This window comes from Myotis myotis, unplaced genomic scaffold (assembly GCF_014108235.1).
Source record: "Myotis myotis isolate mMyoMyo1 unplaced genomic scaffold, mMyoMyo1.p scaffold_m19_p_17, whole genome shotgun sequence".
Lineage (NCBI taxonomy): Eukaryota > Metazoa > Chordata > Mammalia > Chiroptera > Vespertilionidae > Myotis > Myotis myotis.
Window position 1 is genome coordinate 9769998 of NW_023416321.1, and position 573203 is coordinate 10343200.

Consider the following 573203-nt stretch of genomic DNA (forward strand, 5'->3'; position numbering starts at 1 on the left):
GTGGAGACGGCGCTGCCATCAGTGCTGACCATCAGTTGGACTTTGTCTTCTTTCTATTTCCAAGAGATTTCCTCGTTCTCCCCTAGCAAATACTGAGAGATCGTGAAAGCTCTTCCCTACCGCTAACCTGCACCTCCGCTGCAATTTGAGCCCCTCGTATCCGCGTCCGTGTGCCTGGCCTGCCAGCTCTCAGAGCTCGCTGCACACTAAATGCTCTGGGGTTATTTCTTCATCCCACAGACATTCCTTCAGCACCTCGTCGCCAGGTCCTACCCTAGGTGCCGGGGAGACAGCAGCGAATGAAATGGACATGATCCTTGGCCTCTGAGATTACAGCCTACAATATTGGGATGTTGGGAGAGGGGAGATGTTGGCTCAGGGGCTAAGGGGGTGAGGAATAGAGTCCTGAAGGAATGAGGGGGAGGCTGGGACCTAGGCACAGTCCAGAAGGGGGAATGGGAGGGTGGGGAGCATAGCTCCTGGCAGCAAGAATAACATGTGAGGGGATGAAGGTAAGACAGCAACGCCAACCTCGATGAAACGAGTGCAAACCCATACAGCCAGGCATTGTGCCTCCTGAACCTGCCTGTCACTTCCATGGCCCTTCCCAGAAACCCCTCTCAGCTCTTCCCTGACTCCGGGCCCCAGGGAGCGGGGAGCGAGACAAAGAACTTTCTGTCTGATCAGCTGAGCTCTAATGAGAGAGTGACCCCCGGTTCTTATTTATGCAGCCAGCCCTGAGCTGGCTTTTGTCAGAGCGGCCCTGGGTGTCGCTCACAGTCCGCCATGCATTTCACAATCATTCCACAATGCCTGCCTTGCATTTTATTCCTGCCGAACTTCCCTTTCAGCTTTCTTTTTAAAAGCCTTGCCTTGTTGCTCTCCTTTACTTATCTCTGTCTTTGAAGTGGGGCATGTCTAGAAGATGTGGGTTTCGGGGAAATCTGCATCCCAAGGGTCCTTCTCCAATGAAATGCAGGTCAAGCCGAGATTTGGAGTTGAAAGCTGATTAGTCTAAATGCCCACATTTTAGAGTCGAACCAATCTGCCCATCAAGGCTGCTGATCCCATCCTGCCTGATCTGCCGCTGGGAGGGGGCGGCGGGGGGAGCCAGGAGGGGGGCAGAGTCAGCACCAGACAGTGATGTGCCGGGCAGAACAGACTCTGCACCGTGGCTCCTGGAAGGGAGGGCGGTGGGGAGGGGGCAGATGCTGAGAGGCTCCTGGGAGCCATGCCAACAGATGGGCCTGCCTGAGCCCCTGACTAAAACCAACTAGCCCTTCCCAAGCCGATCAGTGTGTGAGGGGCCAGCGCCCCCTATTCTTCCCTGGGACCCCGAGTGGAGCAACAGGGGCCACGAAGGAATTCACTGGTCAAAGCCAGTTTGGTGGGTGGGAGCAGGGAGGTCAGCAAGGGGCAGGCGCGGGGGCGGGTTTGCTCGCCTTGGCCCATGGGAGCTGAGCCAGCTCGGCCGCGCAGGAGGGCTGCTTTGGCATTCTCCTGCAGTTACCAGGCCTCCCGCCTGCCAGACTGCTGGTGTGCAGGATGGGGGGGCGGGGAGGGGGGCGGGGAGGGGACAGCCCCCTCCCCAAGGAGCCCCAGAGAGGGGCCAGGAGTAGGGGGAGGCCACCCGTGGCCTTTGAGGCTGAAGCACAAGCGCCTTCCTCAGCTGCCAGGGAAGAATTTAATTACCAATTAAAGCCCCTCCATCTGTTTCGGGCCTGCCAGCGAGCTCTCCCTACCCTTTAATTACATCTCTGACAACAATTTAACTCAATTAGCTGGTAAACACAGAGAATGCAGGCAACCCGGGGCACCCTCGTGTCCCTGCCATCTGTCTGTCTGTCTCAGGCTCTCCCCACTCGCTCCCAGTCTGTCTGTCCTGCCCCTGCGTCCCCAGCTTGTTTTGACCCACCCCCCAGCCCCTGCTCAGCATTCTCTTTTCCTTCTATCTTCTCCAGCACCTCTTGTCTGTCTCACACCAGCTGGGTGCCTGCCCCCTGATCTTTGTCATTCCACCTTCTGTCTGTCCATCTCCTTCCCCCTTTCTGCCTCGTTCCCGCCCGTGCAGGCCGGTCTCCAGCGGGCCCTTCTTTTCCTTCCTTCCTCCCAGTCTTCTCCTTTCTTCTCTGCACCCCTCCTCCGTTTAACCAAGTCCAGCCCTTTCGGCGTCTCTGCGTTTCCTTCCTGGCTGGTTGCCCTCACCTTTACCATCTCCTTTTGTTTTGCCCACTCAGCAAAGGTCAGGCGGGGAGTAACAGTTGCCATAGTTTGAGGACTTGCCTTGCCCATCGCCGGCTAAGAGCTTTACGTGTATTATTTTGTTGACTCCTCACAAAGATTGCGTGGAGGTATAATTGATCCCACTGTATGACGGGGCATCACTGAATCCCTGAGAGATTTTGCAACCTGCCCAAGGTCACAGAGCTCGCGACACTAGGATTCCAGCCCAGGTCTGCTTACTCCAACGCTGAGTAAGAGCAATGGCCCTTGTGAGGGGAGCGGAGAGGCTCTGAAAATTTGGGGAAAGGCTCTGTGTGGCTGCAATGAGGGGCAAAGTGATAGGTTCCCAGTGAACACGGCAGACAATTAGGGGTGATTTCTGAGAATCTAGCCTCACTGTTTCTGCTGGAGAGAACCTTCCAGATTCTAGTTTGCCACAGTATTGATCAAATTTCTCAGTTCCTTGGGAAAGTAAAACACTTCTAGGACCCCAAGGAGTAGGAGAGAGAGAGAAACAAGTAGGCTATAATTATCCTAGCAACCCTCGCCCGGAATGAGGGGGGCGGGCGGTGGAAAAGGGCAGCCTGATCCGTCATGTGGACAGACGGGGACATGATGGAGACCCCAGGTCAGCCAGGTAGTCACATGGCTGCGGCTCAGGCAGACCCCAGCCAGATAAAACTCATCTGCTTTCTTCCCCAGTCCTTCCTCGGCTGACTAATCATTCTTCCTGTGATTAAAACAGAACAGATTTGGGGGCAGAGGGAGAGAGACTATAGCCGAGAGGAGAGGCCTAATTCTTATCTCTGTTTCCTACCTTCTCTTGGTTTTGAGGTTTGCAGTCCATCCTCAGAGGTGAGTTGCACTTGGGGTTTAGAACACATTATGCCACTGACACACACCTCTCTCCACACTCTGCCACCTTCGGCAGCAGTGCTGGGGTCCCAACTAAGCTCCCCAAATGCAGGAACTGCGCTCTGAGAGCAAATGCCAGCGGCGGGTTGAGTCGGCCTAGAGAGGGGGAACGGTACAGCACCTAGAACAGTGGTTCTCAACCTTCTGGCCCTTTCAATACAGTTCCTCATGTTGTGACCCAACCATAACATTATTTTCGTTGCTACTTCGTAACTGTCATGTTGCTACTGTTATGAATTGTAATGTAAATACCTGATATGCAGGATGGTCTTAGGCGACCCCTGTGAAAGGGTCATTCGACCGCCAAAGGGGTCGTGACCCACAGGTTGAGAACCGCTGACCTAGAATGTCCCACGGTACAAATCTCTCAAGGGACGTCCCATCCTGCAGGCAGATGTGGGAAGTTCTCAGCAGAGGTAACCGCGGGGCAGAGGGGAGACTGGAAGAGAGGCAGGACCAGAGAAGCAGGGAGAGCTCAAAATGAGGAGGCTCTACATTCGCGCTTCCCAAGCCTTGTGCAAGCGCTGGGTTTACGGGCAGTTCCGCAAACATGACATAATAAAGACCCCGGACTAATGAGGTTGGTTTATTTGTTGTTGTTGTATCTAAACAGACGCATGATTACCTAGAATTTCAGGTCTATCTAACCCCGAGTCCTTTCTGCTGCAAGAATTCCTGTTACAGTCACCCTGGTAATATCCTCTTTGGAATAATTCCGGGGACAGGGAACTCCCTGCCCCACTAGGTAACCCCTTTCCATTTCCAGACTGTGTCAATGTTTAGAGAATTCTTCCTCAGATTAAGTCTCCTTGTAATTCCCATCCTGCTGTCCTATTTTTACCGTGTGAAGCAATGCAGAATGTGTAAACCTTCCTCCCCAGTCCGAATGCCAACCCAAAGTCTGTAGAAGGCAGCCAACAGGAAGCCTTGCAGATTTAAACATCCTTATTTCTTCAGCTGTTCCTCAAATGCTTTTATTTTAAAAGTTCTCTCTTCTCCTTCTCGGTGCCCCTTGTCATTAGCAATGCTTTTCTTGATAAATTGAATGCCCTCGATGAAATCCAGTGGGCACAGGACAGAGCACAAATATCACCTCCCTTGTTCTGGAGACTGTATTTTCAGTGATGCAGCTCAGAATCTGTAAATTTTTAATGGCCGCCACGGATCATAGTGGTTTCTGTAATATCATTAGCATATTGAGGTTGCAGTCAACTCAACTTGTTGTTTTGGGAAGATGCCACCCTGAGGCCATGACTTCCTCATCCCTGCTGAATTAACACTTTTGGTGATAAGTATAAGGCATATCATCTATGTGTCTTAAATATTATGATAATATTTTAACCTTTTTAAATATTATTTACACAAATCAAATCACCGTGTGGGGCATATCATGTTTCACTGCATTTGACTTGCATCCGTGTTCCCATCCTGCCGAGGTTGGGATCCTGTCACCCATCACATTAACCAGCTCTGTGTCACCCACAGATGCGAGGAGCTTGTCTTCCATATCTTCGTCCAATCCCCAGTAAAGTGTTGAAGAGTACCGTGCTTCCTGAGTGGACTACTTTGAAAGAATCAATGTCTCAATGAGTCTCTCGCCTACCAATGGAGGCTAGAGCTGGTTCTTCTTTGGTAACTCTTCATTTTGATAAATTTCAAACTTACAGAAGAATATAAAAAAATAGCACCAAGAACTCCCTTTACCCAGATTCACCCACTGTTTACAGTTACCTCCGTTTGCTTCATCCTTCTCTAGCCACATGTTTACATAGGCATATTTTTTTCTGAAATTTAATTTCATGAGATTAAGTTAGAGACATCTCTTTACTCTAAATACTTTAGTATGTATTTCCTAAGAACAAAGGCATTCTCTTACGCAAACAGCCTCAGCATAAGGATCAAAATCCAGAAATTTGACATTGCTGCAAGACTACTATGTAATTCACAGTCCATAGTCAAATTCCATCAGCTCCCCCAGTAATGTCCTTCCTAGCCACCCCCACCTCCACCTCCCGCCACCCCCCAGTCTAGGAGCCAGCCCAGGCCCATGCATGGCATTCAGTTGCCATGCTCTTCAGTGGGAGGCCATGGTTTCAGTTCAACATTTTGTTAAAAGCAGTTTGGACACTTTTCTGAAAAAATGCCAACATAAGAAAACAGCCAAACCATCACATCTTCCCAGGATGAAGAGCTGGTAGCTCTGAGGACAGCAAAACAATATGCTGCAGACTCTGAAGGTAATTCCCATGAAGACTTCACACATGTTTTAAGCAATGGAAGCATCTGGAAGAAGTACAGCCAGCCTCCTGCTAAAATGACTTTGGAGGGAAAATCCTCAACGAAAGGAATGACTCCTAGGGCATTTGCTTATAAATTTGCCTCATTACTTGGTAGTAAACTGCACACCATCCTAGAGTTTCAGCTCCCGGAGAATGGGGCCTGTGTGATAGTTGCTTTCTCAGATCATTTGTTAAAGTATGGGGCTGCTGGGGTGAATCCCAGGTTTAGCCCCAAGAAAGGGCTATTTCTACCTTCCCTGGGATGAACCCTTAACCTCTAAGATCAGCCATGGAGGATGTAGATGGGCAAACAGATGTGCTGGGTAATCAGTTCCCAGCAGCTCAGAACAGAGACAGACTGATGGAGGATGGGTAACGTTGACTTCCCGCCATACTCACTCCATAATGGACAGCCAGTAGCGGACACACATCAACAAGCACCTAGCAGCAGACCAGACAGTCACCTGCTACACTAAGGCAACTTGGGCCCCAACCAGAACTCAAGTTAACAATGACCAATGTTTCTGTAGATTTCCGCTCCAGCACCCAGCTCAAAGCCTTAGCGCTTAATGCGTAATTGTTCCTTTTCCCTCTCTCTTCATCACACCCAGTCAGTCAGCACGTTTATTCACACTGCTCACATTTATTCTCGTCTCTTCCTTCTGGTCCAGGTCCTACTGTAGATGTGTCCGTGTGCGAATACTCTCCTCAAGCTTCCGTTTCCACTTCAGAGCAGTCAAATCCCTTCATCCATGAGCAAGCCATCCTCTTAGCCTTTGCTCTTGACATCCATTCCCCTGTCCCCTCCACTCCACCCCTCACTTCCTCAGAGACCTTATCTCCTTGCCTCCATCGCCCCCAACCCGGCAGCCCTTCCCTCTGGGCTGAGCGCTTGCATTTGGCATCTATACCACTTACTTGGCACTTGGCACCTGTCTCTTTAGGTGATCTGTAACTTCAGAGCATCTACTCTTTCTCCCAAGAAAGGCTGTAAAGCCATCATGTTTTTGCCTCTTCCTATCTTGTATGTAACGTAACACCAGTTACGTAGTTGGAGCACAGTGTTCAGTGCCAGTAATCGTGGAACCTGCCTGGAAAGGTCTAGGACTGTTAAATAATAACAACAGCCAACATGTATTGTGCACACATAACCGCCACACACGGTGCTACACATTTTATGTGGATCATCTCACATATCACAGCACCGTGATCTACGGACAAGTATGTTCCCCGTGTGACCGGTGAGGAGACTGAGGCTCAGAGACGCCAGCTTGCCCTGGTCATCCAGCTAGTCCTAGTAAGTAGGAAACCCAGGATTGGGCCCGGGTAGTCCGATGGCAGAGTCCCTGCTCTTAACCACCACAGAGAAGATAACCCCAGCCCCAAGCCTACAAATAGTAACTGTGATGCTGATGATAACAAATAAAAACCTTCCCAAGGGAGCGAGGCTCTGATCTGCCCGAGCAGGTTTTACTGTTTGATAACTTCATGTTTGCCAAGCTCTTCAGAAGAACGCGCTCGATCCCTTGTAGGAGAAGAGAAAAGAGCTGCAAAGTCGCATCAGAATTCGGCCTGGGCTCTAAAGGCCTCCACTCTTCTTTATATTGTGTCTTGTCCTGGGGTAACAAAGAGGAGCCTCTCTCCTCGGATCCGTCTAGTTTACAGGCCTCTCCTGGGTTTCTGATTCCCAGGTTCGCCAGAAATCGGTCCTTTTCAGCTCCCACCCCACATTTCTAGTGGGCCCGGCCGAGGAGGGTTTGGTGAGGAGGGCAGAGGAGTCGGGTTGTGTCTTCCCATAATTCGGGTCAAGTTTGGGGCCTCAGTGGGACCCTCAGTTCACCCAGGACTCGGAAAGGAAGAGACAGAAAGCGGGAAGCACTAGATTTGTTCCGACCGTGCCCACAGCTGACATCGGAGCCGGGCAGACCCGATCACAGCGGCGGATGTCACCAGCAGAGGAGGGGACGGCGCCGGAGAGAAACAATGGGAGGAGAGACAAAGAGACAGGAGGGAAGATGGGGCCAAAAGTAGAGATGGTAGTGGGAGGGGGTGAGAGCAAACTCAGGAGAACAGTGGAGGGAAGAGAAAAAGGAGAATCCGAAGCCGTAGCTTCTGCCCACCTCCCCCCTCGCATCCCTAACTCCGCGGGTGGAAAGCCTCTTTGCTCTCGTGTAACCAGAAGGGACATCCGCCCGCACCACCTCCCGGGCCGGCGGCTGCAAACAGGGGAGACATGTAAACAGTTGGTGCAGTTCTCCCTCGGTGTCCCCAGGAGTTGCCAGTTTCCCGGGGCCATTCCTCCCCTTGCAGCCTCGGGAGTACCCTCCCCACAGATCCCAGCCGGGCTCCAACGACCCCACCCCCTCCATGCCCGGCCCTCCGGGGGGCTCCGTCTCCCTGATGCGCTCGGTATCTGTCTGAGCCATCCATCAAGGGTGGCAGGCGGAGGGAAACATGAAAAAGAGCCTATTTGGCTATTAACATCCCCTCCCGCTTTGTTGTCTCTCTCCTCCCTACTCCCCCTCCAGCCCCCCATCCCCCCCCACCCCACCTCTCCCTTCCCCCCTTTTGCGGGAGACAAAACCAGACTGACAAGCTGAAGACTCAAACATTAATCAAACTGCGCTCCGGAACAACCTTTCCCTCGCATTAATAAATACATTTGCGGCCCCTCATTGGACAGTTGGCCTAATTTGTTTCTTTTTTGCGGGGTGGGGGGAGCAGCCAAGCCCGCGCCCCCGGGCTCCCAACAGCCCGGTGCAAAGCAGATGTTCCGCCGCGGACGCAGAGCGGCGCGGAGCCGCGCGCCCCGGAGGCCGCGGTTGCCATGGCGACGGCCGGGCCGCCTGCTGTCGCGGAGCACGCTGTCTCGCCCGCTCAGTGATTACCTCCATCTCCGCCGCGGTCGCCATACGGCCCGGATTCTAATCAGACCCCCTCCCCTCCCCTCCCCCCTCCCTGCGGCCCCGTGGAGCCGGCTCTCCTCTGCCCAGCCCACTACCCTCCGGCTCCCACGTCCCTGGGACTCATTAAGAGCTGCCAATGCGTCTCTGACGGTGTGGAGGCAGGAGGAGGGGGGGGGGGGGGAGATGCCCGTCCTCCCGTGTTTAGGAATTACTCGCCCCAGTTGCGCACCTGAGGCCATCGGTGGTGGCGTACTGTCCCCTGGGGACTACCCCTCCTCTCCCGACTTGGCCATGTTGAGTCAGGTCACCTGAGGTCCCTGCGAGGTCAGGCAGGTAATCCTGTCACCCCTCCACCTGGGCAGGACTCTCCCGTTCTGCACAGATGGAGCTGAGGCGGGTTTTTGGAGGGACCAGAGTCTCAGTCCAAGCTGTGCCCCTGGTGCTAAATCCGGTAGTTCTCAGACTCGGGGAGGGAAGGAGAGGCGGCCGGACCTCCAGGGATGCGGGCCTAACTGAGTCAGGGCCCTGGTTCCTCCGACCCTCCCCATCTCACACAGTAGGCTTTGCTACTCCCGGGCTGAGGGTGGTTTGCTGATAGGCGGGCTCCGATGCACTATGGCAGGCGGCTCCCCCAGCAAGCCATGCACTGGGTCCCTTCTGCAGGCTTGGTATGGGCACGGGTGGCGGTGAGATATTTCTGCTGGGGAAAGGAGGGTTCTTTCCCTGGGACATTGAGGCTTCATCGCAAGATCCCAAAGCATAGCCCCCTTTCCAACCATCCCTGGCTCCGGGAGAAACAGGTAATAACAGAGACCACAGGGAAAAGAGGACAGGGGGCTGGGTGAGGCCAGCGCGGCCGTGCAGAACGTGAGGGGTAAGGGAGATGAGACTCATGTGGATTCCACATTCCAGGCAAAATCCCAAACCAGGAAGTTGAAGGCGGTTGGAGCAAAAAAGTAATTTTGTTTACAGGGTGGGACCCCCCCTCGGAGTGATGAGAAGTGGAAAAGTTCTCAGTGCCAGGGAGCTTGCTTAAAGGCTCCCACAACATCCACAACGCCAGCTTCCTCCCCGTGCTTGCCTGCAAAGCCCTGAGCAGTGGCAGCGAAAGAGAATAAATGCTATTCAGGGGCCTCTCTCCACAATCTGAGAATCTTTGTGTCGGAGCCGCAAGGGCCTTTCGGGGTCTAAACCGATCCTTCATTTTACCGATGAGGAAACAGACCCGGCAAGGGACCGGAACGGGCTGAGATCCACAGAATAAGGGAACCAGGCTCTGCTTTCTGCTACGGGGGCCACTGCTGCCCTTGCCTTTCCTCTCAGAGGCCATGACCGGGTGGGAAACTGGTTTCCAAGAGGCACAGGCAGAATCCCAACAATCTCAGGCCTCCCCGAACCCGCGTCACCCTGTCTCCTGAAGGCAGCCCCACTGGAGTGACAGCTCCCGTTGGCCTGGCCCGTCCAGGGCCCCTGTGGGGGTGGTGGGTGGGGAGAGAGCTTTTGTGGGGCCTCCTTCAGTCCATTGTCGGCAGCTCTGTCTTTGTCTGTCTGTCACTCAGAAATGAGCCGCTATGGGGAGAGGTCAGGCTGGTTGGTGGCCTGTCCCTGTCAGTGAGGGGTGGGGAAGAAGGGGGGCAGGGCGAGGGGTGCGGGGGGCGGGGGAGAGGGGCAGAACGCAGCTCCTCAACCCTCCTCGGCTCCTTAGCTCCCCTCAGGAATTCGGGCTTTGCTCATTTGAGGACCAGGGCAGCAACTGCCCACAACGACCTTTCCCTTCTTGCCAAGTGAGAGAGATCCTTGGGTCCCCATTGGAGGTCAGTCCGGAAGAAGGGGCTTCGAAGGACTCTAACTCACACCTTCTAGGAAAGGGGTTCCATGGTGCCCTGTGCCACACAGCCACCCCTTGACTCCTCTCCTGTGCTTGCCTGTCTCCCTGCCCCACCCGCCTCATATTCCTCAGGCTCCCCCTGCTCCCACTGCAGCCCACACAGATCCATCCCCTGAGAGCCCCAGCTTTCGGGGCGCAGCTCCTGCTGTACACTGCCACATCTCCCCAGATCCTGCGGTTTCCAGTCTCCCCTTGCTCCCCGCCCCCCCCCCCCCCCCCCCCCCCCACGAATCTGCCTCCCCAGCTTCAACTGTTTTCAGGCTTCTCCCTCGCTGCCCCCCTGTACACCAACTGTCTCCCCTGTTCCTGCTGTTTCCAGCTTCCCCTATGTTTCCCCGGTACACAAATTGGCCTCCCTGGGTTCGACAGTTTCCAGAACCCCCTTGTTCTCTCACTAGGCAGTTCCATCTCCCCAGCTTCAGCTGTTTTCAGGCTCCCCTCATTTGCCCTGTACACGGACACCTCTCCCAGGTTCTGCTGTTTCCAGGCTCCTCTATTTCCCTGGTACATGGATCAGCCTCCAGCTTATGCTGATCCCAGCTGCCTAAGGGATTCGGCGGGTTTAGGGAGAGTGGAAGGAAGAAGGGAGTCAGAAAGAAGAGGAGGAGAAAGAATGTTATGGGGAAGCTTCTCTTGTGACCCAGAGCCCTAAGCAGCTTGCAGCCTCTGGGCCTCTGGCTGTACACAGAGGTCCCTTGAGCCTGCCTGCCCTGGGGCACTCCAGTTCCCCGCTCCTTGCTGCTGCCCAGGGTCTGAGCTTGACGCTAGGCACCCTCTGGGCAGCCCCATCTTGGAGGGGGTGCACGTGCACGGGCGCCCGGTGGGCAGTTAGGAGCCTTCCCCAGCCCGGCCTCCCTGTCTCTCCCTGCTATTCCGTCCTTACGTCCCAGGTCTCTTTCCCACCTGCTGCGCCTCAGGTCCTCTCAGTTTATCCAGATACAACTTAAAGGGGCCCTCGCTGGTTTGGCTCAGTGGATAGAGCATCGGCCTGCGGACTGAAGGGTCCCAGGTCCGATTCTGGTCAGGGTCACGTGCCTGGTTCCCAGGTTATAGGCTCCATCCCTGGCAGGGGGCGTGCAGGAGGCAACTGATCAATGATTCTCATCACTGATGTTTCTTTCTCTCCCTCTCCCTTCCTCTCTGAAATAAATAAATAAATATTTAAGAAAAGAACTTAAAAGAGACGTCAAATGCACCTCTTCCCAGAACAAAGTGGGTACAGAACTAGAGACCTCATCTTTTTTTTCAGTTTTCAGGGTGAAGTAGTATTAATCTCAGGTCCTGGAAATTAATTGTGCCTGGACTAGCATCCTGGCATGCTCCTCCAGCCTTCATGAGCAGTCCTTTCATCTTTGTTGCAGAAAAGCAGGCTCCCTGCATCCTAATCCTCCTTGGGGGAGGGGACTTGGAAAGGGGTGCAGTGTTCTGCATCGTTTTCCAGGATCCTTACCTTCTCTGATTCGTTTTCATATTGTCCCCAAAGTTTCTACTAGGATCCGGGTATGTCTGCTTCTCATCTCCTCCCTCCACTCATTCACTCACCCACCCACTGGCCTCCTCCCAGCCATTTTGTCAGTCCCGATGCGCTATCTTGCCGGCTCCAGCAAACATTCTGGGTTCACAGCGAACAAATAGGAAGGGCAGGCCCACTGGGCCCAGGACAGTGTCCTAACAAAGGAGAGACCTTTTTTTCCAAAGTGAAGCCCACTCCTGGGTTCAGACTCACTGCTTCTGCTCACGGCTTTAGTTCCCCACCCGGCAGGTGGGGCAGATCATACCTGCCTCCCTCAGGAGGGAGTGCAAATACGATTACCTTGTGGAGGACAGAGAATTCTTTTAAAGAACTTGACAAATGTCAGTTATTTGCATAATCCTGTTAAAAGAAACCTGTGCAGGAAGCGATTCTGTATTTGGTATATAAATGCTCCTTCCTTTGTTTGAAAATAAATGCAGCTAAAGGCACTCATTTATTATTTAATTATTTTAAGAACACCATTGGAGGCCCTGGCCGGGGAGAGCATTGTCCGGATGTGCCAAGGCTGTGGGTTTGATCCCTAGTCAGGGCACATACAAGAATCAACCAGTGAATAAGTGGAACAATAAATTGATGGTTTTTTTCTCTCTCTAGACTAAATAAATACATAAATAAATAAAGGACACTATTGGAATTGGTGTACCTAGAAACTATAGCACATATACAGTTGTTAATACTCATGAAATGTAGGCTAAACATGGATGAATTTTAATGTATGACAATTATCCTATATAATAAAAGCCTAATATGCTAAGTGTCCAATTGGCCGGTTGGCCCTTCAACCAATCAAAGTGTAATATGCTAATGATATGCTAAGGCTGCTCAACCGCTCGCTATGACGTGTACTGACCACCAGGGGGCAGACACTCCAACCAGTAGGTTAGCTTGCTGCTGGGGCCCAGCCAATAGGGACTGAGCAAGACTGGCCGGACACGCCCTGGAGCCCTCCTGCGGTCCCTCCCAGGCTGACCAACCTCCCATGTTCCTCCCTGGCCCCGATCATGCACCAGTGGGGACCCTCGGACTGGCCTGCGCCCTCTCGCAATCCGGGACCCCTTGAGGGATGTCGGAGAGCCGGTTTCAGCCCGATCCCACAGGCCAGCCCGAGGGACCCCACTGGTGCACGAATTCATGCACCAGGTCTCTAGTACCTCAATAATTCTGATTGAAAACATGCAAAGAAAATGTGATTTGAGGCTCAAGCCAAGAACCCTGTTATTTTTTTAAATTGCCCAGAAATGCATTCCTTGCGACAGGAATTCTATTTATAAATGTTAGATTCTGAAGCTATGCAGGAAGCATAGGGCAGTGGGGCACAGGGAGCTGAGCAGGGTGTCAGGAAACCCTCATTCTTGTCTCAGTTGTCACTTGTGAGCTGTACGACGGTGGGTAAGTCATTCCTTTGAACTTTACTTTCCTCATCTGAAAGTCTCTGGCTTGTTGTCCCAGAACCAACCAACTTCCTACCTCAGATTCTAATCCTTGTTCAGTGCCAAGCCCCTCGGACCCCTTCTCCACTCCAGCCACCTGGGGAGTGGGGTCCTGCTTCTTCTCACGGAAAGGTTGGACATCCCCTAAAGGTGCGGTTTGAAGTTCGGGTTGGAGGGAGGACCGAGCTCGCGCGCGCGCGCGCGCGCGCGGGGCGGAATCTGCGCCCCACAGAGTCTGCAGCCGTTGGGACCAGCGTGACCCGCGAGTGGGGAAGGGGCCCCACAGGGCTGCTGGCAGAAGGGAACGTGAAAAATGAGCCCATAGCTGGACTGGATGTAAGGGAGCAGCCTTGGACTTTGCCAATCTGCTGGCTGCTTGGGGCCAGGGGCGAGTGAGCGCGCGGAGACTGCGCGCGGAGACTGTGCGCAGACCTGGAAGGTGGAGGCTTGCGAATTCGCACAACTATCAGGCTCTTGTTACAGTTCCCCTTAGATCCGTGCATTTGATTATTAAACCCAGTGCATGGGATTCCCCAGTTGGGGTCATTCACAGAGCCTGTAGGGGAAAGTTCTTTTTGGGGAGCCTGGGAAACAGCGGGCAGTGGCAAGGAACCAGCTCTGGGCAGTGGTCTTTCCGAAAGGATGTCTGGCTTTCTGACATGCATCGCATCAGGGGCCCCGTGTTCTCAGCACAATTATCCCGGTTCCTAGAGTCTCTCACCTCCCCCCCCCCCCAAGGTGCTCACACCTCTCACATAGGACACCCCTCCCTCCAAGGTTCTGCCCTGTGGTCTAGGGGATCCCTAGGAATGGATCCAATGCTCAGCACCATAGGATAACTGCCACCGGTAGGTAATCGATAAAAATGCCCTCTAGATCTGGTTCCTGCAGGCCTTTCCGCTGTCCCATCCTGGTAACTGGGCAAGGAAGGATGGCAGTGGGGCTTGTCTTACAGCGCCATCTTCTGGACAGACCCGTAAACGCAGATTCTTGTTGCCCTGCAGAGAACGCTGAGATATTTTTTGGTCTCGGGTTTTTGGTTTTTGGTTTTTGTTTTGAAATCCCACCTGTATCCCCATAACTAAGTTCTGAATTCTGGACCTTCCTAGCCCTCTCCTAGGAGAGAATGTTCCAGGAGCCTTTCAATACAGAGCTAAACCCTCTAGAGTGGCAGGGACGGTCCCTAACCCACTGAAATCCAGAGGCCAGTCTTTTCCAATCATTCCATCCGTGAGCCCCTGTCCCCACATACCTACCCCTTATGTCCCTGGCATACCCACCCCAGGAATCAGGAGACAGGGCTAAGCCTCCATGACCTTCAGAGTTTTAGCCTCAAGTTTTCCCGGAGGAAGGCTCCTTGACAGCCATGAGAATAAGATACATATGTAACATGTCTTACAAATCAGGTGTCTGGACAAAGAGAAATTGTGGTTTTGGTCAAATGAAATCATCTCTCTCTTGCTACTTTTTCTTTCATTTGGTCGTGTGTGTGTGTGTGTGTGTGTGTGTGTGTGTGTGTGTGTGTTTTCAGAGTGGGGATAGGTGAGGGTGATAGAAGGACACCCCATATATACGCTGTAAAATGGATTTATTACTCTTTAACATACTTTTTGTAACCTAAATGTCCAAATTATCATCCCTAACAAAGTGGTTCCTTTGGCACTCCCTTTGGGAATTATTGCTCACAATTATCTAAATTAATTCAAACTCTGGATGGACTTGATTTTTGCAAGTGGTTTGGCGACACAATCAACAATCAAGCTGCAGGGCACTGTTTTATATAAAGAATGAGTAGCGACTGTAATGAAAACAGTTGCCGTCTGGGCCCTGGCTGGGTAGCTCGAATGGTTAAAGTGTCATCCTGATATATCAAGGTTGCAGGTTCGACCCCAGGCCAGGAATCGAATCAACCAATGAATGCATAAGTAAGTGCAACAACAAATTGATGTTTCTCTCTCTCTCAAATCGGATAAAAACAAACAAACAAAACACACACAAAAAAAACAATTGCCTTCTGTGGATCATACATTGACCCTAAATTCTTATTCCCCCTCTTTAGTCCATCTTTCGTGTCACTGACAGAGTTCCTTGCTCAAAACACAGAGTTGATATCACGTAACTGCTTGAAAATCTCCAACGGCCCCATTACCTTCAGAATGCAAGCCCAGCTCCTTAGCTCTGTGGCTGGAGCAAAAAGCTATTGGCAATGGAGTCAGACCAGCAATGGGTTTAAAATCTCACCTCTGTGCCCTGAGGCAAATTACCCAAACTCTTTTGCCCTCGGTTATAAGAACGGGGCGACCAACACCTACTCTGTTAGGTTGTTTTGAGAACAATGGTATTTCTAAGCTGTACAAAGTAGTAAACAGCAAACGACAGTTATTCTTCCACATGTCGCTCAACACTCGCCTTGATCCCGTTACAGCCTGCCTCGGGAGAAACCTCAACACACCCAGCTTTCCCACGGAGACACACATATGCCTCCCTGCAGCCCCCCAGACAGGTTCTCTGCCTCCTTTCTTTGCTTGTATTATTGCTCCCCGTTTAGTGTCTCTTACACTGACTTCTCTCTGTCAAATACCATGTAATACGCCATGTCCTCGGTCAATGTTTATGATTTCATTCAGGACTTTGTTCCAGTCCTGTTGTAAGCTTCTTGGGTCAGGATCTGTCTTCCAATTCAGCTGAGCAGCCCCCACCAAGCCCCAGCCAGGTGCCTGGTTCAGGACAGCCAGTTAGGAAATGTCTGTTAGAAGAATTTATTCCAAAAGAGACTTTATTTTACTAGTACGTCCTTTTTTTATTTTATTAATACTGCTCCCCCCCCCCCCTCTTTTTACCAGCGAGTCCGCTTTGAGGGATCCACTCACCTGCGTGTACAGCCTGAAGTCCACGTGGGTTCCACTATCGCTCCCATTTCTTTGGATCCTCATCTAAGATATTTCCCAGTTTTAGTTGGTAGAGAGGAGGAAGAGAGGAGGAGACAAAGGAGGACTATACAAATGTTGTTGATAGAGTAAAATTTGGCAGCCATTGGATTTTGTGCCTTTTTTAAATGAAATATGACTTACCTACAAGAAAGAAGACACATCTTAGATGTAAGTGGAGAAACATCGATTTGATGTTACACCACTCAGATCAAGGCATAGAACATCCTTTGAGTTAAAAAGGTATTTCTACCTTGAAATATCTCTCAAATCCCTTCTCTCCTTCCAACCTTTCACCCCCATCCCACTACCACATCTGGGCCCAATCACTGGTGAGTCAGTCTCCCTCCCTCCCTCTCCCCCCTCCCCGTCACCCACCCCCCCTTCCTGGCTTATGACAAACACTCAAATATTTGAATAAATGAATGAATGAATGAACAAACGAATGAACAAAAGGAACGCACGAATATTGCTAAGTGAATGAGACCCAGTTTGGAGGGAAAGGGAGGTCTGTAGGGCTGTGCCCAAAGTGCTTAGGGTAAATTATTCTTCTTTCTACTTTGCCTACATCAGGTTCAGGAGTTAAAGGGTTTCTACCGGGAATTCAAAGATAAGATATTTTCTCTCGGTAGCGTTTCAAATGGAGATTGAGGGCCCAGAGAGTTCGCACTATAGGGGGGTCTCCCCCTCCCGCCCCCCCCAGACCTGGCCAGCCCCGCCTTCACCTAAGCGAGCTGCAAGGTAAAGACACCGCCGCCCTCTCCAGGGGGTCCGGTCAGCAGGGGGCCATTCATCACTGTCTGGATGCAAGCCAATCGGACCAGCTCTGCTCCCTGCCAGCCAATGGCTGCGAGGCAGGGGGCGCGGAGAGGCGTGGCTGGCGCACGGCGGTATAAAGAGGCACCACCGCGGTGTCCCTAGCCCAGTGAAGGTGGGGCTGGCGCCCCCCCTGCACCAGAGCCCCCCTTCCCCCAGCAGTGCCTCCGAGTGCGCCCTCTGGCTGGGCCCAGGCTCAGGGGGTCTCTGAAGTGCCCCGGTGCCAGTTCAGCAGGAGGAAAGGGGTTCCCAGAAGCCCCTTCCCCTCCATGTACTCAAGATCCTCTGGGTCGCCCAGGAGATCAACGGGGCGAGGGATGCAGAACGACGGGGCGGGGCCTGGGGTGAGAGCAGCCGGGAAGGCAGGCCCCGGAGGCCGCTCGCGCCGGGAACCGCCGGCTGCTCTTCCCGAAACCCGGTTCTGGGCAGACGGCGCCACGCCCAGCCGCTGCTCCGCGATCCCTCCGCGCCCGTGGCTCGCGCCTGCGGCCGCGCTAATGAGGCCGTCTGAGCGGAGCCGGTGCCAGCGGTCAGCTCCGGGCAGACGGCCAGGCCCGCCGTCCCGGGGGCTCCGCGGGGCTGCGGGCGCCGAGAGGGGGCCGGGGACTCAAAGGGGTCTTCCCCCCGCCCCCGGGGGGCCGGGCCTGCACACTTGGGCTCCCTGGGAGGGAGCAGCATCCCCTCCCCGCTGGTCCTCCCGGGTTCAGCCCTTTTTGCGCCGCCCTCTTTCCCGCTGCGGGCTTAGGTCGGCGGCAACCGCGGGCGAGGACACCTGATCGCCTCCCTGCATGGCTGTCCCCTCGGCTCATTCCCCTTAACCCAGAACAGTCTCCGTGTGGGCGAGGAGTTCGGGCGGCCCCGGGCAGGGGTGCGAGAAAACCACCTCTCCCCAGCAGCGCCCTTCCCGAGCCCGCTCTGCGGAAACTGCTGCAGACACTTTGACCTTGCCGGACCTCAGTGTGCCCCTCCGCGAAATGGGGGTAGCGTCGCACAGTCCGCAGGATTCAATGAGCCAGTGTGTGGGAAACGCCGGGCCCTCACCATCCTGTTCCTGCACAGTTGGGATTGCAGGGCCCGGGAGGGCGCGACCGGGTTGCTAGGAAGCGAATTTGCCCTTCCCGTCCTTGTGGTCTTTTAGAGGTGGATGCAGCCGGACACCGGATGAGGCCGCATATTTGCCAAAGTATTTCTGGAAAATTTCTCATTTCCCGTCGCCACACTGGCCCCTGAACTCCACAGCCTTTAATTGCATACTCTCTGTTCCCTTTCAGAGCTGCCGTTTGGCATTATTTACTGGAATGGGTTATACACTGTATATGTTTCTATAACTACATCTTGATCGTTTTCTCCAATTACAGAAATAGTCGTGCCCATTATAAAAGTCCCATCTTAGAGGGGTTTGTAATGAAGGGCGTGGAACCCGCAGCGACAGCTTCAATTAACACCCAGGGCTCGCGGCGTTTTTACCGTAGCTGCTGGCGGAAGTTCCTGTGCCCGCGCGGGCGGGGAACTCGCAGGGCGGGTCCAGCGTGGCGGTTGTTTGTGCGAAGCTGGTCGCCGTGTAGGAGCCTCTGCAGGATCCGGCAGGAGCCGGGGTGGGTCCCGCCCTGGGGGGCGGGGTTAGTCAGGGAGCGAGACCCAGAGGGGGCGCGTTTCCCCTACTTACCTCCAGGTGGCGCTACAGGATCGCGGATGCGCTCCTGGGGCGGGGCTCCCCTCGGCCAGGGCGCCAGCGAGGGGCGGGGCCGGGGCGGGACGGGGACTGGCGGCTGCAGTTAGCATGGGATCCAGGGAAACAAGTTTTCCGGGGACTTAGGTACATGGACGCAGAAAGTATAGGCGTCACAGGAAGAAGGGGAGAAACGAAGGTGGGGGGAGGCCTGGGACGGGGCGAGAAAAGAGGAGTCACGTCGCCCAGAAAGTCCTTCCATCCTTCTCTCCACCAGACCTGAAATCAATTCTTCACACCCCCTGGAGTGCACTGGGTGCTCTGGACACATACGCTCGCCCCCAGCATCCGGGCCCAGCCATGGCAAGCTTGCAGGGCTCCAGTGCCCAGGGTGCATGCCAGTTTAAGAATTCCACAGTCCCAGACATGCCAAGAACAACAGGCACGCTGTTCCTCAATTTGTCCCCAGGAAGCCCTACGCCCTTCCCTTCTGGAGGCTGGTCATAGAAAAGTGACTCACAGAATCCCCAGCGGGCCCACCACGTGTGCCATCTTTGGTCTCCTTTTCCCAAATGTGTGCCATTTCTCCGATTACTATTTACCGTGTCACGCAAACGTACCACCACCTATGGGGCCTCGTGGTATTCCTGCCACACCCCCTCGCTATGTTAAAGTGTCCCCTCCCCTTGACCTACCTCTCCCCAGTCACACAACCACTGGGATATGCCCTGGTAATGGGCATCCTAAAGACGAGGCAAAGAAAGTGCAGGAACCCTTAACGGACCACACACACACATACACACACGCTTCCCCGGCCAAGAGAGGAGACCATTGGCAGGAGACAAGAACAGGTTTATTAGGGCTCTGGGTTCAGGGATGCCTAAGGTCTGAGTTTAACTCGGCTGGTTCTCGAGGCCCAAGGAGCAGGCCAGGGCAGTGAGAAGTGGTGACTCGGTGCTAAAGCCAATTTTTTTCTCATTTCAGAGTCTCTGCCCCGAGACCTCGGGAGTTGGTTCTGGGAGGTCCTGGGCATACAGAGGGGCCTCTCCTATCCCCTGGGGTCTCGGAGTTTTTGCCAGGATTGGGGGAAATTATCTGGGGGCAGGGAGCCTCGAATGCACAGCCTTCATTTCAGTAATGACCATTTAATTTGTTCCTTGGCAGACTGAAGAACCTGGGGTGGGGAGGAAGGTTGAGAGAAAGAATTCAGGGGAATGTCAATGCCTTGATACTGCAGGGGGGGGGCTACAGCCCACCTCCCCTGTGTCCCTGCAACTCCTGGTCACTAGGTGACAGCAGCTCATCTCTACCTGACTTAAGCAGGGGATAGGGCGCCAGAGGAAAGCGCAGTCCAAACTGGCTGCAGGCAGCTCCCAGCCCGGGCCCAGGCCTGCCCGGCCCTCTGGTTTCTGCATCTGCAGGGGTGGGTGTGGCGACAGGCTCTGTCGTTCCCATACCGTGTCATGCTAGCTCCTGCCCACAGTGCCACGTCCAGGCAGACACTGGGCCCAGCCTGACGCTGCCTGAGCAAAACTCTAGGTCTGCCCTTGGCTGGCAGTGTGTCTGTCCTCCACACCCAGCCCCACCCTCTGCTGATGTGGCACAGCTGGCCAACAGTGGCTGGCCAGACACAGCCACGGGACACCTGCGCCCGGGTCGTGCAGGCTCACCTGCAGCTGAGGAAACAACCGCAGGCCAGTGCTGACGCAAAGGCGTACCAAGGCGCGCACACAGCCCCAACACGGTGGTGACGCCACGTATGCCTCTCCGGTCGTCCCTCCTGCCACCCAGCCTCACCCCCTTCTGAAGGCTCGTCCCCCAATGTGTGTCCCTTCTTCCTGCACAGTCTCCCTTCCTCTCTCAGGGACAGCATGGCCCGGGGGGGGGGGGGGTACTCCTGCTTTTCTTGCCAGAATCCAACTTTCTCCTGGTTTCATCCTCCACTCGCTCGCTCCCTGCGACTTTCTTGGTTTTTACTCAAGAATTCCATTAAAAGGGCTGTGTCTTCCTTCTTTCTCCCTTTGGAAAAGGAGGAGCTGGGCAAAGAGTTTTCCATGCACTGGCTCACCTAGTTTTCATGATAACTCTGTGAGGAGTGTCCCATGATTGTGTGAGGCCCAGAGAGGCTGAGAAACTTGCCCTCGGTAACCCAGATTCTAGGTGGCAAAGCGGAACATACATGCCTGTGCCTGCTCTGCTCATGCTCCCTAACCTCTTTGGACCTGAAACTGCCGCAGGGCTGTCTGTATTCCTCCCGGCAGGGTAGGGGGAGGCCTGGGAGCCACGAAGAGGGAGAGGCAGGGTGAGCACCAGGGCAGTGCAGGCAAGTGAGCAGCACACCCAGGGCTCCGCACGGATGCTACACACCCATCTAGGCCTGGGCCACCACAGCAGGAGGGAGTTAGTGCCAGGGCAGGAAGCTCCATAAAACCAGGATTAGTCTGTGCAGAGAGACCTGCGGGCAGACAGACGGAGGTCAAGCAGTCAGCCTGATAAGCAGGAAGTTTGCACAGCTGGGAAACTGTCAAGCCACAGATCCAGGGACCTCCCCCTTGCCCCACATGCACCCCCAGTTAGGACCATGCAGGGGACTGGCGGGGATGGAGTTTTCCACAGCCAGGGGCTAGGTGGCAAGTGAGGAGTAGAGCAAGTGAGATCTTACCACGGGCTCCAGGGTCCCTAAACAATTACAGCTTGGACCTTAACATTGAGGGGTGAGGGTTTGGAGGAAAACTCCTATTTGTTGTCCTTTCTGGGCGAGGGGGAGCATCAGGGCCTGCACCCCGGGATTGCTTTGGGGAAAAGTGACCCAGCCATCTCCAGGGCAGGCATTTACCGCAGGGTTTCAGTCTAACGATACCAAGCCAGGAGATGAGGTGGCTGCCAGTAGGGTGTGCGTCAATGATCAATGCCCAGCTCGGCACCACCCCGGAGACTCTAGCAGCCTCCCGTGACTCTCCAACAGACGGCCTGTCACTGTCTAATCCCTCCCGCACCCTGAATTCTCAGCCTTCACAGCCCCCGCTGGATCCCCCTCAGAGGTGCTGCTCTCCGCCCTCTAGCCCAAGGCAGATGTTGGGGGCCTACCTGGGCCACACTCTGCTCAGTCAAGCCGCCGTCATCTGCCTGTGGGGAAGCAGTGGCAGAGGGTGGTCAGGCCAGGGCGGGAGTAATGGGCTTAGAAAGGGAGGTGAAGGGGTGGTGGCGAGGGGTGCAGTGTTATGGGATCCGGCACTGCACCTGGATCGCCCGTGAGTGGAAGCCCTGCACCTTGTCACTTGGAAGCCAGGACCCCCGAGGCCCTGCCTATGGTGCCTGGAGAGTAAGGGAATGCAGGGAATAAAGATGGGAGGAAAGGTTTACTTCAGACAGGAAAGCCACACGAGGCAGGGCCACTCTATCTAGACTGCCACTCCCCAACTTCAAGGCCAAGGCAGCCACCGGTATCTCTCTGGCAGTTTATTTCCCCAGTCTGTATTTCCCACCAGGGAGGAGGGGGAGCTACTTGGTGATTCTACAGGGGGGGAGGACAGCAGATCTCTTTTACTAACTGACACCCCCAAACTGCTGCTCCCCCAAGTGCATCATCCCAGTAATTGCTTCTGCTAGAGGAGCTTGCCCCCCCCCCCCCCAGGCCCTGGCAGCCCCAGCACAGGGAAGACAGGAGCCGGGGAGGATGGGAAGGGTAGCCTAGAGGAGATAAGGGCATGCAGGGGACTCTTACCCTAAAATTCACTTTCTGGATCACTTGCTGAGGGTCGCTCTCCAGAATCACGCTACACGATGAGAGAGAAGCCAGGAGGGAAGTCAGTGACATGATTCTCCCCTCTGCAGCCTCTCGCTGCTAAGCCTCGTCCCTCAACCACCATATCCTGCAAAATTCCCCTCCAGGGGACCTTCCCCCTGATATTTCTCAAGGAAGAACTCTCCCTGACCATGGAGACCCCTCAACTCTGGTTCTTCTATACTTCAAACCTGCTGGTCAGACACTTGGTCATCATTGGGCAGAAGCTGTGCAATAGAGTGAGTCCAGGCCAGGAACACTGGGTGTCAAAAGCAGGGGCTGGAACACTCAGAGCTCTTGAAAGTTCACTTCCCCTTCTGGGTCAGGGTTGGATTCAGGAAAGTTCAGAGAAGGAAGGGAGGTCCCTTGGGGTCTCTATCTCATTTCACTAGTATTCTGTGCCATATACAAAAGAAATGGGAACTCCAGTGTCTGTCCTAAGCCCTGCCCCCCATTTTGTAATTGTGTGTGCATGCTTTCCTTAAAGGGTTCCCCCAAATTGTATATACTTCTGGTTCCACAAAACCCGGTCTTATTCCATCTCTCTTGGGTCTCAGCCATTAGCACAAAGCCTTGCAGTAACAGAAAGTCAATGGGGAGGGAAAGGAGAGGAATTCCATAGTCCCCCATCTCCCAGAGCTCCCTGTCCCCTCCCCCCGGGCGTGTGGTACAGTGCCATGGAAAGAGCCCAATCTTGAACCATGCCCATGGTTTTAGATCTTGGCCCTGCCGTGTGACCTTGAGCAAGTCACTTGAATCTCTGAGCCTCTGTTCCCTCATCTCTAAAATGGATGTAATGATAGAGCGTGTGGGTGTTTTTAAGATAATTAGTTTCTAGTATCCTTTGCCCCTGAGTGAGAATTTCATTCTCTCCCCAGTTATTTCCCTCCATGGAAATTCACTAACCCACCCTTCTCATAAGGACACCCAGCTTCCTAAGAATAGCATACCAACCGCAGGTGACATTTATTGAAGGAGAACCGTGAACTTGACCGGCATCACCTTATTTAATCTCCATACCCTATGAGGTCGTGCCTTTATCATCCCCATTAGAAAGACAGGCAAAGTGAGGCTCAGGGAGAATCAGTAACCGGCCCAGGCCACATATCTAGGCAAGGTTGGAATGGAGCTCTGAGAGTGGGGGGTGTGGAGGCAACAGGGCTCCGCCAGAATGAAGTCCTTCTAGGGAGGGGCAAGTGTCTGCTGCCTGCTTCTCCTGGGCTCTGGAGAGCAAACCATTTCACCCAAACCCTGCCTATCCAACAGCCAGCCGCAGCTGGGCATCAAATCCCTTTCTTGTTTGCTTGACTTAGACTAACACTGACCTCAACCTCTGTCCTCATGAGTGGGGCGGGGGGATGAGATCACCGGAATATGCTGGGGAAAGGAGGGAGAAGGTGGCCAGAGGAGCCAGCAGTGTGCTGGGTACAATCTAGAGGGGATGATCTCCAAAGGCACCCCCCTCCGTGAGTGTCCCTGGCCACCCCCTCCTCACCCGCCATCCACAATCTCATCCAGCACCAGGAAGGCTCCATCCATGTTATCCATCAGCCAGCGCTTCTCCACGTTCTTCCTGAAGGAGATACAGCTGCTGAGCTTCCCCGTGGCCAGGAGGAACCAGGTCCCTGCCGAGGTGAGACAGACCCCCCCTCTCCATCCACACCCCACCACACGCCCAACAAGCACTGGGAAGGACAATGTCAAGGGCAGTGAGGGCATCGCCTGTGCAAGGGATTCCCGAGCAGAGGACAGGCCTGCTGCCTTAAACCCTCCTTGCCCAACCTCCTACACGTGGGGCATTGATGCTGTGCCCCCCATGGCACCCCTGATGCATCTCATAACTAGTTTAGATGCCATAGCTCTACTATACTTAACTGTGTTGACTAGGGAATGCATGTATTTTTGGATTTTCCTACTTTGGTTTCCTAAGGTCATGCCCACTGGAATAGATACTGGATAACTGAATTGGGGTCTGGTGAAAACCACCTTGAGCCTCAAGTCAGAAAACCTGAGTTTGAGTCTCTGCTGTGATATAAACCATTTGTAACCTCAGGCAAATCATTTCGCTTTTCTAGACCTCATTTTCTGGCCATACCTTCATATTGCCCTGCTCCGGGTGATACCATGTGGCTAGGTAAAGGGCAGAGGTCTTGGAGGGGGACGCTCCAGCTCCAGTCTTAGTCTGGTAGGGACGTCAGGACAAAAGCATGGAGGAAGAGCCCTGTCTTTGTGATGTATCAAGGCCTGGGGGTGGGGCCTTGAAGGGCCGAGGATCTCACTCACCTTAACACGTGGTTCAGGGACTCAAACAGGCAGGTGAGAACAGACATGAGCATCAGCTGAGGTTGGGCAAATATATGGGAGGAGGGAAACGAGAGAGCTTGAGATTGGGAAGGCCAAACGAAGACCTCAGCGTCTACCTGCGTGGGAAACTGTCCCTTTCCAGATCGACAGGGCTGAGACTGCCTGCAGCTTGACCTTGGAGCAGGGTTGGGAAGCACTAGAGTGGGACGCTGAGTATCCTTCTCTATGGTGCTCAAAACAAGGAACAAAAGTTCCTGCAGAGAACTTCACTTCTGGTCCCTAAGGAACCTAAGGGGCATAATGGGTATACCTTGTCCCAGAAAGAACCATTCTGGCTGCTCACCAACCCCCAGAGTTTAGAAGGAGGGGTACCCAGCTTCTACCCCAGACTCCAAGCCATTCCCCCACAGACAGACCCTCCTTGTCACCCCAACCTCCTGAATTCACCTCATTCTCCTGGGATGAGCCCACCACGTACAGGAAGAGGTCGATGCTGCTCTTGTAGACGATGGTCATGCCCCCGAAAAACGCAATCTCACCTAGAAGTAGAGGAGACTTTCCGTTCTGGCCCCTCCTCCCCATCTCCAGCTCTGCTCTTCTCCCTCTCTTTCATTCCTCCCTTTCTAAGGAACCCTTGGAAAGACTAGCACTAGGGACACTACCATTAGGCTACGCTGTGTCCTTCCCTCCACCCCCTATTTCTAGTGATTGCCTCATTCTGAGGAGTCAACAAACCCAGTTCAAGGTCGACCTTGCACCCCCCCCCCCCCCCCCCCCCGCTCCCACCATGTGCAATGCCCTGGACCAGTCCCAGGCCAGTAGGGGGCCCACAACTCAGTTGGCCTCTTCCCCTGAGAGCAAGGTCTAGGTGTGCAGGCGGTGGGAGGTTTGAGAGTGATGGTGTGTGTGTGTGTGTGTGTGTGTGTGTGTGTGTGTGTGTATGTGAAGGTTCCCCAGACGTAGAAATGAACAGCTGGGAAGGAGAGGAAAACAGAACCTCTGAAGAAAAGGAAATGGCCTGTGGGTGTGCAGGCCCGACGGGGACAGATGTATCCAGATGGAGAGGACAGGGCGTATCTGAGAGTTCTGGACGAGGAAGAGGAGGGTACTTACTGTCAGTCCGGTTGGTCTTATTGAAGACATTTTTCTCGAAGGCCATCTGCTCCTTCATAGAGGGGAATGTGTCATCATAATACTATGAGAAAGGGGAGGAGAAGGGGCGATAGCCATTCCCCAGAGCCTGGCTCCTCCATGGATGGGTGGCAGGGAATGGTGGGTGCTGGCCAAGTGCCCCATCACTTCTTTATTGCCCCCTAGGCCTGACTGCTCACTGTTTCCCTATAGACACAAATTGTTTTGAGGCCTTTGTTTTTGTTTTTTTTTTTTTTTTTTTTGGAGTCCTCTCCTGATTCTTGGAGGCTTTTGTATGTTGAGCAGATGTGCGGTGTGCTGAGGATTGGGGTGATCACCAAGTCATGCTGTTTCTACATGGACCTGAGTCTACAGGAAAGAGGGTAGAGCCCGGGGTCCTTCTTCTTCACAATAATAATCATAACTACTTTATTACTCCCATTGCACTGATGGGGAAACTGAGGAGAAGAAGTCAGGTAACTTCTCACAGTTGTAGGGGCAGAACTGGCATTCAACACCCAGGATGGTTTGACTTCCGGCAGAGTTATGAAGACAAAATATCTGAGGGAAAATCCCCAGGACACATTGCACAGTGTGTACTTAAGTCAATGCTGTTGTGTCTGGGTTCGGTGAGCCTCTCTCTCAGACTCAGTTTCTTAACCTGAACATGAATGTGTCCTGCTGGGATGAGGTCCTAAAACCTTTGACATTGCTGATCCACCTCTGACCATCTGCTGGGGCAAGGTCTGGTGAGCTCAGCTCTCAATTTTCTGAACGTGGATTATGCCCCTTAGTACCCCAATGGCAGGCAAATTAGTAGTCTCCCTGCTGGCCACTGAAGGCATAAAGGCAAACAAGCAAATCTATAAATTATTTCATAGCTAGTTTAGATACTATATCCCTACTATAGTCAGTTGTGTTGAGGTAGACATTTATTTTTGGACTAGAGGCCCGGTGCATGAAATTTGTGCACTGGAAGGGGGGGGGGTCCCTCAGCCCAGCCTGCGCCCTCTCACAGTCCGGGACCCCTCGTTCTTTACAGCCCGCCTGCTCCCTGCTCCTTGCTGCCGCTGCCGCAGAGGCAGGAGAGGCTCCCGCCACTGCCACTGTGCTCACCAGCCATGAGTCCGGCTTCTGGCTGAGCAGCGCTCCCCCTGTGGGAGCACACTGACCACCAGGGGGCAGCTCCTGCGTTGAGCATCTGCCCCTTGGTGGTCAGTGTGTATCATAGCGACCGGTTGTTCTGGTCCTTCTGGTCGTTCCGCCATAAGGGTGGCTTAGGCTTTTATTATGTAGATTATCCTAGGCCATGTTTACTGGGATAGATACCGCATAACTGATTAGTTTGTGCAGGGAAAGCCACCCTTCTGAGCTCCAAGCCAGAATACTGGAGTTCAGATCGCTGCTCTGATATTAACCCTTGTGACTGCAGGCAACTCATTTAGCTTCTCTAGACCAGGCCGCATTTCCTTCATTTGTGAAAGAGCTGGATTCTGTGCTCTCTAATCCTGCCTGGATCTAAATTCTTAGACTCCTCAGACCAAATCCTCAGTGTTTGCTAAGCTGTCGAAGAAAAGCGGAGGTTGCTTGTTTAGAATTTGGGGACCCGGACTCCTGGGTCCCAGGCTCAACACTCCACTGACCCCTGAAGGTCCCTTCCGCGCCCAGGGTCCAGCTGGCGAACGGAAAGGATGACCAGAGACATTTCGGGGGACATGGTTAGAATCAGGGCTCAGCAGTCTGACGGGGCTGGCAGAGTGACCTTTGCAGGGTCCAAGCGGAGCTGCTCTGAGTCACAGAACCCACAGTGGGTCTCTCCTGAGGCAGCTGCGTGGGGACTTTTGTTTTGGGGACAGAAGCACAGTCTTCAGGGGCCCTCGGGTGAGGGTGGGAGGTTACCTTGGCCAGCAGGCGGCGTCCGTCACTATCTAGGATGAAAACAGCCTTGATGGTGTAGAGGGAAGGTTCCTGCAACTGACACGGGGTCGGGGTGAGGGGAGCTCCGTCGGCCCCTGACTCAAGGCAGGTGCCCTGTCCTTGGTTTTACGGGCCCCGGGAGTCCATGCTCAGGCTCCAGTGACCCGCGCCTACAAGGTCCAGAGCCGGTGCTGGCCCAGTCCTGTCCCGCAGGGGCCCACTCCGGGCCTCTCCACTCCCAGCGGATGCCCCTGCAGGCCCCTGGTGGGCGCTCTGCCCAGTGTGCGGAAGGTCCGCCCGGGCCCAAGTTCTGTCATGCACTGACTGCTCCAGAGCCCGAGTCGGAGTGTATCACAGAACCTGGGCCGGGGCGACAGCGGTGCCTCCTCCTTCCAGCTGACCTCGGGGTCCAGGCTGGACCCCCTCTCTGAGCGCGCCCCCGTCCGCCCGCCGCCCCCGGGCGCCCCCGCCACTCCCTCCCTCCCTGCAGAACCTCCACCCACCCCACCCCCAAGCCGTCCCCTCGCTGCTCCAAATGGATCCAGAACTTCGGCCCCACGCGGACTCGGGACAGGCCTCCTCGGGAGTCCGTGCCCGCGCCCGCAGGAACTTTCCTCGCCGCCCGGCCCGGCCCCCTCCCTGGGCGGCTCGGGGGTGGCACCCAGGTCCCGGCGCCGGGCGTGCAAGTTGTGAGTGAGATGCCCCCCTCCCCACCTCGGCCCCGATTCCAGCCGCCCCGGCCCCCGGCCCCGCCCGCCTGCTCCATACCCGCGACCCCGCGGGCTCCCCGGCCGGGGCGGGCGGTGCTGGGGCCCCGATCTGGGCGGCCGCGGCCCCCTCCCCCGGGTGCGGACGTGGCCAGGCCTCGGGCCGCTGCATTCCGCTCGCCGCCTCGCGCTGACAGCGCCTCCCGCCGCCCCGCCCCGCGCCCGCCTCGCCCGTTCCCTGCGGCCCTGCCCTCCTCCGGGCCCGCCCCGCTGTCCCTTCCCGCCCGCTCCTCCCTGCGCCCCACACCCCGCGCCCCTTTCCCAGCTCCCTTCTTTCCCTCCCGAAAGTCCGGAGCCCGTCCTCCTTGCCCCGGGCCAGCCCAGCCCAGCCCCCTGCCTGTCCCCTCCTTCTGGCCTGCGGGTTTGGTTTGCGCAGGCTAAACGGGGGGCAGCAGAAAACACAGGCAAAGTCCAGTTTTGTCTCTTAACTACGGGTAAGTACCACGCGGACAAATACGATCGGGCCTCGGGGACAAGTTATAGCAGCGGGAGCCGATGGGGCCGGCTCTGGGGGGACCCTCTGCGCCCAACAGGTCGGCCCACTCCCGCCTCCTCCCGGGGAGCCATGGCCCCAGGCCCCGCTGAGGTCTCCCAAACACAGACAGGCAAACCTGAAGCAGGACAGACGCCTGCAGCACAAATGCTCCCAGCGGCGCCGGGCTTTGCCAGGCTTTAGCGTCTTTGGTGGAAGTACACCAGATGGCCAGCTTTCCCTTCAGGATCCCCAAGGCCAGTGGGAAAGTCCCACTCGGGGTCAACAGGACTTACCCATTTACCCACAAAACCCTCAGGCATCTGTTTTACACTCAAGCACTTCCACATACATTACCCAATATAACCCACACCTGACGTAGGTGTTATCACCCCCATTTTAAGGGAGGGAGACTCAGACCTTTTCAAGATCTTTTCTTTGTTTTAAATATAGTTTTATTGAGCCCAGCCCACGTGGTTCAGTGGTTGAACTCTGACCTATGAACCAGAAGGTTACGGTTAGATTCCGGTGAGGGCACATGCCCAGGTTGTGGGCTCCATCCCCAGTGTGGGGTGCAGGAGGCAGCCGATCAATGATTCTCTCTCATCATTGATGTTTCTATCTCTCTCTTCCTCTTTGAAATCAATAAAAAAAATTTTTTAATATATTTTTTATTGTTTCTTTGCAAGACAGATAATAAATAGATATGATGTGAGTTGCTGATAAATGCTACAAAGAATAACAGAGCAGGACTAGGGGTCAGGAAGGTAAGGGATTGGTGGGAGCAGGGTGGAGTGCCATTTTCCTTAGTGTCACTGGGGAAAGCCTTCAAGAAGGTGACATTTGAAGAAAGAGCTGAAGGAGGTGACAGAGTAAGCCATGCAGACATCTGACGAAAGCATCTACTGAACCTCTTTTTATGATGACTTAGAGGGCACGCCTGAACCTTCCTTGCAGGCTGCCAGAGTCATAATAGTGAACATTAACCAACACGGGTACAATTGGTACAATTCTGGGGTGAGGCGGGGGTTGGGGGGAGGGGGAAGCAGTATTTTATTTGGCTTCCAGATCACCAGAAATGATGTCCATGATCATGCCAGCTTGGTGTGTTATAAAAAAATACCGACTTGATTATTTTGATCCCTTAATATTTCTGTGAGCTAGTCCACTTAGGGAGCTGGTGTGGCTCCATGGGGAGAGGTGGGAGAGGAGTTAGAGGAGGACTGGATAAGAAGGTACTAGAGCCCTGGCTGGTTTGGCTCAGTGGATAGAGCATCAGCCTGCGGACTGAAGGGTCCCAGGTTCGATTCTGGTCAAGGGCATGTACCTTGGTTGCGGGCACATTCCCAGTAGGGGGTGTGCAGGAGGCAGCTGATTGATGTTTCTCTCTCATCGATGTTTCTGACTCTCTATCCCTCTCCCTTCCTCTCTGTAAAAAATCAATAAAATATATATATTTTTAAAAAGGTACTAGAGAGAGGCACAGGGGCTGGCATAAAGAGAAGGCCAGGAAAGGAAGCTTGAGGACCATAAAATCCTTACCACCACCACCACCTCGGCTGCTCTTTTTAATCCCCAGGATGCTGTGGTGAATAAATTCAGAGCCTTCAAGTTAAGTTTTCAAGGAAGAGATTCTCCTCATTGATTCTCCTCCTCAGGCCCCAGCCTAGGGTGCCCCTTTAATGAGATTCTATGTAAAAATACAAGCTCAGAGTGCACAGTGTCTCCCACAGAGCATCGTCTCAGGAGGTCACAGTGTAAGCCTGGCAGCACCCGAGGAGCAGCCAAGGGCAGCAGAAAGCCTCCCCAGAATGAGGAAGCCAGAGCTGGGTTCAAAAACAACACAGCTTTGCCCAGCCCGTGTGACTCGGTTGAGTGTTGGCTCAAGCACCAGGAGGTCACTGGTTCAATTCCCTGTCAGGGCACATGCCTGGGTTGCAGGCTCGATTCCCACTAGGGGGTATGTAGGCAGGAGGCAGCTTATCAGTGTTTCTCTCTCACATCAATGTTTCGCTCTCTCTCTTCTTCTCTCTGAAATAAATAAAACCTTATATATGTACTTTCTTTTTTTAAATTCTCACCTGAGGATATTTTTTTCATTGATTTTTAGATAGAGTGGAGGAGAGGGAGGGAGGGAGGAGGGGGAGAGAGAGAGAGAGAGAGAGAGAGACATCAATTGGCTGCCTCCTGCTCTCGGGGCATGGGATTGAACCAGAGACCCTTTAGTCCAAGGGCCGACACTCTAACCACTGAGCAACCCCTGCCAGAGCTAACCCTATTAAACAACAACAACAACAACACAGCTTTTATGTTTCTCTGCTCTCTGCTCCCTTCAGGGTGGGTGTGCTGGGGGGGCGGGGGGGGCATTCGCATCTCTAACCAGCATCTGTGGAGTAGCTGAACTCAGAATTGGTCCTGAAAACACACACACACACACACACACACACCCTTTGGAATCTCCAAGAGGCAAGTGGTTCAAATGGGTTCCCCTCTGGGCCTTGGTATGTCTTGGAGGCGAGTCCATTCTGCTTCCTCTGACTCAGCCTGCTGCTGCCACATTTCTGTGTTGTCTGTCCTAGGATTTTGGCATCTGTGCTTGTGTGACAAGAAGCAACAGCTCCCTTGGGTAGCAGCTCTATCTTTCCTGCTATAATGTCAAGAGGGGGAGGTGTGTGTGGAATGTGAGGCATGGGTGTGTGTGCTTGCGGTATTCTGCAGAGAGAAAATGAAAGCTTCCATGCTCTGTGTGCCGGCTGGTTTCCAGTTGACCACCCTACGCACAGCTCTCATATCTTCAACGTCTTTGGCTTTCTCTGGGAGAATAAGGTTGTAGGGTGGGCAGGGACCTAACAATCAGCTCTATGCCTGAGTGACTTTGTCCGTAGGATCTAATTTTTTTTTTAAACCCAAACCTGTCCCCTCCCTTGATTTTTAGAGAGAGGAAGGGAGAGAGAGAGACAGAAACGTTGGTGTAAGAGAGGAACATCGACGGGTCCCCTCCTGTACCCACCGGGACTGGGAATTGAACCCAAAACCTTTTGGTGCATGGGCTGATGCTCTAACCAACCCAGCCCCCTAGCTGGGGCACATCAGTCTGATTTTTAGACTTTGAATGTGTATACTGTTATTTCCACTTAGCTCAGGAGGCCTCAACTAGTAAGTGGCAGAGCCATAGTTTTGAATCCAGCTCTGAGTCCAAAACACTCTTACAATAGGGCCTCCCTGATTGTGACGTGCCCCACGGAGTGCAATCTATACAAAGAAAATTACCCAGCATTGTTAGGGACAACACGGGGAGGACTTACAGGGCTCAGCTTCCTAAAACGTTATACCAAGACATGAATGAACCATGAGGTGTTTTCGCTGGCTCGCTAGGTCAAGGAAGAGAGCATTTGGGGATGGAGAAATACTACATCCTTTTTCAGGCAGTGATTCTAGTGGGTGCTCATGCATTACCACTGTTGTCCTTCTTTTTAATCCTTACCTAAGGTATGTTTTTATTGATTTTGGAGAGCGGGAGAGAGAGAGAGACATTGATATGAGAGAAACATCGATTAGTTTTCTCCCGTACTTGCCCCGACAGGGGAATAAACCCGAACCCACAGCCTTTCAGTGATGGGGCGATACTCTGACCAACTGACCCGCCCGGCCAGGGCCACTGTTGTCCTTTCTTACCCAGGTTGGGGTCTTACTCCAAGCTCGTGGTGCTCTGGCTGCGCAGAAGAATCACCAGACGAGCTTGTACAAATCTCTGATGCCCAGGGCTGCTCTGGGAGACTCTGGTTGGTGGTGAGATCTAGACATTGATGTTTTTGTTTTGTTAATCCTCACCTGAGGGTACTTTTTCCATTGAATTTTATTTTTAAAAAAATATATTTTTATTGATTTCAGAGAGGAAGGGAGAGGGAGAGGGAGAGAGGGAGAGTGAGATAGAAACATCAGTGATGAGAGAGAATCATTGATTGGCTGCCTCCTGCACGCCCCTACTGGGGATCAAGCCCACAACCCAGCATGTGCCTTTGGCCAGAATTGAGCCGGAGACCCCTCATGTGCTTTTGGCTGGAATCGAACAGTTCGCAAGCCAATGCTCTATCCACTGAGCCAAACCAGCTAGGTCTTCCCGTTGATTTTTAAAGAGAGTGGAAGGAGGGAGGGAGGGAGAGAGAGATAGAAACATCAGTGATGAGAGAGAATCATTGATTGGCTGCCTCCTGCAAGCCCCTACTGGGGATCAAGCCCACAACCCAGCATGTGCCTTTGGCCAGAATTGAGCCGGAGACCCCTCATGTGCTTTTGGCTGGAATCGAACAGTTCGCAAGCCAATGCTCTATCCACTGAGCCAAACCAGCTAGGTCTTCCCGTTGATTTTTAAAGAGAGTGGAAGGAGGGAGGGAGGGAGAGAGAGGGGGTGGGGGGAGAGAGAGAGCGCAAAAGAGAGACATTGATGTGAGAGAGACACATGGACTGTTTGCTTCCCGCACATGCCCCGACCAGGGAGCAACCCAGGTAAATGCCCCTGACTGGGAACCGAACCGGAGATCCTTCAGTGCTCAGGCCGACACTAACCACTGAAAACGCCGCTAGGGCCGGGCATTGATAGCTTTTACAAGCCCCCCAGGTGATGCTAGGGTTAAGAGGCAATCTCCCAAGACAGGTGTGATGGGTGCACAGGGAGAGGCTTTACCTATTTTGGTGGCTTAATGGTAACAAGCTTGCTAATGATGTTTACCAAGTAAGGAAGGCGCCAGATGTCTGGATTAACTGGAAAACTAATTGATTTCCTTGCAAAACATGATACCATTTAGTATTGACAGAATGTAATCCTAGAACCTCAGAAGGGTGTAAGGAAATCTTAGGCAGGCATCTAATCCATCGCTCTGGACTAGATGGAAGTTGGAAACTGAGAAATATTTATATAGATTAGCAACATTTAAAAACTTGTTTTGTGTGTGTGTGTGTGTGTGTGTGTTTAGAGAGAGTGGAGGGGGAGAGACAGAGAGGAATCTCAATGTGAGACACATCGATTGGTTGCCTCCCACACGGGGATCGAGCCTGCAACCAAGGTATGCGCCCTTGACCAGAATCAAACTCGGGGACCCTTCAGTCTGCGGGCTCCCTCCACTGAGTCAAACTGGCTAGGGCTAAAAACATTTTTAAAGAAAGGAAAAAATAATGGGCAACCCGAAGAGCAGAAAGACTGCATTCCTCCTTAGGGGAAAAAGCAATTCCTGCTCTTCCAGAACAATCCAAGCCCCAGCCAGTCCACCTTCCCACACCCCCCTCTCCGGGGGTTTCCATCCTTGCAGGATGACTGGATGATGGCTGTGCCTGCTGGTGGCAGCAACAACTTTTCCTATAGAGGAAGCTGGGTCAACAGAGATGACCAGGACGAGAGGGGATTTCATAGATACCCGTCTCTCTTTATGGCCCCAAATCCCTGTGTATTAGGACTAAGCCTCTTCTCCCTGGCTTCCTGCAGCCTTCTCTTCTCTCCCGAACAGCAGGGAGTCGCAGGGGCAAGGCTTGGCTTTAGCGAAGGCTCCCAGCCTCGCCCTCAGGGAGAAAGCGCATGTGCTCACTTTTTCCAGTGGTCTTTTCGGTCTGATTCAATGGGTATATCAGGACTGATGACACATCAGCATGGCATCTTTCTTTTGCTTCTTGAGTAAATGTCCTATTAACAGCTGTCCCAGCCGAGGGGATGGGGGTGTCGGGGGAAGGGAGGAGGGTAGCTTCCTGGGAGAAGGACACACCCTGGGTTTTACAAGGTTAATCAGTGGGTCCAGGGAAGGTTTGCACCTGCTCAGACTTGATCTGGAACTCTAGACAGGCGTGGAAGACAGCCTTTCGGTCTCTGCCCCCTCCCGTGGAGTATTACATATCCTGGGTGCCCACACCCCGACAGGCCTAATGGCTTCTGCTGCCTGACATTGTCTCTATAGCTATATAGTATTCTCCTCAGTCCTTGCAACGGGCCAGCAATTCTTTGTCTTTCCTGTTCTCTTCCCACCTCTGGGTAACTGCTAAGCAGTAAACTTTTTCTAACCACCAAGAGTAGTTCCTTTAACCTAACAACGCAGTTCATAATCCCTCTCTCTCCCCTGTACATTCAAGTAATTTTATACACCTTTCAACACAGTACTTGAAGTTGGAAGGCAAAAGAACATGAATAGGATTGTTAGGCGAAAACAAAAGACCTCTCCACCCCTCCCCTTAAGAATTAACATAGCATCCCCCCCCCCCCCATTCTCTCAGTGTCAGCCACTCCCTCCACACCCAGGACCCCAGAGAAGAGAGAAAGGAAAGGAGAGGATGGGTAAAAGTGCCACCTCAAGAAACTGAGTCATTAAAAAGTGACCAAATGAATTTAGGCTTTCAAAGTTAATGTGACAGTATCACATGTTATCTCCCCAGTGTGGGCTTCCCACCAATAGCTGCCATTTCATTTCAGTGAATATTTCTTATGTATTTGATTTCGTGTTAGTTATATATATCTACCATATGGCTGCATTTCTTGTCCTAGGCACCTGGTACTGTGCTGTACAGCTTAAAAGGGACTTGGGGCCGAAACCGGTTTGGCTCAGTGGATAGAGCGTCGGCCTGCGGACTGAGAGGTCCCGGGTTCGATTCCGGTCAAGGGCATGTACCTGGGTTGCGGGCATATCCCCAGTGGGAGATGTGCAGGAGGCAGCTGATCGATGATTCTCTCTCATCGATGTTTCTAACTCTCTATCTCTCTCCCTTCCTCTCTGTAAAAAATCAATAAAATATATTTAAAAAAAAAAAAAGGGACTTGGGAAATACAAACGGACTTTTCCAGTACTCCCCATAAAAGACTGCCCAGTTTTAAAAAATCCTCACCCAAGGGTATGTCCATTGATTTTAGAGAAAGGAAGGGGGGAGAGAAACATCAATGTGAGAGAAAGCTATCTATTGGTCACCTCCTGTACGCATCCAAATCAGGGGGATTGGACCCGAAACCCAGGTATGTGCCCTGACCGGGAATCAAACCCAGAACAATTTGGTATATGGGACAGTGCTTCCAACCAACTGAGCCACATGGCCAGGAAGGGTTTTTTTGCTTGTGTGTGTGTGTGTGTGTGTGTATGTGTGTGTTTTTAACTGTGTCAGTGTTTAAAATGTATTTTATTGATTTTTTACAGAGAGGAAGGGAGAGGGATAGAGAGTTAGAAACATCGATGAGAGAGAATCATCGATCAGCTGCCTCCTGCACATCTCCTACTGGGGATGTGCCCGCAACCCAGGTACATGCCCTTGACCGGAATCGAACCTGGGACCTTTCAGTCTGCAGGCCGACGCTCTATCCACTGAGCCAAACCGGTTTTGGCGTGTGTCAGTGTTTAAAATCTTTAATAATAAAAGCGTAATATGCTAATTAGACCGATGGCCGAACGACCTTCCGGATGACCTTCCAGACGAAGCCGGGGCTGCAAGGGCCCCAGCTGCGAGGGCCAAGCCCCTTGCACGGATTTCTGGCCTCTAGTGGTTCTGTATTTGCTGTCAAACAAATGACCACACTTCATGTGCAGCCTCTTGTTCTACCTTCTCAAAATAGTATTAAGCCCTGTAACGTTAGTCTAGCCTTGACATCTTTTAGTTCTATTTTTAAAGTATTTCTTCTCACCCCCCTTAGTATGTTCTTAGAATTAATGATCACACCTTTCTTATTCATTAGTATTAACCTTCATGGTCTTATTAATTCCGGTCTCTGATTTCCTTGGCAATATGCCATCTCCTTCAAGTATTAATTTCTGCTTTTAACACAAACTTCTAATGACAGGCCTGCCTGCTTGAGCTCCTTTAATTATTCAGTAGGTATTTATTGTCTACTAAGCACCAGGCACTGTTCTAGGTTTTGAAGACTCAACAGTTAATGCTCAAAATTCTAGTCCTCCTGGAGTTTATATTGTAGCATTTATCAGAGACACGTCATAAAAAGAACTAAAACATGTGCTCTTTGTTTTTTTAAAGTATGTTTTTATTGATTTCAGAGAGGGAGAGGGAGAGATAGAAACATCAACGATGAGAGAGGATCACTGATTGGCTGCCTCCTGCACGTCCCGCACTGGGGATCAGCATGTGCCCTGACCAGGAATGCTACTGTGACCTCCTGGTTCATAGATCAGTGCTCAACCACTGAGCCACGCTGGCCGGCGGGGCTAAACCATGTGCTCTTCGGGCCAGTATTTGAAAGGGGTAACTAACGGAGGATTCCGCGAATGGATGCTGGTGTTTTGGCGGTTTAATGGTAACATGTGGTGAAAGTGCTTGATAATCTGTGAAACACCCCAAATTCGGCCTCCTAACTCTCCAAACACGTGATGGCCTCGACGCTCTGATTTGACAGGTTACCGGTGGCTTCCTCCTTCGCTGTACAAGGACCATAGGTGACTGGGGTCTCCCTGGGAGTTAAGAACTGGAGTTGACACCTTCTTGTCCCCCAGCTGGGAACAAGGCACCACAAACTGCCACTCAGGGATCGCCTCCATGTGGCCTCCCCACCAGCTGCATCAGCGGCCCCGGCTGCGCGCTGGCCATCGGCTCGGGGGCTGGAGCCCTGTCCTGTGCACCCACAGGCTGCTGGGCTGAGCCAGGCCCGGGCACGTGCCTCGGCTGCAGGTTTGATCGAGGTGGGGGCAGGTAACGGAGGAGACTGACGGATGTTTCTCTCGCCCGGCTTCCCCCTTCCTCTAAACACCAGTGAAATCATAACCGGGGGTGAGGATTGAAAGAAGACGTTACCAAGCCCTTTAATAAGCAGGCAGGCGGCCTCGGCATTGGCGGGTGTAACGAGTTCCCCAAGTGATGCTGGAGATAGAAACAAACGTTTGAAAAATCACAAAGATGTTGGCTAGACGAGATCGGAGAACACTAGACGCTGAGAAAAGTTCCTGAGAGGCAAGACCAAGCTCCGTGGGAGGCTGGGCGGGGAGAAGAGGGGAGAGAAGGCGGCACTCTTCCGGGAGCTCTCATCCCGGCGAACATTCCTCATTACCCCGCATCCCGCACACCCGCAACGCCCCTCCACCGTCGGGGCCACCCGTTCCCAGGGCTGTTCCCGCGATGTGGCCCGAGCCTGGGACGGAGGTGCCACCATCCTAGGCTGGCGAGGGGCGTGCCTCCACGCGAAGCGAAAGCTGGCAAAGCGGTTTCCGCTGCCAGCACCCAAGATGGCGACACCAGCGTCGCCACCACACGGAACACATGCTCTGTACTCCGCTTCGACCCGCCCCTCGGGTCGCACTGGACTTTTGCAAGTCACTGTAGGAACCTTCAAAGGGGGGGTCCCGCGCTTCGGCGGCGACACCACCTCCCAGTCCCAAGCCCTTCTCCCCCGGCCGAAGAAGACCCTGGAAGCGCTCAGCCTGCACAGTTTACTCCGCACCCAGCTCGTCATACCCACTGTGGCCGGCGCATGGCCGTGGGGGCCCGGATGCCGGGGGCGAGAGGGCCCTTCGCCCCACTTATTGGAGGGCCCACGCCGTGGGGGCGGGCTTACACGTCCATTGGGCCGTGAATCATGCCCGTCTTGGGAAATGGGGAAAAGGAGGCGGAAGAAACTCAGCCATTGGGCCTCCTCTACTGTCAATCAACGTGACATCCGGCGACGGCCACGGTCTCGGCTCGTTGATTGGAGAAACGTGTTGGCCGCGGGGGGCGGGCTTGCAAGTGAGGTGGGAGGAGGAGGCGGGGAGGGAAGCGGAGGCTGGGGAAGCTCTAGGCCGGCCGGCGGCGGCGGCGGCGGCGGCAGCTGCGGCAAGGCGGGGATTCGAGTGGCGGACCTGCTGTGGCAGCCGTGGCGGACGCCGAGCTCAGCAGCGGGTATCCGGCATCTTATTTTCCCTGACGAGAGGCGGGCAGCGTCGCGGGGCCGAGACTTCAGGGCTGAAGGGCGGCGGGGTGGAGCTGAGGGGCAGGAGGCGGGAGCGGGCGGCCGAGCCGGGGGCCTGTGGGGGTCGGGCCCCGGGCCTGGCCGGGAGGGGCCGCGCGCCCGTGGAGCCGGCCCGCTCCCGGGTGGGTGGGGCTGGGGAGGGCTGAGAGCGCGAGAAGGCGTGGTGTGAGGCCGGGGTCCGGGCGCGGGGTGGGGCCACGGCGCGGGGCGCGATGGGGCTTGGCCGCGAGGGTGCGTCAAGGCCGGGAAAGTAGCACTTGTTCGCTGCCGCCCCAGAGGCCGGGGTCGGAGGCATCGGGAGCGGGCATGGCGACTCGGTGTCAGCCGGACTCGGGTATCCGGGGCAGGTTGGGGCTGGGCTCGCACCAGAGGCCTCTGGCCTTCCTCGATCTTTAATTTCTGGAGGCCTTTAGCAATAACTTGCGTGAGGACAGGAGGGCAGTGCCAGCTGAAACTCTGGGTCGCAGTTGTGTTTACTCTTAGCCAAGCAAGGGGTGTGTGTGGTGTAGGGGTAGGGGTAGGTCCCGCTCCTCCCTCAGGATGGAGTTGGCAGGTGGCTCATACCGGCGGACGGCGCTGTGTCTTGGTTGGCAAGGTTAATAGCTCAGAAGCAGAGGCCAGAAACCGAAAGCAGGCTTACTCCCTCCCCACTTGGCTGTCGGGGGGAGAACTTTGCCATAGCCTCTGTTTGGGCTCAGAAGGTCATGTGAGCGAAAATAAAACCTGCCTATGCAAATTACCGACCGAATCATCCTGGCTCCCCACCCCGCCTCTCCCCCCCTTTTTATTTTCTTAAATGTGAGATGGGAAAGGGAAATCAGGTTTCAAAGTTGAGAAAATAAAAGGCATCGTCCTCGTCCGTGACGTGGTGGCCTGGCCGCGTCCCTCGTGTCCTTTCACACTCTCATCCGTGAACGGTGGCCCCTCCCCGTGGGAAGTGGGGAGGGACAAGGATTGTGGGCAGTTTTCTCCGGAGAGATGGCAGCCAGCTTTCCGTGGCGATGGGCAGTGGACTTGTGCTGAAGTAGAAGCTGGGCGGTGTGTGTCTGGGCTGGGGGGAGGGTTGGTGAGTCAGACAACAGGTAAAATGTTTTGGATGCTCTGGGCATGGTCTGCTTCTTCATAACAAGCCATGTTTTAGGGCCTGGAGCGTTTCATCTGCAGAAACAGGGATCCTTTGATCCTTTGTGAGCAATACTTCCTTTCATAGTTGTGTCTATAAAAGGTTTTTGTTCAGGCCGTATAATGACTGACTTATTTTTCCTCTTGTAAAAGTGGCCTTTTAATGTGTTTCCTACCTTCTGCCTTGATCCTGGTGTGAAAATTATGGCATCTTACCCTGTTGCTCTGTGATTCCCATTTCAGGTTTCTCTGGAAACCCTCCTGGTAAGAGTGGAGGAGGTGGGACACTCTGACCCCAAGACAAAAGGCCTGTAGCTCCAGCCAAAGAAAATAAACCTTAGGAAGAAAAACACACACCAAAAAACCCCACAAAACACACCACCACCCCCATCAGCTGTTCCCGAGAACAGCCTGCAGTGGAATCGACAGAGAGGACGACTAATGGGAGTGAGGAAGTGACTGTATGTGGACTGTGGAGACAGTAAGTCGCGTGGACCCTGAGGGCCTGGCCTGGGTTAGGAGCTGTGCACTCTCAGAGGTGAGGTGTCCAGAAGGGAAAAGTGAATGTGGTCTGGAGTGTGGCCTTGGCTCTACGGGCTGTGCTTTCCTCTGAGGCCGTCAGGGAGCTCAGCCCCTGTGTTGTGCCAGGGTGGGGTGGGGGCTTGGCGTTGAGTGGGGGTGACTGGCTGGCTGGAGCAGCAGAGCAGTGGCCTTGATTTGTCGTTTGGAAGATTTAAAAACCAAAACACACAAACGTTGTGGTCCTTCAGCAATGCTTTCTCTGAAGAAATACTTAACGGAAGGACTCCTCCAGTTCACCATTCTGCTGAGTTTGATTGGGGTGCGGGTGGACGTGGATACTTACCTGACCTCACAGCTCCCCCCACTCCGGGAGATCATCCTGGGGCCCAGTTCTGCCTACACTCAGACCCAGTTCCACAACCTGAGGAATACCTTGGATGGCTATGGTATCCACCCCAAGAGCATAGACCTGGACAATTACTTCACTGCCCGGCGGCTCCTCAGTCAGGTGAGGGCCCTGGACAGGTTCCAGGTGCCCACCACTGAGGTGAACGCCTGGCTGGTCCACCGGGACCCGGAGGGGTCTGTCTCCGGCAGCCAGCCCAGCTCGGGCCTTGCCCTCGAGAGTTCCAGCGGCCTCCAGGATGTGACAGGCCCAGACAACGGGGTGCGAGAAAGCGAAACGGAGCAGGGATTCAGTGAAGATTTGGAGGATTTGGGGGCTGTAGCCCCTCCAGTCAGTGGAGACTTAACCAAAGAGGTTAGTGGCCACATGGAGGGGTGGGTGGAGGGGTTGGGTTGGGGGTGGGGATTGGCTGGTCCTGGAGGACTGTGGTCTATGGTACTAACTCCTGTAAAGAACCAGAGGTTGGGCTGGGGGTGGGGGAATGTCTCAGGCATTGTTCTTGAATAGGAATGAGCTGAATTGTCTGACTAGGATTGGGGCCTGGGAGCAGCATTTCCTGTGTTGAACCATTGACCCACCTCTAAATGTACCGTCAGGGCAGTGGGAGGTTCCTAGAACATGCCAGTGTGTTTACTGCTTGGATTTCAACATGACTCCTGGAGGCCCTGGGATGGGGGAGGGAGTCATGTTGTGATGGGCTTTGATGCCGTGTATATCTGTTGCTAAGACACAAATATTTTGTGGACTCTTGCCTTGTACCTCCCCCCACATCAAAACACACATATATATCCTGAAGTTCTACTCCCTTGTGGTCAGTCCTGTTGTTGTTTTAAGGTCCTGATAAGTCCGCTGTCCTGGGCCTGAGCCAAGGGGTAGATTTAGATAGTTATTCTCGGTCCAGTGAGGACCAAGGCTCCCTCTTTGCTAAAGGCCCACTGTAGGGAGTAGGAAGGTGAGGCTGGGAGCAGAAGAGGAAATGCATTCTGTTGCCCAAGTCCGCTAGCTTTGAGCTGTCAGATCTTTAGCTCCTGACATGTGGCTGACATACTGTTCTGGGCAGAAAGTGATGTAATTGATTTTAATAACGTGAATGGCTACAACTGCCCCTGTCCCACCAACATGATGATAAGATGGCTTTGAGCTCTATGTTTGGCCCTGGCTTGCCACTCAACCCCAAGGAGTTTGAGAAAAAAGGCCCACTGCAGTCTTCCGGCCATTAAGAAAAGAAGACTGGATTGCACTAGGCTGGGTTTTCCAGACCTGAGTGTTCGTGGTGGTGCTGGGTGGGGACAGGGGATGTAAAAAGTGTTACAGATACTGAACTTGGCTCTTTCTGCCCACTAGTCAGACCAGGTTTTTTCTTCTGTCCTGCACTTGAGCCTGTTCCTGAGCTCAGTTCTCTGAATGTTAGTGACTCAAAGCGTGTGGCTTCCTCTGGGCCCGAGGTCCTAAACTGGGGGTGATTTTGCTCCCCAGGGGACATGTGACAATGTCTAGAGACACTTGGTTGTCACAACTAGAGGTGCTATTGACATCTAGTGGGGAGAGTTCAGGGATGCTGCTAAACTTCCTAAAAAACAGAACCGTCCCCCAAATGACAGACCGATCTGGCCCCAGATGTCAGTAGTGCCCGGTTGCTTTGCTGTTCAGCTGGCTCATGCTGGAGCTACTTTGAAAGAGATTAGAATTATCTGAGCATGCGAGACATGAACATTCCTTACCTTTCAGTGCATTTTCTGTTCATCTTCAGCTGAGGATATTTTTCCATTGATTTGTAGAGAGTGGAAGGGAGGGCAAGAGACAGAGAGAAACAAACATCCATGTGAGAGAGACACATCAATTGGTTACCTCCTGCATGTGCCCTGACCAGGGCCGGGGTCGAGCCTGCAACCAAGGTATGTGCCCTGGACCGGAATCAAACCCGGGATACTTCAGTCCGAGGGCCGACATTCTGTCCACTGAACCACACTGGCTAGGGTTTTCAGTGCATTTAAAAAAAATCTTTATTGTTTAAAGTCTTACATATGTCGTCCCCTTATTTGCCCCATTGCCCCCTTCTAGCTTACCCTCCCCTTCCGCATTGCATTTTTTCTTAGATTCTTACAGCGCCATTGGGAACTTGAACCTCTCTTCTTCTTTCTCGGTCCATGTACTTCAGATGGACTCGCCTTGGCACAGTGGTCTGAAGACGTATGCCTCCCAACGTAGTCTTCCTCCTGCCCCAGCGTAGCTCCCCAAGGGAATGGGTGTAACTGGGCTTGCTCTTGGGAACCCTGCAGGGGGAGCTCCATTCCTATTCCTGCTGGGAGCTCTCCTGGGATGGGATGTTTTGGATGGAATGTGGCTGGCTTGGAGTGGAATGGGGTGGGACTTTGACCCTGCTTTCCTCCATTTCTTGGCCTTCATGAAGGTTATGTTTTCTGTGACACTCGGCCTTCGCTACTCCCTTTGGGGGCTGGCGGTGGGTCAGCATTAGGGGCCCAGGCTGGGTATGGGGGAAGGGAGGATTATTATGTGTCTAGAACAACATTTCCTCAGCAACTCAGGGATAAAAATACCCAGGTCTGGAGCATGTGACAGGCATTGCTGGAGCTGGTATTATCCCTGGGTGGCAGTGCTCCCTGCTGCCAGGCCTGTTCGATGGACAGCCATAGCCCAGGCCCTCGTCAGGGATAGGATTCCCCTCGAGGTTGGCAGTCTGCCTAGGGCGAGGGTGGCCTGTGTACGGCTCTTCCCAGGCAAGGAGCAGTCTGTGACCAAGGAGAGCACACTGTCCCTGACCTGACTTTCGGCTCAAGGGGAGCAGCAGTGAGGGTCGGAGTCAGAATTGTGATGCTGATTCTGTCAGGGGTGTCTTTCCTTCTTCAGAGATGTGGGCCAGGGTCAGCAGAGAATACGCTTGAGCAAAGCGAGGGACATGCTTGTGGCCCCAGCACTGTGGGCGGTGCAGAACACTCGTCTCCTTCAGTGCTGGCCTTCAGGCTCATGGCTCCCACCCCTTGGTAGGCCTGGCCAGCACTGTGACATGGCTGCACACGGGCAAATGGCATTTTCCCTTCCTCTCATCTGGCCTGTTGTAGAGTGACAAAGCCCCTGGCTCACATTGGATCTGGACACACTGGGTTCCTGCTCAGCCTGGCTTGTCATCCTTGGGCTTGAGGACAACTGGCCACAGTCCTCCTGAGGAACGGGAAAACTTCCATTTCCAGGGAAGAACTTAAATTCCCGCAGTAGCTTCAGGAGGAGTGTCTGCCCAGTCCTCAGTGGGCTGGGTAAGCTGGATGCGACTGGAAGGAGTGGCCCCCCTTCCCCCCGGGCTCTCACTGCCCCACCCGCACTGGCTTTCTGGGCTGGGTGGGGCTGCCCGCCCCTGGGTGCGTCTCCTTGAGGAGAGGAGGCGGCCCAGGGATGGGCTGGTTCCTTGCGGCAGCTTCTCCAGCTGCCCTGGTGCAGAGATTGGCTCTGGGCTGCAGCTAGGTAACAGGCGGTGGGAGGGGATTGGCTCTTTCCGCATCTCCAGCGGAGACTTGGGGGAGGAGATTGGCTCTCGTCGCAGCCTAGGTAACGACAGTGGGAGGGGATTGGCTCTTTCCGCAGCCCAGCTGCTGACCTGGGGGAGGGGATTGGCTCTCCGCAGCCTCAGCAGTGACCTGCGGGGTGGGAGGGGGAGGGGATTGGCTCCTTGCTGCAGCCTAGGTAACAAGTTTGGGGGGCGTGGGGATGGGAAGAGAGGGAGGAGTGGGAGGATAGGCCTAGGAGGAAGCTTGCTTTCCTCTGCAGCTTGAGCACGGAGCATGGGGTGGGAGTCCCATCTTACTGCAGCCTCTGCGGTGAGCTCAGGGTGGGGGCTGCTGGGCGCCTGAGTGGAACTGGGGTTGTGAGGTGGGAGGGGGCTGCTCAAGGATGGAGGAAGAGGGCTGGGCTGGGCCGCCCAGGCAGCTGTACGGGCGGGGCACCTCCTCAGGCCCCTCCGAGCTAGCACGGGGCCACCCTTCCAGCCTGGTGTGCTCCCTGCCAGCCAAGAGCTCCTTGCAGCCCCCTGTCCGGCTTCCCGGCACCGGCTGCCCTGGGGCTCATCTCGCAGAACATGACCCGCCTGGACCGCAGCTCTCACAGTGGTGGGGGCCCTGCCAAAGGGAGCAGGCCCCTTAACTCTTTGCTGGCTGGTCAACGGGTGGCCCAGCCCCACTCTGCTCCTGGGTCCAGGGCTTCTGTTCAGGTTGGTGTATGCGGGGAGACCAAAAGGAGAGGTACACCTGGTGGGAGGTCTTAGGATCAAGGCGGGTTATAGTGGGAAAGGATACCTGATAAGGGCTAGGGAGGTGGGTCTAATCTAAGGATATTGCTTTCTGAAAAGTGCCGGCTTAACCTGAATGGAAGCCAACAGTAGGGTTTCTTTAGCTATAGGAGGTGTCATGTGTAGAAAAGCTCCAATAGCTATTTACTGGGGTTCTATGCTGGTGGCAGTGGGGGGGTCGCAGTTGGTGCAGGAGCCACCAGGGTAGAGCAGGAGGGGGTGTTTTGGTACCTGAGGCAGCAGCTGTGGCCAAGTGGTGATGGAGGCTATGTCCTTGAGTGGGTTGACTGATGGGGAGTCAGTGAGTCCTGGGGTGTGGTAAGGGCGTGAGAGCGCTGGTGTGAGGGGGCACTATGGGGCTGGCCTTGGCAGGGGTGGGGTGCCCAGTGAGGATCAGCTGACTGCTTGAAGCTCTCCTGGGAGCGGCAGCTTGTTAGGATCAGCTGGAGAGTGAGGATTCAGGCAGGGATGGATCTTGAGGTGAGCCTGGGCTTTAAGAGTTGTGGGTGTTCAGCCTTACTCCTGCCTCAGCCAGGGAAGGGGGAATGGCTGGTGACAGCCTGTCATTGTCATTGGTTTCATCAGGTGGTTGCAAATGCAGGGATTTTCCTCTCCAGCCCAACCCACCCCTTTATGCAAATGAAATGGTACCATAGGCTGATGCAAGCCTGGCCACCATAGAAGCAATTCTGCATGACAGTTTGCCCTTGCTTGCTGTGGCCAGCTTCCTACAAACCCTGTTTTAAGGGATTCCCATTCCCCAAAAGAGAAATGCCTCTTAACTTCCACCTTCCTTCTTGCATAGCAATGAGGTGCCCTGCCTTTCAGCTGGGGTGTTTCTGGTGCGGATACTAAGCCCCCAGACTGGTATGGTGATGGGTATGCTATTGGTTTTGCTAGGTTTTGGGTTTTTTGGAGGCTGGTGTCTGGAAATGGATGGATGAAGCCTTGCTGATGCCGAGTGGGGGCCAGGGGTAGCGGCTGGGAGCTGTAGGCCTGGGAGGGAATCATCGGAGCGATGTTAGGAAGGACCTCTTGAGAGGCAGGAAGGGGCCCCTAGATCCAGAGCTAAAGTCGTGGTGATCTGTCTTTCAGGACATAGATCTGATTGACATACTTTGGCGACAGGATATTGACCTGGGGGCTGGGCGTGAGATTTTTGACTATAGTCATCGTCAGAAAGAACAAGATGTGGATAAGGAACCACAAGATGGAGTGGAGCAGGAGGACACCTGGCCAGGAGAAGGAGAAGAAGTTCTGGCACGAAACCTGCTAGTGGATGGAGAAACTGGGGAGAGCTTCCCTGCCCAGGTACTCCCACCTCTGCTCACTCCAGGAAACTTCTCTTTAGAGAAGGCAGTTGTGTCTTGTGGGATGGACCTGAGTGTATACTTTGGGTTGGGGTCTCTCACAGTGAGTGGGCTGAGAAAAGAGTGGATGAGCAGAATAGAAGTAGAGGGGCCAGGCTTTGGTAACAAACAGCACAGAGGAGGCAAAGCACCTAGCAGATTCCTACTTGCATCAGGACTCTTTTACCTTCCCTGTTCTCCCCTGGAGTTTGGGACTTACGGTCTGTCATTAGCCCGGAAACAGAGGGAGTGTGTGGGCCTACAACCACGCAGGTCTTCCTTCAGTGTTCCCTTGGGGAAGCCTGCAGGCAGCCAAAGCCCAGATCAGTCAGACTTACAGTTGCTGTTGCCACAGGTGCCTGGTGGGGAGAACCAGACAGCCCTGTCCTTGGAATTGTGCCTTAGGCTGCTGGAGTCCACCTGCCCCTTTGGGGAGAATGCTGAGGTGAGCAGGACTTCAGGGAGAGCCCACCAAGTCATCAGGGAAGCCTGCACACAATGTTCCTACGGGGCTGCCTGAGAGGCCAACTCTTGGTGCTGGCCTTGTCCTGGCTGCTGGGGGTGAAATCAGAGGAAGGAACAGAACCTCAGATGGTAGTCTCTGGGAGGAAAGCAGAAGGCTGGTTTTTCCTTTTTTCTTTGGTGAAGTCTCTGTGTTTTGCCCTAGTTTCCAGCAGACATTTCCAGCTTAACCGAAGCAGTGCCTAGTGAGAGTGAGCCCCCAGGTCTTCAGAACAACCTCTTGTCTCCTCTCCTGACGGGGACAGAGTCACCATTTGATTTGGAACAGCAGTGGCAAGATCTCATGTCCATCATGGAAATGCAGGTAGGACTATCAGAGCACAAACTCATGGGACCTTGTGTGGGGTATCTTAGCACTTACTTGCTTTTCCCCTCTCTGGGAAGAGAAAGAGTAACGTATCTGTCTGATTCATAGGAAAGTGAGAACACTGAGAGGTAACTGTCTAGGTATCTCCTTGGGGAGATACGGGGTCAAGTCAGGAGTCGGGTTTGGGATAAAATCCCAGGGCTTGAGCCTTTTAGAGTGGGCCTGCTTCTAGGTATGCCTCCTTTTTTTCCTTCAAGCAGATAATCACTTGGCTGGGTGTTCCCTAGGTTTATCATTAAGCTGACGTTCATGTAATGCTTTACAGCCACCATTATTTCACTTGGCACAGTTATCTAGTCAGCCCTTTATTATTATTTTTAAAAATATATTTTATTGATTTTTTACAGAGAGGAAGGGAGAGAGATAGTTAGAAACATTGATGAGAGAGAAACATCGATCAGCTGCCTCCTGCACATCTACTGGGGATGTGCCCACAACCAAGGTACATGCCCTTGACCGGAATAGAACCTGGGACCCTTCAGTCCGCAGGCGGACGCTCTATCCACTGAGCCAAACCGGTTTCGGCTACTATTTATTTTTAAAATATATTTTTATTGATTTCAGATTGGAAGGGAAAGTGAGATAGAAACATCAATGATGAGAGATAATCATTGATCAGCTGCCTCCTGCATGCCCCCTACTGGGGATCGAGCCCGCAACCGGGCATGTGCCCTTGACTGGAATTGAATCCAGGATCCTTCAGTCCGCAGGCCAAGGCTCTATCCACTGAGCCAAACCAGCTTAGGGCAGCCCTTTATTATTTTAAAGGTGAGGACATGGAAGCTCAGATAGGTTATGTGATACACCCATGGTCACATGGAAGTGGTACAGCTAAGTTTTCTCATTCCAAGGCTTGGTCTTTTTTTTACTATGCTGATTTTGCAATGAAGAGGTAGTCAGTGTTAGGTGTTTGCTTACTCTCTCTTCAAGATGGGGGAGTCTGGCCAAACATGAGTTTGTCAGTCCTGCATTGGAGTGGAGTCCATATGAAGGAACCCATCTCTGCCAGGCCTGGTGGACCAACTAGGGCCAGGAGCTGATGCCGTGGGCTCTGATTTCCAGTTTCTTGTTTTTATACCCATGCAGTTGTGCCTATGTTGGGTGTCTGCTCATATAAGCCTTCAGCTTCAGCTTCACCTGGGGGGGGGGAAGTCTACTCTGAGTAAAAGGTGACACTCTTCTTCCCTTTCAGGCCATGGAAGTGAACACATCAACAAATGAGATCCTGTACAATAACCCTCCTGGAGACCCACTGAGCACCAACTATAGCCTTGCCCCCAACACTCCCATCAATCAGAATGTCAGCCTGCATCAGGCGTCCCTGGGGGGCTGCAGCCAGGACTTCTCCCTTTTCAGCCCTGAGGTGGAGAGCCTGCCTGCGGCCAGCAGCTCCACACTGCTCCCACTGGGCCCCAGCAATTCCACCAGCCTCAACCCCACCTTTGGCCCCACCAACCTGTCAGGCCTCTTCTTTCCACCCCAGCTCAATGGCACAGCCAATGACACAGCAGGCCCCGAGCTGCCTGACCCACTGGGGGGTCTGTTAGATGAAGCCATGCTAGACGAGATCAGCCTGATGGACCTGGCCATTGAAGAGGGCTTTAACTCTGTGCAGGCCTCCCAGCTTAAAGAGGAATTTGACTCTGACTCAGGCCTCTCCTTGGACTCTAGCCATAGCCCTTCCTCCCTGAGCAGCTCTGAAGGCAGCTCCTCCTCCTCCTCTTCTTCCTCTTCTTCCTCTGCTTCTTCCTCAGCCTCTTCCTCCTTTTCTGAGGAAGGTGCTGTTGGCTACAGCTCTGACTCTGAAACCCTGGATCTAGAAGAGGTGGAGGGCGCTGTGGGCTACCAGCCCGAATATTCCAAGTTCTGCCGCATGAGCTACCAGGATCCGTCTCAGCTCTCTTGCCTGCCCTACTTGGAGCATGTGGGCCACAACCACACGTACAACATGGCACCCAGTGCCCTTGACTCTGACAAGCAGATGAGCCGGGACGAACATCGAGCCCGAGCCATGAAGATCCCCTTCACCAATGACAAAATCATCAACTTGCCTGTGGAGGAATTCAACGAGCTGCTGTCCAAATACCAGCTCAGCGAAGCCCAGCTAAGCCTCATCCGGGATATCCGGCGCCGGGGCAAGAACAAGATGGCAGCGCAGAACTGCCGGAAGCGCAAGCTGGACACCATCCTGAACCTGAAGCGGGATGTGGAGGACCTGCAGCGTGATAAAGCCCGACTGCTGCGGGAGAAGGTAGAGTTCCTCCGGTCCCTGCGGCAAATGAAGCAGAAGGTTCAGAGCCTGTATCAGGAGGTGTTTGGGCGGCTGCGAGATGAGAATGGGCAACCCTACTCTCCCAGTCAGTATGCTCTCCAGTACGCTGGGGATGGTAGTGTCCTCCTCATTCCCCGCACCCTGGCTGACCAGCAGGCCCGGCGGCAGGAGAGGAAGCCAAAGGACCGGAGAAAGTGAGCCTGGGGAGGAAGGGGGGTTGACACTCACCAAGATTGAAACTGGAGAAGGGCTGGGCCTGGACCTGGACCTACAGTGGGGGACTTGAATGCCTTGTTATCCAATAGATCTCAGATGGGATGACTGTGGGTCAGTGGACAGGAAGAGGCGGGCATAGGCACTGTCTGGCTCAGCTTCCCCCACTGGGGAATGCCAAAGTTGCCAGACTGTCTGGGTGGACAGGGTCTTCACCCATCCCCCTTTCCTTTGAGGGAAGGGGTGGGGTGGTGATGGCATTGATGGAGGCCGACAAAGGGGAAGGAAGGGACTTGTGAGAGGAGAGAAAAGTAGTAGAAAGTCTCATTCCAGGAAGAAATGAAGGAAAGAAAAACCAAAAAAAAAAAAAAAAAAAAAAAAAATCAAAATCAAAGCTGGAAGAAAAAACTGCAGGTTAAGATTGAATCTGGCCAGGATTCCAGGCAGCAGGTTTTAGGTGGGACTAGGTCATTGGTGTGAGTAAACCCCACTTCACTCCAGGGGAGGGGTGGACACAGACAAGGTGAGTTCTGGGAAGGGCTTTGTGAACTCTGCTCCCACACTTTGATATCCATGAAGGGGAGCTCTTAGATAACTCTTTGAACGTTTCAACAAGGGGAGCTACCAGGACCCGACACCTGTTTAGAGGGTTAGGATTAAAGGATACTGAACAGGAAAGGGTCGCAAGACCCCGTGTTGCAGCAGCCCCAACACCAAGCATGCCACTCACTGTCCTGCCACTCCCATCTCCCTGGTGCCCAGTCACCCCTGAGCTGAGGTTCCCATGACTTCATCAGAGCCTGCATGCAAATGCTGTTCTCTTCCCTGCCCCTCACCAGCTGCCCAGGGCTCTTCTGTAGCTGGGTGCTGGCAGTGCCCCCAGTGATGGGCCTACAGCCTTCTGGGGGCTGCTCTGAGGCAGGGGGATGATGTGGAAAAGCCAGGTAGTATTCAGCACAACACTGGGGAGTGACCCCTCAGACCTCCCACCAACAACTGGGCTTGTCACTGGAAAAAGCCAAAACAAAACCCAGCAACAAAATACTAGTCCTCTTAGAGTTTCTTGCGCTTTGATTTTTTTAGGGCTTGAGCCCTGTTTCACTTATAGGGTCTAGGATGCTTGTGTTGAGTAAAAAGGAGATACCCCAATATTCAAAGCTGCTAAATGTTCTCTTTGCCATAAAGACTCCGTGTAACTGTGTGAACATTTGGGATTTTTCTCCTCTGTCCTGAGGTCTCTGTCTGCTTTCTTCTTTGAGTTTCTTCCTAGGAGGATTAGAAGTGCATGAATGGAGGTTTACAGCATCTTCCCCTGCCCCAGGCTCTTGGCCATAGGCAACTTCTCAGCACCCTGAGCTCAGCAAGGGCTCCTGGAGGACTGCCTGGGGGAAGCAGAGAGGGGAGTGCCAAGGTGGCCATATGGTTCCAGGACCAGTGTCTTTATTTTTAACTGTGTGCTACTGCTGCCCCTCCCCCCCCTTGTCTGGTTCTGGGGTACAATCTGGACTAGCAGGAGTTGAATGGGGGAAATGCTGGTTCTCCCCACTTTGGGGGAGGGGTAACACATTAATTGAGCAGTAAGGATAGAAGGCATGAGCCTGGGAGTGCTTTTATAAATTATTTTCCTTGTAGATTTTATTTTTAATTTATCTGTGACCTGCCAGGGAAGGGAGAGGAGAGGTTGTGAGCACATGACAAAATAAAATAAAATGGATGATTCATTCTCAAGTGCAATTTTTCCCTACCTTGAATTTAAACAGTAAATAGGAGGGCTGGCCATTGTGTGGCTAGGGCAGAGCTTACCTGGGAAGGTGGGTTAACAGTAAGTAATTTAGAAAAGACAATAGTCTTAAATACTGTATTAATAACCTTTCCAAGCAGGTGTACCTGTTCACAAGGTATACCAGCTGAATCCCCTCAGAGGAAGGATTCAGAATCCTTTTGGCTTTTCTCAAAGGGCATGCCAAGTGTTTCAGTGTAAAATAGCATGGCCACAGAACGAGAGAAGCAGGAAGCCAGACCCCAGGTTTTGAGGCATCGGAAAGCCCCAGCCAAGGTAACTGAAATCTGACACACACACCTCTGCCTTAATAACAAGCCTTGGAAGTGCTGAATGCTGCAAGGTACTGGGTGGATGCTGGAACTGCCATATGCCCATCTTGAGGTAGGTGCCAAATGCCCAAGTAATGAATACTCAGTGGCAGTCTGAGATTACTGGACAAGATTTACACACTTGGTCTTGGCCAAAAGGCTGAGAAGCAGTTCAGGACAAGGTTTATGACCAGAAGCCATGATCCTAGTAACAACCTGTGATCTCTAATTTCCCTGCACCACTGTGTGACCTGGCTCAGCCTAGTCCTTCAGTGATGCTGCTAGTTTAGCCTAAGGGATGGAATGGAATTCAAGGAACAATACTGATTTCTTAAACTTATTTCAATTTACAATGGCTTTCCCCTTACCTCTAGTTGAAAAGGATTGGTCATACTAACCAGAGCTCTTCCTGCATTAGGAATTAAGCAATATTTGTCAGATAAAACCAAGATTCTTAAAGTGAAAAACAAAAATAGTCTAAAAATTAAGTTTAAAAAATTCACTGCTAATAAAAAAATACAAATTGTTATGTAGAAGAATAAATTGACAAGTAAAATTCATAAAGTAATATTTTTGTATTCCTTCTAGAAACAAATATATATTTTGGTTTAACAGTATTAGGTTATAACTTTTATCTTGTTTTGCAACTTCTTTTTTAGCTTGAGATGTAAAAGGTTTTAAGTGAAACATTCCTCTCACCCCCTTTACTAGTGTTGCCTCTATTCTGAGAAAGTATTTTTGTCACCCCCTTTCCCCACGTCCCCGTATGGAGAGATCTACAGTTGTATCTAGGATCACGCTGATTAGATGGGGCTTCCGTCCAAGTTGGTCAGCACTGCTGTGGGGCTGACCTCTTTTGCTGCTGGCTGGTGGAGTGGGTGTTCCAGCTTCAAGGTTTTTTCTGCCAGGAAGACAGGACTCACTCAAGTAAGGCTTGTGAAAAGACAGGAAGTGAGCCGAGATTCTAGGGTTGGCAAAGAGATATGAGCAGGCCTCAATCCTTAACTAAAGACCAAATTTCAGCATGGCCTGCTTGGGCAGGGGTAGAAGACTTGCTTTGTCTTGACTTCAACACTCCTAAGCTTCATTCAAATCAATTTCCCATACATCATCATTCATGTGAGATGGAAACAGACTGTTTCAATACCTGCCCTGCAGATCTCACCAATGAAGCAGGGGCTATTCCAGTATCATTAAAAATAGAAAAAATAAAAACTGAAAGGGTAAAATAGTGATCTAGAGACAGTGTCTACAATACCTGGCCTCCATGGCTGACTCCTCACCTTTTCTAGGGAAAGCTCAACTAGTCAAACAGCTGGTGAACGGGGCAGTACTTTCCAAAGAACCTCATCTTCCTCGGGCTGCCCTATTCCCTGCCTTTACAGCCCCAGGTTACACCAGGCCTTGCTGCTCTTCAGGTTTATTTAGCAAATAGCTGGAAAAACCAAGTGCCTTGCAGAAAAAAATAACCCAAACACCCTCAAGCCTCCTTCCACATGTAGTGGGCACCAACTTAGAGCAACAGCTTTATTTTTTAAATTGATTTTTAGGGAGAGAAACATTGATTTATTGTTCCACTTATGCATTCATTGGTTGCTTTCTGCATATGCCCTAACATATCAGACCTGCAACCTTGGTGCCTGTGGACAGAGCTCCAACCCAACTGAATCACCTGGCCAAAGCCAGAGCAACAGCTTTAGCAGCTCAGACTAAGCCAGTAGTTTTAGGGCATCGGCAGCCAGAGTCTGTTTTCTTACTGAAGCTATCTATATGCCAATAAGGTACAGGTTGGCGTCTGCCTCTCTGGAAGTTGTTTTCCCAGCCAAGTGTAGAAATTCTCTAGCAAAACCTAGGTGCTTGGTTATCCTAAGAGATTGTTTTCTTACCACCGATTCATCTGGAAAGTGAACAGTGACCCATAGACCAAAATATGTGTGTCATTTTGTCAGTGTACCAACAACAGTAACCCTTCTTTCACCTTTACCTTCTCTCTCACAGAGGGGTTAGTCATTTTCCTTGCCTCTAGTTCTGACTTCATTGTGGAGCCATATGGGGACTCTGGGGAATACATGTGAAACTGAACACCTGATTTGATTTCTAGTCCTTGTTCTGTCCAGGGATTCTTTGAAAATGCACATCTGCCTAAATTAGCCGATTAACAGAATTCAGTGCACCAGTTGTCTCCTGAGAAGAGTATGGGACCTTGCTAAAGAGTTGTGTTCAGAATTAGTTAGATAGAAACTCTTGTCTTCCTTTCAGAGCACACAAAAATACCAATGACAGTCTCAAGGTTGGTTCTTTTCCAGTCCAACTTTAACTGCAGACTGGAGATAGACTGCACAGTATTTGTTACTTCATTACAGATGATATTTCAACCAAGGAAATAAAACCTAGTTTAGTTCACATGGGGAAAGGTGGAGAACGACCATAGTTAATGCTCTGCCCTGACCCAAAGCCAGGCCCCAAAGTCCCCCAGTCTGACCACAGGCTATGCACACAGTAAACAGGGCAGGACTGGTCAAAGTCAACTAGGATTTAAAAATCCATGTGGGGTAAACATGGCTTTGGTACTATCACCACCATGCAAACCAACAAGGTCATAGTGCAGACTCAGACCTGCTGTTGAATATTTTAACACAAGTTATTTAATATAAACAAAAACTATAGAACTGAATTGTCAGCATATGTTGTAAACTTACTGTTTCAACTTTACCTTGGAGTTCTGTCATCTCACTGGCCTAAATAAGGAAGAAAGAAAAGAAAAGAAAGAAGCCTTAGAAACAGACTACAGTTGACCCTTGAACAATATGTGTTTGAATCGCACAGGTCCACATATATGTGGATTTTTTTCAATAAATACTGTAAATGTATGTTCTCTTCCTTATGATTTTCTTTATTGTAAGAATATAGTATATAATTCATATAACATACAAAATATGTGTTTTACAACTGTTATTGGTAAGGCTTCTGGTCAACAATAGGGTATTTTAAGTTTTGGGGGAGTCAGGTTATATGTGGATTTTCAACTGTGTGGGGAGGGATGTCAGTGCCCCAACCTGTGTTGTTCAAGGGTCAATTAACTGTGCTGCTGTCCTTGCTACCACAGAGCAGGGCCAACTATGCTTTTCATCCCAGCAGGAGGGTTATTTCAGATATCATTTGCTTTCAATATTCAGCAAGAAGCTCCCAAGGCCAAGGTCGATTACAAGTCATTCATATAAGTGAGATGAGCAACTTGAACATTGTCTAGAAAAGCAGTAAGTTTTGGATAAAACCTCAGCGCTGAACAGTCAAACCAAGGGTGATGTGCAGATCAGAGACTGATGGTTGTCTGGGGATCTTAAGCTCTTCTATCAAACTTCCTTAACCATATACCAGAACACCAGGATACCTCTAACTTGATTGCTTTCTACTACAAGGCAAAGTGAAGCCAAAAATCCTCCTCTTTACTAAGCTGAATGCTGGCCTAGTAAGTGATATTGGTATTCCAAATTCTAGGAGGGAAAACACTCAGCCTGGACTTAGTTCAGTCCTATCATCTCTAAATTTTTATTTTTAAAATATATTTTTACTGATTTCAGAGAGAGAGGGAGAGGGAGAGAGCAATAAAACATCAATGATGAAAGAGAACCATTGATCGGCTGTTTCCTGCATGCCCCACACTGGGGATCAAGCCCACAACCCGGGCATGGGCACCGACTGGGAATCAAACCATGACCTCCTGGTTCATAAGTCAACACTCTACCACTGAGCCATGCCGGCCAGGCATGAGCTCTAAATTTTTAAATGAGAACATCCTCATGAGACAATCCAACTTGCAGATCAGATTAATATCTCAAACAGAACCTAGCTCCATACATAGTTCAGGATCTGGAGCACTACAGAAAATTTGCACTTCAAGTTTCCAGTTCCACCCAATGATATTTCCTCTATCATTTTCCCTTTCTGTATGAGGGAGGTAATTACTTTGTAACACAGATTCCCAATGCCACAGACTATAAAGGTATGCTGAGCACACATAGCCAAAACACCAAATAGCCATGGATTAAAATCAAAATGAGCTGAGTGTGAATGAGTTCTGGTATAGAAGATGATATCTGAAATTAAATTCAAATAGTCAACTTAAAAATTCAACTATTAAAAATTATTTAAAATTGGTAGTCAAAACTTTCAAATGACACTGAAAAGCATAAGTATTCCTTAGCACTGTCAGTTGATAGAGTGCTCCTGTGGTCAGTATACTGGCCACTTACTGTACCAACTTGAAACTCAACTGAAGACAGTGGAGGAGCAAGGCTGTTGCTGTTTTTTTCTTTCACTGGTTCTGCCAATGTAGGACATCTCCAATAATGATATTGTCACCATATTAGTAAGCTCTCCTTTTGTAATAGTAATTAAGGCAATAACCTATCTCCTCTTCAAGTCCTGGCAAGAGGTCTATGATGATGCAATTTCATTGAAGCCATCCAACAAACACATTTTGCACTGCCTGAAGAAATATTCTCTGAATACTTTGTTTCTAATATTTGTTGTGTCTATGTATATTTGTTATTTCTAACATTTCTGCATGCATATGTGGCTTCAATCATCACTTGAGAAAAAATTATTCTTAAACTTGAATCTAGAAATGTGATAAAGATAACAAAAGTGTGGATACCTATCTCCATTTCAATTTTCATTGTATGTAATATCATTTTCAGTGTCTTCCCTGGAATGATACAGTTTTATAAGAGTTCAGGAATCTAGAAATGACAATGAAGTAGGTTCCAAAGGTTAAGGCTAATGACGAATAGCAGCCCATTCTGGACACAAACCAATGCTGAAGGCTAGTTTCAGTACATCTTATGATGCAGAACAGAACCAGAACACTGCCCACCTCATCCCCAACTCTCTTTTATTTAGCTACTGATTGCTCTGCTGCTGCCAACTCCAAGAACATACCCTCAGACCTCTGCAAAGAAAAAGCCTCCCAGCTCAATTTTCCTTATGTCCCCCCAAACTCCTAAAAGACATTTTCAAAACAGTATCTACACATCAGTTTACTTGAAACAAATGCTTTGTACTAAGGGAGCTGAATATTTTACACTGATTTCATCTCAGTGTAAATCCCACTTTCCCTTTTTATAAACGACGAGTCAAGTACCATTTTGGCTCTAGAATTATAGGCAGAAAACGACATTAAGAAAATAGATGATATTTTAATTCAGTAATCAAATCCAAGGCTAATTCCTGAAAATTCCGGAAAGTTGAATTTAGCTAAGGTCACACAAATCTATGAAATACATGAACCAGGAGCCAAACCTAATTCAAAAAACTCATGTTCCCAAACATATCATAGTTTGGAAGTGTTATCAGGTCACAGAGTGCCAAACAAACAACCTTTGAGCAGTAAGAAAGACAGAATGATGTGACAACATTTACAGTTTCTGCAGCAATTATAAATGCTCAATAAATATTTACTCAATTAACATAGTGAGACCACTCAAAGATGCAGGCCAGGTGCCAGATTCTCAAGCCTACAGTGTTCAAGAAATAAACCATCCAGGTGTACAAGCTGTTTCCAACAGGCTGAACCTACAAGGTAATAAAAGGCAAGGAGGGTTTCTGGCAAGACTTAAGACAAATCAAGGATTATAAATCTATATAGTTTTATTAAAACAAAAACTGACAGTGTTGTATGAAGTTTACATTTAAACAAAGTTTTCACAGAAATCTAACACATGCCTAAAAGGATTTTACAATGAAGGTCTAGATGTAGGTCTGGATGATGTCAAGAACTGACGGATTTCATGAGTCAAGACAGCATTTTGGGTAATTAATTCTTGGGATAAAAAAAGAATTTTTGTTTTGTGTCTTAAAGTGAACCACTGCCCCAGTATGAAAGTGGAAGTTTAATCTTCTCCTGAGACCAGGGCTTTTGAAATAATCCAACTCTTGAAGTGATTCAAGGAACTTGTGCTGTCAGTGGCTGAACCCTGCCACCAATGGTTTCAGAGTTCAAAGTTCAAAACACAGAGAGGCTCCAAGAGTTTCTCCATCCTAAAAACATGGGCCCCCTCTTTACTCTCACACCTCCTATACCATCCCCTTCTCCTCCCCCCAAATACCTCAGCCAGGAGCTTGGATGGACAAGCTAATGTCTATAGCTTCATAATTAGGAGAGAAAGGGTCTTGTCAATTTTAAGAATTAGCACCTCTAAGACAGAATGATCTGCCTATATATATGCTCCAATAAAAGACTTTCCCTTCTCAACTAATTTCCATCCCCCTTCCCCCTGCCCCAAATGGCAACTTTGGTAACTTATCCACTGGCTTAGTCCTTTGTTGGGAAAAGAATTAATCTCCGGCAGGGAACACCTTGGCCTGTAAGTCTCAGGCATTCACAGCTTTTAAACAGTCTCTCAGAGTCCTCAATTAGATTGCCAATTACATTTTTTTAAAAGAAAATATTCTGGACACAAAACCAAATCATTAGTTGTTTCTTCTTTTCATTGTTTCACCATTTCCCCAACCAGGCCCCAAATTTTAATAAAAACAATCCTACTCATCTTCCTTCCTACCCCGTCCCTCCCACCCCCAAATAATACAGCAGTAATAGCCAAAAACTACACACATGCTACGCTGTAAAAATGCAGTTAACACTATTGGGAAGAAGGCTGTGGGTTGTGGAGATGCGCTTTGAAGATCTACAGTATCTTTTTGCTCTCACACATACCCATTCTGCAAGTTTTGTCCTTCATAGAAGGCCCTTCGCTTTTCTCAGCAAAGTGCAGAATGAATTGCCTTGAAACACTTACCCTCCTTCCCCTCCACATGGATGGGTGTGCAAACTATACAGCATGGAACGGCTTTAAAGCACTTGGGCTGCTGTAGGGCACAGAACTATACTGGCTCTTCAAAGGACATCTTCTCAAGCCACTTCTATGGTATCAAGACAAGTAGAACTCCTTCCCCTCCCCACTTGAAACCCACAGTCAGATGTGACAGGGGCTGGTACTCAGGAGAGTTAATTCTTGTCATCTTTTTTGTCATCATCCTCTGAGGGATAGGAATGCCACGTCAGCCTTTCCTCATAGAAGGATATGACAACCTGGGGGCACTTGACATTGGCTTCCTTGGCTGGGACCAGGTCAGCCTCATCAGAGTTTTTCCTGCAGAATAAAGCACAGAGAGACTTTGAGACCAGGTGTTAGTGGTCTCCCAACGTGGGTAAGAAGCATAAGCTAGGGAAGGGTGTTAATATGGCCAAAGCAGCATTTACTGACAGCTTTTGGTTAAGTGACATTCTTGTAGATATCCTGTTGAAAATCCCCTTTGAGTATCTTTGTCAAAAGGTAAGTGATCGCTGAAACCGGTTTGGCTCAGTGGATAGAGCGTCGGCCTGCGGACTGAAAGGTCCCAGGTTCGATTCCGGTCAAGGGCATGTACCTGGGTTGCGGGCACATCCCCGGTGGGGGATGTGCAGGAGGCGGCTGGTCGATGTTTCTCTCTCATCGATGTTTCTGACTATCTATCTCTCTCCCTTCCTCTCTGTAAAAAATCAATAAAATATATTTAAAAAAAAAAAAAAATTAAAAAAAAAAAAAAAAAAAGGTAAGTGATCTAACTCAATCTATCACAACTGAACCTCTGGGAAAGGCCAGAAAAAGCACGACTCTGAGGGAAGAAAGACTACCACATTCTTCCAAAAGCCATATGCCAGCTGCCGGGGACCCATGGAGAGATCTTGGCTTTGTAATAGGATTTCATACTATGCTGTATAACACTGAATACCAATCTCACATTGGCCAGAGCCAATACAGGTGAATACTTTCTTGCTAACTCATAATTATACCGTTTAACATTACCAAATGCCATGCTCACAGATATGCCAGAACTCCCAGGTGCTTTGAAATGGTTCTTCAACATGGAGAGGTAGAAAATGACTGGACTGTAATGTAATTCTCTATATCAGTGATGGCGAACTTTTTGAGCTCGGCGTGTCAGCATCTTGAAAAACCCTAACTTAACTCTGGTGCTGTGTCACATATAGAAATTTTTTGATATTTGCAACCATAGTAAAACAAAGATTTATATTTTTTGATATTTATTTTATATATTTAAATGCCATTTAACAAAGAAAAATCAACCAAAAAAATGAGTTTGTGTGTCACCTCTGACACGCGTGTCATAGGTTCGCCATCACTGCTCTATATTCTTCTGAATATTAAAATGTTCTCAAAATGTAAAAAATCACATCTATTCCAAGGGACAAAGGAGTACACTCTATCTTTAGGTCATTGGGAATGTCTCAGATGGAAGTTGTAGTATAGGGCAGGCAGTAGATATCTATATATAAAAGGCTAATATGTAATATGCTAAGTGTCCCTCTGACTGTTTGACCATTCGACCAGTCGCTATGACGCGCACTGACCACCAGGGGGTACACGCTCCGACCGGTAGGTTAACTTGTTGCTGGGGTCCAGCTGATAGGGACTGGGCTAGACGGGCCGGACATGCCCTGGAGCCCTCCTGCAGTCCCTCTCCAGCCCGGATCGTGCACTGATGGGGTCCCTCGGCCTGGCCTGTGCCCTCTTGCAATCCAGGACCCCTTGGGGGGATGTCGGAGAGGCGGTTTCAGTCCAATCCCCGTAGGCCAGCCTGAGGGACCCCGGGCATCTAGTATGATAGAATCTCTGATGAGGCACCACTCAAAAGTTCCAGAAACCCAGCAACAGGGTAAAGCAAAGCTCCACAGCTCCACAGTATCAGGGATGAAGCTGGTAAAGTATGTTTCTGAATACCGGATTCAAAAAAATGGGAGAGAAAGGAGTATAACAGTATCAGAATCTGAAGCAGGCTGCCCCTTGTTCAACAATGTCCTCAGAAGTAAGTTCAATCATTTCACTGCATAGGAATATTTGCTATTTTTGGAAATGGACAAATATCTCCACCCCCCAGGAAAATAACTTCAAAATGAACTTGGTTTTATAATCAAAATCAATCTTTAACATAAAGGGTTATATTCAGCTATAATCTTTACACACAGCAGTGAGTCAACCAAAGGAGTGTAATCTTAAGGAACATGAAGATACTACTCTAACTCAGGTGAAATGTAGATAGAGAAAGTGTACTCTAGCTGGACTGAGTAACTCCTGGAATCAGTTCTTTCCCTCCAAATGCAGCACCTTAAAAACAAAAACCCCCACCCCCACACATAAAAACCAAAAAAATCCCTTTTCTTTTATGGGCTAGCAATAAATCAGCTAAAAGAAGGTCAGATTCAGTAAACACCCAAGGAATGCATAGGAAGAAAACAGGTTTAGCTAGCTGTGACACAGGCTTCCTATGGTGTTAAACTTAGACCTCTCTGGCTACCTTCTAGAGAAGAGTTAGTACAAATATGAGTTTCAGAGAAGGTTCTAGACTGGCCAAAGGACAAAGCACCTATAATGTTGTCTTCATAGGCAAAGGCTTAGAATTATTCACTCCTAATATATATTTTAAAAACAATGACTGAGATCCACTTGAGGGGAAAAAAGCACAAGCATTTTCAATTTTTTTAAAAAAGGGAGGCCTTCCTTTTGGACAGAGTAGGGAAATTATCCAAAATGTGGGGTTACAACTGTTTCCATTAAGCTGTTTCATAGAGTATTGCTATCATTGGCGTTTATACTTAATGGAGAAAAATGTAGACATGCTCTATGCTCAGTATATGACCCCTGCTGGCTGATCTTGGAACTGTAGAATCTGTACGAATTGGAAAGAATCTAACAATTAAGGACAAAGAAAAGCTACAGAAATTCTTTCCTAAGTCAGAGAAGTTAACAGAATTTCTGAGCCTGGGGCCAGCCTAATCTTTATTAAGGAGGTGGTAGGAGGGGAGGATGGTTCAATCACATTTCTTATTTTTTCCTTTCACTTAGGAAAGTGAAATGTGATTCCTCCCCATACCCTCTCCACTCTAGATTTTCTCCCACCTCCTAAAAAAAATGGCCAAAAATCTGAAAATCCTAAGGGCCCCTACCTGTAAATCATGAGTCCAGGTTGACAGTCAGGCCGAGGGTCACTACCGAAGGACTATGCCATCTTAAAGATTTCACACCTGGGTGACTGGAATTTCGAAGGTCCAGCTCTTTTCTCTGGCATGGAACAAATGGGAGAAAAACACACACACACAGAGCCAGTGGCAGACTCACCATTTCATCAGGAACATGAGCTCTCCACTGGAGTCTGTAGCTCCAATAATCCGTTCAGGCTCCAAACCCCGGGCAAAGCCTCGAGGCTTTTCTGGCTGCAAAAACCAGAGCGATTGAAAAATTTTAAGTATGTGGGGCTGCTATCCAGACTGGAGTTACTCCTGTTTCTCTATTCATGTACACAAACTCTTTTGTCAATATTTCACCAATACCATGGTTCCAATCCTTTTAGAATTGTTCTGAATGATTATCCCACCAAGCTCTGAAATGCTTGAGGTTTCTCCACGTGTAAAAAGGGACATAGAACTCAAAGCAAAAAAAATGTTAACAAAGGCTTCATCACCCTCAAAAAACAACTTATTTGCCCAACCAGCGTGGCTCAGTGGTTGAGTGTTGACCTATGAATCAGGAGGTGACAGTTCAACTCCCGGTCAGGGCACATGCCTGGGTTGTGGGCTCGATCCCAGGTGTGGGGCGTGCAGGAGGCAGCCAATCAATGATTCTCTCTCATTATTGATGTTTCTCTCTCTCTCTCTCCTCCCTCTCTGAAACCAGTAATACAGACACACACACACACACATACTATAGGCCGCCCAATGCACGAAATTCATGCAAGAGTAGGCCTTCCTTCCCCCAGCTGCCAGCTTCCGTCCGGCACCCAGGACCCAGGCTTCCCTCACAGAGGAAGGCCCTGCCCACCTGCCACAGCTCACTGGTCGGTGGCCTGAGCCTCCCTCTGCGAGGCAATCATAGCGTGATGATTGTCCTGGTGCCAGTGGGTGTCATAGTGTGGTCGTCCAGAAGGTCATTCGGTCTAATTAGCATATTATCCTTTTATTATTTTATATATACGTATATATAAAATAGACAACTTACTTTAAGGTACTGAGAATGGATTAAAAGAGCTACCTTGAACCTGTAATGATTAAAACATTGACCGAGCCCTGGCTGGTGTGGCCCAGTTGGTTGGCCACTGTTCCACGTATTAGAAGGTTGCTGGTTTGATTCCTGGTCAAGGGCATATGCCCAGGTTGTGGGCTCAATCTCCGGTAGGGGGAGTGCAGGAGGCAGCTGATCAATGTTGTGCTCTCACATCAATGTTTCTAGCTCTTTCTTCTCCTTCTCCCTTCCTCTCTCTAAAAATCAATAAACTATTTTTTTTAAAAACAAAATAACCTGGCTGGTGTCGCTCAGTGGTTGAGCGTCGACCTATGAACCAGGAGGTCAAGGTTCGATTCCTGGTCAGGGCACATGCCTGGATTGCAGGCTCAATTCCCAGTGTGGGGCATACAGGAGGCAGTCAATCAATGATTCTCATTGTTGATGTTTCCATCTCTCCCTTTCTCCCTGAAGTCAATAAAAATATATTAAAAAACAAAAAAACAAAAAGACAAAACACTGAATGCTACCGACTTACAGGAATGAATTGTTCCTGAACCTTCACATAAAATAAAAGTAGATTATGTGGCTGGCTTTATGAGAGTAATGAGCCCCCAAATACTCTAAGCATTAGCCTAAGAGTCCAAAAGGACTGAGAGATGGCTGTTCATATTTAAGCAGCAGCAGAACAAAAGTACTGAAATTAGCTGGCTTTCAGCTTCGTTGACAGCAGTAAGAATGCTGGCTAGTAACAATGCTCATTCCTACCCTTACCTCTTCTTTCTTCTTCTTTGGTTTGCTCTCCTCTCCCTTATCTTCAGAATCAGAGTCAGCTTTGCGTTTGCCTCCTTCTGATTTATCTGTCTCATGTGCGGTTTTCTGCGACTGTAAAAACTCAGCAATGAGGTCGGGGCAATCCAAGTTCTCTTCTGGCTCCCACGTGTTGTCCTCACTGAAATCAGAGCACACAGTGAGTCACTTTCCACTTCAAGTTAGCATGCTCACAGAAAGGAGAAAGCAGCACAGGAGGACAGGAGCCATGTGTCCTTGGCAAAGAGGAGTTAACAGTGAGTAACTAGAGTTTGCCCAAGATCGAGAACTGAGCAAAGTTAAAATTACTTGGGGTCAAGGATGGGGGGAGGGGGGGGGTGCTTTTTAGTGCAAATTGAAAATTTAGAAACGCCTCTCTCAAAAAAAATGTACTTTCTCTTGCAAATGTGTATAAGTCTAAAGCCACACACAAAATCGTTCAGAAATCACTGTCTTGTATTATAGCACTTTATACATATAGACCATTTTCCTAGTTAGATTATGAGCCATGAAGGCCAGGCCTGAGTCACACTGCACCCGTTGAAACACCCTAGCCCTTGCTTGACATTACTAGACTCCTGAGAAATAGTTGGTGATGAAATGAATGGATTCACCCAGGTCAGTGAAACGTACTCTGAGAACCCCTTCCACTTGAGGAGGTACTCCACTTTGCCCTTTACCACTCGACGGTCGAGAACTTTTTCCACCACATATTCCTCTTCCTCCTCTTCTAGCACCTCCTCCACTTTCTTCTTGTTTTGTTTTTTCCCCATAGTGCCCGCCAGTTTTCTGGTATAAAGGGTGACGCTGCTAAAATAAAGAAAATAAAAAGGATGTAAGGGCACACTCTTGTTGGTTATGTGAATATATGGATGCTAAGAAAACCAGGGACGTCATAGATGACTTTAGTAGTGTGTGTTGCTTACTTAAGTGCTATGACTATTCACCTTCAATACACAATGAAATTTGCTGATATACTCAGCTAGAAAGTTAGTTCATAAAATAGCTCCAACTAATCTCACAGCAAAACTTATTCTTGTATAGCTACATAAAATTTTTATACATATTCTAAGTTAAAAAGTTCCCAATACCGCTTTTACTATAAAGCATACCTAAAATATATTATCCTGAAAGAAAATCAATCCTAAAAAATAATGTATATACATCAAACATATACATATAACCCCCTGATCCGTACTTTTTCTATTCTGTTTTCCATTTCATTATAGTACCGGGCTTGATTTTTTACTGTGGGAAATAGTTTGTCCTATTTATTAAATGTCTAGTTTAATTTTCCCTTTTGTATATGTATATAACCCATTCCTCCGCACTGTTAAAACACCCTCTCTTTTAAGTCCCCTCAAGATTCTTTATGCAGTCTTTTCTGAATGCCGCCATTAATTTATATGTCACAAGTTTCTTGTTAACTTCTCATTGTGTTTAGTTTATTTCTAAGGCTGAAAATTTTTGGAAAATGGGGGGGAGCTTAGTTATCACAGATAATAGAACCTGATTTTATTCCTAAAATACACCAACCTTTCTAAGGGGTTTTCCAGTGCTAAAATTCTAGTCCCCTATAAATCTATTTTCTTTTGCCCTTCATATAATTCTTTGACTCCTGGTAGGCTTAAAGCCTTATGGTTTACCAATTTGTGTCAGTAGGTGGCACCAAAAGATACCAACACAACAAAACTGATCTACCAAACTGGCCAAAATCTACAAATTGATGGATCAGTTGCCCAGAATGAGATACAATCAATCAAGAGTATGGCAGATGATCCAAACAATAAAGAAGTTACTACCATGTTTGAATTTAAGACAATGCCAATTTGGTTTGGTTAAACTGGTTGTAGAAATTTCAAAATACTTTAGAACTGGCCTGTACAGATAGAATGTATTTTAGAAATAGTCCATCTATAGACTATATGAAATATAGCAAACTTTTCATAAAAGTCAGGATCATCATTATGGATCTTTAAAAAAAATAAATATATTTTTATTGATTTTAGAAAAGGGAGAGGGGGAGAGAGAGAGAAAATCATTGACTGGCGGCCTCCCACACATCCCCTACTGGGGATGGAGCCAGCAACCCAGGCATGTGCTTTAGACTGGTATCGAACCTGGGACCCTTCAGTCTGCAGGCTGATGCTCTAACCACTGAGCCAAACCAGCTAGGGCCATCATTATGAATCTTATCTACAGATGCTTACCTAGGTTTACACTCAGATATTCCCATGTCGGCATCTGTGAACAATGCTGACAATGAAAAATCAAACATTTGTTTGTGGCTACTAGAAAATTCTAGACATTGCTGGATACTGGAGATTCAACAGAGTAAGAAATGGTCCCTGTCTTCCTGAAGCTTAAGGTCGAGTAAGAAAAACATGTAGACACTTCTCCCCACTAGGTATTTTGAACTTTTGCAGAGCACGCAAAACAATGTTTTCTGAGATGCTTTTAGTGTGTGTGGCCTAAGGCAACACCCAAGGTACCTTCCCCCTTCCGAACACAAATCTAAGAGTATCTTTTCAACACTCTTTCTCTCTATTTACATACTGAAGACTGACTTTTCTTGACTCCCAAAACCTCTATCCCTGAGAGCAGCGGTTCTCAACCTGTGGGTCGCGACCCCTTTGGGGGTTGAACGACCCTTTCACAGGGGTCGCCTAAGACCATCGGAAAACACATATATAATTACATATTGTTTTTGTGATTAATCACTATGCTTTAATTATGTTCCATTTGTAACAATGAAAATACATCCTGCATATCAGATATTTACATTACGATTCATCACAGTAGCAAAATTACAGTTATGAAGTAGCAATGAAAATAATTTTATGGTTGGGGGTCACCACAACATGAGGAACTGTATTAAAGGGTCGCGGCATTAGGAAGCTTGAGAACCACTGCGTTAGAGAAAGTGACAGGAGTCTTCCACAGACTAATCACTGGACTTCATGTAACCTTTGGCTAACTCCTGGATAGCTTCATTGTGCCCGATTCAGAAGCTGTGCTTCTGAAGGGAGATCTTAATTCACGTTTCCAAATTCTGATTGCCATATGACAAATGTTATTTTATGTGTAAAGAAAAATCCATTTTCCTTTTGGATAAATGCAGCAATGTTTTTTCCCAAGAACAAGTGCTACTCTTTGCTTGCTTATTTTTACTGTTGATTGAAGGGGTAGCAAAATTCATGGTCAGTCTTTGGTTAAAAAGAGCAGAGAAAAATAAACTGACAATCACTTTTAGATAACAAAGGGCTAGATAACTCCCTACATTAAACTGGACTTGAAAACTGGAAGACATTCCCTTTTTCAATAGATGGAAGGGAAACAATGGGTTATAGATGATCCAAAAAACGTAAGTGTCCGCTAATAACCCTTCTAAGTAATTAAATTTAAGAAAGGAAGGTATTCTATTACTATGGCATCAAAATTCAGAGCTATTTAAGGCTCAATGTTATCTACATTAAATACCTATAATTGCCTTACAAAAATAAACAGCATTTCACTTATGGTAATGCAAGGAAACTAGACTTAGGGTGGGGAGCACACAATTAAATATACAGATGTCAATTTATAATCTATCATCTGAAAATTATAATGTTATTAACCAATGTTACCCCAATAAACTTACTTTGAAAAATAATAAAATGAGATCTATCCTTAAAAAAGAAAAAGAAATGGCATTGAATACTGCCCATCTGATCCTGCTACTATGAACCACAAGGGTCAGGTCAGCTTCAGGCTAATCTCTAGCTACTATAAGCCTCTCTTCCCTTTATCATTAGCATGGCCCCAGGGAGTACGAGTCACAGAATAGAATAAGAATAAAATCCTTAAGGTTAGGTAAAGAAAATTTCCTAAATGGGGAAATCTAAAGTAAGACCACTTGATTTACATCTTTACTCAAATCACTGTCCTAAGAACGATTAAAATAAGTAGAGAATGCAGAAAACAGATTCCCACTTTTCTCTTGAGCTTTCTTAATGGGCTCTTCCCAGCATCTACCTCCAGAGATTGGATTCTTTACACGGAAGATTCTCAGCCAGGCTTCCCAGCGTGTTTCCCCCTTATTCATAGGTAGTTCTCTAGGTTTCTGAATAAACTGTTTCCAAACTCAGTAGAATGCAACCCACTCCTCCTATAGAATCTAGTACCTTCAGAAGAGCCAAGAGTCTACTTAAATATGATGGGCAACTATTCTCTTATAGCTTCCAAATGGACTATTTCAAAGGGAGCCTCCTCTCCCTGAAGATGGCCGTCTCTAACTAAACACCAGCAGAGATAGTATGAAGGAGCATTCTCAATTAGAATTGCTTGCAAGAAAATTTCGAAGGAACTCAGATCAGTGTTGCAGCATATTGGGGGGAGGGAAGCCTTTAACCAACAATACTTGCCACTCCCCTAAACATCTTGGCAACCAAATTATATCAAAAGTGCCGTAATCAGCCGAGCTAGCGTGGCTCAGTGGTTGAACATCGACCTATGAACCAGGAGGTCACGGTTCAATTCCTGGTCAGGGCACATGGCCGAGTTGTGGGCTTGATCCCCAGTGTGAAGTCAGACACATGGAGGCTAAATAGCATGTTATTAAACAATGAATGGGTTACCAATGAGATCAAGAAAGAAATTGAAACTTCCTGGAAACAAACAAAAATGGACGCACAACAACCCCGAACCTCTGGGACACAGCAAAAGCATTCCTGGGAGGGAAGTTCATAACATTACAGGTGTACCTCAAAAAAAAAATAATAATAATAATAATAATAAACTATTTAACCCTACAATGTAAAGAATTAGAAAGAGAACAAGAAGAAAAGCCCTTGCCCTAACCGGTTTGGCTCAGCGGATAGAGCGTCGCCTGCGGACTGAAGGGTCCCGGGTTCGATTCCGGTCAAGGGCATGTACCTGGGTTGCGGGCACATCCCCAGTAGGGGGCGTGCAAGAGGCAGCTGAATCGATGTTTCTCTCTCATCAATGTTTCTAACTCTGTATCCCTCTCCTTCTCCCTTCCACTCTGTAAAAAATCAATAAAATATATATATATATATTTTTTTTTAAAAAAAGAAAAGCCCAGAGTAAGTAGAAAGGAGGACATAATAAAGATCAGAGCAGAAATAAATGACATAGAAACGAAAAAAAAAAAAAAAAAAAAGTCAATGAAACCAAGAGCTGGTTCTTTGAAAAGATAAACAAGATTGATGAATCTTTAGCCAGACTCATCAAGAAACAGAGGGAGGGGACCCAAATAAGTAAAACCAGAAACGAAAGTGGTAACAACTGGTTGAGGTGCATGCAGGAGGCAATCGATGTGTTTCTCTCACATTGATATTTCTCTCTCTGTTTCCCTCTGTCTCTAAAAATCAATAAAAAAGTATCCTTGGGTGAGGATTTAAAAAAAAAAAAAATGAGCAAAGGACCTAAATAGATACTTCTCCAAAGGGAACATACAGATGACTAAGAGACATATGAAAAAAATGCTCAAAGTCACTGATCATCAGAGAGATGCAAATTAAAACGATAATGAAGTATCACCTCACACCTGCCAGAATAGCTACCATCAACAAATCAACAAATGACAAGTGCTGGTGAGGACATGGAGAAAAGGGAGCCCTAGTACACTGCTGGTAGGAATGCAGACTGGTGCAGCCATTATGGAAAACAGTATGGAGTTTCCTCAAAAAATTAAGTATGGAACTGCTCTTTGATCCAGTGATCCCAATTCTAGGAATATATCCTAAGAAACCTGAAACACCAATCAGAAAGAAATGTATGCACCCCTATGTTCATAGCAGCACAAGTTACAATAGCTAAGATCTGAAAACAGCACAAGTGCCCATCAGTACATAAGTGGATAAAAAAGCTGTGGTACATTTACACCATGGAATACTATGCAGCAGTTAAAAAAAAAAAAAAAGGATCTCTTACCCTTTGAGACAGCATGGAAGGACCCTGAGATTATTTGGCTAAACGAAATAAGCCAGAGAAAGACAAGTATCACATGACCTCACTCATATGTGGAATCTAGTGAACATAATAAACTGTTGAACAAAATAGGTCCAGAGACAAAGAAGCCTGGAACAGAATTTTGAATCTCAGAGGGAAGGTGGGGTGGGTAGGAAGAGATCCACCAAAGGACTTTATACATATACAAGTTATGAACTTGGATCTCACAGACACAGATAATAGGGTGGGCCCGGGACAGGGGATGGGGGTGGGCTATAAGGAGTCAATGGGAGAAAAAAAGGGACAAATGTAATACTTTCAACAATAAAGAAAGACCTTTAAAATAATTAATAAAACAAATAGTAATTGTATTTAACTTTAAAAAATTAAAAAGATCATCTAAAACAAAATTAGTAAAAAATACCTTTAGATTAAGTAACATTAAAAGAGAACCGACTGACAAAACAACTCAGCAAAAATCAGAAAAATACACCAAGTTTAGGGAATAGTTGGCTCAAAGTCCTAAGGTATGTAGAGCTTGCTTTATGCGGAATACAAACGTGGCCAGATAAGAAAGAGCTAGACTGAGGGGAGTGGTAGGCAGTGACCAGGTGATCATTATTGTGCGCACCACTACCCACTTCATCCTTTCTTTCAGCTAGTCTCTTTTTCCATTCTTTGTTTTCCTTCCCCCTCTAGCTTAGGTTTAAGACCTAGTCAATTAATAGCTATAAAAGTTTATATCTACAGCTCTACTAGCTTTTAATACTATCTATTTAAAAAACCAAATCAAATCAATCAGCATTTACTAAGAACCTGGGTGGAATATAGGGTGACCAAGTAAATTCCACATCACAGGAACCCTCTCAGAACCAGGCAAATGGAGCTGTTTGGTCAGGCTAGCAGAATATAAGGACACCCAAGAAGTACAGGCTTTTGCGAATCCCTTAAGGCTAAGTGACAATAACATAATAACAACTAAACACGTATTGAATACTTAACACTTAATGCATATAAAGGCACTTAATTCAATCCTCAGAACAACTCTTTTAAGCCTGTTTGACAAATGAGGAAACTAAGGCTTACTGAAGCAAAGAAAATTTCCCAAAGTCCCCAATAGTAAGACACACAAGGCCAGGACCTAAAGATCCTATATAATAAAAGGGTAATATGCAAATCGACCAATAGGCGGAACAACCAGTCGCTATGATGTGCGCTGACCACCTGGGGGCAGATGCTCAACATAGGAGCTTCCCCCTGGTGGTCTGGGCACTCCCCCTCAGTCACTGCTCATGGCTATGAGGGCTCCCAGGGCTCCCTGACTGTGAGAGGGAGCAGGCTGGGCTGAGGGACACAATGTGCCGCCCACCCTCCCAATGCACCGGGCCTCTAGTAAAATATAAAAAGGTAAGCCCAGATTGTGTGGCTCAGTGGTTTAGCATCAGCCTATGAACCAGGAGGATGCGGTTCGATTCCTGGTGTACAAGGCCTCTTCCTCCTTAAAGTCCAAACTCCACAGTATTTAACATCTAACTCCTTTGGTTCCTACCATTCTATACTACTGTTTCCCTCATAAAACCTACACTGCTGTCAAAACAGAAAACCAGCCGAAACCAGTTTGGCTCAGTGGATAGAGCGTTGGCCTGCGGACTGAGGGGTCCCGGGTTCGATTCCGGTCAAGGGCATGTACCTGGGTTGCGGGCACATCCCCAGTGGGGGATGTGCAGGAGGCAGCTGATCGATGTTTCTCTCTCATCGATGTTTCTAACTCTCTGTCTCTCTCCCTTCCTCTCTGTAAAAAATCAATATATTAAAAAAACAAACAAACAAAAAAAACCCCAGAAAACCAGTCTAGCTGGCATGGCTCAGTGGTTGAATGTCTCAGTGGTTGAATGTCGACCTATGAACCTGGAGGTCACCGTTTGATTCCTAGTCAGGGCACATGCCCGGTTTGTGGGCTTGATCCTCAGGGCATGCAAGAGGCAGCTAATTAATGATTCTCTCTCAACATTGATGTTTCTCTCTCCCTTCCTCTCTGAAATCAATAAAAATATATGTAAAAACAATACAAAACAGAAAACCATAACCCGAACATATCCTGCATGTTTCTCCATGCATGGCCTTGCTTACTATTAAGAAGCTAAATATTATACGCTAAACCAAATAAAGTATTATTTCCCTACCCAACCAAGCTGAATATTATTTCTCTTTTCCTTGCATTTCCCAAAGCATTCTGTTTCTATTTCCACTTAAGACACTCAAAGGTGTTGAACCCTACATGGGCAATAAAGATGAATGTCTCCGACTCAGATAATCAGGGAACAGAAGTCCAAAGCTGTCAGCTTTTTAGGGAATGATCAGCAAGATACACCTAACCTACTAGCCCTAAATGGAAAACAAGGAAGAAGTACCTTTGCTGAGCATTAGCAACTATATACGCAGCAAAAGGCAGGTGAAGGCAGGTGCAGTATATTCAGTTTGTAGTCCTCCTGATTCATGTTTCCAAACTGCTTTTAGGCTGTTAGCTGTGGCTGTTTGTAAGGCAAATGCTTTCCAGACAGAAAACTTTACTGAGCAGAAAACAAGAACTTGTGCCACATATCCAGTGAACAAGAATTTTATTTAATTTATTTTTTAAATATATTTTATTACAGAGAGGAAGGGAGAGGAATAGAGAGTTAGAAACATCGATGAGAGAGAAACATCCATCAGCTGCCTCCTGCAAACCCCCTACTGGGGATGTGCCTGCAACCAAGGTACATGTCCTTGACCAGAATTGAACCCGGGACCCTTCAGTCCCCAGGCCGATGCTCTATCCAGTGAGCCAAACCAGCCAGGGCAACGATTTTATTTTCTAAAGGAATCTCTGCCTTCTAATTCCAGGATCTAGGACTAAAATACTGATGTGTGAATAAAACTAGAATATTATCTGAGATGTAATCAGAAACTTGGCTAACCCCTTTATAGTATGTAGATGTGAATGAAACTATAGATTTGGGTTGAGAGGCCACAGGGATCTGCAAATATCAGAACAGCTATATATGAAGCAAATATTTTTGTTTAAGATGAAACAAAAGTTATTAGAAAGCTACACCAGAATTATGACTAAGTTGGAATTAAAAGCAGAGACCAAAGCATTCACAGTTAACACAATAAAACCAGGTTACTGACACTAACCACTCAAATACCATAGTTCTATTAGGCCTTCAATGTGTTGGTTATTATTAAAGGGAATGGCTATTATTATTATTATGAAGTGAAAAAACCTATCAAGTCTAACGCAAAATCTGTTATACCACCAGAGATAGAATACAAAAAAGGGAGATTTTGAAATATAAATGACTAGGAAATGACAAAAATGCATCAATTCCCGTTTTAAATGGTGTGAACTCAGAAAGAAACATTTCCCTACTCACTAAAATGGGTACTGGAAGATATAATGGTTGCTTCTTTTCTTTCCATGTATGGTTAGAAATTTTTTAGTATCCTGTAGTCAAAAATACAGAAGACTAGGGCATCCTTGCTTGGTCTTCTTTAATCAAGAAACTAGAAGCACCTGGCTACACACTATTTACATTTTTAATGATAAAGGAAACAATTTAGGCTACAGCATCCAATGGGAAAAGAACAGAACCACAGGGAACGTTAGAAATGACGGAAGATCCTTAACACTCCTGATGTTTTATTAAGGGGCAACTGATTCCAACAAGGTGTCCTTCAATCATACCACTTCCTATGCAAATGTCCAAAAGCACTACTGTCCCAGTTGTACTCACGCATCTATTCCACAGCCAGGGGCCTTCCAGGACTATTTCAAGCTGCTGCCACGATTCTTACCGTGACCGAGGAGGCTCTCTCCTCTGGGCCGGAGCTTCTAGTGTAACTGATCTTTGAATCAGCATCAGCTCAACGGAGTTAAACCAATATATGCCCGAATATTATACAAATTCATGAAAAAACCTTCATTTGAAGCTTAGAAAAGGAGGCAAAGTACTGCTCACTCTGTAGTCAAATTTCCCAACAAGTCTGGCTAAAAAAAAAACCAACAACAACACAAAGAGCCCAAGGGGCTGGGGGTGGGACGATCTAAGGAACTTCCCCCTCTTTGTCTCCCAATTTCCCACATCCCTCAAACTGTAACGTAGTAACCCCTTAAATGTTAGCTCATCTACACATTCCTACCATTTCACTGCCCTGTGTGACCGACCAGTACCAATCCCAGATAAAAACGTTAAGAGACGAATTCTGAACCAAAGTTGAAAGAGCTGCACTCGAACTTTCCACTTCCCAAGGAACCACGGAGTGAAGGCAGCAGAAGGCCTGGAAGAGGGAAGAATGCGTGCGCCGACCACCCTTCCTTCACACATCATTTCTACAGCCTCCCCGCGCGACCCACCCGGAAGGAAGGGCAGCCAGGTCCCCCCCTTTATCTTCAACACCTTACGGACACACCCTCGAACCTCCCCTCTGCCTGCGCTCACAGTTCTTTCCGCCTCGAGAGCCAAGGCAGGCAAATAACTGCTCCTCCCTCCGCCCCCCTCCTCCTCGCCCCTTCCCCATGTATCGCATGCACCAGTTTGCTCACCCATTCCTCCGCACCTTGGGCTGCGCGGCACCCCTTACAACTTACTCCAAGTTACTTTGCAAGCGGAATGCCTCTGGGAGCCCCGACCAGACCCCAAGTTCTCAGGTTTCACTTCTAAGCCTCGGTTCTGGCCGCTGTGAACCCTCCAAACGCACTAATGTCCAAGCGTTAAGGCTGCCCGGCCCGTCCCGTTCCCCGATCTCCACCACGTCCCTCCTCTCCGGTGCAATCCTGCAGCCGCCCACCCAGTCCAGGTAACACTGCCTGGGTCTACCCAGGGCGCGAAGAGCGAGCGACCCGCGAGAGCTAGGCCCACGCCGAACCTCTCCAACGTCCGCCTCGGAATGCTCCGCCCCGCCCCCTTCATCCCTGCGGCGCTCGCCGTCCGACTCCCAGCGCGCGGCGGAAAAGCCCGGCGCGGGAAGGGCGCGCGGCCGGTGCCCCAGCTCGGCGGTGAGCCGGGGCTCCTCACCCAGGATTCCCGCCGCCGCCGCGCACCTCCCCCGCCATCCCCCGCCGCCTCCCCGCCTCTAGCGGACTCCTTACCTCAGAGCAGCGCCCAAGAGCAGGAGAGGAATCGGTGCTGCGCTACTGGCGCGTCCCGCCGGCGTGGGGCCCGGAGGAGTGGCGCCCAGAAAAGCAACAGGCCGGGTGGCCGCGGCCGAGCCCCTCACTGAAGCGGCGTACCGCAGGCCCGAGCCAACGGCCCTCTCCTTAGCCGAACAAAAGAGCTTCTCACTCTGCGCTGCCCGCCGCCCGCACTGCGCAGGCGCGACGACCTGCCGCACTGCTCTATGGGACACAGAGTCTCTCCGAGACTACAAGACCCAAGGTGCTGTGCGCGTCTTACGCCGCCACGCACTGTTTAGGAGGGTTTCAGGGAGTTTTCGTTTTTAAACTGCCTGGTGTTGGAGGAGTGTAGTTTAGAACCTTGTTACCTAGAAAATTAGAACATGTGCTTTTGTAAGCACGTCCCTTGATGCTTGGTCTGAAAGATGAGCCACTTCTGGAGAGTAATTCACATTCTCAACATTTTTGAATCTTAACAGGTTTCTCACCAGAACTTTACAAAATCTCCAAAAATCTCTGAAATCCTTAATTCCCTCCTCCTCAAATTTCTGTAAGGCTCCTACTTCTCAGCCTTTAGATTACTTTCCTTTGGAGGTCTTCCCTGACTCATTAGACCAAGCATGTCAAACTCAAAGGCTAACACGGGCCAAATAAACAAGGTTTAAGTTTATGTGGCCGCTAAAAAACAAAAGCTTCAATTTTCATAGAAACGTAGGTGTATTTCGATAGAGACATGCTGAATACAAAGGACTGAAGTAAATGAGTCATCATTAACATAAAATAATAGAACATTTCAATAAAAATTAATATTTTTTCTTAAACATTAACTTACCAGACACTGAAGAACTGCACAAATTAATAAGTGTAACGCAAATAAACCTACTCTTTTTGTTCTCTGAAAGCGAAATGTCTCCTGTTGCACACACCAAACAAGTCAGGCCAAGACTAATGACGTGGCAATCGGCTGCTAAAATACTAGTATTCACTGCTAGTATTAGTGGAGAGAAATAGTGCGCCTGCAAGTAAGGCCCATCAGGGAAATAAATGCAACACGATTATAGTAATCAGTCAGCGAACATTGTAGTTCATTATTAATAATTATGTATAACAGGATATTGTAAAAATTAAGTTACAAAATTTTTATTAAAACGGTTTTTACATACCATTATGTTGGCTGGACCGCAAAAATATTCGTTATTGGGCCGCCTACGGCCCTCAGGCTGCAAATTTGACGTGCTTGCTTTAGACTATGTTAGGTCCCTCTGGTAGGTGTCATCATGGCATCTTGAATTTACCCTTTTTATTAGCTGTGCCAAAGGATAGCATTAGCAAAGAATCCCCTTATCTTCGTGAGCACGCCACCAGTCACCCCAAAGAAACAGAAATAGGCAGAAACCGTGCTTGTGTCTAAGGTTCAGAAATAGCCAAAGAAAAACCAATGACTCATAAGTAGTAATTAGTAAACATTTACTGTGCACACAGATTGAAAGACAGTTTGTAAACTGGGAGCACTCAAACCAAAACATGGAATGAGGCTTAGAGGTGTATTGTTGTAAAGCATTACATTAGTGGGAAAGCAATGACTTTATTCTTCACAGTTATTAGTTACAATACTAGAATTTTCTTAAATGATAGGGAATTGGTCAGTGCTTACCTCATATCAATCTTGGGAAGCAGTTCAAATTTTGCTTATGATTTCCAGAGGCATAAACAAGAGACTCAAGTTAGTCTTACAAAGTAAGCTAAGTCCGGCCAGCATAGCTCAGTGGGTGAACATTGAGGTTAAGGTTCAATTTCCAGTCAGGACACATGCCCAGGTTTTGGGCTCAATCCCCAATGTTGGGCATGCAGGAGGCAGCCAATCAATGATTCTCTCTCATCATTGATGTTTCTATCTTTCTCTCCTCTCCCTTTGGCTCTGAAATCAATAAAATATATTAAAAATATATATAATTTGCCATCTCAGCCACTTTTATGTGTACAGTTCGTGGTCTTAAATACATTCATAATGTTGTGCAACCATCACCATCACTCATCTCTGTAACTCTTTTCATTTGTAAAATTGAAACTTTATACCCATTAAACAGGCATGGGGAAGTAGGCAATGCAGGTGGGGGTGGGATTCCATTGACTGGGTGATAAGGTTGTTAATCTTTCCATGATAATAGGCAGTTCTTGAATGAGAATGGACCACATTCCAAGGTTGACTCCAAGGTCCTAGAGGCATACAACTCCCAGCCAGGTTAGAATGTCCTTTCTTTGACCAGAATTAGGCAATCACGGTGAACAGAGCATGATTAATATTTCCCATAACCATAGCTAGTCCCAATATTCTATTTTTGACCCTAACAACGTAAGTGGGATTATAATATTTGTCTTTTTGCGACTGGCTTGTTTCACTTAGCGTAATGTTCTCAAGAACATTATGGATATATGTTGTCATATATGTTAAAATTTCCTCCCTTTTTAAGGCTGAAGAATATCCCATTGTATGTATATATCACATTTTGCTTACCCATCCCTTCACTGTTCCACACTTAGGTTGCTTTCACACGTTAGCTATTGTGAATAATGCTGCGATGAACGTTGGTGCACACATATTCTTCGAGAGATACCATTTGCAGTACTTTTGGTTACATACCCAGAAGTGGTTCTTATGGTAAATCTATTTCTAATTTTTTTAAGAAACTGCCTTACTGTTTTCCACAGTGGCTGCATCAGTTTACATTCCTACCAACAGTGCAGAAGGGTTTCAATTTCTCCTTTCTAGATGCTTCCAATTGTTTTTTTTTTTTTTATTTTTTATTTTTTAATATATTTTATTGATTTTTTACAGAGAGGAAGGGAGAGAGATAGAGAGTCAGAAACATCGATGAGAGAGAAACATCGACCAGCCGCCTCCTGCACATCCCCCACCGAGGATGTGCCCGAAACCCAGGCACATGCCCTTGACCGGAATCGAACCCGGGACCTTTCAGTCCGCAGGCCGACGCTCTAGCCACTGAGCCAAACCGGTTTCGGCCCAATTGTTTTTTTTTAAAAGTAGCCATCCTAATGGGTGTGAGTCTTTGTTTCATTTTGATTACTACTTTGAAATTCTATTGTTAAAGATTTATTCATTTGGGGTTAACAAGCACTCTTTTAAAAGGCAAATACACTTAAGAGCTCTTACTTTCCCGCCCCATCAGTCTGATCCTCACGTGACTGCCAGGTAATAATGGACGGTAATAAAACCTACCCTTCTCAAATCATGCACCCATATCCCTGACATTGATTAGTTTTCTCAAGAGAAGGGATCACTGCTTGGAGAGGTACTTATATAATTTGCTAGCATTTCTGATATGATAAGGATTGGCCCTGGTTTCAAGTGTTGGAAATTGTTTTTTTTTTTTTTTTTTAATATATTTTATTGATTTTTTTACAGAGAGGAAAGAAGAGAGATAGAGAGCTAGAAACATCGATGAGAGAGAAACATCGACCAGCTGCCTCCTGCACATCTCCCACCGGGGATGTGCCCACAACCCAGGTACACGCCCCTGACCGGAATCGAACCTGGGACCCTTCAGTCCACAGGCCGACGCTCTATCCACTGAGCCAAACCGGTTTCGGCAAGTGTTGGAAATTGTTGACAAAATAAGCTCGAGATAGGGGATCAACTGTTTGTGAAACCTATATTACACTCAAATTATTTAATAAATGTATTAATATTCCAAGTGGGTGATGCAAAGCTAAGCCCTTATATTCTTTTTTGTTTGTATATTCTTTTTTTAAAATATATTTTTATTGATTTCAGAGAGGAAGGAAGAGGGAGAGATAGAAACATCAATGATGAGAAAGAATCATTGATCGGCTGCCTCCAGCACGCCCCCCACTGGGGATGGAGCCCACAACCTGGGTATGTGACCTTGACAGGAATCGCACCTGAGACCCTTCAGTCCGAAGGCCTACGCTCTATCCACAGAGCCAAACCGGCTAGGGCTGTTGGTATATTCTTTAAAATATAAGTTCCAGGCGGTCAGAATATTTTTCTGTTTGGCTCACTGCCAAAAACAGTTCTCTGCTCATAGAAAGGGCTCAATAAATATTCGCTGAGTGAATGGATACATACTGCAGATATACTCTGTGGTTCTCCAAGTGTAGTCCATGGAGTCTGAGAGGGCCAGAGACAGTTTCAGAGAGTCTGCATGGTCAAAACTATTCTCCTGGTAATATTAAGACATTACTTGATCTTTTCCATTGTGTTGACATTTTCACTGATGGCACAAAAGTATCAGTGGGTGAAACTGCTGGCAGCTTAGCATGAATCAAGGCAGCGTGGCATCAACTTATAGCAGAGTCATTGCATTCTTCACAGCTATACTTATGCAAAAAAAGAATTGAAAGGCCACTTTCACTTAAGACTACCCTTGATGGTACAAATGATGAACGTTATGAAATCTCTTTCCTAGAATATGTCTTTTTAATCTTCTCTGTGATGAAATGGAAGATGTACAAAAAGCACTTTTGCTGCTTGCTGAAATATATAAGGTTGTGCAATTGTTTGAGATGTGTGGGTTAAACTAGCTGCTCTTTATAATAGAACACAACTTTTTTTTTTGAAAGAATGACTGGCAGAAAAACTATGGTTATTCAGACTCGGATATTTGAATGAAATAAGCTTTCATTCAAGGAAAATATTTCTATTTCAATATTTGAGCTTTCATGCCACAATGATAACTTGGGAAATATGGTATTCACCAAAGTGAGATTAACAGCTTCACAAAACCGATGACATCAGTGGTTATTTTAATAAATGTGATTTTTAAAAATATTGAATGAAATGCATCAATATTTGGGAGATCTGTATAACTCAGTAAACCAGTATTTCCCAAATGGTTTCAGATACCCCATTGCAACCAACCTTTAAGAAATTACCATTTGTTGAGTTTTGCTAGTATCAAAGAAAGATATCCACAATAGAGAAGGCTAAAAAAATCCACGTGAGACAGGATTTTCTTCATTTCCTAGACCAAAATAATATAATACAACAGAGAATGGGGAAGCAGAGAATTCAGCTGTCTTCTATTAAGCCAGACATTAAAGAAATTTGCAAAATTGTAATACAATGTTACTCTACTCCAGCGGTTCTCAACCTGTGGATCGCGACCCCTTTGGGGGTCGAACGACCCTTTCACAGGGGTCGCCTAAGACCATTGGAAAACACATATCTAATTACATATTGTTTTTGTGATTAATCACTATGCTTTAATTATGTTCAATTTGTAACAATGAAATTGGGGGTCACCACAACATGAGGAACTGTATTAAAGGGTCGCGGCATTAGGAAGGTTGAGAACCACTGCTCTACTCAATAATTATTAACAAGCGTAGTTATAGTTCATAAAATATATTATCTTTACATGTAATGGTTTATTATTATTGTTTTAGGTTAATTAATAAATATTTAAACTTTTTTTATTAAATGTAGTGAAGTGACATTGGTTAATAAAATTATACAGGTTTCAGGTATACAATTCTATAATACATCACCTGTATTGTGTGTTCACCACCCCAAAAAAATGCTTTTAAATTTTTCCAATTTAATTTCTAACTTGGTGAATATCCCACATAAACCAAAGCTGCTTGGGGGGCTTTAAAGATTTTTAAGAATGCAAAGGAATCCCGAGATCAACAAGTTTGAGAAGAGCTGCTCTGAAGTATGTCAATAATCTTCACGTTAGCGACGAGGACATTAAGGCTTACAAAGATTTAGGACCACCCGTTGCAGGCCACGGGGTCAGTGTGATGCTGGGAATAGCACCTAGCCCTTAGCCCCGGAGCTTGTATTGGGGACCGTAACTTTCTCCTTGATATTATCTTTGCTAACAAAATCGTTAAACTGGTAGTTAAAGAACATCTCAACAACATAAAGAAGTCTTCATCGCATTCAACGGATTGTTCTTTCTCACTAACTAGCAGCCCCATCCTGCTTTGGGCTTGTTTCGGCGAGTGAAACGTGTGTCGCTGATCCATTTCAGTCCGCGTTTTCGCTCTGACAACCTGTGGTTTGCGAACCTGAGTCCCGGTCTTCGTGATAACTCTACCGGCTCACCTGCGAACTCTCGGGACTTTGCGGGGCTCCAGAAACCGGGGCGCCTTCTTCCCCGATCCTCCCACACTCATGACCACGCTTTGCGGAACGGAGAGCTCGGTGACAGCCTCCTCTCACCCCCGGGCTCCCCGGCCCCTCTTTTTAGACCTTTAATGACGCTCCCTGGCCGCTGATTGGCTGGCCTGACTACGGTGGGCGGGGCACGGCCCTGGATGGCACTTCAGAGTCGGGTCGCCCCTCACCGGCGTCCACCCGGCAGCACCCGGATGAAATGGTTCGGGGTCCCCGACTGCCGCCAGGGCCTGGGTGGGACCCAGCGCGCCTCCGGGGGGAAGCGGGATCGCCCCTAAGAGCCCGGGCCTGCGGGGGCGGGGCGTCCTGGGCACCGGGGATTGGCGTGCCGGGCGCTGCCTCCCGTCGTGCACTGGGGTGCCGGCACTCACCCGGAAGGAGAAGCGGGGACCGGCTATATGGTGGGGCGCTGGCGCTGTGTCGAGTGGGTGCTGCTGTCAGGTGAGGGGGCGAGGGCGGGCCGGCCGCGTGGGGGCGGTGGGCGTGCGGGGAGGCAGGTCCTGCTCCGGTGAGGGCTGCGGGCGTAAGCGGCAGTAGTGGCGCTGGGATGGGGACCTCGCTGGACTTCCTAGGACTGTCTCACCTTCTGCATAAAGGCTGTACCTGCTCGGGATCCCGGGGAGGAAACCCAGCTTTTCCATTTATTAGTATTATTATTGTTGTTATTGTTATTATTGATTTGAGAGAGAGAGAAAGAGAGAGAGAGAAAGACATCACTTTGTTCTACTTATGTACACATTCACTGGTTGCTTCTTGTATGTGCCCTGACCCTGGGATGGAACCCGAAACCTTGGCCTATCAGGTAACCAACTGAGCTAGCCCGCCAGGCCTTCTGTTCATTTGTACAGAAGTTTAAAGCATCTTTCCTTCCCACTCTGCAAGCTCAATAGGCAAAGGAGAACGACTATGTGGCCCTTTGCTCCTAGGTGTTAAGAATGAAGGGGTGTGTGTGTGTGTTTGTGGCCGGAATAAACAGGTTTGGGGACATTTACCCAAACGGTTAGGCCTGTGGGCATTGGCAAGTGTTTTAGCTTGTGGTCGTCTCTGTGACTTACCTCCTAAGTGGAAGGATCGGCAAATGACAGAGGGACAAAAGAAGGGAGAACGGCTGGTTGGTGAGAACACGGAGGTTGGTCCGACGGGGGAGGCTTCTTCCACCACCTGCGGGTGGGTGTTCAGGAAGAAGAGCTTTTTGAGTTGCCAGCTGGCTCCAGAATGAGTTAGAAGGGATGGAAGTCGTTGTGGCTCAGTATAGTTTTACCACCGGGTTGTTTTTTTATTTTGTTTTTTAACCTGTCTCTTGAAGTCGTTTAAATGGGCGGGAAAATGGTGGAACTAAAGCCTTGAATTGTTACGACATTGGAAAGCTTCACAAAGAATCTACTTTTGTAAACCGCAAAAAGGTGGGTTCTGGCTGGAGTTCTTGGTGCTGGTTCAGGTGGAGAAAGTAGAGGAAACCTCAGATGGGATTGAATGGACCCAAGAAATGGAGTTAGCACTGAGTTGCGTAAGGAGCTGAGATAATCGCGGACTCTATTCTTATTTGGGTGACAGGGATCCATCTCCCAGATTATAGAGCTAAAGTTCACTTCCCTTTTCCGCTCCAAAGAACTGAACTCCATCTCCTTCTGAGGAGTGGCTTTATGAGGAGGAAGCGAATGGAGAATGGAAGTTACTACTTGACGTCTGGGTTTTTGTTTGTGTTCCAGTGTGTTTTTAAGGAAAGTTACATTGCAAACTTTCTTAGTGCCCTTCTCATTTTAGATTCAAGTACACAGCTTCTTTGGGGTCCTAGGATTTGTTTAAAAGCCAGTTCACAGCTATTTGTTTCTAACTGGTATTAGCCCCAAAGGAAAGGAGAGGAACTTGCACATGGAAGTGGTGCAAACTCTTCCTTAGGCAACTCTTCTTGAGTCCGAGAGTGCTGACCGTTTAGTTACTCAATTATAGTCCTTAATTTGGCAAACCTTTCAAGGCACAGGAGACGTTTGAACTCCACCGAGCTTGTGGGTGGCTATGATTTCCTTGGCATTGTTTTTCCTGTTGTTACTTTCGTGAAAAGACATTTCAGAATCTTTTAACCTGCTCCTATGTTGGCAGTTTACCAAACGCCTGAAAAGAAAAGAGAAAGAAATATTTTTAAATCGGAGGAGATTAATGGTTCACAGTGAGTTGGCCTTTTTTGGTCACGGGCATTTGACTGCTTACATCGAGATTTTGCACATCAGTTGTTCTGGCATTGGCATCACCTACCTTTCCGTTCCGGACCCCTTTGCAGTGGTGCCTGCATCCGATGAAAAAGCAGATTGTCAGCAAGAATACTGTTTAAGATGGCATTGCCATCATAAAACCTTCGGGCGGCTCGATGGTGTAGCCCAACTTTGTCACATACCATGCAGTTTTGTCTCAGCGCAGTGTCTGTGTGTGGAGAGACCTGGTATACTGGGGAGAATGGGAAAAGCTGTTTGCTCTGCAAATTTTATGGTGTAAATGAGTTTCCCTTCTCCTGAAACATTTGCCTTGTGTTAGCAAAACATAAGATAGAAGGAAACTCATTACACACTCTCCTAATGGTAAGGCAGAACTAATAAGGGAATGTGTTTAAAATTAATTGTGGGAATGTAAAAACGAGTGGGTGCGAATGGGGATGGGGGGAGGAGAGGGGGATCTTAGAGATAGGCTTGTTTTCCCAGGAGCCAGCCGGGATCATTTGTTGGCAGTACGTATTGGCTGAAGTCAGTTTTCATTTCAAGGTAAATTGAAAAGGGAAATTAAACCTTATTGTTCCGCTCTTAAGAGAGGAGAAGGGGGCGCAGGTGGCAGCCAGGGGTGGATGCTGTTGGAGTGGTGCTAGGAGTAATAAGATTAGTGCTGTATTTTAACAGAAGGTGACATCATGGGCCCCTTTGGACTTGAGTAACCCTGTGCTGCAACCTTCATGGTCCCCTTGTCGGAGTGGGCGACGTCGCTGCACATGCAAACTGCCACAGTGGGGGAAATCGGCAGCTTAGGCTTTAATGAATCTTTACAAAGGAGTGAAAACGTCCTGAGTCGCCCTGTGCAGCTGTGGGGTGTTTGGGCAGAGGTACGTGTCCAGCAAGGAGATAATTAGAACCATTGGCTTGAGTTCTGAGAACAGATTAGATAAGGGAAGATCAGCACTGGGCAACCCATTCTGGTGCTCCCGTTGCTCTCCAGCGCTGACTTATCTCTGGGGAGGTGACTGTGGTTTAGGACGACAAAGAGAGACGAGGAGCACTGCTGTTTGGTGGGGTTTGGCTGTCTCTGAGCAGCCAGGAGGGGGCGATGGTAGGCTCACGCGCACAGCTGTGCTGTGTGCCCCCACAAGACACTGCTTTTTGCCTGCAGTCTTCAGGCAGAAAGGGTTTACCATGGAATCTTGTTGCTTGAGGCGAACACTGCACAGACCCAAACATGCTTTGGCTAGAGGTGGCCTACTTAAGGGTTTGGCCATGGTTTCAAAAGGGAGGCAAATCCCCCAGGGCTTGTCGCGGTCATAGAGCTAATGTGGTGAATTTTTTTTTGCTTCCTCTTAAGTTTTACGTTAGAATGAGAAAAGGTGCCTGGTTTTCCCCGGAGGGTCGATGAAAGTTTTTCAGGTTTTTTCCCTGGTAAAGAGTGATAAGAATAGAAGCACACTAACCATGATTGTTCCCTTGTCATTGCATCTCCTCAGATGTTTTCTTGCAATGGGCTTTTGATGTAGGATGTTGGAGAACCAAGAGCAGGAGGTAAGCATGTGGTCTCCACAGAACAGGTGGGCAAACGTTGGAGGGGATTTGGGAAAAGGGGCAAATCATTGCTTCCTGGTACCTTTCTGACGGTAATACCTAGGTGGTTCGATGAGCTCAAAATAAAACCGGGAGAGGGGAAGCAGTACGAAAGGCATTTCTGGGAAATGAGGTTCCATTTTGACTGACTTTCCCATTTCTTAGACTGCACTAGAATGTAAGCTACACGAGGGCAAGAATTTTTGTCTCTTATTCATGTTCTACCCTCAGTGTCTTAGAAAAGTGCCTGACACACAATGGGTCAATAAATATTTGTTGAATTCAATGAGTAAATGGACAAATGAATGAAAGTTGGTGCTGTCTGTTTGGAAAAAATCTGGCAACCTGAGTTGTCCAAGCTGCCGTGCTGTGTGGTTGAGCCGAAGCTGAAGGCGCATTTCTTGCCTCCAGGAGGTGATCACTGTGCGTGTTCAGGACCCCCGGGTGCAGAATGAGGGCTCCTGGAATTCCTACATAGATTATAAGATCTTCCTCCATGTAAGTGCATCAGACTTCTGTATTGGGATCAACATTTGCCGGGGCTGCGGGATAGTGCTGAGACAGACCCTGTTGGTGGATGTTTTTGCCAGGCCCGAGACAGAGGAAAAGGAGGGAGGAGAGGAAGAAGAGCTTGGGGTGTGCCTGAGAGTTGGCTACAGGCTGCCTGGTGGAGCCCCTGATCGGGACGGTGGCCTGGTGGCTTAGATCCTTAGCGAGAGCGATGACGGGGAGTTCGTGTGATCCTGGTCTTTTCCCACTAAATCCTCTTCATGTACTTTCCCCTGTAGACCAACAGCAAGGCCTTCACTGCCAAGACATCCTGTGTGCGTCGCCGCTACCGTGAGTTCGTGTGGCTGCGAAAGCAGCTACAGAGAAACGCTGGTTTAGTGTGAGTCTGCTCTTGCTTCCTTCTTGGGTCTGAGACTGGCTTTTTAGGTGCTTACGTGGGGATTCCAGTTTACACTGAGGAAAACGTGGCGACATGCCAGGCCCTAAGGAAACTGAGAAATCTGTTCTTAAATTATGTTTTCCAATTGGTGAAAAAAGTAAAGAACAGTTCTTATTTCTAGGTTTTTTGACCTAAGAGTGCCATAGAAATGTAAAAAATATTTTTCTTTTTTTGTATGTACTAGTCTAGGGCTAAACACATGTTCTGCTAGCATTTTAAATGTGCCTATCACTGGTTATCAGAAACTTTTTAGCACCTGGACTTCCTTGACAGGTGGTGATCCTGTCCATTTGACTTGTAAAAATTGTGATATGTGTGTGTGTGTGTCTGTGCAAAGACCTTTTCAACAGACTGAGAGCCTTAAGAAAGAGTATGGTTCACTCCTCCCCTATACCTCCCAAATAAATCTAAAAACTGGAGACAATTTAGAATAGTGTTTCCACCACAGAGCGGTCACTGAATGCTCTGGTGACGGATGGCCTGTTGATGACCTAGCCAGTTAATTACCATGTGGGACTGATGAGGCCATTGTCATGGGTCAGGCCTTCATGAGCCAGTTGGAAATCCCCCTGAAAAGTTGGGCATCTCTAGCCTTGCTGGTTTTTGTTGTTAATCGTCACCCGAGGATGTTTTTCTATTGATTTTTTTTTTTTAGAGAGAGTGGAAGGGAAGCAGAGAGACAGGGAGAGAGAAACATCAATGTGATAGAAACCCATGGGTTGGTTGCCTCCTTCCTTGCACGCATCTGACCGGGGCTGGGGATCTGAGCTAGGGATCGAGCCTGCAACCAAGGTATGTGCCCTTGACTGGAATGGAAACCTTTAGTCCACGGGTCGACGCTCTATCCATTGAGCCAAACCGGTGAGGGCTGTTTTAAATATTTTAAAATCTTTTTTTTTATTGATTTTTAGGAAGAGGAAAGGGGAGGGAAAGAGAAACATTGATGGGAGAGTGAAGCATAGATTGGCTGCTTCCTGCACGCCCCCTACTGGGGATTGAGCCTGCAACCCAGGCATGTGCCCTGACCTGGTTGAGCAACACAGGCTGGCAGTAGCGTGGAGCTTTGAAGCTACAGATTTGGTTCAAATACCAGCTCTGCTGCTTATTAACTGTGTGGCACTGGGAAGTTTCCTCGGCTGCTCTGACTCTTCCTTGCTAGCGAAATGAGAACACTGATATCTTCCTCACGGAGTTTGGAAGGATTAGTGAAATAAGGTTTGTAAAACATTTAGCGTCGTGCTTGAAACTTGGTATGCAGTGAGTCATTGTTAGCTTCCCACCCTTGCCACCTTATTAAAAGCTATTTGTAGTGATTTGTGCCTCTTTTTAGGGGAAGTCCTTGATCAGGGCTGATATGACTGTCTTGCATGTTACACTTACCTTGAGTGTTACATTATGCGACTCCACAGGCCTGTACCGGAACTTCCTGGGAAGTCAACCTTCTTTGGCAGCTCAGATGAGTTCATTGAGAAGCGACGACAAGGTCTGCAGCACTTCCTCGAAAAGTGAGTAAACATGGCAGGCTAGCGCTTGCCTTCTGAGGTAGGGGCAGGGACGGGGGAAGGTGACAGGCGGGGTGGCGCATTGAGCATACATTGGGGGTAGACCCTTTCCTTGTACTCTTCGTGCTCACTCAAGCCAGAGTCTTCAGAAGATGGGGTTGGGGCCTGGCCGGCGTGACTCAGTGGTTGAGCGTCGACTTATAAGCCAGGATGTCACGGCTCGATTCCCAGTCAGGGCACATGCCCAGGTTGCAGGCTTGATCCCCAGGGTGGGGCGTGCAGGAGGCAGCTGACCAATGATTCTCTGTCATCATTGTTGTTTCTATCTCTTTCTCCCTTTCCCTCTCCTTTCCTCTCTGAAATCACTAAAAAGACATTAAAAAAAAAAAAAAGGAGAAGATGGGGTTGGGGAGAACAGAGCTTCAGGGTGATGCCGCGTGCTGTCCTACCTGTGTTTGCCCCAGGGTCCTGCAGAGTGTTGTCCTCCTGTCAGACAGCCAGTTACACCTCTTCCTGCAAAGCCAGCTTTCCGTGCCTGAGATAGAAGCCTGTGTCCGGGGCCAAAGCCGCACGACCGTGTCTGACGCCATTCTTCGCTACGCTATGTCAAACTGCGGCTGGGCCCAGGAAGAGAGGCAGGGCTCTTCTCACTTGGCTAAAGGAGACCAGCCTAAGAGGTAACTAAAGCTCTCTTTTCTGAGACTTGAGGAGCTAGGATTACTGTAACCTGGGTCAGGGAGGTGTCCATTTGATAGAGAAAGTCAAGTCACAGCATTGGTAGTCTTTCAGAGGAGGCCTTCTCCTGCTCCTGTGCGGCTCTCTTACTCAAGCCAAGGGATGGTGGTACCCATCCCTGGGTAGCAGGCTCTCTTCTAGAAACCTGGGGAGAAAGAAGAGAAGGCTTTCTTATGTCCTTTATCTTCCCCCTGCCCTTAAAATAACTTTATTGAGAAATAATTCACATTCCGTAAATTTCACCATTTTAGTGTACAATTCAGTTATTTTTGTTCATTCACAAAGTTGTGCCACTATTAATCACCATAATTAATTTTAGAACATTTCATCACCCCAATAGAAACCTTGTACCCATTAGCATGACTCCCCATTTTCCCCAACCCTTAGTTCCTGGCAACTACTCACCTACTTTCTGTGTCTCTGGATTGACCTATTCTGGACATTTCATACAAACGGATCCTTTTATTTAGTATATTTTCAAGGTGCATCCATTTTGTAGTGTGTATCAGTACTTAATTCCTTTTTGTGGCTGACTAATAATCCATTCTTTTGTTTGTCTTCACTTGTGTTTTTCCATTCATTTTGTTTATCTGTCCCTTCTTTTCCCTTTCCCACTCTTCCAGTTGCTGCTTTTTTCCAAGATCGGGCAGGAGTAGTTCTCCCTCAACGCCTCCTGAGGAAGAAAAGGACCATTTTGAGGTGTGGGCTCCTGTTGTTGACTCTGAGGCTCCTTCCTGGGAAAGCCCCCCTCTCCTTCCCCCTACCTCACCATCATGCTGTGATTTTGCAAGACCTGATGAAGGACCCTGTGCTCCCCAGCCTGTGAGGAGGTCTTTGGGAGGGGACCATGCTCTACCTTTGGATCCTAGTCAGTTAGAAACAGTTTTAGAAAAGTGAGTTCTGGTCTGAGCTCTGGGTTCTGCTCTGAAGTGGACAGAGAAGACGCAGGCAAGGGGATGCAGGCACTTGGGTGGGATTGGATGGACCTAGGGCAGTTGGGGAGGTTGGGCTGCTTCGTGTTTTACAGTTGCCTCTGCTCAGGTTGGTTGCATAGAGGTTGGTCACGACGATAACTTAAATTTCCTCCATAGGAATAAACAGTATGCAGATGTTTATAAATTAAACATAAGATCCAGGGGCTGTTGATTTTGAATAGAGTCCCGTGTTTACTCCCTTGGGAGCTGAGTTTATTTAGATGTTTGTTAATGGGCCCCTGAGCACTGACTGCCTCAGGTTACTAGTTTGGGGGACCTGTAAGTGGCCGATTTTAAGCTGCCATACTGAATATTGTCCCAGCAGAAATGCTTGTGTAGTTGTATTCCCACTGGCTCTGTTTTGCTGCAGCACTTTGATTCTGGGAGGCTGGCCTCTTGCCTACCTCCTTGCATGGACAGGGTGGTGAGTATTTATTCTCCCACCTCCTTGCTTTTCCTCCACTAATACCACTGAATGGAATGGTGCTGTGACTCCTGTCGCTAGGGTTTCCTGTATATTCCAAGGCCTCAGCCTGGCTGTGTGCGGCCTGAGACCCACAAAACGGGTCACGGCCACCACAGAAGAGAAGTGGCTGTTCGCAGCTGAGGAAGGGCAAACAGCTCAGGGAGCTTTGTTTTGGAAAAGGCTGTCCTGGGCTGCCACTGTCTCTTCTGGTTATAAAGCAGAGATGTGAGCATCTTTTCTGCAGGATAGAATGAGCCCTTTCTTTTTTTGAAGCCCTTTTCCCCCTTCGTACCAGCTCCCTGCCTCCCGGGGCTCCCGCCGCTACAGTGCCCCTCTGCGGCGTTGCAGGGCGGCCATATGTTCGGTCCAGTGGGGCGCAAGGGCTTTGTTTCTTTCTGGAGAGGGGCGCTGGGGCCGGAGATGAGGAACAGCGCGCCTTCCTTCAGACAGTGAGCGTTCTGCCTCCTGCTGCCATCCTTCCTCTCCGCTGAGAGCCGGGCCGGAAGGGGATTGTGCCGCTGGCATTCGGCATTGCTCTGCCCTTGGGTTTGCGTGTGGTTCCTCTCTCCCACTCCTCCCCGTGGCCGTCCCTCTGCGCTCTCTTACCAGCCTGTGCTGTGGGACTGTCATGGCATTTAGTTCAGAGTTGAGGGGCTTTGGCCTGAAATAAAATTCAACTATTTAAGACTGTTGTTGCAATTTGTGTCTAACAAGCTGTAGCAGAGAAGGAGGGGAGGAAGGCTGGCACTAGTTACTTTCATAAATCATGAATTTATCAGCGTGGAAATAATGGTTCAGAGCTGTGCACTGCAGCTCCTGCATTGAGTGCAGCTCCAGTTCACTACTGGAGGGAGGATCCAGAGAGCCAGGATCCAGCCCTTCTCACAGGTATGGGCATGAACCTTGTTAGGTATAATTTACCTGATGCTGCTTCCATCCTCGAAGCCTGTCTGAGGTGCCAGGTGCTGAAAGAGAAATAAAGTTTGTCAACAGGCAGATGCAAAGCCCTGGCTGGGACTCATCTCTCTTTCCTGCCCGCCTCCCCTGAGTCTCTGCTTTATATGATGCAGCAGAGCAAGGCGAGTAGAGAAAACCTACAGAGGCAAATCCAAAATGTCAAAAGAAGTTCATTTAAAAAGGGGAAAAAAAACTCCATACACAACCCTCACAAAAACCCGACAGATGCTAAGCTAATGGCATCCGTTCTGCCGATTGGTGGGGATGACTCATGAATATTAATGAGTCCAATGCTCCAAATGGTGCAGCTGTGAACCCAGCTGTGCCTGAAGCTCTCTGATCTCAAAACTTCCAGACAGGAGCCGGAGGTGGTCTGTGTCAATTCCCTACTCAGCCAAAAAACAGCAAGCTGGGTTGGCCTTCTTCTGTTTGCTCCTTTTCGTCTGGAGTTGGTGCTCAGCAGCTAGTTCTGCCAGCAGGGTAGGCTGCTGGGACAGCAGGAGCCATTCAAAGACACGAATGCAATTTTTCTGACTCCTGGCTTTTTTAATGATCCATTAACAGCAGTGTATATAACAGCATCTCAGTTAATCTAAGGCCACGCACCATCCCCTCACTGTCTGGTGCAGAGTTGAGTGTAGGCCATGGAAGGAGATGTGCTAAGAACGGAAAAATTTTTCTAATAATACAAGCCTGCAGTTAGCAGAAAAACAGCAAAAATGGATTTCCTCCTTCATCCAGGCAATGCCATTTGCCTTTATCGTGGTGTATTCTGTCCCTGTGTGTACTCAGGGCTAGTTCCCATGGCAGGTGACCTCTGTGGCCTACTGAGCTGTTTTGTAGAAAGAAAGTATTTTTTTGTTAGAATTCAGGATTGAGGTAGGTTCTATGCCTGATGTAGTCACCATTCTTCCAACAGCTACTTCCATGGCCCAGGTCCAGTCATCTGTTTCTCAGGATGAGTGATCACAAGCTCATGGTTTGGTTTGTTTGGTGGAAGGAAATGTGTGTAGGCGGGTGGAGGGGGAGGGGGGTTTTCTTGTATGAAAATCGTAAGTTTCACACACATCATTTTTGACCTTGGTGCCCAATGGGGAGGGCAGAGCAAGTATTGTGCTCATTTTCAAGCTGAGGAAACTTTTGAGCTGAGCTGAGCATGGTTTTTAAAATATGTTTTTAGTCCTGGCTGGTGTGGCTCAGTGGATAGAGCGTCGGCCTGCGGACTGAAGGGTCCCGGGTTCGATTCTGGCCAAGGGCACAAGCCTGGGTGTGGGCTCGATCCCCAGTAGAGGGTGTGCAGGAGGCAGCCAATCAAGGATTCTCATCATTGATGTTTCTATCTCTCCCTCTCCCTTCCTCTCTAAAATCAATAAAATATATTTTTTTAAAGAAGCTTTCCCTTTTAGAAAAAATAAAAAAATATGTTTTTGGATGATGGTAGAATATATTCATGTGAGAGGTCTTTTCCAAGCTCTATAAGACAAGGTGTTTCCCCCTAGATTTTTTTTTTTTAATCTTAAACCACCATGACTAAGAGAAAAAAACCACCCTTCTCTTTTCAGTTGCTCTTAGAAATCAGAGCTCCTCCACGGTTCTGTTTTCTGACTGCCAAGGCCTTCGATCCACACCAAGTCCTAGGCAACTCGTGCCCTCTCTGGTAGCTTTGCCTGGGAGGTGATCGTGACTTTTTGACATTAAGTTTGTGAATTTGTTTATATGCCTTAGCTCTTGCTGAATATTCTTAACACCTACCGGTGAGGAGGACAGTGGGCCTGGAGGAAGCAAGGTGGGATTGGAGGTAGAAATGGAAAGACCAGCTCCCGGCCTGCCTCTCCGAGGCCGCAGGAGCATTCAGTCGGCTGGAGTGGCATCTGTGGGTTTGTGTGTGAGCAGCCAGCTGAGACTCGGCTAAAGCCAAGAAGATAATCACTGAGATAGTGACTTCCTCAGTCGAGCTGGGGCAGTGATCCTAAGCCACCCCTCTCAGGTGGCCCTCTGCCAGCAGGGACCGGCTCTGTAGAGGGCACGTTGCCCAGCTCAAGGTAACCCTTTGAACTGTAGATGAGTGTCCCTGTTCCTGTTCTAACCACTGTACCTTCCTTCCCGATATGGAAGCCCCCCACCCACCTCTTATCTCTCACCTACGCCCTGCCTCAGCCCTTCTAAGGAGCTGTTTCAGGAACTGCCTAGAAGCCCAAGTACACACGCACACATCTGTCTTCCAGCCGGGCAGCAGGAGCCAGTCCTAACATCTTAGAGCGGCGGTTCTCAACCTCCCTAATGCCGCGACCCTTTAGTACAGTTCCTCATGTGGTGGTGACCCCCAACCATAAAATTATTTTCGTTGCTACTTCATCACTGTAATGTTGCTACTGTTATGAATCGTAATGTAAAAATCTGATACGCAGAATGTATTTTCATTGTTACAAATTGAACATAATTAAAGCATCGTGACTAATCACAAAGCCAATATGTAATTATATATGTGATTTCCGATGGTCTTAGGCGACTCCTGTGAAAGGGTCGTTCGACCCCCAAGGGGGTCGCGACCCACAGGTTGAGAACCGCTGTCTTAGAGCAATAACTTGGGTAAAATCAGTTCCGCCTTAGTCATGGCTGGCTTTGGAACTGGAGTGCTGGAACCTCAACTCTCAAGATACAATACATATGGACAGTTTATACTCAGAAGAACAACAAGAGCCACACTTTTTAGGAGACAGTGCTCCTGACTCAGTGAACAGAGTGAATAATTCTACCTCCTTTTCAGTAAGGGGAGACCTGGCCCCCTTCCACAAGCAGAGGAGGGAAAACAAGGTGCTGGCATAGCAGGGGGGGAGGCCTGAACAGTAAGCAGGGAGAGATGGGAAAGCCAGAGTGAGAATTAGGGGGCCACCTGAAAGTCTCTAAGGATTTCCCCCCTGGAAGGGCAGGAACATGAGATGCTGCTGTAATCTTTGGGTTATGGGGAGCCACCAGCCACAATTACTATCTGTGGCTGTCGAGTCCCTCCTTCCTGTCCCTTCAGCCAGTCACTTTTTTCTTCATACCATAGGTTTGGAATGGGGCAGTCTTTTAAAAAAAATTTTTTTGTTAATCCTCACCCGAGGATATTTTCCCATTGATTTTTAGAGAGAGTGGAAGGGAGGGAGAGAGACACACACAGAGAGAAACATCGATGTGAGAGAGACATCAATTGGTTGCCTCCCACATGAGCCCTGACCAGGCTGGGGATTGAGCCTGCAACCGAGGTACATTGCTCTTGACTGGACTCGAACCCAGGACCCTTCAGTCCGTGGGCCAACACTCTTATCCACTGAGCCAAACCGGCTAGGGCAGGGGCAGTTAGTTTAGGTCCTTCCACGAGTGCTCTAGCCCTGTGTATGTGCCCTCCCTGGTGGCCATGGTGTGGGAAGCCAGGCCTCCCGACATCCGCACCCGGGTCCCTCGCAGAAGGCCCCGGAGAGTGAGAGCCCGGGGCGGTCTGTTGGAGACAGTGCAACCTGCCCAGACGAGACTTAGATATATTCTACCAATTAGGGCACATCTGTTCCAAATGCTGAAAGGCGAGCACTGTCTCTTTAAGAGCCATCCCACTCCTCTCCTTGAGTGATGAGGGCTGGGAGCACAAGGGAGTCCGATGCTGATTAAACAGTCCTACTGCTGAGCTCTGTTAGAAAATTACTGTAATTATGATCTAGTCCCAGCAGAGGGATGAGTTCCAATCCTGCTAATAACCCTTCCAGGTGCCTCAGACTCAGGGCCCGCGGGAGGCAGCCTCGACAGGGCTCGGGCTGGCAGCGGGGCCAGAGATGGCCCTCCTGTCTGGCCTGTGCGGGTGCAGACAACAAAGGCACTGGACCCCCCATCTTATCTCGGCCTCCTGAGAAGGCAGTGGGTTTTGGTTGTGTTGCGTTGTGCTTTTGGCTCTTGACAGCTCATGGGAGTCATTTTGTAGGAGAAAACTTTCCCCTAAACTAACATGAAGAACCAGGGAAATCACAGCCAGGAGATGCCAATCTGTCCTGCCTCTCCTCGCTGCCGCCCGGGGGGCGGGGGTGGGGGGTGGGGGGGCGGGGGGACTGTGGCGAGCACGGCACCCGCCCTCTCTGCGAGGCGGGGGAAGCAGAGCCGGCGCCCGGAGCTGCAGCCGTCTTCCCCGCTTGTTCCTATGAACCCGTGTTTCTTGCTCTGAAGGACCGTACACAGCATCTCACCTGGTCCTGACCAAGAGTTTCAGGCATTTCTGCCACTGGAAAGGGAAACGGACAGTACACAGAGCTGTTGAGAGAGTCGGTGCAATGCAGCTCTAAACCAGCATGTATGGGCCTATTCGTTTGAAAACATCGTTTTTGTAGTGCGAATCTGCAGTGGTGCAGGCCAGCAAGTCTCAGAGGTGCCTGTGGCGCATAGAAGCTCGCTGGTGGTTCTTAAACCCCGAGGAATTCACGGCCTGCGGCCTCTGTCTTCCCAGCCTAGCCGTAAGCTGCTGCCTGTCACAAGCACAAACTTCTGAAAGGCAGGGCAGTTTCTCGGTGCTTGGTCCTAAGCACATCCAAATGCCCGAGACAATGGTTCTCAACCAGGGGTGATTTGGTGTCCAGGGGACATTTTTGTTTGTCAGAACTGGGGGGTGAGGGGGTGGGGGGTGGAGTACTACTTGTATCTGGTGTCTAGAGACCAGGGATGCTACAATGCCCCCAACAACATAAAATTATCTGGCTCAAAATGTCAATTGTGCCAGGTCGAACCCTGCACTAACAGAGTGAAGCAATAAGCTCCAAGTTTTGCCCTCTCTGCCCCCCAAAACTTCCACTGCATTGCCTTGGAAATGTTTAAAAAAATGATTGCTGCCGAAACCGGTTTGGCTCAGTGGATAGAGCGTTGGCCTGCGGACTGAAGGGTCCCAGGTTCAATTCCGGTCAAGGGCATGCATGTACCTGGGTTGCGGGCACATCCCCAGTGGGGGATGTGCAGGAGGCAGCTGGTCGATGTTTCGCTCTCATCGATGTTTCTAGCTCTCTATCTCTCTCCTTTCCTCTCTGTAAAAAATCAATAAAATATATTAAAAAAAAAAAAAATGATTGCCAAGCCTGGCCGGTGTAGCTCAGCACCAAGAGGCCACTGGTTCGAATCTGGTTGGGGCACATGCCAAGGTTGCGGGCTTGAACCCCTGTCAGGCGCATGCCAGAGGCAGCCGATGGATGATGTTTCTTCTCATCGATGTTTCTATCTCTATTTCTCTCCCTTCCTCTCTCTCTAAAAAAAATCAATACAATATATTTTTTTTTAAAAAAGAAATGACTGCCAGGTATGGAACAGACTGTCAAATCTCGGCGGGAAGGATGGGTGGGTGGGCTGTAATCAACCAAAGACCTTGTATGCATATATGCATAACCCATGGACACAGACAATAGGGTGCTGAAGGCCTGGGGAGGGGGAGGGCAGACTGGAGGGGGTCAATGGGGGAAGAAAGGGAACATAATGTAATGCTTTTCCGGAGGTGGGGATATATTAGCGACAGGCCCAGCGAGGGTGCTTACTGTAGGAGCTTCCAGTAGATGTCGGTGGTGTGCATGTGCCCCTTGGTGACTCAAGGCAGCACAGTGCTGGACAAGTGTCTGATGGTGGGGGAAAGGGAAGTGTTTGAAGTGTGCTTTCTGCTCCAGGATCAGATGTGGGGGATAAAAGGTGGCCAGCTGCTCACCATCCGGTTAAGAGTGTCTGCAGTGGGGCCAGATGCCCTGGTGGAGGACCAGCACTAGAAGCCTCTCGGCACTTACTCTCATCGCAGGAGGCCAGGAAGTGGCACCTTATTGCTCAGCGCCACAAGAAGGCTCCCCTCAGTGGCACTCTGCCAGGTGGAGAGGTGGTGGGTGTGATGGGGCCCCAGGAGGGAATTGAACACACACAGCTGCTGCCAGCCAGCCAGCCCCACAGGCAGCTAGAGACACCAGGCCTCTCAGAACTGCCTGGCGTCAGCCAAAGAAAGCCTAGTTGGCAGGGTTTGCCTAGATACCAGGCCTGCAGAGGAGAGGACTTCATTAGAAGGGACATCGAACCAGGAGAGCCAGGTAATCTATTTACCACCCACTCCCCTGCTTGACTGGGCAACTCATTTCACCTTATTTTTAGGGTGATCCCTCATCCTGGTTTACAACTGAGCTCTTGGAGTCATTATGAATAACTCCCTTTCAGGCTCTAAGCAGCGGTTCTCAACCTGTGGGTCACGACCCCTTTGGCGGTCGAACGACCCTTTCACAGGGGTTGCCTAAAGACCATCCTGCCCTGACCGGTTTGGCTCAGTGGATAGAGCGTCGGCCTACGGACTGAAGGGTCCCGGGTTCGATTCCAGTCAAGGGCATGTACCTTGGTTGCGGGCACATCCCCACTGGGGGGTTGTGCAAGAGGCAGCTGATCGATGTTTCTCTCTCATCGATGTTTCAAACTCTCTATCCCTCTCCCTTCCTCTCTGTAAAAAATCAATAAAATATATTTAAAAAAAAAAAAAAGACCATCCTGCATCTCAGATATTTACATGACGATTCATAGCAGTAGCAACATTACAGTTATGAAGTAGCAACGAAAATAATTTTATGGTTGGGTCACAACATGAGGAACTGTATTGAAAGGGCCAGAAGGTTGAGAACCACTGCAAAGTGTCTGTTTGAAAAATAAATTATATGGTCATCCTACTAATTGTACCTCACTTTCATCTAATACAATAGTTTTTTTTGGAGAATATAAATATATATGATTTTTGCACAAAATGGGCTACATCTTAAAAATGTATTAATTGAATTCCAAAGGGTTGCAAAAGAATGGTCATTGATTTATATTAATGAAAAAAGAAAAAACCCACCATGTTTTCTGAACAGTTAGTTTTTGATAGGGAAATAGGGAGAACCATTCAAATCCCTCGAAGAAGAAAAATCTCTTTTTAGTTTCAAACTCTCTACCCAATGTCTGTAAATTCAAATGGGAAATGAAATGACTGGACAGGAGGGGAAGGGAAGGGAGGAGCAAGGTACGATGGTAATCCACAAACTAGAAAATTAATTTGAGTCACTGAGCTGTGTAGCAGGGATAATCCTCTGTGTAGTGGCTGCTTTTTCTAAAGTCAGCCCCGCCGATGTTGCTGGTGGTCTTGGAATTGGCAAATCAGCACCACTCCTGGTGGGGAGACCAGCGGGAGAGCTTTTTGGCCAAAGATTAAAGCACCTCTATCCCTGACATCTGAGTGTTTGTTCTTAAGATGCAAGGAAGAACAGAAAATAACATACTTTGGTTTCTTTTCTTTTTCATGCTTGCTTTGCTTCAACTCCATTTTTTTCAGGCTGCTTTTTAAAGGCATGAGTGCGTCCCCTCCACCCCACATCTTGCTCTTTGCAGCGACATCACTGCTTTATTGTGTCGCAAGTGACTGGCATGGAATGTGGGTTTTGAAAATGTGTCACTGGAGGTGTGTAGCTGCAATAGACTATGAGTGATTCAACAAGCAAAGCAGCAGACTGAGAATTTAAAGAGTCTTTCCAGCCCTAGCCATTGTGGCTCAGTGGACAGAGCGCCGGCCTGCGGACCGAAGGGTCTCAGGTTCAATTCTGGTCAAGGGCACATGCCTGGATTGCGGGCTCGGTCCGGTCTAACATGCAGGAGACAGCCAATCAATGATTCTCTCTCATCATTGATGTTTCTCTCACTTCCTCTCCCTTCCTCTCTGAAATCAATAAAAATATATTTTAAAAAAATAAATAGTCTCTCCTTTCATTTCCTCTCCTACAGCAGATTTGTGTGATTTTTGTCGAAGTCACCACCTTGCAGATGCTCAGTTTTGCCACTTGGCAAGACTAACTGGTTACAAATAAGGCAGCTCAACTGAGCAAGCTCAAGTGCAAAAAATAAAGTTAATGAGAATGTGAAATCTAGGCGATGCCTTACATATTAGGTTTAGAAAAAATATCTGAAACAGGAGGTAGGACATCTAACCAGCCCTACCTTTTGGCATTGCTTTCACTTTAAATGGAATCAAACTGTCTGGGTTTAGGAAATGAAACTTAATAGGAATTCTCTTTCCCATTTTTATTCACCAGAGGGAAAGATATAGTTGGTTTTGAATTAAATTCAGACTTCTAAGAGATATAACAGGCCATTGTGTGGGGAAATGTAATATTGAGGTAACTGCAAAACAGTGTCTATGCTATTTTGCTATATGGATGACAGAAAAAAAACACTAGAAAAATGTAGTTTTAATGAAATGTAGCTGAAAGGTTGCTTTCAGAGTATTTAGTATTCTCAGATATTAGTTTGGACAATACAGGCCAAACTATACCAGCCCCAGGTCAGATTATCCAGTGGATGTCAGAAAGTTCTGTGTAAATTATTTATCTGTAAAAGGCAGATAACACATTTGCTTCTTAAATTTAGGATCGGAGCTTTCTTATTGTCCCTCCTTTACGTAAAATCAAGGAAGGAAAAAAAGTCTCCCACCTCTAACCCTCTCCTATTTCACATGCCAGATCAATTAGTGGCTATTAAGAACCCATTCTTAAAAAAAAAAAAAAAGGAACCTGTTCTACATTTAATGTGGTTAGTGAAGTGGTCTAACACCCCCCAGTTATCCAGTTAGTCACAGGCAGTAAGGTGGGGATTTGGTTAGTGGAGTCAGAGAAGTGGTAACCTGATTAGCCAGTTGCTTTCTGAGGCTATTGGCTGATATACTGAGTGGGGGGAAGTTTTTTGAGGTGAGGATGATCTCCAGGAAGACCGTAGGAATCCGTTGTTTCCCAAAGGTGTCCTTTAGAACTTTACCCTATCAGATAATGCCCTTCAGCCCCATCGATAGTCTCATCAACACATCGAACTTGCACCATCTTCTCCTGTATGGAACAACAGCAGAGATAGCCAGGTGTCTATGGACCAGGTTTCCAATCAGTCTATTTGTTAACATCGCCCAGGGCCAATCTGATTTCTTTTTCCACTTGAGGCTTATAGTGAGAAGGGTCAGCGGTCCAAGTGTGGTGCCTACCTTTGCAGTTTGGCCAATGGTAGTTTCCTCAGGTCTACAGATATAGAAGGGATGATTGCACTAAGGGGATTTTGTTTTAAATGCCGGAAGCCAATGACTATGCTATTGAGAGAGCCTTGAACTATGCAGAGAGTGAAGTTACCTTGACTTGGCCCCTTTTCCATCGTCCTCCTGCCCCTGCCCCAGATACCTGCCACAATGGTATTCTCTCCTCAGCCTCCCAGCCTCCCAGCCTTCCAGACTTGGGTCCTTAGGGGTTCTCCAGGGAGGGAACAATCAGGGGCATAGAGGGGCTCCAGTTTGCTCCCTCTGTTAAACATGTTAGAACAATGCCCATTGTCCTTACCTGTAGGTTGGGATTGGTGCAAAGGTTCCTAAAGCTGGAGGCCATTGGTTCTCTTTGGTTCATCTGCTCATATGCTGCCACCTAGTGGTTCCTTGTCCGTTAGCGCCCTGCGTAAAATGAAGGGGACCTGATGTACAGTTCAGTATTGCCTTTTATCTCTTTTTTATTTTTCTCCCAGACCTAAGTCTTCCCCTTTTCTTACCTCTTTTTACAGCGCATATACAAAAGGCTTCATTGTTTTTTACTCCTGGGTCAGAACATCTGGAAATGAAGAGCTGGCATAGGATCTTTTGAGAAACATGGAATCCACTGACAACGTTCCTGTGTGCTCCCTGGTTTCTCTCGTTGGATGGTGTGAAATGAATGTCTTTCTGCAGGGCTATGATATGGTTGTCACAGAGGTGAGGAAGGCTACCACCCATCCAGGACTGCTCTGGCTAGGCAGTTTCAGAGATAAATTTTCTTTTTTTCCCCTTTTTATTTTTTCCAATTACAATGGACATTCAATATTATTCTGTATTAGCTTCAGATGAACAGCATAGTGGTTAGACAATCATGTGCTTTACAGAGTGGCCCCCCGCCCCATATTTTAAGTATCCACCTGCCCCATATGTAGTTATTATGATGTTATTGACTATATTCCCTATGCTGTAATTTACATGAAAGAAAATTTCTTTGGCTGCTCAGTTGCCCATTTCCCAAAATTTCTTGTGTAGTCAGGCAATAATAACAGCTAACCCTTATTGAGGAGTTACTATGTGCCCATCATTGTTTTAAGTACATTAGCATGTGTTTTTCTTTTAATCGCCCTAATGACCTGGTGAGAGGGAGTATACCTCTTCTAAGGTGAGGAAATTGAAGCATACAAGGTCAAGTAACTTGCTCTGGGGAACATATGTAGTAAATGGGGAACTGGGGTTTACTCACAGGCTGCCTGGTTTCAGAGTTTATGTTCTTAATAACTCTGTTTTGCTGCCTCTTCAAGGTACAGATAACCTGAGTGCTAGGTACAGGCAACAGGAAAAGGAACAGGGCTGTGTATACACAAGCCCTCTTCAAAGTTCTTGCTTGGCCCCTATCTAGGACTTGCTACCATACAGGACTCCGTTGGGTAGTTAACTGAGGGGGAAAGGGAACTCTCCAATGTGCTGACTTCAAGAACTTTCTTCTAGCCTCGTCTCATTTCAGAGAGATTCAGCACATAAGAAAAATAACCAAGGAGGTAACCAAAGGAGGCCTGAGAGGCCAAGCAGGCAGGCCTAGGTTCCCGAGATGCTCCTACCCCGAAAGACAACTGCAAGTCCCCTTCTCTCTCTGGGCTTTTGTTTTCCCTCTGGCTATCCCTTCCTTCTTTGTATGGAGTTGGCGAGAATGCCCAGAACCAGCATTTTGATGCCATTACAAAAGAAACTCAGCACCATCACACATGGCCAGGAGCCAAATCAGAAATTTATTTGTGCTTTTCAAATCAGACAAAACAAGCAGAGACTCCCTTCTCCAAAGGAAAAACCTTCGACAGGAGGTTTCCTTCTCTCTCGCCTTCTCTGTGACAAGCCTGTGGGAAGGGCGGACGTGGCTGTGCGGGCATGTTTAGAGATGGAATGAGCTGTGACAAGGCAGGTGTAGTAACAGGTCTGCTGACTATGCCTCTTCCCACTTGTGCTTCGATGGTTTACAGTTACTAACAGGTGTCGGGGACGTGGTCTCTTCCGGAAAGAGAAGAGTCCGTGGTGTTGGTGGGGTAGCAGAGGTGGGAAGTGGGAGTTCTTGATGATCAGTTTCTTCATAAAGGCAGGCTAGAGAGAAGGATACATGTCCTACAGGAGGAAAAACACATACATTTGCATGTCTGATTTAAAATATAGAAGGCATAAAAGGGCGCAGAGTAAAAAGTGTCTCCCTGTCTCACAGTCATACAGCTTCTCTGTCCTTGGAGGCAACCAGCGTTAGCATTTTCTTTTCCTTCCAGAGCATCTCATCTATCTATATAAAACCCTAATATGCAAATAGACCAAATGGCAGAATGACTGGTGGGAAGACTGGTCACTATGACATGCACTAACCACCAGGGGGCAGATGCTCAATGCAGGAGCTGCTCCCAGCCTGCAGGCCCCGACCAGCGGCGGGGGCTGGCAAGCAGGTGGTGCCAGGCCCCAATCACCCCACCAGTTGCCCCACAGATTTACCCTGATCACTGGCCAGGCCTAGGGACCCTACTGGTGCACGAATTTCATGCACCAGGCCTCTAGTACATTTATAAGCAATTGGAAACTTCCTTTTTACATGAGTGGAGTAAGTTAGGCCTACCTTTCTTTGCTACTTTTTATTTATTTATTTATTTTTTTAAAATATATTTTATTGATTTTTTTACAGAGAGGAAGGGAGAGAGATAGAGAGCCAGAAACATCGATGAGAGAGAAACATCGATCAGCTGCCTCCTGCACATCCCCCACTGGGGATATGCCTGCAACCCAGGTACATGCCCTTGACCGGAATCGAACCTGGGACCTTTCAGTCCGCAGGCCGACGCTCTATCCACTGAGCCAAACCGGTTTCGGCTCTTTGCTACTTTTTAAATTTTTTATTTACCAACATATTTTAGAATGTATTCCATATCAATGCAGAGAATTTCTTTTTTCTTTTTTACTGTTGCATAGTATTCGATTCTATGAATGTACTACAGTTATTTGGCTAGTTCTCTATTGAACATTTAGTTTATTTCCAATGGTTTGTTATTACAAACAACCAACCTTGTGTGACGAACATTTTGCGTGTGTGCAAGTGTAGCTGTAGGATAAACTCCTAGATGTGGAATTGTTGGGTCAAAGAGAATGAGGAGATAAACAACTTTGTCAATAAATAAATCAGTCAAACTTGTGAATCTGCTTAGATTTGAGAGAAAAATTCCAACCCTTCTACATTCCTGGCCAGGAAATGAGCCCTCATTGGGAAAGTCATGAAGTCACACCTGTGCGACAGGTCTGCACTGGTGCTTTACGGTCGTACAAGGGCATCTGAAAGTAAGATCTATCCTTATGTATTTTCCTAAAAGAATCCACCTGGTCTGGAAGATTCCAAAGACAGTTTGTATTACTGTCACACATGTCATCCCTCACCCCCAGCAATAAAATCGGCTCCCATTTCAGGCCGGAAGATGGAGCTAGTGACATCATGCTAGCTTTGGGTGCCCTCTATCACCATCCTAATTCTAAACAAAACCCATTCCATGCCAAAGCGATTGCAACATTGTCTTACCCAAAGCAAGCACTTACCCAACTATTTTAAAATATGATGTGGTTTTTGCTCATAAAATGAAAGCCATATTCTTTATTACCTAAAAGTTAATTTATGTTCCCTAGGAATCTTCATACTGGGCTCGCCAATCATATTGTAATACATGGGCATTTGGGGGAAATAGTGCCATGCCTGGATTTGCGAGCTGGGATCTAGACCCATGCTTGTGGCACAGATTCCTAGTTGTCCCCAATATCCATTCTCCCCTTTTTATTTTATGAATGAACCCATCTTCCACTTTTAAGCTAGACACAATAAAGCTTTCTTTGCAGCTTTGTCTTTCTGTCTGTGTGTCTAAGTCAGGGGTGGGCAAACTTTTTGACTCGAGGGCCACAATGGGTTCTTAAACTGGACCGGAGGGCCAGAACAAAAGCATGGATGGAGTGTTTGTGTGAACTAATATAAATTCAAAGTAAACATCATTACATAAAAGGGTACGGTCTTTTTTTTTTTTTTTTTTTAGTTTTATTCATTTCAAACGGGCCGGATCCGGCCCGCGGGCCATAGTTTGCCCACGGCTGGTCTAAGTTCTGGCCAAAGGAACGTAAGCAGAAGTGGTATGTGCAACATCTGTGAAGTGTCCTTAAAGGGGAAGGTGTGCCCTTTTCCTTTTATTTTATGTTTTCTGCTGAGTAGGAAACAGGCATGATAGTTGGAGCTGGAACATCCGTCTTAGACCATGAGGTAACCTTAGGAATGTTGGCCACACACAGTGGAGCAAAAACAAAAAACAACAACAAAAAAGCAAGGTACCTGGGACCTAGTTGCCTTGTATTACTTACCTCTGGGTTTTTACAGAAGAGAAAAATAAATTTCCATGTTAATTAAATCAGTTATTTTGAGTTTTCTGTCACATGTAGTTGCACTTAATCATAACTGACACAGTCCCCTAATTTAGGAAAAACAATTCCAGAATCATCATCTTTCAGTGGTGAATTATTAGCATCACCTTTGGAAATGAAGCAAAGCTACTTCACTGGCAACTCTCATCCTTCACAGAGAAACAAAGGCACGGCCAACACATTCATTGGCAATAGTTCGGCTACCTGGGCTTCATCTTTCTTCTACTTCAAAGGCAGCTGTGAGGTACTCCTTTGGAACAATCCCAATGAGGCTGTTCAGTTCTCCTACCCACCAGCCATACATGTTATGCTCCTGAAAAATGAAGAGGGAATGGTTTCAGTTGGAATTTGGCCATGCTTCAGGTAATCTCTTATGTGACTGCATGGGAGATTCTGTGGGGTGGTTAACACCCTTGATGGGATTATTAAATTTAAAGAAGTCATCTAGAGGAGGAAAGCAAACTGTTTTCATTTTGCCATCTTCCTGTCTACACTGTAAACTTAGCACATCTGATGCCTTGCTGAATGTAAAGAGCCCCTTCCTTCCTTCCTTCCTTCCTTCCTTCCTTCCTTCCTTCCTTCCTTCCTTCCTTCTCTTCCTTCCTTTCCTTCTCTTCCTTCCTCCCTCCCTTCCTTTCCTTCCTTCCCTTCCTTCCTTCCTTCCTTCCTTCCTTCCTTCCTTCCTTCCTTCCTTCCTTCTCTTCCTTCCTTTCCTTCTCTTCCTTCCTCCCTCCCTTCCTTTCCTTCCTTCCCTTCCTTCCTTCTTCCTTCCTTCCTTCCTTCCTTCCTTCCTTCCTTCCTCCCTCCCTCCCTCCCTCCCTCCCTCCCTCCCTCCCTCCCTCCCTTTCCTCCCTTTCCTTCCTTCCTTCCTTCCTTCCTTCCTTCCTTCCTTCCTTCCTTCCTTCCTCCCTCCCTCCCTCCCTCCCTCCCTCCCTCCCTCCCTCCCTCCCTCCCTCCCTTCTTTCTTTCTTTCTTTCTTTCTTTCTTTCTTTCTTTCTTTCTTTCTTTCTTTCTTTCTTTCTTTCCCATAGAAAGTTGGACACACCCTGAAATGCCAGAACACTAAAAATATTCAGGGAGTCAGGTCATAGTTCAAATCAATATTTACCAAGCATCTTCTATGTGCAAAGTGCTGTTTGAGTTCCCATGAGATGTATAATGATGACTCAGAACACTGCTTGCTCCCTGGGAGCTTATAGCAGAGAGTAATGGGCTATGGAGTCAGACAGACTGGGATCTAATCCCCACTTGGTCATTTAGTAGCCATATGACCTTAAGCTCTCCTAGCTTTAACTTCCTCTTCTGTAAGAGTGGGGTGACTATCACCCCTCCCCTATGTGGTGGGGACATAAGTGACGCCACAGAAGTAAAAACAATTAATTCAAAGTAACTGATACGTAGTAGGTGCTCTAAACATTAGCGATGGGAGGTTGACAGGTACATTAATAATTACAGGCAGGCTAAGCGATTGAGCATCAACCCAGGAACCAAGAGGTCCTCGGGCCAGGGCACATGCCCGGGTTGAGGTTAATGTGGTTGTTTTCCAGGGTTCTGTCCTAACCTTCTGACTTGATGCACTTTCCTTGAGCAATCTTATATACCTCTGTGGTTTAGCTACTAATATCTGTGCAAATGACTCATAACCATAGCTCCAGCCCAGATCTAAATGATGGATTCCCAATACCCAAGTGTATGCCAAGCTGCTCACACTCAATATATCTTAAATTTAACCCATCACCCTGCTTCTATTTCCATTCCCACCCCCAAACTTTCTATCCCTCCTGTTTCTTCTATCTCAGGACATGGCACCACTATGAACTCAGTTACTCAAGCCAGAAACCCGAGAGTCATTTCCAATTTCACCCTCCTTTTCCAATCAGCCCTTGAGTCCTGTCAGTTCTCTTTCCAAAATGTTACTGGGATCCACCCACTTCTCTCCATGCCCATTGACAATATTCTAGAGTCATGTCACAGTCGTCTCTCAGGAGGACTATAGAAATAACCTCCAAATTGTTTCTGTATCTCCATTCTCATTCTCCCCCAATCTAGTCTTCATTCTGCAGCCAGAATCCTTCTGAAATGTCACTGCCCTGCTCAAAACCTTTCAGTGGGTTCCCACTGCCTATTTATTGCCAACTTCTTAACAAGGTGGACAAGGCCCTGCATGACCTGTTCCCGACCACTGCCTAGCACTTTCACTTACCCCCTAAGTCTAGTGGACCCTTAGTTAAACAGAACTTGTCTCAGCTGCTCCCATGGCTACACCCTCTCTCATCTTGGAGCCTTTCCTCTGCCGTTAGCTTCTACTTCCCTTCTCCCTCTCATGGGCTCACTCCTAAGCAGCTCTCAGATCTCAATTCCTGAGTCTTTCTAGATTCTCTAGAAACCTCTCCTTGCCACTCACTCTCTGACTGCGTGGGGCCCCTCTGACTATGAGATCCACAGGGCTGTGCCCTACGCTTCCCTGGAAATGAGCTCATCACGTTGTCTTGTATCGGTCTGCTTTTGCCTCAGTGCCAGTCACTAGGTGGAGAGTTTTGTGAGAGCTGGGACCTTGTTGGTTTTGTTTGCTGTTGTATTCCCAGCACTCAGTGTGGTACCCAGCACAGAATGGGGCCAAAAAAACACTTGTTAAATGAGGTTATGAAGAAATGAAGGGAGCAGTGGGGATTTGTACTCTCAGTTGAGCAGATGTAGTTACAACTAACTACAAAATATTCTCCTGGTGATTGAACTGGTTGTGGCAGGAAGAGAGCAACTGCCTTTGGAGACATTTTCCCCAAATGGCTCCCTAAGTACCATGAAGACAGACTCAAATGGCAAAAGAAGTGAGACCTTTGAGTTGGCCCTAAAAGAAACAGAGAATTATCTTTAAAAATCCGTCTGAAATAAATGAATGTGTCTACTGCCTCTCCCCACCAGACCTTATTTCCTCTCCGCCCCCCCCCCCCAGACCAACTCCCCTACTGTCTGCACTGCCTTATGGGAAATTACCCAGAATTCCTTAGCCTGTGCTGTTAGAACATTTTAAAGCTTCTATCAGTACAAGTTATGTTCCGGTCCACCTCCTAACACTTAGGGCAGTTTCTGCCGTAAGTTTTCTTGCAGTATTGTCTTGTGTTAGCATGTCACTGCAATGGCCATGTCTACAGGGCCTTGTTGCAAAGGGTAAACACATCCTCTGTTGTCTTCTCTCATTGGAACTCATACAAACTCTAGCTTTAGTTCTGTTATCTCACAGGTGGGGAGGGCATGATGTCTGACAGCCTTTTGATCACAGCCAGCTTGCTTAAACATGTGTGAAGAGTGGCCTTCTACCTACCAGATGCTGTCATCTTCATCACCTGAGGGGCTCAGAGAGGACTTCCTCTCCGTAGGGACTAGTCACGACTCCTGACTCTGACATCGCCCTTTAGCCTAATGCCAGGAGTAGGACCAGGCCTGGGGAAGGTGCACCGTCAACTCAAAGAGGGTGCAAACAGGATGCAGATGAGGCACGGCATGACACCGGCCAAGACGCGGCTCCCAGTCACCGTGCTCTTGCTCGAGGGGAACACTGACCCTGTCGATCACAGATGTGGCAGCCTCACCACAGTGGTGAGAACTGAAATGAGTGAAATCAACTCTCTGCCCTTCAAAACAAAAATGCCGGCAGAAGTGTAAGGAGGAAGGCAGAGTCTCAGAGACCATATGTATCCTGCTGTGGGAGCCTCGGAGCTTAATCAAAGCACCTACAGGTCCTGAGGTCTGACTGTCTTTTCCAGATTTCATCCCTTGGCTGGATACCCGAAAAGGGCTGCAGGGCTGAGATGTTTAAAGCATGAATGGAGCATTTCCAGTCTTCTCTTTCACTGCCCCCCACCCCCATGCTTTGCTCCAGCCCAGTCTGAACACCACGAGGTATTTTAAAATAATTTCTACTTTGATGAATTGCTGGGGAGTCCACAATTGCTCATAATCAAAGGGAGAAAAATGCAAATGAGATCCGGCCGAGAACTATCACCACCAAACGTTTATTTCACTGCACAGTGCCAAAAAGAATTAAAACAACATTAAACTCACAGCAATCATGTTTAAGCCCTCGTTTCCAAGTGCCAAATTGCACCACTCTGGATCATACAGATGTTCGTTAATTATGCTAATTTTTATTAAACTATTAAAATGGAGAGAGTCCTGGCTCAGCCAGGCAGACCCCAGCTCTGAATGAACTCTGCTCTTGTCTAGAGGTGTTAATTTACTGCATTTTTTATTAAGTTGCTGATTCTTGGATTAGTTTTGGGAAGGCAGAGAGGCCTGAATTCTTGGGATCAACATTTCAAATAAAGTTTGACTTCTTTTTGCCCAGATGTTTGGAAAGACAAGAAAAATGTGCAGACATTCCTGGAAGACCTCAAATACTCACTATGGGGATACATACCTACAGGTGACAATGTCAGGGAATCAGAATTACAAAGGCTCCCCATGCTGTAACTCCATATACACTGTGTATGGTAGAGCTAAAATGTTAATTATACAAAACTGTTCATTGAAGATGCTTTAGATAAGAATATAAAAAGCTATTTAAAAAATCCTTCACATCAGGGCTTGCTTCTTGCCACAGTCTTTTAAGAAGACTTTCACTGAAAATAGTACATTGTGTGGTCTGTTCTCGTCATTAGTATCTCTAGGCTTGATGAAACATCTGTTCCCCTCAACATCAACTCTGCCTCACCTCACTGACCCCCCCCCAAATGAAGGAGTCTTAAAAAGGAGGGTTGGCTACTTGGAGTCCATTATCTGGATGGAGAAGCCACTGGCCTGGGTGAGCAGAGCATTGAGTGAACCTGACATCGACACAGCCCTCACCAACAGCAACCATCAGAAGTGTTGATGGGGGATTGCACGCTGCCATCAACGGATTTATGCTGCTAATCTCCATCCACAAGGAAAAAACAACCCTACCAAACCTGCCATAAAAAGAACAGCAAATTCTATAAACAAAAAGCAGTATGGCCACCAACCACGGGCGCGTCGCACAGCTGGACTCTGCCTCCAGTGGTTTCCTATTGCTGTTTACGGTTTCAAGACTATCATGGACCTCCTCGGTGCTCCTCCTGTCACAGGGCCCTGAGTCCCTGTGTGGGGCTGCAAATACCCTGTCAGTAGGTGTCAGGGGATATCAGGGGGGAAACCAGCAGGCGCCTATCATAAGCCTTAAAAGAGATTAAATACCCCTTCTCCATGATTGCTACATTTTAATTTCTCTCCTCCCCGCTGCTTCCTATTTGTATAAGCTCTTCCATGGCTCCCCTGGAGTAGCACAGACATGACCTGAAATGACCAGCCTGTCTTGGATGAGAATTCAATTTCTAGGCTCAGTGACTCCTAGGCTGTTCCAACAACAGGAAGTCTCCATCCTCTAGGACACAGATTCGTAAGCTGGAGCCTGTGAGCCCCTGGCCTGTCCGTGGACGGACGTGAAGGAATCTTTGAACTCCTTGAAACTGGTGTAGAATTTGGTGTGCATGTGTACACGTGTCTTGTCCCTGGGGTGCGGCCCAGATCTTTGATCAGATTCTCAAAGGATTTATAAACCTGCTACAGTTTACAAACCAGTGCTCTAGGGCAGCGGTCGCCAACTGGTGGTTCGTGGTCCATGAGGTGGTCCGTGAGGTCCGAAAGGTTGGCGACCGCTGCTCTAGGGGGAAAATGCGATGATCTTGATGGCCGGGATCTGCACTTTGGCCCAGTATGGCCACCTTCACCTGCCTCCCTCTTTTTTTTTTTTTTTTAAATAAAGTATTTAAAAAATATATATTTCTTTATTGATTTCAGAGAGGAAGAGAGAAGGAGAGAGAGATAGAAACATCAATGAAGAGAGAGAATCATTGATCAGCTGCCTCCTGTACAACCCCTACTGGGGATCGAGCCCACAACCTAGGCATGTGCCCTTGGCCGGAATGGAACCTGGGACCCTTCCGTCCGCAGGCTGACGCTCTATCCACCGGGCCAAGCCGGCTAGGGCCTCCCTCCCTCTTTTGAAAAAATACAATGAAAGGAAATCAAGAATCCCTGTTCCTGCTGCTGGGTTTCCTATGTGTCAGCCTCCAGCTGCAGAGTCTGTTTCTTCCTCAAATGCTGACCAAGCCTGCTTATCCCTTCGAAGGCACCACCGCTTTCACCGTGACTTAGAAGCTGTGGTGTCTTCCCATAGCTTCCATTCAGACGCACACGATGGCGTGGGGAACCAGCTGCTTGCCACAGCCAGCTCCCCCCGAGAACGTTCCTAATAGAAATGTCCTCTCTTCACACTGAATTGGGCTTTAGACAAGCTTCCGTGGGACGAGATTCCCAGAAAAATGTCTCAGACTTTTGTTCTTTTAACCGCCGAAGTTCACTATATCTGCGCTTGTAAACAACAGAATTCCTCTTCAAGAGGACAATCGATCAGCCCTAACATGAAAGATCAATAAATGCTTGATAGATGTATGGGAAAGGCCAGTCAATCACAGAATTATTTGTTTATGATTGCTTATTTCTCTACGAGGGCTTGTGCATCATACATTATCATCAGTAAAGGTGGGGAGTTTGAATTCCTCGGTGGAGTAGATCGTAATATTCCAGGGCCAGCCGAAAACATCATATTTCTACTCTGGACTGGCCCACAATTTCTCTACTCTTAAAATCCAGCTTTGGAAATGTAATGCCTTCTGAGGCTATCATAAATGATTAAATAAATGGATGGCTCTAACTCAGCACCCTTCCTACTGCTGAGAAAAACAAGACCGGACAGGAATTGCTCACCAAAGACAAACAGGTGCCTGCTTTTCAGCACAAGTGGTTTCGTGAAGGAGAAAGGAAGTGGTCAGCTGGGTGGACAGTGGGTTAGTGGTGTTGAAACCTGTGAAGAGCTCAGAGCTCAGGACTTGGCTGAAACCTTGGCGGCCTCTCCAGACGATTTCACACCATGTTTTGAGTTGCTGGCCATCATTTTCTCTCTCCTCCATTATTCAGAGTTTTGATCTATGAATCATACAAATGAATCACGAAATTTGCCTCAATTGACCCAGTGTATTGTTACATTTCAGAGAATTTGCTAACCTGGAGGTCGATGAGCCTGGATTCGGGGTAGTGCGGGTAAGGTACGTGAGTGTAAGAAAGGGGACATGGAAAGGTTGGGTGGTCAGTGAGAGCCATTGGGGGCGGGGGGGAGGGTACAGAGCAACAATTCTACAAAGCTCACTCCCTGGCCAAGTGTTCCGAGGAGAAGAGGGATGTGTCAGCTAGACGGAAGGTCCGAGAGCACTCCAGAGCCTCCAGTCTGAAGCTGATGTCCTGCAAGGGGTATGGGTGGATGACGATCAAGGCAAGGCCAGGGAGGTGTGCAGGACCTGTGTACAAACTGGACACTGTCGGTGATGGAAGGGCGGGCAAAACGCATGGTGTGCCTGACAGAAAAATCATGAGCTGTGAAGGGAAGAGGGAGGGTGGGACGGGGCTGCAAGGAAAGAGAAACAAGGAAGAAACCCACAACTTGAACTTGGCCTGAAGAACAGAGAAAAGAGAAAGGGAAGGGAAACACTTTGCAGTTGAGAGACAGCAAGGTGCCAAGTGCAGAATTCAGGAACAATAGAGACAGCACCATTTTGGAGCTGATAGGATTGTGATGCCATGTGAGACCTGCGTATTAATGTGTATTCCATAAACTGTGCAGCTCGCAGCTCTGAGCCGCTCTGTTTTGCTCTGACCGCAGTACCAGCCTCAGGCACCACAACACAATTTGGAAACAATGTGACGGAAATGTTTAATCTGCTCGGCCCATCTGTGCTGCGTATTTCTCCAGCTCTCCCTGAGAGAGGCGCCTTGAATCTCCACATTGCCTTTAATATTCTCCTAAATCACCTCCCCACTGCACTTCAAGGGCCATTGCTACAATATCACAGGTTCATCTAAAGTGCAATGGGGAGGGGGCTGGGGAGGAGGCACAGGCCGGGATATTTTTTATTTTAAAATAATTTCCAGAGATGGTCTTTTCTGCTTCCTTTAAAAAAAAGGAGAAAAGTTATTCTACTGTTGCCGTAAGGTTATTGAGGTTGTTTGGTGCAAAACAGGGTAGGATAGAGTGGAATCATTCTCCAAAGAATTATTTTTATTAATCTCGATTCCCTCAATTGGACACGGGAGGGGGTGAGCAGATGCTCGTTCCCTCTTATCTCTTTTTCTCGCACCTTGCGAGGGTGATGTGTTCATTTGGGGCTGGTGCCTCTCTGCTTCACGCTGTCTGCATCGGGTATGGGTTTGACCCTGCCCTACTCTAAACAAAGCCATCTTGTTCAGCACAGGTACACATTTAGTGTCTGGCCAACATGCCCGCATCAGAAAGGGACACTGTCTGCATTATTTATTTTAGCTTAAAATCTTAGGTTTTTCTCTCTTTCAGTACAGATGTGGCGTGTCAGATTTCTGCTCCCTTTCCCCCACTTGATTTTGCCAGATTCTGTGATTTGGGGTTTTAGACTATAGGAAGGAAGCTTGGAGTAGGTTTCGGAGAATGAGGGGACGACAAGTCACCACGTTCCAGACCTTAGACAAATGGAAGAGAGTTGCACATCAAGAAAATTAGGATTCCTTTTGCTTTGTGAATTAAAGAAATGAATAATTTAATCCTCAAGATTGTTCCGGCGAGGGAAAGGCAACGTCCCAGTTGCGGAGCCCTACGGCCTGTCGGTGTGTTACATCATCTGCACACATAGGCGTTTCCATGACAACCGCTTATAGCTTCATTTCCTGGATCCCTCTAGGGGGTGTCACAGCCAGATCCACCTGCTTTTCACCCTACCCTCGGTGGGGTCATGGTAAGGTCGCCAGAATAAATGAACGCGGGTACTAATGATCTGTTTACTGCTGTTTATGCTCTGTGTGTGTCAGGGGCACGCACATTTAGAGAGCTCATTATGGTTGCAATTAGAATGCACCATCGCTAGATATTTAACTCCTTTTTCTTTTAAATTAGCATTTTAATAACATTCTTAGAGCAGAGAAACAAAATGACCATTTTTCACGGACAAACTTCTAGCTGTAGGTGCAACTTTAATGGCAAAGTTGTGAAGGGGAAAGAAGGGAGGAAAAAAAGAAAAAGGCCATTTTTACTACTTTCACCCTCCTTCTTACCAAAAGGATATTTTTATTTGCTTTCTAACACACTCAATTTCCTAAATTTGTTTTGAATCCAATTATTTTGGGTGGTTTAAAGCACCGTACTCTTGTTGGACGGAAATTAGCAGCGATTGAAATTAATTTTCTATGTGACCTGTGAAAGGGGCTAAAATAATTACAAGTGTGTATAAGAAACCCCTTCTCCAAAAGAACCTGCTGTAGGATCAGGCTGTGATCAAATGATACTATTATTGGAATATCTTTATACAATAATCGCAGGGGCCATTTTCTTTAAAACGGTGATTGCAATTTTGTTTCTATTTTATAATCCTCAGGATTATTTTATGGAGGAGCAACGATGACAAAAACATCATTATAGACAGGACAAATATTAAGCAGGGAGAATGAAAATAACACCACATCATTTCCCATTTAAAAATGGCACGGTCTTGGAGTATCAAAAAGCCAGAGAGATAGAACAGGAAAGATACCGTGTGGAGACCCACGGGGTCAGAATGTGCCATAAGGCGTTGCTTTTTAGGAACCAGCCAGCACCTTCGCTAGGTGTTTCTAGATGCTCTGTTTGCGGGAAGTACAGTGAAAAATAACAATTTGAATGTTTCGATTATCTTTCGCAGTCCATTCCATTTTCATTATTTATTTCCTATAAGCCGGGACCTTGCTGAACATAATTCTGCAGACAAGGAGCTGGATGGGACAGCCGATGTGAACGAGGCGATAGATGGTGGGTGCGTGTAAGATAGATGCTATGCGTTTATGAAAAAGAGCAGTCTGTCTGCATGCGAACATCCACCAAGTAGAACGAGTGTGTACGCGGAAGCTGGTATTGATGGGTGGGGGAAAAGAGTGTAAGGAAGCTCGTATGGGAACAAGCACGCCGAGCCTGAAAAGGGTTTGCTTTCTTTCCTTATCCTCTTGGAACCCACGCCCAGGTTCCGTTAAGATGTCCCCTGCTTGCGGTGGCTCCTGCGATACCTCACAAGCCTTCCCATGACAACAGTCGGGGGATTTCACAGTTAGAAGACTCAGGAGGTCAATAGTTGAAAAGTGAGAGTTAGAAAGAGACTTATTTATGGACATCCAAACAAACCCACTGAAAAAGCCCTGATAGAAAGAGGAAAAAAATTTAAAGACGCAGCAGGAAAAAAAAAAAAAAAAAGCCTTTGTAAAGATGCAGGTTGAAAATGTTTATGCTTTTGAATTAGCCTATTTGCACCTTAGAATCTGCCGTTTCATAAATAAAATACGGGTGGCATAGACTATAATTTGGTGATAGCTACCCCAGGACATGTCTAGATGCACTTCTGTTATTTTAATTAAATACTGCATTATGGTTTGTGACAACTACATAGCTACAGCGTAAATGAATTCAGAATTAAAGTGTTACTTAGGCATCCAGTAATTTTTGTTTCATTCCCCAGTTTTACAGAGCAAAGAGCTATAAAATCAAGATGTTGGTTCATTTACAGATGGGGCAGGATTGTTGTTGCTGTTTTTTTTCTCCTTAATCCTCATGCACAAAAAGAAGACAGAGCTGAGTCTGGCTCCCAACACTCTTAGCTTATGAGCCACCACATCACAAAGAAAAACACAGCCTCTTGACTATAATGTGAATGCTGAATATTAATTGCTGGTATTATGCTTATCTTTCTAGCCGGGTCTGTCTTTTCATAATTATTCTGATGGGCTGCAGTCTTGCATGCCAGGAGATTTTTCCTCCTCTAACAGTTAGAAACCTATTTTATTTTATTTAAAAAAAAAAATCTTCAAGTTCAGTGCTCCTTGGAAGTTTTTTGTATCTGGAACCCTTCCCAAATACAAAATATTAGTGGGAAGAGAGAAGCCACTGAAGCTCTTTGCTGAAAAGATGATGCACGTTTCTGCATCTGAAAGAAAATATATTTTTCATTCTAGCAATATTAACGTTTCCTTAATGAAGCTGGAGAGGGTGTTACAATCTGATATAATCAGTTGGTTAGTTTAAATGTCACGTCGCTAGCAAATCATAAGAAAGGGAGAGAATATTATCATCTAACAGGCACAGATTTTCACACAAAATTAATATGGTAGAGTAAAAAGATTTTTGTTCAAATCTGAGCATGTAATTGTATCATTACTGTGTCATATGTCAGGGTGAAAGATTTTAAAGAACAAGTTTTCTGAAACCATTGTCTTATTTCTAGTTTGATAGGCAATATAATCTTTTTATTAGCCTTAAATACCACAGGTCTAGCAATGTCTGCTAATCCCAGCTTTTCTGTGTTCTCACCCATTACCCCAAACCCCTTATTGCTAATCCTATAACCTCATTTGCAATGAGGTTATAATTTGCTTCAATATTTTGCTAGTTTGGTTGGAGAGCTGACTGCATACACTACCAAGAAACACTGGCAGGCAAAGGTTTCAGGGTGGGGGGGGGGGAGCTGAGTTCCTTTTGAGAAAATAATTACACAGAAACAAAGCTTTTGTGACTCCTTTTAAACAGAGCATCTCCCGAAATGCCATGCAGCCTCCCTGGCAGATTAGTGAGGAGTTCATTACTAAATCTCTGTCTAACACACGTGCGGTTGACTCTGGAGGAGCTGCTTGTTATAACACTGGCAGCGGGAAATGGAGGGAATGTCACCGTTAAAGACACAAATTTCCCCCATAATATATTCGAATGGAAACCTCTGAATCCAATACTACATGGGCATATCTAATAAATTCACAATATTTCAGCCTCAACAGCCTTCACCGGTTAGTTTTAAAGATTTATGTGGTAAAAAATTACTCAGTGATGAATATGGTTTATTCTGTGCAGTATTGGAGGTATAAGGAATTAAACTACCGTCTTTAACAGTGAATTTATTATTACCTCTGTCAAAAGACGAAGACTTTAACAGCACTTGTTATAAATTCACTGCAAAATAAATGGCTGGAATTTTTTTTTTTTTTTTTTACGCTGGAGTTTGTAAAGCATCGGGCTGTTCTGAGCATGAACCTAAACCTGCCACGGCTTATATGGTTCTAGGTAAACATTTCTGTCCAGGCCTCAGTTAATTATTTGCTCTGGGACTTTCCACCTGACTGAAAGGTGTGTGTGTGTGTGAGTGTGTGTGTGTGTGAGTGTATGTGAGTGTGTGTGTGTGTGTGTGTGTGTGTAGAAAGTAAAAGGTCCCATCCAGGACAACAGTTTAGGAGTAAGGAGATTAAACTGCAAAATGCCAATTTTATTCTCTTTTTATAATAAATGGCCAGGTTTGGAGGATACAGTTGATATGCAGTTTGGCCTCTTATTAGCAGGTTTACATGCATGCATCTGCACACACACACACACACACACACACGCACACACACAAACACCCACTCCCTTTTGTCCTCTCTTGGAATGGGTGTCCCCTCATTTATAAAAATTACCTGGAAGGAATGAGGCTGCCAGGGTTTGTTCTAGACGATTGGTTCCTGTCTGGGGGAAAGGAATGGCCTCGACCGAATCTGACCGGTGTGTGACCGTTGCCTTCCAGCTGACCCCAAATCCCATTCCCATCCTCCGAACTCTATAGCCTCCCATAGGGGTTATTAATGAGAGAAAACACCATCATCATCATCATCTTCGTCATCACAGCACAGCGTTGACCTGCTTGTTAACATGAAATGGGGTGGTGGGGACAGCTTCTGCTTCTCTTTCTTATCATCATAAATAAGAACAGATATTTTCCGATGGTATCCCCCCTGCCCGCCCCCTTTGGTAAGGTCAGAGGTGAATAATAGCTCTTTGACAAGCATTGATCAGTTTCATCACACTGTTTGGGCAGCCAGCCCCCAGGCCTATATTCTCCCTACTTACTACCCACGAATTACCTCCCCAATAACCTCACCCATCCCCCACACTGCCGAGCAGAGGCTAATGGTGCCTGAGGAAGTCCTAAATGGACACTAGATGTCACCAAACACCTCCTTTCCCTCAGAGCCCTGACATTAAAAACAAAAAAAAACCCACACCCACCCACACACCCTTTCATTTAAAGCAATCGAAGGGATTAACTTATCTGTTTTTATGAGGGTTCTTGCCACATTCAACTAAGCACACTTAAAAGAGGAAGTATTGCTGCGTTCAGATAATTTTTACAACATACAAATCTCTTTTGGAGGGGCTGGGGGTCAAGGGAGGGAGAAGGTCTACACGCTTTAAGGAGTCCTTTGAGGGAGTAGGCGGAGAACACTGGGCTTTCAGAAGCCCGTTATCACGGACAGGGAGTTCTGTTAACATAGACCAGGTGTGCGGGGACAGGCCTGCTGCATTCGGATCGCAAGGAGCTGGGGTTGGAGCTAGGATTCGGCCTGAGTTTAAGTAGCTCCAACCCAGTGCTGGAAGCTAAATGTCACTCAGGGTGACAAAATCGGTCCACCCTCGTGCACGTAAAGCCCATGGCCATCTCGCAGCATCATGTGTTAGATGTGAAACTTGGCCTTGCCTATGAGAGGCCCTGTTTCCATATCAACCGCACCGGCAGAGAAGACAACCGAAGTCGGTGTGTTTGGGCCACAAGGGTATCTTCGCACCCCAGCTAAGCTGCCACGTAAGCATAAACCGTATGCGCTGCCCAACTTGTTGCTGCAAGGCTGATTTCCATGGGGATGAGTAGCTGGACAAATTGTGGGAGGAGCCTGAGGCCAACTCATGAGGCACACAACGTAAGCCCAAGAGAGGCAGCCTGCTGACTTGGTTTACCTTAAATGCAAGACATCATTCAGGGACCTCCTGTCCTTTCTAGCCAATTGAGAAGGAGTTTCTCTCCCGTTCTCTCTCTAATTCACCCTTACCTGCTGGACAGCTCATGTCACCACTATATACGACTTTCGGAAAAGGAGGCGTAATCTTTAAATGGGCGTGTAAGTTACCTTGCATAGTGTTACGAGCATTTTTATTACGTAGGAAAAGGGTGTTCTAGCGAGAGACCTTGGAGCCAGGAAGACAGAGTCACGCCTCTGAAAGCCGGGACCTGTGACTTGTCTTATCCAGACTGAGGCTTCTTACCTCCCCGTTCCCCACTTACAATCCATGCCCACAGCAGAGCTGGTCCCCAGAAGGGCCTTCTGATCCCCACATAAGAGAAACGAAGCCAGAACACAGCGCTCCTGCACGGAGGGTGATTCGGCACCTGCCCTGTCATGCCTGGTGCCCAGGCTGAATGGATTTTTGGAGTACACCTGTTGTTGAACCCCTGCCAAGTACTGATGGCCACTAACCCCCAAATCACTTTTCCCCGCTGTTGATGTTTGGAATGTCAGACAGGACTGAGCAGCAGCCGGCGTGTATTTCAAACACAGCAGATGGATTTTTATATTAGCTCCTATTTCATGTTCAGGCAGGGCGACCGCCACACTAAAACCGCAGCCTCAGTGCTGCCGAGTGGCTTCTGTGAGATTAATTCTGGGAAATTAATTGGGACAAGATTGAAAAGGAAATTAAAATGCAGCTGAGTGAACAGGCCTTTCAAACACCTTTTTCCCTGCTCTATTCAAACTTGCATTCTGCCATGGTCGCAGGCATCGTGGGAAGTAATTTACGAGAGGCAGGCTCCCAGGAGCCATCGGTTACGTCTGAGGGAACCTGCACAAGCGCCACAATCTGGAGGCACTGAAGAGCGCTAGACACCCCGCTGCGGCCTGAGCTGCGCCCCTGCACCCGGTGGAAGCTGAGCTCAGTCCCTGCGTCGTCGGAAAGAGTTCTTCAGAACTAACTGGGTCCAGAAGGAATGAAGGAACGTCAGCATCGCTGGGTGCACAGATCTGCTTCGTTATTAAAATCTCCCTTTAATACATTTTAAGGCCCAAATTGGAAGTCAGTGAATTAAGTGGGCATGAAACGGCATGGGGCTGAGGACTGTATGGATGTGTTAGGGATGGGTCAGCGGGAGTCCTGCTGACGAGGCCACTGGTCACTGTTTCAGAGCTTGGATACACGGCTCTGGCCTCTCCTCAGAGGAGAAGTTTGAGCCGTTTTTGTCAGTGATGAAATCTCAGACCAGAAATGACATGGTGGATTTCCACGTAGGCCTCTGCACTTTTTTTTATTTCTACGTGAGAACATTTTGTGCTTTTGAGCATCTCCATGAAGAGATCTTGGCAGGACAGGCTACCCTTTTCCCTCTCTCAATTCACCAATAGTTTATTGAACTGCTCGTTTGTATCCAACAGTGACCCAAAAAGTTTGTTAGTGGAAAAGGGGGGTTGATAGTTACCATTTCCTAGATGCCGGGCATTCTCCAATGTCAGCATCACAACACCCAATGAATAGAAATTAGCCCCATTTTTACAGATGGGGAGACTGAGGAGTAACCAGATTCAGTGACTTTGCTCAAGGTCACATAAGTAACCCATCTGCTACCGACTTGCTTCCCTAAGAATAGAACAGGTGACTGGGCATTTGGTTATCTGTGGGGTACATCTTTCTTACCCAGCCAGTCTTCCTCTCTGGATTTTTAAAAAAAGAGTAAATAACTCTTTGGATCCTTTCTGCCCTAAGGCCTTAGATCTTAACAACCTTTCCTGGCCCTGGGATTCTAGAATTCAAGGTTGGGTCATATGTGGGCAACTATTAAGAAACAGTAGGGGGCAGCATGACCCTAAGAATAAAGCTGTATCTCTCTCCCTCCCCCACAACCCCCCTCACTTCCAACTCACTTCCCTATCCCGGGGCCATTTCTGTTATCCAACCATCCCCTTCAAAATATTTCTTTTATCCTATAATGAGAGGGGGGTGGGGAGCCAGATACATTTATGATGGCCAAACACAAAAGAGCTCATAATTGGAAATTTTTGTTCACTTAATCTGAGTAAATACATTTGTGTGTGTGTGGAATTTCTTTAGTAGTTTTGCAGTTTCAGGTAAGGTTTGAGGTGGAAGGAATCTTAGAGGTCAGAACTCCCTCGTTTTACAGGTCAGGAAACTGGTCTAGGTTAGCTGAGCTGCACCCGGTGAGTCTTTCTTGTCTTGCATTTCTCAGGGAAATAGGCTTATTCAGGTTCCTAAACAGCTGGCCTTTCTTGCCCGACACAGGTTCTACTGGCCAGAGAGAAAGTAAAATGGAGATTTCCAGAACTGTTTTTCTGGACTAACCTCAACTTGGGTCAATTTTGTTCCTCCTGGCTGCAGACTGTAACTGACTCCAACAAAGGAAGCCAGCTGGTGCTAAAGTGGAATGAGTTTAGGATCCATATGGGAGAAAATTCCAGAGACAAGGAATTACCGAACACCTGAGTAGACAGACAGTTGGGAATGGTAGTGGAATCTCCTTTTCTATCTGTCTGAATCCGTTAATTTGGATTTCTTCGAGGCAAGGGAACGGATTGGGTGGCCTTTTAAGGTCCCTTCCTGTCCAAGGACTCATTGAGTTAGGTCATATAATAAAGGTAAATCCAATCCCAAAGGCTCCCCAAGCCAATGTTAACGGGAATGAAGCTTTATGAGGGAAACTTCAGTGGAGCTTCTAGTTTCTCATTTCCTCCTCTGCCGTGCAGAAATTAGCAACATGGAGATAGAAAGGGGGCAGCTGGTTGGGCTTTCGGGGAAAGAAAGGTGCTACTACAATGGTAAGGGATGAAATGGACTCATGACCTTTCAAAGATGGAGAAGGAAGCCTGATAGAGCCAGGGCAGTAAGGTATTCTCACTGAATTAAATTATGGCAGATTAGCTTTTTTTTAATGGAAGAAGGGAAGGAAGATTGGTTAAAAAGAATCACAGGTCGGGGAGGTTCCCAGGTTCTTTGGTATCTCTTAAAAACACAACAGCCATGGTAACTAACTACAGACAGCTTCTTACTGCTGGGCAAGTCACCACACAGCCACTTCTAAATGGAGGAAAGGGACCCCCAGTGAGAAGCCATTAACAAAGGCAAAAGACATGCAAAACAAACAAAATAATCATGACCGGGAGAGAGGGCCAGCAGACAGTCTGGCTCTGTTCTCCCACCTCCCGCTGCAGGCACCTCAGACAATGTAAACAGTTAATTTGTTCACCTGCAGGCTCTGGGCAAACAGAGGCCTGGTCACACCTGAGTGGATAACTCGATTACCCCTATAATGCCAGCGTGGTAATGTACACAAATTCTATTACACGCAAACCTCGCTTTCGGGCATCTGAAATACCTATCAGGGCAACGTCCACTCCCTTCTTTGCTCCCAATTTATTCTTGGTGTAGTAGAGCTGCACGGGAATGGCACTCGGGGGTGGTGAGTTAGGACTCTGGGAGAAAACACTAGAAGATGGTGACCTCACTCAGCAGGGCTCTTGCAGGCCTCCTACTCGCTTGAGAAGAGTGAGGTCTGAATTTGGTCCTGGGTCCGAGGGGCCTCGCGGGAACCACTGAAAGGTACCTTGGGTCAGCCTGGTGTTTCCGAAGGAGCTTGTGGTATATTTAAATGGACACAAACCTTTAGATAAACAGCAAATGATGGGTTAGTGACACAGTGGGTTTTCAATATTGCTTTATGGAATCCACATACTCATCAATTAAAGAGCAAATTGTGCCTATTTCAAAAATGTGTTTGTAGATCTTGATTGACCTCAGTGAGAGCGAGGAGAGAGAGAGAGAGAGAGAGAGAGAGAGAGAGAGAGAGAGAGAGAGAGAGAGAGAACTTTGTAAACAACAATAAACATTTAAAAATTATTGATTTGAGAGAGAGAAACATCGACCGGGGATTAAACCCACAATCTGGGTATGTGCTCTGAATCAAACCCACCACCTTTTGGTGTGCAGGATGGCACTCCAAACCAACTGAGCCACAATAGCCAGGGCAAGAGAAAGAACTTTTAAATAAGTTTTTTTTTTTTTGGGGGGGGAGGGGACCTAGTTCCTTAGTCCACCTATACAGAATGTGTAGTATTTAATACTACTGAATCCTCAGTAGCCCATCAGTTCTGAATCTTTTTCACATAGGTGATGGATCTATAATAGTCTGTCCTTTTTTCTCCCCCAATTCTTTTATGATCAGCAACACTATTTGTGAGATGATTAGCTGGGGCTAGGGGTTAACTTTGTGACTGAGGAAGAGAATAAAGTTAGCTGGCCCTTGTGGGGTTTGATTCACTATCTTGGTCTTATCAGCACTTGCTCAAACCAATTGAGCTAGCTAGCTCTGACTCCTCCCTCCACACATAATTACATTACAGTCTTGTTTATCTATAAATGAAACAAGGCATCTGATCTAGCCAGAATGGTTTTAAGAGTATTATAATGATAATAAATTATGTACATAGTGATGACCTTTTAAATATCACAAGACCCTAAAAAGATCAGATTTTGATTGGCATAGCTTTAGTATTATGTCTACTTTGTTGTATTTTTAAACCTGAAAATTGGTTCCTGGGTCTGAATTTTCAATTAAAATTTTCCCTCAGAATTATAAACCAATGGGAATTTATGTGTGAGGCAGCCACGTAATACGCACAAGAGAAGTGTATGACACGGAATAATTCTGGTTATGGTGACTACACCATCAAGAGTGAAAAAATAAACTTTTGATCCAGGCCCCACACTTGGTGTCTTTACCTTGCTCAGAATGCGGATGAGGTCACCCCGCTGGAAGGACAGTTCGTCTGGCTGGTCACCATGGCAATCCCACAAGCCCTGGTAATAACTGGCATAGTCCACTGATCAAAGAGAGGAGAAATCAAAGTTAAAAAGACTCCGTCTTTTCCCATAGAGCCCACATTTTTGCTGCCAATGGAAACCAGGGTTCTATAGTGCCCCTAAGAAGCCCAAGACTCAGGGTGGCCGGGATGAGATACAGCTAAATACTCAGCATGAGCAAAGGACTGTGGGAGAGGGAGATCATTAACTAACATTAAATATTTACAGATCACCCTTCGTCGGATGCTGTTCAATAATAGGATAAATATCTTCGTTTATTAACAAAAGAAAACCAGGCAGGTAATTTTTCACTTGGCCTGTACGTAAGCAGCACCAAGAGATTTCCTGCTAGACTTCCTTGATCCAGGGCGTCTACACCATCAGTGCTTCTCTTCATGATGCGTTGGAAGGAATGGGGTAAGTCTCTGACTTCCTATTTACAAGAGAGGCTGAGCCAACCAGCCCGTGTCTGCATCACAGCCTCACATGTTGGCCTCCTCTGTTACAGAGGAACTTCATCCTGGACACTTCCCACCCAGGTCCTATAGGAGGCAATCACCAATAAATACGGAAACAAATAGCTCAGTCTTTAAGTGGAACCAAAGGGGTGTCTCATCCATTACAACTAAATTCTGGGTGGGCTGGCCCTTTTCCAGCATCTCATTTGTAGATCCTGAACATGTCTGCCAAGATTTATCTGCCAGCCCTCGAGGGAACAGAAGCCAAAGTGATCTGCATTAAAAATGAAAGCAACTCAAGACGACAAACCAAGCTTTAGAAGCAGCTGGAGAGATTTACTGAGCTTCTCAGCAAAACTAGATGGCAGTGATGCCACAGGACAGCCATCGATTCTTAACAATGAAGAATTTGTATTGATCTTCTTCTACCCGGAAAGGTTAAACACTAGAGTACAAAGTGGGAGAGGATCTGGGGATTTGAATGGCGGGAGAGCGAATGCCCACTAGGCCAGGGATAATGTGGCAACGCTCCCCGTTCCTCAGGATGCTGTGTATGAGAGCTTTAAGCAAAGCACCCACCAAAGGCGAAACTCCTATCATTGGGAGTCAGGAGTCCTGGGTTTTCATTAAAATTTAAGTGATTTTTGGGGATCCTATTTTTTTTTTTTTTTTACCAGTTTCCATCTTTCTCTTCATTTGCCTTGAGCCTCCCTTGAGGAGTAATGGTGCCAGTCGCTGAGGGTGGGAATAGATGTGGGGCAGTTGGGGGGACAGAGGCCCTGGCTATATTTGCCTTTTTTCTGCTTGTTATTAACTTAGGAGCAATTCAAATAATAAAGGCACAGGGGAACAACATCCCTATATATGTCTCTGGAAAAGAACTTTAGAAGGAAGCTTAACGCACACAAAAACGGAGGTGGTACAGAGCTATTTAGGGAAGGCTCAGAAATTACAAACAGAAGTAAAAATGTTAACCATACAGAAACTCAGGCTTGTTTTCTTTACACAGAAAATGGTTTGTATATGCAGTAGACAACAGAGGGCAGCAAACAAGACAACTACGCTGGAAATATTCTGCCACAGTTCGGAATATTTTGGGAAGAAACAATACTTTGGGATAAAAATGCTAATTATTGAAAGGACAAGGTATATATTTCTTGGATATCAGTGCATGAAATAATAGAGAAATATCAGTCCCTGGAAAGTGAAAGCAGTTGGAATGGAATTGATTAATCACCCAGAGAGTTTGACTAACTTAGGGATAAAAAGTATATTGACATCAATATAACATGGTAGAGAAAATTTATAAAAATAGATTTTTAAAACAATGATATATCCAAATGGTAAGACCGACAACATTATCTTGGCTTTTTCTGGCCTAACAGATGGTCATTGCAGGGTATTGCTCCCCACATGCCTGGATGTGGGGTAGCGCCTAAGACTATGAGTGCCTTTTGGGTATATATGTAAAAAAAAAAAATTGATATTGAGGATATAAGGCATCTGGGGAGAACACCTGAAAAAAGACCTATTCTAAAAACATAATAGATCAGACAGAGAAAGGAAGACGTTAGGAGGAAAAGGAAAACTTTCCAAGAAAAAGAAAGAAAGAAAATGCCTTCAGTTCTTTACAAGCTGAAGGCCAAAGAAGATAGAGCTCAGGAATCCAGGAGTTAGGTCAGCCTAGTCCAAGAACTGGAATCGTCAGACCCATGACAAAAAAAAAAACAAACCAACAAAAAAAACAAAAACCAGAAAACCCTCCAAAAAACTCTGAAAAATAAGCAGAATGAAAGGCTAAACATGAGGAAAAGGTTAGACTTGCTATTTGGACAGTATTCTGGTATTAAGGAAATCAGGGAGGAGGAACACCTTACCTGGACAAGATTGGACTCACTATTGCAAACTCCCTGCATAACATACGTGTGGTTTGCATTCATGCGTAAGAGTGTACACAGCTTCACTGCATTCATTCCTCAGCATTCAACAACCATGTACACAGCACCTACTAAGTGCCAGGGACTCTGCTAGATGCTGGGAATTCCACATTGGCCACATTGGGTCCTTGCCCTCAGGCCTACCATCCAGCCGGGAGGCAGCACTCTGAGATCAGAAATGGTGCAGCATTCTGACCACTTAATTAATTCAAAACATTCTCATTCTCATTTTGAGGACATTATTCCATCTAATTATTTTTTTCCAGTCTGTCCATTTGGAATGAAAAACAAAAGAATAAAGCCAGTAATGCCAGTATTTCTCAATACCTCTCAAAAAAAAAAAAAAATGTAACTCTGCACTAAATAAAGCCTGGTAATTCAAAAGCAAAGCACTAATATATTCAGCATAAAACAGACAGAGGACCTAGAGCAATAATGACAACACTAATAACTAAAACAGTTATAACAATTAACAACAATTACAATGATGGAGAAGCTAATGGGTATGATCACGGCTTTTAAATTGCTAGCAGAGCTGAGGAATTTTACTAGAGAAAAAAAAAAGTGGGGGGGGGGGGGCGGCAGCATCTTATTTTCTTTATCTCATGCAAGAGAAGCTAAGCTCCAGTAAACAAAATGTCATAGAAAAAAGAGCAAATACTCCATTCAAAAAAAAAGAAAGAAAAAAGAGCAACAGACCAAATTAAAAAAAATATTCTTTTTCTCTCTTTTCTAGGTATTTACTGCAAAGCATTTGTCATTCCACACCTAGTTCTTCATAACCAGTGATAGTAAGTTCTCCTGTAACGGAAACGAGCCTCTAAGATGTGGACAGTTCTAAGGTGAAAGGACCAGGACCCCTTTCTGCCTTCCTTAGGGACAGCAGAACGTGACTATGTTCCTTCCAGAGTTCATAGGTTACCTCGGGCTTTTGTTTGGGGGACGTTGGGTGGTTCCGGAACTCAAGCTGCGACCAAGAGAAAGAGGCTAAAGGCAGGTCCACCTGTGTTTACATTTTCTTGATGAGCAAAAGGACTGTACCAGCAAGGCCTGGCATTGGGTACAACTACGGAACGAATTATAGAAAAGAGAAGCAGAATGAGAAGACACATAAAGCCAGTCCTTGCTAGACCCTGGGTTGGTTAAGACTTGGACAAAGAAGGCCAAAGCAGTGGCCCATTGGAAAGGACTTGAAAAGGCCACTATATTCAGTCCATTAAAGTAGTCTCCGTCTGATACCATGTTAACTAATTCAGAAGGAAACGCATGAAAAATTGTGCCAAGCTCATTGACTATGACTCAGAACAGGAAGAGCAACCAATACCATTTGCTTGGTTTTATAACTCTTTAATCTTGACTTTTGAAGTTATGATCCTGAATGTTATAACTATGATCTTGAAGTGAGGACACTCACAGATCTAGATTCTCATCTCCCGTGCTCCTTTTATTGGGCCAGAATTGTAGCTGGCTGATAATTAACTCATGTTTGGTCTTGGGAAATAAGTTTCAAAAAGTAAGAGCTGCAAATACTTCTGTGGCTTCCTCTGTTTCTTTTGTGGAATAGTTCGCCCCACTGGCGGGCACCAAAGTGAACAGAATGCCTCAGGGATGGAATGCTCATCAGTGACCATTTTTCTGTCCTGCAGAAACTATTAAACATGGGCTCCTCCTTAGCTGAGTTCGCCCACAATTTCAGAGTGAAAATAAACTGTTTCAAGATCTCCCTTGGTCAGAGGTTTGATGTATCTAAGGATGATTTGTGTCGCCGTCTCTGCTTTTTATTTATTTATTATTATTACTAGAGGCCTGGTGCATGAAATTCGTGCATGGGTAGGGTCCCTAAGCCTGGCCAGTGATCAGGACCTATCGGGGCCTTCCAGCTGCTGGCTGGAGCCTTCCTTCCCCTGGCTGCTGGTTGCGGGCCGGGGCCTTCCTTCGTTCTGCACTGCCCCCTCGTGGTCAGCGCACATCATAGCGAGAGATCAAACTCCCGGTCTCCTGGTCGAACTCTCAAGGGAACAATTTGCATATTAGGCTTTTATATATATAGATTTTTGTTAATCCTCATCTGAGGATATTTTTCCATTGATTTTTAGGGAGAGTGAAAAAGAGAGGGAAAGAAAGAGAGAAACAGCAATGTGGGAGAAACACATCAATTGGTTGCCTCCTGCATGAGCCCAGACCAGGCCAGGGAAGAGCCTGCAACCAAGGTATGTGCCATTGACTGGAATTGAACCCAGGGCCCTCTGGTCTGTAGGCCGACCACTGAGCCCAATCAGCTAGGGCTCCATCCCTGCTTTTCATTTGACATGGCAACCCAAGCAAATGGCCAGTAGTTTTCATATAAACAACTCAGAATGAGCTTTATTTCTGGTTACCTGGACACTGCCTTCTCATGATAGGAAAGGGAGATAAACTCATCACTGAAGACACTTAGTGTTAGCCTGTTAGGCTGATGGGTTAGGATTTAGTGAACATCTGAGGTGTTGAAGAGTCACTCATTAAAATAACCCTGTTACTAACAGTCATGCTGTAAACCAAGCTCTTTATAGATTGGACAATCAATACTACAAGGCTGTGATAGATTTTCTAGGTAACAGAATAAAATAAAAGAAATTACGTCTTCCAGGGCCATTAACACCCAATAAGGACAAACTGAATTCCTTTTCCCCTCCTCTTCTGATACGATCTAGTTGGGCTTTAAAAATGTTAGCAATTCCATTAGGGGAAAGCGCAGCATTGCGGGGGGCGGGGGTGGGGTGGGGTGGGGTGGGGGGGGTGGGGAGTGTGTCCCTGGAATGGTAGAGAAAACGGGTTTTAAAGGTAACCCTGCTAACCACAGTATCTTTTAGGAGAAAAGACTTTTCTCCCCCCTCAAAAGGCATGTGTCACCTGAGAAAAAACGAAATGAACCAAACTTGTGTAGCATGTAAAACTAAGCAAGCCCAACTTGTGTAGCTTGTCTATTACATAGGCTCTCACATTGTCACAGAGTTCCGTGCCTTTCACAGGCTTCCAGTGGGGCTGCCTACCCTTCCTCCGGACCTTCCTATTTAACTGTTTTAACACTAAGCGATGGCATTTGGATGTTACATATGTGTTGCTGTTGCTACAGCTCCTTTGGAGAAAAGGCACTCTATAAATTTAATAAATAAATAAGTAAACACAAATAATAAAAATTCCTGCCTCAGATTCTGCAGAGAGCGCAAAAAGCCCTCCTCCGTTTTCTTTTAATCACCAAGTCACCAATCATCATAACTGGTGGGAAGTATAAACCATAGAAACATATCTAGAGCTCACGACACATTAACAACACCTATTTTGGAGGCAGGAAGCATGAAGAACAAAAGGTTTTTTTTTTAAATATATATAGCTGCTGAAACAGGAAATAAATCTCCCTCAACCCTGCCCCTCCCCAACCCCAAATAGAACCTTATAAAGAGAGGCAGAAGGAGGAAGTGAGATGAAGGAGGAGTCTGAAATGGAATTTTTAGACTTTTGCCAGAAGCCTGCTGCTTCCTGAATGAGGTTTACTATCAAGTTGGCCATAGGGAGCTTCCAGGTCTCCCACCCGCGCTGCCCACATGAAGTGTTTCCTTCCTGCTCCGGTGATGGAAACTAGAGGAGAAAAGGCGTACATGGGGCACGGGCTGGTCAGGAAACAGATTTTCTGTTGGAAGTCTGTAGGCAAGTGGGAAACAGGAGGGGGACAGGTTTCAGAATGGACTAAGTCACGTGTTGCTACGAGGCACTTCCTTGAAGCTACGCTAACACTCCTGCCTCATTCTCCTCCGTTCTTTCTTTCTCTCCTGCTTTGGCACATGACTCTGCTGTCTCGTCTCCCCCTTGGGAGAAGTTGGATATTTATGAAGTTGGGTCCTTCACTAAAACCTGGTACATATTCGCTTTCTGTAGGGAATGAGCCAAGGAAAGGGGTTTTGCTGAATGGATAAAGAGGAGAAGAAAAGTCACAAGGAAAGGCAGAGAGAAGAGGAAGAGGAAAAAAAATTGGAAGAGAGAATTGGAGAGGGAGCAGGGAGGGGAAGAAGAAAATAATTCCTAGGCTTAAGACTCATAGAATCTCTAAGAAAAAAAAAAAATCAGCCACAATTGAGGCTTTGCTGATGGAATGAAATGTCCTTGAGGTGGCCCTTGTCTCACACATTCCTTTACTGACGATGACAGAATAGGTCCTCGGTCCACTTAAGGAGGCTTTAGAGGGGCACCTGACCTTAGAAAGGATGGGCTCACTAAGAGCCTGAAGCATGGTTAACAGTCCGAGATGAATCAGATGTAATTTTGTATTCAACAAACCTGTTACATATTCATTTCCAAATGTGCCTGGAATCTAACCGGGCCATCAGGAGTCAGCATCACCAAGCAATGCTATCCTTCAGCCCACGTTCACTTTTCAGGTCTGACACATTTCCATTCCCCTCTGAACCTGCAATCTCCGGGCCTCTCGGGGAGGGGACATTTCCATTCTCTCCATTCTCAATCCTCCGATCTCTTCGAGATGAGGCAATTCTATTTCCCCTGTACTGATTTCAGAAATACTGATAGGAAAAAATAAATATCTGGTTTGGCTTCCTCCTTCTCTAGGATAAATCCTAACTGTTCCGGGAACATTAATTAAAATGAATGGGTGGCTGCTTTTAGAGGTAAGATATTTCCCTCTGCAGTCATCTTATTTGGGACTTTTGAGATCGACACACCAGTATCTTCTTAATTAGTGAGTCCTGTAATATAAGGAAGGTGCTTTCTCTGGCCGGAAGCCCAGTGTCCTACCCAGGGCCTGTACACGTATGGAGCTCTCATACCTCTTTTTTGTCCAGTGCCACTCTCATCCTCTTCTAGGTCGAGATCTTCATCTGAGGGGACACACATCGTCAGCATTAGCAGTTAATGGTCAATAGTCTTGTGTTTTTTATACCTCTGAACTCATCACGCTCGCTTCCTTAAGGAAATAATTACCATGTTCTTTTTTTTAAATCACCTCTTACCTTCAAACAGGCCCTCTCCTTCTTCCCTCCCTGTTCATTCATTCACAAACATTTTAAAGTGCTTACTATAAGCAAGCACTGCACTAGGAACCGGACAAGCCTGGCAGGATCCCTGGCAATCCGCTGGATTATTTAGGTGCCTATCACTAAGTCCTAGTCCTTTCCCTAAAATCCCATTGCTTCTCCCCTTCTGGAATTCTCTTCAAAATGTAGCATCTCCATGTGAATGTCTAGACTTAGTGTGTGTGTGTGTGTGGTGGGCCTGCACACACACAAGCATGTGAGGCTGAGCACGTGTTTAAAACCTCTGTGATTAATGAGTCCTTAATGTATCAGGCTTTGTTCAGCTGTAACAAAAGCTGGTCATGTACATAAATTTATGTTCCTAGTACTTGGGGCTTGTTATCTTTTTACTGGTCTTACTCAGCCTGCCTCGTTCACTAGAGTGTAAGCTCCTGAGGGCAGTTGGAATGGTCTTTTAATTAATTGCTACATGTACACAATGGGTTCTAAGTCACTGCTATTGTCTGAGTCCAGTCAGGTGTTTCCATGGTCAAAGTCACAACATGATTGGCCTGTGTTTCTGATCCTCATTAACCTGTTTCATCTCAGACTTCTTACTACCTGATAACATTGGGCCTTTATAAAGAAAACATGAGTCCTTACACACACACACACACACACACACACACATTGAATAAGTAACAATTTGAGGGCTGAACACTTAAGTTTCTCCTGTCTACATTTCCTTTCCTTTCTCCTTCTGGGTCTTAGGGCACTTACCTCTCTTGCTTCCCCATAGTTATGCCACTGAATGGAACTTTTTTGAGGAGATGGCTTTTTAAAAATATAAGGTTTATAGGGCAATATGAATTCTGATATGTCAGACTGGGGGAAATAAACTCTAAGCTCATAAGTAAGAAGAAATAGCATAAACATATTTTAGACCATTAAAGAAATAATTAGTTTCACATACAAAATGATACAATTTCCTGGCAAAAATAAAAAAGGAAGGGATCGATACTCTGGAGAAATAAGTAACCTGTTATCAAGGTAAAAAATTTAATATATATATATATATATATATATATATATATATATACACACACACACACACACACATACACACACACACACACACATATTACCCTACAAGATACTTTGACTCAATTCTTCTTATCTCCATGTATGACCAAGTAGCAGAACTTTCCTAGTGCCACCTGTAGTGCTCCCCACACCCCGCCATTAGGAATAAAGACGTGAGATATTGGAAGAGTGAAATCAAATATCAGAAATAGATGGTGACAAAATAAGTCACGTTAAACATCATTCCTTGCACACTGACTTATTACTTGCCCACTTCCTTCCTTCTCTGCTATGATGCTCTTGCTTTTTGACACGGGACTAATTTCACAGGATTGAAAACAACTCTTAGAAGAAGAGTTGGTACACCCTCGGTGTTAGAGATGCACAATAATTTGGACAGAGAGCAGCTCTTTTGCTGCTATCAGGCAACTCAGTCACAAAGCTCAATAATCTGCTGTGCTTAGGCACTTTTGCAGAGCGCGTTTATCCTACCTCTGCTCTCTGTGCGCAGATGTCTCTTCCTCCCAATTCTAATCAATGTAAATTGGGTCAGATCTCCGCTGTGAATTACAAATTGGATCCGAAGTTGGAGGGTCACCGTGCCTGCGACTCCACCTCCTTCCCACCACCATTAGATGGGAAGCTACACCGAAGATCTTTTCTAAATAAATCAGACTTTATTGTAAAACTCGGCCACTGACGAGACATAACCTCATTAGCATTGATTTTAAAATAAATTATTGAAAGTGGCTTGCCTGCTCTTTGCATTTGTAAAATAGGAGAATGTAAATGTATTTGCAATGATAAAAATGAAAACTAAAATTTGATTCCTTTATCCTTTCGGGCAATAGCACTTAATCTAGTCATGAAACGAGAATGGAAAAAATAAAAATCTGTTCTGTGCGGTTCCATTCCAGACCAGATATTCTGATTCCCATTGTGCCATGGAGTCACCGAGAAAGCAAGCAGGAAGCTGGCCCTAGATCTTCTGTATCATTCCCCACCATGGCTGAGCTCTGCGGTGACAGGCGTGAAGGGGGAAGCTCCCATCCCCACCTCTGTCCTATCTAATGCTGTCCTTCCCAGGTGGCTGAAAGTGGGCTCAAGTCAAGAAGCCCCGCTGCTGATGTGAGAAGCTGGGTGCTGTGTCTCTGTGGCTTTTTCAGCGAGTCTGGGGGTCCCGTCCCACAGTGAAGGAAAGTGCCCTCCACAGCTGGGAGTGAAGGTCACACCTCTTAGCACCTTCCCTCCTTCAACGAAATCAAATTGCTACGTTTTGAACCCCCAAACCAAGAAAACCGATGATATGGCAGCAGGAGTATATGCTCACAGAAGAGGGTGGGTTAAACTGCCCAATTTCTCATTTTTATTCATCTGTCAGGTGAGGTTTTAATTTAAAAGATATTATTTAAAAATATTTTTTTAGGCTAAAGACCTTATGGTACTTCTTTAAAGAATACTACTAGGCATTTTAGCATTACATCTACTGAAATACATCTTCATTTAAGAGAGAATTAAAATGTATGTGCTAGCTCAACTTTAAACAGTGGTAGATGATAATGGTCCTGGCTCTTAACAGGGCATATGGGACCCCAACCTTACATAGGTTTTAAACAAATTAACCTCCAAAGATTATTGTCCACTTATTACATTAAATGCTCTACTTGATTCCAAAATATCTCATCTCAACTGGGAAAACAGTTGAGGAAGATCCTGTTAACGGTGTGAACATGTCAGAGAACCACGGGGCGTCACAAATGAGCACCAGTATCCAGAGAGTTGATTTCAATCAACGCTCTTGGCACAATGTCAGGGGCGCTGATGAGAGGCTGAAAGGAACGGGACGCCGACACCACTTCGGAGGCACAGAGAGGAGCCAGCTTCCCATGACACCTGGCTCCTTCCTGAAGTGCCGCCCTGACACTGGCCCAAACGACGCAGAGGGAAAAACATTCAAAAAATGACTAGGTCCGAAAGAGGGAGCTCATTTCCCCCAAACAAAGCAAAGTGGCAGAAGCTCACAAAAAAAAAAAAAAAAAAAAAAAAGCCAGCGGGATCAAGGTGCATCCAGATGTCAAGGTGCTCTGGTGACAGATGCAACAGAAATGCAGCCAGCCTCGGAGTGCAAAGGGAGCACGCGGAAAAGCAGAAACAGGAACCACTCCGCAGCGTGCACATCCATGTTATAAATCCGTGCACGCGATTGCACCTCTTTAGACAGCATGGAAAATGCGAGCAGGATGCTAATAACCCACGTAATTCTCTGGTGTGTGTTTGGTAATCTCAACGGTTACCTTAAAATATCTGCCTCCCATCTCTGTGCTATGGTCTTGATGTGCAAGATATTAAGCTCAGTTTCTGCTAACTGCGATACTTGGAACGCTCTGAACTCGATTTCACAGGTAATAATTGAGCACCTACTAACTGGGGGAAGAAAGACCTGGAGACACATCCCCGCGCTAAGGGCTAACACAGAACTCAGTTCCAGCTGGGTCACCGAGGAGACACGAGGAGACACCACGTTTGAGCACATTGTGTCGGGTTTCATCAGCCGGGATCAGGGGGGCGTTATTCTAGTGAGAAGACAACGGCCTGATTCCGGTTTTGGCGCTGGCCAACCAGCACTGTGTGGCTGGGACCCAGTGCGCTCGGAGTGACAGAGAGAAGGCCAGGGAGCTCAGAGGGAGCTTGATGCCGGGGCTGACTCTTCTCCGATGTTCCCCCCCCCCCCCGCCCCCCCGGCAGTGCTGCGTTTCTATGAAATTGGAATCCGCTTTCTTCATAATCTTTGTATTTTTGGTGTCTGCCTTTTTCTTTCCTTAGACCTCCTATGATCACTGCTTCCCCTTCCTGTGGGTTTGGACAATGCTACAGAGGGGAAAATAATTCCACAGAATGCTTGTTTCCATTAGAGTCAAATTAAAAAAACACCACCACCCACCAAACCCAGTTATATGCTTTATTCTAATGCAATCCGGTTTCTGAGTCTATCATAACCCTCGGCGGCAGTGCAGGCAGCACTGGAATGTGCACAGAAATTCCCAAGGAAGGCTCTTTGTCTCTCTTTTTGTTTGCTCTCCTGAAATCTCTCTAGAGAACACAGCCGGATTCTGTTGCCGCTGCAGCTGCGGCAAGGCCCTAGTTATTATAGCCCTTCAGTGGTTTCAGGCGCCTGGCTGGGCTCTGGCATCGAGGCCAGACAGAGAGAAACCTGATAAAAGTTGTCCTTTTATGGGATCCGGAATCAGGGAGCTGGGCCTGTGCTAGCCTGTGAAATAATTTCAGGGAGGGGTGAGAGCGGGCTCAGAAAACGCCAGCCACTTCCCACATATTGCTTTAGCATTTCTTGGTGGTAGTTCCCTGCAGTTTAATCGGCTGCAAATGAGATCTTAAAAATCAAGGGCCCCCATATGCTCAACACGGATGCTCGGAAATCCCACCGGATACCAACCTGGAAACCACATGATCCGGGATGAACGTTTCCGTGGTTTTGGCTGAAAACCTCGCGTGCCCTGGCTTTCTCTCACGGGAAGGAGGCTGCGTACCGCGTAGCAAACGCTAATCGCCCCGCGACTAACGTGAGGTCGTGCCTTTCACTGGGGGACCTGTATGTTATTTTGATTAGGAAAACGTGCTTTTGTATGGCCTTGGTGTATGTTACAGGCACTTTTCTTTCTACCTGGAAAACAAGCCGACAGAGGGGGATCTCACTTCGAAGGCCTCCAACACAGACACCGTGAGGCTGGTGTAAGGCCCCATCCCAAAGAGGAGGGAGACAGAACCATCAATGCTAAATCGTCGCCACAAAGCTCACCGACTTATTACAATGAGACGAATGTGAGCGGTGCGCTATCGATGGGATGCGATGTTAGCACAATCCAACGCTGCTGTCGGCTGCCCCTCCACCCAGCACCTGTCCTCGCCATGAGCACGGGCCGGAGCAGAAGGTGTGCACCGCATTCCACCTGCTCAGGGTTTGCAGTGTCACCTGCTTCCTACCTAGCGCTGACGATGCCCAATGGGACTGTCTCAGGTCTGGTTGGTGGAGGTGGGGAACTAGCCACCCCTCAACTCTTCAAGGAAGAAACACTTCCTATTTAAATACCACCAAATTAGCAATAGGCAGCATTTATTGAGTGCTCGCTGTATGCCAGGGCTCTGCCCTCAGTGTTTTACACACATCGATGCTAGACTTCTCATGGCGTCCCGTTTTGATAGCTACTATTCTTACCCCCATTCTACACACGGGAAAGCCACACAGGGAAAGGGCAAATAGCTCGCTTCAGGCCTCACAGCTAGCAGGTGGCAGAGCAGGTCCAACCCAACTCAGAGCCAGTACTTTATTTTTTAATATATTTCTTATTAGAGAGGAAGGGAGAGGGAGAGAGAGATAGAAACATCAATGATGAGAGAGAATCATTGATCGGCTGCCTCCTGCATGCCCCCTACTGGGGATCGAGCCCACAACCTGGACATGTGCCCTTGGCCGGAATCGAACCTGGGACCCTTCAGTCCGCAGGTCGACGCTCTATCCACTGAGCCAAACCAGCGAGGGCCAGAGCCAGTACTTGTGTCTGAGATACCATGCTGTCTCTCACATGCTGCTGCTTGGTAGGCGGTGTTGGGGGATGCCGGCAGAGGGGAGACAATGGTGGGCCCCTCACTTTCCCTCTCAGTTCCTCCAGGACTGGTAGTGTGGCACATGCAAAACCAACAGCGATTTCAGAAGCAACAATCTGAGTGGGGTAGATGGAGACTTCTGGCGGAGATATTCCTAGTATAGTTAAGTGCCAATATATTTTCACCTCTAATGCCACCTCTGAAAACTGTGATGGATGGAAAGAGGCTTCTGGGAAAGAACCTGTTCACTGCGTCAAGCGCTGTCCTTTGGAAACTTATCAACAAGTCAGCTACCGTCTCCCTCACCCGCAGAAAGAGACCCTGGTGCTCCCACGGCGCAGCTGTCCTCATCCCGAGGGACACTTGTGAGCAGAGGGTAGGTGGCTTTTCTTGAGCAAGCAGACCAGTCTCCATGCCCTTGGAGTCCACGCCAACATCCAGACTGGTGCCATTTTGGGGGGAAGGCCCTGGTAGCTTGGCAGTGCCACACTGGCGAAGGGTAGGAATTTCAAAGGCAGGGGAAGGATGATGGTTAAGACGTCAATCATACATTCACTGGCCCACCTGGGGTAAGGTGATGAGCCAACACTCATATTATTTTCTGAGGGTTCTGTCCCTTAACTCTTCTTTGCTCCCCCTCTCTGACCATCAGCCCCCTCCTCCCTGGCTCCTTTGAGAACTAAACACGGTGCATGAAAAGGCCCTTCCTTGCTCCCCGGAGGCTGAGTGATTCAGGGAGGTTTTCTCCGAGCGCTCCTCCACAGCTGTAACCCAAAGCAGAGCGTCACCCGGATATCTCCCCAAGCCTGGGCAGGAGTGAGTGGAAAATGAGCTCACTAGGAAGACTCTGGCCAAGTTGGGGAGTACATCTCCTTTTAGGGAGCGCTGTGAATTAGATCCGTTTCTGCACCCTGCTGTTGCGATGGAGCAGACTGAAAGGGAAGATTCTCAGAGGAGCTGTGTTTTAATGTAGCAATTTGATTCAATTTTCCACTCTATAAAATTACCCATCACTGCTCGTTGCTTTCTAACAGACACCTTCACTCTTAATTTAACAATCCTATCGAATTCTGCCAGGGAAATTGGAAAAATTTATCACCTGTGAAATTTTATTTTCCTTTGGTTGTATCTGTTTTTGTAAAACTTCATTAACGACGATGACTTGCTGAGGAAATTATCATTTTTTTTTTTTTTTAACTTCAGACACAAGAAATGGCTCGACCTCAACCAAGATATCATTTGCATAATAAAACACAACAAAAAGGCTGGGGAAGTTGGGACTGGCAGAGGCTGGAAGTGCTAGGAGAAGAAGTAGACTTTGCTGGGTGGCTGGCGGGCGGGTGGGTGAGGTCCCAGCGAGGAAAAAATGTGTGGCCGCAGCCCTGATCCTTGACTCAGGAAGTAATGACGTGGCTTCTCCCCCAGGGGAGGGACAAACGCAGCGTTGACAGGGTTCGACCCTCGTCTTAGGAAGCTCTGAAATACCAGTTGCTTACTCAGGGTGCCTTTTAGCAACCAGCCTTGCCTTCAGGGGATCCACTGTTAGACTCACCTTCGTTCCTAAGTTTATCTGGGATTGAAGTTTACATTGTTATAAATTCAGGCTTAACTTGAATTTCTCAGCAGAGCCTGGCAAATTTCCACAGGAGCCATCTTTCTGAATGGACTTGAAGATTCAGCATTCCTGCCGTCTAACTACCTCACAATTAAAAGGCTCCGGCTTCGGTTCTCTACAGTCTGACCCCCACTGTGCTCTGCACTGTTCAACAGCTGCTGTGATCCCCACAGGAAGGGGCTCTGCAGAAGCAGTGATGACTCTACATTTTTTTGAGATGCCAGTGATCATGCCTTTGGCAGGGAAGAAATATGGACAGTCGACCTGCTGTAAGGATGGGCAGGGGGGACACGTGAGGGTTATCTGTAAGAGACACAACTGGACTCAGGTTATATCTGAACGAAGTAATAAGGAGTTGCGCTCCAGCGGGGCTTTACTGGGTTACAGAAAAGGGTTGTCAGCATTTATCTAGATTCCTTCAGACTTTTACTCTATCCATCACTTTGAGGCAACGTTCCATTATTCTCACAATTCTCACAGAAAAGAAGTTGAAATGAGTTTTGATGATCCACCCCCAAACTCACAGTAAACCAATGAAAACCAACATAAATACTCTTAGCTCTTTCACTTTGTTGACATGTGGGATAAATTACTTCGCGTGGGACAGATGAAAGACCCTCCCTGGTCAATTCATCTTGCTCTCAGAGCAAGGGAGAGCTTCTAATCATGGAAGCTTCTCTACATGCTCTCCTTTAGAGAGTTGGCTTCCTCTGGAGTTTCCAGAGTTTATATTCTTCTACCAGGTCAGGAGTTTCTGAAGCTCGAGGAAGATAATTAGAAGATGAAGTTTCTCACCTGGTAAGACTTCGTAAATATCTTCTTCTTCTTCTTCTTTCTCCTCTGAGGGCTGTTTTAGTCCTAGACTCCCAGGCAAGATAATGGGTCTGCGCTGGGGACCTGAATTTTGGGAGTCAAGGCCATCGATATCATCATACATCTCGTCCTCTCCCTCCTCTTCTTCCTCCTCTTCACATGGAATGGTTAAGGAACTCAGATCTGCCAAGGTAGAGATGAGAATGAATCAAGTTAGGGACAAAAAGAAAAGAATAAGGCAGGGGGGGGAAAGAGGGAGAAGGAAGAGGCGGACTGAGAATAAAACATGTCAAAAGAAAATGAAACGCTAGGTTAAGTGCTATTATTTCTAATGTGGGCCTCGGTGGCAGGAAATCTACAGAAAAGGCCAGACTAGCACGGCATCAGGTTTAAACCATCAACATAAATCCTTCCCTGCAATAAAGCTTGATCAGGATGAAGCAGCCCTGGAAAGTATGGGTGTGCGAATGAGCGCACGAGGTACAGGGAAGAAAATAGGCCAGAAGAGGAGATGCCAGCAGGCCACGCACTGCTCGTCAAGTAGAAAACCGGAAGGGTGAGTGATGGCCTGTGGCTCTCCAGGGTGCATAGAGCTGGGGGAACGACAGTGGCTTCCGTAGAACTCACTGCAGAATTTCAGACAAGCTTGTTGGTAGAGAAAGGCAAAAGTGGGAGAGGAACAGAAAGCGGGAATATGGAAGAAATATAACAGCAATACAAGACCAAATGAAACGGCTTAGTGTTGTGGTTGCCATGTCCTTTTGCAACTGTACAGTCTGGCTGACCTTAAAGTGGGTCACGGCATAGGAGATGTTGAGCCATTACACAGCACCGGGGAGCCCAGGGCAGGGGAGGCAGATTGGATTTTTATTTTAATAGGGAACTGGGAAGGTTCATTCTCTGATGTGTAGTACAGAGTGCTCCCCGGAACCCTGCTGAGGGACCTCTGCAGGATGGGCGAGTGCCGCCAGGGTCCTCTAGGGAAGGAAAGGATGGAGAGACATCCGATGTTCATTTCAAAACACAATAAAACTGTTTGGCTTGATTAGGCTTTTAATAAAGATTTTGAAACAATTTCCATCTGAATTCTGGTGCCACCTCATATGGGGAAGGGATCAAAGACACATTTGTGGCTTAAACCATATGTTATTATTTTGTTTGTTTTAAAATAAAATGGAATGAATAATTTCTTCAATGTGGAATTCTGAAAGTACCACAGGGTACAGCTCAATAAAGCTGCTTTGAGTTTTATTGAGGTTTACACACTTAGGGGTATATTACATGCATAAATCTAAGGCACCTAGATGAGAGTGTACCCTGTAGTCTCGCCATCAATGTTCATGTTTGCCTAGTTCCAGTCTATTATACGTGATGCTCTTGGTAGAGGCAATAGTTTGTTTTTGTGATAGCAAAAGCATAAACTGAGTAAAACAGGCAATTCTTGTAATTAAAGCTCTGGTGCTTCCTTCTTTTTATCAACAATAAAATCTTATAGCAGATTAAAAAAACAACAACACAGAGATGAAAGGTTGGATGCTTTTAGGTTGACGTACTTCTCCCTAGGTTGTGGACCATGTACAAAGGTGATGTTTCTGTCTGTGGAGTCAGGGTCCTGCCATGATGTACACCACTGTGAGGGTCATCTGAAGGTTGGCTACTTCTACCTGCCAGGCCACTCCCAGACAAGGCCTCCTGGGCCACGGTCATTGCTGTGCCTGCAGGCTGGCCAGCAGAGGGTACTCTAAGAGCAGTCATCTAACATCTTCAGGTAGGACTCTTCCAGTCATAAAGCAAGGAGCGTTTTATTGTGGGCTGGGAGTAGCGATTTGTTTTTAATGTCCAATGTTGTTGAAGGCCACCTCGTTGAGTTTAGGTTTTTTCTTCCTACTAAGACCAAAACAAGAAGATTTTGGATCTAAATTGCATCTAGATGACTTAAGTTTGATATCATGAAACACGAAATTGAGTTGAGCTGGTTATCAACATCTCCTTTTCTAGTGATTATGAATATTACAGACTTGTCTGTAGGTAGGTGGATGAGCTAGAAAGATATCATCTCCAGGTTGATGGTTTCTTTATCTTCTCATTTATATAGGGCTCAGTTTGTTATTATAATATAAGCCAGTGGTTCTCAACCTTCTGGCCCTTTCAATACAGTTCCTCATGTGGTGACCCAACCATCAAATGATTTTCGTTGCTACTTCATCACTGTCATGTTGCTACTGTTATGAATCGTCATGTAAATATCTGATAGGCAGGATGGTCTTAGGCGACCCCTGTGAAAGGGTCGTTCGACCGCCAAAGGGGTCGCAACCCACAGGTTGAGAACCGCTGATATAAGGGATGTGGTCGGGAAGGTAAAAGGGGGAACAGGTAGCAAGAAACACATATTGAAGCCTGTGGATTCTGTTTATGCCACAGAACTTCAACTGCAAACCCACTCAAGTACTGTGTCTATAATAATGGTACTTACCCTTTAACAAGAAACTTATTTGATCCACCCAGTCTCTGGCTTCAGCAGGATTGGTAGCTGTAAACTAGAGAAAAATTAGTGAGTTAATTTATCACCTTCACTAAAATTTCCATGAATCCTATTGGGGGGTTCACGGTGGGGGGAACTTGTGAGTCATGTTATAGAGTCATGCTGAAAGCTTAGGATTGTCTGCCTGCTTAATATTTTGAAAAAAGACCAAAATACTCAAAGTGATTTTTCCCTTTAGCAATTTTGTATAGCCAATGTTGACAGCTTTTTGAGTCCAGAATTCATGTCCATGTGTATTCATTTGATTACCTCTTCATTCATCAGACATTTATTTGATAAAAGTTTACAGGAAAAAAGCAACCCCAAATTCCTGACTTCAGTTATGGAGACAACATACACACTTGAAATGGAAACATGATAAAGTAGGAGCATTTGATAACAGCTGGATGTTGAGAGGAGACAGGGAGCATTGTTGCCTAGGGTAAGCAGGGAAGCTTGTTGAGGTAATGCTGGTCTGCTTGGATTTTAAAAGGAGTTGTTGAAAACTGGTGGAGGGAGTTGGACAGTTTAGGAAGGGAAAACCATGTGCAAAAGATTAGGAATGAGACCATCGCGTATGGCGAAGGTAGGCAGATAAACCTGACTGGAGAACAATAACCGACGAAAGGGTTATTGATGAAAGGGAGAACAATAACCGATAAAGGGTTGAGGGCCAGAGAAGAGTTGATGAAACTAGGAGTGCAGACTTAAAATGTAGGCACTAGGAAGCCACTGTAAATTCTAGCAAAAGGAATGGGAGACTCACTAGTTGTGTATAGAAGGGATTGAAATAGGGAGAAATTGGAGCTGGAAGACCAACTAGAAGGCTATTTAACTAATCCTCTGGGTGAAGTGATAAGGACTTAACTATTGTGATGGCTGCGGGAATAAATAAGAAGGGAAAGATCCAAAGGATATTGTAGAAGAAGAATCCACAGACCATGATAATGACTTGGACTCAATGGGCCAAAGAAAAGAAGAAGTAAACAAACTCTACATTCTGATTCACAAAACAGGCCAGTCAGGCATCAATCCTGAGTAATTTTTTACTTTAAATGAATCAACTCGAAATGAATGTTCCTGAAAACATTTTTATTATCTGGCCATTAGGGGAAGACAAAGATATGTGCTGTATACGAAACCTACATTCCTGCTTAGTACTTATTAATAGACATTGTCATTCTTGGTTTCTTAAAAACACATTTGTATAAAAAAATGTCTAGGGAAATGGATTTAGATTTGTCATATAAATTTTATCTGAATAAGGCACTATCAGCGCTGAATAATAAAAATAACTTAGAAACATACCCAGTGCATACATCTGTGTTATATATATATATCTATAAATGATTCTATAGAAAAGTTTAAATTAAAAAAATTTGAAATCATATAATGAAGACCTAGGTCATTTAACAAAACAAGGGTTAAGATACTGTAGAAACATAAAAGGATGAATGTTGACAAAAACTTGGAGTCAAAGGTTTATATAAGTGGTTAATATTAACCTTAGCATGGTTTTTCTCTTTTTCACAAGTTAGTTAAAGGTTTTCTAAACTGTTGTCATAAAAATTGTGATAAGATAAAAATTACCAACAAGAAGGAAATATGTATATACATATGCACAAATACATTTTTTGTTGAAAATCACTATATTCTCATAGTCAGACATTTTTTATTGCTTTAAAAATTTTGTAACAGGCTATAAATGCATTACATATTATATCAAAATATATTAAAAATGAATACAGTGAAGAACAAATCTTTCTTACCCCCACCTAGGTCTACCCCCTCAGTTATCACTATTACTATTCAGTAATCATTGTCACCAATTTCTTAGGAATCATCCAAAGAGATGCAGTGCATCTACACACAGGAAGATTATTTTGGCTAGCAAGACGAATATGGGAAAATAAAGTAGTTTTCACTCGACAGTCAGATTTTTCTTTTTCTGGATTTCAAGGAAAAAAGTGAAGATAATCCATTGCAAAACAGAATGGGAATTAAAGCCATGAAATTAGAGGCTCTGAATGAGGAATTAGATTGTGTGCTGCAATCTAATTAGATGACAAGACTCTCACCTATGGAGTAAGGCCAAGAAGAGGAGTGATGAAGAGATAGAAGCCAGGCGGAGGCAGTATCTAGGATGAGAGTGGCAGCCGACAGGAGAGAAGGGAGGGCATAACACAGCAAAGATGTCGACCTGTCAAGAAAGAAGGTCTGAGTAGAAAATGAGCAGGTAACAGAGAAAGGATGAAATCCAGCATAGCAACCCCAGCTCACATGCAACATGGAAGGAACCTGCAACAGGAAGGAGGACCACCATCCATCTCCTTGGTTCATCCTACCTCATAGCTGCGCCTATCCTGGGAGGTCAGTTCAAAGCAGGATTCTTTCTTGGAGTCTTTTCGCAGGTAGGGGGCCATTCGTACGCTGTAGCCCTTAATGAGAAAGGTCCCTTTGGGCTGCTTGCCTGCAAGACAGGAAAGCTCTCTGTACCCCTAGAGAGAGACGCAACTGCCAAGGAAAGGCATCTTCTCTGGTATGTAAAATAAAAGCACAGAAGCAGCTGTTACATCCCTGAGGAACCACATGAGTCAAGGAAAGGTTTTTAGGGAAGCTTAAGGAGAGGCTACTGCGACAGCGAGGCAGGCATCACTGCCAAGCTAGGGAAATGCTACAGGAAAGGTTATGTTGCCAAAGGAGCACAACGGAGACAGAGAATTTATTAGAATGTTAAGAGATCTATAATAACAGAAAGAAGGAATTATTACAGCAGGGAGAGCGTGGCTGTAAACGTGAGGCTCTTGAAGGCTGTTATAGAAATGAAACATGATTATCAGGTCCAACAGAGCTCACATTTGAGGGGAGGGATGGCAGCGCAGGGGGCATTCTAAGTTCCCAGGATCTCCTCCTATGCCCTATGCAGCCTGTGGGCTAACCTGTTCTCCCCCTCCTACTGGCCGGGTGGGGATTTATGCTAGAGGGAGAGTAATTAAAACTCAGTATTTCATCCTCCTTCCAAGAGGTCAAATTGGGAAGTAGCAGAGTAATGTTGAATATCATCAGATGTTGAGGAAGGAGATAAAAGGCGAAAGACCCGACGTGAAAGGAAGGAGACAGTATCCTGCCTGTCACTCCCTTGAAAAAAATATTAGAAACAGGAGGGGAAGAAGTGGTTCCCAAGAATTCTGTGTCTTCGCGATGTGTTCAGGCAGAATGCCTAGGACAGGCACCACAGTGTCTGGGTGATGCTCTGCGTTCTGTATCATGTGGAATGAATTGCTTAATAAGGACATTTTGATGATGATGAGGAGGAGGAGGATGGCAGTGGACTGACAATAATTAAAAGAAAAGAAAAAGATTCTGTCCTTCCCCGGTTAAAAAAAAAAAATACGAAAACACTCTGTATTTACTAAGAAAACGTCTTGGGCACCATAAGAAGTAACTGGCGAGAAGGGAGCCATGCAACAGTGCTTTCTGACACCAGAATCTTTTTTGTTAAAGTATCTCTCCTTGTTCTAACTGGCCACTAAAATGTTTTGTTGTTTCTTCGGTCACCAGATTTTATTTCACCCTGACAGCAAAATGGTCAATAAAAGTCTCCTAGTCTCTCGCTCCTGTTCTCCCGCTCACCTTGAGTGTAAAGGATTCCGAACGAATGAACACGATACTTGGTTTTCTATTCAGATATGCCAACCGCTTACTTAAATGCAAGGGGAAGGACGAACACTTTCACAAAGACCTACATGTTATATTAGTTTGAAGGTTTAAAGTAAGAAAATCACCCCTGGCTGGCTTGTAAGCCAAGAATTCAGGGGATTGCCAGACCGGTTTGGCTCAGTGGATAGAGCGTTGGCCTGCGGACTGAAGGGTCCCAGGTTCGATTCCGGTCGGGGGCGCGTGCCTTGGTTGCGGGCACATCCCCAGTGGGGGGTGTGCGGGAGGCAGCTGGTCGATGTTTCTCTCTCATCGATATTTCTGGCTCTCTGTCCCTCTCCCTTCCTCTCTGGGAAGAATCAATAAAATATATTTAAAAAAAAAAAAGAATTCAGGGGAGAAATTGTGGTCGGTGGATTTGAGAGTGGGCTGGAGTTTGGGTAGGGGACTTGTTACTCAGCTTTTGGGGTATGCTGCTATCATTTCTAAGCAGGGCTTCACACTTTACCCCTAGATGGAAAGGCCCTGAAAAATCTGAGATGGTGAACCCAAGATGAAGGTCAGTGATACTTGCAGTAGTAGGCAGAGAGGCAAGGTGAGACAATTGCCTCAAAGCCCGAGGGCAAATCTTAAGGATTCCAAGTCATTTAGCAAAACTCCAGTCCTTTCTGCTACCTTAGTGCCAAAGGTGCAGGAAGATCAAAGGCAATGGGGTAAAATCTGATTATGTCTTAGACTGGATATCCAGGCATTGGGGGAGGAATAAGCCTGGGAAAGAAGGGAGAGTGGAGAAACAGGAAATGATCTGAAGGAAAAGGAAGAATTTACTCTGGGTCATTGGCCTCTGTACCAAGGCCATAGAGCAGAAGGAAACCCGCCTCCCCCCGCCCCAACCCCCCCCCCCCCCCAAAGAATTGATGTTCTGCTTTACTTCGTCTCCCTCTTGCTTTCTGGGTTACTCCTGGGACAGCCTGACTCTGTACGAGGATATCCTATTTGCAAGTTCGCATTCACCTAAAATGATAATTTTTAGCCTGTGTAGATTTGTGGCTGCCTCCAATTTGTGCTTATATTTTCTACTCCTTCTCACTAATTAAGCAACTGTGTTGAGCATGGATGGGAGTTCTTCCAGGGATAGCTTATGAGTGTTGTGCTTGATTGAGCCAGTGGTGGCTGATTAAGAAGCTGCTCTGGCCTGAGTCAACACTTTGCTGTGGCTGCCATCTGCCCGAAGGGTGTCTCTTGGGCACAGCGGCCATGTGGGTTCCAACACTCCATGGCTCCAGGGGTGTCCACTGGATTACTTCCCAGGAGTCCGTAGAATAAAGTTTGAAACATGTTCTTAGAGAGTTTGGACTTGAAGGTTCTATTTCTGGGCCGTTGGTCAGCTGTTTAAATCTTTCTCAGAGTTAATTTATTTTCAAATTTTAATTACATTATTAAGAGTTTGAGGTTCTTCTTCTTTTTTTTTTTTTAAATGCCAAAGTGTTCAACCTTGATAATGTTATTAGTCATAATAAAAGATAAGGCTTCGACATGCTGACCACAAGATCCTAGTGTTTACGGGGACATCAATTCTAAATTGGCATCTGAGTGTTTGGTGATAGGCAAGGTATTATTTACTCAAGCCTGTTCCTTTCCCAAGCAGGCCCCTTTGTGGGTGTTAGTTAAGGATTGCTGTCTTGAGATCCAAGTGCTTGAGAATTTACGGAGTGTTTGCATCCAGGAGTGAGACGCTGCTGTGCACATGAAGAACACTTACTTTTCTCATTAGCATAGTAGCAGAAGAGGCCTCTGCTGACAACACACCATCTCTTCTGCCACTCCGATCCAAAGAAACTGGGATCTAAATGGAACAGCAGTCAGGGACATAAATTCAGGTAACTACAATCACCGAAGAGTCCGTAAAACCTAACCACACACAGTCCAGTGTATTATTGTTTTATTTCCCAGGTTAATGGACTGGAAAACCCTCCCGTTCACTCCTACAGGTTATCCCATATTGACTCAGGGTCCTTGTGCAGTCAGAGGTCCAAGTTCTAAACAGGGTTTGCCAGCTCTGACCCCTGACAGCTGCCTATCTTCCTTTATTTCAGCTTCAAATCTTACCCTGTACTTTTCAAATTCTCCATGGTATCTTTATGTGTTGCCTTTTAGCAAACCAAAATGATGCTCTGGGCCAGTGGTTCTCAACCTTCCTAATGCCGCGACCCTTTAATACAGTTCCTCATGTTGTGGTGACCCCCAACCATAACATTATTTTCGTTGCTACTTCATCACTGTAATGTTGCTACTGTTATGAATTTTAATGTAAGTATCTGATATGCAGGATGTATTTTCATTGTTACAAATTGAACATAATGAAAGCATAGTGATTAATCACAAAACAATATGTAATTGTATATGTGTTTTCCAATGGTCTTAGGCGACCCCCGTGAAAGGGTTGTTCGACCCCCAAAGGCGTCGCGACCCACAGGTTGATAACCGCTACTCTAGGCAACATAGTTTCATTCTTCATGGGAGTACACTGAGAGATGAGAACAAGAATAGCATTCATTTGTTCATTCAACAAGCATTTATTAAGCACCTATTGTATACCAGGTGAGCAAGGCAGATCCAGTCTGTTTCCTGATGAAGCTCACAACCTGCTGAGGACTTGGGGCCATCTCTGTTTAGCCTACACACCGACTTCTTTCCTTCCCTTCCTCTTGCCTTCCACCTACTTAACACAGTCTTGGGCCCAGAGAAGACACCTGCTGTGCCAGCCCTCTTTTCCTCATTTCCCTTCCCTTCCTGGAATGCTGAGATTGGTGGGTCTGATCATTACCTTTACTTTTCTTCTCCAAGTATCCTTGCTTGATGATGTTATCAAGCTCTTGAGCTCCTCTTGGGAAGTCTTCCATTCCTAAAAGGAACAACAGCAAAATGCTTTATTGAAACCTGACAGAATTTTCATCTATTTAGGCTGCTTTCGACAGTCTACGTTAACGAAGGGGTACAGAAGAACAACTGCTTAAACACAGCACAAAATAAAACAACTTCTAAATGACTGGGGGAAAAAAGTAAATTTTCTTTCTTACCAAGTATATCTAAGGCTAAAATTACTTAAAATGATCTAAACATACATTCGTTTGTGCACGGGGAGGTAGCCTAAATATGTATTCATTGGCCAGAAAAGGACTCCAGAGAATGAAGAATGAGCTGTGGATATAAGCTCCACATCGGTTAATCCACATTGAGATAATCAACAGTCAAATGAACAGTCACCAGCACAGACAAGCCTGAATGAGTGAGAGTTCACCATGAACACAGTCACCTCAGGAGCAATAAACACACATTTTTTTTTTTTTTTATTTTAAGCAAACAGCCACCTTAGTGAACATACATTTTATTAAGTTCATACAAAGAAGGGTTATGCAAGCTGAACTTGGCAATGACTGCCAAATCCTGATTTTGTCAAAGTATGGGAAGGAGTCTAAGAATGGTGGAAGCTTTTATGAAGAGAAGATCCTGAAACTGACACCAGCCTTTATTTATTTTTATTTTTTAAAAATATATTTTATTGATTTTTTTGCAGAGAGGAAGGGAGAGGGATAGAGATTAGAAACATCGATCAGCCACCTCCTGCACACTCCCTACTGGGGATGTGCTTGCAACCCAGGTACATGCCCTTGACCGGAATCGAACCTGGGACCCTTCAGTCTGCAGGCCGATGCTCTATCCACTGAGCCAAACCGGTTAGGGCTGACATCAGCCTTTAATTGCATGCTGCTAACATTCCTGGCTTTCGATTAGCCTGGTTAGGTACAAATTTATTGAAAAGTCAAGATCCTGATTCATCTTCCACCATCGGAGTTTATACTTATTTTATAGAAGGGAGGGGCAAAGAACAGAGACAAAGGGGAAGAAATTTACTCCTCAAAAAATAAAGTGAACCCTGGCTGGATGGCTCAGTTAGTTGCAGGCACTTTACCTAGGTTCGATCCCCGGTTGGGGTGTGTACAAGAGGCAATTAATTGCTGTTTCTCTCTTTCTCTCTCCCTTCCTCTCTCTCTAAAATCAATAAACATATCCTCGGGTGAGGATAAAAAAGAAGAAACACAACAACAACCCCCCCCCCCAAACTCTTTAAAAAATATAATTCTATATTTCTTAATTAGGAGAAATAAAAGGGGTGGGTTAGTGTAGTCCTAATATGTATTCTTTTAGTCCCCAAACCCAATTCTCTTTTCGTTTGCCTTAAAATATTTAGAAAGCAAACAAAACACAAACCAAAGTAAGGCACAGCCTATGCAATATCTTGAGACTGTTGGGTGGAATACTTTTTTTCAACTACACTATTTTTAAAAATATCTCTTACAATAACTAACTTTTATCCAGTGATGGCTACTTTGCTCAGTGCTTTACATACTGTTTGTTTAAAAATAACATTTTCAGACAATGCCAAATGTAGCTAAAATTACCACTTGCTTCTAAGCTGTCCCAAGCTTAGTTTTAAACACATGAATCAGAAGAGCTTCTCTTTTTTTTCTTTTTTAGTATGTCTAAATGCCTATTTGTCCACATTGTCAACTTCCTTGTTTACGGACTGTTCGGATTTGTGTGTTTTACAGTTAGCAAACACTGTGGCTGCTCTAAATCCTCCCAGAGAAGTCTCAGGGTGCACGCAAGAGATTAACAGCAACAAAGGAAAATTTGTTTGTCTAGGACCCTTTCATTTCTCCCACCTCTCTGAAAATTCTATTATGTCTTTGAAGATGCTCTCCAAGAAAACAGAAACAGATCCTACTGAGGATGGGGTGAGGAGCCGTACGCCTGAGAAGGCCCTTTGAAGCAGAGCCTATCCCCTTTGCAGTGCGATAAAAAAATTGCTCCTAGAGGCCTAAACATTAAATGAAAAAACACAGGAGATAAGGAAAACAGGGTCGCCTAAGCTTGAAGTATCCATCTCTTTATCCCATGGGTTTCCCCTACCTTTTCCTTTTTTTCTTTTAAGGTCTTGTTAAACTTAAGAGACCCAGCTACCTGTTAAAGATGCCGAGAGTCTGAATCATAAAAGACACGTTAAACGTTCTATTAGACTCCAAACCTCCTTTTAAAAATGCAAATCTCAATGCCATTTTATGGAACATCTATAATTATGAAAATGGGAAGACAGTGCCTTGTGTGCGGGGAGAGTCTGTGAGTATGAATATTACATTAATGTGCCCACACCAGCTCACTGGTCCTGCTGGCAGGAGCATAAAAAATGCTTGAGTGAAACTTTTATTTAGATGTTAAGACTCCAGGCCCCAGCGGGGTGACGGAGACAGTCCCTGTGAGTTGCCATCAGAGAGAGAGCTTGAATTGAATTACCCAGGGGGGAAGGAAGTAGTGATGAGCACTGCTTCGCTTATTTAATTTCATTTACTTTCAGTACATTATCAGCATGAGGCTTTTCTCTCCCCACCAACCGAAACCCAAGAATGCCGCCACCAAGAAAACAAAGACATCATGCAGCAGAGATGCTTGGACTTCAAGTCGCCGATTCTGGGAGACTAGAGACAGCACCGTCACCGCCTTCCCTCCCCAACGTCACACCTGGCGTTCTACAATCGGGCCCTGAATGAGTTGCCGAATTTCCTCTCTTGGTCGTTTACCAACAAGATTCTGGAGAGTAACAGCTGGAAACTGCAGTATTTTGTGAGATGTGTGAGGCTGCTTTCTTATTAGAGGGACTCTGTACTGATGAACTCTCTTGCCTGGTTTCTCCTGTGGGAAGTGGGGAACACGGGATTACAGGTGACGTTTGGAATGGCTATGGAAAAAAATGAGGAAACCAAATAAAATCCATCTCTATTCTTTTGATCGTTTTCCATGTGGCAGGGCGCTGCACAATAACAGAGTTGTTCTCGATGTGAAGTTGACTGTGAGCTCTATTTCATCAGCTCCATGGCTTATCAGATAAATATAGACCAGCGGTTCTCAACCTGTGGGTCGCGACCCCTTTGGAGGTAGAAATGACCCTTTCACAGGGGTCGCCTAAGACCATCCTGCATATCAGATATTTACATTACAACATGAGGAACTGTATTTAAAGGGCCAGAAGGCTGAGAACCACTGATCTAGACAACCAAAGTGGGGCGCCACTGTGGCAATCAAGCCATCTCCTCTTTCAGTGTCAGTTCAGGGTCCTACTGATGGAGAACTGATTACCCTGAGGGTGCACACGTTAGCCCCCGTCCTGGGGTGATGAGACAGGAGGAGTCTTGTAGGTCCGAATTGACACCTACTGGCAAGTGAACAGATCTGCAGAGTTACTTAATGCAGAATACAAGTATGTAAATGCCTTGCAGGAAGATAATAAAAATAGGAAGAAGCCATAAATAATTGCTATTTTAACGCAGAAACATTTATATTTAAATATGCAATTTTTTAAAAATCGAGGTTTTTTTTTTTTGTCCATTACCTGAAAAAAGATAAGAAATGATTTAGATTTATTGGGAATGAATGGCCCTCTTGGATAAACCTTAGGGTGTATCACATTATATCAGCATAAAACAGAATTACATTAGTGTCATAATCTCTCTCTACCACGACACTTAACGAAAACTGTCAGAACAGCCTATAGAAAGAAAAGATTCACTTAGCTGAATGATGTGGGGCCATACAGATAAGATCAACAGAGCAGTGTGTTACCCAGAAGTGATGGCCACCCAACTTCCATGGCAGATAAAGATAAAAGAAATTCTCAGACATGCTTCTCTCCTCACCCAGATTCCTTTAAACCCCGTATCCCACCCTTCCCCAACTCTGCAATAAAAAACCGACAGAGTGGGATTCCATCTCTCAGTGCTAAACGTGACTCCTCACTCAGCTATTCACAGCAACAACAATGGGGACCCTTTAGCATGTGATACATTTCCATAAAACAGCCAATAAAAAAGACACGGGAGCTTATGTGAGTCACGGCCTATTTAACCAGCTGCGTTCTAGCCCACTGAGAAAAGAGAATTGAAGAAATCAGTTGGCAACACCACAGCACAAGGCTGATAGTACAGGAGGCCACACCATTTCCACTGCGAAAAGGCTGCCGCGCCTGCGGGACAAACCAGGTGCTTGCGAACTTCATTATACGTAGCTGGTTTGGTCTCTTGCTAGCTCAACTGAAACGAAAATCGGTAATTAAAAAGAAGAAGAATATTTTGTTCAAGTCCCCACCTTAAATGATGGACTTCTCCTCCCATCCTCCCCTTTCCTTTTAATTCAAGTTCTTCTCAATTGTTTGGAAAAAAGGGACCAAATGAACTCCATCCAGCCTGTAGACTGATAGCTTCCGGGGGTGAATTTCAGGCAGGGTGACGTTTACCAGGGGCCTTCACTCAGGTGCCCATGATTAAGGACCCGGGGAGCTGGGTGGATGAGGTGGGAGAAAACCTAATATTTGAAGGCTGGGAACGGTCACGTTCCATTTGCAAGTCCACTTCACTTACAGATCGCTGGTGTGTGCACACTGCAGACAAGTGACACACACACACTTCACAGTGTTTCAAAGGCACAAAAAGGGGAACGGGCAGGTGGGCTGCGTGGATAGTATTCTCCTGTTTGTGGATCCTAAATCTGTTCATGAAACCCTCTTCCTTGTATTTTGTTTCTGTGGCCTTCTTTAATAAGTTCATTACTGTTTTGCCTTAGCTTCTTGCATTTCTGGGTTACTTTTTGCCTTTTTCCTCAATTTTCAGGAATCCTATATAATAAAAGCCCAACGACCATAACGATGTAATGACCAGAATGACCGCTCGACCAGTTGCTATAAGGTGCATTGATCACCTCTCAGTCCCTCCCTCCCTGGCCTGCAGGCTCCGATTGCCGGATGGCGAATGGGGAACCGGGGTGGGTGGTGGCGGGGTGGGATTGGGGACTGGCAAGGGGAATCAGGTGGGTGGCAGCAGCGGAGCGAGATTGGGGATTGGCGAGGGGAACCGGGTGGGTGGCGGCGGTGGCGGGGCAGGACTGGGGACTGGCGAGCGAGCAGAAGGCGGCCCTGTTTGCAGGCTAGGCCTAGGGACCCTACGCGCACATGATTTCATGTGCTGGGCCTCTAGTCAGTCAATAAATGACAGCTTGAGGTGTCTGTCAAGCAGTGTTCTGTCATTTTGCTTCACTTATTAAGGAACTTAGACCAACACACATGTGGTGAAAAATTCTAAATCATTAATAATAGACTTAGGATCTAAAAGTTTCAAAGATATAGAAACCACTCAGCTTTAATTTCACGGAGAAATATATTGAATCGCAGATGAAAGGAAAGGAGCGAACAGAATGTGCTTAATCAAGTTCTTTAACAAGCTGTGACATAAGAAGCTAGGAAACAAAACAGGCGCAGTTGGAGCTAGACTGACAGACATCTGCGAATGGTAGAAATAACACATTTGTAGGTAGCAAACCAACGCAGAAGATGGCATTCAGGAGATCCTGATGGATTCTTATTGCCCCTCCAATTATTTCAGGTCTTAAAAAAAAAATCTATTAATCCAGGTAACAGACCAAACAGTGTTAAAAAAATCTGTGGGAGAGATCTTGTTATACTGAAGATAAAGAAAATACATGACAGAGTCTAGGCCAATAGTACTAAGAAAGAAAAGCAGATCATTGAACAAAATGATTATAACTCGCCTATCTGCATATCTTAATAACAATGGTAAAAAATAAAGAACAAGTTTTTAATCCACATTTTAATGTCTCATTTGAGCTCCGTGATAACCCTGTGAGGACACCATCAGCTCTACTGTAGAGACTGGGAAACGGAAGCGCAGTGAAACGAAGGGACTTGCCGAAGGTTGCTTGGCTACCAAAGCCCATGAGCCTTCCACCACCCTGAGCTTCACTTGAGGGGACACACTCAGAAAAGGCTGAGGAAAGATAGGGTCTTCCCACCTCACTCTCCCACAAAAGAGACCCCACTTCTATAAGGAAAAAGAAACAGACCGATGTATGGTTATTCTCATACTTGATGTCAAAAATTACTTTAAGATCTTGTATTGCTTATTTACTTTTTAAAGTGCTGGCTGATTTATCTGTGGAATTGCTTTCTAGGGCGAGGCTGTGTGAAGTGCAAGAGGTCAACAGATATGCAGAGCAAAATAAAAGAATGATAATGTAATCGAAGGATACGCAGGGCAAAGAAAATACAAGCGGAAGCAACCTGGAGCTCTCTAAAAAATGCCGCTTGGTCACCAAAGTTTATAAAACCTCTTCTGACACAGAGTGAGATCTAGAAAAATGAAGCCCTGTTCCAGCGGAGGCCTCACACAGGCATCTTGGACCTGATTTGCTTACTCTTTAAGGAAGATGCATTGGTTAAAAAAGAAAGAAAAAAGTTAAGCCAAATATCCAAGTTGGATTCTTTTCATAAAACACTCAATCAGTAATGCCAAGCTGCAAGGCAACATACTGAAACCATGAATATTCATGGAGGATGAAGGCTCTAGTTCCAACAAAGAGAACCACACTAAGTGAATAGGATTGTGGCCTTAGAAGTCTCCAAGGTCTTCACTCTCAGTGGGCTTTTGCTTATAAAATGACAGGATTAGAAGAAAGTCTTTCCGACTCTAGGCACGAAAACTTCTACAACACTACGTCCAGCTCCTTAATCAATGGTAAGAATGGAATCTGGTGGGTGTAAATACTAGTAGTTAATCGTAAAGCATAACTAATCCTATATAATAAAAGCCTAATATGCTAAGTGTCCGGTCATCCATTCAACCAATCAAAGTGTAATATGCTAATGATATGCTAAGGCTGCTCACCTGCTCGTTATGACGTGCACTGACCACCAGGGGACAGACAGTCAACCAGGTGACCAGTCACTATGACATGCACTGACCACTGGGGGGGACACTCTGACCAGTAGGTTAGCTTGCTGCTGGGGTCCAGCCGATTGGGACTGAGTAAGACAGGCCAGACATGCCCTGGAGCCCTCCTGTGGTCCTTCCCCGGCTGGCCAACCTCCTGTGTCCCTCCCCAGCCCCGATTGTGCACCAGTGGGATCCCTCGGCCTGGCCTGTGCCCTCTCGCAATCCGGGCTGAGAACCCCGCCCCGAGTGCATGAATTTCGTGCACCAGGACTCTAGTTCAATATAATAATCATTGATTCTCAATCATGGTATATGACGCAGTGGTATCTTTTGATTAGTTTAAGGTGTTGAGTTAAAGGGTGGAGATTTTGGATACTTTACTTTTAGAATAAGAATCCTTCCCTAAAATATACATAGTATAAACTCTAAGGAGTTTGGTGCTAATGATTTAATTTCTTGAAGCTGAAAGAAAAGCTGCCACTGGGAAATCTGGTCCCTTTCATAGAGGGCAATGCAATTCATTATTCGTATACCTGTTTCTTTACTTATTTATTACTATTATTGCTGTTACTCCTCAACCGAGGATATTTTTCCATTGATGTGTAGGGAGAGTGAAAGAGAGAGGGGAAGACAGAGAGAAACATTGATGTGAGAGGCATCAATTGGTTGCCTCCTGCACCAGCTCCTACTGGGGCCTGGGCCAGGGAGGAGCCTGCAGCCAAGGAGTGTGCCCTAGACCAGAATCGAATCCAGGACCCTTTGGTCCACAGGCTGGCACTCTAGCCATTGAGCAAAACCGGCCGGGGCCGTATACCTGTTTCTTTATCCCTAAAGGCACAGTACGCACAGTAGGTGCCCAATAAATGTTTGTTAAACTGAACTGAAACCACTTCTAGCCTAATGGGACTTGTGATCTAAGAAGGCAATATGGGAGTGAATATTTGTTAGATAAATCATTTTTACCCAAGCCACAAACAGCAATTTCTGTTCTGCTGTATATTCACTCTTTTAATCTTAAGGTTGGTAATGTGAAATAAGAAATTAAAGAAGGGAAAGAAAGGAAGCGTTAGACAAGAGAGCAAGGAGGATGTGGGGAGTGCGGAAGTCAGGATGAATAACAGTGGTACTGAGAATGATAGGAGGAGGGCTGGGAGGATTTGGGGGGAAATTTTAGGAAAAAAGACTATGAACCCCAATTGCAGAGAACTAAATTTCTGAGCCTATTTCACAGCCTCAGTGAGACACCAATTCTATTCCCCTCAGACCTTATGTATCTTCAGGAAAGCATCAGAGGAGGGGGTTCAGAAGAAGCCATAAATGGACAAAGGGCTGAGCCAAACTCCGACAACTGAAACGAATAACTGAATACTCTTCAGAAAACAGCTGTTGATAGCAATTTCTGAGCTACAGACCTCGAGTGGCTGAGAACTTGATCTCTTCTCATGGCGTTGCCCCAGCCTTATTCTTTTATTTCTCTTTGAGCCCACACAGGTACACTTATTTGCATCCTGTATGCAAATATCCTACGTGTGTCTGAGCACTTAACAGTGTTGCCGGTGAAGACAATGTGGGGACCAGTGTACCAGAATCCTGGCGTCTCTATTTTAGTTACTCTCCAAACCAAAAGATTTCAAGGAGGAAGAGAATGATAATAATTCTATCTTCCCCGTCTCTCTAGTTAAGGACATTCAGATATCATCAGAGCACTGCATGAAAAACAAAACAAAACAAAAACTGTTAAAGCAAACAAAGCAGAAAATAAAAAAGAAGACTCGGGAACTAATTATCGTGATTCTCCGGGGGTATTTCAGGGTGGGTGATCTAATGAGAGCTCGCCTACCCCATCAGGAAGAGCTTGATGGGAATGCAATGCCCTTAGCCATGTGGCTTTGACCTGGCATGTGTCATCTACTGGACAAAGTGCCACTCCCCAACCAGACCTCACTCCCAGCCGGCTCCCGGGTGTCCCTGTGCAGCAGTATGGAATCGGAGACAGAAAAATGAAGGCTCCCATAAGGAACCTGAGGGCATTTGAGATTTAAAATCTTACTTGATCCTTCTGTTTCATTTGACAGAATGAAAGTCTGAAGTAAGTCAAACTTTGCAAGGAAAAAAAATCAGAGAGGGGAAAAATGAGGGTGATGTATCTAGACCCAAAAGTTTCCAACCAAATCGAGTCTGTAATTGCAAAATAAAAACACTAAATCTCAATATCTATTTGCACAGCTCATTAACCAAGGGCTCACACTCAGCAAATGGAAACACACACACACACACACACACACACACACACACAAACACCAAAAAGAAAAAGAAAAAACAAAAAAAGACTTCAGTACCAAGTACATTTGGAAAGTTACTATGGAGACCGTCCATCCCTAGGATCTGAAGTAGGCCCTGTCACAATCTGGTAGGCTGCTGTCAGATGCATCTGTCTGTCTGTCTTTATTGCTGACTTAGAAAGTAGCCAATCGGATGAGGCAACGTATCTTTTGTCGCACAGTGCTGAAGAGAGAGAGCGAGAGCGAGAGAAAGGGAGAGGGAGGGAGAGAGAGAGAGAGAGGGAGAGCGAGAGAGAGAGCGAGCGCATTCTTTTCCCCATTGAGCATTCTGAACATTATGGCAGGCACCCGACCTGCTCTGCTACTGGGACGACATGATTTACAATGTGAAAAGGGAAAACCTAAATCACCACGTAATGAAAACATTAAAGTTAATGCATCACAAGTGAGGAATTTATTACCATTAACTCCAATAAACAGTTATAAAACACTCGTCCTTTCCTGTCCAAGCGCAGGGACACAGACACTGGACTTCATTAAGCTCAACTTTCTTTTCTTCTCCACTAGACCAGTCATGTGTGTTTGAACCAACCACCATTTATTGTTAAGTGGTCTGGCTCATTTTCCAGGGCTGTAGGAAGCTGAAGGCACATCCATTTTGCTGCACGGTGCTTGGTACAGACGGATGAAATAGCCAAGTTTAGAAGACACGCAGCTCTGTATTTCTATAGACGTTTATTTAAAAGTCCCTACAATGTATGTCTGATGAAAGTAGGGTAGCTCTTCTGAGCAGTCCTTTGCAGAGGCAGGTATATAAGTAATAATGCCTGGCCAGGAGGGTGGCATATTGGATGCCAACGCACGTCAGGTACGTTTAGCTGAATAATTTTTCCCTCGTTATTGTTTGGCATAGAACCTTAGGAGCCTGGGATGGAAACCCATTTCCTTCCAACATTTCTCTCTGTCATAGGGGCAGACCGGTTTATGATCTTACGGTTGTTCATGAACAAAAGAGACGGCACATATTGGATGGCTAAGGTAGACTGGTTCCGGATTCATTTGTTTTACGGGGGTAAAAAAGAGCGAAAGTCTCTTTGGGAAGCCAACTGTAATTGTGGAATTGCCTGGGTGTTACAAAGCAGACGGGAGAGGCAGCACGAAATGCAGGCTTCTCTGGCTGAATAGTTAGAATAGTGACAACGATCAGTCACTCTTCACAGTCAGATAGCACTTTACTTTGTGTTTGTAAGATGCTTTCCTTTACGGCACCTCCTTGATTCTGATACAGACACAAAGCCCTCCACAGTCTGGCCTTCAGAAGTTGGAACTGAGGCTGTGAGGGAAAGGGACTTTCTCACACTTCTGGGGGAAAAAAAGAATCAGACATAAACTCAGCTTTTTTTTTTTTAAAGTTCCAAATTCAGTACTTTTTTTTTTTTTTTTTTTGGCTAAACCATGCTATACAAACATTTTCCTTAATGAATAATGTTGTAGTCATAACCATAATGTAAACTCAAGCTGAAGAATGGTTTAATTCTAGAATTTTCAGTCCAAATTTCGTGGATTTAGGTCCCAGTCATGCCCGACGGAGCCTGAGAGCTGTCCAGGATGTTAACCCTGAAGTGGGGCCTGATCTTTGGCACGGTCAGAGAAGAGGTAGGTACCTGGGTGACCCTCCGGTCTGCGGTTCTCAGGAATGTTTAACCCCACCTGCTGGGTCTCTCAGGGGCCAAACTGCGCAGAACATCTGAAAGGAGAGCAGCCCTGGTGCAGAGTCTGAGCTGCGTATCCTGCCTCACCGAAGGTAAAATTTCCATATGTCGGAGCAACTGCCAAAAGGTGACATAATTGAAGAAGGTAGTAATGCTTGTCAAGGAAATTCTTCTAAGTATTATTTCATCCCTTATTTGAGCGTCTCCGTAAGGTACCGACATGAAGTACCCTTCGACGGAGAGGTGACAGGGCTCTCCAGCAGTGATGGAGCAAGACCTGCAACTCATTTTACTGCTGGGGAAACTGAAGCCCGACCAGCTAGACGATGTGACTCACCCAATGATGTCACTACGTGACTCACTCAGGGGTGTCATGATGTAACATCACCCAAGGTAATGTGACTAATTTGTTGCAGAGTGGAGAAGAGAAATAGGGTTTTCTGACTCTAGTTCAGAATAATATTACTTCTCCCCCGATAGCTAGGTAACAGTCTTTCTCTGACCCTGCTACAGGGGGTTTAATTTATGCGGGGAAAGTAAAACCGGGGAGGTCCCAAATCTTGGGACACACAGTCCAGTGCAGAGTGAGAAGCGTCCTGAAAGAGGTGATTTAAATAATAGCCGATGCCCTGAATACGGAGGCCCCCGCCCTCCCTGCTGCTCGGTTACAAGGACCTCAGTGGTCGTGTATGACTGGCAGCACCAGCAGATTCATGGATCCTTTTCTGGAAAAAATGAATGGCCTCAGAGAAAAGACTTACAGTTACTAACTTTTGGGAGAAACCAAGCAAAATGGTTGGGTCCCCCCCCCCCCCCCACCACCACCACCACTCCTAAATTTAGGCTTCCTAAAGTGAAGCCCATGAGTTGATGCGCTCCACCTTGGCACCCAGAAGTTTCAATCTGCATTTTAGTGCCTTTCTTTTAATATAGGTAGGGCCTAGGGGTCACCAGACATTTGCAGAAAAGCTTCCAACGTGAAAGACAAAGACCTAAACATACAAAAAGGAAGTCAGGGGAAACAGAGTTAACACAGGGAGCAGAAAAGAAAATTAAAAACTAAAACAAACAAACAAGCCGTCATCATATCTCCAGAGGGATGAGAAGACACCATGTCCATGAAATGGGATATTTATAAAGGATCAATCAGAGAACAAGAGAAGACGGAAATGAAATTCATTATAGCCAAAATCAAAAACAAAATCAATAGATGAGTTGGAGGATGAATTGAGGCAATCTTAAATAAATAAGACAAAAAGATCAAGAAAAAGCAAATAAAACAGAAAAGATAAAAATATTGGCTCCGTGGTTGAGCATTGACCTATGACCCAGGAGGTCACGGTTCGATTCCTTGTCAGGGAACATGCCCAGGTTTGGGTTTGATCCTCAGTAGGGGGCGTGCAGGAGGCAACTGATCACTGATTCTCATTATTGATGTTTCTATCTCTCTTTCTCCCTTTCTCTCTGAAATCAATAAAAAAAAGTTGGGACATAGAGACTAAAAGGTGGGAAATAATGCAAAAAACTACAATTTCTTGCTCTGGCCAGTGTTCTCAGTGGTTAGAGCACTGGTCTGAGGACTGAAGGGTCGTGGGTTTGATTCCCTGTCAAGGGCAAGTACCTGGCTTGCAGGTTTGATCCCTGGTCCTGGTGGAGGTGCGTGTGGGAGGCAACCAGTTGATGTTTCTGTCTCACATCGATGTTTCTGTCTCTCTCTCCCCCTCCCTCCCTCTCTTCCTCTTTCTCTAAAAATCAATGGAAACAATATCCTCGGGTGAGTATTAACAAAAAACAAAAAGCAGAAAAACCAGTACACTTTCTCAAAATGAGGGATATGAGTCTTCTGATTGAAAAGGCTCGCTATACACCCAGCACATGAATGAAAAGTGACTCACACCTTTGTAATCACTATGAAATTTCAGAACACAATGGATAATGAATGAGAAGCTCATAAAAGCTTCTGAATCAGAAGAAAAGATTGGGTCATATACAAAGAATCAAAAAGCAAGAAGTGCTCTAGTTGGTTTGACTCAGTGGATAGGGCATCGGCCTGAGGACTGAAGGATCCCAGGTTTGATTCTGGTCAAAGGGCACGTACCTCGGCTGCAGGCTTGATCCCCGGCCCCATTCGGGGGCGTGCGGGAGGCAACCAATTGGTCTGCCTCTCTCACACATTGATGTGTCTCTCTCACATTGATGTTTCTCTCTGTGTGTCTCTCCCCCTCCCTTCTACTCTCTCTGATAATCAATGGGAAAAATATCTTTAGGTGAGGATCAACAAAAATAAATAAATTAAAAAAAAGCTGGAAACCAATGAAGCAAAACTTTCCAAATTCTAAGGGGAAATGATTTCCATTACAATTTTTTACACCCAAACTATCCATCAAGGGTGACGGTAGAATAAGGGGATGTTCAGACATGTATAGTCCCAAGAAATTTACGTCCGAGGCAGCCCTTCTCAGGATACCACCAGAGAATGTGCTTCACCAAAACGGGTCCCACCAAGAGAGAAGGTAACATTGGATCGAGGCGTGACTCTGACAAAGGGAAGAGATGAAGGGACGTCCTGAGTGTCAGCTGGCCTCCAGGGCAGCCAGCCCAGAGTGGGGAGGAGGACAGAGGTCTCCAGGAGAGCTGTTCCCAAAACAGAATGAATGGCTAGATCCTCTGTTGTGTTTGACCACGTGGAAAATAGAGAGACGAATGTTACAATCCTGTTGAAAAGTTTGGGAAGCATTAGAGATGGTGACTTGGAAAACTAATCAAGTGAAAAAGCCACGGCATTTGCCAACTCTAGAAAAAACAGGAAATAAAATTTAATTACAGAAGTTTATGAGGATTGGCAGTAAATACAGTTTACATAGTTAAAATCATGTAAACCCTAAAATGAAACTAACTAAAAATTATGATATAATTATGTTGGGAAGATGAAGGGAGAAGTGAGGGTCGGGATGAGATAAGAGTAGTAAATTCTCCTCTGCCATTATATGAAATCAATAGATAATGTCTGAAATTGTTAAATTAAAAAAAATCTGTGTAATAATATTATTTAGAAATGTGGAAGTACACACCAGAATTGATGAAAGCATTGAAAGGGGTTGTCCCGGGAGAGCAGTACTCTGGTATTGGGAAGTGATGACTGCTTGTAGTGCTATATGATTTTGTGTGTGTGTGTGTGTGTGTGTGTATGTGTGTGTTAATCCTCACCTGAGGCTATATTTTTTCCATTGATTTTTAGAGAGAGTGGGAGGGAAGAATGGAGGGAGATATATATAGAGAGAAACATTGATGTGAGAGAGACACATCAATTGATTGCCTCCCACATGTACCCCAACCTGGGTCAGGGATCAAACCTGCAACCTAGGTATGTGCCCTTGACCAGGAATCAAACCCTTGACCCTTCGGTGCATGGGCTGACACTAACCACTGAGATCACCGGCCAGCACACTACTACTTGATTTTTTAAAAACTATATATCTATATTATTTTGACAAAAATAAAAAACAATTAGAAAGTGGAAAAGCGTCATTTTACCACCAAGCCATATGCGTCCATATTTCCATAATGATGTCCATTCTGAATGGCTAAACATAACAAAATTCCTAAACTTCATGTGAAGGGTTTAAAGCAAAGGAATCCAGAAAAGAAAGGTGAAGTCAGTGTAGAATAAAGAGAAACAATTTTATTAAAAACACTTTCACAAAGCCATATTTGAATTAGGTGTTTTAAGAATATTTTAATAATCTGCTGTCCTTGCGCAATTTTGAAATTCATTTGCAATGTTGTATTTTGTTTGACCAGAGGTTTAATTCTGCTTACCCTCTTCCTACATTGCAAGGGGACCCACAAAAACAGGGGGGATCTGTTTTATTTCACAAGTAACCAAGGGCATGTAATAATCTCATGATGAATTTTGTGGTCAGAAGCCCAGGATATAAACTTGGGTTGCAATTTACAAAATAGTATTATAGCATTGCACATGACCAGAATTGGATAAAGTACCTGCAGATAAAATCATATCCGGAAAAATTTATTTGGCACCTATCGTGTAGGAAGCGTTGTGCCGGAGGAGGGGCACGGAATTCCTAGGACGTCCTAGAAAGATGACTTTAGATCAGTGCAAAGACACAGAGAGCACAGACATGATTTTAATTTATAGGGTTGGAGAGGTACAAGGCCATAAAACAAGACACCTGTTGTCCTGCATTTATGTTAAAGGTTCTGCCTTTTTAAAAAATAATCAGAAACACATAATCATTATTCTTGACATAAATTACATTGTAGATTGGGGGTGGAAATCATGTTTTAAAAATAGGAAGGAAGGAGAAGTAAAACCAACTGCGTGTAATTTTTCAAGTGGAAACAAGAGCAATATGAAGATATATGTGTGTCAGGCCCAGTGGTAGAGGAGGAAGGGCTATGCTCTCTTACCTCTTATGGTGTCACTCCTGTGACCTCCACCATTTGAAATGCTTTGATTCCACCTTGCCCAAGGGACCCGTGAGCACGGGGAGAAGGGATGAAGGATGCCCATGCCTGACCTCACCTTTACATTGTCCAACGACTGGAGGTATAAATCAGTTTCCCCCCTTGAAGACCGGAGTGTCGGAAGCTCATGTGAAAGGCTGGAAATATTAAATGATGTCCCTGAGGGTTTTACTGTTACTCAGTTTTCTCCTGTAACTGGGAGAGCTGTTCACATGAAGGATACGCTCCCCCAGGACCTCAATTTGTATATAAAATGAAGTATGAAACTCCAACAACTTCTTGTCACTTTGGAAAGAAAATAAACAATTAGGGGAGGTGGCACTGTCCTGTTAATGTTTCAGTGGTTTCTCTGTCTGTTCCCGGAGCACAGTGAAGGCCAACAATGGTGTGAGGACACCCCCATTACAAATCCTATTTCCAGGGTAATAAAGCTGCAATGGTGAAAAAAATCTCCATAGACAATTTAAGGTGGTTTTGCAAAAACAAAACTCTTGCCCTAACTGGTTTGGCTCAGGGGATAGAGCTTTGGCCTGCAGACTAAAGGGCCCCAGGTTCGATTCCGGTCAAGGGCATGTACCTTGGTTGCGGGCACATCCCCAGTGGGGGGTGTGCAAGAGGCAGCTGATCGATGTTTCTCTCTCATCGATGTTTCTAACTCTCTATCCCTCTCCCTTCCTCTCTGTAAAAAATCAATAAAATATATTTAAGAAACACACACACAAAAACAAAACTCTTCCTTTTATCCTACTTAGCAGAAGAAGTGTGCTAATAATTAGAACTGAGGATCAAGTGCCTCGATGCCAGGGTTCCATTTCCAGTTTATCACTGTGATTTTAGGCTGTATCTGAACATAATTAATTCTGCTTACCCTCTCCAGATTCTCTCTGCAGGAATTTTTTTTAAACCTATAGACTATTAAATCTTCTAATACACGTTGATTCATGAATCCTGACCACTACCTCTATAGTACTGGTTCTCAACCTTCTGGCCCTTTAAATACAGTTCCTCATGTTGTGACCCAACCATAAAATTATTTTCGGTGCTACTTCATAACTGTAATGTTGCTACTGTTATGAATCGTCATGTAAATATCTGATATGCAGGATGGTCTTAGGCGACCCCTGTGAAAGGGTCGTTCGACTGCCAAAGGGGTCGCGACCCACAGGTTGAGAACCGCTGCTCTATAGTAAGAAAGTTATCTGTAGTAAGAAAATGATCATTTGTTTTTCTTGATGGAGAACTAAAGGGACTTGCTCAAGTCTCCCAGTTAGTAAGGGGACAAGGCAGGAACCGAAGTAAAGAATCCCCATGCCAATCCTTAGCATCTATCTCTTAGCACCGCTCAATCCTTTCCCCTCCTCTTTCCACCAAAGATTTGAAGTACTGCTGCTACATAAGGAATAGATTCCCTATTATAGAAATTTTACTACACATTTGTATAGAGCTTCAAACATTTTAGTTCGGCTTTTAGAACAGCCCTAATGAGGTAGGTTTGACAGAACCTGGAATGAGAGGATAAAAATAAGAAGAAACAGCTTAAACAATTGAGAAGAAAAGCCAGTGAAATATTAAGGATTACCTAAGACATTGTAGGATCTTAATTATACGCCAGGTTTGTAAAAGATAGCCAGATGTAAGAATATTGATTAGCCTGCCCGTTTCTGGGCTTATAATAGAGCACTGATCTCTAAATGACCCTCTGCTTTGTGTTCTAAGATCACATTCCAGGCATGAAAAGATATTCAGAATGGTGTAATGTGCTCTTTTAACACACGCTCTCTCGCCATCGAACTATGGTTGAATTAGGGATGAATGACATTGCTTCTCCAGGGGCAAGAGAAAGTGTGGAGATTCCAAATAGCATAGGAGATAAAATGGGGGCGTACGTTTGTGTCTCTCCTCCTACCCCGGCCCCCTAGAAGCCTAATCTTCTAAAAACAAGTAGAATTGGTGCTGCTTAAATAGTGTGTGTGTAAGGGAACTGGACAGGGTCCTTCTTCCACAATATCTTCTCAACTGACCTCCTTCATTCCTGAAAGTCCACCACTGGGAGGAGCCCATTCCCTAATATTAGAGCATTATTTCCTGTTGAATTACAAATGACTTTTGGGAGAGGTAGTCCATTAAAGCGAGGCCTTCTCACCCACAGAGTGGTAACAAACTGGTGCATCACAGATCATTGGGAGGGAGAGGCCCAAAGTCCAAGCTCTTCCAGGGATAAGGCACAGCCATTTATAACCAAGCAGTAGGCCACTGAACAGAGATAACGGACAGAAGCTTGTCCAGCCGTGACTCTTACCCACGAGGTGTGCGTGGTTGACAATGCTGCACTGAGCCACCCGTCATTGGCAACTAGAGCAGTGGTTCTTGATTCTGGCTGCACACCAGAATCACCTAGAAAATGTAGATACCTGGATTGCACCCTAGAGAGGCTGAATCAGGAGCATCTGGGAGTGGAGCTGAGATACTGACTTTTACACAGCTCTATGGATGCTTCAGCGAGGGTTGGGAATCACAGCACCTCAGCGTGCATCTGTATATAAGGTCTTCTCCACCTGATGGCTGGCTGGTGGGCTTTGGTGAGCTGGGCCTCCAGGTGGAGGGAGGGGCTGGGCACTGGGAACCAGCATAGGTGGTGAGAGGCAAGAGAGGTGCCCTAGGGACAAAGTAACCAAAGGTGACCTGGAAAAGAGCCAAGACAACTTGTCTACATCTCAATTTTGACAAACTACGTAGGAGTATTATTACCAAGATTTGGAGAAACAACATGGGTCTATGAAAGTTAGGACTTTTGCAAAACACCATTTAAGAAATGCCAGGGGAATTATTATCTATGTTGACTTAACATAGGTTTATTTCATCATTTCAAATGTTGTAGTCTTTTCATGACTATAGTATCTTTTCCCCATCCCATTCTTTTTCTTTCTTTTCTTTCTTTTTGTTTTTTGTTAATCCTCACCTGAAGAAATTGTTTCCATTGCTTCTTCAGAGAGAGTGGAAGAGAGGGAGGAAGGGAAGGGGGGAGGGGAAGAGAGAGAGAGAGAGAGAGAAAGAGAGAGAGAGAGAGAGAAACATTGATGTGAGAGAGCCACATTGACTGCTTACCTCCTGCATGCACCCCAACCAGGGGGACGGAGGGGGGGGGGGGAGGGAGCAAACCCACAACCCAGGTACATACCCTTGACTGAGAATTGAACCTGAGACCCTTCAATCTGCAGGCTGATGCTCTAACCACTGAGAATACTGGTCAGGGCCCATCCCATTCTTTTTAGTCACCCCCTCCCTCCCTAAGACTTAATCCTGCTCAGAAGGCCAGGGAGGGTTGGGGGGAGGGGTAAGAGATCAACCAAAGGACTTGTATGCATGCATATGAGCATAACCAATGGACACAAGACACTGGGGGGTATGGGAGGCCGGGGGAAGGTCAAGGGGGGCAGGAAAGGAGACCTATGTAGTACTCTTTGTAATATTTTAAGCAATAAAACAAACAAACAAAAAAGACTTAATCCTGCTCAGCTTGTCCTTGGCTTTCCTTCTAAGGGAGTCCTTATCAGGTGAGTCAGGGTTAGTTCGGCCAGTGCAAGTGAAAACCCCAAAGAACAGAGGCCTTAACAGAACAGAAGATAATTCCTCTCTCGTGTATAAGAAGACTGGAGGGAGGCAGCCTGGAGATGGGGGCTCAGGCTCCCGTGTGCTCAGGCTCCTTCTCTCTTGCCTCCACCACCTTTAGCAGGCGGTTTCTTCCTCATGTCCAATGGCTCCAGCTGCAGCAGGAAGGTGAAAAGGGGCAGGGAAGAGAGCACTACGCTCCCCCCAGCAGCTTAAGGGCACTTGTGTGTGACCCTAGAAGTGAAGTCACACGGTTAAATGTAGTTGGCAGGGAGGCGAGGAGGCCGGGAGTTGTTCTGGGCAGCTGTGAGACCATCTAGAAATGCAGAAGAGGGAGAAAGCCTACCGGGGACTAGCTAGCTGTCTCAGCCACACCAGGAACTGTGCACACAGCTGAACAAGTGCTGGCAGTCACCTTATGAACCTGGAGTCCCCCCGGAAAGAGAGCAAATGAGTGCAAGTAAGAGAAGGCTGCATAATTCCAGGTGTTGGGTAATTGGTGGTGATTAGAGCAACGTGTTTTCCACTAATGAAGAGTGAGAATTTGCCGAAAGTAGTTATCTGTGGCCCAGGAGTCATAACAGAGGCCTCAAATAAATGAAGTGCTTGGTTTCTCTTTTGAAAGCTTGCTTCCTCCCGGAATTACGTGATTCCAGAATTCCACCTCTTGCCTTAACGAAGGGCTGGAACGCGAGCCTTCTTGCCCGGGCCCCGAGAGTCAACTTCTGTCTCTGTCAGGAGTGGAACAGACGCTAGAGACCATGGATTTCCACACTAGCAGCTCGGACTGACAGTGCTAACTAGGAGAAATGCTAATACTTATTTCACACAAATTCTGCTTAGCTGTGCTTAGGAAAAGATTCTGATCAATGAAAAGGTGTACTTTCTCCTGACTCTTCCAAGTATATAACTCTAAGGCTACCGATATGTCAGTACTAACAAGACCAAGGTCATAGGTGTTCTCCATAGACAGACTGATTGGTATGCAGAGTACAATCCTGTTCCATGTCTAGGGGATTTCTCCTCTGCCCCTGGCTAGCTGCTCTGATGAACGCATGCTTCTCAGAAGGGGGACTGAGTAGGAAGGAGTAGGTATCTGTGCTTTTGAGACAATCCTGTGCAGACCCTTATCTCTGTACAAAGAGGAGCGCAAAGTAATTTGGATATGAACTGGTCCCACCAACAATTGGCCATCCTACTCTTAGGAGACTATGATCCCAAAGTCTGGAAATGGAACTGTGACATCAGAAATGGGAAGAGAAAGCTAGAGTGGGCAAGAACGCAATTGTCATATTCAGAGTTTTTCATTTCCTGCTTCATTCTTGATCCAGGACACCACATTCTGTCTCTCATTTAAAAAAAAAATTTTTATTGAATTCAGAGAGGAAGGGAGGGAGAGAGAGAGAGAAACATCAATGATGAGAGAGAATCACTGATTGGCTGCCTCCTGCATGCCCCCTACTGGGACTGAGCCCGTAACCCAGGCAGGTGACCTGGTTCATAGGTCGACGCTCAACCACTGAGCCACTGCGGCCTCTGTCTCCCATTTTTAACCCCACATCAGTGCTCCCCACCCCATCGTGCAGTAGAAGAAAATCATCTGCAAAACAGGAATAAATTTGCTACTGCCTTTCCTTGTTCTAGATAGAAGTGTCATTTCTCACCACAGGAAGAACTCCCCCCGCCCCCACCTCCCGCTCTCCAACCCCTTATAAAAAATCTGTCAGTCTGTCCACACAACCTGGAGAACAAAAATTTTGTTTTTTAATCCCTCGGTGAACAAATGAGCTCAGCACCTGCACAGCACTCAAGGGTGGCCGGCCCTCATCTGACTCTGAGCCGGCTGCGGCTCTTGAGGAAAGTAAAAATGATTGATTCAACATCTTAATTAAGATAAACAAACATAGAGGAACATCAAATAATGGACCTGACAGTTTGAAACAAACTGAAAGCACAGCTTAGTATTTCATAGAAGGAAAAGTGTTTGATGTGAGGATGGCAGTTTAATAATTTGTAAATATCACTGGCTTGGTATTATAGCTAATCCAAATATTTTTATTTCTCATCATCAGTTACCCTCTGCTGATGGCTTGTCCTCTTCACCTTACAGCTTCCACCCTGCAGCCTTGGACAGGGGTGGAGGGAGAGGAAGAGAAAGGGTCACAGGTTCTCTGTGGAATGTGAATTCCATTGCCAACTTCCTTTCTACTCTCTGACTCCAACAGTCCCTGGAAAACACCCCTGGCCAGCCCAGAGGAGTTACTCCCCTTTTCTTCACTTCTCCTAAAAAGCGTCAAAATTTATCCATTAGTGCTTTCCGTTAGCTTCTGCCTGTTTAACTAATTAAGAACGTCTGAGCGTCCCCTTTATTCCTAAAATGTAAAGAAATGGGGAAATGGAACAGCCATACTAACTATACTGCCCCTACAATGCTGTTTTTTTATCATAATGAAGTAGTTAGCGATAGATGTATACCAAAAAATGTGCTTTAATGCTCTAATGCCCTACAGAGAAGGGTGGCAGGAGGTGGGGGGCTGGGGGGAGTTTAACAGCATCCTTGTTCATGCCCGTGTCTCCCACCACGATACCCTCTGGCGCGTCCTGCAGATGAGCAGGAAGTTGTGTGACAGTCATAAAAAGATGAGTGTGGGAACCTCTCTGTTGGCCAGAGAGTTGTGTTTTAGTTCTTGTGAAAAAAAGAAAAGAAAAGAAAAAAAGGATTCAGAGAAAATTGAGGCAGTTTCACCAATTTTTTTGAATTTCCAAGGGTGCAAGTCTGAACATAGCCCTGTGAAAGCAGAGCCGAAGACTACCATTGGGCATTTAGACGCGTTGGGCTTCTTTAAAAGTATGTAAAAAGGGAAGGGTGAGGAAGCAGGCCCGCAGCCAGATATACATCTGGATTCAGGACATGGCCGCTCCCTCGTGGCTTTCCCATTCTTTCTGCAGAGATTCTTCACAGCAGATTTTTTTTTTATTTTTAATTTTATTATTATTATTTTTTTTACTGTTCTCACATGATACCACGTCCAGGCCAGAGACCACACTGGGTGGGTGTGAGAGGCAGGGCCCTGTGGAGGGAAGTTGCAGTTCTGAGACTTCTCCACAGGGAAGCAGTATGAGATCAGGATTTAGATAAAGGTGGCCCCAGCCCATCAGCCTCCCCTGATTCTGAGTTGAGATACTTACCTATTCTTTCCTCCCACTGTGGACAAGATGAGTACCCACAGGGCCAGCTCGCCTTTCAGGGGGGCCCCCTGAACCTAACTACAGAGTCCTTCACTCCCAGGTCTGTTTCTCGGAACTGAAACAATTGGCTCCCACAATACTGCTTTGTCGATCCCATCTCTGGCTCTGCCCTGTCTGCAGGATGCCACACGGACTCGGGTGCCCTCTGTTCTGAAAGGGCCTTATCTGAAGTGTTGGGTTCACATCACTGCCGCAGAGAGGAAAGCTGCCAAGGGGAGCCTGGCGACACACCAGGCATGCGTTTTCCTCGGCGGCCCGCCTTCTGGCAGCCTCTCAATGGTTGGGTAACTCTTAACATTTCTCCAAAAGGGGCCAGTTCCGCCTTTGGCACGCTGAAGAAAATGGTGCCAGCGACAACTCTGATTTTGTTGAGTTATAGGAAGCAATACAACATTACGGGGAAAAAAACTCCTAAAATAGAGAGTTTACGAATTAGGTTCTACCTTGACAATCTCCCACGGATATATTGTGTGTTAACAGTAAAACCACTCCTTATCTTCCTTGCATATAAAATAGAAAGAACATCTAACACATTTCTGTTAATCCTCACCCAAGGATATTCTCCCATTGATTTTTAGAGAGAGTGGAAGGGAGGGGGGAGAGAGAGAGAAACATCCATGTGAGAGAGACACATGGACTGGGTGCCTCCTGCACATGCCCCTACCAGGGCCGGAGATCGAGCATGGAACCGAGGTACATGCCTTGACCAGAATTGAACCCCAGGGCCCTTCCGTCTGCAGGCTGACATTCTACCCACTGAGTCACACTGGCCGGGGCTGAAATACTTCAGAACTTAAATGTGTCTGCCAAGTTTGAGAAGGGTGGGTGATATTGACTTCTTCACATTTGATCTCATCCCTGCCCCCCCCCCCCCCCTTTCTAGTCTCTCCAAACCATTTTCAGACACTGTAAATCAGTTACCTTTCTTGGAAGGACAATCAATAGAAAACAGGTAGGCAGCAGACAGAAAAGACCTGTCTCTTCTGGCCTTCCAATGACTTTGGCCCCCACACAGGTTGAAGCAAGCATGGACAGAAGAGTTTCTGAATGCATCTGGTAGGGCTGCTCTCTGATGGGACTAGCTGCAGAAGTCCTAGACCAGTGGTTCTCAACCTTCCTCATGCCGCGACCCTTTAATACAGTTCCTCATGTTGTGGTGACCCCCAATTTCATTGTTACAAATTGAACATAATGAAAACATAGTGATTCATCACAAAAACAATATGTAATTATAGATGTGTTTTCCGATGGTCTTAGGCGACCCCTGTGAAAGGGTCGTTCGGCCCCCAAAGGGGTCGCGACCCACAGGTTGAGAACCGCTGTCCTAGAGAAACGCTATAGTTGGCTAGCTTCAGCCCTCTGGGACATAAATTGGGCCAGGGAGGTAGACACTGAGACGCATATAAACAAATGGAGTATGCAAATAAAATAGTTGATTCTCTTCCCTGCATTTAATCTCCAAAAGATAAGATAACCAACTAGCCGTGGGAAGAATGCTATCTGCATCATACCAGGCTATTTTAATTTTTCATAAAGTGCAATAGTGTGCAGCTATCGTTATAGAAGCCATGCTCCCTCTCTTCCGACCTAATACGACCAGGAATTTTTAGGAGGTTTAGGTGATGCTACGTCCAAGTGAGTTTAATGTCAAGGTTAGATGCTGCTGCTAGGGTCTGTGACCCATGATTCTGTGTCTGTCTAGAAAAGGTTAGGCAAAGGTAAAAGAGATGGAGCCCACCGAAACCTCTCTTATCAAAGGGAAACTTGTTAAAGAAAGACTTTAACAGCTCACTACCTTGGAGGCCAATAAAAGCACCAAAACTGATTATCAGAACATGATCTGAGGTTAGAAAAAGGACTCCGGTGCTGACTGATTGGAAAGCTATTAGAAATAAATAAAAAAAAGCTACTTTATGTGAAACGGCGGGTCACAGCGTGGGAGTGTCTGAAAAGCCATAGGTGCGCTGGTTACATTTATCACAGCACCAGCGAATGCTTTGTGCGTGGCTGGTGTTTGCAGGTCTTTTGTATGAGATGGTTTTAGATGAACTGATTTCACAGAAGGTAATAAGTGTCACTTTGTGTTAATACACATGCTGTCTACCTTTGGGATCAAATTTGGTGCAGGGCACAAGTGAAATGAGTTTGGTGGCCTCAAGCAAGGCTAACACCGATAGTTATCCTTAAACAAAATCACAAATCATTTGCTGGCAGCTGGAATCAGAGACCTGGAGCTGAGACAGCAAGAGTGGTACAGGTCAGCAGGAAGAGTCAGGCAGGAAACTGACCATCATTTCGGGGTCTCCAGCCTGCCTTCCGCTCAGGCTACCAACCAATCCTTCGCATCCATAAACACGAACATTCACAGTGATTTTATGACCTCTCGTTGCCTGCCAAACCCAACATCAATATCTCCAACAACATTGCATGAAACCTCCCCGTATCTAAGTCCTTATCATTCAGTCAATTCCAATAATAGTAATTTTGTAGTCGCTATGAAAAGGAGTCTTATAAGGGAAAGAATGCACGTTCCCTTAGCCAAATAATGAAACTTGCCCGTTCCAGTGAATTCTAAATAGAAACCTGCTTGCTCTCTCCCTCCACTCAGAGAAGGGCTTCTGTGCTGCTCTGGTGAAACACAGGATTGTAAAACAATGACTGTGTAAATGCCATCTATAGAGATCTCAGACCGGGAAGGGCACATTTTCTTGTGACTCTGTGTCAAAAGTGTAGTTTCATCAGAGGACAGGAGGCAAAAGACAAGGCAATCAATACTTGGGCCTCTGGTATCTGAACTGAGAAAGAAAATCATTATCCTGTTACTTTTACTGTGCCACGATGCTTGAAATACTGCACCTTGTTTCCATAATAATCCAATATTTTGGGGGGTTACAGATTTTAAAAAACCTCTCACGGGGGGTAGCCAAGTGAAATCAGAACATAAAGCAGAAAGGAATGTACACACACACATCTTACGGTGGGAACTAGAGAAAAGCAGATTGGGAAAAAGTTAACCTTTTGAAAAAAATGTAATAATCCATTTTCTGATTTGTATTTGTCTAACAGCATATGTTTAATTTTTGAGTTTCCAGAATTATCAATAAAGGGTTCCTTGTTTCTAAGTTTTGGGCAGAACACACAGATTTCCGATAGGTAAGAATCCCCTCAATATTAGTAAAGTTATTTGGCTAGCCTTTGCATCTCTGTTTTTTATTGAAAAACTAGAGGCCCTGTGCACTGCAGGGGGGTGGGGGTGGGGGAAGTCTTTCAGCCCGGCCCGTGCCCTTTAGCAGTCCGTGAGCCCTTGGGGGATGTCTGACTGACGGCTTAGGCCTGCTCCGAGGGGGTAGGAGGGGCTTTTGCCACCACCATTGAACTTGCCAGCTGTCAGCCCAGCTTGTGGCTGAGCAGCACTCCCCTTGTGGGAGTGCAATGACCACCAGGGGGCAGCTCCTGCGTTGAATGTCTGCCCCCTGGTGGTCAGTGCACATCATAGGGACCAGGTGTTCTGCTGTTTGGTCAATTTGCATATTATCCTTTTATTATATAGGATTTGTTCCATTGTTAAAAAACTAAATGAAACCAAGGTGGGAAGTATGTGAAGTTTGACATTTGATTTTAAAGTTAGCTGTACTATTCACTTCTCACTGGCAAAAAACTGGTCACTGAACTTGAATTTCTTGCTAACAAAAGGAGAGGAGTTATTATTCACAAAGCTTTTAAAAACTCTTATATGTCCAGCTTTAAGCACTGCACCAATTCTGTGTAACTGCTTCTGCCATGACTGTTGGTTAGTCTTTTCAAAACACTTCAAGACAATTAACCCTTCCCTCTCTAGATTTCAGCATAAAATTTAAAACTCTGAATATATATTATGGAGAATAGGATCATTCAGTCATATGTATGTTGAAAACGCAAGTATAGTGGCTCTTAACATAACTTTTGTACTTTTGTGGGTTGGTATCATAACCCAGTTATATAAATTCTGCCTTTTTCTCTTTGAATTGTTATTGATGAGATTAATATTACATAGCCTCAGAGCCATGACCTGTGTTTCTAGGTTGTCTGCTGCAGCCCCATGAAGAGCTAAGTGGGGCCTTAATAAACAAGAAAAGGTTATTATGGCTGCATGCAGTATGTCCCAGTCTGTTCTTGCTACAATCTCCAACAGCCACAGATAACAGTTCAAAGTCATGCAAATGAAGGCTGCAACTACATCTTTTGCTCCACACCTTGTGGACATTCCTGTGATTCATTGGCAAAAGAACAACAGCAGTAGGAAAAAAAGATGTTCTCAGAGACCTAATCCTTCTGGGCAGCAATTCTTAGCTGCAAGAATTGCTAAAATTAAGAAAAACTGACAATAACAAGTGTCAGTGAGGTGGGGAGCAACTGAAATTTTCACATACTGTTGGTGGGAGTGTAAATTGGTACAAACCTTTTGAAAAACTATTTGGCAGAATCTATTAGAGCTGAGCCCTCTGAGCCAGCAATTCCGCTCCTAGGTATATACCCAACAGAAACATCAACATAATTTGCACCAAAGGACAAGTAGAGGCATGTTTACAGCAGCATTATTCGTACTATCTCCAAAGTAGAAACAACCCAAATGTCTGCTTACAATAGAGTAAGATAAATGAATAAATTAAATACCATACAGTAATGAAAGAACTACTGCTACATGCAAAAACATGGGTGATTCTTACAAATATAATGCTGAATGAAAGAATTCAGACACAATAGTATATATTGTATGACTCTGTTAAAATGAAGTACAAATATAGGCAAAATTAATCTGGTGATAGAAGTCAGAATAGTAGTTACTTCTGGGGAGATAACAATTGGGAAGGGGCACAGAGAGAAGCTTTTGGGGCGCTAGTAATGATCTATATCTTGATTTGGGTGAAGATTACATGAGTGTGCTCACTTCGTTTAAAAATATCATTGAGTTCTATGCTTATGACTTGGGCATTTTTTCTGTATATACTAGAGGCCTGGTGCATGACATTTTTGCACTGGGGGAGGAGTCCCTCAGCATGGCCTGTGCCCTCTTGCAGTCCGGGACCCCTTGAGGGATTCCCCTGCGGTGAATGGGCCTAAGCCGGCAGTTGGACATCCCCCGAGGGGTCCTTAGCACTGCTGCGGAGGCGGGAGAGGTTCTTGCCACTGCTGCTGCACTTGCTGGCCATAAGTCCGGCTTCTGGTTGAGCAGCGCTCCCCCTGTGGTAGCTTACTGACTACCAGGGGGCAGCTCCTGCATTGAGCGACTGCCCCCTGGTGGTCAGTACAGGTCATAGTGACTGGTCGTTCTGCCATTTGGTCTATTTGCATATTAGCCTTTTATTATATAGGATGATATACTGCAATAAGAAAATTAAGAAAAAGATGTCTGTGTTATTTATTTAATGCCTTTTTTAACTTTTGAAATAGTAAGAAACAAAGGAAGAATGACTAAGGCAGTTTCTCCTGGATTGAAATTAACTGCACAGTTATTAAAAAAAAAAAAAGTTTTAGAGACATACATAGGCATGGCTAACAAAAATTGTGTTTTGTTAGTCTGGAGCTCTTAAGGCTAAGTGGTGACTAGGCTTATGCCATCAAGTGCTGTACAGTGCATGTTTTATAAGGAGGGTGCTAGCCTGTTACTCTGTGCAGCAAGAGGAAACTGGCTTAAATTAAAACAGGAATAGTTTCAGCTGGACATTAGAAGAATTTCTGGAAGTTAAATCATTGTGGAATCAGAATTGCTGGATATCTTTTTTTTAAAAAATATATTTTAAATATATTTAGGAAGGGAGAGGGATAGAGAGTTAGAAACACCGATGAGAGAGAAACATGGATCAGCTGCCTCCTGCACACTCCCTACTAGGGATGTGCCCGCAACCAAGGTACATGCCTTTGACCGGAATCGAACCTGGGACCCCTGAGTCCGCAGGCCGATGCTCTATCCGCTGAGCCAAACCGGCTAGGGCTGGATATCTTTAAGCAAAGCAAAGAAAACCATCTAGCAGGTGGGCTGGTCACAAAATCCCTTGAGATGTCTTTTGAGCAATATTTTTCAGTTCAACAGTGGAATGGTGGAATAGTTTAAAAAGCTACTCTTCACAGAGCTTAGTAAAATGCTTGGGAAGAGTAGGTGTTAAAAAATATTAGCTCCACTGTATTATTGTTAATAATATTTACAGACAGCACTGAAAGTTTTAGCTCACTTATTGATAGGAAAACATCTGTGACTCAGTTTCTCTCTCTGTAAATCTCTGTGGACTTCTTCTCCTGATGGTAAAGGAAGGAGAAAGCCCAATTGGTTAACATCTACAAATTGTAGTGATTTTCTGATAAAATATGGTAGGTAAATGTAAAGAATTATTATAATAAACCCACCAACTACAACAATGATGTCAAAAATATCAACTTAAATGGTAACTTGGAATTCAACACTGCTCAGGAATTAAGCTGCTACAGGCACCTGAGGTGTTGAGAAGTGGAGGGACTCACGAAAGGGCCCTTAGGGAGGGAAGCTGAGCTAAAAGGAGATGAGTCTAGAGCTGTGGTCGGCAAACCGCGGCTCTCAAGCCACATGCGGCTCTTTGGCCCCTTCAGTGTGGCTCTTCCACAAGATACCTCATGCGGGCGTGCACGTACAGTGCGACTGAAACTTCGTGGCCCATGAGCAGAAGTTGGTATTTTATGGAAGAGCCAGTATTTTGTGGAAGAGCCACACTGAAGGGGCCAAAGAGCCGCATGTGGCTCGCGAGCCGCGGTTTGCCGAGCCTCAGTTTGCCGACCACTGGTCTAGAGGAAACCCTTAGCAAATGTGATGAAAATGTTTTCTCAAGCAAATGCAAGTCAATAGTAGTTTTAGCTATCATTTAGAGTTTTCTAACGTTTTTCTCCCCATTGATTATCTTCCTTCATATTCCCATACTCTTTCTGCCACCAAGAAAAACCATTAACTGCCTTGGTTTATTTTGGCGGGGGTTGGGGGTTGGGGGTCGGCAGCTGAGAAATCTACTTAGCTAAAATAGGAGATGCATATCAAAGAATATTTTTAATGCTTCCTCTTGAAAGGTGCATGGTTTGAAATCAAGCTCTTCAATGTTAAAGTGCTACTAGGTTTTTAGCTCAATTCCCATGTGGTTTTGGAGATATTGGCATTCTAAAAACTGCTGACTCTTGGTTGGTAAATGGAAACTGAGTTACAGCAACTAAGGTCTAAAGAATCAGAAATAGATTTATGCATCATGAAGACCTATGCAAGAGAAATAATTACAGTATGTGGAAATTTAAGGTCCTTCCAATTTCAGGTTTTGAACTTCTCCAGAGTGGCTTTCTGGCTCAACCAGAGTATAGGTGCTGTTATATGCAACACTGCAGTTCTCTGAATTATATGACTAGTCCCTTATCTTCTGGACACTGACCTAGTAACTCTTAATCTACATTATATACTGCACAGTATATGGCAATGTCATTTTGGCATGTACCTACGAGGTGCTGAAAGCTGAAGTGTGGGCCAAATGTCCTGTGTGCATACAATATCTATACTAGAGGCCCGGTGCACGAATTCATGCACGGGTGGGGTCCCTCGAGCTGGCTGGCAATATGGCTGGCGATTGGCAACAGCCGGTCAGGTGGAAGGCCCGCAGGAGGTTGGCTGGCCAAGGCCAGTTGTCTGTGGAAGCATACTGACAACCAGGGGGCAGCTCCTGAGTTGAGCATGTGCCCCCTGGTGGTCAGTGCATCATTATAGCGACTGGTCGTCCGGTCATGTGGTCGACTGGGCATAACAGTCTCTTAGGCTTTTATATATATAGATAAGCCAGGCCACAGAACCTTGAAATCAGTCTAAGAAAAAAATTTCTGCAAATTTCCACAAATCTAGAAGAACTATCACAAATATTTGTTCTATGAGTACAAGTGCTATGCTAGAGACGGAGAAGAGCAGCTGGCCTTGTGTGGTAATCTGTGTATCTGAAATGGTTAATAACGTCAGAAAGGATATGATTAAGTACTAAAATAAACATTTAAAGTTCAGAGGAGGTGGTGCTCACAGACTGTGGAGAAGGGAACCCTGTGGAAGATAGCACAGGGAGGGAAGGACGATGAACTTTCTAGACAGGGAAACAGCATTGGCAAGGGCTTGCTGAGTATGACATGTCCTTGGCCAACAGGAACTTGAATGAAGCCTAGAGCTTTTCTTGGATGTACAGGTGTTGTGCATTCTATAAAGTAAACTTGGCATTTATTCTGAGTTTAGGATGAGCAATGAAAGGCTTCAAAGGTCAAGCTAAGAGGTTCCAATAATTTAGTTTTCCTTTCAGTTATATAGTGTCATTGGGAGTTTTCAGTCAGGAAAGGACATGATAAAACCAGTGTTTTCTAGCAATGGAGGTGATTTATATATAGTTGTTCTACAATTATTCTTCCATTGACTGAGCTATTCAGTTTTTCAAACAGAATAATACTTCCTTTCTTTTTAAAGTATTATTTTGTATTCGCTTCTGGTGGACAGCATATTAGTTGGATAATCATATACTTTATGAAGTGTTCCTCTGCAAAATTATAATTCTTAATAAATAAATTAGTTCTTGCCTTTGATTCTTTCTGGAACAATATGGCTTATCTATATCTAATTAATGGGTAGAAAATGTTTTCAAATTAAAAAATTTCCCATAATTTTCTCTTATAGCTTGTGTTATTTTTTAATCACTTTTCTATATATAGCCCCAAACAAAACAAAACAAAATTTGTAAATTAATATATTAAAAGAAATTTTTGGAGATTGTACTGATTGTGCTTAGTTCAGTGGTCTTGTTTGGGAGGGAAAGGAGATGTTGAAAGTTTATATTGCAACATAGAAAATGGCCATAATTTATGTTGGTAGAATTGTTTATGTAAAGGGATTAAACATATTTAATGAGGTTTTGCCAAGTCTATTAAAACACATTGAGAATTACTGCTTTTATGTATCCATATTTGAATCTACTCAATATCAATAGTTTTGAAAAGAACTATAGGGAACATTGTCTCTACCACTTAGGAATTTGTAATTTAAATGGGAGAGCAGTCTATTATGGCTTCTGGCTGAATCATGGTAAGCCTGGAATAGTACTTGGACATAAATTCTCTAAAATAAAATAGTATATTTCCATATGCTTTCCCCTCACTAACAGTTAAAGTTAAATGGGACTGAATGAGTTAAGACCTGCTACACAGAGGCTATCCGAATGCTTAGTTCTTGGCACACCCAATAGGTGCTTAATAAATATTTTATAAATCAACAAACTAAAGGATTTAATATAGCAGGGAGTCAGAGATTTTAGGTCCTAATATTGATTTTTTGCCATTTATTTACCAGATAGATTTGGGTATGTAGCTTTCCTGTGCTCATTTTTTTCTTCTATGAAATCAAGGTGATAACACTTCTTTTACATAAATATGGTGATGCTTGAGATACTGTGTGCAAAATGATTTGTACTCCTTGGAAGAAAGGGGTCTTATAAATAGAAGGCACTGTTCAGGTTACCCACACCATTCAAATTTAATTTATACCACATGGACTATGTGGAAGGCCCATGACCTCAGTAATGAAAGCTGCTGAGTCTTTGATGCCCATGGTAAGAAGCTTTTTCTCCTCGTTTTTCTGGTTGCGAGAGAGTGACTGCTGTTTCCCCTGCCTGCCTGTTCTGACTACGATGCACTTATTTTCTTCAGCCTCATCCCCGTTTCTCATTATGCCGACTAACATGAGCCAGTCCTTTAAGCTGGAGAGGGTAGAAGGTGCATACATCTGAAAGGACAGTAATAAGGGCCCTTAACTTAAGAATGAGGAGTTGAGAGAGATGGTTAAAGAACACCGACTAGGACGTGCGAGAAAAGACAGATCAATCCCAACGATTCATCATGCCAGGAGCTGTCCAAATAATCAAAGGTATCAGCCAGTGTGATGTATAGCTGATGTCACTTGGCGAGACCCTTAACAAGGCAGCTAGTACAACAGCTGCTGCTGGTCAGTGAGTATCACAGCACATGCCAGGCCAGGGCAGGGGAACACAGACCATCCATCATCGACCCAACCTAATGGCTCGGCTTATTAGTAAACATTCTCTGTGGCTGACAGCCTGTAATGGTACAGGATGTTCCCCTAATGTCCCCCAAATAAACTGACCCACCTGACAGATGTGTGAAATCTCTGGTCCCTCTTCAAATTCTCTAGGTAAGTATAATTTCTTCTATTTTATCGATAGAGGCAAGAGTGAGTCTTTAGGAAGAATAAGAAAGGGGGGATATGTATGAAACACCCACTTAGCAAATGCATTCATAATCTATTCTTCCTTCAAGATGGTTTTTCTCTTCTTACCGTAAATCAGGAAAGTGACAGTGTATGTTGACATACACGCATTATTCCATAGGCACTACTGTAGGTAAGTTTCATCTATATCTCTCCCTACTATGGATCAGAAATTCCCAGAGTGGAAATAAAATCCACTCTCTGTACTAAAGATACCTAAGTCTACTTTAACTACATTATGTTCTTGGAGGGGATAGCTTAATGGACTAAGTATGAGGTTTGAAATATCTAGACTTCCTGGAACCACAGGTTCAATTCCCAGCTGTATTGGCTTAGTCCTCCAGTCTTCACTGGCAGATAAATTAAGATACTGAGAAGCTTACTGTGCACAGATCTCTTAGATGAGTTGTAGCAACCCATAATCTCATCTCGTTTTTAAATAATTGACATTAAATTCAATTCTGGTGTTTTTGACCTTGTTGAGAAATTTTGAATAATATGCATGGTAAATCTGATGCTGATCACTCAAAAGGGATATACCATTTAGGGTGACAGTGCATCCTCCCCCAAGTATGGGACCTTCTTAAGCATCTGGGTTTTGAAATGGGCAGGCTGTTATAATTCCAGTGACTTCTTCCTAACCCTTCTTTTGTTTGCCTGAATTTGAGCTACCCATCTGGCCTTTCCTTCAATGTATCTTTCTCTTGGCCTGGCCTTGGCTTACCTCTCTAGTTTTGGCCATTGACCTTGCTTTGAATTTTGGCACAGGCTAATTCTTCAAACCCTAATTAATAACTTGGATTCTGAATTTTCCCCTACTCTGACTTCCAAGATTGGTGTGATCTCTCAAGTCTTACTTTGGTGTTTGTGCATGGAGAGGGAACATGGTATAATTGAAAGAGCCCTGACTTGGGAGAAATTGAGACAGTTTCCTCAACCACCCCTATCCATTCTTTGTCCCGTGTTCTAGTACCAGCGTTGCTACTAAGTGGTTCTATAATAATGGGCAAGTCATTTGAACTGTCTGCATTTTGATCTGTAAAATGGGTGGGCTGGGCCTCATGAGTACATGGCTCCTTCTCAGTTCTAAGATTCTCAGATCCTCCTTTGTTTCTACCTAGACCACTGCCATCTTGGCTTCAGTTCAATAAAGAAAGGGACTGGAAAACATTTTACATCCTAAATTTTATGTATCATCATCATCATCATCATCGCTAATAAATGCTGATTGAGTATTAACACTCTTATGTTAATAATTTTATATAATGCAGGGGCTATTGGCACTTTGAAAATTTATGTCAAGTGAGAGGAGACTCACTAACATAGCCTCAAAGAGAAATGTATTTTTTTGTTGTTTTGTTTTGAGGACTAAAAGAAGTGAAGTTTACTGGTCAGTAGAGTAATGGTAAAGAGCATGGACTCTGGAATCAAATGGTCTGCTCTGAATCCAGGTTCCACCACTTACTAGCTATGACATTTGAGCAAATTTCTGTCTGTGCCTCGGTTTTCCCATCTGTAAGATGGGGTAATAATATCTACCCTATAAAAGTTGTTACAAGGATAAAATGAGTTGCTGTTTGAAAAGTGTTTAGAACTGTGCCTGACACACAGTAACTAAGCTCTATACAAATGTTGGTTAAATAAAGAAAAATACTGGAGTTAAATTCTGTCAATAATTTCAAAGTATATTTTTATGTACACCTTAGCATTAAGGAGTAGCAAAGATATTATGATCCATATTTAATATCTAGAATTAAGTTTTAGGATTATGTGTATAGAAACATTGATATGATTCAATATCATTAAAATTGTTGGAACCATCATCATATAAGTAGTGTGTGTGAGAGAGAGAGAGGAAGAGAGAGAGGGGGAGAGGGGCGGGGGAGAGAGCAGGGGGAAGGAAAAAGAAGGGAAGGGAAGGAAAGGAAAGGGAGAAATCTTCCTAACTCATGAAGGAAAAGTCTGTCGACAAATTACTTTAAAATTTTTTCACTGGTGTATTGTGTCTAGCTCAAGGACAGGATATAGAACATTTGTGTTGTTAATAAACCTCCCATAGAGAGCACTGACACTTCAATAGCCCTAAATGTTTTCTGACATCTGGCTAGAGCTAGTAACAGATGCTTCTATAGGTTGGTTTCTGCTTTGGGAGCATCAGTCAGATACTGCTGCAGGACTGTGTTAGATTCTCAAATCATATCCAATATGTAGACAAAGGTAGGCATAATTTAAACCTTGAACTAGGTACTGAGCAAGGACTGAGTAAACAGTCTGGCTAACATTTATGAGACTCCACTTATGTGCCTGCTGTTGTCCTAAGTGATTTACATGTGTCAACGCATTCAGTTCTTATAACAACCATATGAGGCAGATACTCTCCCATTTGACAGATGAAGAAACCGAGGCATAGAGAGATTAAGAAACTTGTCTGGGTTACACAGCTAGTGAACTTCAGAGAGCATAGTCCTGGCTTTTGGCTTATTGGCTGGGGTTTTAGGCATTTTAGGAAATTGGAGAACTAGGCACCGTAGATCTGGACTGAAGGGGAGACCAGTGTGGTGGGGTTCCTAATGGCAAGAAAAAAAGTTTATTTCTTCCAGGCATGTTGTAGGCTCCCGATAACATGTGGAAAGTATGACTACTTCTTTTAGTTTGGGAGTTCTGAGGTTTTAATATGAAAATTTTGTTTTATTTTGTTTTTTATGATGTAAGTTTGGAAATGAAGAGAATGATGAACATCAGTTGTCTGGAAGGATCAACTGAATAGGCAAAAATACACTTTTTGGTGTTGTCATAAAACATTCCGTTTTTACTCAGAGGTTCAGCACATCACCATGACTTACTCCCCCGCCCCCCCTGCCCCCTTAATCCTGAGTATGTATTTTGCCTGTTGCCGAACACCAAGATTACCCTCCCCACTGAAAACACCAGTAAGACATTTTAACCTAAACACTATTCTTCAGATTCACGAAATCCAATAGCAACTCTTTCACCTCTGGGCTATTCCGAACCAAGCGCTAATGACCAACGACCATTCCTCATCCTGTGCTTGGGTGGAGAACTCCGGGAAATGCGTCTTGGGCTCTGTCCAGTTTGTAGTGGAAAATGAACACGTCACAAAACTTTGTTTCAAGATTTGCCTCCTTGCTGCCAGGCTCTGCGGGAAGGGCAGACCCTCCAGGCTCAGACCCTGAACTCAAAAACCCTTCTCACTTTTCCACAACGCCCCTGCGGGCTGGAATGTAGGCCAGGCATACTTGTCTCGCTGTGGCCACTACGGGCTGTCTGCTCTGGGGCTAAAAAAAGATGCTGATTTCCTGGAATATCTGCCCTCCGATTTTTACAGGAACAAGCTTCATTAAATTAAAAAGAATAAACCAGGCAATTTTCTTGTTGAAACCTGTTTCTTAGAACTTGCTGTCTGCCCGAGAGCCTTTCAGGATGTCTAGTTACGTCCATGCCAGGTTAGGGCATTAGCCAAGTTTTGTTTTGTGTTAAATCGGAAGGTCTCTTTCTACAGATTCTTCCCGAACTGCTGGATGGGGACAGATAAGATTATACCCAGAAAAAGAATGATTTGCTGATTGACTACTCGAAACAAACACACATATATACAAACAAGATAAATAATCATCTCTTAAATTTGTTCTATGAATGAATAAACACACACAGAGAACTTTACGATCCTAAATCTTTATCGGACAAAGATATATCAAAATGGAATCGGATAGAGGCATAGTAAAATACTCACTTGACTGATCCTCGTATAAAATACACTTGTGTAGGCCCTGGCCAGGTGGCTCAGTTGGTTAGAGCATCATCCCGATATGCCAAAGTTGCAGGTTTGATCCCCAGTCAGGGCACATAAAAGAATCAACCAATACGTGCACAAATAAGTGGAACAACAAACCGACATTTCTCTCTCTAAAAATCAATGTAAATATAAAAAATACACTTGTATAAAAAAGACATTGTGTAGTCCTTGATGACAACCAAGCGTCTCACAAATCTTCTCTCCTGTAATCCTCATGCTGTAGGATGCAGATGTGATGTAGATGATGAGGAAAGAAGGCACCGGCATTTTAAGTAACATACACAGGTCTCACACCAGTTAAAAGATAGATGCAGGTAGGGTTTAGGACTCTCAACCATTCAGGGCTCGTAAGTTAGTGTGCACAGCGGTTTTCAGATCAGGTGCACTGGCAACACCTGGCACCTTAAAGATACACTTTCCAGGGCCTCACCCCTGTTCTCAGAATGCATTTCTGGTTGAGGTAATTAGAAATACACATTTAAAGACAGACCCTCCTAAATGATTCGATCATGCAGCCATGCTTGAGAAGCATCTTGCACAGTAAGGGTTCTCTCAGACCAATTTTACACCATTATACGAGAAACAACTAATAGTGCAGTGGGGCTGATTGCAATAACTGTTGTAAAGCATGCGCTCTACCCCACCCCCCAAAACCCAGCACGCTGAAGAAAGATGGCGGAGGGAAAACAGGAAAACCCAGGTGCAGACAGAAAAAGCAAATTAACCACCAGCATAATTTGAGGAAGGGGACTACATGAATACTTTGCATCGATGAGAGAATTTCAGAAAGTGAATCAATCGAGGACTATTTAAGAAAGCAAGAAATTTTAGCCTGAGGCATAACAATCCCCACATATTGGAAGGGCTGTCCCACAGAAACCGGGAATAGTGGGAATACTAGGACCTGTGAGCAGAAGCAAATAGACGGAGGGTTAGTTTAGGCTCAGCTTCAGGAAGATCCTGCAGGTCCCGGGAGCTGTCCCCTCTCCAGCCCTGAGGAGAAAGGGTGGCCATGAGGAAGGAAGCCCCACCTCACTGTAGGGCTCAGCAGTGACTATAGGACCTCATGTTAACAGAATTCTACACTGACTGGGGAGTTGGCTTTATCCTCTATAATTCCTTATTTTCTCTACACTCTCCTGTCATTCTTCTCAAAATATCCATGTAGAATAAACAAAGCAATACATCGCTGATACGGATTTCACAGCCAGAGGGATGGAATCAAGAAGCCCAGGTGAGTTGCCACAAGTGATGCTCTTGCTCAGCAAAGCTGAGAACAGATCTGTCCTTCCTGGCCTTCCTCCCTCTTGTCCCTTCTTGCCCCGCCCTATAAACCAAGTAGGTCAGTGGTTCTCAACCTTCTGGCCCTTTCAATACAGTTCCTCATGTTGTGACCCAACCATAAAATTATTTTCGTTGCTACTTCATAACGGTAATGTTGCCACTGTTATGAATCGTCATGTAAATATCTGATATGCAGGATGGTCTTAGGTGACCCCTGTGAAAGGGTCGTTCGACCGCCAAAGGGGTCGCGACCCACAGGCTGAGAACCGCTGACTTAGGTGCTCTTAGGAGACCCTAAGCATGATGGAATACAGCCTCAAAGCTTCTTTCTATTTTAGGTCCATCACCTTGGAACATAAAATGTAGATTCCTGGGCATCCCCCCAGAACTGAATTGAAACCCGTGGGAATGGAACCCAGGAATCTGTAAGCACAGCCTGCTGGGGCATCACCATTATAGACTTTTTTCTACCTGAGATAGGGGACAGGAAATCGGACAACCGTGTGTTGCATATACTGGTCTTTGTAACGGCTGGTAGATTTCTATGAGACCATAAACATCACCTGGTGAGGATTTTTCCATAAAACGTTTCATCGCCCTTGCTTTATATTTACATAGGCACAAATATTTATATAACGATCATACATTTACGTATTGACAGAAGTAGCAGATGGCTGTAAAGGGGATGCGGATGTATTTGTCATCGGTAAGGGCTCCCTGTGTATTTTACAGGCCTGGGTAAATGTCAACTATTACCCCAATGAAAGCAGCATGGAGCGTATGGATATGGAAATAGTACAGGGTTAGAAAAAAAAATTCCCTGCCCTTCCCATAGGCTCTGAGTAAGTATCCCACTGGATTAACTGGAGTCCACTTGATTGCTACAGTTTCAATAGCTTGTTCAGACATCGATCGCTGTCATGTCACTAGGAGAAAAGGATTAATAATAGGGTGCTCAGGTTGGCTCAATACTGCTGATAGTGCCTGACAAAAGACCGTTAGTAGGACTCCCTGGAGACACTGCCTGCATAGAAAGCTACAAGCAACATCATTCAGGATTCTGCAGAATAATGATTAACTCCAGAACTTCCGCTTACAAAACCCAACCAACAGTTTTTCGTTATTTCCAAGGAAATTCACTCCCTGATTTTCCTTTTCTTAGGTTCACAGGTGACCCAGAGCCAGATTCCCTGGCCTGGCGGATACCCACAACCGTGACTGTGTCCTTGTACATGTCATTGTGCCTTATTGTTGAGAGATTCGTGTTTGCCTTTCTCGATCATGGGAAACAGTAAGAGACGAAGACTAGAGAAGCTTAGTTTGGTGGCTGCTTCCTGAGTAAATTTTGTGGAATAAATGCTCCACCTCCACTGGGAAGTCTGCAGCAGGTGTGGCCAGGAGGTGTCACCATCTGGGGAGGCCTCCAGTAATGGACAGTCCATGGAAAAGGGACGCCATTTCAACTACAGAAAATTAAATTGCGCTCCTTCCTAATGGGGCTCAATGTTAAATTGGAATTACGAGGAAGGAGGCTATTAAGAGGAAACAGTGATGGCTCTTCATGTAAAAGAAAATGAAAGAACTGCGACGCTAGGGTGTGTGGTTGCGATGGTCTGTGTCTTCCCTGTTCAGCCACGTTTTGGAGAAAGGGACTAGAAAGAAGGGGACTTCTAGTAAAAACAAAAACAGTTCGTAATTTAGACAGATCAGATATAATCCGATCGAATTTAAGCCCAGCTTTTCTATCTGGCTCCCCCCAGCATCCTTACATGACAAGAGGTCCAAGTTGTTGGGCTGTTCGTTTTTGGCAGCGAAAAAGGTCGTAAGGGCATTGATCTCCATAGCTAGCAATTTAATAACTATATGACTTCTAATTCAAGTGCATTTAGATAATTTTCTGAGTTTTCATAACAGTTTTATTTATTTATGCTTTCATGCCTTTTCTCTTAAGAGCTTAAGATGCTGGTTATTTTACATTATACATCCAGATACGAGGATTAAAAAGGCTTTGGGTGCCATATTGCTGTCTCCGATGATAGCTCCACTAAAAATAACACCATTAACTTGATGTCAGCACTCAGCTTGTTCTTATATATAGGTTTCTTAAAAATATCCAGACTACTTTAATTAGAACTACAGACTATTTTAATTATTCCTAAAAGACTGAGTATACTCCACTGACTACAGTAAATATAGGAGATAGAAGGCAGTTCTCTAGGAACTTATATATGCTAATGACTATGTTCTTTAGTCACATTCATGGGAAGATGTTCAGAATGAAGTTGGTACAGGGTTACACATGGACAATTGCTAAGATAACTACAGTTGCTAAGAGGCTACATGTCACTAAGCCATTATCAGAAATGCAACGTTTTGAGATTTAAGCTAAATATGTTGCTTAGTGCAACTCAATTGTAATGTGATCCAATACAACCCTGTAAACCTTTATTCAGCTTCTGTTATGTGTTAGGTAATATTCAGAGATCCCTGGAAGGGGGGGTACCAAGATAAATAAGAAATAAATTTAACTTCCAAGGAGTTATGTTTCTGGTAAGAAAGACAGGCAAATGAATAACACAATAGACAGGATGAATAAAAAGCAAAATTATAGACATATGCATTAATACAAAACAGATTAAGGAGATGAGCAGTGGTGTGATATGGAAGAATATGTATCAATTTTGATATCATGCTGGCCTTGGTTTAAATCCTAGATCTTTCAGTTGCTTGCCATAAGCTTTGGAGAAAATATTGTAACTTTTTAGCCTTGGCTTAGTTTTTGAGAATAGGGATAATGCTTACTTTGAAATGCTTTGTGAGGCTTAAGACTTATAAAAGTATCAAACATAGTTCCTGGCATGACTATCCTAACAAGAGCTCAAGAAATATTCATTCTCTCTCTCTCTCTCTCTCTCTCTCTCTCTCTCTCTGTGTGTGTGTGTGAAGGTGTCACAGAGGAGACAAAGATAGAGTTGGGTTTAGAAGGATGAATAGGAATTCTCTAAGAATAAAGGAGTAACAATATTTGGAAAGAACAAAGATGTAAAAAGTGGGGACTATCTGGTATTGCTGATAGATAAAAGGGGTAATGAGCAGCAAAGGGCGATGAAGCTAAGGAGGTGGCATTGATCTACAAAGAAATTGAAAAATTAATAAAAATGTATATTCTTGAGGAGTGTCACAGAATATGTGACCATGGAGTATTAAGCATCATGACAGTTGTAGGTTTATAAAGTAACAGACTGTCTTGACTTGCCATGTAACTATGAAGTTTGAACAGAGTCTCAAAAGTTAGCTTTCATTTTTCTAGTGAGTTCACCAATGTTGCTCAGATATTTTATTTAGTAGCAAACTTTAGAGCAAAATCAACTACAACAAAACTCTGCAATGCAGAATGCTAAGGTAACAACAGCTGAATACCCAAGATGCTACTGGACAATGTGCTAAATTGGGATAAGCATGATCAGAGAGATATTTAATTGCCCATAAATCACAGCTTTGAGTAGTGCAGCAAAACCGAGGGTAGCTAGGAATGTTGATATTCACTTCCCAAATCTGAGAACATAACTGCAAATGTAAGATGATATTTAATTGCCCAAAATACGTTACCCAGAGGCAAGTCTCACATGTATTTGGACCAGAAATCATAGTTCTTGCCCTTGCTTTATCCTATATAATAAAAGCCTAACATGCAAATAGACCAAATGGCGGAACGACTGGTCACTATGACATGCACTGACCACCGGGGGGGCAGATGTTCAATGCTGGTGAGCGCAGTGGCGGTGGCGGGAGCCTCTCCCGCCTCCACAGCATCGCTAAGGATGCTAAGGATGTCGGACTGACGGCTTAGGCTCACTCCCCATGGGCCCATCAGTCGGACATCCCCTGAAGGCTCCAGGACTGTGAGAGGGTGCAGGCCCGGCTGAGGGACACCCACCCCCCCTTGGGTGCACAAATTTCATGCACCGGGACTCTAGTTCATTATAATCCTATAGTCAAAACACACCAGAACATACAAGAAGATCTGAGTTTATTATAATAGTCTGGTATGTAGCTCAAGGGGCCACACATCTTTTTTTTTAATGGCTTAGGATGATTTATTGATTTAAGAGAGAAACCATCCCAAGCTTTTGGATGGAGCTTCGCACACAATTTGAAGGATAAAATTCACATGGACCCACTAGAAACCATGTTCAGCCTTTTAAAAATAGATACAATGGCATGGGATGATGGTATTCTTTCAAAGTCAGGGACAATACAGTCAACCATAGAGTTAGCAAGGTTCAATCAAGCTCTTTAAAGTTGAGAATGTGGATGTTCCTTTATTTATTCAATAAACCTACACTGAGCACACTCAAAGCTTTAGGTTCTGGAAAGATAAAAAGGAATAAGATAATTTCCCTCAAGGAACCCAGTCTAGAGAAGAAGGAGTCAGAATGGAACCTAATAATTAGAATACAGATTGTCATTTGTATTAATGCTTCTACCAGATTCCAAAGAATCACAGAAGAGAGTAATTAACTCTTCCCAAACCTTGGATGTTGCATTACTGTTATTGGAATACACCATATGCAGAGGCTTATGCACATAGTGATTCTCAGTAAATATTCATTGAATCAATGAGTAAAAAGCAATAAAGTCCCAATATCAATTCCTCTATAATATTGAGGTATTTAATCACTTATTGAGATCAAAGAATACAACAAGCATGGAGTGTGATTTTGGCAATCTACAAAATGTTATGGGACCGTGGAAGATGTTTGCCAATGGAGGAGGAGGAACAAATAGGGAACTATGTTTGGTCCAGGAACCACCGGGAACCACCTGAATACACTTTTGTGTATCTGTAGACATAGGGTGCCTATAGAGGAGTGGTAGGAGATGAGGCCAGGTGGTCAAATAATAATACTTAACACTGTCAAGTGCTTACTATGTGGGAGACACTTTATACACTTATATCATGCAATATTCAAACCAACATTAAGAGGTAAGTACTATTACTATATTTTACAGATAAAGGAACTTGAATTCAGTGAGGATAAGCAACTCACCCATGATTATATATCAATTAAATCATGAAGCTGGATTTCAAATCCAGCTCTTTCTGATTCCAGAGACCATCTCCTGAACTAGCATTAGTTCATCTTCTATATTAAAAAGATATTTGTTGTGCCTTAACCACTTCAGGCTCCCAAATACAATAAGAGAACATTATAAAGTTTCAGAACTGTAGTAAAATGAGAAAAATAAGAACTACCAAGTGTGTTTTTTGTGTTTTGTTTTTTATCAGCTGGAAGATGACCATAATGGCCCAACAAAGAAAACCAAGACTAAGGCAAGAGAATGAATGAAGAGAAGGGATGGTTTTAAGAGACACTAAGGAGGTAGAGTCAGTGGCCATGTGCAGGAGAGAGAGAATACAAGATGATGCCCACATTTCTGAACTATAACAATTTGAAGGGTGGATCCTCTTGTATAAGATTTTGTATACAGGAAGAGGAGTGAGTTGATAATGAGGGAAAAGTCAGGTAATGAGTTCAGTTCAGACACATTTTGATCAGATGAACATGATTTTAAAATTTTGAATCTATCTCAACAAGCTTCTGAGAAAATTTATGTAATATGTATAATCATGAAACTTGACATAGGTTTAATACTCAAGGCCTAAAAATAGATTTTGCCACATGAAGTAAACATTTTTTAGTAACTGTACAAAATTCATCTTAGGCGCAGGTGTGGGGCTTCATCACATGACTACTATTACATTGTGAGCACTATCACACATCATTAAGTTGAATCAGAGAAATGTGAGTGAACTGGCAACATGCTTGGAAGGCTAGCAGGTTATGTTGGACCTATCAGAAAGACTGAAGCAATGATTACAAAGTGCGTTGAGGTCTTCAAATGAAAGATACCCAGAAGAAGATAGCATTAATGTCAACTATAAAAATGGAGAGAGAGAGGTATCCTTAGTTACCCAGAAAAGCCTGTAGATAAAAAAAAAAAGACAATGACTTAGTGACTCAGAAATAGATACACCTGATATTATTTTTAAATTTCTATGAGAGTAAATAGTAACAGAGCAAATACATCCTTTAGAAATATGATCAATCGTGGTGACAGCAGCTTCCTAAAGACAGAGATGAATTTAACCCAATATCCATCTCCGGACAATGACATTCACATTCCCTGCTCACGCCACCCCAATTAAAGGGAAAGAATCTCGACCTGACAATCTGCCCTTCAGTATCCCAGACCCGGGCCGAGGGCAGATCTAGTGACCTCCTCCTGAATAAAAAGGGGAAGGGGATTGGGCAGTAAATTCTGTCCTGGCGAACATGAGCCCAGCAGTAAATCGGAATCCTCTCCGTGCCCTCTTTATTATCACATTCACAGCATGAAGTTATGAGCTTCCTCGCAGCTCCTGCTATAAAAATGTGATGGATGGTAGGGAAACCTCAGGGAGTTAATCTATTCTTCCATTAAATTTTACTTTAATTGGTCTGTGAGTCAATCAGAAACTCACTAGACAGTGAATTAAGAAAGAAAAGAATGAAATAGAAAAAGAGCTTTCTTTTGCAGTTACTGTATTATAATGCAGGATTATTCTTCCATTGAAAGAAAAGGGAGACCATTGGTCCATACAAATAATCCCTGGCCCTGTAAAGAAAATGAAAGAAAAACAGGCAACCATGAATCCTGCTCACTGGTGACATTAATACATATGACATTTACACACACTCACCCATACCCCACCCAGAAAAAAATCAGGCTTCTTAGGCCTCCTCCACCTGCACCTGCACCTCCACCACCAGTAATTAGTGAGAGAGAGAGAGAGAGAGAGAGAGAGAGAATATGAATCGCTGCCTCTAGGAAAATTAACACAAAGAACAATAAGCTGTTAAGAATCGCTATTATCAGGAACATAACTCTGTAGGTACAAAGAAGGTAGTTGCTAAAGACCAAGGATGGATCAGCTGAAATTTTCATGGGTTCAGTTAGTAAAATGTTTGTGCAGTGTTTAAGGCTATAATGGGCTCTGATAAAGATTCTCAGAATCTAATAATGGCCTCTCTGGACTTCTTGTCTAATTAGTGGAATAAGGAGAGCGAGCCAGCTTGGAACTGAGCATTGCTGGAGGTGAGGAAGAGGGGGGGATAAAAAGCCGAAGCTGAAAGCAACATAAACCAGAGTGAAGCAGAAGCAAAGCAAGAGCAGCCAGGGCTTTAAAAACGGTGCTCCGAGCTGACAACTGAAGTTTATGCCTTGGAATATATGATAATAAGGTTTTATGGGAATGAGCCCCAGGGACCCAAATGCCTCTCTGTAAACAACGGACTTCAGGGAAAAGACAAGGTTTGAATAATGTACTCAGTCTCCATTCACGATAAAAAAAAAAAGGCGAAAGGCTGTGAAGACAGGAAATAACTCCCTTTATTCTAACTGTAGAACCCCGAGTTGCAGCAAATGCCCTCTGAGGGCAAAGACAACTGACAACCCGTGTAAAAATACCGTTGTCCCATGTTAAGAAAAGGAATTTAAGCCGCAGCTGCCTCAAAAAACCCGAGGTTGTAGGAGAAGAACCTGGTAAAGTGCTTGCTGCCAGTCCACCCTGAACACGTGGGCAATATATGTCCAGAAATCAAATGGTTTACTGTGCAGTGTGGTTCCAGCGGAATTACTGGAGCCACCTCAGAGCGACCGAATCCTTGGAGCGTGTACCATTTATCTCCAGCGCTGCAAAGGGTTAAACCTGAAAGGGCTGCCTGTTTCCACTGATCCACATCTCGGGCCAGGTTACCCAGAGGGATATTACCAGCTGAACTCCATACATGGCATGATGATTTCCTTCGGAGGCGAGGGTCAGGTAAAGCTCAGAGGTAGCCTTAAGCAAGTCCTAAATGATCCAAGTCCCCTGTGTATACTGAGACTAAATCAGGTTGCCTTTAGAATTCTTCATCCTCAAAGACAACAGCTCTGTCCTCTTTATATACATGTAAAGCCACGAGACAGTAAAGTGCTATTTCTACAGGCATTAGTTCCACCTTATATATGAAAAAGGTATTTGTTGTGCCCTAATCACTCCAGGTCCGGGACCATAAGGGACCTGGTTTCTTGGTGGGAGGCTACAGTGTGAAAGGTTACTCAGTTATCACTAGCCTCTGGCCATGCTGCAACGCCACACATGGGGCTCCTCAAACAGGAAGTCGAAGCCGGGCCTGACCCCTGGATGAACTCGGTGCATTTTCGGGCCAGGGGCCTGATGAATCTCCAGGGACAGTGCTGCTCTGTGCCTCTGTGTCCGTATGTGAGTGTTTACTCCTCCGTGTGCATGTGTGGAGGTGGGTGGTACTGAAGGGAAGGAGGGTGTGAAGGTTCTGGATAATTATGAAAATTAGATCCTTTACAGCAGGCTTCAAGCTCAATTTGGGCTGACAGCTCATGAACAGATCATCTGAAGTCTTAATAGGCCAATGCTGGTTCAATAGTTGTGTGGTTAAATCGTGCACATTTGTGCCACAGCTGACACAGACAGCAGACCCATATGCCTCAGAGGGATCATGGGGATGAGTCTATATTTAACATTCTTCCTCTCCGGGGAAGGCTGAACAAAGCAAAACAAAACACATCTAAAATCATGGCGGTGACTTCTGCCAGCCAAAGACATATCCCAATATTCTTTCTTACGATAAAATATCTACTAGTACCAATGATACATGATTAATAAAGCCATGCTAACTATATTTGATATTGACATCTTTTTGAAATATTTCTGAATTCAGCAGTAAACAGATACTATCTTCCAAACTGCCTATATTCAAAACCAACTGGCTGGATGAGGGTGGGAATTTTTTTTTTAAAAAAAACTTTTTAGTTACCTGTCCCCCAAAGCACTGACTCTCTTGCTGTCCATTCTCTGGTATTAGCTTTGTAAAATGATGTCAAGATATCCAGGCCTCTGACACATCCTGAATTCTGAAAGAATGTGTTTCCTGAGTATTGCTGACAATGGGCTTAGTACTAAAGGGGTTAACGAGGTGGAGCAAGGCAGCATTTCCTGTGGGAAGGAGAACCGAGTCCAGCAACATTAGAATCATTTTCTTATGTTTTCTCTGTGTTTGCAGCAGTGGCTTGTCTTTGCAGCTTCGCATGGGGGAGAGGATAAAGCAGGATTGCTAACCTGCCCAGCAGCTGGCTTCCAGCAGGGAGAGAGGCTCATCCGCCTCACCCCTCAGGCTTCTTTAACTGAATTAGCCGTATTAAGTGCCTTGGTAGCCCAGGGAATGAACGTCGTCGATCAGTGCCCGGGAAGGCATGTTTGGAGGGTATAATTCTGCCGGAGGAGAATGGACTCCCCGGCACATGGGCCTAAACTGCAGAGTAACAGAGCCCTAAATCTCCAGTTGCAGATTTACAGCCTCCATTCTCCTTCTTTACTGCAAATACAATCCGGCAGTAATGGTCTAACACAGCAACACCATCACCAACTGGCTGATGGCTCGCATAAAAGCAATGTCAACCAAAAACTATGAGTTTATAAAAGGGAACAAACCCTCAACAGTGACAAGAACATGAAACCCATTAACAATTTAAACACTCTCCATTTTTTATTTCCTACCTTGAAGCTATTATTGCTGATAGAAAGCTTCTCAGTGGAATTAACCACTGCAAGGGAGGGTTAGGGAGCTAGTTCAACCCCTAAGACAGGAGGTTATGTGGTTTGAACCATTTGATGGTATGGTTTGAACCTTATTGAAAAGAATGCCACCTGGTAACCTGTAACTCAAAAGAAGATCCCAGAAAATTGCAGGTGTGATAGGATCTCCCCTAATAGGCCTATCGCATTATTCTCGAGATCACACTGAATAAACGTGGTTGGGCTTGGGCTTGCTGGTCTATTGAACATGCCAAGATTTGGATCTGTGTGGTAGAAGGAATGGTAGAATGGTTTTTTTTGGAGGGCCTTGCATAAAAATCAAGGATCAAATCTTGGCATTATGATATTCAGTGTTAATATGAGGTTTTATTTCAGTGACTGCTCTAATTCCTTGAAGGGACATTGCCACCAGAATATTTCCAAGTTGTGGATTGGCTATACCTGGGCTACGATGTGAAATGTAACTTGTCACACCTTCCAGTTTTTAGGTAACCACTTACAAAGTTTATAACTAATTTGACCAACTTAACTACAGGACTCTCCTATTTAAAAAAAACATTACCATGGAATTCTCTAGAGGAAAATGCGTAAGTAAGCCATAGTGTTCCCTACTCTTCACCAGTGAAAATGAAGATAGGACCTTAAGAAGATACATAAGCCCATCATTGGGCGATTTACCCTCAAACAAAAATTTTCCCTTTGTTCTTTAAATCAAACAAACCAAATGGCAATAACAAAGTCATTCCTTTTGTAATTTTGAGCTTTATGTATATGTAATTTGGTAAACAATTCATCTTTTAGAAATAGGATCTTAGCACTGAAATGAAAAGAAACCTTGTTTTTGCTCTGTTGAATATGGTCACATATATCTACACAAATAGTGCCAATGAAGTTAAAGCTCCTGATTTACATATATTGTGCTAATTATTTGAGCAATTTAACATAAAATTTAATCTGTACTAATGGGCCTGAGGGAAGTACAAATAAAATGGAGGAATACTTATTTTGCAATAAAATGAATACCATCAATATATATAAAAACACCAGTTTCAGTGATACACAAGATATTGTATTGTAAACATATTCCCATATTTTTGGTACTTTATTTTTTTATTTCTTGTTAATCCTCACCCAAGGATATTTTTCCATTGATTTTTAGAGAGATTGGAAGGGAGCGGGAGAGACAGAAAGAGAGAAACATCAAAGTGAGAGAAACACATTGATTGGTTGCCTCTTGGGTTGAGCCTGCAACTGAGGTACATGCCCTTGACCCGAATTGAACCGGGGAACTCTTCAGTCCGCAGGCCGATGCTCTATCCACGGAGCCAAACCAGCCAGGGCTTGGCCCTTTAAAATGTGTTACCTCACAAAGGAATATCAATCAATCTGCAGGTTCTCTTAACATGGGCTGGTTTTAAGAAAGGAATCATGTCATGCTGCTTTTGTTACAGGCACATAGATTTTGAACTGAGCAGACATTGCACCTGTTGGTTAAGTGTCTCCTCCTCCAAGAAGAAGAAAGAAAAGACATTGAGGAGAGGAAAATTAGAGAAGTTAAACAAAAGAAACAAAGAACTAACAAAATAAAAGTCATTTTTCCCCCTAGTGGGCAAGGAAATCAAGCTACAGTAATTCTTGTTATAATAGTGTTAGAAAATGGTTAGCCTTAATGCCTGATAACGATGAGAGCTAATATGGTGTTGCTTTCAGTGTGTATAACATTTAAGGAAGTAGCAGTATGCATGGCAGCTTTCTGGACCTATACAATCAACTCCAATAAAGCCTTTTCTCTAGCTCGAGTCATAACCATAAATACTACTCATCCCCACATTCCAGTAACAAAGTCCTTCCTTCCTCCCGCATCCCTAAACAAAGGGGACAACAGTGTGTTCTGTGGGAACATCTTGAAATAAGATATCGCTCCCCAAATGGAAGGAAGTCACAGGGGAGATTGACGCCATAAAGGCAGTTCCATCCTATTGAAACGCCAGCAGATGGGGTCATAAACATTTCCTTCTCCCCTTGCTAACAGCCACGAGTCAGCTTCATCTTTATCTTTATCTTTATCTTTATCTTCCTGTCAGGTCATAAATACCTCTCACTCAAGCCTCATGCACAGCTGGGCCACGCCAGGCAAGTTTACTTCCTGTTAAGGGTTCATTTCGACAAACATTTAGAAGTAAGTGGGGGAAGAAAACAGAAAACTTTGCTGATGGTACACAGTCGTAGCGCCGTCAAGGAAGCTTGGGAACCTCAAAGAAGGGGTTTGGTCAGGCAAGGAAATGACCAGGCCGCCCACAAAAAGCATGAAGATCCACTTCGGAGAAGATGATGTTTTTACAGGGAAAAATGGCTCCAGTAGTTAGTTAAACATTACACTGAGTGGCCAGATTATTATGACCACCCCATCAGTACAATGAAGTGAATGAGTTATGTAAATAATAATTATTATCATTAATAATAATAAAACCTTGAGAGTATTTGCTTAGGAAGTTTTCAATATTCAGTATTTTTGGAAGTGTCAATGAAGTACTGATGGGGTGGTCATAATAATCCGGCCGGTCATAATAATCTGGCCATTCAGTGTATACTTGTTACAAACAAACAAAAGAACTAAATAGTGACAATGGCTTTGTGTTTTCTTCCAGGACCTCCAAAATGCCGAATGGGTCCTTTCCATTTGTTCTTGGTTCTGGAAAGTGGACCATACCGATACATGATGGGAAGAGAAGATTTCCGGGAGTAGTGACTCCATACAAAGTCCTTGCTCAGCCAGAGGCTGGAGGAAGAATGCACACCCCTGTGCTTCACAGAATTTGGGCACATGGAGACGGCTTCACTTTGACTGTCCTTTCTTCATGGGGAGCAGCTTGATACTGGGGGAGACCATTTGCCCGAGGGACTCCTGGCAGGTCCAAAGTTGTGGAATCTAAAATGGTAGGAACCTGGAAGATAGTGGGCATCTTCTTTCTCGACTTGGCTGGAGCAACTGCCCTCCTGAATTTCTGGGATATTTGTGCTTTTCAAATATGACTGCAGTCTTTAGAAACACAACCCACACTCTGATTTTTTAAAGCCAACGTTTTTATGAACACATTCTGATAAAATTAAGTCAGTCTTCTTAATAATGATAGTGACAGGAGGCTGTTGATTATAAGTTGTTGTTTACTCAGACTGGAGTTGGGTAAAAGCACACTCATTATGCTTTGAGAATGGATGCTCTGTACCGGCTTATATTACTCAATCTTTTGATTTTTACATGTGTTTTTAGATACTGTGTAACTTAGAGAGAGAAAAATGAAGGTAGTTTGACTTCCAGCCCTGACACTTCACCAGCTGTGTAACCTTAGGAAAGTTACTTAACCTCTCTGTGCCTCAGTTTTCTCACCCATCCTTCAAGGCCTGAATCAAACCTACAAAACGTATACAATTAACAGTCCCTTTTTAATTTTATTTTTAAAAAGTATACTTTTGTTTATTTCAGAGGGAAAGGGAGAGGGAGAGAGAGATAGAAACATCCAGCCCGCAACCCGGACATGTTCCGTGACTGGGAAGTGAACCGTGACCTCTGGGTTTATAGGTCAATGCTCAACCACTGAGCCACACCAGTCTGGCAACAATCCCTTTTTAAATCATTGCTTTATTTTTACTAAAATCTATTTTAAAGTCATATTTTATGTGCATCTAATTTCCTACCCATAGGATTTCATAACTTTCCTTTTTTATTCCATTTCACTATATCTTTCCTTCATTGTATCCAAATTATTTTTCTTCATATTCCTTTTCTCATTGGGTATGATGAAGATAAAATAAATTAACCTATATAAATCACATGGAATAGAGCCTGGAACATTGGAGGGGCTTAGAATTAAGTTGCATGCATACAAAAATAGAAGGCTTATGTAATATAGTAATCTGGATGGCATCTGAAGCAAAGGATATCAGTGGCATTCTTTTTTTTTCTTTTCATTAAAAAAATAATTCATTATTATTGAAAGTATAACATATGTCCCCCTTCCCCCCAGCATTGACCCCCTCCAGCCCACCTCTGCCCCTCCATCTCCCTCCCCCACCCCAGGCCTTCAGCACCCTATTGTCTGTGTTCATGGTTTATGCATATATGCATCCAAGGTCTTTGGTTGATTACCGCCCATCCACTCACCCTTCTCCACCTTCCCTCTGAGATTCTGCACTCTGTTCCATGCATTGAGTCTCTGGATCCACTCTGTTCATGAGTTTATTTTGTTACTTAGATTCCACATATGAGTGTGATCATGTGATACTTGTCTTTCTCTGACTGACTTAGCTTGATACTCTCCAGGTCCCTCCATATTGTCTCAGAGTAAGAGCTTCTTCGGCGGAGGCGGCGGAGGGAGTTTCTAGTCGGCGGCGGAGGAAGATGAGCTAGGATGGACGGGGAAGAGGACTCAGGATTCATATTAGCGAGGAGATTCTTCGAGGCTCGAAGGGAAGAGGAGGGAAGAAGAGGGGAAGAGGACGTCGGAGCTCTCCGCCTACGGAGACGACTCTTCGGCATATGCAGCAGGATGCGGATTCTTGGGAGGTGAGGAGGCGGAGATGTGAGAGCTAGCGCGATCCTCAACTCCTCCTCCTCCTCCTCCTCCTCCTCCTCCTCCTCCTCCTCCTCCTCCTCCTCTTCTTCTTCTTCTTCTTCTTCTTCTTCTTCTTCTTCTTCTTCTTCTTCTTCTTCTTCTTCTTCTTCTTCTTCCTCTTCCCCTTCCCCTTCCCCTTCCCCTTCCCCTTCCCCTTCCCCTTCCCCTCCTTCTCCTTCTCCTTCTTCTTCTTCTTCTTCTTTTTTTTTTTTTTTACTGCTGGATAGTATTCCATGGTATAAATGTACCACAGCTTTTTTATCCACTTATCTACTGATGGGCACTTGGGCTATTTCTAGATCTTAGCTATTGTAAATTGTGCTGCTATGAACATAGGGGTGCATACATTCTTTCTGATTGGTGCTTCGGGTTTCTTAGGATATATTCCTAGAAGTGGGATCACTGGAAAAGGATATCAGTGACAGTCTTAAATAGCTTCAACTAAGCTGAATATTAGGCCTCAGACTGGCATTCAAAGTTTTTCACAAGGTAGGCTGACTTACCTTTACAGTTCTCTCTCTTATCATCCGTCTACAACTAATAATCCCCGTTAGACGGCACTACTTGGTGCTTCCTGAGCACATGTGCATTCCCCCACACCTACAGCTTTGTGGATGGAGCCCTTCACTCTGGAATCTACCACTCCCACTTTTATCTTCCCAAACCTCCCACCTCAACTTGTTGAAATCATAGCATCGCCGAGATTCTCGCGTTCAAACAATAAGGCTCTATTTTACTTTTCTATCCATCCTTCAAGGCCTGACTCAAATGTAGCCACTGCATGAATTATGGCGTTTCGGAGCTGGAAGAGCTTTAGAGACCAAAAGGTCTACTTTCTTTTACTGAGGCTGGGAGGGTTGGGTGATTTGCCCAAAGACACCAAGCTATAGCTCAGACTACAACTTGGCTTCCTAACTGTGTAGAGATCTCTGAGAGCAAACTGCTGAACCTCTTGGTCCTCCTCATCACTCTCAGCTGGACCTGACTGGCCTTGGAGTTGCTAGAGTACCTACAGCACTTATCACATAGCATTTGAATGGCTTTTAGATACTGTGTACATGGCTGGGTACATGTCTTACCTCCCAGCATTGCCTCATTCACCTTTGACGCCTCCATTTCTATCCCCAGAGGGCTCAGAACAGAGCCTATCACCAGGAGGCACTCAGTACATATTTGAATTAACATATGAATGAATGTTACAAAGGAAGGAGGTAAAAAGCCTTCCCATTGCATTGCCTCATATTTTTCATCCTCTCAAAGTTCTTTTTAAACCAAATCAATTCCAGGGCACAATAAAGAAATACATCCCTGTTTGCAGAGAAGTTAACAGAAATTAAGCATCATTATACTTGATACGAATGCACTATTCACTTTCTTCATGAAAGTTTCTGAGCCCTGGTGTGCATTTTACTATGAAGTGTACACCGGAAATCGTGGCCCAGTCCTTTACCAACGAAGTAGGAGACCAAACCCTCCCTCCCAATTGGCCACAAAATATTGGGAAGAACTATGCACAACACCACTAGAGAGCTATTAACTAAGCACCACGAAAGCACATATGTGACAGGAAGGCAAACGGCACACACACACACAAAGGGTGTAGCCACCCTTAGGAGGCTAAGGATGTAGTAGTTCCCAGAGGAAGCTGCCGGTATCATGTAGCGTGTCTTATGTTGTCTCTTCTGTGCACGTCCAATTTGCAAACTAAGCCCAATATTGCTGATTTGTTTACCTCTGTCACTCATTTTCTTTACTAAGTGATTTAAGGGTAACCTCTGCCTTCCTTATTAAAGTTTGACTAAAAACTATAATATGTGCACTTTTTCAGCTGGGGACAGCACTAACCACAATACATGAACTGTTTTTAATTTTTCAAAGTGCTTTTATAGATCTCTTTCCATCCTTCCTCACCCCTCCCCCCCTCCCCGCCCCCCCCCCCCCCCCCCCCCCCCGCAAAAAACTTAGGAGGGAAGTGTCAAGTGCTAACCAGATACCGTAGATGTATGTGTGGTGTATAACAGACCTCCATCAATTTTGCAAACTTGTTCTACTTTATTTCTGGAATCTCTTTTCATGAACTTCCCCAAAGGAGGAAAGGCATATCTCTATTACAATACCCTCTTTATTTTCTTTATCACACTAATCACAATCTTTAATTATTTTATTTATTGATTTACTTGATTATTGCTATTCCCCAATAAGATATAAACCCCACGAGGATAGGAACCTTGTCTACCTTGTTCTTTTATTGTAAGCTCTAAGTAAAAAATAGCCAAATAAATAAATGAATGAATGATCAGCAATACTATTTCTATTAAGGCAAACAGGTCATAATGATAAAAGAGGCCAATGAATAGACCTTCCAGTGTATAACTAATGAGCTGTATTTTTACTCATTTATTCTTCCAAGAAGGATGGTCTACAAGGAACAAGTGGTCCAAATTTTTAGTTTTGTCAATCCTTCACCAAAAAATTAGTGAGTGTGTTCTCTGTATAGGGTATGTATCAAGAACTGCAGGTGAGCCCGGCCGGCGTGGCTCAGTGGTTGAGTGTCGACTTACTAACCAGGAGGTCATGGTTTGATTCCCTGTCAGGGCACATGCCCGGTTTGTGGGCTCGATCCCCAGTGGGGGCCATGCAGGAGGCAGCCCATCAATGATTCTCTCTCATCACTGATGTTTCTCTCTCTCACTTTCCCTTCCTCTCTGAAATAAATAAAATATATTAAAAATAAAAAAAGAATTGCAGGTGACAAGAAGTTTACGATACAATCCTTTTCCCCCAAGGAGCTCATGACAATGATAAGGCGGCAAAGACAAATTTAGAGTAAGTGATGCATGTGTTCTCAGAGAAGGGAGGAACACCGTCAATTGGAGTGATCAGGAAAGACTGCCTGGAGGTGGTGAGATTTTAAGTTTAAGAGAAGTTGAATGCCTATCCATGGAAAGGGCTCACTAGAGGGCCTTTAGAAAAGATCCTCTAACTTTATTATGCCTCAACATACCCCACATTTAGGTAATTTAACTACAGAAGAGAAATACTCAGATTCTCCAAGAGACTGTAGCTGTCAATTCGAAATAGTTCTAATAGACTATTGGGCAGACCCCCATAGCAGATTTTTAATGGCTTTATGTATATTTAATTGCATTCACTTGGTCTAGCTCTCTCAGCTTCGGTCCCATTAGAATTTAAAAGGTCAAGTTTCAAAAGCCTAAAAAGATGATTTAGAATAGAAATGCCAACTTAACCTTAACCATAGCTAAACTAATGCTGTAATAAAAATAGAATTGAAAAATCGTACCTTGTGTAAAATATATGAGCGAAACAAGAATATTAAAACTTTATAATTATTTCCTGAGGTTATCTTAAAAAAACTAGGATTTTACGAAAATTTAAAAACCACAATTTGAATTTTACTAAAAGTTATGGCTCCCTGATAACCGTTGACATATATTGCTTATCTGGGAGCGCACAGAGGCCCTATAAGCGAGTGAGAAGGGAGGCAAGGTAGACCTAATAACATGGAAAGGGAGCAATCTTTTGAAAATGACATAGATTTGTTACAGCTCTGAAGGGTAAGAGAGGACCTTAGGAGCATTTTCTAAAGCTTGCTATTTGGAGCTGTAGCTTTTTACCTGGAGCATCCTACCCGCAGCCTCTCACCTTTCTCCGATGCTGCCATTTAAACAACTCCTACCTTTTCTCGCATAAGCATTCCCTGACTACAATTTTATAATATATTTTATATGAAAATTACTTCAAAATGTTATAATCTATTATTATTTTAAGGGTGATATCTTTTTTCTCTCTGCCTCACAAAGAGAGATTTAAAAAAACAACTGCCCCTTATAACTAACTGAAAAGTCAGAAATTAGCCTAAATATGCAATTCTTTCCTTTTTTAAAAATATAGTTTCTTGGTATTATTATTTAAAAATCACCATTCTTTATTTTTATAATCATCTCTGTTATATTACTCCATCTAGCAGGAATTATAGTTCCATTTCTGATACTTCCACACCTGCAGATATATAGGGGATTAAAAAGTGGATTAAAAAATGTCACCATAAAGTAAGCGAAGTCCTAAGGGAAATGGCTTGGGAGACAAGTAATGTAGTATAAACGGAAGGTGCCAAATGGTAATAAAACCAAAATGGGGAAATCATGAAAATAAAATAACTGTGCATTAAAAATATATTTGGACCAGCTCCTCTGTGCTGGTGTTTTGTAATATTAACTGTTTAAACCTGCTTAAAACGAGAGCTTCGAGTTCTCAAAACCCTTTAATTCGGTTAAACATCCGCTATCCTGAAAGGGCTCCACAGAATCCCATAAAACATTATTTATCTGTGTGCGTTAACTGCACGATACTGTAATTTCCAGAATAAATGCTGGGTGTAAATTGTTGTTTATGTTGGATCCTGACTGTCTTTACGAGAAACAAAGTGAAAACGGAATCTTCACAGCTTTATTTCTTCCGTTAAAGTCTATTCTGCAGCAGGAAACATGCCTAGTGGAGTTTCTTAATGAACACTTATACAGCCTGTTGGTTAAAACCAAGTGTATAGAATCACCTCCAAATGCACACCCCCTTCCATTCCATATTCTTTTCATTTAAAGCAAGTTAAATCAAAGGGAAAGTAGCACCATTCACATTGTTATAGTTAAGGGTCTGTCGGCATTTTTTATGCAAAACCTTGCTGTCACAAGTTTATAACTTGGAAGGGACAAGAGGAGGAAGAAAAAGAGAGAGAAAAAAAGAAGAAGAACCTTAATACTGAGCAGCTTGGCCTGGAAATGAATTTTTATTTATCTTTAATGACTTTTAAAGTTCATCTTGGGGCAAAAGAAATGGACATCCTAGTGATTTAAGACATTTATTTAATTCAGATTTTTCTCGGGTTTCAAAAAGCAAAACCAAACCAGCTTTCAAAGGCATACTAGCTATAAAATTGATTAAAACATAAAAATTTCTATGTACTTGGATTTTCTAAAGGTTATTAAATAATAGAAATTCCATTGTATCACCACCCACCTCCTGTCACACACACAACACACACACAAGAATCTCTCCCAACCCCCAGCTTTTTTTTTGCAATTGTAAACTCATGTAAGGAAAAGTTAAGAGGGTTTCAAAGTCAAATATGGATAGGATTGTGTCAAATTTCAAAATTCTCTTTTTTATTCTTTTCCTGAACACTTGGTATTTTTTTCCCCTCCCAAAGCACCATTGCTAAATTCTAAATAGGGTTGAAGAGCCTTTCGCTGTATGCATAATGGATTTATTTAACATTTCTTCTGGGAAAGAAATAACTGCACAGATTTTAAGCCCAAGAATTTACTATGCCTGTGCCGCAGCTGCCCTTACCTGATAAAATTGTGATGATTCTTCCTGAACCATTATGACTTATCAGGTCAGTGACCAACAAACTATAAAATAGATTCTAACAGCCCCCAAAGGGTTGGTACAGACTCTTGAGTAAATAATATATGTAAGAGAGGGGGGGGGGGGGGAGGAGAGAGAGAGAGAGAGAGAGAGAGAGAGAGAGAGAGAGAGAGAGAGAGAGAGAGAGAGAGAAACAGAGAGAGAAATAAAGAGGGGACACATGCATGAGTGATGTCGTTAGTTTAGTTGATATAGGGCAGGAAGACAGGATCTTTGATTTTAATCCTGGTTTTCTCACTCAGCAGCACTTCTTGAGACCAAAAGTCAGAGGAGCAGCAGCGCTGTTTTTAGCAAGAGCAGGGGACCCGTGGCAGCCCTATCGGCTTTTCTGGCATATACTGCTTTGTCCCGGATTTGATAGAAGCCACGAACTAGTTGTTACTTTGCCTGTAGTATTTACAAGTATATCTGAAAAGGCAGCCCCTGACTCCTGGGAAAATCTACCAATCTTCATAATGAACTCTAAGAGAAGGAATACAAGGATGCAGCATTACCATTTTAGTGTTGTGTTCTACTTAAGACCTTAATGAATAGAGCTGCTATTCAAATAAGTTTACATTGGGTTTAAAGGAATTCAAGGAAACCTTAACAATAAAATTAGAATATCACGATAAAAATGGCCAAAGCTCTAAGACAGTGTGTGTGTGCGTGGGCGCGCATTCATGTGTGTACAGACCCAGCCACTTACATACAACCACAGCCAATAAGAGAGGAACTTTGATCTATATACTGTACTTAAGTCAAGTTTCCCTAATTGCATCAGCTTCCCTGGAGGTCTCTGCTGCTTTATTGCTGGAGTAGATGCTATACACCTTCTCTCCAGTTTAATGGCAGAGCAAGAATTGTATTTGCTTTTCTTGAAAACTGGATACAAATTGTTGCTTAGGTTTTAAGACCACAGGTTGAGCGGCTTCAGGCTGGTCCCCAGTGAGGACACATCACTGTGGTCCTCTGGTCACTCCTCACTTAAAGAACTGCAACATGAAGTATTCATGGTAAATTTCTGGTTGTCAGCCATTTGAAATAAATCGAAGGCTCTGAATCTTTACCTCTCTGGAGATTTGCAAGGTCAGAGTAGAAAGAGAGAGGCCTGAGGCTGAGACCTGGGTGAAATGGTTCCTTCAAGCCCCACTGAGCTCCTGGGTCCAATGAGACTCGTATGTATCTCAGTCTGAAACTTTAAAGACTGAACTATTTTTTTTCTGGGTCAGAACTTGGGTCTTCAAGCTGTGTCAAGGCCAAGAATGCAATAGAAAGGGGAGGGAGAAGGAGGAAGGAAAGATAAATGTAAGAACTGAGGTGGTTTTCCTGAGATGAGTGTGGGATGTTTGCCAAACAACCAGCACGATGCCTGACTCAAAGATGGTGCTAGCAGTTTCATGAGCAATGGCTTCATTTTCCTCTAAGATTACGCAAGTGGTGTGGTTTTGTAGAGATCATGTTATGGTTGTTGTTGTCTCCAAGGGGAACCAGTTTAGGGATAGGTTAGGATGGCTACAGGAGACTTCTCTTAGGCATGGGTGCTGGACTCAACTCTTTCTACCTGAGTGTCCTCTAATGGGTCCTCTTCTTCTAAATCAGTGGTCGGCAAACTCATTAGTCAACAGAGCCAAATATCAACAGTACAACGATTGAAATTTCCTTTGAGAGCCAAATTTTTTAAACTTAAACTATATAGGTAGGTACATTGTTATTAACTTAATTCGGCTTAGGAAGAGCTACACTCAAGGGGCCAAAGAGCTGCATGTGTCTCGCGAGCCGCAGTTTGCCGACCACGTTTCTAAATGATTGTGAAAGGCACCAGGGCTATTCTGCCTCACACCTTCCCTATCTCTCCTGAGAGATCAAGAGATGCCTTAGCTGCCACGGAGAGGAGGCACAGGAGCAGAGTTCAGATAAACTTTTGATAAAGTGCCATAGCAAACCCCTCATCAGAAGGTAGGAAAGGTCACACAGTAAAAAAAAAAAAAAAAAAAAAAAAAGAAGAAGAAGAAAATATAATTGCTTTCTTATGAGGAAAATATTATGAGTTCTTCCCCTTTTTCAGCTTTTATGGAAGGAGATTCTGCCAGTTCCTTCAGAAAAAAATAAGAAAAAGTAGTTTTAAAATGAGATTATGCACCTTCAGGGTGCCATTAGGAAGTTTTACTGTACTGAGATGACATGAAAGCTCTGGAATTAATATCCCTGAGATGCTTCAAACCTGCAATAGCAATTATTGTACTACGTGTCCCTGGATAAATAATAGGGCCATTCAACTAATTAGCTTCAATGATTTCAGCTCCCTGTAAATTCTCTCTCACTCGGCTATAAAAATAACACTAGGAAAACTTTTGGTAAGAGAAACTTCTTCCAGGGAATGTTTTCTTTTCTCTTCCCCCCTTCGGTTCATGACTCACAACGCATAAAACAACTTTCGCTCCTAATCACAAGGCTAGAGTGGAACATGCGAAATTTGCACAATATTAATTGCCATTTTCTGCTACTGAACATATTGATTGAACTCCCTACTTCATGCCTTCCGCTTAAGTGTAAACATCTTGAGAAATGAACCCTAGCTTCTTGATACACAGTATTAGCACCATGTGTGCACGAATAGAGTATAAACCCCAAGTGTACATGAGCAACGCCTTCGTTTTCCTCTAAATGCATACATGTCTGATTGAAGATAAAAGCAAGACTTACTTGTCCCCACACTTCAGTACATGATCACCACGCTATCTTAGAGAATTTAGACAACACTCTAGCTCATAGAACATGAATTCATTCTTTCATATGTATTGAGTGCCTACTAAATGCAAGAGTGCCCACGAAATATGGTAGTTTCTTCCATACGTTTTCTTGGAAGAAAAGTAGATTTACTTAACATTGGTACTACACCTCTTTACAGTGACAAGGATTCTCCTATACCTCTAAAAATGCCATCAAATTCTAGAAATCCAAAGCAATGGATGTGAACGCCAATACTGCAAGCAAACACAATTCAAACATCACTGAGGTATGACGCCAAGAGGCCTGGGCTTTCTTAGAGTTTGAGGTTCTTGTTTTGTTTTGTTTTTCCTCTGGGTAAGCTGTTGAGATTTCTTCTTTGCTTTCATTGAATTTCTCTACACATTAATATGACACAGAAGCTCCTCCCTGGATGGGCTTGTACTCCCCTTTCAAATGCTGAACGTCATCATAGCAGTGGGACCTAGTGTGAGATGGATGGCGATACGCTTCATCCTTGGTGAAGAAATGAAGAGGAAAAGAGTCTAAAACCTCTTCTTGGGCTTATCTTTTTTTTTAATTAACAGAATATAATTAAAATTAAAGCCAGACGAAATGACTGGATCTTAAATCAGAATTATGTCAAACAGTAGAGGCTGCAGTCGTCTGTTTGCACTCATTAGTGGTGACCTGCACTACTTTCTGGGTCTCCCATTTCGCTTCACTCCTTACAGGCAAGCTCTTTTTTAATTTCTTAGCCACATAAAAAGGATTCTTTTCATTTTTTAGCAATCGTTATGTAAATACAGATGTCCTGCACATTAGAATGAGGAAAACGGTAATAGATTTTAAAAAAATCATGGCCTTCCGATGAAGCATTGTGTGTAATTTATTAAATTCAAAACAATTCCCCTAAAATTGGTAATTATATAATCTGGCAAAAAGTTGAATGTTAAAAATTTCCCTAGCTTAAGCAAAATGTGGCCGGGGATGATAGTTTTTGTTATACAACTATTCCACGTTATTCAAACATTCTAGCCCCCCGACCTCAAAATCTATACCCTAAGAGCTACGTAGGAGGTTTGTAACATCAGCCCTCATAATTTTCCTTTGAAGAGATCTGCAGCCTCAGCTTATGAGAAATGCAGTCGGTTCACCCTGAGAGAATATAAGTCATAACGTTTGTTTTGGAAATCTATTTTATCCAATATTTCTCAATGAAATAAATTGTATAAATGAAATAAAACTGACACCGCAATATTTACTAAATCGCTACCGTCTGCTCTCTGCTTAACACTATGACTCTCATTGGTTTCTCCTTCTTTTCAGTTTAGCAGGCAAAGGAGCGAAAGAAAAAGGCTTCTGCAAGGAATGCATTTTTAAATCAATACAAATAGGGTTATAAAATAGCCAGACTTAGCATGGTTTTCTCCTTACTTGTTACCCCTATGCATTTGTCACTTTCTTCATACCCATGTGTACCCTTCAGTTTACCAAAATTTGTGTGTGTGAATGCATGTGTGTGTGAGGAGTTCACACATGGAATTAAGTGAAGAAGGTCCAGGGAACAGAGGACAAGAGAAAAATTCAAGGGAATTAATCTCATAGAAATAATATTAATGGTCTGATATTACAGGACGAAAATGGGAAAAATTATAAGAAGAACATTCACAGTTGAAAGTGATTATCAATGAGAATTAAATAAAGATGAAAACACTTAGCAAAAAAATAAAAAAATTAGTATCAAGTGTGCACATAAAAAGGACATAAAAATATTTTCAGGGTCCCATAACAGTGTATGTTCCTTTCAGTCTGTGGCTTGACACCATTAGACTTTTGCACTGATGATGAAGGAAGAAACTAAACCTCGATCAGCATCCCAGTCCCCCTATTTTCCAGGAGAGCTGTGAGGAGACAGTGTTCTCAAAGCCTCACGAAGAGAGATCCCCCTGCATTCTTTGGAGACGCTATGATTCGTGGGACAGGAGGAGCGATCTATTCATCACTGCTCAGAAAGTCTGCTAAAGGATAATGCCTATGATATGAGGGAGGGAGGATAAAAATGGGCAGGAGGCTCTGAGGGCTCCTCTGGCAACTGGAGGTGGGGAAGGAAGGAGCCAAGCTATAAATAAAAAATACTTCTAGAAATGGTATGTGGTTGATGCATTATTAATGATTGTGAAATATATCTCAATATGGAGGGGAGTAGCCACATCTCAAGATGGAATAGAGCCAAGATCATAAACACTTGGTCCAAATACTGCTGGCAGTCTTGTGATTTTAGAAGGATTCAAAATACCCTCTAAAGTGAAAATGGTTTTATTAAGTGCTTATAAATTTACTTGATTAAGCACAGGGATGATACTCAAGAACTGATATGTAATAAAGAGATGAACCCCCCCCCCCCAGGATATTATTTTGACCATCTCAATGTTTAAAACTGCCACTAATAACTATGAAAGCCTAACATATTGTAGTTTAAAAAATATGTTGTTGTATTTTAAAATCGGCATCTTAAAACATTTTAAAACGAGTCTCGTTGTCTAATGAGTCTGGAAAATACTGTAGCTTGTTGCAGGTCATGGAACTCAAGGATGCCTGAGTTCATATTCGTTTTAACCACTAGTTGTATCGTACGTAGCCTCTGTTAATGTGTTCCGGGGCTCAAAAATGTTTGCCGTTTCATATTCATCTGCATTTGCAAATATGTATCCAAACAATATTTAGCCATTTTACTACACACACAAATCCTACATGTGCAGCTATGTAAGAAGCTATCATAATTATAACAGTGAAGGAGATTATGGCTAAAGATTAACAAAACAGGTGACAGATGGTCACAAACTTAAGATTTATAACTAACATGTAGTTTCACTTAGAGGGATCTATCTGAGGTTCACCCCTGGATATTGATAAAATTTGCTAGGAAGCCATGGGGGGAAGAGGAGTAGGTTAGTATTCTCTTTTCTTTGCTCTTCCATCTTTCTTTCTTTCTTTCTTTCTTTCTTTCTTTCTTTCTTTCTTTCTTTCTGTCTGTCTTTCTCTTTCTTTCTTTCTTAATTTCTTTCTCTCTCTCTCTCTCTCTCTCTCTCTCTCTCTCCTCCCTCCCTCCCTCCTTCTCTTCGTTTCTTTCTTTCTTTCTTACTTCCTTCCTTCCTTCCTTCCTTTTTTCCTTCCTTCCTCCCTCCCTCCCTTTTTTGCTATCTAGAAGGGAGATTTAGCCCTGCTGCCTGAATTTGAGGGTCTCTCACACTGCTCATCTGAACAATCAATTTTTACTGCCGTAGAAGATAATAATGGTAATAACACTATAGAAAAAACTACCTTGACCCATAACTGTAACTTATTACCGTCTTTTAAAATATAACTGTAGTATATGGAGCTTCTTCGTTTCTTGAAGCAGAAAAGAAGCTGACAGTTGGAGCCTCTGCAGCTGTCTATATATCTCCTGAATGTATGCAAAAGGCTGATCTGCTCACAAAGGGAGCTGCTTTGGGTGTGGGCCACATGCACGAGAACAGTGACCCAGCACTAGACATTTGCTGAGGACAGTAGTCCCCTTTGGCCTGCCTGCCTATTCACTCCAAGTGCCAGCAAAAAGCTCTGTCACTATGACATGCTAGTGCTTCTGCATCCCACACGAGGACAGTCACGATCCCTGGCCACTTGCAGGGATGCTCTTATAGAATAAACGGTCAGCAATCCCACCAGGGCATCCTCTGACCATGCTTGTGATACTGAAATTTCAAAGCTCGCTGTTTACTCGAAGAACAAACCATACACAAAACCTCAATGTGTTGTTCCACTGCACTTATCAAGGAGAAAATAGAAAGCTTTATTTAATCCCACTGCACAGATTTCCACATGTTTAACAAGAACTTACCTGGTTTCTATGTTATGTGAAGGATTGCCTTTATAAGACAAATTATATTCCAGACACTTTCAAATGAAGTGGATTCACCAAGCACACCATTTATCTTCAGATCTGGAAGCCTTCCTTAAAGCATGACTTTGCACCAAAGGAGTTTTAATGCCACTCCATTCTGAAATGCACTGCATACTAACAAAATTTATATACGTTCCTGGGGCTGTTAAGGAAACTTGAATGACTTGCAGTTTCTCTAGATGATATTTTTTAAAAAATCTTAAAAAGGGTGAGCAGCATACGAATGAAAACAAATTACAGTAGAAGTTGTTTAAAAGTACAAGCACAATACTGCTTATGTACAAGCCAGGGAACTTACAGCAAAGATTTGTTTTACTTCTCTTCAACCACCATTCTAGTCACTGAACATAAACAACCATAAAGTTACAGCTGCTTTTAAAACGTCACTTAGGGACAAACTGTATAGATGGGAAATGAGATAGTACTGAATGGTTTCAGAAAAAGGCCAGCCCTATACTCTGAGCTGTCAGTTCTGCATTCATGAGAGATAATACAGTATTTCTCATCACAAATCATATATGTTCTCCTATGAAGATGAATACACACACAATATGATCCAAATGATTTTTCAGATTAAGAATAGTTAACTAACACTTTCCAAAATGTTCTTAAAAATTGAGTCTACTTACCTAGTATGAAAATGGAGAAAAATGAGGTAGTGAAGTTTGGGATATAATTAAAATTTTAGGCAGCTGCTTGAATGGCTATAATTTTTTTTAATAATGGGAGACTCTATAGAGCCTGCTGCAAAATGACTCAAGCTAGGGATTCCAGTTAAATATGCTAAGACGGGGCAATATACTTTTAGTAGGCTGAATAAAAGGTAAAATAACCTGTATTTAAAAAGTGCATAACAATGTCAAATCTTTAAGCTTCCATCCAGAGGATTTGCAATAAAATGAAATCATTAGGCAAAGAGTGGTCACTGCTATGATGAGAAGAAAAAATAATTCAAAATTCTCATACCTATTATTATATTAGAATAGTTCACTTTCTTCTCTACATAATAACACTGGGCATTAAAGAGCCATTTACACATACCTTATTATTATTTACGAAATTACAAGTACACAGTGCCGGGTAACTCATCTCTCTACATTAAATAGGAGCATGCATTGTTTTTTAAAATGTCTGTCTTTACAATATGCTAGGTAACAGCCTCCACAGCATAATCACAAATGCATTATATGATATGCTTTATAAGAAGTTATTAAGGATTATGACTATAGCAACGTAAACCTAATATAAATGTGAATAAAGCATTTAGAAATGGTATTCTCACTTAGACTGTTACCTGGATAATTTGTAGCAATGCAATTATCATAGGAGAAGACATACCACACTTAAAGAAAAAGTCATTTCCACGAAGGTTAGTAAAAACCCTATAATGTAGGTATTTTTCTAGCAATTTCACAGAACCCATGCCTTTAAAAACATGAGAAGAATCCACAATGCCACCTACAGTATTCTCAACAGTAATCTCGTCTTGCAGGGGAAAAAAAAAATCAGCTTTATTTGAAAAGCCAGGTGCATGTAAATTTCCAAACTGCAAGTAGGTGGCAGTGGAGACATTTCTGGAGAATTTCTCTCAGTTGGAAATGGAAAAGGAGGAAAAAACCTCCTTAAAAACAAGTTACAGACATACTAAAATAAACAGTGTCCTGACATGTAACCTCCCATAGTAGACCACTATTAAGAAATAACAAAATATTTGTCTTTTGGGACCAAAAGCCTACCAATCCCGTAATGAAGCCATCCACAGCACGGAGAGTGAGCAGCATGGGTGACAAAATTAGAGAGAAATGGAAAGAGAGAAGGTTTGGATAATTGTTTCCCACAAAGCTCGGAGTAAGAACCTAGGAATCTGATGTAGACAAGAAACTCTGAGGATGCCAGCATGAAATACATAAATTTAAAACTAGTAAGTCAGCATTTTAAGAAGCTATTAAGAAATCTCCTCTTTGAATGTAAACTCAAGAGGAATGTGAATGAGTTCATTAAGATCTGGTCTTTAATGAAGACTATCAATTGAGCCCATCAAAAAACTGTGTACAACAAGAGGCTATTAAACAATGCAGACATATTTAAAGTGTGCTCAACTCTAAACAAACACTAGAAACATTAGAATAAAACCACCTGAATTGTCTTTCAAGGTTAATGAGTTGGCGGTTAGATTCATTCTGTTCTCAAGTTTACCTGCAAAGATAAGCAGGGTCATTACGTTGTATTATCAATTTAACTAATTGATTTGACTTGTGGAGATCATATTAGAAACTGGAATGTGCCCAAGAATAAACTCTGTGTGTGTGTGTGTGTGTGTGTGTGTGTGTGTGTGTGTGTGAAAGACAGGTAAATGGATTATAAGAGGAAAAAAGAAAGTTAATGATGTAATCCATATCAGAATCACCAGGTGAAAAGAAAGGAAAACAAGTGTCCAGATCAAAGTCTTTTTACACATGGTTATCTCAAATCAGCTTTTCTCCTGGCTTTAATTGGTTAACCGTGCAGTTAACCACAAAGGCAACCAAGAAGTCAAGGGAAACCAAAGACCTGGTGAAAACAAATGTCACATTCTCAATACTACTGTTCCCTTTGCCTGGAACATTCTTCTTCTATTCAACTTTTAGGACTCCATTCGAAACCCGCCTACTCCAAAATGCCTTTCAGAATCCCCCGGAAGTGTGGCATTAAGCTCTCCCTTTCCTACAGAATTAAAAGAAACACACTTCTATTACAGGAATGATCCCAGTCTAGTATGAGCATTATGATATCGGTGTTTGGGTTTGGATGAGTCCACGTTTGGAAGTCTCAGGGGCCATTCCTTGACAATTATTGGAAAATGCTGGTGTCATGCTCGCCAAGGGGACAATGCTTCATGTGTGTTTATCTGAATGAGCTGAAAGGATTATGTAAAATCATCTCTCAAAATACGGCTTGTTTCAAAGTTGTGCAGAGTGAGAGTTCTGTGTTCTACTGACCAAGAGAAGGGCAGCTTGCTCTGCACAGACCCTGATACAGCTGTAGGAAGAACTGTGGCACCAAACTAAACTCTCTCCTTAGGCCTATGCAGGAGATGCCGGCCGTGCACGCCTGAGAATCATTCGCGCACTAGCCTCGCAGCAACTGTAGGGGGTGCTTCACTGTTGAGGATACTGGTGGAGGGTGTGCTCCCTGTGATGGGTGGAGCCTGCAGAAAACCTTGCGTCATTGCTTTGGTGACCTTTTAAATGTAAGCAGCAGGGGACAGAAGAGGGATCTGGCAGCAGTCCTCAGAAGCCTGGGGTGGAAGGAAATGTAAAAAGTATAAAAGCAAGGGTCAGCCTGAAAGCAGAATTCTCAGATGAAGGGAGAAGTTCTTAAACTGAATTAATAGGGTTTGTTACTTAGATTTTCCATTATCAAAAGAGATTTGGTGTGGTCCTTCTCCACCCTTCTGTTCCTTCCTCCTTGTGACATTAGGGGTTACTTTTGTTTTATGGTGGGGGGAAAAAATCTCATACACAATGAAAGAATATTGAAAAAATTCTGTAAAAGCTCCCCTGAGAGAGTAAAATCTCTGGAAGGCATTCTCTCTCTCTCTCTCTCTCTCTCTCTCTCTCTCTCTCTCTCTCTCAGAAAGGCATTGGATCAATTTCATTTTTCTCCAGGTAGCGCATAAAAGTCAGTGCCAGGCTATGTAAGTACAACCAAGTTTCGGTAAGGCTTCATTTCTTGCTGCCAAAGACCTGCAACTTCTAATTGACTAAAATACTGAACATACTGAGACATTAATGCTCCAAACAACTAACAATATTAGGAGTGTGCTGTATCTGCAGAAGGCGGAGGGCCTAGCAGAGGTGTCAGAGCCTCTCACCTGGGAGGGTCTCTGAGAAACATCTACCTTCAGGACAGCCCTCAACCAGGAGGATAGAAAAAGACATTTAAGAAGAAGGAACCTTTGAGCTGGCTCCAAACCAGTACGTTTCTAGTAGTCTTACTAGATACAAAGAGATCATAAAGTGACCTTGCTAAAGGCATATATTAAAATTGGACCAGGATGCATATTTAAGAATGGCAGAAAACACTAGCACAGCTTCAGAATAAAAACAGCACAAGTTTTGTTTTGTTGGAGTTTTTTTTTGAATACTGTAGTTTTGGATTATCCTAATCCATAAAACTTTGCTATTCACTGTATTGGGCAACAGTGACATTGTATTTTAGTTTATTTTATTATAAGTATTATAGTATGTTTTGGTTTGAGGAGTAAAAGAAACAAGTATATCATAATACTATTGCATGATAATTTCGTTTTCCTATTCTATTGTGTACTTAGAATTTCTTAGCCTGTTTTAACCCTCCTACCCTCCAAAAAAACCACACACCCAGATTTTGTGAACATATAATTTATGAGTCAATGCCAAAATAAGGGTGGCAAATCTCTCAGTCACAGACATAATCTTCAGAAGATGGTACTTAATTATTCACCCTGTGGATTTTATGTGCTTGCCTGTCCCTTCTCCTCTCCCATTGCACACAACACTTTTAGAAAGTGGGCAGACAAAAGAAGTAGAAGAAATGAAACTCAAACTGGATGATTTGACTTCTAACATCACTTTGAAATGTAGTGGACAAAGAAAAAGAATCTGAAGTGAAAAGATAAATAACAACTGGTATGAAGTAAAATTCAAGACACGTTCATTTCAAAACAATATTCCATGTACAATTTTTTCCCCCTAATGCCTTTTAAAAAGTTTTGGTAAACTAATTGTGGCTAGGATGTCTCAAACGAACACAGTAAATAGATTTACATTTCAAAAGCTTACCTATTTAAAACATTTAAATTTTATTTACTATTGACTTTTAGGTGGACCCTTCAACAAAGTAAGATCTTGTCATTAACTACCAGCAGGTGGTGGTATTCACAAACAGGGTACAAGAAATACGCAAGGGCTGTGAATATAACCAATATCTGGTTCAGATTTATGAATTATGGACTTAAAAACATTTTTAATTGAGTTATCAGTACTCTGCAGCCACTTCCACTCTCATCTATTCCATATGAATGTGGAAAGTTGGAAGTTACCTTAAACTATGTGCCTGTAGAAAGTTTCAGAATATCAGATCTCTTTATAACAGAGAAATTTTTATTTTTTTATTTTTAAACATTTAGACTTTCTAAATAACAATGCACTTCAAACAAGCACAAATATCTAGACTCTTCCAATATTTTGGGAGCATCTAGGTTTAAAATCTGGCCTATTGTGTATTCAGGGCCGGCCTGTATCAGGAAGGAGCACTGACTGTATCCGTCCGCCCAGCTAACCTGAGCCATGCTGAATGGCAGGCACTGTGTACACACCGTTGCTAGGGAGAAAATATGCCCGTTCTTGTCTCCAAAACGAAAACTCCCAGGTTTCAGAGGATACAGAAGCAACAAGAGGCAGTGAACTCCAGCCATCAAGTCAGCCGCTCCAGGGGCTTTAGGACCAGGCTGAAATTATTTGGTTTTGACCGCCAGATGACCTCCATGGCTGCCCAGTCTGATGGACAGTCGGACCATTAGTTCTTTTAACACACATTCTTTTCCTGAAACACAGACAGCACTCTGCGTTCGCACAGAGCAAGAGAAGAGAGCAAACGAAAGCGCCTGAAAGGGAGAGACAGAGATGTACATCCGTAGAGAACCTTCTACACCAGCTGCGGCCCTTCTACTGGTCTGAGGCCTGGGGCTAGAGGAATTCATCCAAAGCAAAGAGACATCAGGTTATTTTTCCAAAGATCCAACTTGAAAATCTGACTCTAGAATATAATGAGGGAGGTTTATATCTCACATATGTCCAAAACAAAAACATGGGAATGCTTAAAACGGATTTTTTTTTTGTATTTTCTAAAGTAATGTGATTTCTAGCTTGAAAATCAGCAATACTATTTTTAAAAATATATACATATCAGAAATGAAAACATCTTTTTATGTCCCTCCTAATGTTAGTTAAGGGTTTATGCAAAATTGCTTTCCATTATGTATTACCCAGTTTTTTGGTAACTCACTTAAGGAGTATAATGCCCAGGCCACATCATTGTGGTATTGAGATTCAAAATACATTTTAGATGCTTTTTTTGGTATGTATGTTTTGATGTGTGTGAATAAGAAATAAGTTTTGGTCTTATTATTTTTTGCAAAACAAACAAGGAGCTAAGCTTTGCTAGTAAACAACCTATTAATTCAAAGCAAAACTGAAAAGCACAAAGATTGTACTCCCAGAAGATTCATCAAAAATACTGAACTTTGCCAGGAAGGAAGGAGAGAAAGGAGAGTAAAAAAGGAAATTTAGGTGGAGGGTACATTTTTCTATAGGTGGATGTTTCTATCTTTATTTTTTTTTGTTTCTATCTTTAAATAAAGCAAAGTTAAACTCGTATTTATTCAGATATAGAACACACACACACACACACACACACACACACACACACACACACACATCCTCTTTCTATCTCCATTTTCCTGTGGCTTGGCTGACAGAATTGTGCTTGTCCCCAGCCCCTTCTGATTTTCCTCTTGGGATAAGTGATGAGCTATGCTGCAGTAAACGAGGAAACATCTGTTTGACTTTCCGAAGCTGGCATGGGGAGCTGAAGTCTGAATCACAAATGCCACTTTCACAAACAGGTCTCCCACAGGAACCTTGCTAAAAACATGACTCTATTGGGGTGAATCGCGGCTCCAGTGAGTGATGGGTAAAGCTGCTCTCCTCTGCAGCTATTTGAAACAATACACACTTGGAAAAAAAAAGGATTTGTGTGTGGTGGATTTAATGGATCCCAATCTGTTCAAGAGAAAAAGTACCTGTATCCAGTTTTAATTTGGAAAGTTAGTTCATATTCAAGCCCCGAAGACACTACAATGAAGTTTGCTTCTAACAAATTCGGAGTCTTTTATTAGCAATAAACCTATGAAACCATGGTGTGTGGTTACTCTATATTTAGAAAAGGCACAAAAAAAATCTCAAATTATTTTTTAAGCATATTGACATGGTAGTTAAAAAAAATCAGCACACTGTTTTCACATTTTATTTTATTATAGTGTTGTTGCCATCAGCAACAGTGTGAATAACTTAGGAACACCACCCTGGCTAGAGGTGTGTCTAACTCACCTGGACTGTAACGATTTCACTTTTTTTTTTTTTCAAACGGAGTTGCATCTGCCCAAAGGCAAACTCCTGTGGCAGGTGGGACATACTGCTGGCCATACTCCCAAATGCCTCTTCCATTTGAATCTTACCATCTGTACATCTTTTTAGATTGTTCAAGTTTTCAGTGAGGCTTGTTTTTTTTAAACCTCTTTTCTTTAGTTTAGTGATTTTTCTCTTTATGAAAAATGACTGCTTGCTGCTTGATTCCTCTCTGGGGATATTTACTCATCTCTCTCTTGAACAGGGCTCCCATTTCCTTGTCAGCACTTGATTTGCCTGACATCATCGTGCGATTATTAACCTGTGAGTGAGCTGGAAATATTTTAGAGGCAATCGGAAAGAGAAACAAAACTAAAAACCAACTCAGTCTTTTCAAACGATTTACCAAGATAATACATTTTATAAGATATCATCCGACGGGTCTTAATGTAAATGATAGATGGATGCAAACATCGTGCTGCATCTTTCCATTTAGCTCTCAAAGGCAGAGAGCATTGGTGCCAGAAAGGAGTTTCTCTATTATTAAAGGTAGTTGCCAGCTATCAGAACAGATGGATGGTTGTTGCCTGTAAGATACTAATTATGCTGTGTACATCAATGAATGCAGTTTCGAAACTGTTACTGCAAGAATCAGGTCTGTATATGAAAATCAACTAAATTTTTAAAATTCTGTTTTTTTATTATTCCTTTTAAAAAGAATTCGAAATATTTCTACCTTATAATTACTAGTGAGAATTCTTAGGTGGAAATGTTCAAATATACATGAAATTTTCCTTCTTTCTGTGAATATGACTAAGACTAAACATGCTTTCACTGCTCTAAGGAAAGCCCTAATAGAGCATAGCAAATGATAGAATTAGCACATTGAATATTATCTTAGCATAAAAAATGTGATGCATAGCAATTGAAAGCTTATTTTTTTCCAAATCTGTTTTCCACGCCCTCCCTTTACTCAGGGCTCCGAATGCTCCTACAGTATCTAGGATCTTCTTTAGATAAAATTTCAACTTTTGAATTATGAATACTAATAAGCCTTTCCTAGGATAAAATGACATTCAGCCAAAGTACTTGTATGCATGCATATAAGCATAACCAATGGACACAGACACCAGGAGGGTGAGGGCATGAGCAGCGAGCAGGGTGGAGGGGCAGTGGGGGAATAAGGATACATACGTAATACCTTAATCAATAAAGAAAATTTTAAAAAATTTAAAAAATGAAATTAAGACATGAGTAGATATATAAGTTATTAGGCCTTAGAAAGAAAAAACAAAAGTAGATACTTCTCAACATACATAATTTAACCTAAACTATACCTCAATTTTACTTCATTTTCACAGGCAGAAAATACCGTTGAACCTAGGAACAGTAGTTCGAGAATTCTTCTAAACTCAATTTTAATGAAATGCGCGCGCGCACACACACACACACACACACACACACTTTAATGTTGAACATGCCCATTTAATCAACAATTTTGGCTCAAAGGTGACATGATCAGCCCTTACACTTAGACCGACCACCTGGTACTAATACACACTTTGTATGTAAGTCCTTAGGTCGACACCCAATTTATTGACCTATATTAATCATTAATATCCTAGAAAATGGTATTTTTCCAAACGGCACTTATTTTTCTAATTTATGAATACTGAGTTAGCTCCATGTGCTATGATTAAAATGAATTGTGATTAATTAATTGCTTACAAAATCATTTGCTCTATTTCTAGTCTTTGCCCATTTGGTCTTAAGTAAAGCCCTCATAGAGCACAGCAAGTGATAGAATTTCCATGGGAAAAGTTGAGGAACTCCCTTAGGAAGGGTAATTATGAAGCCAAAGGCAGAGAGGACTGACCAAATAGTTATCAATAGGTATATGGAGGGAAGGGAGAGATGGGAAGGCACATCATTTCTTGAGTGATTACAGAGAGGCTGTTTCTGAGCACCTTTACATCAATACGTCATGTGTGTATTATGCCCATTTGACAGGTGAGAAAACTTAAGATCAGAGAATTTAAATGCCTTCCCTGAGATCATACAGGTAGTTCATGTAATAATCATTTCAGGGTTTGGAATGCTTTACAAAATGAATCTTATAAAATACTTGAAAGACAGGCATTCCTCTCTAGAGTTCCAAAAAAAGAAGACTTGAAGAGGTCTCCAACCTAATATAATAAGCTAATAATAAGAATGCGAAGAGGTTTTCTACCTTTCCTCTTCCACCGGATTTTCTGCTTGGAAATGCTGCATTTTCATCGAGAGAAAAAGCCTTCTTTTTTAAAGCCCGACATCCCCTTGCTGCTGCTTCATCCCGTTATCGCTCCACTCTGCTGCTTCGGCTGCTTGCCACCGCCATGATTTTCTTAACCACAGGGTTTTGGCTCCCACCTGCAAGGCTACTCTAAGTCTCTTCTTTCAAAGTACCCAGTGACCCACTAATTGCCAAACCCCAGTGACTTCTCAGCACTTATTCTGTTTGATCTCTCTGCAGTATGTGATAGATTTTCTCCCTGGGTCTTCTTCTACTTTTCTGATATTGTTTCAGGGCCTCCTTGCTAGCTCCTCTGTCCGCTTCTTCATATGTTGGCACCTCCCAGGGTCTTATTCTGGTCCTCTTGTTTGTTCCTCTATAGTCTTTCCCTGGGTGACGTATCTCCTGGGCTTTAATTCTCAGCTTTAATAGAATGGGTCTTCCTCATCCCTGAAAATTCTTTCACTTAAAGTTCTGAAGCTGTAGTTCTAAATTGCAAGTGGGTAACCCCTTGAACTTGAATGATGAATTTGTTCTTGGACGTCATTCCGTCAGGATTCTCAGCTGCAAGGCAGAAACTGTCTCAAGGTCGGAGTCAGGGGAACTCCTGAGGGCCCTGGGACAGGAACCACGACGAACATCCTGCAATGCACCTATAGATGCTGCTGCTGCGTATGTGCATCACTTGATCAAGATGCAAAGTCTTCAAGGAGACAGTTGTCCACATCCTGTGGTTGGACACGGACAGCATTGAATTTGGCTGAAGAAGGATCTGGTAGTGGAGGGGGACCACTACCTCTTACTAATACCACACATGATAGAAGATCACACAAAAAAAGGATCAGAGAGTTTATAGGGAGAAGAGGAGTTGATTACAGACGGCCAAACAATGAACAATGCCTACCACAAAGTAGTCAAGTTGATTGGTCCCCAATGTTTTACAAGATACAGTTTAAACTATCAACAGGAGGTGACGGAAGTGGATCAACACAGGAGGAATATTCATATTTTTCACAACTAACCCTAATATACCTTCCCAGACATTCTCTCTATGTATTCTCAAACATAGTATTTTCATACAACTTGCCTTTGTTTTCCTGATATTTATCCTTCTACGGTAACCCTACTTTCCTTCTTTATTTGGTTAAAGCTTACTCATCCTTCAAGAGTCAGCTAAATGTCACCTCCTCTATGAAGTCTTCCCTGATTCCCTTGGGCAGAATTAATTTATTTTGTTCTTCCTCCACTTAGGACTTCTCTGAAAACACAATAAATCTCAATGATTAGGGTGAGCTGTACACATCTGTTTTCCATTGGATTATTAGTTCCTTGAAGGCAGGGATTGGATCTTATTCATCTTTATATATTTAGAGTCTACATCAGTAAGCACATTTTAAGGAAGAATTAGGAAGCAGAAGAGGTGATGTTGCCATAATGATGAGGTCTCTTAACTCATGGTTTACGTTTTTCAGCTTAATTTCTTTTGTTCCACACACCATACTTTCCTAATCATTTCAAATGAAACAGTCTATAGAGTTCTAGGTCAACTTCACACTGGGTCAGGTAACTTTTCTTATTCTTTAGCCGAAGGAAGAGGAGAGTAATGTTCCCATTGCTCTTCACAACTAAGGTGTCATCAGTACTTTCAGAGGTCTTACAAGCAATTCAATTTTGCTTAATTGATAAATGTTTCTTTCAGAAGCACAGAGTGAGCTAGTTGCATTCATTTCTCTGTATCTTAGACACTGGGCTTAAAACTAAGAACTCTAAAATATCTTATACAGTAAGTACATTGAGATCTTTATGTGACAGCCTTTAGATGGAAGATATTATCTCTAACAATGGATATAGTGTCTGTGGTTATGAATCAGTTTCCTTATGGTAAAAATGCTTCTATGAAATGTCTGCAAAATAATCCTATATAATAAAAGGGTAATATGCAAATTTACCCTAATGGCAGAATGACCAGAACAACCGCTCAAACTGTCACTATGAGGTGCACTGACCACCTCTTCGTTCCTTTTCCTGGACGGTAGGCTCCCATCACCTGATGGCAAACAGGGAACTGGGAGTGGGTAGCGGGGGATATAGGTGATGCCAGGCCAAGGGCTCCACCCCGCCAGTTGCCCCACACACGGGGGCGGGGGGTGACCAGCAGTAGGGGCGGAGCCAGCGAGCAGATGGGAATGGCCGACCTCTCCGTCCCTCCCTGCAGCCGTCAGGCTCTGATCGCCCCATGGTGAACAGGGAACCGGGGCTGGGTGGCGGCGGGGGTGGGGCCGGCAGCCAGGGAAGATGGCCCTGATTGCAGGCCAGGCCTAGGGACTGGACCATACCCATGCACGAATTTCATGCACTGGGCCTCTAGTATGGTCAATAAACATCATAGGCACAAAAGGAAATTTAAGTTTCTCTTTCACGTTATGGAAATTATCCCAATTGCATAATAAATTTTTCAAATTCTAATTAACACATTGTTTGAGGGTAGTTTTTATCGCGCGCTAACAGGTGGCGTGGGCCATTTTTGCTAATTTTTTGCGCAAATGGCAACGTTCAGTAAAATTACGATAACTTTAGTTTACGTATTTATACGTTACCCGCATTCTACCGTTAGTCTATAAAAAACGTATTAATACGTGTCCCGCGCTCTACTACACCGTTAGAACATATAAATACATAAAACGTATAAATACGTTTCCCGCATACAATGTGTTAAGAAAATGATTATGATTACCCCAAAGTTTGGAAAATAAAATACAATCAGAAGACCAAATTTTAAAGGAAACTGTTATTGAGTTAAATTTATCAAGTGGACATTCAGTAATAGCTGAGTATTAAAGTTGCATTTCTAGAAAACTAGATATTTCATACCTAATGTGTGTTTTAGGCAGGCCACAAAACCTTATAAAGTGACAAACCTTCTGTCATTTGTGAATAGTCTAATTGCTCTGTACTGAAATTAAATATTAAAGAAGGTCTGATTTACATGATGAGTATATGAAGCATTTTGTTAAGAAGCCAGTTTAAAAGACTCAACGTCTGAAGATGTTGAATTGATTTCCTTTTGGTTGATTTTGACCATATTCTACAATCAAAAGCCTTTTCGATTTTTTCCCCTGTTTCTTGGATATGTTTCAAGAAAATGGGAATTTGGGGATTTAGATTGGCCACTCAAAACAAGTAGTCAGATTTTAACAAAGGTGACAGAAAAGTACTTCTCATGGGGAAAAAAGGGACGCTTCATCAGCTTTATTTGTTATAAGAGAGATTATCAATAGGTAGTGGTGTTTATACCTGTAACCTAAATGCTGTGGGAAACTATTAGGCGCCACCTACATTCTCTAAAGGAGAGTTATGCTTTGGGTTTGTATTATGTTCCTAAAATGTTTTCTAGCGTAGGAATCTAACTCAAAGCCACACACACTCCTATTTATCCTTCCAGATATAACATAGTCACTGTCATTACGAAGTTTCTCTGACATGCCAAACACAATGCTAATCACTCTCTCATTTCGGACCTATTACAATACATTTTACCATTTTAAATCACTTTCTTGTATCTCTATCCTCCATTAGACATTGAGCTCATCCTAGGCCGAGACCAGGTCCCTTCATTTTGTATTCTCAGCACTTGGACTGGGCCTCACACGCAGTACCTACTCAATAAACGTTAATTGAATGAGTGAATAAATGAAAACATAAATTTTATGTATAAATCCGAGTACAACAGCAGCCAAGAGGAGTGACATGAAGGACGAGAAAAGGATGAAATCATGCAAAGTCTTTTGGATGTATTAGTGATATTGACTCTGATTCTAAAGATAAGAGAAATCATTGAATAATGGCAGCATGGTGATTATATTAAAAGAAGCTAAGAGTGAATTTGGGGATTGCAGTTGGATGATGAGTAGTTCAGATGACAAATGGTAGTGGCTTGGGCTGGGGCGGAGCTGATGGGGATAGAGAGTAATGGATGTATCAAGAAAAACATTTAACAGGCAGAGCTGATAGGATTTGGTAAGTGCTGGATGTTTGGGTGGGGTAAGCGAGAGAGCTGGTCAAAGAAGACTGCATCATTTATCAGGACAAAGTAGAAGAGGTACGGGTTTGGGGCAGAGGAGAAAAGTTGAGTCTGAGGTTCTGGTGAGACATCCATGTGTTACTCTGAGGGAGAAGTTATTTCTATTCTCCCTCAACACACAAGGGCAATTGAGGCTGAGATTGTTGCACAACTTGTCAACTGGCAGAGCCAGGAGTCAGCCCCACATCTGCCTCCAGAATCTTTGCTGTTAACCCCCAGGCCATGCAGCATTATAATCCTTTGTTTAAAGAAAGCACCGATACACAGGAAGCAGAGTTGCAATTCTGACTTTCCTCTTCCTTACACCCAAGTGTATCTCAACGGAGGCAACCTTGCTGGAGGGTGAGGCCGCTTAGCTTCCAAAGCAAGGCAGTGGTCTTTGTAAAGCCTTGCTTTCCATACACATACCGGCCTAAACAGATGGCGGTGAAGCCACAGGGCACCGGAGAAAGACAGTGAGCAGGGGGCGGAAAAAAAGGGAGAATCCTCAGGGCACTGGTAGAAGTGCAAAGGTCTTGTTCAGGTGAAAGAAAATGTGTAATAAAATTCACCGGTTCAGCTGAACAGGTAATTACAGAGTTAATAAAACAAGAATTCCTGACACAATAGATTCTAACACTGCCATGGGTGTCATAGTCACCAAGTGACTTTTTAGTTTGCTGGTCATTGATCCACTAGACACTAACAGCTCCAATCGGATCAATGCAGGATAACATATGAGAAGGACTTTTGCATGTTAAAAATCTACTGGAAATTTTACATGAATGAGTTCATTATCTGGGTAATGTGACCTGTGTCCAAATGATACATGTGGCCCATTTGTCAGGTTTCCTTTTAATGGCAAAAAAAGGAATTTTTTTCTAAAAGCTTAATTATGTGAGAAATTCCACTGCCGAGAAATTGAAGCCACTTGGGTGCCATGAATGTGTAAACATGTTAATTTGAGAGCCGTGATACCTAAAGAGGTACATTTCATCTCACTCTCCCAGCCTCCCTTTTCCCCACAGGGTCACCTCACTCCCTCCTCCTTTGCTAGGGCCAGGCAACACTGTTCTGGGGTCTTCCTCTCTTTGTAGTCTCGGCCAGCTACACTTTCTCTGAATCCTTCTCTCCTGCACTTACAGTTCCTTTTAAAAGCTTGTCTGCTAGGGCCAATATTTAACCCAGGATCCCTTTTGCTATCTTTATCTGCCTGGGACTCTGTTATATGGTTTTAGCAGAAGAGAGTAAATAGATAAGAGAATATACAGGGGTTGGCAAAAGTGGGTTTACAGCTGTTAATATGGAAAATAATACAATAATTAATAAATAATAATACAAGAATAAACTGTTTCATGTACTCACAACTGTAAACCGACCTTTGCCCACCCCTGCATATATCTAGTTGTCAAAATTCATCAAAACATATAAAGAATTTTATTTTACGTAAATTATATCTCAAATATATTCAAAATCAAATATATAAAATACATTTTCTAGAACCCTTTTTTATTTGTCTGGCTTCCATGAACAAGCCTATTGTTATAGCTCTATGTCAGCTGTCCTTCTTGAATCCAGTGATATATGAGCTCTTTGCCACATGTACATATTGGGTGGGGCAAAAGAGCTGTGAGTATGCAAAACACAGAGTTTACTCTTGTATTATTATTTATTAATGATTGTATTATTTTCCATATGAACAACCATAAACATACTGTTACCCCATCCTGCATATTTGACAAACATATAAATATGTATAACGACTACATATATGTAATTGTATAATCATTACCAAATCAAGATAGAGAATATTTCCAAAAAGTTCCCATGTGCCTCTCTGCAGTCCATCCACTCCCTCCCACCCCTGGCAACCCTTGATCTATATTTTTGTGTATAGTTTTGCTTTTTAAAACAATGTTCTATAAATGAAATAATATGGTACCTAATCTTTTATGTCTGGCTTTCTTCAATTAGCATAAAACATTTGAGATTCATCCATGTTGTTATATGTATCAGTAGTTTATCATTTATATGGCTGAATAGTATTTCATTATATGGATATACCAATTTTTTTTTATCCACTTACTAGGTGATAAATATTTGGGTTATTTTCAGTTTGGGATTATTGTGAAGGAAGCTGCTATAAACACTCAAACCAGAACCTGTGTTCAGACCTAGGCAGTCTAGATATACAGTTCACATTTTTTAAGTGTTCCACGCCAATGGTGCCCAATGAACCATTAAGCTCTTTGCCATCATCATGGCACCCCTTTTTTATGTTATTTTGATTTCTCCTGGTGCCTGTATTGCTCCTCAAGTAGAGACAGCCTAATACCACATCAAGCACCACACATTTAGCTGGTAAGCAGAAGCAGCATGCCTTAAAAATTGTGTTTTAGTCTAGCCAGTGTGGCTCAGCGTTTGAGTGTTAACCTATGAACCAAGAGGTCACGGTGCGATTCCAGGTCAGGGCACTTGCCCAGGCTGTGGGCTTGATCCCCAGTTGGGGGTGTGTAGGAGGCAGCCGATCAATTATTTTCTCTCATCATTGATGTTTCTATTTCTCCTTCTCCCTTCCTCTCTGAAATCAATAAAAATATATTTTAAAAATATAAAAAATTGTGCTTTAGAGAAAGCCCTTTGTATACCCAAACTAATGAAGGAAATTTATTTATAAGGAAACCCTCTAATTCAGGTATCTTTAAAGGGAGGAGTTAGAAAATAAGAAATCAACATTCTCGCCACCATTTAGTGGTCCATGGTTTAAGTTCTAATATGGTACTTAAAACTTCTTACCCATCAGTGTTGACCCAGTATAATTTATTATCTTTGGAATAGTATACATTTACTGTAAAAACAATGGGAAAATATCTGCCAATGATGTGACTTTATATTGTTTAGAAAAACAATAATAAAAGCCAAACTTATAAAACAAATATTCCTAGTCTATGGATAGGTGAGACAACTTTTAAAAGATTTCTAGTTTATTGTAGGAATATATTTTAGCACTGTAATAATAAAATAACCTGAAGAATAATAGCCAAGTACAATGAAAAATATATATTCTAGAATTTAAAAAATTACAGAAGCATATACTTTATTCTTTGTGCACCAAAGGATAAGAATCCAAAGAAATACAACTTTGTCTCAGCTAACAACTATCATTTAGAAAATTCTTACGTTTCTTCCCCCTGGTCAAACATAATTCCTCTTCTTATATTTTCTTATTTATTAGATTAAAATTATTATTAAAAATTTCAAACATGTACAAGTATAGAGAAAATGGTATAATAAACCTCCTGTACCTATCACCCAGCTTCAATAATTGTCATCTCTTGGCCAATCCTGTCTCTTCTATCTCCCATTCACTCCTCACCTCCACCTAAATGATGTCTTTATTTTTTTTAAAAAACACTTTTTTAACTTTGGAATAATTTTTGATTTTAAAAGAAGTGTCTAAAATATTACAGAGTTCCTTTAATCCTTCATCAGCTCCCCCCCAATACTAGCATATTATAAAACCACAGTGTAACCACCCATACCCATAAACTGCTTTTATTTTTCTGTAAGAAAAACTGCTCAATTTTTGTGCTCCTTTGCTGAATGCAAATCCACTCATTTGAGGGAACAATAACTATAAAACACCATCCACCCTTAGCAATTTTGTAATTCCTTGTAATTATTTTCTTAATTTGGCCAGAAAAGAGCAAGTACTTTAAGATCTCTGAAATAGCCATAAACTAATGAAATTTTTAGTTAACAAGATGTTTGGGAGAGTCAAGCTCCTATTTTAGGGACATAATATGATCTAATAATTATTCAAACACAGAAATACCAATAAAGTTCTGGCCTAGACACATTGGCTGTTTCTAAAATATAGATAATTACAATGTCAAGAGACTCCTGATCTGAGTTCCCGGTAGGACGTTCAGGGGCAAATGCGCTTCCCTTGCCACCCAGAATTCCACTGCTAATTATGAAATGTAATAAGTTATTCAAGTCATCAAATATGTGGGATTCGTGGTCTGAGGACCTTGCTGGGGTAATCTTTCCTGGATTTTCTAACAATAATTAGTAGACCCTTAAGAGCCAGCAGGGTTGGCATGCTTCTCCTATTTGTAGCTCCGGTAAATAAGTGAACTAGGTCAAGAAACACCGCCAAGGCCACGTGGGAGCTCGCTATGTTGTCAAGGTCATCAAAATAATTACCTATCTTAAGCAACTTGAGAATAACTCAAAGCAGCATTAACAACAGTGAAGAATAAAAAGTTTAGTGTCTTTAGACAAAAATACATAACTCCTGAGAGAATACAAGGAAAAGTTGTGATTAGGGTGGAATACGACAGAGAACTGGAGAAAGGTTCCTAAGGGGAAGATGTGTTTAAAATTGTATCTTAAATTTAAGAGCAGGCTGCCCTAACCAGTTTGGCTCAGTGGATAGAGCATCGCCCTGCGGACTGAAGGGTCCCAGGTTCGATTCCGGCCAAGGGCATGTACCTTGGTTGCGGGCACATCCCCAGTAGCGGGTGTGCAGGAGGCAGCTGATCGATGTTTCTAACTCTCTATCCTTCTCCCTCCTCTCTGTAAAAAAAAAAAATCAATAAAATATATTTAAAAAAAATCTAAGAGCAGGCGACTAAGGCAGCATAACAGAGCGGTTAAAGCAAGATTAGCTCTGGAGTCAGATGGCTTGGGCTCAACTCACAATGCAATTCCCTCGTGCTCTGTGCGTTATTTAACCCTTTCAAATCGAGCTTGACTAAAGATGCTTACCGTAACCTCTGCCACCTACAGATGCAACAGGCTCGGGCCAATAAGAACCACACAGAGGAGATCGAGTGTTTGCTGACTGGCTGACTGATGATATTTCACCCTAACGGAGATGTGGGGGCAGGCAAGGGTGGAGTCTCATTGGCTCTTGGACACTCATCCGCAGTTACAAGTAAGGGCTGGTTACAAGCTGCTGCTCCCCATCATTTCCCTCAGGCGGGTAGTCACTTCGGTGTCAGGAGAACAATGTGCTCTCAGTTTGCCAGACTGGCCCTCCTGTCTGGGTTCCTTGTGCCTAGTTAGTTCCCCATGGGCTTGGCTCCAGCTAGGGCCGGAAGGGGAACTCCAGCCAGCCTGCTTCTGTGAGACTGGACTCCACTTCCCTCCTGTCCCACATAAACTCTCGATGAATGTCGACTCTCACCTGTCATTCTTTCAGCGCCCTGATGACTCATTCTGCTTTGATGCCATTCCCTGCCTAGCCCTCTTAGGCTGAATGCTTTGGATGTAACTTGGAAATTGTTTGCTTCTCTTAAACTCAGTTCACAGGAAAACCAGCTGCTTCCTCCGTTTCACATCCTGAAATCTTCCTTTACCTCTTTTTCTGGTTCCTGTTTCTACTTAGCCAAACCCCACAGGGTCCCTTCTCTTAGACCTAGGGGGAGCTACCAACCTGTTGACAAGCCAACCCTACACACCATTTATGACAAACATTTATTGTTGTTATGATTTTTACCGAGGAGATCCTTTTATAATGTTTTTTAAAAGTGGGTTACAAATAGAACTGCTAATAAAGGTAAGTAGTAATTTGTAAAGATCAGTTTCTTTCAAGACATTCTATACCAAATGGAAATTTTATGGTGAGTTTGGAACATTGAAACAGGCCACTCATGCGTAGCTGTCAGGACATGCAGAAAAATGGTTTGCCGTCTTAGCAAAGGTTATTTATGAAATGACATTCCTTTCAGTTTACTCAGAGGCAGGGAGCCTATGGTGGGCTCTGCCAGTTCTGAAGGTGGTGATCTGTAAAGGAGGCTTAGCTGTGAGGACATAGGTGACTTCTATGTTCAGATGAGCTCTATCACCATGTTCAGAAATAGCTTCTGAAAAACACAACTGGCACATTGTGGGGGGAAATCCACTTATATTTGATCTGTCCCTTTTCTATAAGTAACTGAGGGATTCAAATATTCTGTGATAATTTCACTCTACCTTACACTAGAGGACATATTTTAGCAGTCCTAGGAGCTTAGAAATCTTACAGAAAATTAAACTTTAGCCAAGTCTGGGCAAACCTGGCTTTCATGGGCTGCCAAAGAATCTGGCACAGACATACATGACAAGACTGAAAGCACTTGGGTTTTGTTGACAATTTAACAGAGTTCTCCCACAGTAGTCATTAAACTCTGATCAGGTTACCAGATCTGAGGTTTTCAGCATCAGATGCCAGGCAGTACACAGTGAAATTCTTAGTTGCTGGAGATTTATGGCCGTCATATCGAAAGACAGGAAGGTATGGATTAGCCTACAAAGCAATTAAATGGAGAGTTCTCTCACAGTAAGCCTGAGGCCTCTCCTGACAAAGAGAGAAGGCCATTTTTCAAAACGCCTTTGGTATTTTCACTCTGTAAGTTCTCCAAATCTTCACAGCCATCTCTAAATATTCTTTGGGGTATTTTCTCAATGGTCAGGGTGTTATTATAGATGAGGAAAGAAACAGCAAAATATTTGAGCTATTTCCATCCCGCCCGGCATGGCTCAGTGGTTACAGTGTTGGCCTGTGCACTGGGGGGTCGTAAGTTCGATTTCTGGTCAAGGGCACGCACCTGGGTTGCAGGTTTGATTCCCCAGCCCTGGTCAGGGCATGTGCGAGAGGCAACCAATCAATGTGTCTCTTACATCGATGTTGTTCTCTCTCTTTCTCTCTCCCTCATTCCCCCGCCCGTCTACTCTCTCTAAAAATCAATGGGAAAAATATCCTCAGGTGAGGATTAACAATAAATAAATACATAAATAAATAAATACATAAATAAATACATAAATAAATAAAATATTTGAGCTATTTCTGAATGAGCAGTGAATAAGATGGGAGAGCTGATTTTAGGAGAGGATCAGAAGACATTTCTACAACTGTCCCTTTTCTCTTTCAGATGTATTGATATATAATCGACATGTAAGTTGTGTAAACTTAAGGTATACAAAGTGTTGATTTGATACGCATATATCAAATTGCTTCTTCAGAGAGAGTGAAGGAGGTAGGGAGGGGAAGAGAGAGAAATATATTGCAAAATGATTACCTCCGTAGCTTCTGCTAACACCCCCATCACATCACATAATTTCCATTTCTCCCTTGTTGTGAGAATGTAAGTTCTACTTTCTTAGCAATTTTCAGGTACATGACACGGTCCTGTTAACCACAATCGCAATGCTGTGCATTAGATCCCCAGAACCTGGTCATCTTCTAACTGGAAGTTTGCAGCCTTTGACTAACATCTGCCCATGTCTGCTATTCCACAGCCCCTGGTAACCACCATTCTACTCTGTTTCGATGAATTGGACATTTTAGCACATATAAGGTATTATATGTGTAAGCATTTGTCTTAATCTGACATAGTTCACTTCGCATAAATCCCTCAAATTTCATTCATGTTGTCTCAAATGGCAGGTTTCCTTCTTTCACATGGCTGAGTAATATTCCTCTGTGTGTGCGTGTAAAATCTTTTATCCATTTGTCCATTATGAACACCTAGGTTATTTCCATATCTTGGCTATTGTGAATAATGCTGTAATAAACATGAGTGCAGATATATCTTTAAGATAATGTTTTCATTTCCTTTGGATATATGTCCAGAAGTGGGATCGCTGAATCCTACGGTAGTTCTATTTTTAAATGTTTGGCGGAACCTCTATACTGTTCCCCATAGTGCCTACACCAATTTAAATTCCCAGTAACAGTGCATCAGGGTTCCCTTTTCTCCACATCCTTGCCAGCACTTTATCTCTTGTCTTTTTTATGATAGCCATTCCAACAAGTGTGAGGTGATAGCTCATTGTGTTTTTTCCATCGTTGTTAATTCTTATTGGAGGATATTTTTTTTCATTGCTTCTTCAGAGAGAGTGAAAGGAGGTAGGGAGGGGAAGAGAGAGAAATATCAATGTGAGAGGGCCACATTGACTGGTTGCCTCCTAAAAATGCCCCAAATGGGCATGGGGAGCAAACCCACAACCCAGGCATGTGCCCTTGACTGGGGATTGAACCCACAACTCTCCAGTCTGTGGGCTGGTGTTCTAACCACTAAGAACACCAGCCGGGGCCTCATTGTGGTTTTGACTTGCATTTCCCTGATGATTAATGTTGTGCATTTTCTCATGTACCTGTTGGCCATTTGTATGTCTTCTATGGAAAAATGTCTATTCAGTTCCTTTGCCCATTTTTAAATTGGATAGTTTGTAGTTGTTGCTATTGAGTAGTATGAGTTCTTTATATATTTTGGATATTAACCCCTTATCAGATATATGGTTTTCAGATAAAGTCTAAATGAATTAAAGATTTAAACATATGACCTGAAACCATAAAACTCCTAGAAGAAAACAGGGGGAAATCTCCTTAATGTTGAACTTGGCAACAATTTTTTGGGATATGACACTAAAAACACAAGCAATAAAAGCAAAAACCAATAAATGGGACTGCATTAAACACCTATACTTCTTTACAGAATACCAACTCCTTTTGTTGGTCACGCTGGGTCTAGAGAGAAAAAGGGAGCCCCTATGCCAGGATTTCCCATGAGCCCTTTTTGATCCTTTGGCCTTACACTAGATTTTATTGTTCATCGTTTTCTCGACCAGAAATCATAAAAGCCATTAAGAGCAACTGTACGGTGAGAATAGAACACAGGAATTCAGAACATCGTTCCTTATTCTGTTCCTTATCTTCTCAGACATCTATCTGCTTTTGGAATGAGATGTAAGTTAACATTCTTGCTCTGCCACAGCTGAGCTTTGGAAAAGTTACTTAACCTTTCTGATTCTTAGTTTCCTCATCTGTGAAATGGGGATAATACTATCTGGATTATAGAATTAGTATGAGAGTTAAAATGAGGTATTATATGGAAAGCAGAGAGTACAATGCCTATTACAGCACTCTCAACAAATGTTTGCAATTTTAATTTTTGATTGTAGTTACTTAGTTAGGATAAAAGTCTCTTAATAGGTGGGGGAGGCTACTTCAAATGCTCAGTGGAAGAAGGGAATATATAAACAAACAATAAGAAAAATCTCTCATTTTATGGAGAGAATTTGTTGCACGATGCTAAATTTTAGGTATTTTTGAGTGTAGGACTATTGTTAGACCATTGTAGGGAAGTTGTTTCAATTATATAGGGAGGCATGTAAGAAATTTAAAGCCTGGGATACATCATAAGACTTATTTTCATAACCTTCAATGAAAGGTGTTATGAAAGTATAAATTATACGTTTTCACTTTTATAATTATACTTAAACTACCTACTCCCAGATTTCATTATGTAATTCTTCAGACTTAACTTTGTTTCCTTTATAAAGCAATGTGCCATAAAAAGCCTTCTGTAAAAGAAATCATTACTAATCACATATTTACTATATAAAGAGAAAATGCCTCCCTAAATATTCATATTTATATTGCCACATTAGCTACTCTGAAATTGTTATTGGACAAAACTAATCATGTATTCAAGGCAGGTAAAATATTTATAAACATTATTCAAATTACCCACATTCAAAGACTTTGTAAAATCTTTTTCAAATAAGTTTTTCTGTAAAAATTCAGAAATATATTCATAGTCATTGAATTTTTGTACACATTGTGGGTCATTTGCCTCCAATTCTGGCTCAGAAGGGGGGGGGGTTGTGCAAACAATTTTTACCCCCAAATTCTCTCCACATCCTGCTACATTTTTACAAGAAAGTTCTCCGCAATATTGCCATTGCAATGGCATCAGTACTACTTTTCAAATGGCACCTGTAGGAGCTCTAAATATCTGAACTAGAAAAACAAAGATAAAGTCTATGAATTCAGCCCAGAGGCAAACGCCAACTAGGACTTACTGAATGGATAGCCACATAAGCATTCAAAAGGCACACACTATCTAAAGCCAACACCTACAACGTCCCCATAATGAACACACACTTCTTCAAGAGCAAGCGTTCTTTGGGGCTTGAAATCAGTTTAATAATTCCCTACCCCCTTTTTTTTATAATTTCTCTTCATAACACTCATCTTAATTTGCTAGATAATTTTAATTATTTCATCAAAGTCACTTTGGAAGTCATACCAGTGTCACAACTACAACACAGGAGTGGCTCATACCACCTGACTCCACACTTTGACTGCCTATAGTCAACAACGTTCCCCAAACCTACAGATTTCACAATAATAAAAGAAAATGAAAAATAGATATTCAATAGGCAACTTACACTTTAAGAGAATGAGAGGGTAGTTGCATTTATTGTGTAGAAACAAAAGTACAACTATAATAATTTATTTGAAGAGTCTAACTAAAAGAGAATACACAAAATATAAAAATTGAAAATGTGAAAGAAAGTGATATATGATTACTACTAATAATATGGGATAATGGTGTAATTCAAAGCAGACACAGTTCCTATGAGCCACAGAAATTTTTGGTATGAGAAGAAAAAATGAAATATAGTCTAAAAAACAAAAATACCAATATACAGCACACTTTCATAGAAGTATCTCAGTACTCAGTATATGCAGTTCTGTCTACCAACTACTAAAGCGAAGCTAAATTGATTATTCTATTTTTTAAATCAGTTATCAGTTGGGTAAATGCGCCTCTGATTATAGGAATCATTAGCCTATCAATCAAATACCAGCCAGCTGCATACAGGATCTCAGACAAGAGACCAGCTTGTATATCAACATATATATACAAACTCAAGTGGAAAAGGAAGTCTACCTTACAATGCATATTCTGAATTGTCCACAATAAATATTTGACACAACCAAAATGTTTTAACATACTCCACACCTTACTACTGGCATGATAAAAGCATATAATAGAACAATTCAAAGTAGAGAAAACTTGAACTTTAAAGCTAAGCCATAAACTTATATTTTAAAAAAATGTAGAAAGTAAAAACATGAACGGACTCAGGAGGAACTTGGTATATCTTTAATTACTGTGTATTTAGTAACAGTGGTCTTTAATTTGACAAATACTCAATTCTCTTACAGATTATTTGCTAGTCTGTCTGATTTCTATGAATTCCTGGGAGAGTATAAGCCAAGTGGTAGCATTTAATGAAGACGTGTTTTGATTGATTATCTCTCAGTGATCTGTCCGACATACAGTGAGTTATGAAAGTCATCAATAATTTCCCCTAAAGCAATAACTCCACTTAAAAAGTTATTTTTAAAGGGCTTATCAAATTATAACTCTTATCAAAAACAATGAAGCACTCTCTAAGGTTGTATCAAAATCATGACTGACTACTAGGTTGAAAATATATGTTAGTACTTGATGCAGATGGCTAAGGTATCTTAGCTAACTTGTTATAACTATGTCTACCTAAAGGCAAGTAACAGGAATGCAGGTAAACAGCACAAAACAGTGATTTTAAGAAAATGCAAAAATGATATATACATATAAAATAAAAGTATATAAACTTGTGCAGCGCATAGCAATACAGCTACTTGTAATGTAACATGAATAGTATGGCTTCAGGCAATTGAATAGAGAAGTGAAGCTGAACGCAGCTATACCCACCAAATGGCAAATGTGACACCTGATAATGTAAAACAGAGGCATCCCCGGGGTGCCATGTAAAATTATTATAAAGCGGTGAAATAACAATATAAAGTTAATTTTATTAAAATTAACAATAGTTCCCATCAGCACGAAACAATCTATATTCAAAATTAAAACAGTAGGGATGTTTATCCATTCAAGCATTCTGATAGGCTAAATATTGTTGACTGTTAAAAGAAATAAAGTTTCCAAGCTTCTTTTTTCTTATACATTCATAAAATCTCATTCTTATGAGAAAGACCATATTCAAAGGCTTGAAATTAAAAACATGTTTCCTCATGAAATTTAGTATATCTGGCATGTTGCTATAGAAATAGAGCAGCTTACTACTTAAAAAAAATTCTTGGGAATAAAAAAAAAGTGCCACGAAAAATGTGATGATTTGATCAAATTCTGCACAGCACTTTTCAAGTACAATGAATAGCTTAGATTCATAATTTCATGGTGTTGTCTAAATCTTGATGCTTGCTGATATCTACAACTTTCTGTTTGCAGAACTGACCTGCATACACTTGCCAGCTGTGAGGTTTGTGTTAAGTAAAAAAAACTATTCTCTAAATATAATATTGAGAGAGTTTTCTTCATTACAAAAAAACACAAGCTCATTGTTGAAAAAAATTAAAATAAAGAAGAGTGCAAAGAAAGAGTAAATACTATCCCTAATATTACATTATAACCTGTAGCCATTAGCACTTTGGAACACATCCTTTCAGTAATTTTTAAATGCAGCAATAAGCATACATATTTTTTATTCTTAATATTTAAGAATTTAAAATTCATATTACAAAATGAATTTTACCTTTTCTCCAAAACTAAAGGAATATTTCACAGCGTGTACTGCGTTTCATCCAAAGAGTAGCTGAGTTATATGATAAACTACTTCTGGTGAAGAACTGAACATTAGTTTAAAATTCAGGAGTTAATTAGTCAATGGCACCATGGAGTAGGTGAGGAATATAATCTCTGGATTGAGATGCTTTTGATATTAGGGGACAAAAGGATTATTTTATGAGATCCCCAAATTTTGAGGAACTTCCTATATTTTAGACATTTGGAAAATCTGTTTTATGTGTTTGGAAATCTAAAACCACTAAATATACTCTAATAAATAACCCAATACAAGGTTAGTTTTATGTCCTTGATATTTATAACCCAGAAAACATGGATTATATAAGGTAGAGCAAGGGACAATTTAAGAATTAGTTATAATTAAAGATAATATGCTTAAAATGTTTTTTATTGATTGATTTGAGAGAGAAACGGGGAGGAGAGAGAAATATCGATTTTTTTGTTCCACTTATTTATGCATTTATTGGTTGCTTCTTGTATGTACCCTGACTATAGATTGAACCCACAACCTTGGCATATCGGGATGATGTTCTAATCAACTGAGCTACCTGGCCAAAGCCATTATCAAAGGAAAGCAACCAAATCATAAAAAATTTGCCGAAACCGGTTTGGCTCGGTGGATAGAGCGCCGGCCTGCGGACTGGAGGGTCCCAGGTTCGATTCCGGTCAAGGGCATGTACCTGGGTTGCGGGCACATCCCCAGTGGGAGGTGTGCAGGAGGCAGCTGATCGATGTTTCTCTCTCATCGATGTTTCTAACTCTCTATCTCTCTCCCTTCTTCTCTGTAAAAAATCAATAAAATATATTTTTTAAAAAATTTATGGAACACTATTACATTTAATTTAAGCCAAGAAAGTCTAAGCTTACAGGAACTCATTCTAACTCTAACACTGGCCACTGAGTTGAGGGTGAAACAACAGATACCTTATCCGTTAACTCACTAGAAATTTCATACGGATCAATGAAGTTGATAAACAACTTCATTCTTTATTGAAGCCTCTTTTTTTATCCTAGATTGCCTCTTTTATGTTTTAAGGGAAAAAGCAAATCTTACACTTGCACACTCTATTTTAGCACTCTCTCCCCCATATCTTCTTATATCATATATCATGTGTTGCCCCCTGCCCAGGAATGTAAACTCCACGAGGGCAGGGTTTTCACATGGGTGCATCCCCAGTGCCTCGAACAGTACTTGGCCCGCAGTAGGTGCCCAAGGAACATCTGTTGAATAAATGAATGAGTTTTCTCCAATTGGGTAGAGTTGGCAGAAATCAATGTAAGTCTTCAAAAAAAATAAAAAGGGAATATATTTTCCAAGAAATTAACTATACTTCTCAGAACTTGGGTTTCTCTTACTTTGGGAGCGCACAATTTTGTCACTTTTGGTCTTCTTCCTAGGGTTATTTTGATAACAGTAATTACCAGAGCTTACTTCACTGAAAATTTGTGAATTCATTTTTTAAAATTTCAGAAAACACCATTTTTTTGTTGTTGCCACTGATGCTAGAGCAAAAAAAACGACTCCCCTGTCTCTTTCTTGTAAAAAATACAGTACTAACCACACAAATCCAGGTAGCTGCCTCATCAATTCTCATTTATTCTACCTCATCTATTCTCCGGCGAAGGACACTCTGTATCGTATATTCCTATTGAACAATACAACCGTTCTGAAAAATTTGCGTACTAGCAATTAAACCATTTTGCAGTTTGCAAACAGTAATGCAGATTCCAGTGATAAGATGAGTGAGCAGGATGCAAGAATACCTTAACGATCACCTGCCACACTTGTGTTGGAGGTGCTCCATGGCTGTTTACCCCTCGTGCCATCTGGCTCTGTAGATATAATAACAATTATTCCATCGAGGTGTGTAGCTCCCTAAATCATATTAATATACAATGATTCCACTAGTCTTATAGGAGTTGATGTCTTTGTGTGCTCCCATTTAACCTGGGTAATGCGCTAAAACAAGTCTGCCTCATCATTAAGAATTGATTTTTTATTTATGTGAATGTCACTGGCAATCCCATGATATCCCTTTGTAATTCAGTTGAACAGGACTGCAAGCTAGCGTTAATCTATTTTTATGGCGTATCTTTAAAAATTTGCAACATCTTGCTACATTTGGATATTTATATAGAGATTTGTGTTCCCGCAGAAAGCTGTTGTTAGCTTTGGAGATCTATTTCATATAGCAACAGGGCAAGTATCTAATATACTTCATTAGCTATCTTATATCAGATAAGGGTTTGTTTCCTTAAATTATTTAACCTTGGTAGAACCTACTAAGATCACATAAATTACAGATACACTAATGAAAATCATTAGTTAGCCTATTTTTAAAAAAACCCACAACAACCAACAGGAATAAAATAAAAACAGTTAAAAATCAGCCCTTTGGAAACATGTTATGAAAACAACTTGGTGAAATTACCATGATCACCCATTTCTTAATGTTGCCATTGGTCACTTATTATTTAGACACTGACATCAACAACTGTCCAAATGTGTTAGTATTTGTAAAAAAGTCATATTGCTTTTTTTTGGCTAATGCAAAATCTGATTTCAAAAGTTATAGTTACAAGTATTTATGAATTGCCTTAATAACTTTTGCTAATTTAAAAATATTATAATAAAAATAATAAGCAGTTATAAAGAGAAGAAAAATGTTTTAAAATGGTGAGAACAAACAGCACATGGCCAAAATTACACTTTGTCTATTTTTTCCTGAGAGTACTTACAGGATCATTAAATAATGACCTCATGGCTAAGTTCTGTCAGAACTTCATGTTTGGGTGAGTATCATAAAGTCCATAATACTGTTTAGAAAGCAATAGTGAGCTTCTTCCAAAAATTACAGAATTTGGGGTGTGGAGAGATTATGGTCTGTTATATCTGAGGTTCTCGCCCACTTTATACTGCTGTTTTAAAGGTAGAATTGCTCCTATGTTAGTGAGAGTTTATAATATATAATTAGTGATACAGCAACTCTTAAGGAAGTTGAACAAGTTTCAGGATTTTTAAAGAAATGAGGCAATACTTCTTCAGATCTAAAAGATTTTGCAGAAGAACGTCACTGCAAACTATAAACTACTTTAAGATTCTTGGCCTAGAAAAAGTGTCTTGTGCTTTGCATGGATTATATAGACAATTAAAAAAACACCAACAACACCCGGGCAAATTCAGGATTCCAACTTGAAAGGTATGTCGGAAAACTTAATTAAGGGCTCAAACTTAAGAAATGAACATTCATAAAAGCCGCATCTGAGTTAGAAGTGTGAATCTATGTAGTTTTCAATGTAATCCACTAAGCCCTGTACTCCTGAAACTGTAGTTTTTTACAAATATGTTTCCTAAGAGCTGTGTAAATTGTATTCTTTATGTATTGTAAAGTTATAAATAACAAAGAAGCAACTGTGTGCTTTCGTATTCAATAAGTAAGCATTTAATGCTCAGATGTGTTCACTAAAGATAGTTTCACAAAAAAGCGGGGGACGTGTTTCTGTGCTCTTCGGAACTAGGTGGAGAGCAATTATCAGGAATAATATACGTGTCAGTTTTTGAGTACAGTATTGCTTCTAAACATTATTTAAAAAAAAACAACACTCCACGAAGATGATAAAAGGTGGATTAATCACCTAAATGCCTATAAATTGAGATTTAAGGTCAGAGATATTTCCTTCACCCACCCCGTTGTCACATACGGGGTCGGTTGGTCACACATCATGTCCTGGTGCGTACAAGGTATGCACTGTGGTTCAGAGTTAATATTGGGGAATTGGTTTGGAGGACTCACAATTCAGGTTTTAAAACATAATAATGGTAGTGTCTATACACTATTCTAATGATTCTAATGGCTTTATTTTCATTAAAATAATTCTTTATTTTTAGGAATGAGACAAATAAAGAGGGAACGTAGGGTCCGTCTGAAATCTACTTCAGGGCTCACCTCAATCGGGTGCACCGTGAATGCTGTGACAATGACATTCACAATAGCATTGCTTCTGGGTCCTGCTATAATTTGCTCTCTATGATTGTCCCTTTAAACAAAAAGCTCTGCACTCAGCATGCAAAGAAGTTAGAAGTGGGGAAAGGAGGGGCACCCTCACATATAAGAGGAGAGAGAGGAAAAAACTGCAGATCAATCATTTATAATTAACAAAAATCCGATTGGTGCTTTAAATAGAGATCAATGTGTTCCAGGCTGCCTGGATTGTGGGGATGTATTCACCTTCTCGTAACTCTCCAAGCAAGCTGTCACACCTACAGAATCACCATTTGTTTTCTTAACAAAGCTTCAGGGGGCGCCAGGCTCTCATTGAAATTTCATTAATCTAATGGAGTAAAGTCCTATAGAAAAAAATCAAATTCTCGTTGGACGAGATGCTACCTGGGAAAGATAACCTCTGTTTGAACTCTCAGAGTCGGATCGCTCTGCTATTAGTCTGAGGAAACAGACAGCAACAACGCTGATTACAGCCACCGGCCCCAACAATTTTTTTTTCTAACTAGCAATTTCAAGTGCCAAGTGCCACAGTGTCAGCTAAAGAAACACAACTGCGGGTTTTCTGCAGAGGGAAATGGTTCTGAAATGTCACTGAATAGCTCACCAAGGACGCCAATCTACGACAACAGAGACATAAGCATATAGGAGCAAGGGCCCACACAGCCTCCTTTCACAGGTATGTTATTTACATGCATGTCATTTGTGAAACCCACCGACATTCAATTCAGGATTCTCACAGAGGTCTACACCGAAATCTGTTTAGAAAGCAACGGCGAGATTTTCCCAAAAGTCATAGAATTTTGGGTAGGGGGAGATTGTGAAATGGTATACGCATAAGTAGATGCCCTACATGGTAGATGACGATCTTCAAGTTTCCAAGACAACAATTATAACTGTTACTTAGTGATCATATTTCAGCATCACCTCCATGTAATTTATTTTACAAGTTTGCAAATGTGGCCCAAATGTGTGCATGTCAATGTGCAGTGGCAACAAGACCTTTGAGAGAAAAATATGGAATGCTGATTCATCAAAATTTCTCCTAGGAATGTCCGCATGGCTCATGTGACACTCAGCAAGAGTATAGGGTGGTAGACATATGCATAATGAAAGGGCCAACGTGACTAGGTGGCATCTGTGCCAAACTAAAATAGCTTTCCATATTGCTTGGCTTTCCCTATTTAAATGTCTATTTAAAAACAAATTAAAATGACTAACAGACCAGTGACTTGAGGTACCCTGTATAAGAGTCCAAAGAGAAAATGAAACAACCTGTAGAAAACCCTCCACTAAGCCCCTACATGAATACTGTGCTGCACAAGGAGCAACTGGGCAAAGGGAAGTAGACTTCAACCAGGTGAGATCACAGTCAAGTTCACCACTGCTTTCTGGTTTCACCTACTCCTAAATCTAGAAGTGACTGTGCAATCCTCCCTCGTGTTAAAGGAGAAAACAAATCTTACTTTAAAGTAAAAAAACAAAACAAAAAAAACATTGAAAAAAATTCTGAGTTCATCTTCCAGATAATATTTTCATTTTACAATAAATGTGCTGTTTTCCACCTAGCTCACATAAAGCTCACTTCAGGTCAGGCAATATCTTCTGTCTCCAAAGCACCTCACAGGAGTGAGCCACATCCTCTTATTTATGTTTTTCCATTTCTCTGGTTATGGGTAGACATTTTTCTACTTGGGATAGATTTAATATTTTTCTTCTGGTCTAAATTTATCCATAAAGACGTAGCTTATGTTCATACATGATTCCTCTAATTTCCTGTCTGAGATCCACCTGTAGAATTATACGTACTTCCTGCTCTCCACCTACATCCTGTTTAGAGATGCCACTGAAAATATATCAATTTTTTTTTTTTATTTTAAGCAACAGGAAAATGGGTAAATAACACATTTGTGTGTCTGTGTATATGTGCTATTTATATAAACACATAATGTATGCAAATCTATACACACACAAAAGTTAGTTTACTCAAGTTCAGGTTATTAAAATTGATCCTGGGAACAAAATAATACACCTTTTCTAGGCATTCATCCCTACAATAGAGGCAGAGAAAGAAGGATTGTGAGAGGGAGACACACACATTCAGATGAGCCTTCAGGGAATTGTATGAACTTTTGAACCAGAGGCGGAGAGCCAGAGCCCAGCCTGTTTCCACTTTAATAAACATTTTTTTCTTCAATTAATTAAGGTTTGGAAAGAAAAAAAATCCACAGAAGAGAAGTAATTTAACATGCAACGCATACTTTGCAGATGGATCCTACCTTCGGATGCTTATTAAATCTATGCATGATTGCGCTGGAGAAAATTAATTGCATTGTTTCTTGCTATTCAAAAGGGGGTTGCAAACAGCTCAAAAATAAAAAGGAAAATAAAGCAAGATTATTGTTGTTGTTTTAAAAACACACACACACAACAGCTACAGTATAAAAGGAATACTTCAAAGTCCCAATACCCACAATTGGCATAAGAGCACAAAAGATTTCTTTAAAATTTGTTTGATATTTGAAAATATTGTGTATGTTGCCAGAATACATATAAGTTTGTATACTTTAAGTTTACTAATATTCTCCTCTAACTAAAATTTCCTACCCAGTGGCGTTTGAACTATTCGATTAAGTGGTGAGTTTCTGTCCAAATCCTGCTGTGAAGAAAGACTTAATTCAGCAGTCAGTACACACTGCCACACATTCCTTGTATCTTGGTTAGCTGGTCTTTTCTCCATTCTAGTCTTTGGAAAAAACGATACATTCTTAGATTTGGGGGAGAAAAAATACACTACTATCATAAAATATTCAGAATGTAAGTAATCATTTGCATTTTTATCAGCTTTAATTATTATTTTTAAAATACATTTTTATTGATTTCAAAGAGAAAGGGAGAAAAGAGGGAGAGACAGAAACATCAATGATGAGAGAGAATCATTGATTGGCTGCTTCCTGCACGCCCCACACCGGGGATGGAGCCCACAACCCTGATCAGGAATCGAACTGTGACCTTCTGGTTCATAGGTCGATGCTCAACCACTGAGCCACACCAGCTGGGCAGCTTTAATTATTTTTTAAAAAAGCACAGAAGCTTCAGAAACTCAAGCCATTTTTCTTTTTGCCTCTTCTGAAGTCCTGCTAGTGGAAATTGAACTGTAACCTCTCTGTTAGATTGTCCTGAAAACTACCTCCATCAAACGTGAAAGGACCACTCTCTGTCTCAGGAGTTACAAGAGTTATTAACTTTCTTAACTCGCTCATTTCCAGATTTAAAAATAATCCTTGTATTACGTCATTACAGATGTTTCTTTTGATGCGACCCACCCTGTTGTTGACTAAAAACATTTCGCTTAAGAACTCCTGGACGTATTTGATTCCATGACTCAAATAGATGGAGGTTGTGTTTTATTCTTCATCCCACTCCAAATAGATACATCAGTCTCTCTAACCCCTGGTTAATGTGTATAACTATTTTAAAGTATTTATCATGACAAGTTTGTTGAGTGTAACAAACGAAGGACATGTCATAAATGAAATCATCTGATGTACAACAGCGTTCTTAAGATATGGGTTAAAACATAGATATATTAACGTTGGGATTCGCTTACACAGTGTCCTTCACCAGCAGCTCTCCAAGAACAATATGCATGACTTCGTACATAATTACAGATATTATTGTCCCTATTTAGGAGTGGGGCAAAACAAGGTCTTATGGTGAGACAGGTAGAACAAAACTTTTAAGACAAGTATTCAACTTTTATTCCCTTGCTCTAGCTTTTAGAATCAGACCCACCACCCTATTAGAACATCAAGCTAACACAAGTAGGGTCTCATCAACTTTCAAAAACATAGCTGCTTTAGAGAAAAATACATGCCATCACGAGAAACTCCGCTCAAAACCTAGCCCAAGCCTCGTGCTGCTAGAGTTTTCCTAAATGTGACCTAAGAAAGGTATAGTACCTATTTTATAGGTTCTTAAAGAGGACACACAGAAATATATGGATTGGACCTAGAGAACTTCACCATTACTAAGACAGTTTAACCAAGGTATTAAAACAAGGCCAGATGCAGAAATTTTTGCAGTCTTTCTTAAATCAATCCACATTGATATGTATGAAATGCCTGAATAATACAGGTGGGGAAAAGCCCAAGAAGGGAGATTGCTTAGTTCAAGGCACCTGAATTCATTTCTTGCCCCAGAAAGATCTCTTCTTCTGTTTGCTATACTGCAACCTTGAGCAGCCACTCCATAGGGCTGACTGCAGCCAAATATACACCTGACCTGTCTTTTTACTCCAGATTGTCTAGTTATTCCCACATTTACCTTTTAAGTTTCCTCTGCAATTGACAACCCTCCCCATCTCAAAAATGGGGTATTGCAAATGAAAGTCCTGTATGTCAGTCATCCCTACCTAATTGGTCATCTCAAGTTCTCGGACGTCCTCGAAAGAACCTGTCACAGTACGCTGCTCTATTATCTTTCTGCAAAGTTCCAGGATGAGCACCGACAAGCAACTAGTAAGAATGGGTTGGCTGCCATAACCGGTTTGGCTCAGCGGATAGAGCGTCGGCCTGTGGACTGAAAGGTCCCAGGTTCAATTCCGGTCAAGGGCATGTACTTTGGTTGTGGGCACATCCCCAGTAGGGGGTGTGCAGGAGGCAGCTGATCAATGTTTCTCTCTCATCGATGTTTCTAAATCTCTGTCCCTCTCCCTTCCTCTCTGTAAGAAATCAATAAAATATATATATATATAAAAAAAGAATGGGTTGGCAAAGCAGTTTTGGTAGCCTGAATGCCTCAGACTCTGCTTGGACCAATTCTGATTGAGTATATGGAAGGGGTTATCAAAGTCCAGATACCAAAAGCACAAAATAATTCTAGGAAAGTAGATGGTTAGATTCACTTTCCACAATCTAAGAGTTTAGTCTAAGTTTCAGACTTTAAGATACTTACTTTCTAAGTAAGAATAGTTTTAAAAAATTAAAACCCTTTATTGACTTAGCCTTTACATTTCTTACAGACCTTAAAATAAATACACCATTCTCTTGAAACAGAGCTCACTGATGACTGGGGAATTAGATTCAAGCAAGATACTATCCTTTGATTTAGCAAATCTCTGTATTAATTTAGTACATTGGATCCTCTTTTGCTGAAAGAGTTAAACTCCCTCTATAAGGTAAAGAGCTTAATCACTCTTGGATGAGATATTTTTTCTATTTTCCAATGCAATTACTCTTTGTCTTAAATCTAATTGAATTCACTTTCCATGTTAGTGGGGGAAGGGTGTGGGTAGGAGAGATGCAGCATTGGTTAGAAGACAAATAGTGTGAATTGTAGACTTTTCAAAATAGAGGATATTTTAAAGACAAAAAAAATGTGATTTGATAGAAATGTTTAAATATTCAGTGGTGTGGTGTGGGCAGGGGCGTTTTGGGCCGTCAGGAACTGGATTTTGCATATGGAGAATATCAGGGACATGGCATCAGGAACATTCATATTTATAATTTATAAAGTATCTTTGGATTCTCTGGAGGAAAAGGACCACATAAATATGAACATTTTCATTTCATGTGGGTGATCATAGGGTGTTGACAACTAAGCATAAGCATATCTCAGTAGGCAAAGGGAAATGAACTCTTCGGTGGATTTGGTTTTTCTGCCGTTTTCTCTTCTTCCCTGAGCTGTAACATACACACTTGAGCATGTCCTTGTTGACGGCCTCTTCTCCCTTTTCTAAAGTTCCTGTCTCTGTAATTTATCTTTGGGTGTCAGTGTGCTGTCCAGCATTTGCCTTTGTACTCATAAGCTATATTGAAGGAAGTAAACATTTATCTTGGATTTATCTGGTCCAGTGTTTTCTACCTTCAGTATTTCTGTTGTCTAAGGGAGGAAAACCTCCAGATATCAGGGAAGGAGGAGAAAGGGAGGTTGTCACTCTGTGACATGGTAAGAAACACCATAGACCAAGAGACTGCTACTATCTCAAGGTTCTCTGAAGGTTTTTAGGATATGATAAGTTCAGATATATATAATTTGGTGCTGGACCACAACCACATTTTTTTTTTGGGTGGGGGTCAATTTCATGAACACTTATTAAATATCTAATATGTGTTAAAATCTGTAAGAAATATAAAACTAATTAAGACACAACCTCTGCCCTCTGGGAACCCACAGTCTGTTAGAGAAACCAGCACATGTAAGTAATATAATGCAAGGCAAGTGGTGGCAACAGCTATAATATAATAGAGTTATTGGTCAATTAAACTGCAAGACAGGGAGATGTTGAGTCTAACTTGGGACACCTAGGAAGCCAGGCTGAGAAGAGTTTGAAGGATTAGTGAAATGTGGGCGGCTGGAGAGGGTGGGAAAGGCATTCCAGGTGGAAGACACAGGGCTGGGTTTGGGGAATGATGAATAATCCCGTGAGGCCAAAGTTTAGGGCAGAGTTTCAAATGTAGAACGTAAGAGGAAAGGTAGGTTCAGAACTATGACTCATATTTGAGCTCATAGGCAAGATCATGAAGCTGCAGTGTCACCAGACAACAGTTCTCAATGATGAGTGTTCCTTGCTTATTAGTATCCGCACTGTGTGCTCAAGAGGTTCTGACTTCACTGGTTCAGTTCCTTCCTAGGAGGGCTCTGCCACCCTCAGACAAGTGTCGTAGCCTTGTGTGGTACAGTTTGGGGAGCGTGAGGAGAATGAGATGGCAGTTCAAAAGGACAGGGGTCACTCAGATAAAATAGCAGAGGACAGAGCAGAGACGCACGCTCCACTCCGTACTGCTCAGCATCGGGAAAGGCAGGGCAGAATGGTTCGTTCGGGAGAGTTCTGGGCTAGGACAGCAAGAGGCTCTGGGGAGTTGTGGGGATTTTGAGGAGGGGAAAGTTGTCTTATAAATTATACTTCAGGCATTTGGGGGGACTGAAATGCTTACTCTTAATGTGCTTCTGTGAATGTGGAATCTTTTCAGGACTGGGTCTTGGTGTCAACAGGGATCACAGGTAAGCCAAGATTCAGGGCAACTCAGCAAGAAATCATATGTGACTTTCCATGGACTAAAGGCTATGGCTCACATTAGACCCAGAGAAAGCGATGACGGCTGAGCCTGAAAATGAAGTTGGATTAGGAGCTTTTACCATTTTATTCCTCCATGAATTCTCCATTTAATGTTTAATATTTGTTTAATGGATTGAGCTGGTTCACGCTGTATATTAATTACTATTTAGCAGTTATTCTTCTTTTCGTGATTCTATTCTATTTCTGTAGTGCCTCCCTATACTTCCACTCTCCATTTTCCCCAAGTCCTGGTCCAATCCCTACTCCATATTCTTTACTCTCAGCAAATGGCTTTGCACTCCTCTCCCTTCAAGTAAAAATATCTCTGCATCTTTACCCCTTTCTCTTCGTTAACTCTTTATGCTTAGAGAGTAAGTGCCTTGCCTTTTAGCTAAGATTCTTGAATAGTATTATCTGATCCACTTCTACCCTTTCTAGGACTTGAGTCTACCCATATCTTCTCTTTTTAGATTGATTCATTTTCATCTGCTGGAAAATCTGCTCAGATTTGCTTTTTCCTAAAACAAACAAGCAAAGAAGTTCCTCTTCCCTACTAACCATTTATCCCTCCCCTTCTTTTCATCAACCAACTTTTTAAAAGTAGTTCATACCCAAAGCCTCTAGTTTCTCACATTCACTCACCCCAGAATCCCTAACATCAGGCTTCGACTTCCACTTTAGCAAAGCACTTCTTGTTTTGTTTCCCTCCATTCCCACCATCCTTGCCTCCAATGTCCATATCTAAACACTTGTAAACACAAAGGGGCCATTGTCAATTATTCACCTTTATAATCCTTCAGCACCTAATATAATGCCTTTCGTATGGTAGAGAATCCATGAGTATTTTAATTGAATCTGAATTTCTTCAACCTTCCTCATAACCCACATGACTCCTGATCTTCTTCCACCATGTTAGAAACCTAACAATGGGCTGAGATGCTTTTTCTAATGGGTTTGGAGAATTAGGAAATATTGCATTATTTGAAAACAAAATTATTTTTAAATTCTCATGTACCATGAAGTATGGTGAAAATTATTTTATCTTGTTGCTAAAATATACAAAACCAACAGTATATACTGAACATGAAATATATATCATGGTGATCAATGGTAGTGATCAACAATTTAAAAATGAAGAATCCGAGACACCCTGACTTGCCAAACTTATTAAGTGGCTCCTGTTGACCCAAACACAAACCACCACAATTTAATAATATCTGATATTATTCAATAACCTATATTTCCTGCGCATTTTCACAGAAAGTTCTACAGATGGCTGAGACACAATATACACTAACATGTAATCAGGAATTGAGCCAGTCACTACTAAAATATTGATATGATATCTATCTATCTATCTATCTATCTATCTATCAATCAAAGGCAACCAACCAGAATGATAGAATGACCAGAATGACCAGATGCTATGATCCGTACTGCGGGGGCCAACCCTCACCCCACTGATTAGGGGTGGGGATGGCCAGCCAACCTCTTGCGCCCCCTCCCACCAGCCTGCCCGATTGGCCCCCATTGAGGCGGGCTGGCTAGACCCCACCCATGCACGAATTCATGTATTGGGCCTCTAGTCTTTAATAAATATGCTTCTTTTTTGCATTGGGTACAAGAGCACATATTCTTACTTCAGATTCAGATGCATAAGGATAATCAATGGGATATAGGGACACTGTTTTTACTTCCATATTTCCCTTGGTGCAATATATATATATATATATATATATATATATATATATATATATATATATATATATATATGGAATTTCACTAACAGGAAGTGGAGGGCCCTTCTCCCATCTCTCATAAACTCCATTTCACTGAGAAACTTTAGGAGCAATGAGGAACAGCTCAAGTGTCACACAACTTCTGTCACACAGGTGTATACTGAGATTACCCTGCCACTTCTCTACCCTATATTGCTATTCAGCTTATTGCAAGCAATGTGAAATGCCCAAGAAAGCCAGCTATATTGGCTTGTTACAGTTGTTTACTTGCAGCATTCCTTTGGGGTGGTGCTACCCACCAAAAATGTAAAGAAGCCATGCGTTTCTCTGGGGCATTCTAATGCTCAGTCAAAATCCACCATCTTTGTCACTATTTGGTTCAACAGTTCAGCTCAATAAACACTCTGGGAACATTTACCCTGTGAGAGGCATTGTGTTAGGCCTTCTAGGAGCCAGAGTCCAGTGGGGACGGATTTGTAAACACAGAATTCTAATATAATGTTGGCAGTGACTTGAAGAAGTCAAATCTTAGGGATTAAAAAAAAAAGAGAGTGGACTCTGTTTTGGGCAATTCTATATTTTAAGATTTTAAAACTTAAAATATATTTGAAGGTTTGTGTCTTTTTAAACATAGGTAGTAGGTTCTTTTATCCATATATATATCCATATATATATATATATATATATATATATATATATATATATATATATATATATATATCAGAGAGGAATGAGGAGGGAGAGAGAGATAGAAACATCAATGATGAGAGAAATTCATTGACTGGCTGCCTCCTGCACATCCCCTACTGGGATTGAGCCTGCAACCCGGGTTTGTGCCCTGACTGGGAATCGAACCTGGGATCTCTTGGTCCATGGGACGATGCCCAATCCACTTAGCTATCACAGCCAGGCTGTATTTGAAGTTTTTAAAGATTATTTAAACGCTAACAAAATAAACAAGTACAAACTAAAAGACAAAAACATTGACTAGCGTACTCAGTGAACAGATTATTCTCAAAATAAAGTTCTTCAATGACAATAAAATCTTTCTATACAAGCAAAATATGGCAAGGGCAAAGAAATATGAAAGAACCTCACTATAGCTAGTAACTTTAAATTTGTCTTTTGGTTATGCTAAGAAGTTACCAGGGGGTGGGCGATCTGGCGCCACTGTCCTGTGACACTGTTTAAGGGGATAGGATCTCCTTGTTATGCTACTGTTTTCCCTTTTTAAGGCTTTTCCCGAGCTGTTTTCCTAGATAAAATAATATCTTATCTCATCCCCTTCAAATACCCTATAAATAGCCTTTACATTAATGCCCATGTAATCTGTAAAATAATATTCTAGAGTCTTAGAAATATAAATAGATGAGCATTTTACTCGAAAAGAGCTCTTTATTCATCTGGTCTCACTGCAGCTCTATGAGCAAAGCTGTTGAGTACTCCAAGATCATATGGAACACACATAAAGGAAGCAGACTACTTTCCTTCATGTACTTCTAATTTTGTGGCTACAGAACCATCTTACATCAAAAAACTATATGTTCTAATATTAGTTTTCTGAAGAAGAAGAAAAAAAAGACACAGGCTTGGGAAAAACCTTTGAAAATTTGATTTCAATGGCCATTCCTGAGAAGGAAATGCAGCCCCCTATATTTATCATACCTAGGATACACAGAGATTATTAGCTAATAAGGGATATTTTTTGCCATCTATGAAATAAATTGCGAATGTTTGGGAAACTATAAGGCATACAGCTCAGCAGACTACGTAGGAGTTTGAAGACTAAGTTTGTAACTAAGGATAATATGTATGAACATCATGATATAAAAGAGACACTATATTTTGTTTTTATCACATCACCTCAACAGACACTAAGGAAACAGAAGTAGACTCTGGAATGGCTGAGAGTTTTAAGAGCGAAAAGAAAGCCCTAACACCGGTTTGGCTCAGTGGATAGAACGTCAGCTTGTGGACTGACGGGTCCCAGGTTCAATTCCGGTTAAGGGCTTGTACTTTGGTTGCAGGCACATCCCCAGTAGGGGGTGTGCAGGAGGTAGCTGATCGATGTTTCTAACTCTCTATTCCTCTCCCTTCCTCTCTGTAAAAAAATCAATAAAATATATTTTTTTAAAAAAGAGCTAAAAGAAAGAGTAAAAGTTTTAAATTCACAATCAGCCATATTACTTGGTTTTAAAGGGAGAGATGATTTGCTACATCTATCATAATACCAAAGTGTCATAGAACTAAAGCAGTTTTGATTTAAGCCTATGGACCCCTGCAAAACACATATTTTAGGCCCTAACCGGTTTGGCTCAGTGGATAGAGCGTCGGCCTGTGGACTGAAAGGTCTCAGGTTCGATTCCAGTCAGGGGCACATGCCTTGGTTGTGGGCACATCCCCAGTGGGAGGTGTGCAGGAGGCAGCTGATCGGTGTTTCTCTCTCATTGATGTTTCTAACTCTCTATCCCTCTCTCTTCCTCTCTGTAAAAAATCAATAAAATATATATTTAAAAAAAACACATATTTTAGGTACTGATGAAATTTACAGAAATTTTTGTATATGAAAATATAGAAAAATCAAAATTTTACATACAGACAAGGAAAAGAGGCCTCTAACGTGTCCAGTTCCTAACTCTATCATACTAGAGGCCCAGTGCATGAATTTGTGCACAGGTGGTTTCTGGCCAACCCACCCTGATTGGGGTGGGGGGAACCAATCAGGGGTGGGGCTGGCCAGGGGGAGGGGCCATGGGTGGTTGGTGGGCCAGCCCCGCTCCCCTGGTTGAACTCCCAGTCGAAGGGACAATTTTCATATTAGCCTTTTATTATATAGGATAAGACATTTTGGAAAGGATTCCTTTGAATAATAGCTAGGACAATAAAGAAAGCCTATATGAGCAAAGGGTAAACATCTGGGGAAATGATGGCAGGTTCTTACCTTCAGCTGCAGAAGGTGATGTGGAAGTTGTAGGAAGTAGTATAGAATTGTGGACAAGACAGAGACAAACTTAGCATTTTATCTAAAAAGCAGAGCAAGTGGGCTTCCACTGCATCATAAGGGACTCAAGCTAGATATCAGACGACAATCCTGATAACAACAGCCATTAACAAAAAAATTCTTCCTCAAAATATCAATTAAACAAAGATAATTCATTCTTCTGAGATAGTTTAGATACAGTCTTTTCCAAACAAAACAAATGGGCAGGCTTCGTTTTCCAAGGCAGCTTTTAATTCTTTAATTACATATATTGAATTCAGAATGGTTATCCTACTAGCTAGAAAGTCATTGAATAGCCTGGTCAGTGTGGGTCAGTGGTTGAGTGTTGACCTATGGACCAGGAGGTCATGGTTTGATTCCCCGTCAGGACACATGCCCAGGTTTTGTGCTCAATCCCCAGTAGGGGTCATGCAGGAGGCAGCCAATCAATGATTCTTGCTCATCATTGATGTTTCTATCTCTTTCTCCCTCTCCCTTCTTCTCTGAAATCAATAAAAATATATATTTTTAAAAACAATCACTGAATAGTTTTTTGAATAGTGGTAATTTTAGAGATCATTTAGTCCAACTCAAAGGCAGTAAAGTTAGTGCGGTGTAGAGGCTGGCAACTATGACCCATAGGCCCAATCCAACCCACCATGTTTTTCAGGGCCTGCGAGCTTACAATTTTATTTTATTTTTTTACATTATTAAATAACTGGAGAGAAAAATAAAATAAAATTTCATGACACATGAAAATTATATGGAATTCTAATTTCAGGGACTATAAAAGAAGTTTTAATGGAACACGGTCACATTTGTTTATTTACATATTATCTACTGGTAGTATATTGGCACAGTCGTCACCTGAGACTACAAGGTCCAAAAATCCTAAGAGAAATACTATTTAGTCCCTTTCAGAAAAAGTTTGCTGACTCCTGGTGCAGTGCATGAAGCACATTAGATCTAAAGCTAGACTACTTGGGTATGATCCTGGGAAAGATAGTGTGCCTCTGTTTTCTGATCTGTAAACTGAGGACAATAATACTGACCTGATAGGATTGTTGTGAGAATTACGTGAAAGTGCTTGAGCCTGGTATAAAGCAAGAATTTGGTATCGGTTAGATATTTTTATTATTATACATGAGAAAACTGCGGCCCACCAAGATAATGTGACTTCAAAGGGTCAAGGAATTTGCTAGAGGCAAACTAGGAGAATTTCCCGGTTCTCCTTGCCTACACTATATTGTCGTTCTTATATTTTATATTGCCTGACAAAGAAAAACATTCTTGTGATATTTTGGTTGCTGCTTTTAAACTACCCCAAGGCCACTCTAAATGAGGGCTTCAGTTTCATCAGACTGGTCTCCTATCAATCCTGTTACCTGTAGTTGTCCAAAGGCAACTTGTAAAACATTTGCTATTTTCAGGTCTCCACCTCAAACTTTTAGAAATTAAGATTTTTTTTAATACTTTCTAAAAAGGACACTAGAAGTCCCTTGCAAATCAAAACTGACAAGTCTGTGTGTGTGTGTATTTTTACTGCACAACTTCAGAAACAAATCATTGAGGCATGCATATGAACCCCAGGATGAGGGATAGCAGATTAATCTATGAGCATTCAAGGATATTTGCTATTCCTGGTATAATATAGGCCATTTTCACTGGTTATTTTTCTCCTTATCAACTCTTGCACAATACCAACACTATTCCAGGTTCTGCTTATTCTGCGAAACCTCTTAAACTTAGCAGAATGTTTGTTCACTAGCCCTGGACAACCACCTTTTTTGAGACTTTCTTCATAAGAGGCCTTTCTCCATTAAATCCACTCCCAAATGGTCACTTCATTATGCCATGTTTCCTTGTCAGTTGGTATACAATTTTAAACAATATACATTTGTCACTGCTGTCTCATTGTTCTCCAGTTTTTCTCTTTCTATGTAATAACCTCCTATCTTGCCACAAAACTAGGATTCCTTAAGACCAGGCATATACTTTTTTTTTTTTTTTTTTATCACCACAGTATTTAGTTCAAGTTACCTACATGGCAGTCATTCAGCAGATGCTTCTTGCATTAATAAATGAATGACTACAAATACATCCCATGAACGTAATTTTAACTTTAGAGATGAATAAATAACACCTTTAAACTACCACCAAGACAGTGAAATAATAATTTGTTAGTACATGGATTTAAAGATCAATCATCCAAACTAAGACAAAGCAGAAACATAAAAGTACCTTAATTAAGATGACTATAATCCACCACAGAGAGATTAACTCTAGGTCCATAATGCTTACTCCTTTCAGATACATTAGCTCTATGACATTGGAAAATGTTAGGTCTGATGAGGATACTGTGGGCACTGGAAAAACCTAATCTAAGTATTTTTTTAAAATCTACCTATAAAGAATTATGTTGCAACCCCACACACGTATAATTTTTATCTGCATGTGTAACATACCTATAGCAACATTGCTTAATATATGAGTATGTGAAGTGTATTTTACTATAATAGTAGATAAGCAAACTGAATGTGTCTCAGGAAGGGGTCTTTTCCATTAATTTTATAAAGGCATTCATTTCAAACTTTCATTAACATCTGACAAGCAAGCTGCAAAAGCTTTGCTTAGAGCTTGGGTTAGAGGCAAAATGCATTTTGGCAAAACTATTCCAAGATTACACTCACTGGCTGTTCGAGAACATACTAATTTGTTTTGTTTTATTTGGAGTGTGGAGAAAAGAGAGAGAAAGGGAGAGAAGAGTCATGGACCCTACTTTATGGTTGCCATGGAGGCAAGGTCAGCCTTCCACACTTGGATCTACCAGCAGAGTTCAGACAGGTCAACGTGTGACCGGCTCAGGCCCCGGGGTTAAAAGTTCAAGCAGCGATGGAAAAACCAATATGTCCACGCAGAGTATGCTGTACAATTTATTTCAATTTACATCAAGCCATGCATATAAAATTTAGATAAATTCCATTCAAATCTGATGTTGCCTGACACACAATGTATGCAAACAGATGTCTGTGGGGCTTTTGCTGTGCTTTAGAAAACAACATTAAATTTAAAAATATGTCTCTGGGATTTCTTTATTGAATTACAAAATGAACATAATTTTAACTTAAATGTTTTCATTCTTTTCTTCCATTTTTTTTTTTTGTGTGTGTGTGTGTGTGTGTGGATCTTAATAATTTCTCGGTTCTCAATCTACTCTATGTCATATTAAAGAGGATAATGTATATTTACAACTACAGCTTCAGTGTTATTGTAGTTATACATTCTATTTATATCCCTTACCACTTTCCACAAATATTTAGTGATTGATATTTGTGATTTACCTCTGGCTTCTACCCTCATCTTCTTTCGACTCAAACAGAACTGGGTCCTAGAAGCTGCTGGGTCATCTTCCAGCCACAAGGTGGCTCCCCCCACCCCTTCTCATGAACCAAAAGGGTGCTGCCAATGGACTAGGATTCAGAGGCTAATTATGACCCATAAATACTGTATTTTTATTGTGAATTGAATGGATCACAACCCAGGCCCTGGTACAATAAGATAAAATGCAAATTGGTCTTTAGAAAGAGGAGAAAGCAGAAGACCTTCGTGTCCTGCCTAATTTCTCTTTACTCATCCTTCTAAGGGTACAACTGACTAACCTTAGAGCAAAAGGAGGAAAATAATGAAACGCTCTACAGGAACCTGCTTTTGTTGCCAGAGAACAGGGTCACAGACTAGACAAGGCCAAACTTTAAGAAAAGCATACAGCATATTCTCATCAAACTGGAACTCACATTTGGAGTTAGAAAGGGGTTTGGATTTTATGGTTCTGGTAACTTCCCCACAAGGAAGTTTTCATGAGGACTTTGCAGCACTTTCTTAGAAGTCCCACACCTTGTCGTAGAATAGATGAAGAACAGTGACCTCAAGTATTGCACAGCTTTAAAAGGACTAAAAATATTACATATTTACTTACTGCTGCTTAAGAAACAGGGTATATTTCACAAATGTAATTTTTACAGAAAACATCATAATTTTCTACAGATGAAAGAGGCATAGAGACAAATCACTCGTCTGGTTACATGGAAGTTCTTTCCAAAAGTCCGAGTCTTAATTTCTCACTTTTTCCACGTTCTGTTCCAGGGAGAAGCTATTTGGGCAAGTTTCATTTTCCTCATCTGTAAAAGGGAGCTTCATAACCCTCATGGAATTTTTTTCAGAATTAAATGTGTTAATATATTTAAAGCCCTTGTAAGAGGCCTTGGTACATAATAAGAGCCATATAAACGCTTGCTATTATTATTATTATTATTATTATTATTATTATTATTATTTTGAGCTCAGTACCTCCTTGTTTGCAAGTACTTAGTGCCACAATCATTTGGGGGGTGGGGGAGAAGGAGGGAGAACTTACATGGATTCTGTAAAGACATGGAGAGTATCATTTTTCTAGACACCTAAATGCTCTGATAGAGGTAACTTGCCTAGGCTTTTCCTAATCAAGAACTTTAAAAAGCATACAAGCATTTCTTCCCAATTCATACTATTACTTAAAGAAACTGTTGATTTCAAAATCTCAAGCTTGTTTTAGATAATACTTTAGTAAATGCATCATTTTATTAAAACAACCACATGTAGTGGTTTTTATAACTTGGTTACAATATTGCTGTAAATGTTTTACTTTTCATTTTTCACTAACATGAAATAGTGGCTAAGAATATAAAAGAGTCTTCAGGATCTAACTCATGCCAGAATATAACTTTGTTAAGCCTCTTGTTAAACTTAGAACATATGAATTGCTTGCTTCTAAAGTAAATAAACATTTTTTAATTCCCTGGTAAGCACCGTCTTGACAATTCTCTAACAAATTTTCCAAGGGTATAAATGATATCCTTGATTTAAGGTGGCCTACAGTAATTCAACCACGAGCAAAAGTTTATGTGGACGTAAAATCCTGCATTCACATAAATCCTTATTTGTATAAGAAAGGATTTGCATACATAGATGTAAATACATATGTACTTGTCAGTATGTATATATACATATATGTCCCCATATACCTTCCACATATATTCTAAATAGATGGAAATACATATTTAGAGACCAGGTAAGATAAGGAAATCAATTTCAATACTCAAGGAAAGGAGTACAACATTTTTTAATACCGCTATACTGTCATGTAACCTTTTATTCTTTATTATCTCTGTCAGCTACTACCCAGTGCCTAGTAGACAAATGCTAGTCCTAGTCCTGGCCATTTAGTTCTATTTCAAACCTAACTCTTTAGAATTGCTTGAAAAGGCTGTCCTGACATGTTGGCCTTGCACCGTTGAGTGAGGGTGGAATAAGGTGAGGTGGAAGAGAATCCTTATGCAGACAATTCAGCACCTTTTTTGAGGGAAGCCTGGCTTGGTTTTTCTGAAACATGCACCAATACAACGTCAAAAGACCACGTTTGCATTCTGAGCAATATAGATGTGTTACCAGAAGTGGTGTCTTTTGTTGCCAGAAGCAGTTTTCGCTGCATGCATCAACTCTCACTGTATTCTTAGCCACTATTTCTTTTATGCCAATTGCAGACATCAGTTAATAGAACCCCTTCAAGAACAGACGTACTGGAGAAATGCATCAATTTGTGTGCGGTGTTTTTTTGTTACAGTTTGGGGGTGTCTGTCCTATGGGTTTTCTAGCCAAAGGCTTATATGTTTCCCAAGAGAAATTTTACTTTCATGAGAGGAGAAAATTGAGGCAAATCACTACTGTTAGACCCTGAAGTCAGAGATGCCGGTTTGTTGTCCTGCACATGTGAAGGACAAGCCCACAGCTACAGAAACAGTTGTGTTTCAGCCCATCTCTCATTCTTTCCCAGTGTGAAAAATTACAAACGAAACCAAATTTTTCTCTGTCAATAGCATGTGCATGATTACAGCTGTTCATATTTTCACTCTAATGAAGGGCTGCACATTTAATTGTAAGATTTATTAGGCGCTGTACATTGCTGGGTACATGCAAAAACAGTTAATTGACATCTAAGATGCTGGTTGTTTATTCTGACGTTAACGATCATATTTCTTAATTTGAAACAAAAAGCATTTGGGGGAAAATGTATTTTGTCCCCCTCTAAATACGAAATTAATAAATCCAATGTAAGAAATAAAAAGGGCTGGGGAAAAAAATGTTGATTTATAATTGTGAGGCTGGGGAAAAATAAAGATGCTTAAAAAAAAAAAAAGAAGTCCATAATCTCCCATTCTGCTGGAAACAAGAGAGTTGATTGCCAGCTTTGTTTGATTTCACAGAGATCTCATACGAGGCTGGGTTCATAAACAGGTGAAATGATGGAGTTTATTGCAACGCACATCAACACTGAAACTAAATAACTGTGTTGCCATCTCAGTCCCGCTGAAAGACGGATGGTAAACTTGACCTGCCGCTGGTACTATCCGATTGCCATTTTTTATTCCCCCTTCGCTGCCCCCCCAGGCTGAGCCACGTTGAGTAAATGCATGTGCACGGTCAGGTCAGGCCCCGGGATCGGGTGAAACTCGGTTCACATTTGCATACAGGCGGAGCCTCACAATGAAAGCCCATCTGTTCCCGTCTCGGAGTACAAATCGAATGTCACCCAACTCACTGCAAACGACAGCAGCATGGCCATTAGATGGAGGAACACTCGGCTCAGGTTACGGATATGGAACTGCTGATTTGGGTTTAAATACCTGATAACTGAAGACTTTTCATTATATGTGAACAAAGAATGAACTTTGAACTGCTCAGGAGATACCCTCTCCCCACACTGGGCACCCTTAGTTCTACCCATTGCTAATACTTAACTGCTATATTTCCCACTGTTTCTATTTCTGTGTAAAAATTAGCCTGGCTGAATGTCACTATGTCCTAAATAATTGCTTTTTTTTTTTTTTTTTTGAAGAAGGGAGGGTAAGAGGTGGAGCAGCAAGAGATGTTGTAAATAGAAAATGAACTCTGAACTCTATACGCCCTCAAAGGTCATTAATATCATGCCAATGTTGTTCCTTGAACTTCTACATTTTACCAGGGTGGAAATTTTAGTTGCTAGAGTTTAGCCTCTTATCCCTCCCTTCCAAACCCATTCAGTCAAGCGAGGCACCTGTCTCTTCTTCACTCACAGGCCTGTTTATTCCAAAACAGTTTATCCCAAAATAGCTTATCAATCACGACCTGTGTCAGAGATTATATTTTTGTTAAATTCTGGCAAGTATCTTAGAGTTTACAGACAGAAATCCCATACATTCTGACACAAAAAGATCGAGTTATTTAAGACGTAACCCCATGATAATAAGCCCACCCAAGCAATGAACATGATAGATACAAGGAAATTTATTAGCAAAAATGTGGGTAGTGTTTTCATCAAATGCCTTCTTTTCCCATTTTATGGCAAGAATCTACTTCCATGAAAATTTTTCTAAGGAGGACACAAACATCTGAGATTTGGTTATTGTGTTTATGATTGAAATATTTCTGTCTTCTGTTACACGAATCACATTTAATATTAAAATGCTATTTCAGTGATTAGCCTAGTTTGTTTGAGCCTCAGTGCATGTGTGGGTGCAGGCCCACACACATAACTCCACTGTCGAGTAGATAAAACAGACTGGCTGGTTTTTCTTTTACCAGCTACGCTTCTTGGTTTCCAGTCAGTAATGGTGTCACTTTATGAATTGCAAATGTAATATCCAATTGGGTGAAAAAAATTTTTTTAAATGTCTGCAAGGACTTTCTTGATTTGATCTAATTACATACTTTTTTTCTTGCATACATTTCTCTTTCTTAAAACACTAAAACAATCTTATAGAATTTAATGTATTGAAGTAACACATGGAATCCAAAGTATTTAAAGGCCATTGGGTTTTAAAGGCCAGGTCTCCTCAGCCAGAGTTTTTTTTAGCACTATGTGAAAGTATGTTCTTATTGTTTGTCCTTTAAAAATAATACCAGGGCAAAGAAAAGATTTGAGGGCTTTTTCTTTTTTCACCCCATGCAAGAGTTTACGGTCCACCTTAATGGAAGTTCTACATGCACTAAAAGGGAGAATAGACCCTTTGTTTCAGAAGAATGACCAAGACAAGGGCGAATGTTGGTTCCACTTTGTCAAGTTTAAGGGGAAATTGAATTCAGGAAGGGGGTGGGGGGGGGGGGAGGCGAGAGAGAAAGAGAGAAAGAGAGAGAGAGAGAGAGAGAGAAGAGAGAGAGAGAGAAGAGACAGCCCAACTTTCTTAGATGTCTTCCTATTACCGCTAATCTTAAAATACGTTATTGTTATCTTGTAAATAAGTCAAGAATTTACATTAGGGGACGCATGGCCCTGTGATCTCTCCGAGATGGGCTCTTCATTTGCACTCCATGCAGCTGGGTGCCTTGTGTGTGATCAGCAACAACGCAGAAGAAACCAACAAGCAGGAAATAGAATGCTAGGGTTTTCCTTCTGTCCATGTCAGGAGAAAATATACCATTAAGAAGGTGAAACTGCTTTAATTCTATATCCCTGAAGGGTTTTGAATGATAAAGATTCTGCTTATTTAAAAAAAATAATAAAATAACTTGTTTATAGAAATATGGGTAGCTTGGTTCCTTATTATGCAGTATTTGGGGGTGGGGGGTGTGTGTGTGGTGTGAACAGGGACCGAACCTTGAACTTAATTTCCCCTTTGAACTCATGACCTTTGACAAGATTCCCCATGCGTTCCCCTTCAGACAAATTTCATCACAATTATAGTCCCTTCCACTTGAGTTAAAGATATATAATCATTGATTTGACCTAATTACCTGATACATCCCTTTCTTTGCAAGGTGAAAGCTAAATGTGTGAACAGAAGCTGACCCGTGAAGTCCTGATATCCAATTTTTATTCTAATTATCATAAAACACTTTTAGTCTTACTCTATTTTTCTCAAGTTTTCTTTTGGCCCCTTCCCTGAACCCACTATTCCTTCAAATTCAACAATGGCCCCTAGGTTTCCAGCTGCTTGGCAACAGACCTTTAACTGCATTACGCACTACATGTTCCATGTGTCATTTTTAAACAAAAAACGAAAGACTGACTCTGCATTAGAAAGTTGTCACTAATCCCTCTCTTTCATGAAAAAGTCTTCTGAGGGGACAAAAGAGTGGAAACTAGAAAGTTCCCACAAGGTTCTGAAATTATCTGACTTCTCAGCATTCATCTATTATGATTCAGACCTTCTCCAAAGAATTTACAAACTTTGGGTGATAGTGCAGACACAGGCAATGTCAATAGAGTTAGTATAATCAATATAAACTATGGGGGAATTGTGTGGTGTGGTTTTTTTTAAAGGAAATGTGTATATGTGTCTGTGTGGGGGGGGGGGGGGCGGGGGGGAGGCAGGGGGTGTCTGCTAAGTTTACTGCAACAAATCCGAAATACTTTAATTAAAAAGCTTAAATTATGAAATACATTCTTCTTAAAAATTAAATAGGTGCTTTAAAAGCAAAACTAGAGTTGATGGAAACTATATTTACTTTAAAAATGAACTGTATTTTTCTCTACCACAAGTCACAATGTTTAAAGGAATAAACTGAGACCGCAGCGTTTCCAAAATCTTATCTTAGACAATTAAAAAATAAAGATGAATTGCAAAAAGTTAAACAGCGAAACGTAAGCAAAGAAGAGATTATTTTCACTTTTTGATGTCATAGTTTATATTCCAGGGCACCATGTTCTCTCAGAAATGAAATGACAGTCAATTTTCCTTTATGTCATGTTTGCGTCATATCACTCCAAATGTTCATGGGCATTACAGGTGGGAGGGGACAAAAGGCTTGGAAAGAACACGCCTATGAAGCCAAATCACCTGTTCTTTTTCTGTGGAGCTACTTGTGTCCTCTCTTACAATAATTAAACAATACAAAAGTGGCCCTTCATCTGACCACCACGGTGGACCAGCATCCTGAGTTTTATTCTCAGCAATTAGTTTTAATTATACTTTAACCCAAAGGCCTAAGCAAACAGGAAAGAAAATAAAAGTATGTGGGCAAACTTTCTGAGTAGGAAATTATTACAGTGTGCACTGAGGCAAATCTTTAAAAGATTAACATTTTATGATGGCAAGTGCAGCCAGGGTGGAACAGACATTACAAAATAGGCTGGAAGGTTCCCACGATGCTGGACCATTAGGTATTCTCTAAAGGGAGCAGGTCAAATATGCTACCTTCCTTCACTTATAAAAGCACAAATTTCAAAGAACTCTGAAGAATTCTTGGAAAATGCCTGATTTCTACTTCCACTTCTGTCAAGGGCCTGAGGCATGACCAAAGAAATATACAAGAGTGTCACAAAACTTCCCTGATGAAAGTAAAATCACATCATTTATTTATAAAAACATTGCCTCTAATTTTTGTTTGGCTTTCGTAAGGACCTTCACCAATATATATTAATATTGGCATACCAGGCAACCCTCCAGGAAACAGAGAAAAATGGGGTACCTGTGACAGAAATCATGGATTTGGTATTATTCGGAACCTCAAGATAGCTCAATGTCAAAAATAGATGGATAGCAAAACATAACTAAAGGGAACTGTGCTCATTTGCAGGTCAGAATTCTAGGCCCGAAAAGTAAATAAAAAATATGCACTCATATAATAAGTTTAGAATTGGCACACACAGGAGTAGAAATGCTAGTGTAGAGTGTTCAGAAAAAAAGGACAAATGGGGGGGGGGGGTACTGTGAAATGATCCTCTGCAGTTGAGATTCTTAATGTGGTATCCGAACACCCTGAAATTATATGCAAATGTGCGTGTGTGCTTGCCTGTGCGTGCTCAATTTTATGGCAAGAAGAAACACTGCTCCATAGTGATAAGGAAAGGAATAAAAGCAACCAAAAATGATTATTACAATTTCCCAGGGAAACATGTTGGAAGCCAACTCACAGTCACCATCATCTCTCACTCAGAACAGTGGTTTTCAAACTTTTGAAAATCGATTGCCCCAGTTGTAAATTTCTATTAGACACAAAATATATGTATATTAATTTATAAATTATATACATATGCTACTATTAATGCATTGATATTAGAAAAGCTCAATTTTACACACACACACACACACACACACACACACACACACACACACGCTAATACTTTCTTCCCATCTCTTGTGGACCATCTCGTTATATCTCATTCTGGTCTCTCCTCTCCTCCACTCCTATGCCCCTTATAATAAATTCTACAAAGGGTAATTAGAGAAATCTTTTAGAAATATAAATTATATCATGCTAATCTTTTGTTAAAATTTACTAATTGGCATGATCTGCAAAATAAAATCCAAATACCTTCCTAGAGCTCACTAGGCCTTCCAGAATTTTCTCCTTTCTGCCTCTTCAACCTCATTTCCTCGCTCGGTGTCACCCATTTAGCTCTAGCCAGACAGGTTTCTGAACTATCCCTTAAGATCTCTGAGACAGTTTCCATTCAAGGCCTTGGCTTCTGCTGTTCCTCTTCCTGGAATGTTCCTACTTCAGATTGCTGTATGGCTTGAGCTCTCACTTCATTCAGGTCTCTGTTCAAAGGCCTCCTCTGGGCATCCTGTCTCAGAGTCCTACTGCCACCCTTTCTTAGTCATTTCCTTCCTCCCTCCCTCCCTCCCTCCTCCCTCCCTCCCTCCCTCCCTCCCTCCCTCCTCCCTCCCTCTCTCTCTCTCTCCCCCTCTCTCTTTCTCTCCATCTCTCTCTCTCTCTCTCTCTCTCTCTCTCTCTCTCTCTCTCTCTCTCTTTCTCTCCCCTCACCCAAGAATATTTTTCCATTGATTTTTTAGAGAGAGTGGAAGAGAGAGGGAAAGACAGAGAGAAATATCGATGTGAGAGAAACACATTGATTGGCTGCCTCCTGCACGCACCCAGACCAGGGCCTGGGCAGGGGAGGAGCCTACAACCCAGGGATGTGCCCTTGACGGGAATCAAACCCAGGACCTTTCAGTCCGCAGGCTGACGCTCTATCCTATGAACCAAACCAGGTTAGGGATCTTAGTTATTTTCTATCTCTGTGTCCTCCAGTCTTTTTTGTTTTGTTTTGTTTTGTTTCAGTGTATTTACCATGACCTGGGATTGTACTATACATCTTCCCCAGTAAAATATAAGCTCCACCTGGCTAGAGATTTTGTCAGTTTCATCTCTGTGTCCTCAGCATCCTAGTCTAAGATCTAGCACACGGCAGGTATTCAATGATGAATGAATGAAAAATAGTCAAAGCAAACAGACATTCCACTGCTGTTCATTTTAAAATGAACTTCAAGAGATGTGTTCACAAAACAGAAGCCACCACACCTAAATGAACTATCAGTTACACTATTAACTAAAACATCAGCTTTCTCTTTTCTCAATTTCCCTAACACTAAAATATATCTTTCTTATTGTACCTATTACTGTTTCTTTTGTACCATGCTTATTTGCATACCGATCTTCTCGCACTAGTAGCCTTTGTTAGAAAAATCCCTAGCTAACCCTCTATCTTACCCCTCACCACATCCAACATGGAGCAGGTGCCCAGCACTGGATTATGGGTGGAGCTGACAGTCAAATCCTGCCATGACAAAGTGAGGTTCAGCTGCTCATGCAGGAGTGAAGGGTGCCAGCCCCACGGAGCCACCCTGACTGATAATCCCCGACTCTACACTCAGATGGATGTTCATGGGCATTCATCTGTTGACAAGGCTGAATAAAGAAAAAAGACTCACACTGGAAATGAATCTATGAAAAATCACCAATTCCTTGCATGATAATGGAGGAAAACACGACCTCAATGTTGATGAAATAATGATGAACACAAATAGTAACTAAACTTACGTTACTAGGTGACCTTCTTTTCTTTTTCAGAGGTCAATTTCCAAACAGAAGAAGAAATATCACAAATATGACACTTTAAATAATAATGTGTAGCACATATACTGTAACTTAAATTCTTAATTTTATTCAATACAGTATATGTGTTAAGCATTATTATTTTAAGGATGATAACATTAAAGTGCTCAAAGATTCAGACTAAGCAAAGTATAATTATATACTTAGGACAATAGGCTGGACATATAAAATGCCCTTAAAAATCTCCTTTTGAAAGAAATTCAAATATAATTGGACATGAATAATTTTCCTGTACCAAAAATTAGATAAAACTTGCAAACAAATGGTAATAAGCAAGTGACTTAATACTTCTGCATCTTAGTACCATTATCTACAAATTAAAGGAATTGAAATAATTTCTCCTGGTATTTTTAAATTTTATTCATTATAATTATTATAATTATATGTAATATATTATTATGTAATATATTATTATGTAATATATACCTTCCTATGGCTTAAAAGGAGGGCCATATAATATAATAATTATATTATAACAATTCAAATAAGAATCTAGGTGGGTTTCTCAGGATGCTAAGAGTGTTTTATGCTTACTAGTGACCAAGACCAAAACAAATATTAAGCTCTCATAAAATATTAACTTGGAAGGTATCATAGAAATCTACAAATACAAAGAAGAATTCAAAGCATAGAGTAGAAATAGAATCTGAAGAACCTCAAGGGTAAAACAAAATGGAATTCAATCAAGAAAAAATTGCAATCAACAGGTCTGGGAGAGAAATACCCCAAAATTCCAGTGCCAATAAAAAAGGAAGCTTTAAAAAGCATGGTGCTGTAAAGATCTCATGGCAACAGAGAAGGGCAAATGAGCTCCCGATATGACACACAAGCAAAAACAGGGATTTCTAGATTTCGCACACAGCACCATGCTTCACAATGGCCTGGGAAGGCGCCGTGTCTCCGTATCCTTGTGCAGGAATTGCCACATTGAGACAGCCCACTGGTTCTTCATCTTCGTTGGCCATGCTGCCCCGACAATGAACAGATGTTTCCGAGGAGAGCTCTACTCTCACCAGCCCAAATCCAATAAGACACCTAATGGTGCAATTCTATATCAAGAACATCATTTCTTTTTGACCTCGGAGGCAATTATCTCCTACCCAAAGCAGGGGGCTGGCTCACTCTGATTTCATGCTGGGTGGCCCCCTTACGAGGTCTCACTTAAAATTACACCAAGGCTGCTGCCGTCTTCATCCACTTGGCTTTTGTGACACACTCAGCCCCTTTCACAATTTCCTGTCACCACGATCAGTATTAGGTTCTCAGGGGTTTGGAATTAGGTAGATATAATACAAAGGGTTGTATTGGTACTACTCATTGATGCTTTAAAAATCGTTGCTTTCTTAAAAGTGAAAGTTTTCTATTATTACCTTCGATGTTTCCAAGACTTGAGTATTCCCAATTTAATATAAATGCTTATCTTGGAGGGGAACCAACAAAGAAGACACAAACCTTTAATGTTTGCACAAGACCATCAATAACAGAAAGGCAAGGACAACTTTTTAACAGAAATTACCTTGGACAAATGTATTCCTGGACTTCGTTGTTGATGGCTCTCTGACAGAGTGAGAAAAATGAAAGAAACAGACTGGAATGGCAAAAGGCAGGCAGGCGACCAGGAGCGTGGAACTAGAGCTGTGTCTCAGGAATTTCCAGTCCCCGGTAGGTTTAAATGTCCATTACAGAAGCACTACCTCATGCATCCCAAGGTCCTCTCCTCTCACCTCCAGAGGAACCCTCTTTGAGAAAGATCTTCACCTGCCACACCCTTTCCATATCCCTGGAGCAGACAATTTAAGAGCAAGACCGAGAATAATATTTAAGTTAATATGGAAGAATAGGTGACACCTTTCCCCATCTGGGCAAATAATGACAAGCTCAGAGCAGCCGATAATTTTCTCCGTCCGTGTATTCTGGACGTCAGAAACGTCAGCAGACCATGGGGGTCAATGATGATGCTCCACAACTTGATCAGAATAGTTATATTCAAATTCCGAATATTGTTTTTGAGATGGTTCTTCTCTTTCAATAAAAATCTGAAGATTTGAAGCCTTGATGACGAAGCTTATTACTAAGTGTCTAAAGTGTGCTTTATTTAGCCCTAACTGGTTTGGCTCAGTGGACAGAGTGTCAGCCCGCAGACTGAAGGGTCCCAGGTTCAGTTCTGGTCAAGTGCATGTAACTTGGTTGCAGGCTCAGTTCCCAGTAGGGGGCGTGCAGAAGGCAGCTGATCGATGTATCTCTCTCATTGATGTTTCTAACTCTCTATCCCTCTCCCTTCCTCTCTGTAAAATCAATAAAATATATTTTAAAATAAATAAATGAAGTGTGCTTTATCTAAAAACTCTCTACCAAATGGACAAATAACCCAAGGTCTTCTAGTAATCAACTAGTGAAAAAACTGAGCAGAATTATCTTTCATGAGATAAGAGATACAAAGGCACACAGATAACCCAGGAACAAAAAATCAAGCCAAAAGGAAAAAAGAATGAGTTTCCTATCAATGATGTAGATTATAACAGGAAATAGTCTCTCACAAATCACAAATAACCAACTAATAATTTAAGAATACATCATCAGGAAAAACTTGGCCTTAAGCATGAACTGAATAATCTCTCTGCATACCTTAAAAAGCCTCTAAATCAATTCTGAGAGCTAAATAAATCAATAATAGTCCCTTAATCTGATATTTTTAGACAAGTATGTCCTTCAAAAGTAAAATTTTCTTTTATTGTGCTGGAAATAAAGTTGCTATGAAAAACCCAGAACATGGTAGAAATTCGCAGTTCCTAGCACATACTTATAAATGTTAAATAAAGATAAATTATTTGGATTGAACTTTGTAACTCCTAAAAATAGTAACAGTTACTGTAGTATAGAAAAGAAAGTATGCTTTTCTTTAAAATCTTTTTAAGGCAAAAGATATACAGAAACAAAATGAATGCGAACTTTAGCAAAAGAAAAAGCATTTCTTCTTATCAATAATAATGGGAGTTAAAAGAGCCATAATAAAACATGGTATTGTATACTTGAAAGTTGCTGAGAGCAAGGCATTCTCACCACACACACACACACACACACACACACACACACACACACACACACGAGAGAGATAGTTAAGTGAGATGATGAATGTGTTAATTATCTTGATCTTGGTAAACGTTCCACAATGTATATGCATATGAAATCATCAAACTGTACACTTCGAAATATATGCAATTATATTTGTCAATTATTCCTCAATAAAGTTGGGGGAAAGTGCAATAATAAATACAATTCATAGATACTTAAAAACTCATTCAACTGTTATCATGCTGGCCAGGGAGGAGTAGAAGGCAGTGATTACTGAACTCATTACAAGTCTAATGTTTTCTACTTCTAGTGGAAATCCATGTATTTAAGCTGAGGCTACCCAAGCCAATAGCAGGCATCCAGAAAATGAAAATCTTAGCATGTGAGGTCTCGGAACTTTTCCAGTTTTTTTTTTTAAAGAATGTCATACTAATCACTGAAATAGTTAACAGTCTAAACAGAATGAAGGGGAAAAAAGCAAGGGACTTGGATAATCAATAATCTAACCAGACTGTAGAAGGAGCTATCCCATTAGTACATGTTTTCCATCTACCCAAGAGCAGAGAATGGTCCTTCAAGAAATCATTTTGGGCAATTCCTTACATTCCTAGATCGAAATACGTAACTCATTCAAGACAGACGGCTAGCCATCCAAATTTAAAAGATTTTCAAGGAACAATATTCCACAGTGATCTTTGGCGCCCAGTTCATCCTCCTGTTTCATCATTTTTAAAGGTGAAGTGCTCTCTCTAATCCATCGCTCTCCTTTCCCCCTCTGCCCACGAGATGCAAAGGTCCTGACCACTGCTCACCAACACCATGGCAAGAGCTTCCTTCCCTTGTCTCTACTGTTCTCTTCCTCCCAAAACATAGACCTGATCATGTCCATTCATGATTAATTTTTTTCATAGCTGCCTACCTCCTACAAAACCAAGTTCAAACGGTCTTCCCGGTCCACACCCAAACTATTTTCCAGCTTCTTCTGCTTTGATCTGAGCAGCACATGCTCCAGCCAGGCTACCTACTGAACTCTATCCAAGAAAGTCTCTTTCTATATTCTCACTCATGTTTCATTATCTGCCTGGAATTACCTTTTCTTCATTTTTAACTCTTGGCTGTACTTCAAGGTCCACTACCTTCTTGAAGTTTCTATAGAATTTCCCACTCAAGATAAATCTTATACTCTTTTGTTCTCTTAGGACCTTACCTAATTACCATATTCTACTTTCATTACAATTTCACCTAAGTCTATTGGTAAGCCTCTCGAGGGCAGGGTTAGTCTTCCTCTCTCTCCTTTATTTCTTGGCATAAAGCTTGCACAAGAAGGCACTCATGTTTGCTGAATTATGCATATTTGTATATGCATATTTATTTAGACTTCTTCCATTTGAAATGTTCTTTAAGGAGGGGGCAAATTAGTACAGTCTATAATAACGGGAAGTTTACTAATAACTAAACTCACAGTGTAATAGAAAGAGTGGCCTGGGTATTTACTAGTATGTTCTTCTCACTTTGCTACTTATTGGCTATGGCCAGGGCAAGTCACAACATCTTTGAGCAAATGGCTACTACATCCCTAGGCAACAAGTCGGTATTCCAGGAGGGAAGAAGGGAAAGGTGCAGAAGGGAAGGTGGAAACAATAGGGATGAAGAGCTTTCTCGGCGTTTTTATTGTGGAAGGTGTACTCTCTCTAACGATTTCACCTCACCCCTTGATGGCCAGAACTATGTAGCTACCTTCCTGCAGGTCTGTCTGAGGAGGCACATGTTTTCAGCCAGACACATGGCCATTGTGAACAAAATCAGGGTTCTATAAGTAAGAGATAAAGTGAAATGGATGCTGATACACAATTAAGAGAGCCTGTGACAACTTAGAAGAGGGGAGATGGTGGAATCACTATGTTTTCAGATACCAGTAAAACCAAGCTAAAGGGGAGGTGGGGGGAGTCAAGTTAATGTGAACAAATTGCAGAAAAACCTCCCCAGACTGCATCAATCACTGGGTAGGGAAATGGCGGATGAGCTCCCAGTGTAGCTAATGGTTTGTTTAGTACAGGGAAAATAGACAAGAAATGTGACTCACAGAATCCAAATTATACTTAATGCATTGTGGACATTCAACAATTAAAACCAAAGAGAAATTTCTCACTTAGATAATTAGAAAGCGGTTTTTAGACAAGGATGTCCTTGAAGACGTTTGCCTAATGGTCTGCTCTGGACAAACGGGGCACAGAATTGGAGGCATTATGATAGAGAGCACTGTGACCTTTGTTTTTAAATGTATTTCTTTTAAAAATAGTTTAACAAGCATTTATGGAGTAGTCCTATCTGAAAAGCACCACGCCAGAAGAACAACCTGAAGCTGAATGAGGCGTTTTCACGACCTTCAGAAGAGATTATGATGAAGAGGGAGAAACATATGAAGGCCGAGACCAAAAAGGAGGACTGAAAGGGATGATGTGAGTGAGGGTAGATCCCAAATGGGACCCTGGGTGTTGGGGTGTTTGCTGCTCTAACTCTGCCCTAGAGACAGGATGGGGGAGTCTTCCCAGGCCTGGTTGGCATATTTTATAAGGACACCCATCCCTTTACAAACACAGGCTATGTGTGTTGTTTGCTCCGTGTATGCACTCATGTCACTGTGGACTCTCATGTACCTATCCTCAGCTGTTATTTGATACTTATTTAATCTCACAACAAGAGCACACTCATGAAAAAAAAAAAAACCTTTCAATTAAAAAAGCAACATGCTTAAACCAGCAAAGTTAGGAAATACAGAAAAGCGTGGAAAGAAACACACCATAATCCCATAACCCGGGAAAAAAACCACTATTAACGTTTTGGTATGTGCCCTTTCCATACTGTTTTTGTACCCTGCCTTTTCCCCTTTAATATATCAGGAACATTTTCTCATGACAATAATGACTACACGACTTGACAACATGATTTTTAATGGTTGTACTGCAGCTCATCATATGGTATGCCGCAATTTATTAAACCAATTCCATGTAATTAGACGTGTAGGTGGCTTCCAATGACTTGATGTTCTAGGAAATACATTGGCTTATTTCCTTAGAATAAATACTTAGTGAAACTTCTGGGCCCACGGCTCTGCACACTTTCAAGATTTTTGAAAAAGAACTTTCACTGTTTATTTTTACTATAAAAACAACACATTTCATTATATAAAATTCAGAAATAAAAGCATGCCCAAAATTTTGGTGAAAACCATTATAGTCTTTCTATGAACACATATACATATATTTCAAAATGGGGAGCTTACTATATTTGCTTACATTTTCATGTAATAAGATATGAACATCTTTCCATAATCATAAAATATTCTCCTACAAACATCACTTTAAATGGTTGCATATATCCATTGTATTGTAGTAGCTTAGATAGTTAACTTGTTTCCAATTTTGTGCTTTTATAAACAAGTCTGCAATAGATATCCTTAAACATCATTATGCATATTAATTTTTTAAAGTACATTTAAAGTTGAATTGCTAAGTCAAAGGGCATTTATAACTAAGGTTTTTGTTATATTTCCCCCCAATTTCTCTGTGGTAAAATAGTACCTAGCAATATACCCACCTGCAGTTGTGGCCACTTCCTACTCTTTTGCCCAACACTGATTATTTTCACTTATTGCTACCTAACACTCGTCAGCCTGATAAATTCCTGCTGATCTTTTAGGACATAATTAAAATATCACCTCCTCTGAGAGGCCTTCCTTGATCTCCAGTTTCCTTTCCAGGTGTAGTTATTATTCCCTCCAATGTGCTCTCATAATACAATTTATGTTCCTCATTTTTAGTGCTTACTACACCATAGTCAAATCACTCATTCAAATGTTGTCTTTCCAACTAGTCTATATGCTTCTTAGAGACAGGGATATATTATTCATTGCTATAGTCCCAGTGTCTGTCTGTGTCTGACACACTCTAGGCACCAACAAATATTTGCTGGGTGAATGTGTGATGAATGTCAGAACCTCCCATGTTTTCCTACAGGAAATGCTGCAAGCTTGTTTTCAGATTTCAATTCTTTGTTGTTGGTGTTAATTCCTACCTGAGGATATTTTTTTCCATTGGTTTTCAGAGAGAGTAGAAGGAAGGAAGAATGGGAGGAAGAGAGGGAGTCAGGGAGGGAGGGAGGGGTGCAGGGAGGAAGGACGAGAGAAACATTGATGTGAGAGAGACAAATTGATTGGTTGCCTCCCACACCCTGGCCAGGGCTGGGGATTGAACCTACAACCCAAGTACATGCCCTTGACTGGGAATTGAACCCAAGACCCTTCGGTGCAAGGTCGATGCTCTAACCACTGGGAACACCAACCAGGGATCAGATTTCAATTCTTGATACAATGTGCTGTACAAGAATCCATAGGTGTTAAAAGAAAAACAGGAAGTGTCCAAGACTTTAAACGTTTAATCCAGTAGGAAGTGTTCATAGGCACAGTAATCTTTATGGGAGGGAAAACGAAGTATGTATTTCCAAACTTAGACCTTTTATTTCAGAATGCTTGACAAAAAGAGCTCTACACAAGTATTTACTAGTAGAAGCAAGAAACTCTTAATATTATAAATAACGTTCATTTTAAAGGGGAAACTGCTCATTAATGCACACAAACACACTTTGCAGTGTCAAAAATACACATACGCACCCCATCTTTTTATGCAAACAAACTAGGTCTACAATTTCCAACCAAGTAGAATGGGGGAAACTTAAAAAGTTATGTTATATTGATTGTCATAACACTCTGAAATCCTTCCAAGGGTGTAAAGCATCAATAATTCCACTTTTATTATAAACAACCAAAAAGATCTTTGTACATACATCTTGCTCTTGCTAGAACTGTCCCGATAATGGAGGGAAATGCATTTGTTTATTTTAGCATGGGCCAGAGTAATTAGGATGCCTGTCAAAATCTTCCTGTCCCATATTATTCTTGAAACTTTGATAAATTCATTTGTTTCAAAGCTAGGAAAACAGGATAAAAACAAAAGGAACTATCATAGCCTATGGGAAACTCTACAGGTCAAATGGTTCAGGCTCTTCAATCTTCTGGAGCTTTGGAATTGATTGGAAATAGCATCTGTAAGGTTGCCATCTCTCATTGAAAAATTTTCCCCCTGCAAACTCAGCACCCCTGTGAGTTAAGAACTGATTTTGTTTTAAATGGTTTATCTAGACCAAATTCAAACATTGGGACAGTATAGTTCACAGCATATGTGCATTCATTTTATGTCCAAAATTTTTCTTTTTTTTAAATGTTTGTTTTCATGCTTATATTGATTGTAGATCAGAATCCAGAGCAGGACATTAATAACATATCCAATAATTTCTCCTCGCTGTTTTTTCCCTAGGTTTACCCTTGTACCAATCACCATAAACTTGAGCATTATCAAGATTTACAGAATACTAGGAACTTATTATAAGGCTCTTCAATCCAAAATATTTTCTTTCCAAAGAACCATTTTAAGGGATGATCACAAGATGTGCGATAAGAAAACTGAATGGTCAAAGGGTTTATGGCCATTCAGAATGAACCGTTAGGGTCAACACACAAAAGAGCAATTGTTGTTTATTTTTTTATTTTTTAAAACATATTTTATTGATTTTTTACAGAGAGGAAGAGAGAGGGATAGAGAGTTAGAAACATCGATCAGCTGCCTCCTGCACACCTCCTACTGGGAATGTGCCCGCAACTAAGGTACATGCCCTTGACCGGAATCAAACCTGGGACCTTTCAGTCCGCAGGCCGACTCTCTATCCACTGAGCCAAACCCGTTAGGGCTGTTGTTTATTTTTAAAATGGTTTAAATATGTATCTTCGAAATTGCTAAATATTAAGCTAATGGAACATTCTCTCAATGTAATTCAAGAAACTAAGTGATAGACGAGAAAATAAATCATAGTTTTCAGATTTGGATTCTAATATACCTAAATCTTAATTTTTTATTTTCCTTTTAAAAATATTGCCCATGTAAACATTTGTTGTCTTATAAATCTCTTTTAATCTACATGTTGCTCCTCATCCCTTATTTTTCCTTATAATTTATCTGTTGAAAAACGTGGGGTATGCAATTGGTAGTTTCCCTATGTCCACATTTTGGTAATTACATACTCCCAAGACAGTTGGACATGTTCTTCTGTCCTGTTTTTCTCGCAAATTTGTAGTTAGACCCAAAGGCTTGATGACTCATGTTTGAGGTGTTTGTGCCTCAGTTTCCTAATTTGAGAAGCGGAAACCCACACATGAAAGTATTACAGCTCACTGGGATACTGCAGAGGGAGCTGAAGGCTGAAAAACCACCATGACGAGAGTATGGTCAGAGAACTCAGACCCTGCAATGGCCCACCTTCTATCTGGGTTCCGACTCTACTACATGTGTGATTCCAGATAAACCTCAGGCTCAGTTTCCTCACCAATCAGAAAAAAATAAAAGAATACCTACCACTAACCTCACAAGATAGCTGAGAGGGTCAAATGGGTTGATGCATTCAAACAAGATATTTTTTTAACTGTAAAGTGCTATGAATGTGTACACATTAGTGACAGGAGCTTAAATACTTTTACAATGAAAAAAATATTTTAATGTTTGGAGAATTAATTTCTTGAGAACGGTTAGATAAGGCACTGATTCGAAACAAGGAGATGACCTATATGACTTAGCAAATACTTATAGAGGAATAATGACAATCTCCCAGCCCTGCCCCAGAAACTTACAGCCCTACGACTCAGGAGCTCTGTGAGTTCTGTGGGATGAGAGCCTTATAAGCTTCTACCATACACAAACATCACAGTACCATTTAAACAACTCACACGAAAGCTACTCATCAAAATGTCGAGAAATGATTTACAGCAGTTGACTACTGGGGGGAAAAATGCTGGTTTTTATTTACCTTTCAATCTGTGCAAATCCATTAACTATGGATTCTAATGCTCTTCTTCAAAGCACTCCCCTCCACATCCTGTTTTCTCCGACTTCTCACATAAATTTAGTTGAGGGCCCTCTGCTGCTTCACCTACCTCACATTTCTGACCTTTTCCTCAGCCACAGTCTGTGCCTGAGCCATTCTTTCTTCCCTCCCTTGCCCACCTAACTTCTATCCTATACATCTTTCAAGAAGTGTTTGAGCCGGACTGGCGTGGCTTAGTGGTTGAGTATCCACCTATGAACCAGGAGGTCACGGTTCAATTTCTGGTCAGGGCACATGCCTGGGTTGTGGGCTCGTTCCCCAGAAGGGTCGTGCAGGAGGCAGCCGATCAGTGATTCTCTCTCATTGATGTTTCTATCTCTCTCTACCTCTCTCTTCCTATCTGAACTTTTTTAAAAAAAATTTAAAGAAGTTTTTGAAACACTATTTCCAGGTTGTCTTGATTATCTAGTTAAGAAGTTGTCATTTTTCTAGAGCTGCACTCTCTAATACGGTAGCTACATGTGGCTATAGATTTTAAAGTCATATACTTTATTCTTTACATTTATTGGGGTGACATTGGTTAATAGGATCATTTAGGTTTCAAGTCTACATTTCTATGATACATGATCTGCATACTGCATTGTGTGCCCACCACCCAGAGTAAATATATGTTTAAATTAAAATATCTTGCTAGCCACATATTCAAGTGCCTAGTAGCTCCAACTGGTCGAGGCTATTCTGCTGAACAGTACCATTATTCTAGAACGTCTTCTTCATTGCAGAAAGTGCTGTTGGGCAGCACTGTGTGAGACCCCTTTTCCTGTCCCTCTTCTACACCATCTTGGAAGACAGCAGGGTGCAGTGGAAGTGATATGAGCTTCGAAATTAGCCATCCTTTAGCTTTCGAATATTAGCCTTCAAAGGTGACTACATGAAATTGTGCAAGTGCCTGGCACAAAGGCTGCCAGAGAGTACGTGCTCAATTAATGGTAGCCATTGCTAATACACTACTGCTTTCCCAGGTAACGCTGGAGTCTCCAATTTCCCCTTTTAGCAGTGTACACAAGGACACAAGGAATCTGGAGGAGTGGCAACAAAGGTTACTTCCTTTTCTCTGAGGCTGTGTGGCATTTTGGGAAGATTATGGGCTTCTGGTTAATAGAAACTTGTTCCAACCCTCCTCTGCCTCTTTATTAGCTGAGGACCTTGGGCAAATTAACCTCTCTGGCACTCAGTTCCTTCTTCTGTATGGGAATAATAATAGTACCTGCACTGCACAGTGGTAACGGTAATTACGGATAATGTATGGAAAACACTATGGCTGGCATATGGTAGGCATTCCATAAATTTATTATAGAAAGCAGGTACTATTAATTAACCTTATCGAGTGCCATGTATTCAGCACAGTTAGATGCTAAGTGATTGGTGCTGTTGGTAATGAAGGACAGTACAGTAAATCTTTTGTAGGATGGTGTTACGCATTGTTTAAACACTTCTCCCTAAATAGGGCGTCCTCTGGTATTGCTAGAATGCAGCTAACCTAAAGTTCTTCTCTATGGTATTAACAATTCCACTCATAACAGTTCTCTTAAATGTATATGATGTGTGGGGGGGGGGGGGCGGGGAGGGGAATCAGGGTTTAATTTACCAGCACACAGTAGTTTTCACTATTATCAAAGCATTTATGGGACGGTGTGCTGGGTTGGAATGGCAAAGATTGGCATACAGAACTGTCTCATCACTGTCACCAAGGCTGCAGCTTAAAATTGTGCCCATAGAGCGAGTCTGAAATTTCCGCCTTCAGAGCATAATCCAAAAACATTTTTTTTTCCTATTTAAAAAACAGCGATAAAATGGATGCATGAGACATTGGAGGGCTGGGGGAAGGGGAAGGGAAGTATTTGCATCCCCGGACCCTCTTACACAGTCATGTAGCCAGGAGAAGGACAAACAAGAACCGAGACTCTCTTGCATCTAGTAGTGGGTGCACCTTAAGTGACAACACATCTCAAGGAGTTGTGCTATTTGTTTGAGTTGTCTTGTTCCTTCATCTGTTAGAATGCTGTGGGTCTTTCTAAAATATCCTTGGGGGAGGAAGTGGGGAGTGGTGATTCACCAATTTAGTATCCAGACAGAGAGAGGGAGAGAGAGAGAGAGAGAGAGAGAGAGAGAGAGAGAGAGAGAGAGAGGTGACCAAGTACCAGATAAAGAGAACTATGAGTTCAATAACCAGGATTATCCCATGGCAAGGATTCTGTTCCCGTGAAGCACGATTCCTTTATCTCTCAGAGACAATCAACCTTTAGCCAGAGGAGTGTAACCTTAAAACCTCATAACTCAATTTAACATAGTGTTAAAGTTTGGGGGGATATTTGTCAGTGCTGAGGCTGATATAATCAGTCCGAGGGACCCTAGAACAAAGAGCAGTGGGTGAAGAGCATGTCACCTCTGAGCACATTCGTTTCCTTGATGAACAAGGAGCTATTAACTGCAGAGAAAGCATTATCTAGGTGAAGAATGAGGCCGACTGTTTAGCTGCTTCTCCTGAAAATTGTGGAGTTGAACATAGGGTCCCAGTGAGTGAGGGAGCAGTTTTTGTTACTGCGGTGTTGAGGATTAAAAAAGAAAGTTTAATTTGGGGGGGAATATAGACACATAGCCCTTCTTCAACAGCAACCAGAAATCATTTTGAGACCTCTCTCCCTCTCTCTCCCCCCCTCTACTCTTACCTCATTAAATCAAAACAGTTTTAAAATGCTCAATCATATAAGACTTCTAAAAATCCAGTTGTGTTAAATGCTAGCTTTTATGCAAAAGTCAAGAAGGACTAGTTAATAAGACATCTAAGGAAAGAGATAATATACTCATTGAGCATGTGGCTTTTCAAAGGACAGGCACTCTCTTCAAAATTTTATTCTCAATAAATTATAAACTTTAATTGTGAAATTCTATACCAAACATTATCTCTAAATTCATACTCCCAATAAAATTGTTTAGTATTTTGAGTCTCTTCACCTTGCTTTAAATTAATCATTTCTTTTACTAACTCTAAGTAGAAATGTAATCATTCTAGATTAATGCATAATTTTTGTTTTTTTAAAAAACTACAAATATTTTAAGCTTATATTTGTTAATTTAAAAATGTTTTTTCTTTAATTATATTATTCAGAAGTTTATTATATTATGACAGCTTTAAATAACGGATAACATTTATAAAAAATCACAATATTAATTCTTCTCTGAATGCAGGTTTTCTGGCTTTAGATATAAAACTTTATTCTTATTTTTGCTGAATAGGCTTATTTTTATCATTTCTTTTTACATGTTTTCTGGATATGCTGGACTACGGACTGATAATTTAAGTTAGCATCTTAGAAATCCAGGAACTTTTCTACAACAAACTCATTAAAATATATTTCAGAATCTGACTCAGACAACAACATAAAATGTCTGCTTTTATCATTTTAAAAATGACCAGCATATTTCATTTTAAAGGGATAGTAAAAGTTCCTTAATCAGAAACTTCTCAGGGGTCTTTTGCCACATGGATTTACTGCGAACCGGCTGTATCTGCCAGGCCAGTCAACCTGCCAGCCCACTTCAGTCAATACCTCACACTGAGAAGCCTCATTTAAAAAATCTTCCTGATCGGGTAAATATTATAGGACATATTCTTTCCTAACCCTGCAGATATAGCTTTCATGGAGACATTTATGAGAGCTGAAAGGATTGAGGGGAAAATAAAACCCATACGGTGTTTTAGGTTTTAAAAATTTTTCTTTATTGGAATTTCAATAATTCATTTAGCAGAGTGTGCGAAAAATTTCATAGAAATCTTTTCTTAATTTTACACCTTTGCCACGTATTGAAAATCATACCCAGCATGCTCTTAGATCAGTTGGACTGAAAAACAGAGTATGTTCGAATTATTGTGAGTGATAAACCTGAGTAAGAGTTTAAAGAACATTATAACTAAAGGAGATAGATCTCAATTTCTGCCTACTCTGCGTAGGAAAAGTAAACTTACAGTTGTGAAACTTTCTACCAAGGTCTGGCCTTACAGTGCTAGACCAGGGTCTTGGCAAGTTCTGCACAGTGATTCAGACTGTAACAGTCATAACTGGTATACACAGTATTTCACACATAAATGATCATAAATGAGCTGTAAAATGTGCCCTAATTACTAACTCAACTTCTAGAATTTACCAAATCATCACTTGTACAATTTCAGTGATTTCTCCTTAACAAAATTCTTAAAGCAAACAAATAAAAAGAATATAAGAAACAACAAAAATGCTGAAGGACACAATCAGATACAGAAAGTAAACATCCTAAAGGTTTATAAATGTATGTACCTTCACAAGTTAGTTCCCATGTGTTTTTGCCCGATCTATTTAATGGAATAATCTAGCTTTCCTAACTGAACTGGAACTAATACCAACTTTTCCAACATTTGTTCTAATTTTTTGGACCAAATATTCAAAGTCATTCATGTGTCTATTTTCCTCTCTCAATTAGACAAAGCTAAAACTTATTTCTAGCTGAAAAATGTCTTTCCACTGCTAAGACAAGCTATCTGTATTGTCTCTTAACACTAAATAAAACACACCTTTAAAAAAGTGTATATGCTTAGAATTAGATTATATTACAATTTGATCATTTATCCATGGAACAAATATAAAAGCAGTAAGTAGCTGCTTTTTAGAAAAGCAGGCTTTGAACAAGTCAATAAAGCAGTAAAAAGTTTTTCTTGTTTAGCTCCTTTTTCATGTGTCTCCTCTTAAATGAAAGGGGATTTTAATGAATTCCAAATTAAGGGGAAACACTTAAAAAATAACATGATCATATTAAAAGAAATGTGTTATTTTTAAAGAAGCAAACATGCAAAAGATACCACGTGAAGAGCTTCCTGAATGGTTCTGCTGTTCCTTAGGTACATTCAGAAAGATGCTTGTTTTATAGCTGAAGGCATTTACACATACAGAGTGAGAAAGCAAGGAAGAAAGAAGTAATCCACCCTACTTTCAGATTCAGTGATATGATAAAGAAGATAATATTTACAATAAGACATTTAATAAGAATGTAGTTTCCCAGGAAAACCTCTTCTATCCTATACTTTGACAACAACCCATGACAAGACCCTCTGACAGTTCCCTATAGCTACAAAAGCCAAACTTTACAAACACTTTCTATATTATACCGTTATTAACTATAATTATCCAAGAAATTGGTTATTATAATTTCCCTAATCTTAATGCTAAAATAAAGAATACAAACTCTTAAACTGGTTAATAAGTTATTCTAAAATGAATCTTTTTCCAGTAGCCACATAAAGACATATCTCTAAGTAAGAAAGCTATGTTTCAGAGAGTTTTGTGCAAATACATACACCTAGTTTAAAGTCAATAGTCAAAGAATGTGTATCCAACAGCAGTTGTAATTTTTTGGCTGATCTAACTGACTGAAATATAAATAACACAGGTATAATAACTAAGGGCCATTTTCTGCTCTTTACTCATTTAAGAACGTTCCAAATTTTTATGAACGTCCACAATTTAGTCTGTCTCATGAAAAGTGCAGCCTTTACATGAAAGAAAAAATCAGATCCAGTGTTTTCCTGAGAAACCTGACATAGATCAGGAAATCAGGGTGTGTAAGACCGCCTAAACTGATTACAGATAAATCTTGAAAACATTATGTCAAATTATTGCTTTTTAAAAAGTATAAAAATGAGGCTATTCCTACAAAGATGCGTAAATGCTTTGTTACTAAGAGGTTTCACCTTTAGACTTGTTAATTTTTGTCTTCATATGTTCGGAGGAATATCAATACTAAAAATTAATAAATGGCTGAGATTAAAACCTTATTCACATACCTTAAGGGAAAAGCACATAAATGGAATTCATTTCCCTATTTTAAAAAAATAACAATTATCTCTTCAAGTGGGAGAGAAAAAGAGAATCAGTCAAAATTAGCAGCTTTGTATTTAATATTTAAATCATTACAATAGTCTCACTCATTTCACCTGTGCCCAACCCCTTTTCATTTTGTTCTGCTATGTCTATGTCATTCTTCACTTGCAATTCCTCAATCATTACAATTTTCAATATTCCCTTTTGGAAAAACTCAATAACTACGTATGGTGCCAGGTGGGTACTGGAAATATTGGGCGGAACACTTTGTAAAGTATTTGATTGACTAACCACTATGCTGTACAACTGAAACTAATACAAAATAATATTGACTGTAAACTGTAAAAATAAAAAGCATGATCTCAAATTTATTTTCTAGAGTTCTCAGAATTGCCAACTAGGACCTCATATTTTCATTAGAATGTGACTTGAGCATGAAGGCAATCTACTTTAACCATTATTTAAGTTTTTCTTAGTAGCTTTAAAAAATAACTACTTAGGGAACATGTCTAATTTTAATCTCTTCCTGAACTGTCCTGTGAGGCATATTAATAGCAACTTTTCACTGGTTCTTTTCTATAGACCAACTATTCTAACACAGAATGTTCCTTTTAGTGGTCTCCTAGAAAAGCAAACATAATTTTGTGCTACCTGTGGAAAGTTCTCCCATAAGCAATACACACTAACTTATTTGCATGTCAGTTCAGTCTTCCCTTCAGCTGTTTGCTACTTACTAAACGGTTATGAATATCTGAAATGCATTCACCATAGAAGGAATGCTACAATAATAAATTATAAAACTGGCAAAATTAGTATGTTATTGGAGCTACAGAATATCTGTTTAGATCTGTCAGAAATGCTAAAATATCCATTTATAATGGCAAAGAAAAAAGTACCTGTAATTTTGGTTTAATATTCATATCCAAGTGTCCCTTATTTACCTATTTAGGAATAGAAAACCCTCAAGATTATGGCTTTACTTTATTTGTCCTCCTGATTTGTGTAATAAGAATATACTGAAATGATGGTTGTAAGAAAGTAATATCTTTTCGGTTTTAGAGCATTAATAATATAAAAGAACAGGAACTTCTCATATCTGAGTGTGTATCCACTTGGAGATATATGCATATAATTTTTAAAGTCTTGGATTCAATTCCTATGGTCACATGTTGAGAACTTGTATATCTTAACCTTCCTCTTCAACTAAAAACCTTGAAAAGCCCAAGAGTAGTATTTACTTTTACCACAAGAGGGGGCTAGAGAATTCTGATCTCTTCTAAGGTCTATAACACCCTCTTAACTGCTACTTTATAGACATTCAATTACAACAGGCCATAATACATTAAGGCTTTAAAATACACATATATCCCAACATATGCCAAAGCAAGCACTACACTGGCATGCCCACCAGATGATCACCAATGCCAACATCAAATAAACACTTAGGCATCTTCTAGTGGTTTATTATATGAGATTTTATGTTTTTGCATTTCCCTCCCAAAAGGCAGCTCTCCCTTGGAATGGAAAATATCAAGGAGTGTTATAAAATACCCAAGGATTGGACAGTATGACAGGGGCAGAGTGAGGTAAGGATTAAGAGAACTGAAATTTATGTAGTTTGAAAAAGTGAAAGGCTCTGGGGATAAATGTTCACAGTCTTTAAATACCTTCTAAAGGTAACAATATAAATGAATTAGGGGAATTATTCAGTCTCAGAAGATGGTATAGAAAAGAGCAATGGCCTGAAACTAAGGAAGGAAAAGTTTAGATTAGACATGAAGAATAAATTAGTAATAATAGTTGGGCGGGAACAATGTCCTGCCAAGGAAGGATAGAAAGCACAATCGCTATATTTGATAATTAATTAAATGAGATATTAGTAAGAATGATGGGAATTCATTAGAAGAGCTAGATTAGATAACTCAAGTGATTTTTTTCCCTAAGCTGTGACAATCTCTAGGCCCAACTATGTTCTTAGGCATTCATAAATGTCTTTCAATGATGATAATGATCATTTATAGAGAGAGAGGAGAGCTCACGAACCCAGTTAACCCTATGTTCTGTTGATTAAAACAAAATCTGGAGTATTATTATGAAAAAACATAATTATAAAGTTAACCATGACAATTATGTTTATCTTTTGGAGCATTCTATTAAAATATACTGAACCATATAAGCTATATCCTAACAGTTTACAGAAATGTGTCTGCCAATCAGATAAGGCAGACTTATCTTGGTGAAAACTTTCCATCAAGGAACAATTCCCTCATAAATTGCAATTTTACAAGCCGGAGAAACCACTCTGTATCATCTTTCTTTCCCACTAGACCACGTATTTGGGTTTAAGCTACATAGGACCCAGGGTAAACAGGCTGTCACTCAAAGTCAGAAAGGCAGTCGCCAGGGGTGGGCAAACTTTTTGACTCGAGGGCCACAATGGGTTCTTAAACTGGACCGGAGGGCCGGAACAAAAGCATGGATGGAGTGTTTGTGTGAACTAATATAAATGCAAAGTAAACATCATTACATAAAAGGGTACCATCTTTTTTTTTTTTTTTTTAGTTTTATTCATTTCAAATGGGCCGGATCCGGCCCGCGGGGCCGTAGTTTGCCCACGGCTGGCTCTAGACCATAAGTGTAAGACCGTTTGTGGATTCAACAATCTCTCCCTGGTAGGCCATATTAGTAGGTGCTTCAGCATTATTTTAAACAGTATTATTAATATTTACCTTCTTTTTGAAAAGTCAGAGTTCTATGATAGGCAGAAAGAATTTATGGCTAGTGAAAAACAAAAAGAGATCATCAAAGCATGAAGAGTTGAAAGCAATATATATATATACATTAAGTGTAAATATATATTTATATAAATTAAGTGTATGTATCTATATGTTTGGCCTGAAAATTCTTTTAAAAATATTTTTATTGATGTTTAGAGATAGAGAAAGGGAGGAGAGAGAGAGAAAAATGTTGATGTGAGAGCAAAACACCGATCGGCTGCTTCCTGCATGTCCCCTACTAGGGACTGAGCCCACAACCCGGGCATGTGCCCTGACCTGGAATCCGAACTGGCAACCTTTCTGTGCAAGGGCTGGCCTGAAAATTCTTAAACAAAATTATTTCATATTTAAGTGAATATTGAACTTTGAGGTAAAAATGGTCAACAGATTTGAAGCTTGAGGAAGGATGGTCTGGGGTAAAATTATAACTAGGAATCCAGAACTCTAGAACTTTAGACATGATTGCCGCAGGTAAGGCAGCTAACCCTTAGATAATTCAGTGTTCATCTATTAGGCAGGTGCTACGTTTAATTGTAATGCATTTATAGATGCTAAGAACACAGTATATATGATTTTCTAATAAACAAAGATATATAACCTCACCCCACCTCTGACTTATTTATATACCAATCGGGTAAATCGATTACATTAGCAACTAAAACACTGCATGTCATTTCACCACCACTGTATTGACCACACTAACACCTCCAATAATCATATACTAGAATGTCCATATTACCATTAAACTTGCTGACTAGTTTAGAATTTGGGGAGAAACAGAGAGAATACTTGAGGCAGTATGAAAAAGCTTAATCTCATCAGCCAAGTCACTCACTTAAAAACCAACTGTTTGCACTTAAAAATTTTACTGCTAATTATAGTGGAAGCTCAATAAATCTTTGACCTTTCAAAGAACGGACTTTTTGCTCATCCTCCTAGTCTGGAAGACTTCTAAAAACACTTTGGCCATAGCACAGGTCAAATATTATCTTGACTTTCTTCCAAACTACTATAAGTCCAACCCAGTGTGTTTGTTTGTTTTTCTGAAAATTCTGTCCCTGATCATCAGCACTGGATTATGGACCAGGTACTCTGTTGTGGAAGTGTCTAATCGTCACATTAAGATTATTAACTCACTAGATTATGTACTCACTAAGGAAAGGAATCATCCTTTATTTCTCTTTGTATCCTTGAAACAGCCTCTAAACTCATGATTAACTAAGGGCATTCAATACAGTTATTCAGTTACAAACTCTTCATGGGCAGTACATTAACATCTATAGCAGACGAAAAAGGTAACTATTAGTCCTATGTCAAATCGCTTCAGGAGCTAATTTTATATTATTCATAATTATAATTGTTACCATTTATGGAGACCTTTGAAGTTCTTTATAAAATGTACTGTTCCCAAATTATTCTGGGAAGAGGCTAAGAACATTCACAGGCCAAAGAGACACACGTGTTTGAAGAACTTGACAAAAACTTTCAAGAAATAGATTCAGAGCCACGATCAGGCCTCCTGCAAAACTGTTTGGGTCTGCACCGAAAAGCGTGCTGAGAGCATGCAGGTGAGGAAACGAACATCGCCAGCCATAGGACCTAGCACTGAGCCTCTAAAATTTAGTTTTCTCTTTTGCCAGACCCCTAACTTCTTGTGAGAAAAAAAATAAAATTTCGTTTTCTCAAACAAACTCATGGACATGGACAACAGTGTGTTGACTGCTAGAGGGTGATAGATGGATACTTGACTTGTAATAGTGAACACACAATACAGTGTACAGATGATGTGTTGTAGAATTGTGCACCTGAAACCTGTATAATTTGGTTAACCAGTGTCACTCCTATAAATTCAATAAAAAAGGAAAAATAAAATTTAGTTTTTCTTTGGTAAAACAGAGATCAGATTAGGTGATTACCAAGCCTCTTCCAGCTCTGAAACACCATGAGTCTATGTACAAACTTGCGTTAAATTTGCCAAGAATTTGTCCTAGTGAAAGAAGCATTATGGAAGCTATCCAGCCATCAACATATGTGAGAGTGTTTTACTGGGCACTGAGTGGGAGGTTAGAGTTTAAACATGAACCAACAGCCCAACGTGCTGGGCTGAAGAATGAAAAATGGGTAGGTCACAGACAGATAATTGTTATTGTTTTTTTATTCTTCACAAAACATGTATAATCCTTGGTAATCATTTGTTTAAGTTATATAAATTACTGTTAACTTTGAAACCCAGTTTGTCATCTTCATCTGTGATTTATACCAGATTATATAAACGACATGATGTCTTCGATCTAATAAGACATTTATCTTCATGAAGGAGGCCACTGCAATCCTGAGTGACAGCTTACTTACCCTTATCACAGTTAACTCAACACTGAGTCCTTAATTTCTAACCATGATCTGAAATCGGATGGGCTCACCTGAAGCCAACGGAAACTTGTTCAGAAATTCACCACGCTCATGGAAGTATGTGTTTTACAGCAGAATTTGTTCTTTGTCCCCCAAATCACAGACATGGAAACAAGTTTTGTGTTTTTTCACAATGTGCAGTCTAAACACACATAAATTCCATCAGGGTTGATGGGAATCATGTGCTTTTATTAAAGAAAAATATACCTGTGAGGAACAAAGATGAAAGCAACTGTCTAAAGCATAAATAGAAAATGAGATACATGCTTATTGGATGTATGAGTATCTGCACATATGTTTATTTATATATTTACATATGGACAGAGACTATCTTGAGTCACTTTCATTATCTTCATATCAGAGAACGAAAAGGAACTAAAAGCTTTAAGTATGTTCTCATAATTTATGTCATTAAAACACACATACACACACTCAAAGAAAGTAATGCGCTTGGCTCTATCAGTGAGAAGGAAGCAAATCGCTTCTTCCTTTTAGGCCATTAACCCTTCTAACGTACTAGGGAACCAGTGATGGAGCCTGCAAGGGGTGCCTTTAACATTCCAAATAAAGCAGCCCTAAATACACACATGCTTCTCCGAAGTTGTCAGCGGGATTCGGCCTGAGTTTTACCTGATCAGTGAGGCCACTCACCACCAGTCACTGCATCGTTAATTTATATACCTCAGTAAACACTGTAAGAAATGCAGTTTATTTACTCTGTGCAGCAATGTAATTTATACATTAAAATCACGCCTTATATACGACTCATAGCAACGGGTGTCTCAAACTGGCTGGTAAACAAACATCTTTTACACTCATTGCGTGTCAAGTCTATCAGGGGGTGCTATGAGTAGGCTTAGATAGCAAGGCTTGCTTAATAAGTGGAAACTCTAGGGATAGGATTCCAGCCCAGTAAGAGGAAACCTTAAAAAAACAATTAGAGCTCTTTATGAGTATCTAATAACACGACCTTGAAAATGTAAAACAAAACATGAAAAAATGGATTACTCTACCACTGTCATTGGAGATTTTAACACAACCCTTTCAGCAGATAAAAGAAAAGCTAAGATATAAAAGACCTGAAGAATAATATTTACAAGTCTAAAAATAATAAGAGTGTATTCAATAAATACTTTGGGAGCACACACAACCCATAAGCATAAACTGATCATTATTAGGCCACAAAAGATGTCTCAATAAAATCCAAAGAATCTAAATAATATACTAGTAAACTATGTTCTTAGACTACAATGTAATAAAATTAGAAGTCAATATTAAAAAGCAGATTTAAAAATCCCTAGAAACTAAAACAAAACAAAAACCAGGAAAAATACACACACATGCAAAAATGCTTCCAAATAGCATGTAGGTTAAAAAGGATATCATAGCCCAGCTGGATTCATGCATCGGTGGGGTCCCTCGGCCTGGCCTGCACCCTCTTGCAATCCAGGACCCCTTGGGGGATGTCGGAGAGTCAGTTTCAGCCTGATCCCTGCAGGCCAGGCCGAGGGACCCCACCGGTGTGTCTGGCCCATCTGGCCCAGTCCCAATCGGCCAGACCCCAGCAGCAAGCTAATCTGCTGGTCGGAGCGTCTATCCCCTAGTGGTCAGTGCGCATATCATAGCGACTGGTCGAATGAATGGTCAGACACTTAGCATATTAGGCTTTTATTAATAGGATTTTAAATTTCATCTCTTATAAAATGTCTTTCTTTTTCTTCCAGAAGGAGACACTATACCCTATTTATAGAATAATTTCTTTCCCCAATCCGTCTTTTTAAAAATGTATGTACATAGGGGTTATTCATTATACTAATAAAATAAGTTTACAGACACACTAAAATCCATTGTATATTTTGGACCATGAAAGCAATGGGCTTCGTAGCTGGCTGACTCTTGTAAAGTTATTGTATTCCGCATTTCATACTAAATTTTTTTCCTTCAATATGGTAGAAAGTGTGCCTCCCTAGGTTTAGAAATCTAAATGTTATTACTTGTTAGCAAGTTTTCATTTCCAATGGGGGGGCTATGCGCTTGTTTGAGGGCATTTACAAAGGAAAAGAAGAAGGAATTGTGAGGAGGTGGCAACATGCTCTCATTTTTATGCATGGTTTAGCCTGTAACCTTGGTTTTCATTTTTGCTGTGCACCTGGCCAGGTTTCTATATTCTTCCAGATCTCTTTGTAGTTCTCACAAAAGCATGTCCCAAACATGACACACACCATGGTTATTGCTTCTCATCACTGAAGCTATGGGTGGATGGGTCAGACCTGTGTCCTTTTATAATTGAACCCTTTAGGACACCAGTTGGAGGTGGAAGGCAACAAAAATGAAATATTTTAGCAGTGTCCTTTGATTATCTAATAAAGATAAGATTCCAGAAGCCTAAAATAATGGCACTACAAAGAAAGTTAAAGTATCTTTTTTTTTTTTAAAAGGATGCCCTTAAAAAAAATAAAAGCAGCCCTAACAGGTTTGGCTCAGTGGATAGAGTGTCGGCCTGTGGACTCAAGGGTCCCAGGTTCGATTCCGGTCAAGGGCATGTACCTTGGTTGCGGGCACATCCCCAGTCGGGAGTGTGCAGGAGGCAGCTGATCAATGTTTTTCTCTCATTGGTGTTTCTAACTCTCTATCCTCTCCCTTCTTCTCTATAAAAAATCAATAAAATATATTAAAAAAAATAAAAGCAGATAAAATTTTAAAAAAGGATGCCCTTAACTATCTCACCAGCAACTGAAGATACTGACTTTATATTTGTCTACTTATTAATAGTGTCTTTTCCCAATGAGATGGTAAGTGCCATGAGGAGAGGGACTGTGTCTGATTTTTTTAATTGCATATTTCACTTACAACTTAGCACACTGACTTGCTAGTACCTTATAATCTCTAAATAAGTGTTTGTAAAAATAATGAATAAGTAGTGTGCCAAGCGTTACTGCTCTCTATGATGGTAAACTCTAGTTAAGCAGGGTACATTTACTTAAAACTTTAACATCTTTCTAACCTTCTCTTTAATTTCACAGAAAATGTATACACCTTTATTTTTCAGGGGAAGGAAACAAACATGTACTGTGTTCATTATTTATCAAGTACTCAGGCATGTACTAGAATCAATGCCTTACAGAAACTCATATTTAAACATTATCTCACCACCCTACAATTAAATTTTTAACACGTATAAACAAATCTATTCTTACCTCTACCACTGACTCTGCCTCTTTGGGAATTCTTTTAACTTTTATGCACAGAATTAAAAATAAAAATCTATTAAGTAAGAATTTAATATTACTAACATAGTTAACTCCTCTGTTATGGGGAACCATTATAGAATTCTCCTCTTTGGAGCTTTCCAGATAATAGAAAAATGTCAACATGATTTTTTTTTAAGTTTTATTAAATTTATTTGGGTGACATTGGCTAATAGGATCATATAGGTTTCAAGTGTACATCTCTATGATACCATATCTGTATATTGTACTGTGTGCTCCTCACCCAAAGTCAAATCATCTTCCATCATCATATATTAGGTCCCCTCCTCACCCCAATACCCCTTTCCCTCTGGTAACCACCACTCTGTTGTCTGGCCGCACTAAATTTTTTTAAACTTCAACTATTTTTAATGAAGATATTTCCAAACATGCCATGTGTTTGGTATAGTCTTAACCAAAATGTCTGGAACATGAACCCATCTTTTTGGATAAGTCAGATGAGGATAATAGTAAGGATAGTAGAGTGGTTAATAACAGAGATTCTAGAACCGGACTTTGTAAGTATAAATTCTGGCACTTAAACAAGTCAACTTCCCTTGGTACCAGCTTCCTTATCTGGAAAATAAAGATAAATCCTAATATCTACCTCTTAGGGCTGTTCTGAGGATTAAATAATGATACACTCGAAGTGCTTAGAAAGCAGATACAAGGCTCAATAAATGCTAGCTAGAAAGTTCCACTTTGTTAAGGTACTGAGCTCTTGGAGAGTTTGAGCTGCTTCTCTCTACAATACAGTACGTCCCCGGATAGCTTTTTTAAAGTTTCCATATAAATTTTGTTTTAATTATAAATTTTGTTTTCTATATAAATTTTTAATTGTTTTTCTGTGTCTTACCTCAATGTTATTTGCTTATACCTCAATTGATGCCTTGACAGTACCCCTTCTTCTAATTTGATGCTTCACTCACTGTGGGCTGAGAAATCAGCGAAGGCCTCAGGGGCTCTCCCAAATATAAGGTACATCAGTGTTAGCACAGGCCTCAGGAACATCTATTTCTACTTAGAGCCTTGCGCATTGTGTTTTCAGCTGTGTTTGGGAAAGTTGGGAATCCCAAATAAGTGACTTATGGATGAACAAGGCACTATTGTTCTAATTCTGTCAAGCATTAGACTAATCAAAAACAAATGAAAGCGTGTTTTTTTTTAATGTTTTGCACTGTTAATTTTCTTCAATTATTAATCAGCTCCTAATGTAATTATTAAGCTCTCAATCCAAACAATGTTTTTAGTGTCATACCTGAATACAGATCTCACCTTACAGGGCCCAATTTCTAAAACGCGCATATTACTAATCGTGTTAGTTTACAAAGCTCAAACAAAATAAAATGTTTCTGTGTGATTGAATCCATAGTGGAGGTTATCAAGTCAATGCAAAGGAGAAAATAAGACTCACCAAAAGAGCTAAATGAAATCAGAATTCATGGATAAATTGAAAATAGAAGGGAATATAGAGATTAAGAACTCTTGGAAAATGCCGAAGTCATAGGGAAATTTGGAAGAAAAATAAATTGAAAGATTACGGACTAATAAAAAGAAATAAGGAATAATTTACCAACTTTACTCCCAACTCCTAAGTGAGTAATAAGCTTCCAATTTAATATTCAGTTTAGCAGCATCTCTACCTTTTCCCTCCACTGGGAAGGCACAAGAGAGACTTTGATAAGATAACCATGTGCATCAGTGATGATCAAACCTTCTGTTCAAGTGGCCAGATGCCAGAGAGGCACAGCGAACTCCCACCCTTGGGGTAGCTGAGTCTGAGCCAGAAACTGGCAGCCACCAAGCCAACATTTTTATATTCATGTATCTTAAAAATTCATCTACATTTGGCATCCGACTCTATTACACAGCAATGTGTTTTAATATAAAGATAGTATTTATAACAGTTGAATTATTTAAATCCTCCCATTCCTAAATCTCCAAGTAAAATTGATGCTCCAAAAAGATTTGCACTATGGTTCATGTGGCTTCCCCTTGAACAACACCAATATGGTCGGGCATGTGAAAAGAATGGGTAAAAATGATATCTTATTATAATATGATGAGCTTAAAATTTCAAATAATCAACAATAAATCAATAATCCAATAACCATAAAATGAAAGCGCTAATTCTCATGCAACTCTATGAAGCTAAAAAAATCTGAAAGAATGGTAAATTGGGCCCTCCAGTCTTAAAATGCCCTCTTAGCTTTTGAGCTACAGTTCTTATAAAAAGATCAATAATGATGTCTTCCTGCTTCAATGTGGAATTAGTGTTTTCCTAAATACATTAACTTCAGAAGTATTGAATTACCAGGAGGCCCAGCACCACAACGAAACAAATAGTTGTTCTTTGCAAGCTAGTGATTATCAATTCAGAGAACCCACACCGAAGGCTGCTTGAGTCAAATGACAAAGGGCCAAGACACCAGGATAAAAAAATAACCAAGTGTGATGAGCCAAAATCCAGAAAAATGACACTCACCCTCATCCTGATAATCTGGCAAAAAAGGTGCATCTGAGGTGAGAGAAGGGCCATGAATTCCACTGTGATTATCATCGGAGCTGTCCTGTCCAAGGTAATTTTCAGCTTGGTCTCCCCCTGAGGGACAAAAAAAGAAAAAAAAGTAAGGTCGTACTTTGGGCAACTTTATAAAGGTCTTTGTACATTTCTTCTGGTATTCACATAAAAAGATATAGCAAGAGCTATATCTTGATGGACATGGCCACTATCCATTAACATATGAGAAACAGATAAATAAGTTCAAAAACCAACTTACCTGGATGGGAAGTTTTCCTTTCAACTACTCTCTAACTAGAGCTTAGTAGCTGTTAGCTTAGGGTGGGGAGACCTCTTATCACCAGAGGAAAGCTTCTCCACCACACTTACAATGAAAATATAGCAATATAAATATGTACCCACATATACCATATCTCCATTAATTATGACCTTGATCATGAATGCCTCTTTCTCTTTATATTTCCAAATTAAATAGAATAAATTACACAAAGGGTTAACCTTCCATGTATAATATAATGGAGCAAGGGCAATATGCTTTCCTGTTCTGAAAAATAAGAGAAGTAAAAATATAGAGAACCTGGCCTTTGCCGGATTCTATTCCAATTTCAATCGCTACTTGTTTTGCATTCTTAAGAAAGTTCTCTCTTTATAATTCTAGTTTACAGCCTATGCAACCAACCTCTTAGGAATTCTAAAAGCCCTAAGAAGGTAATATTTGTTCTGTAAAATGGCTTTGATGAAAGGTAATGTATATACAATACTGAATTATGCAATTAAAACAATGCTAATCTCTTTTGGGTGTTTTCAACATACATTGGATTATATTTTGTAGAAGTGGCCCATGCTATTATGATACTTTAAAAGGTTCAGGCGGAAGATGTTAGCTCATTCAGGAACCGGAAGAAAAGGCTCTGCATTGCAAATGGCTTTCCTTAAAATCCCCTAAACAGAGGTACAGTCTGCTGATAAAAGGACACCAACAGCTGCTCAGTTCATTTCACAAACATGAAAAGGGGATTTTCAACTGAATTTAATATTATTTCAAATACTAATTTCCAAAGGAAATCACCAATGCTAATCTCAGTAAACACTGTAGAGTTTTGGCCCTGGATTTCAACTAGGGAGCAGTGAAACCAAACAACCTACATAGAATCTGTATTGCTTCACTTTAAAGGTTTATTTCCTACAATTAAACTAGAAGGATAGGGAGGATATAAAATGATAAAAAGAGAATGGCTGAGCACACGATACAGTATGTAGATGATGTTTTATTGAGTTGTACACTTGAAACCTGTATAGTTTTATTATCCAATGTCACCCCAATAAATTCAACAACAACAACAACAACAAAGAATAGCAGCCTGGCCGGGATGGCTCCGTTGGTTAGGCGTCTGTGCACCTGGGAGTTGCCGGTTCAATTTCCTGTCAAGGGCATATGCCCGGGTTGCAGGCCTGGTCCCTGGTAGGGGGCGTGCAGGAGGCAGCCTACTGATGTTGTGCTTTTTTACGGGTGCTTCTCTCTCCCTCGCCCTTCCTCTCTCTCTAAAAATCAATAAACTATTCTCTTTTTTTTTTAAAGGATGGCTGTAGCCTTCTCCTTCCATAAATTAGATGATCATATCTAGACTCTTCTATGATCAAGGTAGATGTTCATAACTGAGCAGAACACCTGCAGCTATAGGACTTCAGAAATAAACTGTGGAGTTTATTGTGGAGGAGAAAAGTAAAATTAAAGAGAAAAGCAACCAACATTTCATATAACCGTCGCTGGCCAGAGCCACAAGAAATGCTTGCCTTTATTAGGTTACTGATCGGGATAGAAAGCTTATGATTATGCTTAAAGCATCACTGTGAAAATTCCATCATAACCAGAAAAAATCTCAAATACTGGACTGAGGATTAACTACGCAAACTTTGCATCACTGCAAATCCACTGAAATTATATTATCAACATGATCTAAATAGACTGCCTGGCAGGTAACCTCAAAGTGAGCTGTGAAATTAAAGCAATTGAAAAATTTTGAGCTAAACCAAATTCAATTTTTAAAAAAATAAATAGTTTGGGTTGCCATGCAACGTTTAACATTTGTAGGATAGACTGAACATTATTTATCAACTAACATTCGAGACACAGTTTTCTGCTTGCTTCAGAAATTTGACAAATCTACTCTCTTACACGTTCTAGCATCCCTGGTTTTACTTTTTTAAAAAATAAGCAGATCAGGTAGGGTTTTGCTTTGCTTTGTGGCTTTTTAATGATCTTTTTATTTTGGAATAATTTAGATTTATTGTAAGTATTTCAAAGATAGTAAAGAGGATTCCGGTATACCTTCACCCAGTTTCTCCAAATGTCAACTAAGTATGTAACTAGGGTATATCTGTCAAAGCCAAGAATTTAACATTAGTACATCACTGTTGACTACAGACTTTATTTAGATCTCCCCAGTTTTCCCATTAATATCCTTTTTCTGTTCCAGGAGCTACTCCAATTGCATTTAGAGCTCCCACTTAAAAAATATACATTTTTATTGCTTTCAGAGAGGAAGGAAGAGGGGGAGAGAGATAGAAACATCGATGAGAGAGAATCACTGACTGGCCACCCGCTGCACGCCCCGCACTGTGGACTGAGCTGCCGCAACCCGGGCACATGCCCCCACCAGGAATTGAGCTGTGACCTCCTGGTTCATAGGTATATGCTTAGCCACTGAGCCACAATGTCAGGGCTAGAGCTTCCGTTTTTAAAGTCTTACTCAAAATACCGGCCTGGACTTGGCATCTGATTTACCAACTTCCGATGGAAGAGTCACTTCCACATGATTCCTATGGTTTCTGAACATAGTTTCCCAAGGTGGGCTTTTAACAGCCAAATACAAGACCATGCCTCCATAAAGCATACAACAACAAAGGTACACAATGCGGCAAAAACAGAGCTGGCGTCAGTATTAAAAATGGTCGCAGTGGGGGAAATATTTGAAAATACGTTTTTACATCCAAGCATAATTAGTTCCTGATGATGGAGATGTTGCTGTAAGTGTTTTTAATGTTATATCAAGTGGCCCGACTCCCTTGAGCGTACACCAAAAAAAGCCTTTAACACCATATAAATAGACACTCCCATGTAATTAAAATGATTACACCTACTCAAGATGCATGGGTGAAAAGTTTTATAGAAGAACCAGCAATTACTGTGGTCATTTTGGATGTGTTTAAGTTCATAACATCATTTTTTGTTAAAAACATAACCGCGAGTGATCTCTGGATTCATCTACAGCTCTGATAGTCGCAGCTCCAAGTGGCCACTACGATAGTCCAGTGGGATCCGACATAAATGATCACAAACTATAGTGACAGACATTTCCACTCCAGCAGCTCTCCAATTAGGGCCAGAACTCCATCTGCTTAGAGTGGCTTTCTCACAAGCAACAACCCTTGCCACTAGAGACACACTTTCCCATTGCAACTCACTCAGAATCAATGTATTTCTATACAGACATATATATTCTAACGCACAGTATCTCCATTCATCACATCCACTCCCTCCAGTCCCTTTTCTTTGTATTTCTAAACAAGATCTGGGGGAACTATATCAAGGGTTCACCTGCTATTAGCTGATAATTTGCTCCTTCATCCTAAGTGTCATAAGAATTGGGCGCTAGATATACTCCTTAGTACATTCAATGTCAGGCTCTCCACTGAGTATTGTGCTGAGGGGCCTATAAGGGGGATATTTCTCTATTGTTCTTTCCTGAGAGTCAAACTCAATTTCATTCATGCCCCACAGAGTGATAAGTTGGGAATTTCTTAGGGATTGGAGCAGAAAGATAAAGTTGCTTTGTGTTAGGTGGAAGGTAATTATTCGCTAGGGTTTCTGTGCGATTTGTTTTTATCCCCTGTGTTTTCATTAACAGTTAATGAGTTCTCCACCACCACCACCCCCCCCTTAATTCTAAAACAATAGCTTGGACACTAGAAGTTAGATTTTTCTGCCATGGATTCAACCAGCTGTTGCTGCTCCATAAACTTTATGGAGAAGTGAATTAAACTGCTAAAACCTTTCATTTCCTAATTCAATTCCAAATAAAACAGGGAGGAAAATGAACCATGATGATGTTCCCCTTGTAACTATTTTGACTCACAACAAACTCATCTGATCCTAAACTTACAGGTACTATTTAGGGACAAAAACAGGCCATAATGACAATTTTACCAAAGAAATGAGAAGGAAATGAAAAAAAAAAAAGACAGAAAGTAGTATGAGCATAACAAATAACGCAAAAATAACAAATAAAACATAAACATGTTTGCGTATTCAATATGTAAAGTCTCAGTGATTTTTTTATGTAAGTATAAAGTCATCATCTTTTCTCTTCTAACTAACCGTGAGTGGTATTATTAAGGCCTTTTCACATCTGCAACCAACTGTTTATACAGTATGGTTAAAAGCTTTACAGGGTTTGCTATTACTTCATCAAGCATCTTTGGGTAATATAAGGAAATTGAAATTAATATAAAATTGTCTGCAATTTTTTGTTTTTATTGTTGCTGGTTGAAGGGAACACATGACTTCTGACTCTAGTTAATATTTAAAAACTTATGAGACATACAGCTCTGCCTTTAAACTAATCAGCCCTACATAAAATGCTATCACTAAAGGTCCTTGATCCAAATCCAGTTAGTTTTCATGCTTGATAGCATTAATATGGCCAGATTTTCACTGACCAATTTAATAGTGATGCAGTTCCCAAAGCTGAACTATGGTAAGATTAGCAAAACGGCAGCTTATTATTCCTTATTGCAACCATTGACCTAAATTATTGGATATAACACCAACTAAAAAAATATGTTGGGTACACATGTGTCCATATGTGTGAAACGTTACTCACATGTAAATATATTATGGAGCACATTTGCAACACCAAAGCTAAAGTTCTGTCAGCACTTCCATTATAAATTACAGACCCTTTTGCACATACTCATGCATTGGAAAATATATGGTGTTCCCCCACAAAACATCTTAGAGGCTTCACTGGTTTCTAAATACCCATTTGGATTTGCGTGGTTAGTTCTTGTGATTAATCCATATGCAGTGAAGGTCTCAAATTCTTCTCTGTTCTATACAGTCTGACTTCCTGCCCATCTCTCTTTTTTTTTTCTCCTACATGTAGCCATAACTCAATGTATAAATGTTCTCCCCCCCACCCCCCACCAAGGCCCTAGCAGTGAGTGCAATGGTACTGAATGTCATTAGATCTTCAGAACAAATGATGGGCCAGGTAAAGAAAGTTCCCATTTATCATTCTTTTTATAAGTTGCTCCAACTAGATCTTGAGTGGACAAGAAATATATCGAGCCTAAAGCTAAGTTTTTAACATAGAGTACTGTTAACTAATCATAGAATCCTGCTAAGAATAACCAACCTCTGGCTTCAGGGATGCCATTTGCAGAGAGAAGCACAATCTAAAGGATCAGAAATGGAACCAAACTGCGTAGACACTTATAGCACAATCACTACACCACCTGTGAATCCAATAACCAAAAGGGCAGCATAGCTTAATAATATTTCCAAAATGAACTACATCGGCCAGTGGTGGGTTGTTCAGGAAGATGCCTGTGGGAGCCAATTGAAAAGTTCTTTTTCCCCTCTCTCCCCTTCAAGAAAATGGTCCTTTGTAATGCAGTTTTTCCTTTTGACCAGTAGGGTGGGCTGCAGTGTGTAGCATCATCCTAGTTCTTAAAAAAGAAAACAGGGGAAAAAAAAAAATAAGGTAGCCACCATGGGAACAAACCCTTCTGCTCTCCCCCACCCCCCTAAAAAAGCTGAGGGTTTTTTTTTAACCCTTCTTTGGTTTCACATAAAGGCATAACTCCTGGACATTAATGAACTGGAGGGCTGGCAGCAACAAATATAAACCAAATAATTGTATATGTGACAACACACACTTCATAAAGCAAATTACAGCCTGTCAGCAATCATTCTGGCTTTACACTAACACATTCCATCTACCACCGTTATTGTTCAACTGCTACTAAAATGGAACCTGCTGAGTTAGTATATTTTCAATAATAATGGCATTTGACAGAATTCAAAACATGTAAACGTAGGTATTTGCTAGTATGTGGCTGAATATACTGTAGAATGAATGCATTTATCATATAACAACCAGGCCATCATAACCTGGGATTATTGGGTCATGGTTCTGTTTTCCTTGGACTGCTATATTTTCAGTGTTTTATTTTTTGCTATAAAGATATTTAATGGAACTTTCAACGTATTTTGACTTAGAGGAGAAAGTCAACTATAGTAATGATAAAAATATAATAGCTTACTGAGCTCCTACTGGCTACAGGCTCTGGGTCAAGACTTTTCGTGTACTATCTCATCTAATTCTCAAAATAATCCTGTGATATATTATTATCATCTCAAAGCTGCAGAAAAAGAAGATGAGGCACAGAGATTAAATAGCTTCCCCAAAGCCACATAAGTGACTCACAAGTGGCAGAGCCAGGCTTTGACCCTGCCTTGTCTGATGACTAACCTCTTGTTCTAACCCACTGAGCTGCACAGTCTCCAACTCTGCATGCTTTATACATTATGGTCATTACTCAAGGGCAAAGCATGCTGAATGACGTGGATTTGTGGCACGTGCTATAAATTACTATTTTCTTACTTCAGTAAAGTAAATCTATTATCAAAAATATAAATTATGGCCGAAACTGGTTTGGCTCAGTGGATAGAGCGTCGGCCTGCGGACTGAAAGGTCCCAGGTTCGATTCCGGTCAAGGGCATGTACCTGGGTTGCGGGCACATCCCCAGTAGATGTGCAGGAGGCAGCTGATCGATGTTTCTCTCTCATCGATGTTTCTAACTCTCTATCCCTCTCTCTTCCTCTCTGTAAAAAATCAATAAAATATATTTAAAAATATATATATATATAAATTATGATAAGTAGTAGTCATCGCAGTAATCACATTAGGCATGGAACTGATAGACAAAGCCGAACGTGGTCAATGATTTGTTCAAGAGGGAGTTCGCCCTATTCAAAGGTTCAAACTTACTGCAGTAGTATTGTTGCAGCGATTTTTTTTAAAATACCACTTTGGGGTATGAATTTCATGCTTACAAAATTTAACACAACTACTTTGGGTTTAGTCAGATAAACATATTAAATAGTTTCCTGCATCTCCTGTTTGATTTTATTGGATCCTAGGTATTTTGACCTTGCTTCACATAAAATGAACCATGTTCCGCACCCAAATATAGTTTTGACCTGGTGTAGTTACAGAATGTATTTCCTTTCCAGCCCTATCATGCTTTAACTCTCTCAGTAGGAAAATAGGTTGAAAACATACAATCCCACATAAATGTAGTAATTTTATTACTAGTGGTTCATCTTGCTCTCTCTTCTCTTCTTTTTCTTTTTCCCAAATGACAAGTTGTAGTAAGACCTTGGCATCCACTTATAGTCCTGATGCATTCTAGGATCATTTGTACCAACATTACTTCTTTTTAAGAAAAACTGTAAGGCCAGTTGGATTCCAATATCTTCTGCTAAAGAAGAATGGGACTACATGATGTACATGCGATGAATAGATATAAGAACAATTTTCCAAACACCCAAGGAGTAAAAATAAAACAACATATAATAAAGGATGATTTACAGGTTAGATTAGCAGACCTGAAAAATGTAAAACAACTTTTAACATACTGCATAAAAGGAGAGTTTTCTTTGTAATATAGACCTCCAAGATCACTAAGGGTGTAATGGCAACGGGTGACAAGATTCGGCCTCTCCGTACCCCAATCCCACCTTAACCAAGGACTCCTGTTCATGTATGAAAATAACATGTGTGTAACCACATGTAGGTAACAACAATATCAACAACTAACACTTCTCACCATCGGCAGTTCTGCTCAGTGTTTGGTCCCTTTTGGAACAGAAGAGTATCCCCTTATTTTTAAAATCTATTTTTCCTTTTCTATTGGGGTATCACTAACACAAGTAAAGTGCACAAACCTTGAGGGCAAGTAATATTACTTTTTAAGTTTTAGAAAATACCTTTTATTATTATTATTTTAATCAATATAAGTGTATTTTATTAATCAACTAGAGGCTCAGGGCATTAAATTCGTGCACTCGGGGAGGGGGGGTGGTCCCTCAGCCCAGCCTGCACCCTCGCGCAGTTCGGGAGCCCTTGGGGGACTTCTGACTAACGGTTTAGGCCCACTGGGGAGCAGGCCTAAGCTGCCAGTCAGACATCCTTAGCGCTGCCACGGAGGCAGGAGAGGCTCCCACCATGCCACTGTGCTCGCCAGCCGTGAGCCCGGCTTCTGGCTGAGTGGCACTCCCCCTGTGGGAGCACACTGACCACCAGGGGGCAGCTCCTGCGTTGAGCATCTGCCCCCTGGTGGTCAGTGAGCGTCATAGTGACCGGTTGTTCTGCCGTTCAGTCAATTTGCATATTAGCCTTTTATTATATCAGATAGGATTTGTCACTTTGGGTTGCCAGCTCCAACAAGATATACCAACATGGGTTCATGGTGATCACAGATGGTGTCTATTCAATTTAGGAAAGTATCTTTTAGAGATGAATTGTGATCAAGAACTTTTCAGGCTGGAAAGTGTGTGTTAAATACACATCAGCTGACAAGGACAGATAGGTTCAAAGTTTCCACTATTTGCCTCAAAAGAGTCAGCAGTAGCTGGGAGCTTTATTTTATACATCATATAAATCCCCTTCTCCATAACTAAGTAATTCCTTTCCTGTTTTAGTGATCCTTCAGCCATCCTGGTACCCAATAACTAGTAAACAAGTTTCTGAGAGAAGTATGTGGTGATGGGCAGCATAGTAAAAAATTAATGCATTATAAGAATTGGGTTCAATTATCACATTATTTAGCCTCCAAATATCAAACAAATTCACTGGCTTTCAAGGGCTTAACTTATATAAAAAAACAATGTAAGCAGAAAACCAAAAAAAAAAAATTGTATTTAAACTAGCCACACATTTTTCTTAACATTTTGTGTCCAGAACATGAAAATTCATTAGAGTCAGAATTCCTGAGATAGATAAATTCTTAACGCCAAAATTCTCTGTTCAGAAACTGTACTCGTTACCTGATTTTCTGTGTTGCTCTAGGGATAATATTATCTAAGAGAAATATTTTTGTATTTTTTTCTCAACAAAATTTCCCAAAGCTTATCAAACACATTTAAAGTAGTCATTAATTTACCAATTACTTGATTTTTGTTTGCCATCTACATCAAGACAAGAATCAGATTTTCTATCAACATTTAGATACCACATAAGGAAAAAAATACTGAGGGTAAAAAAAGGTATTTTTTTAATCAGTTACCATGAGCATTATATGATACTATTTTATTTTAAAATTCACTTTTAAGTGATATGTCAAGGCAACATACTATATACTGCTGGTTCTCAAAAACTAAGCAACAGAGATTGCTGCTAGTTTATACCATTATTATAATGGTATAAATTATGTTAGAACCATTAATGGAATGCTGCATAGTGTTTAGAAGAACATAACACATACTAGTATATATTTGTAACATGGAAAGCTGTCTCCAAGGCATACTGCTAAGTGAAAAGAGCAATTTGGACAAACATTGTATAGTGTGTGTGTGCCTGCATGCTTGCTTTCATTTGTGTATTGAATATTTTTGGAATATATTAACAGTGGTAACCTCCATTGATAGGTTACCAGTATGAATACAAGAGTCTTGCCCATAAATTCATATGTAAAAATTAATAAATAAGTAAAGGAGGGAAAAAATTTGAATGAATATAAAATTATCAAATCATGATTCTACTGGAAAATAAGCTCACTCCTGTGTCAAATCAAGATTTTTTTGTAAGTTTCTTCATTAGTTAAGCGTGCCCAGAGCAAAACTTGCAAATGTTACAAGAAGACATATAATGAAAGCTCATCTTCCCTTCTTTCTTTTGGTTCTTCTCTCCAGAGGCAACCATGGTGACGTTTCTTGGGCGTTCTACAAACTTTCTACCTAATGGTCTGTGTGGTATATCTTTTTAAAATAACAAAAAACAAAAACAACAACAAATGGTAGACTTGTCCTGTTCTGTCACCGGCGTTTTCTCCTAATCATTTATCTTTAAGGTTGCTCTAAATCAGCCCATATAGATTTACTAGTATCTCATTTTAGCAAATGTTAGTACAAAATATGTGCATATGGTAAAAATTCAAGTAGTGCCAAAGGAGATAAATAATGAACATTCTCTCTCGTATTCATACTGGTAACCTATCAATGGAGGTTACCACTGTTAATATATTCCAAAAATATTCCACACACAAATGAAAGCAAGCATGCGGGCACACACACACTATACAATGTTTGTCCAAATTGCTCTTTTCACTTAGCAGTATGCCTTGGAGACAGCTTTCCATGTTACAAATATATACTAGTATGTGTTATGTTCTTCTAAACACTATGCAGCATTCCATTAATGGTTGTAACGTAATTTATTTAACTAGTCCTCTACTGCTGCACATTTAGGAGTCTTTGCTATTCCAAACAATGTATAATAAACATCCTTATACATAATATATTGTGTAGGGAATACAGAAGGCAGACACATCTGATTCCAATAATTTCTTCTTTCACCCCCATGAAAGTCAATTATTTTTCTTATTTCTCAATATAATCTACTTCAAGGTAGGACATTTACAAAGGACATAAAAATTGTAGAAAATGTTAAAAAGAATAAAAAAGTGAGTCTTTTGATTTTAAATCTGTCTTTGACAGTAGTTGCAAAAGTATATTAATTTAAAAACATAGTTGGGTGGAGGGGGGCAAAGGGTGAGAAAATAGGGAACATCTGTAATACTGTCAACAATAAAAAAAAAAAAAACCCAACCAGTAGATGTATAGGAAGTAAAATATTTGAAAAGGTATTAAAGTCAATAATTAACTTCAAAAACAATTTGTGTGTGCGTTCACTTTCTACAGATTAATTTGTATAAAATGGAGCAAATAAAGAAAGGGGGAAAGGCCTAAAGGAAGTCAAGTCACAAAAGCAGCTGTCAAGATTGTTGATGCTAAAAGGTTGGGCTAAAGCCAAAGGCAGGAGTATTTGTCCTGTGTACATTTCCCCCTGTTAAATCCCCAAAAGACATAGAAAGCATTCTGGAAGATTTCTTTTTAAAAAGTAGCATAGGTTAGGACATTCTAGGTTCATAACCAACACTTGTGTTTATAAAATATTAGCATTCCAGGAATAGTGATAGAAAGATACTTAACAATAAATTACAAATACTGTAAATTCGGACTTTTTCTTACATTTGCAAACACGTCATAAATTTGAGCTGTGTTTCTTTGTATAAATCCTACTTACAACTGTGCTAAAACCTTTTGGCATAAATGCAAAGAGTATTTTCATAAATAAACTTAGTAAAATCACTGTACACTCCATTAATTCAAAAACACTTCTCTTCAACTTCAAAGGGAAACCCTTCTCTCTCCTTTTTAGTGCAAAGATGGTGTTTCTTTGCTGCTTTAATGGGTTGCTTCTTGTAGTTGTCATAACTACATGCTCCAAGTATGTGATAGTAAGAGATGAGAAGTTAAGTGACATCCATGCTTCAATTCAACATGTCTCAGACATTACAGAGCAACAAGCTCATAAATCTAAGCTCTGAAGGGCATACCAATAAAAATTCTGCATATACATCCTGTAAATGCAAACCTCAAAAATATGTACATGGTGACTTACATGGTGCTACCTCAAGGTTCAGCTGAAATGAATACATTTTATGAAAAGATATGTGAAATATATATTGTCTAAGTTCCATACATGGATTTACTTGCCCAGCTCTACTTTGAAACATAAAAATGATACTTGCTAGCCCAGCCAGTGTGGTTCAGTGATTGAGCATCAACCTATGAACCTAGGAGGTCACGGGTTCGATTCCCAGTCAGGGTACATGCCCGGGTTGTGGGCTCGATCCCCAGTGTGGGGCATGCAGGAGGCAGCCTCTCAATGATTCTCTCTCATCACTGATGTTTCTATCTCTCTCTCCCTCTCCCTTCTTCTCTGAAATCAATAAAAATGTATTTTTTAAAAGTCTAAGAAAAATAAAATAATAATACTTGCTAGCACTTTAGTAAGTGCTAACCAAGTGGCAAGCCCTCCTTGTGCGTTCATCTCATTAAAACTCATTACACCATTTATTGAAGAGACTGTCTTGACTCCATTGTATACTCTTGCCTCCTTTGTCAAATATTAATTGAGCAAAATGACTTGGGTCAATTTCTGGGTTCTCTGTTCTGTTCTGTTGGTCTACTTGTACATGTCTGTTCTTGTGCCAGTACCAGGCAGTTCTGAGAACAGTGGCTTTGTAGTATAGCTTAATATCTGGTATTGTGATCCCTCCAACTTTGTTCTTTCTCAAGATTGCTGCAGCTATTCGGGGTCTTTTTTTATTCCAGGTGAACTTTTGGAGAGTTTGTTCTAGGTCTTTGAAGTATGCTGTTGGTTTTTTAATGGGGATTGCACTAAATCTATAGATAGCTTTGGGTAGTATGGACATTTTAATGATGTTGATTCTACCAATCCATGAACACGGTATATTCTTCCATTTGTTTATGTCTTCCTCTATCTCTTTTTTCAGCGTCCTGTAATTTTCTGAGTACAGGTCCTTTACCTCCTTGGTTAAATTTCTTCCTAGGTACCTGAATTTTTTTTTGTTGCAATGGTAAATGGGATTATTTTTTTAGTTTCTATTTTTGTGAGTTCATTATTGGTGTATAAAAAATCCATAGATTTCTGGATGTTAATTTTGTATCCTGCTACATTGCCGAACTCATTTACTAATTCTAGTAGTTTTTTGATGGAGTCTTTAGGGTTTTACAATATCATGTCATCTGCGAATAATGACAATTTTACTTCTTCTTTTCCAATTTGATGTCTTTTATTTCTTCTTGTCTGACTGCTATGGCTAGCACTTCCAGTACTATGTCGAACAGGAGTGGTGAAAGTGGGTATCCTGTCTTGTTCCTGTTCTTATGGGAAATGGTTTTAGTTTTTGCCCATTGAGTATAATGTTGGCTATAGGTTTGTCATATAAGGCTTTTAATATGTTGAGGTATGATCCCTCTATTCCCACTTTGCTGAGAGTTTTTATCAGGAAAGGGTGTTGTATTTTGTCAAATGCCTTTTCTGTATCAATTGATATGATTATGTGACTCTTGTCTCTCAATTCAATAAATGGTGTTGGGAAAATTGGAAAGATACATGCAAAAAAATGAAACTAGACCACCAACTTACACCATACATAAAAATAAATTCAAAATGGATAAAGGACTTAAACGTAAGATGGGAAACCATAAAAATCTTAGAAGAAGCCATAGGCAGCAAAGTAGCAGACACTTGTCGTAGCAATATCTTTACAGATACAGCTCCTAGGGCAATGGAAACTAAGAAGAAAATAAACAAATGGGACCACATCAAAATAAAAAGCTTCTGCACAGCGAAAGAAACCATCAACAAAACAATAAGAAAGCCCACTGCATGGTAGAATGTATTTGTCAGTGTTATCTCTGATAAGGGTTAGTCTCCAAAATTTATAGGGAGCTCATACAACTTAACAAAAGGAAGATAAACAATCCAATAAAAAAAATGGACACTTTTCGAAAGAAGACATACAGAAGGCCACAAGACATATGAAAACATGCTCAAAGTCACTAATCATTTGAGAGATGCAAATCAAAATAACAATGAGGTACCATCTCACACCTGTCAGAATGGCTACCATCAACAAATCAACAAACAACAAGTGCTGGTGAGGATGCGGAGAAAAAGGAACCCTCCTGCACTGCTGGTGGGAATGCAGACTGGTGCAGCCACTGTGGAAAACAGTATGGCGTTTCCTCAAAAAATTAAAAATGGAACTTCCATTTGACCCAGTAATCCCAATTCTAGGAATATATTCCAAGAAAACAGAAACACCAATCAGAAAGGATATATGTATCCCTATGTTCATAGCAGCCCAATTTATAATAGCTAAGATTTGAAGACAGCCTAAGTGCACATCAGCAGATGAGTGCATTAGAAAACTGTGGTACATCTACACAATGGAACACTATGCTGCTGTAAAAAAGAAGGAATTCTTACCATTTGCAACAGCATGGATGGAACTGGAGAGCATGATGCTAAGCAAAATAAGCCAGTCAGAGAAAGATAAATATCACATGATCTCACTCATTTGTGGAATATAGTGAACAACATAAACTGATGAACAAAAATAGAACCAGAGTCATAGAAGCATTGAATAGACTGTCCAACCTATGAGGAAAGGTGGGGGATGAGGGGGTAAGAGATCAACCAAAGGACTTGTATGCCTGCATATGAGCATTTCCAATAAACACAGATGGGGGTGGGGGTAGGGGCATGTGCTGGGGGGTAGGGGCAGCCTGGGAGAGGTCAATGGGGGGGAAAGGAGACTTATGTAATACTTTAAACAATAAAGAATTTAAATTAATAAAAAAAACACCTCATTACAACTCATACATAGTAACTGTGAAGTAGATATCATTAGCACGAATTTGTAAATGAGGAGGTTATGTCGCTTGCTGTAGCTCATAGAACTTGTTAAGTATAGGAGTCAGGATTCAAATTTAGGTCTGACTTCAAAGCTCATGCTCTTTCATCACAAAACATTAAACTTGAAACAACAGCTTTTTCAAAAAACAGCTAACTACTTTATGTATTTTGTGTTCAAGATACATAAAGTATCTTATGCATTAATGCATGAGATCTCACAATAGAAATAAAAGAATAATGGGACATTTTTTTTATTAACACGTTAAGCGCCCAGCCTGTTTTGTCTTCTGGATGGAAAGTACAGTGTCTGTCACCGGTGACTGACTGGGTGCTTAACGTGTTAATCTCAACCTGGATTTCTCTCTGCTTTTATCTTTGCATTATGGATAATTTTAAACATGTATAAAAGTAGGCAAAACTGTATAATAAGCCCCCAGGTACACATACTCCAGCTTCAACAAGAGTCAATTTATGATCCAACTTGTTTTATCTACAACTCCACCTCAAAATTTCTCTCCCCTCCTGAGTTATTTTGAATAATATGTCAGCCAAGTACCACTTTATCTTTAAATATCACAGCAAATCTCTTCTAAGATAAGGACTCTTTTTAAAAACATAAGCATAAAGCATTGTCACACCTAAAAAATTAACAGTAGATTCTTTTTAAAAAATTTTTTCCTTTTTGTTGGATTTATTGGGGTGACAATGCTTTACAAAATTATACAGGCTTCAGGTGCACAATTCCACAACACATCATCTGTACCCTGTACTGTGTGTTCCCCACCCAAGTCAAGCCTCCTTGCATCACCATTTATTGCCCCTAACCCTTCCTCCATCTCCTCTTTAACATAAAATATCCAGCCAGTGTTAAAATTTCTAATTCTCTGATAGATATCACTTTTTATAGTGATACATCTCTTTTAATCTATAGTTAATGTGGCTTTATAATATTTACCTTACTCCACTGTGCACTATTTGCTTTTGGCAAGCTATATTTTTAGGGGTAAATTTGCTTTGACAAGAGATATAGGCTTGTGATTTCAATATATATATTTTAATGGTCACAGAATGAAAATTTTTCATATTGAAATATACTGAATAACTTTCTCAGAAACCCTCTATGCCAGAGGTTCTCAACCTGTGGGTCGCGACCCCTTTGGCAGTCGAATGACCCTTTCACAGGGGTCGCCTAAGACCATCCTGCCTATCAGATATTTACATTACGATTCATAACAGTAGCAACATTACAGTTATGAAGTAGCAACGAAAATAATGTTATGGTTGGGTCACCACATGAGGAACTGTATTTAAAGGGCCAGAAGGTTGAGAACCACTGCTGCTAACCATGCAGAACCTTCAAGTTGGCAAGAAATTTCCCTGGCCCACGTTTACCACTATCACAAATGTAATATGAGTGATCACTGGACCAACAAAATAGGATTTTGTTATACACATTTACAACATTTTCAGTCTTCTTAAAATTTTTATTTAAATATTGTGCCATTTGCTTTAGACTCTGGGTCCATGGTGGCAATTTTTCCAATACGTGTGAAGATGGTTTTATTGCAATGAAATTTAAATTACAACTGGCAATTTAATTAACTTATTTTACAAAAGGGGAAATGCAACTAAATGAAGTAAACCAGTTTTCTCAAGCGATAAAATGATATTGTGGTCATATGGAAAGGGAAAAACTAATATTATTGTGTAGACATCTGAACGATCATTTTTTTCTTAGATGTCTGATTAGTGAAATGGTAAAAGTTCCATGGCAAAGATTCCAATGAGTTTTCTTTGCAACTTTAAGTGAGAAATTAAGTGGATGAAAGTTCTTAAAGTAAGCATGACTTGAAATATCAAGGGAATCTATGTCTTATTAAAAATAAAAGTAAGGTGCCCTGGCCAGTGTGCCTCAGTGGGTTGGGCGTCATCCCATGCACTGAGAGGTCGCTGGTTTGATTCTCGGTCAGGGCACATGCTTGGGTTGCAGGCTCGATCCCCGTGGGGCATGCAGGAGGCGGCCGATCGATGTTCTGCTCTCACATCCACGTTTGCTTTTTTTATTGTCTAAAGTTTTACGTATGTCTCCTTTTCCCCCAATTGACGCCCCCAGCCGATGTTTTTTTTTCTCTCTCTCTGCCCCCTTCCTCTCTCTCTAAAAATCAATAAAAATATTTTAAAAAATAAAAAGGCTTTCCCATGTTCTCCAATCATATTTGAGCTCATTCAAAGAGCTCTTTCATTCATGTCCCTTCTACATTAAAGTAATAAATATTTGGATTATGCTTTATTTTCTCTATGTTTCATTCTTTTCTTAATGAACATAATTCAGGAAGTTGACAGTGGACCAATAAGAAAATCTGGGTGGAAATATGAGGGGGAAAGAATTACCATTAATACTATCATACATTCAACTAAATTTTCTTACTGTTTAGTATGTGTAGGTACCGTGCTTAGGGCTTACGCATATTGCAACTAGTCCTCATAACAACCCTGCAATGAGGCAATACGATATCGCCATGGAGAGCAGGGGTTCTGGAACTACTAATCAGTACAGGTGTCTTATTAGGGTGATGAAAATGTTCTAAAATTAATAGTGGTGATAGTTACACAAACTCAGTGACTATACTAAGAACCACTGACATACACTTTAAAAGGGTGAATTTTATGGTATATGAATTCTATCTCAATAAATGGTTTCTATATATTTAAATGTATGCTACAGAATTACACTGACCAAGTTGGAATCCTTGAGAGGCACGATCTTGAACAAGTCTCTTAACCTCTCTGTGCCTCAGTTTTCCAAATCTGTCAATGGGCATATTAATAGCACCTACTTCGTAGGGATGTTCTGAGGGTTAAATATGATAACGCATGTAAAGGACTTAGCACAATGCCTGGTGCAATCCCTGTTTTATAGATAAGAAAGCTGAGGATCAGAGAAATTTAGCAACTTGCTAAGGTCAACTGACCTTTAGCTACACAGTGCAGTAGGGCTTTGAACCCAGGTCTGTCAAGCCTCACCCCCCACGCTCTTTCTGTCAAGCATGTTTCTTTTCCAGAACAGGAATAAGACTCTCCCTAATGCTATTCAATGGTTACTCCTCCAGCGCATTAAACCATGGGATTGAATGGAAAACCTGGGATTGATAAGAAAAACGTTGCTTGCAATCCTTCTCCATGTCTGGGCAAGCATCTTTCTTTAAAGGTTCCTCTTGCAGCACATGGTACCGAATCATCACCATAAACATATGTTTAAATATGTGCTACCAAAGGGCTTTATAAATAAGGGATTTTTTCTAATTAAGGACCATTTTCCTTCCAGGCACCAGACTCCGGTTTAGTCCAAATACCCTGAAGAACACACGGGTGTATTTTGTGTGCAGAGGTAATAAAATTCACCCATCATCTTCCTTCACCAGTGATGGCGAACCTATGACACGCGTGTCAGAGGTGACATGCGAACTCATTTTTTTGGGTTGATTTTTCTTTGTTAAATGGCATTTAAATATATAAAATAAATATCAAAAATATACACCTTTGTTTTACTATGGTTGCAAATATCAAAACATTTTCTATATGTGACACGACACCAGAGTTAAGTTGGGGTTTTTCAAAATGCTGACACGCCGAGCTCAAAAGGTTCGCCATCACTGTCCTACACAGAAGATCCTGCCACAGATACAAATGCTAGGAGAGTCTGGGGCTATCATTTCTGTCCCTTCTCACTCCCTTCCCAATACGACCTCGTCTTCCAGGGCCTTAACAATTCTTCCGCTAGCTGGGATCTTTCTTACATATTCCTTTTCTTTGTACAATCCTCAATTGACCTATAGACCCTCCGATAGACCTGTGCCCACCCACTCTACCAGTTTCTGAAGCACACAGTGATCTAAGACCTGATCAAAAGGACTTCAAGGTAAAGGACATTCTCCCTCCCCTGCCCCAAAAGCATGTCTTAGGGAAGAGCAAGGCTGTGGGCAAAACAACGGGTTTTGCTACATGATCTTTCTTTACATGTACTAGTATTTCCAAACAAGCAAAGACTTTGCTACATATATTCAACCACTGCCAATAGGTAAACAGTCTTCTGTTCTAAATAAACTCTTTTTTTCAATAAGAGAGAGAGGCTGTGTAGAGGTTGCCCCGTGCTGGAAGAGGACTGCCATGCCACTATTATTAGCATCTGGTAAGATGGGCCCTTTGTCTTTTTAGCTCCAGATAGTCTCCTGTGTTAAGTTCCAAAATTATTTTTTCTTCTCAACATATTATTATACCACATCTCTGACACTAATTCTTTATTTCTCCTTTAGGTAATTAATTCTACCCTCGCAGTTCCATTCATTTCTGCCAGTTCACATTCATGTTCTGGCCCCTGTGGATTTTGGTTAACATCTGTTAAACCCTGAACTGTAGGGCCATTCCCTGAATAACATATTCACATTTTGCTTTCATATAATTTTCTATTCTCAACCTATGCTTTTGCCATAAATGTTTTAGGACAGTGAGATATATAGTAACCACACATCATATTATTCAAAATACTATAAAGAGTATGACTTTAAGTTACAAGAATTAAGAAGCTTTAGAAATATAATATTTTCATTTGTTAAAGTTGGCTTTAAAAAAAAACTTGAAATACATGAAAACAAAGTATGAGCTAGGAAAATTAAAATTTTAATAAAACTAGTATCATCATGCACAACTTAAATTTCTTTAAGGCATGACTGTTCACTGAGATGAGATATAGTGACAGTAAAAGAATAAGGAGTAGGGGAAAGTTTACAATTGGTTAAAAAGTTATAGCGCAAAAACAGTTCATAAAGTAGTTGCAAATTTGGTCTATTCCTTTCGGTGATTATCTGAGAAAATACAAATCTCTACTTCTAATAAGGTAAGATAATTAACATTCACAAGGATGTTTCTGACATTCTCAACCAGAGTGCTGAAAAGAAGGAAAGCCTATACTTTAAAGACATCCCCTCAAACTGGTTGAATTCAGAAAAAAAAAAAATATTCTAATTTTGAACCTTTTAAAAATGTGTTCCAATCCTGTCCTTTTTTTTTTTCTTCTCTTTAATCTTGCACACAGCTGTCTGTTGTACTTTTTAGAATCATGCCAGCTGCTGGGTTCATCAAGCGAAGGCAGGAAAACAATGGTTTGAAAGTAATTAGACGCTCTGAGGCTGCAGTGAGGCTCATATTAAAATGTGATAACACTGTTCTAGTGGGAATTTCAACACTGCGCCATTTCTGACATTTCTCTTCTGCCAGACAGGCAGGCTGTGTGGCGGAGCACCGTGATCGGGGAGGTAACACACTGGAATTTATTTCTGGAGCAAATGAAGGATTAGCCGCGTTGGAGCCCTCCCAAGGTTTTTAGGGTGGACTTGGCTACCATCTTCTTTGAATGCTTGTGGATCCTGTTGGCCTCTAACAAAGCTCAAGATATAATAGCACATTATAGTTTTAGTTCTATAAAATAATCTAGCACCAATCCACTCAGACAGAGGAAGCGTCAAAGACCCTTGCTGCTAAAAAGCTGCCAGGGCAGGGGGGCCCAGCAGGATGAAGGTTAATTAAACACTCCACTCACTTTCCTCAGAAATGGCTAATGCCACTCTGTGGAGAAGCTTTTACAGACGAGACAGAAGGAAACAATACCGTCTCCACCTTCTTAGGGTAAAACCATAAATGGTCAGAGTACTCACCTTGGGGCTGAAAATCCCAGTAGTACCTGAAAAACAAGAAAAAGAATGGAGATGAGTCAAGCCTGTATTTCTCAATCTGGGTTGGCATATGGTAGCTATAGCAGCCAGTCCAAAAAGCTTGCTAAATAGTCGGTAACTAGCCAAAGCTACTACCCACTTTGACAAGAACCCAAGGGACTTGGAAGAGCCTCAAAGGCTTGAAAGCGGCATTTAACTCACTGTAACTCCTTAGATAACTTTGACCACATTGCTGGAGATGTCCTAAGAGGTTTGCTAGCCATGGACCAGGGTTTCTCATAGGAGCTTACAGACTCTGAGCAGGACAATTCTTTGTTTGTGACAACCTGTCTCCTGTATTATAGGACAACCAGCATCACTGGTCCTGGATATCAAATGCCAGTGGCACCTCCAACACATCCCCCTCCCCCCCGCCCCCGCCCCGCAACACATCCTCAAATACTTCTAGGCCTAAATTCTTCTTAATTTTATAGGTCAAGCATGAGCAACTGACAAGGTCATCAAACATTTTAGTATCTGAGCCAAGTTTGAGGCTCTTGAAGCCTGCCATCTCCTTTTTTATTTTGGGAAATGATTGGCAAAACTGACAACCCTTAAAGCCTTAAAACTAATGAAACAGCAGTGGTAGGAAGGATCATTTTTAAGTCACTTATTTGGAATCTAAATTGCATCCCCTCCCTCCAAAACAATGTTATATATGGTGGCTACCCACAAAAGTCTATTGTATTTTGGATCCCATTTCCTCCTGCCGTCACAGGAAGCTTACATTATTTCTATATTGATTTTCTCTTGTATCTAATCAACCTCTTCCTCTCAATTTCGCACTTTCCATCAGCATTTTGTTAATATAAAAATAAAGCAAACCTTCCCTCACCCTCTTCATATCCCTCCATCTTGGCAGTCCTCTTTTCCCTCACATCACAGTGAAATTTTCAAAAGTTTGACTATAGTCTATCTCTTTTTTTTCCCTCACCTCTCACTCACTTCTCCACATAGTCCAATCTCGCTTACCATCACCACATGTTATTTCTTGCTGTGGTCATAGTGACCCTCTCATACCACTAAGTAGAGTGAATAATTCTTATCTTCATCTTGACCTCCCAAGAGTTTATATGTGCATATGAGCATTTCCCCCTTGGCTAGAGAGTCACAGTTTTATCGAATTCTTAAAAGAATCCATTATCCGCCTCCCGCCCCCCCCCCCCCCCCAAAAAAAGACTAACAGAAGGGCATAGGTGGTAATTGTGTATCTTCCAGTACATACGTGACTGAAATAATGTGTGACCACTTTAGGGAGAAACATTAGCCCAGTGAGTATCTAGGTTATTTGTTAATAAGATAAAAATTCAGAAAGTGGAGAGGAAGGAATCAGTGGGGCGGATGTTGCCATAATCCAGTAATGAATCCGTGGGAAATGATCAGAGGTGAGGAAGAGAAGATGGAGAGGAAACCTCATGGTTGGCTTTTCCTTTTCCTTTCCTTTCCCAGAACAGTTCTGGACTGGCAGCCAGGTGAAGGGAAATGTAAGATGGCAGGGAAAGTGAAAGACAGCGTTGCCAGCTGCAGTGGAAAAGAAAAGAGGGAATAAGAGGAGAAAGGGGTGGAAAATGTAAAGCTGTAACATCCCGGAAGGCGCCATGTGGATGTAGGGACATGCAAACAGGAGCTGGCGTGATGGGTCAGTCTCCACCCAGCAGACAATGCAGCTCGACACCCAACCTGCTGGCCACTGTGAAGAGTTTTCCATAAAACTCCTTTCTGTAAAATACAGCTAATCAAGCTAATCATAAAAGGGCTGAGCAGTCTGTCATCTTCCCCTTCTATTTTCCATCTTCTTTTGAGGCACCGCCCAAGCCCTTGATTCCAATCATTAACCAACCTCTAATTCCAGGGGAGTTCTGCTCTTCCCGGCTGCAAACCGTCTCGCCAGCTGAGGAATTTCGCCAATTCGGGGTGGATGTTACTAGTTTCAGCTGCTCACTCCATTTGCTCAGGGACACAACCTGGGACGCGTCTGCCTATACCGCCGCCATCTTTCCTCTCTAACCAACCTCTAATTCAATATAAATAGAAATTAGGGTGCGAGCATATGTGCGCGTGCACACGTGTGTGTGTGTGTGTGTATGTGTGTGTATGTGTGTGTGTATGTGTGTGTATGTGTGTGTGTGTGTGTGTGTATGCACCTGCACTCCTCTCTCCAAAATGTTAATGGCGACAGCAGGAACTTCGTTAACCAATGTTCTCATGTATTACCTACAAATAATCCTAGTGATGCAACAGCAATTAAAAGGCCAACTCTTGGCAAATTGTTAAGTAGGTAAAATATGTTTTTCATGATTTCAGCCTCTTCTTTTGTCCTCTCACCTCCATAAGCCCCACTCCAACTCACACACATATTTTCAGTCCCCTCCTCTACCTACATAACGTGCCCCTGGCCTTCCGATTTCTCTGGTTAGTTAGGAAGGTGTCTTAAGTTCACATATACTAAGAGTATTGCTTCTGCCAATAGCTGTGACTTAAGAAGCCTGATTATAAAAAAAAAGATTAGATTTAAAAGTATCAAATACAGTAGGTTTATCTTGATGTTAAAAATCAGAATCTGCTTTATTCTTGATAATACTGTAATTAAATATTTCTGTCAATAAAAATCATATGTAGAACTGAAATGAGATGGCATGAAGTGGAATGTTAGTTCCCTTATTTTTCAGAAGTTATAAAATTATCCTGTTACCCTACCTTTTTTCCCTCTCCTCTTACTCTAAGTATTAATTAGGAATCACCCTAAAGAAAGTCTGTTCACACACACACACACACACACACAGTTCACAGAGGTAACTTCAAAAAGGCAAGGCCAAAAGGTGAGCAACCTCATCCCTCACTGGAGGAGCCATGGATTACTCTCTGCTGGACACACTTAAGGCCTTGATCTTGTCTTGTTAAACATATCCTGTGGGTTGCCTTCATCACATTCTCTGGAAAGATGATTCCACACCAGCGAATTCTACACTCTTTAGGTGGCATTTAGTCAAATCCTGCCAAAATCTTCTAATTCTTATCCTTCACTTTGAAAACAATTATCCCTTAGCCAGAGACCCCAACAAATTTGAAACTAAAAATTTTGAACCCAAATGCAAAGACCACATTAGAAGTATATGAAAGAAAAAGCATACAAACACACACACACAGTTGTGTTTATCCTAAAAGTCTCTGAAAATTTCACATCAGGCCTGTGCATATAGATGACAGATACTTCTTTAATCTTCTCTTTGAAGCTTTGGCTTCTATGTGAAAGGGAAGCTATCACTCCTCTATAATAGTCGTATTCAACATTATCAGGTCCATGCAAATAAGATTTGAAACTAGGAAAAGATGAGTACAAAATGAGCAGAGAGAAAATGCTAAAACCATATTGATGATTATTATTTTCACATTCAATCAAAATAAATACATTTTTTTCTTGTGCTTCCAAAAATGAAAATGAAAGAATAAAAGTTCACAACATTAAGTTTACTCTACAAAATAGTCTTGAACATTTAGGGTTAAACATTATGTGCAAGGCAAAGTTTGTGATACATGTTTTAAATTAAACAGGTTTCAATTAAACATTAATTTATTTTTATTATTAAAGTATAGTTGACACAATATTATAGTAGTTGCAGGTGTACAACATAATTACTTAATATTTATAGATGTACCTTATGAAGTGTTTAACATGATAAGTGGAGTAACCATCTGTCACTTTACAGCGTTATTACAATATTATTGACTATATTTCCTATGCTGTACATTACATTCCTATGACATTTATTTTACAACTGGAAGTTTTTATTTTTCAATCCCCTTCATCTTTTCACCCTTCCTTCAATCCCCTTTAATTGAACTTTAGTTTAAGGAAAGGTACAACAAATAAATTGAACCCACTGTACTGAGGGAATCTTGATGAGCCCCAGCTCATCATGATTATGATAATAACAACAATGTTAAGATATTTTGAACACATTGTTGGACACTGTTCTAAGCAGTTCTCTTATATATTAACTCACTCCCCCTTCAACTCTAACTGTATTATTATGTTCATTTTCTAAATGAGGAAACTGAGGCATCAAGAGGTGAGATAACTTGCCCATAATCACACAGCTAGTAAGTAAGGCTAACACGTTACCAATCCTAGCAACTAGTTCCAGAACAGGCACTCTAATAATAAATTAAGAAGGTAAAACAAACAACTGTAGCTATCCTCATATTGGAAATATCTAGGAAGAAAAATAATTATATTTCCTAACTATAATTTAAAAATTAGCACATACAGTATTTAATATAAACATTGATATATATATACATATATATATATATCAGGTAATATATATATAACATTGATATATATATAACAGATATATATATGTGTATATATATATATATCATGTGTTATTTTATTTAATTTTCATCACAACCCTATGAGGTCAGTACTATTATTATCCCCATTTTATAGATAAGAAAACTGAGACTCAGGAAGGTCAAGGAACTTGACCAAAAATCATGTAGCTATTGAGTGACAGAACCAAGATTTGAACCCAGGTCTACTTGCTTCCAGAGCACAAGCTCTTAAATCCCATATTAACTATTTTTCAATTGGCTGTAATATTTTTTAAAAAAAAAACAGTATTAAGAGAAAGTATAATTATTTTGTTAGACAACCTATTCTCAGAGAGTACACAGATCCAAGGTCTTTAACTTGAAGTCAGTCCATAGTTGAGCTTAGGGAAATAAACATTATGCTCTCTTACTCCCTAAAATTATAAGTGAAAGGTAATATATGCTTTCTTTTCCCTTGAAAAAGAGTCCAAAAACTTCATTAGATTTCTGAAATATATCAATAACTCTCTCCCTCCAACATGAGAAGACCCTCTGGTTTAGATGAATAAGGTTGCAATGGCATTATAACACTAGATCTCTAGAAAGGCCAACATCTGTACTGTTATAAATCTAGAACATCTAGATGAAAAATTTTTGCAAGTAAGGTATTAAAAGGGTTATTTTATCTGTGACTTACGTAAATTTAAAACTCATCAGATATTCCCTGCTACCTGGTAGACAAAATCAAATCTCTTCTTGCTGTCTTAAGGATGTCTAAATTTAAGGTTCAGTTTTTGTACCAAAACAGTGGTGCCTTCTAAATAGATAGGCAGTCTGCAGTACTCAATGTTCAGAGACATCTTCTATTTCCCTCTTGACCATCTCTATTCTCTGGTAATGGCTGTTTCCAAACAGACTGTAAAGACTAATACTGAATATTATTCTGGCATTAGAAATGGAATCTTAGAACTCAAATGGACACCTGGTTGAGTAGCGCTTCTACGGCAAATTGACAAGAGTACGAAAACCCTTGCATTTGATCTTAAGCAGTGAGCCATGTGGTAGAGACTGATTTATGTCCAAGGAAATGGGCTTTCTGAACAATGCTAATCGTCTGTACACTGTAGATATTTCCGATAATCTATTTTCTCATTTGAGAAGATTTTACCTGATTTCAAATCGTCTTTCTACCTGTGTTCCATCCTACCTTGCAGAAGGCCTGGGCGAGTGGCAAGGGTACTATGGCCAATGACACTCAAGAACAGAAATGGGAAAAGGGCACCCTCTGGTGGAAGCCTCTGGTGGAGGCATCAGAGGCCTGGGACCCAGGGGTTGGGATACCAGCCTTAGAAACAGCTGGGAAGGAATAGGAAAGGTCCCTGTAGGGGAGCTGGTGCCCCTCTCGCCCCAGTTCCTTTAATTTATCAAAAGTGTAAGATCCAGTGCCTGCCTACAAGAAGCTTACAATCTAGTCTAAATTATGAGATATTTACACGTGAAGAGATGCCAGTCTAAGATAGTAAATAACAAACACGATGGTAATAATAGACAATACGCATTTAACTGAAGTAATAGAAGAACCTGTCAGAAAAAGTTTCTGTGTTCTTTTTTGAAATGTAACATTTCTGTAGTCTTGAGTCTATAGCCACACATTTTAAAAACCTACTCCAGAAGGCAACATAATGTTCTCTTACTTACAAACTTGAAGTCACAATTAATCTTTTACTAAATGCCAAACAAGCAAAATTATCTGATGTTGACAGTATTACCCATGACTAAGAATTTTTTTGAAGTCTATTCCAAGACACTGAAAAAAGTAATAAAATTTAAAAAGAAATAAAGCCCTACTTCCCACTAGAATCTTTTATAACACTTTAACTACATAAAATCCCTGCTATTGTCAATTGAACGTCCGCTCTGATGCTAACAGTAAGAAATCTGGGGGCTCTTCTTTTTTCAAAATATATATTTTTATTGATTTCAGAGAGGAAAGGAGAGGGAGAGAGAGGTAGAAACATCAATGATGAGAGAATCATCAATCAGCTGCCTCCTGAATGCCCCCACCGGGGACTGAGCCCACAACCCAGGCATGTGCCCTGACCGGGAATCGAACCGTGACCTCCTGGTTCATAGATCAATGTTCAACCCCTGAGCCACTCACTCTGGGTGGGTGGGGAGCTCTTCTTGATTATCCGTGATTATGCTCTTCAGCTCGACACTGGGAACCAACATTCTAATATTCCTTCCTCTCCGCTCTAGCACTGGGACTGCAAATTCTGGTTATATGTCTACACGATACCCATACTCCCTGAATCAAACATAACGCAATGAACTACTTTTAAAATGCTAGCCAGGTCCACTGTGGCACAATAAAGGACCTTAAATGTCAGGCCAGAGTTTAGATTTTTTTTTCTTCCTTTCTGCAGATAAACGGGAGCAACTGAAGGGCTGGTTGGTTGGTTTGCTTGTTTTTATGGACAGGGAATGGTGTCTGTTGAGATAAATCTAGCAGAAATGTGCAGCCTGGCTGGGAGGGAGAGGCGCCAGAAGGCAGTTCAGGAAGCTCCTGAAGATCAAGAGAACCGACAAGAGATTTGATAATAGGCTTGGAGGCAGGTTGGGAATAGAGCATCAAGACAAACGTCAGAGATATCTTTTGTTTCCAAACTTGTTTATTGGAGAAAACAAAGCAACACTCACATACGAAGAACTCCAGCTGGTTACCATACTTTAAACTGCATTATCTTTTTGTTTTATTTTTGTTGTTTTCTTTCTTGCTTGCTTCAGGTTAATAGCTACTCTTGGCCCCCAGAGACCTCCTAATTATCTGATTAGTGAATAACAGATATTTGTATGGCTCTGTGAGTGTGGCCATATACTCACTGGATTTTACAGCTGGAAGGACTCTGAAGGTCATTTAACCCAGCCCCTCGCTTTACAGATGAGAAAAATGAAGCAAGGAGAGATTATCTGATTGCACCATCGAAGTTTAAAAGTCCACACTGTGGAGCTACCACCATTTATCTTGTGCAGAATCAGAGGCAGGTTTGAAAACGTGATATTCATTTAAAAATTCTTTTGATATTTTCTGTGTTATTAACATGATCACATTATTCATCTGAGAGCAAATGTTACAGACAAAAAAAAAAATTAAGCTGGACTGGTTCTTAGAACTCATCTAGGCAGGGTGGATTTCTCAACATTAACATGCCAACATACCCTCTATATCTCAAGTTAGGAAGACTGCATTCATTCTCTCCAACATGAATAAATCTTCATACTTTGCCAGATAGTTCTATGAGGGGCTGAAAGCACAGAAAGCCTGAACTGTGAGTCAGTTTGGCTGGAATTTTCAAATTGTGCAGTGATGTGATTGGCCCAAAACATGCGCAAGGTAAAAATTGGGGCTAGAAGAACCCAGGTCTGGCCAATGCCAGACCTGTCTCACTGCCTGCAGATAAGGATTGCTAAGGGTGGATCTGGGATCAATAGTAAAAGATGCCTAGCAGGAGCAAGTTTGGGGGGAGGGGGAGTCACAGAGAGGCCAGGCTCAGGATGCAGAGGGGACCTAGGTTCATCGGAGCAGGTGGCAGAGGCCCAAAACAGACAGGGAATAGGGCTGGATTCTGAGTGGGGTCCAGCCTGAAACCCTCTGTTTGATCTTGTGAAGTACGCTATGCTGTCATGTAAGAATGCAAAGTGATATGATGATGACAGTTATGGACTTGAGGGGAAATCAACATTGAGGAAAATTGGAAAGCTTGCTGATATGGGGCATCCTATATAATAAAAGGCTAATATGCAAATTGTCTGCTCGACTGGAGTTTGATTGGGAGTTCTACCAGGAGTTTAGCCAGGGGGCGGGGCCGGCTGGCCAACCTCCCACGTCCCCTCCCCTCCGGCCAGCCCAGCCTGATCAGCCCCAATCAGGGCCGGCCAGACCCCACCTGTGCACAAATTCATGCACCGGGCCTCTAGCATAATATAACCTTGAGGCATTATTAAGGGTTCAATTGAGGTTGGTGACTAAGATTTACTGTCAATCCAATTGTATAATTTTGCTCCAGCACTGATACCTAGCTGCCCAGGTATAAGAGCATAAAGGTGGATAGTAGAATTGATCCAAGGTTAGGATTTTTTTAGGCTTGTGGGATAAAACGACAAGAGAGTAAGAGAAGACTGGAGGTTCATGTCATGGAGTTCAGGCTGGCCAGGGAAGAAAGGAATGGCCAAAGACTTAACTATGGTATCTGCACATATTAAATACTTTTAACAACCAATTAAAATACCAAAAACAGAAGGTATTATTATTCTACTCTTCTCTCTCAAGACTATCCTTTGTTCCACGAGTTACAAACCTTCCCTATCCTCATATTCCTTGTTTCAGTGGTTGACATCTTCATACACCCAACTGAAACTTTACGAATAATCCTTTTACTTCGTTTTCTGTTTCTATGTATACACCCAATCAATCACCAAGGCCTGTAGATTCTACTCCCTGAATACTTTTTAATTTATCTCCTTCTATTTCTACAGCCACTGAATTCATTCAAGCCCTCAGAATGCCTCACCCAGATCAATGTAACATCCTAATTGGTCTGCCTGCCATTTTGCTGCTCTCTAACCCATTCTCCTCGATGATTATGGAGAAGGAAGTGGAAGTGACCTTGAAGAGCAAAGTCTTTGCAGCCAGGTCTGTGTTAGAGTCTCAGATCCCTCATCTTTGGGCTGTGAGAAGTTAGCTGCCGCCTTGTTTCCTCATCTTTAAAACAGAAATAATAATCATACCTGCCTCGTATGGCTCTTGGGAGGACTGAGATAATGCAAGAACTGAGACTACGTCTGGCTCCTGGCAGGCCTTTAATAAATGTCAGCTGCTACGTCATTAGCACCATCATTATTCTAATGGCCTAAGGTACAAACCTTGTCTTACTATTCCCCTGCTTGAGGCCCAGCCCCTAGGTCCTCCTCTGCTCTGCTCACCCTCCTGCTGTCACAGGTCACTGCTCTGTCTGCCAGCACACTTTCCCCCTGTGCCCCGTCTTCTCTTAGGGAACCCGTGGTGGTCCTCTGAGGCTCAGTTCACTCTCCAGTTTTAGGTGCTCCCGCAGCACATTTGTACACGCCTCTCGGCAACACCGGCGATACGGAACTACGATGTTCTTGTCTCTCTATGTGACTGAGCTCCCAAGGGCCTGTGGCACAGGCTTATGCTCAATAAATGCTTGTTAAATAAGTAACTGACGGTGAGAAACAGAAGGGCCGGCTGAGTTCAGCATGGGGTGCATTTCAGGGAGGGATAGGAGACAAGGCTGAAAAGGCAGGCAGAAGGCAAGGCTCTCCCAGCAATGCAATTGGGTGTGGATTTCATCCCAAAGAGAAATACCTTCCTTTTCCTCTAAATTACTCACACAAAGGCAAACGGGGGGGGGGGGGGGGGGGGGGGAGAAAATCAAAGGAAAAGAAGAAAAAAAGCAAGTAGAGAAAAATAAAAATAAGAAAGCTTTGTTGAATTAAAATCTTCATCCCAATGAAGAATTATCCCCCCCCTCACCCACCCTCCCCCAAAATATGGCTTCAAAGACTAGCCACAAAATGACCGGCAAAAAATATACTTCAAAAGACACGACTGAATACACATCACAGTGGCAAGAATCCAATATATAAATACAATCAATTTGTTTCCTCATTAAAAGCTTTCATGAAGAAAATGATTTAATACAAATGCTAAAGCTACTGACATAGATTAATTGAAAAATAACAACAGAATCCTAATTAAAGACATAATATTAGTTCACTCATACTACACCAAAATCTGAATAGATACATAAAAATAAAATCCAGAAAGTAGGCTTCTACTGGTAACCACTCTAAGAGCTACAATGGATTATTGAAGATAATAATAATAATAATAAACCTCCTACCTTTATGTGTATACTTTCTTCCAGTTAAGAACCGAGATGTATACAAATTCAGAAATCATTTTTAATGTATTTCACAGTTTAGCCCTCAACTTGATTTTTTCCCTCATTGGACAAGATTAGATACTAAAATATCATTCTTTCCCATTTATTTTGTTGTACAATACCTACAGTAGTCATCATTCAGCCTTTACATGGAGGTGCCCAATTATTAAAATTATAAAGAATGGAACTGAATTTCATCGAAAGGCCAATAACTATAGGACCAGTACTATGTCTAGATTAATACATGTCAGGGCGTCACCTGCAGTTCAACTGCAATCAACAGGCCAATCCTAGGACTCACCTGACTCATTGTAGGGCCAGGGCTTCAGGTTATATCCCGCTTCAAGGGATTTTCCAGCATCAGACATGTCTCTACATGTTGCCTGGCCATAGGAACTCAAACAAGACAGCAGACAAACATCAGGCCAAGGGAAGGACCAAGACCATTTGCTACTGACCATATCCCCATCCTGCACTCTAGGAGCTAATTAAGTTGAAATGTTGTCAGCTACTTGCTGGTAAAATGTTCCCGTCAATTATCCCCAACCACATTGGGGAGACCTCCCGACCCAAACCAACAGCTTCTGCTCACACTTCCTAGTCAAGCCCTTCTTCCGTCTCCTTTACTGTTAAAAACTCAGTTGAAAATCAAAGTAGCTTCTTACCACTCCCCACCCCCCCAACCCCATCATAAGAGGGTCTTTTGATAAAGATTTTTACATATACTTGTCTGATTTTAAGAATCTCCTGGAGCCCTTATTGAAACATGAATTCTTGCCTGGCTGGTGTGGCTTGGTGGTTGAGCATCGACCCATGCATGAACCAAGAGGTCACTGTTTTGATTCCTGGTCAGGGCACATGACTGGGTTGCGGGCTCCATCCCCAGTAGTGGGTGTGCAGGAGGCAGCCGAATGATGTTTCTCTCTCACCAATGTTTCTATTTCTCTCTCCCTCTCCCTTCCTCTCTTTCTAAAAATCAATAAAAAAAATTTTAAAACATGAATTCTCAGGGTCCACTCAGACCTACTAAATTCGTATCTCCAGGATAGGGACCTAGAAATCTGTATTTTTAACAAGATCCCCAGGTAATTCACATGATGGGGCAAGTTTAGAAAATACTATAAAGGATATGGGTCTTTTACCAACAGTTTCCCTGTTAGGAGAATTCTAGACAGGCAGCCCCCAGTTCAAGTATAGACTGTGTCCCATTTCTAGCTGTTCGGACCTTGGAATCATTTTTTTTTGTTTTTTTGTTAACAAAACAAAGTAATGGATATTGGTAACTTTTTGGGGCCAGCTTTAAAAACGTATTAAATCTTGTTAACAGATTTGAAGTATAGTAAATACAATCTTTCATTTATAAACCAACCACATTTCAAAAGTTGAAGCATAAAGTCAGATCTTTAGAATGTATTTTCCTATAGACATTAAGTTCTAAGAAGTGGTTAGGTTTCCTGGACGTCCACAAAGGTTTATTAAGTCCAAACCAAGGGTTAGGATTGGATTCCCAGTCAAGGGGACGTACTTGGGTTGCAGGTTTGATCCCAGCCCTGGTCAGGCCACATGCAGGAGGCAACCAATGGATGTGTCTCTCTGACACAGATGTTTCTTTCTCTCTCTCCTCCCCCTCCGTCCTTCCTTTCCACTCTCTCTGGAAATCAATAGAAAAAATATCCTTGGGTGAGGTTTAACAAAACAAACAAAAAAAACCCCCACAAAACAAACAAAAAAAACCATTCCTTTCAACTCACGGCCAAGCCAAGATGCCATCTCATCCATGAAGGACTCTCACAGCCCACCAACCATTCTTTCTCTGGATTTTACAGTACAATCTATATGTCCCTCTACTAAAACTTTAGCCACCATATATCTTGATTTATCGTTTTTGTGCATGCTTTTTCTTTCCATCTGGTTATACATTTCTTGGGAATACTTTTTGGGCATCTAGTATGTGATGTGCATTATATTAGGCACTTTATATGTATAGCAACAATTGTACAAGGTGGGTGTATTGTATAAGTATTTGGCTTACCTGGCTCAAAAATAAGTTATAGGAGGACTGAAATCTGTGCCATGTTCACACAAAAATGCTTTGCATATAGGTATATGCTCAATAAAGATTTGTTGAATGAATGAATGAAGTTGCATTATTCACTCTTTATGAAGAAATTGAGCCTCAGTAAGAGTGCTGCCCAGCAGTCATTGGGATTCAAATCTCATTCCAGAACCTAATAGCTATGTAATCTTGAGCAAGCTGATCACCTCTCTGAACATCAGTTTTCTCATCTGTTAAATGGGAATCATAACACACCTGTTGTAAGAATTATATGAGATAATGTGTATACAGCTCTTGACACTGGGCCCAGTACATGGTACATGTGTGATGAATGTTAGCTGTGACTGTTATTCTTAAGTTGCAGAGATAAGGCCCTTATTCTTCCTAAGGAAAAGGGTCCTTTATTACTTTTATAAACTTCCGTGTATATATTGCCTATAATCAAGGTTCAGCAAAACATTTCAGACCTTCCAGAGAAGAAATCTGTGGGCAGTGGGCTCCGTGCTGGCTCTTTCCCTGAGTCTGGCCACTCACTTGAAAAACAAGGGTATGTCTTATGTGTCTTATATATCTTGATCATAGGCATTGTGCTCAACATGGAGTAAACAAATAGCCAATACAGTTGTTAAGTAAATTAACTGCTTCCGGTTTGTAATCCTCACCCTGATTTTAGCTGATTCCATTTCTCTTTATGACCAACATAAAAATCAATTAAGGTGACTGATGTTTTGAGAAGGAGGAAGTGAATGGTTTTCTCCAACACCATCACTTTGGAAAACTAATCCCACAAATACAAATATTTTACTAACATTATCTACACACAGAGTGTTGATAATCCTTTTCTAATAAAGGATTCATTCTGTGTCAGTTCAGTGCAGCTCAAAGGGAAAAAATCTAAGAAATGGAAGTTGTTTCCAGTCACTGATACCTCATCTAATGCAGACCTTGAGAATAAACTTCCTTTATCTAAAAAAAAAAAAAAATACACACACACATATTTTAGAAAAATCATCCTAAATTATTTTGAGGACTGCTGTACTTCATATGGATCAAAACAATTTTATTTTCATGTGCGTGTATATAGTATGTGTGTGTTTCATAAAATCCCTCCAAATACAGCTGGGGGTTTTTTGTTTTTTGTTTTTGCACAGAAGTGACTCAATTAAAACCTAAGTCTTCTTTCCATATCTCTTTTCCCCTAAGTCCCAACTCCTTTCCCACCTAGAAAACAAATCATCTTGGTTCTTAAATCCCTGACCCTTAAAAAAATTTTTTTTACTGATTTATTTTAGAAAGAGAGAAAAAGGAAGAGAGGGAGAGGGAGGGAGGGAGGGAGGGAGGGAGGGAGGGAGGGAGGGAGGGAGGGAGAGAATTTTGTTGTTCCACTTATTCATGCATTCGTTGTTTGATTGTTGGAAGTAGTGCCCTAACTGGGGATCAAACCCACAACCTTGGCATATTGGGATGCTGCTCTAATCAACTGAGCTACCCAGCCAGGGCCTTCCCTGCCCCTTTTAAAACAGGAAGTGCTCTGATATCTGTGATTATAATTAAATACATATTCACTGTAGAGAGTTAGAAAATACAAATAAACAAAAAGGAGAACTTAAAAATCACTCAAACTCCACTTGCTAGAGACGGCCGTCATTAGCATTTTGGTGCTTTCCCCCACCCAGGCATTTTTCTCTGTGAGATTTTATATACACATTTAACCATTTTTTAAAACTTACAGCATATCTTATTGTTCTATATCAATAAATCTTCTACAGGATGAATGATTAAACTATCTTAAAAAAAAAAAAAGTTTACCCTTTCAACAAAATGGAGGAGCAGAATAATGAAACGGAGAAACTTGAGGCAAAGAACCAGAAAAGAGAATTTTACGATGCCCTGAGAAAGACTTTATGAAGGCCAACGTTTAGTCGGTGACAAAGGGATCAGAAAGGAGGAGACAAACTGAGGATGAAGAGCCAACAGGCCTGATGCTGGTTTGGGGAGTGAAGAGAGGTGTCAGGAGTGACTCCCAGGATTCTGCCTTGGGAGACTGGACCTAGGAACAGCACACAGACTGCAGGAGAGCATAGTGTAAAATAACGCATTCAACTCTGAATACGCAGTAAGTTAAGATACCAGTACTTCCGGCTACAAGGGACAGAAAACCTGACTGACAAAAGCTTAAACAAGTAGAAGTTTATTTTTTTCTTCAACAGGTGATTCCAGGGTTGATGCTGGGGCCCACCAATGGCATGAAGGGCCTAAGCCAGCCGTGGGCAAACTACGGCCCGTTTGAAATGAATAAAACTAAAAAAAAAAAAAAGACCGTACCCTAAAATAAAATAATAAAATAAAATAAAATATAAAATAAAAAGTAAAGTTAAAAAAAAAAAAAGTCCCACAGCCCATCAGTCAATGATGTTTACTTTGAATTTATATTATGTGTCCTTAAGAATGTGGTGAGAAGAGAGGCAAGCTTCAGAGACAATAGTGAAGAGGGCAGGGCAGAAAATGAGCTCAAGAAAGAGATTTTTTTTTAAAAAAAGAGTAGAGATCAGACAGTTACTTAAAGGAAGTCCAGTTTAAGAACCCATTGTGACCCTCGAGTCAAAAAGTTTGCCCACCCCTGGCCTAAGCTCTTCCCATATTTCTGCTCTAACACTTTAAAGCAGAGTACTCTTTTTTTAAAACTTCTTTATTGATTAAGGTATTACATATGTGTCCTTATCTCCCCATTGCCCCCCTACCTCCCCCCGTAAAGCAGAGTACTCTTAAGGTAGCTACTGCATTTCAACATATTGCTATCTCCCAAGCATAAGACTGTGAAAGGCTATCTGAAGTCTCCTTTCATTTCTTTGGCCAAAGATTTCAGATCACGATTCATCGCAAGGCTGGCGGGGTTCCATGGCCAAGGAAGAATAGAGGCTGGCTGCTGGGTAGGCATCCAGCAGGGTCTGCCCCAGCTTCGTGAAGTCTGAGGTATCTTTAAGACACCCAGATTAGCTATCCAATATGCTGTCTGGTGCCTTGGAGAGAGAACTACAGTTGAGTGGTAGGATGGGGAGTCATCCATGTAGATCAGACAGTTACTTAAAGGAAGAAGAAAAATTAGGAGAGACTATTATCATGGGAATTAACGGGGAGAGGGTGTGTTGGTTTTTTTTAACTTTTTGAGGAAAGGGGAGCTATTAACAGTGTCACATGCTGCAGAGAGACCAAATAAGACAAAGGCTACACAGTGTTACTTGCATGTGGCTATGAGAGAGTTACTTGCTAGAAAAAGAGCCTGGGTTATAGGCGACTGAGGAGTAACCACAGAAGAGGAAAATAGAAATGGCTAGTCTAGGCTTTTATTTTAAGAAGTTTGTCTGTAAAAAAAAGAAAAGAAAAGAAAAGAGAAGAAAAGAAAAGAAGAAAGAAAGAACAGGCCATGCTCCGTCTTCATCATAATTAGACATGTCATCTGCAGTCACTGTACTGAAGTCTAAAAGAAGATTCCAACTTTTTTTTTTTTTGGTTTTGCTTGTTTATAATGTTCCAACAAAAAATTTTCCCATAAGTCTAAGAATTTAAATCTTCCATTAAGCACTAAGTTACAACAGACAATGGCCATTTCTACGTCTAATCCTTTCTGTCCTGGATTCTTTGCAAAATTAAAAGTAAACTGGTAAAAATCTGGGGAGGGGGCAGGGGCAGAGACAGGAGAGTAGCTAGAGGGAATCACTGTGTAGGATGTAATGTTTTTATTAATATGAGAAGACATCTGAGAATATTTATATGATGAATGGAGAGACGTAACAGAGAAGGAAAAGCTGAAAGACAGGATGTCTGGGGGCAGTGGTAATAGTGGAATGAAGATGACAATTGCAAGTCAGTGCTTCAGTCCTCAGACAGTGTGAGGAGGGACTCTGAACTCAAAAGGTGACAGAGGGACGGAGAATGGGAAAGCCACGCAGACAAATCTCAACAGGGGAGAGGTTTTGGACAAGATTGAATAGCAAAAGTCTAAAAGTGGCAGCAAGGAGCTTGAAGAGTGCCAACGGCACTTCTGGGAAATGAGCAAATCCTATTTAAGATTACTTCAAGCAAAACAGTATCCTGCAGAAGAGCTATGTTTTACTTAGGCAGAGATGGAGAAAGAGGTTGAGGATACAGTAAAATTTGATTATAATAGCACATAGATTCTAGGAAACACAGGGGAAAGGATTAGAAGAGAGGTCTTTGGGAAAGATGAGAGATGGTGGAGACAAGGAAGTACAAAGCTGAATAGGAAGGATGATGACCAAAGACAGAGGGCTGAGGATGGGGAACAAAAATGGCTGGAATGACTAGCATCCATACTCTAACAGAATTCTAATACATGGTCTGCAGTCTTGTGACCTTTTATCACAAAATGAGAGAAATGTTATCATAGGAGACATTTGAAGAAATAGACATGATCTTTATAGATGACCCTGGCCCCTCTAATGTTCAGTAAAAAGAAAGAATACTATTTCTGGAAAAGAATATGTGGGGCTGGCTACAGAACAGTAAATTTCCTAATAAAGAGGGTCCCTTCTTTTAAGTTTTAGCCTAGGACCTAAAAACACATTTGTAACAGTTCATTCACTCAACTCACATTATTGAGCTCATACCACATGCCAGCACCATGCTAGACTTTTTCATTAATGAATATAAGACCATGCATGCCTTTGGAGAGTTTATAATCTTCAGAGATATGTACTCAGTTCTGAGAAACTGAATTTAAAATGAACTTGAAAGTATGTGTTAGAGCCCTCGCTGGTTTTGCTCAGTTAGAGCGTCAGCCCGAACTGAAGGGTTGCAGTTCAATTCCTGGCCAAGGGCACATACCTGGGTTGCAGGCTTGATCCCCTTGGTTGGGGCACATGCAGGAGGCAACAACTCAATGTGTCTCTCTTACATTAATGTTTCTTTCTCTCTCTTTCTCCCTCTTCCCTCCCCTCCCCCCATTCCACTCTATCTAAAAAAAAAAAATCAATGGAAAAAATATCCTCAGGTGAGGACTTTTTTAAAAGTGTGTGTTACAGCAGTCTTTTCAAATGTTAATGCTCATCTTACTTAATAATAGACAAACATGTAAATTAACCATCCCTCCACTACGGTCACCAACCAATCAGGAGAGTATGCAAATTAACCCAACCAAGATGATGGTTAATTTGCATACATAGGGGCGAAGCGGTGGAGTGAAGACTGAAGGCTCTGTCTGGAGCTGCGAAGACTGAAGGCTCCGTCCAGAGCGAAGGCCTGGGTCCCAGGTGCCGGAGGAAAACCGGTGCCGGCAGCCAGGGGAAGGGAAGGCCTATTGCACAAATCTCTTTGTGCAACGGGCCTCTAGTCCTATCTAATAAAAGAGTAATATGCAAATTAACCATCACTTTGCGATAAAGATGGCAGCGCCCACAGCCAATAAGGAGGGAATATGCACATTGACATGACAAGGCGAGAGGCGGAAGGTGGCCAGGGGAAGGAAGGCCTATTCTTGCACGAATCTTCGTGCATTGGGCCTCTAGTATGGAATAATGTTCGGATCTTATTAAAATGCAGATTTTGATTCAGTAGGTCTGATTCAATGAAGCCTGAGAGTACACATTTCTAACAAGCTTCCAGGTGATGTTGGTATTGCTGGTCCATGGCCACGCTTGGAGTATCAAGGAGCTAAAGACTCTAGCCTAAAAGATTCCTTTGCTTTACCTTTTCTATTGCACTGACCTGTAAAATCCTGAGAATCTTTCCTCTTTTCCTTGCTAACTCTCCAATCCATTCATTTTTCTAATAAAAAAGGGTGGAGGGGGTAGAAAACCTCAAAAAAGGGAGAGGGCTTTTTCTTCTAGCTACACACACTGCTTTCATGAACACGTCAAGCAACTACCTCACGTGATTAAATACTTCTGTGGAACCTCTAATATTTCAAACAGGGCACCTAGCTATTCAGTAAAAGAAGGAGAGATTGGGAACAGCAATTAATTCTAGGGATGCCATATGGCAGTATAGAACACTGGCTGGAACCTGAAAACTCAATTTCATAACAGTCTTACTTATTCTGAATTTTAATCATTATAGGATCAGCAAACATATGCCTACCAACCTGCTCCATTTACACAAAATTCTAAAGAATAATCGCACACTCAAAAATACTGGTTTTTCCCAAATGGACTTAAAATTTCTTTCATACCAGATTCTCTAAATAAAGTAGCTGCTGACAGTTCCAGTTTAATTTCTCGGTTAAAGGAAATCTTCAAACAGTTCTTTTCGTGAATAGTATTGCTTGCTTTCTTACCACTTTCATCGTCAGCTCACCATTTTGCACAAGTCTAATTTTCTCTGGTTCTGGATTCCTCAGCCCCCACGGGGGCTGGTTCAGGGGCCAGCCCTCCTGTCCCTGTGAACTCGGGCATTCCACCATATTTTCTCCATTTCACCTCTCTCCAGAATGGAGACATTATCATTTTCAACACATACTCCATCCCTGTCCTCTTAGAGCTAAGATACTTTCATCTCCTGGACATCTAATAACTTCAAGATAAGGACAGAAAAATCAGTTCTTGTTCTGTGAACTTTTGTCTCCGGTGCTTGAGAGACTATCCTAATATCCCCTGAACATGTTTTAGTGATAACATTTACTGCACTCGGGCCAAAATGATTTTCTGCCACTTTCAATTCTAGTTCAATAAAAGAATAAGAGCTTTGTTTCTAACCTCTGTCATTTTTAATACCATAAAATGATTTAAAAAATGTAAAATTGAGTTCCATTTCCTACTGGAGTACCAATCTCATATTAGCTTTCCTTTTATCAAATTTATGAGAAAAGTCAGAAATTGCCTTTCCTTTAAAAAAAAAAAAACACCAAAATTTCAGGATCTCCTGGGCAGAATGTTTGAATTAAATTTCAGCTCTCAATAATTGCTGGCCTGGAAGTTTTAAAGACATATAAAAGTTGGCTACATAAAGTTAGTTATGTCAGAAATAACAAACTGGAAGATTACCCCATAGTCCACACTCATCCAAAAATAATATTATTCCTAGAAAATTATCATCCTAAAATAATCACAAACGTGTTTATTACATTTCCAAATTGAGGAAGTCTATGGTTTTCTGAAACCACGGTGAATGAAATCTCTGGTTTCTGAACTGCCAAGTGAAACAAATAATGTTCTGGCAACCTTACAGCATTATGAAAATTTTCAAATATGCATAAGAGGTAAAAAGAGGAATGCAACCTAGGCTCTATGATTCACATGTTGCGATATTTGCTTTGTTACATATTTATTCATCCATTTTATTTTTTGATGCATTCCAAAATAAATTGCAGACATCAGTACACTCCAACCCTAAGCATTCCAGCACGCATATGTAATTAACTAAACTTCAATATTTAGCTACAGTTCTTTTAAGCCAATAACCTTTTGAAAGATGCCAATTCATTTTTTTTTTCAATGACTTGGCTAAGCAAACTAAGCAACCAATTGGAAGTTCTACATTCTAAATCCTAATCTTGTATTCATTCTGTTACTTTGAGTCATTTCTTATATCTCAGTTCTCTCATTAACAAAGGAACAAAGGCACTTGGCAGACATGGTGGAAGGCCTCCATCACCAAACTGCAGAGTGGACTTTGTGGTTATGGCAGAATTCACAAATGAGACACTCACTACCATAATTTAGGAACTAGCTAATGGGAGGTTACGTGGGTAGGCAATTTTCTGTAAATTACAATGAGAATCTCAAAAAGGCTCACAAATTTGAGGGAGCTTGAGTGTGAACATTCAATGACCATGCATCTTACACAAGCCGCTATGTGTCTATAATAAAATAATTTGAAGTTGGACCACTGGAGCCTGAGTCATTCCAAGTGGGAATTTCATAACAAAGCACTAGGATCAGATTGGAGTTTTCTTGGCTTTACAAAGCCACGGTATTCCTGGTTTGTAAACTCCTTATTAGCACCTACAGTAAGAGCTGCCGCAGGGATGGCTGCCCTTTCCTTTATAAACTGTTCGTTCCCCTACACTGATTTTTTTTCTTTCAGAAGATTGGCCCTGGAAGGGGCATCCTTTGAAGCTTGAAGAATCAAAACTACAGCAAAACACTGCTGGGAGTTCTGAAAGAAATATGAAGAAACTAAACTGGACCTGGGGCGATTGGCTGAGATCTTCCCAAACGGGTCAGCAGTTGGTCCATAAAATATTCCAATTGCCAAGGAGGCGGTGACATCTTGTGTAAATCAAAAACTGAAACCCTAAGATATCTCATTTCCATTTTAAATGCATGGGGGTTAAATATGGGTATCCAGGGCTGGAGAAGTTCCTGTGGGATTGATTTTTTTCTGTTTTCTCTGAGCTCTTTGCTGAGCGTGATAAGTAGGACTGCATTTCATTACCAACCCTGCTAGCACTGCACTTCAGGGAGACTGGATGAGGCTGCACAGTGGGAGAGAAGATCCGGCTTCCAAAGAAGAAATGATTCACATGGTGTGATTATAAAAACCCGTTTTACATCCAACTCGTTTTCAACAGAATCATGAAATAAAATAAAGTCCCAAGGAAATGAAATTTCCTGAATCATTTTTCAAATTAAAAAAAAAATACATAGTGATACCATAAAAGAAATCAAACCAAGGTTTCGAGGTGTGGGTGGTCATGCTTGCCATGGGTGTGTGTGTGTGTGTGTGTGTGAAAATAATTCCAAACATTTTTGGGGAAGACAACTTAAAAAGAAAATGTAAGATCATCGTTAGGGAAATCTTCAATGGAATCAGCCAGTGTTACAGAAATAACATCAGAACAAAGAGTTGGGCTCCTGACAGCTGACCCAACTCTTGCATTTCTCTCCTCTTTGCTCCAGTTTCACTGTAACACAGGAAGTGGAGACAGGATGGGTCTGTATCAGAAATAAGAGAAAACAAGCAAATTAGAGCAAACCACAATCAGAAGACCCTGCGCCACAGGTTCCTGGAGACCCACAAACAGATTAACATGGACAGGCATTTTTTTTATTGGCTTTCTATAAGCAGAGAAAATACTACACCGCTGGGACAAAAAGCTAGTTCCAGACCACATGAGACTGAAAATCAAGGCCAAAGCCAACGGTGGTAAAATAAAGACGGTCATGTTATATAAATTATCTTTTCACACAATATATGAAATAAGAGCCTCCATTTATAGACAAGTAGAAAAGCTTCATGTATTAAAAAACTGACACAGGATTTTCTGAAACCTTCCAAGACAAATTCACATTGAGTAGGTAATAGGAATGTGCCCATGTGATAATGACAGCTATAATTCTATCAGGAGTACAGCAAATTTCAGTGCCCTAACCATATGGCTGAAGAGCCGTGCTCAGCTTATTACCCTAACAGGTTAGTCCAAGCTGAAGGGTGCGAGCTCAGTTACCTGCCTATCTCCTGTGTCACATTTCAAAACGCTCTGCACTCTTGAGAGAACATATTCCCTTTAAAGGGCTCAACACTGAGAATTTTTAACAAAAGGTTTTGAAAGGAACAAATTTATTCATCCAGGCTTTTTTTAAAATCCACCTATCACTTAGCATAAAAAATGCGGAACTATCTTTATAAACAGACTTACTTACATAAAATACTTATTTTATAGGATACCCAAAGGGAGAAGCTTCTGCCCATTAATGCCACCACAACAGGCCAGTGTAAAAGAAAAAAAAAGGATCAACTTAATCTTGGAACTGGTACCAAATTCAAGAGACCCACACAAGTGAAAGAATAAACAAAATACTAATCATAAATTTAAAAGGAGAGTTGTACATTTCAAGGCTGCTTTGAAAGGACAGGAGACTTGCTATGAAAGAACACAATAAGATCTTCCATTTCAGGTTAAACCAAGAGGCCAGCAGCAGTTAATATCATTATCAGCCTCACCTGCAGAGCATTTTCAGATTAAAAAATAAATAAATATAACCCCTTACTCCCAGATAAATATATCTCCAAAAATCTTGAACACAATTGCAAATCTCAACATACACCCAGCAGATAACAGAAAACTAGTACAGGAATCTATATATATAAAAGCCAAGCGACTGGAAAGCCAGATGCACACTGTGGCCGGCCAACTGGCCCAATCAGGGGTGGGGGGTGGGGGGGAGGTGGCTCCTCCCCCCGGCTGGCCCCGCCCCAATCAGGGGCTCCTGCAGCCCCTCTTCCCTACTGGCCCGGCCCGCTATGCCCCCATCGGGTGGGCTGGCCAGACCCCACCTGTGCACGAATTTGTGCACCAGGCCTCTAGTTTGACAGAAAATTGACCAGTTGAGAGCCCCAAAGTGGTTGCCAGTTTTTGTTTTCTTTCTTAGTTTAAGGATAGGAGGAAGGGATAGGCCTAAAAAAGGAACAAATGGATTTTTAACTGTCAGGATGTGGTCAAATTATTGTGATGACTTTTGAGCCTTTTCAGAGCTCTTTAAACTTTGATAAATGGTACAATTACCTCCTACCCTTTTTTTTCTTTTTCTGTGTTGGCACTGAAACGCCAGTACACGTAGCAACATGAATAGGAAGAGATGTTATAGCCACATATCTAAACTTGCGAGTAACACAAATGTACAAACAGCACATTATACATTCATTCTCTTTGTTTTTTTGTTTTGTTTTTAATATATTTTATTGATTTTTTACAGAGAAGAAGGAAGGGGATAGAGCGTTAGAAACATAGATGGGAGAGAAACATCGATGAGCTGCCTCCTGCACACCCCCTACTGGGGATGTGCCCGCAACCAAGGTACATGCTCTTGACCGGAATCGAACCTGGGACCCTTCAGTCTGCAGGCCGACGCTCTATCCACTGAGCCAAACCGGTTAGGGCTACATTCGTTCTCTTGATAAGCACACTCCATTTTGTTTTGGGGTTTTTGAGCTCAATAACCAGCACTTGGGAAAAGTAAAACTCTCTGTGTAACTAATGGTAATGATGCTTTACAGTACTTATACTACTTTGAAAGTCTTGTTCGCAAAACTTGTATCAGGCTCCTTGGCTTTCTCCCTATAATACAAAGACATCTGAATGATATATCCTAAACTAAATCCTGTTTTAAAGCTAAATCCATGCTAATCTGAAAAAAAAAACAACTTGGAGTTCCCAAAGAAAACTAGAATTACTTTTATAGTATTTGTACTCGTGTATAATGTTTCATGCAGAGCTATAGACTAACCACCCACCATGCGACATGTTCAAGATACTCTCCAACCTGTCCTTTAAATGTCTTGGGTTTTGTGCCATAACCCTGTTACATAAAGCTATTTCTTTATTTCTTTCCTTTCCAATATGCTATCATCAATCTACCTGTCTCTCTTTGGAACTCCTTTAAGTTTCACAAAAGGAAATAATACTCCAGCTTGTTTCCATTGGCTCTGGCTGTCACTTCCAACAGGGAGCATAAAGGACCACTTATTCCAAAGTGGGCCATTGAGAGAGAACGCATCCCTACCTCGGTAATAACGATGTTCTATTTTCTTCCTCCCTTCCCCAACTCTGAAAGTATTTTTGCTGTCAGATGGCTTCCCCCGAATCAAACTTAAGAAACACTCGACTGTTTCTCCAAATGCCTAAGAACACCATCAAGCATTTGAGTGTAGATTATGGCTGCTTCATTCCAGGTGCCTCACATCTGGTGCTGATCCTGCAGTGACCACTGTAATAAAGCAGGAGGAGCCTCTGCCTGGCGTTCATCCTAATCATTCTCTAAAGAGCTCAATGAAAACTTGGACGGGGAACGTGAAAGCCGTTAGTTTTTAGGGAGAAGGTTTAAATGAGGAGGCAGTTTGAAGGAGAGCAATAAACATCACAGCTCAGGTTATCAAATACCACAACAGGGCTTCATTTCCGTGGAATCACAGACTGCCACCCGTTTTTTATTTTGTCTTACATGGAAAACATTATCCTTCATTGGTAACACCTTGAAGCCCAAAAACTCATATGTAGGTAAAGGTACAGATATGAATTTATTTTTTGTTTTCAAGTCTGGGAGAGGAGAGGCTAACTACGCTACTAGTGCTGACAAACAAATGAGCACGTGGAGGAAACACAAACCCCTGGAATATTATTGCTTTAATATGGCAAAGATAAAACTTTTTTTAATGGCTTTCAATAATTCTTTTCATGTTACTCAGCATTTAAATCTCAAGTTTGATGACTTCCAAATTTCTTTTCACACCCAGCTTCTGGGGGTCACACAACAAAAGTAAACGTGGCTGGCGTTGTACAAGCTTTTAGTGCTTTCAAACCAACTGGTATTAATACATATAAATGCAAAACAGGGACTAGAAAGGCAATATGGCTGAAGAAGAGGATTCAGTAAAACAAGGGTTACATTAACAGGATAATGACTGAATGGGTGGCCATAAGGCGACTTTGAACAGCTTGCCACAGGAAAGCTTCATTTTCCATTTTCTTGTACAGTATCTAATTTCTGGCTCCTCATTTCCTCCGTGATCTGATAAGTATGAAATTCTAAATAAAGTGTCATCTTTCTTGCAACAAATCAATGAACAGAAAGCTCCCGTCAACAATGCAGATGTTTCCGAAAGCTCCTGCTGATTATTTCCTGAATGTCTATCCCACAAACCACACAGTATGTTCTTTGAGAACAAGGAAGCCTCTTTGCCCCATAACACATACAGTGTCTATGTGTGTATGTGTGGATGTATGCACTTAAAAGGAGGACTAAGAAGTAATGCGCAACTGATAACAAGTCACCACAAAAATCACCTTTTGTTACCAATTTCAGATTGAAATTCAGCCCTTTCCAAATGCCATGGTACAAATATGGAAAAGGAGAATTCCTACTCATTGCATATTTGTCCCTACAGATGAAATAAAATTGTTTTGCATCCCCTATTACAGATTTACACCAGTTGTACCTCCATATACACAATTCTATTTTGGGCATCCTTCTCCCTGTAATATAATTTAAAATAATTCCACCCCAAAAAGAAACAGAAAAAAAATTTTTAAGAAAATAATCCCACCTTGATTCCTCCTGCTATCCTTATACAAAGGTCAACTTTGTATTATTTTTTTAAAAATATATTTTATTGATTTTTTACAGAGAGGAAGGGAGAGGAATAGAGAGCTAGAAACATCGATGAGAGAGAAACATCGATCAGCTGCCTCCTGCACATCCCCCACTGGGGATGTGCCCGCAACCAAGGTACATGCCCTTGACCGGAATCGAACCTGGGACCCTTCAGTCCGCAGGCCGACGCTCTATCCACTGAGCCAAACCGGTTAGGGCAACTTTGTATTATTAAAAAAATAAAAATTCTATGGGTTTCTAACTAAGCCTTCAGGTTCACAACCAAGCCTGGGCTTATCTGTATATATAAAAGCCTAAGTGCCCAGAACCACCAGAACAACAGGTCTCTATGATGCGCACTGACTACCAGGGGGCAGACGCTCAACACAGGAGCTGCCCCCTGATGGTCAGTGCACTCCCACAGCCAACCTCCCCCAGCCGGCCAACCTCCCGTGTGTTCTCTCCCCACAGCCAGCAGGCCCCAGTCTGGGACAGGGAACTGGGGGTGGGTGGCGGCTGATGTGGCCCCTTTCCCAGGGGTGCCGAGGGCCAGCACCCTCCTTGGGGCTGGTGGCCAACCTCCCGTGCCAGCAGGACCTGATCGGCCCACTGCCCACCTGCTGTGGTGGCAGCGTGGCGGCGAGAGAGGAGAAGGGAGCAAAGGAGGAAGGAGTGGAGGAAAGGGAACCGCACAGTGGCGGGGTGCCAACGATGGCGGAGTCGGCGTCCGGCGTCCATTCCTCGGTGACCATCGCCTCCTCTCCGACCCAGCCCTGACTGGCCTGGCTCTGATCGGCCCTGATCGCTGGCCACGCCTAGAGACCCCACCCTTGCACAAACTTCATGCACCGGGCCTCTAGTCTCCTAATAAAGGAACATTATGGGAGCGTTTGTGTTAAACACTCTGCCAGCCTACCAAATGTTATAATATTTTCACTTTTCAAAAAGCTCCCATCTTCTGCATTCTGTTAGTTTCAATTATTCAGGGCAACCCAGGCTGATAATTACACAGTCCCCAGTCGCTGAGTAAAAGTGATGCTTAATTAGCCAGCAGGAAAGATCGATTAAGATCCAGCAGGGCATCTTGTGAGGTTCTCTCACATTCCTGGAGGGAATAGATTCTGGCTGTGCCCTTTGAAAGGATAAAACTCCCCGCTTCTCAGGAGTTTCAGTGAGGTTTCTAAAGTAGATGCTAAGATCGGTCAGCCACACAAATTAACTCCCAATTATAACCCTGCAGATGCTCTGCCTCTTCTAAGAGTACTCAGATCAAACATTCCGAGTTACACCGCCACCAGGTTGGAAAAGGCTTAAAGTAATGCTCACTTATCCCCAACTCTCTTTCAGTTTCCACATTTCAAGTAAGACCTGGGTGAGAAGTATATTGGAAAGGAAAGTTTTTGTTTCTTCCTCCCCGACACAGGTGTATGCATCTGTCAGATGCTCACATTCTAAAAGGCACACATTAGGTGTGAGCCTCTTATTAAAAAAATCTTAATGAGCATGATATCCCCACCCAGTCTGAGACTAAAACATTCCAATATAGTCAGAGAATCAACTAGGTAAGTCTGGGTTTACGTTTTTTGTTTATTTTTGGTTTTTTAGGGAAGGAGACGTGGAAGTAAAATCAGGACTAAAAATCATAGTGAAAATTAATTATCTCACAGTGCCTAACGTCTTCCCTTTAGTAACGCGGACAAGCACAAATGTTTACCTTGTCACACATTTTGCAAAAGTGTTCAATAAAGACCAACATAGTCCAAAGCTAAAAGCAGAATTATTATCTTAAGACACATAATTAGCAAACTATTTCTATTTTGGTAAGCTCTACTAATTATGCCTGCCTAGTTCCAATTCAATTCAGTAAACATTTATTAAGCTTCATGGGATTGATGAACTTACCTTGCATTTAAATAAAATAAATGTACATATACACACAAAAAAAATAATATTCATTAAGCCTCTACCAAGTATATAGTACTATGGTTGGTAGGTCTTATCTTGTTAATTTATACACTACTAAAGTAGATTTTACTGATTATATACTGTTTTAAACTTATGAGGAAGAAGAATGGAACCATTTATACAAACCTAGTTTTTATTTGCTGAAAACCCCGAAGAATATGGTCTCTGTGGTCCCTTGCAATAGCACTGAGGTTCTCATCCCTCAAATCTTCCGCCAGAAATTCCTCAGCATCTAAAAGAAGAGGAAAGTAGATCAGCTAAAAAGAAGTACTAAAGGAAAAAGAGGAAAATCTGAAGAGTTTAGAAATGGATATTATTTTCTCTTTAAAAACTTTAAAGTTGCAGAACAATGTGAATGCGCTTAATGCCACAGACCTGTACACTTAATAATGGTTACAATAATGGTAAATTTTGTTATGTAGCGTTTACCAGAATAAAAAATAAATAAAACTTTCTATATGCCTATAAGTGACACCTTTTGACAATCCAAGACATTGCTATAAATTTAGGAAGTTAGTGCATATATTAACAACAAGAAAACACTATTTTCTAAATGACTTTAAAGGAATATTTAAGTAGTAATTCTCATTGATGGCAGAGGATGGACTGTCATTTCCATAAACATCTAAATATTACAAATAATTCCTGGAAGGTCACAGAAATACCAATAAATAAAGCTGAAACAGAAAAACAGAGCAGAACTGCAAACTCAAGAGCAAAAGGGCGGGCATTCACAGAAGAAACATTAATTAGCAGTTGCATCATCAATGAAAATGACAATGCAGCCAAGTGAAGGAGCCCACACGGAAAAGAAAAATGTGTCTAAGAGAAGGAAATGGCAATTCATGTGAGCATACATTATAAAACAGGAACGTGGTAGAAAGATCGAATATGAAACAAATCATGTTATGTTGAAAGAAATTGGGGGGCACCTATAAATTTTCAAAGACAAAATACATTGATAACGATTACAATTGTCAGAAATACTAGCTACACACTTTATTACACATAAAATGGTTATCATCCCTAAAAAAGCATATAAATAATATAGTTAAAATTTCCCACCTCCAAAAATAGTGCCTGTAATATGAAACTGTACCATATATACTATCAAAATAATGTTAGAATTTATACAGTTGGGCCACTGTGTAATAAGAACCCTTAAAAGTCTGTTTTACATTCACAGCATTAAAAGTCACCAAACAAAATTCTAGGTAGTCATCACCAACATTTTTGATGAGGTATAAAGTTCTGAAAATTAAAATTTTCACAGAGGACCACCATCAACTTCTATACCCTGCATCACATCTATTGTATAGGTCATTTAGTAGGTTCTTCTAAGGTCCTATGAAGGCTAAAGAATGAGGAAATGGGAAGTTGAATTAAAAGGTTAAAGTAAATGGTACCCAAAATTTAATTAATGTAACATACCATATTAACAGAAAAAAATCACATGATCATCTCAACAGATACAGAAGAGGAAAAAAAAATGGACAAATTTCAATAGCTCTTCATGGTAAAAATCACTCAACAAACTAGGAATAGAAGAACATTTTTCAACCTGATAAAGAGCATCTACAAAAACCCCACAGCTAAGATCATACTTAATAGTAAAAGGCTGAATACCTCCCTGTTCCCAAGGTCAAGAACAAGACAAGAATGTCTGCTCTCACCATTTATACTAGTAATTGTACTGGTGCTAGCCAGGGAAATTATGCAAGAAAATGAAGTTTAAAAAGTCTAGATTATATGGGAAGAAGTAAAACTATCTCTACTTTCAGATTTTATGATCTTGTATCTATATAGAAAACCTTCTGGGTGCATGCAACAGACTGACAGATCTCAGAGGCAAGGGGAGTGGAGGGAAGGGGAAGAGATTAACCAAAGAACTTATATGCATACTAGAGGCCTGGTGCACGAATTCATACATGGGTGGGGTCCCTTGGCCTGGCGGGCCAGGGGGAGGGGCCATGGGAGATTGGCTGTGGGAGCACACTGACCACCAGGGGGCAGCTCCTGCATTGAGTGTCTGCCCCCTGGTGGTCAGTGTATGTCATAGCAACCAGTCTTTTGGTCGTTCAGTAGTAACAGTCCCTTAGGCTTTTATATAGAGAGATATGCACAGCCCATGGACACAGACAATAGTGTGGTGAAGGCCAGGGACTGAGTGGAGGCGGGTAAAGGCAGGGAAAATGGGGGACATCTGTAATACTGTCATTTTAGCCTGTGCCAATCCTTTTGCATACAGACAAAAATCTTAAATGTATAATGCCAGTATAGACAGGAATTTGTGCCACCCTTCTCTTAGAAATGTGAGTTCTGCTTTAGTAGTTCAAATACTTTCACTAAATATCCCCTCTAGGAATACTCTGATTGGTGTTTGGTTGATGGAATTGTTTTCAGCAGCACTGACCGTTCATCCTCCCTCCATATAGAAGGTTGACTGAAGCAAACTTTTGAGTTGTAGAAGCATATATCAACAACAAAAAACATTTGCAACTGTTCAGGAACACCAACAACTTTTTTTCCTTTCAGTGTATTAGGAGCATTACTTAGAAAATAGATGGAGGCAAACTTGGAAAATGTGACCCATAAGACACTGTTCTCCAAATAAACAGAATAGCCTTGCAAATGGACGGGGTCAGAGATTCGGGAGTATGCCAGAGACGTTCACCAGTCTACAAAGCCTAGTGATCTTGGGTGCATCCTGCTAAGTCAGAATCTTTTCAGCCAGCCTCCAATCCTGCAGTGCTGTTTCCCAGGGATGTGAAGAACAGATCATGTCTCGTGTTCCACATACTCTCTGTTCCCTTAGCCTTCCCTCTTCCTTTCCTATCTTCTTATTCTGACTAGAGGCCCGGTGCATGAATTCGTGCACGGATGGGGTCTGGCCGGCCCACCCCAATTGGGGTGGGGGGTCGATGAGGGGCAGGGCTGGCCAGGGGGAGGGGCCGAGGGCGGTTGGCTGGCTGGCCCCGCCCTTTGGTTGAACTCCCGGTCAAACTCCACGTCGAGGGGACAATTTGCATATTAGCCTTTTATTATATAGGATTATTTGCTGGAATAGGTAAGCTGCCTGGAAACTGAGGAATTTATGTTCTAGGACAGCTGTGAATTATAATAGGAAGATGCATCTTTGCCAGAGCTGTGCTTACTTTTTAAATATGGGACTTAAAATCATCGTTTATTACTTTTAGTACAAAATACTGTATATTGCTACAAGGCAGCCTTCCAGAATAATCTTCCACCTCTGTCCCTCTTGCCCCTAACTTTTATGTTCTGCCCTCCAAGTTGAAATTCTTTCAGTCTCTCTGAGATCTGTCACGTCAAGACCTTTGCACATGATGTTCCCATGCTTGTGCCATTCTTTTTTTTTTTTTAATCTTCACCTAAGGATACATTTTTCTTTTTTTTTAGAGAGAGAGAGTGGAAAGGAGGGAGGAGGGAGAGGGGGAAGAAGAGGGAAGAAAAAAAAAAAAAGAGAGAGAGAGAGAGAGAGAGAGACATTGATGTGAGAGAGAACACTGGTGGGCTGCCCTCCACATGTGCCCCAGCCGGGGACTGAACCCACAACCCAGGTACATGCCCTGACCAAGAATCGAACCTTTTGGTACACAGGACGATGCTCCAACCAACTGGGCCACACCAGCCAAGGCTATAGTAAGTCCTGAAGTTGAGTTCTCCAACTTTGTTTCTCCTCTTTCTTCTTCTCCTCTTCCTTTTTCTTTAGTATTGTATTAAAAATATACTGTGAGAATTTTTGAATTCCTTAAATTTTCTTCATGAATATTATTTTTAAATGGCTATCTATTCATTATATGGATCTATGGTATAACCAATATTAAGTGGAAAACCTCAGAACATTTGGTATCTAATTTTTGTAAATGAAGATAGAAGGTCATGTTAGAGAATAAAAACAGAAAGAGGGGTGGGGCTGTAAGTAATTATAATTTTCTTCCTTGTATCAGTTTCTGTATTTTGCAAATTTTCTACAATGAGCAGTAGTATCTTTTTTTTTTTTATTAGAAGTAACGGTAAAATATATTTGTGTCTGTAAGTCTGAGAAATACATTTTCTTCCTTTCCCCTCTCAATCTATCTAAATACTATAATAGTATTCAGAAACATTTGCACCATAATTTACTACCTGGACTTATGCTTACTACATTAATATACTGGGAGGAGGAGTCCAGGGTAGTGATTAAGAGCTCAGACTCTGGAGTAAGATCACCTGGATCCATATCTTGGCTGCACCACTTGCTAAATGTGTATGTAAGCTGGGAGCAGGTTTCTTAATTTTAGTTTTCTCATGCAGAAAATGAAATAGTAGTATCTGCCTCATAGGTAACCCAAGGTCTCCTGAGGTGAGGTGACATGATGTTTATATTAGAAAACATTTTGTTCTAAAAAGGTTGTTCACTTAAAAGAAAACCCATCAGATAGAGGGTGAGCTTGGTTAAATAAGGGAGGTGATCTATTGAGGGGCCTTTCCAAGTTTCTGCCCTGTACAGTGGTGAGCAGTGTGTTCTGAGCTGTACTGCTCAGGCACCTTTCGGATTGCATTCACTGTGAATAGCATCACCTTTTACACTGAAGGGCAGATGTATTACGTATTGGTCTGTAAATTTTCTTCCCTTAATATATTTATAACGTTCCAATATCAGGTTATATTGCCTTCATAAAATGAATTGAAAAGTGTCTGCTCTACTCTATCTTCTGTGATAGTTTGTGTAAGAATTGTATTACTTCTACCTTAAATGTTTAATAGAATTTACTTGTGAAATCATTGGGGCCTGACTTTTCTTTCTAGAAAGGTTTTTTTAAAACTACACATTCTATTTCTTTTATAGACATAGGAGTATTTGGATTTTGTATTTTATTTTGTGTATATTTGGTGAGTTGTGCTGTTCAAGGGATTTATTGGTTTAATCTAAGTTATTAAATTTATTGGCAAAAGGATGTTGATACTATTCCCTTATTCTTTTAACCTCTGTGAGGTTTTTAATAATATCCCTTCTTCGTTCCTGATATTGGTAATTTGTGTTTTCTATTTTTTCCTTTCATGAATCTTGATAAATCTGTTAGGGGTTTATCAAATTTATTGGCCTTTTAGAAGAACCAACCAGTGTTTTTTCTGCTTTCTATTTAATTGATTCTTGCTCTTATCTTTATTATTTTCTTTTTTTGACTTGGGATTTAATTTGATTTTCTTTTTCTAGTTTCTTAAGGTGAAAACTTAGATCACTGATTTTAAACCTTATTTCTCTAACATGAGCATTTAAAACTACACATTTCCCTTAAGCATGGAAATCTACAAATTCTACAAATTTGGGTAAGCTTTACTTTATAATTCAACTTGAAATATTCAATTTGTTCAAAGAAGAATATTTCTTCTTTCATTTATGTTATTTCAAATTGTAGATTTTGAAATCTATCTCCTTATTATTGATTTCTAACAATTCTTTTGTGGTCCGGGAACATACTCTGAAAGGTTTTAGATTTTTGGCATTTATTAAGACTTATTTTATGGCCTAGAACAGCGGTTCTCAATCTGTGGGTCACGACCCCTTTGGGGGGGTCGAACGACCCTTTCACAGGGGTCGCCTAAATACATCCTGCATATCAGATATTTACATTACGATTCATAACAGAAGCAAAATTACAGTTATGAAATAGCAAAGAAAATAATTTTATGGTTGGGGGTCACCACAACATGAGGAACTGTATTAAAGGGTCGCGGCATTAGGAAGGTTGAGAACCACTGGCCTAGAATAAGGTATATCTTGGTGAACATTCCTTGTACACTTAGAAATATGTATTCTATAGTTGTTGGACATATCATTCCATGCATCTGAATTAGGTCAAATGGTTGATAGTGTTCAGGTCCTCTATCTCCTTAATGATTATTTGTCTAGTTGTTCTATTAGCTTCTGAGGGAGGGTGGTAAAGTCCCCCACTATAATTGTGGATATGTCTTTTTTATCACTTTAGTTCTGTTGGACTTTGCTTCAACTATTTTGAAGCTCTGTTATTATGTGCACACACATTTATGACTGTTCTATCTTCCTTATGACTTGGCCCTTTTATCATTATGAAATATCCCTCTTTATCTCTGGTAATACTCCCTGTCTTGAAATCTACTTTGTCTGACATTAAGATAGCCATTCCAACTTCCTCATGCTTACTGTTTGCATACTATATAATTTCCATTATTTTATTTTCATCCTATCTGTTTTTTTATGGAAGTACTAGAGGCCTGGTGCACAAAATTCATGCACTCAGCCAGGCCTGCACCCTCTCGCAGTCTGGAAGCCCTCAGGGGATGTCTGAGTGATGACTTAGGCCCACTCCCCGGGGAAAGCAGGCCTAAGCCAGCAGTCAGACATCATTAATGCTGCCATGGAGGCAGGAGAGGTTCCCGCCACTGCTGCCCTGCTTGCCATCTGTGAGCCCGGCTTCTGGCTGAGCAGTGCTCCCCCTATGGAAGCGCACTGACCACCAGGCAGCAGCTCCTGTATTGAGTGTCTGCCCCCTGGTGGTCAGTGCGCGTCATAGCGACCAGTCATTCCGCCATTCGGTTGATTTGCATATTAGCCTTTTATTATATAGGATGTCACTTGTAGACAGCATATAATGGGGTTTTGCATTTTTATTAGTCAGACATTCTCTGCTTTATAATTGGAGTGTTTAGTTCATTTACATGGAACATAACTATTGTTATGGATGGATTTAGGGTCTTCCATTTACCTATTTGTTTTCCAATGTCACATTTTCTTGGTAGACTTGCCTTTAAAAAATAATCAAATGCTTTTTAGTACTTTAATTCCTTTATTTTTAAAAATGTACATCTTTATTTTCTGTTAGTGTTTCTCCAGTGATTACAGTGTGCTCCTTATCATAGTCTACGTAGAGTATCTTATCACTAAAGAGTATCTTACTCCCCTTTCTCCATCCTCTCTTCTATTTTTGTCATATTTTTTACATGTATCTATGTTATAAACTATACCATGCAGTGTTTATCTGTGCTTTAAACTGCCAGTTATCTTTTGAAGGAATTAAGAAGAAGAGGGAAAAATGATAATGCTTTCTTTAAATTATTGACAGTATCACCGATGGCCCCCATTATCCCTCCCTTTGCCCCTCCACCCAGTCTCTGGCAGTATTACAGGTCTTCTGGTCCTCTCTTTAGTAAGAAGAAGTCCCCAAGTATTTGGAAATATCCTCTAAGTGTGAATGGTTGTCCTGGTTGGGCCTGAGCAGAGAAATATCCATTCTCTCATTGCTGCTAATTTTATTGTCATTTTACTCCAACAACCCTCTGCTGGCTTCTGACATCATTCCTCACCCCCTCCTCTTACCACAGCACCTCTAAGCCTGTTGGCAGCCCTACTTTCAATGGCAGAGGGAGCTGAAGGTGAGAAGGGAGGACAGGAAGAGAAGGAGCTAAGGAGAGGAAATTCTATTCTTTCCCTCTGGGTCCTTCCACTGGTTCTCACATCCCACCTTGGTGAGGCCACATTCTTGCTCTCATTCTGGACCTTTAAATGCTCTCTTCCCTAATCCTTAGAACCCCAACCTGGCTCATACCCAGCTCCTCACTCCTTTCCCAGCCCTGCCCATTGGAGTCACTCCCCAGTCACAAATACCATTAGAGCTTGGAGTTAGGAAACAGGTAGAGAAAGGATGGACTCCCATGGAGTGACCCATGTTTTAGGTCAGAAAGAATATCTGTAATCCCAAATTGGATGATCATTCCCCATCAAAATATTATGTTTATAGTCCTCTCTTTCAGATACAATACTCACAAGGTGGGAATCAACTTTAAAAACATGATGCTTTTTCCCATAAAAACATTATTCTATAAAAAAAAACACCTTAATAAATATTGGGAAACTATCTATTCACTAATGGAAGAAAAAGGAGGGGGAGGGGGAGGGGGAGGGGGAGGGGGGGAGGGGGAGGGGGGGGGGGGGGGGGGGGGGGAGGGAGAGGGAGAGGGAGAGGGAGAGGGAGAGGGAGAGGGAGAGGGAGAGGGAGAGGGAGAGGGAGAGGGAGAGGGAGAGGGAGAGGGAGAGGGAGAGGGAGGAGAAGGAGAAGAAGAAAACCTACTTCAGCCTCATCTTTGATTAAATTTTCAATGATACTTCATTCTGAACACTTTGAAGGAGTTAAAGCCTTAAACACCAGACATCACCCCTCCAGGTTGGAGACGGTCCTCTGTCAGGAGGGGGGTTAGAAAAGGGTTGTTGGGATTATGGAGAAGAGAGAGGGAGATGAAAGAGAGGAGGGACTCCCAGGGGCCTTCTGTTTGGATTGATGATGGTAGGCAGGTAGTAAAGATCTGTTGGCATAATCCTGAAGACTTCCATGAGGGAACTGCTAACAGTAAGGCATCCTTTCTAGTAACAGACTGTGCCTACCCACCATGACATGCCCAGTAAACCACGCTTGCTAAACCACAATAATCTCCACCATGGAAATACTAATAGAAACTACTTTTAGTCTAGATATCTGAGTATTCTGAACATTAAATTAAACATCACATAGATTGGCTGCCTCCTTTATGCACTCCCACCAGGGCAGGAAACAAACCTGCAACCCAGGTACGTGCCCTGAACCAGAAATCAAACCCAAGACCCTTTAGTACGTGGGCTGATGCTCTAACCACTGAGAACACCAGCCAGAGCCATGTATTTTATTTTTAATTACAAAAATAACTCATGAATATATTTTTATTGTAGAATATTTGCACAACATCTCACATTGATATTTCTCTCTATCTGAAAGTAATGGAAAAATATCATTGGGTGAGGGTTAAAAATAATGATAATAATAATCCTATATAATAAAAGGCTAATATGCAAATTGTCCCCTCAACCAGAAGTTCGACCAGGAGTTCGGCAAGGGGATGGGGCCGGCCAACTGCCAACAGCCCCTCCCCCTGGGCGGCCCCACCCCTGATCGGCCCCCACACCCTGATTAGGGGCATCCAAGGCCCCTTCCCTGACCGGCCCCTGCCTGATTTGCCCCAATAGGGGCTGGCCTACTGGACCCTACTTGTGCACAAATTCATGCACCGGGCCTCTAGTAAATTAAATAAAATATATGGACCATAACATCCACCAGAATGTGTAAAAATAAAAAGACTGCAACACCAACTGCTGGTGAGGGTATAGAGCAATGAGAGCTCTCGTACACTGCTGGTGGGAGTATAAAATAAGTAGAATCACTTTGGAAACCTGTTTAGAGTTTCTAGTAAAATTAACCACATGCCTTTCCTATGACCCAGTAATGCTACTCCTAGATAGTTATCCAAGAGAAATGAGTGCTCATGTCCACAAAGTATGTTATACAAGAAATGCTCATAGCAGCTGCATTCATGATAACCCCAAGCTGAAAAATCCGATGTCCACCAGCAGAAGAATGGATAAACTGTGGGATATTCAGACAACAGAATATTACTTAGTAAAAAGGATAAAACTGATACACAGAACAACATGGATAACTCTTAAAAAACACACATTATGTTGAGAACAGACAAAAAAGAGATCATACTGATTGTATGAAGTTCCAGAACTGGAAAGGAAAGTTTCTAGGATCATAGTAATGTTTGTGTCTTGACCTAGTCAGTAGTCACACAGGTATATACTATATATTAAAATCATCCTTCTGTAACATTTAAGATTTGTGCATCTTATATACATATATCAAACTTTCATAAAAATACCAGGAAGGAAGGAAAGAAGGGAGGGAGGGAGGGAGGGAGGAAGGAAGGAAGGAAGGAAGGGAGGAAGGAAGGAAGGAAAGAAGGAAGGGAGGAAGGAAGGAATGAAAAAAATGATAGATGAAGAAGCTCACAAAAAAGTTATCAGAAAGGGAATCTATTTTAAAGGGACTGTGATTTTAAGGAGGTTTATTACAATGCAGTTAACAGATATTTTCTGTAGCTAAGTACCCTGGCATACTCTCATGCTGGATTATGAGTACCTTAATTCTAATTCATACTACTGGTTCAACTAAGTATAAATATGTGCCACTAGTTACTTTTTAGTAAAGCTCCTATTAGGTGAATAAAAATTTTTACTTCTCTATAACAAACGAGTATTAGAATGTCCACAATGTTAGAAGAAGACCCTAGATGAGAATTTAAGTAACTCATAAACGATTTTATCAAAGCCATCAGCCTTCAGGAAAGCTTGCTCTCTGGATGCTAAGACCACTCTGTTCCTGAGCCCACATCTGTCCTATCTCCTACGAAAAGCTGAATAGTAAAATTAAACAGTGGAACTCAAAGACTCCAAACCAGAAAAGCCATCTGTTATAATCACCTAACCTATAATGCAGCACTGACAAACCGGAAAAGCAAGCAATGAACTTGGAAACACAGGGGAAATAAATATGAATAAATGTAGCAGAAATTATAGGGTTTCTGTAGGGTGTAATGGTTTATAATGTGAAAAAATTAGATCTGCGGTAGTTATGTCAGTATGTTAAGATTCTCAGATGACGGTAAAACTTGAAACTTAACTTACTTTTCCTATATTTAAAATGATTAAAAATTGGTTAAGTATTACCCTTACATAAATGAGGTAAAAATGTTATTATCTTAATAGCTGGCACTAGGATTCCTCTTAGGGAGAGAACTGTCGCTGTTTGGAAAAGTAACTTGTTTCTCTGTGTGTGGGTGTAACCTAAACAACTAAACATATAGATACACTGTCTTTTCACATGGCAATGGAAAAAAAATATTTTTTAAAACTTTGCTCCAGATAGGATAACGGGGAACAGTGCCAGTGAGAAGGTGTAAGGCTGGGAACCACACTAGGTGAAGGGTCAGAGGGTACTCTCTGATGACTGGGCTGGCAAAGGGGCATTGAGGCAGAGGAAGGTCTAATATTCACATCGAAATCATTTGCATCACAGCAATAAAAACCCCTCCTCCCATATCCTGTACCCCCTAAATCTCTAGTGATGTCTTCTACACTCACAGGGACTTCATGTGGGCAGGCTTTTGTGGAATTCGAGGACAAGGATATGTCTAGGCTATCGTTTTTCAACCTTGACACAACCGCCGTTTGGGGCTGGGTAATTCTTTGCTGTGGGGACTGTCCTATGCACCATAGGAAGTTTGGCGGCGTCCATGGCCTCTACCCACTAGATGCCAGAAGCACCTTTCCCAGTTGTGACAATGAAAAATGTCTTCATGTGCTGCCAGAAGTCCCCTGAGAAACAAAATTACCCCAATTAGGAACCACTAATTTAGGTCTACACAACCCAGAACAGAGAGAGCCTGGGGCGGGGAGGTGGGGGTGGGCTAGAGGGGGTCAATGAGGGAAGAGAGAGAGGGAGAGGGAGAGAGAGAGAGAGAGAGAGAGAGAGAGAGAGAGAGAGAGAGAGAGAGAATACTTTCAACAATAAAGATTTTTTTAAATCAAGCAAAAAAAAAATACTGTAAGCAGCCAAAATACAAGTCACAAAGGCCCCACCTAAAGGTTTCGGTACTGTGTTCATTCAGACATACCTTCTTTTACCCATATCTCAATGCCAACAAACTTGGTTATCTAATGTTCCGGTAGCACTAGGAATAGAGATACAGTGAGAGCAGTGCAAAGTGATAAAAATAAAAATATAAAACAGGCATAGACATTCACAAAGCAATCCAGGTGCAATTATGGCAGAAACGTCCCTGAGCAACTCAATATATTTCTGAAAGTCTGATAATTCACTGTAACAACTCTGAGTTAAAGCGTTCTGAACACGGACTGGTTGGTTGAGGAAGTGAGAAAAAATGATCACAAATGTTTATAATAAAAAAGTTGGAGAGCTTAAAGAGAACAACCTCAGTTATCCAGAGCAAGGCAAGCCTGTGAGTTCCACAGAGCTGGAGTTTTACTATGTTAATAGGATTTTATGGTTGGCTGCATCGACCAATACAAATCTGGAGAACAATCTGGAAGGAAATGATTAATGACTGCTTCTTTCCAGGGAAGTTTAAAAATAAGTAACCATAGGCATGTCAGAATCAGCATTAACACAGCAATTGCTACTAAATGCAGCCAGGTTGTGGCTGTTATTTTGGCTTTAATCCATATTCCAAGCAGGATGTAGGTACTTTGTCGGTAGTTGGGCCCTGCTAGCTATTAGGGTAAAGTCAGTAGGTCCCATTCCATCACACAAAATGCACTGTGAACCGAATAAATATTTACTCTCGGTCCTTCAGACTTGCCTCTTGTGCTTCTGACTTCGAAAGCCAGGCTAGGAAGACAAGCAAGAAACTGATTATGTTTATATCTGTGGAACAAAGATTATGCAAACTGCCAGCACCCCATTGTTTTTGTTTTCAGCATGGTTATCACAAAACAAAAACAAAAAGATAACCTCTGTGTCTGAAGCCTGATTATTTGAACACAGACCTGAATATTTCCTCCGCTTTCAATAAGGTAGTACCCGCCTTCATGTCACTTATCTAGAAGATACTCATTTGCTGATAGGGACTAGTTACTATTTCTATATGAGAGCTTGACAGAGTCTATCGGAGGAAGAGGTTTCCTGAGTCAGTCTAGAGGCCTCCCCCTGCTTTAACATTTACCAAAAGCCCAAGAAAACATTACAAAAAAAAACACAACTCCACACACCCTAAGGGCTAAGAAGAGAAAAATATCATCACAATCTTGGTTAATGGCCCCTTAGCACTCTGATCTCTCTAAGCTTCTATTTGTCTTTTGTTTGTTCCTTTTTCTTTTAAATAACCTTACTGGCTGCTTTCTCCTGATTACAAAAGCAATACATGGTCATTATCACAGTTCAAACAATTCGAAGATGTATGAAGTATAATTAATAATCCCTCTCCCTCTCCCACCCTCTCCCATCCCTCCCAAGGAAACCAGTGTTAACAGCTGGGTGTACTGTAGATGCTTTTTTACTTCTTCCTAGGCTTGCATAAACATACATAACATAAAGGTTGTGGGTGTTTTGTTTTTGGGGGGAGAGGGGTATTTTCAGGTATATATATATATTTGTACACCTTGCTTCTTAGTCTTAAAAATCTGTTATATGCCCTAGTCCAGGGGTGGGCAAACTTTTTGACTCGAGGGCCACAATGGGTTCTTAAACTGGACCGGAGGGCCGGAACAAAAGCATGGATGGAGTGTTTGTGTGAACTAATATAAATTCAAAGTAAACATCATTACATAAAAGGGTCCGGTCTTTTTTTTCAATAGTTTTATTCATTTCAAACGGGCCGGATCCGGCCCGCGGGCCGTAGTTTGCCCACGGCTGCCCTACCTGGTTTGGCTCACTGGATAGAACGTCGGCCTATGGACTGAGGAGTCCCAGGTTCGATTCCGGTCAGGGGCATGTACCTTGGTTGCGGGCACATCCCCCGTGGGAGGTGTGCAGGAGGCAGCTGATCGATGTTTCTCTCTCATTGATGTTTCTAACTCTCTATCCCTCTCCCTTCCTCTCTGTGAGGAATCAGTGAAATATATTTAAAAAAAAAAAATCTGTTATGGATACTTTCTATATATATATCTCACATCCTTTTTAATGGCTACAAAATATTCCATAAGATGAGTCATTCATTCATATAATCTCCCCACATTCCCCAACTCATGGACATTTAGGATGCATTCTCTTTTTTAAAAAATGTTTTTATTGATTTCAGAGAGAGGAAGTAGAAGGAGAGAAGGATAGAAACATCAATGATGAGAGAGAATCCATCGATCAGCTGCTTCCAGCACGCCCCACACTGAGGATTGAGCCTCCAACCTGGGCATATGCCCTGACCTGGAATTGAATCGAGATCTCCGGGTTCATGGGCCAATGCTCAACCCCTGAGCCACACCGGCTGGGCCAGGATGTCTTCTTATATACACTTCATGTCCTTCAATTTCAGTAACACTGATCCCTAAAAGTGGAGTTTCTGGGTTGAATGAAACATTTTCAAATGTTCAAAATTTTAACCTTAAAGAAAAATTAATTTTAGACTTTGAGTTTCTGCTCCCTTCTTCACTGTGTATAATTTTGGCATTAACCTTTCACAATGCTTTGCATATTTTATTTTTTAAAGGCGTACACATTATGTCAAAAACACCCCTGTCATTTATGCCCATGTAGCTATAAATAAATAAATGCTTATGTTATGGCTGTGATGACCAGCATTAAATCACTGTGCAAACGCTTACGCCTTGGTTTATGAAGGTAGTAATTCATTGTGGAAACTCCACCCCCACAGCCATGTGGCAGCACTAACCTGACAGCCCTCTCACCTTGTGACTCCCTCCACTGAGTGACAATATAGAGATCAGGATCTAAATGTCAATTGTCAACCTTAAAATATGTGTGGGTAGCCCTAACCAGTTTGGCTCAGTGGATAGAGCATCAGCCTGTGGACTGAAAGGCCCCAGGTTCGATTCTGGTCAAGGGCATGTACCTTGGTTGCGGGCACATCCCCAGTAGGGGGTGTGCAGGAGGCAGCTGATGGATGTTTCTCTCTCATCGATGTTTCTAACTCTCTATCCCTCTCCCTTCCTCTCTGAAATCAATAAAGATATATATATTTTTTAAATGTGTGGGTGGGGGAGAGCAAGTAAACAGCAACATATGCTAAATTGATAGCCATTAGAGTTTCTAATACACACAAATTATGTGTAGTACAATGAGTAATTCTGTTGGGTCTATACCAGAGACAGTATTTCATAAAAAACAAAACCTGTAACCAATATGTTGCTATGATTCCATGAACCTTCCTAAAACATACTCTTTAAACATTTTTTTCAATAGAATTATTGGTTGAATCCCACCTTTGCAGTGTTTTCTCTACTTCAGATTCAGACTCTAATTGCAATTAATCTCCATTCATACCCTGCTCTACTTGTCAGCAAAGGTTCTGCTTTAGAAGGAGATCTGAAGACTTCAATTAAAACCAGTCAGCTAACAAGAAAATAATCTAAGCTAAAGGAAGGTGGCAGGTGCAGAAATGAGTTGTTTACAAAGTGTCAGTTGTGAACAATAAAGAACTGCACATCAAAAATGCGGAAGGAGTGGGTTTCATGGCACGTCTCTGAAAATAAAAAGGCATTTTCTACCGCGGCTGCACACAAAATGGGAATACGGTTTAACAAGCTTGTAAAATAGGTTTCCTCTCATCAAATGACAGATAGTACCAGTCAAAGGAATCACTCTGTATCTTTAAGTTTAAATGCAAGGGCAGAACTAAAGTTTGCCAACAGCTCTTTCTCTCCTGGAACTCAGATGCTTACAGCCTTTCTTTACACATCTAATAGCAAACCAAAGGGAAGGCTGAGGGGCTTCTCCCTAGACCCCCAGATAATGCTCCTTCACCCTGCAAACACTTTTCTCCTCTGAAATGTTACCTTCACTCAGGTCACAGATTTTGGGAAGGTCGCCTCAGGAGAAATACCTAGTTGACAGATTTTGCACAGAAACAATGCAGAATGGAAACAGTGCTACAGAGACCAAAAAGGACTTGCCAAATATTTGATTAGGAGGCATTTATACCAAGATAACAAGGTAATGGAGATATAAAACCAATTAAATTGAGAGAAACTGCGGGGTGGGGGGCGGGGGGGGGGATACTGCTTGCCAAAAGTATGACCTGCCCAAAGCAGGCCATCTGTTAAATATGTGTCAGAAATGCCACTGAGATGCCAAAAGGCTTAATTCTGAGCCGTTTCCTCCTGGGACCCCCTGATGCCAGCGCAGATTCCAGGCCTCTTTGTCAGGAAGGTCAGTTACAGGAAAGCAAGTTACTTTCCCCAGAAAAAGTGGGAACAGAGCAGATGATTTGCCCATTAGCAAACAGTCTCTTTGGAGTGTTGGGAGGATGTGTTGAGTGTTAGTGACCGTGGCCTGAGCTCTTCTTCAAAGGACGGCTCTTAGGCCCTAGATTGCAGGTGCACACGCCACAGGCGGGCACATCTGGAACAGGAAGTCCTGTAACACCGAGCGAGGGTCAGCAAACCTGGGTGAACGGATCCTGAAGCCCCAGACGTCTGCAGGCTGGTGAAGGGAGGCCAGGTGTTTCTGCGCTGACACAGCTCACACTCACCTGCAGGCCTGGGCCGCAGGAGCCCAGGAGCCCGGCGCAGCCCCCCTGGGAGCCTCAAGGAGCTCTAAGCAGGGGGGCGAGGGTTTTCTGTGGGTGATGACAGTGACCTGGGCTGGGGAGGGGGAGGACACAAGCCTTCGGACCTGCAGGAGTCCAGAGGAGAAAGGATGGAGAGCAGGCCAGGTGGCCAGGGTGTGTGTGTGAAAGGGACAGGCTGGAGAGCAGGCCAGGTGGCCAGAGTGTGTGTGTGTGTGTGTGTGTGTGTGTGTGTGTGTGTGTGAAAGGGACAGGCTGGAGAGCAGGCCAGGTGGCCAGAGTGTGTGTGTGTGTGTGTGTGTGTGTGTGTGTGTGTGTGTGAAAGGGACAGGCTGGAGAGCAGGCCAGGTGGCCAGGGGTGGTGTGTGTGTGTGTGTGTGAGAAAGGGACAGGCTGGAGAGCAGGACAGGTGGCCAGGGTGTGTGTGTGTGTGTGAAAGGGACAGGCTGGAGAGCAGGCCAGGTGGCCAGGGTGTGTGTGTGTGTGTGGGGTGTGTGTGTGTGGTGTGTGTGGAAGGGACAGGCCTGGAAGCAGCAGCCAGGTGGCCAGGGTGTGTGTGTGTGTGTGTGTGTTGTGTGTGTGTGTGAAGGGACAGGCTGGAGGGCAGGCCAGGTGGCCAGGGTGTGTGTGTGTGTGTGTGTGTGTGAGAAAGGGACAGGCTGGAGCAGCAGGCCCGGGGTGGCCAGGTGTGTGTGTGGGTGTGTGTGTGTGGGTGGTGTGTGTGTGGGGGGTGGGGTGGGTGGGGTGGGTGTCTGGGGGTGTTGTGGGGTTGGGTGTGGGGGGGGTTGTGTGGGGGGGGGAGTTGGCGGCAGGAACCTGGCCTGAAGTTTGTCAGAAGCTGGGGGTTAAGTGGAGGGGTAGCGACGCCCTGAGAAAGGAAAAAGCAAACAGAAGGTGGGCCTGAGGGGAATGAAAGCCCACCGGGCGGAAGTACGAGCCCGTGCTTTGCAGGTGGAAGACTCCAGAAGCCTGGAGGTCCTAGAGGTGATGGGCGCTGCAGCTGAGCTGAAAGCCCAGCCGCGGGAGAGCGGGCATCCGGCGCCTTCCGCTCAGCACTGGAGGGAGCTGCCCGCGGGCCAGGGCGTTACCTGCCAGGAGCCAGCGGATCTCCTCGGGGAGGACGGCGGCGGCCTGCATTTGGCGGGGCGGTGGGCGCCGGTGCGGGGCGGGCGCGCGGGGAGGCGGCGGGCGGAGGCACCTGCACCCCGGGGCGCGCCGTCGCTGCGGGCGGAGCCGCCGGGCGGGGCCGCGCTCAGGAAGCGGCGCGCGCAGCGGGGGAGGGGCGGCGCCCGGGGCGGCGGGGAGACACCTGTGCGCGGGGCGCGCGCCCTCCCACCTGCGCCCGGAGGGAGAGACGCGGGGGGCGCCTCACCCGGCGGGGCCCAGGCTGCGTCCTTCAGCCCCCCTCTCCCCCAAAAACAAAAGGCTGACCGCGACTCCACGGAACCTCGCCTCTTGGCACCCTGAGCACCGGACAGTTGCCTTCCAGGGGGAGGATGGAAAAACCACATGCTGCCGGGAATGGGCGGGGTGGGGGAGGGGGACCGAGCAGGAGGGCAGAATCCGGGAAGAGACGGTCCCCGCCAAGCCCGGGAGCCGGCAGTTCCCAAGCCGGGCCCCATGCGCACACCCAGAAGAGCGCAGAGCCTTCCCTCTTTCGGGTTAGCCAGGATGTTGAAAGGGAACGACTGCACGTTCCCAATGAGTAATCCAAAGCCACCAGCATCTGGGAGCATCAAAGCGATGCACACAGGGAGCTACAGAGTCCCTTCCTCCCTGGGCGGAAAGGATGCGAGGAAAGGAAGGGTGTGCCAGGGAGAAAGCCCAGGGCGAGGGGCACCCAGCCTTGTCCCTCCAGGAGCTGACCAAGGGCGGACAGTGAAGCGCAAGATCAGAGAGGAGCGTTTCCGCCTCGTTCACAGCACAGCAGGTGTCAATGTCCTGGGGTGACACGCGCTGTCATCTTGCAGGATGTTACCACCGGGGACAACTGGCAGACAGGATGGCTCTGTATGATTTCCCATAACTTCGGTGAATATGCAATCTCTCAAAAGAAAGAGGGGTGGTGGTTGTTGTGAAGTGCAGCAGGCCAAGTGCCAGAGGGAAGTTTAAAGTGTCATGGGTGTTAAAAGGAGGGAGAAGGATATAAGAGAAGGAGGGAAGGGCCACGTATGTGTGTTTCATGGTTCACGTGGCGTTTGAGATGGACTCCGAACACCCCAGATTTTGAAGAGGTACAAGGGCTTTCCAGGTGGAAGACCCAGAGCAAGCAAAGATGGGACAGCCTCCTGCTGGGGAACAGTTCGTAGGCCTCTCTGGCTGGGTGATATACAGAAACTATGCTTGTGAAGAAAAATGGAGCTCTATTGTGAAAGGACTTGAAAGTCAGAAGGAGGGTTTTGAACTCAATTGAGTGGCACTGGGGAGCCACTGACTAATTTTGAGCTGGGGGGTGGTGACCTAACCTGGGACCCTGTGCAGTGTGTGATCTCTCACATCTCACTCCACCTCTACCCTTTTCCTTCTTTGTGAAAATGGGCTTTCTGTTCTCAGATTCTGCCTACTGAATATGCAGGAGGGGTTGAGAGTGGTAAGAGAGGACACAGGAAAAAGATGGGTGAATCGGGGTTTACAGCCGCCTCAGGGAAGATGCCGATGGACGAAACCACAAATATGGGAACAGGAGCAGCATGGAGAAATTGTCCAGAGGGCTCATGCCTGCCTCCTGGCATGGTTTCCTCTCCAGAGACGGTCTCAGGATTTGGGGACTTGATCCTTTAAGGGGGGGGGTAGGGGTGTGGAGGGTGGCGGGGGGGGGGGGGGGAGGGGGGCGCGTCCGGCCCTTGGGTGGCATAAGGCCCACAGAATTATTTGGTCTGGCCCTGCCAAGGCAACTGCAGGTGGGACTTGAAATTCAATAAATCTAGGAGCTTTTTTCATAGCAACATACCTTTATATTAAATGAATTCTGTTAAGTGAATGATGTTATACGTATCCAAATGGCCCTGGGCAGAGAAAAAGGTTCCCACCCCTGCTTTAAGGGCTGCAGTAGCTTTGAGCATGTTTATAGGTCTAGGTCCTGCTATCTGAAGAGAAATGGTACCTTGATTTCAGGATCACATGACCCACTTGAAAGTTGCAGCAAATTGGGGGGGGGGGGGGGGAGGCTGGCAGGGTCTCTGGGGAATCTGGCTCCTGCTGCTCTTCCTTTTTGCCGTGGGAAAGTTAACATGCTGCCTCCTCCGGGCTTCAGAGCGAACGGCAGGCTCCTGATGGGACATGTTCACCACGCTCACTGCTCCTTCTATAAAACTGTAGCTGGCCTGAATCATTTTTGAGTACTTCTGACATGTTAAAAAGCAAGGGAGGATATATTGGAACTTTCTGTACGGTGATTGCAATTTTTCTCTAAATTTAAAACTGTTCTTAAAACAAGAAAAAACACAACAACGCAAAGGAAAGAAAGTCCCTCCTGTGGGTAACCCCAGCCCTTGACCTTGCTTCCCCTCTCAGCAATGGAAGGAAATTGGACCACCACCCCCTCTTCTTCAAGGATATTTTTCAGATGCTCATATAGGCTACAAGTTAATGAGTTGTCTGATAAGGAGCAACAAACCCAGGTAATTGCACATCCTCTCAGGCCTCACTGCCTGTCATAGCTCACTCAGACGGAGGGATGCAGCGGAAACTCATGGAGCAGCTATTCTCCATCCATCCTGGGTGTTAGAGAGACGGGTGGAGGGAGGTGCGGAGCTGGAGAGTGTGCAGTGGGTGACTGGCAGATTCCAATACGGCATTGTCATGTTGCATCAGGGTTCCTCGTGGCAGACAGAAGCCTGCCTCCGCACATGAGCGCAGCCCTCCCCCCCCCCACCCCCCTTTAATCATCCAAGGGCCCTGGTTCGGCAGTCAGCCTCACTCCTAATGACATTCTGTTAAATGGACAAATTCCTTTGAAGCCTTGTCCTTCTTTGAAATCCAATTTCGCAGGAAGCCACATCTGATTGGGGGTAGCCATGGAAACTACACGGAGGAGTCTTAGCGGAGGTGGAGAGAGGCAAGGCAAACTGTGATAGTCAAGAGTCCTTTACTGCTCTGTCGGAAATATCAAAGGGATCTGGAGAGGTTGGCAGCAGACGAGTCCCTGCCCCGGTCCTGTTCTGTGTGGCTGGGTACCATGTGGCTGTCATGAAAGTAAGCAGCCAGCTGTCTCCACACACAGGCAGGGGGATGGAGCAGCATACACAAATCCCAGGTCTGTCTGCTTTCCTTTCCTTCCCCTCCCCCCAGCCCCAATTCCAGCAAGATCTTAGCATCCCCCTCTCAGCCGTCTGGCCTTTAAAGACAAACAACAAAAGAATGACAAGGTTAAAATATGAGGCCCTCGCAGATAAGGGGTCCTTCGGAGCAGAGGCCACAAAATTAATCAGAAATTCCTTGTAACTAGATAAGATAAGGGTATCTAAAGAGATGCAGAGCAGGCAGGAATGGAGTCTGGCAGCACAACATGCAGAAAATATACTGCCTGGTCCACCAGGGCCCCTCGCATACTGTCAGCAGACAGAAGGCACAGAAAACAGGGCCTCCGCCAGCCTCTGGGCTGCTTAGAGTTGCCATCTACATGTTCTCCTGCCAGGTGGGCACTCACTAAATATGCATCCATTGGGGTGTCTAGAGGGCTTAATCAGGAAGAAACAGAAGCATCTGGCACCCCGAATGGCATGGGGTAGGAACAACTGCAAGCAAAGCAGGGACCGGCTGGCATTGCTCTACCCTGGGCAACATGGGTCTAGAGAGGAGACTTCAGAGGGCAGGCTTTTGGGCTTTATTCTGAGCCGGCTATCGATCCCTGGCTGCTGGGTCATGACACACAGCAGAGCTGACGTCTGCCCTGTGGATCTGCGGCCACTGCCTCTCAGCCCCTCAGTCCCAACCCCATCAACCGGGTTTATTGACTCTTTTATTGACGATGCTGAGGCCTAATGAGGACAAGAGCTGCTCACTTCATTAAGGGCTATGGAAGGAGAGATGGTGCCTCCCGCCAATGCCCCAAACTAGGCTCCCTGCATGCATTGCAAGGTCCCAGCAACCAAGCCTCATGCTACCCCAAGGCAGAGGAGACAGATACAAGATATTCCCTGGGGCCCATCATTTCAGTGGCCTTAACATGTAGGGTTTCCACAGCTTCCTTGCTCGGACGAATTAGCTAACCTTTTGACTTAGGAGGGTCCTGTTATTTGAGTATTTACACAAATGAACTTCGATGGTCTCCCCTTCCAGCTCACACGCCTAGATCCTCTGCACTAATACAATAAAACAAGCAGGTTCTCTTATCATATCAAGGAACATTCCCAAAGCAAGTTCTCAACAAAGCACAGTCTCCGAACAGAACTATTAAAACGCAAAAGAATCTTCAAGGTGATCAAATGTAAGATGAGGCACAGACCCAGTGCTCTGCCCAGGGCACCCAGCTCATCAGGGGCTACACGGGCATTCGAATCCTGCTGTTCTAACACTGGTCCAAAGCTCTTATGGAGCTGAACATCGGAGATGGATAATTACAGCCCAGGGATCACTGAGCAACTTGTGAAGCGATCATTGCTGGGCCCTCTTCAACTAAATTGTAACATGTCTTTCTTTGTTCTTTATCTTATCTTTCTATCAATACCCTTATTTTTTTCCCTATATTCTCCAATCACATTTTTTAAAAAATCTTTGCCTATTCCTGAGACCACATTAGACATCTCCCATGGGCACTGCTGAGCCCAGCAGAAGCCCTCAGGACCATAGAGGTTGCTGACTCTGACATTCTCTGTCTGTGATTGGTTCTCTTGGGAATCTGAGGGGGAGGAGGGAGGGTGGCATGAAGAATGTGCCAGCTGCAGCCAGATGAGGCTGTGTACTCTGAGCGAGACGTGGGGGCAGTCTATGAGGTTAATTTGCACAAGAGGCAGGTGGGGCCAAGGTAAATTTTATAGGTTAGATATTTACGGACATGACAACTTTGGAAAACTATATAGAAGGAGTAACCATTTCTTTTGAGGTGATTAAGGAGATTAAAGTAAATAACAGAGAATTTTCTAAGGTTGAACTGGATTTCATTGGTTTCTTTTCATTTGTTATTTCAAAAGGTAAAAGTTTAAGTTCCCTAAGCCCTTCCTTTATTTCTGCCTCTGCCACCCTCCCCACCACCTCCCCCACCCCCCCCACCCCACCCCCGCCACTTTACTACGGGTCTTAGAATTCAGGGTTAGGGTAATGGGATTCAAGGTGAGAGAAATAGCAGTTATTTAGAATCTGGTAGACATCTCTGGCCTGCCTGGCATGCACGCGTGCACACACAACACACACACGCGCGCACACACACACACACACACACACACACACGCTTTGGAGGTATACTCACTAAGAGGAGCTGATGTAATCACCAATGTTCACAAATACCAACAGAAGCACTACCTGGATTCAGCAATAACACCAGCAATGGCTGATTATTGCAATGCAAGAAAGTTGGTAAAAGTACCTTTCCCCTAATGGACATCTATATGGAATGAGCTTGGGGTCCCCAGAATATGTTCTTTCCCTGTCTTCAGAATTATGTCCGTGTTCATTTTGGTTTTTGTAAATGTCTGTTTCCAACATCTGTGGGCTTGGCTTCCAGCAGCATTTTCTATCAGCATAAACCATGTCTCTTTTATATACAAGACAACTCTTAGTCCTTGTTGTGTCGCTTTCAGGCTTCACTTTTCCTTCCGTTTTAAAGGATGCATCGCCCCTCCTCTCGTTCTTCCACTAGAATGAATGGTCCCACCCTTTCCCACCGCCCTTTAGATCTTGAGTCTCACATTCCTTTTCATGTTCAGTCTTTCCCTCTGTTTGCTAACATTCTTTGTCTCCTCTATACTGAAAACAGAAGAAAACATACAACCCCACTACCTTCTCCAAATCTCATCTTTTCTTCTTCTTTTCCTTCATCAGGTCTCATGTCCTTTCTTACTGTGTTCTCTGTGCTTGCCTGTCTTTGTACCATTGAAGTGACTCTCTCCCAAGGGCATCAGCACTCTCCTTCCTTCTCAGCTCTTCAGTATTTCCCAACCTCTCTGGGCAGCACTGAAGTGCCATTGACTACTTGGTCTTGCTTTCAGCACCCAACTTCCTTGGCACTCCCCTGCCCTGGTCTTCTTTCTGTCCTCTGAACTATTATTTCTCTGCCTCCTTCTTTGGTTCTCTCCATTTCATCTTCTAGTCTCAGGTACTCATGAGAGCTTTACGTTTGCCTTTCACTTCCCACTCCCTCCCCTTCTCTTTTTTCTCCTGTTCTCTGAATCCTCAGTGGTTTCACTCTCTCACCACTCCAACTTTCCCCTTTATGGAGCTTACTTTTCTAGTTTATACCTGTGCCTCGTATTTCCACCTGGATATCTGAGCAAACCCACCAACTTCTTATTTCCTCTCCCCCCAATCCTTGTAATGGCAACAAAGCTAGTGAAAACGGCATGAATTTATGTGCCAAAAAAAAAAAAAAAAATGTGGATCTCAATTCTGCCTCATCCACCTTCCATCTCTAAGACTCTGGAAAGAGCTCTGTGAGCCTCAGTTTCCTCATCTGTAAATTAGAAATCATAATCCCTACCTTACCAGGTAATTGCAAGAAAAATAAGATGGCATGCATACATAGTATACGGTATGTGCGCAGTACATTGTAAGAGTTCTAAAGGAATTGCTGTTCTCCAGAAATCCAAACTCAAAATGTAAGACTCATCTTGGACACTTCCTCATCCCCATTCCAACTCTCCACCGGTTTTACCTCCTCACAATGGCTCTTAAATGCTTATCCTCCTTTGCATCTGAGTGTCACCGCTTTGGGTTGGGTTCTCATTGTCTCTGTTGAGAAGTGATATTGAAATGGTTTCCACTCCAGTCTCTGGCAGCCATGCCACCCTTCATCCAAGTTCCAGAATTCACATCCTAAATCATGGTCCTGACCCCACAAAGAGATGGTAGAGTATAGTGGCCCTAAAATCATACAGTCCAGAGCTCAAATTTGTCACTTGCCTGCTACGACCTTGAGTAAACAACGTATTGTCTCCATGCCTCGATTTCTGCATCTGTAAAATGGCAATACTTAACAGTGTTTTCAAGGTTGTTGTGAAAATTCAAAGAGCGAATATATATCATGTTTATAACTGCCTGCAGCATGATAGGTTCTTCCTAACTGTTAGCCATTATTATTATCTCTGCATTCCCTGCAACAACTAGCCTGTGGGAAGCGTTCAATAACTTTATATACTGAGTCATTCATAATCTCTCCCTTCATTCTCCTTGCTCACTAAAGATATATCTGAGAGTGACTGGCCAAGATATGGGTGTCATTGGTCTCCAAGGACGAGAATTTTTCCTTTTTATGAAGGTAACTTGCCTTTAAAGAGATAGAAGGAGTGGCCTTGGCTTCCTTGGCACCAGGCTCTAACAAATTGGGAGAATCAGCCTGCGGATTCTCCATGCCCACCTCCAAAGACCCCTCCCGGCCCTGTCTGCTCTGGAATATTTGCAGGATTCTCCAACCCACATGGGGAACACATTCATCTGGAAGGCATAAGGTATTAACTCCTCTTTTCACTCATTGTGGCAGAAACCAAGTTTCCACTATAAACACAGACTCCAGAAAGAGCCAGTCAGAAAGCAGATTATATCCCAGGAGTCGGCAGCCTCTTTAGTCTGGAGGGCTGCCAGCAGGGCTAAACTCTACAGAAAGCAGTGGTGGGGGAGGGGAGGTAATGGGAAGGAGTGATGGCCTAGGGATAAAGCAAGCAAGCCAGACAGAAGGAAAAGAAGAATGTGAGTGAGAAACCGGATGAAAAATTGAAGAAATAGAAATAAAACATAAGGAGAAAATAAAGAGGTTTCCATGTTTTGAAGGATTAGGAACTAAATCAAATATATTCACTCTATTTCCCAAGTGTAATTTCAGGATGTACCATGTTCCACCCCCAAGGACATTGAGAAGCTTCCGGGAGTGGCTGTACATTCTTAAAGAAAAGGGCCTTGTAGAGACTCAAGCCTTTATTGCCGGCTGCTGTACTTTTTAGCATATACACTATCCACACGATGACACGTTTTATTGAGTTATATGTGATATTCCGCATCGTAGAACTATTGATGCAGAATTTTCCTTTCCAGAGCTCAATATTCCAATCAAAGCCTGTTGCTGCACATCACTGAGGCCATCCACTTAATGACAAGTTGTAGGATGCATATTGCAGAATATTCATGTTCATTTTATGCTCACAGTGCTTAAAATCTCCTCTAAATAGCCTCTGCTCCCAGGCTATTAAGGTGCCCATGTTATCTACACTCCATTCAATGGTGTGGAAATAATTGTCTTGAGAAAAAAAAAGAAGAAAAAAAAATTGATGGCCACAGCCGAGTCAGCACTTGTGTTCTTTTCTTACTCCGTGGGATCAGGTGTTATTTACCTCTTCCAACACCTGGGACTCCTGATAAGTCACTCCCCTGGTAGCTTTTTCCAGGACAATGCTGTGGGGTCTTTGGACGAAGCAGGGATCCCTCATAATCCCCATTGTTATCAGCACAATTCACGCGGCTACCAGATGTGCAAAATCGAACCACCAACGACACTCAGGTAGAGGGGTTTCTCCGGCCCCGTCCGGCTCACGAGTTGGAGACAGTATCGGAGAAAGAAGGGCTCCGCTTAAGTGCCAGGCTCATCTACTTGTAAGAAGACGCTTGTATTTTGGCAAAATGGGGGTGCTTTTTGATTCCCCCACATCTGCTGTCCCAGCACCTCCATCCCCGAGCCCTTCTCCCTACAAACCTGGATCCACTAAAAGGGCCCGCCTGTTGGAGACAGGCAGGACCTTCCCTCCATCCCTTCCCTTCCTCTTATCTCTGGGATGAAGCGCCAGGATGCAGGCTGGTGAAGGAGAGCGATTGCCCCTGGCAGCTGAGAGTTCAGCAACAGGGCTTGCGACTTTGCCTTTAAATATCAACCACACACACAGACAACACCCTGGCAGCACGAGAGGTTTCCATGGTGACAGAATGCAGGCCATGACCTCTGTAAATGTAATCAGAGCACTGGGATTGGTATGTGAGACAGGTTTAATTTCTCCTTCAGTGGAAGCTCTGTGGTCCGGGCCATACATAGGCTTCCTAGGCTGACTGACAACCTGTTATCTTCGCCGGGGCAGCTCTGCAGATGGCAACCCCCTCTGCCCCAGAGCTGCTTCCTCCGCCGACTGAGCAGGCTGCAGGATATAAAAGGTCGCTGGGGACTGGAACGGCAGTCATATCAATAACTGGCCTTCCTGCCCATCATCCTCAGGAGGTACAATTGTCCCTTATACAGGGAACAGCTGTGGCATGGTCCAATGAAAGCCAGACTAGGCACTCAGAAGATGGGCTGAGGTTTTCATCTCTGCTCTGCCACCAACAGTGTGACCTTGGGCAAGTCATTTAACCTCCACATTTCAACATCTTCCACCAAGGAAGAAAATGCCTGGGGAAGAGAAGGCTAAGGGCTTCCGAAGTTCCCAGGAGAAGATGGTACCCAGTTATTCTTAATGACTGTAGGTACTACAACCCCCAGTGGAATCCTGTCTTAGGAAGTGAGTTTCCATCTCATCGGTGCTGGTCACTAGGGCATCTAACCCTGATTCCATCTCTGTCGACAGAGTGTGCAGGGATTGCCCCTGAGGGCCTCAGCAGGACTTCCTCACCTAACTCCTGAATTAGAAACAAAACCAGGATGCGATTTGTTCTGAGCTGCCCCAGAGTAGGAGACAGAGCTTTGCACTAAACTGATGGGAAACAGAAGTTCAGAGAGAAATGTAGCAATGTCCCCGTGACACGTTTTATAACTGGGACTTCAGAATCCCTTCATCTTTTTCATCTATCCTCCATTAATCCTGCCCATCTGGCAATCATCGATTTGTTTTCTGTATCTATGTGTTTGTTTCTGTTTTATTTGTTCATTTATTTTGTTTTTTAGATTCCACCTATAAATGGAATCATGGGATATTTGCCTTTCTCTTCCTGACTTATTTCACTTAGCATAATACCCTCTAGGTCAGCCGTGGGCAAACTACGGCCCGCGGGCCGGCGGCCCGTTTGAAATGAATAAAACTAAAAAAAAAAAAAAAAAGACCGTACCCTTTTATGTAATGATGTTTACTTTGAATTTATATTAGTTCACACAAACACTCCATCCATGCTTTTGTTCCGGCCCTCCGGTCCAGTTTAAGAACCCATTGTGGCCCTCGAGTCAAAAAGTTTGCCCACCCCTGCTCTAGGTCCATCCATGTTTTCACAAATGGCAAAATTTCCTTCGTTTTTTTATGGCTGAGTAATATTCTGTTGTATATATGCACCACATCAATAATATTGTAATAACTAGGCATGGTGTTAGATGGGTACTAGGCTTTTCTGATCACTTTGTAAGTTATGTAAATGTCTAATCCAGGGGTCCTCAAACTTTTTAAACAGGGGGCCAGTTCACTGTCCCTCAGACCGTTGGAGGGCCGGACTATAGTTTAAAAAAAAACTATGAACAAATTCCTATGCGCACTGCACATATCTTATTTTGAAGTAAAAAAACAAAACGGGAACGAATACAATATTTGTATTTGCATGTGGCCCGAGGGCCGTAGTTTGAGGACCCCTGGTCTAATCATTATGTTGTACACCTGAAACTAATATAATATTGTATGTAGTATATAATTATAATTGAATTTTTTTTAAGTTTTTTTTTTTTTTTTTTTAAGAAAAAGAAATGCAGCGATGTCAAAGGAGAAACCCACAGCCTCTTTCCTTGAACTCCAGTCAGCCTCAGCAAAAAGCAGCTCTGGCCGTTTCAAAGCTGGCGTCCTCTGATTCCATTTGCCAGTTCACATGAGATGCTGGCAGACTTCAGTTACCAGGCACACTGCCTCCCTGATTCCTTTCATTGTTCCAATAGAGTGCTCCAGAAGAAATAACGAGGTTTGGACTCAGAAGAGATTCATAGGGCTCTATGACACATTTTCCTTCCCAAAGGGAGCTGGTCCAACAGATTCTCCTTTTGGAATCCCAGCAAAGAATTTCAAAATTTCAGAACTGGGAGGGACTTCTGAAACCACATAACTTACAGGGGCCCAGACTGGAGAAGTGATGTGCCTGAGTTTCAGAAAATTAACGGCCGAACCACAAGGGTGCCAGGGCCCCACCGGCTTAGCTGAGTGCTCATTTACCTCCTGGGTGCTTTTGAACTTCAAACTGAATCAGAGAGGAAGTGGGGGAGGATTCAAAAGTGGTTATTGAACATTAGAACCAGGAAATGGTGATTTGGCTGAATCTACAGATAAATAGCATTACCATTTCCTGTGTTAGCTGAGGCTAGACGAGGGAAGATGGGGCAAGGTTCTGGAGAAGACAATATGATAGCTAAGTGACAAGCCTGTGGGCTTCCACACAACTGTCCCCACTCAGTCCACGCTGTTTCTCTCAGCTCACTGAGGGGAGCAAAGATCTGATCGTTCAGGGTGTTTATTGGTTGGTGTCCAACATAGAATCATGAAATCAAAGATTAATGGAGTTTATAGGAACGCCAAGAGGATATCTAGTTTGGCATCCTGTCTTCCAGTGACTAAACCATCTGGGGCAGGTAATTTGCTTCTCTTCCCTTTTTAACATCCAGAATTCCATGATCTCTAAGCACAACGACTTCCCAGCCTTTCCCCAGTATCTTTTTACAGTGTTTGATTACACAAGTGATAATGTACATCTTATAAGTAGCTCATTTCCCTTTGCCCACGCTTAGATCATCAATGTGGCAAACACCAAAGGCAAGTTCAACTCCCAGGGCTCACTGTGGATTTCAGACCAGAGTTGACACATGCAGCAAAACGCCTGGTGTTTCAAGAAGGAAGAGGAGGAGACCTGTCAGTCGAAGATGTTAATATTCCAGCTAATAGGATAACTCAAGGCAGGGCAGTCATATTACTTAGAGTCAAGCTTATGGGTTCAGTCCTCAGTTTCACAAGAAAAGGGAACAAAACACAACAAACCATTTCGTTTCTTTGAACTTCCATTAACCTTAACTACCAAATGGCCTTGGGTATGCCTTTAGTCACAAAGGGAACCAGGGACGCTGTGTGGATTCTTTCTTTCATCTATTCGTTCAATTTTTATTAAGCACCTACTATATTCAAAGCACTAGAACACAGACATGTAGAGGCAGTAGAGCTGCTCTCAAGAAACATATGACCTGGTATTTGTCGACTGTTCTCATCCTCATGATTGGACCCCAACACACCACCTACAATGCTATATTAATATCATCTTTGTGCCACATTACAATGTGATACTCTTTAGAGACCAAAATCCTTGCCTGTTTAATGTTTCAGTATTAACTGAGCACCCAAAGATGTTTAGTGCCAAAACAGAGGCTCCCAAATAAATGCCCAATTAATGTTTCATGTGGACCTCAAGGTGCAGGCTAAGGTCTAACCTAAACAAACATCAAGATATGGTTTGAGGTATGTCATAAGGCCATCTGCTCCCAAATATCTTTTCCCATCTGATGTGCCACAATGCTTAAAGTTTTGCCATAAGGGCCTTACCTTTGAGTAAGGTATTGCCTCCAGCACGTCTGAGTGAAAAGGAGCATACTCAATCAACTTCATTTCAGCGGACATGAACTGAATACCTGGTATGTGCCAGGACAGTGTCAGATAATAAAAATGCATAAATAAATAAGATAGGAATTACCTGGCAGGGCTAACACGTTGCTACTTTCCCACTCTTTATCCCGTTAATACACATCAGTTTATCAGATTAGTAGCTGTCCTGAGGGGCTGATGTAGGACATGGGCAGGTAAATTTTGATAGGACATGAAAGCAGGAAATGTCTAAGACACTGAACTTTACCCAAGGGAATTCAGGCCTGGGTGAATATTAACGCCAATTATAATGACTGTGTAACAAAGAAATATGGAGAACAAAAGGGATCTGAAGGCAAGAAACTTTTATTTCACAGTTTCTTCCCTAGGAATTCTGTCTGTGAAATTGTGAAGAAGGAAAAAGTAATTCATGCTAGTTTGCTGAGAAAGAAACTGCATTTGCATAACTTTTATTGCAGTATAGTTTTAGTTACTCTATTTTTAAATATTTTTTAAAATATAATTTTATTGATTTCAAAGAGGAAGGGAGAGGGAAAGAGAAATAGAAACATCAGTGATGAGAGAGAATCATTGATTGGCTGCCTCCTACTGGGGATCAAACCCAGGCATTTGCCCTGACCGAGAATTGAACCTGTGACCGTCTGGTTCATAGGTTGATGCTCAACCACTGAGCCACGCCAGCCAAGCTAACTGTCCTATTTTATTATTAATTATTACTGTTAATTTCTTACTGTGCCTGATTTACAATTTAAATTTTATCGTAGGTTTGTATAGGGAAACACATAGTAGATACAGGGCTTAGTGCTATCCATTGTTTCAGGCATCCACTGGGGTCTTGGAATATATTCCCTGAAGATAAGGGGGGCTGCTGTACTCTATCATCTTCAGGTTCAGACTTCTTTCAGTTTCTCAAATGAGTCACACCCTCTCCCACTTTCATTTTTTCAGATGTGCTGTTCCCTCTCTCTGCAACACTCTCCCCCTACACTTCATTCAGCTTCATGCTTCAAGTCTCACTTTAAACGGAAGTTCTTCTGGTAATCATCATTGGCTTCCTAGGCTGACTTGTCGCCCTCTCACACATTCCTGTAGCATGTAGGGCCTCTCTGCAATTATTTATCTACCACCTGTCTTCTCCCCCACTTGCAAGCTCCCTGAGGGTTCAGACCTTTCCTATCTTGTTCACCACTGTATCCCTAGTGCAGTGATGGCGAACCTATGACACGCGTGTCAGAGGTGACACGCGAACTCATTTTTTTTGGTTGATTTTTCTTTGTTAAATGGCATTTACATATATAAACTAAATATCAAAAATATAAATCTTTGTTTTACTATGGTTGCAACTATCAAAAAATTTCTATATGTGACACGGCACCAGAGTTAAGTTAGGGTTTTTCAAAATGCGGACACGCCGAGCTCAAAAGGTTCGCCATCACTGCCCTAGTGCATAGTAGGTCCTCAACAAACACATATTGAGGAAACGTTGCAAAGTAGGTCTATTGGGGTTTTTCTAATATTTTTTTATTTTGAAATCATTGCCAACTTACCTAGATTCACCTATCGTTAATGTCTGCCACATTTGCTTTATTATTTTCTACTTAAATAAATTCACATATTTTTTCCTGAGTCATTTGAGAGTAAGTTACAAACATCCTGGTCCTTTTTCCCTAAACACGTCAGTAGTATTACTTAAGAATGAGGACATTCCCTTAAATAACGTCCCGTACAGTTATCAAAATGAGGAAAGTTAATAAGGATACATGAGCTCCTTTTTTTTTTTTTAAGCGAAGTAGAAGGCACTGGGAAGGGTGGCGTTCAGGATTCAGTGCCTGCGTTCATGGGGTCACCTCCCTTTCTCCTTCCTCTGTCTCTGCCCTTGTTCAGGGGACTCTTCAAAAACTGAACCTGAGGCCCTAACCGGTTTGGCCCAGTGGATAGAGTGATGGCCTGTGGACTGAAGGGTCCCAGGTTCGATTCTGGTCAAGGGCATGTACCTTGATCGCGGCCACATCCCCAGTAGGGGGTGTTCAGGAGGCAGCTGATCAATGTTTCTCTCTAACTTTCTATCCTCTCCCTTCCTCTCTATAAAAAATCAATAAAATATATATTTTTTTAAATGAGCCTGGGGTCTGGAAGGCAGTGCCTTGCTGGGTGTGTCTGATGTTCCTTTTGTGCCTCCACGGACGTCCCTAACTTCTCTGCCTCCACGTCCACAGCTCGCCTCACCTGGAGTCCTCGTCAGGCTGGGAGCCTCCTGAGCTGGATGGCTTTGTTCCACAAGGTCCCAGAAAGCGGGGGGAGCCCAGGGCACCGGAAGAGGAAGCTGGAGGGAAAGATAAGGCTCAGGAAGTGGGAAGATGGTCCCAGGGATTCATAATCAAACATGTGCATGTCAGGTCTCCGGGGAGGGGAGAAGACAAGGGGGGGGGGGGGGGGGGGACGGGGGCGAGCAAGGTTTGCACACCTTGGGTCCTGGGACCATCCTGCTCGCTGAGTGGAATACCAAACGATGGTGTCTCCGAGCTGCACTTCACCTCCGCCAGGCAATCGACAGGAGAAGCAGCGAGCGAGACCGACAGACTGTCACTGGCAAAATGAACTGTCACCTCCCATTTTTCAGAGGCGCGGCGGGACGAATTGCAGCCTTGAACCGCGCGGCCCGCTGCTGATTGAGTTCCGCTGTCTTCGAACCCCTTTGAACAAGGCGAGTTCATTTCAGACTGACGTCCCCCCCACCCCACCCCACCCCACCCCACCACCCCCCTTCCGCTTATCAATTTAGGAGCCAGTAAAATTAACCGCTTCGAAGCTGATTTGTTCCCTCCTCCTGCTTGGAGTCCGCATCCAGAAAGGTCACCAAATTCATCTCTCTGGGCCCTGCTAGCATCATTCGCAGCTTGGAGTCCGGGAGGGGCAGGGGGGTGGAGGGGTCTCAGAAGAGGAGTCTGAGCCAAATGTACTGCAGCCCGAAAGTTTACGGAGGCCCCCTCACAGCCAGTGGCCCATGGCAGCGGGGTGACAAGCCAGACGTTTGCTAGCTCTGCATCGGCCCACATCCGCTTCTCTCCCAAGAGACACAGCGGTTGAGAAGGATTGGGTAGCTGAGGAAGGAGGTGCTACATGAAGACACCCTAAGTTTTCATCAGAGACCTCTCCGTGCGTTTAGCTTCACTGAATGTTTGTGTCCCACCAAATGCATATGTTGAAATCCTAATCCCAAAGTGGTCCTATTTGGAGGCAGGGTGTCTGGGGGGTAATTATGGCCAGACTAGGTCATGAGGGTGGGGCCTTCATCATGAGATTCATGTCCTTATAAGAGGAAAAGATGGAGATCTTTCCTTCTTGTCCCTGTGAGGATACAGCAAGAGAATGAGTTGACATTCTTGTTTTCATCCTGATGGTTTATTTATGTTGTTTTCATTGGGAACGTTGGGCCCTACACCTGAAGTAGGAAGGCCTAGTTTTCAAATCTAGTTCTATCTTCCCTAGCTATAGGACTTGGGCAAATTACTTAACTTATCCAAACCTCACTTTCCTCATCTATAAACCCACTCGGTTGTTAAAAAGTTCCAATAATTTCATGTATGTGTTATTAACTACAAAGTTATATACGAATGCTGAGGTGTATTCATGTTAGTCGCAGCAACAACAACAAGAAGGATATATGAGAATAAATGCCATGCAGTATCTCAAAATTTGATCCAGCAATTCCACTGCTAGGAATCTATCCTATAAAAATGTTCACATATGTGCAAAAGGGTGTATATGTGAGGAATTTCCCTGCAGCTTGTTGAAAAATTGCTGTAAGTTACATGTTGCCAATAGAGGATTGGGTCCATAAATTATCACGCACATGTAATATACAACACCGTGCAGAAGTAAAAATAATAAGATAAAGCAAATACAAACTTTTATGGTTGTTATAGTCATGCATCAATGTCACCTTCTATAAATTAACAGGTGTGGATCTCATTAGATACTTGTGTCAAGAGGGATCATTGAAACATACATCCAGCTAAACCTTAGAGAAATAACCCAAGCTTTAAACAAAATGGGATCATCCCACATATAATGGTTACATTTTCATTTACTATATCTTGGACATCTCTTTAGGTCAGTACTTTTTCACTTTTATAATTTTAAAAAATTGCCTAATGAAACATAGGCCATAGATTATAAAGATAGTTCTTTGGGTTAATTATTGGGAAAAGAAAGGAGATTGGTAGGTAGCTTAAGTATGTGTTCAGGAATACAAATGTATAGCATTCTCATAGAATAAGAGCAGCCTCTTATAAGTTGAAACAGCTTTAACCCAAGAATCAGACAACCCAGCGCTCTCGTCCCAGCCCTGCTATTAACTTACAACATGACATCAACCAAATCACTTATCTGGGGCCCAGCTTCCACATCTGGAAAATGAACTTGTTAAAGTACATGTTCTCCAAGGTCCCTTCGAGCTGAAAATGTGATGGTTTTATGAAGTCACTTTTCAAAGATTCAATAAAGGATGTTTAGATATAATAATAGTCTGGTCATTTCTGGCACTAACAGGGAGACTTAAAACAGACCTTAAATCCTCAACTTACATGTAGAGCAGCACACTAAGTATTTTTTTTTTATTTAAATAAAAAGGTTCTTGCCCTCAAGAACCTTAAATTTAAAAAGAAAATAAGGCGGTTAAATAGAAATATAGGAGTACCATGTTTTGCAAAAGGAATTGCAAAGTGAGATCATTCAGGTAGATGAGTGGGACTCAAATTTATGTTTCTAGAAGCCCCAAGGTTCCTCAGAAGGGTTCTGAAGTGGCCTCAGGGATTGGGCAAGAGAGTGAGGGAGTGATTGCTGCCACCTTCCCACCCCTGGCTTAATCAGAGTAGCTGTGTTCCTTTGTATCATGTATCTAAGAAATCTAAGAAAGACTTCTAATGAAATAGGGCTGCAACAATAAAAGTTTAAAAACCGCTGGCTTAGATGATTTCTAAAGCCCATTCCACCTTTAAGTTTTCACAATTTTATTGTCTAAGATGTACGTAAAATAAGTTTTTATATTCCGCATTCAGTTTTGCGTGTACATGGGAAATTAACTTCGTCAAGGTTAATGCTCCTGTAAAACAAATAATTATTTTGTAATATGAATAATGAACTCTAGATGTATCTATTTAACAGACTCAGGTTTTCCTGCCCTGCGTTTTCTGAATGTGAGGCACCTAATTACAAAAGAATTGGATGGGACCATGAGGCAGGCAAAGGGTTATAAAAAAGGATTTGCAAGATCCCTGGGATACATGGAGAAGCTATTGGTTTCATCAGTGAGACCAAAGATACTGAACTAGAGCTGGACTTCCTGGGCTCCACCATTGAATTAGGTAATTTCTGTTCCATGGAACACTTCTCAGAAAATATATGGAAATTGCCACAATTGCTAACTGCTTTCCATGCACTATTTCATTCAATCCTCCCAATTCCATGAGATGGGTATTATTTTATCCCCATTTGACTAAAAAGAAAACTGAAACCAAGGATGGTAAGTACTTTGCTTAAGGTCACAGAGCCAGGCAGGGTTCAACCCAGGAAGTGTGATAGCAAATCCCATGCCCTCAGCCACCGAAAGCTCTACTCCATGTTGCTATTAGCAACTCACAGATGCTGGGCAGACAGCTTGCCCTCCAACCACGGAGGAAGTCAAATGGAACTCTGCCTCTGATTCTTCTCTAAACTCATTTGGCCTCATTATCCAATCACAGAGAAGGTTTGCACTTCCCTTATCAGGGCTGGCCCTAGATAAAAATCAAGGTAGCTGCAGTTTGTTCACCCTCCCTCTTCCTGTATCAGCAGCTCTTTCTTCACGCCGGGAAGAAAAGCATTCTCTTCCAGATCTGCTCTCTGCCTTCCAAACCGATAACTAGTGAGCTAACCTCACATGTAATAAGCGCTAATGAGGTTAGCTGCGGTTAATATATTAATGTATGGCTTCTTTTAATAATGTGTTTTTGCTTTAACTAGAAACAATTCCTTGACCTAATATTAGAGGCCATTTCTAATGGTGACTGCAACTTTGCCAGCATTCTGGGAGGGTGGGAGTTGGAAAATAGTCAGCAGGAAGGTTTTAAGAACACCTATTTAAGAACTCCTAAAACCATGTCATCCATCTTCCTTGTGTAGAAGAGTCAGAACTAAGATGGCAAAGCACACAGATACTAAAGCTAAGAGTATGTGTGGTCTACGCTGGCCATATGAGTTGGCCAAAGAAATAAACGTTGATCTACCTCAAATCAAACAAACTTTGTTCTCCCACTGATCTTCAAGTCAGATTAGGGTCACCTGCATGACTGAGTCTCCCAAGGAGAAAAGAGCCATTACTGTGTTTGATTGGTATGGGACTAGGCTGTCAGCGACGGCAGGAGTCATCTAATAAGTCCCTTTCTCTGTACAGATGGAGAAATGGAGTCCCAGAGAGATAGGTGCCTATTTAAGACCATGAAACCAAAGCCAGAAATGGAACTAAATACTTTATTCCCTTAAGTTAATCTATATTTCCTTGCTTTATAATCTATATATATAAAAGCCTAAGCAACCGTTTGACTGGTAGCTATGACACACACTGACCACCAGGGGGAAGACGCTCAATGCACAGGCATGGAAACATGGAACAGACTGATGAATCTCAGAGGGAAGTGGGGAGAGGGGAGGGCAGGAAGAGACTAACCAAACATCTTATATGCATACTAGAGGTCTGGTGCACTTGCACCGGCAGGGTCCCTTGGCCTGGCCTGTGGGGATAGGGCCAAAACCTGCAGTCAAACATCCCCCAAGGGGTCCTGGATTGCGAGAGGGTGCAGGCCAGGCCAAGGGACCCCACTGGTGCACAAATCCATGCACCGGGCCTCTAGTTTATTTCTAAAGCACCATATACATGTTAGTTATTTGCCACAGCATTCAGTAACCTAAAGAATCTAACCCAATGCATGCATATAAGCCAAACCAATGGACATGGACAACAGGGGGATGAGAGCATGAGTGGGGTTGGGGGGAGGATGGGGGTTAATGGGGGGGATGAGGACACATTTTTTAATACCTTAACTAATAAAGAATCTAAAGATTAAAAAAAAAAAAGAATCTAACCCAAAGGAATGCCAGCTAAGGCTTCTGGACAGCCACAGAGAGCATCATCCAAGCCTCAGAATAATGCATTTAATTAGTGGAACCCAATTCACAGCTAGAATCCTAGCTGGAAAATATTTAGCTTTCCAACTTCTGCAGTTCTAAAACAAAAAAACACCAGAAACCACCAAAACCTATGGGAACAGATACAAGTGCTAATTGATCTTATTCGGTATATTAGCTATTATATTTTTTAGAACCTTCTTAAACCTTTATCAAGTTGATAGAATTGGTATCTTGTTTTAATTTCTATTTATTTAATTATTAATAAAGATAAACTTTTAAAAATGTTTCTATTGGCCTTTCATTTACTTCTTTTATCAATTACTAGTTCTACTCCTTACCTGCTTTCCTTTGAGGGTATTTGTCTTAACTTCTTAGAGATTGATTCAACACTAAGGATATCAACCCATTAACCAAAGATAATTTTCAAAATGTCTAACTTTGCCAGAAGCTGGCCCTGATCTGACTAACCCAGCCGATGGTCCCTTTGTTGGGCATCACCTCAATGCTTACATATTCAGTTTGTTCTATAGATATCAGCTTTATTTCGTGTGTAGACATGCCTTTTTTTTCTCCCCACACTCTCGGCAGCAGAATCAAGTTTGTTTTGAGGGAAATAGGACCACTACAAAGCTCTGCAGATGGCACGGACAGACAAACACCAGTGGTCTGAGATGAAGGCACAGAAGCCAGAAAGTGGGTGGTCTCCCTTGTTCAAAAGTACGATGAAGGTCTAATGCTGTGAGGTCAGTTAGCGAGATAGGGTGGGGGAATCAGATCCCAGATGACAGGACACTGCTGTTCAGGAAGACACTGTCACATCGCAAGGTGACAAAACACATCTAAATGACCTTGATCTTCTTTTACACTTCCTGCCTAGGTAGGAGGATGTGGTCTGCTCTAGTCCAACTCTTTACAGTTGGAGACACTGAACATCAAGCAGTGTGGCTGGTAAAGATCATATTATGCAAAGTTTAAGCCAAGAGAGAACTGTGCAAAAATCTCTTCAGGGTCACTTCTTCCCCTTACCTCGGCCCCTCAGTGTTCCTCCTGCTAGATATCCAGTGTCTTCTTTCTAACCCTGTCTGCACTGAGCCCCCAAATATTTCACCCTCCAGGGTGAGGCCCTTTGTACTTTCCTAGGTCCCCATCCTGGTCAAAACTCTCATTCCCTCATGGGTCTGCAAACTAATCTTTTTTAAAAAAATATATTTTTGTTGATTTCAGAGAGGAAGGGAGAGGGAGAGAGAGATAGAAACATCAGCGATGAGAGAAAATCATTGATCAGCTGCCTCCTGCACACCCCCTAATGGTGATTGAGCCCGAAACCCGGGGAATGTGTCCTGATCAGAATAGAACCGCTCCTGGTTCGTAGGTCGACTGACTCTCAACCACTGAGCCACACCAGCCAGGCTGCACACTAATCTGACATGAATTCTAGCCAAGATATTAATGACAGATAATGGCTATACTCCTTCCAGACAATATTTCCATTTTACTAGGAAATGGAACAGAAAATACCTGGCACCTTTGCCTCCTCTCTGTCCCTAGAAAACATCTCCAAACTGTTACCAAGGCCTTCCCTGGTCACCTTGGACACAGCCTCAAAAGTCCTCAGGGCTCTGGGCAACCCCTACTAACCCGTTACGAGAGTTACCAACCATGTAAGATGAAGTCCATTTGCCAAGCCTCTCATTGAACAAATATTTGTCCAGGAGTAAGGAGACTTGAATCCTACTTTAAAGCTTTGACATTACCTGGGTATTTGGCCCTAAACAAACTATTCAATATTTTCAGGTCTCAGTTTCCTTCTCCATAAAATGAGAGAACAAACATTAGAATTGGCCATCTCTGAGTAATAGTTCATGATCTGCCAGAGACTCCCAAAGCCTGACCCCATAGCTCTCCAAGCTGGTCGCTGCTACCACCTACCTCTTCCCATTTTTGCTTTGCTTCTTGCCAGGGAAGGAAAATCACTCCCAACAGGGGCATCACCTTTCTATTGGGGGATTTTCCTGTCCCTAGAAGAGCCTGGGGGAATCATGTAAACCAGTTTCGGGGGCAACTGACAAGAAGCCAAATCTTGTGACACTTGGAGTTCAATCATGTGCTTCAAGCAACCCAAGGGTCTGTCTTTGGCCAGCGGGGCAGAGCCTCCACACAAGACGCAGCAGGAAGGGGTGTGACCGTCCAGCAGACACATCAAGTGGGGGGAAATCAGGTGTGCAGATAACGCTCTGTGAATGCCTATCTAATTCTCAGTGCGCCGGGAAGGAATCTCAGAGATTAAATTAAGCTGTTAACCCTCTAGGCGCTCCTGTCGTTTATTGTTAAGGAATTAATAGGAACGTGGGAATGCAGATGGCCTGGCTGTCAGCTCGCAGAGGCGATTTTTCTGATCTCCACGGACGTTTCCAGCATCTTTCATTAAGCGCTCATGTACCAATTTGTCATTTTAACCGAGCAGGAAAGAAACTCCCACTGAACTCCCTAGCTCAGGTGCTGGGAGTAGAACCCTCCCCACCCTCCCAGGACATGGCCTGTAAAATTGCATGCATCCTCAGGGTGGTGCGGCTTCTGGGGTTAGAGAGCGGCTTCTCGGGAGGCTGTAGAAGACCCTGCTCTAGCAATCCTAAACAGAGCAGAGATGTAAAGCAACTTATTTCTTTTCTCTTGCTCAATCAAGCGCTCCTGGACTCAGACAGCGTGCTCAACGAGGGGAAGCGCCACCTACAGGAGAGAAGAAGCCCTGCAATCTGGTCTCGAGAATTCAAGGGCTTTGTGGCAGGGACCGACTGGGCATCCCTACTCCTCGTCATCAAGGTCCCTGCGGCTTATCAAATGCTTTCCTTGTGTCAGACGCTGTCCTAAGTGCTTCATATGTATGAACTCTTTTAAATTTCACAACAAGTCTATGAGGTAGGTGTTACCTCATGGGTGTTACTGCGGCTCCACAAGAGTAGCTTGCTCAGCCACACAGTTAAGGAGTGGGAAGCCAGGATCCCAATCCTCAAAGTCTGGCTCAGAGCCCGGACGCTCAACAGCGTCGCGCTAAGACGCGTGTGGTGAAATGGTCAGACTCATTCCCAACTCCACGCATGATTCACAGTCTAACTCAGGGCCAAGTATTTAATTCAATGGACCCCTCAATTCTGCACCTTGGGATTCCCATGTTTTTGAGACTCCCTGACTCACTTGGAGAGAAAATTGTTGATAAGGTCATCCTAATCTTGTTCAACAAAAAGTGGGATGGGGGCCCTGGCTGGTGTGGCTCAGTTGGTTGCGCGTCCTCCTGTGCACCAACGTATTGCCTGTTCGAGTCCTGGTCAGAGCACATGCCCAGGTTGCCCAGGATCCAGGTCCCTAGTCGGATCTCTCACATTGATGTTTCTCACTCTCTCTCTAAAATCAATTTAAAATAAAAAAAAAAAAGTGGGAGGGGGTAGGGATAGTAGAAATTGTGTAGCTCTCATCTTCTTCACTTTGTAGACGAGAATCAGAGAGGGAAGGGGCCCAACCATGGTTACGTTCAGTGACAGGACAAGAACTAGAGCCCAGGTTTCCTGACTCCCAGTCCTGTGCTTTGCCCCCATATGATACTCCCTCTTTCATCATAGCCAAGACCGGCTCTATACATAATAGAAAGTTAATCATATACAAAATGACTACAGAGGCTCCAAGTCCACCCTCTGACCAAAACATGCTTTGTTTGTTTGTTTGTTTGTTTGTTTTAACCTGGGGGCTCATATCTGAAATCCCACTATTAGTGACTCTTTTCTTTCACTAAGACTTTGATCTTCTCCACTCTTGACCAATAAGGCTTTTCCTGTTGACCATCATTCCATGTGTAGGTGATTGAGTTCTTTAGCAGTGCTGTTCCAAGTGTGGTGCACAGACAGCAGCCTCAGATTACAATTCTAACAATATGCAGATGATTGACCTACAAACCTACCAAGTCAGAACTACCTTGGTTCTCAAACTTCAGTGTGTGAGCTTAAGTTATTGCCTAAAGAACTTATTAAATACAATTTTCATGGGACAATCCCTTCCTACCCCATCACCAGAGATTCTGACTCAGCAAGTCTGGGGAAGGGACCCAATAATTTGCATTTCTAACAAGTCCTCAGGTGATGCAGCTGCTGGTGCCGTTGGGACTATACTTTGAGTAGCACCTACGAAGTTTCTGGTGGCAGATATAGAGAGGGGAGAAGAAGAAGAAGCACCCTGGAATAAGAAGAGAGAGAAAGGTTATCATCAAGGGTGAAAGGGGTACCGCATACGAAACCTTGGTGTGAGATCTGCTGAGGTGTGGGTTCATAATTATGCCTGTGTCTTTACATTTGAATAAATTCAAATATTAGAGCCATTCATGGTTTGATACAATGCATAAATGCTCATAAGCTGAATTTATCTAGCTGTGGTAAAACCGTTCTTGCCTCATCTTCTGCTGAGCTCGCCTGTCTCGGTTACAAATGGAAACCTCCCCGTCCCCTCTGACCATCAGTTACCTCTCCAATTTCATCCCAGAGTTAAGTGTACTGAGGCGGCAGACAAAGCTGGCCCAACGGCAGGAATACTGTTCCCTGATGGTATCAGAAGCTCTTCTGTATTTATTTTTGCTGTGTGACTGTCAGTTGTATACAGATTCTGGTATTAAGACTTGGGTTGCAAATCACCCCCTTGGCACAGCTCTGGTGAAAAAGAAAGGGGGACTTCCGTAGCAACCAGACATCAAACATGAATTACATTGCCCTTGTACCAAAAGAGGCATTTTTAAGAAATCATGTCTTCTTGTCCTCCTTTGCTATAGTTCAGGTAACATGGTACGCAGAGGAACCCGGACAGATAACAATCTCTTCTATTTGTAAAGGCCACTTGCGAAGGAAACTCCATAGCCTCCCTGTGGTGTATATTGTTGCTCAGTGGATTGTTGTTCAGCAAATATTCAGCCTCCCCCCACCCCTCCGTGGAGGGAGAAAACTTCCCCACTCCACAGGTGATGGGTTTAGCCATGTGACTTGATTTGGCCAATGGGAAGTAAGCAGAGGTTTTAATTCCACTTGCTTAGTTTGGCTTGGCTTCTTCCGTTTCTCCTCATCCATGAGAAGAGGATGTCCCTGGCACTTTGGCCTGGGTCCCCAGAATGAGAAGGTACACGGAGTAAACCTGAACAAGATTCACAACCTGGATCAGAGGCGCTACAGCCAATCTGCAAACCCGTGAGCAAGAAATAAGTGTTGTGACCGCTGAGATTTTAGGTTATTTGTTATACAGCACTATGGTAGTCAACTTCACTGACACACTCCCTCAGGCACCTGTTCCACTGCAGTGTTGGCAGGAAATTCTTCACTGTGTCTAACCTGAATTCCTTATACATTAAGGTAAAGATCCATTCAATGTGTCTCTCAAAAAAATATTTGTTAAATAAATAAATAAATTCTAATAAGGCATGTTGCTAGACCATATAAAGGACAAACGGGGGGGGGGGGGCGGGAAGCATGGAATTTACAATCTAAAAATCTGGTTCCAACATTATGATATCTGCAGTCCAAGCAAGGGGTCACTCGATGATGTCCTTGATTCTAAATGTCCTAAAAAGGTAGCTTGATTTGTTTAATATCTAAATGGCTAACAAAATAGAGATGTACTCTCAGGGAATTATTTGTTTTACAAAGTATTACGCGTGCTTGTCCTTGTTGGAGCTATTAGAGGGCAGGTCCCCTAGAAGTAGCTGTATCCTTCAGGAACCGGAGAGGTAGCGATGGGAGAGATAAGAATTTGGAGACCTGATTAAAATATTGTAGAATTCCTTTATGCTCTCTCAACTCTTTCTTAGTATTTATTGCAGTTTGTGATTATTTTATTCATTTGCCTGTTTTCTTTTCTTTTGTTAATCCTTACCCTAGAATATTTTTCAATTAATTTTAAGAGAAAGTTGAAGGGAGGGAGGGAAGGAGAGAGAGAGGGAAGGAGGGAGGGAGACAGAGAGAGAGAGAGAGAGAGAGAGAGAGAGAGAGAGAGAGAAACATCAGTGTGAGAGAGACACATCGATTGGTTGCCTCCTGCACGAGCCCCAACCAGGGCCAGGGATCGAACCTGGAACCCAGGTACAGGCTGCCTGTTTTCTTTTTTTTATTTGTCTTCCCCACTAGAAAGTGTCTCTGTATGATCAGAATCAGTGCTCACCATGTTCACTGCTGGCCTCCAATATTCAGCAGACTCTGGCATGTCGCAGTAACTCAAAAAATATCTGTTGAATAAACAAATAAATTCTAATGAGGCATGTCACTAGACCACATAAGGGACAAACAGTGAAAAAAAAAAAAAAAGCATGGAATTCACAATCTAAAAAGCTGGCTCCAACATTATGTCATCTTAGATAGTTCAATAGGAACCTAATTAGGGAAACTTTGAATAAAAACAAAAATAATAATAAGTCAATGGGGAACCACTGAGGAATTTTGATCTGGGGAAGGACATGGTCAAGACAGCATCTCGGGATGATGTATCTAATTGCCAGGTTCAGGGACGGTTTAGCAGAGAGAGACCAGTTAGGAGGCAATTTCTAAGGGAGGTGATAAGGGCCCGAAGTGTGAGGCAACAACAGAAGTTAAAAGGAATGAGCTTGGGGTGGAAAATTCAATAACCCTATCACCTGATACGAAAACAGGGCAGCACAGAGGGAGTGTCTAAGATAGCGCCATGATTTTGTAGCTGGATGGCTGAGAGAATACAAGCGCCCCATTTCCATTAACAGAAACATGGAAATTTGGGCAAGGCCGACTGTGTTTGGGTGAGAAGACAAGTTAATCTAGACAAATAGAATCTTAGACAATGACTGACTATCAAGCACAAACACCCAGCTCCCAGTTAGAAATTCAGGACTGCATCTTAAAATACATTTTTTAAATTGATTTCAGAGAGGAAGGAAGAGGGAGGGAGAGAGAGAGATAGAAACATCAATGATGAGAGCGAATCATTGATCGGCTGCCTCCTGCATGCCCCCCATTGGGGATCAAGCCCCTTACCCAGGCATGTGCCCTGACTGGGCATTGAACCGTGACCTCCTGGTTCATAGGTCGACGCTCATCTACTGAGCCATACCCGTGGGCAGGACTGCATCTTGAGAGAGAGATCAGAACTGGAAAACTGCACATAGATAGTAGACTCATGGTGGTGATTGGTATAGGAAGAGAAAAGCCGAAGACTGAAGCCAGCCTAGTTAGAAGGGGCAGGAGGGGGAAAAGTGACTGGAAAGGAAAAGAGCCAACAGGATCAGCGAAGGGTCTCAGATGCCCCGAAAAAGAGGGGGATGGGAGGATTTCGATGTCCGTTCCTGTCTCTTGTCAGAATAGTGTTGGCTGTCAGACTTTGTGAAGCCTCTTTAGGAGTAAAGGGGACCATCCTTTAACCTGACTCCCTTGCCTCTAACCACCTGGGTGGCTGGGGGCCCCAGGGCTTTGCGAGCCTTTGAAGAAAAAGACAAGAAAGGGAAGCTGGAGAAATGTAATCAATAACAACAAGCCTTGTTTTTTTCCACTTCATATGCAGGAAGCGATCCAGCGCTGTAGCTGGTGCTATGGGGGGTGTATTCTGGATGTTCAAAAGGTCATCTGGCATGGAGACAGGCTAAATTATGGCTGGAGCGTATGAATCTGAGGAGGTTCTCCATTAACATTTATTAGGAATTGTCATCGCTTCAACCCGAATGGGCCCCAGATGTGGAAACCCCGGCTGCCCCAGACTTCTCTTCCGGGCTGCAATCTCTCCTCTGATTTATTGTTATTAAACATGACCAGATTTTGTAGAGGGGAAAATTGAAGAAAGCAACACACACATGGGGAACTGTTGGGTGGAGGCTGCCAAGAGAAACAAACCATTTTATTACTTCTGGTGGCAGTGGGAGCACATGGAGATGCAAAGCATTATTATGAGACTGCATTGTGCCTCGTTCCTAAATCAAAAAGATGCAGGCCCAGACTTCTGGGCCGTCTGTTTAAAGGGCAAGTGTCTTAACCCCGAGGCGAGAGAGGGGCATTTGAAGGTAATGAGAAATGCTAAGAATAAAGAGTCACTTCTAAGAATTTTGGAAGCCATGGAAGGACCCTTTTCTTCACCATATCTCACCTTTCAGGGCATATGACTTCCTGGGAGTCAGTCACACCCACTGGATACTAGTCATTTGTCCTATCAATAATATTTAATCTCCCACTGTGCAACTATTGGGAGTAATTCCAAAAATCAAAGTTATCATCTATTTCATTTATTCACTCATTCAACACCATTTTCTTAAGCACATACTCTGTATCAGGCATTGTCGTAGGTATTGAAGAAGTATTAGTAAGGAAGAGAGACAAAGCCCAGGCTGTCGGGGAACTTACATACATCAGCACGGGAATTAAATACCAAAATACTGCCTACTAGACCCAGAAGTGCATGCAAATGAAGGCAACATAAGGAAAGGATACTGCATTAGGAGCCGGGAAACCTGAATTGCAGTCCTGGCTGCACTCCCTAAGAGTCTTGCGGCCTTAGGTAAATTACTTAATTTCTTCAAAACTCAGCTCTTGTTTATACAAGGGTGGTAAACCTGCCTCACCTTATCTCATAGGTTTGTTGTAAAAATTAAATGGGATAATGTCTTTGAATAGTTCCTTATAAATTGTAAATTACTCTCTGGTGCCCAATGTTTTTATGGCTGTGACAACCAAATAATGGTGCGGTGAGCGTTATGGGACTGCATGTTCACTGGACAGGAATCTGGAACTGTTTCCTCTTCTGCTTTCTCTTGGGGGGGTGGGGGGGGAGCAAGCAGGACTCTCCCCAGGCTGCTGGGCACATGTTCCTTGGGGAGTCTTTTACTAGTTGGGTCTGGATACCTGTGGCTGCTCTTACTAACAGGCCAGCCCTGGGAAAGTCTCGCTCGACCATGCCTAGGCCCACACATGGAAATTATCCTATGTGGGAATTGTAGTGAGCGAGTAAAGGTAATGACGAACATCTTGAAAGGCAGTAGGTCTAATTACCTTGTTGTTGCGTTGTTTCTCTTTCAAATTATCCAAGTTCTGAGGAGAAGGAATTGTGTTAGGCCATCCTGATCCATCCTACGGCTTTATATTCCTCGCCCACCCCAATGCACTTATTTCATATATTTATACCCACTAGCGCACACATCTGCATTATGTCTGAAATTAAAGATGATATTCCTAGAGTCAACCTTTCATATACAGGAAATTGGACTAAGTGTCCAGGGGCCAAGCCTGCAGCTGCTTCCTCCTGCTATGAGGGTGAGCACAAGGAGAGAAAGAAGTAGTCAGGGCAGGTTGTGGGGAATTAGGAATATTCCCTAATGGTTTCCTCCAGGGGAGGTGGGGTCTGCCTTCGAAGCTGGAGGCCTGCAAACACCTCTTTCTGCATGGCCTGGGGAGAGGGGGAGGAGCGAGAACATAATTCTGGGATGTTGCTGGGTAGTTGGTTTGTACAAGAAGGGTATTTTGGGAGAAGGGAAAAGGGGGAGGTAAGAAGTGAGAAGGGAAGGAATAAGGGGTGTTTTATAACTCTGATTTTTCCCTTAACTGGACAAGCTTGGGGGGCGGTTGAGGCGGGTGTGGCCTCAGATCCTCTTACCCAGAAGGTGGTCCACAGGTCAGCAGCATCACCATCACCTGGGATCTTAGGCCTCAGCTCACACACACTGAGTCAGAAATTGCATTGTAATGCCCGGATGGTTAGTATGCTCATTCAGTTGTAGAAGCATGAGCTAGAACAGTGGTCGGCAAACTGCGGCTCGCGAGCCACATGCGGCTCTTTGGCCCCTTGAGTGTGGCTCTTCCTAAGCCTTAGGAGTTAATAACAATGTACCTACCTATATAGTTTAAGTTTTAAAAATTTGGCTCTCAAAAGAAATTTCCATCGTTGTGCTGTTGATATTTGGCTCTGTTGACTAATGAGTTTGCCGACCACTGAGCTAGAACGATAGGATGGGAATGACCTTGCAACGAGCCACTGATCCACCTGTGCTGGATGAGCTATCGCTCTGCCCTTCCAAATCCACTCTCCACCCTTCTCCTCTGTTCTTGATGCAGGTGCTGGGAGGTGACCTTGATGAATTGCTTCAACAGGCTCCCTTGTCCTCTGACTTCTGGTTGGGTTCAATCAATGGTCAACGCTCAAGAAACAATGACTTTACCCAAAGTTTTTTTTTTAAAGGGGAACAGGAGGACACATTTATATCATGCAGCAAGTCACTGGAGAAGACTGAAGGCAGAAAGAACGCGCGATTGGGGTTTTGCCATCTGGACCTCAGGTTGACATTGACTATCCAGGGGTGGGCAAACTTTTTGACTCGAGGGCCACAATGGGTTCTTAAACTGGACTCAGAAGAAGGAGCTGCGGCCGTGATTCCGACGTCGCCATGTTAACACTGCTGCTGGTGAAGGAGCGGAAGGGAGAGCAAGAGAACTCTCCGCTCGTTCGGCTCCGCGGGCCGGAGAGAACAGCCGAACGGGCCGGATCCGGCCCGCGGGCCGTAGTTTGCCCGCGGCTGGACTATGCTCTTCAGCTAAAGGCCACAGCTCCTGTGGGCCCCTCTCAACAGCTCCCTCTAGATTCCGGCGGATACTTCCTCCCTAACCCTTCTGGCCTAGAGAGCCAGTGGGTCCCCACGCTGGCTAATTTCACCAGCCCTGCCCCCTGGATTTCCCTGCCCCCTGCCCATAGCCTTGTAAATATGCTTTTAATAAACTATTTTCACACAAACCCTGATCAAGTGTTCCATCTTGTTTCCCACCAGAACCCCAATCAATATGGGGTCCTGGAGAAAAGACTCAGAAGGAGTTCTTGCTCATGGTTAGGGAATAGGACTAGGTGAGCACTTTCAACTTAAGAATCTTTGAGGTTGAAATAACCGCTGTCAATCCAGCATACTATTATGAGATTCTCGTTTCTGGAATAGGAAAATATATCACAGGAGTACTTGGCAATTTCTCCACTATGACTTGGCTTCTGTGCTACAGGCTACCTGTCTTCCTGTGCACGTGTGGGTCACAAAGGGGTGGACTGGAGCTGCTTCATTCTGTCCTGTGAACACTGATTTTTTTTTAAATACAGGATTCCCAATGGAATTTATTCCTTTTTTATTGTTTTATTTTTTTTATTGATTGATGAAAGAGAGAGAAATGTCAATTTGTTGTTCTACTTATTTATGCATTCACTGGTTGTTTCTTTCGATTTAAAAAAATTTTTTTTCCCTCACCTGAGGATATTTTTTCCATTGCTTTTCAGAGAGTGGAAGAGAATTATATAAAGTTATAGTGAAATAAATTACATTTAAAGCAAAAATAATAAATACGAAAAACACACCCTTCCTAATTGCTTTGCTAAATCTTACTATAATCTAACTTTTGGGGGTTATTTATGTCAGTTGGTGGAAATACAATATAATGGCTTCCTAATTCTGCATGCAATTATATTATAATGATAGTTTGAAATCAGGCATGGTGGGAATATTTACACCAAGGAAATTGGCAAATGCTACATATCAGAACAGAATTTTTCTTCTGGAGAACTGTTTGTTAAACACCACGGGGTTAGTCTGGCTGGAGAGATGTACGGGAAGAAAGGGATCTTTTGAGATGGTCATGGTTTTTTGACTTGTATACTTTTAGGGGGGATCCATATGCCCGGTTTCTGTGGAGAGAAAGCAAAGTGGAACAAACTTGGCATTTGATTAAAAATAAATTGAACAGAGGGGAAAATGTTTTCTTTGGCTCCTTAGAGCAGGATGAATTAAATAGGCCTTTTAGCATGTGAGGTGTGGGATTAATAATAGCATACTTTTAATGGTACAATAGGGTTGTCTGTTTAAAAAATCTAGAAGTACCTTTATTATCTATCAAGTATTTGTGTGATCAAGGAGAGAAACAATAGAGACATTCCTTCTTAAAGATAGAAAAACTGGGGCCCAGAGAGGTTAAGTGACTGTTTTAACCTCAGAAAACTGAGGCCCAAAGGGGCAACATGGTACAGTACCCAGAGCCAGACACATGCAAATCCCTTCACTACCAGAGACCACTTGTGTGACCTTGAGCAAGTTGTTCACGTTTTCTGAGCCTCCATTTCTTCATCTGTGGAAGGTTATAGAAAAATCAATGAAAGAATGTGTGTAACTAGATGCATGTGGTTGGTGTACCAAAAATAGTGATTTTGTAGGGACAGAGGATGAAGAGTTTATATTACACAACACAAACAACTGTATTGGGCACAATAGGTATCAGTATTTTTAGAACATCCACTGATCAATAAGTACTCTGTTCTAGGCACTATTGCTGGGAATGTTACATTGATTACTTCACGTAGTCTTCACAACAGCTCTGTGAGATCATATCATTATATTCAATTTAAAGATGTAGAAACTTAGGCTCAAAGAGTTTAAGAAACTTGCTCAAGTTCAACTAGGTGCCAAGTGAGAGAGATGGGATTTAGAGTCTCTCTTGACTCTAAATTCCACCCTCATTTCCCATACTATGCTGTCCCTCTGAGTCCTGGTTTTCTGGGGTAAATCCAGGCACCTAACCTCTCTGGATCTCAGCTCACACTTCCATCAACTGTTGGATTATGTTCTTCATCGGGCAGAGGCCTCGGGGCTGTGAAACCTCCATGCCATTATCAATCTTCTCCCCAGTTCAGAGGTCAGAGGTCAAGGATTCTGATTACTCCAGCACACCCTCCCCCACCTCTAGGATGATGCCAAATTTCCTTTGGGGTCAAAGAGTCACAAATCTCTACTTCTGCAACATTCTTCAAAATGTGGGCTCCCCACCCACAATTCATACCTAGCCTGGGGTGGACTGTTCATTAAGGGGCAGGCAGGGAGGAGGTAAACCAAGAGAGCACAGAGATCCATCAAGGTGCTGTGCTGACAGGTGCACACACCTGCTTCTGAACAGAGGAGCTAGGGACTAGTGGGAATTTGCCTCACGGTAGAGGACTTTATCTGGAAAGGGAAGGGAGGATGGGGGGAGGGGGGTTAGAGAGAGAGATCGGATCACTCTAATTATACAGCTCTAAATCACAGAAGATCCTTGGCTCAAACATCCAAGTGGCAGAGGATGGATTTTTACCTCGACTCCCACTAATTTTCATTGATTTATGTGGCTTGAAAGCAATTATTTTTCTGCTTAGAGGTGGCCCTGCTCCTGCTACGGAGGCTCAGGACTCCTCTAAATGCTCTCACTGTGGAGAGGCAGGAGGCAGAGGTGGGTTTCGGGGCAAGAACTAAGTTTTCTACTTGTTTCAGTGGCTGAGTGAGAGCCACAGGGCCTAATGGGAGCGGCTGGCCTACCTCAGCCACCTCCCCACTCCTATCCCCAGGGCCCACCTGTTTCTGGTCACAGCTCCTTGAGTTTAACACTCCTGGCAGCTTAACACTCTGGTTTTTATGTGTGAGGCTGTAATATTTGGTGAGCTGTGAGATGAGGTGGGAGCATTTGCAACTGGCACTTCCGTTCTGGCCCTGCCCCATGATTCAGGCCAGTGGTGTGACAAAGTGAGGCCAGCCCTCCTCCCCACTCTGGCCCCCACCTGTGGCTATTTGGCATGATGTTCTTCCTTCATTTTCTCTTCTTCCCTACGATCCCAGGTCTGCTAGATTCATGTAGCTCTTGGCTTTTGAAAGGGAGTATTCAGTTCTTACATTCCAAACCATCAGTGTAGTTAAACATTTTAAAGAGCAATTCTGAGTCCATCCAGGACCGCATTCCAAAAGGGGAGGGGTGGGTGTCAGGAGGGAGGCTTTCTAAATGTCATAGGCTTTGTAAAAATCTTGACTGATGCCCTAGCTGGTTTGGCTCAATGGATAGAGCGTTGGTCTGCGGACTGAAGGGTCCCAGGTTCGATTCCGGCCAAGGGCACATGCTGGGTTGCGGGCTCAATACCCAGTAGGGGGCGTGCAGGGGGCAGCCAATCAATGATTCTCTCTCATCATTGATATTTCTATCTCTCTCTCCCTCTCCCTTCCTCTCTAAAATCAATAAAATATATTTTAAAAAATCTTGACTGATGATGGCAAACTGATGAGGAAGCCAATGGATTGACCAATGAGGGTCAAGTCTTCTTGTGAATTAAAGGCATAAGAAAGCAGTATGCAGACTTTGAAAACCCCAATTCCTCTACCAGAGGCTTGTGATGAGTCATTTGGGCACCTCTGTTCCATTTCTCCAGGCCTGTGGCCACTAAGCCCTTCCTGCTTCTTCACCTGGCCCAGGGTCAGAGTTCAGATTCCCATGGATCCCCAAAACCTCCACCTATAGTTGTAGTTTCTGCTCCATCTTCTCTCCCTTTGGCCTTCTATTTGCAGCTGCTTTCCAGGAACAGAGTAAGCTTATTTTTATGGCAGGATAGAATGAGAAAATGGAACTGATTATTTTTATGGGGGTAGTTTTGAGTATAGATGGATAGAGAGCTTCTGAATAACATCATTAGCAGGAGATGGCTCTGAATTAGATGCAGACCCAGCCTTCCAATACAACTGGAGCAGTGGAATCTCCTAACGTATCTTTAAAAATGGAGAGTGTTTTACACGTTTGCTGCTGTGGTGCCTAGAGAGAGTGGGATGGGTAAGAAAATGTCTGGATTCCTGGGGGACATGCAATGCAAATAAATAATTAGTTGTGAGGAAAGATTAAATTCTTATAATAAAGATTCCCCCAATGCAGTGGCCCAAAGGATAGAAGTTTGTTTTTCTCTGACAGAACAGCCTGAGTTCCAGGCGGGCAGGAGGCTTTTCTCCATGCTGTCATTCAGGGACCCAGGCTCCTTCTGTCTTGCTTTTCCATCATCCCCTATGGTGGCCTTTGTCTGCCTGATCCAAGCTAGACTGAGGGTACACTCACGTTCTAGATCCCAGGAATAATAAAAAATGTAGAAGAGTCACACCCATTTCTTAAGGTCCCAGCCCATAAGTGGCCCATGTCCCTGCTGCTTACATTCTATTACTCAGAACTTATTCACGTGGCCATCCTAACTACAAGAGGGGGCTGGGAAATATTCATGTGAGCAGCCATATGCCCAACGGTTCAATTATTATAAAGGAAAGAAAGAATGGATTTTAAGATAATATCACTATACCAACCTGCATGTGGTCCCAAACAACCAAATAGAGGATCTTCATCTATAATAATAAAAGTGTAATATGCTAAATAGACTGGATGTCCTTCTGGACTTCCTTCCGTCCTCCGGGACAAAGCCGGGGCTGCGAGGGAAGCCCGAGTCTCTGGTGCTAGAAGGAAGCCGATGCTGTCAGCTGGGGGTGAGGAAGGCCTACTCCTGCACGAATTTCATGCTTCGGGCCTCTAGTTTATTATAAGCAATTAGGTCAGAGTTTTTGTTAACTCCGGGAACAAGAAAAGTGTGATTCCTAGAAAACATAAGGACAAAGGACCCCTTCAGGCAATGGAGCATGTCCCAGGGGCTTGAAAAGACCCTATTTCATTTGTTCTTCCAGAGAACTCCGGAGTAGTCAGCAGCAGACAGGAGTGACTGATACGCAGAACATTGCTTATAAAATGCTTTACATTTGAGTAATGACTCATATTTTACAAGGATCATTTAAAGGAGTATCGGATTAGATGCTGAAAACATTCCTGATTCAGGAAAGCAAGGCTCAGAAAAGTAAAGAGTCGTGCACAACGCCAAACAATTCATAAGTTGCGGAGGTGGGGTCAGAACCCATGCCTTCCAACTTCAAGTCCAATGCTTTTTACATACGCACACACACACAAATGCTACCTATTCATGTTATAGCCTATGGGAATCGGAGCTTTACTTTTTTAAAAAATCCTCGCCTGAGGATATGCTTCTATTGATTTTTAGAGAGAGAAGAAGGAAGAGAGAAAGAGAGAGAAACATCAATGTGGAAGCGACATATCAATCGACCATCCCCCCCCATGCACCTCAACCCGGGATCGAATCTGAAATCTAGGCCTGTGCCCTGGCCTGGGAATTGAACCTGCAACTTTTTGGTGTATGGGACAACGCTCCAACGAACCGAGCCACCTACCCAGGCCAAAGCTTTATTTTTTTACTGGCCTTTACTTTTGTAGAGTCTGTGTGATTTAGATGCCATTACTAAGACATCAAGAGTCATCTGAACAATAATAATACTAATTATTACCTGATGACCGCTTACTGTGTGTCAGGCTCTTAGCTGAGTACGTTATATACTAGCATACATATAATTTACCTTATCTACTCATAATGACCCAGCAAGGTGGACAGTATTATCCCTGTCTGACAGAGGAGGAAGCTGAAGAGGTTAGGTAACTTTTCCTAAATATATAGCTAATAACTGGTTGAGCCAGGATGGGAACGCAAGTTGATCTATATATTTTCTCTCTATGCTGCCTTGAAAGATGAAGGGTATTTGATCCTTAGAAAAGGACAAACAGGCAATGCTTGGTAGTCTCAAGCCTGAGGCAGACCAAATGTGGGATTTTTCCAAACTCCTGGCCTCTCATTGAATATCCTAGAAACTGAACCTGCAGTTAGGTCTTCACTGGCCATGATTTCCAAATGTCTTTGTCCATTGGGCTCATAGACATTCAATGTCTGAACTAGAACTAATCAAAGTTCCTCTGGGCCCAACATGTGCCTTTTACAGACGGTGAAACTGAGACCTAGAAGAAAAAAGTAACTTGCCAGAGGTGTCAGGGCTAATTCCTGGCAAAACCAGCACATTCATTTGAACATCCAGGCTCCAGGCCCATGATGCTCTCCTGGACTAAGACTTGGCCTTGCCTGCCACCTGTCAAGCTTTCAAAAGGGGAAGACTTCACCTGACTCAGTGCTGCCACAGCTAGAGCTGTCTCTTCTCCCCACTCCATTCCCCCCCAGCTGGGCGAACTTGCAGTTCCTCCAAAGCAGGGCCAGCCTGTCCTGAGCTGTAAGATGTATTAATCAATTTGATGAGGATGTTAAAGCTTTCTCTTTGCAACTAATTATGGCCTGATTTATAGGCCTGGCCTTGGTGTGATAGAGCTCTCCTCATGACAGGGATGAATGCGGTACTGGCATGGACCCTTTCATCCCTTCCATTTCTCTCTTCCTCCCTGCGCTTCCCCCTCCCTCCCTCCCACCTCTCCTGCCTCCTGACTCTGCTCTTGGCTCCCACAGGAACACCCTAATGACATGTTGACAAGCTGGTGAAGCATAGTTCCCTCTCTGTTGCATCTGCCTCTGGCACCACCATTTCCCTGTATTCTCTGACATGGGCAGATGGAGGCCCTGGCAGGCTCCAGCCACCACTCAGATGCTGAGTTAGAAGCTCTGTGCACACCTTTCTTCTGGAAACAGGCTAATAAAAATCTTCTGGGTGGACACAGCATCTTCCTTCCCAAACACTTCAAGAGCTTGTTCAAATTAACTTCATCCCCCAATTCAGTTGGGGATGGATGGAGGGAGGCCTTCGTGTAAGTTTTATTCTGGTTATTTTCCAGATGGGAAACCTAAGGTAAGGAGATGAACTTACCTGCAATTCCACACACAGAACAATAAAGGTGAGAAATGGATTGTTGCCCCGACTTCCAGCTCCAAGATCTTCCCATAGCTGGGGTCCTTGAATCATCTTGCTGTACTGTTCCTAGGAACTCCTGCCTCCAGATTGGCTTCCTTGTACCTGCAGCAATTTGACAGAAGGGGAGCTCTCAGTATGCAATGATTTCCTAACCTTAGGCATGAGTGTCTCTGTGACGGTAGCATGCAAATAAGATATGCAACATGATATAAATAGGCATTTGGCACAAACAGTGTGTACGCCAGTACATGTGTACACAAAAGCCAGTCTCCTGCAGTCACACAGAGCGATAAGGAGCAACCCCAAATAATCACCTCATTAGACTTGAAGGCCATAATAAAGTCACTTTCTACAGACTCAGCAGGGTTCTATGGGAAGCTTCCCAGTATGAGGGTTTTTCCTTGCAGTCTGTGCCCTAAGTACCACAACCACTTCCCATAATGCTAGTGGAGAGACACAAAACCCATTATGTAGTATTTCTATAATGCCTTGTCTCTGCAAGGTGCTAACTTAAACATAACCAGGGCACACACTTGAAATCTAAACTGAATCTGACCTGAGGCTTAACCTCACTTCTAATCCTAAATAACTTCCTAACCCTAACTCTAAACCTTACCTAAAAAAACCTTGTTTTTTCAAACCCAACTCAAAATCTAAACATAACCTGACCCCAGGACCACATCCTAACTCCAACATAGTGCTAACATTAACCCTAATCCTTATCTTAACTCAGTGGTTCTCAACCAGGGGAAATCCACACCCCCATTCCAGGGATCATTTAATAACGTCAGGAAATAGTTTTGGTTCCTACAATGGGGATAGGAGCAGATGCTATTAGAATCTCGTGGGTAGAGGCCAGGGTTGCTGCTAAATATTCTAAAAAGCACAGGACAGCCCCGCCCCGCCCCCCGCCCCCGGAATTATCCAGGCTCAAATGGCAGTTGTGCCAAGATTGAGAAACACTGCCCTAACCTTAACCTAACCTCAATTCTTAATTAAATTAATACAAACTCTATACAAACTCTAACTTTAAATATGAATTTAAATCTAATTTCCCAACCCTAACTCTAAACTAACTATAACCTAAACCTGAATCTAAACTCAAAATGTAAACCTAACTGAAACCCCAACTCAAAACTTATCCTAACCTAGACTCTAATTATAAGTCAAACCCAATCTGAACTCAATCCTCACAACATCCAAATGGGTGAGGGTTGTTAAGATGGTGAACCAGAACCTTATCCTACTGCTACTTCCCTTATTTTTTTATTCACACTCAACATGAGGTTGTTGAAACTTTTCTGGATTATGTAGGTCCTCCATTACAGTTCCTATCCTCTGTTATGGCACTAACTCATCAACCCCCTCTCCCAGGAAAAGAAGAGATTAAAGGAGATGAAATTCAGACTCGGTTTAGCAGTTAGCTGCTGACCAAAATATCTCAGAGGACACTGATGAAGGAAGATGATTTTTAAAATGTATATTTTAGCTCTGTATATAAAAGCCTAAGTGACTGGCCAACTGGTCAACCCTTTGACTGTCCGACCGGTAACTATGATGTGCACTGACCACCAGGGGGCAGACACTCAACGCAGGAACTGCTGAGCTGCAGTGACTTGGCAGCTGCCGTTCTCAGGTGACACACCCGGAACCAGAGAGGAGGGAGCCCGATTCCAGGGTATGTCACCCGAGTACTGCTCTTTTGCAATCTGGGAACCCCTCGGGGGATATTGAAGAGCTGGTTTCAGCTCGATCCCCGCAGGCCAGGCCGAGGGACCCCACTGGTGCATGAATCCGTACACAGGGCCTCTGGTTTATAAAAGGCTAATATGCTAAGTGTCCGACTGTTTAACCATTTGACCTTTCACCTGGTAGCTATGATGCGCACTGACCACCTGGGGGCAGATGCTCAATGCACAGGCATGGAAACATGGAACAGGATGATGAATCTCACAGGGAAGGGGTGAGGGGGAGGGCAGGAAGAGAGTAACCAAAGATCTTATATGCGTAGTAGAGGCCCAGTGCACGTATTCGTGCACCAGTGGGGTCCCTGGCCTGGCCTGCACCTTCTCACAATCCGGGACCCCTCAACTCCTCAGGGGATGTCGGACTACCAGTTTTGGCCCAATCCCTGCAGGCCAGGCAGAGGGACCCCACCAGAGCACAAATCCGTGCACCAGGCCTCTATTATATATATAAAATGAGATGGGGGGGGGGGGGGGGAGGTGATCCTAAAAGTGGTGCTATTTAGTTGTAATATTCTTTTTTTCAATATTCTTTTAAATTAAGAAAAAAGTTTAAATCTCTCCTCCCGCTTTATTTTTAACATATCATAAAAGCCAGTAAGTCAGGCAGTCTTTTTTCACTTGATAAATAAGGCACTAAAGTACAGAGATGTTGAGGATTTACCCGAAACCATACAGCAAGGCAACAGAAAAGCCCAGCCAGACAGCTTGATTCATCATCGATTTCTATTTCGTTACCTTGCTTGTGATCTCAATTACTATGATCTCCCATTTCCCCGGATTTAGTGCAGATATCCAAGAATCCTCAACATTATTTTAGAATTTGGAGTGACATCAGGAGTGTGTTCAGGGTTTAAGAAGGGGAAGTAGAGCCAGTTACACGTGTGGAATGAAGAGAATTAATCCAAATGCCTGAGCGCTCAATGACAAACACTGTTCAAAGCTGCAGTCCTTGAGTGGGATGGAGTGGGAGGGGGAGAGAAGGTAACTAGGTCGTCAAGCTATAAAACCCTGGAGAAGGGGACTTGGTGTCCGGTTGAAGAACTGACAGTTGACCATGTGAGAGGAACTGGTCCAGAGCCTCGGGAAGAACAAAACAAAGTCCTGATTTCCCTACATCTTTCCTTATAGAAGGTCAGTGTCCCCTTTTTAGGCAAAAATGTTCCCAGGACTCTCCTTACTCATGTGGAATCTGGAGCCTTTTGTCCACAACTCCATGACCCTTGCAGAGGCTTCTGACAGAGCAGTTTGCTCAGACGGACATCAACAAAGAAAGCAGTGAACCAGTGAGGGATGAGCGGGAACCCAGCTCACACAAAAAGGGTGGGCACGAGGAGGAGCTGGTTGGGAAGTGAATGAGTAATGGAGTCCTAGAATGCGGGGCAAACCAGACGTTTAGAGATCAAATGTAGAGAAAAGAGCATTGGCTGGGGCCAGAAAACCCATATTTGAATCTCATCTTTAATGCAGACTTTAGATAAGTCACTTCTCACAATGTCTCCATCTGGAAAACAAGAGGGTTGAGCCAGAACTGAAAGTCCCTCCCAACTTTGATATTCTAGAATTCCTGACTTCCTCAATCAAAACCGCCCTGTGCACATCTTTTTCTAATTGTCTTCCCCCTGCACTGCTGAACAAGCCTGCCCCTCCCCACTGGGCACTTACTCATATGTGACATTGGCTTTGTTTTCAGGTGGGTAGAACGCCCTGGTTTCTTCCATCAGACATAAGCCTTTGAAAGATGAAGACTGTCTGGAACTCCTAGTTCTCAGAGCCTCCAGGATAGTCCTTTGTTGGCCAAATAGGCTCCATGAGGTCACCAGGCAGGGATGCCTGTCCTATCACGTGACTTCCCCTGTGTTCCTGAAACTGTCCTTGCCCTGTCCCCAGGCCCCAGGGCCGCCTGGCCAGGGGCCGAGGACGCTGCAAGCCCTCCCCAACTGCGCGTGAATCCTGCTAGAAGTGGAGGCCCCTCCACCCCAAGGAGCTGATGTTTCTTGATGAGGCGCCTGGCTGCACTGAGTAGATGAAAAGCTGCCTTCACAGTGGAGTGAATTCCCTCAGACCCAGAGCAGCTGCTCCTCAAAGTCTCCAAAAACAAAACTCTTCATGAATAAATATTAGGGGAGAAATGTTCTCAAGAACAAAAGCAGACTTGAGGAAGTTATTGAAAGAAGTTGGGATCTTTCATCTCACAAAATATGTCACTTATGTGTCCCCCCGGCCTCTCCCTGCCAACCCCCCCCTCCCATCCCACTGATCTGAAGCCACATCCTGCTTCCCTCTCACATGGAAACAGGCTGCACCTAGGAGATCATCTGCTCAGACTTTCCTTCAGAGGAAAAGAGAAACCACAGACAGCTGCCCTGTGGGCCCTGTTGCCAAATTCCAGCTCAGACCGGGGTCTCGATGACCTCATTGGTATCTGAGCTGGAACGCGGTTCTCCAGGGACAGAGGGGCTGCCAGCATCCCTGCAGTATCCCTGGAAAAGGAAGCGGCTGCGTGGTGGGTCCATGGCTGTGCCACACTTGGAGAGGTATGCCAAGATCTCCACCCAAGGGCTGAGCCCCTTGCCAGTTGGCAGCTTGGGTAAGTTCCTCCCTGCCGACACCACCTCCCCCTCCCCCCTTCCGAAAGCCCCTTGCTCTTCCAGTCAAAAGACACCTTACGTTAGAGGCTCATTCCCTCTCATCTGGATCCCAACAGAAATGCCAATACCCTTGGGAGGAAAGGTGCTTCTGTGTGAATGAATGTCTCAGATCCTACACAGAGCAGTTTGGCTGGCACAGAAGGCATGAGAGAACAGCAGGTCCCTCATGAGGCACTGGAATGAAGAGGTCGAAAGGTTCAAAGCTCCTCCAGGGTCAGCGCTGGAAGGGAGTCTTAGGCATCACTTAGAACTAAACCCTCAAGTTTCAGATGAGGAAACCAAGGCCCAGAGAGAGAAGACATCTTTTCCAGTGTCACCTGGCAAGAGAGCAGCAGAAACTAGAACTCAGATCTCCTGACTCAGCCCCGTGCCAGCTGCAGAAAAAGAAAAGCCAGGCCTAAAAAGTAAACTTCGCCCCCTTCCCGGGTCTGGCCCTTTCCACGTCTCTGCCTTTGTACTCCTTGGTTCCGCTGGGAGTGATCTCTCTGCTTGGTTGTGAAAAGATGCAAAGGGCACAGCTCTTGTTTCCTTCCCACAAGTGTAGCTTCTACTTTTCTAAGTGCTCCCCCCAATATACCCAACGTAACCACTCAGCTCCCCAGAGCCTCTCTATACGGCCTTTTCTTTGGCATTTCCTTCCCATTTACAAGGATATTGGTCAAACCTGCCCGAGTGATGACTGGAAACACGACTGGAAGAAAGGGCCACTCCCTCCCGGGTACATGGATTGAGAACTCATTTAGGTCATTAGCACCTTACAGAGGCCCTGGCATACGGTAGGAGCTCCATAAACACATGCTGGATGGATAAACATTGGCTTAATATATCACATATCTGTATGATTTTTCTTTAAACTCCCCAAGCATGGAGTTAAAAACGATGTCTCTCCTCTTAGACAGGTTGACTCTGCAGCCAGAGGCATTATTTCCTGATTATACAGAAGCCTTCTAAGGGCAAATCACCTCCATATTCTGTGAGCTCCAAAACTCCACCAGGGACCTTGCTTAATGATGACTTAGATCGGGGTTTCTCAATATGTACATTCTGAGACAGATAATTACTTGATTCGGGGAGAGAGGGCTGTCCAGTGCGTTGTAGGATTTTCAGCAGCATCTCCTGCCTCCAGGAGCCAGGAGCAACCCTCAGCCAGTTATGACAACTGAAAATGTCTTCAAACAACACCAAAGATCTGTGTTGAGCAGGTGGGTCAGGGGTAGGAAAAAGCACTCCCATTTGAGAACTACTGACTTACACTGAGGCAAAAGAAGAAGCGATTTCTCTATGTTTTACTGCCTTGCAGGAATGGAAAATATTTTTCTAGTATGGGAAAACTTGCATATTTATTAGATTAAGAACTGATGAGTAATGTACTTCTAATCCCCAGGGTTTCTCAGAATTGAAACTGAGAGCACTCCAGGTGAGATAATCCCTGCCTGGGACAAAATTTCCCTGTCAGGTCACTGGGGTACAGAATGAGTGACAGAAGGAGGAAATGGAAAATTGTGAGGGCATGTCCCCACAGAAGTGACTGGAAATGGCAATAACTCTCCACTCTTCAGAAAGGACCTGCCAGTGCTCTCAACTTGAGATCGACTACATACAGGCCCCTGTCATTGGATCCTCCTTGACTGCAGAAACTGGAGACCAGAGAGGCTGAGTGACTTTTCTGATGTTGCACAGCACAGCAGACAAAAATACCAGGACTTGAACTCCCTTTGAAGCTAAACATATGGCAGGACACAACACACCCTCTGCTGCCCAGAGCCTTTTCTTTTGTCTGCCCTAATCTGACTAGATCAGAAAGAGAGGAGAGAAGTATCTGTGGGTGATCTCTGCTTGGGGGTGGGGGTGGTGTGGGGGGACAGGACTGTTCACAACAGCAGGCGGTTTCCCAAGATGCTCTGGGTTGCTGGCATCTGAGCCCACTATCTCACTTTCTCCTTGCTGCGTGGAGATAAGCTATCGGCTTCTGCACAGGATCAACTGAGGAAGTGGGGAGGGAGGGGAGGCCTTGGCGGCTGGCAGGAAAGGGCTGGCATCAAAAAAAAGCAAAGCATCCTGGGACAAAAACTGCTGACTGGACTGTTAAGAAGAAGGGAGAAAAGGGAGAATTGAGGCAAGGGGAGAAAATGGGAAAGGGAAAGAAGAGAATGGCAGAGAGACACCCCCCTCAAAAAAAGGGGGGGGGGACTCAGCAAAACAAAACATCAGGAGAGAGTTTTTCTCCTCTTCCTAGTAAAAATATAGTTTTTTTTAACTTGTAAGTAAGCCATTTTAAAATGCGCTTTTCTTCTGTCTTGGCCTTCAAAGAGTTAATGCAAACCAAATATTCTTCGAATTATCGCGATCCCATAAAGAATCAAGTCTTCAAGAGTGATTTAACGTGTGGCTTCAGGAACATCATTCAACTGTTCGGAGGCTTGATGCCTCCTTATTATTATTAAAAATAAAAAATGCAGAGATTACTCCAGCCGGCTCTACTCTACGGAGAGGCCTCATTGTCTAACTCACTAGAAGTGCTAAAGAGCTGCTCTTTCATCTGGAACTACCTGGGGAGAGATTTTCTTACCGTGAGCTTTTACATCCTCATTCATTTGAATTGGCGCTCTGGGAGCCAGGCAGGGAACAGGTATTTTTATCTTACTTTAATGGATAAGCAGTGGTATAACTAGTAAAAAAAAAAAAAAAAAAAAATCTCTTTTGTTACACTCCTCTGCGTACGCTGGAAAGGGCCCTGACTTTCTCCTTCAGGCTGTACTCTGAGGCTTGGCTGAGCCACCCAGCCTGGGGGGAGGACTCCACGGGGCCCCTGCTCTTTGGGAAGGGGAGAAACCCACAAATTGGCAGAGAGGCCTCCAAGGCCCTCGGAAAGCTTGACTCGAGAGCCTCTCTCCTGAATCCAGCTGCCGAAGCCCCTCGAAGTTGTGTGGGTCACAGGCATTGGCTGCTCTGGTTTCAACACTGGGACTAAAGCAGGGGAGGCTACAGTCCATGACCCTCCGACAGAACCAGCCGGGATCGAGTTGGGAAGCAAATGCAGGATTAAAAATTCCCAGGTCTGTGCCCTGAGTGAGCAAGCAGAGTTGCTTCCTCTTCCTGTTCTGTCTTACGTGCTCGCTCACTCCAAGTTCCTCTTTCCTCAAAGACTCCTTTCCATTCCCTGGCGAGAGGCAGCCCTTTATGTAGACCCTTTTGCCAAGCCCACACCCTCCAGGGGGGCTCCTGGTCCTCCAGGGGCCTGCTCAGATTACACCTGCCCTTGAGCAATCCTTCCTTTACTTTGTTATCAGATCCCCAAGTGTGTGTGCAAGAACAGGACCCTGCATACACAGAAAGACAGCAGTAAATTAGAGGTGAGTTATATGTCTAGTGTAATGTATATGCTAGCGTGTAAGCTAACACCACGTGGATGGCATCCTGAACGGCCCCTTGGGCCCTGAAATTCCCACTTTTAGGGAGCTGGTTTCAGCAGGTTTGAAGGGACTATGATTCCATCAGTCATGGGGCTGACTGCCCTGGGTTGTTTTTCTTATGCCATGCCCATCACAGCGCTGACCCTAAGCCCCACCTCCCCAGGACAAAGACCAGGTTGGAGAGGGTGCCCCATGATGGCTCATCCAGAACCACCCTGTAATATCACTGTCCTGGTTGCTGTTGAGCATCGGCTTCTCTGCTGTGACATCCAAAGGCAGGGGTCTCCCACATGCTAAAGGGGAAGGAGGGTTCCAAGTTCAAGTGTGGGGCCATGGATAAAGAGAGGAGGAATCATCGAACAGGAGGAGGCTTCCCCTCCTCCTCGGGAGGACACAAAACCACCGAAGAACAAAAAGAATTTCCTCCTTTCTCTACCCAAGATCCTCGCGGCCCCTCTGCCTTTTCTGATGTGGTCAACCACAGCGAGTTCCCTTGACCTTGCAGGAGTCCCCTGGGCCAGGCGAGAGCAACTGGCCACAACCCTAGGAAGGCCTCAGGGCAGGGAAAGAGTAGGAGCATCCAGGCCAAGGGTCCTCTGCAGCCCCTGCTGCAACTACGTGGGTCCTGCAGATGCCGGTCCCTGGCAAGATGGAGATGGTGCCTTCGCTCTTGGCAAATTCTTTGCAGGATGGGCAGTGAGCGTGAGAAAGAGAGAAACGGGCGAGGCGGGGGGATGAGGGGCGCCAGGAGAGCAGCGGGGCCAGGCCGGCCAAGCTGGAAGTGTGTGTGGGGGGGGGGGGGGGGACGCCTTGGTGCAGAGGCAGCCGCTAGGGTGCAGCTGTGGGCTGACGCCGCACGGGAGCCGGGGCGGGGCGGCCAGGAGATGGGCTGGCAGCAGCGCTGGCGAGGAGGTTTGGGTGTTGTGTTTCCACTGTAACTATAATTAGGCGGGTTCTGTGTTTATTTAGGCTGAGAGCTGTAAGATAAATGACAGCTTCGAAGATGCTTTTCAGCAGTTCATAAATCACCCACCGACGGGGCAGTTTGCGGCCGCCTCATCTCGGTTCTTCCTCGCACCCCCAGTCCCAGGGCTGAGGGCACACCCCACCCGGGAGCGCTCTTCCCATCGAGGGCAGGAGAGCAAGGGGGAAACGCCGGCGTCTGTCCTTCCCAAAGCTCCAGAGCCCCCGAATGGGGCGGGGGGCAGCCGGGAAGGCTGCGGGGAGGTACGCGTCCTCGGGAGGGGGTCCCTGGGGCCCTTCGGGGCGCGGTTGACGGGCAGGCTTGCCCTGCTCTGGGAGAATACGGTCTCTAATCGCCTCTAATTCAAGCTCGCTTCTTTGTGCCTTACTGACACATCTGGAGATTTACAGTAGACGTGTGAGATGTATTTACAGTCCAGGGGACTTTACTCCCCGCCTCCTATGACTGCGCCTCTCCTGGGGGCTCCTGGTGGAAGGTTCCATATCTTTTCCCATGGAGAGCACATTTCTGGAGAGGGGTCGTGAACAGCAGGCCGTCTCCCAAGGGGAGCTTGGAACCCCCTGGACACTGGGAAGCGTGAAGACCTGGATGGCCAACCACCCTGCCTCGCCAGGGCCAGGTCAGCTCCCTCAGCCGGAAGCGGGAGAAGATGTGGAGAGTTGAACACTGATCCTATCCAGCTTTGACTAGAAGCATGCAAACAGCATGCAGAGGTGATCCGCTCACCAGGGAAGTGAACACGGTCTGAAGCAGCCACCTTCCTATGCAGAGGGTTTCAAGTCAAAGGAGGCCCTACAGGGTCTCGGGCCAGATATCAGGATGCTTCTCCCAGTTTGGAAACATAGATTGGGGGAAATTGCCTTGTTTAAAAATAGCAGGTTAGCCCTAACCAGTTTGGCTCAGTGGATAGAGCATCGGCCTGCGGACTCAAGGGTCCCAGGTTTGACTCCAGTCAAGAGCATGTACCTTGGCTGCGGGCACATCCCCAGTGGGGGGTGTGCAGGAGGCAGCTGACCAATGTTTCTAACTCTCTGTCCCTCTCCCTTCCTCTCTGTAAAAAATCAATAAAATATATTTTTAAAAAATAAAATAAAAATAGCAGGTTAATCTTCAGTAGCCAATAAGCCTCCATAACCTTCCTAGGAGGTCCATGCTGCCAAACCTAAGTCATTCGTGGCTTGGGGAGGTCCGGCCAAGCCATCAGGGAGAGAAAGGGATTCCTGGCTACCAACATCAAAGTGTTGCTGAAGTGAGGAGGAGTGCCCCACTGCTGCCCTGTCCCCCCTCCATCGTCCTCCCCAAGGGGTCTGTAGCAGGCCAGAGAACAAAGCCACCTTCCCGTGTGGAACACTGTACCCACTGATGCCAGGCACGATAGGCCCTGGTTCTGTAGATACCATCTGCACGTGGACCGCCGGAAGGTACCCAGCAAAGGAGCAAATGGGCCAGACACCAGCCTTCAGAGATTGGAAGATTATCTACTGACATTTCTGTTTTGAAGGGCATGTTCCTTCTCCCAGAAGGAAACCAAGCAAAAAGAGCAGATGTAGTGGAGCCAGTCCCCGGCGCAGGGCTCGGCGTGTTTATGCTAGTGTTTGCATCCTGTGAGCTCTATCAGAGTTGCATTCATCTATTCTTTTTAATCCTCACCTGAGGAGATGTTTACTGATTTTAGAGAAAGAGGAAGGGAGAGAGAGAGGAACATCCATGTAAGAAACATCGATTGGCTGCCTCCTGAATGAGCCCCAACTGGGGATCAAACCTGAAACCCTTTGGTGTACGGGACGACTCTCCATCCAACTGAGCCACCCAGCCAGGGTTCATCTATTCATGTATTAGGCACCTTCTCTGTGCCAGGCACCGTGCTAGGTGTTGGAAATTTTAAAAAAAAGAAAAGAAAGATGCAACCCCTTCTCCTTCCACTCTAGTGGAAGAGATGGGCATTAAAAACAAATCATAGCAAACAGCAATAGTGGCTGATGTGCACAAAATAGGGTGGAGCTTGGTACCTACTTAACAACAACAAAAAAATGGTTCCTTTTACAGCAAAAGAGTTCATTTCTCCCTAGTGCGTTATTGCTTAAATCTGTGTAAAATTATTTTTAAAAACTACAAAGCAATGACTAAGAACATGGACTCTACAGTGAGACATATTGAATTTGAATTTCAACGAGGCAGGTTGTTTAACTCCCTGGGCCTCTTCTATAAAATGGGAGGAATAATTGTTATTAGGCTTACCTCATAGGGTTATAGTGAAAATTAAGTGAGAGAATGCATACCAAAATGCCTGGAACATAGTAAGTGCTCAATAAATATTGGCAATAGGAAGGGAAGGAGGGTAAGACAGAAAAAAAAATGAGAGAGAGAGAGAGAAACTCAGCTGGAAGGAAATAGAAGAAAATGCTCAGGTTCCCTAATAAGAGAGAAGCAACTCTTGCATAGCCACTGCCATCTTCTCCGTAGTTTTGAAGTGTTTTATTGTGAGTTGGAAGGCCTTGGTTCTAATCCCAGCTCTTCTGTTAGCTAGTGATACGTTCTTGCTCAGTCCCTGAGCTTCAATTCCTCATTTGTAAAAAGAAGAGGGTGAACTTCCTCCTACAGGCTTTTCACCTTTGACATTTTATATTTCTATTAAAAATGCACACAAGAGCCCTGGGCAGCGGGTAGAGCATAGGGCTGTGCACCAGATAATCTTGAGTTTGATTCCCAATCAAGGGCACGTACCTGGGTTGCAGGTCTAATCCCCGCTCGTGTGGGAGGCAACCAATCAATGTGCCACATCAATGTTTCTCTCTCCCTCCACTTCAACGCTCTCTAAAAAAAAAAAAATCAATGGAAAAAATATCCTCATTCCTTGGTTGAGGATAAAAAAAAATGTTCACACAAAATTTGAACACTAATATATATATCAATAGTTTTACAAATCAATTAATAAAATGTATTGTGGCAACAGTGTCTAAGCAATGCTCTATTACTGATAAATGTTCTCTGTGACTTTCAAAACGATGATATATTAGCAGCTGTCCTCAGTCCTGACAAATATCTTCATGACACTATCAACAGCACAGCAACCACATCGAGGCTCTAGCAATGTCAAGATTGAAGAGGTCAAATCTCCAAACCTGGAATCATTTTGGAAGTTTACCCCAGGCCCAGGCTATTCAGAAGAACTGAAATCTGCTGTCTTTTGTTCTGAGACCTGGATCTCTCTGGTTGATTCATCTTTATCCTTTCAACCCTCCTTGTTCATTCCATTTAATCAACTATATACTGAGTATTTCCCTTGTGCCAGACACCCTGGCTAAATGCTTAAGATAGAAACAAATACTCCTTCCCTCAAGATGTTCATTGTCTTTTAAGTGGAGATACACGAAAACATATCAAATAAATGCAATAAAATGCTGTAAGTGCTGTGACAGAAGTCTGAGTAGGGGGCACCTGGGGAGGGACAAAGAGGAAGAAGTCGATTCTCTCCCATGACTACCCAGTGCTCCACACATCCATGCTTGTGGGATAAGGGAATCAACCAGCCAATAGCCCGAGTAGTAGATTTCAGTGAGCAGGATGACAGGAAGGGAAAGAAATCTTACCCCAACAAAGCTCTGAGTCAGGCAAAACAATTACAGTAAAGGGGGTAACAATGGAAATAGATCTACTTTGGAGCTGGTAAGTCTTCCTTTCTGATCTAGCTCTTAGAAAATCCCAGATTTCCTGGCCAAAACAAGTTGAGCAGGGTAGGGAGGAGCAAAGGAAGGACTTTCTTCTAATCCTTGCCTCCCCAGATTGTTATGTGGAAGCAAAATAGTCACTGTGCTGGCTACTAACGAAGTTGGACGAGGATGAACCAAGCCTCTTTAATCTTTAGATGATCAAAGGCCACACTGCATCTTTTGCATCTGGGGCTCACTCCCTCTGTAGTTTAGGATCTGACACACACAGAGGAAGACAGAGTTATAGGTTTGTCTATCTTATGGCTCACAGATTTCACCAGACACCAAGAGGGCTGGATGAGAGCATATGGGTAAAACCGAACAATCAGCCCTACCCCTACTCAGGTAGAGGAGCCACAAATATGGGCCCTGCTCAGGGAGAGTGAGGCGCGGCAAGTTCCTTGTAAAAGACAGTGTATTCCTTCTGCTTATATTTTGGTAAGGGGTGCTAAAATGCTGCCAAACTTACTACTGGGATTCATCTTCATAGCCCAGAGCATCAGAAAACTTCTTACAGAATAATCATTCAACCCTGCTCAGAGCTTTGCTTTATTTCTACTCTCTTGGAGAAGCAACGAAACCAAGGCGTTTCCTACTCAGCTCTGTGTCTGTTTAAATGCACTGAAATCCCCTGCCTGACTGTTTAGGTTTTTCCCGTATCAACAATCTCAGAGAAAGCCTCAAGTTTTAGCCAACTTTTATAGGCAGATCCCAGTACAGTCACCCAGTTATCTCCTTCTGCTGACCCCTGGCTTCAAACTTGGCTTAGTCAATGCTCTTGACTTTTCCCACACTCCATGCTTCCAGTCGAGAAAATGCACCAGGGTCTGTTTTCCAATGTGAGCATGTAAATTCCACACTCACCAGCTCCAGGCAGCTCCTGGCTCGGGTCCGACTCAGGAGACAGACACGGACAATGGAATTTGCTTTTTAAATCTGCCTTTCAGGTTACGAAGATGGTGTTCCTAATCCTTGTCAGGAAGACCTGTAATTTGAATGTTTCTCTCTGCTTGAGAGAGGAGTCCCAATGACCCAGAGCACTCCTTCACCAACGTGCCTTGGTAATCAACAGCTGAGAGCTCACGCTAACGCTAGGTAATTCTATTTGGCTCAACAAACATTTGTTGAGTGCCTACTAAATGCCACGCACTGTGACAGGTGCTGGCAATTATTGCTAACAGCCTGTGCGTGTGAAGCAGTTGGCCAGGGTTAGTGATGCTGTTAGGTGGCTGGAGAGAAGAGGACTGAAGGGAGAACTGAAGTTGTCATCATCACACTCTTTCAGAGACCATCTTACACATATGAAAAACAGTCAGAAATGCAAAGAGATGAAGTGGCTGGGTAACTCATTGCGCTGAGTCAGCAGTTTGTCTCTCCTTCTGAATCATGGCACAGCAGACGGAGCTTAGGATCTAGAGTCAAAAGACCTGGGTTCAAATTCCAACTCCTCCACTTAGCTGTGTGAGCATGGGCAGGTTTCTTGACCTCTGAGCCTCAGTTTCCACTGATAAGAAATGGAGGTAATTGCTCTGCCTACCTCATAGAAGAGCAATGAAATGAGATGATGTAATATGAACAAGTACTTCTCAAATTATAATATGCATATAAATCAGGTGGAGATCTTGCTAAATTGAAGACTCTGAGTTAATAGATATGGGTGGGCCTGAAATTCTGAACCTCTGACAAGCTCCCAAGTGATGCTGCTGAGGCTGGTCCCTGGGTCACACTTTGAGTGAAAGGCTATGGAATGTTTACTGGTCAAATAGTAAGGATGGTAATACCAATGAGCATCACCAGCTAAGGAAACACCCAAAACTCATTCAGAATTCAATAGGGCCCTACTAAGAGCTGTGGTAAGTAGCCACTGTGTGGGCAATAGGAGAAATGTATGGCGTGTTTTGCTCACTTAGCTGAAACCATTAGAGAATAATACCAATCCATCCAAACTCAGCAGCTAGGTCAAAAAGAAAAAATTGGAATGTTCCTATCTCCTTCAGTTAAAAATATTTACCCTGGATGTAAAACATTGAGATAAAAATTAGAAGGTCCTTGGTTTCACTAGATCATATCCTTCACATTATAACTATCTTCTGCCAAATTCCCATAGAATCTCAAAACTGTTGGAATAGATATGCTTGAGATTTGTGTCATCATATTCTCTCCAGTCCTGGACTTGGCCCTTATCCTAGTGTTCGAACACTTTTTTGACATTGCCCCAATGAGAAACATATACCTCTCTTTCAGATGCCTTCAGAAAAGCCTTCTTAATTTTCTAAGAATGACCACTTGCTCACACATTACTATTTAGTTAACCTTTGTATAACTCTTATGGCTCATGGGGTTATCCTAGCAGTGTGCCACCTAGAAGAAACGAGCTTGAATCTGCTTGCCCCAGTGACCTACAAAGAGATGGTCCATTTCTTAGAACCTGCATGGTCAGGTCTCCAAGGGCCAACACAAAGCATACAATTGAGGCAATTATTGATACAAATAGGAGGGGAAATATTATAACAAAAAATTCCTGGTGGGAGGCAATACTCCCAGATTTTAGTCTTATCTTTGCCATTGCCCTGCTGATCTGGGATGAGGCTTTCAACATCTCTAAACAGAATTGACTGGCTTATAATGTACATACTTCTTCTGTGGGAAGAGAAGTGGTAAAAAACAAGAAAGCATATGCATTATTTTTTGTTTGCTTCAACAATAGGATTTTTTTTTCTCTCTAACAATTCTGGAAACTAGAAGTCCAAAGTCAAGGTATTGCCAGGGTTGCTTTCTTCTAAGGCAGTGGTTCTCAACCTGGGCTGCACATTAGAATCACCTGGGAATCTTTTTAAAATCCTGATTACTCGCCGAAACTGGTTTGGCTCAGTAGATAGAGCGTCGGCCTGCGGACTGAAGGGTCCTAGGTTCGATTCTGGTCGAGAGCATGTACCTGGGTTGCGGGCACATCCCCAGTAGGAGATGTGCAGGAGGCGGCTGATCGATGTTTCTCTCTCATCAATGTTTCTAACTCTCTATCTCTCTCCCTTCCTTTCTGTAAAAAATCAATAAAATATTTTTTTAAAAAAATCCTGATTACTGGGCCTCATCCTCCGGAAATTCTGTTTCTTTGTTATGGAGTGGGGCCACACATTAGTAACAAAGAAACAGAATTTCCAGAGGATGAAGCCCAGAAGTCAGGATTTTAAAAAGATTCCCAGGTGATTCTAATGTGCAGCCAAGGTTGAGAACCACTGAATAAGGGCACTGGCTATATTGGATTAGGGCCCACCCTTATGGCCTCCTTTACGTTAATTGCCTCTTTAAGGGAACTATCTACAAATACAGTCACACTCTGAGGTACCAGGGAACACGTGTTTTGAGTTAACATTCCCCCAGTGGCTTTTATCTGTATTTTTCTGACAGCTGCTAGTTTCCTGCTTCTATTTGGGCCCGGAGAGTTGGATTCAGCTGGAGCAAAGGGGAATCAAACAAGGTTCTAATCAGAGTTTCTGAGAGTCTGCTCCACCCGGAACTTCCCTGGAGAGCAACAGTCACTGGCCGGGGCCTGCTCCACGCCTGTTGCTCCTTCCCTGGAGAAGGGAGGGCCGGGAGGAGTAAGTGGCGACAGTTTATCTGAAGCTGGCGCTGGGTTCATTAAGAGGCCTGGTGCAGTTTATCTGCTTCTTGTCCACAAGACTCAGCTGCTCTGAACACTGAGTCCAGGGCCTGTCACCATCCCAGTCCTCACGGGGGCATCAGGTTGGACGAGTGTGAAATAGAGCGTCCCCTCCCTCCCCCGCCTCAATCTTCCCTTGTCTCCAACCGTCTGTCCTCAAGGGGTCAGAGAGGAGCTGCAATTGTAGGAATGAAGCTTGAAGGTCTTCTGTCAATGCTTCCTGCCCCCAGACAGTGAGGTCCTGGGAGCTGATTGGGCTGCTCCAATAGAGAAGCAGCCCAGACCTGGGCAGGAGGAGGTGAGGGAGAACAGCGACGTGGACTTACCTTTAATAAAGCCACCTTGCCTTGAATGTAGGGGACGTTTTGAGTGGTCCTGTTTGTCTTTGTGTTTGTCATGGTCTAATGTCCAGGAATGGGGCAAAATTCCTTGTTCTGGAAGAGGAGGTCCAGGGACTGTTAAGCCTCTTCTTAATGTCCACAGCAACTCAGTGGCGGAATCAGAATGGAGCACAGAGCTCCTGGGTCCTGGACCGGCCCTCCCGGGCCTGAAACCTGGGTAAGGGCCTCAGTCCTTGTTCTCCACTCAGCTGCCAATAGCACCACCAGTTTTGAAAGTGAAAATGCTCCAGACTCCTCAATAGGATTGCCTGCTAGCCAGGGACGTAGCGTCATTGCACCGTCCACACGGTCCGGCCTGGTTCTCCGGATCATCAGCACAACAGGTGCGTCTGCGGGGGCTTCCTGTCTGTGGACGAGTCCAGTGTTCCTCCAGTGCAGAGGAGGGTGGCGGTTTGTCCACGCCACTCAAAGCGCCTGTCCCAGGAAGGGGGAGACACCTCCCTAGAGGGTCAGTGCTTTATTCAACTATTTGGAGTAGATTCCAAAAACTGAGATTATTAACTTTCTGCTTTACCCAGAAAATACCACTGTTAGATCTACTATTACATATTATTTCCAAAGCGTTATTGACTTTTCCCAGGAAGGTGGAGGGCAGCAAGTGGATTTATCCAAGTCAGAGGGAAGCAGTTGTGTTTATGGAAATCTGCCTCTTCAAAACCCCAAAGGCTGTTGGGGGCCTGTGGACTCCTGCCTCTCCCCAAATTCAGCTTCACTGAGAGGCCAAATCACACTTACCCTTTGCTATCTGCTTTCTCTAACTCACCACCTACACTTGCTTCCTCACTCCAGGTTCAAGTACCAGGTGACAAGTACCAAGCTTGTCACCAAGTAAAACCAGACACCAATGTTCCTAAACACACATCAGTAGCCACGTAACTCTATACCTTCAGACTTGGCTACCCACAGTGGGTCTCTGGGCTTGGGACCCTGGGACAGAGCTATCCTTTGTTTAAATCTCAGCTCTTCTTCAAATTGGCTGTATACTTAATCTCTCTAAGCCTCTGTTTCCTCATATATTAAATGGATATAATAAGAGTATTTACGTTTGGGATTAAATGAGATCAAGTGCTTAGCACAGCGCTTGGGCGCATGGTAAATACCCCGTAAATGTTAGTTATTATTATGAACCATCTCTTTATCTTTAGGAGCTTTTAGGGATGGGTTTTCACACTCTGCATACCAACTCCCTCCTTCTAGAATGTGATGTCTGTCTCAGTGGACCTTTCTCTACACTGTCCCCATTCTTCATAAAACAAGGTTGTCCCTGATGTTGTTTGCCAGCAGGTGCCCTTTCTCCCTCACTCTCCAGCAGGTAAAAAGGGCAGATGGTTATTATTTGGCTACCCATTTCCAAAATCTGTAAATAGAGAAAGAGCAAATGACCTGACCACCAGATAGCTGGAATCAAGGCCCACTTGACCTTCTCTCTAAACCCTCAGCAGCCCCTACCCCATTCAGCCCTGCTTCCCCATGACCGGGGTGGGGGACTTCAGAGAGGTATGTAGGCCTGTAAGTGGCTCTCCTCAGCTCCTCAGAAAGCTGCTTATCAGGGAATGAAACACCGGCCCAAGCTTGCCATGACAGCGGGAGCTGCCTGAGAAGAGAAGCTGAGATAAATGAAGAATCCTTCATCCCCGTCAGCGTGGGCCAGACAGAAACCAGGTGCGAGGCAGCGAGCCTTCATCTTTTGTAAACAATCTTCCATCGCCCACTGCAGCAGTTTGAGCCTGAGATGGGGATTAGAAGAACAGCTTCTGCAGGCCTGGGGCCTCTCAGCTGGACAGCAAGTTAAAGGGCACACAAGATAACTAGCTGCTGGGAAAGATGCTTGAGGAAACACAGCCATTCGTCAGCAGAGGGTTCGCTTGACCTGGCAGGAGAGAATCTGATATCTAAACAGTTCCCCGCGTCCCTGAAGCGCTCTGAAAGTTCTCCAGCTAAATATTTGATACCACACCAGATAACAGCCCAAGGCTCTTCCCACTAGTACAAGAGAGGACTAGCCAGAGCAAGATTTGGCTGAAATCAGGCAAGGCTTGAGGTGGAGCCACCCCCGTTTTGCTGGTTTTGGTGTCCTTTAACCTTGGCCAGTCCAATGACAGGAAAGACTTTGCCTGCCAAAGGTTAGTTCTGTGAATCCAGGAAGAGACATGGAACCTAAATCTCTTTCGAAGGCCATTGTCCCCCTCCCCACTCCACTCTACCTGCTTCCCCACTTCTTTGATGGAAATTTTACTGGCAGGGACTGAAAGAAAGCCCATGACCCCTGCGCTTAGATGGTAACGGATGCCAGCTTCATGCACCTGAGATTACAAAACAGAGTTAAGTGCTTGAATCCCCTAAGGGAGGTGAGGACAGACAGGCCTGGCCAAATGGAAGAGCTTTTCTGTTTACAAGTCCTATTTTTCCAGCCGTGGGATAAGAATGTCTCCAATTCCGTGTTCGGAGTTTCTTAGAAGCTGGTGAGAATGAAAGCACATTTCAAGTAGCATTGCCTCCAAGAGAAGGATGTGCCCCTCTGGCTGTAAGCTAGGAAATAGGAATTGAACTCTGGACAGACCCGAGTTCAAGTCTCTGCTCTGATATCTACTAAAGGCCTGATCTTGGGCAAGTTATGTGACCCTCTAAGCTTCAGATTCCTCATCTGGAAAACAAGGACAGTAGTTCCTACTTACGGGGTGGTTGTGAGGATTAAATAGTGAGACGTAAAGATAGCACTTACCAGAGTACCTGCTGGATACAATAAACACTCAATAAATGGCAGCCATTAAAAGAAGAGAAGACAGGAAACTCAGATTTATCTGAGAAGAGTTTCAAAGGTGCAGGATTTGAGCACAGGTTTTTTATCTTAACTTTTTATTATATAAAATTTCAAATATATATATGTATATGTACTAATAAAAGGGTAACATGCTAATTAGACCAGGAGACCTTCCGGACGTCCTTCTGGACAAAGCCATGATGGCAGGGCTGAGGCAGAGGCCGTTAGGGGCAATAAGCCAGGAGGGGAGGGCAGTTGGGAGTGATCAGACCAGAGGAGGAGGCAGTTAGGGGTGAGCAGGCCAGCAGTGGGGGGCAGTTGGGGGAGAGCAGGCTGGCAGGCAGAGTGGTTAGGGGCGATCAGTCAGGCAGGCAGGTGAGGGGTTAGGAGTCAGCCGTCCCAGATTGCAAGAGGGATGTCTGACTGCCAGTTTAGGCCTGATCCCACAGGCCTAAACATCCCCCGAGGAGTCCCAGATTGGAGAGGGTACAGGCCGGACTGAGGGACAACACCGGACCACTAGTATGAATATAATGGACTCTCATATACCCAACTGCAGCAACTATCAATAAAAGCCAATCTTATATCATCCATACCCACCTACAAGAAATACAAGAAATAGTCTGTTTTAAGCTAGCTATTCTGGCCATAGGTATAGGTTATTTTGTTATAGGAGAGGGAACGTGGGAGTTTAAGCCTGAAAACATGTTCCACCCTTGATTAACTGTATGGCCTTAGGCAGGTCACTTAATTCATTTGATTCTCAGTTTCTTCATCTGTAAAATAAACTTGAAAAGAATAATAACTTGCCATACCTATTTCACAGAGCTCTTATGTAGAGGAAAGGAGATGCCTTATAAACAGAAGTGCTATGCAAACATCGATTGCTATTGCCCCATCTGTCACTGTATGTGGCACGAAGTATGTGCTCAACAGACATTTATTCAGGCTGTTGTTGGGTGCTAGGTCATGCCTAAGAAAAACCTGCTCTTCGGTCTTAGGTTGCACCTCTGAGCCTCGCTAGCCACATTACAAATGCTGTCACTAAGGCACCTGAGCCAGAGATAGGGGATTACTCAGTGCGTCTCAGCCCCACTTTCAGAGAAGCCCCTCAGTGAGTACATCCTGTTGGACCAAGAGAGCCATTTGTCATAACTCACGTCCTTGTTCAATGTCAAAGCCTGGAACATGTCAACTCCTGTCAAAAGTCTCCGGCGCTATAGCTCTGTTAAGGTTCAGAGTGAGAATCACAGAGACAGTGGGCAAGACCTCAAAATAACATTTTGGAAAAGAAGCTGTCAAGAATGGAACCCAAATCACCCTTTCAAAAAACAGTTGGAGATAGGTCTTCGGTCCAGAATTTAAAGCTGTGAGAGGAAACCAGAGGGCATACCTGACCGAAAGGTTGGCCCCAAAGCTACTTTGGCTGTAGCTGGAGAGGTGCTCTTTCTCTTGTTTTTCTTGCCTTAGAAGAGAATTTCAGAATTTCATCCTTGGCTCCACCTCTGCCTCCTTGTGGCCCGTGAAAACAATATTTTTTTCTGCTCAGCAGGGCAAAACCTCTTATTTCCGGCTGTCCTTTTCCCATCTCCTAGGTCCACACTGAAATCCTTGCTGTAGACAGATGTCTCCAGCAAGTTATTTTCTCACCACTGAGCCCTGGCTGTTTTGCATCTCTGGAGCACATCAGGGCCAGAGCAGAAATGAAAGGACAGAGGCCGTGTCAGCTACACTGGGGCCCAGGTCACTGGTGAGCAGACTTTTTAATGAACATGGAGGCCAGGGACTTGAAAAGAAGGTCGGGGTTCACAGAAGGGTGAGGACAATACGTGTCTGGATTATTAAATCCTGAATGTACAGACATCGATATTCTTCCAATACCCGTTCCTCCCAGGAGCTCAGTGCTTCACTGAGCAGTCAGGATGCCTGAGATCCTAGAAACCCTGACAGAGGAGAATGAAGGACATTTGACAATTGGGTTATGTCTCAACAATTTCCCACCCTGACTCTCAAAGTTCCTGACTTCTCCCTTTTCCCAGAAAGAATATAAAGCCAAATTTTCAAAGTGCTTCCAGGAAAAGGATTTGGCCAAGATGGAAAGTCTTGCTCAGTAGTCCCCTCCGCCTTGTCCTTAATGTAACCATTCCCCTTATTCCCATTTGGTCACGCCTTTTGAGTTTTGAAGATCTTAATTTCCTGGTTCCAATTGGAATGAGGACTTTTTAACATTGCAAGCTGAAGTGTCTTGGAAGGAACATACTTCCTGATGGGAACCAGCCTTTATTTCTTCTACTTCAGAGTTGTTTTCTTTACTTGCTTCTAACAGCAAGACATAATCCACTTCTCTACGAAGTGGTGACGCCCATCTTTGGTGGTGGTTGTGGTTGAGCCAGCCCTGCAATATACTGATGCTTTAACACTTTGAGTCATATACTGATGCTTTAACACTTTGAGTAATAGGGTGTTGGTTAGGAAGCCCAGTTCAATTTTAAACAGCCTTTACTATTAAAAAGTTCCTCCTATTCCTTTCCTAATTTCTCTTATAGAAGGAAAATGGCATGAATGGAAGCCTTTTCAAAAACCCCATGTGACATTCTTTGCGATCTTTGAAAATATCTATGTCTGCCCTTAGTCTTTTCTTCTCCATGCTCAGCACTTCCAGTTGCTTTCTCATTGCCCTATCCAGGGAAAGAACAATGAACTGGAAGTCAAAAGACTTGGGTTCAAGTCCTGGCTCCACCAATTACCAGCTGTATAACCTTAGGAAAGTCATTTAACCACTCTGAGGTTCACTTTCTTTGTTCTGTAAAATGGAGATTAAATAGATATACCTTACCTACTGTTGAGAGGATTAAGTGAGATAATATAATACTACTGAAATACAAAGGATCATATGAGACTATTATTAACAATTATATGTCAACAAATTGAATAACCTAGATGTTGTTATCAGTGGTCGGCAAACTGCGGCTCTCAAGCCACATGCGGCTCTTTGGCCCCTTGAGTGTGGCTCTTCCACAAAATACCACATGCGGGTGCGCATGTACAATGCGTTGAAACTTCATGTCCCATGCACAGAAGTCGGTATTTTGTGGAAGAGCCACACTCAAGGGGCCAAAGAGCCGCATGTTTGCCGACCACTGACCTAGAAGAACTGTATAAATGACTAGAAACGTACAACCTACCAAGACTATTCATGAAGAAACAAAAAATCTAAACAGATGATTAAGAAGTAATGGGATTGACTCAGTAATCAAAAATTTCCCAACAAAGAAAAGCTTCTCTGTTCACTCAAGCTGGACACTCCAGGTGTGCCCCTCCATGTGGGCTGTACACCCTCCTGTTGTAGTTGAGCCTTGATTGCTGATGGCACCTCAATGGGAGGGATTTACCCCCAAGCTGATTAGTTGCAAGGACTGACTGTGACCACTGACCACCATGGAGGGTCAGCTGTGTGGGGGCCCACTCCACAGAGCAGGATTTACTACGGTGGGGCTCTGGTGCCTGCTGAGTAAACCCCTTGAGTATGTTGCTTGTGAAGGTGGTTGGGTGGTGCTCCCACATGGTCTGAAGCTGTCCACCTGGGGTGCTGCTCTGGGGCCTCCCAGGAGGCACAGGCCAAGGTCAGCCACCACCTGTTCTGCCTGGGGCAAGTCAGCATAAGATACAAAGTGATCTGCAGATAGCTGCTACTTCTGCTGGGCTTGGAGGTATCCAAGCAAGGCCAACCTGGGAATCAACGCTGGCTGCTGCGAGTGCCAGGCCTGGGGCCACGTAGTGGGAGGTTCAGGACTAGAAGAAAGAAGAAAATGTTATAGTCCTAATTGACTCTCTATTGGTGGTAACACCATGTAGGAGTTAATCTGGGTGTTCTCAGAGGATATTCCTCTGGTTTCTTTGTGATATTATCATATCATATAATGAGCAGCTGAAGGATAAGGGGTTGTTTTCCCTGGAATGGAAAAGAGTGAGGTGGGAAAGCATCGTGACTGTCTTCTGAAAGAATAGGAGCCAAGAGTAAAAGCTTCAGTAAAACAAATCTCATCTTAAATAAAGAAAAGCAGACAAAGTGGTTGGGAGAAAACGCTGACCATCTCCGATGTGAGCTCCCTGTCTCCGATGATGGGTGGGTATCGATCAAAGGCTAGACAACCACCTGGTGAAGACATTATCACAAAAAGGAGATTGGGCCAGATGATCTTCGTGGTCCCTTCCAATTCAGAGAGTCTAAGATGCTCTTAAAATATGGCACCTGGGAGTGAATGCAATGTAATAGATTGAGTTAGCAAGACAAATACCCTCCTTAATATAGTTACGTTATTTACATCTTAAATATCTTTATGTGATATGAGAAGAGAGAAAACAAAAAACTAAGTAAATTTGCTATATCTGTCAGCTGTTACTATTACACCATCTTTGCATACTGTTGGATCTGTCTCATCTTTCCTCTTATATTCATTCATTTATCTTTCCTATACATCATATATATTTACAAGATATATTTTTCCTAGGTACTAAGGATACGAAAATGAATAGACATATAACAAATGATAACAGCAGTGAGATAAGTGCCCAGCAGTGGGATATTAATGAGGCAAGGGCAAAGCAATCAAGGACAGAGATTCACTGTGTCGCCAGGGATGGCAAAAAGGATTCCTTGAAGAAGTGACATTTGAGCTGCATCATGGAAGGTAAATAACGATTTTTCCAGACATAGAATGGGTAGAAAATCATTCAGAGAAATGGAAGAGCTTATTAGAAGTCAAGATAGAAAGAGTGCCATGTTGCCCTGACCAGTTTGGCTTAGTGGACTGAAGGGTCCCAGGTTCGATTCCAGTCAAGGGCATGTACCTGGGTTGCGGGCACATCCCCAGTGGGAGATGTGCAGGAGGCAGCTGATCAATGTTTCTCTCTCATCGATGTTTCTAACCCTCTATCCCTCTCCCTTCCTCTCTGTAAAAAATCAATAAAATATATTTGAAAAAAGGAAAGAGTGCCATGTTTTGGAGGGACGAGTAGCCAGGTAAGGCTGGATCTCAAGGAAATATGAAAAGCCACCAATGTGTCACAATTCTAAGAGGAGGAAGAGGGAGGAAGAGAGAGAGACTTGAACATGCAACCTCTCTTTTCTCTTCTTCCCACTCTTACAGCCCCCTTCTTAAGACCCAATATCTTTTCCTTCTTCAAGCTGGTGACCTCACTGTAAGTTCTTAGTAAATTAGTTTTCAGTGTTTTCTCTCCTTCCAGTTATGCTTATATGTAAGAGGATTTGCAGATATAGCAACCTGGAGTTGGTCTCTTTTGGGTTGTACATTTCAGATGTTTGATTCCTCAAAATACACTTCATCTGCTCATTCTACCTTTTGATGTGCTTGTCTTGGATCTCCCATTAGGACGCTCTCTACAAGCATGTCTTGTGCGGAGCACTCTTGGTTCCTCCAATATTGTCTCCAATTAATTGAAATTCCTTTGTCCTCCATTTCTTTAGCTAACAAGCAAGGCTGATGATGGGACGGATGAAAATGAGAGTAGACGAGACTCATCGCCTTAACTTTATACAAAGAAATTTAATACCCCCCCCCACACACACACACACACACACACATTCTCACTACTATTTAATAATTTTAACTGATTCTCAGCAAAAAAGTTGATATTCCCTTTGTGGGGGTGAGGGGGAGTACTGACTGGCTATGTGCAGACTATTGAAATACGGCATGCTTGAAGGCCCTTAGCTTGTAAAATTACCAAGACCCATTATTTCAGCACGCCGGCTCCAACACATGAAAAAAGGACTAGGAAGGTGCCTGGCTCCTGCCTTCCTATAAACTATTTAATTTGTTTGACACTTCTTACTGGGAAAAGCTCAGGTACAGGGATGCTGAAGTTGGATGAGGGCTAGGATCTCTAAATATGTTGAAAATGTTATCTGTTCTTTCTCAAATATGTCTCTCCCATTCGGGTGTTTGCTCTGTGATAGCCTTTTACCTTGGCAGCCGCTGCGTCTCGGTGCCTTGTATTCCAGAACCGATAAGGAAGGGCGAGCTTCTCCTTACATTGCTTACTCGGAGCACCTGGTGACTTGGGCTGCGTGGCCTCACAACCAGTGCTCACCCACCTCCCCCTTGCTGTGCATGCCTTGCTCTCATCTAGGGAGCAGAAGGTAAGGGAAAGAAGAAAGTAAATAAGCTTTCTCTGAGGGACTCACACCCGCACTCTCTCTAGTGATCTCCTTATCTGCAGACTTGGCAGATTCTTTACATCTGATCAAGGAAGGGCTTTTTTTGATGTTTCTGCATGTTCTCGATTTACTGCCCTGCTGCTGGGATATGATGAGATGCCCTTATCAGGAGCCCCTTCAGAGCTTTCCAGATGGGTTGCAAAGTCTGTGTATTTTTAAATAAACAGCAAGCAAGCCAGTCTCAGAATGTGGCTTCCTTGGGCTAAAGCAACATTTGCATGAAGCAGGAGAGTAGATGCCAGACCCAGGTGATCTACTGCCCCTAATCTGGCTCTGTGTCCCTCCTCTTTCCTCTCCCTGTCTCCTCTCATGTTAATTATACTGTCAGGACCACACTAGAGGCCTCCAGGAACCAGCTGAGTTATGGAATGGGAAGCTGCTCCTGGCCTCCAGGTTTCTGCCTTCCATCTGCCTTGTGCCTGGCTCTGCAGACCAGTGCTGGGAGGCTCACAGGTGGAAGAGATTGGAGATTTGGACTTTGATCTGCTTGTTCCTCAACATCTTTAAGCTTTGACCTATACATCTTCCATGACCAGGATCTTCAACTCAGTGATGGGGAGAATATGGAGGGAAGCTGATTCATTTCAGAGCAGACACCTGAACTATGTGGAAAGCTTTTACTTTTTATCTAGCCCTGTTTTATGACTCCCAGTACCTGGGGAATCGTAGCATCCGTATACCCATCAGAAGAATTTGGAAATATGTGTCCTCAATGAGAACCCTTCCCAAATTCACTTGAATACCCTCCTTCCCATTTCCCCAGGTTTGCTGTAATACACCAAGCCTGAACCCTTCAACTTCAAGATCAGTCACGTTCAAAGTGTTTACATCTTTCCAAACTTGGAGAAGACCACCCCACATGGAAGATCCCTAAAGCAAAACCTTTCATCATGACCAAACCCTGGACCATTAGAGTTTTTCACAGAATCTGCAAGTCAACCAATATCTGACTTAGACTCTATTTTCAGGAAATAACAACCGTTAAGAGTTGCACAGAAAGGGATATTCCTTAGTTGAACCTGGTTGTCTTAAGTATTTGGGTAGTCTGCTTGATTTTCTCCTCCAAAAGGAAAAAGGCAGTGACCTAAGACCCTGAACAATGATTGGTGGTCTGATAGCGAGGGTGGAATTGGGGGTAGGATGAGGTGGGAGAGAGGCCATCATCTAAAATGCATTGCATATTTCAAATATGTGGACTTGCGTATAAATTCTTGAGGGCCAGAGGCAGAAAAATGAAATGATATGTTGCTTTTCAGATATGTGATCTTGGACGCATTCGTTATTTTCTCTGAGCCTCAGGCTCCTCATATAAGGAGTAATGATCATACTAACCTTCCAGAGATATGATGAAAAGTAAGAACTAATAGCAAAGTGCTATATAAATGTCAATAACAACAACAGTGGTAACAAAAATGAGGGCAGCTGCCACTAAGAAGGAGGGTCAGAGCCAAGCCCTGTGAAAGAAGCAGTTACTTGGGCAGCAATGATAAGGAGCAGAACTGGAGTAGCTGCTTAAGCCAAGATCATCTGTACTTCCTTCCCCGGAGATAGCAGGCCTCTCCTGCTCACCTGTCCACATTGCTTCTCTACTCGAATGCCCCCTTCCCTTCTCACAGCTTACACAGACTGCTCAGCAAATGTTTGCTCCCCACAAATAATGGCCAATCTGGTAGCTCTCTCCCTGAGCTTGGAGATTTGCAGGGCTTGTGGTATCAGTGACTGATGCAACACTAGAGGTCAAATGGATGGACACAATTTGCAAGAGAAAAGGGATGCCTTCCCTTATCACCAAACACTAGCCTGCCCTCTGTTCTTCCCTGCCCAAGCTATCCTGCCTGTATCGACAGAAAGGTAGTGCTCACATCAAGGTCACTTCCACTCTACTTTGAATTGATCCAATTACACTTTATGTTTTCTGTTTAGTTCTAGACACTTAATATTATGGAAAATATTAACTAAGGAAGGAAGACAGAATGAGGAAAGATCTGGAAATTGGGTCTTAAGAAAACAATTGAGGAATTTGAATGTGTATTACCCTAGAGAAGGGCCACAGAGGACAATTTCTTCAAATATTTGGAGGAGTGTTTTCTATCATTTAGAGAAGTCCAACATTGGAAGAATCTTCCTAATAGTGGTCCCCTTATTGCTAGAGGTGTCTGAGCCCAGGATGTAGTAGTAAAGATTGGGTGAGGGTAGAAAGGACAAGGTCTTTACATTCTTTCCATCTCCAAGCTTTTAATCATTATGTTGCTATTATTTGCCCCACCCTCATCCTCTAAGTCCATCTCTGGTTAGTGAGGTTGAGAAAAGCAAGACATCCCCAGCAATAGTCAGCTTGCGCACTGATATGTCTGGGGAAATTCACTTACCTGAAGGAGAAATCAAATGCTTTGGGGCTATTTTCAGGGGCTGCATGGGGAAAGGAACAGAATAGAGTTCAGCAATTCAGATTCCTCAGCTCTATGAGCTAAGAAGCAGCTAGGTGGTCATCAAAATATCCAAAAGCAATGTTGATCTGAAAGCTGGATTGGTATCTCATTACTGGGCAGGCGTTTCTTTCCACATCTGCCAAAGGCCAGGAGAAAGACACCTCTCCCTGCTGCTGGAAGCAGAGTAACTTACTCCTCTCCCTTAACAAAATTCCTTTAAGCTGCCGTAACCGGTTTGGCTCAGTGGATAGAGCGTCGGCCTGCGGACTGAAGGGTTCTGGGTTCGATTCCGGTCAAGGGCATGTACCTTGGTTGCGGGCACATCCCCAGTGGGGGGTGTGCAGGAGGCAGCTGATCGATGTTTCTCTCTCATTGATGTTTCTGACTCTCTATCCCTCTTCCTTCCTCTCTGTAAAAAATCAATAAAATATATATTTTTAAAAAAATTCCTTTAAGCTTGCAGGGTCATGGTGTGTATGGGGGCAGGGGTGTGGGGGCAGGGAGAGTCCTTTCTCTTCAGGTGCACCTAGTATAGAAAGACCTACTATTCAGACCTGTCAACGATTTGTGAGCTTTTCTGTCGTCTCTCCTAATCAAGGTTTTCAGAACCCACTGGAGAGTGGACCCTGTGGCTCAGGAAACCACTCCCAGTTCAAGGCTGAAGCAGGAAAGGGCTGAGTGAGACCCTGTGTGACTTCAGGAAAACTGTCTGCATCTTGGTCCCTAACTCAGTGGAAAGAAGAGAATGGAAGAGTGCTCCTCCAGGCTTTCCCTGACCCAAGAGAAGAATCTGAACTATGTCTCAGCAACAGAGCAAATATTTACACTTGTCAGCAAAAATAAAATTGAAAACTAAACTTAAAATATCTGTAGGGGGTGGGGGGAGGAGAGGGAATCAGGCCCTTTCTTGTTTTCCAGGGGAGGAATCTGACATTGGAAGCATCTCAGCACCTGGTCAATGCAGAATACGTGAGAGCAAGAGGTTTATGTACTGATTCAATTCACTTCAATCCTAGGATCCGGCTTCCCCACTCCCCACAGAGATTTGTGTACAAGAGAGCTGGAAGAAGAGAAAGGAAGAGTAGAGCCAAATTTGCTTTGAGCCCTAGCCGGTTTGGCTTACTGGATAGAGCGTCGGCCTGCAGACTGAAGGATCCCAGGTTCAATTTCGTTCAAGAACACGTGTGCCCGGGTTGCAGGCTCGATCCCCAGTAGGGGGCTTGCAGGGGGTGCCCGATAGATGATAATCTCTCATCGTTGATGTTTCTGTCTTTCTCTCCCTCTCCCTTCCTCCCTGAAATCAATAAAAATATATCTTTTTTAAAATGTTGCTTTGAATATTTTCCAATCTTCTATATCCCTTTCACTTAGAAAGAATAAAGAGACAAAAAAAAAAAAGACCTATATCTATTGCTGATAAACTCTCTTCTTATTCAAAAAGAGAAATTTTGAAAAACAGATTTCTTTTTCTTTAGAGTTTTTTAGAAAGAGAGGATTTGGGAAGACAAACTATTTTTGGTAGATTTATTTAATGCACATTTGAAAGTTTAATGTCTTTCAAAATTAGGTGAGGATGTTAAAGAACCCAACGTTGGGATTGGTATTAGACTTTGGATGATTTTTTTAAATTTTTGTATCTGCCCCATTGTTCCTCATTATTAAATTCTAAGGCTAAACACAAGCTCTTTTTCTTTTTCCTGCTCGAGGTAGAACGATCCAGGTAAAGCATACCAAACTCTGGATCCAAATACTCCAATGAAAACCAGGAAAGCCAGCTTTCCAGATCTTTGGTATTCTGTGAAGAAAATGTAGATTAGTGATGTTTGGAATGTTTTGTTTGTTTAGTTTGCTGTGTCTTAATTTGTGCTGAGCCGCATACCACCGAACACGGAGAGCTGATCCTTTCTCAGCCCCTTTCATTTTCCTTTCCAGCCTGGGAATTCTGCAGAAATAGACGGAAGGATTTTTAGCAAAAGTCCCTCTTACTTTTTATGTCTACGTGGAGAACTCTTCCATTTCCCACTCACTTGTTCGCACTCCTTGCAGCCAAAAGAAACTCGGGAGAGGGGAAGAGAAAGAGAAACTTTCCACGCAGGTAAGCTGCCTTGCTCTATTGAGTGGCTGCAGCCACGTCTGCAAAGCTGTGTTTTTGGTCGGGGTCACAAGTAACAATGCTTGTTTTTAGATAGGTCTGTAATTGTTGTAAGGGAGGCCAGCACGTCTGCGGGAATGTGTCAAGGTGTGGATTTCAATGGGTTTGAAATGTTTGCACTGTAGGTGGGAGCCTGCAGGCCCGCTGACCCTTTCAAAGGCATCTCTGCAATTCCCCATGTCCATGCACCCAAACTGCTGAATTTGAATTGCTGAATGGAGACCCCATGCCGGATTCGGGACTTGCCCCACCCCACCCCACTCATCCTCCCGGGAAGACATTGGCCTCCTGGCTTCCTCTGACTCTTTCTAGCTTCAGCTCCCTGGGCAGGGTCTCCCCTGCTGGGCCCCAAAGGTGGGAATTAAAAATTGAGTTCCAGAAAATGACTGAGTTTGAATAGGACAGACACTGGAGGAACTGGTTGTCCAGATTTCACCTGTTCAGACTCCCCATCCAGAAAAGCAACAGCGCCTAGCAGAGGCTGCAGGCTGGACGAAAGGGGGGGAATCAAAGAACTCTGGCCAAAATGGTTAGAGCCAGGCCCAGGACCCTCCAACCTTTGCTTTCCTTCAGGTTGCTGCTGAAGAATTCCCTCCCCCAACTTTGTTCTTTGGGTGGGGTGATCTAGAACTTTCACCCCAGGATGAAGTGTAGGGGAGACCAGACAGGTAACTCCCTTTTCCTCAACAGTCTCCCTTTCCTTTTCCTGCTTTAAGTTAGGATTCTGTTTCTGGGAGCAGGATCCATGTGTGTAGATCTATGGTGGTAGGAATAAGCAACAGGATGACATCAATTCCCAACAATTTTCACTGACGGTAACTGGCCAGGCCAGACTGGGTGATCTTCATCGGGGCCCTGAAACGTTCAAGGGGTGGCCTTCCTTGCCTTCGAGCTCCATTAGCATTGAAAATAATGCTTCTTATGTCCCCCTTTAGACCCAAACAAATCCATGCACTGCACTACCCTGCGTGAATTCGCTTTATTGGCCCGAAAAGGGGAAGACATCCCAAACATTTTTTTTTAAGATGAAAGGAAACCTTGGTCCATTCGCATATAAAGGACACTTGACTCTGCGGGGGGCGGGGGGGGGCAGCTGGGGGATGGAGAAGGCTTGTCAGTGACAGGAGCACCTCGCATGCATCTCCCTGCAGAAGGATGGCTTCTCTGTCCCTTTTCTACAGACCTTTCCACCAATCTAAACATCCAGCTGGGCCTTCAAAGCCTTTACGTTCCCAAAGTTGAGTCTTTTCTTGAGTTTACACTTGTTAAAGGAGCCCAAACAAAACAAACAAACAAAAACTGTAGGCAACCCCAGGAGCACACTCGCCCTGAAGCTATCACTGCCTGAGACAGATACTTTTAACAAAGGGAAGGGAGGAGAAAAAGAAAATGCCTCCCAAACTCCTCCCATCTCTAACCCTACTTCCATTATCTTTATATTAATATTAATACATTGCCTCTGGTAAAACTCTTGGACTCATTGAACATCTGAAGCCCTCATCATTTCGGAGCACCATTTTGGGAATGTCTGGACAGGAGACTTTTGCTCCAACATTCATTTTTCCAACAAATATTTACTAAGCATCTACTCTGTGTCAGGCATTGTTCAAGGCACTGGAAATTAAGCAATGAATAAAACAGACAAAAATCTCAGCCTTCATGGACCTTCCATTCTAGAATGTTAGGAGGCGAGAGACTGTTTTCACATATGGTTGCTGGAAACATGGGTGTCACTTCTTTGCTGTATTAACTCTTTTGGTGTCTTTGGAAAGAGTCCAAACTATTACAAGTTTACCAACATAATCTATAATACTAATAACATGCAGATAGATATGTGGCCCTTCACAGTCCTGGGTCATCTCCCCAAACCAACAATACCATTTTAGCCAATCTCCATGTACCCCTTCCCCAAAAAGACAATCATTTGCTGAATCTTCTCTCCTCTGGGAGGCCCAGGCTGCTGGTCTAACAAGACTGGAGAGACCAGGGCATGACCCCATGACCAAGACCCTTCCCCCCCCGCCCCACTGGCCTCAGCAATCCTCTGGACAGACTGCTAGCCAGGGCTGGGGGGTGGGAGCTGGCAAGCCATTGCAGGGCTGAACTCTCCATGAACCAGGAAAGGATGGGGGTGGGGGAGGCCGAGCAGAGCTAGCAGGAACAGACCGAGGAGGAAGCAAGGCTTCTAGGCAAACCTCTCTGGCTGGATAAATATTGAGCCGCCTCATCTCCAAGGTGGGGACTGAAATGAGGCTGTCAAGCCAGGGTAAACTGAAGGGAGCTTTAGGCCTCAGAGGAGCAGAGGGTGCATGTTTTGTAGGACTCCCTCCCTCCTAGGTTCCCCTTTAGGCAGAAAGAACTGCAGAGCTCAGAATTATCTGGACCCAGGCCAGTGAGTCTGAGAGCTTGAAGGAAATGGACTAGGGGTGGGGTGGGGTTTAGGGTGAGACTGAATTTAATTAGCTCTAACTAGGCCAGTAGACTATATGCAACCGGATGCTTCCCCCCACCTGTACCTCCATCCTAGACCAAGGTTAACATTCCTTCTTCCCTATGTCTTCTTCTATCCTCAGAGGAAAGAATGGCCAAGCTGCAGTGGTACAATTCAATTTGTATTAAAAACTGGGAAAGCAGGCCCAGAAAGGACACACAAGAGGCCCTTGGTAGAGAAAATTCTGGGAAGCTCCTATAAAGTTCTTCTCTGGAGTATCTGATCCATTTATATTTTGATGAAGCGAACAACAGTGGACAAGGACCAAGAGGTCTATCTCTGAGCTGAAATCTACAGCTGCTTGAGCCTCTCTGTTTTTCCAGAAATGGGCATTAAATATTTTGCATCTCCAACTTCTGTCCTGCCCAAGACTCACTTTGATTATATAAAGCAAAAGCTGAAGCATCTGTGGTTGAGTCATGCAAAGAAGTCATGCAAGGAAGTCCTTAGAGCCAGGACTAAACCATCAGAAAAAAATCTGGCACAACTGCAGGGGGTGCCAAGCTCATGCCCTACATGAGAATGTGCTGCCAGAGTTATGCAAGGAGGCTGTCCTGCCAAGAGCGTGTCTCATTATGATACACTACTTACTGTAAACCAGTATTCTGTGGGACTACCTGGAACCTTTTCGTTCATAATTTATTCCCTAGCAGCAAGTTTCATGGTTATGATACCAGGTGGGTCTGTGGGTGCAGTGCAAGAGGACCAAGGCTGAGGGATATCTGCTTCCATCATGCCAAAAACAACTCAGGATGAAAAAGGAGTAGGAAAATGTCTTATGGGAATATATAAAACAGAAAATTTCTACCGAACACTGCCAGACAGCGTCCTAAGTGTTTCTGATACATCTCATTTATTCTTCAATGTCTTCCATTTTACATCCGAAGAAATGGAAGCACAGGGAAGTTGAATAACTGGCGTAAGCTCACCCAGCTAATAAGAGGGGGGCACATTGATAATGAAGTTATACTTCAGAACCCTTGTCCCCCACCACTCTAAATCAGGACCTCAAAGTGTCTGCCTTCAAGACTTCCTATCCATCCTCTCAATGGAGAAGGGAGGGAAAGAGTGTGGGAGGCTCAGGATAACCCTCCTCTTCCTCGGGCGAGTAGGCTGAGACCTGAAGGAAAGGAAGGGGTCTCAACCCAGTCGAGGTGTTCTCAGCTGCTAAGAAGGAATCCCTTTTACCTGTCCTTGGCCTTACTTATAACCTGTCTCTAGCTCCATACACCTAACTTGGGGTCAAACAAGATGTGAGAGTGCGTGCACATCTCAAAGGATCAAGAAGTGCTCTGGAATAAGTAAAGGACTATAGAAAAGGGAGAGGACGAGTCCCTTTGAGTAATAATAATAATTACTATTGCGCCGAAGCCGGTTTGGCTCAGTGGATAGAGCGTCGGCCTGCGGACTGAAAGGTCCCAGGTTCGATTCCGGTCGGGGGCATGTGCCTGGGTTGCGGGCATATCCCTGGTGGGAGGTGTGCAGGAGGCGGCTGATCGATGTTTCTCTCTCATCGATGTTTCTAACTCTCTATCTCTCTCCCTTCCTCTCTGTAAAAGGTTAATAAAATATATTTTTTAAAAAATAATAATAATAATTACTATTATTCTTATTATAGCTCACATGTATTTATTAGGGACTGCTCCAAGCATTTTGCACATATTAAGTTATTTAATCCCAGCATCAACTTTATGAAATATGTACTATTATGACCTTCATTTTATAGATAGTAAAACTGGGTGCAGGGAATTAGGCAGCCTGCTCAAGGCTTGAGAGGCAGCGCTGGAAGGATCTGAAACCCGGTATCCGGGACATCTCCCCAACTCCTCGGCTGTCACCCAGAGATGTCCCCAGCCTTCCCATCTGCACCCTCTTCCACTCCCCATCCCACCAAATCCCTTCCAGCAGCCCAGTGGTATTGGTGCAGAGAATGTTCATAACAAAGAAACCCACATTAAAAGTAAGGAGAACTTCAGGGGTTTTTAATTCTCTTTTTCTTGTCTCTTGTCCAGAAGATCAAAGGACCTCGCATTGGGAGAACAAACGCTAAAGGAAAAGGCAAATGAAAGAGGAAAAGTTCACACTTGGGGCTGAGAAACAGATGGTGCAGAGGGCTGGGTGGAGTGGAGGCTTGACTGTCCCCCCACTCAGACCGTCGGGGAGGGGCCAGGAGATGCTCCTCAGAAACCTTGTCAAGGTTTCTGAAGAATCAAGGGGAAAAAAAATCTCTCAAGATTTTTACTTTCAAACCAGGAGATTTTTTTTGAAATCTAGAAAAGGAAGGTGTAAGAGTGGAGGGAGGGCTTTCAATTTTTGCAGAAATGCACTTTGAGATGCCCTGGTGAATATGATTCCCTTCACCCCTTCAAGGCCTGAGAAACACCCACCAGCCTGAAAGGCATGGAGGCGTCTCTGACTGGAAAGTTTAACAAAGACCATCAACTTAATTCAGCTGCAGCAAAATGTGTTTTTGTTTATTTGGTTGACCATTTTCTCCTTTGTCCTGTATGCTGGGGAAAGACACAGTCATCTTTTCTTTCTCCAAATAAGTGCCTCCTGTGTAAACCAATCTGGGGCCTTAACTTCAAAGTGGGATTTTAGGAGAGAGCCAAGTGGGTTGGGGTCAGTAGCTTTGCACCTAAGGAGGTAGGAGGCTCATATTTATTGTGGATTATTTTGAGTCTGTGCCTCTGTTAACAGAGAATTGATTTGCCCCCTCACCCTTCCCTGAGGGAATCTGGTGGTTCCTTGCGCTGTGACCCAAAATCAAATGGGCAGCCTTTCCTTTCCTCCTGTCCCTTCCATCATGTCACCCTCCCCCAGGACCAGCCTGAGGCCCAGATCCACCATCCTTGTGGCCCTGCTCTAACCACTGCTCCTCCCTGCTTTCCTGCCTACTGATCCAAAGTTGTAGGATCCACAATTACCCCAACCAGAAGGCTCTACTGGCTTACACTGGCCGGCTCCAAGCAAGGGGAGTTTTGTTTCCACAGACACTTGCTCTGTCCCCTCTGTCAAGGTGACCCTTTGGGGAAGCCAATCTTGATGGCAATTTCAATTAAATACAGAAAAGCAGTTAATAGATTTTTTTTTGAAGATGGAGGACCAGGCAGGGGCCTCTGGGAAAGCTAGACTTCCTCTTGCTACACGCTCTCTTCCTCTGCAGCTGGGCTGTGCCATTCTTGCTAACATTGCCTCTCCTATAATGGCACCAATTTCATTAGGAAGCAATTGCTAGGCGTTTCATATACATGCTCTTAGTCCTCTTAGCTGTTAGTTCTCTTCGCTGCCTCTCTTCCTTTGAATCGTCAAAAATTAAATGGATGGGGTGGATAAGTGCCCCCCCCCCTTGGCTCCACTGCTGCCCCCACCAGCTGTCCTGGCTCGGGGGCATGTGGGCTCCCTGGGTAACCGGAATCAATAAAGGGGGTCTCTGGCGCCCAGAGCCCGCAGGCCCGGGTCATCTCAATGGCACTGAGGGGCCAGTGAGCGATGGAGGTTTGTTGACCATCGCGGAGCTTCCTGAGCCCCGGCCTCCCCACCCCCCACACCCCTCCCCGCAGCAGACCAAGGGTTTGTTGGTGGGACGGCCCTGGAGACAATAGCTGTCCCCGCGGGTGCTCTGTTGGCTTGTTTGGAAAGCCCAAAGGCGCTTGGAGGTAAAAAGGTCAGCTCCAGATCCGGACCTACCTCGGCCTCCTCCCCCACCCCCAGGCCCCTGGTCCTCCAACTTGCCCCCTTGGGGCCACCTTCCCCTTCTCCCACACCCACTCGCCCTTTTTGAGGCCGCCTTCTTCCTGTGGCCCAGCACCAAAAACCCGGGGAGCTCACCTTCAACCCTGGGAGGATGGCACTGAGCTGGGAGGTTGGCACTTTGGAGGTGGGCCAGCTGTGGCTGAGTGTCCTAGGCTCTCTGGCTTCCAATGTCTGGGCGGATGTCCTGGCTGGGTGGAAGAGAGCTGGGTTGGGGGCGACCCATCCTCTGACTCTCTCTCTGTATGCCAGGCCTTGTCTGGGGGGTGAGGGTGGGGGAGGGGGGAGTTGCCTTTGCCTTCCCCCACTCATCCTACTCTTTCTATACCCTTTTCTGTTTTCTCCAAAGAGCTCTCCTTTCCTGCCTTCCTCTCAGGACTTTCTCCCAACGATTTCCTCCCCATGCCCTTTTCCTCCATCTCTGTCTTGCTTCTTCCAATGACCCGGGGACTGACATCTGTCAGACCTGGAGACCTGGTTCTGGTTCTGCTTTAGATCCACCCAGTTCTTTCCAGCCCAGCCAGGCTTGGCCAACTCTGTCTTCCCCTCTCCCCAGGATTCTTGGAGCAGAAAGCCTTCTCTACCCTGAGGTGGAGGAGCAGAAGCAGTCGGGAAGAAGGGAAAACACAGACTTTATTGCAATGAGGTAGTTGGAGGTACAGAGAGAACCCAGCTTGCTTGGGGCTCAGGTTTCCAGAAACTCGGGTGGTGCCCCCACGGTCTCCAAGGTTCAGAGAAATGCTTGCAGCTGCTAGGAGCTGTCAGGGCACCTGGGCCTCCCTGTTCTCCCCCAGAGAGTGGGGCGCCCAGGTGGAGATGGGGATGAGGGTCCTGGGTTTCCAGAAGGCAATAAATAGGGGAGGAACTAGTGGGGGCGCGCCTGCGCCTTCCTGATGGAGACTTGCGGGGGGCAGGCCTCGCACAACATTCCAAAAGTCTCAGCAGAACCAAGTTCCGAAACATTTTGTTGGCTTAGAGAGGAGATCGCTGGGAGGAGGAGTCAGGTCTCAGGAAACAACCTCTAGAGGCTGCATTAGTGCAATACAAATGTGGGGGGGGGCGGGTAATAGGGTTAGATGGGGGGGTGCTTTTTGGTCTGTCACAAGGCAGCTGGTGCTATTGTAAGGTCTGTGGTGATTGGAGAGAGTAAGCATTGGTGATAGGCCCGCACCCAAACACGCCCCACACAAGAAACTCCTAGGCCTTCTCTCCGTCCCAGGCCTAGAAGGGGGAGTTGGGGCAGGGGTGAGTGCATAAGGACAGTCCTTGCAGCTCAAAGGCACTGAACTGAGCCAACCGAAGTTACGAGGGAAGCAGAATTCGGGAGATTCCGCTTGCTCCCACCCCACCCGGGCTGATCCCCAGATCAAAGGCGACAGGCAGCCCTTCCCTCCACATCTGGCCGGTTACAAGTCTCTCATGCCTCTGGTCCCATAGGGTCCCCAGCCGTCAGCATCCCACCCAGACCGGAGGAAAGTGTTTCCCTGCTGCCCCCTAAGGCAGCTCCAAACTGGCGCCCCCCCGGCCGGCCGCCGCCCGCCCGCCCGTGGTGACAATCTCCCATCAGTCATTTAGCCCAGGCCCGGGTTAGGGGGAGCGGAGGCGGAGGCGACGGCTGGATGGCGGCGCTGGGGAGCCCCGTCGGGTGGGAGGCTGAGCTCAGGAGGTGACGGAGCTGGGCGAGGCCTCCGGGGAGGTGCACGTGGACTGGTCGGAGGCGTCTCCCGTGGCCTCCTTGGAGCAGCCCGGAGGGGCTGGGGGCAGCCGGCCTCCCTCCCGCTCTCGCTTCTTCTGCTTCATGCGCCGGTTCTGGAACCAAATCTTGACCTGCGTCTCGTTGAGCTCCAGGGTGGCGGCGATCTCCACCCTCCGGGCCCGGCTCAGGTACTTGTTGAAATGGAACTCCTTCTCCAGCTCCGTCAGCTGCCGCGTCGTGAAGTTGGTGCGGAGGCCGCCGGCGGCGCCCAGGCCCAGCTCCGACACCTTTGCTAGGGGCGGGGCGGAGAAGGCACGTCAGTGCGCTCACCTTTCTCCTCGCCCCCACCCCACCCCTGGGCCGCTCTGCACCCCCTTCACCATTCTGTCCCATTTCGGCTCTCAAAGTTCTCGTGGATCACCAGGCACACCCCACCCTCAAGGTGTTCGGATCTGGAGCAACCTGCCCCACACTTCCATTCCCACCCCCAGCCCGTTGGGCGCGCCAGGTCCTGGGCTGTGCTAGGCACACAGATCAGGAAGTTGGGGGTGAGGGTGGAAACTTACTCTGGAGGGTAGACCCGCACTCACTCAGTGGGGACCCCACCCGTCCTGAGACAGGCGGAGTGTTCTTACCTGCCTCTACCAGAGCGTCTCAGAGCAAGGAACCCAGCCTGGGCTCAGGACCCCCCAGTGCAGAAGCAGCAGAGCGGCTTTGGGGCCCCGAGAGAGGTGGCCACGCCTGAGCCCTACCTGTCTTGGGTGGGTTCCTCTTAACCTTCATCCAGTCGAACGTCCGGGCAGTGGGGGCGCTGGGTTCTGACGTGCTGGGCGATTCCTTGTCCTCGGAGAGGAGATCAGCATAGGCCGGTGCAAAGCTCCCTCTCTGCTCGGTCCCGTAAGGGGGCTGTGGTGGAGGGTACGGCCCGGGGCCAGCTCCACCGGTTCCGTAGCCGTCGGACAAGCCCCCTAGCTGGGCCCCATAGCTCGAAGGATGGAAATAGCCTCCATCTCCCTCTGGTTGGCTCAGAGGGTAGTACTGAGAAGGCCCATAGCTGGGGCTGCAAGTTGCCGGGGGGTACCCCGAGGTCGCGGAGCTGGGGAAGGGCACCCCCAGTGCCGAAGGCGGCTGCTGGACCGGATAGCCTGAGTTCTGCTGAAGCTCGGGGCTGGGCAGCCCCCCACCATAGCGGGAATCGCTTGCGTAGCTGTCAACATCGGGAGCCGAGCTGGGGGGGAAGGAAGTAGGGGCGCTGTGGTGGGCGCTGTAGGCGCTGGGTCCCCGGTTACAGAGTGGGTACTCTAAGAAGGAGTTCATCCTATTATAGTCCATGCGTGGAGGCCGCAGGAGGGTCGGCCCGTTTTGGGGAGACACCCTCTTGCCCTACAACCTTTCGGCAGTATGTCACAGCGCTGAAGCTTGCATCCATGGCCTGGGCCAGCGCTCCTGGGCCAGCGCTCCCCCAGGAAGCGGGCAGAGAGTGGGGGGTGGAGGGGCGCATGTGATCTCTCCCAGGCCAATGGGCGCAGTGGGCCAGAGTTTGGCAGCCCCAGCGCCCATCCATCACCCCCCAATCATTAGCATGACAAAGACACTTCAATCACCCGCAGCCCATCCATCTGAGAGCGACGTGGAAGCGTCAAAAACATCTTTCTTCAAAGACTTTTGGAAAGAAGGGACCAGAGGGAGAGGGGGGTAAAGTTAGAGGAATATTGAAGACTTTCCTCCCCTCCCAACCCCCAAGACCTTCAATAGGCTCCTGGGTTATTAGATTTGGGCAAATTCAACCCAGCTGTCCCTCACTCTTCCCACACCCCAAAGGAGCCTTCCCCCCAAGGCTGTAGATGGGGAGGTAGGGAATCCAGCCTCCTTACGTTCCCACAGCTCCCAGTCCCAGTTTCTTTCTCCCAGTTTGTCTAGGGGTGATGGGCTAGGACAGCCGGGTGAGGTATGTTATCTTGGGCCAAATGGATGACTGTGAGACTGTGAAAGAAGAGGGTGCAAAAATACCTAAGGGTGTGAGGCAGGATCTAGAATCTAGAGTTTGAATTCATTATATGAAGGGTGGGAAACTGGCATTTCAGGGGAAAAAACAGGGCAGAAATGTGGAAGGAGGATGAGAAATGCCCCCATTTCTCTCTCCATCTCTCCACATAAATGCTCTCTCCTCATTCACGCATCCATTTTTCTCCCTCAGCCTCTCTTTATATTCCCTCTGTCTCAATCCATCTCTCTGTTCGTCCATCTCTCTCCATATTTATATTGTTCCCTACCTATCCATCAACTCATCTCTCGAGATGTATTTATCCTCTCTCTAGCCATCCATAGCTGTAGCTGGCTCGCTCACTCACACTCAGATAACTCCCCGTCTCTCTCCAGAGAGCCATAATGAGCTCCGAGCTAGGTGATGTTTACAGGTGAAGAGGAGGGAAATTTTATTCTTTTTTCGGAAGCATTTAAAACTAGTGTGGATCCTGAATTATTTAGTTCCCTCCTACCCTTGTCTCCCTCACCACCCTCCATATCTCCTCCCCGCCGCCCAAAAGAATCCCAAGCCTCAAATCCATAAGCTCAATACCAATTACATCTTAAAGATTACTCAAATTTTCAATGAATTTTCTAGACTAGATCAAGGGCGTTTGCTCAGAGAATGGGAGATTCAGTGTGGAGGTCCTGAGGCTCGGGAGTGGACTCTCCCCCCTTTCTGCTCTTGTGTGTCTGTTGGGTCAGGGATGGGGGAGGAGAGGAGAACAGGAAGTGCCCCCTTCACTCTCTTCAGACTGGGCTGGGACTGGAAGAGAAGCTCTTAGGTAGAGCCCCTTGATTCTCCTCCTCCAGACTCTGAGGACAAGAGCTTGGTGCAATCCAACACCCACGCTCATTTGTAACCTGTCAGGGTGTCTGCCTGGCTGGAGGCCTGAGGCCGGGGCTAGGGCAAGTCCAGGAGGGCAAGAGTTCAGGGAGGGATCTTTGTAAACAATTGAGCTCAGGAAAGGAAGAGAAGCAGGTGGGACGGGTCCAGAGAGAAACCTCAAACTACTCAGGTTTCCCCACCCACAGAAAGGGCAGGGTGAGGACTCCTCACTCTGCAACAAACCCCAAAGTTATCTCTCAGTCTCCATTGTTCTGGTTCCCATTCCCCCTCATTTTGCCTTTCCTCTACAGTCGCCTCTCCTGCTTTCTATTTTTATCCCCAGAATCACACCACCTTTCTCTTCTCTTACTAACTGTGAGCCTTGCTTAGCCCCCAACCAAGAAAGACCTCAAAGCATTTCACAGGACCCTGCCCCTTTCCCTCCTCACATGTTACTTCGGACCCCTGCCTAGGACCAGGACAAGTTGGGGGAGGGGGGACAGCTGGTTACTTCTTTAAGAGAGATACAATAGGGGAGGGTGAGATAATGTTCACTGCCAAAGGGATGAGGGCAGACAAAGGAAAGGAGACCTGAGATGGGAGGCAGGGGTGGCCTGCAGAGAGATTGAAGGGAAGAGGGTGTTGAGGTAAGGGCAAGCATATTTCTTTCTATTTCCCAGTAACTTTTTGGGTTTGTAGAGGTTCCCAGCTTTTTCCTCTGACTTTAAGATGTTCTCCACAGTGGCCTTTGGAGAAGAAGGGTATGGGGAACTAGGGTTTCTCTTTTAACCCCAAATCTGAGCTAGGCCTATATTTGATCTAAGCCTCGCCCCAAGCTAGGCCTGGCTGCCCTGCCTCTGAGAGACCTGAGTCTTCTCTTTCCACCTTTCCCTCAACCAGAGAGAACCTACTCACCTCATCCCTTGCCCTCTTAATTATGGGAGCAATCTGAGGTCTTAAGGAGGAAGTAAATTCCAAATCAGCTTAATAAAACAGCAGAAATCTGTGTGGCAGCTAGGGAAATGCAGTCTTCTGAGGAACAGCTGAAGCCACCAGCAGCCCATTATTAATGACAAAAAGAGAAGAGGGTGGGGCAAAGTGCCTCAAGTTATACTGTCAGTGATTGCTTTACCCTCAGCCCTCCAAAGCCACCATAATCTCCACTTCATCCCTGAGTCTTGCTTCCCTCTCTTGTGTAGCAGAAAGATTTAAACTTTTCCCAAAATTCCTGCTGGCTCTCCCAGCCCCAGCAGACAGAACTGGGAGAAAAAAAACAACTTGGCTCCCTAGGTTCCCAAGTCTCTTCCTCCTAGAAAGAAGATTCACCACCTGACCTGAGGAGAAAGTCTATGCAGCCTGGATCCCTACTCATCCCACAGCTGAGTGCAGAACAAAACAAACAAGGACAAGTAAGCCACATCTGGACTAACCTATGGGCTCTAGGAGTTCCTGGTTGACCCAATGAGCTTCACCAGAGAAGGTATGATGGTCCCAACACCCAAGTGAAATAAAGCTGATTTCCTCATTTATATAATCTACTTAGATAAGACATATAGGAGAGCAAGGAGAACATAGGAATGCTTAGAACTGAAATTATGTTTGAGAGGTGCCAGTCCTTATCACACTGAGTGTGCAGACACGGGAACAATTCTAATCAGAAGGAGGATGTGTTAGAAGTTCACACTTGATTCTGGCCTTTCTGTGGAGGAGGCTGCTTTAGCCGGGGATTGGCGGGAGCAGTCTGAACAGTTCTTTCCTTAGGTATCAACGACGTGCCTCTCTGCCTGCTCTCCTCAGTGCTCAGATCTTCAAGGCCAAGCCCAAGATCAAAGCTTGGAACTTAAGAATTAAAAGGATATTCAGGGTTCTAACTTTTTCTCTATAATTATTTCTCCTGTTTGTGGGCAGGATGGATTTAAATTCAGTGGTATTTCTTTTAATGCAAGCTAATTAAATTGTCACAAATCTGGTCAAGAACCAGAGCCTATAGGTGGTGCATATTGTAATTCAAACACTAGTAGTTTGGGGGCCAGAATACTTGCGTTCAAATTCTTGCTTGACCAGTTCTTAGCACTATGACCCTGGACAAGTTTTCCGGTTTCTGAGTCTCAGCCTCAGAGAAGAAGAATGTGTTTAATAGTACTTATTTCACTGCATTGTTAGTAATATTAAAGTAAACAAGAAAATATAAGCCATAGAGAACACTATACAGGTATGATATTAACATTACATGCACATTCTGAAATAGTATGAGTCAGTCTTCTGCTTTTTAATAAAACTAGCATATTAAAATATGGAAATATGTGATAGGAAAATAGCATATGTGCTATATTTTCATGTAACATATCATCATATATTATACAATATGTACTTTATCATATGCAAATTTCACTGAGAATTGTGACCGTTGGCTTTGTTTAGAAAAGGGATTTTTTTTCTAAGCTGAAGACTTTTCTGATCATTGAAACCCAATATTATATAATCTATAAAGAACCCAAAGCATTAAAATTGCAGCTGAAGGTTTGAAGTTGGATATTAACAAGAACTTCCTGATCTTACAAATATTTGGAAAAAGTTTTCTAGGGAGGACATTGTCTCTCTTCCTTGAGGGATTCACTTAGAAACAGTCCTTCCTGGGAGGTTAGACCTCACTTCTAGAATCTAGATAGACCAGCAGGATATAAACTTTCATCTGGATCGAAACGTAAGCCAGAGAGTTGGGATCTTTCTAAAAGGAAAGATTAGAGCAGTGATGGCGAACCTATTACACACGTGTCAGAGGTGACGCGAGAACTCATTTTTTTGGTTGATTTTTCTTTGTTAAATGGCATTTAAATATATAAAATAAATATCAAAAATATGTCTTTGTTTTACTATGGTTGCAAATATCAAACAATTTCTATATGTGACACGGCACCAGAGTTAAGTTAGGGTTTTTCAAAATGCTGACACGCCGAGCTCAAAAGGTTCACCATCACTGAATTAGAGTGACAGGAAGAAGAACTGACATAACTTCCTACTGGTCTGGGTTCATCCAAGTGTGGTAGTTGTGGCCAAAATATCCACTTTGGAAACCTCCCCAAGTTCTGATGCAGCTGAATGTGTGTCTGGATGACTGTCCAGACTGTTTTTCCTGTGGTGGTCAGAGAAGGTGTGAGCAGGATTCTTTCCCTGTTGACTCTGCCTTAGAGGAGGAAGCAGTTGGTTAGCTGTCCTTCAGGCACTGAAGGTCTGCCTCACCATTGAGTCTGGAGAGAGGATGCTGGGTGGGGGCAGAAGAGCAGAGCTGAGCTGGAGAGGTCATTGGAGGATGGAGGCCATACCAACCACAGCAGGCAAAGAGGGTGAGGACATGGGGCCCTACTTCCTGCAAACTGAGGAAATGTATTGGACTAGAGCACATTTCAAGAAGACGCACCGTGGGGCCACTGAGTGCTCGTCAGAGACTTGGGGGGAAGGTGGCAGGACAATTCGGCAGGGCTCTTTAGGGAGATCCAGCATTTGTACCAATGCTCTGGTGCTCTGGCAAGCAGATAACATCTGAGGGGGACTTTTAAAGCGGAGTGCACCGTGTCAGAGAAGTGTGGTGCCTGCCTCTTTTTGTATAAAACATCCTACTCTTGCCAAAACCTGTTTGGCTCAGTGGATAGAGCGTCGGCCTGCGGACTGAAAGGTCCCAGGTTCGATTCCGGTCAAGGGCATGTACCTGGGTTGCGGGCACATCCCCAGTGGGAGATGTGCAGGAGGCAGCTGATCGATGTTTCTCTCTCATCGATGTTTCTAACTCTCTATCTCTCTCCCTTCCTCTCTGTAAAAAATCAATAAAATATATTTTAAAAAAAAAACAAAAAAAAAACATCCTACTCTTTTTCAAACAAGGGTAAACATAACCAAATGTTGGGGAAGGTGGCAGCGGATGAAAGCCAGCGGAAAACATGGCTAGGACACTTCTTAATATTCATACGTATTGACTACCTGGCATCTGGCACCCAGCACTGCATCCAATTACATGCTTGTTGAAAAGATTTCTCTCCTTACACATTTAAATAATGACTATGGGCACAATTTTGGTGTAAAGATACAAATTAAAATTTGTTAAAATGGCTCTACCGGATACTTGGGAGGTGGGCGATTGTCACCACCTCCATTTAAAAGCACACAGCGCCAGCTACAATAAATATTTAATGTATCGTTTGTGAAGACTAACGAATATACTTTTGGCACATAATGTGCAGGACATTAGCGGCATTTAGTTCTTCCATTTACTTTACAGATAGAGAAACTGAGGTCTAGAAAGGAGAAGGGACTTGTCCAGGCATAAGTTACATTTTTTTAAATGACTCAGGGTTATCGTGATTGCATATAATTCCTCAATCTAATGGCCCTTTGCTTTCACTATAATATTAATGAGCCATTCTTCTTCAAAGAATGACTCATCAAAAGCAGGGCAGACTGACAAGCAGCTTTTGGGATGGCACTGAAATATTCCCATTCCAACCACAGTCAATTTATGTCCAGTTTGTGCTACAAGACCACTCACACTGGGTCCAGGCCTAAACAGGATGAGATAAGTGAGTACAGCCACTTGGCACAGCCACTGTCCTTTAACCTGCCACCACTGGGGAGCCTGCTGCCTTATCTGGGAAGCCCTCTTCTCCTTCCACCTCCATAGCCAACCAGGAAACTCACACTAAAGAGGGTGACCCCAGAGATGAGACAAGGAAAAAAGAGCTAATTTGGAACACAGGTATCTTGAGTCCCAATTCTTCATGAATCCCAAATTGCCAGGCATTCCTTTGAATTTCAAAGTGGGTGGGGAGATTGAAAGCAGGAGTCATTTCCTTCTGAAAATGCATTGCCTCTTTGTTCTGCTGTGGTGGCATCAGAAATGGTGAGTTTTGTGAACACAAGAAGAGAGAGAGAGAGAGAGAGAGAGAGAGAGAGAGAGAGAGAGAGAGAGAGAGAGAGAGAGAGAATATATCTGTGTGTTGCCTGTAAAAACAGTTCCAACTGCTCCCCAATAATCAACCAAGGGAAATGCTGAAACTCCCAATTTCCTTGGATTGACTGCTTTTCACCCCCAGGGCTCACTAAGTACCTAGAAGAGACTGGTAGGTTGAGCCTTTGGCTGGACCCTCCTGGCTCCACACTCGCTCTGGCAGGCAGGAATCAGGTCTGCTGCAGCCTCAGGCAGGAGCTGAGATTTGGGTTGGGGAGGCTTGGAAGGCCATAGCCAGGTAAAGTGGGTCAAAAATTCTTAAGCATCGGAGGAAGGCAGGGAGCAAGGTAGTTCTATGCTCTAGCTCAGTGGTTCTCAACCTTGGCTGCACATGAGAATCACCTGGGAATCTTTTTAAAATCCTGATTTCTGGGCCTCATCCTCCGGAAATTCTGTTTCTTTGTTACGAATGTTGTGGCCCCACCCCATAACAAAGAAACAGAATTTCCGGAGGATGAGGCCCAGAAATCAGGATTTTAAAAAGATTCCCAGGTGATTCTCATGTGCAGCCAAGGTTGAGAACCACTGCTCTAGCTGCACTTCTCAAACTTTAATGTGCGTATAAACTACCTGGAGATCTGCTAAATTGAGGTTTTGATTCTCTTCGGAGTGGGGCGGAAGTTTCTGCATTTCGAACCAGCTCACAGGTAGTGCTGATGCTGCTGGGCCACAGGGCAGCAAGGCTCTTACAGAACCAGAGCCCCAGGGGCCCTGAGTATCGCACACCAAGCCCTGATCCCAAGACGTGAATTCTCTCCAGCAGAGATCCTGCTCTTTTGGCATTGATGAAAGGTGCTCTCTTTTTGACCAAAGAAAGCTGGAAGGTGGGCAATTAGCAAAATCCTTCTGGTGTTCTTGATCTTGGTAACAACCTGTTATAGCTGAAAGAGCATTTTTAATTAGGCCAAATTATCCAGTTTGGCGGTACATAGAAATCAAAGCCCCAGCTGAAATGCCTGTTTCATTTTGCTAGTGTGGAAATGGCTATGTGCTGTGGTTTTTAAGACGTTAAACACTGCCTATGGGCATATTTTGTAGGGAAATAAACACATAGCCCAATAAAAAGTATAGTGTGGTTTTAATATATTGTAGCCTCACTTATTTATGAAGAAAATAAACACACAAGCCAATAAGCTGTGTATTATTACTTTAATATATTGAATTTATTTCATACCTATATATTTTATGAGGAAAAATAAACTAATAAGATCCATGATATTATAATAACACGTCTAATTGTTCTATATTAATTTATTTATGAAAGAAATAAGTGCAATTTAACATGACATAAGATTATTTAATGCGGGAGGTGAATTCTATATGAAGACAGTTTAAGGGATGAAATTTCAGCTGAATAAGATGTGTGTACTTCCCACACCGAGGTCCAGTTAAAAAAAAAAATATTCAGAGGCCTGTCCGGTCCTATATGTCATGACCAATCTGGCTTCTGGCTTTTCCTGACAGTTGTTGCCTGTTGGTGCCCGGGACTCCAAGTCCTCGGCCTGTTGGTCCAGGGGAACGTCTGGGAGGCCCATGAAATAAACTGATTTTGGAGACTGGCAGCGTCTGCTAGGAGGTAGCCCTGCGGTGTCTATTTCTGGGCCCGAGAAATATTAAATAAACCTAAGGAGGATGGATTGCTTTCCAGGGCCCTTTAAATCTCCACGTTCCCCGGAAGAAAGCAGAAGGCAGATGGGGAAGATCGATCCTGGCTTCCCGCTTACGGGGTTTGCAGGTAGCCAGGCCTGGGAGGTGGGGGATAGGAGACAGTGTTGAGATGGCAAATGAAGTTGTTGGCACAGACAGGTAGGTCTGCATCTGGAGAAAGCTCTGGGCAGGCTACAATCCCAGAGCGAAGGATCAAAAGCCCGAGTCGCCCAGGCGCACCCGGGCCTGCAGACCCGGCGCGCCCCCTCCCCTCCCCTTCTCATCCCCACGCGGACTCTCCGTCCATCTCGCGCCCTCGGCATCCATTGGGCTCAATTTAAAAAAATAAAATAAAACAAAAACTGGGAGGAGACTCCCTGGCTCCCTTTCTGCACTGGCGTCTGAACGACCCAGAAAGGAGAAAGGGGGTGCGGGGCCGGTCCCCGGGCGGGACCCCGCGCGTCCCGAAGCGGCCGTCATGGCGGCTCTTCCCTCGCCTCCCCGCCGCCCGGCCCCAGCGCCATTTTGAGCATCACCCTTGCTTCTCCGTCTCCCTCCCGCACTCCTCGCTCGTCCTTCCCTCCCTGCAGGCCAGGCGCCTGCCGACGCTGCCCGGGCTCCCTGGGCTGGTCGGCCCGCCGCCCCTCGGACGCTCTCCCAGCCCCAGAGCGACTGCGGGGACGGAGAGCCGGTGCCGGCCCCGCTGCGTTGCTCCCGCGGCTCCGTCCTGCCCACGTGGAGGCCCTTTATCCTCCCGGGGCCCGGGGCCCGGGGCCTGCTTCCCGAGAAAAGCCCGGCGCCCACTCCACTCCTCCAGGCCGAGCCCCCAGGCGCCCTGCGCGCCGGGAGAAGCCCTCCACCCTTTTGGGGTGCGGCAGCTCGGAGCCCCGGGCCCCCTCCCAACCCCATTGCGTCTCTGCGGCCTCGGCCCGGGCTCCCACGCGCGTGCCCGTGGCCTCCGCTCCTTGCACCCTCTCCCGTGGGCCGCACACCTCTCCCTGCGCCGCCCACCTTCCCAAGCCGAGGCCCCGAACACCCGCGCGGGGCCAGAGGCCTTCGGTGGGGCGGTGGCGAGGTGACCCGGCCTCCAGCAAACCCCCCTGCGGTCTCGGAGCTGCGGGAGGAGACGCGGGGGGCGGCCAAGTGGGGCCATTTTTGCACCACGCGGACTCAGCCAGCCCGGGACCAGACCCAGCCCGGGGAGAACCGAGGCCGGCCTGAGGGCTTCGGGGGAAGGGGCTGCGTCCCAACACAAGCACTCGTGTTCGTATAATAAAGGCATTTATTTAATCTATGAAAATAATGTACAATAAATACTTTCCCCTTTTCCTATTATTAAAGAGTTTTAATAAATAATCTACGTCCTAAAACTTAAAAAAAAAGTGGAAAATAGGCTCCTCTAGCTCTTTTTAAAGAAAAGCCCCGCCCCGCCCCTTACAGTGTAATGATTCCTGAGATTTCGTTGGGAGGGGTCCACCGAACGGAATTTTTCTGTGGTTTCCAAAAGACGCCGGAGTATCCAATATTTTAGAGAGAGAAGAAAGGACGCGGATTAAACGCTAATTCAATAATACCTGAATTTTAGCCAAATACATAAAGAAGTCTAAACCACACTTGGGGGCTGGGGGGTCCTGGGAGGCCCTGGGGGTGGGGGGCGAGCGGCCGGGAGGAGACGGTTAGGGGAACTGCAGGTCGATGGCGCAGAGGCTGCTGGTGAAGAAGTCCAGGTCCTCCTCCGAGAAGGGCACAGGGCTGTCGAGCGAGCCCTGCAGGCTCGGGGAGAGGCCTCCGGACAGCTGGAGGCAGGAGTCGGCCGCGAAGAAGTTGAGGTCGGGCAGGAAAGGCGAATCCTGCCGCTCAGGGAAGGCGTCCTCGGGCAACAGCTCGGGTTCCAGCCCGCGGGCCCCGCGCAGGGCGCCGCCGGGGCTCGGCGTCCCCGCGCCGTCCGGGCGAGAGGCCAACGGCGGGGCGCACGGGGCGCCCAGAGGGCCTGGCGCGACCTCGGACGGGTGAGAGCAGGCTTCCCGCGCCGCCCGCGGGGCGGAGAGGCGGCCAGGGCTGGCCGCAGGTTCCGGGGCGGGCTCGCCGGGGTCCTCTAGGGAGCCCGGGCAGGCTGGCTCCCCGTCGGGCGGCTCTCGGTGCTGCGTCTGCCGCTTGTGCTTCATGCGCCGGTTCTGGAACCAGACTTTGACCTGCCTCTCGGTGAGGTCCAGTAAGGCCGCGATCTCGACGCGGCGCGGCCGGCACAGGTACTTGTTGAAGTGGAATTCCTTCTCCAGCTCCAGCAGCTGCGTGTTGGTGTAAGCCGTGCGCAGCCTGCGCGCCCCGCCGCCGGCCGCCTCCGCCAGCCCCGGGCCATCTGCTGGGAAAGCAGACGGAGCATCAGAGCGGGCCGCATCCTCCTCCCAACCTCAGTTCAGCTGAAATAAAAGACTCTTCCATCCGCCAAAAACAGGAGCCGCCGTGCCCCTTCCTTCCCGCCCACCGCAGCCGCTCGCGCTCATGGCTTTTCCCTTCTTTCCCGTCCCTCTCCCTGCACAGCCGGCCCAGGTCAGGGCAAAGCATTCAGAGAGCCGCCCACGGGCCATGCAGGGGTTAGAACCGGCTCCCCTCTGCCCCCAGGACCTCAGAGCCTCCCCAGGTCCTCCGAGTGGACCCCTTAATTCGGACTCCACGCAGGGAGGGGGTGTATAAAGAAAGATGGTTCCTCACCTCCTTTCCTCCCTAGATCCTAGATTCCCCCTCCCGTGTAAGAGCTGGGGGAATGGGACCGAATCTTTTCCTGTCCTCAGATTCAGCCCCAACAACACACATGCATCCCTCCTCACAGATAAAGGGCAATCGAATTCTCTTCTCCCAGCAGAGAAAAAGCTCTTCCCCAACCAGCTTCCAAAATCTGCTGGGGGTGGGGGTGGGAGGGAGATGGCATCTGGCAGCGGCCAGGCCTGAACCCCAGCGATCTATTCTGCTTCCTTGTCACTGAAACCAACGGGGCTAGGAACCCCAACAGGCTTGCCGCCTTTTCTTCCTCCCCCATCGCTCTTTCTCCCCGTCTTCTAGCTGCCCTTCACCCCACCCCTACCCCTTTTACTGACCTGTGGGCGAGCCGACCCCGGAGGCTGGGACCGAGGAGGCGGCCGGAGGGGACGTGGCCGATGGGCTGGGTTTCTTGGCAGATTTCTTCTCTTTCATCCAGGGGAACTCGGGGGCCAGGGGGGCGGCGGGGAGCGGCGGCTGCGGCGGCGGCGGCGGAGCGGGCCCATCTTCGGCTCGCTTTTGGCTCCCGGGTCTCTGAAGGGTGGAGGCGCCGAGCTGGAGGCTGGGGAAGGTTAGCTCGAAAGGAGGAGGAGGAGGAATTAATGTCGACTCCTTGATTGATGAAGTTTGAAATGTCTCCAAGACAGCGGGGAAGGAAGTCAGACACTCGGCGAGCGATGGCTGGCTGTTTATAAACCCAATCTCCCTCTCAAATTCAAAATTCATGGCTTTCAATGGTGGGGGAGGGGGCCTGCTGGGGGGGGCGTCAGGAGGGAGGATCGGAAGGGACCCCCCCTCCTGCCCCCCCCCAGGTTTATGTGATGGAGCGATTTTGGGAGGGAGGGATTTTGCTGTCTCTCTCTCTTTTTTTAAATTTGGGGCCTTTATAATTGTATATTGCTGATAAATACAAGCGTATGGGGACTCTCTCTATTAAACCCAGGACTCTGGCGAAATTGCAGGGAATTCGTGGTCACGGGACCAGACTCGGCCAATCGCTGGTCTGGGCCTGGTGGAAAACAGAGAGCATTATTTGCTTTAATTGATTCAAAAACTCTAGAGGACCCCCGACCTGGACACCATGAACCCCCCCAGTCCTTCACTCCCTCTCCCCAATGCCTCCCTTTCTTCAAAAACAAAAACAAAAACAAAAAAAACGCTAGAGGACCTTTCCCTCATCTCCTTCAGAGAATTAAGATCCTCCAGAAGCCTGGAAAACAAGAGTATCTAAGGGAGAGATTTTCCTCTTTTTGAAATATTTTAATAGAGTTAATTGCTTTCTGTACATGGCCAGCAGCATCTTCCCCCACCCCCCAAAAAAGAAGGTTGAGTGAGGATCTCAGTGTGGCAGGAAGAGGTAGTAAAAAGAGGCTTCCCCGCCAGCCTTTGGGAAAAGTCAGAGTTAAGGTGCAATAAGGAAGAGAAGAGATTTACAATCATCAGCACCACTATCCCCATCCCACCCTCCAAAAGCAACAGATAAATCTTGGAAAATCGACAGGCACTCCCAGGCTGACACAGAGGAGTGAGATAGATGGTGAGAGGCCCTTTTGGGCCTCTGGCCTCCATAGCTGTGTGGTCTCAGTTCCCCTTCTGCCCAGTGTTTGCAGCATTGCCCCTGCCCCTATGTCCATCCACCTGCCTTGCTCACCTGGAGGCATCTGCACTCCTCTGTGACCTGCTCCCTCAAGGGTCAGGGTCTAAAATGCATAGCACCACTCAAGCCTCAAGCCTGTATCTGTATCTATACTCAGGAACATGAACAAGAACCAAGGTGGCCACCCATTCATTTCACTTAGAGCATTCTCAAAGTTGGGGGGGGGTGGATTTTCTCCCCTAGAACAAAGAGATGCCCCCTCCCATTTTTATCATTATGCTAGTTAAAAAAAAAAAAAAAAATCACTGTCAAGCAAGAATTCCCTGAACATGGAGGGGTTGGAAATAATGACCACTGAGATGATACTCCTTTTCTGGCCCCAGAGGGAATTTTTGTTTTTTGTTTGTTGGTTTGTTATTTATTTTAAAGGGATCCAGATAGTCTGAACTTCAGGGAGTGCTGTAATTTACTGCAGGGAGGAGGCACAAGACTGAGGGTTCCACACAATTGGTGGTAAACCAGATCTCAAAGCAGAAAATGAAAAGTCGATCTGGGGGAAGATTTTTAAATAAGTGGGTCAGAGGGACGGAGAGGAGATGAGGCGATCAATCTTAGCCCCCTGACAGCTCCCTCGGATGGCATCAAAGAATTTGGCTCTTTGGGAAAGCAGAGGGAACAGCCGAAATTCCCCATCCCTTTAAAAGGCCTGGGGGTGGGTGGTGTTAGCACAAGAGAAAGGTGATTCTGGGAGCTGGGGAAACAGATGGGGAATGGGGACAGAGGGTAGGGCGCTGAGTTGGGTGGAAAGTTTGTCTGGAGAACTCCCACGGCTCTGGCCTCCCCTCCCCCTCCTGGCTCCCAGCTGCCCAGCCTGGAGGAGAAGGCTGGTTAGCAGAGACATGGCCACTCAGCCGGGAGCTGGAACTAGAAACTTTCTGTCGATGCAAACAGCCGCGTGGGTGGTGGTGAGTATTCATCCGCGTGGGTTGTGGTGAGTATTTAAAAAGGACCGAGCTGTCTGCATCGGAAGGTTGGGGCTGGAGGAGAGCCAGTTGGAGGTGGGGGCTGCGGGGACAGGGGGTGGCCGGTCTGGCGAGCTCTGAAAGGCTCAAAAGAGAACTGCTATGAACTGGACAAACTGGCCAGAGACGGTTATGTCCAGCTCAGCTCCAAAGAAAGCACAATTTACCATTTGGAGGCGTGGATGGGGACGGGGGTGGGGGGCGGGGGAGGCACAGAAGAATCGGGGTAGTGGTTGTCTGCAAGTTGTGCAGCGAGGCCTGAGAGCGGGCTCTCTCTCAGCCACCCCCTTGAGAAGCCCGGAAAGTTTTTGCACGGGCTCAGGAGCTGGCTGCATGGTCCAGGGCTTCTGCCGGCACCAGCCGGCCAAGCCTGCCCCTGCAGGAAATACGGCTCTCCCTAACCCTGCTGACAGGTTTTACTGCCAGATTAGAGAAGAGCAGAAAACTTGGGTGTTAAAAGGGGCCAAGAGAGCCCTCCTTCCCGGAGACACGGCTTCCCGCCCCCTGTTGTGCTGTGAATCTTACACACAGATATTTTCGCCACGACTTTGGCTGCTGAGCTAGCGCTGGAATCTCGCAGAAAAAAAAGGGGGTGGGGGACACCAAGCTAAGTCCGCCCTTGTTTTCCTTGTTTGCCAACCAGCTTTAAGCCAGAGCTCTGGTGTTCAAGCTCGAGCTAAATTCTCTCTCTTGGCCTACCTCTCTCCTGCTAAACGATCAATCCACTGCACCCCCAGAGCCAAACATGGCGCCTCATCTAGTTACATCATTCAGAAAATGTTATTCAGGGAAGAGGGGAAGAGAGAGAGAAAGAAAAACCCTTGAGCGTTATTTGATCCCAATCAAACTTTGCACGCTCTTATGCCTTTAAATTATAGCCTGACCCAATGCTAAATTGCTTGCCGCTTGGATGAGCCGAGTCCAGTTAAAAATCCTACTGGGGGGGTGGGGGGGGGCGGGGATGGGGTGTAGAACTCAGGTTGCTTTTTTTTTTATTGTTATTTATTGTTGCATAAAGACTGTAATTACTAACCTTGGACTGCCAGGATGCAACATAAAAATGAAAATCAGCCCTCTCTTTAAGGCTCAGGGCCTGCAAAGATTCTCACCGACACACCCTCCCCCCATCACTTCCACCAAATATATGCTCCTAATTAAGCAATGCCTGCGCATCGCTTACAATTAGAATTATGCAACTCTTCAGCAAGCCGCCACCGCTTCCCTTTCAACGAATTAGCTCCATATTTCAGCCGCCCTGTCTCCTCGCTCTTATCGACTCCAGCGACGCAGCGGTGACATTTCATCTTTGACAGACCCTCTCTATCCTCGCTCCAATGTGATAAAACTTTTATGGAACCACGACTAAGAAATGAAGTTTTCCCAGGGATTGTGGAAAACAGAGTCGCCCATTAGCCCGGGGACTATTTTATTTACGCTTCGATCCAACAGCTTCTCCCACCCTCCGCCTCTCCCTGTCCCCTGGCTGCCTGGCTGGGGAAATCAAAGGGGCCTCCTCTCCCTCCGCCCCCAGTTTTATTTAGTAATTTAATTTCACTTTAGTTTTAAGGTTTGACCTTAGAAGTCCAGGCCTCAGATTTTTTTTTTTTTTAGATTAATCATTTTCCTTTGTTTTCATTCTAGACCCAATGGTGGTTGGGCTTCGGGTCACGTGACGACTTCTTTGTCGCTCCGGAAGAGAACTGTGAAGTTTAGGTTGCGTGGAAGGAGCAGTAATCTGCCGATTTTTGTTGTTGTTGTTATTGGGGGGCGGGGGGCGTAGGGGCAGGGGCTGGGCAAGGAAGTTGTAGCCAAAGGAGCAAAAGGACAAAAGGTCAATGAATGAGAAAAATGGAGAGGCAAAGAAGCCAAACAGAAAGACCTAGAGCGAGCACCCAAGAGTCCTCCTTCCTCCCAATTTGTTTCTTAAATCTTAGCTCAAGGAGCTGGCAGGATGTCCCAGGCTCCTATGAGAAAAGCTATATAAACATGAGATACAGCCAGGGGAGGTCGGCGCCTGAGCAGTGCTCGAAAAGGCCAAGATGGGGTCTCCAGTGTCCTCATTCCCTTGGGGGAAATTTGGCAGTCAGCAGCCTCCCTCTGCTATCTAAATTGGACCACCAGGACAAGATAAAATTGATAACAGAAAGTTTATTCAAGAATTGTTTGACAGACAACCCTTTTAAGTAAGGAAAAAAAGTGACTACGGAAGAACAAAGAAAGTTCCAAGAGGGAATTAACTCTAATTCTACAAATTCAGGACTATACAGTGACAATTAGGAGCTGAGTTCATGCCTTTTAGAACTAATTACAATTGCTCATAAGTACGAGTTTAACATAAATCTACAGCTCTTTTCTAGAGTACAATAATAACTAAAATAGCTGGTTTTACATGACAGGAAACACGTCCTTTATAACAAGTAAATACTAAAAAAAAAAAGTACAGTTTTTTTTTCCTTTTTCCCTCGTATAAATACATAATGTAAGGGGATAAATAATACAAAAAAAAAGAAAATATTTTAACAGGCTATGACCAATAAATATATATGAAAATGTTCACTAGAACACACACTTTTTGAGCGATGCTGGACTCCTGCAGGCATCTCTCACAGTTGTTTTTATATCCATTAAAATGTAAACTCTAAGTGCAACGAAAGTGTCCTGTCAGGGGCTTGAGCAAGGCACACAGGCCCCGCTGCAGCCCCTGCCTGGGACAGACAGTTTGTTAAAATATACCCTGTTTTCACGTTAAGTCAAGAGAGCAACTGAAGAAAAAGTGTAGAAGAACCTCGTGTCTCCGATTGCTTTTTGTGGAAAGAGGGGGATGGACCTGGAGCTGAGATGGGTGGGAGGCAGTAGAATGGGCAAACCCTCAGTCCTGACAATCACCTCCCAGCTTTTCCATAAAAGAAAAAAATATATATATTTATAATATAGACAGCTCTGACTTTCAAGATCTCTCACCATCCCTGAGCCCTCTGGAAACTGTAACTGATGGGGTCGGGGTGTAGATATTAATGTCCTAGAGCAGAAAAATATGGTGCTAGAAGGGAGTGCCCAATTGACCTCAAAGAGATGGGAGGACATTTGAGACTTCAGGGAGGTGGGAGGGGTTCGTGCTTGGTGCCCCTGGTTTTGAAATGTTTTCTAATTCTTTTTAAAGGAGAATTGCAAGGGGGGGAAAAAATCAAGATTTGGGGGAATTACCCACAGAGACTGAAGGTAAGTTGGTTGGTGATGGCCTAGCCATCTTGTCTGTGTTTTTAAAATGTGCTTCTCTACCTTGTTGCCCTGTCTCCTCCCTCTAGCCCACGCCCAAGCCTGGAATACCAACTGCATACTGCCAGAGGCCTAGGGTTGAGGGGGGGGTCGGAGTGGTTGCATCTCCAATCTGCTGTGGATTCCTTTTCAGCGGGTAGGCAGACAGATGGAACAAGGGCTGGAAGATTTTTAAAAAGCAACCTCTCAGGCCAAGAAGGGAAGGAACTCCAGGCCTGTCCTTCCCAGGAAGCCTGGTTGCCAAGTCCCTGCCTCTTCCTTCAGACCTCCAGGCTACCACTCCAGGCTCTCCCCCACCCCTTGACCTCATCCCTCCGCCCCCCCCCCCCCCCACCTCTCCGATCACAGGTGTGTTAACTTGGGCGCTTCTTGGATTCTACCCTGAGGAGGAGGCGCATGGTGAGAGGAGAGGTCTGTGTAGGTGGGGTGGGGGTCGCAGGGTCCGTGGTGCTGGCTGGGGGCCATAGGGGGCGCCCCGTTGTAGTCCAGGTTCCCCGAGGGGTGGTGGGAAAGGTGGTTGAGGCCGTAGAGGGAGGGGCCGGCAGGGGGCGGCAGCGGATCCACGTAGCCGCCCCCGCCCACGTACACCGGGCTACCCTGCATGGTGGGCGTCCCGTAGGCGCCCCCGTTGGCTTGGAGAACGTGGGGCTCGTAATCGGGCGCCGGCGTGGGCGGGTATTTCTGCGGGGCGCCGCAGCCTTTGAGAGAGGGCTGGTAGTTGGAGGACAGCGCGTAGGCATTCGGGTGGGCTTTGCCGAAGGTGGGCGGGGACGGGCTCTCGTAGCTGGGGGTCATGGAGTGTAAGGCGTTCATGAAGCCGGCCGTGGACTGCATGGGCTGCGGGGGGCTGCCGGCGGGGGACGGGCCCCCCGACGACGAGGCCAGGCCCTTGGCCTTCTGGTCCTTCTTGTACTTCATGCGCCGGTTCTGGAACCAGATCTTGATCTGCCGCTCGCTGAGGTTCAGCAGGTTGGCCATCTCCACGCGGCGCGGCCGGCACAGGTAGCGGTTGAAGTGGAACTCCTTTTCCAGCTCCACCAGCTGCGCGCTCGTGTATGCCGTCCGCGCCCGCTTGGACGCCGCCGATCCCGGGGGGCTCTTGTCCCCTCCCCCGCCGCCGCTGCCGCCCCCGCCGCCGCCGCTACCGCCTCCGCCTCCGCCTGCGCCGCCTCCGCCGCCGCCACCACCGCAGCCCTCCGCTGGATCCGAGGGGGAGGGGTGGGAAGGGGAGAAAATGAAATAAAAGATAATTACTGAACACGCCGAAATTGAATGCATCGTTTCTTAATAAATCCAGGCCTGGACTCGGATCCCCCGCCGCCTCCCCTTCCCGTCCCCGCCTCCTCCTTGCTACCTCCCCCCCACCCCCCAACGCCCGTCGCATTAGCGGACACTCTATAATAGTGGCATTTATTAAGAGACCTGTTCTCCTCTCCTGCCCCAGCTTATGAAAATTTGATCATGTCACGCAGACAGAGCCACATGGCCATTTATTTAGGGCTGGGTTTTCTCTCGCACGCTCTCTCCCCCGTCCTCAACTCCAGGTCTGGGGAGTCACTCCCCCCTCTCCTGCCCCTGTCTGTGACCAGGATGGGGGTGGCCGAGGACGACCCTTGAGGCACCAGGACATCCGTGGGCAGGACACGGGAGTGTGGCGCGAAGAGGCTGCCGTGCCTGGAGGCCGGGACCCCGGGCCGCCCGAGAGATTGTGATTAATACCCACAGTAATCATACTTAATAATAATCAATCGTTGACGACTCTGCGTCTCCTGGCCCCGCGCCCGGCCTTCTGGAGCTCGGGTGCAGGGTGGCCGGAGGGAGAGGGTGTGAGTGGGGTCAGGGGTCATCAGGTGGTGGGAGGTCGGGGAGCTGCGCCGCTGCCACCTCCACCTGATACTGTCCCCAGGCCGCCGCCTGGGCGCCTCGGGGCTGGGTGCTAGAATAACAGCGACATTCCTGGCCCGGACAAAAGCGCACGCTGAGGAAGGCAGAGAGCTGGTACCTGTGCCGGGGGAGCTGTTTTTCAGCTTGGACGTTTGCCTCGACTCTTTCATCCAGGGGAATATCTGTTTGGTGAGGGTGGAGTTGGAGCCGGGACCGCATTTGGGGGGGCCGCTTTTGCCGGCCCCGCCCCCACTGCTGCTGTTGCTAGTGGTACTGGTAGGTGCGGCGCTGGGCGGGGGTGAGCCGGGCGGGGCGGGCAGGGGCTCGGGGGCCAGGCCCGGCCTCATGCAGCTGCCGTTGAGCTCCTTGCTCTTAGCATGCGGGGCGGCGTTGCCCAGGGATTGCAGCGAGCACGCCGAGCGCTGGTAGTCACCCTCCAGGTGCGTGGCGGCCTGGAAGGGGGGTGGGGGGGCACCATCGTAGCCGAAGCCATTACTGCCAGGGTACGAGGAGTAGCCTCCGAAGAGTGCAGCCGAGGCGTTGTCGTAGTAGGTGGCTTTCTGCATCGCTGGGCGAAACCCGGGCAGTGGGTGGCAACTTGCAAGGGCCTGATACCCTCACGACCGGACATTGGCACCCCTGGGGGTCACGTGAGGCGCCGGACCCCCCCTCCCCTTTCTGCCCCCCTCCTCCCGGGGTCTGTTCGGAGCCGCTGACCTGCGGGGTGAGAGAAGAGACACAAGGGGGAGAAGAGGACTGGGGCTCGAATCCATCTTAGGAACTGAAAAGGGAACTGACATCAATAGGGATTTTTCCTCTCCCCAACCCCGGCATCTTCACAGCAGATGCTGAGGCCGCTTCCTGGCCGGCAATGGATTTTCCTTAAATTTCAACGCTTTAATTGCAAAGTGAAAGCCCACCGGTTTTCATTTCCACTTAAAAATAAGGACAGTATTCCTTTGGGGTCTGGCTAGGTCTAGAATCTTCCTGCTTACTGCAAAAGTCATTGCTTTCTCTCCTGTGCCAGCACACTAGCCTCTAACCTCTCCTCCTTCCTCCCCCTATCTCCTCCGCCCCAGCTCTGGAGAGGGTGGCTCAAGAAGAGGGAGACGGGGAGACTCTAAAAGCATCAGCAATACCCTTCTCTGAGCTGAGGCCTCCTGCCTCTGCTCCCTCCGTGTCTATCAGGTCTCTCTCACCCACAGAGTCTCATCTGAAGGAAAGACAGAACTCCGAAAGAGACAGAAGGAAGAAGCACGCTGAGCAGAGAGCCTTCTTATGTCAGGGATCCTCTCACCTCACAAAGACAATAACAACGGCCTGACCTAGAAACTTCCTGAAGACCTTTCACCTCCCGAACCAGAGGAACTGGGCCTTTCCGGGCGTCCCTGCATGTCCCTGCTCCAGGTATCTCCACCGCCAGGCTAAGTCTTGGCCCAGCCAAGTCTGGGACGGGACCAGCCGCCCCCATGGGGCCCCCAAAAGGAGCAGGATTGTTTCAGTTCCCTGGCCCGGCTGCTTGGTGCTGTGACCATTTGGCCCAGATCTCCTCCCTCCTTCATTTTTTTCCCACAGGACTTAATTTTTCCCACCCTTTTCTTGACAGTTTGTTTCCTTTGATTCCTTCAACAGAAGAAAAGAAGAAAGAAACTGGATAACTGCTGGACTTTTCTACCAAGAGATGGGAAAAGACTTTCCAGAGAAAAAAAAATTCCCTAGGAAAAAAACAAAGTCAACAAAGCAATTTGAACAATATTATTCTCTGGGCTGGAAACAGGGTACCCCTGTTTACTAAAGTTCTCTGGGGCAAAATTTTTTTTTAATAAAATCATTGTGTTTTTTTTCATGCAGCCTTTTTAAAGTGTGCCGGAAAAATAAAGGTTCGAGCTGTCATAGGGTTTTGTATATTTCTTCTGAAACTTCTGACTTCATCCCTCCCCCCTCATCTGTCTTCCCCAAGGCCTCACCATCACACTTTTTCATAAAACCTCCAGAATGACCCTCTCTTCTGACATGTGAGTTTGAAATACTTAAATCTCATTCAGCCCAGCTGGCAAACTCCAAAGAAAACTAAAAATAGGAAAATAAAAGAAAAGGCGTGTAGGTGAAGGAAGTCCCTCCCACACATAAATCCCCTTCTTAATCGCACAGATTTATACCCCAAAGAAAGCCGGGGTGGCCCTGAGGTCCGATTGGTTTCTGGGAAGAATTTGTTCCTGGAAAATACACATGGGTCTGCAAAGCAGCAGGTCCTTTCAGGAAAACTGGAGTTCAATTGACCAGGCTGACCCAGCGCCTTTATTATTATTACCATTAGTCTCTGATGATTTAACCAAAATTGGCTTCGGAGCAGCCCTGGCTGAAGGGGGAATTAATTAACAGGCATCCGTTGAGTTTGTTATTAATAGATAGAAGAATAAAATAAAAAACCTTGGAGGGGGTTGGCTGGCTGGGCCCTGGCTTTATTTAGTCTAAATGATTGTTACAGCAGTAATGATGATGAGGAGGAGGAGGATGATAATAAAACAATAATTTGACTAGACGCCTGAGGCCGAAATTTCTGCCGCTGCCCCTGCAACAAACCCGCAAACCCTTGCAGGACCGCGGCCGGGAGAGTGTGGGGCGCGGAGGAGCCGGGAGCGCGGGAGGAGAGAATGGAGCCTCCGCCGCCGCCGGGGAGAACGAGCCGGGAGGTTTGCGGAGGGGCTTGGCCCCCGGCTCCTGCCGCCGCCGCCGCCGGGCTGTCTGGGCCGCTGCTGCCGCGGTGGCTGGCGACTAGCTACGCGGCCCACGGAGGCGACGAGAAAGCGTCCGGACGCCGACGCGGTTGGCGGTGGCAGGTTCCAAGCGCTCCGGGCTGGGAGCCGAGCCCCGGCGGCAGCAAGTTTGGGCGCGGGAGGTAACCGCATTAAAGGCGCGTGAGCAACTCCGCCGCGGACTCCGCGGGGCCGGGCTGCGGGGCGCCGAGGCCTGGCTGGCGGGACGGTGGGTGCGGAGCGGGAAAGGTGCCTCGGGGATCCGAGATCTGGGGGCCCGGGAGCCGTGGGGGTGGGGAGCAGCTCTACCCAGCCACACATGTCTATTTCCCTTGCCTCCATGTTGGAAAAATCCAGGCTCCATATGGCTTCTCGGGAGGGAGCCGGTGGCTCCTGGCTTCCCCCCAGGGTCTCGCTGGAGTGAGCCACCCCCAGAACCCCACCTGGCCAGGCGCACCCCTGGAAGAGCCGGGAGAGTCACAATCGCGGGGGAAGCCCCGGGAGAGGGGATAGGCCACCTTCCAGGACTTAAAAAAATAAAAAATAAAATTAATGGAAGGAAGAAAAATAAAACGGGGAAGGAAGAGAACGGTTAGGCTCTTCTTATCAGCAGGAGAAAAAAATTCTGCCCAGGACCTGATTGCTAAAAGGAAAGAAGAGAAAAGGAAAGAAGCAGGAAGAGAGAGGGAGAGAGGGAGGGAGAGAAGGAGAGAGAGAGAGGGAGGGAGGAAGGGAGGGAGGGAGAGAGAGAGAGAGAGAGAGAGAGAGAGAGAGTCAGTCGCTGCGTGGAAGGAAGCTTAAAGCTTGTGAACTCTTCTTGAACCGAGATTGGAGTCATATGGGCCATAAATCATTGAGACATACTCTCCGCCATTCACAAACTGATAGCCTATTTTAGTCCAGCTTACCTTAGCCACCGACGAGGGGAGAACAGGCAGACATAATATATATTCACATCGAGCCCCAGCGCGAGCGGCAGGCGAGAAATCTCCCCTCCTTGAAGGCAAAGGGAAAAAAAGACCACTGTTTAAAGCGGCGTCGCCCCCCCTCCCCAACAGCCACCCCGGCTGGGGAGCCCGAGGGGCAGAGCGGCCGGAGGTGCCGCGCGGCGTCCGCTTCAATTCACTCGGCTTAGGAGCGGGGGGTGCGCAGGAGGGAGGGGGTGGGGGAGCGGGGAAAAGCAGGAGCCCGAAAGGTGCTTGGGCTGCTGGGCTCGCCGAGAATCCAGCTCCGGGCTCCGCCACGGCCAAGTCGCCACAGTGTGGTTGCCCTATAAGACTGGTACGCCCTACTCTCCGTAACAATGGCCTCTGCTTTTGCACAGGGAAAAAAACCACACACACACACACACACACACACACACACACACACGCTCACACACACCCCCCACCTCTCCCCCTTTAGCGGGCTTAGATGCCTGATAAGGAGGGAAGGTGATGGTGGTATTGGGGGAGAGGGGATTTTTACACCCCACCCCACCCCCACCCCCAAAAAAGGGTGAGTAAGGAAAGAAGGTAGAGGTTGAGGATTTTTTTTTTTTTTTTTTTTTGGTCTTTTCATTTTGTAAGAACAGGTACATTTTTAAATGGAGATTTTGGCAGGGGAGGCAGGGGGAGCCAAGGCAAGGCAAGCCAGTTGGAGTTCCCAGCTCTTACCACCCCAGTGGTAAACCATTATGCTAATTGAGAAGGAGCCGCTGGGAGGCCTGTCAAAGGCTCTGTGCTCCCCGGGGGTGGGGTGCCTGGCGCCCCTCTGTATTCATGTGCAGTGGAACACCAGGACTTTTTTTTTTTTTTTAAGTAGTTTCACTCCTCTGGGACTAGTGGCTGGGTCTTCCGCCCTCTGGCTCTGGCTCCCTCCATCTGAATCTCCGGGTCTGCTGCTTCTCTCCCCACAAGTTTCCAGACCCAGTTTCCAACTGGTAGGGAGGGAAGGCCAGATTTTTTTTAAACAGCCCCCTCCCTTTTTTTTTTTTTTTTTTTTTTTGAGAACAGACAACAAGCGGTGATTATTTAAAAAACCCAGACCATCTTGCAGGGCGAAGGGGGGCTGATGAGATGGTGACAAAAGGAGGACCCTGTGTTTCGCTTCAGCTCCAGACCGGCTGGCCAGAGCCTGTAAGAACCTCCCAGAGAAGTTTCTGTTAGGATTCTCACCTCTGGGTGGGCAGAAGGGGCTCAGAGGTGATAAGGATATTTGTACTTCTAAGAAGATGAGAAGAACTAGCAAAATGGCTTAATTTTGAGTGAACCGGCAGGAGACACAGAGGATAGTTGTTGTGGTGGTTGTTGTCGTCATTATTATTATTATTATTCAGAACAAACTTGTTCTCTCAGCCCTGCAAGATGATGATTCTTGGCAGAAGTAAGGAAGATGATAGAAGATAAACTTTTCTTGGGGTGTGTTTGAGAAGGGCGGGGAGGCCTGTAGGAGGAAGACAGGAGCCAGGAATGTAGGTGTCTGCAGATTTGGGTCGGGGGTGGGGGCGAGTCCCGTTGGTGGAGGAAAAAGACAAAAAGAGCACCAGGGCATTCCCAAAAGCAGGAGTGTTTGCAACTCTGCTAACTGCTGACTCTGGGTTTAGGGGATAAAATAGGAGGCAAACGGTCTCTTTTTTTCCTACAAAGGCAGCTTGGAAAACTTGTTCTCTTAACTTTTTGTGGATAGCACCAGCCACTGCCCCGTGAGCTCCTGGTTAGAATATTTGGCTTTTGCCTTCTCCCATCTGGATGCACCAAGGAGAGATGGGACTGGGAGAACAAAGGTGAGAAATTGTTTCCAGCTATTCTATTGTCTTCCTTCCAGGAGAGGGTGGTTGTGTCTGGCAAAGCTTCCCTCAGATCCTATCCTTGTTCCTCACTCACAGGCTCTGCTTTGGGCTGAGAAACTATTCTATTCCCATAGGAAGTGGTTCCTGGGCTCCTCTGGCCCCCCTACTTCTTCCAGGCCCCGTAAGTCAGACTTTCTGGGTTGAAGCAGTAGGTTTCCTGGGGCCCTGCTGAATTAGGGGATGGGGTACCCATGGCCTCCCTACCCTCTAGCAACAAGAACCGCATGTAGAGCTTTCACTGTGATATTCCCAAGGATCCTATGGCCTCCTAGAGAGATGGTGGCTGAGAGAAAGGACAGATGAAGATAGAGGGTGGGAGCCATTTTTTCTGTGTTCATTAAGAGTATCAAGAAAAGGAAATGCCCAAGCCAGACCCAATGTGGGGCTCAGGCCATGACCCTCGAAGAGAGTGATTATGGCCGCATGAGGATGTGGCTGCAAGAAATCTGTCCTGAGATCTCTGGTCCCCGGTGAGAGACCTACAGAGTGGGACTCTATGTAGCTTTGGGTCTGGTGGGTCAGAGACTCAGCCCAGGGAGGCTGCCAGAGGCTTAAGGGAACCAGCACCTTTGGGTCTTTTCTCTCACTCCCCAAAATTTAAGAAGCCAAGAATGTATCTCAGACCCTCCATCTGTCCTAGCTGTTGCTAGAGAAGATCGTCATAAAAATTGAGAGAAGAGAAAACCTGGTTGTTTGTGGCTCCAAAGCTTTGCATCAAGGAATAAAAAGAGAGCCTGGAGGGCACCCCGCCAGCTGCCGGCCTGCAAGCCCGGGCTGCAGGCTGATGGGGCCTGGAGCTGAGCTGGGGGTGGAGGCGCTTTCCAGAGACAGCAGTGGACTATTCCCCTCCTGGAGCCTCAACTCACTGCAGTGCCTTCTGGCTACGCAAAGAAATGGGGTGTAGTGGGGTGGAAGCAAAAAGAACTGGGGAGCAAGAAAACTAACCTGGAGAAAAAGTTCAGAAGACATGCACCCCCAAATGCGGTAGGAGATGAAGTGGGACTTCTTAGTTCTGGAAAGCAGAGCCCATTTGAAATGTTTGGGAGGCAATTAGATCCCATTTTGGTTTCTTTCTTGCCTTTTTCTTCCTTTCTTGGAGATTTCTGGCTGGCCGGTTGCCCCAGATTGGGACAGGGAGGGTGTGGGGTGTGGACGGTAGAACCGGCAGCCCTGAGGGCTCCCATTTCGTTTGAGGTGTTGATGCAGGATGGGGACCTTTCAAACTTCAAGGGACAAAGGCAGGATAGTGAGGAGTATGGGCAAGGACCTTGGGGTGGGAGACACCAGAGGGGTCTGAGGGGAGACTTTGGGGTCTGGAGAAGAGGAGGGGAGAGGGCTGCAGCGATGCCAAGGGAGTCCTGATTCAGGGTTAGACTACAGAGAGGAGAGGAAACAATTTCTTCCTGGATTCAAGGCAGGGAAACTTAACTTACTCTGTGTGTGTGTGTGTGTGTGTGTGTGTGTGTGTGTGTGTGTGTTGAGAGAGAGAGAAATTGAAAAAAATGGAGAGAAAGATCAAGACACAGAGACCTTAGTGTAATCTAATAAAGGCAAAAATTAACAATAAAGGTAAAAATTAGAGAAAGTGTCCCCCTTCAGAGACATTCTTTTCTCTCTGCTTCAGTTTCCAAAAAGCTAGAGTGCTCTCTCTGGCACTGGCACCCCCTCCCCCACTCCTAATCGGTGCCCAGTACCAGGGGACACGGAGCACTTTAAACCCCCTTGAGAAATCCCTGGCGGTCCAGCCCTCCAGGCCTTTGGGGGATCACATCAGTCCCCCCCCCCTGCCCTCCCCATACACACATACACAGAAAATCAAAGAGCAAACGAAAATTCTCCTCTCACAAAGCACAAATTGGCTGGCCCCGTTAAAATCGATTTCTGATGATCAGCCTTGGGGTGACCAAGAATTCTGCCCCAAATTCCGACCGCAGGCTGATCGTGGAGGCGCTGGGAGCTGCAAGCCCAACGAAGCATCTAGGGATCTGTTTCTTTCTGGTCCTGTCTGGTTCCCAGACCCACACTCTTCTAGCTTCATCGCCCAACTTTGTTGCAGCAGCGGCAGAGTCTTGTAAAGTTCACACCCACACCCAAATCTCCATCTAAACATTCATAAAAATTTTCAAGCTGGGGTTGTAAAATGGTAATTGCTACTGGAGACCGCTCCTGGTATCTGGATCCTCAAACCTGCCTTCCCCCCTACCCACCCCACCCCAAGATGCCGGGAGCAGGAGGGAACAAAGGGGCAGCCGCATGCAGATTTGGCGCCTCAGCAGAGACCGGTGTAGACCGGGTATAGACCTGGCTCAGCAGAAACGGGGATGGAAAGAATAAAAAGGCCACTAGGGTGGAAGAAAAATCCAAGCTGTACTCTCCCCCCAACCCCAAGCGACAGGGTGAAAGTGAAGAAAGGAGAAGACAGGGCAACCAAGAGAATTTGCAAAGACTCCTCGGGTGAGCGTGGAGGCCGCCCGAACGTGCTGAGGAGCAGTGGATGGGGCTGCCTTGGGCCAAGTTGGGAGTTACCGGCAGGCGGGCGCCTTGCTGGCACATGAGTCAATTCTGAATCAGGGGTCCCGCCTCATCTAGAAACATGGTCCTGGCCCAGCTAACCCACACCCGCGGATGTTGAGACAAAGGTGGGCAAAGTAGAGAAGGCACCAGGGAGAGGGTCCAGTCTAGGACAGCTGGGCAGGGGGTGGGGGTGCTGGTGAAGGGAGGGAGAAGCAGGCCGGGGAGGAACAGGGGCCCAGCCGCTGAGAGTGACTGCGCAGGTCTCTCCTGACAGATTGGATGTCTCTCTCCCAGTGACCTCTGTTTAACAGACAATAACTCACCGGATTAATGACCAATCAGCTGAAGGCCTTCCGAATTGCCTCCAAATATAAAACTCCAAAGTCGAATGGGATAGGGCCAGAGTCTGGACCTGCCAGCGCTCATTCTCATTCTCTCTCTCTCTCTCTCTCTCTCTCTCTCTCTCTCTCTCTCTCTATATATATATATATATATATATATATATATACACATGAAATCTGGCCTGAGACTCTGATTTCCAGAACTAAGATGAGGTTGTTTCCCATCTCTTCCCACTTCCTCCTGCACAACTCATATCCCTGCTCACACTTCCCAAGGCAATCTGGGGAGCTCCCCACTCCCCTCTCCCTCCTCATATCTCTGCTCCTACAAGAAATCTCTCTTTTCATAACCATTAAACTTTTGAGAAACTCCCACCCCTCTTGAATTTTATTTTCTCCCAGTTTGGGGAAAGAGATGGAAAATGAGAGCAAGAATTGGTGGTGGGGGGGGTGTCATCCGCCTTGCAGGCCTATCCTGGCTGCCCCGGCAGAAGAGCTGGTATAGTGGTACAGTGCCCTCTCCTAGAAAAAGAGGGTCCAGAGACCTAGGGGTCAGGGTGAAGCTGGAGGTGGGGGGGGGGGTAGCCTGCCATCATAGACTCTAAGTTCTAAAACCACAGTTCCGTCCCTGGCTGGGGTAGAAGGGACTTTAAGAACTGCATTCTGAACAACTAACTCCAGCCTCAGCTGGGCACCTAGGGGAAGAGTGCCTTGCTCTGTGAGGTTGAGCCCTGCTTCCTTAGCGCCCAAATGCCAATTCCAGCCCAATCCAGCTAGCAAGCCCCTCTCCACTGCCTTCCATTTCCATTGCTCTCAGAGGCCCGAGCTTCTCCTCTAATCTTCAGGAGGAGGAATGGTCCAGATGCCAGTAGATTTCCTAGAGCCAGTCTGAGTCACCACCCACTGCTCGGGGTGGGTACGAACCCCCTGTGTATTGCAAATCAGCATGCAGTAACTTCTGTATGCAAGGGAGATGTTCCCAAGCACTAGACAGTTACATCCGGGGCAGAACTGGGAAAACGCAGGGATCATCCTGTCCACTCCTGTCATTGTTACATCCAGAAACTGAGACCAGGGAAATGACTTGTCTTAAGTCATCCTGGGGATAGGCTTGGAAGTCAGGAGGCTTAAATTCTAGGTGTTCCAGATTGGCTGTATGAGCTGAGGCAGAGAGCTCCTTGGGCCTCAGTATCCCCTTCTGTAAAGCCAGAGCATATGTGGAGGGGAGGGGAGGGGGTGGGCCTGAGGTCCTTTTTGGACTGAGAGTTTGTGCTTCCCTGTGTGCTAATGTAAAAGTGACACTAAGTTCGGACAATAAGGAGGAGTATTTCCTTTGGGGATTTAAAAGCTTATACCTCTACTACCAAACACCAACTCCACCTTGGTCCTTCCTCCCCCACAGAGGCTCACGCACTGGCTTTTACTGCTTTCCCGCTTGTGCTTGTGTGTGTGTGTGTGTTTATGTGGGGGGTTGTTCTCCACCTTCGCCACCAACTCAAAAGTGCTGATTTTGAACACAGGAGCCTTAGCAGTAAATAATTAATTTGTATAATTAGAGGAGGAAGGCTTCAACCTGGCAATTTTTAACCCAAATTCAATGCACCCATTGTACCAGCCTGGCCTTCTCACCCGACCCCCAACTCTGCCCACACACCTACCAGCCCAGCTTCCCAACTGCCTCCCCCCAATTGGAGACCAGCATCCTCAAGATGGCCAGCAGGATTCACGGAGTCAGACGCTGCTCCCTCCTCACAAAGTTCTGTTCCCTACCTGCCCCCCCTCCCCCTAGAAATCAGGCCGCCTGCAGCTGCCCTCTGCAGCTTGCTTTCCCTACCCCCTAGCTGTGCTGGGCTCCAGGTCCCAGGCTCCCCGCTCTTGGGATAGGAGTAATCCACCTCCCCAGCTCAAGATGCCCCAACAATCCAGCAATACAGCGAGTTTGCATTTCAAGAAACTCCCATTAATATCAATTTACTTCACTGAAACCTCGGGTTCTTCATCAAGTTGATGATTTATGATAAAATCAATTAAATTACGGCCACTTAGGGCCCAGCCGCTTCCTCTCAGATTTCATTGGTGCAGGACCCAAGTGTCTGGTGGAAAAATGCGAGTTTAGCTGGAGGCGAGGAAAGATAATTCTGCGGCTGAGAAAATTTAATGCAAAACAATTTCCAGGCAAAGCTGGGGCGTCTGGACAGAAATGCAAGAGCCACCAGTTGGCCTGCGGAAATAACGATCTGGGGGTCAAAAATATATTTCTCCCCACCCCCACCATCCTGCTCTGTTCCCCTTTGTGCTCCCTTGCCCCCCCCTCCCCCAAGCAGCAACTTCAGGGGAATTTGAGCAGTAATGGTGGAACCCAAGCCTGCAAGGCCCAGCTTCCAACCACTGATCTCCCCTACTACCCCAGGCCTTTTCCTCCTCCCTCCCTCCCCCCTCCCTCCCCTTCTCACACAGCTATGCTCACTAGATCCTTCGTCTCCCACAGCAAAGTCAAAGGTTCAAAGTGAATATCAGGTGGCGCGTGGGCAGATGACACAGAGGGGCCAGGGGCCAGGCCAAGTGGACCCTGCTGCATGTGGCCGTGGGAGGAAAGAACGCCCAGGCGAGCCAAGCAGTGCCCCACGGCCAGGGAACCGAGCAGCACGGCGTGTCCAGAGCTGCCCCGTCCCAGAGGTTCCGGACCAGAGAACACCGGCCTCCCCCCAGCTCCCTGGGTGCCCCCTCACAAAGCCATGCTGCGCCCAGCAGACCCAGCCCCAGAACTGCCATACCCACGAACGCCTTACACCTCACACAGACCCGCCACACTCTGTGCCTCAAAGGGAGTTCCCACCGTCTCCCCACATCTGAGAAAATAAATCCCGGAGCATCCACCTGGCATTGCCTCCCGCCCCGAGGAGAGGAGAGGAGAGGGGCTGCTCCGGCCTCCGCTGTTTGGTGTTTGGTTTCCAAGGCAGGCAGGGAGTAAACACGGCTTCGCTGCAGCCATAAATCACCCCCCCTCCTACCTTCTCAGTGTAACACCCGGCCTCAGCGCAGCCCCTTGTAGTCTCCGCTTCAAATAGCCCGCAAGGTGCTAAAAGGCCGGGCCGTGGGGGCAGCTGGGCTGTGCGGCCGGAGGCGGCCGGGCGCGCGGGCCCCTCCCCAGCGGATGCCCCTCGCCGCCCCGGAAAGCCCTCCACCGCCTCCAACACCCTGCCTGCGAGGGGGCGCTCCCCCACCCGAACCCCGTTCCTGTCCCCACACCACAGGCGCACCCACGCTCCTCCGCTCTGCCCTGCACGCGGGGTGCCTCGACCCCCTGCGCCCCCACCGCCTCTGAAGTTGCCTTCATCTTTGTCTCCCACGGTTTGGATCCGGCCTCTGTGCGGACCCAGGAGGGAGGCCGGGCCGGGCCTCAGCCACTCCGCTCCCCGCCCCGCCCGCCCGGGCTCCGCACCCACACTTACCTGTGCGCTCCCGCTAGGGCGCAGGCCGCGGGGCGCGGGGCGCGGGGCGCGCGCGGGAGCCACCGGCCGCGCTCGGGTCCCTCGGCCCCCGCCGGGGCTCGGCCGGCCGCATCCCGGTCATTCCACCCCGGGCGGCCCTGGGACGGGCGGGCGGCCGCGGGGAGAGGCCCGGAAGCGCGGCCCGCACCCCGCCCCCGCCCCCGCCCCCGGCTTTGTTCGGCCTTCGAGGCCGCGGCGGCGGCGGGGCGCGCGGGGCTGCCCTCGAGGCGCCCCTCTCCGGAGGAGCCGGGGGTCCCCCTCCGCCGGGCCGGCCGGGCACGGCGCTGGGCTCGGGGCTCTGAGAGGCGGCCCAGTGGCCGGGAAGGGGAGCCGCGACTGACGGGGGGCACGGCGAGGCGCGGGAGCGCCGGGGGCGCCATGGCGGAAGGGAAGGCGGGCGCACGGGCGGCTCTTCAATGTCACCAGCGAAATGGGTTCCATATGTCCGGCCGGCGGAGAAGGGAGGGGAAGGGAGAGAGCTCTGGGCAGGACTGGACGGCGCTGGGGGTGCCCCATGGAGGGAGCCGAGCAGCGGCGAGGGGGGAAAGAGGAACTGGAGAGGCGAAAAGGTTTGCATTTCCCAGTTTCCCCGGAGCCTGTCAAGGCTGCTTAGGCGAGTAGGAACTTTCTTTCCCTTTTCCCTTTTCTTTCCTGAAAGATGGGGGTGGGGGGCGGATAGGGAAGAGGTCAGTGAAGGTAGCATCCGTTCGTTCAGGCTGAGATTCCTGCGAAGGGATGTAGATGGGAGGTGAAAGGGAAAGCTCAGAGGCGGCTGGAAGATCAACCTCTCCCCTTCCCTAAAGAGGAAAGGAAGAGACCCAGACCCAGACCGTACCCATGAGGGGAAAGAGAAGGCCCAGAAGATCCCAGGGTCCGGGAGAGAGAGAGTTCCTCCTGGGGAATTCTGTTTGGGGGCCAGTCCAACCATGAAGTGACTCATGATGGTGGTAGAAGAGGAGACGGAAGTGCCCAGGACATCTTGGCCATTCCTGAAACTTCAGTGGCTGCCCAGCTGCCTCCCACCTGAGGTAGCACCCAGAGGGCCTACTCTAGAGGCAGTTGCTCCTGGGATGGTCTCAGCTTGGGCAGCTGTCTGTGAAGAAAGCAGGGCGTCTAGAAAAGCTTCCGGTCCCACAGCCCTCTCCCCTGTGTGCCTGCCCCGCCAGGGGTGTAAGGGGTTTGGGCTCACTGGTGAGGTCTCCCTGTCTCTCTCTGCCCTCCACCCCCATTTTCTAACCGTCTCTGTTGCCTCTGTCCCTCTCTCACAGCCCCTTTGTCTTCTCATACTCTGCCTCTCTGTGTCTCTTAAGTAAATTTGAACTGAGCCATGGGAAGGACGTGGAAGCATCTCCAGAAACCACTTCTGGGCTGGGCGGCCTCTCCCTGGGGCAGTGTGGAGCCCTTGGCCTCCGGGCCCTCTCATCTACAGGGAAAACCTACCCTTTTGTATGGAGACATTCTCTTCTACAGAGAAGGGGGCAAGGGAAGTGGTTTCCTTTTCACTTCCCTTCTTCTCACTTAGCTCAGAGGAGACTGTGTGCCTCTCTCTCTCTCTCTCTCTCTCTCTCTCTCTCTCTCTCTCTCTCTCTCTCTCTCTCTCTCTCTCTTCATCCAAGTTGTGGGGTTCTTCTTCCAGGACAGCCTCCTGCCTCTCAGACTGGCCTTTGTCTCCCCTCTCCCTGCCATCCTCTCCTTGCCGTCTGCCTTGACTTCCCACCTCAGAAAGGGATCCTTCTGCCCCTTCTCTCTCTGGGGCCCTCTCTGTTTCCTTCATCCTCTCTCCTCATCTTTTATCCAACTCCTCTGGTCATGAAAGCAGTGGCAGCCCAGCTTCTCAAAGGCACGGGGAAAACATGATAATTATACAGAGAAAGTGGACACCAGCAGAGTCTGGGGAGAAAACAGAATCAGCAGCTTTCCTAAAACCCCCTTCCATCAAATGCATTAGACCCCACCCCCCGAACAGCAAGCACAAAAGCAAACGGAGAGTGTGTGTGCATAGACCTGGCAAGAGGCAGAGTGCTTCATGGTTAAATGAACCAAATGTATCTTTTTTTAAAAAAACCAACAAAGTCTTTTCAAACTTGGTGATTTGGGGGGTAGGCCTATGAGCCTGGATGGAGGGCATCAGGACTCACAGATGGAGATTTAACCAGGGGCCAGGGACTAAAAGATACTGGTGGAAAGGGATGGTCTCCCTGCTTTTGTCTCCTGGGGCAGCGTCTGCGTGAGAGTTGGGGAAAGGGAAAGGGAGGGGGTATCCCCGGGGCCAGAAGAGACAAAGACCTGAAGGGGGCTGAAAGAATGGAGAGGAAAAGGGGGGGCAGACCTCCATGTCATAAGCACAAGCAAAGGCAGCAGAGGGGGCAAGATAGGGGGTGGAGTTGGCAACACAGGGGTAGGAGCCTGTGGCACTGGCCCCCACCTCTTCCCAGTAGCTATGGCCTGTCCCAAAGAACAGATCCTTCAGCCTCCACCCTTTTGTTCCCCAGCCTCCAAAACAGACTAAATTCAGGAGCTAATAAACACAACTCTACTCTCGCCCTTCTCCTTTATGTCCCTCTTCCTCTCCAAGGAAGAGGTAATCCTGCCTCGCTCTCTCAGGGCTTCCAAGGCTTTGACCTACATTCTGGAGCACCAGTTTCCGGGGTGAACTCACATTTACACCCACCTTGTCACCTCCCACACTGGGAATTCTCCAACACTGAAGGATGGAGGGCCTGAAAGGCTTGGAGCCCCCTACCCCTCAGATCTCTTTGCTGCTGCCCCCCAACCCTTCCACCCTCCAGCCCTTGAATCCAGACTCCACCTTCCTTTTATCCAGGCCAGGTAATGCCCCCACCCATGCTAGCCTAGGGTCTTGTTCCTCTCCTTCTCTTTCTCCCTAAACCCTTGTCAACCCAGACTCCCAAATTGGGAGGCTTCACCCACCACCCTCCCACAAACCTGCCTGTTAACAAGGACAGGGGGGCTCAGCGCCCACTTGGAGTAGAGCGTGGGAGCGAGCTCCTAGATGCTCCACTGGGGCCTAAGCGGCCACTCGAGAGGCTTATGCCATAAATAATTAACACCTGGGTGCAGAGTCGCTCTAATTTCCCTACTCAAAGGTTTACACGAACAGGCAGAGTTAAAGATCACAGATAATAGTAGTTATAAAGTCAGTTGGCCCAGCTCCAGCCAGGGAAGAAAAAGCCAGTAGCCTTGGCCCCTCCTCTATCACCACTTTGGGGTACAGCATAGCATGTCTCCAGAAGACACCACTAGTTTTCTCTTGGCCAGCAGACTCTTCCCTGATGGGGGGGGGGGGATTGAGACCCCCCATATGAAACCCTAGGGCAAAGCTACCAGTTCTCCCCCTCCCAATCTCTACCCTGTTTGCTTCCTCTTTGAAATGGGGCTTAGGGAGAGGAACACGCTTCAACTTCTGGGACCACCTGATTCCTGGTACATTTCTTCTCTAGAAAAACTTAGAGAACTTCTCCCTGCTTTAGCCCCCCCCCCCCCCCAACACACACACAGTCCCTGGCTGCTGAGGAAACTTTCTTTGTTTCAGGAGGTCGAAGGAAGGCTACTGGGGTGTGAATTCATTTCCTTGTTTTGTTAGCCAGGAGGGTGGGGAGCCAGGGCTTTCAGCTTTTCTCCATGCCCTTCACCCTCTGCCTCCATTGTTTTGCCCAATTTGGGCAGCTCATTCTCCACCCTAAATGCCCTGTCATACACATCAGACCTATAGGTTAAGCTTTAATGCTATAGCTGAATCTCTCCAGCCACCCCCCCCCCCAATTGCACGGGACTTGGATTTGGTCCCCATCGACAACAAGAACCTTTGCCTTCAACGCCAGTCATTCCTTCCTCTGCCTCCACCTCTCTTTCCCCCAGGCTCCTTCTGCCTTCAGAGTTGGGCTCTTTCCCAGTGGCTGGAATTGGAGCAGCCAACCTCTGGTGGGGAACTGCTGGAAAATGAAGCTCTGTCTGCTGCTGCAGGAATGTTGGCTCTATCGGGCTCACAAATAGAATTTTTATATTAGGTCATGGTCTTTGACTGGGTTTATATGCCAATGAGGCATTTCTGGTTTACCAAATTTATACAAATCTCGCCTTAATTGATAATCACGGATGCTGTAATTTAAGACCTCCAGCTATAGAGCTTTCATATTAACTGCTGATATATTACTGTAAATCATCTGAAATAACCAACTCCTGGGAGCAGAGCAGAGAGGGAGGAGTGCCTCCGAGAGCGACTCTCTCCCGGCCGCAGAAATAGCCCAGCTTCCACATCATTTTCCGTGAGAAATGATTTATCGAAGACGTGGCCATAAACAACACAACTCGCTCACAAACACACGCAAACGCAAGCACACACACACACACACACACACACACAATGGCTGGCATGCCGGCCCCCGAGAAGCTGACACCCATATTGCTATAAATCAAGAAAAGGGTTGGAGGAGAGGGAGAGAGAGAGAGGAGAGGAATATTCCTAAAATCTCTATGCAATGCCTCAATGGGTATAAACACACAGAGCACCGTGTGAAGAGAAATGGCAGGAAATGAAGATGGCTATTTGTCACAGTTTACGACAATAACATTAATAACAAACAATAAATTTACATGGACATATAAGACACGGTAGGTAGTGAGAAATCCCTTCTACTTACAATACCCCAGCCCGTGGTGTGGCTCCGGCTGCGGGGCTGTTTTATTGCTGCCTCCCTCTCTTTCTCTCTCTCTCTCTCTCTTTCTCTCTCTCTCCCCCCCCCCCTCTTTTTTCTCAGGGTACAGGCTTGTTTTTCAAAGGACAGTTGAATTGCACGTCAGAAACAGGGAGACCAAGCCTGCGATTTTCCTGACGAATACATATCTATTCTGCAACCTCGGCATTAATTATTTAATGAATCACGTGACCAGGGGGGGGAAGGGGGTCTTTCGATTTCAGGCTCAAAGGACCACTATGACCTTCCCCTTCAGGAGGAGAAATTTTCCTGCAAAATAGGTCCCCCCCCCCCAACCCACCAATGGAATAGTATCGAGTTCTCCTCTCTTCCAGATTCACATCTATGCCTGCTGTAGCTACAGCTCCCTAACCATCTCCACCCCGACACACTTACCTACAGCCCACCTCTCCTCTCTCTCTTCTCCTCCTGCTTCTGCTTAGTTCATGGAGGTGCAGAAATAGTCTGCAGGGGCGTCTGGGGTGGGGGTGGGGTGGGCGAGAGCCCTTCTCCAAGCCCCTGGATTTCTCAGCTTCCAATTCTTCTCCCTGCACCCTTTAAGGTTAAGATTCCCCCCAACTCCCTTCTCTCCCTCACTCTTAGGAAACTGATTTTAGTGGGACCCACCCCCCCTTCCTAAATAATCAACAAAATTTCTAAAGGGACCATCTCCGAAAGATACACTTCTGAAGTCCACATTATACATGTATAAAGAAGGGGGCTTGTGGCTTTCATTCTCTTTTTGATCTCTGGTGGTACCTTTTGAAGAGGCAGAAAAGGGACTGGGTGGACAGGCGACGCTGGGACTTCCAAAGTTGAGAAGAACCGCAAGCGGGGACTTTTTTCGTTTGTGGTGTTCCTATTATAGGGAACCGAATCCTACCGACTGATTGAGAGCACGTCCAGAGACAAAGACCGGACTAAAGTTTCTAACAAAAGAAGTGGACTGTCCGCCTCTCTCTACCTCTGTCACACCCTGTCTCAGTCCCCTTACCCCCAACTCCACGGAAGACAGCTGGAGATTCTAACTGAAGGGGGGTGGGGAGGGGAAAGGAAGAAAGAGGCTTTGAAGTCAAAGTCGGCCTGGCAGCCCCGGATCCCTATTTCCCAGGTGTTAGTACCCTGAGCTTCCAATCCACAGACAATGGAGTCTGGTCAATAGGAAAAAGACTGGGGGGGGGGGGTTGCATATTAAAGGGTTCAACACCCAGGATGATAGGAGAGAGCCATTCCCTGGGCCTAGAGAGAGAAACCTTCATCTCAGAGATAAATAAAATAAAATATCCCCAAACCTTCCCACACAGCTCAACCCCAGAATGAGCAGACCAGCTACAACCAGAGTCAGAGTCCTTGGCTATGGGCTGCGGTGAGGGCGCAAAGGGGGGTGGAAAAGACATTCCTGAAGAAGCCCCTCGCTGCACATTCCCAGCCTTATCTCCAGCAGCTCTGGGGGCAGCCAGGCCACCGGCGGCCGCCGAGGGCAGGCCGGACAGGGGAAGAACAAATGCGCTTTCGGGTAGGGAGGCTGGGGGCTTCCCCTTGCGATTTGTTTGGAGGGTTCTGAACCAAAAGCAACTCAATGGGGAGAAGGCCGAGAGTCCAGATGGTTTAATAACCCCCCAAAGCAACATGCACCCCGAGTGGGAGTCGGTAGGGTCCAGCTGTGGCAGCATCAAGGTCCCTGCAGAAGGCACCGGGGCCGGCCTGGCCTCCTCAGAATCTTGCTCCCGGTGCACTGGTGGGGCGCTGGCAGGCCCGGGCCAGGCTCAGACTCTGTAGGGGGGTGGTCGGCTTTGATTGTCTCGATACAAAACACAGACTGGTATTGAATTCAGCCTGCTTGGGACGTGGGTCCCGAGCCCGTGCAACTCTCTGCAAGGTCCTGACCACAAATCCATTAAAGGGGTCCCCTCAAGAAAACTCTCCCCTAAAGTCTAAAAGGAAAATTTGAGCAAGCAAGAGAGAAGGTATAATATGCTGGGGCAGGGGAGGGCGGCGGTCTCTCTGAGCCGGAGACATTCTTTTTCAGGACAAGAACAGCAAACTGACAGGAAGGCATGCGGGGCAGGTTCTGTTAAAATGCCCACACTCTTCGGATCCTGGGAATGTCCGTGTTCAAATAAACAAGCGCCGAGAGCCAGCCGAGGGCCGAGCGCTTTCTTGCTGCCGATAAAGCGAACGTTTATACTGGGAGAAAGGCGAGATTGATTTACGAATCTGAACGCGCCGGTTTTATGGCTGATCACAAATCCGTCAGCGCTCAACTCACGCTGGGAAACTTCCCCACTTCGCTTTCTAACCAGACCCCATTCCCTGGCCGCTTCCCAGGGAGACCCACCACGGGGCCTGGGGCTGCCCCCAGTTTGTCCAGGCGGTGGAAGTGAGAGAAAGATGGGGAGGACCAGGGACCTGGAGGGAAGAGAGGTCAAAGATGAGGAGGACTAGAGGCAGCCGCCAGAAGTGTGGACAGTGAGCCCAAAGGGCCGGGGAGCCCTAGGCAGCACTCGGGTTGGGGCCTGGGAATGGGGGAAAGTGAGATCTCCATGTTCCCACCTGTAGGATAAAATCCTTGAGTGAACCCTAACCCTCCCTTCCCATTGTTTTCCTCCTCCTTCCCATTGGCGAACCCCTAATCCTCACATTGCCAGAGAGAAGCTTGTAAAGTCCCCAGGCCTATAGAGCTCCCACAATTGGTTGTCTGCCCTTATCATGGGTGCATCTCCCTGAAGCCCCAGCTTTTTCCAGCCCAGGAGCAGCCCAGCTCCCCTTTCTGCTCACTCCCTTTCCTTCCGAAGGCCTCCACCCCCTGCATTTATTATTATTTGCCATCCAGGGACAAAGAGGATACCAACCAACTCCAGTTATTTCTCACCTAAGACCAAGTCCCTAAGTGCCAATAGACCATTTACAACACGCAAACCAACACCAAGCACATCCCAGCAAGGTTCAGTCTCTCCTAGTCTTAACCTCAAAGGAGCATTTCCTCTTCCCAGCTGGAGTGTCCCCCCAACCCCATCTCCTCCGGAGAGGATGGCTGCTCATGTGGACTTTTAAGATACAGCAAGCGGCATACAGATTTGGAAAGGCTCTTAGAAACCCTCCACCCATCTCTGAAAATTAAAAGTTGCTGGAAACTTTGGCTAACATGGCAGAGCCCTCCCTGGAGATGGTCGGAAGGGTCTGCGCTGGCCCTTCCCCCAGCTCCCTTGCCCCTTTGGTGGAGAGGTATTCCACCAGCTCTGGGAGTAGCTGAGGTAAAATTGGGGGTCAGGGGAAGGGGGTAAAAGTGATTCTAGGAGTAGCTTCCCAAACAAAGGAACTTCAGGAAAAAAAATGGGTTGAGGGGTTGTGGATTTGGATATCAGACTTTGAAACACAGTAATCCCCAAGGAACTGTTCAAGTGGTGAGCCCTCTCTCTCCTTCGGACCCAGAGGCCGCCCCCCTAGCCCTTGAAGCCTTGTGGGCCTCTCCTGCCACTTCCCTTTGTCTGTCCCCCCCCCTCAGCTCCCTCCAAGCAAAACAGGACAGGAGGGGTGAGCTGGACGTGGGGACAGCGGTGGGAGCCCTGTAGGGAGACAGACCAGCACCCTCCTCCCTCCCCTGGCTGTACCCAAGCAAACACTTTTATTCCTTTTCTCCCCAATACGCAGTAACAGAAAAACAATCCAGAAATTCCAAAATAGCAAAGAAAGGGTTGGGGGCGAGAGGGGGTGGACATGGGCACACAGCAGCCCAGGGGCCGCTGGCTCCCAGCGGAGGTGTGACTTTCCCTCCGGGGCAGGACGCAGGAGCCAGCACAATGTCCAGTCTCAGAGAGGTCAAGGGGCTTCCGAGGTCATTTTGTGGTTCTAATACCGAGCTAATCGCCTAGAAAACGTGGCCTTTCCATGAACTCTCTCTCCTGCCAACCTCCTGCCTCCAAACTCGCAGTGAGCCCCAGGGAAAAAGGGCCAGCACATTCAGGTCCGAGGTAGAGCCCGCTGGCTCGCTCACCCTCAGAAGCAGGGCCCCAGGTTGGGGGGCGGGGGGCGGCGAGGGACACAGCCCCCAAACTAAGAGAGCAAAAGGAAACCAAACCGAACACGGAGCCTCCAGGAAAAAGGGAGGGGGACAGAGCTAAAGAGGAAGATTCCCGCGGCGGGAACCTTGCCTGTGAACGGAGCAGTTTCCTGCTCCAGAGAATTGGAAATATCTGCCTGGAATCCCAAGCTTGCCACAAAAAGGGGAAAAGGAAGACATCCACCTATACGCTGCTCCAAGCCTGGGGCATTCCCTCCAAGAAATGCATTCCGTTTTTCCAGGGGCAGCATGACATCTCACTGTAAACAGCTACGTGGGACACAAGCCCTCAGTGTAGACAAACAGTCACAGAACGACCGGCCACATGTGCGCGTCGCTACACACATACACATGCACAGATGCTTGGGTGCCACAGGCCCACCTGCATCCTCCAAAACCAGGACAGCACCCTGAGCTGCCTCACACACAACCTTCTCTGGGGCCCTTCGGGGACCCTCACACTCAGGCCCCAGCAGTTCAAACATTCTCCAGGTGCCAGGCCTCTCTCCCATCTGACCCAAGCATCAGTCATCATAAAAGGCCCCAAACCTGACCAGAGTCACCATAAAAACCCCACCACGATAGGGGTTTCTTCTTTCCCTTGTTTAAAAAAAAAAAAAGCAGAAGAAAAAAAAGCTCATAAAACGATTTTTAAAAAAAAAAAAATGCCAGCCCAGGCGGGGGCTTTGTTACCTTTGCGCCTCTCGCCTCCTCTCGCCCCGAACTCCTCGAATCCCATTCATGGCGAAGGGCTTCTTCCAAACTGAGAGAAAAAAGTTTTCAACTTTACGGTTCCAAAATTTTTCCCCCTCGCAGATCTGGGAGAGGCGGCTAACACTTTTTCCCCCCAACAGCCGGTCTGCGGAGATTTGCTGTTGAATAATAACAAAGGAGAGAGGATACGTATTTAAAGAAAAGAAGTGATTAATGGTTTTCTGTATAATTCTCACATTTTTCTTAGCTCTTGTCTACACAGAATGGCTGTGAACTTTAAGCTCCATAGAAATCTTTTTTTTATTCTATTCATACCTTCCAAGGAGTAGCTTTGATTTGGTTCTATAGAGGCATTCCTGGGGGGGCATATGCTTTTTAAGAACTATTTTCTCCCTCTGCTAAGGGCAGTCGCATCTCCTGGCAGCTAAACATCACACCAAAATGGATCGAACAAAGCTGGCTGCTCTCATCCTCCAGGTCTGGGCGATTTTTTACGAATCTCTCCGCAGCATTTAAACAGGCAGTTCAACCCTTTCTCAGTGCTAGGGACACCAGCCCCCTCGGTCCCTTGGCCCTACCCAGCTTCAAATTCCCGGGTGCTGCAAATCAGGGGAACACAATAAAGAAATAACAATAAAATGTGTGGGTGGAATTGGCTATTTTTATTTTCTAAAGGGAGAGGGGACTAAAACAACCAACCACTTTTCATTCATATGCTCTCCCCAGCCCTGGGCTCTCTGGAGGCAGGGTCTATACCCGGGGCCACCACAGGACCAGAGAGCTCAGGCTGGAGCCCCCAGACCTTCAAACTTCTCGTGGGTACTGCACAAAAGCGGCCCACACTTAACAGAACTTCTGAGGGTCACCTGCATTCCCTTCCCCCACTCCATTCTAGGGGTGACTGGGACCTCCGAGACAGAAAGCGATTTGGTCCCCAGTCGTACTTTCGATACTTTCTATGAGAAAGAAAATGAAAATTAATACAGGAGCAGGGCTTCACAAAAGAGGCCATTTGTCTTCTTGATTATCTATTTGCTTGTCAGAGTTTGAGCTATGGCACCGGCTAGCTCCTTTGTAATATAAAAATACTCTGAAAACCTGCAAACACCCAGAAACATCTGTGCAAAAAATTAGACTCATTAAAGCCTTAAACACCTCCGAGGAAAACGATACCTTCTTATGCAGGAGAAAAGGGGCCGGCCTCGCGGAATCCTCTCTCGGAACTTTAATAAGCAAAGAGCCGTCTGTCTAGGAGGAGACAGCTTAACCGCATTTTATTTGCTTATGACAAATAAATCATGATATGAGAGGCTTTGCCATACTTAAGCCTCTTGTGTCCTACAATGAAACATTCCCCCCACCTCCACATTAGGGAGTGGAGTCAGCCCTCCTAGTCCTTTCCATCCATTTTTTGCACTGGAGGGGGGACAATTTAAAGAACACACCCACCCCCAAAAGAAAACAAACCAGCTACCACAGTTTGGAGTCCTTGAAGATAGAAATTCCCATCGGACCCTTTTGGGGGGGGGAAAAAAACCCTCAGCCATGTACAATGTGAATCCAAATGGACTGAGGTGCTTCCGATGGAGGCTAGGGGGCATTTGTCCGTATCTTTAGATCAAGGCTTAAACAAAAACACGCTGGGCTGGTCACAAGAAACCAAACATTTATTTCTATTGTCACTCGGTACAGGACACACATTTTCACGCCAACGAAGGGTTCTAGACTCAGGCAGCCCCGGAACTAGGAAGGGGGCCTAGTTTGGAATGTCAGGAAGAGAAGAGGAGAAAGGACACACATGACATAAAATAATAATAATAATTAATTAATAATAATAATCAATGCAACAATGATCAACTATGGGAGAGGTCTCTGGCACATCATCTCCCAGACCCGGGAAGGGCGCAACATTTTATTTCCTAGTTTCACATTCAGTTTCAGCCTAGGAGGGCAGGTCACGTCTGCACAACTGGAGATGGGCCAGGGGGGTGTGCCCAGACCTCCGATGCCCTCACCCTGCAGAGACAGCTTGACCTGCCCAAGGCAGGCCCTCCCGGGTCTGCGGTCTGCGTGTCTCTTTCTTTTCTTTCTTTCTCCTTGGGCTCAATTTCCCTGCGGTGGCCAAGGCCGCCCAAGCCTCCACTTGCCCCCTTTCTGCTGCCTCCCCTTCCCAGCCCCGCCGTGGAACGGGGTGCAGTCAGTGTCCCCCGCAAAGGGGCCTGGATGGGCCACCGGGAGGAGGTGTTATGTGTGTGTGTGTCACCGTGGCCAACACACCGCGCTCTCTGGCAATCAGAGGGCGCTTTCGCTGGGTGTCAGGCCTGGGGGACAAAGAAAGAAAATCCGGGGCTGTGTTCGGCAGCGGCAGCAGCAGAGGCCGGGAGGCGGGCGGCCTCATTTGTTAGCCGAGTGTCGAGGTAATGGTGGCCGCCGAGGCCCGTCCTCTCCGCGGCAGAGTAAACAAGACGGATGGGCCCGGGCCTGGCGTGATTAAAGATGAAACGTGGATCCATCTTCGCCACAGCTGAAAACGAGGCGTGCAGCCTCCTCCTATTTCTCTTTCTGTCTTTTCTTTCTTCCTTCTTCTTCTCCTCTTATTTATTTTTTTTTAAGAAAGCAAGAGACTTGAGCTTTGCTTCTGGGGGGGGCCTCCACCGGCTCCCCATTGTGGTTTCTATAAATAAAGCTTCCCCGACCCCTTCTCTGCGTTTATTCGTGAAAATAGATAGAGGGGGGTTGGGGGGGCAGGAAGGCTTCTCCAGGCCCAGGCCCCAGGGTCTCCTCCCGCCTCTCTCCCCCGCCTTCCCGGCGCTCGCCACCCTCCCCCGCCCCAGGTCCGTGGCTCCCGCGCGCAGAGGCCACTAGAGCGCGGGGGGACCTCCGTTGGGCCGGCCTGGGGGCCCTCCGGCTGCGCCTGCGGCGCCGCCCGAGCGGATCTTGGTGTTGGGCAACTTGTGGTCTTTTTTCCACTTCATGCGCCGGTTCTGGAACCAGATCTTGATCTGGCGCTCGGACAGGCAGAGCGCGTGGGCGATCTCCACCCGCCGGCGCCGCGTCAGGTAGCGGTTGTAGTGGAACTCCTTCTCCAGCTCCAGCACCTGCTGGCGGGTGTAGGCGGTGCGAGAGCGCTTGGGCTCCCCGCCGGCGTAATTGGGGTTTACTGGACACACACAGAGAGAAGGAGAAAGAGAAAGTTTTATGGCCCCCAAAGGGAGGAGGGAGAGCACTTTCTTCCAGAGAACACAGTATCGCCCGCCCTCCCTCCCTCCCTCTCCCGCCGCCTCTTCTGACTCCGGGGGGCGGGGTGGGGGGACAGGGAAGCAAGCGGGGGCCGCTGGAAGAAAAGGAGACCTCGGAGTTTTGGAGGCTTATCTCCATGTTGTTTGGGGGAGTCTGGTGGTGGGTGGGGGGGCTCAGAGTGAGGAAATCTTCACCAGGTTTTCCTCGTTCCTCTCCCGCCTTGGCCCGAGGCCCGGGGTGGGAGAATGAGGGGTGAAAGGGGAGGGGGCTTCCCTCAACCTTTCTGCTGTCAGTTCCCACCCTCTCTGCTCGGATTGCAAGCAGTGCCTCCCCCCAACCAAAAACTTTTGCCCACTTCTGGCGCCCAGGAGCCAGGCCAGGGGGAAGCAAGGGAAAAAATCAGTAGTGGGAGTTGACTCAACGCTCCGCTTAAATACAGATTTCCTCCTCCTCCTTCTCTCCCACCTCCCGCCCCCTCCCCGACTTCCAACTTCACTGAGACTACGCGTCCCCGGCGAGAAAGTCGCTGGTGAGAATGGCCACAGAGAATGGGGAGCCGACTTCAAAGGCGCGGGGCCCACCAGGCCATAAAAATTTATGGGGGATGTAATTATGTGGCTCTGAAAACAGGCGACCGTAAATCTCGGCCGTGGCGAGTTTATAGCGGGGACAATTGGCTTCCCCCGGCTCCCCCCCGCCCCCCCCCATGCCTCCGAGGTCCCTTTGGTGTAAAGCGCCGGGGGTGGGAGGGGGAAGGGGCGCCCACGCACTCACCCGTGCTCACGTGAACTTTGCGCATCCAGGGGTAGACGACGGGCTCTTTGCACGCGGAGTGGGACGGGCTGGGGTGCAGGGGGTTCTGCGCGCAGGGAGGCGGCGGGGGGCTGCTGCTGACCGCCTCGCAGCGCTGGCCGGGCTCCGGGAGGAGGGCCCCGGAGGGTGGCGGCGCCGGAGCCCGAGGGGACAGCCCGGGCGGCGGCGGGGGCGGCGGGGGCGGCGGCGGGGGCCCGGGGTCCCGGCAGGCCGCGTAGCGCTGCACGGTGCACGCCGCGCGCCGCCCGAAGCCCGCCTCCGGCTGGAAGCCGCTCTCTCGCCTCTGGCCGCCGGCGTAGTACCCCGGCGAGTGGTCGCTGGGGAGGTAATCGCCCTGTGAGTATTCCTCGCACGGAGGGAACTTGGGGTCGACATAGTTTGAGTTGATCAAAAAAGAACTCATAGCCATTAATTTCTGGGAATTGCCCACAAAATATACTAAAATTTATTCCGACCCCTGACTCGTTTTCCTGTTTCCGAAAGCCCTCCTACTTACTGTCAAGTGAACAAAGTTAGGGCCCCACGTGATCCTGGGAGCCAATGGCCGCCCCGCCTGCGATCCCCGGATAAGGAAATCTGCTCACCCGGACCCTACTCCAGCCAAAGGGGTTTATTTCCCCTTCTCCTGCCCCCTCCCCACCCACCCACAGACACCCAGCCAACGCCGGGATTTGCATAGGGCTCCTGCGGGGCGGCCTGCCCGTCCCCGAGACCCAGGGAGAGAGCCAGCGGGCTGCCAACCGAGGGCCTGATGGGGCCCTGGGCAGAGCGCAATCCCTAGACACCCTCGGAAGTTGGGGCTCCCCGTGTAGCCCCTCCTGTCCTGCCTCACCTCCGCCCGCATGCTCTGCCTCCGTGGGCCCCTTCCCTTCCTCCCGCGGGAAGGGAGCCCGTGCGCCCAGCGTCGGCGTGGGGAGTGAAGTGAGAGGAGGACGGGGGTCTTTGCCCGGAGAGGGGAGCCCACTCGGGGGCGAGAGGCACTGAGCGTGGAGCTTTTCTCCGGCAGCCGCACGGGGAGGGGGAGGGAAGGAGAGAGGAGGCGTGGGGAGCCAGCGGGCGGGTGCACGGAGGGGCTTGTCAGAGATGAATGGAACCGCGGGCGGATCGATAGAAAATTCATGCACTAATTCGGGGAGACCTCGCCTTCCAAATCGCATTTAGCTGCGCTATTAGTTTGGCTTTGTCAGTCCGTCTGTCTGTTCCCCTCTCCTGCCCACTCCGCTCCTTCCCCGACACGGGAGAAACAACTTGGTTTCCCACACTGAACGTGAGCAGTGGATAAAAAAAAACCCTGCAACTTTTGAGAGCGCATTGAATAGCAATTTGCTAATTCCAGAACCATCGGAGCAATACTAACCGCGGGGGTGACGGCGTGGTAATTGCCACTAATCCACAGCCTCCTCAGTGCACACAGATCGCACATCCCTGTGATGCTGGGGTAGGTGCCCCGGAGGTCACACACACACACACACACACACACACACACACAATAACGCCCCTTGGTAATCAGGTATTTCCAGGGCATCTTGTCCTGAACCCAAACAGAAAGGCGACATCAACATCCGTTTGAAAAGCGCATTTCCTTTGCCTTCGCACACTGAGGACAACAGTCATTTCCCCCAGATTTTCAGTCAAACCTCCCTTGAGCCCAGAAGAGAGACTAGGTGGGCTGGAGGGAGAGGATAACATTTACAACACCACCAGCATGAACCTACGGAGAGAAGTGAAAAGGGACCAAGGCTCCCAGGGACAGACATGGGCAGATTTCAGGTAGATGATTTCTCTAACCAGTTTCCGGAGGAAAAGAAGGAAGAAGAGAGAAGGAAGGAGTCTTCGCATGGCCAGTCACCGCCTGGTCCTCATTTAGGAAAAAAAAAAAAAATTCTTCAGGGGGGAGAAAATTGAGCGGAGTGTTTATGTCAACTACATATTCCCCTAGATACGAATTTGTGACCACAAAATTTCTTACACAAATTCGGATCTACAGGGTATATACAGAAGACAGAGAGATCTTCTTGGCCCAGAAATTTTCCAGTTCTCCTACTTTCCGGGTGTTCTTCGTTTGGGGTGTGGTTTGAACGCTTTGAATTTATTTCGTTCTGTTCTGATTTTGAGTTCTGGGAACAGGAAAAGATACTGCGGATCCATCCTTGGGACTACAAGGTTTCCAGTTCTCTTCCTCTTCTTTTAGGGAGAACTAGAAGCGGCGAGTCTGGCAAAGAGACGCAAACCTCGCAGCGCTGCGCAACGCTCGGCGGTGGGGCATGAATTATGAGATGTAAACATTAGCTAAACACAAAAGGAGGAAGGGTCATCCTGAGGCTGCGGCAAGTCAGAATCGGGCCCTTCTGGGTGCCCTCCCGCCCCTCCCATCCCCCCAGGACTTTTTTTTAAAAAAGAAAAACAAAACCCCAATGGGCTCCTCCAGTGACCCTTGCAGCCTTTAGTTTGCGATCAAACGAATATCTATATATTTTTCAAGGCGCCTCTTAGCAAAGGGAGGGGGGGAAAGGCGGCTGGGTGTGAAGCGGGTGTCATAAAGTCCTTTTGGAAAATTTCAATGGTAAAATGAGGGAGAAACAGCTGTAAAGAAAAATGCTGGGAGACCAAGCAGATGGGGCCCTGGATATTTAATGACGGGCAATTCCGTTTACAACCTGAGAAAAAGATCAAAGGCGTTTCATTTCCGAATGAAGGGCAATGAAGAACCATAAAAATGCAGCCAGATGATATTCCGGTCCCTCCCAACCTCCCAAGACCTCCTGGGGCCAGAAATGGAGGATAATCCCTGAAGTGTGAGGAGGACCCCTGTTTCCCACCTCCCTAGCCCCAGGCAGGCAGTCTCTCTCTCTCTCTCTCTCTCTCTCTCTCTCTCTCAACTTGCTCACTCTGCCACCTGCTAGGGTTGCTGACAGTGGGACCCAAAAGGGGATCTGGGAGACCTGGGGGATCTGGGGTTTCCAGCATCCAGTACATGTACTAAACTGGGAGACAGGGGGCTGGGCTGGAGGGAACTGAATACTGCGAAAGCTGACAGCCTTCCCATTGTAAGGCCAAGCGTGCACAGAAGCAACTTCCTCCCCGCCCAGGCTCCCTACCCATCTCCCTAGGTCTGAACAATTTTTGTATCCCTAGTGAATAAGTCAGAATAATATCAATTTCGTTCACAAATACTGCAGTAACACACACACACACACACACACACACACACACACACACACACAAAAGACCCTCTAGGCCCCCACACTCCAGAAGTCTCTGCCCATCCCAGTCCTGGGACCCTTGCAGGTGGCTCAGAGGAGTGCTCCCATTTGCCTGCAACTAGGTCCAGAGACCCTTTTTTCTATCCCAAATCTAGAGTGCTCCTGTGGGCCTCCAGGCCTGATCTCTACCGCCAGCACCCTCCCAGCCAGGCGGGACTCACATATATTTGAAAAACCACACACACGATTCTACTGTAGCCATCTTAATCTCAGACCCCCATCTGGGCACCCAGGGACACTGAAGTCTAAGTAGGACCTCCACCAGGCCCCCGGCATCAAGCAAGGACCTTTCCAAGTCTTGTCAAAGGCCATTTAGGAGCTGCACAACCCACTCCAACTGTTCGGGCCCTTCCCCCACCCCATACCTCCTCAACTCTCTAGCTCTCTGAAACACGTCCAACTCAGGGCTTTTCAAAATTATGGGAGGGCCGCTGAGCTGCTCACGGGCATCTCTGCTGCTCTACACTTCTCTAGGGATGTGGCCCAGGTGCCCAGAACACCCCAGGAGAGAGGGATGGGAGGCAGGACCACCGAGGGGCTGTGTATGGCTGATCCTCGGTATACAGCACAGAAATGTTCTCCTCTGCGCGCTGGGAGCCGCCACCTGCCCATGCCACCCATCCCATGAATGTCCCACCCCCCACCCCAGCCCAGTCCAGCCGCGATGGGTGGAAGATAAGGTTTGTCAGCCATTCCCATGATGGGTTTCACCAGAACGGGAGTCTGCCTCTGTCCTCCATTCCCAGAAGAAGCCTAACATCAATGCGCATAATAATAAAAATAGGAAACGGACAGAGCTCCGCGCGCGTTGGAGCCACCTCCCCTGACCTCCAGCGGCCGGCGGCCGCCTTCTCCCGCAGCCACAGGTTGCTAGCGTGACCTTTCGCTGCTCGGCGCGCCCCTCCGCCGTCCCGATCGTGCCCAGCCAGCGAGAAATCATCTACCTTTTGTCGGCAGGGTGGGAGGGACAGGCAGAGCGAGGGCAGGAAACCAAAGGGCCAAGGAGACAAGCCCCAGCCGGTCCGCTCATCGCCCTGGCAGCCGCGGGAGTGGAAGGCCCAGCGCCGGAGCGGGCAGGGTACTCACGGGGCGGCTCCCCAACCTCCCGGCCACCGACCCGCCCGCGATCGGCGCGGCAACGGCCGAGTTCGCTCTTGTCCACTCTGGTGTGTCCAGAAAACCGAACCGCGGCCCGCCGGCAGAAGAGCTCTAGGCCCCCTTGGAGGCCGGAACAAGACTTTTTTTTTTTTTGGTGTGTTTTTGAAGCGCAAGTTTTCGTATTAATCTCATACTTTGGCAGTCTTTGTTAAACAGCTAGGAGCGTCACCAGGCTCTCGAACATTTTAATAATTTTTAGACGCGGTGACCTGCGGTTCACCCCTCTCCAGGCCTCCCCCATGAACAGCCAGTTACCATAATACAGCCGCGCAGTTCGCTAGGTCATCCTGAATTTTGTGCAGGTCATTACTTGGGCGAAAAATGACAGAGCAGAATTTTGGTTCAGTTCATCCTCTCCGGCTCACTTCTTGCCAGAACTTTCCCTTCACTGCAGCGTAACCCCCATCTCACAAAGGCCCCATTTGGAGAGGACTCAGCCTGCCCGGCCTGCGCTTTAATATTCTGTCATTCCTATGTTTTTGTCAGCTCTGGATCCCAGCAAAGAGGAAGAGGGTAGGATCCTGTGGGGGTTGCCTGTGTGGCCTGTGCAGGAGGCTGGCACCCGGAGAAGTGGAAATGTGGCCTTAGGGGTCTGTGTCCCAGAGAGCAGGCCAGAGAGCCCCCTTCCTCACAGTCTCCCCGATAAGTGGCTGAATTTGGCGGTCCTGTGTCTCAACCCTACTGCATACTCCATCTACTTTATTCTATCCCCCAATGTCAGAAATAGCCCCCATTTCTACCCAAACTTTGGAGGCCCCAGAGCTCAGGAATGACCCCCTCCACCTGGGGTGTGCGGTGAGATTTGGTCCATAGGCCAGTAAATTTGGGGAAGACAGAGAGAAATGCACCGGTCTAAGCTGAGGACTTGGCTTTCAGAGACTCTAATTCTTCCTTAAAAACAAAACAATATCCTCCCAGCCTGCAATTTTTGTTTAAAACCACTTATCTACACAGTAACTCCTTTGCGTACTCCTATCCCCACCACAAGAAGGTTCAGGGGCAAATCAAAGAGGCGTCAAAAATATTCAGAGATTGTCTTTGGTTTGTCCCTGTAGGATCAGAATCTGGTGGACTGCCAACAACACATCTCCCCTCTCTGCAGCCTCCGGGGGACCCATAAAGGCAGATCAGGTGACTCCCCTTCCATCCAGTTCAAGCCTAGGAGGAGTGAACTGGTGTCCCCCTAGTACAGGGAGGTCGGGGGAGAGAGTCCCAAGGTACCTCGTTTGGCCTGAGGTGGCAGAGGATTCTCCTTCCCCATCCTGAGGCCCCCTCTGGCCCAGGACTTTGGGCTGCTTCAGTCTATCCCACAGAACCATAAATTTGCTAACATTATGTCCTGGGATGCAGGAGAAGGAGACTAAGGGGGAACAGGAGACAGATCCTCCAGTTCAGGCTTTTACCTATACTTCCTCTAGACCCCAGGAATTCCTTCCTGGCTTGACTCCGTAGAGAAACTTGCCTGAAGGCTGAGTAGAAACAGGGACCCATACCCAGCTGGCTTAGTAAAAAAAAAAAAAAAAAAAAAAAAAAAAAATGGGGTCAAATCTATTTGAAATTTGACATTCAACCATTCTCTCTCTCTCTGGCCATATTTCAAAAGGCATCTTTATGAAAACTCTTAGGTTATCTCTATTCTGGCAGGACAAACACCCACAGTGCACCCCCTGTATTGGATGCTTAGAAGAAAATATGATGACATCTCATAAAGCAACAAACAGTCATTTAAAGACCCAAAATAGACATATGCCCTGGTGTTATAATTACAAGGTCTCTAAGCTTTTTACTTAGGAGATAAGCTTAATGCATCAATTCAAGGTTCATTTCAGGTCGCCTGTCTCAACTCCACTTATAAAGCTCTCTGTGAGACCATTCAGTAGTTTTCCTTCTCATTTCCCCTCCCTCCTCCAAATAGGAAGAGAGGAGCTGGCTGAACATACAAGTGGAGGTTTGGGAGAGTGAGAGCGTTAACAAGCTAAACTGCTTTCAGTATCCAGGTTCTGAAAATCAAGCAATTTGGAAGAGGAATGGGAGGTTAGAAATCTTCCGGTCTTGGCCCATGGTCATGGATTTCAGTGGTTTGCACCCAGCCTGGGGGTCGAACCCTGCCTGAAGAACAGGCCTGCCAGGAGGGAGAGAGGGGTTTGGGGGAGCCAGCTGTTTGGCCCCTTTAGGGTAAGCTGGGTAGGACTGATCCTGTGGGGACTCAGGCCTTCACCTTGGAAGCCCTTCTTGGCCCCACCAAACCTCCTGCAAGGACGCATGGGTAATTGGGTTTTTAAAATGTGTGCTTCTAAGTAGGTTATAATTAAATTTGATATGGTGACTCAAAGGTTATCTTTGGGAGAGAAAATTGCGCGGAGGATTCGCCATCTCCCCGAGCGAGCGCTCTCTTTTGTACAGCTCCCCACTCCACCAGCGCCTGGTGCTGGGGTCTTGTTGTTGTTTGTTTGTTTTGAGGACTGTTTCATCCTCCCTCCATTTCTCCTCCCCCAAACATCTGCCTGTCCTCCCTCCCCAGCGCTGCGCTGCCACTCCCCCCGCCGCACAGCCGCAAGCCTTGCTTACCTCCAGCATCCCTGGCTTGCTTTCTTCTCTCTTCACACACACGGCCTCCTCCCCTCTCCCACCCCGCCCCCGCCGCTAGACGCCACCGCCGCCTGCTCACGCAAGCCGTAAACTTTTGACCCTCCAACTTTCCGACCCCTCCGGCAATAACACTGGCCTCACCGCCCAGGGTCTCATTCTGCTGCGCTGGCTGCAGGAACCCCCGCGCAAACCCCCTCCCCTGCCCCTCCCCCTACCCGCCCTCCCCCCACCACACACACTAGGGGCCTTAGACCTGGGGAAGAGGAGTCGTTTGATTATTAAATAAACGTCTGCGGGGGGGGGGGGGAGTCGCCAGCCCCCTTCCCGCATCGACCCCCCTTCCCGCATTTTCACCGGCCTCCTGTTGGGGTGCCTGGAAGAGCTTTTGATGACCCCCCTTCTCCCCACTCCTGTCCCCTAGAAAGGGGGGGGGCGACTGCTGGCAAGGAGACGTTTGGGGAGCGGGCGCATGGTCTGGCCGAAGGAAGGGTATTTCTGGAGCAAGAGTTCCTTGCTAGCGGAGGAGGCGACAGTCCCCACAGGGCTGGAGAGAAAGAGAGAGCTCAGGGTCCGGGCCAGGCGAGGCCCAGCGGGCTCCGGGTCACCTTGCGCGGCCGCCGCTCGCTGGCGCCTCCGCGGCCCCAGCCTGGCTGTGAACTTGGTCTAAGGCGGACTCTACTGGCAGCTCGGGGACGTTACAGCCTGTGCCTCTCGGCCCGCGCAGCGGCCGCGCGGGCAACCTGGACTCTTTGGGTCCCCCCTGCGCGCAAATATTTCGCCCCAGGCTCCTCATCTCTCCCAAGGAAGGGTTTCATTCCTCTTTCCCTAGGGGCCTTGGAGAGTCGGAAAACAGAAAGAAAGGGAGCGAGTTAGAGAAACACACCCAGAAAGACAAAAATGGAACAAGCCTGCAGAAAAGCTGCCAGATAGGGCTTATCCTCCCTGCTGCCTCCAACTCCCCTAGATGACAGGTTCCCACTTGCTGGGACTCTCCCTCCACTTCTCCCCTAGATGCTGCTTTCCGGGCGGAATTCCCTCCTTTCCGCCTGACCTGGATCACCCCTTGGCTAGGCACCGTTTCTCCCCCGATGCAGCCATCTCTAGCCCACAGGGTTCTGAGGTTCGGGGATCCCTGTCACCAAGGTGGGGGTCTCCGAGCTCGAGCTCCAGGTGGCAGCCAAGGCCACAGCCTGGGGGGGGGGGGGTGTCAGCCCCAATCCACTCAGAGAGCAAGGCCAGAGCGGAGCCAGGCGGCAGCCTGGAAGCGAGCGTTTCCGGGCAGGAAAAGCTAGAAGATGCTGCAGAGAGTGCATTTTCCTTTCGAAGAGGAAAGTTAAGGAGAGAAGAGAAAGGGAAGGGGACGCCTAAAACAGAGAAAGGGAGGAGAGATAAGGGGAAGAGAGAGTACAATTTGGGAAGGTGGTCATATTGGGAGTCGGACAGATCCCCAACTGCCTGAAGTTCAATCCTTTCAGTCTCCTAAATCCCCTCTCCTCCTGGAGCCCGAAATGTGGTCGCAGTAAATTCTCCAAAATGAAAGAACACAAAATCCGCCTAAACCTGCCGGCATGCCCCGGCCCGGGCAGAGCGGTGGAGGTAGCGGCTGGCACCCGGCGAATAATGTATGCGGCAGCGGCTGGCAGCCCCACGTAGGCCGGCGCTCTGGCCCTGTCTGCTGACCTCTGCGTGATCCCGAACTCTATGAATTATTGATGAGATATGAGCGTTGATTTCCCCTTTCAGGATGCAAACTCCATTATATTGTTAAAATGGCGATTTAATCGTTGAGAATAGCTTTGGTGTGGGTTTTCTTCCCCAACTCATTTGCGCCTCCTTCATTTTCATTTAACTCTCTTAATTAAATCCTTTAACAGATTTTAATCACTTTTTGGAGGGAGGGGCAGGAGGAAGGGATCGGCCATCACTACCACCACCACCACCAAACACTAAAACAAAACAAGCTTCCAGACCAGAAGAAGCTTCTACCTTGGGGAAGTTGAAAAAAGGTGGGGAGGAGCACTAACCCTTCTATAAAGGTCAAGCAGGGAACAAGTATCAAAAAATCCGTCCATTCGAGGGCTGGGGCACCCTAATTCTGACTAGGAAAAGTCCTTCGGTCCTGGGGGTAGGTATTTAATTCCTTCCCTCTCCTCCCCTCCCCCCCCCCTCCCCCAGGAGATTTGGTGTGAGGTGGACTGTAGAGCGTACCTCTCACTTATCCCTGCTGAGAAGTGCAGGAACTGAGCTAGGGAAGGCCATAGGATTCTTGTGGGGAATGACTCTCCAATCTGGGCCCCAGGGACGCTCAGAGAGATTTGTCCCTACTCCTTAAGGAGCCCCTATTTCTCCCCTCCCCCTGCTTGGTTTCTAGGCGGTGTCTGGGTTAATTAATATGGATGTGTAACAGTGCTGCAGTAATCGATAAATCCCGCTGTGGGCAGAGCCCAGCCTGAAATCTGATTACTCCCAGAATCTCCCAAAATGAAGAGAATGGCCAGTGGGCTCTCCCCTATCCAAAGGGAGGGGTTCTTGCCAGCCCTGTCCTCCCTGGTTGACCCAGGTTGGCCCCAGGCTGTGAAGTGCATGAGCCTTCTCCTCTCCGTCCCCGCAGGGACTGAGTGTGGGCGATTGCACAGTGCCGTCTGCCTGTCTTCTCCCTTGCTCTGAATCCTCAGCCTTCCACCCCGGCACCCTGACCCCAGGGATAAAGGGATCAGGGCCAGAAAGGAGCTTCCAACTTGTCTCTCCTCCCCACACCCTGCCTCACCAGCCCCGAGTGAATACCTTCTCACAGCCAGGGAAGGGTTAAGTGTCCCGGCTGCAGTTATGGAAAGGAAGCCAATGAAATATGGGCCCTCGGAACTCCAGGCCGGCTGGCTTTCCTGTTTACACTTCTTTATACTTCCTCCCACCCCTGTGGCCAAGGAGAAACAACACAAAACAAACAAACAAAAAACACAACCAAATAAAACAAAACAATCAAATTGTCTACTGAGTGATGGTCAGGCTGGCCTCCAAGGGGGAAAGGGAAACTTCAGCCTCAAAGTCCTGCTGCCGCCTCCTGGGCCCTGCCCGGAGGTGAGGGTGCGCTGTTGGCTGGGAGGCTGGGCGCAAGGATCTGGCCAGATGGCACCAGACGGCAGCTCAGAAGGTTGAGGCCTGAATCGAGAGGAAGCCGCGGTCGCTGGTAGGAGAGGAGGGGGTGAAAAGTCCCAGCAAGACCTGGAGAATGTCTTGAGGAAGGTGGGAGGGGAGGGTGGGGGTCTGGGGCAGAGGACTGAGCTCCTTTGCACCAAAGACCCCTGCTCACCTCTCATCTCCTCCTCAAACAGGTCCCTGTTGGGGTTCAAGGAAGACTGTTATCCAGAGACGGTTACTCAAGGGGAGAAGAGGAAAGCCCAGCAAGTGCGTCTTCTCCGGGACCGCTTAGAGCAGAAGACCTTCCAAGCGCTTTGGCCTCCGCAGCGGAAATGGGCAATCCGCCTGCTCTGGGCTGCTCTTTACCACTCCGGAAAATCTGTCTAGATATGCCCAGCACATGTCCTGGGCCGTAGGTCCCACACTCTTTATCAGAATTTGCAGAACTGACATGGGAGAGGGCCAAAAAATCTGCAGGGACGCAGGCCTGGTGGTCTGGCGTTTCTGAGAGAGGGGAGGCAGGCTCGAAACAGGATGGGGCTTCCCAGGAGGCCCCAGGTCGGATTCTGCCCCTGAGGCAATTTCCTCTGCACCTCACTCAACTCATCTGCCTTATCCACAGTGGAAGCCGGTGGAAGCTCTGGCCGACATGTATTATTATATTTGATATGCTGTTGGGAATCTTTTGGGAGAAGAGCCTCCTTTCCTCCTTTCCAAAGTGTACAAATGCCCCATCATTCTTGAGGAGATGGGTCTTCAAATCAGGGTGAGGACCCCAAGCTCTCTGTCCTTTCTGCTCTCAGAGCCTGTGAAGGCTCTCCTGTAAGTCAGGCCCATGCAGGGATTGAAGAGCTCAGGAAGCAGAGGGTAGCTGCGGGGACAGAGGGAGAGAGGGAGAAGGTCCTTTGAGGGGGAATGGAGGGAATCTTGTGACCCTTCCCTTGTCCCAAAGACCAGAAGCTTCTTAAGGTGCCACATGGTCCAATTCCAGGCACTATCCACAGGAATTGGTCAGCGGAAGCAAGAGCTGGCAGGCTGGCAAAAGCTGGAGTGACAAGGTGGTTGACCCAATAAGTCTCAAAATTGGGGGTCAATTTGGTGGAGAAGAGCCTCTGGTTTTTGGAAGGGTGACTTATCCTTGGAAAATAACAGGCTCCTGAGAGTCAAATAATGAAATCCCTTTGGTTTGTGGTGCCACAAAACAAAAGGGCATTTAAGGATCTGGTAGCGAGAGAGGAGAGGACGGGAAAGAAAGCACCTTTTCTATTTTCTCTCCCAGCTCCTGAGTCCCTTTTATCCCTCCAGACAGTTGGGTCTACTTTCTTGAGCAAGTTTTATTTGTGGAAGGATCTTCTGGGACCTACTTCAGCATCTAACCCCTCTAATCAGGGGGAGAAGCTCCCCGCTTCAGCCCACTGCAGCCCTGTCCGCTCTCCACTCTGATCTCAGGACCCTACTTAGAGCCCAGAAGAAGGGTAGGCTTGGGACCAACAGGCTGAAGTGGGGTGCAAAAGCGCCATGCTTCCCATCTTGGATAATCCTGATGAGGCTATAGAGAATCAGAGGTACCCCTTTCATGGGGTTCAAAGATCTGAAAACCAAAGAATATTCCAGTGCAAGCCAGCTGCCTTAGCCTTCTGGGTGCTTTTTCTCAGTTCAGATGTAGCCAGATAAAAGTGCCCAGCAGCGCACCCCCAACACACCCCTAACAAATGAATGCCATAAAGTTTCTTTCCTGGGGGTGGGAGACCTCTGTCTGAAGACCCAGCAGTGAATTGGCCCCCACAAGGGGCCCTTCTTTCAGTACCACACTCCCCTTATTCTTACCACCTACATTTCCAAGGACACTGAAGGAACCCACACAGACCCTTTCCCCCACAAAGAGTCAGACACTATTGCAAATAAAAAACCAGGCGCCCCCACCACTGAGACCTTATTGAACTAAATGCGCCCCCCCCCATTCAGACACCCAGTTGGTCAGATCTTGGTGCAAAAAGCAAAAAGCAGACCAAATTTCGCCCACTTATCCTATAGCCCTGTCGGAGGCAAGATTTCCTTCCCCAGTTCCAAGCCCCAACATTGCAAGGGGAGAAAGCAAAAGCTGGAAGCCACTTACTGCGGGAGTGCTGGGCCTCCGCTGCCGCCACTGCCTTCTGGGCTGGGAGAGCCCTCACCTACCTCTGCCCCCTTCCCCACCACAGCGAGCAGTTAAAGTGTCACTTAACATTCTGGAGAATGTGAAATATACCGTGCGGTGTCAACTCCCCAAAACCATAAAACTAACTTTATGGACCTCACGTGACTTTCTCGAGCCAGTGAGGGGTATCTGTCTGACTTCTCCGCGATTTTTACGATCTAAGTTCGAGATAAAACCCCTATCCATTTGACATCTAAATGTCATAGCGACTTTTGGGATAGTTTGCTATGGACAAAGGGGGACAAAGTCAAGGGGTGAGGGGGAAAGAGGGCCCAGTAGAGCCTCCAAGACCCTCTGCTGCCTCCTCACCAGCTTCCCCTCCCCCACAAGTCCTGTAAGAAGTTGGGCCAAGCTGGAAGGGATGTGCGGGTAAGTGTTCAGACTTGACTCTTGCGCTCAGGGTGGAGGCTGACTTGGATGGAGGAGGACTGGGCCCTGGCCCTAGGCCAGTCTGACTGGAGGGGGAACCAGGGGGTCTTCCAGGAGGGACCCCCCAACTCCTAATCAAGAGGGAAGGTCAGTTAGGCCCCTGGAGAGAGAGAGAGAGCCCTTGATAAGTGCAGAGAAGATTGAGGGTGAGGGAACCCTTTGAAATCCAGCGGATTTATTTATTTATTTGTTTTGCTTTAGTGGGTGGCAGAACTGAATTGGGATTTGGAGCTGGATACCCCAGTACCACTCCCAACTGGCCAGGAGCCTCCTGCTCAGAACTTAGGCCCAAATTACATTCCCTGAAGAGGTTTCAGGGGCTTTTCTGACCAGCTGGTGGAAGGCCAGGATGAAGTCCAGCTCAGCCTTTCCCTGCCCCGGCCCCAGGTGGGGTTTCTGGGCCTCAGTCCCCCAGGCGTGCAGGCCTGTCCTCTGGCCCAAGCACTGCTGAGCCAGCCAGGGGCTTAGGTAGTTGAGAGGGGCTGCTGGTGAGCATCCTGTTTTCCCTTCCCTGCTCCCCAGACCCATCAAGCATGGTCTAGGGTGTGCCCAGTGATGGGAGAGGCAGGCCCCTCAGAGAAAAGACAAGTGGAAGGGCAGTGGAGTAGGGGAAACATTTATTTGACTTTAAGGAAAGCTACAAACAAATACCAAAAGCGAATCACTGAGACAGGCCCGGCAAAGACAGATTTCACATGTAGCACAGCATCCACTCGCTCACTACAAATAGTCTTGGAAGCAAAATGGATAAGGGGGGGAAGGAGATGGGTCTACCCAGAGTATCCCCGTATTTACAAGCGTTAGGCCTCTCTACACCAGACCCATGGATTCACAGAGGAATACACAAGACATTTTACACTGAGGATTCTTTTTGTTTCCGTACACTCCCAGAGCAGGCCTGTGGGGCCTACCCAGGCGGCAGGAACTCAAATCTCACTATACACCTTCCCTCTTCTCAACATCACGGCTTTGGTCCTCCCTGGCCCCTTCGCACCCCGGGACCAAGCCACCAAGAGACTTGGGCCTGGGGAGTGGAGAGGGCGGAGGGAGAGGAGGGCGGAAAGAAACACAGTCATGGACTCCATCTCCGAGGCCAGCTCAGCTGGGCCCGGCACTGCGGAACCACCCCACCTCCACTGCTGCCCCTTAGAGAAGTTTCCAGCTGAAACTCAAAATACAGCGCTCATCCTTTTATAAATAAGTTAGAAGAACAAGATGGGGAGGGGAAAGTTCACATTACACATGCGAGTTTCTTTTCTTCCTGGGGGAAGGAGTGCAACCACGGACACGAACATTCAGAAACACTGGTGGATGTGGGGGGCGCGGAGGGGAGCCAGGAGCAGGGAGGGGAAATAATAATTATCATCATTATTAACAATAATAACAAGATCAACCAGTCCAGGAGAGAGGGAGCCACAGGAAGATCTAAGACCAAAGGAAACATGGTAACACAAGGCTGGGGCGAGGCAGGCGCATGGGATCCAGTCCCCAGCGGGCGGCGGCGGCGGCGGCGGCGGCGGCGCGGGGAGGCTCGGAGGGGCCGGGGCTGGGGGCGGCCAGGGCTCTTGGGCCGCCCAGGGCTCCTCCCAGAGGACTCAGGGCTGGAAGGCGCTGCCGGCTGTGGCCAGGCTCATACTTTTCAGTTTGTTATCTTTCTTCCACTTCATGCGCCGGTTCTGGAACCAGATCTTGATCTGGCGCTCGGACAGGCAGAGCGCGTGGGCGATCTCGATGCGCCGCCGCCGGGTCAGGTAGCGGTTGAAGTGGAACTCCTTCTCCAGCTCCAGGGTCTGGTAGCGGGTGTAGGCGGTCCGGGCCCTCTTGCCGTCAGGCCCGGTCATATCTGGAGCAGACAGAGCAGAGCCGCGAGGCCACGTTACTCGGGTTCAGGGAGGGGGGCCCCGGGTGGGAGGGGGGCGTGGAGCAGGACCCAGGCGTCCCCGGCCACCAGCTCGCTGCAGCGCCCATCCTCCCCACTCCTGAGGCCCCGAATCCGAGCTCGCTTTCTGCACCCTCTTCTCCTGCAGCCCCCACGTCTGCGGGCAGCGAAGCGCCCGGCTTTGTCTCTGGCTCCCTCCCTGCGCCTCACCCTGCGCTGGGCTCAGGCCGGCCCGCTGGCCCCCCGGAGGGAGGAGAGCGGCTGCACTTTGGCCCTGGAAAGCTGGACTCCTCGCCCCTCCTCTGCCGGTGGCAGCCTCAACATTTCGGTAGCGAGCAGGACCCTTCCCCACCTTCCAGAAACCCCATCCCTCATCCCAAAGCTAGTACCGCTGGGCGAATAAAACCCAAGCCGAGTCGGGGAACAAATTATTTAAAATACTCCTCCCCGACCCCCCCCCCCTCCCAGCTAAACACCTTCTTTGGCTCTGTCCCCGGAGCTGTGAGGACTCTCTTAGAGACTTCTGCCCCCCCTGGAAAAAATAATAAACCTCTATTTGAGGAAAGCCTACCGCTCCCCGCCCCGACCCCCACCCCCCAAACGCAGAGAAGGCACGGCCGAGAAGACACAAAAAAGAGGAGAGAGCCAGAATTACCATGGCTGATGTGCAGCTTCCTCATCCAGGGAAAGATCTGCGGAGTCTGCCCCTCGGGCGCGGCCGTGGAGGTGGCCATGGGCTCTGGCTGCGCCCGAGCCAGGCTCGGGCTGTTTAGCTGGCTCGCCGCTTCCTCTGGCTCCGAGGACGCGCTGGCCTCGTCTATTTCGGTGAAATTGGCGCTGGAGCTGGCCGGGGTCGCCTGGTCGGAGGGGGACGAGGCAGAGGGCTTGGCGCCGTGGCTGTCGCCGTTGGTGCAGGGCAGGGACTCGGGCGAGGACAGGGAGCAGCTCGACGCCGCTGGCCTGAAGCGGGGCTCCTGGGCGGGCGTGGGGAAGGCGCGCGAGCCCTCGCCCACCGCCGCCCCAAAGTGGCTGGAGGAGGCCGAGGAGCGGTTGACGCTGAGGTCCATCCCATTGTAATTGTAGCCGTAAGAGCCGGTGTGCATGGCAGCGGGATCCCTGTAAGAGCCGCTCAGAGAGCTGCCACTGCCATAATTTAGCAACTGATAGTCCGGGCCATTTGGATAACGCCCCGAGAAGGAGTTTACAAAGTAGGAGCTCATTTGGGTGATTTTGGAGGGCTTGATTTGTGGATCGTGGTCGTTATAACCCTGTGCTTCACGATTTATGATGTATTAATGAATTATAGCGATGCACTGTACTTCGTTTTGCTATGTATGCGGCCAAATATGGGGGGGGAGGTTGGAAGGGGGATGGGGGGGCGTTAGGGAATCACGTGCTTTTGTTGACCAGTCGTAAATTCTCACTGATGACCTCAAGAGGTAATTCATGCTCTATGGTTACAAATAATGACGATCCGAGAATCGTTAGGGCCGATTCAATGCGAGCCTCCGAGAGAGGGGGAAACAAGGAGAAGGGGGAGACGCCGGGAGAAGGCTGGCAGCGGCCTCTGAGCAGAGCGCGCCACCTCCCGGCAATCGGCGGGAGCGCCGGCCGCAGACCGCCATGGCGGCGGAGGCTGGCTGCCTCCCTGCTGGCTCCCCGAAAACTGTCAGGCGGGAAGGAAACCCGGCCTAGGGTCACCCGCAGGGTTGAGTCTTTGAGAGGAGGGACCCTTTTGAGCCTTTACTCACTTTCCTGGGAGTGTGGTTATTTCTCTCTAGTTGTGTTCTTCGCTCTGTCATTATTATTTTAACTCTGGATGAGATGATCAGACATTGAGTTGCTTTTCCCTCACTCTGGTTTTTGCAAGTCTCCGGGTAGGGCGCGGAAATAGGAGAGAGGGCTGGAAGATGGGTGTGGGAAACAATTACTGACACGGAATACCCACACCCTCACACACCAGCCCGGCCTGGCCTGCTTCCTACGGGGCTGCCGTGGCCCATCCACAGCCCTCAGGCCAAGCAGGCAGGGCTGGGCCGAGTGTTGGAAGGAAAAACTTTCGCTTCTCCTGTGTCTCTTAGAATTTGGGAATCCTCTTCTCCACCTCCTTCCCACCCTTAGCCCAGCCTGGGGAATGGCAGAGCCGGCCAGGGACCCCGAGGAGGAACCTGGCTGAGGCTAAACGGCCTAATTGTCAGGGAAAAACGGAGGCGGCGACCGCATCGGGGGACTGGGGTCTGGGTGGAAACGAGGTTTTCAGAGTTCGGGATCAGGCAGGAGCCTTTCGCCTCCGCACCAGATGCCTGCTATGGCCTGTGGAGGCCCCTCGCTAGCGTCTGGGTACTTTCTGAATGTGCCCCGCGGCCGGCCCATGCCTTCCCCAGGAAGAGGTTCCAAGGACCAGCAACGCCTTGCTGAGCCCGCTGGGCGGCCAGAGACAAGCCGCAGCTGGGCCCCTTCTGCCGATAGGCTATTTTCTTTAAAAATAAAAAAAGGGAGAGAGAGAGAGAGAGAGGAGGAAGAAAGGAAAACAGCGTCCACAGCTTGACGCCTGGGCGCGGGTGGGGATAAGAGAGAATGGGTCGTTTTGGGTAGATTGGATGAGAGCAGACTAGCCTGCCCCCTAACCTGGCCCCCTACTCTCAGGTTTCCCAAGGAGGAGAAAGTCCTGCCCTTCCGCCAGCGCCCGGCCTGCCCCTGGCTTCGCATCCCCCTCCTTGTCACTGAACTACTTAAGGCAGGAAAAGGCGCCTGGAGCTTTCAGCTTCGGGGGAAGAGATATCGCACGACCCTGATTTGGTCGGTCTCCGAGCCACAAGCCAAGAGCCTGAGGTCCAAGGCCAGCAGGGATCGGGCCATGTGGACAGGCCAAAGGCCACGGCCTCGGAGGACCAAAAAGCGCTGCTCGGGCGCGAGACCCTCCTGGCTCAGTGTCTACAGGAGCTGGGGCTAGGGGGCCTGGGTGGCGTCCCTCCTGCCACGGGCAAACGGGGAATGCTGCAGAATACGAGGGAAACGGCCCTTCTGGGTCCCCCAAGTCTGCACCGAGAGAGGCCGTTCGGAGCCCCAGCACCGGCGAGGCGAGCGGCGCTGGAAGCTCCAGCCTTTATCTCAACTGTAACTTCCGAGTCCAGCCAGGCCCCGGGGCCGGGCCGCGGGCGCTGCAGCCGGTGCGGCCGAGTTTCCGGCCCGGGGGCCGCGGGGTAGCCGCGGGGGTGGGGGCGTGGCCGGCAAGAGCAGAGGTGACCAAGCGGCGAGTTTTTATGTCTTTATTATTATCATCATCATCATCATTATTAATAATATTAATATTATTACGGAAGTATTTCACGTCCAGAGCTAAGACAAGACTACAAACACAACACATAGAAAATTAATAAAATAGAACTTTGTTTTCTTCTCAGGCTCCTCTTCTTGCTTCTAGGTAGTATGTGCTCCTTCCAGTGGCTTCGGGGAGGGACTGGGCCAGAGGTCTGGGGTCAGGGAGTCTTCGAGGCCCCCGCTGAGGGGGCTGCGAAGCTACCATTGAACCGTGCACGGGGGGACGGGGGCGAAATGAGATGCGACACGGACAAGAGTGTTTTTGCTCTGCTTCCAGGAAACCTCGAGTGAGTCCGGTCCTCAGTTCTCACGGGGCGGGGGGAGGGAGCCTGGTCAGGCGGAGGCGGGTGCGGCGGGGAGGGAGGGGGCCCGAGGGGGGCCGGGTGGGCTCAGGCTGCACCGCCTTCCGGCACCCGCCAGAGCTCTGCGGGCGGGGGCGACGCGGGGAGCCCTGGGCCCCGCCCGTCTCGTGCTGGGGAGCGGGTCCCCAGGCGCCCCCCGCCCGCAGAGCCTTCTCCAGAGCTCCAAGGCCCTCGGCTGCCCACAGGCCTCTCCCTTCGCGCCCCCGGCCTTCCCAGCGCCTTCACTCCGCGGGCTTCTCCTCCTCCTCCTCCGCACTGAGCTGAGCCGCGCTGAGCAGTTTGCTCTCCTTTTTCCACTTCATGCGCCGGTTCTGGAACCAGATCTTGATCTGCCGCTCGGTCAGGCACAGGGCGTGCGCGATCTCGATGCGCCGCCGCCGCGTCAGGTAGCGGTTGTAGTGGAACTCCTTCTCCAGCTCCAGGGTCTGGTAGCGCGTGTAGGTCTGGCGGCCGCGCCGGCCGCTGGGCCCAAAGGAGGAACCTGTTACGTAGAGAGGAGATGCTGAGGCCTGGGCTCACCAGGGCCAGGGCTCCCTTTCCCACTCGACCCTCACACAGGGGCTCCAGCCCGTCCCGGGGCGCCCTTCCCTCCCCGGGTCCCTGCAGCGCCCCCTCCAGATGCCCTCCGGGCCTCCTGGGCCTGCGCCTCCCTAGCCTTTCCGTGGGGGGAGGGGAGGAGCAGAGCAAAACTCCCACCTGAGCCGCGGGGGAGGGGCTGCAGAAGCGGCGCCCAGGTGTGTCTGCTCCCAGCTGCCTCTTCTCTTTGCAGGCATCTAGCCCCCACCCCCACCCCCCACCCCCACCCCCGGTGACAGATTCCAGCCCCTAATCCGCAATGACGTGGATCGATCCACAGTGGGCATTAACGGCTCCTCACTCTCTTGTCCCGCTAATGGACATCAATTTGGGACTTAAGGCCCACAGATAATCCACCCTGAGACCCCGGCGCCTGCCTCTCCCACTCACCCCCTCCGTCTGCTCCCACTCTTTCCCGTCCCCTTCTTCTCCTCCTTCCTCTGACGACCGCCCCTTTCCTGGTGCCTCATCCTTCGCCAGCCCCCCACCCCCAGGGAAACAGTGCGGGACAGACTCCGCTCTCCCCTGCCAGCGTCACACCGCCCCCTTCCCGTGACGCACTAGGGTTTTAGTGCAACCGTCTTGGGGTGGGGGGCCGACCAGGACTTGGGGCCCCGGGGAAAGCCAAGCCCGTGGCTGCGACCCCGGGTTGGCCTGGCCCCCTGGCTCGGCGGGCCCCACTCGCTTCCCTGGCTCCGAGTGCGGCTGGGACTTGGCAAACTTTCTAACTCCTGGGGGTGAGAGGGCAGCGCAGGGGACCCTGGACAGGCGCCCCGTCTCCCCTTCGATCCTAACTGAGATGCCCAGCCGGCACCCAGTGAGAGAAGGGGGGGCCCACTAGTTCTGTCTCCCGGGGCGGGCGCCCGCAGGGACCGCGGCCGCGGCGGCGCCTCACTCACTGTTGCACGAGTTCATCCGCTGCATCCACGGGTAGACGGGCGTGGAGCACTTCTGCTCGTCGGGCTCGCCGAACACGCTCTTGTCCTGCGCGCAGTCGGACTTGCGCGGCTCGGGGAGGAAGGGGGGCGGCTCGTCGGCCCCGGAGAGCGCGCAGGCCGACTCCTTCTCGCGGTAGAAGGCGGGCGCCGGGCCGTAGTCGCAGGGCGCCGCTCGGCCGTAGCCGCCGCCCGCCGGCGGGTAGTAGGAGGAGGCGGCAAAGCCCTTGTCCTGGCCGGGCGCGGGCCCGTAGGGCGCGGGGTAGTGCCGCAGCGGGTCCGCATAGCCGGAGGAGTAGAGCGGGAGCTGGCCCAGGAAGGACTCCTGCCCGCTGGCCAGAGTGACGGGGAAGGTGGAGTTCACGAAATAGGAACTCATTGGGAGGGAGGCGCGCGGCCGCTGCTGCTCCGCCGGGCTTATGATTTGTTGTGTTTTATAGTCCGAGCGCCGCGCCTATTAGTAGTATATCTGAGATTGGGTTTTCGCTGAGGGGGGATGGCGAGGTGCCAGTGAGGGCCAGAAGGAAATACAAGCATCTGATCCGGCGCTGACCAATGGCAGAGGCAGGAATTGTCAAATAGCACCCAGGAGGAGCGCGGCCCGCGCGAGGGACCCGCGCACAAACCTATCAACCTTTTTTTTCCCTCCTTCTTCTCCTTCTCCTTTCTCTCTCTCTCTCTCCCTCAACAACACTACGCGTTCTGTTCCCTCTACGTAGGATCTGCGAGAGAGACGTCTGTGCGGGAGGAGGGAGCTTTGGTGGAGACCACCGCATCCCCCAGTGATTAAATAAATCTCCCCCTCCCTCCCCACTCAGGATAGGAAAAAGTTAATTGTGTTTTCAGGAAAGTTAACCCCTGCGTGGCTTGAGCCCCATTCCCCCCAAGGGAAGGGTGGGCAGCCATCCCTGAATCTCACATCTCAGGCCAGCCAGGAGAGAACCAAAGGCGGTTTATTTCTAGGGGTTTGTGTTGGTCGAAGGGGAGAAGAGTTCGCCGCTAACTAGCATCCCTTCAGAGAGAGAGAGAGAGAGAGAGAGGCGAAAAGGAAACCATCCCCTTCCCAGGTTTTGAAGACAACCCTCTTCCCCTTGTTTCTCAGATCCACTCTATCTCTTCCAAGCCTGGGATTATGATTCCTGCTTCTCCACAGCTCTCGTGGTCTGAGAGGCAGGCCAGAGCCTGCTGCCCAGAGGACCCCGAAGGCCGGTAAATGGGAGGAGGGTCTGAGCTTAACCTTCTCCTGGCTCTGCAGCTGGGTTAGGAGCCTCCTGGGCCGCTATGGCTGCTCCTCAAGACATCACGCCTGGGTCTAGTGTGCACGCTTGCTCTGGGCACAGGAAGGGGCGATGGGGAGAGGGTCTAGTCCTCTCCACTTAGGGATAAAGAGAGGGGGCGTGAGGGGCGTCCCCCAGCCTGGGTTTGTCTGATCACTTATCCTGCCTGCAACCTTCACCCCCACAAAGACATGAAAATATCCTGGGCGACAGATGCTTAGGAATCAAGGTTGTCTCAGAAAGAGGGTATAGGAGAGAAATTGGTCCTCCTCTAAGTTGGGGTCCTCAAACCCTCCTGATAGTGGAGGCGATTAGAGACCACCAGGAAGAGAGGGGTCCTCACACCTTTTCCAAGTCTCTCCAGAAGCTGGCCGTTCTTTTTAAAATTAATTCTTTCCCCAGACTTCATTTTGGTTTAGTTGTATAAGGAGGGAAGAGGGTTTGGGTCTCAGCAGGCAGCTTAGAACTATCAGCCCACATCCCCTCTCCAGATGCTCACCACCCTCTGTCTCTCAGCATCTCTACCGTCCCTCCCACCCCCCTCTCATTTTTGCAGCACCCGCTTTGCTGCAGTACAAGCTTGCGTGTGTGAGAGTGCAGGTCTCTGGCTCTCGTCTGAAGAAAGTGAACATTGACGCCAGGCTGGAAGACAGCCACCGTGTGTGTTCAAAATTCTAATATTCACGTAGAGGATGTCAAGGGGGACCACCTTCAGACCTGGAGCTGGGCATGGGCCAGGGTGTGGGGCAAAAGCTGATGAGGGGCCAGGCTGCGCCTCCTCTCTACCTTGCTCTCTGGGCTCCTTTCTATGGGCCAGCTCTACCCACTAAAGGTGGGACAAGACACTAGGGGAAAATGGCAGAGGGCTGAGGTTGGTGACTAAGGGTGGGTACTTGTTTGGTTGCAAAATGGCCTACAAGGCTTCCTGAACTCAGGACAACATCTAGGTTGCCCCTTCATGGCCAAGTGGTGAGCCCTTCCTACCCTGACTCTGCAGTCGTTTTATCAAGATTTAAGAAAAACAAACTCAAGCCCTCGAATGCTGGAGCATCATAAATGTTCCAATCTAGCTATGATTGGGCCCATTCCCACAGAGGCACGTGGAACATTCGGGCGAGGTGAGCGAGTGCCTGTGTGCACCTCCCCCCTCCCTGCCACTGAAGCTGGGCCATGGGTTCCAGCCCTCGCTGTCCCCTCGCTGGCCACTATGTCCACGGCTTGGGACTGGATGGTGTAGGCTTGCCGGTGGAGTTTGGACAAAGTAAGATTCCCCGGTGAGAGAAGCAGGAAAATGATCCCCTTATCCTTCGAGAGAGTCACAGCCCCAAATTAACCTCACCTCTGCAGGTTGCCTGTCGGGAGATGGAGCCGAAAAGGCAGGGCCTGGGCGCCTGTAGTCCAGCATGAAAGGAAATAGCGCCTCATCGCTCTTATCTAAACCCAGAGGTATTTATGAGCGTTTATTCCTCTGATCCGTTTGTTTGGGAGAAAGAGCAGGCAGGCAGAGCTGGGCCAGAGGCCGCCTGGTTCCTGGAGCCAGATCTCTACGAATCTGTCTGTGGTTCAGTCCACTGTCCCATCTGTCTGTCTCCAAGGGGGAATATGTAAATACACAGCAGCGGGCACAGCCGGCTGCCCGTCTGGGGGGGGGGGGGTCCTCTCCCTGCTTCCATGAGGAAGCATGCGTATGGAGAGGTGGATAGAAATGTGTACCAAGTCTTGAGTACACAACAGGATTGCACAGAAACCTCACTGGCAGGGTTTATAATTGTAGTTTTCTGTGCTTCGAATCTGCAGCCCTGTGGACGCACACACGTTCCAGCTCCCAGGGAAATGCCTCAGTTGTGTTCAGCTCAGGAGGAAAATTCTCTGTACCAGGGAGGGGTATCTTCCTGTATGTGTGTGGAGGGGAGGGGAGCGGGGATTAGACATTGTCCAGGCTTCCCCTTTCCTCTCAGCTACAAAGCGCCCCCCCCCCAGCTCTTTGGGTTGTGGACACCTTCCCCCACACCCCACTTGTAACTCTGGCCGGGGTGTGGCAAGTTGAAACAGGTCTACCCAATTCTGTGAGTCTCTGGGTTTGGGAAGCATAAACGTTCCCAGAGGAAGCAACGTGATGGCTCCCAACCTTTGCGAGCAGTTTAGACGGAACAGGCCCTTCACACGGGCCGGTCCAGAGCTCGGCGCCAGGACCTCATTTTCATATGCAAATGAACCACCTTGTCTCTGATCTGGGGGTGGGGAGGGCCGCGGTGCCCAGTTCCCGCTCCCCCCACCCCCAGGTCCGCCAGCGCTCTAGGAGCCCCGCAGTGTTTCCACCCTCGGTACCAGCCACCTTCTCCTCCCCACCTGACCTCTGGATTACCCACAAGAAAAAGCCTGATGGGGGGGGGGGCCGATCCCGGCGGGGCGCGCTCCCTCGGGCCTCCCGCACCGGGCCGGGCCTTCCAGCTGCAGGAAAACCGCTCTGGCTGCCGAGGGCGCTGGGGGCGGTAGCCCTGGCGTTTGCCCTCAGCCCGCCGGGCCCCTCCAGCTCCAGGCCAGACCCTAGTAACACCTCGGCCTGCCCGGCACCGCAGGCAATTTCCTGGAGCCCCCGCCCAGGAGCCGGGGCCACCGCACCTTGAAAGGGACGGCCAGGGCTTCCTCCTGGGGCTTGAAAGCCCGAGCTAATCAGTAACCCGAGAGACAGGGGCCAATATTCAAACGCGGCGGCCGCGGCGCGGACCCCCGCCCTCGCCACCCCTTCTGGGAAGGCGGGTGTGAGGGGTCCGGCAGGAACGAAAATCCCCATGGTTTGGTTCCTCGGTGATTGAGCTGTACCCCAATTTCCCCCCAAAGCATCTTTGTCGATTATTTCGCTTGAAACGATTGAGAATGAGGGAGGGGGCCCCCACTCACTTGCAGACACCGACCGTTTCCAGAAAATTTGGCTCAATTCCTTCCTCACCGATTCGCCAGCCAAGGAGCTGGCAAGACCCACCGCCAACCGGGAGAACACAGACCCGGTTGTCTTTTGACAACCGAGTGGAACTGCCGGGCCGGCGCCTCCTCTGCGGGCCCCTCCCTTGGCCAAAAAGAAAACCAAATAAACCTTGAACAGCCTTGGCCTCGGATCTCCCGAGAGGCCCGGAGGATCCCCCCTAGCGCCCGCGGTGGGTGGATGGGGGGCTCCCGGGTTCAGGGCCCCCCGCCCGCGGAAGGCGGCATCAGTCCCTTTAAATATGCCCTAGAAAACGCCGCTTCCCCGGCCAGCCGCAAGGTTCGGAGCCAGGATGGGGCGGGCGAGGGGGAGGGGACACTAGTTCTCTAGTCCACACTCGGGCGGGGGGAACCGGGGTCCGACGGGAAGCGACAATCTGGGCCCGAAGTCCCCGAATCCCGCCAAACCTCAGCGCCCGGGCTCCAGGCGTCGGGCACGGTACAGGCAGCATCGCGGGGCTCGCGGCGCCGAAGCCGCATGTCTCCGAACGGACGGTAGATGGCAGCAAACCGCATAATTTGGATCACAGCAAACTAAGGGATGATTTATACCCCGCCGAGACTACAGGAGAAAAAGACCTTCCGTCCGGGTGGGTCTGGGGGGGTTTTCCCTTTGAGAATAGGCTCCAAGTGCCGTGGGTGGTAGCCGAGACCTTCTCTGGCTATGCGCAGCGCGGGGTGCCCCCCCCAGCCCCCCAATCCGGCCTGCTGGGAGGACATCCACCTGGGCCTCCAGGGACCCCTCCCGCGCCACAAGTGGCTGAGTCCCTCTCTGCCAGCTCGGGACCCAGAGGGCCAGTATCCCCGGACACAGCCTCCTTAGGCAACCAGGGGCCTGAGGCTCCACACTCGGCCTCTGGTCTGTAGGAAGAGAGAACCATCGCCTAATCGTGCAAACCAAACTGAGCCAATCTCTCCAGAGTCGCTGATCTCCTGGCTTGCAGCTTCCTCAGAAGCCCTCTCGCTCTATTTTAAGTCCACACCCAGAGGCTTGCACCGTCTTCCGCCCCCACCAGCTACTTTCGGAATCTCCGTCTCCGGCCCAAAGCTTCCCTTCACCCCCAGAAGGCCTGGCTGGGGAATGAAATCTGGCGCCCGAGGGACAGGACTAGCTGTCTGAGCTCAGCGCCAGGCAGCTCTCTAGTCCGGACACCATTAGGCCCCCTAACTGCGTTTTCTTTTTATTTTCTTCTCCCCCCCCTTTTTTTTTTTTTTTAATTTACAAGCCTTAAACAACAACACACGGAACAGCTTCTTCACAATCACCAGGTTTAGATCCAGGAAAGTTTGAAATGTTTCAACATCAGTTATGCAAATGGCAATTTTCTCCTCCACCGAAACCCACACCCCCCAAACCAACAAAACACAAGTAATAGCATCAGCGTCGCACAGAAACCAGCACATTGTAACCTACCGCGTTGAACACCACAACATGGTCTCCCTGCAGAGCCAGGCTCCCTCCTCCGGGAGTGGCCAGAGACCTGGGCATTCTCAGGCAGGCTGAGGGGAGGGGAGTACCTCCATTTAGGTGCCTCCACTCACAGCCCTTTAATTTCAGAAATGTCTCCAAAGAGAGAGAATGAGCGTGTTTCTCCGTAAATTGTTCTTTCTGTCTCTCTCTAGCCGCCTCCTTGCCCGCCATGGCCTCTGCGGAGATTCCAGGCCCTCCAGAGACCAGGACGGCCCTCCGCGCCACCGCCCCTCGTGCCAATGCTGCCGGGAAACTGCCGACACCCGAACCGGGCAAGAGAACAGCGTAGGGGCAATTGGGGGGGAGGCCAGAACGAGGGAGGGATGGTGGGAGGAGGGGGTGGAGGCACAAACCCACAGAGGCTGTAGCCACCGGCTTCTTCGAGTGCCCTGAAGCCCAAACACCCCCATCCTCCCTTTGGCAGCCCCCTCGCTTGAGCCTCTCCTCCCGGCTTAAAAAGCCGACTTAGAGCTCGCCTCTGTGGCCCCTTTCGGGTCCTCCTCCCATCTTCCCTGCCTTCGTTCCTCCTCCAGGAAGCAGCCACCCTTCTCTCTACCGCCGAATTTCCTGGGAAGCCTCTCCCTGCAGCACCCCGAGGTGGGGTTCAGCCCCATCTTGGACAGGGGAGGGGGGAGACAAACCCAAGCCCCACCTACAAAATCGAGGCAAAAGAATAAGAAGAAAATTGTAGAATCTCCCTTACCTTTGCAGACCTTGAGGCTTCTGTCCTCCGATTGAAAGGGGTGGGGAGGAAGGAGGGGGGAAAAAAGAGCGTTCGGTTTCTTCTTCATCTTCCAGATAATATTGTCCCAACCTGAGAGCCGTCGCTTGCCCTTCTCTGACTTGGGAGAGAGGGTGTTTCGTTTTTCTGATATTTGCATAGAAAATGGAGTAAGTTCTGGCTTTGAAAAATGGTATCAGCCTGCAGTCCTGGGCAGATTGTCCATTTACCCTCCATGATGACTAAAATCCCAGATCAGCAAGGAAATTAACTTAGGAATTAAAATTATTTTAGGTCCTCTCTTTTGTGTAATTCCCACCCTTCCTTCCCCCCTCTCTCTCTTCTTTCCTCTCCCCCTCTCTCTTCCTCTCTCTCCCTCTCTCTTTTGCTTGATCGAACTGATACTGAAGTATAAAAATATCAAGAGTCTGGAGACCCTCAAGGACGACAGTGCTCCGACCTAGGTGTGGTGTCCAAAAGAATGCTGCATTATAACCACCAGGGAAATGATAAAAAGTTCATGTTCACGATCGCCCGGCCACATGACCGGCGCCGGCCAATCGCTGGATTCAACCACTCATAAACTTCTATCACAAAGTTGTAAATTTTCATAAAACAACAAGGAATTTATTGCATTTCTTCATGGCTGCTCCACCAGCAACCCTTTTCTCAGTCGCCATCTTCTTTTCTTCTCCTTCTCGCTTTTTTTGGGAAACCCCACCCTAAGAAGGGGTGATATTTGGGGTGCAGGCAGTCAGGTCGAGGAGCCACAAGGGTCCAGCTGGGAAGGGGGTTCTTTTTGGAACCTCCCTATTCTCACAGGAGCTCTGCCCCCTCTTCTAGTAAAAACTCACCCCAAATACTCCACACGGGGACTGTTCTGAGCCAATTTGGGGGTTAGTCGGGAGCAGCAGCTGCTGTTCTGAGTTGCCAATTGCATCGAGGTAAAATGAAAGCTTCCGTGCCCCCCTCTGCTTCTCTGAACGCCCCCCTCATTCCTAACTCTATTAATGGCGGGACCCCACCTGTGAGGCTGCAGCATTGTGGGTGTGGGGGCCCTAGATCCCCTGGGCCCTAGTTTTCCCCCAGGGAGGAAAGGTGGCCCTGATGGAGGGCTAGGCAGATGTGCAGCAACCAGATTCTCGCCTCTGCACCCCACGAATTGGAGGAGGCTAAAGCGGGGTCCCTGCTTCTCCCACCCAAATGCCCACACGCCCAGGTTCCCAGGGACAACTCCATGTGCTCTCCGGGGGGTTCTGCGGCCATTAATGGGGGGAATTGCAGGTTTAGGGGCCTTTTACTTACAAATCCCAATCAAACAGATTTTAAAACGTGCTTCCCTTCCCATCCTCTTCCTTCAGTCCGCCAACCGCAGTTCTTTCCATTGAAATAAAAATCCAGGGTTGATCATCGAATACACACTCCAACTCGGCGCCGGCGCCCCAGGTCCAGCTTCGGAGGTGCCAGCCTCCGGGGCTTTGTCCCTCAAATAGGGAGTCGTCTTTTGGAGCAAAAGCAACCCCAAGAACCACGCCATGCACCTCCTGTTTCTCAGCCCCCCCCCCAAACCCTCCGCCGGTATTTTGAATTAAGCTCCTGGCGCCCCAATTCTGGAAACGAAATAACTCCCCCGCCAATGTTTCTCTTTTCTCTCTCTTTCTCTGAGCTCCGGAGGAGACTGCAGGTTGCTGGCGGCGCCAAAAGCGAGCCGAAAGGCGCCGAAGAAGCCGGCGGCGAAGGGGCGGGCGGCGCCCGGGCGCCGGGACGCGGCCACACCAGCCGGTAAATTCGCGCGGCCCAGGCTCTCCTTCTCTCCACTCGGCCCCCAGCCCCCATTTTAAAGTTTTATCCGGGTCACTGTGTTAATTTAGGACATATACGTGAAAAGACATGGAAGTGAAAATGAATGGAAATAAAATGACCGCATGGATCTTGCAGAAAATATCTGCCGATTGAGCTGGGAGCGCCTGGCGTTGGAGGCCTCCCCGGATTCCTGCTTCTGGTCTGGCCGCAGCCCCACGCCGCCGGCCAGGAATCCCAAGAATCGGAGGGGAATTGGGTGGTCATTTTCCCTTTCCTTCCGCGCGTCCTCCGCATGGGGCCCAGCACTTTGCAAGTCAGCTGGAGCCCTGGCGGCACTGCCCAGCCCTCGGCCTGGGGGAAGGCCTGGCGGGGAAGTTTGTGGAAGTGCGAGGGTTTAGTGAGGTTTGTTTTGTGATTGTGTGCGATTGAGCATGTGGGCTCGGGATGTGTTTACTTGGGGGGCAGGGGGGATGTGAATCTGTGTGTTTATAAGCCAATGTGTGAATGTACGCTGGTATGTATAAATGTGTCTGGCAGCGAGTGTGAATCTGTGTTTACTTGTGAGTGTGTGTGAACATGAGTGCATGTATCTGGGCATGAAGTTGGGATGTGAGGACGCCTGTACGTGGTGTATTTGTGAATATAGAAAGACGAGTGTTTCTCTGTGGCTGTGTATGACAAGATGTATTTCTTTATAGGTGGCATCAGCCTATAAATAAGGGATGGTGTGCGTTTGTGTGTAAAAAATGTAAAGGGAACGTGTGTACGATGTTGGAGTTCACTAGCTGGCAGCCCCCAGAGCCGGGGCACCAGGAAAAAGAGCAGACCCCAGCCCAGAACGCAATAGGCCAGCATCAGCCGGCACAGCGGAGGGGTGCGGGGATGCACGGCTAACCCTGACCCCTCCCAGCCTCAGGGAGACAGAAAATAGAGCATCCGTTTGTTTTTAAATTGTGTTTATTTCTCCTTTCTTCAGATACACACAGAATGTAAAGAGAATCACAGGGCAGGCGGGAGCAGGGAGCGTCGGGCAGGGCAGGTGCACACAGAGGACAATGGAGCTAGTCGGTGGGTCCTTGGGGCTCCCTAAGGCCCCTTCAGTGCCTCTACTGGGAAGGTGGGCTCATGAGGGTGGGGGAACAACACGTTAGTCCAGACCCACAGACCACAAAAGACAGCGGCAAAGAAGGGAGCTTACAAAACAGCAACATTTTACAAAGACCTTACAGTTAGCGACATAGAAAAGGGGAGGCAAATTCCAGAAAGCTATAGAACAGGTAGGTGACGTCCTTCCCATACTGTACAGAACAAACCCGGCGGACTTTTCTATAGGTAGTTTTTGTTTTCAGTGTTAAGAAATCAAAATTTCACCTTCTCTCCTTAAACAATTTTTTTTAACTGCTTTCCATTTAAATAGGGATTCCTCCCCTATTTGATCTGAGTTTCCTGGTTCAGTCCCCAAAGCTGGGCTTCTCCCTCTCTCCCCTCCTCATCTCTCTCTTCCTCCGCCCGTTCTCCATCCCTCACTCTTCCTCGTCCTCCTCAGCCTCAGCCCTGTCCTGGTCAGTGGCTCCGGGGCCCGCGGTCTTGTTCTCCTTCTTCCACTTCATGCGGCGGTTCTGGAACCAGATCTTGATCTGTCTTTCCGTGAGGCAGAGCGCGTGCGCGATCTCGATGCGCCGCCGCCGCGTCAGGTAGCGGTTGTAGTGGAACTCCTTCTCCAGCTCCAGGGTCTGGTAGCGCGTGTAGGTCTGGCGGCCTCGCTTGCGGTCGGTCCCTGCGCACAGTGTTCAGAGAAAAATCAGCGCGTGCAGGGGAAAAAGCCAGGAGCCTGCCCATCTCCCTCTTAGACCTTGTGTGCGGTTTGGAGATTTGGAGTCAGTGGTTGGAAGAGCCCATTTTCCCATTAAACCAAATTTTCACTTTCCATACCCCAGCCCATGCCCACCCTCTTCCTCCGTGTGCAGACATTTCTACAGGCCTTCGCAGGCAAACATTCCCATTTTCCAGCTAAGAAATCTTCCAGGCCTGGGCTTCTGAACCCAACATCTAAACTGCTGCCTGTTAAAGGCCCAGGCCCGAAGGGGTGTATGTGGGACAAAGGGACCTTAATCTTTCCATCACCCTCAGGACTAGGGGCCTCAAGCCCTTGGATGCTGCTCTGATGGTCTTTGGAGTAGGGGGCAATGGGAACCATGTGAGTGACCCCAATATAAAGCACTAGGCCCGGCCTGAGTGCTTTTCCCCAAAAGAAAAGGAGACAAAGGACCCTCATATGTCCAGTCCTTCCCCTCCTTCCCCCCCCCCCCCTTGTGGAATGAGGAGTTGGTGAGAATTCACAGATTTCCTTGGGGCATGGAGTTGGTCTGAGAGCAGCTGCCCTCTGATGACTATTTTCCAGTGAGTGGCAGAGGTCTTACAGGGACAGGCCGTCCTGCCTGCCCACCTGCCCGACAACCTAGCTCTCCAAAGCAATCTTTCAGCCTCCAGGAAAGCACAGGGGAGAGTACAGACCTCAGCCTGGGTTGGGGGTAGAACATAAAGCATTTGTTTGATGGGGGCTGAGGGGCAGAGGAGAGCTTCGCAGGTTAGGCCCCAAACCCTGAGGAGGCTTGGGGGAGGTTGAACTGGGGGAGGTGCTGGTGCCAGCCCGCCAGGGAAGAAGCTGGTGGGAGGAGAGGCTGGGGGCCCTAATTTCAAGTCAGATAAAAGCCAAGCTGAAATGTTTACGAGCAGAAAAATTGGGACTTTGATAAATCAACTGGAAAGGCAGTTGAATTATGGAGCAGGTAATGGGGACCGTGACCACCAATACTGATGGGGTAGGAGCTGGTCTTCTCCTGGCCCTCAGCCCTGGCTGGATTGGGAGCCTCTGACCACAAGTCTTGGGCCTTCCGGACCTTGGGGTTGACCGCTGAGTCCGGGACAGCATTAGGAAGAATGCCTGGGAAAGGCTTGTCAGGAAACCATGGAGCACCTGGTCTCTTGGGGTTCCTACAGCAGCTGGCTTAGTGGCCTGTACTTTCGAGCCCTTGATTTGGCTCTATAAAGTCCTAGTGCCTCCCCCAAGAGGACAGCACCCTTCTGGAATAATACCTGCAAACTTGTCGGCCAGTTCTCCAGGGGGGCTGGGTGGCCCTAGAAGGGCACCTGAGTAAGCCTGTTGTACTCAGCATGAGGCCGCTGCCCCTTCCTCTCCTTCTCCTGCCTCCCCCTTCCCAAGTTCACTGGGGGGTCAGGAGCCTCATCTCTCTTAGGCTCAGCCTGCCCCCTCTCTCCACCTGCCTCTCTGGCTCTGTGTCCCAGGCTGGATCCTAATCTCTCATACCCCTTCCTCCCGCCAGGCCTCCAGAGCCCACCTCTAATTGTCCAGAAGGGAATAATGCGGGAGCAGGGTTGGCTGGGAAGGAAGGGGGAGGGGAGAATTGCTCATCGCTGCAGCCCCCTCCCCTAGACCTTATCCAAGCCGAGTCTGGGGGACACACCCAGAGCTGAGATCCCCAGCGGGGGTAAGGGGGCGGGGAGGGGGGGGGGGAGAACCCTAATGGCTATTCTCTGCAAACCCTAGCCTTCCTCCGCAAGACAAACGGCCTCTTCCCCGGCCTTTGCGGGCGCGGCTGATAAATATTTAAAGCTAAAAGGCTGAGAGGAAGGGTGGGGGGCGAGCTGGGGGATCCGAGCGCTGGGCCGTTGGCGGAGAGAGCGCCGCCGGGAAGCAGAGCGAGCCTGAGAGCGCCCAGCAAACCTGGGGTGGCGGCAGCGCGCCGGGTCGCGGCCCAGGGGGGTGCCGCGTCCCCGGGGCCCACCTCCGGCCGGGGGAGCACCGTGGACGCGGAAAGGGGCACTTGGCCGGGCAGGGGGCGCCCTCCGGGGAAGGCGCCGGGGCCCCTGCGGCTCGGGACGGCTCGGTGCGTGGCGTTACCTGAGCTGCGCATCCAGGGGTAGATCCGGAAGTTACTCTCGGCCGCCAAGTCCGCGTCCCTCGGCTCCTTGGCGCCCGCCGCCTTGGCGGGGTCCCCGGGACACACCCCGGAGAGGCTCTGCTCAAAGGGCGCGCAGTGCATGTTGAAGGAGCCCGGCTCGAGCCCGTAGCCGGCCGCGTAGACGCCGGCGGCACCCTGGCCCGCCATGCCCCCCCCGCCGGGGTACAAGCCCGGCACCGAGGCGGCAAAGGAGGCGCCCGACCCCGCTCCATAGCCCGGGCGCGGGGGGTTGGAAGCAAACGCGCAAGAAGTTTGTTCGGGGAAGGCTCCGGTGGCGAAAACCGAACTTGCGGCTGGATATTTAGAAAATAAAGCGTTCGCATAATACAATGAACTCATAATTTGGCCGGATGATTTGTAGGCAGGGACGTTTTAGTGTCGGTTTTACGAGATTCCTTGATATATTACAGAATTAGAGTCCAGATTTACACCAAAAAGGACCCCCTTTTTCCTCCCCGGGCCACGTGACCCCGCCCACGTGACGTCCCCTCCGCCAATGGCCGGGCCGCCTCCCCACGGCTCCGGTAATGTGGAAAAAATTGTGTGGCGTTGGATTTATACAATATGATCAATAATGCATGGGGGAGACAAGCTCTGTGGGTTGGGGCTGGGGGCTCCAGGGCCGCTGTCGACCCCCGTGGGCCGGAGGCCGCTGGCCGGCGAGACGTGGGGAGAACGGCATGGAGAGGCCGGGAAATAAATAAGCTGGGAGCCACCCGAGTCGGCGCCCCCCCACCCCCACCCTTCCTTCCCAGGCCGCCACCGGCGAGAAACAAACGCAGGGATTGCACGCCACGGGCGGGTGGGTGTGGGCCAGTCAGGCCTTTATTAATCCGGCCCAGGTCGGCCTGGCTGGGCCTTTGGGGGGCTCAGCCCGGTCCTGAGTGAGGAGCGCGGGGGGCCTGGCGTAGGCTCTCTGGGCGCCCCGGGCACCGGGCAGGGAAGGAGCCAGGCTTCGTGGGTGTTCCTTGAGGCGCCGGATCCAGCCCACGGGTGTTGGATGCTGCGTTTTCTGGTGGCTTAAAAAAAAAGGTTTGAAAATTTAAAAATGTGTTGTTGTTTTTTTAAAGGAAGGGGCGTGGGTGGGTGGGAAGAGAAAGGAAGGGGGCAGGGCGGCCGGGGCACTGCTCTTCTGGTTCCGGGAGGCGGACGCCTCCGTCGAGCGGCTGCCCGGCTGCCGGAGAAGCGGAGGGAGCGAAGGAAGGAAGGCGGCGAGCCAAGACTTCGGAGCTGGGCCTCGGTGGCCACGTCCCAGAGGGAGAGGCAGGCACGAGCCTCTCGCCTCTCCTCCCGTCCCCCCCATCAGACTCCAGGAAAAATAAAAATATAGAAGCTTGTTCAGTAGCCCTGCACTCCACCTCCGCCCCCTCCCCTGCACACACACACACACACACACACACACACACACACACAGAGGGCACCCAGAAACAAAGGAGAGAAGGTGGTGAGGAGACAGCCACCAGCCCCGGCGCATCTCTCCTGCGCGGCCAGGGCTGGGGTCTCCAGGGCCACGCAGTCTCGGAACGCAAAGGGTGGGGGTTTCTCTGGGCTCCCCTCCCTCGTTCCTCTCTCCTCCAATCACGCAGCAGCCGCCTCCCTCACCCCCTGCGCCCCTGGGTCGAGGGACTCGCACCACCTGCCTCCAGCCCCCGCCCCCTCCTCCGCGCGTCCAGGCCTGGCGGGCGCTGGAGCCCGGTGGCCAGCTCCCCCCACCATCCCCCCGCCCCCCCCAGCTCTGCAAGGCGCCTGGAGCAAATGAGCAGCGGGGCCCGGCCAGTCTCGGGTTCTTGCTTGTAAACTTTATTGTAACTCTTCCGCCCTTTTCAGGCGCAGACAACAGAACAAAGTATAGAGGAACAACAAAATATATAATTAGCCCTCCCTCCCTCCCCAATAAAGCAATTCACGGATACAGGATACATTCTCTTCACAGTAAACCTAAGAACACTTTTAACAATTGCCCACAGCGCGCATGCTAACTAAAGTAACCTCTTTTGAGAAACACTTAAGACGAAATTGTCAAATCAAAGAAGGGGGCGGGAGGAAAGAGAAGCAAGAGAGAAAGCCAGCGAGCTAGGTAGGGCAGCGGGGACAGAGGGGGTGGGAGGAGGAAATGAGGAAGGGGGGGGTCAAAGAGAGAGAGAGAAAGAGAGAAAGAGAGAGAGGGAGGGGAGACAGAAAGAATTACGGCGTGAATAGGCAGTTTCATGTTGTTGGGAGAACTTAGCAGAAATCGGTACCTCGGTCATTACAGGGAAAGGGGGCCATTGCACAAGGAGGCTTTTTACACGGGACGGGGGCGTGGGGAGGGGGCTCGGCCGAGCAGCAACCGCTCCCCCTCGCTGGGCGAGGGAGTCCTTGCTCACATCCCTGTCTTCCCCGGCCCCCATGGAAGGGAAGGGCATCCACGGTAGCTCACACACAGAAGCTATTACGAGATACTACCACTAGCGGGGACTGGCGCGGTGGGGACGCTGCGGCGGGAGGCCAGGCTCGGGGCGCCGCTCGCGGGGCCGGAGCTCTCGGGCGGGCGGGCGGGCGGACGGGCGGCGGCGGCGGCGGGCGGGCGGGCGGAGGGCGGCCGCGGCCCTGGCAGTCCCAGCTGGAGGCTACTTCTTGTCGGCCTTCTGCGCGTCGCCCTCCTCCGCCGCCTCCGGGGCCCGCTCCAGCTTCTGCTTCTCCAGCTCCTCCTGCTCACATTTGCTGCTGGGGAACTTGTCTTTGTTGTTTTCCTTTTTCCACTTCATCCTCCGGTTCTGGAACCAGATTTTGACCTGTCTCTCTGTCAGTCCCAGCGCGTGCGACACCTCGATCCGCCGCTTGCGAGTCAGATAGGGATTAAATAGGAACTCCTTCTCCAGCTCCAGGGTCTGGTAGCGGCTGTAGGTCTGTCGGCCTCGCCTGCGTCCGGCGGCTGCTGGGAAGGGGGGAAAGGGCGAGACGGAGGGAAGGGGAGGGTGGGGGAGGGGACGGAGACGGGGAAGGTTGGAAGATTCGTGAACCAGCCTTGGAGACCAGCATAATAAGTAAGGGCAGGGGACCTGCTACCCCGCGCGGGGGAGGGGGCGCGAGGAGGCCGCGGTCAGCTGGAGGTGGGGGCGTGGGGGGTGAGGGGCATCAGACACCACAGAATTTAAGGCAGCCAGAAAGGGGGAGCCGCCTCCCCTGGTAACAAGCAGCAGAGAGTGAGGTGGGGGTGGTTCAAATCTATTAAAAGTGCCATAAACTTTAGAAGGAAGGATGTGAAGGGGGGGGGGGAGATAAGAGTAAAAATGCCAGGATGGGGACGAATGGACCCACCTTGAAAAGCCCCCAGAAGAAAAGTTTCTTCAGGGCAATTAAACTATAAAGCAATTGAGAAGTGCAAAAGTTGAGCGCCCCCACTCCCACCACCCTCTCCCCACTCCCCCCCCCATAAAACAGTAAAAGGGGGGAAAGCAGGGGGAGAAGAAGAAAAGTCAGGCGGGGTGAGGGGTTTATGGATTCAGGAAATGTCTCTTAGCGACCCTCCTTCAAGGGAAACAAAAAAAAAAAAAAGGAAGAGAAAAAGACAGAGAGAGAGAGAGGAAGGAAGGAAGGAAAGAAATGGGAGACCATCTGAACGAGCAGGCACGGCTCCCCGGAGCCGGAGGGGACGCCCCGGCCTGCCCGGCCCCCCGGCCCGGCCTCGGGCCCTCAGGGCTCGCGCTCCCCCCTCGCCGGCCCGGCCTCGAGCTCACCTTGCGGGCGCATCCAGGGGAAGAGCTGGGTGGGCGACGGGCTCTGCTCCGAGCCCTCGGCCTCCTCGCCCAGGCCGCTGGCGGCCGCGAGCTTGCAGTCCGCGTACTGCACCAGGTCGGGGTCCTGCGCGCCGAACAGGCTCTGGCGCTGCAGCGGGTCGTAGCCGTAGAAGTTGCCGGGGTCCCCGTGGCACGCCACGGCGCACGGGTTCTGCTGGTAGGGCGCGGTGGACAGCGACGACGGCCCGTGGTAGAACTCCTGGATCTGCGACGGGTGCTGGAAGCTGCCGCCGCCGCTGGGGCCGTACACCACGGTGGGCCGGCCGCCCAGGTCCTGGGCGAAGCCGCAGTCATAGTAATTGGGGCGCAGGGACTCCCCCGTTTTGTATTTGGAGAACAGTGAGTTGACGAAATAAGAGCTCATTTTATTGAATTTTGAGGCGGCGGCGGCGGCGGCGGCTGTAGTTGGGGGCTGGTGGGGAGGGGGTGGGGAGGGGGAGAGGGAGGGAGAGAGAGAAAAAAAACGCGGATTCGCCGGCTCCCAGCCACCCTCGCCAGGAGAGGAGAGGGGAAGGGAGGAGGGGGAAAAGGAAAAGAAAGAAAAAAGGCGAAGGGGAGCTCGGAGCCGCCGCACTTTTTGCGATTTCCAGGAATAGGGAAGGACCGCGGAGCCTCCAAAAGTCTAAGCTCGCATGGCAGCCGGCTCGCGCGCCCTCCCCCCACCCCCCACCCCCCAAACAAAAATCTACCGCCACTTCAAGAGGTCCTCGCTTTACATTTCGAAGAAAGGATGCCAGTTCATAAACAGTTTTCGGTGATTTACTTCCCTGCAAATGAGTTGTTTCATATTTTGCACTGTCTTTTCATGATCATTTGCATCCATTAGAGACCCCGCATCCTATTGGCTTCTCCGTACTCCTCCCGGACAGAACGCAGAACGAGGGTGAGAGCGCGAGAGAGCGAGCGAGCGAGAGAGCTAGAGCGAGCGAGCGCCAGGGAGTGAGGAGAGCGCGAGGGGGGGGGGGGAGGAGGGGAAGAAAAAAAAAAACAGCCAGAGAGAAGGGGGGGTAGAGAGAGGGGGAGAGGGAGAAGGGGGGAGAGAGAATGAATACGGATTAAATCTGTTTAACTACCTACATTAATGAGATATCTCTTCCCTCACAACAAATCAAATACCTTCGCAGACCACCCCCAAAGACTGATGTGGGGGAGTCACGAAAAAAAAAACACACACCCACAACCACGCGCACACAGAGACCCAGCGCCAGACGCAGGCAACGCTGTTAATTTCGTGATTTTTAACGAGGCAGTTGAAGTCTTTTTAAATGTCAGGGTCGCTTCGGAAAAATGTAAAAGAACACGGCTTAATTGCGCTGAGTTTTAAAAGGTCCGATAAATGTAATTGGTATTTTAATACAAGTTATCAAATCATACAGCTTCCCCTCCTAAACATATTTTCCAACAAACGAGGTAGTCATATTTAAAGCTTTAATAATCAATTTCCTTATTATTGATAAAGGTTTAACTGTCGTGTGAAGGGAATTGGCTGGGTAGCCAGCCCCCCCCCCAGAAAAAACGCCTGTAAACTCTTTAACAAACTATAAAACGCAATAAAGCCGGAGTCTGTTGTTGTTTATGCCGCAGCGCATAAAAGCTGTTAGCATTTTACGAGTTCTTTCCTCTACAGCTATAAAACTGCAGCTTCGATCGCCCCCGCTGCACGGCTGCAGTCGGTGGGGGTGGCAAAGCCAAAATGAAAACGATTATGGGTTGGGGTTTTTTTCGGTGCAAACGGTGGCTTTTCCGCGAGTTTTTGCCTCCTTCAGCTGTGCAGAGCACCTGTCCCCACCCCCCCTCTGGAGCCCCCAGACCACCACCCCCTCTGCCACCCCCAGACCACTCACCAGCGTTTCCCTATTCAATAAACAAGCCGGCTTTTCTTTGGAGAAGGGGTCTGGGAGGGTGTGAGGAGGGACCGGGACAGGGAGAAGAAACTTTCTGGTTAATGGGCACCAAGCAAAGTTCCCCCTAAAACGGAGGATTCCAGTTTTTTCACAGCCTGGTGTGTGTGGGGGGTCTGGAATGGGGATGAGGTATCTGGTAGAAGGCGCTTGGGCCCAGTCAGGGCTTTGGGGGGCCGAGCTCGTGTGATGGGAGAGGAGCCTGATGCCACCAGCAGGATGGCACCCACTTGGGTTGTCGCACTCCTGCACGCAGGCCTGGGGGCCCAGGAACCAAGCCCAGTGGCCTCCCGACCTTCCCAGCATGCTTGGGGGAGAGGGCACCCCAAGCCTATCAGCACATCACAGGGAGCAAAGGGCACTGGAGCCACCGCTGGGCACCAGGCCCTGGCACCAGGCCTTGATGCCACTGCCCTGTGCCCTCCTCAGCCCTGGGCCTTGGCTGCGAGGGGAGGGTGTGTATGAAGGGGGCACCTTTTAGCTTTCAGCATCCTGTGAGCCACTGTCACTGCCTAAACTGACCTTGGAGTAGAGGGGATTTCGACGCGGCAAGGCCACCGAGTCCCCCGTTTTCTCTCCTCCCCTCCTTGGGGAGCCTTTAGTTGGGCTTGGCTTTCCTTCCAACCTGAGGACCTGAGGCCTGAAATATGGACTGCAGATCCGAACTGACTTGGTGCCATACCCTTAAGCGGGTGGCCTTTCCTGGCCTGCCAGGCCTGGTGGTGGCGGCTTAGGCTTCAGAAGGCCCTGGTCTGAGGGTCTGAACCAATGGGCTCCTGGAGGGGCTCCCTGGCCAAGGGAAGGGAAGAAGGAAGGAAGGAAGGGGGAGAGAGGAGAGACATTTTCTAGCAAGAAAAGTGGAGGTTTTACAAATACATTCCATTCCTTGTTTATTTAGGAGCGTGGCTTGCTGTGTGTTCCGGGGATCCGGGTCACCCCAACCTTTGTAAAAATCAAACCATCGCCTTCCTAAGGGGAAGTGACCATGGGGGGGCCACTGGCCCTTCACAGGTGAATCTGGAGAATGGGAGAGGGGCTACCAGGGAGCGAGACAGGAGAAAGGGAAGGGAAAGTGTTGAATCTTCAAACGCCAGACGAAGAGGGAGGTGAGGCAGTGGAAGCGAGAGAGAGTTAAGTTGTTGCCGAAGCAACATTTTTATCAAATGCGGGGGGGATTTTATGGTCACGATTTGAGGACTCACCGGTGAGGTAGCAATTCAATGACTTGTTCTAAATCATCCCTACACCGTGCCAGAAATTCCTGATGGAAGGAAAATGTTTCTGTTATAAGAAGGAAAAAAACGCAACAAGAAAGAGCGAGGAGATAATTTATAAACACCCAACGGAGCGCAGATTTATTAGAGAAACTCAAGTTGAGAAAGTCCGCTCGCCTCTTCGCACGCGCTCCTGGGGGGGGAGGGGGCTCGGCCTAAGGGGGGAGGGGGGCTAGTTCTCGCGCAGGTTGGTCCCAGTGAGGGGCGCGGGTCGGGCTGGGTCCGGAGGAAACAGGAGATTTGGAAGCGGAGAGTCTAAGGGCAGACAGTGCGCGGGGCTCAGGGTGAGCAGCACCCGGAGCCCGGGCCTCCAGCTGCTAAACCGCGAAAGGACCCGCGCCCCCCACGTTTGCGCCCCGAGCCCGAGCCCGAGCTCGCACCTGGGGACCGCGGACCCCGGGGGAAAGCGAGCTGCCGCTCCCTGCCGCTCCGCGCCGCCCCACGCGCTTCTGGAAAACGCGCGTGTTTTCCGGGCGAAACAAGGCAGCCTTCCGCACCTCGCCGTTCCGGGGAACCCCTGCCCCGCTCCCGGGTTAGCCCGGCGCCCAGCCCAGACCCCCACACTTACAAAGGCTTTTGGAGCCTCAGTCCATGCGGAGCCCACCTCGCCGGCTGTGGGCACCTCCAATCCCACCAGAGCCACGAATCCATTTACCCCCCAAAAAACTGTCCCCCCCATCCCCTACCCCCCACCTCCCGGGCTAGCTCACCCAGGTCCCTCTCCTGCGGATCTGGCGGCAGATTTCCCGCAGCTTCCTCTCCATCTGACCTTCTTCTGCCGGCTCCCCCCTCTCACCTGACTTGCTCACCCGCATCCGCAGACATTCCTGTTGCTCCCCTCCCCGGAAAACGCTTTTTCCCCGAACCAATTCTCCTCTTTTATTTAGACCCATTATTCCTATTATTATTATTATTATTACTATTATTACTATTCCCCGTTCTATTTGCGTTTGTTGCCCCCACAGAACACAGAAACTGGGGGGATGAGAAGCGCTGAGCCCTCCTCCTGGGGGAAGTGCGTAAAATTGACTATTTGGGGGGGGGGGCAACATCAATACATCTGAAATCTATAAAATGGGGGAAACGGCCATAATGAACCCTATATTTTTATTACGCACAAATTATTCATGACTTTTCGCAGCGCTCAGTTCGTAGATTCAGGGCCCACCAAAGGTGCGAAGTGCAGCCACCAGCGCCCGCAGCCGCCGCACCGGGGATTTTCGCATGGAGCAAGGCTGCCATCTAGCGGCCACCCTGAGAAAAGGCGCCGTCGCCGCCCGCTCGGCCGGTTTCTCCGAGAGCCAGCCACCCAGGCGAGAAGCGAGGAGAAACTTTCGTTCTGGTCAGAAAGGCGGGAGGGAAAGGGCGCCGGAAATCAGGAAAGGGTTCATCGAATTGTGCAGATAAGCTGAAAACAAACAAACCGAAAAACAGGGTGAGGGGGTGGGGGAGAAAAAAATAAAAGCCACGGCTGACACCAGTCCCCGATTCCAAGACCCGAAATTCTGGGGGAGACCGCCGAGCAGTGAGCCGCTTAGAGCCCGTAAACGGGGGGCTCGAGCACTTTCCAAACCCAACCCATTGTTTCAAATTCTGAGGAGAAACAATTGAGCTTTTTGTGGGGGGAGAGGAGGCCTGAGAGGGGGGAATGGGACTGTAAAAGGATCCAGAGGCTGCCCGCGCCCAGACGTCTGGCCCCGCCGGACGTCTGTGTGTGTGTGTGTGTGTGTACGCGCAGGGGGCGGGGGGCTTCTTTATGACGTCCGATTCTGGGGGGGGGGGGAGGCAGAGAAGAACAAAGACAAGAGTTCCAATTGCGTTCTCTAAAGCGCTGGTGACAACAAAGTGTTTTTCTCTCTCCCTTCCCTCTTCTCTCCTCTTTGCCCCTTGGGGCACCGGAAACCTCAAACCCGGTACTGGGCGGGGAAGGTGGGGGCTTGGGAGCTGGTCCCCCCATGTCCCCCCACCCATCCCCCCACCCCCGCCAGGCCCGGAGCCCAGGCCCAGCTGCGGCTCTCTCAGCTCCGGAAAGTGTCCCCTCACTGTTTGCTTTGCTGCTGCTTAGTTTCTTAACCTTCAGAAATTTATACGCTATAAACTTTTATAGCGGTCATATTCTTTTATGGCTGCGCGCACGGCACTGAATTCCTCTCCCGGCTTCTCTGTCTGGCACTCTGCGCGCTCTTCCTCTCCGAATCTCTCGCTTTCTTTTATGGCAACAGCTTTCCCCATCTCCGGCTTCCCGGCCTCCGCATCCTCGCCTTTGTCTGTCTGTAAAGAAGCCACCACCGCGGAGAAGGCAGGCCCCGCTGGCGGCTGCGCCCAGCGCGCTCGCCCCCGCCCCGCAGGCTCCTCTCGCTTCTTGCGTTTCCTCTGGGCGGCACCGGCCTGCTCGGCTCGCCCTCAGCCCCGGCCGGCTCCGGGGAGACCAGGAGGAGGAGGGAGCCCGGTCTACACAGGCTCTAAAGCCAGATTCATTGTATAACCCGAATGGAACCCTTGGAGGAGGCGGGCGCCAGGCCCTCCCCACCGCGGCCAGGAGCCTCGTTTTCTCCTGCCGGCGGCTAGCTTGCCGATTCGCGCACCCCTTTGTTCGCAGGACAGGGGTAGGCCTGGCCTTCTCACTCCCGATCCTTTCACTCGGGTTAGGCTTTGTCCGCACCTCTACCCGAGCCCTGGGGTCCTGGAAGGCCGCCGCGGGCGCGTGGCCAGGTGGGGGGCTCCCAGCGAGGCGGGTTCCCCAGCGCCAGCCCCGCACAAGCCGAGTCCCAAAGCCTGGAGGCGCAGGGCAGCGCTGTCCCGGAACAGCAGCCTTCAAAGGGGCTCTGGGGCGGGGGGAGGACACCACCGGCTGAGGGGGGCAGAAAGGTGCCTCTCCCAACAGAACTTACTTCTGGGGTCTGATTGGAAAGGGAATTGTTTTTCTCTCCCGAGACAGTTCTGTTCCCCATTCAATCCTCTCTCCGGGCGGTTGGAGCTGCCTGCCCAGGTGGCCCCACCACCACCAACCTCCACCCGCTTTGTACCAAGGGAGCTACCTTTGGCTCCCATTCCGGGAGGAAACCGAGAGCCCTAAGGGGTTTGATCCTCGTGAATGTTAGAAAGGAGGGCTCCGCCTAACCAGTCGCCCCGGCTGCAGGGAACAGCAGAAGGAAGCTACTGCCTCCTCGCTGGCAGGAGATTTTAAAGTGACCAAACCACGGTGACCTCAGGCAGCTGAGCTCGAAGCTGCTTCCAGGAGCCACAACCCGGCCTTGTCCTCCCGCTGGCTCTGGGGTTTGTGGGAGCCCCTGGTACACCTTTGGAAGAATCGAGACCAGGCCCTTTCCTCCCCTCCCATCTCCCAGCTCTCCTGTGGGAGGCTCTTGCTCAATAGAAGCCGTGGTCTTGGGACCTGGGGTGCCCACCAGCTCTCAGCTCCCCCAGGAGCCAGCTCTGCAGGGTCTAAACTTCCTGCTTACCACGCCACCCAAGAGGAACTAGAGCCTCTCCTCCTGGCCAGGTGAGAAGAGCCAGCAAGGAATAAGACACAAGAGGAGGTTTATTTTTCTAGAGCGATATATATTTTTTGTTCTTTTTTTCTTTTTTTTTCTTCCAAAACAATCAGAGCTCTAGGCCCCCGACCCTCCCCACTCCCACCCACCACCCTCCCATGTAAGAGACAACTGAAAACAGGCGAGACAATCACCCCCAAAGAAATCACAAAACACAGCACAATTTCACAGCCACTGACGAAGCAAAAGAAGTTCTACTGGAATGTCCCCTTGCCAGGGCGGGAGGCGCAGAAGCAAGAGTCCATGGAATTGAAAGGGACTGGCGAGGTGGGGCAGCAGGGGGCGGCCGGGAAGCCGAGAGGCAGCTTGGGCCGGAAGCTTAGGTGCCTTTCCGCCTTTTCCTTTGCACGCGGGACTGATCCCCAGAAGCGTGCGGGAAGCAGCCGCGCAGGTCGCCATCCAGGCCCGGAGCTGATCGCAGATCGGCGCCCGGGCCTGTCTCTTTCTGCGCCAGGGCGGCAGCCGCCAGTTCCCGCGGCTCCTCCTCCGAGTGGGTCGGGACCTGGGCAGCATGGGGAGGAATGCGCCCCGGCCCGCGCGCGCTCGGGAGCCTTTGCCCCTCCTTGTCCGCCACAACTTGTCCAGGAAGGGCGTTCAGGAATCGATTCTCAATCAATTCTCCACGGAACTCTCCGCCCTGGCTTTCCTGCCTAAGGCAGGGCGGACCTAGAGGGATGGAGGGGAGGGTTTCCCGCCAGGGGCGGCTTGACTCGCTGGTGCAAGGTGGATTTGGCCAACCAGAGTTGATTTCGGAGCTGGGGGGATGCGGAAGGATGCAGGGCCGGTGGCGAGCAAGAGGGGCTACAGTCGCAGACAAGCGGGACACGGATGAACGGGTGGACAACATTGGCAAGGCTTACGACCCACGATCTGACCTCCTTTTGTTGGAAGGAGAGGAAAACAACATGCAGAATTAAACATTTCCTGCAACAAAATGTGTGGAATGCCTTCAGAAAACCTAAGATACCCTCCTAAGACGACGCTGCCTTTCCTTCTCCCCTCCAGCCCACCAGCTTGGGGGCCGAGTTTTGTCCCCCTTGTTGGGGGTTCCGTGGGGGTGGCGTGGTGACATTCAGCCTCATGGGCTGCAGTGCCTCGTTCAGGAGTGTGTCTCTAGACATCTTGCCCTGTCTTTGCATCAGGGGTAGAATGGCTGTTCTAATAGATTTGCCCGTGCGATGGTCTGCACTAGGGAGGCTACTGCATTTGAGTGTTGGCTGTGAGCTCTCCCTGTCACTACTGTGGGCCCCAGGCTTCATGTATGAGGGCATCTGCTGGGCTGTGTGCAGCTGGAGTGTCCCTGGGTGGCACTGGGATAGGCAGGCTGGAAGTGAGGGGCTGGGGCTTCCCAGAAAAACTGGGGGGGGGGGTGCAGGTTGCTAGGGGTTCAACTAGGGTCTCTCTTTCCTTGTGGCCCATTCCCTTCTTAAGAACCAACTACGTCTACCTTCTAAATTAACAAAACTTTCTCCTGAGGTCTAGGGAGAAGAGGGCTGGTGAGAGCGGAAGAAAGGAGAGAGGCTCTAGGTCGCAGGAAAGGACTTGGAAGGGAAAGACTCCCTTCCCCATCCACTTGAATACATCCCAGACAGCACTGGCTCTGCAGCCACCTTATAAATAAGCGTGAGATGGGGAAGGAGTGGGAAGGGGAGGGGGCGTCTTTACTCTTTGCCCTGTTCCTTATTCATTTTCTTCATTTTCATCCGCCGGTTCTGAAACCAGATTTTGACTTGTCTCTCACTCAGATTGAGGAGTCTGGCCACTTCGTGCCTACGGTCCCTGGTGAGGTACATATTGAACAGAAACTCCTTCTCTAGCTCCAGCGTCTGGTATTTGGTGTAGGGACAGCGCTTTTTCCGGGAAGAGCGAGCGTGCAGCCAGTTGGCAGAAGGGTTGGCTGAAAGAGAAGCAGCGACAGAATCAAAGAAAGGAATGGTTGTGGGGGGGGGTGAAGGGTTCTCCTGTTCTCCTTCCAAGAAGGCACCTCCCAGGCTACCTACTCCCCACCTGGCATTGGAGAAAGGGGCACCTGGGCCTTCAAGTTCCCAGACAGGGGCCCAGCCATGGGCCGGGAGTTGCGATGGACATCTCTGGGCGGAGTGATTTGGACAGGAGGGAGCCAACCAGCTGCCAGGCTGCCCAGCATTGCCAAAGCTTTGCCCACCTCAGGTCTTCTTTTTATCTCTTTCTACACTTGGGTCCAAACAGGTAAGGACTCAAGTCAGAGCCCAGCATGGTGGCCTCCCCCCCACCCCGCACTACCGGTCTAACTAGGGGTGGCTGATCTGAAGGTCCTCGCTCTAGGGCTGGGAGGTGAGAGAGGGTTGGACTGGGGCAGAGCAGCTTCAGCCACAGACAAGAGACCTCTTGGCCCGCCAGCCCAGGCCCAGTGCACCGTGCCTTAGTCCCAAGCTCTAGTCTCTTGGCCACATGGTAGCAGGCATATAATGTCCATGTAGATACCCCCCCCATACACACACCCCCACACACAAATATGTGTCCGCACTCAGAGATGCGAACATCCAGCACACTCCAATTCACCAGCAGCCCAATTGCAACCATTTATCAACTCCAGTCTGTGGACAAGGGAGCGCCAGGGGCTCCCAGATAACTTATGGTTGCAATAGTCTCTCCTTTTCCGCTCCTGCTCAGCTCGCAGTTTGGCGAAAGCAAGTTCAGGGAAATTGGGAAGCAAGATTGCTCCAGTCCCAAGGTGGGGAGCCAGGGAGAAGGCGGGGTAACAGAGAGCTCTGCACAGCACACTTCCCTCCAACTGGCTCCTTGTGGTAAAGGGGAACAGAGGAAAGGGTAATGGAGGGGGGGGGGCGGGTAGAAATATTTACAGGCTTCTCTTCTCCTTCTGGTCTCTCTCCCTATCCTGGAATTCAGAAAAGTTGCCAAATAAAGCGGAACTATTAGAAATAATAGCTGCCCTCTACTAGATTCCTTCTCCCCAAATAAAAAAAAAAAGCACTAAATATTTTTTTTAAATAATCTGGTCCATCCTGCACTAAGTACCATGTCTTACCAATTTGCAGCGCTATTTCCTTAATGTGATTGCCTGTGATAGGACCTACATTCACATTAAATATGAAAGAGGAAAAAATGTTAATAATTGATCCTAACCAAACTGCTGCCTTGCAATAATGGGTTTTCCAGGCAGAGTTTGGGGGGCTGGGGGTGGGGGCTCTATTTGGGTGTGAGCAGGGAGGGTTTGGGAAGAGCCGGTGTGACCCAAATGCCAGCTCTTGTGATTCAACCTGGCAGGTGGGACCCCACAGGCACCTCAGGGGAGTGGGGCCGCAGGAACACCCCAAAGGGCCTGTGCCCCACTCTGTTGGTGGGAAATCTGGCAAAGCAAGCAGAGAGTGAGCATCTGACCCCCACGCTCCAAAAAGAGGAAGGGGTGAAGGCTTGGCCCCACCAGCCTGAGGGTTATTGGTTGGGGCTGAGCCCCCCACCAATTTGCTCTTCTCAACCTTAAAACATAGGATGCTCCCTACCACCGCCCCCCCCCCCCCTCCGGCAGCAGCACCTCCGGGAAACGGCCTGACGCGGGTTCCTGGAGGGGGTGCTTAGGGGGGAGTGGGAGGTGAAGAGAAGCTGCCGTCAGAGGGTAAAGCCCCGCACCCCTCCGTCAGCCTCTCTTCCCCCACCCTGCGCTCCCCGGGGGCCCTGCGGGATCTCTCCTCCTCCACTCTGCCGGTCGGTCCCGAAGTTCGGAAGCGATTCCCGACTCCCCGCCAGGCGGACAGCGCCGGCTGGGGCGGGGGCGGCCTCGGAGAGCAGCGGGAGGCCGAGGAAAAGGCAGCCGCAACCCCGGCGAGGAGGCGGAGGAGAGGAGGAGGAGGCCGAGGACAGGCTCCCGGGGAGGGGCCGTCGCACCGGGGAGGAGGCTCAGTGCCCGGGCCCCGGCTTCCCCGCCCCTCCCGGCGCCGGCTGCGGACCCTGAGCCGCTCCTGCTCGAAATCCGCTCGGCTCAGTCCTCCGCCAAGCTGTTGCATCGCAAATAAAATCCTAATGAGCCCCCACCCCCCACTTCCCCTTGGCCCGCTTTGACGGGGCGCGCGGCGCGGGGAGCTCTGCCAGCCGCGCGGGCCGCCGCCGCCGCGTGCGCTCCCTCCGGCCGCCGGGCCCTCCGCCTGCGGCTGCCGCCGGCCCGGCCTCTCCCCGGCCGCCCGCCGGTCTCCGGGACCGTGGGGGCAGGGCGGCCGGGGAGCCGCGAGCTGTCCCTGCTCCCCCGTTTCCTCCCGGGCTCTGCGCAGTGGGCGCGCCGCTCCTCCCGCGGCCTCGGGCTCCCCTCGGGGACACCCGGCTGGCTTCCTCCCTTCCTTCCTTCCCTCCTTCCTTCCGCCCCTTCCCTCCTCCCCCGCTCGCCCGCCGCCCGCGCCGCGGTCTCCCTTCACATTGTCCGCCGTTTATGGCCTCTCCCCTCCCCCTCGCTGGCCTTCGGCTGGGCATTTCCTCACTTTTTATAACTTACTTTGATCCGGCCTCTCTTTGTCCTCGCTTCCTTCGCAAACTTTATTGTCCCCGAAGCCGGGTCTTTGATTAGACAGGACGGCCTCCCTGCCCGCCGAAGTTTCCAAACTGTACTCGGGCGCGCCCGGCTTGAGCAGCTCCCCCGGCGCGCCCAGCAGCGGCTCCGCCTTCACCGCCGGGCCCGGGCCCGGGGCCGCCTCGCCGCGCGGCGCCGGCTCCAGCCAGGTGCGGAGGTACCTGCTCTCGGCCGGCGGGACGCCCTGGGGCTGGAGGTAGGGGTGGTAGACGGCCGGCAGGCTCCCGGACGCGTGCGGGCTCAGGGGCGCCCAGGACGCGCCGAACACCGGCGCTTTGGGCTGGAAGCTGCAGGAGGGGAACTCCAGGTGCTCCGCGTGGCCCGGCTGCCGCGGGCTCGCGTACTGGCCGGAAGGAAACTTGGCTGGAGGCGCGTCCTCACTCTCGTGACTTATGATCGAGTCGACATAATAGCTGCTAAGCGTCCCAGAAATGGACATTCTCAGACATTATCCGGGCGCTAGCAGGGGGAAGGGAAGCGCTCGCGCGGCGGCGCCCGGGCAGGGAGAGGTGGCACCCAGACCGGTGTGAGGGCTTTCGGACACGACCCCCCCGGCCCCCCACCCTCCCACCCCCACCCCCTGCTCAACTTCTCAGCCAACAAAGTACAGTGGAGCGGCCCGGCTCAGCGCTCCTTGCAAAATGATTGGTCAAAGTTTTTCCGACTGCCTGATAAAGCGTCACTCCGACATAAATCAATCCGGCGAGGGGGCCGCGCGCTCTGTCATCCGTCCGCAAGCGCATTCCATATCGAGGATGGATTGTTTTATGCTGATGCAATGTGCTATCACGTCAGGGCTCGGGCGGCCACGTAACCTCAGCGAGAGCAGCCGGCCGCCCGGTCCCTCCGCCTTTTGCGAGAAGGGGGGTGGAGTTCTCCATGGGGGGGGGGCGGGGGCGGAGGGGAGGCGGAGGGAAGCAGCGGCTGCCTCTGGAGGGATGCGGGCGGCGGAGCCCTCTCCCCAGGCGGGTCGGGGAGGGAGCGAGGGAGAGCAGGACAGTGGGAGGGACCGAGCCCCAGCTTGGGAGCAGCCAGAAGGGCCCAGGGCGTAATTAACCAGGAAGTGGTCCTGCCCCTCCACCCCCCTACACACACACCTTCACTCCATCCCTCGGGCCCTCCTTTCCTCTCTTCTGTCCTCTTGTCACAAGATGTTTATGAAACAACTGCGCAGCAGCCATTCGTTGGAGATGGTTGGGGAGAGAAGTTGGGGATTTTTGAGACGTGATCCTCTTTGGAGGGGGCTCTCTGCGGCTATTCCAGGAAGGTTACTGCCCTGGGACTTTCTCCTGACCCTCAGTAGCTGAGAGAGGGGAATATAAGGGGGTGAGTGCCCTGAAATCCTGTCCTGAAATGCAGCTGTCCTGAACTTAGAACCTGCATGAGTTGAAAGGGATCCATCAGGCCCTGGAAAGTTGAGCTTCTGAAAGAGTTTAATACAACTCGCCAAAGCTCCTCTAGACTTCTGGGACCTCTCTTTGGCCCTGGCCAGAGGGAAGTATGGGGTTGGGGGGACACAGCCATTTCTCCTTCCCTCCACTGAATAACAGGCCAGGCCCTTAAAATTGCCCAGATGGGGGAGCTGGATGTGACAAAGGATTAAGGCAACTTCCCTAAGGTGTCAGCAAGCAGAGGTGTGGGAAGGGGTCCAGCTATCTCCCCTTCCGCCCAGTGAGGATGGAGCCTTTCAAGGCTCTCCTGTCCCACTCCTCTCAGCGGTCACTGTCGTCCAGAAAGATCTCCAGACACTAGTGTTAGACACCAACCAGCATAGGCAGAGAGCCCGTGGGCTCCCTCTCCCGCCCACCCTCCGCCTTCTCTTGCTGGAGTTTCCAAATCCCCCCCCCCCCCCCCGTTTTGTTGGTATCAATTCTTTGGGCCCTGAGCTTGTTCTTCCTGCTTCTGCCCTGGGTGCCGTGGCCTGGACAGACCCGATTCTTCTCCCCCCTCCTCTTCTTCCTCTCCTCCGGTTGGGTTTAGGGGCAGTCTGGGGCTGATTTCCTCGGCATTCTCCAACTCTGGGCCCTTATAAAATAGGCCGCCCCCAGCCCCATTATTTTAACACAAGCGGGGCGATGCTACTGTGAGGTTTTATCATTTCGGCCATGGCCCTCTCTGCTGTGCAGCAGGCTGCAGATTACCTCTGCACACACACACACACACACACACACACCCTCCCGCCAGCTTTTCTCTCCAAATGAAGCCATCTCGTGTCATTACATGTGAAATACGAGGGCAAAGCGCCATATTTCTTCACATTATGGCGATTTCAAAATGATTTTTTAAAGATCAATGCGGGCACCCAGCCGCCCCCTCCCCTCCTCTCCCACCCCAGCTCTCTGAGGGTGACAGGCAGGCATATCCGAAACCAAACAGCAGGAAGATCTGCTTTCTCCAGGGGACCCAAGTGCGGCGGAGACAAAAAATAAATAAACCCCGATGCCAATCCTAAGTAGCGGCCGGACACTTGGGAAAGTCCAGAGAGCTACCTGGACTCACCAGCCGGAAGCTGGGCGCCGAGTGGATGAGTCACAGTTAAGGCGCAGCACCTGTTCTGAATTTGCCAGCTGCATGGAGTCCGCTGTTGGCTTTACCTGTAATAAACATACTCTTCAGGGAAAAGTCTCTCCTGCCGTAAATAATCGTGCTCTGAAGCAGGGCGGGCTGCGGACGTGGCTTCTGTGGCATATAAATTAGGGTCCAAAGGAGGTTCCGACTGTGGGCAGAGACTTTATTTATTTATGGGGAAGTCACAGCACTGGGTTGTTCTTAAGACTCAGGCTGTGCAGGCGCTGAGCTCGCCTGCAGCCCTCCTGGCGGCCCTTCCCACTCTGGCTGTGTTGCTGCCTCCCTTTGCAGGAGAGCAGTCCAGAGGGCCACTGAGTTTAGGGAAGAAGTTGGAGGAAGAAGAGCGTTTGGGCTCCTGGGTTGTGCCCTACCAGGGTGGAGGGTCTCAGCAGGCAGGGTCTAGGCTTCGGGCTGCTGTTTGAGGAGCTGCCCCTCGCCCTGGGTGGTTCCTGGGTGCTGACCAAGGGGACCCAGACCTCTTTTCTGTCCCCAGAACTCAGCCTGCGCTCACACAGAAGCTGGAGAATGGGAACGATGTCAAAATGACAGGCTTTGAGGGTCTCCATCTCCTCAGAGAGGGGACCCTGAAAGGAAAAGAATGAACTGGCCCCTCAGCTCATCTCCCTCCAGATGGGGACTGGGTGCAACCAAGCAATGAGCCCCACCCAGGTGGGCTTTCTAGAAAACACTGTTGCTCCGAATTGAAACTCAACTCCAGTTCAGACAAATGACCAAAGGGTTGGCTGAGGGGGAGCCCCTGGTTTGGGTGTTCAGAAGGCCTTCCCTCCCCCCAAGAAAACCCCCACAAAACCCTTATTTTCTCTCGCAGACAATGCTACCTACCCTGACCGAGGGAGGCAAACAGGATTTCAGCCAGTGATGTCCAGTTTCTAAAGATGCCTAATAGAGGGGTTCCTTGAGTGAGGGTCACCTTGTCCGGAGAGAGCAAACTGTACCCCACCCCACCCCCAATCCTAAAGAGAAAGAAGGGAAACCCTGCTTTCCCTCGAAGCCTCTTGCCATTCCCTGCACAGGAGCGCGCCTGAACACAGCTGGGCTGGTGTCTGGTGGCTCCGGGAAGAGCAGGCAGGGACAAGCTGCAGCCCTGCTCACACTGGGGCCCTGAGCGCAGAGGCCAAGCCTGGCCTGGACCAGCTGGTGAGTGCCGAGCTTGAGGGGTGGCTTTTAGAAGGGTCCTTGTCAGTAAGAGAAAATTTTAAACAAAGGGAGAAATAAACCAAAAAAAGAAGAAGAAGAAGAAAGTAAAAACAAAAATAATAAAGGGGAAAGATTGTTTTTAATCGATAAGCTAAGCTGAAATTTATGCATGCTGTGTTTGAATAGATGTGTCTATCCTGTATGTATATTTCAAATCAATATTGAACCTAGTGTGCAAATATACTGAACTCCATGCTGCATATAGAATATGTAATAAGTAAAATCTGCCCAACCATAATACCTGATTGCTTAAGCATTTGTATATAAGATCTAGTGGTATATATTGGATGTGTGAATAACTCCTGTGATGTAGATTTACAGCTCTACTCATATAAGAAGATCTATGATCCAAAAGCTTTTGTGGACGTTTTTGTAACCATCACACCCCTATGAAAAGGGCAAAAACTTGAGTATTTGTGTCCTTGAATTGTAGCTATAAAACATTAGTGGGTTCGGAAGCTGCCATTGAAAATCTGCCTGTTGACTTGATATTCAAGCCAAGTAGATACCGTCCGTATTCTCCAACAAATGCATGTGGCTTAAAGCTGGATTCTTTTACAACTTCCTTCTAAAGTATTTCTCTGGAAGGTGAAGGAAATGCCTCAGATTGGTTCAGGGAGGTCATGGAATTTTGTGACTTTTTTGTCCGACCATGAAATCCTTTACTGCGTATCTTTCCCAAAGCTGCGGGGGCAGCGTGCGTCGTGTGATCCTTATTTCATGGTGGTGATGGGCACCAGATGAAGACACCATTAGTTGTGCATGAGCGTGTTCCACACAAGTGTGCCTCTGACCAGCAGAGAGAGCTGAGTCTAATGGGAAGGCTCTCAGTAGCTGTGGAGGTCACACGAAAGCACTGCTGGGCACAACGAAATCAGCAAAGTCCCCGAGTCTCTGTCCCCAAACACCCTGAGATCTTTCTTCTGACCCAGAATCGGAGTCCAGGCCCCTCTGGGAAAGGAGGTGTGGAAACACTTGCTCCAGGGGGAGAAGACGAGGACCCCAGAACCCGCACCCTTTCCACAAAACGGCCTCCAAAATGAATCGCATGGAGTCTGCACACAGGAGTTCAAACCTCAGCGCTTCCACGCCCTGCGAGTGGGGATCTTCACTGTAAAGCAACGAAATCTTCTGCTCAGCCTCCCTCCCCAAGCGCCAGAGGTGAAAGGAAGGACTGAGAGGTCAGCAGCCCAGGCAGATCCCTGGACTCTCCTCTTCCCAAGTCTCAGCCATCAGGGATCTGGAAGGTTGGGGGGGGGTGGCTGACTCTTTGGAGGGAGCATCCAGGAGGCCAAACGGGGTGGGCAGCAGGCGGGACAGAAAGGAGCTGAGCAGGTAGAAGGTTATTACGAAATTGCTTCCATAAAACCTGTGGCTGTTGTAAAACTCTCTGCTTTCCAAAGACTTTATTTCCTCCTTTCTCTCTAACATCCCCCTTTTTTTCTTTTTTACAGCACTGCTCCTGGGAGGGGGTGGCCAAGGGACGCCAGGGATGGAAGACAGTGAGGCTCCGAGTGGCTGGGCAGGTTTGTGAGAGCCCCAGGGAGAAGCAAGGTAAGGCAACAGGATACTCCAGACATTCTTCACCCAGACCAAGGACAAGGAAGTGTCAGGGGGCAGTAGAGTGGGCCTTTGCTCACCAGGACGGCGGGTTGAAGACTGCCTTTCCTCTGGGTGGGGGGTGGGTCTCCCGAGGGCCCCTCCACCCTAGCAGAGGCCTGTTGTTCAGAGACCCCCTCCTTTGCCATCCAAGTCAGCCTGGCGCCGCCAGAGCCCCATCCGGTTGGGCCCCTTTCTACATTTCCTCTGCCTCAAGGGGGAGGGGGGCAGTTTAGGAACAAAAGTTAGCTTATGCTTCGGACTGTCCCACGCCTTCCGCCAGCACTTCTAGTTATTCCTTCCCTGGGCAGAGAGCCAGGAGCCTGGAGAGGGCTAGGGTCAAAGAGGGTATCACAGCTTTGCCCCTGCCTCACCCCCTGCTCCATCACCGGTCACGCTATCGTCTGCCCAAGACTGAGCTCCCTACTAGCCTACAAGTCAGACCCCTGTCCCAGGAGTTGGCCCTGAAGACCTAGGTAAACCTGCAGCCCAGACCAAGGGTCTATGAGGAAGCCTTGCCCTCTCCGTAGGGCAGGAGCCAACTGTGGGATTGAGAAACGACTTTTTTTTTTTTTCTTTTTTTTTTTTTACCCACCGCTGTCCCACTAGGGGGCTCTAGGAAGGATCCTGGAGGCCCAGAGGCTGACATTGCAAAGGATCCTGAGCCCTCTTCAAGGACCTAAAGCTGCCTGGAGCCCTGCCTCTCAAGGGGTTACAAAAACCTCAATGACTCCCTGTGTCTCTTGAAAACTAGATTTGCCAAGTTGGGGAAACTTTTATTGGAAAATCTGAAGGCAGATGGGAGCCCAAGACCCCAAGGAAGAAAGCTCAAAGCCCCAACTACCATCCTTGGGCTCTGCAGAACAGCTCAGCAATATGCCCTTTGGAGAGTGGAGTGCTCCCCATTCCTCCTTCCCCTCCCAACACACATTTTAAAAATGCAGACGTGGGAAGACACTCTAGAACTCCAGAGATCTCTTCTCTGTGGAACACCCTGGCTGCTCCCGGTTGAGGGACCTCAGGCCGCTTCACTGTCTTGCACAGTCCTGACTCTGCCTCCCTCCCCACGCCCCTACTCCTCCAGCTAAGCGAGGAGCAGTAACTGCCGTGAGTCGGGTGGTTTAATGTCGTTGTGTTCAGAAATCCAGGCCCAACAACATGAAACTACCTAATTCACTCAGCAGTTCCAGTTCAGGTTGGGGGGGGGGGGGGGGGCAAGGGCTCACTGGGGGGCAGGGCCCTGCAGCCATTTTGTGGGCCAAACCGGCTGGCCGGCTAACTTCATTCATTTTCCTCCACCTCTTCCCTCACAGAACACAGTTGCCATTCAACAACACATCCAAAGTTCTGGAGCTCGCTCTCCTGGCCGCTCAGATTCCAGGCACTTTTGCTGTCTTGCAGGAGCCCTGGCCGGAGGGCCCCTGGGCCCAAACCCAGACCTGGACAGGGCCTCCTGGATGGGTTGATATTCCTGCGTGGTTTATCAACCCCTGTGTATGCAGCCGGAGGCCTCCACAGATAAAAAGACTTCTCAACTTCAAACTGTTATCAAGGTGAGGCTATATTCCAGGGTCGTCCAGGATAGCCCTGAGAAGTCAAATCCTCAAGCCGGACACCAAACCCCAGTTTCCAGGCTGGGACACAGACAGGAGAGTGGAGAGGAGTGCTGAGAAGTGACGGTGGGCGAGAGTGCGAGAAAGTTATCAGGAAGACTAGGGAGCAGCCGGAGGAACGGAACCGACTGGAAGGGAAGGCCGGCTGCTGACCTGAACAGTCGCTGGGAAGTCACGCTGCCGGAAGGTCCCAGGGCCCCGGGCCCCGCAGAGGCGGAGCTGCCCCAGGTAAGACAATCTATTCCGAATTCACAAATGAAACCGGGAGGGAGGCTGCGAACTCGGAGAACAGACTTGCTTCTTTCTTCCCGACCTTCAGCCTGGGCCCTTGGCTTCCAGGCCCCCACCGATGCCCGCTACCGCCACCTCTGCCTCTCCAGACACCCGCGTCCTCACAGGTGCTCCCGCACACTCTCCACACGCGGCCGGCGGCCGAGCTGGCCCCGCGGCGGCGGACTTACCTGGGCGGCGGCGGCGGCGGCGCTGGACCGGAGCGGCTGCGGGAAGGTGCGGCGGATGCGAGCGCTCGAGTCCCGTCCCGCCCGGCTCCCTCCCGCCCTCGCCCGGGAGGTGAGTGTCCGAGCGGCCACGTGTCTGTCCGGCGGGGAAGTCCCAGGGAGCGAAGAAGTCTGCCTGGCCGCCCGCTCCCCCTCCCGGGTATAAATCTTGGGGACCGGAAATACAATAAAACTTCACCGTGTTGATGAACTTCAAACGGTTTACATCCCCTCGCGTCCTGAAAAGACAGACGGCCGGGGGCGGGTTACAAGGCAGGGGGAGCAAATTTACGAGCCGCACAATCCCCCGCCTGGGTCCCCCCCTTTTTCCCGCGGCAGCAGACATTGCATCGAGAGCGGCAGCCGGTCCCTGGGCTTTGCCAGGCGCGCCCTGCGCGCAGGAGCCGCCGCGCTGCCCTGTCCCCGCCATCGGGCGGCCACCAGGCCGAGGCCGGGCCCGGACGGGACGCACCGCCCGCGCGACAGTCCCGGGCCCCGCGCACGTCACTGCGTTGGCTCCCCGGCCCGAATGGGACCCCCGGATCTTCACCCACGCCGCTAGGCGCCTGGCCCTTCTAGGCGAAAGCCCGGGCTCTGCCAACCATGCCCTGGACCGCCGTTCTTTGCATCTGTCCGCTGAAAGCGGGTTTTTTGTTTTTCTCTTTCCGTCTCCAGCGGCCAGGCCTCGCCCCGTGTGTTGCCAGGTACTTGCGAGAAGAGGAGAGGGGTCGGGGCCTGAGTGGGCAGGGGCTGCTGGAGGAAACCCACCCGAGGGTCTGGTCTCGGGGAAGTGGAGTGACGGCCAGCGCTGAGTCGTGTCCAAACCAGCCTGTGCGGAGCTCCCTCCGCAGTCTCCTCCGTCTCCTCTCCGGCTCTTCAAAAGCCTCAAGATCAAACAACAGCCACCGCCACCTGCATGTCCAGGGCCTTCTCCAGAGCGCCATCGCTCTTCTCTACTCTGGTGTGGCTTTTATAAAACTTTGTGGAATCCGCATTTGGAATCGCTATTAGGCCATCCTAACCCCAAACTAGGAAAAACCGCTGTGCGTCCTGGGTCCCGGATAACTGGGAGCAAAGTTAGTGGTGTCCTTCACTTGGTCTGCTGAGGGGCCTGGTTAGGTGCGCTGCTGGGTGGCAGAGCGAAGGAATTTGAGCACATCTCACAGTTATTCACCCGCGAAATGCCAACGGGTCAGGTCTAAGAGGCACCGGGGAGCTGAGATGAGCTCAGGCTCAGGTCGGGCTTGGGTACAAGAGTAGGACCCAGCTGCAGACTCAGGTGGGGATTTGGTGCCCTGAGGGTGCCTTCCTCACCACCACCACCACCACCACCACCACCCCCACCCCACACAACAAACAGGTGCCCAAGAACTGAGAACTGTGGGGATTTCTTTCTCAATGGTTAAAAAGTGGAATGGGCAGAAAAATACTAGGCTGCAGTCTACAGTTCCTGAATTTTCTGAAAGGCTACTTCTGATGTAGGCAGTCCCACTCTGCTGCAAGGGGTCAGGGGGACCACTGGCCCCTTCCTTGCACCAAGAAGGAGGAAGAGGGGAGCCAGTTAACAGCTGGAGGACAAGAAGTAGCTTGTTTCCATCCCAACCCTCATAGTCTAGGCCAGTGATGGCGAACCTACGACACGCGTGTCAGAGGTGACACGCGAACTCATTTTTTTGGTTGATTTTTCTTTGTTAAATGGCATTTAAATATATAAAATAAATATCAAAAATATAAATTTTTGTTTTACTATGGTTGCAAAGATCAAAAAATTTCCATATGTGACACGGCACCAGAGTTAAGTTAGGGTTTTTCAAAATGCTGACACGCTGAGCTCAAAAGGTTCGCCATCACTGATCTAGGATATGCGCTGGGAGGCCCCTGCAGCTCCCCCCTCATTATTTACCCGAACTCCCTCACTTTGCACTTTATCATGCTATATTTTTATTAAAAATACTGTGATGGCAGCCACTGGCAGGCACCCCTCCTCTCAGGATTGGCCTCTGGGGACCGTTAGTGACGGGCAGAGGGCAGAACTGAGGGACCAGTGGTTTCCACACCATTCAAGACTGTTATTACCCAGGCCCCGACCCACCCCAGGGGCCTGCAGTGTGTGTGGGGGGGGGGCAGGTCAGTGGTTCCCTGGGCCAAGGAAAGGGGATTGAACTATTTTACTCTTAAACTCTAGACAATTTGAAGAGGCCACGGCCTTCGAATGACATATAAGTTTTGCATACACTTTTCAGGGGCTCTGTGGCTTTCCCCTACCCCCATTCTCAGGACCCCGGCCATGGATCCCAGTTTTAGAAAGGAAACTCTCTGCCTGCCGTGGAACAACAGCTCAAACCCATTCCCAGAGGCGTCAGCCAGCCTTCTCATTCCCAAGGAGTCAACTTTCAAATGGTCAGCACAGACAGCCACCGATAGGGGCGCTCGTGCCCACAAGCACCCTCCCGTCTCGTTCATTCACTAGTGGAGCTATGGCCACTCAGCGAGTAAAGGCCACTGAGACAATGTGGTTGCTTTTTTCACCCTCAGAAGTTTTCTGACTGCTTTTCCCAAAGCACCTCGATCTTCAAATTATTCAGAGAATTGAAAATGTAGATAACGACGCTGTCAGATTTCGGGGTAACGGTTCCCTACTCCCTCGGTGAAGATAAAGCAGAGTTTAGCATAATTGGAGGGGGCTGGACAATTTGGATGGTGAGAGGAGGCAATATAGACACAGAGTGCAAAACACAGGATCCTCAAAGAAACGGAAATTGACACTCGTGAGAGTCACAAGAATAAATATTTCTGGGCCTTTCTGATCCCTTCTTAGGGTTCCTTGGTGGGGGCTGGGGCGGGGGGTGTCTCAGAGAAGTCAGAGGTGCCAGAAGCCGCATCCGTGAGAGTCGACGAGCTGAATTCCCCCTCTCCCCGCCCCCTCCCACCCCCCCAATTTCTGACCGAGGCTGGAGTAGCTCTATGGTCGTTGGCGGGTGACGCTGAGGCCGCGGCTGACCTCTAGGCGGCGCCCTGGCGTTGAGTCTACGCTGAACTAGAAAGATCTTCCTGCAGCTCCGAGTCCCAAGCCAGGTGAAGGGTGAAGGGTCTGGTTCCTGCAGACACACTGGGCTTGGCCGGGAGCTGGCCGCTGGTGTGTCGCCTTTGGCGACCTCTGCCAAGCGAAAGAAACACCATTAAACGGGTGAAGGCTGGGAAAGGAATCGACTCCATCCGCCCCTTCCCCCTTTCCCCCATGGGGAGCCTTCCACAGACCAAATCTCCTTTGATCTCCACAGTAGCCAGCTCAAGGGCAGCGCCAGAATCTTCAACACCCCCCTTCCCTAACCTACAAAAGGGAACACGGAGGCCCCACGTGGTTGGCCAAGATCAGAGCTGCTGTTACAAGTGGTGAAGCAGAACTGGAGGATGTGTCCTCTCCTCGAATGGAATGTTCCTACCCCCAAACTATGAGGACCTGAGCAACGATGTCTTTTTTGTAAGCGAGACTCATTTCCAGAAAGGCAGCCTGTGTCGGTTGTCTGTGTTGGAAGTAAAGGGGTTTCTGGGTCTGAGATTTGGGGGAGCATATAAGGGAACTGGAAGCCACATAGGAGCAGCTCAGCTAGGATCCGGAGCCAAGACAAGTGCGGCCCCCTCCCTTCCAGGACGTGGCCAGCCTATCACCTCCCTGGCTGTGTGTGATTGCCGGCAAGTGCCTTAGGCCCTCAAAGGCCCAGATGAAAAAGACCTTTAACTGTGCTGTTGTGAGGTTTGAATGAGGCTCTGGTGACTAAGAGAAGGTGTTGAATACCTGACTGTCCCATAATGCAAAAAGAGAAGGTCATTTAGGGCTGACAGTGGGGTCACTCGCTTGACTGGAATGGAGATTGTGGGGTATAGGGTAGGGTGGGGGAAAAAGAAGCTTGTTCTGCATTCAGCCTCTCTGACTCTGAGCTCAGAGACATCCGGAGTCTGGGGAGAGAAGAGTGGGGTAGGGAAAACGGGGGTCCCTCTCTCCCTCCCTCTAAGGCAGAAATGCCTTTTTGTACTTCACAGCCCTCTTCCAGAGGTTTCTCCGAAGTTATTCTCAGGACAGTGGTCCCAGAGGAGAATACTCTGCAGAGAAAGAAGGGAAGGAAGGGGATGGAGGGCCAGCAAAGGGCACGTGCCTGCCCTGGTAGACTAGGGTGCAGTGCCTGCCCAGGGCTGCGGCCTTGGAGAGGCGTCTTTCCCAGCCTGGCAGGGGCTGTCCCGAGTGGGGTGCCTCATTGTTGAGTGCACATCAGGAGCCTTGGGCATGTTATTCTGCTCAAACCCTATTTTCATTCCCAGGGCTGAGTCATAAAAGACTGGAGGCAGGATAAAGCTAGGTCTGTGTGTGTCAGCATTCCTGTGAGGGTGAATGTGTGTGTGTGTGTGTGTGTGTGTGTGTGTGTGTGTGTGTCTGCACGCCTCACAAGTTTGGAGGGAAACATGGAACAACATCAGGCAAATTCAAATGGGAACATTCTGTCAGCCTCATTATCCGCCCATTTCAAGGGAAAGCATTTGGGGCTCAGAATTAGCCAGTTAATTGAATCACTTCCTTGTTCTCTTGAACACAGGAGAAACTAGCTGTATTCTATTAAAACTTTCCATATTTCAAAAACTTTAAGAGCTTTTCCTTGTCAATTTTATTTCCATTCCATTCCATGTTATACCTCTTGAGCATTCAAATCTGCCAGTATCACAGCAACATTATGAGAGAGAGGGGGGGGGGGGGCTTCATGCCTGGAAAAATAAGTTAGCTTCTGCATCTGCAAAATCTGGATATCTTAACCCTTAGGATCCTTGTAAGGATTAGTTAATGTACAATGTGTCTAGGGCCGTGGTTGGCAAACTGCGGATCACGAGCCACATGCGGCTCTTTGGCCCCTTGAGTGTGGCTCTTCCTAAGCCTTAGGAGTACCCTAATTAAGTTAATAACAATGTACCTACCTATATAGTTTAAGTTTAAAAAATTTGGCCCTCAAAAGAAATTTCAATCATTGTTCTGTTGATATTTGGCTCTGTTGACTAATGAGTTTGCCAAACACTGGTCTAGGGTTTAGCACAATGCCAGGTAAACAGGGAGCAATTAGTAAATAGTAACTATTAATAACAAGGAGGAGGAAGAGGGGGAAGAGGAGGAGGAGGAGGAGGAGAGATGAGGGAGGAAGAGGTGGAGGAGGAGGCAAAGGGGGAGAGGAAGAAGCCTGCTTTGTTCCCAGAGAACCAGTCTAGATTGGAGTGTGTGCCTCTCAGCTGTATATGTATAATGAATTCTTTTGACTTAGAGCAATGTCCATAAAAGTGAGGCCACTTGAACCCCTTGGCCTGCAACTCCCTCTTCAATGAGGAACAGAGAATTGGGGCAATTATCTGGCTCATTTCAGGTTCAAACTCCCTTTAGGCTGAAATATCTGGATCTGCTGGGGGAAAGGTCTGGGGAGTGGCAGCATATTCTCATGGAGATTCTCAATGAGCCTTTTCCTTTTGCCAGAGGAGCAAGATTCTGCCTCAGAGAATGAGTAGAAAAGAAACAGGGGACCCAGGGAGCTGGAATTAAAACGTGGAGGTCTCGCTCATTTCCTGAGCAGCCAGGAGGCCTTGGAGACTCCCCAAACAAGACCTTTGCCTGGTGGGAACTTTCATTCCACATTCAACATTTCCCGAGTGGAGTGCCTATGTGTGCCCAGCAGTGGGCTAAGCGCCAAGGCTCCAGCTGGAGCTGCACCCCACCCGTGCTCAGGGTGCTGACTTGCAGCCAGGGAGAGGTCTCTGCTCCCGGAAGGGAGTCCAGGAACCCTGGGAGGGGGACGACCCTGCTGGGCAAGAACTTCTGGCCATGGCAGCATTGCCTTTTCAGGGCCAAAGTCCTGGTGCAAGGGTGGAGTCAGGGGATCTGAGGGCACCCCCTCCCACTGTCAGAAAGAGGCCAACTCCACGGTGGGGATGGTGCCATGTCACCTATAGAAATTTTGTGATATTTGCAACCATAGTAAAACAAAGACTTATATTTTTGATATTTATTTTATATATTTAAATGCCATTTAACAAAGAAAAATCAACCAAAAAAATGAGTTCGCGTGTCACCTCTGACACGCGTGTCATAGGTTCGCCATCACTGCTCTAGAGGCCTGTGATCCTCGGTGGGACGTTCCTGAGAACACCAATTAACTTTTTTTTAATTAGGAAAGTAGGGAACAAATAGGCATATATTTCTTCTGCTCTGATTAAAAGCATTTAGGCCAGGTGTTCACAGCCAGAATTATTCAGTTTAAGTTGTCCCAAGCAGAAAATCGTGTTGTTGTTTTTCCTTTTTTCTTTTCTTTCTTTTTTTTTTTTCCCCAGGCAGGATTCTGAATAATCTTAGCCAACCAACCATTGGCTTCTTGTTACAGCCCAGAACTACTGGGCTGGTGGTAGGTGGGGACGTTGTGCCAGCTCAGAGAGGGGCAGGCAGAAACGGGTCTTTCCTGCCCCAAGTCACATTTGCCTGAGATGTCTAGGCAATTAAGGACCAGCCAGGCGGGATTGGGTTTGGAATGTGTATGTCTGTGTGTAGGGGGAGAATACAATAAACCAGATAATTTCCAGTTCCCTTCATTGGTCTGAATATAGTCCTAAAAGAAGGAAGTTTATTCATATCATAGACCCCAAGAAAACCTGACTTTTCAGGTCACTGGACCATGGGGAGAAGGTCAGTAGCTTTTACTGGCTGGGGGTGAAGAGCTACATCTACAGAAGCCAAACACAGTCGGCTGGGGGAGACTAGGAGGTTCCTAAACCTCCCACTCCCACTCAACCGCTACCCCTTCGCCCTGGTTTGTCAGGGGCCACCTGTTTTTTGGCTCCTACAAACAAGTTACACAAATGTTTAGGAACAAATCTTTTCCCTTTCAGCCCAGAGTTTGGTATCCCCCAGCCTCTAACCTTGGCCTAAGCCCAGAGTCTCTGAGGAAACTAAACAGGTAGATTAAAACATTCTACTGCCTGGTCCCCCTTGTTTGACTCACAGACAAAATTATCTAGGGGGTTGTCTCCGGATGGCCTCCCTTCCTAGGAGTTTCAGTATTTTTTTTACTCCCTGTGGGAGGCTGCCCAAGCCCAACTTCCCTCCAGCAGATGGTCCCATCCCAAAATCCGTTTTCCCCAGCAAAGCTTTCCCCACTTGCTTGAGCCCCCTTGTCCTGGGAAGGGAGGAAAGACTGAACCCCACAGGGAAACCAGATCCCATTAATAGTGCTGGGGAGAGGAGTACTTTTAAAGCTGAAGGTTGACCTGGCAAACACCAGGATATCAGCCACAGAAGGTAGGGGAGTGAAGACCTACATTAAAGGGCCATATTTGGTCTCTGCATTTTCCAGATACCAGCTTCTTTGATCAATCCAAATAGGAGATCTTAACCTGGGGTCCAAGGGTCTGAAACCCTCTGAAATTGTGGGATTTGGTGAGTACTACCTAAGTGCATTTTTTTCTGGGGAGGTAAGAATCAATAACTTTCATCAGATTTAAATGATCAATGAGCGATACACCCCCCAAAAAATGTTAAGAACCTTTCACTCACCATTCACGTACAGATATCACAAATGGGATGCAGAGAGAGGCAATAAAATAGACTTGGGTCTCCCACAAGATAAATGAAAAGGGAGGACTAGCAATTGTGTGGATCACAAAGTTGGGTGGATCCTGTCACCAGGCCTTCCCAGGATCCACCGCGCTGAGGACTCCAGGAGGCGATGAGGCCCTACCTTGTCCCCCTTGTCCACACAGAGAAGGCGGGTACAAGCCTCTATGTCTCTAACAAAAATGATAGGAAGCTTTTCTCCACTGGGGCCTGGATCACTCCTGCCACTTGCGGCCTTGTCCTGAGCTGGTCCACCCCAAAGAGAACCAAAAGTTTCAGGGTCCGTTTTTCCTGCAAATGTCCTCGCCCTTGGGGGTGGGGATGGGCATATATTTCCCACAGATCTCTAGCTCTCTCAGCTCCAGCCCAGCCTGCGGTGCTGCTGCGTCTGAGATCCGGGAGCCAGGCCGCCAGCCAAGACCCCTCGCCCTGACCTGCAAGTTCTCTTGGTCGGGGTTGGGCACGGGAAAGGGCGCAAGAGACATCTGGACTGGCAGACAGAAGCAGACACGGAGAAAGGGGTCCTCCAAGGTGGCCAGAGAGAAGGGGAACAAGGGAGCGAAGTGAAACAGCCCGACAGGAGGCGGAGCCGGAGCTCGCTGGGCGGCAGGTGGCGCGGCCAAAACCCGCGTGCTGAGAAGGGCGCGTAGGTGCCGCCTCCCCGGCCTGGCGCGCCTCCGGTTCGCGAATTTACCGGGAGATGATTGGCCTCATCAGCGCCCCCTCGCTCTAAACCTCCCGTTTACAACTCCTCGGCCTCCCGGGGGCTCTCTGATTAATTCGTGGGCACGGGAGGATGGAGCTGCCCCTCCGCGGGGGAGCTGGCGGGCTTGTGGGGAGGAAAGGCGCACCTGGGAGGCAAATCCAGAGCCGGGAGACGGGGCCAGTGGTGCCGGCGCGGGCGGCGGCCTGGAGGGAGAGCCGAGGCCCAGAGGCCAGGACCCACTCTCCTCCGGGCCGACCCGCGGGAAGGAGCTGCTCACTGGGAAAGGGCTCCCGCACCGCCGGGGATCCAGGATCCGCCTGGGGCAAGGCGCTGGCTCAGCCTCTCCCTACGCTGGTGGCTGGACAGAGCCCCAGCCCAGCCCATTCCTTCCTCCGTCCGACGGCAGCGCTGGCAAGGACAGGCCATGGCACGGCAGCGTAGGAAGCGACACCTGTGTTCATTGCGACCTCCCTTCGCCTCCTGAGTGTCGCTCCGGACACTGCAGCTCGATTTCAAACCCTCCTTCCTAACGCCGAGCGGGAGGCAGATGGGGCTGGCGACGTGGCGTCCCGAGGTGCCCCCAACTCTGAGGCTCCGACTCAGCCGCCGCCCCGCCCGGGACCTCCCTGTCCTGCCGCCGCGGGGGACAGTCGCAGCGCCGGCCAGAGCCTTGCACAGGCAGCTTCACCCTGCGGGCCGGCAGGACGAAGGTGCTGACCCTCGGCAAACACTTCGGGGTGCGCTGTGGGGGGCCGCCGCGCAGGACCCGCGCTAGGGCACCCTAGACAGGACTTGGGGCGCTGGGTGCATTGCTAAACGCGGGCGGAGTTGGGGACTGAAGGACGCAGCGGTCTCAAACCCCCTCACCATTTCTCCCGTCATTCCCATCCCCAGGCCCCCTGGACCCACGGCAGTCACTCGTCTCTCCCCCAGCCATGGCGGGAGCCGCCCAGCAGAGAGTCTCCGCTCCCAGGAGTAGCCTCGTTCCCTCCTTCCCTCGGCCCCCCAGCCCAGGAGACTAGTCCCAGGGGCGAGAAGGAACGGACTGAGAAAGAGGTAAGAAGTTTACTAGGTAGACATTTGGATCCTCTTTCAATGTGTTACAGGATGGGGTCTCTGGATATTGGCTTCTCTCCCTATAACAGAGTTTGGGGCATTCGGATCAGTCCCTGAGGCTGGGCCATGGCACCGGCCTCCGCCGTCCTTTAAGGGGAAACTTCTCGGGACAGAGGAGGCTCTGGAGTTCATGGCTATTTTTCTCATCATTATTAGCTAAAACCCAGTTTATTCTCAACTAAATCCTGGCCTCTGATTCAGCCTGGAACACTAGCCCAGGAAGACTTCAAAAGGGAGGGCTCAGAAGGGGGCAAGGAGGCCACCCCAAGAGGGGCGATGGGATGGGGATGGGGGCGCTTTGGCCTTAGTGATCACCTTGTGGTGGAGGCTGTTTGTTATTCCTGTAAGCGGGGCTGAGGAGCGGGATGGGGAAGGATGGAGAGTGAGCTGCGTGAGGGAGTGCATTCAGGCATCTTCCCCAGGAAAAGGCCTGAGATTTGTGATCACCTTTCCGGTCCGGGTGTCTTTTGCCCTTTGCTGTACAGACAGTTGGGGGGCGGATAGGAGCACCTCCGCTGGCTGCTTTCCCAGGCGGCGGACCTGGTAAGCACCGGGCATCAGCTGAAAAGCAAAAAGTGGAGATCCACATGGGCATTCGGATTTGGCCTCGGCACTTTCCAGACATGAACTCCTCTGACCAATCCAAACAGAAGTTCTTAGCCTGCTGTCTACGGGGTGTAAACCCTCTGGAACTGTGGGATCCGTGCTCTCCAGAAAGCCCTGGTCGCCTTCTGAGGAGCTCTGGAAGGGGAAGCAAGCAAGGGGAGCCATGGGGAGAGGAGGTAAGAAGCCCAAACCCTACAATCTTGCTCCATAGACTGTGCTCTAGAGGCCAAGATCTGAACCTCGAGCCGACCCGTCCACACAGGCAAGTTGGGGTCAAGGGGACAGACTTTTCCCACTGCTTGCAGCAGAGCTCTAGGTGTCTACGCAGATTGCACATCTGGGTTTTTCAGGATTGTTTTTTTTTTAAATATATTTTTTATTGATTTTTTACAGAGAGGAAGGAAGAGAAATAGAGAGTTAGAAACATCGATCAGCTGCCTCCTGCACATCTCCTACTGGGGATGTGCCCGCAACCCAGGTACATGCCTTTGACCAGAATCGAACCTGGGACCTTTCAGTCCGCAGGCCGACGCTCTATCCACTGAGCCAAACCGGTTTTGGCCAGGATTGTTTTTTCTTTCAGCCATTCCTGCTTTTTGTCTTAGAAGAGGTTCTGGGGCCCATGAGGCATCCAGGCAGGAGAGGGACCTGGGCCTCCAGTCCTCTGATCACACCTCCTCCTGGGGAACAGCCCAGCTCCCCAGGGCAGGGCCAAGCACTGAGGCTCGGGCTCAGTAAGCAAGACTTGCCCCAATGCCTTCAGCCCCGAGGATTTCATTTCTCTGAGAGCCCAGGCCTCCTGGGCAAACGGCAGCCTCCCTCGGAAGACTCCCTCCACATCCGCCACCTGAATAACCTCGGGAATTGTTTCCTCTTCCTATTTTTAAAAACTGCAGAAGCTCCACATTCTTAGTTCCTCTCAGAGAAGATGCTACCATGGAGCATGGGGGTTAGGGGGTGGTTGTGGGACTTAATGGTCTCTCGGCCTTGGAGGAAAGGGTCTACTATGATGACTTCATGTTTCCAAGTTCTGGGTGCTTCCTGGGTGGGTCAACTCTTCCTTCCTTTCTCTATCCCTTCCCTCCAAGCCCAGGAAAGGTAGGATTTCCTAAGCTCAGGAGAAACAGAAGTCAAAACCCAAGAGCAAGAGTGCAACGAGGGAGGAGAAAATTCCAATAGATCAAAATAATCAAACCCTCTAGTCCAGCAGCACTTGCGGCCTGGTGTTGATTTGAATCAGGCCAAGAAGAGAAGTCGGAGGCAGGGTGGGCTGGAGACTAAGTTCCCGGCCTAACAGATGCTCCTGTCATAGGATCAGTGCTTTCTGAGGCGGTGACAACGCAGAACTGCCAGCCATCTGCTGGGGGTAGAGGTGGGGGACTGGGTGTCCAATTTGCAGTGTGAAAGAGTGAGGGGCTCTTCTTAGGGGCTTCTGAGCTTTCCCACAGAGCCTTGCCTGGGGCTAGGAAAGCCTTTTCTCGCATTTGTTCTGGGGCAATGTGCCTGTGTATGTGCGTGTGTATGTGCGTGTGTATGTGCAGTGTGTGTGTGTGTGTGTGTGTGTGTGTGTGATTGGGTGGTGGGTCTAAGGCCTGGCAGGGGGCGGGCAACTTGCCTCCTGGGAAGCCCAGGGCATGTGGTTGGGAATGGAAGAAGGCTTCACCCCTCCTGGGCTGGGGGAGTGAGGAGACCTCTCTAGGAAAAGGGGGACTTGGAAAGAAGATTATATCAGGAAAAGCCCTCTCTTCCTGCCAGGATCAGGGAAGCACAGCGAGACATGCAAACTTCCACTTACGTATCTATGCTTCTCTTGATTCTAGAAAGTACAGCTCTATGCTGTATGTTCCCACATTTGGCATGTGGAATATGGGAACGATATTGTGCACTGTGGTACTTTGGCACGAGGACGTATAGGTGAAGACATGAAATTCCCACCTGCGACCTTTATTATTGAGCACGACCGGGCGCACATCGTTCCATGAATCCTTTACACGTTTGTACAAATCCTCAATCTTTACACGACGCTTACTATTCCGAGAGGCACAGCGGCCCTGAGACGGGGTTCCTCGGGGTTCCTCGCTGACTCCCGAGGGCCACTCCTTCCTAAGTGACTCCACAATGCCCAGCCTGGAGGCTCACTCTGCCTGCTTCTCTACACGTGCACGCCTTTGCAAAATCCACCCGATTTGGTATTGGCCCCGTCCATACAGATGGGGAACTTTTCCCTGCCTCCTGCCTCCTGCCTCCCCCTGCAAACAACAGGCCCTCTCACCAAAAAAGCACTCGCTCCATTTCTGTGGGTATGAGTTTCAAGCAAGATGGCGGTGCCTGGCCTCCCTTCAGACTCAGATACAGCTCTTACGGACAGGAGGCCCGGAGCCCCAGCACAGTCCGGAAGGCAAGGGGGCCTAGGACTCCACCCTCAGTGGAAGGTGGTGGCCAGCAGGAGGCTTCCCCAAGCATTTCCCTTCCCTTTCAGGAGGGGCTGCTAGAGAGGGGGGGGTTCCACAACTTGGGGATCGGGGCTCCTGTACGGACCCAGAGCTCCAGACCAATTCCTAATTTCCTTAGAGAAAGAGTAACAACCCTTTCTAAGCGACCCCTACCCACGAGGCCGCTCAGGGAAGCCGATCCCGGTCTCTCCCGCTACGTTCATTGGGATTCGGGGCTGTGAGTGGAGACGGGGCTGAGGCTGCACATTCGACACCCGGTTCTGGGGAGCCCAAGTCGTGGGGGAGTGATGGGAGGCGGCCCTCTGCCCCCTCACACACCCGGGCTTGGAGAAGGAGATGGGGTGGGAGAGAGCGGGAGGCCGTGGCTTTGCACGGGCGCCCCAGGCCCCTCGGGGAGGTGGGATCGGTCGGAGCTCAAGGTTAACCGGTGGTCCCTATCGCTCAGGCCCGCCCGCCGCGGCCATCAGTCCCCAATGCGCGGCCGGGGTGCCCAGTCCGGGCCGGGGTGTTCCACGCCCGCGCTCTGATCTGCATGGTCGGGGTCCCCAGCAGCGAGAGAAAGGGCGCGGGGTGCCTCACCTACCTTCCCAACCGCCAGGTCTTCCGCGGGTCTTCACAGGCTGCGGGAACGCGGGCCTTTAGGCGCGACACAGTCCAGGGACCAAAGTGGCCGGCGCTGGGGAGCCGGGGGGCTGGGCGGCTCCAGCCCCTGGAGGCCTCCGGGCGCGGCGTCTGGGTCAGGGCAGCGGCGCAGCCAGGCGCTGGGGGCGCAAAGGGACTCCTGCGTCCCGGTCCCCCTGGCGCCGGGGAACAGAGGGGGTGGGGGGGCGAGGACAGGGCCCCCGGCGGCAGATTGGCGCTGGCGCCACCTTCCCCGCGTCCCGGCCGGGCGGGGCTCCTGCGGGCGGGGCTCCGGCGAATCTCACCTGCCCCTCCCCGGGGCGCCATCCGATCGCTGCGTCAGGATTCCAGGAATGGGCCCTGCGCGCCTGTGGAAGGCTAGAGTCTCGGAGGAAAGGCGCCGAGATGGCCGGCAGAGAGAGGGTGTGTGTGTGTGCGTGTGTGTGTGTGTGTGTGTGTGTGTGTGTGTGTGTGTGAGAGAGAGAGAGAGAGAGAGAGAGAGAGAGAACAGACAAGAGAGAAGCCAATCTCAGAAACCGTCAAATGCAGAAACAGACAAAAGGACAGCAGAGTCTGGGGGGCAGGAAGAAGCCCCCCTTCGGAAGCCACGACAAGTTGTCCTTTGGAGTTGGAAATGTGAGGGGCGAGGCGGGTGGAGTCTGGGAAGGGGAGGGGGCGCACAGACACCCCCCCCCACCCCCCACCCCCGCTGGAGGCCACCGATCCCCACAGAGAACGCAGAGCCGGGAGGAGGAGAGCCCGGGACCCTCCTCCGTCTCTGTGCTCCCCCGCCCCCCCCCCCCAATCAGGTTCCTCACCCTGATGTAGCCGGTCTCCTGCTTGATGCTGCTACGGCGAGACTTCCAGCCCGCCCCCCCCTCCCCCACGCCGGGGCGCCCCGCCTGTCTGGGGCTCGTCCTGCGGGGGGGGGGGGGGGGGGGACAGCACCCGGCTGAGGACCGCCCTTCAACCTGTTCCTTTCTTCTGTTCCCTGGGCCTTAACTGGGATCATCCCCCACTGAATGAACAGAGGAGTGAGTCCAGAGGGACCGACCTTGGCCAAGGTCAAAGGAAGAGCTTGCAAGTTTCACTTTCCATCCCAGCCCATAGGCCCCCTTGGCGCTTTTTGGCCCTTGGGGTTCCTTGGGTGTCATCTTGAAACCGCAGGCTCTTCTCTTTATTTCTGAGACGCAAATGGAGGTTCCAACTTACTGAAAATCAGCGACACTGCCACAGATTGTTGGAGTTCCAGCCGCCCTGAGTTACCCTGCCTGCTGGCCTGAGACCTGACCCCTTCCTCCTCTGTACCCACTGTACCCACCATACCCAGCCCTTTCTTGCAAACAGTTGCCCAGGAGTAGAATGGGGTGTGTCTGAGATCTGAGTCCTAGGCTGGCTCTGCCACTAACTCATTGTGGAACTCCAGCCCACACCTCTTCCGGCCTCAGTTTATTTCCTCTGTATATGGAGGAGCGGGCTGGGTGATCATCTTTGCATCTTGATCTGGTTTGCAGGTTACCGTGAGCTTGTACTGCCAGGAGGGAGAAAAGCATCCAAGTGGTGATTTTATTCTATAGCCACTTCAATCTGAAGATAGCAATATGGTAAAGTGAAGTTGTATTTCCATGGTTGAATCTATGTTTCTATTTTCTTTACATTTTATTGATGTATAATATAAACACAGCAAAGGGTGTTAATATTAAGTGTATGACTTAATGTATTGTTGCATACATGCACATGTGTAACACCATCTAGATCAAGATATTTCCAGCCTACCAGAAGTCTCCCTTATAACTCCTTCTAATCAATAACCAATTTGAATTAGCCTTCTGTCTCAGTTTCCCCATTCCACTTGCCAGGGAATTTTCCTGACTTCTTATTATTCTTCCTCATTTCCTCATCTTCAAAGCCCTCAGTGGCCATTAAAGTGCCTCTTATGCTTCAAATTTCCTGTTTTTGTTTTTGTTAATCCTCACATGAGAATATTTTTTCCACTGCTTTTCAGAGAGAGTGGAAGGGGGAGAGAGAGAAGTATCCATGGGAGAGAGACACATCGATTGGTTGCCTCCCTCATATACCCAGACTGGGGGTGGGGAGCGAATCCATGTGACTTTGGGAATCAATCCTGAGAACATTCTGTGCATGGGCTGATACTCTAACCACTGAGAAACACCAGCCAGGGCCAAATTTCCTTTTCTTCTTTGATTTTATCTCTCTGGTTCAGCCAGGAAAGTTTCTCCGATTTTAAAGGCCCATGTGATTACATTGGTTCTTCCTGAATAATTCAAGATAATCTCCCCATCTCACTGTCCTTGATCATATCTGCAAAGCCCTTTTGCCTTGTAAGGTTTTATTGATCTTTGTTTTTTAGTGTTTGTTTCATTGATATTTTGACTGTTTATACATTTTCTATTTCATTGATTTCAACTTTTATATTTATTATTTCCTTCAGTTTAAGTGTAATTTACTATATATATACTGAGTGGCCAGATTATTATGACCAGCCAGATTATTACGCATGACCACCCCATCAGTACAATGAAGTGAATTAGTTATGCAAACAATAATAATAATAAAACCTTGAGCGTATTTGCTTAGGAAGTTTTCAATATTCAGTATTTTTTGAAGTGTCAATGAAGTACTGATGGGGTGGTCATAATAATCTGGCCTCTCAGTGTGTGTATGTATATATATATTGATTTCAGAGAAGGAGGGAGAGGGAGAGAGAGTCAGAAACATCAAAGATGAGAAAGAATCATTGATCGGCTGCCTCCCGCACGCCCCCCACTGGGGATGGAGCCCGCAACCCAGGCAAGTGCCCTTGACCAGAATTGAACCTGGGACCCTTCATTCCACAGGCCAACGCTCTATCCACTGAGCCAAACTGGCCAGGGCCTAACTTCTTAAGATATAAACTCAGGGAAAACAACATGGAGTTTCTTCAAAAAAATTAAAAATGGAACTGCTGTTTGACCCAGCAATCCCACTTCTGGGAATATATCCTAAGAACCGTAAAACACCAATCAGAAAGAATATATGCACGCCTATGTTCATAGCAGTGTTATTTACATAGCTAAGATCTGAAAACAGCCCAAGTGCCCAATAGATGAATGGTTAAATTTAAAAAAAAAAAGCCATGGTACGTGTATACAATGGAATACTATGCAGCTCTAAAAAAGAAGGATCGTTTACCCTTTGAGATACCATGGATGGACCTGGAGATTATGGTGCTAAGTGAAATAAGCTAGGCACAGAAAGACAAATATCATATGACCTCACTTATTTGTGGAATCTAATGAACAAAATAAATTGACCAACAAAATAAGTCCAGAGTCATGGAGGCATGGAACAGACTGATATATCTCAGAGGGGAGGGGAGGGGGACAGGAAGAGGTAAACTGAAGAATTTATATACGTATATGCATAGCCCATCGGTACAGACAATAATGTGGTAAAGGTGAGGGGGAGGCGGGGGGGAGGGGATGGGTAGAGGGAGCAAAAAGGGAGAAAATGGGGGACACCTATAATACTGTCAACACAAACATACTTTTAAAAAAGATAGAAGCTCAGTATGTTGTTTAATTTTTACAAGTTTTATTGCTTTGTCAAATCTGTTATAGATTTTGACTTTAATTCTGCTTTGGTCAGAAAGCATACTTTGTATAACATCAATCCTTTTAAATTTATTGAGAATTCTTTTATTGCCTACATTATGAGCCAATAATCATATGAAAAGATGATCAAGCACATTAACAAACATGGACTCTATTACAATTCACCCCTGGTGTTTGACTAAAATGTGTCATTTCATTTCATTGAATTTGAACTTTTCTATGTAAGCCATTATGATGTTTTATGAGGGCTACAGCCTGGAGCCAGTAATGGAGGTGAAAATTCTATTGAATGCCTTGTTCAAGGGCCCAGTGTTATATATTTTTAGAAATGAATGCCCTGGTCACTGTCAATAATGTCTGGAACTCTGAAGAGGATAGTGTCTTGGTGAGGTCTTGTAATGTGGCTTTAGTATGTGCAAAGATATGTCTGACCTTGATTTTTATTTTTGGGCATCTGTGAAACAAGAACATTCCAATAGTTCTTTTCCCCAAAGGGGGTGACTTTGAAGAAAGAGCTGTTGTCCTCAGTGTTGGACCAGACAGCTAGGTCATGGGCAATGGCCTGAAGGTCTGAAAAAAATGTGGGGATGATGCCAATTGTTGGCCAAGGCATCCTCTATTGCTAAGATGACTGTTGACATTTGGCTAATGGTGTGGACCCTCGAGGCCTGTCCTTTATCAGCCATGTCTCTTCAGGGTTGAGAGGCACCGGCAGAAAGCAAGGCTCATCTGGTATGATGGTTGTGCTGCCGTCCTTAAAACATATGACTCCCCTTTGCTGTTCACTCCGTTGATTCCAAGGGGCTCCCCAAGTAGCCAAGGGGTCTGGGAGGGAAATGACCTTCTCCAGTACCGTGGTATTTGGCCAGGAACTGAGGGCTACCCCCTCCTTCAGATGGAATCCGCTATTAGATCAAGTTTTGATCTGTCCTGTAGATATCATTCTCCTTTTAGCAAGGAGGCCACTATAGCCATGCTGAGCTCATGGTGAGTTGTTATGCAGCAATAGGAAACTGGAATAAATACCAGCCAATATTTATTGGGTACTAACCACCATACCACTTTGACTCTTTTATGGCTATGAGGTTTTTTCCATTTAAAAAATACTTTTTATTGATTTCAGAGAGAAATGGAGGAGAGAGAGATAGAAACATCAGTGATGAGAGAGAATCATTGATTGACTGCCTCTTGCACACCCCACACTGGGGATCAAACCCGCAACCCCAGCATGTGCCCTGACAGAGAATCGAACCGTGACCTTCTGGTTCATAGGTCAACACTCAACCACTGAGCCACGCCAGCCACACTATCTATCTATCTATCTATCTATCTATCTATCTATCTATCTATCTATAATTTACTTTGTTTCTGTGACTGAGGAGAAGGTCAGACATTCTCTGGTTAGGTGAAAAGCAAGGCCTTTGGAGTCAGGTAGACCGAAGTTTGACTCCTGGCTCTGCACTCACTGTGCAACCTCAGGCATCTGAATCACCTGCGCTGAGCCCCAGTGCCCTTGGCTTTAACATTCAGATCATTCCTTGAGACAGTTACATAAGATAATGTATGGGAATATCCAAACATAGTTCCTGTCATGGAGTAAGCCTTCAAATACTGTTAGTTATACTTTTTTATTACCTGATTTACATCTCACCTATTTACTCTCCAGTTCATCAGCATCCCAGACACTGTCTGTGTACCCTCAGCTCTGATTCTTTTGCATAACATAGTGGTTGAAAGCTTGCTGTCCTGGACTCAGACTGTCCTGTGTTCTAATTCCAGGTCTTCTTCTTATTAACTATATGAACTGGGACAAATTTCTTATCTTCTCTAAAATATAAACGCAAATCGGGACTAATTGATGTCTACCTTTCAATGAACCATCACAGAGAAGGCTAACTCCGACTCCTAAAGTTTAGTGAAAAAATAGTTACTGGATACCAAATTAGATTTTAATAATAATCTTGCTATTTTTTAAAATATCTCTTTATTCAGAGAGGAAGGGAGAGGGAGAGAGAGATAGAAACATCAATGATGAGAGAGAATCACTGACTAATTGCCTCCTGCACATACCCCCACAGGGGATGGAGCCTGCAACCTGGCATGTGCCCTTGGTTGGAATCGAACCCGGGACCCCTCAGCCCGCAGGTGACACTCTATCCACTGAACCAAACCAGCTAGGGCTAAACTTGCTATTTTTTAGCCACGGGTCCTATCTATCATAAAAGAATAAAAGAGCTCAGTTCTTCATTTCTAAAACAGAAGAGGGGGGGCTATGGCATGGAGAAATTAATTTAGACCCAAGATGACTTTTTTGGCAGCGTGGGTCATTCAAAGAAAACCAATGACTAAGAGGAGGGGAAAGGTTGTGACGTCAGATTATTGGGGTCTCAGAACACAACAGGGAGCTTCCCCTGCACAGAAATGGCTTCACTGTTAGTCCTGGGTGGACAGGAGCATAGCTGGGTCAGTAGTTTTCCAATGTTTTTACCATATATATTCATATTCATATGTCAGGGGAAGCACACTGGGTCATGACAGGACATTCTAGTGTTTTTCTGATCTATTGTATATCAAGTTTTATACAGCTCATCAATGAGTTCTAACCTCAGTTTGAAAACTCCAATTTAGATTCTTTCTTTATATCACTTTCATTATAAACCAAATAAAGGCTCATTCTCGTTCCATCCTTGATCTGTCAACATAAATCTTCCAGAGCTACATAAATTAAAATTCTCCCAAGTAAACAGGAGAAATTTCACTGGAATTGTCTTGGTGTTGCCTGTGGCTAGTGCTTCTCCTTGACAATAAACCAATAATAATAATAATAATAGCAGCATAGTTATGGAGTCTGACCACTTAGATTGGACTGAATCCTGTCTCTGCCTCTAGTTGGCTGTCTCACCTGTATACTGGAAATAATGATGTTGATGATGATGATGATAATAATAATAATAATAATAATAATAATAATGGTGTTTGCCTCTTGGGTAAGCAAGGTAAGGCAATTAATATAGGGCCTGGGACGCAGTAAGTTCTCAAAAATGTTGGCAACTATGTTTTTTATTACTTTTTAAACTGGCAGTGTTGTTTCTTGCAGCAGAGACCTGAAAGTAGCTCAGCCATAAGCAGCGCTAACCTAAGGAAGAAACTCTTAGAAGTAAATAGGCATCTTTGTAGTTCCCCTTTGGACCTGCCTTACCGGAGACAGACACTAGAGGGTGCTCCGTGCTCAGAAAGCCACATGTTTCCAGGTGCAGAGAACTCTGCCCGGGAGCGTTTGGACTGCTTGTTCAGAAATTTTCCCTTGATTTAAAGTGCAGTCGCTGCTGCGTTGGTTCCGAAACTAAGGACTTTGGGAGAATTAGGAGGGGACAGCAAGTGGCTGTATCTAGCAGAAATCTGGCTCCCCCAAACTTTCACCAATTGACTTTCACCTGGGCTGTGACCTTCCAGAAAACTAGGGCAGTGTCTTATTCATCCATCATAGCAGCATTTAAAAAAATAGTTTTTTTATTAATTTCAGAGAGAAAGGGAGCGTGAGATAGAAACATCGATGATGAGAAAATCATTGATCAGCTGCCTCCTTCATGCCCCCCACTGGGGACTGAGCCCACACCGGGGCATGTGCCCTGACTGGGAATCAAACCCTGACCTCCAGGTTCATAGGTCAACGCTCAACCACTGAATCACGCCGGCCGGGCGTCAAGGACATTCTTAAGGGAAACTACCAGTGCCCGGTGGTGAAGAATGCAATGACTACTAGTTCCACTTGGTGCCACGGCAGCTTTATCCCTCCCCGCTCCTGCACCATCACTGTAAAACGGGCCAATGTCATTGCAGCGAAAAAGACACGTTATGACTTAGTGCTGGATTTCACAGACCCCCTGGCAAGTCTAGAGCCCCCAAGGAGTCTGTGGGCCAGATTTTGAGAACCACTGTTCTAGTTCATTCATTCAAACATTTTAATGGAGCACCTGATGTAATGCTAGGTCTTATTCTAGGCCCTGGGGGCACGGGAGTGGGGAGGAATGGCATTCTTGAGGGGAGACAGACCGTGAACTTGTGCACACAAATAAGGCATGTTCAGGTGATGGTGCCACAGAGGGCAAGCATATCGCTGGGGATGGAGACAATACTAGGAAGGTCAGGGAAGAAAGACCACTCAGAGGGGACATTTGCGTGGAGATCTAATTGATAAGGAAAACGAGATAGTCTGATGGTGTCTGGTTAAAATGCAGTGCTCAAGAGGCCAGGGACCTAGCACAGGTCACACTTGATTAAGAAGACATCAGTGCACTTGAGAGATCCTCCCTTCCCCCAACTGGTGGGTGGAGTATGACGGAACCTGCAGCCCAGAAATACCTGAGTATGTACCTTATATGGACTATACATTGGATCACCAATCCACACCTGCCACATACCCTAAGCCCTTGTCCTATATGGACAATGCAGTAAGCCACCAATCAGTGTGCGCCGAGTACACTAAGCCCCCACCCCTTCCCATTCCGCCCCTCAAAAGGCGTGCCCACCCCTGCATGTGCTGCTGTTCTCCCCTTGCGAGACAGTCCAGCAGGTCTTTCTCCTCTAATAAAGCCTGTAGTCCTGGTTTTCGGCGTCTGTCTGATCTTCCAGCACTGGGTTGCAAAGAATAAAAAAACCTGTGTTCTGACTCCTCTTTCCACCAAAGTAATCTCCTTTAAAAAAATTTTTTTTTATTGATTTGAGAGAGGAAGGGAGAGGGAAAGAGAAACATCAATGATGAGAGAGAATCATTGGTGGGCTGCCTCCTGCATGCCCCACACTGGGGATGGAGCCCACAACCCAGGCATGTGCCCTGACTGGGAATCGAACCGTGACCTCCTGGTTCATAGGTCAATGCTCAACCACTGAGCCACACCAGCTGGGCAAGCTATACTCTTTACTTTTCTGAGTTTCAAGTTCCAAGTTCCTTATGGAAAGTGAGGATGGCAAGAGCAGCCCGGCCTGCCTCCGACAGAGTGGAGTTCAGATGACTGAAGGTGCTCTGGAAAGTTCTTCACACTCTGTAAAGGGGAGTGTGGCCTATCCAATCAGGCTCAGCTGCCTTCACCTGCAGACAACTGGGCTGCAGGCTCTCTCACCCCCAGTTCAAGGTCAACTCGGCCAACTTACCCGGCTACCCTCCCTCCTTTTTCAAGGAAATCTTAGTTGAGTCAGAGCTCTTCGCTTCCAAATGAGGACTCTGACTTGAGGAGAATAAGAAAAAGGACTTGACACCAATCCCTGTTTGTGAAACTTCTCCTCCCTTTCTAATGGTAATCCGAGCTCATTGACATTTTTAAAAATCCTGCCCCCTAAATCCATATATTTGAATTGCTAACAACCCTGTCTTCTTTGTTTTTATCCAAGTCCTAGGGTAAAATGCAAAGCCCTGCACAGAAGGCTAGAGAACCCCGCTCCACTCCACCCACCCCAGACCTCCCTCCAGATGCTACTGGGCTTGTCCTCTGTTGTTTCACCAACTTCTAAGTATTGTGTGAGACATATGTCACATCTCCCGCTTGCTCCCTGGCTGTGTCTGATGTTTGGCTAAGTTGCAAAAAAGGTCTCCTGCAGATTGCTCCCCCAAGGGGTTCTCTTATATTAAGAAATGCATGGTTAGCCCTAATTGGTTTGGCTCAGTGGATAGAGCATCGGCCTGCGGACTCAAGGGTCCCAGGTTCGATTCCAGTCAAGGGCATGTACCTGGGTTGCAGGCACATCCCCAGTGGGGAGTGTGCAGGAGGCAGCTGATCGATGTTTCTAACTCTCTATCCCTCTCCCTTCCTCTCTATAAAAAAATCAAAATATATTTTTTTAAAAAGAAAGAAATGCATGGTTATATGAAGACGTGCTGTTCACTCTGGTTCTCAGAGTATTCAACTCAGTTCATTTTGCAGAGAGCAAAGAAGGCGCAGGGCCACGTCGGAACTAAAAGCTGAAATACTAACTTTTAACTCATTTTTCTTTTTTAGCAGTTCTGGCCAAGGAAGGTGGACAGCAGGGAGGAAAGGGATGAGATGAAGTGGGGAGAAGCCCAACCCCCAAACCTGGCGTCTATGGGCCTAAAGAGTGGTGAGTGTGCTGGCAGGATTAACCCCTCTAGATCCAGGGCCGTGGATGCCAGGAGGAGGAACAAGATGCAGCTGCATTTGGTGGCATCTGCCCCAGTGTCCCCTCGGCCGGAGATCAAGTGGCATTTGGTCCAGAATTGGTTAAGGTGCTCCACGCAAGGCTCAGGTTCAGCTCCCAGGTGGGTGGGGTCCTAAGCAGGGTGAGGCTGGCGGTCCTTAGGTCCCCAAACGGGGTGACAGGTTGCGCGACAAGGGGAGACCCGAGAGAGGCCCAGGGTGGGGGAACACTGCAGGGAAAATCCTCAGCTCTGGCCCCTTCTGGTCAAAAGCTGAGTGAGTGAGAGGGGAGTGCGACGGCACCGAGGTGGCCCAGGTGGGCACAGAGGTCTCGAGCGGCGGCCGCTTCTCCAGCCCTCTGCCTTGTCCCGGGAGCGGGGCGCGGTCCCAGGGCTCCTGCCTGTGCAGCGCGCTCTAGCCGGGTGCTTCCAGCCTTGGTTGGGCAGCCCGCAGGCGCCGGGGCCTGGCCACTCAGGCGGCCGGCAGGGGTCAGTGTTTGGCTGCACGTGAGCAGGCAGCAGCCAGCGGCTGCGTGGGGTTCCTCCAGTTGGGTTTTGTCCCTACCAATCTGTCTGGACTTGTTCACCCACCTTATCTGTGTTCTCGCCTAGCGAGACCCCCACATCTTTCCTGGCTCTCCGGGGCTGCCCCTCCCAAGTAAGGGTGCCCGCACCCCTGCGTAAGCGAACGGCACTCCACCGATGGATAATCACCTCTTGGCGTCATGGTACACAGTGGTGCCAAATTGGAAAGAGGGTGGGGCTTGGAGTCAGGTTCCCGCTCTGTCAATTACCAGCTGTGTGACTTTGGGCAAACCACTTTGCCTCTCTGTGTCAAGTTTCTCGTCTTCAAAAATGAGCTAATGACAATAAAAATTAAAATTGGAACTTCCAGCCCTAACTGGTTTGGCTCAGTGGATAGAGCATCCGCCTGAGGACTCAAGGGTCCCAGGTTCGATTCCGGTCAAGGGCATGTACCTTGGTTGCAGGCACATACCCAATAGGGAGTGTGCAGGAGGCAGCTGATCGATGTTTCTCTCTCATCGATGTTTCTAACTCTCTATCCCTCACCCTTCTTCTCCGTAAGAAATCAATAAAATATATTTTTTTTTAAAAATTGGAACTTCCATTTGACCCAGTAATCGCACTTCTAGGAATATATCCCCAAAACACAGAAACGCCAATCAGAAAGGATATATGCCCTTCTATGTTCATAGCAGCACAATTTACAATAGCTGAGATTTGGAAACAGCGTAAGTGCTGTTTCAGCAGATGAGTGGATTAGAAAACTGTGGTACATCTACACAATGGAATACTATGGTGCAGTAAAAAAGAAGGAATTCTTACCATTTGCAACAGCATGGATGGAACTGGAGAGCCATTATGCTAAGCGAAATAAGCCAGTCAGAGAAAGATAAATATCACATGATCTCACTCGTTTGTGGAATATAATGAACAACATAAACTGATGAACAAAAATAAACCGGAGACAAAGAAGCATCGAACAGACTGTCCAACCTATGAGGGAAGGTGGGGGGTGAGGGGGTAAGAGATCAACCAAAGGACTTGTATGGATGTATATGAGCATAACCAATGGACACAGACAGTAACGGGGGGGGGTGAGCGCATGTGCTGTGCGGTCAATGGGGGAAAAAGAAGACTCATGTAATACTTTAAACAATAAAGAATTTAAATAATAAAAAGAATAGCTGTTATGCCATGTGCCCAAGATTTATATGCCATATGCTCTGTATACTACCATCTCAGGGCTTAATCTGAGGACACTGTGGCTCAGAGAGAATTAGCTGCAGGAGGTGGCAGGGTCGCCATCTGAACCCAGGAATGGCCCTTTCCACCACGTTACCCTGCCTTGCAGCGCTATAGTGAGAATTAAAATGTGAACATTTTATGATTACTCTCTCCTGACACTTTGGCCTGGGTCCTGGTGGGTGCTCTCTCCTGCTAAGAGAAGTAGGGGGCGGCATTTTTCAGTTGTTAGAAATGTCCCCTGTTGGTGGGCTTGTGAAACCAGCCACTAGAATACAAGCTCCAGAAGGGTAGGGACCTCATCTGTCTTGCTCACGGCTCTGAGCCTGTTGTTCAACGTAGTTCCTGACGCACAATAAATATGGCGGAGTACATAAATTTATACACCTCTTAAAGTCATTCCAAGACAGATCCTGAGACAGAGCCATTTTTCATTTCAACCCTCCCATTACCAGGCAAGCGACACTAATTACTAGCTCTAATGGCCATTATCTAATTTAATTAAAGGGGTTATTGGATCTCCTGAAACTCCTACCCACCTTCCATTGCCTACGTCAAGGGGATTTGATAACAGTCTTTTTATTAGAATGTTCACAAGATAAATTAAGTAAACCAGCTTAATGACTCGTTTTTGTGACCAATGGCATTGAGAATAAGGTGTGGGGAAATGACTGATGTGATAAAACGGAAGTGTGAGAAAATGCTGTGGGCCTGTGGCTCCAAATGTCCTATAATGTTCTCTCCCATGTGGCCCCAGGGCTTCCGAAACTCTCAGCCTCATCTCCATCCTCACCCGCCTCAATAATCCACTGTCCTTGTCCAAAGCATTTTGAGGACCTTGATGCTTGTGATGCTGATTGAGGAGGAGGCCTAAAATACCAAGTCCTAGACAGACGTGTGAATATTGACCAATAGGATGGCAACAACAGGAGAGCAGAGAAAAGGCAGCCTTTTGTCCAAAGCCAGGCATAGGCTCAAGAGGAAAACTGGAACATGAAACAGGCTGTCTACACGGACTGTCTCCCTAAAGGTCCATTTTTAAAACAACACAGAATAATCAAAGTGTATGGGTTTGGTTTTATTTTGGCAGTGGTGCGGTGGGAAGGACAGAGACCTGGATTTGAGTCCTGAATCAGCCAACGTCTTGGCTTAGTGTCTCAGCTTATTTGTTTTTTAAACTCTAAATGGGGGTCAGGGGGGCTCTCTCCTGGTTTTCTCCCTACTTCTCTGAACATTCCTTTTCTTTCAGTTGTGAAGTCTTCTTCTGTTGCTCTCTCTCGGTAGAGTCTATCTCTGACTTCCGTTTTTCTCCCTCTCCCTTTTGCTGGGAAGTGTCATTAGAAAGTCTCATCCATTTAGGGATTTAACTGCTACTGATATGGGGGGATGACCGATTTTTCTTTCTTTTTTTTTTTTAATATATTTTATTGATTTTTTACAGAGAGGAAGGGAGAGAGATAGAGAGTTAGAAACATCGATGAGAGAGAAACATCGACCAGCTGCCTCCTGCACATCCCCCACTGGGGATATGCCCGCAACCCAGGTACATGCCCCTGACTGGAATCGAACCCGGGACCTTTCAGTCCGCAGGCGGATGCTCTATCCACTGAGCCAAACCGGTCTCGGCGACCGATTTTTCACTGATACCTAAATATTTTCAAATTCTGAGACTCTGGACTTATTTAATCCTTTGGTCTTAGCTGGTTTGCACCCGCGCTGCTTAGACAGGGAGAGAAAGGTGGGCATCCCTGATTATCTCCAGGTGGAGGTAAAAGTCCAGGTTTTTTCACTTGATCGCTCTTGATACCCCAAGAGGGGCTATTCTTCATTACTGCTGGGCAGGGACCCCCAGAGTTCTGCTTCCCCCCACCCAGTCCCCAGGGACACCACGGTGGGGGTGTCCTTGTTACCACTGGGTAGTGGGGAAAGTCCTGCCTCCCCACTAGGCCTCCCCTGACAGCAGGGTAGTGGGGAGAGGAAGAGCACCTTATTACTGCCAGGCCGAGGTGTTCAGGGAGGTTATTGGCCGCAGGAATGAAGGTCCCTGATCCCTACTTGGCCATTAATGATCCCACCCCAGTGGGCATGTTAAGGGGGCCTTGTTACAGCCTCACCCTTGAAAGAGTGGAAGTCCAGGCTCCTCACTCAACCTCTGCTAACATGGATGGGGCTGCAGTTTGTCCTGAGGTGTCTGGCTGGAGTAGAGTGGTTATTTTCTAAGTTTCCTGTCTTGTTAGGCTGTCCCTCTCCTGGTCCTTGGCTAGTGAGAGCAGGCTTTTTGTTGGGGCTTTGTTTGTCTGCACCCACTGGCTCTTCTGGGTCGCTGTTCCAAGTCTTGGCTACATGAAACAAAAAGCAAACTGAGTGAACTCACCACTGTGTCATCACCGAGGTCTAGGGCCAGCCTGCCTTCTCTCCACCTTTCAAGTCTTCCTGCTGTTGTCTTACAGCTAAAGCCTAGGGTTCCAGTGGGAGGAATGGGGGAAAGTACAGCTCCTCCATCTTCTCAGCAGTGGAATTCTTTGCTTTCTTGTTTTTAAACAAGTCAAACTCTAGAGGGAGCAAGCAGAGAGCAATTTTAGTCTTTCTCATGTCTGTCTTTCAAGCTAACCTGGGCCTCATTTTTCTTGTGGATGAAATGTCAGGCGGATTCATAGCTTTTTCAGTCCATTCCAGTTATAAACATATGTGTGTGTTTTCAGATTAACATCAATAGTCTAAACTTTAGTCCATTCTAAATTTTGTCTCCCAAAGCCTAGGCCTACTTCAGGGCCCTCCAAGGGGGTCTTTGCTTTTTTACTATTTCCCCACCTTACTCCTGTACTGCCTTCATCGGTGCTGGAATGAGAAAAGGCAGGAAAGACAGGGGCAGAAAAAACCTTATGTGACCAGTACAGTTTTAATCAGCTGTTGGAGCTCTCTTGGTATGGGCAATGTCCCAAGGGTAACTCTTTCTAATGGGGCACTTTTGTAGGGGTTTTGAGAGCCCTCCCATGTCTGGCTATTATTTAAAATCAAAATACCAATAATTAGGCAACTCCCCTTGTTGGGCCATGAGCCATCCAAACCCGATTCTGCATTCCCTGTTCAATGGCTGCAATGCCTTCTCCTTCCTCCTTCCACCATATCCTGCCCTTTCTTCCAGGCTCATGTAGCCCCTTTTTCTGGAAACCTCCCGTGACTACTCCAACTAGCTTCATTTTGCAAGCTCCGCCCACCTTTCCGCTGTCACCTCCTGCTTCATAAGGGCTGGTTTTGTCTCTGCAGTGGATGCTGTGCGCCTTGGGTTGGAGTGGAGAGCACAAGGCTTCGAATCAGACAGTCTGAGTGCAGACCCCAGCTCTAGTATTAAGTAGCTACATGACTTTAGGAGGTTACGTCACTTCTCTGAGCCTCAGTTTTCCCATCTGCAAAATGAGGGAAAGAATTACAATGCCGCTGGTTGTTCTGAGAGAGGTGAAGTAGGAGAGGAAACGGAACCGTCTCAGGCGTGCTGTCACCTCTGCAGAGCCGTTCGGCTGGCTTACAATCAGAATATGGCCTCCTCAGCACCTTTCTACCAGGCTCAAGTCTGCCAGCGCCATCTGGACAGGGTCCACCCCCATCGCCGCCGGGCCCCTCCCAGAGAGGGAGACAAATCATGCTGATGTGGCAGAACTGGAGATTTTGGCAAAAAGAGTTCATGATTGTGTTCTTCTTCAGCCAAGAGGTGGCTGGGAAAGCTATTCCAAAGCCAAGACAAGTAGTTTCCTGGAAAAAGAAGGCCTTGTTTCCTGGACTGGCTCCTCAGCTGGTTATTAAATGACCAATAAAGCAGAGCTCATAACATTGATGAGCTTGGGCCGCGTCACTGCCATGGTATCCAAGCACCAGTCCGTCTGGGATTTCATTTGCTGATGGACAAAGGAGGATGCGCTCCAATACACATCCTGAGTGGTGGGGGCGGGGAGGGGGGAGAGAGGCTGGGAATAATGCTCTCCAGAGATTCCTCTGTGTTCTAGGATGTAAATAGAGTCATGCCTACACAGACTTCCCCAACCACACTCAGTTATCTGGGTCTCTTGGACTCTGTGTATTTTTCCTTTGCCCTTTGTGAAGCCTTGAAAAGCGTGCGTTACCTATGATGCTGTGCACAGAGAGATCTCTTCAAGATGTGCAAGAGTGAAAGACGTGTTTGTTTAAGGTCACATGGCCATCAAATATGACCACAGGTTCCAAAATTTGAAAGGAAGCTAAAATTATAGTTCCCAAACCAGATGTTTTCCAGTGTCCAGATGTTCAGCGGCATGCAAACCAAATGTCTAGGTTGTGAGCTTGGGTTGTTTTCCCCCCTTTTCTCGGTTTATATCCAGATGTTGAGTCTAACTGGACAGAGGCCTAGAGAAGAGAGAGAAACTTCATGCCCACAGGGAGTCTGTTCCCTAGCCTCTCTGGCTCCTCGTGCCTGCTTCCTCTTCACATCCCCCACATCCTCCCGCCAGCTCCCCTGCGCCACAGCAAATGAAGTGCACATCCAGAAACAACAGTGCCCTTGGCAGCTGGGTCTACACAGGCAGAGTGGTTATCTCCAAGGAAAAATTATATTGGTTATTCAGAACCATTCCTTCCTCAGAGTAGAGTACCTCCCTGGCAGACCTCACAGGAGAGCAAGGTTGGGCCAAGAAGTGTAGCAGGTCCCAGGGGCTGCAGGAAATCCGGGCCAGGAGGTGGAGAGGGATTTCAGAGGAGACATGTGTGTATCAGCATCCCAGAGGTCTAGGGTGGATATGATCTCAGAAGTTTAGATCTCTCCACAGGCAAGAGCAGAGACAGAGGACTGGAGCCTGGGGATAGGACTTGAAATGGGAGAAATGTGTAAAAGGCAGGGATAGAAATCAGGCAGTTGGTAACCCAGGTGGTTGGTAACAGAATAGGCCATCCTCACTCAGCTGGTTTTGAATAGGGAAAACACGCTGGAAAAAGATCAGAATGCAACTCTCCCTCTCTCCTCTAACAAGATACTAATGAATTCCTCTCCTTTGTAGATATTCTACCAATGAAATGGAAGCAGTCCAGAGGGGGGAAGGGGAGCCTCATTCTGGCTGGAACTGGACATCATCCCCTCACCTTTGGCTAAAGTCATGGCGACACAGCTAAACTCAAGGTCAAAGTTCTTCTACCACCAACTTCAACTCCTCCCCACCTAGGAAGGGGGGACCTGGAGCCAAGTCTACACCAGACACATCCCTCCAGCGGTTAAGGAGGTGGACGCTGGGCTGTCCCCTGGCAACTGCGCCCACTGCCAAGAGCAGGACAGACGTGTTCCTGCTGGATGACACTGTGCCTGGAGACTGCACAATTCAGGCCCTGAGGGTTACCTGCCCTGGGGAACTCAGAGGTGGGACTGGGAAGGGCCTACACACACCTGAAGGGCAGCTGGGACCAAACTTGTGATGAAACTCTGCTCCAGGAACATGGAGCCTCCTCACCTCAGAGTCTAGCAGGCCCCGGCAGCAGGGGCTGGTATCCCCTGTGCGTGAGCCCTTCGGCAGCCTGGTTTTGGAGTTACCTTCCTCGCCTGTCCCAGGCACTTCCTCTGCTTCTCCGTCTCACTCTTTCCCTTTTTCATTCTCACTCTCTCTCCTTTTCTTTTTTAATCTTTTAAAGTATGATTTTCTTTTTTCTTTCTTATTTCCTCCACAATTTTCCCTGTCTCATTTATCTTTCCCCGTAGTTCATGCTATTTTCTCTCCCCATTCCTTTTTATATGATCTCCAGAACAGTTTCTTCTCAGAGCTGATTCTCTGAGAGATGAGGCTTTGGTCCTTAAATTTGCATTGTTAGTGGCCAGTTAAATTTTTCCTGCAAAGTATTTCTATATTTTTCTAGTTTTTCATTTTAAAAAAAATTTATATATATAACAAGAAGAGCTGCCATTTATTTGATTAAAAAGAGAAAAATCCCTTTTTCTCTCCCTCCTCCCCCCCTCCCCCGCCGCCCCAACCTTCCATATATCAAGTAGAGTTTTATCACCATCTGCAGGGACAGCCCTGCCACCTGCCACAGAGGTGGTGGGCTGATGACAATTTGTGGATGTTGTCACCTCACAAGTCCAGGGACGCCATTAGTAATAGTCCCTGGTGGCTAAACCCACTTCAGCAACTTCATTTTTTTTTTAAGAGAAATATATGCACGTGGTTAAAATAGATGTGTGTACAAAGTGGAAAATACCCTCCCACACTGCCTGCATCTCTCCCCTTCTCACCATCACTCCATCCCCTTAGAGGAAACCCTTGTGATTAGTCTCTGATATGTCCTCCCAGATTGTCTTTATGCAAATGAAAATTACTGTGACAATATATTCTTATTTTCCCCATTGTATTTTTTAAATACATTTTATTTATTTTTCACAGAGAGGAAGGGAGAGAGACAGAGAGCTAGAAACACCGATGAGAGAGAAACATCGATCAGCTGCCTCCTGCACATCTCCCACTGGGGATATGCCCGCAACCCAGGTACATGCCCTTGACCGGAATCGAACCCGGGACCCTTCAGTCTGCAGGCCGACGCTCTATCCACTGAGCCAAACCGGTTTCGGCTGTGTTTATTTTTAATATGCTTTATTAAAATATGTTTTTATTGATTTTAGAGAGAGAGGAGAGGAAGGGACAGGGAGAGAGATATTGATAAGCTGCCTCCTGCACGCCCCCTACTGGGGATCGAGCCAGAAACCTGGGCATGTGCCCTGACCTGGTATCAAACTGGTAACCTCTCGGTGCATGGGATGATGCTCCACCAACTGAGCCACACCAGCCAGGGCTCCCCTCCCCCTTTTTAAACAAAAGGTAGGCCACTAGAATCCTATTAGATACATTTTTTTTCACTTAACAATAAACCTTTTAATTATTAATAAAATAAAACTACTAACTGTATTAATAAATGTTTATTGAATAATGACCACGTGCGAAACACTGTGCTGGGCACTGTGGGGCATACACAGGTGAATGTAACATATCCAAGGATCCTCCAATCCTAGTGAAAGAGCCTGACAGGCCCATCCACAAATAACGCCTCTACTCTCTTTACAGAGCTTTCACTAATGTTGCCTCATGCAATCCTTCTCACAATGTGGGGAGGTAATAATTTTTTTAAATATATTTTTTTATTGATTTCAGAGAGGAAGGGAGAGGGAGAGAGAGATGGAAACATCAATGATGAGAGAGAATCATCGATCGGCTGCCTCCCGCACGTCCCCTGCCGAGGATCGAGCCCACAACCCAGGCGCATGCCCCCGACCGGAATCGAACCTGAGACCCTTCAGTCCACAGGCCAACGCTCTATCCACTGAGCCAAACCGGCTAAGGCAGAGGTAATAATCTTAATCTCCATTAAACAGATGAAGAACCTGGCGGGTAGAGCCAGGACTTGAATCTAGTTGTACACCCCACATTCTGTATGCTTCCTGTGCACGCATTACCTCCCCTCTCATATCCTCTCCCACCCCATCAACCTTTTACTTCCTTCTCCGTGCCAGAACTTTCCCACCTCTAGATCTCTGAGCACATGGAACCCCCTCATCCCAACTCTGTGTTCAGAATCCTACCCATTTTTCAGAGTTCAGGTCGGATTCTCCCTCATCGGGATGCATGTAGTCTCCTCCCTCTTCTATGCTCTCATTGCTCCTGATTTACTTATAGTGTGGGGTTTGTTTTAAAAGCCACGGCATTTGGGGACTGTACTGTGTGAATTGTTAAGGCTGCAAATGTGAATAGGAATTTGACCTTATATGGCCTTTGGGGGGACATAATGCAGAGTTTAGGCTTATTCAGAAGGACTTAGAGAAGGGGATGCTGAAGAGTTTGGAATAAAGAAGTGACTTAAAGGGCTGAGAAGAGAAGGAGGGTGTTGTGGCATGATAGGCATTTCATTAAGTGCTGTAAGATAGCATTACAATCTTACCTCTCAGTTACCAATGAAAGGCAACCACGTGTCAAATACACTTTTACTTTATTATGATATGATTTATAGTTTTACTTTCAAAAGTGGTCTGAGCTCTGGCCAGGTAGCCCAGTGAGTTAGAGCATCATCATGATATGTCACGATTGCGGGTTCAATCCCTGGTCAGGGCACACACAAGAATTAACCAATGGATGCATAAATAAGTGGAATGTGGAACAACAAATGGAATGGGGACCACACCAGAGTCAGGCTGAGAGGGGGAAGTGATGACAACAACCGTGTGGACCATAAGATTAGCCCAGAGAAGCCCAGGGCAGGAAACTCTCTTGCAGGTAATTGGGACTGGGTGATGTATCATTAGCTAATTCAGTTCTCTGATGGAGGTTCAAGACTGGGGGGGGGGGGGGATCTCATTCCCACTTGGCTTTCTCCTCAGATTCTCTTGCAGCTTTGCAGTTCCTGCTCTTACAGAAGATATGGGCTGGGGTGTGGTATAAGCTGCAGAGCAAACCTCAGCAGCCTCTATACCAAAAACCAAGGCGGCAGGGATGACCCACCTCAGCCCAACCACGAGACAACCCCTCGGCAACATGGAGCCAGACCTCTCAGCCCAGAGGCACGCTTCCGCCCAAAATGATCCACGAAACATTCAGAGTAAAAACAGTATATGGAGCAGGTTGAGATGCTTCCACGGAGACCTTCTCAGATACAGATGAAACGTGTTTATTGGGGAAGGGCTTGCCTCGATCACCCAAATCATCTCTGAAACAAAGCGGTCAGTCCCAATCACTCACACCTGGGTTAAAAGACATGCATTGCTTTGCAGGTGAACGGGGACCCCTGCAGTTCAGAGCCATGGCTTCCTGCCCAGGAAAGCAGCATCAGGAAAGGACACAGCTGATTCTCAGTTCCAAGGCCCAGGAAATAGTCCTGCCTACAAGGCCAAGTACTAGTAAGCTCCATCTCTGGACATGCTGGGAAGAAGGCAACTGTGGTTTTAGTTGTCACCTCCACACATGCCCACAAAGGTCCCTGACTGTGCCGAGTGGGCAAGGACATGGGTGAGTCTGAGCGGGAGCGGTGAAGGATTGAGAAAAGAGACAAAAGAAGAAAGCTGGGTCTGGGTGGGACGCTGCCCTCTCCGATGGAGAGACAGCACCACGGCCTGCAAGCCGAGTCTCTATTTTATAGCCAGATGCCACGAGGCAAAGTAAGGGCGTGATTACAATGTTCTTGCAGGTTTTGAATCTACTCAATTACATGCACCTGATCAATCTTTGTTTACTTGCTGCACCTCCCGCAGCCCATATCACTCAGCCACGTGGGATCACAGATTCGGACCATAAGGTCAAGCTTACGATAGCCTTTGGCTATAATTGTGCTGGGACTTGCACGTGGCTTTGCCACGAGAGGATCGTGCCCTTTTATTAGTCCCAGGCTTGAACCTGTCCAAACGCTGTAGCCGCTCTCCACACCTGACACCTGTCTGAGTAATCAGTTCCCCAAGCCCCATGCCCCCACGCCAAGCATTCTAGATGAGATGTCTACTGACAGGCTGGACTGTAAAGTAACTGTACTTGGTTTAATCCTGTGGCTAATTCTTGATCTGACTATTCCGGCCATTTCCTGAGATTTCCCTTTCATTTGGCCTGGGTACATCCAGGCCTGCATAACACAGAAAGTTCATGGATAATTCAGCCAGGAAGATCACCTGGAATAGATGGGGGCATAGAAGCTCTGTGGGGGCATAAAACAGGCTCAACCCCGAGAGATTTCCATGAGTTACCTCCCCTTCCCCCATCCAAACAGGCCTACTCTCAAAGCGGCACCAGAAGGAGAGACAAACGCCAATGAGAAGAAGCTGCTCCCATCTCCAAAAACAACCACCAGGTGCTGCTTCCAGGGTATTAGTTTACCCTTTCCATAAAATGGGCAGATTCTTTCCTGCTCCCAGTACCTCACTGAACCACGTGAGATAAAAGATGTGAATGTAGCCACAGCTCAGTTGGCTGGAGCACTGTCCAGTACACCAAAATGTTATGGGTTCGATTCCTGGTGAGGGCACATACCTAGGTTGCAGGTTTGATCCCCGGTTGGGAGGCAACCGATGGATGTTTCTCTCTCTCTCTCAAATCAATAAAAACATATCCCCTGATGACTGAGGTCAATGGTCAGGATTAGGAAAGACGTGAATGTACACAGGCGTGAACGTACTTGGACAAATAAAAGCACGTGATTCATGCCACGGCTGGGCCTTGAAGCTAACCCACCGACTCAAAGTCCAGTGCCCATTCTAGCCCACCACGGCTGTCGAGCATCCAGGTAAGCTCTGTCTCCAGCCAGGGCAGGGCCAGCCCGAGGCAGCAGGAGGAAGCCTGTGAGCTGTGCTCACCTGCTGGGACGGGGAGTGTGACCTGGGAAGTGAAGGCAGACCCTAATACTCCCTGGGCTCAGAGTACAGACAGAAACAGCACCGAGCTTCCTTCCTCTTGAATATTAAAATGCCTCATAATGCTCTCTCCATGTCCCAGATTATGATCGAAAGCCGGAATTTAGCATTCTGCTCCAACACACTGCGGCACCTTCACTTGGGGAGTTGAAATGATGGTTTTTAATAAGCTGGCTCCAGGCACCTGTCACCAATAATGGAAGTTCTGCCTGAAAAGATCGATCACACCTTGTTAAAGGACCACAGGGCAATAAATTTCCTGAGTCATAATTCAGTTTCCAAGTCAGGACTCAGGAGGCTCACTTCCATCTCCCAGCACTAACCCCAGGGCCATCGGACCATGCTAATCCTGACCCCTGGCCTCAGTCATGGCTCTTCTCTGCCCTGACTCAGTGCTCTTGCATTTGGGGGAGTTTGGTCAGATCCACACAGAAATAATTTGCAAATACTTCTGTCCCAGGGCTGGATCAGGGGAGGGAGACTGCAGGAAGAACCGGAGCCTTGAGTTTTAATGCTCGGCTATCAGCAAGCTCACATTTCTGCTGTCCCAAGGATCCAGATCAGTAAGACTTCAAAATAAGTTCACATAGAAATTCAAGCCCGGCTGGCGTGGTTGAGCATCGACCTATGAACCTGGAGGTCACTGTTCGATTCCAGGTCAGGGCACATGCCTGGGATGCAGGCTCGATCCCCAATAGGGGGTGTGCAGGAGACATGCAATCAGTGGTTCTCATCATTGATGTTTCTATCTCTGCCTCTCCCTTCCTCTCTTGAAATCAATAAAAATATATTTATTTATTTATCTTTTAAATATCTTTTATTGATTTTTTACAGAGAGGAAGGGAGAGAGATAGAGAGCTAGAAACATCGATGAGAGAGAAACATCGATCAGCTGCCTTCTGCACATCTCCCACTGGGGATATGCCCGAAACCCAGGTACATGCCCTTGACCGGAATCGAACCCGGGACCCTTCAGTCCGCAGGCCGACGCTCTATCCACTGAGCCAAACCGGTTTCGGCGATAAAAATATATTTAAAAGATTACAAAATAAATCCAAAATGAATCTTTTTCTGAAATTAAAAAAAAATACATTATATATAAAGCACCCCACTTCCATTTCACCTGAACTGTTAGGTAAGTCAAGCTATTTATATAATTTTAACTCTTTGTAAACCTCAACTACCTTACTTTTATTAATCTTCTACTCAATAGGAAAATTCAAAGCCACATGAATATAACTACAATAGAAAAACCTTTTTAAAAAAATATATTCTTAAAAAGGAATCAAACCTGGGACCCTTCAGACCACAAGCAGGTGCTCTATTTACTGAGCCAAACTGGCGAGGGCTAGAAGAACCTTCTGTACTTAGCCAGGTTTAGCACTGAGCTGGGAAGAGAAGGGACAGGCCCTTCCCCCACATTACTAGCTGTCAAATATTTACTTTTGGTCTCTATGAACCAAAGATAATATCCTAACAGGGAGTGAACCAATCCCGTTTGGGTCGTCCCCACCCCTCAAGTCCTCCACCTTTTTCCTGCCTTGTTCTTTTTCTATGTAAACAGATATAGGCTTGTGGGAGTGTTAACATTTGCAAAATAAAGTGCACAAATCTTAAATGCTCAACTTAAAATTTTCACATCAAAACACAGAACATTTCAAGCAACCTAGAGAGTCCCCTTTTGTTCCCTCCCAATCAATCCCTGGGAAGGGGGATTTCTTAACCTTAAAAAATCGAATACTATGCCACTATAAAAAAGAAGGGACTTTTACCATTTGCAACAGCATGGATGGAACTGGAGAGCATTATGCTAAGCGAAATAAGCCAGTCGGAGAAAGATATCACATGATCTCACTCATATGTGGGATATAATGATCAACATAGTTTGATGAACAAGAATAGATAGATCCAGAGACAAATGGCAGGAGAAGGAGGGTTAGAGAGCAACCAAAGGACTTGTATGCATGCATATTAGCGTAACCAATGGACACAGACACTGGGGCGGTAGGGGCTGGCCTGGGGTGGGAATGGCTTGGGTGAGGGTGGGGGGTCGATTGGGGAAAAAGGAGACATACATAAAACTTTAGACAATAAAAAAATCGAAGCATTCTACTCTAGAGAGATTAAAGTCTCACCTTCCTATCAAACACACTTAGCAGCATAGCAATATTATCTCTCTCACTTATGAATTATTTTTAAAAGTAAACATGTAACTAATCAAAATATTAGAGCATTGCTTTTCCAAATGATGGCACACCTGGAGGACTGGATCCTATGCAAGCAGTAAAGTCGTGCTTTGGAAGAATATTTAATGACACAGAAATGTTCATAATCTAATATTAAAGTAAAAGGCAAAAGACAGCCCTTGTGGCTCAGTTGATTGGAGCCTCATCCTGTACACCAATAGGTTGCAGGATCGATTCCTGGCCAGGGCCCATATCTAGGTTACAGGTTTGATCCCCATTTGGGGTGCCTCTGGGAGGGAAGGTATTTCTCTGATGTTTCTCTCTCACATCAAAGTTTCTCTCTTCTCTCCTCTTTCTAAATTAAATAAACCTATCCTTGGGTGAGGATTTTTTTAAGGCAAAAGACAAAAATGCTCATGCAGAATCTCATTCAAAATTATATACTGTGCAATGAAAAACTGAAGAAAATACAACCTAAGATTAGCTTTGGTCAATTTTGCATGGAAGGATATGGGGTAGCTTTCATTTTCCTCTTTACAGTATTTTAAAATATTTTTGAAATTCTTGACAATGAGAATGTGTTACTTTTCTAATCAGGCAGAAAAACATTTTCTTTTTAAATGTGGGGATAGCCTATCTGACCCACATAAGGGCGATGGTTTTCTAAATCACAACTCGTTTTGTTGCATGTTATGCATTTTTAAATGGCGTTTAGAAGACTGCAGTAACTTGAGAAATTGCTTATGGCATCGAAAACGCATAGTGCTTTAAAACCAGAATAGAATGCATCAAAGGAAGTTGGAGAGGGGAGAGACAAAAGTAACTGGTAGCCGTGGTTGCAAATTGTAAAACATGAGCATTGGAATAAAGAATGGAAAAATGGAAAGAAGGTTGTTGAATGAAAGTTTTAAAACTATGCGTGTCTTTAAAGCCCCCCATTCTAGTTCCTGCGATCTGGATACGTTTCTTGTGGCTTTTTGCGTTTTCTTTTTTAAGGCTAGGAATGTTGGGGGTAATTATTTCAATGTGTTTAGTCTGAAGCTTTTGGGTAGCGGTGTAGATGTGGCCTCTTTTACTCTGAATCAGATGCCACAGAAACACGAACAAATACAACCCTGAACCTTCACAAACGCCAGGACCTGACGAACGCAAAGCTACCCAACACTTAAGACCATTTCTGGGAACCTCGCTCCATGAAACCTTCTCCTTTTTCTCCCAAATAAATAGCGTCTTTCCCGAAGGAATTATTTGTTCTCCACAGAGCTGAGTGGAGGGCAGAGCGGGGCTGTAGTAATAATGGGCCCGCAGACTAAAATCCAAAACCTTCCTGCAGTTCCTGCCCCCTTCCCTTCCCCCAGCCCCCCCCCCCCCCCCCCCCCCGTCCCTATTGCTTAGGACCCTCCTGGTCCGGATGACAAAAGTGGCCCCATTTGCCCTAAAAAAGCGTGCTGGTTCGTGAACTTGATCTAGGCGCCCCCACTTCCCTGTTGGGTGGGAGGGTAAGACAACATACCCCTTTGGTCCAAATCCGGCAGCAGGTAGCCGCATGGGGGGCGGGGGGGAGCGGGTAGAACCTGGAGGGCGTTCTCCTGACAGCTCTCTCGGGCCTCCGCGCCGGTTTGCGCCTAAGGGCCTGCCTCTGGGCATGTTAACCGGCCCCAAATGAGGAGGCCGGGAGCTGTTCGTGCCGCCGCCGGCCGGGGTGGGTGCCGCCGCCCGGGCTGTTCGCTGGAGCCGAGGCTGCCGCGCCGGCCGGCCCCGGACGCCGCCGAGTCTCCGCGTCTCCCCGCCCGCCCCGCGCCCCTGAGCCTGGACTGAAGGAGCCGGGAGACCCCGGATGAGTCTGATCCTCCCCCGCTCCAGGATCCTACATCCTTAAATGAAGAGAAAACAAACATCAACACCGTCGCAGCGGCCGCCGTGGGCCAGTGGCGGGATGGGACGCGCCAGGGGCCGGGGCTGGCGGCTCCTCGCTCCAGCCCGACTTCCTCCCTCCTCCCGCCCTGGCCTTCCACCCCCTCTGCGTCCCCGTCCGCTTCCCCGATGGAGTGGCGGGGAGGGGGTGCCGGCTCACCACGTCTAACTTTCGGGGCTCCGCGGGCCTCGTCCGCCCCCCGCTGGGATTATTCCGCGAGGGAGGGGAGCTTTTTTTTTTTTTTTAATTTTAATCTTTATTGTTGAAAATATTACATGTCCCTTTTCCCCCTCCCCCCATCGACCCCCTCCAGCCCGCCCTCGCCACCCCCGCGCCCCAGACCCTCTCCACCCCACTGTCTGCGTCGGGAGCGGCGCGTTTACAATAGAGGCGGCGGCCTCGGGGTCATTTACTCCACCTTCATCTGCTTTAGCTGGTATTTGTTTGCTATCCATGCATTTGGTCATTTCTTAGAAAATAGGGAATTCGTGGTGCCTACAGGTAAGGTAGGAAAAGATGAACTACTCATGAGCGAAGTGAAAAGTTACATTATGTCGGTCCTGGCTACAATATTGGTCTCCCTCTCCGCACGGCCTCAAACGCGGGCTGCTTTTTTAACGCGGACCTGGAGGGTCCTCCGCGGGGGGCAAGGCCC

The 573203-nt window shown here is 46.0% G+C and overlaps 15 protein-coding genes and 4 long non-coding RNA genes across 43 annotated transcripts; 5 read left to right on the top strand and 14 right to left on the bottom strand.

Annotated features, from left to right (window-relative positions):
• Positions 1–19418: 19418 nt before the first annotated feature.
• On the bottom strand, positions 19419–28649 carry COPZ2 (COPI coat complex subunit zeta 2). 10 transcript variants are annotated; one of them, XM_036340879.1, is made up of 10 exons: positions 28492–28648; positions 27706–27780; positions 25789–25870; positions 25123–25214; positions 24655–24710; positions 23867–23944; positions 22312–22363; positions 21675–21713; positions 21250–21287; positions 19419–19761 (listed from the first exon to the last, which is right to left on the bottom strand). In XM_036340879.1, exons 1-9 carry the CDS (start codon positions 28600–28602, stop codon positions 21267–21269), a joined length of 606 nt encoding a protein of 201 aa, XP_036196772.1. In that variant the 5' UTR covers positions 28603–28648; the 3' UTR covers positions 19419–19761; positions 21250–21266. The 10 variants fall into 10 exon arrangements, 8 of the variants coding, with proteins under 8 accessions (XP_036196772.1, XP_036196769.1, XP_036196775.1 ...); XR_004972897.1 differs by lacking the exons at positions 21250–21287; positions 21675–21713 and adding an exon at positions 23697–23748; XM_036340876.1 differs by lacking the exon at positions 21250–21287 and having other exon boundaries at positions 28492–28602.
• A 10003-nt stretch (positions 28650–38652) lies between these two features.
• On the top strand, positions 38653–50346 carry NFE2L1 (nuclear factor, erythroid 2 like 1). 6 transcript variants are annotated; one of them, XM_036339222.1, is made up of 6 exons: positions 38653–38805; positions 40241–41279; positions 46318–46533; positions 46927–47016; positions 47239–47397; positions 48653–50346. In XM_036339222.1, the coding sequence occupies exons 2-6, from the start codon at positions 40770–40772 to the stop codon at positions 49928–49930; spliced, it is 2253 nt and encodes a 750-aa protein (XP_036195115.1). In that variant the 5' UTR covers positions 38653–38805; positions 40241–40769; the 3' UTR covers positions 49931–50346. The 6 variants fall into 6 exon arrangements, with proteins under 6 accessions (XP_036195115.1, XP_036195117.1, XP_036195118.1 ...); XM_036339224.1 differs by having other exon boundaries at positions 46351–46533; XM_036339223.1 differs by lacking the exon at positions 38653–38805 and adding an exon at positions 39073–39209.
• A 6868-nt stretch (positions 50347–57214) lies between these two features.
• CBX1 (chromobox 1) lies at positions 57215–75208 on the bottom strand. Its single transcript, XM_036339228.1, has 5 exons — positions 74987–75208; positions 64537–64713; positions 63868–64045; positions 62215–62309; positions 57215–59187 (listed from the first exon to the last, which is right to left on the bottom strand). Exons 2-5 carry the CDS (start codon positions 64674–64676, stop codon positions 59043–59045), a joined length of 558 nt encoding a protein of 185 aa, XP_036195121.1. The 5' UTR covers positions 64677–64713; positions 74987–75208; the 3' UTR covers positions 57215–59042.
• Positions 75209–81303: 6095 nt separating this feature from the next.
• Positions 81304–90275, top strand: SNX11 (sorting nexin 11). 7 transcript variants are annotated; one of them, XM_036339232.1, is made up of 8 exons: positions 81309–81614; positions 83867–83926; positions 84871–84925; positions 85376–85462; positions 85753–85804; positions 87323–87418; positions 87789–88092; positions 88774–90275. In XM_036339232.1, exons 3-8 carry the CDS (start codon positions 84902–84904, stop codon positions 89045–89047), a joined length of 837 nt encoding a protein of 278 aa, XP_036195125.1. In that variant the 5' UTR covers positions 81309–81614; positions 83867–83926; positions 84871–84901; the 3' UTR covers positions 89048–90275. The 7 variants fall into 7 exon arrangements, with proteins under 7 accessions (XP_036195127.1, XP_036195125.1, XP_036195124.1 ...); XM_036339231.1 differs by lacking the exon at positions 83867–83926 and having other exon boundaries at positions 81312–81614; XM_036339233.1 differs by lacking the exons at positions 81309–81614; positions 83867–83926 and adding an exon at positions 84119–84258.
• An 11071-nt stretch (positions 90276–101346) lies between these two features.
• On the bottom strand, positions 101347–357952 carry SKAP1 (src kinase associated phosphoprotein 1). The gene is made up of 13 exons (XM_036339230.1): positions 357829–357952; positions 340763–340868; positions 313233–313258; positions 292906–293022; positions 147364–147441; positions 146299–146382; positions 143225–143349; positions 140832–140895; positions 138341–138541; positions 130042–130092; positions 122746–122846; positions 104256–104364; positions 101347–101732 (listed from the first exon to the last, which is right to left on the bottom strand). The coding sequence occupies exons 1-12, from the start codon at positions 357875–357877 to the stop codon at positions 104263–104265; spliced, it is 1104 nt and encodes a 367-aa protein (XP_036195123.1). The 5' UTR covers positions 357878–357952; the 3' UTR covers positions 101347–101732; positions 104256–104262.
• A 75252-nt stretch (positions 357953–433204) lies between these two features.
• On the bottom strand, positions 433205–434580 carry HOXB1 (homeobox B1). The gene is made up of 2 exons (XM_036341948.1): positions 433994–434580; positions 433205–433533 (listed from the first exon to the last, which is right to left on the bottom strand). Exons 1-2 carry the CDS (start codon positions 434571–434573, stop codon positions 433205–433207), a joined length of 909 nt encoding a protein of 302 aa, XP_036197841.1. The 5' UTR covers positions 434574–434580.
• Positions 434581–444022: 9442 nt separating this feature from the next.
• On the bottom strand, positions 444023–447192 carry HOXB2 (homeobox B2). 2 transcript variants are annotated; one of them, XM_036342135.1, is made up of 2 exons: positions 445837–447192; positions 444023–445103 (listed from the first exon to the last, which is right to left on the bottom strand). In XM_036342135.1, the coding sequence occupies exons 1-2, from the start codon at positions 446222–446224 to the stop codon at positions 444418–444420; spliced, it is 1074 nt and encodes a 357-aa protein (XP_036198028.1). In that variant the 5' UTR covers positions 446225–447192; the 3' UTR covers positions 444023–444417. The 2 variants fall into 2 exon arrangements, with proteins under 2 accessions (XP_036198028.1, XP_036198030.1); XM_036342137.1 differs by having other exon boundaries at positions 444023–445100; positions 445837–447191.
• A 596-nt stretch (positions 447193–447788) lies between these two features.
• On the top strand, positions 447789–451704 carry LOC118672176. 2 transcript variants are annotated; one of them, XR_004973006.1, is made up of 3 exons: positions 447789–448060; positions 449759–449847; positions 451278–451704. It is a non-coding gene; the product is annotated as an uncharacterized LOC118672176 (long non-coding RNA). The 2 variants fall into 2 exon arrangements; XR_004973005.1 differs by having other exon boundaries at positions 449759–449830.
• Positions 451705–451735: 31 nt separating this feature from the next.
• On the bottom strand, positions 451736–476245 carry HOXB3 (homeobox B3). Its single transcript, XM_036341682.1, has 4 exons — positions 474678–476245; positions 456942–457029; positions 453396–453994; positions 451736–452592 (listed from the first exon to the last, which is right to left on the bottom strand). The coding sequence occupies exons 3-4, from the start codon at positions 453841–453843 to the stop codon at positions 451736–451738; spliced, it is 1305 nt and encodes a 434-aa protein (XP_036197575.1). The 5' UTR covers positions 453844–453994; positions 456942–457029; positions 474678–476245.
• LOC118672177 lies at positions 453614–455159 on the top strand. Its single transcript, XR_004973007.1, has 3 exons — positions 453614–453717; positions 454483–454684; positions 454884–455159. It is a non-coding gene; the product is annotated as an uncharacterized LOC118672177 (long non-coding RNA).
• A 102-nt stretch (positions 476246–476347) lies between the features above and the next one.
• On the bottom strand, positions 476348–479347 carry HOXB4 (homeobox B4). The gene is made up of 2 exons (XM_036341681.1): positions 478713–479347; positions 476348–477858 (listed from the first exon to the last, which is right to left on the bottom strand). Exons 1-2 carry the CDS (start codon positions 479158–479160, stop codon positions 477560–477562), a joined length of 747 nt encoding a protein of 248 aa, XP_036197574.1. The 5' UTR covers positions 479161–479347; the 3' UTR covers positions 476348–477559.
• A 12792-nt stretch (positions 479348–492139) lies between these two features.
• HOXB5 (homeobox B5) lies at positions 492140–507254 on the bottom strand. Its single transcript, XM_036341746.1, has 3 exons — positions 505032–507254; positions 494060–495307; positions 492140–493368 (listed from the first exon to the last, which is right to left on the bottom strand). The coding sequence occupies exons 2-3, from the start codon at positions 494622–494624 to the stop codon at positions 493121–493123; spliced, it is 813 nt and encodes a 270-aa protein (XP_036197639.1). The 5' UTR covers positions 494625–495307; positions 505032–507254; the 3' UTR covers positions 492140–493120.
• Positions 497089–505038, bottom strand: HOXB6 (homeobox B6). Its single transcript, XM_036341747.1, has 2 exons — positions 498563–505038; positions 497089–497568 (listed from the first exon to the last, which is right to left on the bottom strand). Exons 1-2 carry the CDS (start codon positions 498975–498977, stop codon positions 497309–497311), a joined length of 675 nt encoding a protein of 224 aa, XP_036197640.1. The 5' UTR covers positions 498978–505038; the 3' UTR covers positions 497089–497308.
• A 537-nt stretch (positions 507255–507791) lies between the features above and the next one.
• On the bottom strand, positions 507792–511282 carry HOXB7 (homeobox B7). Its single transcript, XM_036342025.1, has 2 exons — positions 510775–511282; positions 507792–508629 (listed from the first exon to the last, which is right to left on the bottom strand). Exons 1-2 carry the CDS (start codon positions 511172–511174, stop codon positions 508376–508378), a joined length of 654 nt encoding a protein of 217 aa, XP_036197918.1. The 5' UTR covers positions 511175–511282; the 3' UTR covers positions 507792–508375.
• Positions 511283–511639: 357 nt separating this feature from the next.
• HOXB9 (homeobox B9) lies at positions 511640–526434 on the bottom strand. Of its 2 annotated transcripts, none has more exons than XM_036341824.1 (2): positions 525827–526434; positions 511640–511854 (listed from the first exon to the last, which is right to left on the bottom strand). In XM_036341824.1, the coding sequence occupies exons 1-2, from the start codon at positions 526338–526340 to the stop codon at positions 511664–511666; spliced, it is 705 nt and encodes a 234-aa protein (XP_036197717.1). In that variant the 5' UTR covers positions 526341–526434; the 3' UTR covers positions 511640–511663. The 2 variants fall into 2 exon arrangements, with proteins under 2 accessions (XP_036197717.1, XP_036197715.1); XM_036341822.1 differs by lacking the exon at positions 511640–511854 and adding an exon at positions 521443–523240.
• Positions 512740–515019, bottom strand: HOXB8 (homeobox B8). 2 transcript variants are annotated; one of them, XM_036341826.1, is made up of 2 exons: positions 514555–515019; positions 512740–513749 (listed from the first exon to the last, which is right to left on the bottom strand). In XM_036341826.1, the coding sequence occupies exons 1-2, from the start codon at positions 514976–514978 to the stop codon at positions 513445–513447; spliced, it is 729 nt and encodes a 242-aa protein (XP_036197719.1). In that variant the 5' UTR covers positions 514979–515019; the 3' UTR covers positions 512740–513444. The 2 variants fall into 2 exon arrangements, with proteins under 2 accessions (XP_036197719.1, XP_036197718.1); XM_036341825.1 differs by having other exon boundaries at positions 512740–513752.
• On the bottom strand, positions 515049–518464 carry LOC118672256. Its single transcript, XR_004973021.1, has 3 exons — positions 518358–518464; positions 517718–517776; positions 515049–515530 (listed from the first exon to the last, which is right to left on the bottom strand). It is a non-coding gene; the product is annotated as an uncharacterized LOC118672256 (long non-coding RNA).
• Positions 526435–531141: 4707 nt separating the features above from the next.
• Positions 531142–533605, top strand: LOC118672137. The gene is made up of 3 exons (XR_004972996.1): positions 531142–531241; positions 532600–533127; positions 533219–533605. It is a non-coding gene; the product is annotated as an uncharacterized LOC118672137 (long non-coding RNA).
• Positions 533606–536348: 2743 nt separating this feature from the next.
• Positions 536349–546919, bottom strand: LOC118672192 (translation initiation factor IF-2-like). Its single transcript, XM_036341710.1, has 2 exons — positions 546494–546919; positions 536349–536553 (listed from the first exon to the last, which is right to left on the bottom strand). Exons 1-2 carry the CDS (start codon positions 546856–546858, stop codon positions 536424–536426), a joined length of 495 nt encoding a protein of 164 aa, XP_036197603.1. The 5' UTR covers positions 546859–546919; the 3' UTR covers positions 536349–536423.
• Positions 546920–573203: the final 26284 nt, after the last annotated feature.

What these genes read in the sequence shown, in the direction of transcription:
- COPZ2 (XM_036340875.1), bottom strand. Translation starts at nt 28,602, where the DNA reads ATGCAGCGGCCCGAGGCCTGGCCACGTCCGCACCCGGGGGAGGGGGCC. An exon ending in TAAGACCAACCGGACTGACA is followed by an intron (nt 25,215 to 25,788) that starts GTAAGTACCCTC and finishes CTCTACTTCTAG; the next exon opens with GTGAGATTGCGTTTTTCGGG. An exon ending in GCTCATCCCAGGAGAATGAG is followed by an intron (nt 24,711 to 25,122) that starts GTGAATTCAGGA and finishes GCCCAACCTCAG; the next exon opens with CTGATGCTCATGTCTGTTCT.
- NFE2L1 (XM_036339222.1), top strand. Translation starts at nt 40,770, where the DNA reads ATGCTTTCTCTGAAGAAATACTTAACGGAAGGACTCCTCCAGTTCACC. An exon ending in GTGGAGACTTAACCAAAGAG is followed by an intron (nt 41,280 to 46,317) that starts GTTAGTGGCCAC and finishes TCTGTCTTTCAG; the next exon opens with GACATAGATCTGATTGACAT. An exon ending in TGTCCATCATGGAAATGCAG is followed by an intron (nt 47,398 to 48,652) that starts GTAGGACTATCA and finishes CTTCCCTTTCAG; the next exon opens with GCCATGGAAGTGAACACATC.
- CBX1 (XM_036339228.1), bottom strand. Translation starts at nt 64,676, where the DNA reads ATGGGGAAAAAACAAAACAAGAAGAAAGTGGAGGAGGTGCTAGAAGAG. An exon ending in AAGTGGAAGGGGTTCTCAGA is followed by an intron (nt 64,046 to 64,536) that starts GTACGTTTCACT and finishes CTCTGATTTCAG; the next exon opens with TGAGGACAACACGTGGGAGC. An exon ending in CAAAGAAGAAGAAAGAAGAG is followed by an intron (nt 62,310 to 63,867) that starts GTAAGGGTAGGA and finishes TGGTTTTTGCAG; the next exon opens with CCAGAAAAGCCTCGAGGCTT.
- SNX11 (XM_036339232.1), top strand. Translation starts at nt 84,902, where the DNA reads ATGTTGGAGAACCAAGAGCAGGAG. An exon ending in CTGTGTGCGTCGCCGCTACC is followed by an intron (nt 85,805 to 87,322) that starts GTGAGTTCGTGT and finishes GCGACTCCACAG; the next exon opens with GCCTGTACCGGAACTTCCTG. An exon ending in AAAGGAGACCAGCCTAAGAG is followed by an intron (nt 88,093 to 88,773) that starts GTAACTAAAGCT and finishes CCACTCTTCCAG; the next exon opens with TTGCTGCTTTTTTCCAAGAT.
- SKAP1 (XM_036339230.1), bottom strand. Translation starts at nt 357,877, where the DNA reads ATGCAGGCCGCCGCCGTCCTCCCCGAGGAGATCCGCTGGCTCCTGGCA. An exon ending in CTGGGATTTTCAGCCCCAAG is followed by an intron (nt 293,023 to 313,232) that starts GTGAGTACTCTG and finishes TTTGTCCCTCAG; the next exon opens with GGGGAGACCAAGCTGAAAAT. An exon ending in AATAAGTTTCTTGTTAAAGG is followed by an intron (nt 138,542 to 140,831) that starts GTAAGTACCATT and finishes CTACCTTGGCAG; the next exon opens with ATCTGAGTTCCTTAACCATT.
- HOXB1 (XM_036341948.1), bottom strand. Translation starts at nt 434,573, where the DNA reads ATGGACTATAATAGGATGAACTCCTTCTTAGAGTACCCACTCTGTAAC. An exon ending in GAGGAACCCACCCAAGACAG is followed by an intron (nt 433,534 to 433,993) that starts GTAGGGCTCAGG and finishes CCCCGCCCCTAG; the next exon opens with CAAAGGTGTCGGAGCTGGGC.
- HOXB2 (XM_036342135.1), bottom strand. Translation starts at nt 446,224, where the DNA reads ATGAATTTTGAATTTGAGAGGGAGATTGGGTTTATAAACAGCCAGCCA. An exon ending in CGGGGTCGGCTCGCCCACAG is followed by an intron (nt 445,104 to 445,836) that starts GTCAGTAAAAGG and finishes CTGCTTTCCCAG; the next exon opens with CAGATGGCCCGGGGCTGGCG.
- HOXB3 (XM_036341682.1), bottom strand. Translation starts at nt 453,843, where the DNA reads ATGCAGAAAGCCACCTACTACGACAACGCCTCGGCTGCACTCTTCGGA. An exon ending in AAACAGCTCCCCCGGCACAG is followed by an intron (nt 452,593 to 453,395) that starts GTACCAGCTCTC and finishes CCTCGGATCCAG; the next exon opens with CGGAGGGCTGCGGTGGTGGC.
- HOXB4 (XM_036341681.1), bottom strand. Translation starts at nt 479,160, where the DNA reads ATGGCTATGAGTTCTTTTTTGATCAACTCAAACTATGTCGACCCCAAG. An exon ending in CAAAGTTCACGTGAGCACGG is followed by an intron (nt 477,859 to 478,712) that starts GTGAGTGCGTGG and finishes GTGTGTGTCCAG; the next exon opens with TAAACCCCAATTACGCCGGC.
- HOXB5 (XM_036341746.1), bottom strand. Translation starts at nt 494,624, where the DNA reads ATGAGCTCCTACTTTGTAAACTCCTTCTCGGGGCGTTATCCAAATGGC. An exon ending in GAAGCTGCACATCAGCCATG is followed by an intron (nt 493,369 to 494,059) that starts GTAATTCTGGCT and finishes TGTCTGCTCCAG; the next exon opens with ATATGACCGGGCCTGACGGC.
- HOXB6 (XM_036341747.1), bottom strand. Translation starts at nt 498,977, where the DNA reads ATGAGTTCCTATTTCGTGAACTCCACCTTCCCCGTCACTCTGGCCAGC. An exon ending in GCGGATGAACTCGTGCAACA is followed by an intron (nt 497,569 to 498,562) that starts GTGAGTGAGGCG and finishes TCTACGTAACAG; the next exon opens with GTTCCTCCTTTGGGCCCAGC.
- HOXB7 (XM_036342025.1), bottom strand. Translation starts at nt 511,174, where the DNA reads ATGAGTTCATTGTATTATGCGAACGCTTTATTTTCTAAATATCCAGCC. An exon ending in CCCCTGGATGCGCAGCTCAG is followed by an intron (nt 508,630 to 510,774) that starts GTAACGCCACGC and finishes CACTGTGCGCAG; the next exon opens with GGACCGACCGCAAGCGAGGC.
- HOXB8 (XM_036341825.1), bottom strand. Translation starts at nt 514,978, where the DNA reads ATGAGCTCTTATTTCGTCAACTCACTGTTCTCCAAATACAAAACGGGG. An exon ending in CCCCTGGATGCGCCCGCAAG is followed by an intron (nt 513,753 to 514,554) that starts GTGAGCTCGAGG and finishes CCCCCTTCCCAG; the next exon opens with CAGCCGCCGGACGCAGGCGA.
- HOXB9 (XM_036341822.1), bottom strand. Translation starts at nt 526,340, where the DNA reads ATGTCCATTTCTGGGACGCTTAGCAGCTATTATGTCGACTCGATCATA. An exon ending in CAAAGAGAGGCCGGATCAAA is followed by an intron (nt 523,241 to 525,826) that starts GTAAGTTATAAA and finishes CTTCTCTTTCAG; the next exon opens with CCAACCCTTCTGCCAACTGG.
- LOC118672192 (XM_036341710.1), bottom strand. Translation starts at nt 546,858, where the DNA reads ATGGCGCCCCGGGGAGGGGCAGGTGAGATTCGCCGGAGCCCCGCCCGC. An exon ending in AAGACCTGGCGGTTGGGAAG is followed by an intron (nt 536,554 to 546,493) that starts GTAGGTGAGGCA and finishes TTCGCTTGGCAG; the next exon opens with AGGTCGCCAAAGGCGACACA.